Here is a 576,716-nt window from a genome sequence, read left to right as displayed (position 1 = left end):
GTTCCAAAGTCAAATGAGGGTTTATATCTCTCTGTTTAGAAAGTGCAGCAATAACATTTCTAATTTCTCATAAAGTGAGAATTTATATCCTACAGTCCTGCATAGTGTCTGTGACTGCAAGTACTGTTAGGCTATGACAGAGTTTGTCCCATGGATAATGTTTAATTTAATTACAGACATATAACATACACAAACACACACAAAACAACCAAACTGTATTCAGCAGATAACTTCAATAATGGAATAATTAGATAATATAACTGAGATCTTTTACATAGGAGTAATCCCATTTACGTCAATGGAATAATTTGCTATGAAAAGGGTTTAGAGGGTCAGATCTGTATAACAACCATCTGTGCTCCTTAGGTTTTATCCTCAGATAACATTATTCTCCAGCAACAGAAAGAAAATGCCACGCTGACAGGTAACCCAACCTATTTCCAAACTGCATGCCAGGCTCCTGAGTGCTTAGGTGTGACATTTGACTGCAGTTGCTTTCACACTTTGATTTATTCTGTGCTCTCACCATTGCCCTGTTCCCCCTGTGCAAATTCCTGCAGACATTAGCATGGGCACTGTCACCCTGCTTGTCCCCTTGTCACAGCTGAGCTCTGAGCTATCCAGCCAACATCCTGAACTGACTCCACCACTGCATGGTGCCCTGTGCATGGCAAACATGGACTGAGACCCTCAGGGCTGCAGCAGCTACTGCAACAGGCACCACAAACCCTAATTACTGGGAAGATACTTCTGTATTAAGGCACCACATGTTGAGCCTTCTGTAAATGTTTTAAAGTTATGCAAAATAACCTTCACCACAGTATAATATTGCTGCTATTATTATACTTAAGCAATTAATCAATTTTACATATTTTCCCTAACAAATGTTCAAAGGAAGACTAAGACCAGACTGCAGGAATTGGCATTACCCACTACCATAAGTTAACAGTGTCTTTTTTAGGCAATATTCTTTCTGTAAAACAGACAGATGTAAGAATTTCTAAGTTAATTCTGATAAAAGTATTGCAAAATCATGATATAGTTAAGGGTTTTTGTAAGACACTATGTATCAAGCTTTTAGTTTTATTTTTTAATAGTTTAACTTGCAAATCAGAGAGGCATTTCTTAAAACCAAAGAGAAAACCTGTTCTGTTTGCAATGAGCAGCACTGATAGAAGATAAGAAAGCTTATCAGCAATATTTGCAAAAACTGATTTAGGGTCAGCATCAGAAACTCTGGATCATTAAATGTCTTTGTCAAAGGCAGGTTTCCCCAAGAACATGAGAGGGTTAGATTTCCAGAAAAGGATAACAAAGAAAGTAGAAAAAAACATGTATCAGTGGATGGAGAAGGGCTTTAGGCACATCAGTATTTTTTCTGAGAAGCTTCTCAGATGTGAAATTTCCCTTGGAGTAACAAACCTGCTGCAATGGGAGAGGATTTCAGAATGACTGGCAGATTCTTCTCAGTCAGAGCAAGAACATCCTCTCCAGCTAGTGCCCAGAGCACCTGGTAACTGGCAGTCCTGGACTGAGAGCCAGGCTCTCCACCTGCCAGGGCATGTCAGCCTACTTTGAATAGCAAAACAATCCCTGAACCAGACAAAGGAGTACTGCAAACCTCTTTGGTGAGGGCTAAGGCACTCTCTGGCACCTAAGAAATTATGATTCAAATCCCTGTTCCAAAGTGGAGTAGAGAACGTGTAGGGCACAGAAAATGAGAGTGAAGTAAAGGAGTGAGAAGCCAACTCCAGCCACTCAGGAGCTTCAGACTCGACTCAGGGCGCCTAGAAATGAGAGCTGATGGTCAGCTTTGAAGCCTGATCCAAAGGCACAATGAAATTTAAAAAAGAACAGAAAAAGAACAGTGTTACTTGTGTTGATGTACCTGTGTAAATCCTCATCTCTTGCAGGAGGATTTTTTTTTGCTTCCCATAGTGCTGCTCCTAAAGTGACATAAGGAAAAGATTCATCAAAGAGGGGATGCAACCAAGGTGAGTCTAGAGGAAGACATCTTCATCACCTAGTAAAATCTGTTCAGTCAACTCCAGCTAACATGCCTCCCAAGCTGTAAAACAAAAATGGATTATGTGTAGTAGTACTATAAGACCAGCATGATACTCCAAGTAGTTTCCAATTAGCATAAATATGAGGTTATCATAGAAAAACATTGCTGTAAATCTTCACAATTTAGCACTATAACATTCTTCCCAATGCTTCCTATGAACAAAATGATGAAGAACAGGACTTGCTCTTGAGAGGAGAATGCCCATGCTGTGCATGCACACTGCAACTAAGCTTTCACTGTCACATCTCTATGGCACACAAGGAAATAAACCACCAGGAAACATCAACAGTGGCTTTCAGAGGAAGAAATGCAGCACGAAGCCATGCAGTTTTGCTGGAATTGGATAAGCTGGACACAGAGTTGTGTGCAGCTCAGAACTTTTGTTTACTTTTGCTTCAGCAAATTGCGCCAGGAGGCTGATTTACTTTGCTCAATTTCCCAACAATGAATTTTAAATTTTTGTGTGCAGGAAAATCAGAGCTAGTGCTAAACCTAAATTTTGCCATGTTCTCTCTTCCCTTGCATGTTATCAGCTCAGAGTTAATATGCTCTCTGATAACATGGGGGAACAGTGTTAACCATGTATGTTCAGAATCATCACACAAAATGTTTCAAGAGCAAACAGAAGAAAACACCTAGTGTTGGTTTGATATGACCCATTGCCACAGTCCTTCCAAGATCACTTACTATCCCTAGAAAGAGAATATAATTTTTTTTCTGGGTCAAGGACATGCATGGCTGGTGTGATCTTGAAAGCTGCAGATCCATGCCTGCCAGCCATCAGCTTTGTTTTTAAATACATTCCTTCCCTTGATGAAACAGCAGGCCCCAATTTTCAGCTTGGGATCACCTGGACACAGGGCTGTGCCAGGGTAACAGAAGGTGCAATACTGTGTGCTTAGTGAAATTGTTTTTTGCATGGAAATTCATGTAAAGATTAAAACCAGAGTTACAGTGGTTCACACTGGGCTGGACCAGGTGAGATTATCACCAGTGCCAACTCACACCACTGCACTGTTGTAACAGAGTTCTTTCAAGTTAACACCTCACAGTTTCTGTGGGTAGAGAATTGTCTCAGAAACTATCAGTCTGGCTCTTCTGGCCAAAAATATGATTAGGGGCTGTCACAAGTGAGACAGAGTGGCTGGTGTAATACAGTGTTCTGACAGGAACAGCACTCCATGTTCAGGCATTAGCACAGTATAGCCTGAAGTGCAGGCTTTGGTTTCCCAGCAGAGCCTTTTGATCCACCCCTTCTTCATGTGCCACACTCACAGCCCTAGATGACCAAGAAGGTGCTTTTGGAAGAACATTCTGTGTCCCAGAGGTTGCCTGTGCACAAGAACTGTGGTTACCAGCCTTTCACAGCAGCTTCAGTAATTAATGACATTTCAATTCTTCATGCTACTTTTTGATAAACGACTCTATCATGCATTTGGCTTGTGTAAAAAATACAGTTCAGTCAGAGATCTAACCACAGAAAAGAATGTTTTTAAAAGTGTTTATATTTTGTAAGGATTAAAGAAACTATATGACATTTTCCTGGATCTATAAACAACACAAAGTAAAATGAAGTATTGGGCCAATAACAATGTCAAAATCTTGTAGAAAAATGAACATGAAAGCTCAACTTTAGCAAATAACTAATATTTCAATTTTTCTGGCTTTGTGATATATCATTTATGGGAGAGAATAGTTGTTATTAATACCCGCTTTTTCTGAAAATTAAAATCCAAAAGATGTTCACAGGTAAGCAAATTTTTCTACATCTCTGCTGTCAGAATTGAATCCACTGATTATATTAAATGAATTTTCCTGGCTACTCTCCTGATGTGGAGAACAAGTCAAATCATGTTTCTTTGAACATTTAGCAGCTGGCAATTGCTGGCTGCAGAGTACCTGCCAAGAAAACACCGTGCTTACAAACAAAATTATACACCTACTTACATGTACACACAGAATAGGTCGTGTTTATCCTGCACTAATACCAGCTTCCACAGTGCTGGAATGAAGCTCCTTCACTAGGCAATCGCTTCAGCAATAAATTTGCCTCTATTATTGCTTTGCAGGATACATTTCTTGGAGAATGGGCAGTAGCTGCCAGTATCTTTGTCTACTGTGAGTACAGCAATAAAAAGAATTGATCAGATGAGTACTGAAAATGCAGTTCAAATGTAGAATATAGACAGGATAGATGCATTCTGTCTGTCTGATCACCCTCAGGATATGGATCTCCTACTGGCAGTCTTCTGGTGGGAGCAAGAAGTAATTACAATTGCATTTGTTCTGCAGTGGCATTTTCTTTCCTTATTGCTTCTTTTTACCCCACACTGGGAATGGAGATTGCAAGATCACTGCAAAGCAATGCTGTGGCACAGTAGGTATTAAAAGGCCATAAATGTATACAGGGAATTATCATTTAATGCAGTGAATACAAAACTGAAGCAGCTGTGAGTTGGAGATTGCCTAAGTGTGGAGAAAGAGTTTAACCTGGAGAAATCTAAAACTTATCCCTTGAGCTTAGCTGCCTTTTGGAGACAGTACCAAGTCCCCCCTTTTATGGGGGCCCTACTGGTAGAAGGATCTTCCAGACAATATTGTAATACCACAGCTTTGTGGTGGAGACAGCCTAGTCCAGAGTCACATCTAACCAAATTACTTCTTAGTGTTGTGGCCTCTCTCACTTTGGAGTACTCAGGACCCTGGATCAAGGCTAAATTGTGGTGAGAAATGTGGCCTGCTCCAGAAGTGGTGGAGAAAGTCACTGCACCTGAGTACCTGCCTGTCCTGGCTGCTGTTCCAGACCCTCCAGGGTGTGTGTATTTGGCTATCAGGCTTTACTGTGCCCTTAGAACATGCAGTTTGCAGTGTGCTCAGGGCTGCAGTGCCCTGCTCTGGCACAGCTGGGAGGGGCTCTGCCCTGCCTGATGCAGAGCAGCAGGGCTGGCTCCCACAGCCAGCTGTGGCACATCATGGAGACTGAAATATCAAAGTCCTCTGTGTCCTTGGTACCCTCCCCAGCACCTTGACATGAGCTAGCCAGAGAAGCTGTGATTTGGACATGGCTTGGTACTTCAAACTGCAACAAATTGCTGCCAATAATAATTATAAAAGGAGTTAGTTAAATGAGTGGTATGAATGGGAAATAAGATTAGAGATGGCACTCAGACCAGGAGGCCTTTTTCAGGCTGTGGAAAAAAATAGACCACAGTTATTTTTCCCACAGCCTGGATAAGGCCTCATGTCCTAAATGTCATCTCTAATCTTGCTTTCTATTTCTAGTGTATATTACACTGCTCTGCCAGTGCTGCCATAGTTAAAGTGGTGTCAGTGTTTCCATTGTAAACCCCTATTTCTAGAGGTTTGTAACTCAACCATAAAAATTTTGCTCTGGGCTGGAACTTAGAAAACAAGTTCTAGAACTGAAACATATTTAATTATTTTTCTTCCCATTATTAAAAAAAATCATATTTTGAAAACGAAATTTTGTAAGCCATTAGACTATAAGAGAAACACACAATTTGTGAACTTTAAAATTACTCCAAAAGTAATAATAACAGTGAACTTTTTTCTTTATAGGACTGGATCACTAATCTGCATTTTATAAAGGCTCCTTAGTACATATTTCTATAATAAAATGTAGAAACAATGCATCACAAACAAGTCAATAATGTGCTTTCAGAAAACTTCATAAATGTAGTCACACAGGCCTGAAAGGGATTTTTTCCCATGAAAAGGGCCTCTATTTAGCTAATAAAACCTTATTCTTGCAGAAATAACCAGATGGGGTTCATCCATCTTTCCCTTTTCCATGTGCTGCTGCAGTGACAGAGCTGCATATCCAGTTTGGGTGAGGCAGGAAAGGTACCACACACATCTGCTGAGATTTGCAGAGCACCCCAGGAGGCTGTGCAAGAATCATTTGAAGTGAGACAAAGGGGTTCTGGCAAGGATTTTGGTTATATCATTGAATTCTGGTTACTGGAAAACAGCAGCTAGGAAAACCTGCCAGATGACTGAGGAGTTGACAAATACAGGAAAGTCCCATGATTTGGAACATGAGAAACACTGAATACTGAAATAATAGAAATATATATTTGACAGGGAAGTACCACCAGAAGTATGGCTTCAATCATTGCATGCACTCTGCCCTTATTTTGTGTGCAGAAAGACATCATTATTTTAACAGACAAAGACTTTGATTTTGCAATTGGATTTCAACCAGTGAATCCTATTGGAAAGTTTTTGGGAAAGGAATATCTGACTCAGAATGTACATTTAAAGAGCAAAAGATTGCAGTAATTTTCCTCACTGAGATCTAAATAAAACCCTTGGATGGCAATCACATTGGGAGTTTTGCAAAATTAGTTCAAGGGACAATCCAGAAGTACTAATAAAATCAGATCATAACTTTCTGTTCACACCAAACTAGATAAAGACATGTCTGGGTTAAGGCACGTTTGCCACCATCTATATATCCCATTGACTTCAACACATAGATAAACACATTACCATTTAATAACAAGAAAGACAATTATCAATATCTTATTCATAGTCTGGCCTGAATTTTGTTGTAAATAATAGTATTAGTCTTGTTTCAGGTATTGTACCTAATTTATTTATTTCAGATGACATTTTTCTAATAATGCTTCAGTTCACTTCCTACCTTTTTTTTATAACCCCAATTTAAACATTACAAGGCTTGATTTTATAATCCCTAGAATAAAGTCCATTAAAGTCACTAAATCACTTGAAACCTGGTCCAAATCCTGTTGAGGTGAATGGCTCTTTTGCAGTCAATTAATTTGGAATGATGTTTTACTCCCCCTAAAACTCCAATAAAATCTCTGTTAATGTTTATGGGAATTGAAAGCATACATTCCCTTTACTTAAATGGCTAAATTATCTTTCCTATCTTATAATTTAAGATATACATGCTCCATAAATAGGTAGATCTTGTGATAAGTTTTATTCAGCATAAAGATTCCAGTGTCCTGGCAATGACAGAAGGACTTTGTTGTCCATCTCCTTATTCCCCAAGGTGTCAAATTAATTTTAGTGAAGCTGCTGAAGTAAGGTGCAATAGGGAGAGCAATATCAGAGCCTGATCATCAAGTGCCATTAAAAAAAAAAGTGTTATTCTTCTATCCTTATATTAAGGGAATAGTTATTTAATATTGGCTAAATTTCTGACTCTTACAGGAAATGTTGCATCTATTTCATAATTGACCTGACTTGTAAAGTTATAAGTGGTTAGCTACTAAAAGACCAGAGAGACTATTTTGGAAAATGTGACTGGAAGCATATTTTCTTTGAGGAAAGGGGAATGGAAGACTCTAATCCAAATATAGTACAGAGAAAAAAATAAAAAAAAAATCTGGGAGATTTCAATGTTTTAATATGCTAAAACACAGAAAAGTATGCACACTGTGGCCTAAATTCCCATTACCTTTCTCATGCAAGAAACATTACTGGGTTCATAGGGACCAAATTTTTTGATCCTTTCATCTTTTTTTAATATCTTATTCACAGTTGCAGTGTCAGCACTCTGCAGGATTCACTTTAAGCACCGGAGCTTTCAGATGGAACTTCTCAGTCTTTCAATATTTAAGCATTTATTTGTCTAAATTTATGATTGTTTCTTTGCCAAGAGAGAAGCTCAGAAAGAGGATGGACTCCTCCAAACACACAGTAAACACTCAGCAAATGAAAAGGCTCCTGACACCACATTTTGTTAAGAAATTTACAGCAGGTGACCTGCCTGCTTTCATGGTGGCAGCAACTGTATTATTCACTCCACGTAATGAATTGGGAGGTTATGCTAATCTGAAGAGGGAAGCTATCAATTGTATATGTCCAGACCATCTCTCCCATTGATTTTGTAATTAATGATGAATGTACATTTTGGGAGGGAGAGATTGCTGAGGAGGGAACTTCACGTGCAGAATAAAAATGTTACAGTAGCCTAATCAATTAGGTATGGCTGACAAATGGGTGAGGGATGACACAACAAAGCACTGTGCTTTAGCAGTGGTCACAGAGAAGATGTCACATGATATCTATATTAATCTTTCCACAGGCTAAATGTGATCCCTTGCATCAGCAGGACCATGAAAAAACTATTTGGTATCTCAAAATCATGCATCTTTGATGCTGACTCAAAATTTGCTTTCTTTGTTTACAGACAAAAACATTGTAATAATGCACTAGGTGCCAAGATCATTTGTAATTTGAAGCCTGGCAACAGGCTTAAAAACCACTTAGAATATAATTTTAGGTAATAAATAGCACACTTAGACATGGGCTTCACCAGTTTTAAGTGTCAGTAAAAGAAGGTGTGCCTTTGGAAGTGGGCAGTTCATGTTCTCTTGCATGCAGCCTGTGCAGAGGTTCATTCCTCCATCCCCAGCAAAGGCCTCACAGCCTCCCACTGCAGCAGCAGCTGCCACAGGATGAAGTGACAATACATGTAACCCCCTTAAATATTCAGCTTCAGCTACATGGTGACCTGTGCACAGACAATAAATACAGCAAGTTGTACCATTCCTTCCCAACAAAATCTAGAAGCCTGCTGCAAAACTGCAGTGTTTGATCCCTTAGGTCTGACTCACAAACACCACCACTCCCCACACACAGCAATTATTTTTGTGCTTTAAAAGTACAAATTTACTAAGGTACATTTTCATTCTGCTGTAGCAGTATATTGCTAGAAATAAGAACTGAGCAATCAGAGCTCATCTTGCCATGGCTTTGTGCAACTTATTTTGTAACAGCATTTCTGCAAAAGCCAGATTTTTATCCTGCTTTGGTCTATCTATGAAATATGAGAAATAAATTCACAATGAAGGAAATACTATCACAGTTTCTGATAGCTTTTTCTCATGGGCAATATGAAAGACTTTTTTATTTTTTCTGGGGTATCTAATAAGACTCTGGGTCTCTCTGGTCTTTCAACTGTTACAGCTACTTGCTGCAGCTTTGCCCATACAGCAGAGGTGTCTCATTTTCAGAGCATAGTTTAAAATAGTGCTTTTTCTGGCAAGACAGGTTTGGTCAGTTAAGGACCAGGTGATCATCTACTGGCTAAACAACAGATTATCTATCACATCATGCAATAATGGGAAAGAAAGAGAAGTGTCTCATTACCCCAGCCATTCATACACAGCCCAAACTTCTCCTGACACCAGCAAGGTGCAAGATCAGTGTTGTTAGAATATTGAGAGCCACAGTGGATCACATCAAATGCCCACTGAGCCCAGGGTTTATCTCCAGCAGGGTTTCCAAGGAGTTGAGCTGGGAAAAGCAGGAAGAGGGCATGTATGTATAGCAGTTCACACAGGTTGTCCCACAGAACAACTATTTTTACCTGCAGGGATTTTCTGAGCAGTTTCAGTTTCCGCAGTGTAATAGTTCTTACTTAATTCCTCATCCAGAGGGTTGTGCAATCTTTCCTTGAATCCATGTAAAGTTAGAGCAGCTCTCACATCCTTTGAAAAAAGGTACACATCTACTGCCTGCTGCATGAAGAAACCATTACATTTTTTCTTAGTTTCCCTTAAAATTCTTTGGTACAGGACTTGATGAAAAGCCTTTCAGAAATACAGGTGTAACAAGCAGCTCACCCTTATTCACTTTTTTATTGACCTCTTCAAAGACCTCTGATAGATTTGCAAAGCACAGCTCATGTTCCATCAAAGTCTGCCCTGGTATGAAGAGTTTTCCTTTCATTTTAGTCATAATCAGATAACAGTCAATAGATCACAACCAGACTAAATGTAAGCAGAAACATCTCTTCTTGTTCAAGAGATTTGGCTTATTTTAACTAAGGCAAGACTGGGCCACTGAAGTACCAGCTGCTGTTGGGTTTCTTCTGAGTCTGATTTGCTCACTGGGGACCCTGAGAGCCACTGCTCACTGTGCAACAGTGACTGCCATTGGAAATGAGAGCAAGGAGGCTGAAAAAGGCCTAAAGAGGGTTAGAAGCTCATTAGCAGCCCCCAATTATTTAAATTTCCTTAGAAATCTCAGCCAAACTAGTTATTGATAGGAGATACTAAATTAGGATCCCACTGGCAGGGAGGACTGGGGAAGTGCTGAATTCCATCATGTCCTTGTTTCAGGGAGATGACACATCCTGCTGCTCAGGACAAGCATACCAGCCAGGGGAAAATGACAGAACAACCCATATTTCTGTTATTCAGAGAATATTTGCCACTGTCTTCTCTGTAGGTTCAGTAAATGTCCAGCTATGACAGCAGAAAAGAAAATTATCTACAGCCTTCATAGCTGCCAAAGCTCTCAGTCACAGTTGGGCACTTCTGTATATCCCTTTCTCTATGCAGAATTAAATACCAAAAAAAAAAATAGCTTTCTCTAGCCCTTCCTCCTACCCACCATGCAATAGGCTGTATGTAATAACATAATATAGAACACATTTATTATGTTATCATAAACAACAATTTATAATAACATGAAAGGAAATGGATGCAAAAGTTTTGAGTGAAACAGAACAGATGTTGCAGAACTGGAGCTTGGTGAACAGGAATGTGATCTCTGTTCTGAGAACATAACCATTAAATGAGAAAAATACTTCCAGGAATAAGGCAGAGGCTGTGCTGGTATCAATCATGTTGCTGTAGAGCACAGGTACAATGCAAAAAGCACTGCAGAGAGCAGTAAACAGATGGGCTTCCAATCCACCACGTGTTTTACTGAGTATTTGGACACTTATATTAACAAAAAGGAGAGAAATAAAAGGTCTTTTGCTCTATTTTTCTCTAATGAAAATACCTTTTACAGAACATGGGTTTGTCTCTCTTTGCCCCTCTGTTCAAAGGGAGAAACATTAAATTATAGATTCTGAAAAGGAATAAACAAAGAGTGTGAAAGCAAATGTGGCTAAGTACCCCAATTTTCTACGATTTAATTATTATCAGTAAATAGCTCCCTTTTAAGAGTAGCCCTAATTGGCTATTAACAACAGTAGCTACCAATTTCAAGGCAATTAATATTTTAAAATAATGAGATGGCTAATATATTACATTAGAGCATACAGTAAGCAGAAGTCTTACTAATTATATATATTATTTTCCCCTACTTTGCCTAATGAAGGTGTCTGGCTTGTAGATTAATTCATTCTTGCTCTAGTTTTTATTTTTTTAATCAGTGTAACTAATCCTCCCACACAGTATTGCAGCATTAAAGCAGAAAGATGTGGATGAAGTAGTGAAAGAAGCACAAAAAAGAACATTAAAATGAAGATTTAGTTTCAAGTTTCAGAAGCTGTTGCCCAAAGTAAAGAATTAAGATCTGTGAAATTAGAGAGAAAAGGCAGAAGCTGAGTCAACACTTATTTAACACCTTCTACCTAATGCTGAAAACATAAACCTCTTCACAGAGGTAATCACACCCAGATCAGTTTGATTTTCAGAACATAGTCATTCTTCTGACAAAGATATTACCATTCCATAGCTTCAATAAGTGCTTTGCCTCTTTTCTCCATTGCAGAGGCAGGAGGATGCCTTGGATAAATGGAGATTTCTTCCAAACTGAGAGCTAATCTTCAGGAAAGAATAGCAATGAATGATTTGTTTACAGTGAAAATCTTCTTTTGTATTAGTCTATAACTACATTTCACTCTCAAAGATTTGTTTGTCTTTATGCTCAGCAACTGTTTGCTGTTCTGACTGCACCAGAGAATTGCCTCAGACAAAAGCTGGAATAGACAAGTTTTCCTGTGCTGTGTACCAGAAACACACTGCACTTTTACCTCTAGGCTCTAGAAACAAGTGCAAACTCCCTGGGAAAATGATGCCTGCTTTGAAGAGAGGGAAGTGGAGAAAGCCCTTCTTTTGGTGTACCCCAGGGAGAGACAGGGCACTACCGTGTCCCAAGCTCAGCCCTGCACACTCAATGCACTCACATCATCACCCAGCCCCACAGACACAGCCCAGGGCCTCTGCCCAGCTCTGAGAACAGCCTTCTCCAATTTCTCAGTGAAGCCCAAGAAGTACTGACTGGCTAAAATATTTTAACAGTATGAGGTTGACCTCACATTTGTGAGGTCAACCTCCACAATCACCCTACTGCATCTCCTACTGCTCTCCTACCATGTAGGAAGTCCTCTTCAGGACTCAATAGGAGCTGTTAGCACACAGCAAACAGGGCAAAACCAGAAGTGTGGCAAGTGTCTGTCAAGCATCAGACCATGGTTGTGTTTTAACTGGGAGCTTGCTGGTAATTTCTGTACCATATGATAAAAGTCACCTGTACTATAAAATGAAGTCTTAACTTCAGCAATGCCTCATTAGATTTGTGTACTTGAGACATAAAGCAGCACAGTAAATGATGATGTCTGTTAAATTAGCAAACATTTGTAGACATTCAGAAGACATGTCAGCTCATCCCAAAAGCAGCACACCCCTCAATTAGGCATAGAGCAGCAAGTACAGGTAAGCACACAGCAACAGCTCACACACTCACAGCTTGAAAATTGTACATACTCACTGTCTTTTGTCCTGGATCCCACCCAGCAGACACTCATAGCATCTCTGGGCCCTGTGTTTGCACCATGTTTAGGAGGAAGCATTCTTTTTCCAACTGAGACTTGTCAAAATACTGTTCAACCACTCTTGTTTTTGACATTGTAACAGTGACAGTGGATGTTGGCTCTTGGGAAACAAGACTCAGGCAGGGCCATATGAGGCAGGTTAATAATACATGAATACATCATGTGCATCCCAAATCTCTGAACATTATTTTATAGTTTTGTTTCTGTGGTTGCTAGTGCACATAGATACAATCTATTGAAGTTCTCTCACTTTTGGGAAAACTTTGTGCACTTGGGTCTTGAGTTGTTCAAAGGTTTTTTTCCTGTAGTGCTGTGTAGCAGATGACCAATTATTTTTCTCATCAGAAATACAAGGGATAGTAAATAATATTGTAAAAGGCATTTAAAAGGAATATTTACTAGCAAATTCCTTTCTAGCAGTTTCTCTTGGGTACTAATTTGTCTAAGATCTTTTTCTTATTTCAAGTCACTGGAGTAGACCAGACTAACATGAGACATTTAACACAGACATCTACTTATCAAAAAATAACTATATTTCCAGTTTGTTGGAACCTGTTGCAGTACATGCCCTGCAGCAGGGCATGTACTGCAACAGGTTCACGGATCGTGTGATAGCTCAACAAACCATTGCTTTGTGCTTTATCTATCTTTGGTACCCACACATGGGTCCTCAGCTTCAAGTCAGCTCCCTAACTTTTCAAACATTACAGAAAACAAATTTTAAAAGAGCAGTATAAGGTTCAGGCAAATCAGGGTTCAATGGCCATTGAGTAAGTGAGCAGCAGCTTCCTCAAGTTAAAAACAAACCCCTGCTTTAATATTCAGTCTCATTAGGGTCCTTTGAGGGCTGATGTGACAATTGGAGAGGGCATAAAAGTGCTCAGAGATACACAATTGAAGATTTATTACATACACACACTTATGTATAGGATATCAGTCTGTCTCTGTATCTTACTCCCAGAATGAGCAGGAATCCAGTGAAGATGATAAAAGCTGGATAAAATGTCCTTTCTGATGTCTCCCGTCACTTGGCAAATGCTCATTATGGAGCTGCCAGTAGAGAACAGAGACCTCATTCCCACACCAGCCTCAAGGACTGACACAGGGCAGTGAGATATTACCAGCTTCTCTTTAAGCAAAACCTGAGAGAAGGATTTTATTCTTCTGCCCCTGAGTAAAAGGCACCAGGGCAGGAACACAGACTTTATTGTGGGCACAGAGGCCTCTTTTCAAACCACGCAGAGGAAATGTCAGGTTGGGTTTGCCAAGTACCTGATTTCAGGGTTCATTCTGCTACTGCATATAAATGTCTCTGGTGTGTGTTTGGCACGACATGTTATCCTAGACTGATCATATGTTCACAGATTGTGGAGAGTGTGTGAAAGCCTTTTTTGCTGTAGTTATTGGGCGAAGTCACGTCTGTTACCTGGTACTCATGCAGAGAAATCTGTAATCTGGGAACAGATGGTCAGAGTGAGTGAGAGAAAGAGAGACAGAGAGAGACGCTGTCTGGAAGACTGCAGAGTTTTTCGCTCAGAAGAGATGAAAGAGGAATGAACAAACCCACCACAGCATGCCAAAATCATGAAAATATAGAAGAATGTCAGTCCTGAAGGTCATTCCATTAGAATTCACCAACTGTCTCTGAACCATATGTGCATATCAACACACCAAAGAGAGCCCACCATCCTGTTGCACAGAGCTGGAGGTGGCTTACACAGCCAAAAATTGTGGAATCATAGACTTCCCATTTAGAAAAGTGACACACTGTAGTCTAAGCATACAGTCTGAGCAGAATCTGAAAAAATGTATAGCAACTCCTGCTCTGGATTCATTACAAAATTTGACTGCAATAGGCCAGAACTGGAAAATTCACATCCTAGTGTTCAAGCACTTCCTTTGTGGGATGTGCTTGGATCTGAGACTTTCTCAGCAACTTGAGGGGTGTAGTCCAAGCCTGGCTTCGGAGTCCAAGTGCCTCTGGAACTGGTGACACCTGCCATCAGGACAAGTCCATCCTTCCCAAACAGAAACTGAATATTGCTACCAAAAGGCAGCAATGCATTACTCACAAATAAAATGAATTGGATCTAACCTGTCTTAAAATCTTATTCAGCCTTCTTGACAGTGGCGTTTTGGTAATCAGCAACCTATCCAAAGGTACTGGATGCTGCCCTGCTCACGTGAGCATCCACCTTGCTGGTCTGAGAGCCTGCATCTCCAGGTGGGAGTTCTGATGGCCCAAGGTGCTGTAGTTCTCCCAGGAGCAGGAGCACATCCAGCCAACACAGGCACATATCACACTGTAGCTGTGACAGCACACAAGCTGACAAGGTCCAAGAGCCTTAGCTGAGGGACTAAGAGTCCCACATTAGCAGAATCCCAGTGATCCCTGTGTGCCCAGACAGTTTAGTGCAGCTCTGCTCCATCCCCACAGCTGCCATCCCATCATTAGCCACAGAGGACACACACCCCAAAAAGCAGACCTCAAGTGAAAAGCCATGACCACACCAAGCCCCATGTTCCCAAAGACATTGCTCAGGGCATTTCAGCCAGAATGCAAATGAAAGATCTCCTGAATGAGAAGGCAGGACCCCAGACATGCAGTGACAGTGCAGCCACAGCCCCCTGGCATGGCAGGGCCGTGTGGAGCAGGGCAGGAAGGGCAGCAGAGGGATCAGCCAGGGACATTTTGCTCCCAGAATGACACTGTGCAACAGGTATTTAGGGAAAGAAGGACCTATTGACAAAATCCTCCAGGCCTGTGAATTACACACTGCAGGGACTCTCAGCATGGGCCTTTCTCAAAGCTGCTCACTTAAAACCTGCCTGCTGGAGCAGGAAAAGGAAGAGAATTAGGACACTCCCCTGGGTGAACCACTGGATGAAATCAGTGGTATTTTCCTCACATAAAACTGATTTGAAAAGATAATCAAGCCCTAATCGAACTGGAGGGTTTCACCAGAAAGGTGAGGAGTTGCAATCTCACCAAGTGATTGTTGGAATATGAGTCTGAACTTCTAGGCCTTTCAGCCTACAGCCAAAATCAGATGAAGCTGATTTTAAGAACACTTCAGTTTTTAGCCAGCACAAGACTTTACATTTGGGTGCTATCCAGTACTTCAATTTTTCACAAGAAATCCACATTGTCAGACATAGACAAGCAATCCTGTATTTTACTGTTTTTCTTCCAGCAATGTGTCAGTCAATTTGAAGAACTAATTTCCAAATAGGACCAAACATTTTTTGCCTCTCAATAAAAATGAGTGACTTCAGCAGAACATTCAAAGACAGAATTCCTCTTCCCTCTCCTCTTTCTGTCCTGGCAAATGGCAGCAGAGGCAGAGAAGAATAACAAGATCCAGAATTTAACATGTTACCAATGGGGTGAAAAAATCCATTCTTTGACAGTAACAAAGTAAGCTATCATACCTCATGCCTAAACTACAGAAGAAGACAACATCCTTTTGGTCAGTCTCAGTTATTAAAAGTATTTGCTTTGAGCCAGAAAAAGCTGGCTAAGACACTTTGGAATAGTATAAAGCATCTTACAGGAGACATGAAATACAATATCTCATTGTGCAATACAAAACAAAGGCTTTGACTACAGCTTTCTGCATTTGCCAATTCAATTATGCAGATGGTGATCCTGCAAACATGCAAAAAGGGCAAATATCCACTTAAAAGCCCAGAACAAGCATCTTTGCTCTTCTCTCACCTGCAATTTTTTACCCTTGTGAGGCAGGATGAATTCGTATTGCATGGGTATTACAAAGGCTGTGTACCTTTCTTTCCCTTCTCCGTACTTGTAGAAGTTGTTCCTTCTCCTAGTTCTGTCTTTAAGGAAGATGCTCCTAGACTCTAGAAGTCTAGTACAGGTATAGGGAAGGTTTTTTTACACATAGCCAAGCAGTTTTACACAGTGCAACAGATCTCTTGGAACAAGTTTAAAGCCCTGCACAACCTCACTGAATACAGCACATGGTGCTCAGTGTAAAAAAATGTATTTGTTGTCTTGTGCCTGGGAGAACAGAGATTCTGAAGCTTCACAGAAGCTGCAGCCTTCAAGAAATGGGAAAAGTACTTTGAGTTTACATCTTAAGGGTATTTACATACCTCTGTAGTGCCTTCCACTATTCCCTAAACTCTTTAGGCCCTTAAGACAGACAACTGAGTGAGGCTCACCCTCCACCTGCAAGTGATGGGTGTCTGCAAAGAGAAACCAGTCACACAACAGAATAATGCAGAGAAAGGGTTGATTCAGAAACACTGCAATGTTCTTGGTATTTTGTTGGTAATTAGACAGTGGGATTGCAGCCATTTGAGTATTGCATACTCAGAAATGAAACAACAACAACAAGCTCTAATAAACAAAGCTCTAAATAAACAAAAAGCACAAGGAAGCAGAAGAGCCATTCCCAGCTAAAGCTGAGCAGCAAGGTCCAATGTGTGTTGGGATGAGCAGATGACTTGGATCCAGGAAAAGAACTTAGAGAGAAAGCACAAAAGGCCCTCACAATAACTCTTTATATGCTATTTCAGTTTGACAGACACTTGTCCTGCAGCCTGAGTGGAAGCCATAAAGAATGGACATGACAGTGTCACCAAGGATGTGACAGGAGTCCTTAAGGAATACACAGGACAGAGGGGAATGAGGACAGCCCTCCAAGCAGCCTGCAGGTGCAAACCCAAGCAAGCACAAGCCAAGGCTAGGCCTGGTCAGGTGCCACTTGCAGAGTTTGAACCTGCCAGCATAGACACATGGCCAGGGGACAGCTCTGCTACAGAAGATTAATGTGATATCAGCCTGAAGGCAGATGGGATATTTAATATTTTTAAGTTGACCACTGGTACAAAAGCCAACAGGTTTCAATTATGTGAATGAAAAAGCACTAGGAGTAGATAAGAAAAAGGCAGATTTCTTATGGTGTGCCTGAGGGGTATCCTCCATCCTGACAGGGAAACTAAAGGCATCTCATCATCTCATACCACTGTTGTGAGGCTGGTGGAACATATTTTGGAATAGCATGAGGATTGAAAAACAGCCTAGGAAGTCTGCCATAGGATCACAGAAATTTAGTGAGAGTACAAGATGGAGTTGAATGAGCTCAAAAACTGCAGTAGGGATTGTGTTGCATATAGGTAAAACCTCATAAAATAAGGGCCTTGATACCTTTATAAAATCATGGCTATAGTTCCCTTCACACCCAAATCTTCTGATGTGCAAGTAACACAAAGGCAATTCTTCTAAGGGTATGCAGTAGCATGACAAAACATGGTGTGCATAGAGGCCAAAAAATACAATTAAAACTCTTAGTGTTTTTACAGCCCTTAAGCTAAAATACAGCTTAATAGATATAATTTGTGCAAGAATTAATGATCACACCTGGGTAACCTCACAGACACTGCATGATTTTATCTGCCAGAGCAACTTTGGTAGTGATTCTGATAGGTACCAATGAAGGTATAACCACAGCAACTGCAGCTCTTCACCTCTGGTGCCAGTTCAGCACACACAAACACCCTGCAAGAACAGACACACTTGTTGAGATCAATAGTCATTGTTTATAAGTTACTTGGCTCTGAGTATGCCAGCTCTTGGAAAGGTCCTGGTGAGCCTGGAATCTGTAAATGGCTTTTTTATTGGTGCTGATGATAGGGATGAGCTAAATTACATAAGTTGGAATTGCTTTTAATATTATTCAAGGGGAATGTTTCCAAAGAGCCCAGTGTTGCAAAAGCCAACAGTAATTTGTGCCTCTTCCAAAACATTTCAGAGAACTCCAAGCTGCCTCTGTTCAAAGTGCAACCATTTCTTTAAAGAGAAAAGAGCTTGTGTTCAGTGTTGAGCAACATCTGGAGTTCCCAAACGTGCTCAGCACCTTACAAGGTCAAGCCCTAAGCAGGTTTTTTTGGACACATATGGAAATTAACAGTAAGACTAGAGAATGAAACTTCTGCCCAGATTTCATTTAGTGCATGTTTGCACTGAAAGCCACACTAAATCCAACAACAGAACAATTTCTTTCTTTACTGCACCCTCTTTTTTGAATGGCACAAGCTCCTCAGAGGCCCAGCCACAAAGCAAGTGGTCTGGTTGCTGTATAAACATGGGACACTGTGGCCATCCCAGCTAAAACAAACATTTTGTACACACCTCCAAGAAGAATCAAAACATCATAAGCAAACAGGTGATCACAGATTCATGTCCTCAGCAGTCACACACTGCTGAGTTAAAGGGAAAAGTGCCATGAGTAGGGAATGGATTTCATAGGGTGCTATAAGGAGTTTCAAACCTTTATGGAACAAGTAAAGGCCTATACTTTTTACCTAAATTCGTGTAATTTAAGTCAATATAATCCATAAGAGATTTAATTCTCCACGCTGCAGTGGAAAAACTTCAAGTATAAATACGCATTTCAGCAACAGGAATTGCTTCATACTTAGCAAAAGCCACCATTTTTAACTGTTTGAACAAATATGCATTTCTCAAATTTCCCAATTTTGCATATTCCCAAAAGATGACCATAATAATCTTACTCAGACATGATCCATTACTCCCCAGATTACAACTGTTCTTATCAATACTGCATGGTACCTGTTTGCTGGAACATGCCAAACTGATCATGATAATTTATTTAATGTGTAAGGTCTGAGCTGCCCAAGAATATATTTATCAAAGTGATACTTACTTAAAAAGAAAGGCCATTTTCTTACCTGCCTCACTGTTCCCTCTGGTGCTATTCCTGTTCCATGAGTATTGTGAAACTGCTTCTGCTACAGCCAGAGCAGCTCACCACTTGCCTCGGTGAAAAGTATGCCACAGACATTTCTCCAATCTCTGAAGTCACGCCTCAGAATCTTCTACTTATGAACAGTGCCAGCTTCTCCCCTAGGCCAAAGTTTTGGGGGTTTCATTTATGGGTTAAGTTTTATTCCCATCCCCTTTCTGAAAGCTCTCAAAGGCACACCTTAAAATACAGTGGGTGAAGAGATCTGCCTGTTCATGTCTCAGGGCAGAAAAGAACATCTCCTGCTCACAGCCCAGAAGGATGGTCTCATGCTTGGTTGCCACACTGCACAGCAGCAGCAGTACAAGTGAGTACCAGGAGGGCTGATTTCAGAGGGCCTGAGAAAGCTGTCACATGTAGGGCAACATTTGAAAAGTTGAGAGCATACTGACAAAGCCATTTAGAACACAGTTAAGCACATCGAGTCTTTCTAGGAATATTCCTCTGACTTTATTTGTATTCATAAAATTGCCATGAGTGTCTTTGATCCTAAAAACCTCTTATCTGTAGCCAATCTAACAGTGTGACATCTAGTTTATCTCCACCCCCCTTACATTCCCATGCAAAGGGAGTGGGATTCCTCTTGTGCCCAGAGAACTGGGTGAGACCCAGGGTAATTCAGTGCCTGAGCACACCCATCCCATGACATCCCTGCAGAGCCAGCAAGTGCCATGGCTCTGAAAAGAGGTGTTTAACCCAAGGGATGTGACCAGCCACAGTCACTCAGTATCTTGCAGAGACTGTGGCTCCCATTCAAAGCATGACAATCTCTATCCCAATAGTGATTCAGCCCAAAGAAAGGAAGATTTTTTACAACCCAAATGGTGCCTGGATTGCACAGAAGGCTCCAGCTAATTCTTTGTTATGATTATTTTATTTCTATAGCTCAACAATGCCCGCTGTGGGAATATACAGAGACCCATTCTGAGTTCCCCTACAAAGTACCAAGAGTCAAAGAAGCAAAGTGTCAGTGCAACATGAACTGGCATAACTGATAACTGGACTAACATGACAATAATATTGTACCCAGGTAGCATATCAAAGGTCCAGCCAAGACTGAAACCCTGTCAGCTTGGCATTATACAAACATCGCCAGAGACAATCCTTGTCCAGGCAAGCTTACAAACCAAACAGACAAAACAGGCTATGTGTAATAGGGAAAACAAAACCACAAGGGAATTAAATGTCTGGCCAAGGGTTACACCAGCCAGTCAATGGCAAAGACAGAAATAGAATCCAAGTTTCTTCGTCTACTACTTGTGGCAATGGGAACTCTGTGGCCCATCAAGAGCCTGATTAGTCCACAGTATTTGGCAAGACCTACTACAAGTCCTTCATTAATATTTAGAGACATCATTTGTTCTCTGCTCTATTTTGCTTGCTTTCTTTCTCCTCAAAATAGAAGCTTTTTCTTTGGAGGAAACTGGAAGGAGCTCCTTTGTATGAATGGGGGAAGTAATGACTGCTACGGGATGTAGCAGATGGATAAATAACTCCCCCCAAAGCAATAAAGAAAAACTTCTTTATTGCAAAATATTATTCCTCTCAATGTTCATAATTGTAACTGTCAGTTACCAAAATTAGGATGGAAGCTACTGTATTTTTAATTGCATACTGAAAGCTTGTAGAGCTAAACAGTGCCTATTAGTCCACTCAAACAGATGCTATCTAAGTCAATACACAGTTTTGAAAACAAGAGCCCATATTTAGACTCCAAATTTCTTTTTTTAGACTTTTGCTTGATTCCCAGGTGGTGGCTTAGTGTAGGGAGGACCATAGATAATGAGCATCCATTTGCCAGCTGAACATTAGACTCCTAGGTTAGAGCCCACCCACATGCACACAACTCCCATTAGGGGCCCATATATGGGGCTTTAAAAAGCACTCACCATCCATTTAACTCTTCCTCTCTTCCCACTGGGCTTCTGTAACTTGAGGTTTCAGACCAGCACTGAGTGCCTCTGCCATCAAGGGCTGAAAGGGATTGCCAAATGACACAGAAGCAACAAAATGAGCTCTGCATCCTACTACTACTTCAGAACATGTCAAATCTCACAGTATTGCCTTCAAATATTATGCACATTTCCCAATTAGTATCTGACAAGTATTTCCTTTATTTACAGCTCATTTCTTGAATAAACCCATTTGCATTACACAGAAGTTGAAAAATCAGCCCCTTTCCCCTATATTCTGTTAAGTATATTAAAAAAAACTTCTACATCTTCTGGTTTCCAGTCATTTACGGTAAATGAGATTTGAATTCCAGACTCTGGAGTGAAGCCATTTAGGATATGCAGCTTTGCAAAACATTTTCCACAATGAAATCTCCAATGGTTTGAAGGTACTTCACGTTAACCTAAAGAAATTTATTAGTGTAAAACCCTCTAAACTACTGACATATCTGGTCAAATTAAAACATGATGAATCTGATGATGGGATTATAGTTATTATGCTGTGGTGAGAACTACATTTGGAGAAGATGGTGTTTTTCATAGCAGCAGTGTTCCTTACCATGCAAAAATGAAATTTCAAATGTTTTCAAAAGAAAGAGGTGCCAGCTCAATGCACAGCTTTTGTGCAGTACTGGGTTGAGACTTGGAGTAGCATTTTTTGTGTGAAAAAACACAAGAAGAAATGTCAATGAGCTATCTTGAAAAAGAACTAACAGAACATGATTTGCAGAATTGGGTCCTTTTAAGCTGAAAGTATAAGTGAATCTTCTACAGCTGTATCTTTATAAACCAAAATCTCCATGAAGGAATATAAGATTTTATCTTTTGTAGAGAGGAGTCCAGAAATACCATTAGTCTGTGAAAATTGAGATATCTGTGATTTTTACAGCCAACAGCTTCCTGCTACCCAAAACAAAAAAGTTACACATGCCAGATGATGCAAGGAATTCAAGCTACTGCAAGTTGGCTGAGCCACAGTAACTGTGTGGATATATTCACCAGCCTACTGCAAGTTTAATTCAATTTAACTTAGCCTGCTATTAAAGAGGGTTATCCAAATTTTTATTCTCTTGCCTTTGCTACTTCTAAAACATACAGAAATAAAAATTGTAACTTGGATGAAGTATGGTATCTTGTCAATCTGCAGAATCTGAATTCATTTTTAGTTCCATTTCTGATCCTGTGCTTATATATAGGTGTCACACATTAACAACAAGTTGATAGAAGTCCCTAGTTATAAACTCTCTGGAATTTTTTTTGAAATCCAAATACAGAAATGCAAACAGATTCTACTGTAGCCTCAGCTCATATCTGATGTTTAACAAGTCTTGTATTTCCCACAGAGCTGAAAGCAAATCCCTTATTACTTGAAAGAATTTAAACACATTTCACTTTCTCAGAAGCTATCTATTTTCTGTCATTTCTGACATTGCTGCCTTTGCTAGCTAATGCATTCTGTGATGGTACTTTAGAGAAGATTGCTTATTTAATTTTTTTTAGAGGCTTCCCTCACAAAGAAACATCCTTGTGTTTCAGAGTCAAGGCTGTTCTGATTTACCTGTAAATACATTTGCATCTGTGACTAAACCAGGCCTTTTTCAATACAGAACTCAGGATTACAGTAGGTGCAGCACAGGAGGTGCCTACAGGGGACACATGAACATACCAGCCCCACTGCTTTTTGATCATGCCCATGTTCTCATGCTGTCAGAGGCTCAAAAGGAGGCAGTGGCTGAAAATTCATCCTTAAGATTGGCATTGCTCTCAGTTCTCAACACAGCAGGGTAGGAGGTTCACAAGGTGTGTTGTATAGTAAGTGTGGAATTTCAACACACTTGAAATTTTGTAGTGTTTTCCAAATGCTTCATAAGTCACAAGTTATGAAACAACTTTCTAGCTTTCTGGCAAATCCATTTGTACCAATTTCTGCCAGTCCATTCAAGCCTTCAAGTCCTCTTCAAGGACTTCCCAGTGGGTAAGAAAGGTGCAGATATTATTAGCTATGTCTCAAAAGTTTTACCTTCTCTCTGTCTGTTCTTAAGTCAAGTATGTCAGGCCCTACAGGTTAGGATCTTTCCATGTCTAACAGAACTGAATTCTGCACATAACAGGCAAAGGAGTATTGGATGAAACCTCACTGAAACCAAAGGCATATCAGCATAAGAGAGTCAAAACGAAATCTTACTGTGCAAGAGCATATTCCTGCACATGAAGCCTAAGATGAATGGTTGTTGGGACTTAAAGATACCCTTCTGTGGGCCAGCCTCAGTACATGGCCACAGAGAGGTCGTGTGACTTCCCTCTTGCAGTACAGCTGCTGCGGTACAGCAACTCAAAGTCAGCATCAACATTGCCAAGATACTTCCAGACCCTAAATCAAAATTTTAAGTCCTGAAGCCTGAGGGGAAGAAGTCTCAAGCCATAGCCATGGCCAAAATCAAAGGAATAAACCCTTGATTTGAAAGGAACATAGAACAAAGCACTGCATATTCATGCATTTTTTGTATCCCACTAAATTAACAACCCACTGTAATGGGGTTAACCAATACTTAGACAAATTCTGCAGTTCTTCAGCTCAGCCAATCTCTTCTGAAACCAGAAGGACTTGTTGCTTAATGCCCATCCAGTATCCCTGCTCTTTAAGAGGAAATAAAGAACAACGTTCCTTTAGAACTACAAAAGGACAGCAAATCATCTGAGGGACCCCAGTCTTTAGGTAGCTCCTCAGAAATGCCAGAAGATACTTACCCTCACTAGGTTTGCTTTTTTCTTGGTATCTCTTGACCATTATAAGCAGGGGAGAAAATAATTACCCCTCTCCACATTATCAGATTTGTCCAGATTAAACAAATATTTTGTGTGATGCCCTATTGCAAACTCAGCCATGCTATAATTAGCAGCTGTGAAGAATCAACTCAACAGCTGTCAGCAGATCCACCTCTACTTTCCAAAGGGGTTTGTTATATGACTTGGAAAAATATGGACACATAGGAATTCTGAACAAGTTATTTCAACTCAGTGGGAAATAGTCATCTGATGAGAATACCACAGTTCAGACCTTTGCAATACTTAGCTGTAGCAGGCCCAGTTTACACCGTCTAAGTATTATTTCTAAAAAAAAAATAAAACCCTTGTTGCTTTAAAAGTTTCACTCCATCTTTTACTGATGCCTTACCATGATTTTGACTGAACACTGAATTTTTTTCTTAAAAAAAATCTTTAAAATTTCTTTGAAATTTTTTTTCTTAAAAATTACTGAATTTTTTTCTTAAAAGTCCTTTAAAAACTACTGATGTAGAGTGTTAAATCTTACCCAGAAATACGTTCAGTGATAGACAAAGCATTACTGGATTGAGCTGATCTCACTGGTAAGAAAGTTAAAGCTGTGAATTAGTTTGAATTCCAGGTGTCATTTCTTTGTTGTTAGAGCAGCTGCTGTCCTCTGAGAAATAATCTGCTCCTAAAATGTGTTATTCTGTGTTACCAGTAGAACACCAGAGGTGTACACAGTACCTTACAGGCAAGCACGAGAAATGGACTGTGGCAGAGGCAGCTATAGTTTCAATCAGATTTTTAACAGGATATTGGGAGCATTCAATAGTGGCAAAAACAGGAAGATGAGTTACAGTTCATCAACAATGGGGCAGGCAACTGGACTGAGTCTTGGACTGGATCTCACTGCACATCATCCTCAGGCCTTACTAATTCTTCTCGGAGGTCTGTGAGCACTACAGAGGTAGTCTGTGATTCACAGTCTGTGACTGCAGTAAGGCAGACTCAACATGGGTGTGGGACAGATACCAGTGAGGGGTGCACTGGGGCTCATCCAGATTTGTGCATGGAAACACTTGTTTGTGTGCAGAGTATGAGTGTGCTAAACCCAAACCTTGAGGCTCCAGCAGCATCTGCACTTTGATGCTCTAAGTGCTAAGTGCCCTGGAAAGATAAATTCTCAATGCCTGTGATCCCTGCAGTTATCCTTATGAGCTGCATTTCCAGTCTGGCTCAGCCTCTTGCCAGCACAAAGAAAATGTGGCAAACAGGCAGTTAAGAACACTCAACTTTAGACCAAAATCCCCATCTTCACAGTGTCTGAATCAGAGCTTTTTCCCAGTTTATACATTTCAATCATTCATTTCACCCAGGAATTGACAGTGTGTTAGGGAAGTTATAAGACCAAATAAAGGGAGAAGGAAAAATAGGAGCAGAAAACACCTGTCTTTGCAGCTGGTCACCAGGCAGACCTTTAATGTGCTGCCTGCTGGGAAACAGGGATGGTCTCATGTTACACTGAGGCTTCAGCAAAGGAGGGAGTTTGCAGAAAGGAATCCTGCAACTAGAAGATGTGAGGCTTGGGCTTTAGCCAAAAACAATGGAGAGCAGCATTAAATGAAAAGTTCCATAAGTTCAAACGTATTCAATCACCGAACAACACACAGCTTTGTGGTTTGAAAGAATTTAAAAAAGAAATTTAAATCATCACTTCAGAGCTAGCAGTTGTTTCTAATTTTGAAGAAAAATCAGTATTTTACCCTTAACTACCACCAAATGCTTCCCAGAGTGACCATAGTCACCCATAAACAGCCTGAATGTCTTCATTTAGGAAGAGCAGACCAAACCTGATAAAAGCCAATATGCTACTTTGAAAATTGCTTTACTGCCTGAAGCAGAATTTCATCTTTCATAGGCTAAATCGACCCTAATAAGTGGCACCAATTTTGCTTTAAGTCACATCCTTAGAAGCTCATTGACTACAATTGAGAAGTCATTGAAGAAGAGTGATTCCAAAAGATTAGTTGAAAAATATCCATAATGGTATTAAAGTAGACATTCAGAGGGTATAATCTTAAGAATATAAATGTTGTAACAGAGCAGCAGAATACAATTTAAAAAAACCTAGACTGAAAATCCTGAAGCATGAAATCTGCATAGTTTTGCTCCTGAAGTGAAACAGTGGAAAAGTGAGGACAGGACTACAAAATATCTAACAAAAAATGATCAAAGCACTACATAACCAGGGACTAAAATACATATTAGAAGCCAAAATGCTCTTTTTTATGTAGTTCCAATAATACTGAATGCTATAAAGGGATAAAGTCATTAACAGGTGCTTAAGGAGCAGATCTGTAGTGACCTGCGTTTTCAGCAGTGACCTCTAATTTCAGTTTCATAGCACAAGACAAAGAAGAATCTCTTTCTGAGGGATCTAAAATATCTTAAAATCTTCCTGATTTTGGTAGGAAATGAGAGGACAGTAACCTTCCCTGATGAGGAAGTGAGAAGGGCGTATATTGCCTGCAAAATGTTGCTGAGAAATGAACTGTTGGAATCACAATTTCAGGGGCGTAACATTAAGGATTGATGAAAGAGGTATTTAAATGCTACAATATTTGAAAATTAACTTTTTGAATGAAGCAGAGTTTGAAAAAATAGTAAATATTTTGGAGTCATATACAGATACAGTTTATACTGGCCCTTCAAGTGAGGGGTGGGGTTCACATTAACAAGGGTATTTGATTTGGGTATTTTTTTTTAATCTTCTGGCAGATAAAAAACCTTTGCAAAACAAAGAATTCATAAATTGTATTTCAGCTCTTTGTTCTTAGGTTCATTACTAGAGGTTTAATGATGTAAGATTCCTCTAATCTCTAATTTTATTATTCTAATAAACAAATGATAAATAAAAATTTCCTCTAGACATACACAGGGAGGGAAAAACCACCAAAATATTGGAAAAGGATCCAGGTTTTCAGTCAGTTGAAACATCCCTAATTGGCTGGCATGTTTTTCTGCACTTATTACAGTGAATGCTGCCATCTGTTTCTTACTTCAAAAGAAATAGTCAAAACGATTAGCAGGCCAACAGAGAAGAAAGTCTTATCATGCATATAGAATATTTTTAAAAACATAGTATCCACTGGCTCCCTGTGGATAGAATATTTCTAGCCTTGACATGATGATTACTGGTAGAATAATATTCAACCATCTTCCATTTGTGATAATGGGACATGTGGAGATGAAAGAATTTTGATTTCAGGTTTTCCATTTCCCACTTGAAGATTTGCCCTTTAAGGATCCTGGTGAGGGTGTTTGTGGTGAGCCAGGCTGTGCTCTGGATCACAGTTTGGTGGCTGAAGATAATGAAACATTTGCCCTTGTAAAATATCATCATTAACAGCCCAAAGAGAAGCCTACAAATATCAAGCAAAGAGCATGAAGGAAAGCACACACAATATTAAGGCAAAGAAAAAGACACAAAAGAGACAGAATTCCTTTGCACTAGACTGGTAATGTATCATCAACAATGCTATCATCCCATCCACTGATCAAATATTCATCCCATGGGCTATTTTCCTAATTGTTAAGCATCATAATGAATTGCTGATATTTCTGCACTTCACCATTTAATTTCATCAACTGCTGATTAACCTGATGACTGCAAAACTCATGCTTGCAAAACCAGTAATGTTTTTACAGACACCTTGCCTATACATTAATGTAGGACATTTACTTCTTTGAGTGCTTTAAGATTATTCAATCCATTATGGGAATGCTGAAAAGGGAATAGCAAAGAGAATGTGTAATAAACCATGGTAGCTGCTACCAGTCAAGAAGTGACAATAGAATAGGTATGAAATACAGGAGGGGATTCCCTCCCATGAAGCCTATTAGGTATGTTTTCACCCTATCAGTGCAGTGGAGAGTAGCAAGATACATAACTTCTCTCCATCCTGTTATTTTCCTATCTAACCAAAGGAATCCAAATCTAGGTCTGTCTGAGATTAGGAGAAATAAGACCTTTTTTGCTCCTGCCTTTGCTACAGGAAATAACAACAATTTCCAATAAAACTGCTCTTGTACTATCTATTTATTTGCTCTGTGTCAAAAAAAACTTAATTAATTCACTGTTATGCTTTGCTTTTTCTTCATATATCAATGACAGTACCAATAGTATTTCCATTTAATTTGGAATGTGTTTGTATTTGATTTTACAACTGCCTGAGTAACAGAAGCCTGAGACACACAGGCTAGGGCTGAGGCACACCCACCAGTGACCCCTGCCTTCATCCTATCAGTAGGCCACAAAAAGAAATAGGCAATTTTAGAAGGAACAGCATGCCAAAATAATTTTTAATACAGAATGTCCAGGCTGTAGAGGCACCTGCTCAGTGATTAATACAGAAAACAGGCAAAAAGAACAGAAGACAACATGGATGGGGTAGATGGCAATCTAGGGAGGAGAAAACCCCAAAACAACAAACAAACCACAAAAACCAAGAGATGATTAACAAGTCATCCATGAACATTTGCTATCAGTACCTGTGAACCAACCACAAACCATAAATAAGAAAGAACATACCAACTTCAGACCAGAACAATGACCTTATCTCAGCTGACAAATCTGACTGGTGACTGGACTTTGTGTTTTTCATCTACTTTCTTAGGGAAAAAAAAAAAAAAAATTAAAAAAGGAAGGTATCCACACACAGAGTGTGGGAAACAGGAGAATGACCATGAACTGATGTGATAGCTTGCTGGCTCTCGAAAGGGAAACGTGAGAAAGTGCAAGAACAGCAGCACTTACATCACACAGGCAAAAGAGGCGTCTGTGCTATCACACTGGAGGTTCTGCTGTAGCCAGGGACTCAGCAGAGTTCTCAGGCAGAGGGACCCTTGGAAATGCAGATAACTTCAGGGGAGATAAATGAGCCTCTAAAAAGGATGGAAAAAAGTACAGGAATTCAACCAACTCCTCTGTGAGCATTGGTGACTACTACACAGGCTTAATTTGTTTTAAAGAATTGTGCACTAGGATGTTTCTTAACCTAAAAAATCAAAAACAAAACAAAACCCAAAAAAACCCAAACAAAACAAAACCATATCTTGGATGAAGGTTTATTTTTCTTCTAGAAGCGTCACCATTCTCCTGCTGAAAGGGGAGATTTAACTGTTATCAACAGGCAAATCTGAAGTTGGACACAGCTCCCTAAATCCACTTGTCACATAGATGTCTACTGCGTTACCAGGACTGTTTTTTGACAAATGAATTGGAAACCAGCCTATTCATCCTGTATAATAAACAGCAAGTGCTGGAGGGTATTTAACATGCAAAGGGTACACACCACAGATTGCCATGCTCACTGCATGACAGCCACTGAGGAAACTCATTGGACACAGACTCCACATTCCTCATGGAAGGGAAGAAATGTCATTTGAGGTAATGTGTACAACTGGTCAAATCAGTGTTGACAAATACATTTGCTGACAACTTCAGCCCTTTTTCCAATTACCAGCTGTTTGCAAACAGACTACTGCTGTGTTTGTTATTGTAATTGTAGGACAGACAATTGAAGTGCCTGAGCCAAAGCCCCAGACTCTTGTTGACTTCACTGGGCTATGGGAAAGGGCTGTAGATGAACAAACTTTATGCAAAGAATTTGTGAAATATTCACTTGGACTCTTTCCCACTTTTCATTTATGCTGTGTAACTGGTCATTCATATCATACACTTTTTTGCCTTTTTTTTTTTTCTTCCAGGCTACATATCTGAAATCTTTTAATTAATAATTCAATAGAAAATAACTTTTACATCTGAATGAATAACCATATTCACATGAGACTAAAAAATTGTGAAGAGTAGTCATCATCCAAATGTTTGTGGCAGTACAAACATCCATGAGTGGCTGATACCCAAAGGCTGCAGTAAGCCTGGGATGAGCCATGGCAGCACTTGCCAGCAGAGTTTTAGCCCATTCATGAAGCTACTGATGGATCATTAGTCTGAAGCAGGAGCAGTCTCAGAACAAACTGCACTGCAAGCTGATACACTTGCTCAAGGCTGAAATCACCAACTAATCTGTCCTTCCACAAATAAAGAGGAGCTCAAACATGGGAATTAAACATGTAGCTGCTTCATTTTTCATGATCTGGAATTATACTGTCTGCCTCTACAGGGGGAAGTAGTTGTCTTTATAATTCAGCCCTACTTTGTCTGGGTATAGTGAACAACAGTAATAACATATCTGTTCCAAAGTACTCCAGGAACAATTCTTCAGAGGATTTACTATTTAATAGTGAGATTATAATACACTTACCTTTACAGAATAACATCCTCTTATTGTAATCCAACTGGATTTTAATAGCTTTGTTGGAAGACTCATGGGATGTGTCAGGTACAGCAGGATATCATAATCTGATCCTTAGCTTCTTCTAAGTGTGTTAAGCAGTATGGATCCTCTCAATTGAACATATCAGAAAGTTTCTCCTTGATATTCAGGTATGTCTTTATATGTTCCCTTCCTCTCCTCTTTATAGAGTAATTTTTGTCCACCTTGGGCTTCTCCTATCAAATAGTGGGTGCTGAGCCTAGATGCTTCTAACCAAGTCATGGAGCAATCAGTCTTTTAAATGGGGCACTGAACAGAACAGCATAACCTGCAGAATGCACAGTGCAGAATCACCACCTCCCAGTGCTAAGTGCAGGGGGACATTATGTCTTTTTTCCCCTGAAATTCCTTCTCCTGGAACATGCCCAGTGCAGATCAAACATGCTGATTATTTATTTGTTGTCTTGCATTGAAATCCCTTTTCAAGGAACACCCCCCAAAGGCACTTTAACAGCCCAGAAATTCATGAGCGATTGGCTGAAACTCTGAGCAACAAGACGACAGCTTGTGGCATATCACAAAGATGTTTTCCATCTTTTGATTACCTTATTTATTTTCCAAGTATTGATTTATAATGTTTACTACAAAGAGCATATAAACACAATAAAACCTGCCATCTTTTTAATACAATAAAGAAGCTCAAGCTATATATGTGCCATTTAATTTACAATAATTTGTTCCTTCTTGAGAGCAGCAATTAATGAATGTGGAGAAGATAGGATTGGTTTGAGTGTTCAATGTGACACACAGAAACATTGCTGTAAACGATCCTAAAAGCTCATGGAAAAGGGAACTGGCAAATAGCATAGGGTATGATGAGCTGAGCCAAGAATGTGATTTTGGACTGTTTCCATTGTGGTTTTCACTTCAGAGTAATTTGTATGATTTGGAAAGCCAGCAATATAACTCTGTGTAGGGATGGGTTATTTGAGGTAACCTCTATGTTTTAAGGATGGGGTATTTTTATAGCCATGGACCAAAAATTAGGTCACATGCTACAGCTACCTAGAGCTAGGAAGACAGAGAATCCACTGTTTTTAATTCCTCACATTATCTTGTACCATACAGAGACATGTATTTTAATGTTCTTAAAATACATAGCTATTAATATGCTAATGGCACAATGAGCAAAACAGCGCAGCCTAAGAAAACATCCTTTTAGCAGAAATATTACCTTTTCACGTTCTTAAAGGCTACTTTTCACATTAAATTCCTCAAGAAATGCAGTGAAGTAGAAGGATAAGAGTGTAATACTTGAAACTTTTAGATTATACTGGATTTTAGAGCATTCCAAGTCCATGTGACAGCGCAGCCTCTTTATTGCTAGATTTTCTGCAATAAATTTAGAGCTAATTTTTAGGAAAAAGCTGAATTTTTTAAGCTGCTAAAAGTTAAAAGTTGCAGGTTTTGCATTAAAACACAGCAATGGCGGGCTCAGCAGAGTACAAAAAGACAAGAATACCATAGTTTAACATATTTGGATGTGGGCAATATTTTCTCAAGGACAGAACTTATGTAAAAAGTGAAAAAAACTTCAAATTAAAAAAAAAAAAAAACCTTTGAAATCAGCCACAAATTAAAATTTTACAGTGGGGCCTTTGGGCCTTTTAAAACCTTAGGTTCGTTCCCCCTTTGTAGTGAAGTTTCACTGGGGAAAGTAAAATTTTTTTACATAAATGAAAAATTTAAAAATCAATATATAGGGCCTGTTAAACTCTCATTTTACTCCCCACTGCATTGCTTGCAAAGTGTTTTACTCCAAGATTTCTATAGGACCAATCTAACATCAGTTCTGGAAATTATCTTCACTTACAGGGTGAGTTCAAGAAATATTCGTAATGTAAATGTCTTGAAACGTCCTGATGTCCTTGGCCAGAAGTCATGTGAATAAAAACAACCAAAAAAAAATGCAATTCTGCAGCATTGTAAAGGAAAATTGAAAGAATTATTGAACAGTACTAACTAAATAAAATCACTGACACTTGATAAACAAGGGATATTATTCTTTCTCCCTTATTTTTTCAAAAAGGTTGAAATGGTATATACATAATTGTTGTTTCTAAAAATCTTCTCATTTATTGGCATGATCTAAGTGAGAACTGCAACCATGTTCTAACTCATTCCTAGTTATGAAAGCTCAGAAATGTGGAAGAAAGTCCTAAAGCTCACAAGCCCCTCTACAAAAGAAATCCCTTGTATGGATGTTAGACTTCTCTCCCACCCCTGCTCCAAACAAGCCCACCCAAGACAGAACTCGTAGGAGAAGCAGCATGCTGGGGGCTGGTGGGACATTGGGCTGTCACACCATCAAGACCTGAGCACAGTGTGGCCCCCCAGGAGCATCCTAGACTGGGGCATTGCAGATCCCAGAGCTAGCTGAGAGAATACAAGAAGAAAATCAATCAGAATGAGTTGAGGGTTACAATATGTATGCACCAACACACACACATCTTGGAGTCATCACATCATCTCCCTCCATCTGGAAATGGGACCTGGGGCTGTGCTCTGGTCAAGCATGGGCCTGAATCTTCCCATGACATCCCAAATCTGTAGTACTGCTGCAGAAGCAGTGGCTGCTTTGGCTAAAGCTTGATAATCTGTCTGCACTGCATGGCCATTCTCTCCAGAGTATTCCTCTATGTCATTTCACTTCAAGATACTAGACACTGATGACCATGCAATTTCCCCTTGCTTCCTTTTATTTCCCACACATTTACTATTCATTAATACTTTTCTCAAGCACTCACACCTATTTTTGCTCATGTTCCAAGTGAACATGCTCAGTTGTCTTTCATGTGCTGTTGTGGATCTCCAAGACTGCCTCTACTTTTTCTCATACCCACTTACAGGGACTAAATGGATTCTGGTCTGGACAAAAACATGTAGTTATGGTGACAGGACACTTTTGTTATCAGACACTAAAGCTTGATAAAAGTTTTATGAAGAGAAGAAAATCAGATTTTTACAGGGGCAAGTCAAAATCTACTGGGGATTAAAGGTATTATGTTGTTCCAGAGGATGTTCAGTACAACTGCCACACCTTTTGCTAGGTGAAGATTTTACCACCTTGATCTGGACTACTTAACTGATACTTAAAGCTGGAGAGTTTCCTCTGGAAGACAAGCTTGATGTCCTTTAAGAAAAATTATTGAAATTTGTTTTTATAGAGAAAGAAAGAGTTTGGCCAACAAAAAGGTCAGCTGACAAATTTTCTGCCCATGGAGTGTTACCTAAGATAAGTAAAAGCACCACTGTGAGACAGCAAGGCCAGAGCATGCGCTATGCCAGGCATAGCAGCTTCCTTTATCCCTCCTGCCATGCAGCAGTGCCACATGGTCAGCAGTCAGCACAGGAGACAGATCAAAGTCCTTGTAATCCTGTTAGGAGGCTCTTGATATCGCCTGAGACAAGGGGAAATGAGATTTGTGGATAATCTCAGCTCATCTTCGCTGCAAGTGCCTACAAGGAAAACATGACAGTAACCTGCCACATTTTACACACACAAAAGTCCCCTTGTTTCTTGCTCTTTTCTGGAACAATGTCACTCAGGCAAGTGGAAATACAGTGGTGGTTTCTAGTTCACTGGATTTTTTACAAGTGCAACAGTACAAATAAATCCAGTTTTTCCCCCTGACTGACCCCACTGGTGGGCTGTGCAGAGGTGTGCTACTAAACCAGAAAAACCACAATTCTGTTGTGATTAGAAACCTTTGGGATGTCAAAATGTAGCAACGTATTTGCACTCCAGCTGTTTGCCCTAAAGGTTTACACCACTGGTTTTAATAAACCTTTCATTTGCAAAGCTGGTGCAGGAGCAACCAGAAAATAAACCCAAACTATCCAGAAATGGGCAGGACCGTGAAACAGCTCAGCACAAAAGAGGTGATGCTGCTTTCTTTTCATTTTATTTCCCATGGAGCCAGTAAATAAGAAGAAAAAAGCACAGGCTGTAAAACCTGGACAGAAGAGCTGATTCAGTAGGCAAGCTCTGCTCTCCAGCATGTTCACTGAAAGTTCTGGTTTTTTAAGGAAAGTTGCCTTGTTCTTACATAACCTTTGACAGTTCGCTACAGCAGGGTAAGTGAGGGAACAAGATTAACAGATATGAGATATTTTTATGCTTCACCCAAAGATTCACAGAATTTTCTGGGAATTTTAGCACTTTTTCAAAACAATGTGTGATTCTTCATGTTGCTATCAGTGCTTGGAGAGACTTTTACTTCACCTCCAAGTGATTTTTACTGAGCAGTCTTAAGAAAATTATTTACCATCCTTCTTCAAACTAATAAATCTGCTAAATTTATTTTTGATAGCAACCAAAATTCTGTTATTAAATATACATGCAATGTCACTGCATTATCAAAGTGGAAATCAGGAGGCTGCTAGTCCTACCAACTGTTGTGTGTTACCATGAACTTAGCCATGACAAATGCTTTCTGAGTAAACTTACAGGAAATATATTTGTGTCAATTAGCATAGATTGTGTGATCAAGGAGCAAGGTCAGTGAAGCATAATAAGTGTAAGTCAATATCTGCCCTAAAATATGACAAATAATATATTTATCTAAGTGAAATATCTTGGCTTCATTTACTGCATCACTTCCTGCTTCCCTCCTTAAATAAGTATTTATTTTAAGACACTGGTGTAAACAAAGCACATAATTTCAAATGAACTTACATTGCAATGCTGTTCTATCAGTAGGATTTGTTTGCCTCCCTACCATGAAGATCCACTGCTGATATTTTTACCAGCAAGTTCTCCAAACAATCACTGACTTCAGGTCACAAAAGATCCACCACAGATGCAAAATCTAGAACTATTTCCCCATATTCTGCAGCTCCACCAAAGTAGAAGCTGAAGGTATGATCCCATCTCAACAGTCAGAGGAAGCACCAGCTGTGCAAACACATGGCCCAGCCTGTGATAAAATCCTTTTTCCTTTCTACAACAGCTGCAACAAAGTCAGGGCTCCTTGGATACAGAAAATCACTGCGATTTCTCCAGTGGCAGAAAACCAGTGAAAGCCCCTTAACAAAGAGCACCCTGGGCTATTACTTAGCCAGGGATTCAAGAACATCAGCATTTCAAAGTCTTCTGCCATGTAATAGGCACCAAAATCAGATCTTCAGCCACATCTCCCTAACTTCACCAATGTCTTTGAAGATCTGAGACTCTCCTGCTCTGTGCTGAGACCTTGAGCAGAGCTTTGCCTCCAGCCAAGCCAGCAGGGCTCTGTGGGGGAATGCTCTCTGCAGAGGGAAACAGCAAAGCTCATGTGCAAGTCTGCCAGCAATGCTCCCCATCTTGAGCTCAAGACCAGAGCCTCTGCTCTCACTGCCTTTAGCAGGCCAGGGCATTTACACAGGCAGCTAAATCTGAGGGTTGAAGCAAGATGACCTTGAAGATGGGCTTTGGATAGGAGGAACTTTGCCTCAGAGACAGGACCAAACTCTAAATGATAAGAAAATGTGAGTCCCAGATTTCTTCTTCTTTTCAGCAAATTCTCTAAGCATGCTGCTTTATTTTTTAGCCTTCTGTTACCATAGCATTAAAAAATGTCTTCCTTTGAGCACACATTTTGAGATGTGGGCCTGATTTTTGAAGGGAGCATGCTCAGCACTTTGCAGAACAATCAGGGAAAAGATTTAGACATAAACCAAATGGACATACCCCTAACCACCAAAAACTTGAACATTTCTCCAGGGCCATCAGCTTCCTTGGAGATTTGAAAAGATAAATTAACTTGACATCTGTTCTGCAGATTTTGAAGAGGTGATCACTGGGTCTTTCTTTACAGTTTTGGTCTACTTGATTTTTAGCCATTTTTAACTGATTCCCTGAATGAGTTCCAGGAACAAATATTCTTCAATGCAGTGTAGAGATGAGCAGTTTTCACTTCAGTTTTAGTGAGCTAAGAACCTTTTATCAAAGCACAACCCTCAACATCTTTAACAGATAAAGATATCATCAAAGCAGCAGCAGTGGCTGAATATTTTCTATCAGGATTCTTTGAGACATTAAACTACAGGAGAAGTGCTTGGAGCTGACCAAAAGGTTTTGGTAAAACCAATAAATGTTGCTCAAACTCAACACATAGCTTCACACCACAATTGATTAAACCAAGTGTTCATCTGTTTACATTTTCATAGAGATTAATAATTAGAAACTGAATTCAGACCAGCCAAGATTTTGGAGCTTTTACAAACCCTTCCCTAAGCAGTTTGTGCAAAAGAGTTACATCAAACTCTTTAACTGAAGCACTTTTCATTTCTTACTTCTATTCAATCCTCAAACAGAAGTATTTTGTTTGGGTCAATCAGAACATTTGCACTTCAAGTTTGAAAACACTTCATTAAAGTAATAAAGGTGTGAGGGGTTTTCATTATTGTTTTTTTACTGCTATTAGCTTCAGTTTCAAAGGCAACAGTGGTTCCAAACACTACATAGAGATTTTCTTTTTTGCAAACCTTTTTCAACTTTCCACAAATTCACCCACTGTGGAAAAAAAACAGGATGTCTTTGCCTTTCGTCTGAAACCTGTTAAGACAAGAAATTTCCATCCAATCAGATTAAAGACAGTTAAAACTTCCACATAGAACATCTTAAAAATATTATAAATATTATAAATCACCAAGCAAAAAATTGATAGATATTTTCTACATCATTACAACCCACTTCCCTTCATAGCCATTTAAATCAGTCAAAGAGGCTATAGATTGCATTTCTCAATGATGAGCTGCCCAGAAGAATTTTATTCTAAAACAAAGTCTTTTGTAAGACCCCTAAACGTACTGCTCCTTAATCTTTTCCTGGAGGTACTGAGGTTTGGGACTAAAAAGGTAATGAGCCAGACAATAGCACTCTCAAGTAATAAGGATGTGCCTTTTAGTAAGTCTAAAAATTCAGTTCAAGTTTCAGAACCTAATATATTCTACTCATCTACCACCTCATCCTGAAAGTACCTAATTTTCTTGTGAACACTAACTGCCTCTATCCATAATCCAAGCCTTGTAGTTTTGACATGGCTGAAACTGCTCCTTTCTTATTTATCAGCATCACTACTTTTGACTTCAGAGTCCATATGCTCAGACAGGATCCAGATGACAAATAGAAAACTGTTCTGCAAGAGAACTTAAAATTTCATCTTTCCCCATCATGTCAAGACTAGGCTCTCCTCACAGGACCCCAGCCAGGACAGGGTACTCTCAGGCCTTCCTGCTGGAACTTGGTTACATCCAGTGTTCAATCCATCTCATTTATTAGCTGGAATGTACAATTTACTATAAAATATTTTAACTGCAACTCCCTTTTTTGTATCAAGTTCAGCAGGTTTTCTCAACACAAAATTGCAAACTCAAGTAAATCCTGAGTGCTCTTGATTCTAGACACAGGATTGGCACGGGCTCAGACAAAGCCTAGGTTATATTATGTGTACATGGAAGAAGAAGGGGTCAGAATTAGTCTGCACTGTATGCTAAGGAGTGAATGTTTTATGCAGAGTTTTATGCGTTCCCTTATCAAAAGGCAAATCCTATGACAACAGAGTTTGTTCCTCCTAGCAAGAATATGATACTTAGGCTTTAGAAATAGCTAAAAAGCATCCCTTACTACTACCTAAGAAAAAGAGAGCAAGCTCGGGGAAGTGCAATATTGCCACTACTCAACCACCCCTGGAGAAATGTTGTTACAGAATCATTCACCACTAATCAGAAGAATGAGTTCAGACAGGACGTCCAGGCTTGTTACAAGCCTCTCAACATCGTTAAAGAGCAGGGATAGGCAGCAAACTGATGTCCTAATCATAGTAGAAAATTATTAGATTTTCTTCACCAGCTCTTGCAGGGTTTGCCACAGGTATCACACCATCTTTAGTGCTGCAGCAGAAAAGAGAAATTGTCTATATGGATTTGATGGCCTTGTTTCTTCTAACCAAACAATCAGGAAATGCTCTTAAGAAAACTCTCTTGTCTTGCAAAAACATGCACCCAACACATCACCCTTCTGCAGCAAAAGAAGTTTTCATGGTTGCTTAGTGCTGCACACAGATTGCATTTCAGAGATAACTGAAATAACAACCCTATGCCCCCCCTCCAGAGCTTCAGTGGACACCATTGTGTCTTCCTTCAGTTTTTCAAAATAGTTCCACAGTTCGTTCTATGAGAGTTATGCTATTTGTAGCTTTGAATGTGGAGGCATGGTGATGAAATTTCACCCTCTATAACAGTACAAATACCAGCAAAGAATTTTACATGTACAATATTACCAGCTGACCAACTGCACAACATCCTTGCATGCTTTGACTTTACACCAAGATATCAGAAATCATAAGAACAGGGTGAGTAAAAGAAGTTCTGATGAATTGAAAACTGATCTTAAAAGAAATTCAATTCAGGCTCTGAATCTAAGAGACAATTACTAGGTTAATTTCAGAAAACAGGTGGGGACTCTCCTGTCTCCATGTATGTTACAGGTCTGTTAACACTTAGCAAACACGTATCTGACAAACTCCTATATAGAAACACCTAAAGGTACATACAGCCACTCTCTTACCACATCCTTTCTAGCCTGATGTACAACTTTCCAGTCTTCTCTGGGTTAAGTGTCACAGATCAAGCTGTTAGCTGGGAATCATCTATTTAGAACACTCAGAGATTTCCCAGTTATCTCAAAAGAGTTTACCTGTGTTGCTACTTTTCTGTGGAAACCAAACTCCAAAACCAGGCACAATTCAAGGTCTCCAGACACTATTGCACCCTCCTGTTCAAAGAGCCAATTCTCAGAACACTTCTTCCTAATTTCTAGAGGCCTTTTCCATACCTTTTTTTCCCAGATGCTTTCCTCACAGGCCTTCCTCAGCATAACAGCTATACCTGAGAGTTTCCTCCTCCATATATTGGCAAAGTAAAATTCATATTGACTTTTACAACACCCATTTATTTCCTGCAGAGCTTGGTACAATTCTGAGGTCTGATAGTCAGCTTAGAACTATATATTTGATAAAGTGTCATGTCAAGGGTCCCTGTGCACGTCAGCCACCACAGAGGGAAGAGGTAGCAAAAAGGAGCATCACAACTGATTGAAATATTTAAGTCTGTATGCACAAACTTACCATGCAGACCAAAGCTCCACCCAGCACTCCTCACACAGATGAATTGTGTGCAGATGCATTCCCAAGGCCTGCAAACTGCAGAGCATAAGTCACCACTGCCTGGGGGGCATCCTCTGCTTATGCAGAGCTCCCGGTGGAAATCAAGGTAGTAGCAGTTAATTGCTATGTGTATTTTATAGGAAGTCAGGATCATTTTTCTCTGGCTAACAGATGGTGCATTTTGCTATGACATGGTAGCTAGACCGCCACAGATCTCGTTCCAGTCTCGGGCAAGTGGGTTGGGAAAATGGGGACAGTGAAAGATGGGGGTTTGTATTTGACACAAATGTGTCATTTGTTGGTTTTAGGAATGCCTGTTCCCCAGAGATGATCTACAGACCTTCCAAGGGTCACCACTTCCAGTTGTCTTCACACGCCACATCTCACAATTCTTGTCACAAAACTCAAAATTTACCTTTTATAGACAATTACATTTTCTTCCCGCATAAAAGTGCCCAAGTATGCATACAAATATTATTTTCTCATTTGCGGTCTAAATGCATTTATGATCAATCCATATACTTGTTCCTGTGCCAGTACTGTCTTTTACATTAAGTAGTTCCTTGTTGTCTCATTCTATGGCAAGCTGCCTTGGTGACTTATTCTCTTGTTACAAGGAGGTGGAGAGCACCAAAGATAATTAATACCTTAACACAGAACCAAGCTCTTCTAATGTGCATTTAAAATAAGCATTTTCCATTGAACTGTGGAAAGGGAAAATTGGAAATTTTGCCAATCTCAAAATTAAAATTAAATTATTACCTGTGAAAAGTCATAAAAGACAGGGAGAGAGAAATGAATCTGTAAAGGAGAGCAATATGTGTTAAAGACTTTCATTAAGTATCTTTAGGCTCAGTTTTCTGCCACTGTGATCTCTGTGCCAATGCTGATTATTATTTCCATTTTTCCTGTGTTTAAATTCAGAGTTAATTGATTTGGGTTGAGATTTACTCCAAGTGTACTCAGAGAACCCCATGCAGAAAAGCTACAGGATGGACCAACCCAATCATCACAGCCACATTCTCAACACATTCCTGTTTGGTCATCTCACAAGATGTGACCCAGATGAGGACTGGCTCTGGACAAGGGAAGATGATGCTCTGATGCTGGTTCCAGCTCTGGTGTCAATTCCCAGCCCCAGTAACCCACAGAGGAGCTCTGCTGCAGGTCTGCTCCAAGTTCAGTTCATGGAACACAGATTTCATCCCCCATCTCCTTCTTGACACCATTTAAAGTGTTGTCTCACTGTGTTCATCTTTTCTTCCTACCATACCATTGATGCTATCCTGGGTTAACTGCTCAGGAACTTGTTCACTGTTTTGACAGCTCAATTGCCACCTCCCAATGAATACAGACATCTCTGTACATTGATATAATGCATCACCTTCACGTACTGGATTTCATAATGAATTTATTGCCACCAAGAAAAAGAAGTAAAAGTCTTTTTGAGACCTCAGATCATAGACATTTCAGCTCTCCACATTGGAAGATGGCAGTTGTCATAAACAGTAAATATTTCTAGTGCAGGAGAGATTTTTCAGAGGACAAGTACTTCAAGATCCCATGCAAATTGCTAGGCCTAATACACCTGATCCAAAGCGAGCAAGTGAAATAGAGAAAAGAGAAATATTGAGAAGATATGTCACAACTAGACTTCAGTTTATGAAGGCCAGAATATGGAATTAGAGCATGAAACAGCTAAGTTTCTTCCCTTGCCTTTTCCTCAAGGGTCTAGTTATAGTACTTCTAAAATTACTTGAATAAAATCCATTTTTACTCAAACTTTTCATTTTAATGGAACTTTATATTTGCAGTTCCTTATTTAGCACTACTGAAATAACCCATCAAGCCTATGTACCTGCAGTGGACACTGTATCTACCTGTAGAAATCTTGTGAGCCCTCAGCCTTTTTGGCAGGTAGTGGTCAAGGAGCAGATAAAAGAGGACACAATACAGGCAACTAATCTAACATGGCCTGAAAAGAGATTGACTGAAAACTTAAATCAACAGTAGAACAAAATATCTCACCAGTGCATACTTCACTTCCTTAGAGCAATCAGCAAAAGAGAACTAAAATCCCAAAGAAGTGCTCTATGATCTTAGTCCTCCAGTTTACAGCTGAAGTCACATTCACAATACATTCCCCCAGTACATGGAAAGCTCAAATCAAAAGCTATGGCTGAAGAGCACATTGCAAACTGGTAGGTTTACAGGTTCACCAGAATGGACTGGGGAGCAGCTCTGGCTCTCCACTTCCAAGAGAATGTGGGGATCAGAGCAGGAAGATGAAGACTTTGCCATTGCCCAGCCTGTAGAGGATATTTGCATTCCAGTTGTACCTCTAAAGCCAGCAGACATGCACCTCAAGAAGGCAAGTTTAATGCAGAAAACATCTTGTAGGTGCTTTTGTCTTTTAACCTTGTGTAAAAACAGCCAGCCAGGGACACCAGCTTTTAGATACTTAAAGGTGAGGAAGAGAAATCCCACCTTCAGAACCTTCTAAAGATCTTATTTACAGCATTACAGGTTCATGGGTTTTATCCATTTACTTATTAGCATTTTATTCTCCCCCAGACATACTGACTATGATAAAACTGCAGCCTAAACCTCACTTAACTGAGATCAAGCATATAATGAACAGCATGACATAAGAAATGCTGTTTCTTAATATTGAGCACCACTTTTCATGGCCTTTGAACAGCAGGAGCAGTCTTCCTTGCATTGGATCAAGCACACTTTGATGGACACAAGGGTTTTGGTGTGAGGGTATTTTGTTGGTTTCTTCTTCAAAATCTATACACAGCTTGAAGCTCTATTTTGTTTAGTGCACTCCAGTGCTCAAAGAAAAATAAAAATGAAATTTAATGGAAAAAAGTTCTTACAGGCTTTAAGGCTTTTAAGGCTTATTTTTCAGATGCATCTGTTCAGGTGCATTGCTCCAGAAACAGAGCAGGGAAAGAATGAGAAATAGAAAAGTCATTTGCAGAATTTTAATTTACCTATGAGGATGATCCTATTAATCAGCTTTCATATTGTTCCCAGTGACCTTTTCCTTCCTGTCATACTATTATTACCCTCCTGCTGGTTTTAAATCTTCCTTCCTGCATCGCTGAATAAGAAGAAAGTTAGTTTAGAGCAGTCCATAACCCCAAGTACATGAGAGGCAAGTGCTGACTAACGATTAATTTTCTCTGAATCATGTTAACATTACTCTCCAGGTCCCATCACTTCAAACACAACTGATAAAAAATACTGGAGTGTAAAGTCAGGACTTTTGCAATAGCAGTTTTTCTTAAACCAAAGCAGCACATGCTTCCCCTTCCTTTAGTGCCATAAAGGTGTTTCCTGGCAGACCTGTCAACAAGACTACAGATTATTCCTATGAATATAAGCTTGAATGAGTTCTGAAAACTCAAACAAAAATATCTTGCCAAGAGGGAAGAGATAATTTTTTATTTCCTATAGCTTTACAATATGTTTAACTGTGGAGGGAAATTTTTTTTTTTTCCAGTATCAGGTGCTGAAATATCCCTGAACAGTACCAGCAATTAGTTTTTCTTGGGCTACTTTTAAAAGACTGTGCTGGAGAGTCTACAGAGGATTTCTTTTATGTTCTGCTGGACAGTACTTATAACTTTACATTGTAAGTTTTCAGCACATGAACCGATTTTTCATTGCAGAGGTGAGCAAAATATTTCTTCTAAAAGTGATAAACTCTTACATTTGACTCACAACAGAGGTATTACGAATCCAAGTGCTTAAGGTTGTGACTGGAATTGAATTGACTATTTCCAGTGCCTCAAATCCCTTGGAGGTAAAATAACTCAAAATCCAGGGAAAAAGGAGTTTAACCTTAATGATTCTAACTTCTATTACTTTAATGAATTGGCTGATTTTGTCTAGGTCTTCTTCCTTCCCTGCTTTTGTAACCAGATGTACAAAAGTTTAATTAGGAAATGCAACAACTAAAAATAAAATGGAAAAGAGGAATGAATAATCTTGGCTTAAAGACCACACAGACCTCTATTCCATGGGGTCCATTTTCATGAAGAAAAATTCGGTAGACTAGAAGGTATTATTGTTTCCTTATTGTAACACAAGATTATATCATGTGTTTTAAATGGGCATCCCTGACAGAATATTGGACTAGCAATTGTGAGGAAAAGTGCCAGCATGGGATCTTCAGATTCCAAATAAACTTGAAAAAAAACTCAGAGTTTCAACAATGCAATGAGATTAAATTGCCATTCCCATTATTTCCTCATGGTCACATTTCAAACAACAGACCTAGAAGCCCAAGCCTGACAAACATTTTTTCCCTGAGCAAATGCACTTCACACAGCCTCAGCTAATCCGACTGAGCAGGATGAACTGCATATCAATAACTTGTGGGTTTCTGAGCTCTCTGAACCATGTGTGGAGTGCTGTAGCTGGATGGATATTTGGGAGGTGTGACTCGACTAAACCTGCTGCAAAAGCATTTGATTCTAAACAAACTCAGTAGGAATGCTTGCCTCCCAAACCTGGATCTGAGGTGCATCTGTTCCTCACATCAGCCTTTATCGCTTGCCAGCCTCTCTGACATGAGCTCAAGTGCTGATCCCACACCAGGGCACTGAGTGGCTGCAGCACAAAGGCTGTGCCAGAACTCCCACACCAGACTAGCACTGTCTGTGCTCAGGCTTTTCCTTATTTCCCAATTACATTATCCAAGTGAGCACACACTCCCTGTCCTACAGAAATTCACTATTCCAAAGGGTGTCTCTTAAAAAAAACTATAAGAAGGTTAGAAAGGTGATCAATTACAGCTTCCAGAGTTATGCTGCATGAATGCAAACAGCTATAATATTAATAAAACCCCTAACATTTTACATCAGAGGTGTAAGTCTGTGGGACTGCAATGCAGCTATAATGATGTGTCAAGGTGTGTATGTGAAGGGCTGGAACTGACAATAGCAATCAATGCCTCCATGTCAGTTTTCACCCATTACCTTTCAGACCCTAGTCCAAAATTCAATCAATTCTGCTGCACAGGGCTCCTACAATCCCTAAACTGTGCATGGAAGAAGTGAGAAAATGACAAAATAATCCCCTGCACTAATTAGGATACAACTGTTCTTTCAAAAGCTGATGCACTTGACTCTAGACTATAAAGGAAACAATTGTCTTTTACCAGCATCCCCAGACTGAATATTTGCTCTTGGGTGCTAACATTAGTCCTTACAGATAACTTATAAGAAAACTGTGGCCCTACTGAAACACAATTTTCTGCCTTTGGAAGAAGTTGTGCCTCCTTTATTCAGAACCTTCTTTCTACCACTGACTTCTGCCATGCAATTCAGCCAAGGAGGGAGAAACCCATATTTGCTACCACACAAACACAGTGCTCAGGCCAACAGTTTTTAAGTGCAGATACACATGCAGAGGCACATGCACTGAATATCCCATACAATGAAAATGGATCACAGTGTTGAAAGTTGGGACTCCTGAGCCAGTCTGGGGCAGTTCTGGGCAAGCAAAACAGCAACTTAAGAATATTAGAAATGTTAAAATCTCCCTTACCATCTCTATTAGTAAGAGATCTTGATGACTATCAGACACTTTCCTCATAATCCCATTAATGTCATCAGGCAGCAAACACATGTGAATCCCAAACTGATACACACTGCATAGTATTTTCAAACTTCAGGGCTGCTGTTGTTAAACACCCACATCTCTTTTTAGTCGCTGAAGTAAAAGATATGTTAAGTACCAGTTCATTTGGAGATCCCATTGCATTTGGTGTGAACTGACACTGCTGCTTACCTCTGAAAATCAGATTACTTGGTTAGACTCAGACCTTGCAAATTAGCTGTGCAGATTTCAAACCCCACTCATCATGCTTCTCATCAGGTTCAGCCTTATTCCCACTGAGTTTCATAAACGGCTCAGAATCAATTAACTCTATGATCCTGAACAACTGATCATGTACCAGATCTTTCTAATCCTGTTATTTGATAGAGAAACCTCTTACACAAACAAAGAGCACTATCACATACAACAGAGCATGACTGTGTGTCTCTTTTGCTCCTTTGTATTTAGCTTGTTAAACCTCAAAAGGCTTCATCCAGTTCAGAAACATGTACAAGCCAATTATACAGACTCATCCAGAAACACGAGTGAAAAATTACACCTTACATCTGAACCATTTTTCAGAAAGCTCCCACTCTGCATTTCATGGAAAAATAAATGTGTCCATAGATATGTGGTTTTATATCTCAATGAATATGTACATATAAATACATATGCTCATATGTGAAAAAACCCATAAATACATGAACCATAATACCTCCAGAAATCTGACTACACATTATGCTTATAAAAACACAGGGAAGCCCTTCTGATAGCAGCCCTGGTACAATATTTTACATGTAACAACTTTACAAAACCAAATTGATGCAGTACCAGTGGGAACTTAATAGCAGTCAGATTCCAAATAAAATACAGCTATTTTAAAATATAATGAAATACAAGCATGACTTTAAAAAAAAAAAAAAAAGAAGGCCACCTTGTCAAAAAGAGATACATAAAAATATGTTCTAGACAAGGCCTTTTGATAAAGAAAAGCTCATATAGACCAGAAGTAACTGCTGCATTTTTAATTCTCTGCCTTTAGTTGTCTGCACTCTCCTCTTGAGCTGTTGTACCTGATTTACACCACACATGTCTCAGGTACAGATAAAGGCAGCCCCACTTCTGACCCTGGGAAGGTGAAATCATTTTGACACTCTTCTTGTTAATCAGCTATTGATCAGCACCAGGGCCTTGAGTTCACCTGTATATCTGGTAGCACACAAACACTAGTGCAGAAGTATTTCCAGCTTCAGCTAAATAAATCAGAGTTCTCAGCCAGTGTCTGTTTTTACAGGTATTTTTTATTCCTTTCTTAAATCTTCCAGCTATGAAAAGGTAGCAAATAAACACTTCTAGTGATAGAAAAATATTCTTTTCTGCAGCCTGTATGACGAAAAGAAATGTGTTTGCAAGCATGTGCTTCTGTATCTGTTTGTATACAACTGGGTCCCTGGTAAAGGAGGAAGCATTTGGCAACACCCAAACATTTCCATACAATTCCAGAAAAGAAAACAGCTCAGTTTGAGTGTGTGTGTTCCCAGGGGTGGCAGGTACAATCCCACAGATGTGGGGCTCAAACTCCATAACAAATCCTGGCTCAAGCCACAGGGCTGTGTAAGCTGAGCTCTACAATCACACATTATCACCCAGGTGCAGCCCACACCCAGCTGATGCTGCCACGTTCTGAGAGGCACACAAGTCTCAATATAAATTTCCTGGTGTCCATTAATCCAAGTATTCCCTCTATACACCACACCCCTTTCTCTTTACCTTGGGCAGGGGTCCTCCTTCAGCTTGGGCCAGCAGACAGTTTTTAACAGGGGAGCTCTTTGGTGCACTTTGTCACATCCACATAAGCACCTCCAGGGCATGATCCCCTGACTGCTGACAACTGAAAAGCTCCTACTGACTAAAGCAAACCTGGATCCTAACCTCCACCTTCAAGGAAGAATCTGTGTGACCACCATAAGATGGAGGCTTTCTCACCAGACTCCAACACTTGCTTTTGATAAAAATGGTAACTCAACACATTTTTCAAAGAATAGACTTTGTGATACAGTCCTCCATAATTTGCTCTTTATTATAAAGAGTGTGTTTGCATACCATGTGTCATGAATGGGAAAACCCTTTGGTGAGGGTTACCAGACACAGAAAAAAGTGAAATTATATGACTGAACCTAAATTACCAAGAAGCAAAACACTAAATACAAATGTGAGTAGAGCCAGGCCTAGCACACTGGAGGCAGCTATTGCCTCCTGCTCAGCCCATCCTGCTTCCAGCAGCAATTGCAACCTTTCTCAACCATGCAGGAAATAACACCTGAATTCTAGTCCAGGGGCAAAGCTGCAGTCTAATGACATTCTAGCCATTGGATTTTGTTCATTTCAGTCAGCCCTACAGTCCTCTCAGAGCTTTTTGTTTGCATTTAATCTCTTCCTTTTATTGCTACTTTCATAATAAGGAAAAGCTGGAGTTGCTGACACAGTCCATGGCAGTTTCTCTGGGCTTAGCATATCAATGTAAACAACTTTTTGTTGTTATTTACAGAGCAAATTTTACTCCAAGTACCACAAAATCACTCTAAGTTTTGCTTGTCATCATGCCACAGGTTTCTGAGGATCACCAACATGTACCATAGAGCAGACTTCAAATTTACTACACACATATTAATAGTAGTCCCTGATTATTTGAAACATTAAAGAGCATATTAAAGCCTGGGTTTGTTTGTTGATTTAGGGGAAGGGGTATTTTATTGGCTTGTGAGGGGTTTTTTTTTGTTTGTTTGGGTTTTTTTAAGACAGTGCATCACTTAGTTGCAAAAGGCATATGGCAAATCTTCCACTGAAAATTTCAATAGATACCAATGTAAGTAAAAGATTTTTCCAAGATGACTAGTGTGGTTATTTTGGCAAATAGTATACTGCAAAAAAAAAGTTTTTAAATGCAAACTCAATTTAGCAAATTTTTCCAACTGTAAAAAAGGGAATACAAAATAAACCATTTAGGCTTTTTGTTTCAAATGACCTTTCTAACAACAACAACAAAAAAATTAAAGGGCAAAGCAATAGGAAGATGGAATGAACATTCAGTTTCATGACAAATTAAATGTTTCAAGTCAACCCAGAAACATTTCCAGGCCAGAAACCAAAAAGAAATATCCTGTAATTCTGTAAAACTTATGAATAATACCAAAATATGTATGGGTTATAAAGATTAATAAATTTCTAAAATGTGACACATTACTATCCTGGATCCATTATCCTGATTTACAAACTGCAAACCTGCATTTGTGTTCTATCCAGAGTGATATTTGGCTCAAGTCTAAGGCAACTTTCCATTGAAGTATTTGAAAAACTTATTATAGCATAACACAAAAAGCAAAGAGCCAAACCTGAGTTTCAGAAAATTATTTTTAAAGCAAAATAAGGCTAATGGTTTATGATGGCTTAAACAACTGACTGCTTGTTATTGCTTTACTCTGGACTTCTAGTGAGAAGTGTTACTACTACCAGCTATTCATAAGGCAAAATACTCCTAATATTTAGTCCCAGAAGCTATCACTGCACTTGGAAAAGCTGTAACCATGGAAGGGTATCAAATCCACTCAAAGCCTATATGCTGCTGTCTAATACAAAGAGATGAAAAATTCTGAGAATCTTTGAGGGAAAGCACCAGGGTGCCAGGAGTGTCTGCAAGACCCTGGAGTGAGAGCAGGACAGATTGGAGGCACAGGATAGATAGAGCACAGACAGCTGGGAGGTGTAAACACAGGAGGAAACATCTCACCCTGTGCCTCTGAGAAGAGAACCTTTATTTCACAACACTGAAGAAGCAAGCTCCTGTGATAAGAGAGAAAGAAAGAAAATACCTATATAAAGGGTTCTAGTTTAGCAATATCTAGCTAAATTACAGAGTCATGGAAACTTTTAGGTTGGAAAAGATACTGAGATCAAATCCAACTGTCAACCCAGCACTGCCAAGTCCACCACTAAAGTCTATCCCCAAGCACATCATCCATGGACAGCCTGTTCTGATGCCTGATCACATTTCAGTGAGGAAATTTTTACTAATATCCAATCTAAACCTCCCCTGGTGCAACTTAAGGCCATTTCCTCTTGTCCTGTCATTTGTTACCTGGGAGAAGAGCCCAACTCCCACCTGGCTACAGCCTCCTTTCAAGGAGCTATAGGGAGCAATAGGGTCTACCCTGAGCCTCCTTTTCTCCAGGAGAAATGACCCCCAGTTCCTCAGCTGCTCCTCAGCAGACATGTGCTCCAGACCCTTCCCCAACTCCTTTCCCAGCACCTCAATGTCTTTCTTGTGCTGTGGAGCCCTGAACTGGACACAGGATTTGAGGTGTGGCCTCACCAGTGCCCAGTACAGGAGGATAGTCACTGCCCTGACCCCACTGGCCACACTCCTGCTGCTACAGACCAGGATGCCATTGGCCTTCTTGACTAACCTTAGCTCACAGGCCAGTACAGAGCTGGCAAATAGACAAATGGTTCTGGAAAATCCGCCCTCCAAACACATGCAAACTCCAGTGGCAAGAAAGAAGTTACTAAGAGGATGGCGTAAGAAAAAAGGGAGCTTAATACAAAGAAAGTGCTGTTAGAAAATAAATGAACTATCTAGGGAAGAGCAGTTTGGACTTCACTGCATTGAATTGTGATACACTAGCATGAAGTTGATGTTAGAAGAACTCCAAAGCCATGAAACACTGATCACTTTAAAAAGTATGGAAAAGAAAAACCTTTAATTATGAAAACTGTAATGAAATACCATAAGTATATTCCAAGCGTAGCATACATGGCAGCAGGAAATGTAAACTTGAAAGAGAGAAATTTGTGAATAAAATTTCACCTCAGAACTATTACAAAATTATTCAGGGAAGGTGAAATCCTGCCTGGGTGTTCTCAAATCCACCACCCACTTTCCAAGGACTGAGAGAATCCTTCCCTCTGACTCAGCTCAGAGTATGAGATTGCTGCTCTCCAGTTTGTCTCTCTGACTCAGCTCACAGTATGAGATTGCTGCTCTCCAGTTTGTCTCTATATTGGGATAAGGTAAGCAAGGGTTTCACCTGCAGTCTTCCTTCTAGAAAATCTTCAGATCCTTGTTGTGTTTATCCAAACCTACCCTAATGCTCATGCAGAGCTGCTGAGATACATAGTTCCACATTAGGAGGGAGTAGAGGCTCCACCTTTCATGTCTTTCCTAGCTACATCCAAAGCAGTTATGTTGGATCCATCTTGCTGAAAACAACAGCCACTTTGTCAGAAAATAAACTTCATTCTCCAAAATAAATTCAGTCCTGTAAAATGCAATAGTGCACACATTTGGTGCCATTGGATGGTTGCTGAAGATATTTTTAAGAAACTCTGTGCCCTACTACAGAAATCTGATTTCGTCTCTGAGAAGCTCATTAGAGAAAAGAAAAGCAAAATTCAAATGGTTTGGTCTTTTCCCTCAGACAAGTCCGTAATAGCTCTGCCTGCCTGGGAATGAGGAGACCAAGAAAAACAAATACCACAGGTAGCCTGGAAACTGAAGAGCCTCAGGGGAGCTGCTGAGGTGGAGTGTTATCTGACAAGGCAGCAGGAGAGCTCAGGGGCTGGAAGCACACATCAAAAAAGATGGGAAACAATTGAACTGGATTCTGGGCATCCACTGACAGTGTGTGAAGCAATGGGAACCTCAGAAAGTTATCAGCTAGGAATGGCAAACAGCAGCAAAACAGAGCTATGGCAACAGAGCCCAAGGGCTGAGCTTGGGGCTCACCAGGAATGTCACACTGGAGGACACACACAGTCCAACAGCTTTGTCCAAAATGAGTTATTGCATACAGGGGGTAGATTGACTCTGTGGGTTCTGCCAGTGAAATCCAGGCTCACAGTTTCACTCCCCTCTCTTAGGACATGTCTACACTGTGTATTTGGCCCGAAGCCTGAGCTCAGGGGCTTTGGCCTGGCCAGTCTCCTCTGGTTGCTACTCAAGTCCAAATTAGCACAGCCACTGTGAGAAGGCTCAGAAGCCTGCTGAGAAGGCACCTGAGAGCCCAGAGGCAGGAAAGGGAAACTTCTCAACCCCCTCCTCAGCTGGGATTGGAGCCCAGCAATTTGAGGGCTCCTCCTCTGCTCCAGAGCAGTCAGTATGAGGCAGGTCAAACCCCTGTGGCCCATGGCAGGACTGAGGGAGTGCTTTCCTTCCTTCCTTCCACTGCCTAAGAGCTCAGAGGCACGGAGGAGCTGGGCTGGGCCACCTCTCACAGCTGCTGCTCTCTGCTATTAATGCAGATTCTTGTGTTGACATTGCATCAAGGCATCTGAGCACACCTCAAGTCCAGGAAAGTTGGATCTTTGCTTCTCAGAAGAGAAACCTCAGTGTCACTGACCAGGCTGAGGTCAATGACACTGTTTATTTAACAGTGGGGATGGTTGGTAAATGGCGACATAAACATTGATTCAGGCCCAAGTCAAACACAGAATGCAAACCTGGCCTGAGTGGGGCCCAGCTTACCAGTTACTGTACTCTGCCAAGAAAGCAGAGCAGAAATTCAAGAGGGATGAGCTGCCAGTGGAAAAGCACAGCTAAACAAAAGGGCATGTCTACAACACACCATTACTGCCTCAATGGAGGCAGTTCTGAGGCAGCCTACAAAAACCCCTCAAATCATGAAACACTGCTTGGGTGCAGAGATCCCATTCATGTCAGGATATAGCAGAGTTGCATTTTCACTGCCTGGTTCCACAAACTATTTAGTAGAGATGGTACCCAGCAGCAAAACTGCAGATCTTACAGCCTTCCAAAATTAACTTCTCCAGCTTCTTTCTTCATTTGCCTGATACCTTTTGATGTGCTACCAAACAAGTTAGAAGGCAAGAATTTTCCAAATTTAAAAAAAAAAAAAAAAAAAGAACAATAGCTAAATGTTGGGAGAACACTGATACAAAGTAAATGTCACATTAGTGATTACAACCATAAAAAAAACTGAAAAAAAACCCCACAACAACAACATCAAAACCAGAACTGCAAGGAACACACTGTTACAAAAGGGGGTTGACAAGTAACATGGTCATTTGATTCTGGCCAAAATGCAATTTATTTCAGTCTTTAAACGTTGTGGTGAACTGTGTGTTGGGTACTGATGAAGAGTAACTCAGTGAATAACAGTAAAATAAGTCAATTTCAGAAAACCATTATGTTTGTAGAGGATTAATGAATAGAAAAAAGGCAAAAGTCATCAAGTAAGATATTTTTTAGAAATTATTCACTCATCTCTAGCAATAATAATTAATTAGAAAATTAGCAGGCATGTGACAATAGACTGATTAGTTTTTAGCGTGTCTACCCTAAAATACAATTAATTAAGAAAAGACAAGTAGCTAAGCTACACAATGAAATTAGATCTTGTCTTTTAATTCTAACTAATTGTATCATCACCTGTCTCTCCAACCAGTATCTAAGCAAATCACTGACCTGCAAAAGAAGAGACAACATTTTGGCTAAAAATGGCTAGAAACCCTTATCAAAAGAAACATATACTAAATCCACAAACAGTGCATGTTTGTGGATTTAGTATATGTTTTCCAACATAAACAATTCTATAATTCCATGGTTTTCCAACATAAACAATTCTATAATTCCATGGTTTCTTCCATGACTCCAGTGACAGTTACATATATTATGGATCATTAGCATTTTAAACATAAGAACAAAAATCCTATAGCTGAGGCCAGCAATTGTGTTAAGAATTCCTACCCCCAGAGCAGACTGCAAGGAAGGATGAGAGTTAAAAGACCTGTATCTGGTTGGTCAGCTGTTATTAGCAATGTGCCATTTATCATGCCTCACACCTGTTTCATTGACATGAAACAAGTTATACCGTGATGGTTTCTCTTTGCAGGCTGGTTCTACTTTAAGATTGATCATCATTTTCACTCAGTGAAAACTTTCTCTGCAGGTGAGGGACAAAGGGAAAATGCAAACAGTACCATGACATCAGAACTACTAAAATCAGGCTCCTGCAAGTGCTGGCAGAAGATTTTTCAGAGTTTAGGGTATTTATAAAGTACTCCTTCCATGTACATATCAATGCCAAATAACGTGTGAACTCAGCATGTACCCTTCTGCATTAGTAGAAAACATAAAGGACAGAATAATGGGATGTCCTTTATATATACTTCTCTCATTTATCACTCAAAGTTTTGAGAGAATAATGTTTTTCTGATAACTCATCCCTTTAAAACTGAAATTAACCACAAAGTACAATCTTGCAAGACATATTTCCTTAGGAAATCAGATGACAAAGAACTGTCTTGATTCACTCGCTTCTGATATTCTCACTCCAGTCATGCATCAGGCTTCTCAGCTCGCTCATAACAACACAGGCATGGGAATGTTCACCTCAAAACCAGGGGTCTGGGGTTCTAATCACATCACTAACAAACTTCAGAGTTTCATGAATACCACTGAAAACACAGCACTGTGAAACAAAGCAAATATTTGAAATGATAGCACTAAAAACTCCTCTACCCAAATAACCAATAAATTTCTGGATTGCTGCCATTCCTACATTGCAAATTCCCAACTATTTTAGATTTGTGCCTTTTTTTTTTTTCTTCAAGGCTATTAACTCAATAGTTTTGCTTAGGGATTTGCTCATTTTGACTTTTTTTTTTTAATGTATTTGCCTTTTTACAAATGTTGGATATCTCAGTTTTGCTTACACATTCAGTGCTCAGATGATTTGCTCCGATGGTGCCGGTAATCTGCGAAACTGAAATACGTGACAGCAAAACTCATGCAAAAGCCATTGAGAAATAAATCTGAGAACTGGAACCAAGGCAAGGGATGATGACATGTTTGTATCCATGCTACATAAACATGGAAAGCTTTGGGGGTCTTCAGTTCAGCAGCACCCACATGTACAAATATGGGAACCAATTTCTAATCTAACCTCACCCAACTGCCTCAGAAGACTCTAAAGATCAAAGGGAATCCAAAGTTAGAAAGCAGAAAGATAATGATACTGGGAGTTTCTACAGCAGCACTAGAACATCTGGTGCAATGATCTACTACATCTCAAATTATCATAGAAAAAAAGTACTGCCTCCCTTTCTGTGTTTACAGAGGGAGGGGGATGGAGAATGAAATCAAACTCAATCAAAGAAATGTTCATTAATAAAAATAAACATGCAAAAATATAAAAAGCTCAGAGAGCTAGCTCTCTGGAAAGCCATGGCCTTCTGAAACGAGATCACACTGAAATAATACCTGCATATTTGGGGACTGTGATTTTCACCTTAAACACCATTAAAATGAGAAATCAGTCACATAGGCACTGATCAATGGACACGACATTGATGAAATAGTGCAGCTCATTTTTCTGTTCAGCATTAAGAGTCTTGTGATAAGCATGGAGGAGACAGCGTGCACTCTATAAATATTATGTGATGATGATGATGATTCTCCTTTGATAAATGTACGAACTGTGAGATTTGTGCATTTCCATAGCAACTTTAAGTCTTTGTTTGTCTAGTAAAGAAAAGTACCATCAGTAATATCACTGGCAGTCAGCTTTCTTTACTTGCATGTAGGAAGAAAAAGGGGTGGAGAGAGAGCAATAAATATGAAGGCTGGCATACTTGAGATTGCTTCAGTACTGTAAATTGCTTTCTAACTATTTAAATACAACAGTTACATGCTCTCTGTTGTATTTAACTTAAAAGTCCCATCCATTTGCTGATGTAAAAATTAAAGATGTATAACTTCTCCATCTTGATTTGCTAATACACATTCAAATACAGTTTCAAGACTCAAAACCCTGAGCGCTTAAGAAAAAAAGGTTTAAGATATCATTAGCTGCATCCCATCTCCCTGAAAACCCCTCCTGTCATGATCCATTAACTGCAGCACTGAACATACAGATTACTGGCTTCACTGTACACTGTGCTAAAGGTAAATAACCATTATCTACAAGGAAGGTGCAAGCTTTTTGAGATTTAGAATAAGTGAAATATGAATGATCAGGAATAGGAAAGCATTGAGACCCTGTTTTAGCAAGGTCTAATTTTTACTTAGAGTAAGTAATAAATAAGCACATAATGGTACAATGGCTCTGGAGTGACTGGGACCATGGGCATTCATGTCCCAAGTATCAAAGTGGATTATGCCCCACATTACAAGCTTCCCCCTTGCCATGTACAGGTCCTGCTGCCTTTGGCTGGCTGTAAAGGAATGCCTCGCCATAAGCAAAGCAATATCTTTAGCAGCTGAAATATTCTAGAATTTATCATTCCTGCTGCAGTAACATTCTGCATTTCTACATTTCTTTTGGTGATTTTTTCCCTGCAGAAAGGATCTTAGTCAATCTAAATTATTTCCTGTGCTGTGAGATGAGCATGTTCATATTATTCCATCAAGAGTTCTGTCTCCTGCTTGCTAAAGGATCCATACACCTGGTATATATTTTTTGTAATGATATTTTCTACAGTTTGCCATATGAGCAGTTGTCAGCTTAGAGTAAGATCTGTTTCCTGCCAAATTTTCTGTTCTGCTCCACATCTCACTTGTTTATGAACCTGATTTGTTATGGGTAGACTCCTCAAGGATATGTACTATGTTTCTTGTTAATTTCATTTTCAGCAAGTGTAATAAATTTTTTTTGAATACTTCGAAAAGTCAAATAGGGCCAAGTTGTTCAATGGTTTAACAACACTGGCATCATTCTGCCAGGCTTAACAGAATAATGATTATTTAAACCAGCTGTTTATTTAGTCCATGAAAGAATTGAACAGCAGGTAAAAGTATTAATTACTCATTGTGAAAAATTAAAACAAAATTCAGAAGCTCAAATTATGCCATTTAAAACCAATAAAATTGAAAGCCTACTTCAGGTACATTTTATGAATAATGACTGAGCTGACTGGGGCACTACTTGCACCATTGTGGATGATCACAAAACCATATTATCCCTGGAAACCAAGGACTATATCACAGACTGTCTGTGGCTCAAGAGAGGGAAGGAGCACATTAGAGTAAGCAGCCTCTGCTTTGGTGGAATCCCCACATTTCAGTTCATGGTTTAAATGGTATTTTTTTGTATTCTGCAAATAATTTTCTGTATTTTTGTGCAGAAATGCTCAAATTGATTTTGGAGCAACAAATCTCCTGCTTCCTATGTAAGTACATGAAATATCTGAAGTAGAGTAAGAGTCATTCTTTCTCTCTGACCTAAGGAGTATGAAGCAGGAGAGTTCTGAAAAGAGGGGAGGAAAGAAACTGCTGATCCTCAACCTCCCTGTACCAAAATAGGCTCAAGCCTGCCGGACAGAGCAGCTGAGCCAACACACTTTGAACCCTCCTGGGATCCAATTTCACAGTTTGCAACACAGGGCAAGGGCTCCATCCAGGACAGATTTACACGGAAAACTGAACAGGTGATCTCCTTACTGCCACTTTCCTCTCTTGCCCCTGGAGCTTGCAGCAGCTGTGCAGTTTGTTTCCCCTCACATGTGTCACTGAGGATGCATCTTTCCCATTGCAAATCCAGCTCTTTGCAGAGCAGGATTTGCAGATCCCACTGTGGTTTGTGCAGAACCTTCAGTTTGCTGAATTTTCAGCAGGCAGGTGAGCTGGGCTCTTGCACATCAGCAGATGTTTCACTTCTGTCAAAGTACAAGCACCAGGCAAATTTCTGGTACCTGGAAGCAGCAGAGCTTGATTGTGGTGGCATAGAACAGCGAGTGTCAGAGATGCTTCTGAACATCAGAGAGAAAACAGAGTTATGTACCTCCCTGATGCACTGGAACTAGCATGGAATTTGGAGAATTGCATTTTGTGGTTTAACAACTTAAACTGGTGTTCAAAGGATGTCTCCCCTTCAAGCTAGTGGAAGCTTCGGCCCTGACTTTGTGAAATAGTCCCAAACAAACCAGAAGTAGCCACTATATTCCACTTGTTCCACCTGAGCCAATTTGCATCTTATGCCAAAAAGATTTCACACTTGTATATTTTGTCCTGGCAGGCATCTTTACCACCAGGCTATAACTGATGGTTGTGTCTCTTCCACCTCCTTTTCCTAAAACTGCTGTGTAAGCATTTCTACCCACCACTCAGACTAAATTAGACACATCATGCTCTGTGACAGGGAGGCAAAGTACCTTGCTGTGGTCCCAAAATCTCTGCTCCAATCTCTGCTAAAGCTTTGCTCACCTGAAAGGCAAATGCCAGTTGATACCTGATTATTACAGGTGACCACATATCATTGCTCTGTGTTGTGTTAGCCAGGATGGACTATGTGTTCTAGGGTGGTTCTTTGAACTCTGAAAAACCCCACTTGCAGCTGCTCTTCACCCCTGCACGGTGGTTACAGGCCTTTTTTAATCCTTTTGTGGAGTTTTTGTCCTTAGGGAGCTACATTTTGTCTGAAACATCTGTATTGCTGAGTTTATTGCACAGTCAATTGAAAATACTGCCTGTTGTTCCAGAGAATAACTTGGATTCAGACAGTAGGCTCCATGGATCTATGATACTCAGGGGATGAGCTGAGATAAGCAAAGAATAAACCATTTTATCTGAAACTGGTGAAGTGAATGCTCTTCATATGTTTCTGTGTCACTCATGAAGAATTACATATGTGCATTTGTTAAATCTTCATGAAATGACATGGGCTGGTTGCAGGGGAATCTCTTCATACCATCAACACTGCTGATACAGACACATCACTGTAACAGCTATGAACTAAGGGCTCTATCTAACTGAAAATTTCCATCAGCTCAATTAAGTGCTGCTGATACGCTCTGCAGATGATCAGCAGTTGCTGCTGGACACACAGGACAGTTCATGTACTTATAGATCTGTTAAAGCCAAACACAAATACCAGCAGTCAGCTGAGTCCAGCAGATTGCAGATGCTCCTTGGAAAACAAAGCCTTCAAGATGCTGTGCAGTGGGGGTACAGAAATGAACCAGTGTGTGCATGGTGCTCGTATATGAGGCTGCAGGAACATGTCCTCATATTCCTTACTCAGAAAAGTCTGACAATCATGTCTCAGCCTGAAAACCTCTTAAAAACACTGATGAAAATTACTTTCCATCATCAAAAAAGTATTCACACCTCAGCAAGAAGCCAAATAAGGGCACTGTTTTGGGAGTGTCCCAGACACTGAACTATTGTTTTTAATCCTCTTACTTAAATACGCACAAGCACAGAAATCTCCTAAGGTGCTTAGCTGCATTTGACAGAAACAATCCATGCCTGTGCAAAGGTAAGGGAAAGGGAACTGAGCAGACATGCCTGCAGCCCTGAGCAGGGAAAGTTCATGGCCTGGGTCAGCAGACTGCAGACACAGAGCAGATCAGCACAGGGTCACAGGCATCCTGCCTGCTCCTGACAGGAGGGCTGGCCATGCCTCAGGAGGCTCTCACACAGCCCAGACTGCAGATCCCCAGGGTACTGGGGTCTCATGTGCAGTGCTAGGCTGACCCTTCCCAGCAAACCCACTCAAGAGCCACAGTGTGGAAGGAGAAGATCCTAGTGTGGAAGGAGATCCCCCTATCAAGTAGATTCTAAAATAACAGGAAGCTTTCTTTTGTTTTGTTTCTCAAAAGGATTGTCTGAACCCAGCAGAATTTCTGTTTGCAGTCTCTGCTACACAAAGCAGCTGGATCCACCCAGAGCAACTTAAACAGCAGCCTAGGCAAGGACAAAAACACAGTTCTATCCTCTGGTTCCTTCTCTCCCATTCTTTTTGTTTTCTTGCCTGTTTTTCTCCTTTTTGCTTTCACCCTTATACTTTGCCCGTTTTTTTTTTCCTCCTTTTTGCAATTTCACCTCCACTGCCATTTGTAACTCCTCTTCCCTAACAATGCTACTCAAGAGTAGTTCATGCACACTACAGAGCTTTGTGTAGTTAGTGCCACATGAATTGGAGGCTCTTAGGTGATAGAATCTGCTTGTACTTGCACTAAAATAGCAATCAGGATTACTGAGTTATAATGGGAGGAAAAAAGTGAGACCAAATCTGTCTGCAAGACTTCAGATAATAAATATGGTTTTGTTTGTTGGGTTTGGATTTTGGATTGGGGTTCTTTTTTGCAGGGAGGGGTTGGGTTTAAAATTTGTGAAAACAAGTGAATACACATCCATGAGAACTTACAGAGTTAGGAAGATACAACTTAGGCAAAATAGGACATGCAAGACTAAGACTAAATGTCTATAAAAAAGTCACTACACAATATTGTGAAATCTTGGGGGTGGAGGGCAGGACTGGCTGGTTTTAATATCAGAATTTTTTGTTTCTAGGCCAAATTCTCATTAAGAACATCAGAAACAACACAAGTACATACAACTAAGCACCATGAACATTTTGTGCCACTTTGAAAAATGTCAGAAATAGGGAGAAAATAAGTTGTGTGTGACAAGACCTAGAAAATCTGTTTGCTCCTGGTAGCTACTTCTTAGCAGCCATCAGCTCTGCTGTTAAAACAAACATCAAAGGTCTGAAATTCCACAATGACTTTTGATGTCTGCACAAGTTCAGTAGTTAAAGTTGAAGACTTGTCACATGAGGAGTTTATGCCAATTATAAAGCATAAAAAAGAAATCACACACATGCAGGCATATGTTCATTATTAAAACAACAAGTCCACCAACTCTCCTTCTCCATTGAATGTTTGGCCTATTTTATGAGAAAATAAAAATGAGAAATAGCTCCAGTTTTCAAGGTAAAATACTTGAAAGAAACAAATAAATGTCAGCAGTAGCTTTCCCTGCATGCCTTCCTTTTTCTACTGAACTGTGCTGGTACATTCTTCAGCTTAACCCTCACATGCCCTTGTTATTTTTTCTGTAATGGATACCTTTTCCTTTTCCCTGTTCCAATACAGGAGTCTGGATTGCTACTTTTTACACCATTGACCAATAGACAAGTTGGTTCCCAATGTCACCCAATGGAATAAAATAATTTTCCCTATTCATTTAAAAAAAGAAATTAGATTACAGGTTGTCTAAATGTTGTCCATCATGCTTGCTTTAGCTGCCCCTTAACATTGCCAACACTTCACAAGGCTGTATTTATTCCCTAAAAATGAGTAAACAGACCCCAAATAGGTGCAAACTGGCATAGCTTTTTTTAAATCATTTTCCAAATGTTTTTGCAAGAACAAGCTACAATATCTTAAAGCTTATGGGTATATTAAGTGAGAGTGAGAATAGATGATCTACAAAGCAAAACCACAAACCAAATCAAGCCAAATTGCTCATTTCCCTGTCAGGCAATGGGGCAGGGAAGGGAAGACTGCTCACCCAAAGTGATTTTTAATGGAGTCATTTTTAACTTCAAGTGAAATTCTCCAAAACACTGTAACAATTTGATATCCAAACCTCATTGTCTTTCCAACAGGCGAATTCCAACCTGGTGAATTTCTTGGTGAAACAGCTTATGGGGGGATAGTGATGTATGAATATCTCTCAGAAAGGGTGTGACATCTTCCCAAGACAAGCAGATTCCTTGTTGGAAGCACAACTGTGCTTAGCCTGATTCACTGCTGCAAACCCACCTTCCCAGATCCTGCACTGGACAACACCTTGCCTCAATGGCTGCCAGAGCAAACCAGCAGGATAATGCTTGGAAACCCTCTAATCATAGCTGACATATTCAGGGCTTCCTGATTTCCTGCCACTGATTTTGGAGCCTGACAGCCACCATGGCTCCAACCTGAGCAACCCTTGGCACTTCAGGGAGCTTCCCCAGCTGCTTCCAACAGGTTGGGAGCTTCCCAGAGTGCCCCAAGGAAGAAGGGCAGAGCCAGGAGTTATGTTATGACACCTCTTTCATTTAGGAAAACTTAAACCACATTTTCCCATTTTCCTTTGAGTGGAAAATTTTGAAATGATGCTTTTTGCTCCAATTCAGTACAAAAACATACTGGAATTCATGTCTCCTCAAGCACAGCTCCCCATCATAAAACTTCCGAGTCTCAGCTAGTTCTTCTGTCTTCAGTGCCTTTGAAAATCACCCCCTGAACTCTCTCTGATGAAATCATAAAAGCAAATGTGTGCTTCTACTTTATATTCAGTCAAATACCAGATGTTTAAATATTCTCATCATATTCAACACAAATATCTATTCAAAATTTTGTTTCACAATATTGTGGGAATTACTCTCCTTCATACAAATACTAATATTAGAATGCTGGAAAGACAATTCATGCATAAATAAGAGCATTTATGGCTATTCATTGTTACTTGGTGTTCATTTAGGTGTTGGTGAGAGAAGAGCAACTGGCATGGTCTGCCTAGACACGTGCAGAGGGTTTGACATTATTCTGCACAACACCCTTGTCTCTAAACTGGAAACACAGATTTGGTGTTGGGTAAGGAATTGGCTGGGCAATCACACCCACAGTGTGACCCCACCTTGAGTATTGCACCCAGCCCTGGGGTCCTCAGCATAAGGGGAATGTGGATCTGCTGAAGCAAGTCCAGAGGAGGCCATGAAAATGCTCAGAGGGCTGAAGCTCCTCTCCTATGAAGACAGGGTGAGAGAGTTGGGGTTGCTCAGGCTGGAGTAGATGTGGCTCTGAGAACATCTTAAAGTACATAAAGGGAACCTACAAAAATGTTGGAGTGGGACTTCTCACAAGGAGAGAATAGGGGATAATGGCCATAAACTGAAAAATGGTAGGTTTAGATTAAATTCTTTACTGTGAGGGTGGTGACACCTTGGCACAGGCTGCCCACAGAAACTGTGGATGCCCCAACTCTGGAAATGTTCAGGGCCAGGCTGGATGGGGCACTGTGTAACCTGGTCTAGTGGGAGCTGTCTTTGCCATAGCGTGTGTGTTGGAATGAGATGATCTTTAAGGTCTTTTCCAACCCAAACCAGTCTATCATTATTCTTCTTGTAAAACAAGTCTATCAAGCAAATAACAGCCTGTGATTTCTTTGACCAACTATACACTGCACACAATGAAACCAATGTAAGCAACAATCTAGGAACTTATTTCCCAAAATTGAACTGTAAACAGTTAAAGAATGAAGTTACAGAAAGAGTTGGATGTACAGAAAAATAGTGAAAGCTATCTTCTAAACACACTACTGACATTTCTTCAGCCACCTTGGTAAAAAGAGCATGCAGCACAAAGGAATTAGCTGTGCCACTTCTTCCCACTACCAGGGCATGCCCTGCTGCCTCAGCTGAGGAGGGGCTTTTCCACAGCTGCCTCTGGTCCACCACTGCTGCCTGGCTTCTGGGAGCAGCAGGACTGCTGAGGAACATGCCATTTGTGCTGGAAAGCATCCTAAAGCTTTTGAAATCCCAGCTGCCCCAGGCTGCTCTTGGGAAAACAGGATCCATAACATCTTGGTGCAAAACTGTGTCACTGCAAAGTAACACAAAAGGGTTTTGTGCCACGGTAATCGGATCCCATCTACAGCATTCACTTTAAGACAAATAGGAAGTGATGAATGAGACTCAAATTCTTTTTGGTATGCAGCAGCAGCCAAGATTTCGTTAAGACCAGAGACATGGTTAAGGAATGCAGTGGCCATACTTTCTTTTCCTATGAGCTGTTCTGAGTGGTTCTCGCTACAGTATTTCTTTAGCAATAAACTTAGAGCTGCTATTTGTTTTCTGGGAAATTGGGTCACACAGACTAAGGGGAGGACAGAAGCCTGGTAAAGTGCAGTATCCTCCATGTGAGCATCACCCAGGAGTGACATCCTGAGAGGAATATGACCATGATATTTCTGGGCACTCTGCTCCACTTCACTAATATCCACTTCTAGAATAGTTATGCATTCTTGGCCTCACATCTTTTGGGACTATGCCCTGTCAAATACAAGAGCCATTAGCTATAATGTCTCTTTGCCATTCTTTAACATTCACACACACCATATTCAGGGGAGGAAACTGCAGGGATCCCCTTGCACTGGGAAATTGTGAGTCAATCTTCAGGAGGCAAAGAGCAGGCAATGGAGACAATGAGCTCATGAGCTCCTCTGCTTCAAATAACACCTGAAAAGTCTTTGTGGATAAAGAAGGGGAAGCAGAAATAGGATGTTTCTGTCGATCTTTGGTATCTTTCCAACTTTAGCTTTTCAGCTGATTCAGCTGCATTGCAGGCTACTAGCTCCAGAGTTTAGCAGGGACAGAGACACAGTAGCAAGCTGAGAGGCTCTGTGGCCCACTCTGTGCTCACCTGTCTTGCACAAGGAGGAACAGAGCACAGGCACTGCCCCACTGAGTCAGCACAGGCTCCTTCTCCAGGGATCCTGGCAAGCATCAGTGCAGCCAGTGAAGCTGAGGTCAGAGTGTCACAAGTTCAACTGCAGCTGAGCCTCCAATATCCCATAGGAAACACAAGCAAATTTTCAAGCATTCTACAGAGGAATACACATGGCTGTCTGCACCACAGAAGCCTCAGAGGATTACTTATCACAAATCAACGAGTCCATCCCAGAGCCACAGTCAGAACAGCTTTGGGCTCAGCTGCAGCTCATTTTTGGCAACACATAAGCACTTATCCCTGTTTGAAAGACACCCTCAAACACAGTGTCAGTGTCACATCAAAGGTTTTGCTTGAAGGGGGAGGATAACAAAACTTTCATGAAGACTTTCCCAAGAGTGGAATGTAGTGTAGAAAGTATTTTTGCTCCTTAGTATTTTACACGCATAAGAGTGGCTCGAGTCCTTTGGGAATGTACAGTTTAAGCCTTGGATTGTCACTGTGTTATCAAGCCAGGCAAACAGTTGCAGCAGCAAAAATGGCACATGATGTGAAACTGCAAACTCAAAATTCAGGTGACAACCAGACCTGGTGGAACACCATATGCTATTTTTAATTATATTATTCAGCAAGTCTGACAGTTCTAATAACTTCACTGTAATATTTATTGCCAAAAGAATTGTCTGTTAACATGTTGTGCAAGTATTTTTGAACCATGTAATAATATTAGCCAAGACCAAACAATTATTATAAACCTAATTATTCTAAAACCTGGAACATTAAAGGTCACCAAGCCTGGCTCTTGGCAACGACATTTATTTACTTTCTGTTCCTGACAACTGACTTTCAAATACACTAAAGGTGCTTTTGTTTTCAGAAGTGTCCTGTTATGAGAAGTGAAATGCTCATTTCTCTGTTAAGGAGAACCCCTCAAAGACTATTAACAATCCTTCACTGTTGGACACTAAAACATCATCTCCTAAAGGATGTTATGGTGCTACTTATTCACTTATACAGCAATTTTATCAATTTTTTGTGGTATTCTACTACTCACATTAGTGTTTTCTAAGATGCTTCCAAAGCAGAAGTTCCCTGTGGTCTTGGAACGTTTTTATTAGCTCCTCAGGAAGCCCATAAATTGGAGCACTTGGTGTAGAAAATGAGATCCTATGCCCTATTTGATATGTGTTTATGTTCTATTGGAATAAAGAGATGTGCTACAGATAGAAATTTTGTTCATTAGCTTGTATTTATTATCAGACTGCAGCTGCAGCCTTTGGGCTGGCTGACATACTTAAAGTGTTTTCTAATATAATAAGTACTTTGGAGGAAAACAGTGTTAGCATTATGAAGCCAAATTCTAAGACAGTTACAAAAAAAGCTACTCTTATTTACTCAGTTAACTTGCTCTAAGTTGTGCTGACATTAAAAGCAGGATTTGGGCTGCATACTTAAATATATGTTAATACACAGAAAGAGAGTGCAGTGCCAAGCTGTCTGAAATTGCACAGACTCCCACTAGTGAACCCACACCACACAACACAATCTGTCATGTCAGGAAGACTTAACTGGTCCAACCCAATCCAGCTGGGACTAGCCTAATCCAGCAACCTCAGCAATGCCCAGAGTTAGAGCCCTTTGCTGCTGGAATGCAGCACAGCCTGACCCAGAACTTGAACCACTCTGCTTCCACATTCATGCAAAACGGAGTCAGCTCAGGCTCATTTTCAGCAATTAATTTAGAGTCTAAATTTAGACTTAATTTAGACTTAGTTGAGTCCTCAACTCTTAGAGGTATGAGCTCCCTTTTTGTTGCACAGAGTAGTCCTAGCAAATAGTGACAGTTCAAAATAAAACTTCAGGAAAAATACTGTCTTAGTGCTAAACTAATGTCACCACTGAGTGTTACAAGAGTGGATCAACGTAGTAGTTATTGCAGATATGTTAAACTTGTCACATCTGCAAATTCAATCTACCAAAAGACAGAAAATGCCTAAAATCTGTTTCCCCAGGAAGCAAGTTCACATGGAAGAAACAACAGGAACAATTTCAAAGGACAGGGGATGGAAACACAGGAGCATAAAACTGAGCCCAGTGCAGGGAGAGCATGGCCACAGAAGCAGTACATTGGCTGTCTTTTTTATTCACCAGCCACTGGAGGAAAGACATCAAGCGCTTTGACAACGGATCTCAACATTTTTGTTACAAGAACAACAAATTTAACTTGCACAAACAATGGATGTCACCTTGCAAGACATGACTTTTCTATGATGGCTCCCAGTATCTTGTCATGGTTCTTGCTTTCTTCTTTACCCAGGTACCCCTCCATTAATGCAAAGTTTTGTCTCACTCCACTGTTTTCAGCTTATAAACTTCTACCCCAGCTCTCTAGCTCCTTGCCTGTTCTCACGTATCCCTCATTCACAGTCTTACTGACCATGTCCTTTTCTTCCAGTTTACCCCCCACACTCACTGGTTCCCATTTGCAGTCTCAGCCTCACTTCATCAGAAGAAAAATTGCCTTGTGATCCAGTCTCAGTTTTCTCCTGCTTTGCACAACCCTTAAAACCTGGTTGTCCCACCACTGCCCTAAGTTCTCCTCCTTTCTTATAATCTCTGCACCAGAAAATAGATATTTTCTATGTGATTTGCCCCATATCTGCACAGCCAGCAGAGGTGGCCACAAGGAAAACACACAGAGCACCTGGATGCCCAGGGGGGATGCTCAGAGCACCACTCAACCTGAGGTGGAGTCATCTGCTTCTATGGAGCAAATCTGAACCAAAATATTTTGATATTCGCCTTTGATCAAATACACCCTAGGTCAATGTCTTGAAAGAAAAGCAAAAGCAGCCCTGATCCCAGAACCACCTCTGACTTGAAGTTCTCCTGGAAACACAAAAGCATAACAGTAGAAGAGAAAGTGGGAAGATTCCTTTTACCAGAATGAGTAATACTAGGAAGATATTTCAGCTGAAATACAAGACAGAAACACACATTATTAACTTGTAAAGAACACACATGTGTCAGAATTCAGAGATTTTTCTCTCAGAGAATCCACTTTAAGAACAACTTCCTAAGTTAGTCCAAGATTCCCCAAGCTCCCCATACTCTGAAATAAAGAAATACACGAGGTACTACCTGAATGGTTTTGCCTAGAAATCAGACTTGATGCCCTTTTATTTTCCCCCCAATGTTCAATGTACAGCAAACATGCAGCATGAAAATTTTTACCCTAATAATTTAATAATCTACTTGTAAGAGAGAGTTGTGATAATGTTTAACAATCTCAAATACCACTCTTGCTATCAGGTCTGATGAAAAGATGCACAAGAGAAAACTGCAAATGCAAGAAAGTATGGAAAAAGATACTACATAAGATCATCAGTGCTTTTTGAGCAGTATGTAAAAATGCAGGCACACAGATCAAGATAGGAACAAACCTGAATGGGCTTTTTTGGCCTTAGGCAAAATAAATAATTCTTCACTCTGGAATTCAACATTAAGTATTTATGGGTCATGACTGCCTCACTGCTTGGAAAGGGTCAGGATCAAAGGGAAACCACTGGGTTTGTCCATTGCCTCTTTATGTCTGACAAATGGCTGAGGGTTTCCTGGAGATAGAGAGGTTGTGCCCAAATGTTTGGTATTGAAAGAGCAGAGAGACATGTAAGAATTAGCAGAAAGGTGAAAACCCCCAAGGCATGACCATGAAAAAAAAGCTGAGAAGAAATCAGACACATTAATATTAACATGGAACTAATTTAAAACAATTAATTAGTATTTCAGAGAGAAAACACTCATTAAAGATTTAGCTGAGTGTAAGAAATCATAATAGTCATGTTACATACATCCTCACTAGCAAAGAGCAGGTTTAAGATTCCTGATGCTTTTCAGACCAAATGAATGAGAACCAGATGTTATTTTCCTCCTTCCAGGAGGGAAAATAACTAAAAATTGAGTACACTATTGTGTTTGAAAAATTATTTTCTAATCAGAGATTTTTTTTTTGCTAGTTCATAAGTAAGCTATTCGTGCCTCTGTATTTGGAACACCTACTATTTACTGTGCAATAATTAGTCCAAAATTTACTTGAGCCCCCTGCCTCCCACCCACATATCATAATTTGTGGGGGAAAAACTTCTCAAATGCTGAGTTTAGTTTTAAAATGGCTTGTTTCTTTTAGATTTTTCTGCCCATAAGCAGAAATTTGGACTGAGAAGCTGATTTATTATTACATTAACCTAGAAAGGACCAGGCAGTCTAATATCCATATACTGATGTGCTCAAACTCCTTTGCATGTGTAGCTAACTCTAAAATCCTCATCTTCAGTCCTCATATATAGGCAAGTGGTTGGTACAACAAAGTCAGCAAATGCTATTGCTGTAACAGTTAATTGAAGAGCTCTAGATCTTCCATATAGAAATGTTTTGCATTCTGAAGGGAGGGAAGACATGCAAAAGCAGCAGTAGTTCAGTCAACAGTGTACAAGAAAGGAGCCAGACTGCAAGCATGGCTTCATCCTTCCCCTACAATATCTCTGACCACAGCCACGTGCACGAGCACTGCTCTTCAAGGGGCTCCTTGCTCTCTTAAGGCTCCCCTGTCCTTATCTGCCCTGGGTGCCTCTGGCTCAGCCTGGGGGCTCTGCAGGGAGCAGTCCCTGCTGCCTCTCAGCCCTCGCCCCTCAGATCCCTGTGCTGTTCCCATTGCCACATATGGGTGCAGAATAAAGCAAGCTTGCTGACACTTGTGTGTATGTCACTGTGATGATAGTGTGGCAGGAAACCTATCACATTCGGAGTGTACTTGTGAAAATCCCAATCTCTGCATGCTGCCATTTGGATGTGTAACATTTCAAGGAAGCCAATTTAATTACCAAGGAGAGGTCACAGTGCTCTGGGTACAGAGGCCCTTTGTCCATGCAGAACTACACCACTTTTTGACCTTCTTTGCCTCAGATGTTACAAAACTGCAGGAGTCTGCTATCTCATCCCTGTCACCACCATCTGGAGCCCTTTTCTTCTTTTCATGTTACTCAGGAGACCCTCTGGTATTTTTAGGAATATCAATTTACTCTTTTTCAGAAAAATATCTATGGAAGTATGCCAAAGAAACACTCCACAAACCCAGCAGACACATTATGTGAAGACACCTTGCAGTCATTAAATGAGGTGACTGCTCTAAAGCCCATCACTTCCCACTGCTTTTCACATCATCATGATTTTTTGACCTCTTAGTCTATACCCTTTAACAAGGATTTTAAATACACTAAAAACAGCACAACACCCTCTGCCTGCAGTTTGCCTTAAATAAATCTTTTCTGACTTCCCACTGTAGTTTTCATTTTATTCTTTTACTCTCATTTATAATGACTCCTTGGCATCCTGTTTCCTAACAACATGCTATTAGCACTTCTGGGTTGTAATCCCCTCTTTAGCTGCCTAACCCAATGCTAGCATTAGCATCAGCCTTATCGTGTTATCATGTAACAGAGCTGCATGAAAAATTACAACAGTTGTGCAGCAGTTACACTGTAATTATTTAGTGCCACTCAATGTGAAGTGCTGCAGTAATAGGTTGCACAGCCAATTAAATTTCTGAATTCTGCTCACATAAGAAGCCACTGAAACAATGTCACCATAGAGGTTTCTCAATCCTGTCTGCAACTGATTTGTGCCTATTGTGTTCAAAAGGGAGCCAAAACCTGAGGTTTGCTGGGTTTTTCTACTATTCCCAATAGCAAGGAAAATACACTACTGTGGTCTTGTGAACTGCTACAGTTATTAGAATCGATGTTAATATGGGAGAAGAGTGCTTGGGGGGAAAAAAAATTGTTAGATGAGTAAATTTACACTCCCCAGGGGTGTTCTTCAGCCTTAGACAGAGAAATCATAAGGAATAAAGTAAATTATTTTTTCCAGCAGACTTCTATAATCATATTACTGCTTATAAATATGAATTGTATGCAAATGAGAGATGAGTAGGCATACTGATGCCTATTCATCTGACTTGTGCAGTGTCCAGGCACATCTGGAGAACCACTGCAACAGGCTGATTTCATAAATGTGACAGTGTTCCTTTTTGATTAACAATGTTTTCCATCTCCCTGAGAATATATATGTTAATAAACACCATGGAATAAGTAAAAAGCAGCATTAATTACAACACAAAGGCAATAAACTTTTTAAGCCAATGTTAATTGATTAAGATTTAACTATTCTCTTTACAGCTTAAAGCTGGCTACCAACTCTGTAGTATGCCTATAAGATTCATATGCATCACTCACAAAACTTAATAACAGTATTTTGAAAAACTTGAAAAATCCCCATTACAGTTACCTTTGGAAAGGCAAGAACTCCTGTGTATAAATTTGTGAGTGTGCCTGTATTTTGCTGCTAGAAGATTACATACAAAGAAAACAAGCTATATGTAAGGTTTAGAAGACACATACAACTCTAAGTAACAGCAAGATTCTCAGGCCTCAATTCCTTCTGAATTAACCTTGGATTCCCAGTCAGTAGCAGGAATGAAGAAAATAGTGGAGATTCTACTATCCATACCAAGTAGATGCTTGAGATCTTTCCTTTTAAATTAGTACTTGCCTGATGCAAATTTCTGCAGCATTTCCTGGGCAACTGTCAAAGGCTATGAATTCCATTAATCAATGAAAAATGTGGTGGGTTATTTTCATGAAGTTGATTTTTCCCTTTTGCTTAGATTGGATCAGCTTCCCATTGGTTACTTGGTGCAATTCATTTTTTGGTCTATAAAATTTTATAGTAGAGCACGATAATAAATCAATCTTTATCTCTAATTGATGCAATTCTGTATTCAAGACAATAACATTAGCTTATATTTTGAGAAAAAGAAAAACCATAGTCTCTGTAATGCTATCCTATGGAAAACGTTATAAATCCTTACACACAGTCTCACTGAAGCATGGTTGCTGTTACAGCTCTCTGATAGGAAATTTGAGGCTGTTCTCCTGTTTAACTTCTGTTTAACAGTTTAACTTCTGTTCTCTTTGGGAACAGATAGAGAAAGAGAGATGACATTTTTATTAATAAAGGGAAAGAAGTAGGAAATAAACCCAGTATCCATGAAATAAAAACTAAAATATGCACCTGTGAAAAGCTGCTGAAGCCAGGTCACTTGACAAAAGAGGCATCTTGACAAAAGTATGAGAGACACCACATCAGTGCAAACAAGAGCAATTTTCAAGAACCAGCAAATCTGAATTTCACTTATTCCTTGAAGAATCTCCTGTGCATTTTTGCCCACTGAAGGATCCACTGAACTACTAGTAACTGTCATGAGATGACTATTTTAGCCTCCCATCCTTCCTGGTTTTTCACTCCTGTTGATAGAAAATTTTGCACCAAGGAGATACTCTTCCACATCAGTTGGGGCTGTCCTAAAACTCAAACTCAGTGCCAGTAATGTCTGAGTTGAACACTGCCATGAAGAGACCAATTGTAGGATTAACTTAAAATCAAAAATTAATTTTTTTTGATCCACTCAACTTCTATGTCTGTGCTGAATAGGACTCATTAATTTTTTCCACTTTTTGTAATTACATAAGGAATGAAACTATATGAAGTGATCTTATGATGTTGTATTAGACAGAACTTCAATAGTTTTTAAATTTACTGATACCACTTCTATTTTGCTGCATGACAGGAAAGTGTTTCCAAAGGATTCCAAAGAACAATATGAAAATTTTATGAAGTTATAAAAGAGCCACTACTATTTGACCTCAGGGAACTGTTTCCTGCAAGCCACCCTGAGTTAACAACTCAAGGCCATCTCCTGCACACAATGTCTTTGGGGAGCCCTAGGTCAGAGGGAGGTAAAAACAATTCTCTGATTTCTTCCCACCCGCAAATCTGACCATCAACAAACATCGGTAGCAGAGAAACTCATCCAGGCTGAAATTTAGGTTACAATATTGTTCTAAAATATTTTGCCTTTTTTGTCTGATGCCTAGGAAATGTGGAACTCTTCCTGTTTCAGTTTGGCTTGATTTCTTTCCCTTTACAGCTATTCATTCCTGTGCAAAGTGGGAGTAAAAAGCCTTAACAACTTGGGAAAAAAAAAAAAAAGCCTTAACTCCTTGGGAATATTTTACAGGTATTGGGTGGGAAAAACCAAGAAAAAAAAAGAACACAGAGAAAATCAGCTTCATTAGTTTTGATGAATACTATGAACTGCCAGAATTATACCGAAATTCAACATCCATCATTGGTGCAGATAAAGGTATTACTGTGTTCCAGGGGCAGATTTCTGGGACTAATACTGTGACAGTGGGTTTTTGCTTCCTCTCATCTTTGGTGCAAATATTAAAATAAATTTTAAAACAACACCAAGAAAAGCAGCTTTCTCTCACATTGAAGTGTTCAACCAGAAGATCCCAAGAGGCTTCTGTGATGGCTCATTTATAATATAATTCAACAAGAGCAGTTAAGTGATGCTGTTGTACAGTTTAAGTGCCTTTGCTAATTTTCCTGGCCCTGGAGGGGTGGGGGGGGGGGGGTTGTATCATATATTTTATTTGAAGCAATATAAATTTCAGAGAGCAATCAGGAACATTCCCTAAGGAGTGCAGGGGGACATCTGGACAAAGAACTTCCTTTTATAAATACACACCCACACCATGCATTTTTTTTTGTAGCCACTCTTGCAATAATAATGTCTGTACTCTATTTCCTCCAATTCATAATGGGGATTCTGCTACAGAGTTAAATACTAATGCACACTAGTTATGGATATACATACTTGCACTATTAACACACACATTATGATCAAATGCATATGCAAAAATGAAATTAATCATTTTCTAAGCAGGGTCTGAAACAGCAACCAGCCTTCCCAGCTCTGTGAACCCCACGGCTGAAAGCCACACACAGACAGCAGTGCCTCAGAGATAAGAAGCTGAGGAGCTGCAGGAGTGGTTTGCAGATTTCCCAGAAGATCTATCAGCTCACTGCTGGTGGTGGTGGGTTGGACACACAGTTCAGTGTGAACAGAACAACCAGCAATACTGATCATCTCAACTCTCCCTGGTTCACCTCTTTCCAAAGGCAAGCATTCAGATTACCTAGAGCTCCCTGGTGCTCACACATACTGTCTGTGAACACCACAACCAAAAAGCTTGCTGAGCTGGACTCCAGCAAGCATTGTATAAAAAGGCATTCACCTGGGTCTTGTTGAATTGGAGCAGAGTTACTCATTAAAATTTATGGCCATCTTCTGCAGTAGACAAGACAATCATTCAAACAGCTGTAAAATTTGCAATTGCATGAAAGACTAAACACAAGGAAAAGAGCAGAAAGTATCATAAATCATAAACACAGGTCCTTAGTGTAACATTAACAGCCAGAATCTCCATTTCCAGTGACAAGGCTTAAAAACCACATCAGTTTCACATTGCTGTGGTTTTTTTTAACGTGCTGGATAGCCACCCTACAGTCCTAAGCCTAGAGGACTCTTCAGGGCAGTAATGAAAGAGAGATAGGGAAACATTTACTTGGTTCATTAACTTCAAGAGCTCAGTGTTTTTCTTATTATCTAAAGTGTAATCTTATGCCTCCTGTACACAGGGTGGCCACACCAAATGCTGGGGCTCTGGGATGTGCCTTTAAAACATAGGAAACTCTGAAGCATTGATGCTGTCATTGAGAGGGCAAGGACATCTGGATCATTGGGCCTGACTTCTACGAAAGGTCAGCCAATACTCGAGGTGATAAAAAGTGCTGCAGATACACAGACCTAAAGAAGCTTAAATCACACAGAGGAGATGACATGTACATTAAGAAGGCCCAATAGAAATCCAGCCAAGCACTGTAGCAGCCTGGCTAGAGACTGTTCCATGCACTTAGGTCCATTGCCACTGCAGGGGAACAGATCTAAACAGAAGAAAACAAGACAGGAAAAGTGTTTTCTGTCCTTCAGTTAAAGCAACCCAGTAGATCAGCAGTATCCAAATATTAATACACACAGTAAATTCCATGTTCTTCTCTGCTTTCCTTTTAGACCTGTGGGAAAACAGATGGAACCTCCTGCACACCCTCTAGGTCAAAAGATTTGTTGAACCAAAGAAAGAAAATGCCAACACCCTCTAGCAGCTTTCTGTGCTTCTCCTCAGTCTGCTGTATATTTACTTCATCCCTTTAAAGATCTAGCTTAGCAAGCCTGAAATACCAAAGTCTATGTACTTAAAACACATGGAAAGAAGGAATTTTATTTTTTCAATACCTGCAATGGTACTGGCCTTTTTAATTAGCAAGAGCCAGCATTCTTCTCAAGCAGCTGCAACATTTCTCTTCATCATCTCCCTTTCCCCACGGATGATATGGTGTCAGAGCAGCTGAGACCAGAGGCATGAAGGCTGAGATACCATGAGAACGGCTGTTCTTGCAACAGGAGTAGTAAAATGCATTCAGAAGTCACAAGAGATGTGGCAGCCACACAACGTGTCCTTTTCCATTTAACAAGTTCATTGCTTTTGGATACAGCTGTTCCAGCTTCTGGGAACTTACTTGAGCTGAATGTTTTAGTGCTGTAAAAAGTCTGTGGTATCGGCCAGAATAAAGTCTCTTTATTTACTTTCTTCTTTTTGAAGTTTAACACCCTTTCTGCATAGGTTGTTTTTAAAATAATTATTTTCATTAAATGATGGCAATTTGCTCACTGAAATAACTGAGGAAACCCCTGTGTACTCCAGTAAGCACTGGCTGAGGCCTCCAACATCAAACTCTGTCATCCTTAAAGACTTGACCCAGCACCATTAAACATTACTGGGAATTATGCCATTGGCTTCAAAGGGAGTAGGAACAGGCCCTAAATAAGCAAAACTTCTAGTTATTACTCCAATGGGAGTGATCTTGTCAGGCCACAGAATGTGCCTGCATAAGCCAAAAATTCAGCAGTGCTTTCTCAATGATATACATACACTTCCTAGGAGTGTTCTGTATTTCTGTATGCACAAACCACACCAATGCATGTATCAAGTAATTGAACAGAGATGCACAAGGGAGTTCTAAGAGAGCTTGTGTATGAACCCCAGACTGTTTACCTGATGGGTTCAGGGCCCTTGCCCAATATTATCCCTCCAAAACATGCATGCACAGACAGACAATTAAGTCCCACAGAGCAAACTGCCACAGCATGTCACAGGAGTTTTGTAATTTAGTTCTGCCCAACTTCTGCCTTACTCTAAAACGAAATTAATTGAAAGGGGATAGAATTTCACAGGAGTTTTTTCCTTAGTAGTGTTATTTGACTGCTGGCTGATTTGCTAAGAAGCGAGGCAGACTGTGTTCAGACCCCACTGCCTTAAGCAGAAAAGGGCAGAACAAACCCCATACCTAGATATGTGAATTGCCTTTGCAGAGTGGAACCCTGTGCAAGAATTCTCATTACCCACACATCCACACATGGTAGAAGAACATTGAGACAGGACAGAAATCTGTACTATTCATATCTGGTATCTATGACTTGGGGTATTTGAACAAATATATACACACACACATATATACATATATATATACACATATGTATATATTTGTGATTTTAACTCAGTGGGAAAGCTGTTTTCAGTGCTTTTAAGAGTGTTCCAGTAAGCAGCTAAACTCAGGGGTGTTAAATTACAGGATTGCAAAATATGCTCACTTGGAAGGGACCCACAAAGGCCAAGTTCAACTCTCAGCACTGCACATGACACCCCAAGAATCACACCATGTATCTGAGAGCATTGACTAAATGCTTCTTGAACTCTGCCAGGCTTGGTGCAGTGACCACTTCCCTGGGAAGCCTGGTTCAGTGCCCAAAAACCCTCTGAATGAGGAACCTTTTTTAATATCCAGCCTAAACCTCCCCTGACACAACTTCAGGCCAGGCACTGGTCACCACAGAGAGGAGATCAGTGCTGACCCCTCCTCTTTCCCTCACAAGAGAGATCTGACTGCTTCCTCTTCTCCAGGCTGAACAGACCAAATGCCCTCAGCTGCTCCTCAAGTGGCTTTCTCTCAAGGCCCTTCCCATCCTCATTTCCCTCCTCAGGATGCTGTCTAAGAGCTTCATATCTTTCTCATACTGCAGTAACCAAAACTGATCACAATACTAATAAGCATGGTTTAAGAATTCCTACAAGTCCTGGCTTCCTTCCCCTCCCCCACTATTATTTATGCCTCACCCTTCCAAGCCCAAAAGGCAACAAGGTCAGAAAGCTTTATTGAATAGGTTTTCTAAATTGCCTTTAAATGCAATTTCCAGAATCCATTATGCCAAAACAATCTAAGCCTAACACATTTCTGAGAATTCAGGCATTGCACTTTGCTTTTCTAAATCAAATTACACCTACGCCACTTTACCAACTTCCACAAGGTTCAACACATGTCCATGCTTTTGAACCTTTAGCTTTCTATGTATTTCACATTTTACTATAAACATAGCCTTTATCCTGCACACCAAAGGAATCAAGGATGGCTATAGGCCAGGATAAACTCTCAAAATATCTCATTGTGGATTTTTCCTCCTCATTTCAGTATTCATGACTGTATTTGAAAACCACAGATATGCAGAAGAATGACTGTTCTTGGTATGAAACAGCATATTCAGGTTCAGGTTTTAGCCCTAATGAGTTTACACCTACCTAATATGCTGAATGAGTAAAGAAAATCTTTAGCAATATAGAAGAATATATAATATATTTTTGAAATTATACACCTCTGCTTGGCAGAAAACAGGCAGCTTCCTCAGGGACAGAAAGGAAATGCAAGAAGCTTGAACTCAGCAGCTCAGGAGTTAAACTTCAATTAAACAATGAGGTCCAACAAAGATGATATTAGCTACTAACTCTTAAGACACCTACCACACCAAAACCCATCCTTTGGCAGAGATTCTTGTTGGATTATTGATTCAGTGAGAGTGCAATTTTTAAAGGAAATTAAATCCTTTTGGAGAAGGACAGTTCCAAAACTGTTAGGTAAGGATTATTGTAAAGGGAATTGAACACTGGAAAGGGAACATGCATCCACCCTGAAGAGAAGGGATAGCACATAACTGCCTTGAAAACTAAGAAAGAGGTGGGGGGAAAAAACAATATATTGTTGGATGTTATCTGAGACATGGTGAAAGAAGTGTGTCCTCCTCTGAGAGTTTTTAAAAACAAAGAATATGATGGATGTGTGTATATACTACTCAAAGGAGAGGGCCTTCTCTTGCTCAAAAAAACCCACAGCAGTTTTATTCATCAATAGCATGCTGGCTGGCACAAGGATTGTATCAGCTCAAATCCCTTCCCAGCCCTGGGTAGATTTGCTCTGGTGGTAAAATGAAAGGCAAGGATTTCCCCCAGTAACTCTGCAGATGAACTTGTTGGAGGCCCCCTGTGGCAGGAAGTCAATTGATAGACTTGTGACATACAGCAGCTGCTGCTGAAAGCTCCCCATGGCTTTCCAAGCCACACTGGCCACTGCTGCCACAGCCTCCCTGCTCCAACAGGATCTTGAACAACAGGAGTTTATCCCAAGGGGTCACAGAGTTTCAGGGTTTCTCTTTTCTACATCAGACTGCTCACATGGAGACTGTCAACAGAAACATGTCCTCTGCTCTATTACCTGTTTAACACTTGTGCTAAAGGAAGAATGCACAAATGGTTCAAAAGTTTCTGTAGGGCCTGGAGAGCTATCACAAAACTAAAGAGTTTTATACTGCTATTTGAAGCCACTATTTTCTGAGCAGGCTGATAGCATGGTAGGAAGTTGGATTTGGTCCATTCAGCAGTTTTTAAAACAGACCACATTGTCTCCTACTTTGAAATCTACCCATATACAGGTAAAGAATTGATTGTGATCCTTGTATTTTACTAATAGCCTGCTGTTTGCATTTCTCCTGAGCCCCCAGCATCTGGTATTTTCAGTACACATTTCAGTCCAGTACCACTTGCACTACTTTCTCAATGGTATCCTGCCTGCCACATTATTTCTCTTGGATGCAAGAAACCAAGGAATTCCAAGAGCTGTTAATGGCATTTTTCAGTTCAGCAAAAGTCAGGAAGACTTTACCAGCTGGCATTTTTTATTTTTCCCATCTCAAGGAACAGCTGCTTTTTCCCCCTCTCTGCTGGCATCCTGCCACGAAAACAAAGCCATCTAGTTAAGACAGATTGTCACTAACAGACTCTAACCTGATGAGGTAATCACCAAATCAAGTCCTAAGAACAATGATAAGGAACAGGGATTGCTTTACTGAGTAAATGAATAGGAAATGCCCCTGAAATAATATAAATAAAATTTCTGAAAGTCTGAGAAAAACCTATCCTGTGGGGCAGAAATTTTCCAGGTAGGCAGCCCTGACTAGAGCTGCTATTCTCTGTGCATGTTCAATGTGCCAATCAGATGAGAACATGTTTTTTCTCCTTGTGAAGCTGCCTTTTCAAAAGTCAGAATTTTGCTTCAAGTAAAATACTTATCCTGGACAGGCTCTTTAGAGAGCACCTTTTCCACTAAAATTCTCCTGAAGAAAGCAGGGAGAACACCTTAGCACAACAGATCAAAAAAAATCCTGCAGACTGACCTAAAAGTCTTCTGAAAGCATCTAAGGGTCAGCTGTGGGTGTGGCATGCATTGTTACACTCAACCAGGAAAATGGCCAGCCACCACCTACAGCTCCCAAAGCTTTCAGAGAAATACCTACATATTTTGCCAGAGCAATTCACTAGGAAAATGCAGAGTAAACTTGAATTTACAGTTGGATACTGCGAGCTAGGAACTCGTGCTGTAGAGATTCAACCCAGAATCATCCCAGAAAGAGAGAAAGGTCCTTACAAATCTTTTATGATCTTCTTCACAAATGTCTCTGTTATCCATCCAGACTCCATTCTTCTATTTCCCATTGTTTTAAATCAGTTACATCCCTTTCTCCATCACTGCTTTTGTTCCTGTTATCCTTCACTAAATTTAAAAACCAATTCCAAAATAGAATCCAGCTACTACTTTCCCTGGCTCTAACAATAATATTGTGCCACTATAAGAAAGCAAATCTTTTCACCTGCAGCCACTTCAGCTTCTTCACCAATGAATGCAAGTACACCGCTAGAGTCAGTCTCTGATACTTTTGGATGAGACTTGTTTGCAGTGCTATTATCGTAATTTATTACATCCCATCCTCCCTAAATACCATTTTCCTTGCTGCAAACCAAAGATCTCTTTTTCCTGGCATCTAGCAACCCTGCAGTATCTTTGTTGACATCCTGCCAAGATCTTTGCAGGTTCTCAGCAAATCTGTTAGTCTCTGCTGGGGCCAGCTGCTGTCTACAACCCTCACATATTCTGAGTTTCGTTCGATTAGAAACCCCCCTGAATATATTACATGCTTCTGACCTCAAGGGTAATCAGATGGAAAGACACTTCTGCCGACCACTGCAGAATCCTTAGCTCACTAGCCCTGAAATTCAATTTGTATAATATCACAATGGGTGAGAAGAGATCAGGTCAGAAGAAGAAAGGAGTTTTCATCCAAGTCTTCCTACAAAAGATTCAATCTTGGCATCATGTCCAGAGACATTTATCCCACCCTCCCAAAGAAACAGTTGAAATCTCAGAAGCTGATGAGATTTGAACTGTTACCAACTTTTAAAATAAGCTTCGGAGCTGTCAGCATCCCACTTCCAATCCTTCACAGATTGCAACGTATTCACATGATTCAGCATTATTTTATTAGATGTCAAATTTTTCATACTTCAAGAGATTTTTTTGTAAAACTGGAAAGGATGGAGTGGTTTTCCTTTAGTGGTCAGACTGCTCTGGCTTTTGTGAAATAAGATATCTAACATAGTATGAACATGCACTAAAACCCAGCTGTTTGGTAAGAGAGAACCATTAGGCACAAGGTGTGCTGCAGAAACACCAGCTGAAAGAAACAATGCACTCTTCAGGCCTCACACCATGCAAGTACATAGTGTGTAGGTGGTATGAAAAGCAATAGCTCTAGGATTAGATGAAAACTGAGCAGCACTTCAAGGGTCAGTATGGTGGATTGACATATCAAACCTGGCAGTACAGGTTCTACATAGGAACCAGCCCAAAAGACCCACACTCTTTGCAATAACCTTAAAAAAACAGGAATTTTTACCCCTTAAATCTCAAAAGATTGATCCCCAATAACTGAGGAATACTGGGGGAAAACACACAGCTCCTAATCACATGCAGACCAAGGAGAAACAAACCTCCAACACCTAGAAAACAGGTGCACACCCACTGTCTAGCCACTGCCAGGGATGCCTAGATACCACAAAAAAAAAAAAACATGCCACCGTCCCACAGGCTCAGGTTCAGAGGAACTGCAGGTTGGTAGCTGTTTCTGGATCCAGTTTTAAGATGGCACATTTGTGACCTTAAAAGCAGTAATAGGCTCCAAGGTAGCATTGGGGTCTGCTTTTCAACTCCTTCCAGTCTAAACCCATGCACTGCAATTTTTACCCTCCTTGCATTCCAGGGCTGGGTCAGACCTTTGTGTCCCATGCTTTCTAGAAACTGGGGTTTGGCAGACCTACCTTACCTTCTGCTTATTGTTGTTCTGTGAGCATATGAAAAAATGAAAGAGGCCATAAACACAGCAATTGAAGGAAAAAGCACAGCAACTGAGCTACTGCTTGGAGCCCTGTGAACATGCTTGTTGCAAGTGATGGTCTTTGGCTGCTCTGGTTTAATGCCTCAGTGTGAGCAGGTACCACATGATAGGGCTGTTGATATCACTACTGACTGTCCTTGTGGAATAGCAGTTATTGCACCTTCCAGCCCAACTTGGCAGCACTTAGAGGATCACAGACAGCACCATCCAGCTACATGAGGAGTTTTTCTCTAGTTTTGTACAAATGGAGAATTAGCAGGTGAGAATCTCAGAAAAGATGTCACAAGAACTGCATTCATACACCCGTCTCTAGGTCTTTTGGGAACTCACCACCTTACACATCTGTAAACATCTCCCAACCAAGATGCTTGGTTGGAGATGTTTACAGATGTGTAAGGTATACACATATATACAAAATACGTTATTAAAGATGCAGTATAGTTACTGATGCAAAATGCATCGTTAGCAAGCCTGCCAGTAACAATGCACAAGCTTAATGCATGGCATAAACTACACATCAATATGTGATCAACAGCAGCTCTTGAGCTCTGCCCTGGAAGTGCACCCTGTGGGGTGATGACATCATTTGTGCTAAATGCCAACTGAACTCCAGACCTCTGTTCTCAGCTGACCGAACAACCCCACAACAAATTGGGGGGTACCAAAGAACAGGCACATGCTCAGTCAACACACAAACCTTTGCTAACATGACTTCCCCTTCAATTCACATTAGTTCCAGCTAGACAGCATTTGTGTCACAGGAGAAAAAGGCAAGACAAGTAGATTAAGGGGAAAGGACTGTACCTTTCTTTAGCACTGCCATATTGATATCATGAGAGTCAATGCAAAAGCATTCCTAATCTGATAAGTCAGGTGCAAGACTCAGTATTACTTCTTCAGAGAAAACTCATGCTGTCACTAGAAAGTGCTTCAGCTACCAGAGTGCATCTTACTTCAAATATTCCATACAAAATGGTACTTTCTGAGTAACTAGGAAAAGCTGCCTCTTCATAGAGATGATCTATTTCTAAATTAGAGAGCTCTAAGATATCTCTAATACAAAACAAATACATTCAGAGAGTAATGCAAGACCTTAAAAGAATGCTGTTGAGGAAGTCTAAACTGTCTAGAATAAATTACACTACATCAACTGTGTGAGCAGAATCAGAGAATCACAGAATATTCTAATTTGGAAGGGACCCACAAGGATCATCAGCCCATTTTTAAGTGAACGGCCCATAGAGGGATTGAGTGGGGGACCTGGGTGTTATTAGCACTACACTCACCTCCCAGACAGATAAATACAAAGCTTGGGAACTTTATTGGAGTCTGACCACACCACTAGTCACACAGCTATTTCACAGGATGCATGTGGATGTTCCCACACAAAATTTGTTCTTATTACCTTTGACAGTATCTTTAAAAATCAAGATACTGTATAAATTGCTTTACAGTTCCAGATAGTTCCAGTTTTTGGAGCTCAGAACATGCTCTTTTACCTGTGTTTAACAGTTCTGGATTGCCTGTTCTGCAGTCCTAATCCCACAGACATCCTTCACCACACTGTGAGGTGAGCTGGCTCTCAGCGTAGGTGCACACTCCGCAGCAGGAAGGACGTGGCTCTTTACAAGGATTATCAACTCGTTTTTTGTATTGATGCTTTGAACACTGGTTACTATTAAAAAAAAAAATTATAAAAATAAATTATTAAAGTTTATTAATGCCTGACACTGGGGAAAGGGACAGCACTGGTATTCCATAAAAGGGAATCCCTGCTCAAGTAAGCAATGTATTAATGTTGGAGATTAACAGCAACATGGCTAAGGAAAATAGTTTTTAAGAGATCAGACCAGGCAAATTTTCAGGTTTCACTCCAGAGAAAGCATCTTTGACATTAATTGGGATTTTTACATATGCTAGATCCTTCATCTGGGAAAATTTCAAATAAGGCAATATTTTTCTCCTCACCACTTTTATGTATTTCTCTCAAACATTTAAGAACCTGCATTTTGTAAATTTACTCATGGGTAAAATCCTGGCTTCATTTTTGTTCCTCAGAGGTGTGACCATTTCTTCTGGGCCTGAGTTTTTCCACACTTGCTTTAGCAATATTCATAAGCTAAGTTTACATGTATGCTTAGATAGACCTTGGACTGGGATTTAAGAGCAACAGCTCTGTGAATTTGCTTGCATATCCAACTTCTTTTCCTGTATTGTTATCCACTCAAAACAAAAATGCTCAAGTTTCAAATCAATTGTTCCAAAGATTTGTAAGCATATTAGGAGGATGTCAGTCACACTAATTTAAGCCACCCTGCTGTGCAAAAGAAATTGTTCAAAAAAGTCATGCTCCCTCTCAATCACAATGTACTATAAAGTAATCTGGCATAACCAATTCAAAAATATCAGACCCATAACTATACAATGTGAAATGTAGTGTTGATAAGGTAATTATTAATTAGAATTTAAAGCTCATTTTGCAGTTACTCTACGAGACCCATTTTCATCTTTAGCCACCTAGTATGAAAAATTACAGATTTGCTGTATGCAGTATTTAATAGGTCAAACACAATAAAATTACAAATGTAGATAATAAGGGAGAATCCTTTGTTCAGTGAGGAAAAAAAAATCAAATCTAGAAAAGAGTACATATAGAGCAGAATTGGTTGGAAAGCTTTCATTAAAATAGGTGCCTGCCCTGCTGTCCTTCTTGACTCCCTTTCAGCTCCCTCAGCAAATTAGAAAAAGAGAAAAAGCTGTTCATAAAAAGTTATGTAAGGAAAATTATATCATTTGAAATTATACAAGCTGCTTTATTTTCCAGTCCAAACTACTTGAGTGGAAAAGATACTACTATTTGTCCAAAAAAAAAAAAAATTAAAAAGTCAGATTTTTCTTAATCAAGTTTCTTCTTCAAGTCCATTTTTCTCCACATGTAAATTAAGGACATATAACATTTTTCATTGAGGAGCGTTTGAGATGCTGGGTTTTATTGCAACTTAGGACATACTTGTATGTCACTTTTTTGTTTTACATATTAATATAATTATAGCAGAACCAAACTTTTACAATATCAAAAACAAGAACTCAAGAAGTGATTGCTGAAGAGCCTGTTGTGACTTGAAAAGAAGCAAGAATAGGAAATCTCATCTGGGGAAATGTGATAGTTTAGTCCTGTAGAAACAGCTCAAGAAACTCAAAAATTAGAAGGTCCACAATATGAAAGGAAGCCTTTACCTTTTTTTTTGCCCTTTCCATCCAACTGTACAGTAATTTAAATTAGTGGGAAAACCACTATTTCCATTCTTGCCTATTTGGTTCCCAATTCTATATATAGGGGTTTTTCCACCCATTTCCTCATTCCTCAGTTCATATCATACCCCCCCCCCTTCTTGCACCTTGGATGCAAGAAGAATGTGGAAATAAGAAAGAGAAAGGAACTAGACAAGTGAAGAAACCCTCTTCCCTGATGACTAGCCAATGCACCTTAGTTAGCAAAAGTTTTTAAAAGGGAATGAAGGTTTGTATCAAAAAAATCCAGTCGGTGGGAAGGGAATTTGCAGCTATGAAAATAGTTTTGTATCAGTGTTTCAGAACATTCAAAAGTATTTTTCCTACCCAAAAAAAAAACCAAAAAACTACACACACACACAAAACCAACAACAAACAGAACAAAATTTAAAAACAACAACAACAACCAAAAAACCCACAAAAAACAAAAATCCCCATCAAAATCCAATCCATTTACTAAACACCAAGTTTTGCCCTGGCTCTCATCATTGGGTTTGGCACTTCACACTCTTCTGGGAGGTGCTAATTGTAGGGATGCTATGCTTACATCTGCACCTGCCTTTTGCAACAACTCCCAGCTGCTTCAGTGAAGAGAACAAAAGCCAATTCCCAAATTCAGCCACTCAACAATCTTGACATCTAAGGATAAAACACATTCACCTTTTATGAGCTGGCACAAAGCCCGTGCACCAGGTAAATTTCACTTGAGTCTGTTAGGATTTTTGCAAGGACTCTTCTGGGTCTTTCCAGAGGTGCGATTTCCCTCTTCCCGAGCGAGCTCCTGCACATAACTCAAGCAACCAACAACTCTTAGGAAGATCTCATTTGGTTTGATTATATCAGAACATCAGAGATTTCTCTCTCTGAGACTATTCTAGTGCTGCCACTGATATAATTAGTAAATATTGCAAACACGTAGGTCAGCAGACCTTTAGCTTTGTGCATTGACTCACAACTTTCTTTTCAATTCTCTTCCCTTTTGCAACTTTAAATGCCTGTGAGGGGATTTTTGTTGAAGTGTGTCAGTGGCAAAATCAGGGCACCAGCTTGTTAAATAAACAATCAGCCCCCAAGCCATTCCAGAAAAAGGATGAGATTTCTCATACTTCCATCTTTGTGAGTTAAGGTCTATTTAGGTTTCGAATCCCTCAAGGCAAGCATGCAATGTGTAAAGCAGAATTCCATAAGAGAAGCATTTTACCCCTATTGCTTACCAAGAAGGAACAAGGCTTTTAGAAACAGATCAGAACGCCACACTTCATTAAACAACATCAGCCTTCCTTGTCTAATAAACTTTTCCCTTTATTTTTCCATTGCATTCACTTGTATCTATTTTTAAAAGGTAGCTTAGCTTCCATATAAACAAGATATTAGGTGACCAATGGCTCTTAATGCTTGCACTGTAAGAGGAACATCCAACTGAAAGGAAATATCTCTCCCTCTAATATTTTTCTTTTGAGTCTAAGAATGCATGGATGTTACTCAAAAATAGTTCAGGCTGTATAGTTAAACACAACTGGTGTCAAAGAGACACCAAAGAATTAGCAGAAGAAATTCATTCTTGTTTGTTAAAACATCCAGGATCTCACACATGTTAAAGGTTTAATTTGTGCCTACCTAGATAGATGCAAAAATACAAAGGATGTTGATTTTCCATATGAATGCAAAGATTTTTCAGAAGGATGCAAAGAAACCTGACACCAGAAACCCTTCTCTCTTTCAGATTTAGTTGAAGAAAATGACAACGTAATGGAATGGCTGGCTGAAGTTCACAAAGCTTGAAACAACTCTGGACCTGTTCTCAAACATTCGTTGTTTCCCACTGGCATTAGAGATGAGTCTGAAGTTTCTTCAAGTTGAAGGATATTCAGATCCAGGATGGAATGATAAGAGAAGGCCAGCAACACATTGAGGTTCTAAAATTGAATATAGCTGCATTCAAAAGCACTTGGATCCCAACTGTGTATAAGAGCTCCTTTATAAACAAATCAAAGATAAGAAAGCCTACTGAACTCTCAATTTGTTGAAATGCATACATGAGTTGAGTGGAATGAAAATACTCTTTTTTATTACTGGAGGAAAATTAGGGTTCCCTAGTGAGCCCCAGCAAAATTAATTGCATCTCTTACCATGTTCAGTGGAATTTAAGGGTGACCCATCACAACTGGGACCCAAGTACATTATCTCATGGTCAGTAGACTAGTTTAATTTTTTTTCATTTTCCAGCAAATAAAGCAAGTTTCACCTTAGGTAGATTTAGTGTGCTTATCTGCTTATAAAGGAGCAGAGACCACAAGTGGTTCTATAAAAAAAGAAAATCACAAGTATAATTTCACATCTTTTGCTTATTAAAGAAAGCAAACTTTTCTTGAGGTTTCTCTATTGTCTCTTGCGACCACTGACTGCCTCTATACTGCATTATTTTGTGAAAAATAGAAAGAAACTTTTTATAAATTTCACCACAATTTGTTACTGCTCAGCAGGAACATAATCTGGACTTCTTTCAGTGCTGTAACCCAATTTATTTCCCTGTCAGACCACTTGATGGATGTGTCTATAGAGTTCTCAAACAGGAGATAAAACTTTTTACCACTAAAGGCAGATAGTACTTTGCCTTTCATCTGGCATCCAGGGGTTCAAGCAGTACCTGCTCAGCAGGGCTTCACTAATTCAGTTCAATTTTTTGAACAACCTATTTAAGATTTTTTTCATTTAGAATTACAGCAGAAATAAAATATAAACATTTCCATAGGTGAAAATCTCCAGTCTGGAGTTTGCAGCCTGAGCAGTGTGTTATTCCTTCATTTTCACTCACAGCAATGCTGACCTTAAATACAGCCATAGAATGAATATTTAGACCAGCTGCACTGAGGCTCTGAGTGAGATGTGTGAGCCTGAAAAAGCAATAGACACATGCACTCAAAGTTTCTCTAATATATTCCCCTTTATAAGAGTGATAAAAATACTTCAGCTCTCAATGCTGACTTTATCAAACTTTGAAAGGTACAACCACACCTACACATGAATGGGAAATCCCCTCTGAAACTGTATTAAGGCACTATAAATTATTCTCTCCTGTGCCAAATATCTGTTTTTCTAAGCTTAAAGGTAGGTAATAACACACTGAGTAATGTCATTATGCTATTATTTAAAACAGAGTATTTCCAATTTGTGTAGCAAATAATTCAACCTTTTCAATTTATAAAACTGAAATTTTAGAATGCAAATTTAGAATTTTCAAGAAAATTTACAATAGAGTGGATAAGTTTCAATGACCAATTTGTTTCAAGGGAACCACATCTAAAGGCAACAGGATCTAGCAGACCTGGGGGACAGAAATATCTAGATACACACATTTTGTACCCAAGGTATCATATTATGATTATTAGCCACCATTCTAACTCTGTGAATGGTGAGCCAAGCATTCTGCATGAAAGGCAAGAAAGACCAACAACATTCCTGCATGAGTTGTTTTAGGGCCCAGCAACACAAACAGTCCAAGACATAGAAATTCAACTGACTTTCCCATCAACACATTGATTTGTAAAAGCTGTTGATTGCAAAAATGCAGAGATAACCACATGAAGAGCAAAGCAAGCTCACAGCACACTGATTTTTAAAAGTCTACCTCAAACCTACCTACTGCCCCAAGCTTTCCTCAGTAACATACACCAACTTTTAAGATCAGTGAGTACTTTTTCTTCTCCATGAAATTAAACCCTTTTCTAAGGACCCAGATATTCCCTTAAGGCTGGAGAAAAGGAAATCAGCCTTTGATAGGGGTCTGAAATTTGCCTATCACTGTGTTCTGGTCCTCTTCCCCTAATCCCCTTTACCAGTCCAATGTCAATATTCAAACTAAATGCAGCTCAAACTACAGGGATTTTTTTTTTAGCATCCAAGAAAATGGAAAATGTGAAGCAACTTTGCCTCTGTCAGAGCTGCATCTAGTCTTCTAAATCTAAGAAAACATAACCCATAGCTTTACAGGTTATTTTACACCATTTGGAATTAATTCATGATGAGTCTGCAGTCCAGGATTCTTCACTGAGGGTTAGATCAGACACCACCTTTCCACTCTTTTGGAACTGTTGTTTTAATGAGACATTTGCAAATATCTTTGTGAAAAGTATAAAGCAGACAATGACTAATAAAAGAGAATCTCACTAAGACACTACTTCTGCAGCAACCAACTCCCTTCTGGGAACTATTGCAGAAACCAAATTTATACATAGTGCATTCAGAAGTCAAGATTAAAGTTCAAAAATAATCATATGTGTTAGAAACACACGAATTAAAGAAAAAACATATTTACTCAGAAATCCTCAGAAAATACATGCTTTATGCAGAGAATAGCCTGAAAAATGTGCAGTAGATTTCTCCGATTTTATACCAAAGTCACAACTCCCCAGAAGAGCTTTTGCTGTGCAAGTAAATCATATTCAGCCTTTATGGTGACATTTCAGTGTCTCCAACAGTGTATCTGAGTGTGCATATAAGGCTTTTGTTCCTCTGGTTCCTAAAAAAGAAAGAGTTCCCTGCTTTCCATACACTATTTGTTTCCCCATGGGAATATAGGGTGGCCAATACAGAAGCCACCCTATCAACAGCTGGATAATCTTCCAAATTTTCTTCTTGAGTCAGAAATAACACTGAGAAGACGGTTATGTCACCAGATTGTTTTAGAGATGATGTTGCAAAATCGGAAAAACCTTAATCAATTTAGGTGGCTCAATAAAGTTTGACCAGCATCAAGACTGAAAAGACTATAAAATACTGGAGTTGCAGAAAAGATGATAGCATTGATTACAGTATTAAGAGTCAAGATTTCTCTCTCATAACACCCAAGGAGCAAAGTTGACTGAAAACCAAAGGAAAAAAAAAAGACAGTATGAGATGACAATTTCTCATTTTTCTAATGTTAGGTGAGTTAGGTATGTATAACTTTTCTGTCTGCACCTAATGCCTCCATTCCCCGAAACCAGCCCTCTTTTAGTAATTTTCAAAATACTCTGTCTTCCACATATGCTGAAGGTTCCCACTCTAGAAATCCAAACTGGCTCTCAGTTCTCTATCTTCCTCTAAAAGACACCCCTCTAAGGAAATCACCTCTCAGCAGAAATTGCAGTTATTTTCCCTCTTCATTACATATATCTTAAGCTCCTCTCATTTCAGATGGGATTATGTGCAGTACAAAGTGTTTGTACTGAATGAAACAGGACGACAAGGCATCTTTTCATTCCAGGATTGTGCTACCTCAAAAAGTAAGAACTGCAGAATGGCATTAAGGGGTCAATTAAAACATTTCAATATTTTACTTCAAATGTTCAGCAATATTCACTTTGAAACTATTAGGTAACACCTACAATGCTACAAAAACAGTACTTGCTACCAAAAAATATTATCAACGCCAATAAATAATTTAAAGATTAAAGTTTGCTATCAAGTTTCCATAAGCATCTGTGAAATTCCAGTCAATCTAACAGACAAAACTACAAGTTCTACTTCCACACTTATTTCAAAAGCCAAGAGTCATCATAAAGTTCTTCGAGTTTAGATGTAATAAATCTGTGTTTAGGAGAAACATATCTATTTCAGATTTGAAAAGCCTGCAAAGGCAGGTTTCTGGTTGTAAATAAAGATTACATTAAGCAGTTCAATATCCATCAATACACATGAAATTTATTTTAATCTTTAAGAAATTAGCAGGTTTAAGACTTAACATGGTTATTTCACAATCAACACCAAAATCATATGCATGCTTTTGCAATGCCCACAACTATTGTAAGAAAAAGCTATGGTTACAAATTACTCTAACAGCAGGATTTTACAATAGATGAACACAGGAGTAATTTATAATGCATTTGTTGCTATTAAAAAACAAATAAACATTTATAGTCTGTGCTAATTAACTTTACTGCTGAATTAGTAGTATTCGTCACTTTTCTTAATTAGAAGAAATATTGCAAGAATGGCATTAAAGTCAAACCCTTCAGTGCAGTAAAGGCTGACATTTTAAAACCCCTCTCTCTCATCCTCTAACACACATGGAGCCTTTGGAGCTCAGGTTCAGGACTGACACCCTGCACTACACATGAACGTGTGATGGAGCAGTTTCAGGAGGAAATGTCAGAAATAAATTACCCTCGTTTGAGCACAAAATCTAAGTGCAGCTATTACTAGATCTGCCTCACCCATAATCAAGCAAGTGCCTCCTGGTTCAGGGCAGGGAAGTGAATATACCTTAATACCAGGGCACGTTGCGCAAGTACATCTGTCCATGGAAGTGGAGATTCTGCTTGGCTGTGATTGCAATCTCCATCAGCTGTCACAAAGGACATGAAGCATTTCCATTGTGCACATTGTGCATCAATAAACAGTTCACTGTTTTGTGGATTTTTTGTCTTGCTGCTGCCAATCCCAGTAGTACTTTGTGGCAAATCTAAAGACACATCCAGTCTGTTCATGAGAAAAAACAACAAAACAAGTAAATCATCTTACCTTCACTGAAGTCAACAGTCATGTCAGGATTGAGCCTGTGTGAAAGCAGAAAAGCATCTGACAGCAAAATCTCTGAAATACTCATTGGAATTATTCTTTGTCTTCATCTTGGTATTCTCAAAGGTCTGGGCTGTGCTCAAAGGGTAGCAAAGGACCTGTCAAAAGAAAGAACAACAATGGTGAATGAACTCAGTCCATATACCCCTTTGAGAAAGGGTTCCTCAACTTCCTGAATTCCCTCATGAACACCAGCAGTCATGAATGCCAAGTCATTAGGTGAGAAAAGGAAAATTCTGCTTGGCTCTTCTCTAGACACACTTATTGTCTTCACATCTTGAATGAGAAGTCAGACTTATTAATTAAAACTGTTATTTTTCTTGACCATATAGTAGTAAGAATTTGTTGTAATGCCTCATCAAATGCACACTGCACACTGTGGGCAACATTCAAGGTTTGACCTAAAAGTTAATTTAAAATACCAACCAAAACAGTTTCTACTCCAGCCATGAAGTGTTGGCTGGTAAACTTATCTTTCTGGAGTCAGATAGTTAGGTGCAGATCCCTGCACTTTATATTGGGTTTTAATTTTATGATTTAAAAGAGATCCAGTAGACTTCCTCCACGATGACCATATTTCTGCTGTGCTAAAAAGCAGAATGAGATCCTACCACAGACAAATACAAATGCCAGTGCTTACTGTGTCAAAAATATTCCAGGACTAGATACCATATTTTTAATTTAATTAAAGCAATACATTTTTTCTCATTCAAAAGTAACCTGATTTTTGTCAGCCTACCTACAATACATTTTTCAAACTATCAGTGCCACTCAGTATTTTCAAGCTTTTTCTGTTTTCAGATGAGGAAAAGCAATTACTACCAGCTTACCAAGCACATGATTCTCAAAGTACCATTTCATGAGCACTGAAGACCATGAGGTTCAGAACCTTGAAGCTGACTTCTTGCTTGCTCTTTTTTGCATCTTCAGTTTCATGCCTTGGAGAAGAATATTGTATTAGAGCTCTAACATTATGTTTGCTCCATTTAGTTTTAATATAATGGTTCTAGGAAGAACACCAAAAGTTTAGAGGGCTTAAGTGAAACCTCAGACCTTGTAGTAGCCATGAACACATTGATCAAGCTTCAGAACTCTATCTGTACTCATATTACTGAAGCCCTTGTGAATTTTGTCAGAAATAGAAAAATTTACTTCTGAATCAGGCAAAGCTGCTTCTCTTATTAAAAAAAAGCCACTGAATACATACAAATGTGAGTGCACATGAGCATATTTTTATATGACCATCTTCAAAGGCTTAGAAAGTGTTTCATATATTAAGTTTTCCAGTGGTTTGACTGCCACATAGCCATCTCATATTACAAAACACACCACTGCACCACTGGCAATTAGACAGCATAATGCTCAGAGAAAAACTGAGCTTGTTTATAAACTAACCATGGTTATAAGTCTTTGCAACTAATCTAGTATTTGCTGCATTGCTACTGATTTGCTCAAGTGTGACTAAACCAAGAGTCCTGTTCACATGCCTGGAAGATTGACAAACACAAAAATAGCACAGACCACATGACAAGGCAAATTTAGAATTCCTTGTAGTGTTCAGCATCACAGTTCTACAGATGTTGACCTTGACTAGCTGCAAGGCTGATCAACCTGTAACTATGGTTAACAAACTAGAGGCAGATGGGTGACAGTACAAGTGATACAAACATTCAAAATGCCCAGACACATGGAGCTGGCACCACTTGTTCCTTCCAGGATATATTAATCAATGCAAATCTATGCATTAGTTATAAGGTGTTTTAATTCCAATAATAAACATTGTGTGATTGATGAATTTTTCCCAGCTGTTGTGTATATAACTGTTTAATTAGAGCATGCTGGCAGAGGTTGTTAATCCTTCATTGAGTAGCTGACTCCATGGCATGGCACTTTCTGCAGGGCAGGGTGGCATTTGGTAGAGGGACTTGGGCGGCTGGTCAGGGGACCTGACATTTGGCAAAGGATCAGTGCAATTAGATGACAAGCCAAATTCCATCAGCTTCCTAAAAATACTAGCAGGCTGAGAAACCAAGGGCCTTAATTGCCAGTGCTACCAACTTTGACGGAGACTGGAGCTAAAAGCACAGGAGTGTCTACTTCATGTTACTGGTGCTCCCAGGGAAGAGGGGTGCCAGCCAGCCATGAGTACCCAGGAACGAAACAAAACCAGCTGCCTTTGCAAAAAGCCTAATCTGCCAAAAGCTCTGGCATTTGCTTTAAGTATTTGACCTCCTGAATGTGATTCCCTTGCTGGAATACTCCATCAGGGAAAGGGAATCCCTGGCTTAGGTATCAAGTGACATATGCCTAACCAGAGCCTTAGAGGTGGAGATTCCCAAATGGGTACAAAACAGGGGGAGCTCACACTACTCCCTCACTGAAGCTTTTAAGGCCTGACTCAAGGAATGACATCCAGAGGCCAGCAGGGTGCTTATTTTCATCCACTCAGTGCAACACAAATGGCAACAGAACTGCCAGCTGTGAAAACAGCTCCTGCACCACACGTACCTGTGCATGAAAAGCTGAGATTTCCAAACTTACTCCACACATGCCAACAGTTTTCAGACGTTATCAAGCCTAGTAATAGTCACACTGGTCACTTACAGATGAAAGCAACTATACTACTAACAACTGCCTGAGCCAACTAGATGTTTAGGATACTGACCTAAGTTAGAAAGCTTCCTATTCTTAACCTTGGTTTTGTTTCATAGGGGCTTGTTATAGATTAGACTCTTAACAGTACCAAGAGATTCAGAATTCAGTCATTAAACTGGGTCCCTGGAATCAGTCAAAATTCATGTCACAAACAAATAAAACCCTTATTGTATTCCAGCTGCAGGGAACAGTTACCTTGCCAGCAGCATAATCTTTTGTACTGAATGACAAGTTGTACAGAATGTGCAAATTCATCTATGTGTATTTGCATTCACGCTTAAAAGTTTATTAAAAGTTTATTACAAGTAAAAATTAAAGTATATCTGTTTAAGAATAATTCATGTATTATTTTTAACTCCTGGATACTTTAAATTTGCAACTAAAAGTTTTTAATCTCAACTAACAAACTCAATCTCAACTGCAAAATAGATCCAAAAAGCTTTCTCCATTAGGAAAAAATTCTTATCCCTTTTTTCAACAGTAAACTTTTCTACTCAATTAAAAACATTTGTGATTCATTGCTTAATTATGTCATGCCAATATACAGGAAAAATACCTGTTCAAAAGATGACAGTTTTGGCAAAAGAGATTTAAGCCTAGTACCAGAACGACCCTCGTGGGTTATGGTTCTTTGCACACAGTAACTGCTTCTATACAATGAATCAAATGAAATATTATTCTCACCAAATCCTTAGCCACCCAGCTGCTGAGACATTTTATCCAAGGTTGTGCCATAGTCCCCTTACTTTAAAGGAAAGCAACAGATGAATGCAGATTATATAGTTGAGAGAAGAGGCTTAGATTCTCTCTTCTTCCTTGCCTTATCCCAAAATCTAAAACAAGACAAAAAAGTTTAAATATTTGAGATTTTAAAGGAGTTACTTCAAAAGGTCTTTTTGTTGCTTAGCAGCTCAGCAGCCTAAAGGCAGCTAAAACAACATTGCTCACTACTTAATTTCCCATTTATTTCTAAGAGAGTTGCAAAAGACAAAATTCATATCATAGGAAGAAAAGTCACGAAAGAGCCTGGCAAAACTTGCAAAAATCAGCAGTGCCAAGCCTTACACCATCCTATTCAGCAGCTCTGCTGGATGCTTTGCTCGCAGCAATTCAAATTTTGCAAGCAGTGACATGGAGCTTACCTTATCATTTGTCATAATACTTTTCTACAAGACAAATTATCAACTTCACAAGCTTAGGAGAGCTTTCCCTGCAGCTGTTACCTGGTGAACACTTTACTCAAGTCACCCGAAAGTTGAGAAGAAAGACAAAACAATTTTGTAACAAAAGAAGACATAGCAAAGCTTTCCCTGGTTTTAGCAACAGTAGGATTCTTACACAAAGCCATTTAGCATTTCACACCTGAGTATGAGTTATACATGAAAGCAGAGCCTGACACTGTAAACAGTTATTCCAGAAGTTTTAAGTCTGCTTGATATACTTTGTCTGCATAGTTCATGCTCTCATTTATCTCAACAGCTAAAGAAAAAAAAGAAAACACAAGGAGAGAACAGAGAGCTGGAAGAAAAAAAAAATAAAACCCCACAGAAGGAAAATGAAGGGGCTCACTTATTAGTTGTGAGTTGATCCTGTGGAGGCAGCAGCAACCAGTTTCCTTGGCACCAGGTATCCATTACAATACAAAGCTTAACAAAGGAAAGCTGTGAGTAGTGTTGCACATGCCCCACAGTTTTTCCATTAAGATCACATTCATTCTCCTGATTCCCATGTTGTCCTACTCATCATTTAATACACACCAGTATCTTCAGTCATAGTTTATACAGGAGAAACCATTGTTTGGCATTAAGAGGTTATATAAACCTACAGATTTTCTTAAAAGACTTAGACACTACACCATATTTAAATTGAGCCTTAATACCAAAGAAACTATCAGTTAAAAATATAAAACTCAAAATCTATACTAGATAGACAATTCAAAACATCAAAACACTTCACACTACCTCTGCTGCTCTTTATCTCCTCCATAAACATAGGCTTTAAAACTCCCACAATAAGTTATAGGGTGATGATTATTCAGTAGATATTGAAACAAGATCTCCCATGTCTTCTCTTGCCTTTTAAATCTGATCACCTCTCCAGAAACATTTTTTTTTGTCTGAACACCAAATTTTCTTCATAAACTAGTAATTGGGGAATGTACAGTTTTTCTAGTAATCATTGCTATGAGTGTCTCAATGTCATATTTTTCCACCTGAGGCAGTGTGTAACCTCTCAATAGTGTCGGCTCTCAAACAAGCCCCACTCCCCAAAGATCAAGTTACTGCTGTGTGCCACCAGCCCCAGGACAGCCTGGGGACCAGCACCTTCCCACATCCCCTTCTTACTCCACTGGCCACTGCCCTGCACCTTCCCTGGGCTGGAGCCTTGAGCTGCAGAGACATCAGCCTTCCCCAGGACAGGATTCCTCATGCCAATGAGGGCCATTTTGTCACCCTGCTCCATAGCATAAGCCAGAATTGTGTTACTTGCCATGTACTGATCAAATGCACATCATTCCTGCTATCTCCTGATTTCATACCCTCACTACTGACCTAAAACAAAGCTCATGCTGATGAAAAAATAGAAGGAAAAAGCCCAAGTGTGCTATGTAACACTACAGAATGGTTAGGTCTTGACATCTGCTTCACAGATAGGGAGAGGAATAATACATGCAGAAGTCACTCTTGTGTTGTTTAAATATCTTATGTCTATCAAGAAATAAAATCAGGGTCCCAATAGTTTAATCTTTAATGTAGTCAGACCTTTGCCCACCCAGTAACTCTGTGTCCATTAAAATGTAAACTTTTTCCTCAAAAAGCACAGGATTACAGCACTGCATAAAATTTGCAAAGATCAAGGAAAAAAAGCCCAAACGAACAAGAATAAAAAACCCCAAACCAACAGAAAAAGCCACTCTTCTTGCACATCTCCTGTAACACACCAGGGACTGGAGGCAGAACTTTAGAAAATCTCTGCACAGTAGCCATTGAAAAGCAGAGCTGAAGCCAGCTTTGGTGCTCTGACCTGGCCTTTTTCTTCCTCATTCCTAGCAGAATTATCCAGCTTTTGCTGTTTCCCAACACAATTCACCATTTTTGTTAGGCAGGCTCAGATGACAGAAGATGTTCATCCATCTCGAAGTCTGGACAGCCAGGTTTTCAGAGGAAATCACGTGGGACTATTAGGACAGCTGTTCCCTCAAGTATTCCCTTCTGTTTTCAGTTTCCTCCCCTTTCAGAGTCAGACAGGAAATATCTAATAACAATCCCAAATTCTGAAGTCCCAAAGGAATGTAAAACAGCCTCTAAGGCAAATTTATTAACAATCTGATCTAAACACCCACAAATCCAGAAACACCCTAATAACATTTTCGAGGAAATTAATTTCAGACTTAAAGACAGATTTTTGTACCAGCACAAGACTCAGAAAAAAAGCCTTAATGAAAGCAATTACTTTTCAAATACCAAACGACAAAAATTGAAGGCCAAAACAAAAGCAAGAGTTGATTCATTGAGATTTAAGCTCACCAAGACACCATGTGAAATCACAATTCATATTTTTAAAACCTTGGGACTGACTCTAATCTTCAATGCTGGACAAAGAGGGTAAGAGAAATGGTGTTCAGTCCACTTGTGAAAGACTACACAGATTTCAAGTGGCTTCCACATGGACAATGCAGCCCCTCCTCCACTGGGCCAAGAACCTGCTCCAGTTACTATATTAGGTATCACAGCCTATCAAAGAACTTTGGTGCTCTGACAAACAGTACTCAACACACAGATAACCACTTTGGCCCTGGATGCCCTCTTACGTTATAGTTTAGAACAACCCTCTCTTCCCATGGACATTATTCAAAATTGCTGAGCTTTGTGACAAAATCACCAGTAAACATGTAAAGAAAGTCAACAGCAAAGAGACTACCAGCACATAAATCTCAGATCCTTTTGGTTCAGTGGGGTTGCTTCATACTTAAAACAGTGCAAGTGAAAACTGAATTTACCGCACTAAAATTATCATTAGGTGGCCATTGCTACTATTCTCTATTTTCTCCAGAATAAAGCAGTGTTATTTCTTTAAATTGTTTCTATACACAAGTCTTCTTTCCATAGCCAAAATATTTTTTCTCTACGAAACCATTATTATATTTTTTTTTTAATTGAGTTTTTCAAACTCATAGCTTCTAACATTATCTAAAATAACCTTAAGAAAAAAGTTACTGGGTTTTCTTGGTGGAACAGAGAAGCATTCTGCTGAAAAGATGATGAGATCATCTAAAGATGTCATAGTGAAAAGCAAAAAAGGGAACATAGGAACAAAAAGTCAGCAAGAAAGAGAAAAGCAGCACTTACTTCTCACAATTCTCTATTATAATAGAACCTCAGTTCTAACCACTACCAAGGGGGATTCACACTGCACAAACTGGGAAAGTTGACACCCAAACATTCACCATGTTACAGAAAAACATGAACATACTGGCTTTCATACACATACTGTCAAAGACTTCCAAAAAACATGGTTATCCTGTTGGAAGGAAGTGATAACTCAAAACCTAAAAATACAAATATATTTTATTTAATATAAGGAGTTTATGCAGCTTTATTAATAAGCAAAGAAGAAATAAGCAATCAGAGCATTTACACAAACTCCTATGCTCACATGCCTGTGTACAGCCCTTTTTAGTACCTTTTTTTTTTCTATCACTTCCCCCACCAGCCCCCACCTTGTTATCTCTGGTCTCAACTGTATGCTTTCACCCATGCCATGTAAGATACTAAGGCCACAAGCCAAATTCCACTCTCAGTTACATAGATTCAACCTTTAACATCAGAAGATTCACACCAGTGTAAACCAATAATAGAATTTGGCTGCCCTTATAGAGCCAGTTTTGGCAGGTGGATGGAACAGGATTGGAAATTTGTATTTATTTACCTCAGGAAATTGGAATTCACATCCAGCTTAAAATAGATTTGAAAGAAGTTTTATGGCCCAAAAAGCTAATCTCTAACAGAATTCCCCACAGCATAAAATCACCACAAAGGACAGTTCTTGCACAATTCATTTTTATGCCCTTAATTCCTGTTTAGAAGAGGTCCAGGAACAAACAAGCAGGATACTGCAGAGCAGAGGCAAGGTGTAATTGTAGCAAAGGCACAGGGGTAGGACTTGGAGCCAGCACTACTTATTGTCAGCCTGGCTGCTTGTGAAGGGTTGCCATTCCCCTGTGGCTTCTGAGAGCACTGAATTACAGATACAATGGCAGGGAAAGGGAAGGGAGGTAAAAATAAAGTGCCCTTTGAGAATTTTTAATAAGCCTAACAAAGAAATCATGCAACTTAGGAAGATGTAAATCACTTCTGAGCTGAAAAGCTTGTTATTTATGCAATATAGACAGCTATTTCAAAATTGCCATGGAAGTCATTAGGAACACTGTTTTTAATTCAGCAACAAATGCAATATATGATGTATATAAATAAAATGTATAAAATTGGAGTGAAGACAGATTTTCAATGTCAACACACCATTAATTGCAAGCAACAGTCAAGCTCTATATTATCATTAGAAGGTGGGCTGCTTCTTCAAATTAGGACTCCTGGGAAAGGAAATAAGGCATATTCAAATAAAAGCTGCTGGCCAGTGCACCTAACAGGCTCAAGATCAAGCAAGGGAGGATCACTGCACTGAGGCAGAGTTACAGCAAGAACATAACATTACTGCACCAAAGCAGATATTTACCACTTGGTAGCCCTACAAAAAATGTATATGTTAGGCACAAGTAGAAACAAGCCTGTCTTTCAGGGAACAAGCCACAGAACAGAGGAAGATACCTGCAGGACAGCAACGCAGTAGATGTGGCTGAGAAGAATGTGTGGAATTACAAGAGCACTTCAAAGCTTTGCTTTGAGATGCAATTGGCAGATATGCCATCCACAGAAGTTGTGTCAGGACTCAAAGAGCTAATTAGTAGTACTGGGATGGTGACTGTCACCCACTAAGAGAGAAGAATTGAGATTCAATGTCCAAGTCAAAAGATTTCACAAGGGTTATGCAGATGCAATTCTACTGAGAAGGATGGTGTGAAGTTGTTTAAAGGAACTTCTGTCAGACACCTCTAGCGCTAGATAAGATCTGGAGGCAGATTTGCTTGGCAAGGTTCTGCACCAAGTCAAAGCCATTTAGCTCCTCAGCATCAGGGAATCCTGGTGCACCAAGAGCTGTTTCAACACATGATCACAGTGGAGCTTTTGAGTTTATTTCCATAATATTTAGGAAGCTCCCCTAGCTTCAAGCCATACAGCTTACTAGACCCAGGCAAACAAGAACATTTGACAGCAGAGCCAAGCCAAAGAGCTTAGCTGGGATCAACAAGCTGTTAGAGCTGACTATACACATTTGAAAAAAATATTATATAAAGTGATATGTATCTAAGGTCACCGTGGGAGCCAGGAAGCAGTGCCAAGACATTCTTGCAGGCTTCTCCCTTCCTTGGCTTGCTCTCATTCATGGACAGAGAGTCCAGCCCAAGCCAGGGCTCAGTGGAAGTTTCTGCTGGCTTTACCACCTCTGACGACTGTTGGGTCATGTTGCAGAGTCACTTATATTTAGATGAACAGGTGGGCAGCCCCATTTCCAATTTAATCAAGTTAACACTTGATATTTCTTCATGGTTTCCATATTCTAATTAGCTCACTGTTGTAAACTAGGGAATGGGCTACTCCAGCCTGTCAGAAGTTAAAAATGCTCTCTCTACAAATAAATGTTTTTCTTCTCTTTACAAGGAAAAGTTTAGTGCACAAATTTCAAAGCCCATGACATTTCTAACATCTCATATGGGGATTTAACAGTGAAAAATGCCCCAAAATCATGTTAAAATTGACAGAGGAGATGAAAAGTTAGCATTACTTTTATAGAGAGAGCTTATGTGTTCATTTCATATTAACACTGCCACTTTCCCACTTCCTACTGGGAATTCTATGGGATTATAAAACATTCATAGAATGGTTTGGATTGGAAGGGCAAAAGGGACTCAAAGATCAGCTAGTTCCAAACTCCTTGCTAATGGAAGGGACACCTTGCACTAGATGAAGCTGTTCAAAGCCCCACCCAACCTGGCCTTGAACACTTTCAGGGATAGGGCACCCACAGCTTCTCTGGGTAACTTTTGCCAGTGTCTCTATCTTCACAGTAAAGGATTTCATGCTAATATCTAAGTGAAATCTACCCTCTCTCAGCCTAAGCCCATTAGACCTTTTGTCCTGTCACTGCATGGCCACATGAAAATCTCTCCCCAGCTCTCTTGGAACCCTCTCTACATACTGGAAGGTTCTCGAAGTTCTCCCCAGAGCCTCATCTTCTCCAGGCTGAGCAATTTCAACTCCCCCAGCCTGCCTACATAGGAGAGGTGCTCCAGCCCTCTGAGCATCTTTCTTGGTCCTTCCCTAGACCCACTCTAACAGATCCCCATCCTTCTTACCCATCTTCTCCCTGCCAGAGCTGGATGCAGAACTCCAGGTTGGAGCTCACAAGACAACAGCAGCAGAATCCCCTCCCTTGATCAGCAGGTGACACAGATTTTGATGAGGCCCAGGATGCTGTTGGCTCTCTGGGCTGCAAGGGCACATTGCCAGGTCATCTTGACTTTCTCATCAATCAACACTCTCAAGTTCTTCCCTCAGGGCTGCTCTCAATCCATGCTCTACCCTGCCTCTGTTTGTACTTGGGACTGCCTCCACCCAGATGCCAGACCTTGCCCTGGGCCTTGTTGAGCTTCAGGAGGTTTTTTTCAGATCCACCATTCAAGCCTAAGTCCCTCTGGATGGAATCCCACCCATCCAGTGTGTTGACCTCTAGAAAACAGTGGTCAATTTTTAGAAGCAAAGACACCATGTCCTGCAATGGAGGTCTCAAAGCCTAGAGAGCCCTTTTTGGCCTCCCCCTTCCCTGTATCTGGAGATATGCCCTGGATACTCTCCCCACAGCACAGGAAGAATCAGAGTAACATTCCTCAATATATTATGTCACCAGGCTGGCAGAGGCCCAGGACTCTCCACCCCCAGGCTGCCAGCATGACACCTTTCACTAGCAGAGCTCCCACAACCCACACATCTTTCTCAGAGGTCTGGAGCCAGACAGCACAGCCAGAGAGCCACAGACACTCATCTCACCTGAGTGCCTGACAGCAGACCCACAGGGCAGCTCTGTGCCTCACCTTGGGCCAAGTCCTGGTTTCTGTTAGGGCAGTCCAGCCCTGAGGGTAAGTATTTACCTCATGATTATTATTGGAACAGATAAATAGGAAAATGAAACTAAAGCAGCCTTTCAATGAAACCAGCAATACATCCTCGTCTCTTCAAGGCACACCAGTTATTTCTGTTTCTATAGAAAGCAGAATTAGCTTTCTGGTCTTGGGGATTTTTTATGACAATCTCAGATTCACCTCAGTAAGTCACTTACAGGGTATCAAAAGTGCACATGTCCTGCAGGAACCCCAAAGTTTAACTGATGACTACTAGCATTTTCCCTCTGTTTTAAAAATCTAAGATTTTTGATCATCAAAAAGTGTTGATAGAGAACCACAAGTGACAGTCTCCATTTTCACTCATGTTATATGATAATTTAAAATAACACAGTGGTAGTAAATGTGTTCACAAAATGACATGATGAGCAGGCAATTCCTCTCGTTGCCCTGATGACAGGTAGGGTTAATGTCAGCAGTGTAAAGGGTAATTAATCTTCAGTCAGTGCAGCTGCTTCACATAATTTTATCCTAATAGTGACTATCACATATCTTTGCCAAGTCAATTTAAAGGAGTAGAAACAGAACACTGCATTCAGATGTAGTTTACCATGATCACTTCCACCCTCATTGTAGTGAGTTTGCTAAACTCATGAATTTATAGCTTTCTGGTGCTGTTTTGTTCCTATGAACATCTGAATAAATTTTTTAAACTTACTGCCTCTAGTGAGAGGAGCCTCTTTCTAATAAAAGACATGGCCTTTGGAACTCAAGGTAAAGAATCTAAGTTTTCCTCTGAAATCTTTGCAGATATTTTTAAAGCAACATCCATGTAGCATCCAGCTTGTTCACACAATGAGAGACAGGACCTTTATCAATCTCCTACTCTTGCTGGAACATAAAGGGGACAGTAAAAAAGCCAGTGAAACCAATTTCTAGCATGCAAGTGAACAATTTCTAACTGTACCCACTGTCCAGATGGAACTTTTCCCCTAAAGGCAAAGTTGATCCTCTATAAACAGCTCCATGAGAGATAAAGGCAACTCATCCTCCATTTTTATCATACAGGCATATTGTTTAAGAGAAAATTGTAACAGAAAAGGAAGAAACCATGAAAAAAGCCTGAGATGGAAAGCTCATAGACCATCCCCAGAGAAGCTGGAATATGCTGCAGGACATGCCCGATTGCTGCCATTGCTGTTTTGCAAAAAGGCACACAGGACTCCTCAGGTCCCATGCTCTCTGTGCCATTCACAGAGCATTGCATTCCACTTGGCAGCATATTTATATTGTGCAGTTTTGCAAAATATTGTGGCTAAAATTAAAAGGAGAAAAAAAACCCTTTAGGAATGCAGCATACAAAAAAGTTTAGAAGGATCCAGAGGTGAGGAATATGTAAGGGAGGCAGTCTAATGAGGGTTTAATCTGTGTAGCTCTAGTAGCTCTGCACAGACCTAGAGAAGTAGACAAGAAAGCAAGAAATTATCATCAAGGAGCCAGAAATAGAACAACATGGAAAAGTGCACCAAATGCAAAAGTATCACCCACTGGGTGGCCTGTGTCCAACTTCATGGAAAGCAGCAATCAATCAGCTTTTGACAGCAGCGTTTAATGTTACTGAGCTAAGCAGCAGACACCTAAGCAAAACGAGTTCACTGAGAAAATGGCAAACTTCAGCTTTGAAGACATTAATTAAGAACAAATCTGAGAAGCATTTTCAGAGAGAAGGTTGTGTTCAAAGTTGCAGCTTTGGGCATTGCCACCACAGGATTTAACACTGAGCCCATGAAGAACGGTGCAGACTTTAACAAGTTTTTCCATAGGTATAAACAGGTGCTGATGGTTCCAGGTCCCAGAGCAGACATGAAACCATGCCTCTCTGTGTGAGATTACTTCCACAGCTGAATATAAGCACAGTCAACATGCTTGATAATTCTGCCAAGTTATTCTGCCCAAATATGAAATTTTCACAGCCAAAGAGCACAAGATTAGCTAGCACCAGGGTGTAGAAATGGCCTGACTGGCTCTGGAGTCTCACAAGTGGTTTAACATGCAAGAATGGCATAAAAACAAAAATAAAAAATAAAAAATAAAAGTATTTGCAGATATACATCTCCTGTTACTGAGAGTGGGAGGTAATGCAAACAAAAAGTTTGAACTAATGGAGAGAATTGCCAGATATACAAAAGGGAGACCAATTAAATGCTTGGAGCAATGCTGCTGCAAAATGCCAGACTCAGGAAACTGAAAAAGCTCTTAAGGAAATACCTGGGCATGTCATTTGGCCTTCTAGAAGCAATTCACAACAGTAAAAGCTGTTAAATACATCCAAGGGCTTGTTAAGACAACAGACTTTCCCCCCCCCTCCGTTTTCAAGGACATTTAACAATTCAGATTTAATCTAGCAAGTCTCTGCTACAGCTAATATTCACAGGAATATTTCTAAGCTAATTACTGAGACAGAGGCATTGCCAGAGCTATCAATCTATCTTTTGGGGTTTTTTTAAACACATACTAAGAGCACATTTTACTTCCTCAAAGTTTTAATGATTTTCTGGTCCAGAACATGGACTTTATATAGAAAAATTGTATTCTATTAGAAATGCACTCTGATAATTTCTACAACATATAACAAACCTAAGCAAACCTGTGTTCCAGAGCAATGACATGGTCTAATTTGGAAAAATGGTCCACACAGAGAACTCAGACAGGACCAGGTGAATGACCTTGACTTTCATCACTTACCAAGGCCAGTATCACCAGGCCCTACATACAGCTGGGGACTTGATCTGGTGTGACTACACAAAGGAGCAGATGATATGAGAGGGGCATAAATATGAGTGAAAGATATAGGTTCCTTTTGCTCAAGTCTCATGGCCAGTGTTCACCTAGATTGAGGTGTATCTTTTTTTGCCATGTGCAGATTAACCTGGAGGACCCTCAGAGCAAGAGATTATTGGGAATTATCAAGACAGAGAGATGATGTAGATAAGCACATTATCCTTTTAAATATTATGAAATCTCATTTTTGAGGGGTTTATCAAATGTGAAGATGCTTCTTCTGCAGGCACATTGTAGTACACTCATGCTCAGAGTCATTGAACATTTCTACAATCAATCAGATTCTCTGCTTCTCCGATACACTAGTAGTCTGTTGGATACTGTTAATATTTAGATGTCTCCCTTCACAGCAGTATTAGAGCACCTGGCAAACATTAATCACAGCACCCTGTGTCACTGTAAACATACTGCAGTAAGGAAATGAAGCAGAAGCAGCCCTCATCCAAACAGCAAATCCACACTCAAGTGGTAAATTGATCCACCTTATCTCAAATCTTCAGCCAGTTCTTAAACACTAGATTATACACCTAAGTTCTTGCATAAACCGTAGTATTTTTCAGTGTTAGTGAAAAGAATTCCTTTGTTAACTTCATAAAACAAGGACACTTCACAGTGTTCTCATACATAGAGCAAATTGACTTTCAGAGAAAAAGATGCAAAATGAAAACTATTTTCGCAAAATTGAAAGCATAACATATTATGAATTTACCTGAATAATGACAATATGTCATGGTTTCTCTCCCAACATACACCACTTAAGTACAATAAACAAGAAAGCAAAAAGTATCTGGCTATCAAAAGCCAAATGTTTTGGTCCAAAACCACAAGAACTAGGATATTATGGAAATTTCATTGATCAACCAAACCATGTTGATCACACACTTTTGCTTTTCAATTTGCTATGGGTATAATACTTTTATCAAAAAAAAAAGGCATTTTCATTACTGTCAGATTTTGGCCCATACATCTAGGGCAGTAAAGAGACAGACACTACTCAAAGTCATTCCAGAAGGAAGCAACATCTGCAGCAATTGAAATTTAGTTTTGTCTGCAGCAGAAAAAACAAGGACAGTACATACATTAAAAAAAATGTGGTGATCATCAGTAATTAAGAAACTAAATACAGTTCACAAAGCAGTTTTTTAAAAACAGAAGAGACAAAGATAGAAATAAAAGCAAGTTGAAGGAGGAAGTGAAGGCTGTGCACAGTAGTCTGTGATCTCATAGAGGAAATACAGTTGGCCAGACTCGCTGGAATGCACACAGAGTAACATTATTACTTGAAAACTGCATATGAGCTACCAGTGTCACCCTATTTGCAAAACAGAAGCCACAAAAATATGAGAATTGCAGCCATACTATAAACACTGCACTTCAGCAGAGCTAGACAGATGTGTCTGGAGACTCAATAAAAAAATTAATCTAGTAAACAGCAGGGACAAAAATTCCAAGTATTTATTACATTATTCCTTTGTTAGTAAGGATTCTAGACCAAACAAAAATCCAGTATCACAAAGACAGCTGTAGAAAGATATACCTGGCATGGACAGAACAGAATTCATCATGAACCTATGATAAAACTACATAAAATAAATCTTGAGTTCACTGACTGCAGCGGTTAGAAAGATATTTAGCCCTTTCTTTCTGCTAATTGTGACAAAGAAAAACTCCTCACTGAGTGGCACCCCAGGTTTCCTACACAGGAAGCAAGAGAAGCACAATTTTTCAGCTTCTTCCTCTTCTACCTAAACCAGAAAAAAATGCAGATAGAGCCATCTCAGCTTTTGAACTGCAATTTGAGCCTGTTGGACACTGATGTGGCTAGACCCAGACTGCTTTGGTCTCTGTGGAAGGTCACAAATAATCTTTGATCTCACTACTCACAGAGAAAACATCTTCAAGAACCAGGCTGCTGCCTGTAGGGAGTCTAGGATAGGCTCTTTCCATTGTCTTGCTTAAAATGTTGCTGGGTCATCAAGGCAGATCTGGTCTTGCTCCATCTTCAGAGAAGATTTCCCAGCACATACCAGAAATCATTTAAGAAAACTTCAGAGCACAAGGAAGAAAATAGGAGTGTCCACACACAGAATAACTACATTTAACTTATTTTGTGAAGGTGGAAACGTATGTGCCTAATTTAAACCTCTTATTTCACATTTTATAAATACATATCAAGTCCAAGTGGGGAAAAATATCAGGATACACTCTCACTGTAATTAAAATTAGACTTCACCACTTCAAAATGCATCCTCTCAGATACATCACATTTGCTTTAACGTTCATGTGAGAATCCTAGGGGACTTCTTGTTGTGGGCTTTTTAAACTAATATCATATGCAAATTCAGTTGATGAATAATATGAACTGACAAACTGCATACAAGATGTTGATAAGCAAAATAGATATTTAGAGTGAAAAAGTATCTGAACTTTGTAATGGGGCCTCAGCAGTTAAAGACCAAACCTTGCATATTCATGAAAGCAATTATTTTACAAGGGAAAAAAAAGAAAAATCACCTGAACAGCACATTCCAAAGGGGATGGAAATACGCTAATTAGTTTGCTGTGATGGACAGGGAATGACTGTGGCCTTAGAAGTCATGTTTTCTTTCCCATCCTTTTAATAACAGTTTTAAACTCCAAACTTCAATGACAAGAAATGCTACCTGCCCACAAAAGGAGCACAATCACCTCAAGCTGCCTAAAACATGGAGAGAAAGGATCAAACCATTTCAGAGTTTCTTTTTAGTGCCCAGTGAGTAGTGCCCTCTGGGTGTCCATTAGAATATTCTGTGGTTCTTGTATGGAAGCCTTAGGTGCCCAGTAGGGATTGAAGTCACTATCAATTCATTACCTATGGGATGGTCATCAACTTGCAGAAAGTAGTACTTGTTCTTGAAGCAATTACATTAGAGCAGATGAAAGAGTGGATATTCCCTTCTGAGAGAGATATTTTTAGTTCTATCCTGTGATAAAATCAGTACCACAGGTAAAGGGAGGATTTGCAAATTACCAAGTTCTGGCAGCAGTTCAGATCATCTCCCTTATTCAGCAACACATTTATTCCTGGGGTTAACCTTTAGCATGCTCAACATGCTTCACTGAATAGCAAAGACCTGCACAAGTGATTGAAAAAGTAAATGTAAGCATGCAGCAAGAGAAGCATTGCTACTGCACAGATTACTTTCAAACTCCTGGCTTAGTCTAAGATTTTAAATCAAAGTTCCCTGAATATAACCTGTGAAGTTATCCAGGAAAATTCTGAAGTTAATTTATTGGAGGAAAGGAGTCCTGGCAATATGAGGGTAAAAGGTTTTCAATGAATGCTCATACATTCATATGGACGTGCTTAAAAATGCAATCAGGTACTAGAATCAGTTCTTCAGAAAAGCAGGTGATTGTATTTCAGAAATGCTGCAAGCTTGATGCCTTGAGAGAAGAACTAAAGGAATATTAGAACTGACCATGAAGCCCTCTACACTATAATATTTTCCACAAATATCTGGTTAACTTTTTTACTCATTTATAAAGGGTTGTTGGTGAATGGGTCTATTATCCCTTGGAGTAAGATGAGATGAGTGAAGTCTTTGAAAGAAGCATAAGTAAGAGAACCTCCTATAAATGCTTAAAAAGCTCTGGAATAAAAGTTTTGTTCAGACCCCTTTAGAGACAACAGTAAAATCCATCCATCCATCCAGCTCCACTAACATGTCCTTGCTGCACAGCTTATAGGATAGGAACACAGATTACAGAGTTACATGTTTTTCCACTTAGAACCACCTGTTAAACCAGCAGTTACACTTTCTCCCTTGAACTCTATTTTCATAATATTTCTCTGCAAGGTGAGGCTAAAATTGTCATACAGAGTTAACTATTGGAAGCCACTAAACAACTGCAGAAATCCAATGAAGTCTTTAAACAATACCTCCACACTGAAGTATATCTGAGGATGCATCCTGTAGGTCTTGTAAGATAAAACTTTACAGAGTTCTAGGTAGCTGCAGGCCAAACAAAAGCTCTGCCAAGGCTGCAAAATGACTGTTTGAGTATTTTAGTCTAGTGCTGAACACATGCTAAGATAACCTCCAAATCTACTCACTAACATAGTTTAAAGCTTGTAGCTTGATAATTCAAGTCTGAATCTCCTTCCAAACAACCATTTAGAAGATACTTTGTTTTAAACTGGAGTTCAGCAGTAAGAAGATGGCAGGATTAACCTGTAAATCTCAAGGCCATGGCTGATATGCTGTTCTCCTCTAAAATGAGCTATACCTTTGTCCATCATTCCAGCACAGCTCATGTAAATATTGGGGTTCAGCCTCCAAGGATAGAATGACAGCATGCTTGTCCTGTAAACAGCCACAAATGCCTGTGACATTACATAACCTGCAGGACAAAATCTCACCAAGATAAATGTTTGTACAAGGTGGTTAAGTAAAACCATTTTGGATTACATTTTTTGTGTAATAACAGGAATTAATAAAGGAAATCCTGCACATTAAGATTCAGCTGTTTTGAGAAACTGCACCAGAACTGAACACATTTCTCTCTCTTTTGCGAAAGTTTGTCACAAAAAAGCTAGAAAAATGTTATTTATACATTTTAGAAATAATAAATTTAAATTATCTAATTTCTGTAAAAATAAATTCTTCATGATAGAGGCAATATTTTATCCAAGTGTTTGTTCAATGTTTTTGCTAAGTGCAGTAGAATATATTTGAAGTATTTCCTAAATGGCCTTTTTTTTATTTGTTTCATGACTTTATTTAAAGGGAAGTAAAATGTCTTGAACAAAAGGTAGGATGCATCAGGTAAACAATCAACACTGAACACCATCAGCAAGACACTGGAAAGAGCAGCATAAAGCTGCTCCATATCAGTTCCATTGAAAGATGTAAGACAAGCAAGACAATGGAGTATGATGAACCAAAGTGTAATACCATTTTGTAATTCTGCCTTTCTTTGGTTATTTTGCCTTTCTTTTAACAGAAGTTAAAATACAATCAAGGCACAGTTTTCCATAACATTTTATTTATCTGCCTTTGACTTAAGAAATTATTTGCCTCTGATGTAAAGCAAAAAACTGTTTATCTTTTAAACCAGGGTGCAGATTAGGTGCTACATCAACAATTCCAAAAGTAACTCCTCTAAAACCACAGCATTCATTTTTCTTTTCCTCTGGTGCCTACATACTGACAGATGGAATGACATGTTTTGGGTCGGGGGCTTTTCCACCAAGCAGAACAAGTCAATTTACATTCTCATCAAGACCTCGCAGTCTGTGTTTGAGTTTCCTTTATTATATTGGTAAACTATCCTACTTTAAAAAATACTAATTTACCCTGTAAAAAGTAGATACTTGAACCTTACCACATCTTTCTTTATAAGGCTCTAGACCAGACTGTCCTAACTAGAAAACCCTTTGACTTAATCAAGAGCACATCTGGTTTAATGTTGCATAAACTCCCACCTAGATACCTAGTGAGTCAAGTACAACTCACCCACATCAGGTGCCAAATTCACCTTCACTTGTGCTCATGTCATGTTCCAGACAAGGGGAATGCACAGGCCTGGGGAAGGCTGTTCCCTGTGGGCTCTGGAATTATGCATGCTGGATGACAAAGAGGATAAGCAACTACGGAAAATTAAAGATGCAAAAAAAAGGACACGCAACAAGTTTGGCTTTAAAAAAAGACCACTAAACTTGTATGCAAAATAAAAAAATAAAAAAAAACAAGCTAGAATAGAGAAAAGATGATTTTCCTAGTAAATAAAAAATTCTATGAGGTGGTGAACCTAAAAGTTATAAAGCAAGCCTTGAAAAGGTGAAATGGAGGCAGAGACTTATCTGGCCATTATTTCAGGAAACCTTCGTGTCACCAAGAGTACTTCATTAATATTGGAGGGGAGAGATGCATTCAAACACATGGAGAGTTGTGGGAATGTCAGGGCACAGAAGTGAATCTCACTCAACAAGCAGTATACATTTCTACACACATCCAACACTGTACTATCAAAGATACACTTATCCTATAAAACACTCATCAAATTCTAAAAAAATGGCCTAAAAAGTAGTGAAGGTTGTAAGGAAATTAGAGGGAAAAGTAAATTGGTAAATGGCTGACCAATCTCTAGAGGCTACAGGTGGCATGAGTTATTAATTTATTCTGGACTTCTACTAAGGTACTTAAACTGGGGTTCCTACAGAGAACTCATAGGTATTCCTACACCAATTAGAAAGATCAATCTCCTGCTTATCTATCATAGAACAATATAGGATTCAGAATAAATAACCTGCAACAAAGATTTTAAAAAAGGATTTAAACCAGTTGGGTAGAGGAATTACCAATCATAACTTAGAAGTAAAAAAGATCTCTCAAAAGACATTCTGACCTGTAGAAAACAACTCACAGGCTAACATGGTACACTGAGGAGCACACAGCATTGAGAAGTTACATTCTAAAAGCTTATCAACTAATGGAAGCTGATTTTGTTTTGGTTTAGGGTTTTTTTCCTCTAGTGAAATATTGTAAGTAGGAATTCTCAAATACTTGGCAAGGTCATCAGATGATCACAGTGAAAGTATTTAAGATAACACTGAAGCAGAAGAAAATGATAGCCTTTTCATTGGTGCTTACTAGAAAGGCCACTGGGGGATTTTTGTATCAGAAATAAGATTAAAGTTCTGCCTGACACCACTGTTACCATGTCAAACCCTAAGTAATCTGCTCAAAATCACTGACTACGTCAGAGACAGCTTTTGTATCTATTAAAAACATGACTGGAGCCAAAGGAGCTGTTTAGGTGCCAAATGTGAAAGCTACCAGACACTAAATAATTGAGCTCATTTTCAACTTTTTCTTGCCCCAGACATGCCAGTAGAGCTACTTATATTTACTTCTTAAAGACTTAATTAACCCTTCAGCCAAGAGTTACAAAAATAAAGTTTGGTTCTGTTTTACCAATGGAATCAGTGGGAAATTTTTCTCCTTTCAAGAGAACCAGACCAATCCAAGGGGTCTTGCCTAGGTACAGAAGTTTGAAGAGAACAGTAAGTCCAGGAGAATTCAGAAGTGAACCTGGCAGACACAGTTTGTCAGGCTGACAAGTTGATGAGCAGAGTAGCCTGAGAAACCAGCACCAGTCAACTATAACATAGGACAATTCTTCCAGTCTTAATCAACAGAATCCATACATCCCATGGCAGACAGAATTCACAAGCCCACACATCCTTCCCCCCACCCTCGCTCCTCCCAAGCCACTGACACCTGTAGGTGCTCCAGTCCTCATAGGCAGTGACAAACTGTGCCAAACTTCCCCATGGTTTCTGAACTGCACCATACAGTTACTGCCCAGCATGAAAACAAGTCTCTAAAAATCAAAACTGGGAAGATGCAAGTACAGTCAAAACCAAAAGTGAGCCCAGAGCAATATAAGAGAAAAACACAACCTAAGTCAACAAATATGATTTATATTGTTACCCAGAGCAGTAGAGCACAGGACCCTCACTCCACAAAGCCAGAGCCTGATGGTCATTGAACAGTCTGGCTTCACCCCATGCATCACAATTACAGCAACACCTGTGGTAAATGACTAAAACCCAGAATGCTCAATAACCCTTAACACCTTTCATATTTTATTATTTTTTAATGCATGGGGGCAAAGGGGAAGGGTAACAGAGTGACACAAACTTTTTTTCAAGAAAGTTTGCCTAGAAACAGTTGCTCCAAGTTTCTTGGCTTTCCCTACAGAGAGCGATTTTCCTTCTACCTGTCAGCAGATGTTTATATCCTTATTGCATTCTAATACATTGAATTATTTACTGAGGCAAGATTTGCTGTGTAGAGGCCTGATCTCATTTGCTAGACCAGCAGGCTAGGCAAGATGGGCAGTGAGCATTTAAGAGGAGGCTCTGTTCTTTTCCCATATTGCAAAGATCTGGCAGATATTCCAGGACAAGATAATCAAGGACACTCTCCAAAACACTCTTCTTTCACCACTATTACCCAAATTTTAGATGCTGCATCAATTCTCTAGTTTTGCTTGGGCAATGTCAGTTCTATGCAGAAAGTGGAACCTAGAGATGGTTACAGCCCATAACTCTGGCATTGCCACCAGAGGACTGTGGCATTTTAGGGGAGATGTAGAAACCCAGTTTGTTATGCAGCTTCATGTTCTTCCTTGTCTAATACTAAATGACCATTAGTAGGACCAATCTAGGTGTATTAATTTTGAAGTTCATCTTCAACAAATTATCTCTCTTACATAAAACAGTCGTGATTGATGGAAGCAGTGAAATGGAGGAAACAACAAAAGCAGAAGGTACCAGACCAGCTGTAGATACATCCAATCTCTGCATTCTAACCAGCTCTGCATTGTCTTCCAGCTGTCAGATCCATAACTTTAAGTAAAAACAAGAGTGCTTTTTCTGCTGCTCAGAATTCTATATTCATAAGAATTCATGTCCAGAAACAAAACTCACCTGACACCACCACTGAGTTTCCCTGTGGCCCTGAGCAGAGCTTGTGTTTTGAGCCAGGTACAGCCAGCATTCAGCAATACCTGACTTGATTGCTGTCCCTGTGTAGGCTGTTGGCTGACAATGGCAACTCGCAGTATAAAAAAAAGGTCCTGAACCCTTGAAGGCCACTCAAACTTGGCTTTTGTTTCTCATGTCTGTAGAAAAAACTCAGCACACATTTCACACTTCCATAAATTCATATGTGAATGAGAAAATGCACTTGTGAGAACTTTCAGAGATCATTCTATCATATTTTCATCTAAAAACTTGAGCAAATCCATTGTGCTGTTTGTTAATTGGAAAGAGAAAATTCATGTACAAAATTCCCATAGGACAGCCCTTTATTAAGTGAATGTAAAAGCAAACATTATTATGTAAATATTAAATGAAACAGGAACCATGAACACTGAAAATGAAAGGATACAAAAGCCACTGTTTTTAGGGAACACGCATGTTTTGTTCTGATTATGTTCTGAGCTATCCCTCTTTCCAAGGTTCTTTCACCCTCCAGCCAAGCTCCTCACCTGTCCCCACATGTCTATTCCTCATGCCCTTTGTCTCCTTTTACCTTCAAGCTTTTTGCACCACCTGGCTGGGGCTCCATCATCCAAGGCAGTGACAGTCTCCTACTTGCCCCATGTGGTATTTCCTCAGCAGGGCAATAGAGGTGTGTGTCCTGTCACCACACACTGCCATGGTTCAAACAATGGCTAGTGCTGGTCCTGAAGTACTTTTTTCATCCCACTTTAGTGCTTTTTTAAAAATAATAAATCTGTTCTGAGGAATGAATCCAAAGGTCTCTGGAATTATTCCCTCAGAGCAAAAAGAACTAGTTAGTGTGAAATCAGAACCTTTTAGGAACAGTGTTTGTACTTACCTGCCTCAATCGAGACTTTTACTAGGGCAAGTGCTCCACTCTCATTTTTTACATCATTATTGAATCTGGGCATGAATATTTAGTCCAGCAGCCCAAAACTCCATCTAGCCTGTAATTAAAGGTCACAGAGCACAGTTCTAGCTGACTGTCATGCCTACATGACAGTCAGTGATTGCGTACATGGGAATTAACTAAGTCCACTTCTTAAGAATACTAGATGTAGTTAAATTAAAAGTAGAAAATTCTCAATGTGTGGACTTGACATCATTTACAAAAGAGGGTAAATGTTCCAAAGCATGGTCTCTATTGCCAGGACACAGCAGGGGCCTCACACACAGCTCCTGCAGGTTCACATTTAACAGAGATCTCAGCCCTCAGAGAGAATTTGACTCCCAAATGAGCAATACACAACTAGCATGAGAATTAGTCAAAACTCCAGCAATAAAATGATTCCATGTACAGTATGGGGAACTGAATCTGTAGGCAGGGAAAGTTAGAAGGATTTTTTTGTTATTGCTGTTGGTGTGTGTGGTTGGTTGGTTTGTGGTTTTTTAGTGGCAGTGTTGGTTTATCATTAATGCACTTCAAATCTGAGGATTTATTACGTATGAGTAGCTCATGCGCAGTACCGTAACTCTCACTAAGAACACCCCATATTCAAAGGGCAACAGTTTTTCCACGCTGACAGTCATTTCTCAAGAGCAGCCAGAGAAGTATCTAGCAGATGACTTCTTAGATCACTGAACACAAAGGAAAAAAACCTCTTTGGTTGTCTAAATATTTTACTCAGCTGCCACTGTCACTCTTCTGGAGTTACACAAGTCTCCTGAGAAGTGGCTTGGGTCTAATCCATGGAGCCTCAGACCTATGATCCCCCTTCTCCAACACATCCAAAATGCCTCAGAGGTGAGAGAGGTGTTCAGTCCCTGCCTACCTACATATTTGTCTTGCTTTTCTGCCTGAGGGCCTTTCTGTCACAAAACCCACAGAAGCTTCATGTGAGTCAGAGTGGGAACAAGAGGAATGCTGTCCTTAGTTTTTTTATGGTCTCCACAGGTGGTTAGGACTCAGAGCCCCTCTACTACTGCTTAAAACTCTGAAATAGAAAGTTTTATTCTGAAATATGTCACTTAATTCCACTGTAGGGGAGAGACATCACTTCTTGTAAAGCTCAAATCAAAGAGCCAATACATAGTACCAGCAACTACATTTACTATTTATTACATACTGTAATATGTCACACAAGATGTAACATATTAGTAAAACACACTACTGCTAAACAGTTAATATTGGTTTACACTGCCAGGAAGGAACATGATATACACCACAGCACTGGGTTAGTTACTATGAGAGTTGCCATCCTGAATTAGTTTGAAGGTCCATCAAGCATGTATTGACTGACACCAGTATCAGATGTTTAAGGAGGGAGTCCCTATGGGGGCAATTATAGACTAATTTACCCATCAGGGAAATTCTTCTTTAAACTCCATCAATTATACCCTGAGGCATAGGGATTTATATCTCATGGTTTTAATCCTTTCTAACTTAACTCTAGGTTATCTTATTACACTTATAAATGCTTAACCCCTTTTCAAAGCCTACTAAGCTTATTTCTCTTAGTATAACAAATATAAATTATGCATAACTTTCCAAACATGTAGATAGACACAACAAAAATACATGCTACCTTGAAAAATTTTAATGGGAATTGCATAAAAATCCATATTTATCATGGAAAATTCAGCAGGGCTGATCACTGAGAAACCTATCACAAACATTCAACTTAAATGTCTTCCAGCAAACTTCTGTGGATTAGATAAAAAACTGCATATAGAATGGCAAAGTTAAGTGTCAAACATAAAAAAAAGAGCAGTGTTTGCTATGTTCTCACCCTATCAGTGAGCCCATTTATATGGTGTTTCCTATGTTACAGTATCCAGTACGTCATCCAGCTTCTCAGCACACAGTCACAGATGGAAGTCTGTTTTGTCAGACCTGTAATTCAGCAATTTCATGGAGAATAACACACAGGACTGCTGTGGAATTCGGTAAGAGACCCTGCATTCACATGGAAAGCAGAGCAAATGTCTTTGGCATCCCCCCTCGGTGGCCCCTTGACAGGAAGGCTGTACACAGCTGAAGTTTCCTGCTTGCTGCAGAGCTGCTGGAAATGTACTGAGGTAAGGAGGCATGGGAATCACATCACTGTATTAACAGGCACTTTGCTAGCCAGCCTGAAGAGCTGAACAAGAAAGGTTTATAAGACACAGAGGCAGAGGTCCTGCCTGTTCTGTACATATGACAGGACATAGGGATTCAGCAAGGAAAACTGCATTAGCAGTAGGACTTGCCACCTGACCACACTGAGTTCTGGAAAACTTGTCTATTCAGACCTGGAGAAAAATCTGAAATTCACATAATTAATCCCACACACACATATTAAAGAAAATATTAACTTTTTTTTAGTTGCTCTGAAACCATACATCAGCTTTCTAAGGACATAAAAGGGACCCTGAAGTTTAGTAAAACATGAGCAACTTTTCCTCCAGATGAGGCTACTAGGGTGAGGGAAGGGCTTTCTGGATACAATTTAAATACACTTTAAGGAATAAGGCTCAGCTGCCCTCTGACTGCTGCAACTGCCAAGATTTTCAAGTGTTTCCTGCTCCTTCCTTACTTTCACCCTGGGAACTTGACTACCATTTTGATGCAAAACTACCATTCCTAGGGGCCAATCACATCTTCTAAAGCACCTGCTCTGTACAGGGTTGTTCTCTGCTCTCTTGTGCACAGACATAAAAGACAGAGCCCCTTCCCCACTCAAACCTCAGTCAATCCATACCAACAAAAACAGGCAGGCAGGCACAGCAGAGACACGTTGGGAAGGGGAGGCACTTACCTCTCCTAGGGCTTTTTTACTGTGTATAAATTACACCTTGTCTCTGCCAGACAGATCAGGTAGACCCCATTTTTGTCCACAGTCCTCAGAAGCCAAAAGTTAACATAAAACTTCCCATAAAATGCCTGCCTTCTAACACAGCAGAAATTAAAAACCCCTGTGTGAATAATTGATGTCATGGCTCACCGGATGAAGAACCAGAAGTATTTCACATCAGTCCCAAAACTTCATTTATCCTAAATGTCATGCAAGATGAAAACATTTGTTTCAGCTCAAGAGCCCCTACCCCCTTTCCTACATAAAAAGTTGTTTGGTTTGGGATTAGGGGTTTTTGCTGGATTGGAGGAAGGGACAGATGATGGAAGTTACAGCAGTCAGGGAATTTTTTAATAAAAGCTAAGGAACTAAATTCTACAAAAAAAACTATTTGCCACTGGTTGGAACCATCACAGTTGTCACAGGAAATCCAAGTTCACATTCCCAAGTTCAAGCAAGCACAGAACAATCTGAGCCCAAGTATCCTATATCATATTCCAGCATTGCATCCAGGAGCCTACAATTCCTAAGAATGGATGCATTAGCAGCATCTCACACCATCTGAGCAGGCTCTCTAATCAGAACTCCAGTCCTGACTTGTTTTTCTTCAACTGCAACCACTTCCTGGATTAGAACAGTCTAAGGATAATTTCATGTGAACCAACACTGATGTTTTTAGTGAATACATTAAAAGGAGGGGAGATTGTCTTAGTGATGAAACTAAAGCGGTAATTCTATAAAACTGATGGGCACAACTTCAGAAGCAGCATCAGGGGAATAACAGAGGATTTCTTCTATGGACAAGAGTTTTTAGGATAGAATAAACCATACCAACCATGAGTGTGCAACTAAACAGGGGAGCATTCAAGGAACTTGCTCACACAAGACACCTTCCCTCTGTAGCAGGTACCAAAAACCTGCTTGCACCTGCTCCTCTGTGCCTGGAGAGCTGCTCACTAAAGGGAATACTACACCATTGCTACTGTATCACCACCCCCAAAGAGCACTCCAGGACCTGGGGGATGGCACAACAAATACCAATAGAAGCAGATTGTGGCTACTTGAAGTACCACAGGCAATTCCAGACACAATGTTTTGTTGTTTCCCAACAGAATGCTATTCAGGTCAAAAAAGCATTTTAGATATTTTAGATGCAGCACACTGATTGCTGACTACATTCCACCTATTTAAAATAGCTTCTGCCAGTCACAGAGAAATGAAAAGGTATCTGCTGGCACTCCACTGAAGCAGTAAGATTATTTAGGAACATCATTATTGGCAACATTTCAAAGCCATTCAGTGCCAGATTTTTTAAAATACCATGTATAATTAAATATCTTCTATCCCTGGCTGGAGTGTAAGACAGAAGGGAACAGTGCAGACAGATTCCAGTCCCCTGACTAAGGGGTCACTGGGAGGCACAGTTCACCAAACCTGCTTTTTACAAAGTCAGAATAAGCCTAAACATGATTTTTTTCCTTAATTACAATTGGTAGCAAATAGGTTATAGTTTGTTACTCTAAGACTAAAGTTAAAAAACCTTTCCCTATGGGATAGCATCTAGCATCTGAATTCTAGTTGCTCCTCCACTACAAATATCTTATCTTCCAAATACCTGGCAAATGTTGCATTTCCCAGCAGAAAAATCCCTTTTTTCTAGTCCTAACAGGTTTCCTAGCACAGACACCACACTGTCTCTCAGTGCTCCTTTGATAGGCTTTCCAATTCAGCCTGCTCTGGTCAATGACCCACACTCACCACAGCTCCACATTTTACCACCTCTGAAGGTCTCTAGAGAGGTGCTGTACACTGAGCTAAGGCTCCCAAGGCAGCAGTCAATGACAATAAACACAGGAGTGAAATCCTTTTCTAGTGACACAGACTGAGTGACACAAAGGCAATTCAGAGGCATTTTTATCCTCTCCTTACAGAAACACAAACACACTGAGGCTCTTAAATTAACCCAAAATGTACAGTGGTCTGAAGTTGTACACAGCCTGCTGGTGTCCCAAACACAGCAATAGTGGAAATGCTGCAGACTGATGTTACTTTTCAGCAATCATCTTAGGCAGAATGCTGTTTGAACATGAGATGTTTAAAAATTGCATTTTTCAAGGGCAAATTATTGTGCTTAAAAACACAGAATAGAACCAGGGTAGTGCTGGGCCAGACTGATATCCCATAGAAATATTAGAAGATAAATACCTGGCATAAAACTACACAAAAAAAGAAAACCACAAGCTTCCCAGAACAGAAAAGAGCATCTGGATCTAGACAGGACTGCACTACAGCTGAAATGCCATGTACCTATGCACTGAACGACAACCCTCAAGTCTATATATATTCCTCAAGAAAAAAAAAATTGGAGTTCAAAATTAATTCACAATTTTTACTTTTGTTCACAGCATGGTTATGCAGTAAAGTTCAATTAAAATAAGCTGTGAACAGTCAGAGTTTCCTTTCCATTTGTTTGATTCCAAAAGAGTGCATTCCTCACAAAGAAAACTCTCAATTCCAGTGAAGCAGTGTTGCAAGCAAGGTTCCCTCACCAACTGTAGAAATAAATCTCCACTTTTCAAATGAAGGCACAAATAATGAAACTTTCATTGACTCCACTCCCATTAGCACACCCAGGGAACCCAAACAGGTGAGAAGGTGAGAACAGATCCACATCAGAAGCAGCATATGCTTCCTCACACATTACACCTCAGGCACCTGTCCCAGCAGCTTTGCTTCATCTGCCATGCTCCTCACAACCAGGCTGTTCACAGGAATGGATCTAGCTTAATTCAATGGACAGATGAAGATGTTCATAAAGATAGAGATTATATTTAACATCTACATCACTGGAAACTTCCTTTATAGCCTAATTCATCTTTCCTTTCAGATAACTGAAAACTCATTCTTAACAGAGGCTGAACATGCTAGTCATTCCCAGAAGGGGTTTTATTCCTACTTTCCACAAATAACACCAGGGCAGAGACAGGCATAGCAGCAGCACAAAGGTTCTGTATTCCAATACTTTTCTTCCTCATCAGAAAAGCTGCTGGGAACATCAGGAACAAAGGAACTAACACTGTTACTGAAGTCCCACTCCAGCTTCAAGGCCTAACACAAACACCCAGCTAAGTAAACTGAGTGTCTCTAATAGGCAAAAATTAGAACAAAACACTGCGCTGATTATACCAGTAACTAAATATACTTCAACCACTTCAGTTAAAGACCTAAGCCTTTACAACACAAATTTTCAATTTCCTGGAAGGAGGGGAAAAAAAAAAAAAATCACAGCTACAGAATAGCTGGATGGTCTAATTATTGCTGCATGAGCACTGATTTTGGACAAGGCTTCCAGCTTCTGCAAGCCAAACAGCACTTACAGGTGAAAAGCTACAGCCCACTACCCTCAATATGCAGGTCATTCCAAATTAAATAAGCCCAGCTGTTTTCCCTTTGGTTCAGTGGAAGATCAGTTCACAAATTAAATATTTTCTTGCAAAGCAACAGCAAAGTGTAATTGATTTTGTGATGGCAGAACACAAAAAATGTTCATTTGGTAAGGGGGGGAACGGAAGATTTAGCTAGCAGCTGTAATATGGACAGGGTGGCACTAGAGTTGCTTGTCTCTGTCAAATTAAAGTCTCAAAAAATTATGGGGAAAAGGATCCTTGGAGAGCATTTTTATACAGAGAAAGATGAACAGGAATCTGATAACACCCCCAAACAAAATTACTCTTTTTATATCTCAAATGTCACAATTTTGTCAGGAAGAACAAACCTAGAGATTAAGCACAAGCAAAAGATTCTGGAATACTCTTGCATTTTCCACTTTTGGATCTTTAGCACCCTCAGGCCAGAGTAAGCAGCAAAATTATTTATTACAACAACAGATAACCCAACAGCAAAAAAATTAATTATAGACATTTTTAAAATTAATCAAAGACCTATGCAAAGGTATAATGACTGGATTTTCCATTGTTCCCCTCTCTTCCTCCCTGTGAGGAGGTTAAGCAGAGAAGCCCCTACTCAATGGCAGGCAGGTCACTGTTACAGTGCAAGTCCCCATTGGTTTCACAACTGATGGACTACTGGAAAAATTAACACAAAGAAACAGGATTTCATTTCTGATTTCTGATTTCATTTCACCCTCCAATTTTACACAGATTTCAGGGTTAGTAACAAAGACAGAAAACTGACTAAAGACATTTTCCCCAGCTGAGATTGGCACACCACAGTTCAGTGTAATGAGCTCAGTAATTTTCTGTCAACTTGTACATTAGCTGGTCTGCACATGGGCACTGTTTCACCTGTTTTAAATTCACCTGACTCCTTCTATGTCCAAGTGCTAAAAACCAAGACCAACCACACAAAGTCATAGGACCAAACAGTCCCTTGGGAAATGCCAAACATTGCTGCCCACCATGAGAGGAGGGGCCCTGCCTAAGGAACAGAGCTTTGGGAACTGCAGCAAAGAGTTGGTAACAGACAGGAGAGATGATGGGAGCCCCTTGGAGCTGCCCTGCAGCAGCCAGTGCAGGTGGTACAAGCAGCCTCCAGGTTCTTAACCTGAAACCTAGAAGCATCTGGGGAAAGCCATATTTCAGCAATGCAGTAGAAAGGCACCATCATTCCTGCTGCTTATCTGCAGGAATCTCCTGGGAGTGCTTCTTCCTGCATAAACTGTAATTACAGGGGCCTAATCAGTAAATTCCATGTTATGTTTCATCTCTTAAATGTCTACATTACTTTCAATTCCCTTTCATAATAGATCTGAGTAAATATGTAGAAACAGAATAAGTGAAGAATTTACCAAGGGCACCCCTTGAAATGGAGTGGGCTCATTTCCAAGGCCACACAGAGAAGTGAAGGGACATAATACTGCAAATGAACTACAGCTTCAGTCACCTAACACATCTGCAGCAACTGTTTTGGCATCATGTCTTTGAGTCAACAAAGATTTTACTAAAAAAAATTTGAATATAAAATTTCTTTTTTTTAATGACTTACATGGAGGCTACTATGACATAGTGGCTGTATAGGGATGGGAGAGAAGTTTCAATTATAGATGTTCTTACTAGATTAAAAAAAATCCCTCTTAGTCTCTGTCTACCAGTCTAGTGAAGCAGCCAATTTGGAAAAGCACCTTGTGTGAATACCACAGCAGTCTGAGCACTCTTGGCACCTTCCATCATTTAGCAAAGCCTGAAGTCCACAAGTGCAAAACCAGCCCATGTACAGTGTGTTATGTATTGCCTGGTTCTATATATTCTGTATTATATTGAACCCCTGAGGAACAATCATCTCTACCATGTTTATATGCTGCAGTTTGTAAGGCGTTTCCATTCCAGCATGCAAAAACAAAGCAAAGGAAGCTAATATTTGTTCTTCTCCCTGATTGGTATTCACCTTTCAAACAGAGACCTTCTTTGTCACACAGCAGAGGAAAGAATGGTGGGAATTTGAATTTAATTTTTTTTTAAAGATTTTATTTCTATACATTACTTAATAGGGCATTTAAATGTTGCAGACTAAATTCAATACTCAAGTAAAATAGAAATTAGTCTTAGAGACACCATCTATATGTATAGGGACAGACTTTAAAGAATTTATTTTTCAGCAAGTTTTTGGAAACACCAACCACATTGCCATGATATTGTTACTTCCCCCATCTTTCTCATGAGGTTGCACATTAGTCAGAGTCTTGAACCCATCTGTGGAACAACCTCTACTGCCTGAATAGATTTGAATCTACATCTTTCAGGTGAATGCTCCAATGTCTGCTAAGAAGCTGTCCTATGAATGTTTAAACAGGCATTTCACACTGCTGGTACTAGAAAAATCCTTCCCTAATCCGACTTTAGGTGTCTGTGGCCCCTTTATTGATGTCCCTTGCCCTTTCCCAAGCCTAAAGGGAATAAAGTGGAAAATCTCAACTATGATCTCAGACCCACCTAAGGAGACATCCTGTCAACCTGAACTGCACCTGGAAAACAGCACATCAAACTGAGCTCATCTTAGCAATTTGCATATGTAAGTGCTTGGCTCACAGTATGCCACTCTCTACACATTCAAGGTGATGTGCACTCAAGATGACCTTTGTACTTCTGATATCCCAGAAGAAAATACCTTCAGATTTCATAATGCTCAGTACTCCACATGACTAATTCAGATGACATTCAAAATATTCAGTGCTGTGATATGACAGATAAGCCAGTAACCTGTTGTTCTTCACCCAACATAGAATATTTTTTATGATTTTTTGTTTCTTCCCCAGCTTTCATTTCTCATGGAGTTGATAGCTCAAGCCCACAGAGCCAGCCAAGCTTTGGGCACATAAACACATCATGGAGTCACTGCAAAAGTATCTTCCATTTCACTACACTTTGCATCCCAAAATTTGCCGCAACTTTTCTACACAGCTCAACATGAAGCAACTCATCAGGGAACAGGATAAAAAAGGCATCCAGTAGCAGAAAAACAACCCAGACCATCCCATGAGAGCAGTAATTTTCAGCTAATCTAGAAATATTCTTAGAGTTCTAGAATAATCCTAAAATAGTTATGGACTAATTGCTCATAGAAAACATATCTGGAGAGAGAAATTTAAATAGATTCCAGAAATCCTTTAATACCACCTCCCTATTGATACACAGCCAATGCTGTGGGTTTGATGGGGCTTTGAGCAACCTGTCCTTGTGAAATGTCCCATGGCAGGGGGACTGAAGCCATGTGGTCTTTAAGGCTCCTTCCAACACAAACCATTCTATGATTCCATGCTCCAATGCTTAGCCACATATGAACTAATTGTTGCAATATAAAACCGAGGGAACATTCCTCTATTTTAATTGTTTTTATATTTACACATTCATTCTGGATTTAAAATTGAAAAAGAAATTGATGTGGGACACAACCCAGCTCCTTTCATCATATCTGCAAAGTTATAAAAGTCATTACTCTTCAGGACAGTTTCTTTTGTGCAGGTGGAATTCTGTGCTCTGATTCCTCAATAGCTTTGAGGAATATAGTCAGGAATAAACCCTGTGAATGCAAAAAAGAAACTGGCCTGTGAACATTTTGATCACAACCTTTTTCATCAGAAGCACAGAACTGGTATTTGATTATTGAATACTTTTCACACTGATTACAGCTAGAATCATAATGGTAGGCATGCAAAAAATAAAGTGGAGCCAGACTAATGAGAAACTGCCACAAATACCAACAAAAAAGCACTGAATAAAAAGTTGTGCTGAGAAATACTTGACATAGTTCTGATGCTGACTCACAATCATATTCTCCATTATATGTGTAAACATATTTATTTTGCCAATACAGTGGCCACAATAACACACACAATTGGTTTTGACAGCAGCAATAGGTTTCTTGGCTTTCTCCCATGATTTACAACCAGAATAACAGTCTCACTCACTTTCAGATGTGAAAAAAAAAAAAAAAATCAGTCTGCTCAAGCTTATTTGAGCTATGCTTAGGCACAAACTCTCCTCTCTCCCATTACATCACTCCAACTACCAGACAGAACTTGAGATACTTTCATTCAGCAATGACAAATCTCTTTTTTTTTTTTTAATTGTCACTTAAAATATTAGCCATAATTTCCCTCCTAAACAGAAAAGTGAAAACACTCTTACCACCAGGTATCAAGAGACTAAATAACAACTAGGCAAATTAAATTGCATTTGTCTTCTATTTATTTTCATTGCTTTCCAGTGCTGCCAATGGCCAATAGGATGCAGTTGAACAGGAAGAAAAAAAAAAAAGCACATTTACGAATGTATCAAATGTATTTGAACATCATTAATTGATCACAGCTATAATTAATATGCAAAGAAATCACAGTTGATGAGACCAAAAATGTACACAGCAATACTAAGCATGAATTGACTCCACACCTAGTTTTCTTCCATCTAAAGAAACATTAGTCATGTGTTAGACTCACAAGGACCCAAAATGTGAGTACTCTGACAAAGGATGCAGCAGATACCTAAGTTTATGTAAGTTTTAGGAGAGACTGTACAACTTAATGAAAGAGAAACCCCAAAAGCTAATTAAATAGTAGGAGCCTTCTCTCTTTGATCATCTCTGCACTGTAAACTATTGAAAAGCTATCAAGAGTGTTTGGGCAAAGTGTACCTGCCATGTACCTGCTCTATTTGTAAATTCTTCAGCCATCCACTTCTGGTGACTGCTGCAGACAATAAGTAGGCAAGGTGAACCTTTAGTCTGAAATGGTATAACTGTTCTGATGTTTATGTCCTTACAATGGCATCATTGTAGTGCAGACTATCATAGCAGTATTTTACTGTGCATGATCAAGGAGAGCTGCAGAAATTCATCAGCGTGAGCTTTAGCACAGAGTTCATGCCCAGAGTAAATTAATGAGTGGCCAGGAGGCCAGGAAAATTTGCCAGTGCTAAACTCAGTCCTGCTGTGACTGGACATTTTCTGGCACCTCAGCTAAAACTGGTGGAATCCAGCCATAAATCTGCTGAGTTTAAGAAACATGGGTCAGTAGGAAGCATTTTAGGTGTCCATCTTTGATACAATGGAAGCACAGCCTCAAACCTCATATTATTTATGGAGCATACACAAAAAAATGTAAAAAGCTCATTGAAAACAAAAGACAGAAAAGGTAGGGCTTTTTTGCTTGTGCCTTTTTTAAAATTTAGATCCCATCTTCAAAGCTAGGATTTAAGACACTTCTCATGCATAATTTCTGGCAAGTGCACTTACAACATCTTGTTGACATTTCACAGCTATACCTCAGTAAATACTTCAGTCTGTCGGTGATTATTTATTGTTAGACATACATCTACCGCAGAATATTCAATTTCAGTAAAATATTATTCTGGGTTAGGAGGCCTAAACAGGGACTACTCCATAAAACACTACATGTAATTCAATATGACAAGCAGAAAACACTCAACAATTGCCCTGTAACTGTCTAGTGCAAGCTGCTTTACTCTGTGATCTTTTAAATCAAAATGCCCATGGCCGCATATAAAACTGTATATTTCTTACATCAGTTCCTACCTATTAACATATTTATTAGTATTCAAATTAGTCAAAAGTTTAACATTCTGCATCATTGTATGGTGCTTGACCCTGCACTCCAAAATAAAAAATTCCATAAAAGAACATAGATCTATGTCAGTTATCAACACTGCCAACCAGAACTATGATAAAAAAATAAATCACATGCCCTGGGACCCCTCCCCTCTCAAAATTAGAAGTTTGACTTTTCAACCATACTCTCCTCAGTTACATCCATAATCAAAACTTCAGGCTGCTTTCTTGGAAAACATCATTTCTATGTATATTTGACACTTCAAGGTGTTTCATATGTTGCTTATTTTCAAAGTAGAAGATGACAACAATAACTGGAATTGTCTGAAAAGAAGTCTTACTCTCACACAGCCAAAAAAAAAGTGTGACTAAATTAATGTCCCTATTATTCATGCTGGAGGACCACCCTGGCTTTCTCCCACGCAATGGGAACTCTGTCACTGGCACCAGTGAAAGAAGAAGATATGGATCTCTTTGGCAAGACCCACTGACCACTGAAGTCATCAGCAAACTTGCCGTTGGTGTGAGCTTTGTGTTACATTTTAGAGTCAACTCCTGACAACCTGTTCTAGATCCAAGTTAAAATACTTCTGCTGTTACAAGACTGCAGACCAACCTACTCCATTTCCATAATACACAACAGAATTATCCACTCCAGTTAGACCCAATAATTACCACAATAACTGATGCTAGACTCTTTTAGTAACTCAGCTCATTCTAGGATAATTACTATTGCAAGGCTTTCATAAAGACGAACAGAGGCCCAAGGACTGGAACAGGGTATAGAGTCTCACTCACTGGACATGCTCCAGAACGGTCTGGATGAAATCCTGTGCCATGGGCTCAAGGATAGCCCTGCCTGAGCAGGACCAGGTGACCTGCTATGGTCCCTTCGAACCCATCCCATTCTGGGATAACCCCAGTTCTGTAAATCCTAGACTGACATGGCAGCATCTCCTGACACCAGCTATGGCCAGCTGTAGCCACAAAGCAGACAGTGGCTTCCTGGGGCTGGCAAAGTCACAATAACAACAGAAAACATCCCTGTGGGATAACAAGCAAAGAGGCTGCTGATGTCATTGCTCTGTGCCTGCTTCCATCTTCATCCTCCTGCTGATGCCCTGGGAGACTTTGCAGCAGTAAACCAGGCTGAGGGATCCCAAAGGCTCCATATTCCCCCTACCCCTATATTCCCATTCTCCCCCAGACAGCAGCTCTTCCCTAGTTCCACTGGGTCACACAGAACTGACAGGTTTTGACCCTTAGAAAAAATTGCATTCTTGGGGCAATACACCCCATGGAACCTCCAGCAGCCTGGAGTCAGCCCTTTCCCAGGTGTATGTTAACTACTGGGTGCAAAATGTTAAAATGCATACATGTGTTACCCAAAGGCTTAGGCATTTAGAGCTGAACATTTGAAACTTGGAAAGTAGTAATTTGTAGGGCACAGAATACTGCACACCATGTCCCCAGACAGCAGCCCACATAAATAAAACCTGTACCAAAAACAGGGGCCCTGGCAGAGGTTTTCACAAACAACCTCAAGGAATATATTTGAAATCCTCAGCTGTCACTTTGTTTCTATCATGACTCCTCAAAAAGACATTCCTGAAAATGTGAATTTCAGTATCATCTCCTGAACTCTTAGGGGAAAATAAAAGGGCTCTATTATCTGTCCTTCCACAGGCAATCAACAAAATTGTTACACATTAAGTGCTTTACTGCCTCATGGCTAAAACCCTTCTTACTGGCCTTCTCAAGATCCCCACACAAAATAAATGGTGACTTTCAGGCATAATCTTTAAAACAAAACTAACTTCGGTAGCCAAGGCATTTCTATTAGCCTTTACTGTTATTTCAGTATCTTTTAATAGACATAGTTTGTTCATTGATTAGAGACCCACGAAGAGCTACAGAAAGCTTGACTCAAATACTTGGACTTGGTTCTTTGCCATTCTTTGCCTAGAGAAAAGAGAACTGTGATTGAGGAGCAGGGAGTTCTCTAACAGAGGAGAATTTTTCCATTATGAAATTACTGGTGTTTATGCTGTGGATCCTACTCTTTGTTTTGCTACAAAAAACATATTTTCCCTTTCTTGCACTAAATCATGCATACACTATGTGACCTGGCCTTCTTTTCAGGGAGCTGACTGCATTTGAATAAACAATAGCAGTCTAATGTTTATCAAGTCATTAATTCCTCATGAAAGCATACAGCTGTATAAAGAACCTTTTTTTCTTAGAAAAATTCAAGTGTAAGTTATTAAAAAAGAAAGCAGTTGAATGACTGTAGATCTTGGAGATTAAAGATATCAGGGCTAGCACATAAAGCAATCAAAACATGGAAAATTTATGTAAAGAGACATTTTTACTGATTTGTTACTTGTTTCTTTCTGTACAACAGCTATCTTTACATATGAATGTAACTCTGGATCAGAAATAAAATTTTATCCATTGTATTTTTAAGTAGCATTATAAAATAGTAAACCAGTAGGAAATTCTCAAACATATGCTTGCCTACAGCTTTTATAACAGTTAGTTTGGGGGAAAAAAAAAACCTACTTCTGCATCTTGTCAGTGTTCCCTTCATTATTATATCCTTAATATTCCAAAAACACTACCATGGTAAAAGTGTATAAAAGTCCTTAAATATTGCAAATACGAAGGCTTATAACTGTATGCAGATGGAAGTTATAGAACTTTTCCACAAACTTCAGTCAATTTTTTTTATTTCTCCTTCTGCAATTTTACACCCTGGAACTTCACTTTTATGTTAATTTTAAGTTGTTAGTAAGGGCTGAAAGAAAATTATGCTTGCCCTGCCAATTCCCACTTTACTGTTGAAGGTCCTTGGCCCTGTAGTACCTGGGAGGTGCTCACAGTGCTGGGAGGTGTTTTGAGCACTAATCCATTAGATAGACATTACAGAGAGACAGCTTTGGTGTCCATAAGGCCACTGCCTACAATCAAGTACCTCAGCATACTGATCTGGCATTTCCAAGGCAACAGAGGCAATTTGGAATAGAATTCGGAGCCTGCCAGGAGGAGACTGAGGTTGTAACTCAATCAGTGCAAGCCTCCAACATAACAAAAGGCAGGTGGAGTTAAAGAAGCACAGAGCAAAGGCATAGAAAGTAAATCCTATCCTGGCAGCATCCCAGAATGATTCAGTGAAATGTAGAAAGAGAAATGGGAAGTGGTCCTCTCTTACAGTTAAATAGAAAGGCTTCAAGCATGTGCTAGGGGTATGTATCAACTCCCCACACTGGTTTCAGCTTTTCTCCTTTATCATCATGCAATAATATATGCAGTCCAGATTCTGATTCCTTTGCTGATACTGAATAGCATCCCTGGCTATGTCAATACAAAGAATTCAATACTCAGAATTCATATTCACCTGGAGGTGAATATGCAGCCTCAATGGATACTACATTGCTCTCCAAGCATTTAACTGGGTATATAAATACTCTATTCCGGAATAAGTGCTGCAAACCCTTACTTTGATTTAGCCAAGTCACTCTATAAAGGCTTCTTTTGAGTTCAACGGGGCTGTGCATGGAGTGACACTTCAAAGTCAGAACAGTAGCAGCCAATCCAGGGCAATGAATATCTTGCAATCAAACAAATATATAATTCAAAATTCCTTGGTCTCCAGACAGTATGGAAAGTTGTAAAATAAGTGGAAAACATGGCCTTTCTCCCCTTATTTTATGAAAGGCAGTAAAGCCTCCTCTAACAGCAATGAGCCATTGCCATAAATCTAAATGGAGAAAGCCTGTTCCCTGAGTAAAGACAAAACAAGTTACTGTATATCACAGCAGAGGAAGGACCTAAAAATCAAAGGGTAAATACCATTTCCTGCAATGTGTTTTTCCAGGATACAGCTTACTCGGCTCCTAAGTTGTTCTACAGTAGAGAAAAAAAAATTAAAGGGTGGGAGAAGTGCATGTATAGGCTATGGTAGACAAACACCCAGATACAAAATTAGAGCCATATTTGTGCAGGAGAAACCACGTATCTAGTCATATGAAATGACCCCTTTATCGTTATCCATTTTTTCCCCCCAGTATTTTCTCATATTCAAGGGACCTTTAGGATCCCTAGAAGCTGAACAAATGAGAAGTGTGGCTCTGGACTCCATCCCCTAACTGCATGCCTTGTTTTGCTGTGAAGAGCAGTGCTCACTCAATGGTTCCTGATGGCCATGTGCATAAAGGCCATTTCATCACTCTATCCCTAGCATGGCACGGCACATAGTCCTCTCCTTAGATATAAGAAACATCCTGTACAACATTACATGAGGTACAGAGAAAACACAGCACAAAAAAACCAGCTATAAATACAAAAGCAATAGCAATTTTGTAAGAGCTTCCTGAAAGGCTTCAAATTCCAGCTCTCAAAGTTATCAAACTAAAGACTTTCTCTTCACTGCATTATATCCCTTACCAGTATTGATGATTTCTTTGCATTACAATGCTGCAAGATTTTCCCAAGACATTCTTACAGAGCCACTGGAAATATGATGGATTCTTACAAAAATGCTGTGATAGGGAAAGGAACAGAAGTGATCTGGAGTCCTTCTCACACACTGAGCCACTCAGAAACACCTCCCAGTACAGTTGTTCTGAGGGACAAAGATGCTTCTCCCTTGCAAAGAGAAAAGATGGGGTAGGGGTAGATGTGCTGCCACTGTGGGAAGATTGAATGCCACACATATAGCCCAGTGCTACAACAGTTTGAGGCCAGGCAGCCAGACCCTCCTGCCACAGTGCCCACACCAGCAGGGCCAGGGAGAGCCCTGAGCAAGGACTCTAAGGCAGAACATCCTGGGGAATGCTGAGGGGCCAGGAGGCAAAAGTCATTTTTTAATTTCTGTTAGGACTACATAAACTGCTCTGTTCACCATATGGGCACAATTTAACAGTGAGAAAGAAGATCTCAGCTCAAAGCCAGGGGATTGAGCAAATTAATCATGGAAACTGGTGTTACTAGCCCACTCAGGTAGGTGAGGTCTATGGTCTAAAAAAATACAGAGTGTCCTGCAAAAGCCAGTCATAACCTCTTTGATGTTCAAAAGAAGCATCATTAAAACAGTCCTGCATTCCTCCTTTTCTATTTTTGCCCCCCACCCCCCCCCCCCCTCCCGGAGGGAGAAACTGAATCTGCCCTGGCTTCCTAACACCAATCAATCAGAAAGGGCCATAGCCAATGCTGGGCTGAGGCACACACAGCAGTGCTGGTCACAATTCAGAAGTCACCATGTAGCCACTTCTCACCTGACAGACCGATATCCCTGTGGACATAAGGAAAATATTTCTTGCCATGTAGTAAGTGTGGGGGAAATTTAACTTTTCCAAAAGGTGTCTACCACAGGCAGCCCAGAGCAAAGACACTTCTTAGTTTGACTTTACCCCAAAGCAAGAACCTGAGGCTTCTCTTGATTTATTTGTTTTCCTCTGACAACTAGGGTCTCCACTTCTTTTGTTCTGGAAGCCAAGAGCAGGTTCATTTTCCATTCTCCTGCCAACCAAAGCTCTATGGCAGATTTTCCTGACTCAAGAAACAAACCACTTATCTCAGTGAGGAGAGAACCTCAGGTGTGCCCCAGAAGGAGATATCCCCTGGTTTGGGAAAACACTTGAGAATAGAATTTACCCTCATTTGTCAGAGTAGCTAGAAGTGGTAGGGACCCCACTGTCTGTTCCTCACCTTACCAACTATCCAAACCCTGAGGTACAAGAGGAAGCTTTCTAGGTGCTCCCCAGAGTCCTTGCAACCACACAGCTGCAGCTCTCCTGCCCCTGTCTTGTGATCACAGCCAACAAAGAACAGGAGGTCTCTGAACCACAACTACTTTCAGCAGTCCATAAGATGACAAACCATTTCTTTCTGTCCATGTAAGATGTCTCTGCCTCTAGAAGCACAAATGCACCCCTCAGACCTTGGTCCTAGCTACTCTGGATAATGTTGATAAAGATGAACTGACATCACAATTAGCCTTCCTCTATCCTCAAGCTGCCAATAACTTGCACCAATATATTTAAATATAATCCATGCAGGAATCAACATGCCTTCTTAGCTTTATAGCAGCTTTCCATCCACTGATTTTCATGCAAAGGTTTTGTTTTAAAGGGTCAAAAATAAATCACAAAAGCCAGGGAAAAACATTGCAAAATTGAAGCTGTATTGAAATTACATCAAGTAAATGAAAATTAGTAAAACACAATGACATTGTACATTGACATTAAGGTGTCTTTTTAAAATATCACAGCTACAATCAGTTTTGGCACTGGAAGCCACAGATTCTCCCTGGCTTTATTTTTAGTGTCTTTTCTGAGCATTAAACAATTCAACCAACCACTTAACTCTAAGCATGTGAGTAGTCTCACTGAAATGAAAGTTAAATGCTTTCTGAATGTGAATTATCCTTAGTTCTCCAAAAGCCATTCAAATTGCATTTAAATGTAGAGAACTTTTAGACTGAAAAAATCTAAAAGTAAACAATTTACTATCAGAGTTTATAGCAAGTACTTCAACTAGGCAATAATGTTGACACTCATTGGCTTAGCTCTTTATTTTATAGAGAAAATGTACAGAAAAACTCACTCCATTTACCAACCCTTTGGGAGACTTTCATTACTGATCTTATATAACAGCAATTGAAGATAGAAACAAAATATTATTTAACAAGGTTTTATACTACAACATAAAGAGTGACTGCTAGCTGAGTGTTGATCCAGACAGGTTTCTGCCAAGGTCACTTCCCTGCCAAAATACACATCCAATAACCATACATAAATTTTATTTTTAATGAATAACCACTAAATGGTTGCATAAACAGAGTAAACTGTGGGTAACTGTAGGTTATAATGAGTATCTGTTATAGCAACATTAACCAACACCTCACACAGGCTGACTGCAAGACAGTGTCACCATCACCAGCCTGTTGGTTGGTGGCAAACCAAATTATGTTGGAACACTTCAGTGGTTTCCCTTAGTGAGAAATCTACATCCTTGCAACATCAGCTTTCTCACTCTTGAAGCATCCCTCATATTTTTCCTTTTCAGACATTTGGCTTTGGAAAGCTTAGAATTTGTAGAGGAATAGTCACTGACCTGGAAAGTCACTCTGGCAAGACTGTTCCCTATACCCTGCCCAAAATATAAACATGCTTATGTGCAGGACGTGTGGTCTGAAGTCTGAAATAGGAGTCTGAGACTTAAAAAGTCAGCTACCAACTTCTTGTGTGACCTTGGCCAAGTCTTTCAACACCCCTATCCTTCAGTTCCCTAGCTGCGTAACTAAGAGGGGGATGCAGAGGGCTTTGTGAAGGTTATTGATTGATCACTGTTTGCAAAGCCTGCTGAGGTGCCACTGGGAAAAAGCTTTAAACTGTATGTGTTTAAAGGATCAATGCATGTTATTATTGAAATAATGGTAAATACATTGTACCAAAAACCTGGGAGAAAGGAAAGAGACAAACAGTTGCAGACAAGCCCAGAAAAGAGGAATTACATTTGGTATGTGATGTTTCATCTTGAAGCAACAAAGAGAGCACAAGAAGAAGCTTTTCTAAGAAGAGGTCTGATGCCAAGGGCATCAGACCTCAGCACCACCAGAATTAGGCACCCTTACTCTTCAAGGATTTATTTGGGAGCCACCCATTTAAATCTTCACAGTGGTGACCATTCATGCAATTTTCTTCAAAAAGCTGCCTTGTAATTTTCTTGTTACAAGATCCTTTTTATTTCTATGCTTTCTTCAGACACATGTATATTTAGCTAAATTCTGATTTCCCACCCATGCAAATGCAAGGGGCATTTTACACTTTTCTTAAGTACTGACACATTTACGACTGTAATTTCTCTAAAATGTCATTCAGTCAAGATTGATTATTTGCTGCATAGTGAGTAGAGGAAAGAAAGAAAGGAGCTGTCAAGCATTCTTGCTTTTCTCTTTGGGGTGGAAAAATAAGCTTATCTTTAGAAAGACAGATCCTTTTATTAAAGGATGAAATGAGCACTGAACAAGTACTATGAGGAATTCCAGTTATGCTGATACTAATAGAAGAAATAGTTAAAATGGCAGAAAAAAAATCTTGTGTGTTCAAAGACTTCAAATGCATTCGTACAAGGTGGGTCTTGACCTGGTAAGACTCCATTAATTTCCTGGGGCTTGCAGTTGCATGTGGCCCCTTTTGCGCGATTCACTTAGGGCACTGCCTCTCCCAAAAACATTACAAGGCCATGTTTTCACTAATTTATTCCATTTCTCAATCTTCCTCTTATGTGTTATAATAATCATTCTTACCTTCCTGTGGCCAGTGAAATTCTCCACTGGAAACTGTAAGTATATTCTAACAACATTTTGTTATTGGTTTAGTGTAGAATTGTTATATAATCAAGACTTGCAACAAGCTGCACAGAATACAAAACTGCCTGTTTTCAACTATTTCTCTCTCACAAACAACCAATAAATCCACCTCTATTCCCCACAACTCAAATGTCTGCAGTAACTGTTTAGGCAGATTAACAGGATTCCTTTCATTTTTACTGTTCTAATCCTTGTGAAATATTGGCCAAGGACCAGGTTCTTGTACCTTTAATGACAGAAAAATCTCAAGGAAACATGAGAATCTTCAAACTGACTTTGAAAACTTGTAAAGGCTATTAAATTAACCAATGATATCCGTGAATAACAAACCAAAATCCCAACAAATGGTTCAGCACCTCTACCAGTGCTGTTAGAAAAGTGTGTATTCATGTACAGTACAGTCACCTACAATACAATGTGTGTTTAGTGTAATTTGACACAGGAAAATCTGCTACCTTGCAAAGCAATGCCCAAGCTCTAGCAGAGTTTTGAAAGCAGCTCTTTTCCACAGCAGCTCTCAGATTCAAGCTCTTCCAGCCCCCCTGGTTGCAGCACACCTGACCAGCTCTCACAGCTGCTTTCAATCCCCAAATTACTACACAGGTGGAGCTTAAGAAACTATAGCAGAACTATTTCAAACCTTACAACTTGTGTGGGTTTCAAACAGTACCACTGGTCCCAGAGATGGCTGTTAAAAGTACTAAGGACTGGGGAAAGGATCTTGAAGGAACAAGGAGGGACATTCACTTTAGAAGGCTATTTTTCACTCTGCATATTGTTCAATCAAAACAAAAACTTCCAAGTCTCAAGGTGTAGTAAGCATTGCACAGAGGAAAAGGAGAAGATATAAGAGCTTAACTCCAAGCTACTGCAAGGTGATTTCATACCAAACTAAGCATAACAGAGCAACCTCCATTGAAGGCCAGAGTTTATCACAGGTTGTGGTTTGGCCCAGTTGGCTGACATTTTAATTCCCATCTGAGCCTGAAACTTGGCAGATACCTCACAGAGGAGAAAAAAGAAACTTGTGTTATCTCATTTTCGTCCTGAGCATTCAGACAATTTGGCTTAAAGATCACTTCTACTCTATAGACATGAAGTGATTTGACAAGATAAATTACAGAAACAAAAAAACCAAAAAACTTTCAAATTAAAAGCATGATATGAAAACAGTACTAAAGCTGACTCACCACTAATGTCCTCCTGACAAAAAAGTTGTTTCCTGCCCCAGCAACAGAAACCAGCCCAGGAATGGATCAGGCAAGGCACTGCAGAGGCACTGTGGGGAAAGAAAGAGGGCCCTGCATTGGGCTTAAATAGGGGAGCCCCAGGTGGGGCTCATCAGGGCAATCAAGGCTCTGGTTTAAACAGGTTGAGCCCCAGGTGGGGCTTATCAGGGCAATCAAGGCTCTCAGGTCCTACCTTTTGCAAACCGTTAGTGAGACTTGAGAACACAGGTGTGAAACATGGGCTGAGCCCCACCTTCAGCCTTCCCCTCAGAGCTTCCAACCACCCCCAGTTTCAAAACATTTTTTTTCCCTCTTTTTTCCAACAACCTTGCAATTATGCCAAATTTTTGTAGGCATTGTTTTAAGCCTGACACTAACACATGAATTTGATGCCAAACACAGAATCAGTTAAAAAAAAGTGGGAAGATGAAAAATACCCCTTTGGTTAAAAAGTGCAAGCCACATCAATGGAGAGTTGCTCCCAAGATTTTCTGTTCTTTGGAACCAGTCAGGTCATGAGACTTTCACCAAATCTCTTCTCAAAGTGTTTCCTGATTGCCAATTTCTTATTTTCTTCTTTTTTTTTTTTTTTTCTTAATTTCACAAAGGATTAATTAAGTCATAATAATGCATCCTTTAGCCACCCAAAAGTCCTCTCTCTTAATATATGGACCTTTGGAGTATGCTAGACAGTTCACATATCCTCTTTAGTCATTGTTTCCTCCTTCAGATATTTCTTTTGGAAAATAAACTTGGCAGAGGGCAGAAGACAGCTCTATTACCATGAAGCCTCCAGTGACTGCAACTGGAAAAAGAAAAGCTCCTTAGTTAAGTGCTTCAATGTGCAAATAACACATTTTGGAGTTAACAGCAATCCCCAGAGTGGTGATTCTCAGAAGCTCTGTACGTGGAAATCTCACTAAAGGACAGAGAAGGAACTCTAACCAGCTAAGGAACTGGGGAGGAAGACTGTGTTCTCATAACTAAATCACGAGTTGGATCATCTGAAGCTTCTCCTGGCTTGGACATGAAATTACTGTGTGGTCTCCAGTGTCTTTGTTTTCCTATCTATCAAATGTATTTATGGGAATTTGCCTTATTTTTCTCCCTCTCAGTCTTTCTTAGGAGTTTCAGATTTCAACCATGGGGAAAAGGATACCAGAAAGTCCAAAATTCTCACTTGACGAGGAAGAAGCAAAACACTTCCCAAACTCACAGAAGAAAGTCTCTCTGAAGTCTGTAGGGAAGTGCTATAATGGGAATTAAATATGAGAATTAAAACCTGGCAAATTATATAGTGGACTGTTACCTTTCTCTCCATCCAGCACACAAGCACTGATGTAAGTGGTAGCTGGGCTGTGAGTGGGGTACCTCATTTGGAATCACTCTTGGTGCAAATTTCAGCATCACTGTGCTAGGCTGGTATGACACCAACAGACTGGTTTAGAGGAGATGAGAACCAGCATTTAGTTTCCCTGATGACTAAACATCTCCAGCGACCACAACCCTCACCAAAATTTACCCTCACCCTTACCGGATGGTAAATTTTGGACTGAGTTTGCAGCACCCATCCCTACTCATTCATCCCTCACTACAGACAGGGTCTCTACCAACCACCTCGGTCGGCATCAGTGCACAAAACCAGCTGCAGGGTTTTTGTCCTGGCACAAATTACACAGTGAGATCTGGATGAACTGCAAGAAATTGCAGCTGAATTTTCAAAGCTGCATGCGAAGAAAACCAGAACAACTTTCTGTTGTTCTGGCCAGAGGGAGATTGCTCCACTCTCTATTTTCCATGGCTAAAAAGCTAGAATAGAAACTAGTTGACCAAGATGAAACTTATGAGATGAAGGCACAGGGCCATACCATCCACTGCCTCCAGTCTGCTACTTGAAGTCCTGCTCCTGGTTATTCACAGCTGAACATAGGTGCCAAAATGGTTTTCAGGAACCGAGATCTCTGTGCCAGAGCTGAGTAAGGCAAATTTACCACTCAAAGGAGATGGTCCTTGCTGGAGAAAGTATTTCAGAAAAGAGAATTTTTCCTAGGCTGACTCAGCTCCCAAATAGTTTTGGTTCAGACAATCTTTTAGAAGCCCATCCTTGTTTGATTAGAGCAGTATAAGGAAACCTGACAAATCCATACCTGATGTCCTTACTGACAGTCTTTGTGTGAGTTAAAACAGTACATTGTACATAATCTGAGTTCCTCTTAAGGGTATCTCCTATCACTACTCAACCATCTAATGCCATACAATGAGAGCTAAGTTGGAGACACATGCTCAATACAGTCTCCTGAAACACACAAGAGTTCTCCTTTTGCTTACTACCTTCTTTACTGCTTCCTGTAAGAGACCAGGCTTAATTTTGCAGGAGTACACAACTGAACTAAACAAAAATCTCAAGCCTTTGTCTGTTCAGCTCATAAACTATCATGTAAAAACTTAGCAAAAACTGCCTTCTCTACCAATAGGACTTTCAAGTTTAATTCAACATTGCCTGACCAGCCTGAAACTCAATAGCAGCCCACTATGAAGAACAATTGTAACACTTCTGCCCACACTATATCTGTCAAGAATATTATTACCTCATATGTTTATGTTTATACCCAATTATTTATGCAAAAAGGAGGAAAACCACAGAGTATCCCTCAACTTTTTGGTAGATTTACAACAGGAAACTGAGTTCGTTCTTCAAATTTATGTGTAGGAAGAAACTCATTTGTCTCTGCTCTAAAATGAAAGCACACATGATTACCAATCTAATCAATCATGCCTCTTGTGTTTATCTAGTTTGGTGTGATTTTTGTTTGCATGATATTCTTTTTATTATAAAGAATTCAGGCTCCTATGTGTAGTCAAAACCAGTTCATCAACACACAAAACAATCAATAGCTTGTGTAAAGAGGCAGGAATGTTATTACTGCTCAGTGACCAGTAACACTGAGTGAAAAAGGTGCAGATTTCTACTAATTCCTCCACGAAAGTAGCTAGATTTACAAATATGAAACTACAGTGGTTAGATCTTCTGAACTGGTAAATCAGAGAGTTTGCTGAAATTATTCCAATTAATCCCCCATAGTATGGGGGATTCTTGGCACACAGAACAGGCCATAATTTTTCTATATACTTATACTATAAGCATATATATATATATATATATATATATATATATATATATATATATATATATATATATATATATATACTTTTATATATATATATGTATATATATATATATATATATAAATAAGTGTGTAAGTATATATACTTATACCCTGTCCTACTATATGCATAAAAAATGCTGTAATATGTGCCATCAGTACTAAAGGACTACTATACAAATTTTATATAAATATATTTCTTCTGCCATTAGTAGAACTACGACAGCAGAAAACAAGCATAACAAAGACAAATCAAGTGCCATATGGACACATGAGATTTCAAAGAAAATTAGCCTCTCCATCTAGACAAGATAACTGACTCATCCATGAAGACATTATGTACTGAAAGTAATAATTGTAATGAAGAAAGGAGGAATAAGTCTTTACATTAGAACTGAAAACAAACAGTAGTAAAAGCAGTAAATTGAGCCAATAAAGCCCAGCAAAAACATGAATCATCCAACCCAACAGAAAATATTTGAAAAATACTGAGTGGGAACATGCCACAGAGACCAAGACGAGACAAAGTAAACATGTCATGTAGAACAGATGCTGCAAAACAAGCAAAATGGCAAAAATAATTATATGTTAATCAAAGTCTCAAGAGAAAAAAAATCAATATATTGGCAAGCATCAAAACAGCTGCATCTGGCTTTGAACAACAGAATTTGAAAAAACCCTACCTGCCAATCCAACCATGGAGGAGATGCAGGTACAACCTATACAAATAATTCCTGTACAGATATCTCTACCTTGTTGACTGACAGTGTCTAACAGAGTTGAGTATCTGAATTCATGAATGAAAATATTCACCTATTCATAAATAATTTCCAGGTACATAATTTCTGCCATTCGTTGCATCAGAAGGGGACTGATGAACCTCACCTTACCACTCTATGCTTCCAAATTAAGAAAACCAAAGTTAGCTGCCTAGACCACAGTCAGTCTTCAATCTTCATGCGTTAGAAGAGGTTAGCAATGTTAAACATGCATAACCAAGGGAAAATTCTTGTCCAGTAATAGATGAGACCTAATCCATGAGGCCTGAGTAGTACATATTTAAGTCAGGAATTACAACTCAACATGAGTAATGCCTCCAAAAATGGAATCTCAGAAGAGAAAAGCATTAGAACAGTGCAAAATATTCTCAGTTCAGTTAAAAATGTTAACAAGTGCATATATAAATATGACATTTCAGAGGGTCTGAAATTTAAAAACACATTCATGTTGTCCATGCGAAAACAAAATTGTACTTCAGCAGGGTTAACTCAGTTTCTTTAGTTTCTGAAACCAGAAATTGGACTACCCTTTAGCACTGGTGCAGCACTAGAATTTAAACCTAAGGGAAATAAATTCTCATTTTGACAATTCTGCTGTAATGATTATGTACCCTAAACTACAAACAACAAAGTCCCCACAAACAGAAATACAGAAGACTGAGGTCTGACCCCTCCTACCTGAGAGCCTGAAAAATAATTTCCTTCCTAAAACTGATTAATTTTTACAAGAAATAATAATGAGAGAGTTGTGATCAAGCAGAAGCAGAATATACATAGTAGACAATTCCCACCAGGAATTAATGTTCTTCAGAGAGCAGAAAGAATTTTTTTATTTCCTATTTTTTCTCCTATTAGTATTCAGCCTTCCTCTCCTGTTCAGAAACCATAGAAAAATGGCTTTTGCTCAGCTTTACATTCATCATGGCAGAGGCTCAGCCAATAAATGTAGAGAGCAAGTCTCAGAGTAAGAACACAGCAAAAGACAGCTATGGATGGCTCAAAGAAGGAGAGGGAAAAAAGGCTGGGCAAAACATGGCTGGTTCAAAGACTGCTTCTGACCTCTAACCATAATGGATTTTGAATACCAATAAGGGGGAAGCTAATCAATGCACATAGCTGGAGAAAACAGCACCATGTGACTATGCTTATGCTCTCTCCACATACAGGTACTTACAGGCACACAATCCAACATCTTTAGAGAAAGCATTCATTTGAACAGGATCTCATTACTGTTCTAAGCCAACTTCAGTCAAATTTTCTCAATGTTTAAAAAAAAAAAAATCCAAGAAGCTGCAAATCTGTCAGAGTAACCTGTAAGAAAACAGAATCAATTCAGTAAAAGAGCTAACTTTGATGTATTTGAGTGCTTTGCAGCATTAAGATGGAAAAAAGTGTTTATGAAACTTTCATCTTTATTCTGCTACTTTTAAATGTTGTACTTGCAACTGACTGGCATTTGAAACATCAGATCCCTATTCACCCATAATATTACAAGTCACCTGGTAAAACACAAACAGAACTAATTAAATGCCATAGCTAATTTATTTAATCACTTCTTGCAAGCTAAATGAAAGAACACATCTAGTGCATGAACTTGTACATAAAAAGTCATCCCTCTGCAATAAAACATTTTTTTTAACCTCCTGAGCTGGACCCAGCTGCTTTTCATACATCTATAACAAACTTGGTGCCAAATGAACTGCTTATGTATTTTTCTAAACAAGCCCCACTTTACTTTTTCCAATCAGTCCAGACAGATGGCAAGTAAAGAAAACACTTTAGTGTCAATCTGGTGGAGACTGTCACTGAAGTAATTTTGCCAAGAAAAAACAGACTAAACATTAATGAGGCCAAACAGAGAAGCTTGTTTTACAGGCTGGAGGTACTAGATTTCTCTGGACTAACAGAAATTCAATGGTAGCTTTAAAGTGCTTGCAAGGAAACACTTCTCCACTTTCCTGCAGCATGTAGCAACCATATTCTTACTGGGGTGGCAATGTTCAGTCCACACCAGCAAGAATGGGTATTACATTTCTAAAAACATTGGCAAGAAAGTGGGTTTTTTTTTTTCCTTTTCCTCTTGATGTACACAAAAGTTTTTGCACCCTTGCAATGATTGTATTTTCCACTACAAAGAATGAACTCTGTAGAATTTGCATATGATGTTACCAAGTCACTCCTACTGAAAGCTTTTACTGTTCAGATTTTGAACACTATATAAAACAATACATCTTAGTACACAAGTATCAACTCCAACCTAATCTCTCTTGCACCTGCTTTTGTGCAGGTACCTAATAATGCCAAGAAAAAGGAAAGATTTAGGAAGATCCAAAATAAAAACTCTCTATGACACGGTGCTTGTTTTGCCTTGTCAAGACACTCTAAGATTTTTGCCTACAAGACACTAATCAAGTTTGCATTATCTAGTATGCCTTGCACCTCAGATGCAATTCCCTCCAACTGCAGCACTTTTATTGTTTATCACATGCTATAACCTGACCAGATACAGTAATCACCAAAGCAAAATTAGCCTGAGTGCTGCATAAAAATATGTGATTGCCTCAGGAGGTTTCAGACAGGTTGGTTACATCCTTGGCATCCAGGCCTCCTCAGCAATTAAAGGATCAGTTAAGCAAGAGGTACAGAGTGCATAATACAGGTTTTTAAACAGTCACTTCACTTTAAAAATTCATCACAGGAAAACTTCTAGAGATCTGTTATCTTTAAGTCTCAAACTTGGGCCTTTTGGAGAAAACAATTTCTTAAGATGCTCAGACACTGTTTTTATTGGTAAGTTTGTGATTCTCTTTCCTATGAGGGGAAAAGGCTGCTTGATCATTTGTAATTCTGTTTAACACAGCTAAACTTCATGAGAAAAGAGGGAGAACAGAGTGACATGCACTATTCACATTAACATTGCCTTCATCAATAACTAGTGCAGTTGCTCTTGTGTCAGGAGAGAAATGTATTTTGAACTATCAAGGCAGAATTTTACTGAGCAGTTTCCAATGGTCAGGAAGATCCAAAGGTAAAATGGGCTCACTATATTACATTTCTCACCTTTCATTCTCCAGCACTTCTTTTGCAATGCTCTTTCCTCATCTTGTCTTTTTTTATACAATGACTTGTGAGTATCTTCCAAAAATACCTAGTCATTTGAGGCTGAATTGCCAGGTTTCCTTTCCTCTTTTGTACATCCTAAACAGTGGTCCAGCCTTTAAGGAGGACAGCATGTCGGGTGGGAATCATCTGGACATACAAGCTGCTGTGAGGAGCACTGTGGAGATTGTGGCAATGTCTGGTAGCAGTGTAGATCTTTAGAGAAGAAAAATTATTTTGAAGCCTAAAGAAACATGAACAGATTTAATTACTTGCCCTGAGTAGCTTATTTTGGTGTTGTTTTGCCTTATTTCCCCACAAGAGTAATAAGTTTATCAGTGTATTTGCCAGACACTGTAATTTCATGCCAAAGCAAATACAAGTCAAAAGTAAATGACCTAAAGACACAGATATAGATAAATAATCAGGGATGAGTTTAAAAGATATATCCAGAAGACAAAGCTTCAAAAGATGCTGTTAACTAGATTGCTTTGTGCTAAGGACATTCAGTAAACAGATTATCTCTAATAAGCTTATCCTGTATTAAAGTGCTAAAGGACTCGATGCTGTGATAAGACAGTTTTCAAAGGCAATGAGTTATAGACACAATCTTATGCAGGGAGCAGAGCAAGCTTTCCTTTCTCCCACAGAGCTGCTCAGTGGCTCCCTGCACACACTCTGAGTGCTGATGAACATAGACACACCAGGTAAGTCATCCTGGGAAAAGCCAACCAAATTAAGTATTAGAAAATTGTCAAGACAAGAAAAAAATCTCTCTCAAAGCCACCTGTAGAACTTTCAGCACTTTCGCAGAGGCATGGAAAGAGCAAACCCAGTGTAACCTTTGCTTGAGAGCAGAAGTGTTTTCCTGCAGGTATTTCAATCTGGAATAGTGATAGAAGTGCTTCACCAAGAAAACCTCAGACATCAATAGCCATGTAAGGACAATGGCAATAATCACGAAACTCATCCAAGAACTGCAATATGATTTTCCTTTCACTACAATCTTAAAATCAAGAGAATTAAAATGATCAGGAGTAAAGGGGGAAAATTAGATGAACAGAAATTGCCAAAAAGACCAAATCAGTGAAATCTATGGTATTTACACTAATTTTTTGAACTGGGGAATGCATTAAGACTTGTGTAAGTCATGAGTAAGCTTCTAATTTTCATAGTGGAAGAGGTCATAGTGTTTCTGGGTCTCTCAAGCATTCAGTTCACAGAGAAGTCCCTCAACACACTGCATTTGAATTCTGAATACAGAACATCATCCAATTTGTTTAAAATGTTTCTACAACTGCAGTAACAAAGTCAGCATTGACACAACATCACTTGCTGCAAGCTTTAAGGAAATCCTTCCATCACTTCCAGCACACACCAGCGCATAGTTGATTTATGAAAAGGCCAGGGAGCAAAGAAATTCTCAAACCAGTGAAAAACATGTGAAATAATCAGAAGGATGTTTAGCTAATAAAGAAGATTACAAATGCTGAAAGCAGTAGACAGGCACAATATAGAAAAGAGGCTGGTAAACAGAAAGATTAAGGAAATATGAGGCAATTATCCACTAAGAAGTAAATTCTTGAGTCATGTTACAAATCAGCATGTCCTACCAAATCTAAGTAGGAATGTGCCAATTAGCAGAGCAAACATTCCAGTTCAGAGAATATCTGCCTGCAATGGAAGGTGAAAACACCAGGTTGGAGCCATGGACTCAGACAGTGATACCAGGGCTCCAGCCAATTTTCAGGGTATCTTTTCAGAGTCTGATTAGGCACACAGCTCTAATGATGGCTGAGAGAAGTGGTAAAAAACAGCCCAGTGTTTCCATAAGTTTTCTCTATGTATTTTTCCACCCTCCAGAAAAAGCATGTTCGCTAAACACAAACCGTGTAACCTTGTTGTCGTGGATAATGCATTAATTATACAGTTCTACAATTAGCAGCTTCAACTTAAAAATAAAAAAAAAAAGTTCACAGGTTTACAGGCTGTCACAAGAAAAATCCACAAAGTGTTTCTGTCTGTTTACTTAATTTGCTTGTGAAGTTGCTGTGGAAAGAGAAAAATAATGATGCATAGAAAAAAAAAAAATCCTCCAGAGAATCCAGCCATTGATTAAAAAAATGTTAATTAAGAATGCCTTCAGAATGATATCTAATTTTGCATACAGGAAAAAAGCATCTAAGAGAGAATTAAAGGCAAGTCCCATGATATAGATGCTTTGGTTTGGATTAAACTACTAAAAGCCTCAGACTTTAAACACCATAGAAAAAAAATACCCTACATATACTAGAGGGAGTATTAGCATTGTAGGGAAGAAAACTCTACACAATGTGATAGTTTATAATTGCAAAGACAGTGGAAATAAAAAATTTAATAAATCACTTTTCCTCCAATGTTTTTGCCTTTAAGAGTTCTCTCCTTTTCAGCTAAGCTCTTATTTAAACTTCAACTGCAGTATAACAAATCTGGAAGCTTCACTGTCTGGCAAGTTGTTAGAGAATGAAATCTTGATCTATAAATTAACTCAAAATCTACATATCTGAAAGTACAGCACATGGCCTCAGGCATTTAAATCCCATAGGTGGTAGGTCAGACCTAATTGTTTCCACCACACTCTTTACCCTGAGAGTAAAGAGTGTGGTGGAAACACACTCAGGACAATATGAATCCCCTTCCCCACAAAGGGAACAGATCAATAAATCCTATCAAGATCCATGAGCTGACTGATTACCCAGAGTGTAAGGGAAGGATGAACATGCTGATACATACAGAAAGTAGATTCACATTTGTGAGAGCATACAAAGGATCCATATGGGCAGATAAGTACAAGCTGAGAGTGTTTGAGCAGAATTCCACTTCTCTCCCAAATCTCACATGAACACAGGACTGTAAGAAGAAGATTAATAGCCTCCTGCACACATTGGTTACCACACACCACATCATGCTGACAATCCATACACATTGCACAAGTGAAAAAGGAAATGGCTGATGTAGAAAACATTCCAAGGTTTTCATATTTGTGGAATTTCTCTTTTGCATTAGGCAATTCCTTTATTTCAGTAATTCACAAAGAGGTTGCACATGGATCCTGAAAGGGCAGACTCAGCCAAAACAAAATGCTCAAGTGAGCATCTTTATTTAGCATCATAGATATAAAAACATCTCCAACCCTGACAGCATATGTTCACTATCAAGGAGAAATGTACCCCAGATTTTTTTCTTCCTAAAAAGTGGGCAACATAGCCACAGTGAGGGCTGGCCAATGAAACTATGCATATATTTCTTCAGCATGGGTTTCTGTGGCAATCCTATCAGCAACTCTGTCTGGTTTCTCACAGTGATTCATCACCATGCTGGCCCAGGAGGCCAGAATGATGTAAACTAATCTGGAACTTTCAAGGAAGCATAAGGAGCATTGGCACAAAGCTCTCATCAAATTTCATTTATTGCCTAACTCATTTAGACCCCTCCAAAATCCCCAACATAAACTTTACATTTTGAGCACAGGTAAAGTAGCCTGTTGACCACTAACTACTGCCAAAACAGCAATTGCTGCCTCTGCTAATTCTCCTTTTGAGGCTATCAGTGGCCCCTGGGGAAGCAACGAAACATAGATGCTAATATTGTTTATAAAGCCTGGAAGCAGCCATGCCAAGCCCTTTGAATCCAAATAACCCAGAACTTCGAGCTCAGAAAAAACCTCATATTTTATTTCCAGCTCTAGATCCTTCCTTTACTGAGCTGAGCACAAACCACATCCACTTGTCTTTTCTTTTACTAACAGCAGATCCTGCTATAGCAGCAGGGCCCTGCTGAGAGAAAAGTGAAGGTCCAGAATTTGTGCAAGTCTCTGCCTTTGAGGATTTGATTTCTCATATTCATACAGGATCTTAGCAGATCTACAGGTAGGTATAAACATTTCTCATTATGGCATTTAAGGAAGTGAGAAGAAAACTGTTAAGACAAAGGGTGCCTTTATCTGAGGTACATAGAAATAAAGTCTTTGCAGTTCAAGAAAATGTAGCTGAAATATTCTTGTAAGGGGTGAAAAATGTGGAAATCTCCAAACTCCATCTGCAAAAATGCCAAAATAGAAACATTTTGGGGCTAACTCTCATATGCAGACACATTAATTGTAAGTATTTTGGACATATATAGGAAATTTCACTGAAAGTTCAGCCAGTATATAATCCTTCAGTACTGCCACAAAGCTAATGATTTTCCAAGCACCCAAACTAAAAATATGTGACTTTTTTTTTTTTTTTCAAATTACCTCAAATTACCATTGTCCATTCTTTCTCACTGAGAACTACAAAACTGGGACTTAAGTCTCCAGATTCTGTTATTAATTTGTTGTGAGCATAAAAAAAAATTATTTTGAACACATGACAATGCTAGGGAGGAACAGGGATCATATTCATAAAATCTTCAAATATGTTAAATTAAAAAAAAAAAATCAGACATTAAAACTATCAGTAAGTTAGAAAGTTTAAAATATGAAAACCAGACCCTTTTTCCCTCATTTAAGATCTTCAGATCTTCAAAGAATATTTTATAATGCTACTTGTGCTATAAATTCTTTTAATGCTCCTCATCACATGTGTTACCTCACCTATATGGTTATACCAGCAGAGACACATCCATAGCTTACAATAATCCCTGCACACCTTAGAACTGGATATGTCTAAGTAAGAAATTCTTCATGGTTTAAATATATACATAGAAAACAATCTTAAAACTCCTTCTTAATTCTGTATTAGTTCTTTCTCTTTAATTCATTCAGACATCCGAGAATAGCATGCAAGATAAAGAGATTCAAATGTATGCAAATTTATATACACATATTTACACAAATACAGCTGAGGTTGAATAGATGTGATCCAGCAGAATGGATAGGAAAAAAAATATAGTTGCCAGCTTCCCCTACAGTAACAATAGGGGATACTGATATCAGTATCAAGCTTTATGTTATTTAAGGAATTTCTTGCCTTTTAGACAAAAAAAGAAATACTAATTTGTTTTAAGTGGTGTGTTTTTACAGTGTTGCTCATTAAGTTCATTCTTTTTGTTGCTAGGGGTACAAGGTACACCAGCTAAGAGGACAGGAATTACCAAGGCTTGGTCATGGTTTACATGGTGTCTTGCTAGCAGAGGAAAGATGCAGTTCAGAAATTGCCTAATACTTAGGGGAAGACACCAGTGCTCTCACTCTGTGAAAATGCCACATACATCTGCCACAGGCTAATTTGCTGGCATCCCTCACAACACCAACAGCTTTTGTTTTTTTCTTCTGCATCTCATCCCTTTGCTGCTGCTTTTTAGATGGGTCATCCAAGGGGATCCCTTTTTTACCACTCTTATTATGCTTCTAAAGCCATTCTGAAATCAGTCATTCTGGAGTCAAAATGATTCAGATACAGTCTTTTTTAAGTTATTATTTCTAAGCTGGTTACCTAAACAGCAGACAAAAGCCATTGCCTCTAAGACCCATTTCTCTTTGGAGTACATCATGCAGTATAGCTTATCCCAGATACTTATGAGAGATCTTCTCACAGGATTGGTCCATGACTGTTGAGACTCGTGCTAAGAAGCAAAATAAAGGAAATGCCAAACTACTTGCTGCTTAGTAATTCTTAAATGAAAAGCCATGATAGAAAGGAAGATAAATATTTGCATGCCCTGTTCTCACCACTCCCCTGCTTACCTTCTCCCAAACCTCAGCAAATTTTTCACAAGCAGAAACAGCAGTGATGCTAATTCTGTGAGCGTGAACACACTGAGTCAGCAAAACGTGGTACAAAACCTCTTTTTTCTCCATGTTGTTTAGAATCAAACAAAGGAGAAGGAGGCACGTGTCCTTTCCAAAGGACACCTTCTGTTAGCAGTAAACAATGCTCTTAAATATTAAACAAAGCTGCTGAAGAGCAGCATACATAGCTCTCAGCAAAGAGGTAGAAGCATGAGGCAAAAAGATGCCATTCCCTCTTTCCCAGAAAGAGATCCTGCTCTTCCTGCCCTTTGTTAGCCAAGCCCACAGGTCTCTGCTGAATGGCAGATAAAAGGAGGTCACTGCATGTGACTTTCCAAGACACTGAAGGACTGCTCTGCCCAAAAGGAGTCTGTCCACGGGGCCAGGCCTGACTAATGGGACTCAGCTTTGCCTGAAGCACTTGAGCAAGACAACCCTTTGGCCATCTCAGCCTGCTGCTCACAACCCCTCAGAGTCTGGGAGCAATGAGGCAATGGTGCAGCTCAGAAGGGCAGCAGCAGCACCCTCTCATTTCTTGGCTTTACAAAGTGTCATTTTGTGGTACAAAAGGGCTTTAGTGTGGGTAGACTGCCTGAGCACACAATGAACTCTAGAACCCATGCTTGCTGTCAGAAAGTACAGGGTCATCAGTTAACACACACAAAATACAGGATATTTGAGGAAAAGGACATTTCAAGACTGTGTGTTGAAACTGGAAAAGTTGCAAATTCATTCCTTAAACTTCTTTTTCCAAAGAAGCCAACAAACAGCCTTGCTCTGCCCTCAACACACCTTCTAACAGGCCTGCTCACTGGCAAAAAGAGGCTGATTTTAAACACATGACTCCAGAGCTTTGTTGCCCCATGAGAAACAACACTAAATGACTTTCAAACCTGTGAAAGAAAATTGATGCAGGAGTTACCTTCCCCCACAAGTCACACCACAAATTCTAGCAAGTGGAAAACTAAATAAAGCATTAAGAAAATTAAATTATAATGAAAAGCTTAAATTTTAAAAAAAATTGAAGTGACCTTAAATGGTGGAATTCAAGATGCCTGGGAAAGTGAGGAGGGCACACAACAAGCTCCCTGTCCTGCACTTCAGGACAGCAAACTTTGCTTCAAACTCTTCAGAGATCTGAAGACTGCCATGGAAAAAAGCTATGCAGGGAAGAGATGCCCAAGAAAGTTGGTTAATATTCAAGAATCACCTCTTCCAAACTCAGGAGGGAGGTATCGCAACAAAGAGGAAGTCATCCCAACAAAGAAAAAGTCAGGTTAAAATGCTAGGTCAGTGTGGATGAAAAAGAACTCCTGGACAAACTCAAACACACTCAACCCAAAGTCAAACACTCAAACACAAAAAGGAGCCCTACAGAGGGTGGAAACAAAGACAGGTGACCTGGTAGGAATACAAAGAAATTTTCCAAGTAGCCAGGGACTTTTAAAAAATACCACTCTCAATAAATACTTCTTGTGAGCTCCAAAGCACCAGAGAGCCATCATCAAGATTCCATCAGAAATGCAGTTTAGAATCACATGGAAGATTAATATTTATTATGAATCCTGTTTTGATGAAAACATCTTTCCATGTTCTCTAATCCTTTTTACAGTCCCCTAGCACACATCCTGACAACCTTTGGGGCACACTAGAGCACAAGCATTTACCACTGTTACCACTTCCCTGTTTAGACTGCAAATACAATTTTGTTGATGCTGCATGAGCTGCATTTTAAGGCTACAGCTTTCTGGGTACTGGCACATACTTAATCACATGTTTGATCAGACAGTTGCATGCTCCCATCTGTGCCACAGAAGATTCTAATCTTTCTTGGATAGGTAACAGTTTTCTCTGACAAATATTTTCAGAACACAGCAGCTGAGCTACCATTTATTACCATTTCCCAAGAGGGACTTGACCTCAGGACCTCCTGACATTCTGCAGCAGGTACTATTTCCACACATCCTGCTTCAGTCGTGAACAGTGTTACAGAACTGACTTTTCTAAGAGAAATTTACCTTGTGATGTTTTCAAAATCATAGAAATGCTACTGGAAGATGTAACTGTCAATTTTAAATCAGTGTATTTAGAATGTCAGTTATAGTTATTATAGTACTATATGTTTTCATTTAGTTCAAAGCACAAGCATATGCAATAATCTTCAAGGAATAGAAAAGCGCCCAAAGAATCAAAAAAGCAGGTATTAAAGTCAAGTATACTACTGCTGGAGTGAGAAGAGTGGGAATCAGGAACACATCAGCCTTGATTTTTAGTGGCGTTTTTATCACTGCAGTATCAATGACCTGATGACAGAGAAGAGCAGTTCTGGGGCATTACTACAGAAAAAACAGCCCCAGGTTAGACTTTCTGTGGGACACAGGTTACTTACATGGAAAATCCAACATTTTATGTCTCTCCCTCAGTTTCCTCAGCTGTGAAGTTGGCAAAATAGGTATTTGATTTCTTATCTAGCTCCAGAATGTGTTCAGTAATGCTAAAAAAAGGGAAATGTCATGAGCCTTAGCAAAGAAAAACTATTTAATTCCTCTCTCCATGACACATAGCTCTACCCAGTTCTGACCCTCACACTTCTGTCTCCTTACTCATTCACTGAAATCCTGCCAGATTACATTTTAGAATAGTTTATATTTCAAGTGGACATTGTAAACATTTTATTATTGTCACTGGGTGACAATAATCTCTTGTGCTGGAATTCTAGTGTCTGTATGGCATTTTCTAAAATAATATAAAACTTCTTTTCAGACATAAACTGTCTACCTCCTGCTCTTTTGAGGCCAGAACTTGTAGTTTCCTGGGCAGAACTCCCACTGGAAGATTTTGCATTTCCTATGTACATCAGCTGGTTGATACCAGCTCCCATGTTGGGAATTAATAGTGCACTGAGTCTTCCGGGCCTAAATCCTTCACTGAGCAATCTAAGGCTCGACTGGGTATAATAGCAGGTTCAGTTCTGCAATTTTCTATACTTCCTAAGTGCATCTGGGCCACAGATGCACTTAGGAAGTATCTCTTTTCTAGTTTGAGTTTATTTGGGGGGGTTCTTTAACGCCTAGAGTTACAGCCTTAGTAAGTACAGGTTTGGTGCAAATAATCAAATCAGTGAAAATATCAATAAAAATATAACAACATTAGTGCTTTTTTTTTACTTTTTGTAAAAAAAAAAAATCTTCAGCCAGAGATGGGCAGTTAGACCATTATTAACTAATATCAGCTAGTCCAACCACTTATTGTTTGTGTACTACTTGTTTTTGAGGGAGAGACAACAGGGTATTATTTTTACATTTCATATAAATGTTCCCTGAACAGGAGAGGAAGCTTTCAGTCGCTTTTTAATCCTGATAAATTCAAAAGGCAGCACAGCATCTGACTGACTAGCTCAACAAGCCTGTTTCCAGAGATACAATTAAATGGTGTTGAAAAATCACATCAGCAGGAATTACTAGGTACTTTGGACTTTGGAGTTCTTGAGTTTGATCCATCCAAAGACTGCCCTTGACTTCCATAACATTTGCACTGGATTCCTCATGAACAAGGATTCAAGAACCCAAATTTAAACATGTCTGTTCTTTAAAATCTTGGGCTATATCTTTCCCTTAATCCATTTCTATTCGCTTACAGAGCTGGTGTGAAAACCTTATGGTATGTCTACACTATACAATGCAGAAATCCCTGCACCAGCTGGTGGGAGTACCCAGCATAGCACCATGCTGAGCCATTAGCCTTGGTCCTGGGAGCAGTATAGATATATTAGCATGGCATTACGCCCAGGCTAATGAGCTCAGGCTAGCTCTGCATTATACTGCTTTGATCCAGAACGAGCTCCTCTGCAGCTCAGGCAGCCCCTCACTGCACAGAGCTCGCTTGTCTCTGCACTGCTGAATGTTATCTGTTCCACACATCACAGGCCTGCTCCTGCAGACCCACTGCTGTCTGAGTGCCATGGCTGTCTGAATTCTAAACACTCCAGTATGCAAAAATGTCTGTTCCTAAACTGAAACTTATTTATCTATCCACACATTGCAATCTACAAATAAACAGAGCACCTGCATCTCGCCACATTTCCTATTCAACACTGACTACATCACGTGCTTATATTGTGACTGAAACATGGAGTTTTAAATGAATCCCAGTAATCATCTGTTAGCTCTTTTGCCTTTAGCTTTGTGTGAAGAGGGAAGAATTCTGCATTTTAGTCTCATCAACCAGGTCTAAACATTGCTTCTTAAAGCAAAACTTACATTTTCTCTCTCTGTTGGCAGAACCCCATCTCTTGACTAGAAGAGAGAAGATCATTGAAATAGAAAAAAATCATCATTGGTAAGACAGGCTGACTGACAGACATTGCAATTAGCTAAAAGATTTCAACTGCAATGCATTTCTGTATCATGGGCAACAGTAATGATTAGAGGGATGTGCACATATATGTATGTAACTGTATTTGTTACTTAGCAGTTATACCATGTCATCACTCTTAAAGAGATTTCTTTCTTCCTGCTTACCTTTTCCAAACGACCAAACATATGTCTTTGATCTGCCTGAAAGGATAAGTATCTTACCAAGGGTATGAGCACATGAATAGCTAAGTAAAGCTCCTGACACAGCAGAATGCATTTGCACACACCTACGATAAAGGCTAAATGCTGAAATGGAACAATCAGAATAAAAAAAACACTGAAAGGAGCAAACTTGTAATTACCAACACGAGCAACATCCTTTCCTCATCAATCCTCAGGCATGCTTATATTAAGCCATAGAGGGTCAGACAATTCTGGAGGGATAGCCTTTCAGAGGTTTTTTGTTTAATGCTTGGGAGCTAAATCATGCTTTCCTTTCCCAGAGGTGCAAAAGAGAAAGAGGAGGCCAGATGGAACCCTCTTCCCCTCCCCACCACACCTGGGCAGCCTCAGCGCAGTGCCCAGGGGAGTGCCTGGAGCTCTGGCAGCCCGGGCAGGGGCTCGTGTTCGCTCTGCCTCGCCCGGGGGACGGCAGCGGGGGCAAATGTCGCCCTATGGCGCGGCCCTGCCGCAGGGCACCTCCACCCGCCCTGCAGCGCTTAGCACACCCAAGGGCCACAGTCCATCCCCTCGGAAGCGCTCCCATCCCCGCATGCTGCGGGCAGCCGCTACCCGGCTACATCTCCAGAGCCAGTCCTGCCTCCAGGCACAGACAGCGAGCCGCGGCAGCGCCAGACGGGCTGTGCCAAGCGAGGACAATAACCTGGGCTCCCGAAGCAGCAGCGGCTGCTGCCCGCCGTGCCGCCCAGGGATGGGCTGCAGGTTCCCAGCAGGGCACTTCAGAGGTGCAGCCAGCAGCTGGAAGCACTTCAGAGGCATACCCTGCGAGACAGGGACGGCACTTGCAAGGGAAACACACGAGACGAGCTTCCAGGGCTGCAAAACGGCTCCCTGGAGCCCTCATAAACAAACCAATTTAGGTTTATTCTGCTCCACGGCGCAGCTGCAGAAGCGGCAGCACACTGCAGGGCTGACAGCAGCCAAAGGGGCTCGGCGCCGGGGGACACCCCCCTCTCACCACAGCTTGGCTGCAGTGACAAAGGTGCTCTGCAAAGCTCCCTGGCTCCCAGAGCCAGCCCTGCGCTCGTAATCATGATGGAGCACACGTGAGGGATCATATATGGAAGCGAACAACACGGGTAACAGGGTGAAACCATGTTAACGAGGAGACCACCCTGCGGCACAGCAACAAGGCCTGCCCTTGGCAGGGGCACACAGAACATGGCACTGCCCAGAGCCACTTCCTCCCCATGGCACTGCAGGGTGACACACCTGCTCCTCAGGCAGAGCCAGCCAGGGCCAGCGCCTGCTGCAGCGAGCCCCACTGCCTCCTGAGGCCCTTCAGGACCGCCAGAAGCACTCTGGTCAAAGAACAAATGTGATCAGCTCTCAGGAGAAAGATTTCTTACAGCAATCAGCTCCAACCTCACTTAGAAAGAAACCTAAATGTGGAGAAAAATAAAGGTAGAAAGGGCAACAGTATTTTATGTCATTGATTGTATTTTCTCATTTTGCTTTGTTTTCATGGCACATAACAGAGAAGCCTAGAAGAGAATCTCAGAGTCAATGCTGACAGTGAGAGAATAAAGACACCCTGTACCTCTGCCCTCATTTTAACACCAATTGCATTAACCACATAATTCTCAGCATTGTAAAGCAGCTGAGGCCAAGTTACTCGGTCCAACTAGTCTCTCTTGCAGAAGAGGCTAGAGCTACTCTCCAGATCCTTTCTCCTTCTCATGGGAATACTTCAGGAACATGGTATTGTGCATCTAAAGCAGAGCAAAGCTAGCATACACTTTTCCTTGGGAGAAGAAGTCCTGTAGCAGTCACTGCAGTGTGTACCAGCAGGATCCAACACCTCACACCATAGCTATAAAATGCCCACCAGTTCCTCCTGCACTGCAGCATTGGCAGAGCCTGGAGGGCAGCCACCCCAGGGCTTTCATAAAAACACTGTTCCTCTGTTCATTCCTCTAGAGAGGATGGGAATGTTCCATAGGAACTTTCAAAGACAACTAAACCTAAAGTACAAAACACATCACAGGAGAACCTGCAAGGGAGCAATAGATCTCCAGCTTGACACAAGTTGGAAGGTTTCCATCTGTATGGAAAATTGCTCAATCCTCTTCAGTTGTATTCACATATTTTCTTCATAATGCCACAGCAGGAATTTCTCCTATATGGAGCTCATTACAGGTTTTGCATGGGCATACTTAATCCTCCTCTTTCCTTTCTACTCCTAAAAACCTTCCCACCTTTAACAACAGTTTAGCATCTGCATAGCCTTTATATTCTGTGCAGACACTAAGGACAGGAGCCCAGCACACTGCACTGCACCTCTCGGGGTGTCACCCACACAACAAGCACAGTGCCTACATTCCGACACCACTCCAAGGCTGCAGCCCTGCTGAAGGTGAGCAAATCCCGCTGCTGTCAGCTATAGCTTCTCATGCTCTGCACCTTTATCTAGGTCTGTGCTCACTGAAAGGAGTCTGATAGACTCAGCCAACCCATCAGCATTTCTGAAGGCTCTCCACAGCCAGTGGCTAAACCAGGCCCCATGAACAGAGCTGCTGATGTGCAATTTGCAGAGGAGGAAACAATCTCAGAAACTGTGTTGTGGGACAGAACTCAGCCCACTCTACCAAATCACATGCCACCTTCACGTGCACAATACAAGAGCACATTTGACTAAGAGGTTTTTGGGGAAGGAAACTAACATATAAAGACAATAAAATTCTGCCCACCCAGTGTTCACTGAGAAGGGCTTTGTCCATTGCTTTGATTATTTATCAAAATTCAAAAGAAATCTGTTTTCTCTGTAGTAACAGCATCATAAAAATTTCCTATGCCCCTTCCCAAAAACCCTTAGTAGCAAAGGTATTTTACAGGAAAAGATTTCTTTTTTAAAAGGCGGAGCTCATCTTATTTTAGAATCCAGCATCTATGCCAAGACTTCACACTGTGCTGAATGCATTACAACATCTACCAAAAGTGCAAAATACATTTTAAAAATGGCCAGGCAATACACTGAATATTTGTGGTTTCTGAACACTTGCCAGTTTTAGTTAGAGGAGGTTTTTTTACCCTGTGTGACTTATGGGCACATTGAGAAAGATATGTGTAAAGCGTTCCTGCAATCTACTATATCACAGCAAGGAGATTTGCAAATGCTTTTGTTCACTGAAGCACAACACATCCAGAAGTACCCCTGTACTTCCCTTCCCCGTCATGCGGTGTTATTCCTTTTCAACATGAAATACTGTATAAAGAAATTACCTTTGGCAGTTACTAACACCAAAGTCTAGAATACATTCTGGTAATTTGTGGCAATAGGATGCTGTGACAACCAGGGCAAAAGTTACTAATTTTTTTATTAAGTTTAAAACCAATATAAGTTAGTTTCTTTACTCGAAAATAAAGAGCAGTAAGAATCACAAGGTACAAAATCTTAGCCTATGATGAATCACATTAATGAATGGCTTGCTTGCTAGAACTGCTTGTGAGTACAGTACTGCAAGAACCAACCAGACAGAGGATTCAGGGTTTAGGACTCATATCCAGATCTTACTTGAAAACATGATCTGAACCTTTGCCAAATATCAGAATTATCCTAATTCAAGTTTGCAAATAGGTTGGGATGATTCTTTTCCCATTACATTTTAGTTATGGACACTTCTGGGGAGGAAAAGGGCAAAGGGAAAAGCCAGCAAACCAGCAGGCAGTCTTTGTAAGAGAGACTAAAATCAGGGTTCTCCCTAAGGAGAGGAAAATAGCTGCAGATGAGTCGAGTAAGAGAGAAATGTAGATGAAAACAGAAGGCAGCTTAAAAGATTTTTAAAAGCCCAGCAGCAAGAACTACTGGAGCCCTGGTTTCATTAAGCAGGTCAGATCAGAGGGTGTGAAACCAGAGCTTGTTGGTCTTTTTCTAAGTTGTTTTTCAAAACAAAATGTCAATTACTTGAAACCAAAGCTTTTGGCAGGAATATACACACTAAGTTTGTCTGGAACATTTTCTTGGGTACAAGATGGCATTTCTGATCAGAGAAATCATGTCCCAAGAGCAGCCAACAGCCCTGTCACTAGGCCAGTGCCTTGGAATAGCACTGCAATCCCTGTACCAAAGGTGAGGGAATCCCAGGCTGACAGTGACCCTGGACAGTGAGCCCACCTGACCTCACACAGCGCCCAGAGAGCTTCGTTCTGCACCCAAATTAATAACCCCACCTGCTCTTCTGATGTAGCTGGATCACTTTCACAAAAAAGACTCTCACCAACCCTGTCTAGTGTCTCCGTACCTTCCAGGAGGAACTACCTTGAGTGTGTCTGTACCCAAATCACACTCAAGCCACTGCCATTGTCATCAGTAATCTGTAGGTCCAGAAAAATCCACACATCTTAATATCACTAACAGTTTTGTTCAAATTTTGTCACTTCATTTTGAGATGTAACTAAAATGCAAATTATATTCATATATTCCCTTATCCACAAAAATTTCATTCAATTTCATACAAACAAAAATTATAAAGCTGAAGAAAACATTTTCTCATGACTGAAAAAGAAAACCAAGATGAGGTTTTACTTCATTTCCTCATTCAACATTTTTTTCAAACCCATATATTCATGTGAATGCTTTGCAGTCACTGATTATACTAATTCTCTGTTCTCCAGTGGAAAGATGTTCCATCTGAGCTGTACAAGTTAAAATGTAGTCCGTGGCCATGCCACAGATATGTTTTTATCTTCTCTGCATATTTTTAATTTCTCTATGTTTTTCAATTTTTATTTTATGTTTTCTTCCAGTTGTCCAGGGAGTTCTACTAACAAACCTTAGAAGTTCCTGTGCACAGGAGACAGACACTGTCCCTAGGAAAGAGGAGACTGCATGTTAGCTCAGTTCCAAAAATGGCTCCAGGTGCATACGAACACCTCAGGAAACATTTGGTGTATGTATAGAGAAAAAACACTTGCAGATTTCTACCTTAGTTACTCAAAAGTGCCTGGCTTCCATGATTCTCCAACAGGTTAAATTTCTGAGGATTCATGTGCCCTGAGCTGATTTCAGGTCTTGGAACAATGACTGCATCAGCCACTTTCTTATGTAAGGAAACAAAAAGAGCTACTAATTTTGAGAACAGTATTACTCACTCCTGAAACTGAGCATGCTAGTTATTTACAGCACAATTTACAGCTTGACCATTAGTCAGCTGTTAAATTATGCCTTGTTATAAAAGAAGGTTTAGATTTGCTTCCTGAGCAAATATGATCAAGTTTGCAAAAAGTGAAAGCAGATGGGAAGTTCTATTGCAAAATTACTGCAGAAACAAAAAAGGAAAAAAGTCAATGGTGAAATATTGATGAAAATAAAATTCAGATGGAATGAGATAATGTGCAAATCACTTGGTGAAAAATACATCTCCAAATATGATTTAAGAGACATTTCAGTTCCATGGTTACACATTTAATTTTCCAAACCATGAAATGTTCCATTATTGTAATAGCTTTGATTGGCTGTGATTCTGCCAGCAAAACTACTACAGTATTGTTATAATGATAAATTTTGCTGCAAGAAAGGGCTATTATATAAGAATGACTCTTTCAGATATTTATAGAAAGAGTTTTTATTTATTTATTTTAAGAAGCTATAATGAGAGAGGCTGGATTGAAAACAAAGAAAGAAAGGAAATCAGGGCCAATCAATACAATGTTCTCAGTTAGTCTAAGTTTTTCATATTTTAAATTGTTTCAAGGCCTCAGAAAAACACAGAAGGAATCTACAGCTTTTACTGGTTTTTTTTAATATGTGTGTTTTCACCTCTCTGTTATGACTATTCACTGATTCCTTCCGTCCTCCTTCCTTCCTTCCTTCGTCCCGTCCGTCATTCTCCTTCCGTCTTCCGTACTTCCTTCCTTCCGGCCTTCCTACTTCCTTCCTTCCTTCTCCTTCCGTCCTTCCTTCCTCCTTCCTTCCGTCCTTCCTTCTTCCTTCCTTCCTCCTTCCTTTTCCTTCCTTCCTTCCTTCCTTCTTCTGCCTCCTGTCTCTGTCCCCACTTTTCACCCACATGATAGCTTGGAACTGAAAATATATTTTCCTGTTATCTTTCTTTCTATTTTTTTTTTCACGACTACTATTCAGATAGGACAACAATTGTCCAGAAACAAACTATAAATATATTAATATTTAGCTAGCTAGCTACCCATCCATGTATACAGATAAACATTAAATAAATGTATGAATCTGAGGCAAAATTAATTAAAAAGGTCAAGAAATACCACACAATCCCACCATAATAAGCCTCAGAAAGAGTATCCAATTATTGTAATAATACATTTGAAGTATAATAAAAATTTAATGTAGGGACTCAATTTCATTTAAATTTCACAAGTGTTGTGGGAAATACCTTTCATCACCACTCCTGAAACCTGAGAGCAAAACCACCACTTAGTGCTAGGAAGTGCAAGTGTAAATTTGTAAAATAAATCTTTTGTCCTTTGGGAGTAAACTAGATTAGCAGACAAAAGCAGAAGTAAAAATACAGCTACAAGCACATTCAGCAACAAATGAAGGCAACAAACAGGAAGGTGCATGCATGTTGCAAGCAACAGTCTGGTAAAATTACGTAGGTTTTTTTTTTTTTTTTTGGGGGGGTTTTTTTTTTTTTTTTCAAATATAAGCAAAAAGTTCAGAATTAAAATCCATTAGGGAATAAGTTAATGGATTTGTGACAATCCCAAACAACAGGTTCATTTTGTTAAGCTCTCTATCAATCTGCTTCTGCTGGTATTTTCTATTCTCCAAGAATGTGCCTAGCTTCAATATCCAAAGGGAGACTCTAGCTGGCCCAGTGCAGCCCCAGTGCAGAGACAGAAGTCAGGCACTAACCCCACCACTCTTACTGCTCTTCCTAAGAGGCCAGGAAAAGAGAAAGGAAACCCCTCCTCACAGCTTTTAGTGTTTTCTCCTCATTGCAAGGCATGTCTTAAGACACAGCTGAGCATACAAAGCACAGTGTAATTGGTGAAAGTCATAAACTTGCTCTACAGACCTGTGTCTAAATAAGTCTCCTTCTGCACCCTCCCTGTTGTGGGGGAGGGGGGCACGTTAAGGTGGCAGCTGGTAAAAGGTACTGCCAGAGCAGCAATCCAAGAGGTCCTCAGGTCACAGGACCCTCTGCCTCGCTGACAGACTCCAGATGTACAAACACCCAGCACAGGCCTGAAGGTTAGAGAGTCCTGGGGAAGCCCTACTGCTCCTGATTTTTCCAAGCTGCTGAACCATGAAATTATCACCAAATGGTTGGAGGCACAAGCCATTGTGTCACAGCTCTGCCACTTTTCACAGGGCACTCACTTCCAGACTGCAGCAAGCTCCCATTTGTGTCACTGTGGGGATGTCCACACCTCCAGTACCAAACTTGCTGGACTGAGTCCATCTGTTGTTGCCTCCTTCATTTTGTGGCTGTTTGGAGCCTGGACAGACAGCTTGCAGTGCCCCTCAAAATACTGTGTAGGCAACACCATGGTCTGCAGGGCCAGGACCAGATTTCTAGCACCATCACCATATGTCTCCTGTCAGAGCACATAGCATGGATGTCAAGTCCAAGGAAGAGCTCTCTCGTTAGACATTTTCAGGCTCCTCTTAGGCCATTTGGACATGCTCTTATGGTTCCCACCAAGTATCCTGCAGAGCCAGGCTCTTGGCAACAAAGCCCTTGAATTCACAAGTGATTGAGCATGGAAACTGTTTCATTAAAAGATCTGCACAGACACACCTCAATACAATACCTCAATAACAATATACTACCAGTTTTTCTTCTCACAGAGGGCTTGAATAAATGAATATGCATCCCTCCTCTGTATTGTAGTCACAATCTACTTGGCTGAAGTAGTTACCTAAACTCCTCACTGAACATCTCCTACTACAACTGCACACAGAGCTGACTCAACATCACTCTCAATTTCACACTCAGCAGTGGTGCCGTGGGACCTTGGAGGATGATGGTGTTCTGCACTGGAGGCTTTGAGAGTAAAATGATTCAGAATGAGTGATTCCAAAAGAGCCTCTAGATTCATTCCCATCTGCCCTACTCCCACACCACACTCAATGTGTTTCTTCCCACTCACTAATAACAGCTCTTGCCTCCTACATGCTATCAACACCTGACTGTCTTTTCTCACTGCAAGAGAGTAAGCGCTTATAATGCATTCAAAGCACAATTTTGTCTGACACATTTGTTTTAGCTAATTCTCTTAAGGTTTTTTTTTTCCTGCTAGAGCTGTTTCATTTGTAGGAGCAAATAAGCCTGAATGTCTCCTGCCACATCTGCTATCATCCCCTTATTCAATAGGCTGCTAAAGGTTACACTTCACACAACAGGATTGCCTTTTCCCACACACCCTGAACCTGATGAGAAAATCATGACCAGATAGGTACCTCTCCATTCATCCCTTCTGTACTTATCTGATATGCTGTGGCAAGCAAAAAGCTGGGAGTTGATTCCTATGTGGGCAGTTCTGCCTTTTCCAGAACTGCCCTTTCCAGCCTTGCGAAGAAAATCTATTTATCTCAGGCAATGCTCCACCTTTAAATACTTCCATGTCTCTCTCTTATGCTTTAGTCTTTATAGATCTTTATAGTCACCTTATAATTCAACAGATTTGGTTTAAGGAAATAAGACTGAGAGAACACAGTTAACACTCTCCCTGACCATGCTTAACAGGACACAGCCCGGCTCCCAGATGTAGAGCATGTTTTCTTTCACAAGTAAGATCATCCTAGTGATTGGGACTCCTGGCAGGCCACAAGGGAATCTATCTAGCCAGAAGGCTTTAATGCTGGTTTAGCACCATAATGAATCAAAATGTTCTGCCAACATTGAGTTTTTTACAAAAGACAACAAATAAATCTAGCCAGCAACATTTCTACACTGGCTCCTCTATTTTTAAAGAGGTCACTTTCCCACCTAATGATTAAACTCAGCAAGGAAAAATGAGGGAAGATAGAGAATCTAAGTTCAAAAACTTTCAGCTTATGGAATAAAAAGTTTCCAAAAGCTCAGGCTGACTAACACCGTCATGCTAGAAAAATTGAGAGAGAAATACAGGCCAGCATGAACTCTAACCTTAATATTACTGCAACTTTATCCACATATTTTACCATGGTTTCCTAAAAAAATGAGGCTCACACAGTCACATAAAGCCAGCTTGTCTGTGTCTGATTATAAATTCCCTCTCCTCCAATAACTTTTGAAGCCATTGGCCAATTTTAACCAACTTTGCCAGAAAAGCAGAGGTCTGAAAAATAACCTCCTATTTCTAACATGGAGACAAGAGACATCTTCTGAAGAGCAGGGCCTTACTTTGCACTTCCACATGTTCTGGAAATGTGGGAGCAGTTTTGTGTTATCTGTTTCACAGAATTCTGATGGGTGGACACAATGTTGGCAGAAACAGAAGCTGCAACAGGCACTCACATGACATCACACACAGGACCTTGGCTATCTCCTTTCAGTTACAAGAAGACCAAAGTGAGGGATAGGAGCAAGAAAGACGTCCAGTCTGGTAAGGTCAGCAAAAAACTGCCCATGATTTCATCATGTTGGGCACAATGGGTCCTCAGCAATAAAGTGAAGAACTCCATCCACGTTCCAAGGCATGTCAGAGATACAGGGAGATACTCTTGCATCAAGCTTCTCAAAAGCTGCCTTCATTTGCTTCCATGCTGCTCTGCAGCACAGAGTCAGCAAGTGCACTTTCTGAGCATGACATCTGTGCTTGCAGGAGAGGGAAGACAGCACCTCGATATACACAGGTGTTCATGTTACAAAGCATGCATCGAGAAAGCTGAGTGCACAAAAAGAGACGTGCCCTTTGTGCAGTCTTTTGGGAGCTGGGAGACACATTAACAGCTGCACAATGGGAGGAGAGAAAGCAAGATCACATAGGTCAATCAGATGCAGAAGTAAACGGGAAACCTCAGGTACAAATTTTCCATAGAGCCTAGGTTCTGCAGGAGCACAGGAATTCACCAGTCTCACTATTTATTTAGAATTATGCAGGTTTTCCACAACCAAGATTTTCCAGCTTTTCTATAACCCGCGTACTGTGCACCCTTATGAGCCAGTTGTTTCCTGCTTGGTTAAGTAAGCTCAGTACTTACTGTAAATTCCACATGTTTGCAACTACAATCAGCCGATCTCATCCCTGCAGAGTTTCATCAGGTGTAAGAATTAACAGGCTCTACACTCACATAAGGAAGGGGGATTACAGAGATGAGCACCTTCCATCTCCACCTTCCCACCACATTCTGCACACTCACACACTTGTGCCAGACAAAACAGGGCATCCCAGCTCCTTGCTGGGACCAGGGCCTCCTCCCCAGCAGAGCCCTGGCAGGTGGGGCCAGGGCAGAGGAGGGCTGGTCAGGGTGCTGACCAGGGTGCACCCCAGCTTCTGTCTCTCCCTGCCCCTCCATGCAGAAGTCTCCCTCCTCCCTGGAATACAGCATTGCTCCTGTTGTATTCCAGAGTACCCAAGCTCTGAGTTTCCCTGTCCCTCTAAGTACACCACACAGAGGAATTCCCCTGTCAGACTATGTACCTTTTGACTTTTGCTACCATATGAAAGAGAACATTTCTCCATTCACATTTCTATATAGAACAGCCCTGTGTTAGTCTGGGCACAACTTTGTTCACTTGGGACACTGCCTAACCTCTCACTGGGCTGTCATATCACTGACAAGCTTTCAGGCTCACTTTCCCTAAAGCCAAAGAGGCAGATTGGGTCAGATTTAGGACACAAGAGAGAGAGAGCCTTTGCTAACTTTGATTCTGCCCTAATGGTCCTCTCAGTCAAGAGGCCTCCTCAGGTCATAGTGGCCATTTATAATCAGGATTTTACTTCTGTTAAAATTATGCAAATCACTTAAGTTTGGCAAAAAAAACCAACAAAAAAAAAAAAATCACCAACACTTTGGCATAGTTTCCAATGAAAAGGCACAGTGATGTTGCAGCTTGAGAACAGTGAGAAAAGGTCCTGATGTCAGCACTACAGAGGTGGGGAACAGCATCCCCCCAGGACAAAGGCCTCCACACCTTTGGCATACTTCCTCCATGAATTTGTGCTGTAAGCTGCAGTTTCAGAACTGACACATCCCACCCTTTGTGACCCTTCACTGTTTTTCTGGCTACCTCACTGCAGTCTCAGAGCAGCTGTGTGCCAGCAAGTGGGGTGGAAAGCACCTCTGGCCACTGAGAACTGCATACCAACAGAGACCTTGGCAAAAGCTGCTACTGCAAACTGGGGATGGCACCTCCACATATAATAGCACAGAAGGGCCTCAGGAAGAGCAGAGTGCAGCTTCTGTTCTGGTAGTGAATCACAGAAAAGACCCTTGGAAAAGACCCTTAAGGACAAGTTTTATTAGATGTTTTTTGAAGATATTTGCAGTGTATTCTGCACGTTTTCCTACCCTTTAAGCAAACAGACTCCATGGCCATAGAGGAAAACCCCTGAAAACTCCTAGCCATGAACTCTCATCCTAACAAAATAACAACGTATCAGAGTATTCCACAGTTTGTATACTTGAATAAATACATACCATAAAACCAGTTTTATAGCTGATTTACAAAATTTCAAATTAAGCTTCATTGGGATTTTTTTGTTTTAAATGACAGCATTTCCTTTGCAAGCAACTCTACCATAATCAGGCTTCCCGAGCTTAGAAATCATAATTTTTCTGCCAGTTTTTTCACTCTCCAAGACAGTTTCTCTTCACATCATCACAAGCACTGTTGCTCATTCCTGGACAATGTTATCTTTTGGGACACTGACCCGTTTTGGGCCTCTGAGTAAGGCTGAATGGGATAAGAAACTATCCAAACCCCTTCTGAATATGTTGCAAGGCAGACAGGTATTTCTCCTTTAACCTTCATTTCTCTCTGAGAAAATACAAGGCATTTTGTAACAGTTTCAGTGGGCATAAGGCAGGGATTGCAAACAAAAAATCTGGCCTTGTAGTCAACCTTCTTAGGAAACACTGGCCCTTTTTCCCAGAAGATCATCATCATAATTTAGTCTCTAGTTTTCTAAAGTTCTAAAGTGTTTTCTAAAGTGTTTCCAAAAGCTAAAGCAATACCATCCATGAGGATCAGGTGCTAAAAAAAAACCCCAGTAAATATTTTGAGAACTGATATTTGGTTTAAAAAACAACTTTGATAGAAAGTACTTCATCCACCTCCCAATAATACTGAAGCACTCAGTTACATTCGAAGTTTTGCAAAACTAAGGAGAAGTTGAACTAATTACACTCAGTAGAAATGCTCAGTGAGAGTCCCAAATCCTGCAGTGCCTAAAGGTGCTGTACATGCTGTATGAATTAAAACCACAGATTTATTTGCTTTTCTAAAGTTGAGGTTACATACACACCTTTCCCATGTGAGAGGATCAGCTGAACTGGAGTAAAGATGGATCCATAGGAAGTCCATCCATAGGCAGATGGACTTGACAGTTGAGCCTTGAAAACATGTGAGCCTGCAGCACAGTAACATGAAAAAAGTGCTCTCCTGTCAGTGAATTTTTTTTTTCTTAAAAATGTTCAATAAAAATGTTGATACCACCACCTACATCCCCAAAAAACTCATTCAGAACTGCTGGAATAGCTGTCCATAAAACAGTACAAAATCACCCCAAGCAGAAGCAGATGGAACTTAAATGAAATGGTGGCAAGTGCATCTTACACAGCACTGACAGCACATTGTGCCTCAGGGTTTATACATTTGCTCACACAAATCCTACCATAAACATTTGAATGGGTTGAACTAGATAATTTCATTTCAATCATGCCAATCTTCCTCTGCTTAATTTTGCCTCCTTTCTCTCCAATTTGTCAAGTTTAGGCATTTTTAATACCTATAGAATACAAACAGACCTTTTTGGTAAGAAGTATGTTCTTCAAATTCAAATCTCAGTATTTCAAACTGTACAATCCTAAGGGCTTGACCCTACTAAGGACTCCATGCTATATGCTTCAAGAATTCTACTGATTCTTAAGGAATCCTTAAAAATGTTTTTATTGTTTAAAATACCTTTCCTCAAATCCCAGCTTCTTTACCATGCTACTGCTCCCTTTACATTCTGGTAGAAAACTGCTCTCTCCACTCCTCTACCAATGGTGTGGAACCTGCAACAATTAGCAGTTTCTGCTTCTCTCATCTCATTCTTTACCCCCCTGCCAGTTGCTGCTTATAAAGTAGATACCTGTCCAATGATTAAAACAGTTATTCAAAACCAATTAAGTGCTATTTTTTTAATAGGCATTCATTTGAGGGGGAAAAAGCATTGCATTGCATGCTAACATGTTTCATTTGATGCAAAGCAAGAGCATTTTAATAAATAATTCATATCAACAGAACACAAAATTTACTGGCCTAATACTTTTAGAAGCTCAAATACAATGAAGTAAGTTGTCCAAACACACATGTACTCTGCTGCACTGTCTTTTCAGATTCCCATTATTACAATAGTTCTTATCATCTCTGATACATGAAAGTTCCTGTCTGCATCAGGGTAGAAGACAGATTTCTTGCTAATGCATCTCAAAGTAGATTAGATAAGGAAAAACAGAAGAGAGCATAACATTTACCCCTTACTCTGTAACTTGATCAGTTATGCAAATCCAAGTAACACCAAAAAGTAAAGACTTCAAGAGAATTATCATCAGCAGGCCTCTTTTTTAATTTAGGCTGAAAAAAAATAGGGTTCATGAAGACAAATCTGCAGGGGTCAGTCTATATTTTTTATATATATGTCCTGCAAGTTTTCTATATGGCTACAGTTCCCACACACTATCCAAGAGAAAATGTTGAAACAGAAGCAGTCCTTGCAACCACAAAATGCAGAAGCATTTTATAGCATTTAAAAATCATAGTGATAAAATGCTTTATTTGTGGAAGTATAACTCAGTCCATGGGTACCACTTGGATTCTGATGTTGAGCAGTAAGATAAGCAGGGTCCACTGGTGAAACAAGCATGCAGAGAAGAGCATCAGTGAACATGAGCCTGGGAACAGGCTCTGCACGCTAAGCATGGTGTTTTGAAATCCTCAAGATGCTGCTGAGGCATGAAGCACATGCACTCTACTCCCTAGCCCCAAAACAGACTCATTCTTAGTATTCATTTGGCCAATGACCTCATTGAGAAGAGCGTTAAGTCCCTGTTGAAAATGCAGATTTGCTACAGAAACTCTATAAAAAGTAAATCAAATTTAAAAAAAAAAATCTCCAAAAAGCAAATGTTTCTTTCATCTGTTCCTGACTTCCTTATTATTTCAGTGTTGGATGTAGAAGAGTAAATAAATCTCATTTTATATCTGTGACACAATTCCCAGCTGTGGTTTCCTCAAGTCCTTCCAAAGCAGCTTTTTGGCAAGTTAAAATGATTTGGCACAATCACAGTCACAGAAAATATATTTTATTCCTGAAAAGATTATTCAAAGTTTAACAGGCTGTAAGAGCATCACATCCACTGAAACACTCAGAAACCAGAGAGAGCTGATTCTCTATTGCCTGGTGTACACCCCTAACACCTTATGAAAATTTCCTCCAATATCTTTTTTGTGGAAACTGCCAACTTTATTTCAAAAACCAAAGATACAGCAATAGATATTGTGGCAATGTTCATGGGAACCCTACTAACATTCTTTAAGTCTCATTTAGGCTCAACACCCATAATTCAGCTCTGAGTTTGGACCCTCCTGTGCTGAACCCAAACCACTGCTATGGGGTGAAATCCATTAAAATCCTCCAACAGCTTTCCCAGTGGGATTGTGACACAAAAGTGTTTCCATTTCAGTATCTCCTGAATAAGAATAATTTATTTTTACAGCGCGCCTCCAGCATTTCCCACACACTTACCAGCTGAAGAGAAAAATCCTCAACCCCATTCTGAATTTATCATCACAACACCTGCTCTCTGTCAAAGCTCACTGAGGACCCCAAACAAACCATCCTCAATGGGCTTCCAATCACTTTGCAATTCTGTGTTGCTTTTCAGCATGCCAGGCATATCCCAAACAGCCTAACCCACAACCAGATGGTCAATACACAGGGGAAGACACCCACAGACTTTGAAAAACAAACTAGGAAATAAATCAGAATTACCAGTATTTAGTGTCTATTTGTGTTGCAGCATTTAGGCCAGGACTTTAAAAAGTGCCTGAGAGCACATTCTCAATGTAGGAACCCACTCCCAGCCTAAACTTTATTTCTGCCAACAGGTTGAGTGGGGAGCAGAGAGGGGGAATAAATCTAAAAAGCACTTCCTCTCCCCCCTGTTCCACAAATGCATTATTCATAAAAGCCGGGGATTTTTTTTATTACCTGGGGATTTCGCTTTTATTATGTTCAAAGGACTGTTTCAGAGAGTACTCACTCCCCTGCAGGCAAATATGCAGGGTTTTTTTACACGGCAGTATAAATTACAGTGAATATCTAAATAATACCGGTAAAACCTCAACAAAATCAAATAGCCAAAAACATTAGGGACAAATTGCCCTTGCACAATTTATTCCATTGTTTGGTGGAACTCCACAGAGAATCTGAGGCCCCTAGTATACTGGATCTAAATTGATTTATTCTTACTATCACAGGGGAAGTCAATAAACTACTCCTTTGCTTAAGTTATACCAACATTAAAAAAAAATCCTAAAAGACTACAAAAATGGCTATTTTTCCTTAACTCCTGAGCTTCTAGAAAGAGCTGAGCAACATAAAGATATATGTTGTTATTCTCATAAACCTGATTAATGAAGACAAGGCATAACCACCACTTAAAACAGAGAGAGAGAGAGAAAGAGAAAACACTGTTGTTTTTACTCTCAACTGAACGTATTTCAGATGCTACCTCTGCCTGTTGTAATCACATTTCCAGTCTGAATCACAAATACTCCAGAAATCTATCTTGCTCTGAAGAGCCAAAATATTTATTTTTATTTGACCTCCTACTAGGTGCATTCATGGGAAAACAAATGGATTCTACTTGGGGCATGTCCATTTGTGCCTGTATCCCAGAAACCTGAAACCAGGCCAGCATTCTTCTGATTGAATAAAGCTGAGTTGTCTGGGTTAAATCTGTTGTCAATATGCCTCGCTTATACAGTGAAATAGTTTCTTGTTAAGCAAGACAGAGATTTACTGTAGGCAAGAGCCAGACTTCAAATGCAGCAGCATGGAAGGGTGGGATAAAAGTGTATTAATTCTTCACGAAACACCGGATAAATGTACCTTAGTTGGAAGCTGTTTTTCTATGGATAATCATGGTTTTGAGTCAACAGACTTTGCCTACTTAAGCTATCTTTTGCATCAGAATCCAATTATAGCAAGGCCTACAGAAAACAGGTTTGGCACACTTTAATATTTTGGTATTGATCTAATTTAGCTCTGGTTTCAATTACAACAGGGAGCATTTTATCAAGAGATAGATTTTGCTTGTGGGACTCTAAATTGCTTTTTTTTTCCTTATTGTCTCTGATCGTACTATCTGGGTACTTTTTCCACACTTATTGCTTCAGTTTTAGAGGTTTCACCCATTTTATTATGAACTTTTTTACAGGAAAGAAATCAAATCCAGCTTTTCTAATAAGGAGTGAACTCAGTACATTTAAAAACTGTGCTGGGGTTTCTGTAGCAACCATTCCACAGTGATGCAACTGAATTTGACATCAAAGAACAAATGTATCAAGTCATCCTGACAACTGAAACACTTGCTTTAAGAAGAATGCCTACATACATCTGGAACAAAAAAGGATTATCCTAAGTAAAATGAGTATTTTATTTAGTAATATATGTGTACCGTATCATCCTACTTTAGGCATCTTTTCTCCCATCAATGTGCATAACTGCCACAAAAATTAGCTCAAGTTATCCACAGAAACTGAGGAGAATAGACCATTTTATTTAGTTTTCAGATGTACAGGAGAATTATCTCATTTTCCATTTAATGACATACAGAAGATATATGGAAGTAATTTTCTTTCTTCCTGCTGAATTTGGCTTTAAACTCTGCAGCTTTATGTCTTACATTCATTGAAGGGAATGTCATCTCTACAACCCAAAATAGTTACACATATTTATAAACTCCATCTAAGAAATTACCCCTGGTTAACAATGTGTACACTTCAGCTACAAAGCCCAAAGCCTGACAACAGTAAAATTCTTGTGCACTGTGCTCTCCCAAAATACAAATTGCATATGTTGATAATCTGGAATGTTTGCTGAATTAAAGGATTATGAAATAATAATCATATCAGTGATTAGAATCATACTCTGCTGAAGGCAGATAGCTGGAGTGTTGAAATTTCTGAAAAGGAAGCTGTCAAATAGTAGGAAGCAATTTGCAATGATCCATAGCTCAGTGAATAAAATCACAAACCTAGTGCTCTGTTAAGCTCCAAGAAGTGATAAAATTTGAATTCAGAGTTTATAATTCCAAAATAAAGTCCATTTCATGGGCTGCCACAATTTCTAGAAATATGTAAGACTTCGCATAGATAAAGGAATCTTACAGACTTACTGGAACTGAGACAGAGCTCCTAATGTTTCTTCAAGCATGAAAAGGCATGACACTCAGGGTAGACTGCTTTTTAAAACTCCCTGTTGGTATTACTGGATGTGAGATACAACTGTTCAGCCCTAAAGAGAAACATGCAGTGCATCCCTCTCCAGCTGAACAGCAACAAGAACTGTGCAATGTTTTAGCTCAAGGTAGCTTCTACCTGCAATGATGCAGAGGAAGAAGAGTGAAGCTGAAAATTGCAGCTTGTGCTCTGAGATTGTTTTAGAAAAGAACCCATTTAAAAACAATTCAGATGCTTTTCAAATGTCATTAAAATAAAAAATTGTTTAGGCTGTAATATGTCAAAGGCTTTCACATCTACAGTGGAAAAATGGATGCGCTCCTGTATAACCAGTGCACCTGCCCTTAAGGCTATAGTTCTTCCAAAACAGGTTCCTGTAGTTAGATGTCAGGGTACCTTTACTTGAAAAGCAAAAGCTTATTCTAGTAACAATGGTCATTTGTGTACAGGCTTCTGATGAGACACACCACTTAAAGAGTCAACATTAGTTTTAGCATTCCTGCCTCCTGAAAAAGGAAATACCTTTAAATTTGACCCCAAAACTTAACTCAAGCTGCAGTATTGAAAGTGCCTCATCTGCACACAAAAGGCTTCACCCAACAAGCAGCTCTTTCCTGAGAGCAGCAGAGCAGGTAAAGCTGTGATGTGGGGAAGTAGCAAGAGGCCCGCAAACACTCTGCAGCCAAGTTTCTGACTTTATTTTTCCTATTATATACCAGCCCTGGCAGCTGCTTCTTTCTCAGCTGCCCAGCTTCTCTGGGCTGTAGTGACTCAAGGTGTGCACCTCTCCCTCTGTGCCATTAGCGAGGGCTGGTGAGCACTGGAGTCTGTCCTGCTCACACGGAATTACCCCGGCATCAGGAACATGTCACTGCCTGTTTGTGCCCGGCTCGGCCCGCAGGCTCAGATCTGCAAGGGAAATCAGGACGCTGCAAGGTCTCAGGCAGTCCCAGAGCTGGGAAGGGGCATTCCCAGCACCTGGCTGGCTCCATTACAATTGGTGTGGTTGTAGCTGTGCAAGGAGGGACTTGCCAAGTTTCCTTGTGTTCACGTTTATTGCTGCCGTGCCCCAGGCAATGCAAACGGCAGGTAATTTGAGCATTTCTATCCTTCTTCGTTTGTGTTCTATAGGATTTCCTCGGTACAGCTGACATCTTGGGCAGCCTGCGGCCTGCTTCACGCACAGACTTTATACCCATCGCACCAGGGCTTTTTATCTCAAAGCAATCCCCTGAACGCCGCCCGTCCCGCAGCCCTAGCGCGGAGGTGGCTGGTCTTCGGGCCGGGCTGCGCTGGCCAGCGCCGCCGGAACGGGAAAGCCCTCATCGCTGCCGATTGTTTTCCTGAATCCCTCTGCGAACAAGGGCGAGAGGAAACATCAGCAGCTGGCCGGCGGCCAGCGGCCCGCTGGCGGCGGCGGCCGAGGCGAACACGCTCCGCCTGCGCCGCCGCAGCCGCGGGGTCCTGGCCCGGACGGACGCGGCCCTGCCGTGCCGAGGGCGGCCGGCTCCTCACGGCCCCTGCGGGCCAGCCCGGGCAGGGCCAGCCGCGCGGAGCTCCTCGCCCCTCAGAGCGTTGTTCCGCTTGGAACAAATCTGCCCGCAGCCTCGGAGTAGAAAAATCAAAGCGGTTTCCTTTCGCATAGGTGTGGTAGGGCTGTGGAGGGAGCACCCCAGAACACACCGGGCCACGCCAGGGGAGCCACCACGAGCCCTATTTCACAGCTCCATCAGGATCAGATCCTGGAGAAGCCTCCCACAGCAGCCACTGGCTCAGAGAGTGGGGGAGAGGAGGATGAGGGACAGCCAGAGGTGCCGCTGTCACCAGGCTGCCCTTGCCCACACTCCTGTGCCAATGCACAGGCAGCTGTAATGCTGCAGGGTGCCCCATCCAGCCTCCCAAAGAGCCGTGTCCTTGTCACCGTCCAGCTGCCCATGGGGCAAAGCCAGGCTAGGATTTCACCTTTTGAGATGGGCACGTTGGGAGCACATGTGAAAGCAGTTCACTGTGCAGTTATTTAGTCACAGGAATTTACATGCTCAGCTGCTGAAGCAGGAGGCTGTATGGTTAACTGGAGATGTTTGATAGATTTGTAGCAATGGGTAGTGGGGCTTTTAGGTCCGGCAATCTGTTCAGCTCCAGACCAAGAAACAGACAGCGAGTTCGTACCTCTAACCCCATTCCCTTCAGAGCAGAGGGGTGAAATCCAACACAGGGCAGAGACCGGACCAGCCATGCTTTACTCTCAAATCCAGTCATCTCTGGGATCAGAATAGCATGTGGGACCACAGCTTACATGCTGCCAGGAGATCTCTTCCTCCCACTACCTTTTTCCAACATTTGAGAATCACCATTTTACAAGCATCAATAACTTGCAAGAAATTTTTCAAGCTCTACCAACAACGTTTTGAGTTTGCAAGAAGTTCCTTTACAGAGAGCTCTTTAAAAAGTAAAAATTAGTGAGATCAAGATAATAAAATAAATACTGCTGACCTAACATTCCTTTGCCAGGGTGAAACACAAGGCAAATCGGGCATTTCCTACAGCTCTTTGCAAACATTGCTTCTTTGGAAGTGGGATGGATGGAGCAGTGGTCTAGGGCTCAGGACACCTGGACTTCATTTCCAGCTGTGTCACTTTTCTGCTGAGTGACCTTGGGATATTACTGTAAAATGACACTCAAAGAATCTCTTAATGAGAAGTGCTGCACAGGAACTAGGCTCTTCTGCCATCTTCCCACAGCACTGACACACAATCCTATGTCACAGCTGGCATTTCTGTCACAGCTTGCTTACAGTCATAATCCTACAAAGAGTTTTCTATGGAAGTGATTTCTAATAGAGCAGTTCTGTTTGCAAGAAATAAGTCCAAAAGAGATGTGTGAAGCCAGAAGGATACTTCTACCTGGATTTTAATAGAGTTAAGATCCTGGTTACAAATTAAAATCCACAGGACCAAGAGAGCATTTCAATTTCAAGCATATACTCTGTGACATTGACATTATTGCCTGTATTTTTAAGTCCCACTCACAACTGCAGCAATAGAGAAAAAACCCCAATAATGGTAGGTGATAACTAGGTCTGTTCAGTTACACAAAAGTACCAGTCAGGTTCCATTTCTGTAGACCACTTGTATTTTATGCCATTAAGAACAGTATCCATATGGCTGTAACACCAGTTTTCCGTACTCTCTGGTAAAAGCTTCCCAGAAACCAAAATAAGGTGGAATCGGTTTTAATCCTGCCCTGTTTACACACTCTAGGACACCTGTTTTCAAGTAAATCCTTAGCAGAAGCCAGGAATTGATGTGCCTTATCCTGTAGCACTGAGGCCTCCATTTTAAAATCTTTAGGGGATATTTAACTGAGCTTTATCATCAGGAGAGGATCCATTTAACATCTGAATATCCCAGGAGCCATATACATGATTTATCTGTCTGAAGGTTTAGAATCCCATCCAGCCTAAGAAACAGAACCTTGGGCAGGCCACCGGACATTTCTCTTACCTTAAGGTTTGCTAAATACCCACTGCCAAGCTCTCTGAATATTTAGCTTCAAAAAATAGTCAGAAAAACCTAAGAATCACACTTATCTGATTCAGCAATATCAAATCCTTCATGATGTCTACCAGAGTGAAATAAACAAACTCTCTTGTAATAAAACCTTTTTTCTCTTCTGAAACAAATTCAAGTTTTTCATAGGTTTAGAAAGTGTGGTTCTGGCCAAGGCAGATAAGAACCAAAACAGCAATGAGGGGCTAAATATACAGATATATTGCTTTGGAGATAATTTTATCTATTTGCACTAAGTTATTTATTAGCTGAACATCACTGGCATGTACAAATTGGCTCAAACCAAATCATCTAACCTTTTTTTCCTGTGTTTGCTGTTATCCACACATTGCAAAATTTTCAGATGTATCATGAAAGACCTTGTAGGCCTACATCTCAAACAGCAAAAAGTCAAAATTATTATCACATATATATCTTCAGCTGCAGCTTGTTCACTGTGAGACAATAGGTACACTCACATTGGGTTGGTAAGTTAAACAAGCCTTTCATTCATTCAAAAGCAAACATTAGAACTCATATGGTTCAGAGAACACAAATTCTGAAATTCACTGGTAAAATTCCAGGTCACAATTACTCTTTATATAAATGTCTGTCCTGGTGGAATCTGAAGAAGCACACACAAAGAAGGTAACACCCTGTAGGCATAGAAACGTGTTGAGTTCCTTGTTTAGGACTCCGACAAAGAATATAGTCACACATGAGGCTGAGTACCTGGACTCTGAGATATCTGTCTCCAAAGCTGGAAAGGGCACCAAACACAAGGAACCCTTTCCAGAACACATTGGCTGGGTGGGCTGCTCCTCTGTGGAGTTCACAAAGTCTCCTGATGCAGGGTAGGCCACTATCGGTCAGCCTGAGATCTGAGACTCCAAGAGGCATTGGGATCATGTTCCCAAGGCAGCCATATGCCAGATGCAAGATTATATTCTCTAGCAAGGCTTCAACAATTCAGCAAAAATGCATGTAATTCCAAATATTTCTGCCTCAACAGATCTGTGTTTGCAGACCTTGGCATCATTGGAACGTTTGCAGACAGTTCCACTCCCATCAGCTCCGTTTGTCCCGAATCTCTGGATGGTGCTACACAGGTACACACAAGATAAAGAGAGCATGTTGGAATGAGGTTACTATCCAAAGCTTCAGGGGCATAAAAAATGCATGCTGATGATTAGATCAGACTTGGATCCACCTATGATGTTCAACAGGTCCTGGCTGACAGGTTCTGCTGGGAAATGATAACAGGCAAAAGCAAAGGGAAGGAGCAGAGGTAACTAACAGACTCCTTAGTAATTTCATCCCTGGTGAGGTCATGGAGAAATCACCAAGGCCCTCCCTGATTGTGGCATATCTAGAGATATCTAAAATAAGATTATATGGAAAAGGCTAAGATAGAAAGAGTTTATATTTTATTTGGAGAGGCAGTTACTTATAAAAACAAAATAAACAGGCAAAGGATCTTGTGGATCTGCTGATCAGCTCTGCCTGTCAAATTAAAAAGGAGCTGTGGGTGTTTCCAGATGAGTTTAAGAAACATCTTTACCTCAAGGCATCAGTGTTTAGCCCCAACAGGGCATTGAAGTGCCCTTTAATCGCCAATATGAAAAGGAAGAGATAATGATGAGAACAGATGGGGGGCTAGTTTCACATCCTATTATGAAGCAAACTATATAATCCTTACTTAGGTGGGAGCACAGCCTTTAATTCTGTACATCACAGCAGAATGTGATGCAGTAAAAGAGGATATTCCTGCATTATTCTGGACCCCATTTGATATAAGAGGAAAAGAGCATTAAATAGACAAATTCTAAGAGATCGTGAGGTAACTCTACCTCTTGTCTACTGGAAGAGAAAAAGGCCGCGTGCTACACTGCAGATAGCACTGCATCTAATAACAGGCTGTGTTGTTAGTCCACAAATACAGAGGACATCATGGAGAAACAATTTGTTTGACTTGCCAGAGTAGGTAGCAAGGAATACAAAGAAGGAGAGCATTCTTGACAACTGTTTGCTTCTGACATTGCAGGAGAGGAAGAATTGCCCAAGGCAGGGATATTTCCTGGTATGGCACAGGGACTTTGATAGTCAGCTGGTAATACATTTACCAGCTATCTAGTTTTCCCAGAAGTGTCTTGACCTGAGCTGACTCATCTGTGTCCCAGGAGGCTGACTAATCATTCTGATTTATTATCCTGTGGCCTGCCAGCCATTTCAGCTCTGTTTACATTGGTGCCAGTACAAAATTTTATACAGGGCAAACTAGGTTCTATATGGGCATAGTTATTTAAACTAGATTCAAAACCAAGCAGAATTTTTCACCAAGCATCCACAAAATTGAAATAAGTACAAAATGACACTCTGCTGAGCAACATCTGGGAAAAAAGCTGAAAATTTAAAGGGAAGGCAGAGTTACAAGACAAGTTAATAAGCCAATTAAGCCTGAAGTTAATTGGTAATTGTAGGCATCTTTCAATGAAATTACAAAATTCCAGGGACTGCTTGTAACCTACAAAAAGCCCACATGATCATTTTTAAAAGGCAGCAACGGAGCACTGTGTTATGGGAAACAATCTCAGTCCTATTGCTCAATAGCTCTTAGTGGTGAGCATATTCAAACCATGGTGTGGAAACCAGTAAAAAAGCCGCTTGGAAAAGCCAGAGAGTGTGAGCCTACATGCCATTGTTTGCACCAAAAACTTGTTCTAAATGAAGCTCTACCCCAAAAAACATACTTAGGATGGGCATAAATGTGTCAGCTTTGTGTGATACTGTTATCACCTGCAGACTGCAGTCAAGGAAACTTCCACTCATGAGACCTAAAGTAGACTAAGCAGAAGACTCAACGAAGCATGAAAAAAAAAAAAAGAATAAAAAAGAAGAGGATAGCACAGTTGACAAAGAGACAAAGAGTATTTTCCAAAAGCAATCTTAAACATACATGCTCAGATATACAGTAGTACCTCACTAGCTACAGTAGTTTGCCTATTCCCACCAGTATTACATTTGAGATTCCACACTGCTTGTTTACTGATTTAAACATAAGCTGTGCTCAGTTTATTTTATTTTGCTTGCTTTGGAAGCTCAGCTTGGGATCTGAGATTCGCACTGACAAACTGCTTTCTCCATTTCAACCCACAGTTTGTGGGACAAATAAAGGCACTGACAGGTTCTCTGCCCAGAATTTTGTAATGGAGAAGTAGTGAATACCCCACTGTTTATCAAAGCCAGGCTCTCTTCCTATAGAATTAATAAGTAGTAGAAATGTCACCATCTTGAGTTTCAGCAAATTTACAATACAAAGATGGGATAATGGATTATTGAAAAAGGAAGGTGTATGTCCTATGGAAGTGAGGTCTGATTTTCTTAGCAGATCTCTTGTTTACAAATTAGTGTTTAAAGAGAAAAACAAGTCCCTTATTTAAAGAAAGTACCCAAAACTTTTAATCTTACCCTCATTTCTTACAGTGGCCTTCACTTAAAAAAAATACTGATGCCAAGAAATCTCTGCCAGATGTGCATGAGAAACTCTCTTAATTACACTGAACTTTGTAGTATTAGTGATGTTCCCAGTAGACATCTTCAGACACTGATAAAAAATATTTTGTATTTCTTCAACTCACTCACATGAAATGGTTGTTTCAAGTGGATCTGTCATTGTGGTTTCCTGGATTTCTTCAGTCTTGTTGGAAAGCTTGTAAATTCCCATGGCTGATAGCAAGCTAAAGAAGGAAATAAAAAATAGTAAATACCACTTCAGTGGTGTAAATCCTTTTATGCTCTTTTTTGGCTGAGAGTGCATTTCAGGAGATTATTATCTGCTTTTACACAAACTTCAAAACAGCTCCATCTGGGAATCCATCTGTATGTCCATTTTGCACCCTCAGTTGAACTCCCTTCCACCAAATCAGGCTTCACTAAAGATATATCTTGGTAGATTAGTATTTGGCTGAATTAAGTGAGTCTGGGCTGCTAGTTTATTTTACAGGAGCACTTGACAGTATCAATACAATAAATGGATGAAGCAACTGGATGGAAAATTACTCTTTAATATCATATTACTTCCTGCAGCTACAGAGCAAAATATGTGAAAGAAACAGTATGATAAATCAGATGATCTTTTTCCATGTGCAGTGACTGGGTATTTAATATCTGCTAATTTTTAATTATATTTTTGAAAATGAAGATGTTTTGAACTGAAAACAAAATGCATGTAGAATATATTTACTACACAGAGGAATGTCAGCAGATCAGCTTTGTGAAGTTATACCTCTTTTTGCACTCAGATCATGTACTAAAATTGCTTGTGCTGCTTACTGCCTGTATTGCTGCAGATGAGACCAGAATGCAGCCCAGCACAGCTGTAGAGAGCATGAAATGCACAGCAAGGACTATCAGTTACTGACTCCAGTTTACTTTTCAAAAAGCACCTAACTGTCCCATATGCTGTAAACGATCCCATGACTCCTGGAGAACTTGAATAATAGTGAAAGAATCACGCCTTCTGAAGAGAAGCTTGCAGATTTTGCTGAATTTGTTCCAAGAGAAGAAATAGGAAGAAATTCTGAGTAGCATAATGCTGTTAGAGGATTGACACTGAGTTGACCCAGTGACAGCACTCAGAGCTGATGAAGAGATTTAAATGGTGCATTCTAGTGAGGGGTTCAAAAGTCAGAAGTCATAACCTAAAATAATTGTGTATACCGGAAATTCAAACTATTTCACTCAGGGTCAGAATAATGAACTCATGGAATTAGTTGCCAACTAAGAACATGGAAACACTGCAGTCTAAGTGGCTTGGAGACATCTTGGCACTTTTATGGAGAGAGAAGGGATTAAAGAATCTAGTGACAAAACAGAAAAGTGGGGGTTAAGAAAAACTTAAGGGTGGACAAGCCTCTGAGGTCAAGTGGAATTTTCCTCTCCAAACGTCATTTCCTCTCTTTTATGTCACTCTTCCCAAAGACATCATGTCACAATCACTAAAGCTTAAATGAGGAATGGACTCCTACTGGATTGAAACAGGGATGAAACAGCACTATCTTTTCCTCTGCTCCATAATAGAAGCTGCTAACCAACAAGAACAGACTTCTTTATCTATTTACAATGCCATGCATTTGACCCACTCAATCTAATGCAGCAGATGAGGTTTTCTCATATCAGCCTCTTCCTGTAACCTTATCTTCCCTAGTTCCATCAGAATACTACAACTGACCAGATAACAGAATTAAACTGAAGTGGTCTAATGTCACAACACAACACAAAACAACAGTCTAATGTACATTTCATTGGTGACACACTTCTTAATCTGTACTACCCAAAACATTTGCAGTATTAGCATGGGCACACCATTTGCAGTTGCAAGAAGTATATGGAGCTACTGGTCAATGTTTTAAGCACTAATTAAGTGACAAAACATTAATAAAGGCACTATTTTTGACATTTTTGCCTTGTCTTGTTTTAGAAAAAAACCCTATTCCCGTGCATCAGATATAAAAACATTTCAGTTGGAAAGTACACATGTATAAAAAGCATCTGTAAAAGAAGGAGCATTTTTAATTTTTCAGGTATTGAAGCAAGACTTTATTAGAAGTTCTTACTGTTTGACTCTTCCAGAAATGGTTCCAGCAAGTTAACTTGTACATTGTAGCTGCTTTCCTTTGCCTCTCACCTGAGTTGACACTTACTGCACCAGTTGAGGCACGCAAGGCTTCTCCAACCAGCTTGGTGTTGATCTTTCTCCAGGACATGTGGGATACTCAGATATTCTGTGGCACTAGCTCAGTGCATTGTGCTATGTCCTACTTTGTTGAGTTAGGCTCCAATCTCTTGGTCTCCAATGTAACTGTAAAAACAAGATCTAAGAAGAAGAGTAGGTAGATTATGCCAGGGATGATGCTCTTTACTGATAAAGAGCATCACCCCTCTGCTCTTTGCATTGATAAAGCTGTCTTGGAACCTGACTTTTCTCAACAGCATAAACCAAATCATGTTTTCCAGAGCCAGGTCCTCCTGGATATATAACAGCATAAAATCACCCAGCCATTTCTTTTCCAAAAGGTGTGAGGGGATCCCTTTGCTGATGTTTTGCGGAACATGCAGTTGTATCTCAGCAGACTCAATAATGCTTACCTGGGTTGTGTCCAAATCTTGCTTGCAGATGGGCTTCCTCACAGGGAGAGGCATTAACAGATTTTGTGCCTTTCTAATCCTGAGGAAAGTCCATGACAGACAGAGATCCTCCAAGCACTACAGATTCGGATCAGAAATGAGCCAAGGCAAGAGAGCATGGGGCAGGCCTGCATTCAGGCAAGAGGATTTGTCCAGAGACAACAAAGAAAAATTTCAATAGTTTTCTGAATTGCAGGGAGCCTAGATGGCCTAATTGCAGGGAGCAAATGTTGAACTTTTGGAACATTTGCCAGTGGTTCCGTTATCTTTTACATATGGCAGAAAAAAGCTTGTGTCTTATGCATTTTACATAGAAAGCAGCTTTGTCAGCTCACATCCTAGGATGTGGCATTAAAGAACATTTCTCTGATTCTACCCACACAGACAGCTCAATTTCCCCAAACCTCTCAGCTTTCAGTTACCACTAAAAACAGATGTCAAAATCTTTGCAGACTATATTATTAAAACAGGTAAACATTTGTTTGTTTTTTTCTCTCTTGTCTTCTTAAAAACACAGTAGAATCACACTTTAAAGATCTTAAAGCATCTCTGAGGTGCCCTAGAATTTCAGCTAACCTATATTTGCTTCTATCCAGTGTCAGTCTGACACCTCTACCTGAATCTGCAGAATCCCACAGTACTATATAATATGCCTCCAAAACTTATCTAAGTTTCATGTAGTACAGATAATTTATACTTTGGGACTGATAAAAAGATAATTCAAATTATAATTATAACCATTTGCTCTATGTAACACTTACTCCTTACAGCATAAAGCCATTTTTCTCAAATGTAAATTTGGTTTTGTTAAACCTAACAAGTGGCTTCTAATTTAATCTGCAATTAATTACTTTCAAAATTAGGAGATCTTAAAGCATTGAGTCTCCCTCTTAGTTAAAAAGAACACTTAATTATAGCTTAGTAATCAATTAGAAGCTATGCATTAGTAATATTTTGCATTCTGGGAGACAACAGTTATACAGACAGAACAACATTTGTGGATGGATACCTCAGAAAAGTAGATGTAAGACAGAGTTCACCTCTCTAAAACTCTACAGTCCTGATTCTAAAAATTAGACAGGGACTCATCAGGTTGAAAACTGCCAAGTAAGATCTTGATCTCCTTCTGCCTTTCTTTCCACCTTTCCTATGTGCTCCATTTTGCCATTTTGGTCCATGATTCTGTTTGCCCTGTAAAGATTTGTCTTTAACAGAACAACTCTCATGAGCATTTCTATGTGTACAAGATAAGTGCTTAAACAAAACAAGTCACCATCTCCTCTGAATCCTCCCATGCCATTGTGATGTTATAGTGGCTTATAACAAAGAATTTATATCTCATTATTCAATAATGGCTGTCATTCAGATTTCACATTCTATCTGGCTCCGTTAATTATATGTCAATGATTTTTTTTCCCCCTCCTTTTCCAACAGAAAAATAAGGTGCTGCCAGAACAGTTTGCCTGAAAGGTTCAAATCTCAGGGCAGCAGTTTTGAATCAAATGGTTCTGACTCAACCAATGCAAGAATGAAAACAGCTATTGGAGATTCCCTGACAATTGCTACGACAGGGAAGAGCCTAGAATGCTTTTCACCTACCTGCCTCTATGACTTTGGCTCTGTCCTGAGTGGTACAGCACAAAATGCAACACCAGGAGAATAAATAACCTGGCCTGAAACCTCTGTGGCTTTTCCTATGGCTGGCACTCCTTTCCCTTTTCTGACAAGGGAATGAGAAGGGCAGCTCTGCAATTCAGAGGGAAGTACTGCAAGTTACACTGAAGCAGGGCATGGGGCCAGAACAGGGCTCAAGCTTTCATTGAGCAAGTTGGTGAGGTTTAAACAAGTTTAAAACTTAATTTTCAAAAAGCACCTGTCCCATATTCTGTAACTGTAAATATAATAAATATGTATACTTTGTATTCTCTGACAACCCAGCCATTTATCTTATTTCAGTACCATTTTATATTTATCTTCTCCATGACTTCTACCCAGACATGCTTTTTCTTGTCCTGGTTACCTAAAATTAAATATCAAATATAGGAATGGTTTTGTTCTGCTTAGTTAAGACCACTTTTGGTTTGCTACTTTTATCAATAAAGATCTGGAGAAGGACTGCTTCTTATCCCTCCTGAAGGCTCAGGGACAAACCAGGAAAGCAAAGAAGCAAGACTGGAAAAAAACAGAAGACACCCAGACACCCTCTGGGATACATTAAAAAAAAAAAAAAAAAAACAACCAAACCCTAACCAAACATGCTGGAAATACACAGAAAGCAAAAAGAAAAGTCTTTAAATTCAATTCAAGAGCATAAAACTTCAAGTCATATAACCTTTCCCATATCTTAAATAAGTGTCCCATGGCATTTTATTTACAGCATTTAAGGAAAGTACAATAGAGGAAGTATCTCCTGGGGGCCAATTCACCTCCTAAAAATGTTCACCTTTTTCAGCACCACTTTTATCTGCAAATTTATGAGGACAGCATGTACCTGATCTGCCTCCAAAGAGACCACAATTTGCAAAATATCAAGTGACTACTTCTGATGAGCAGTAGAGAAGAGGTGAGGAAGCTCTTTCCCCAACTCCTCTGGTATGACATACAAACAGCCTCTAAAGACTTCCTAGAGAAACCTCCATTCAGGTAGAGCAAAAAGCACAGAATGATTGGGACTTTAAAATTCTTGGAGAAGACTCCCCCAGAAGAGGGATGTTTGAAATCAGGACCTTTGTCCTCAGGGACAATGACACCAGCAGGTAGGAAAGTGGCTGATTCCTCCTGAGATATGTGTGTCTTCACTATAGCAACCGGTAACTAAATATTCTTAAATTAAAACCAGAGCTGGACAGCTTAGGTCCTGATAAACACAATACAGTTTGCTGTTTAGCTGTTTTGTCAAACACTTCATATTTCCTCAATACCATCACTCACACGCTGCCTAAACACCAAAAAGTAAATATGAATCACTGAAATTACTTCAAGGTTTCCTGGGAAAAGTATCTAACTGCATGAGACCAGCTCGTGTGTCCAGAACTGTCACGTGTTTAAAGGTCCTTTAAACATTGAGACTCTGTGTCCTGTCCTCCTCCATTTGCATTTTCCTGACATTTTACAGTTGCCTTCCTCTATTTGTATGCATCTGTTTGCCATCTACCATTACCAAAAATTCTTCCTCCATCAATGTTTGCAGTTTTCCTGCAATCTTTCAAGACTTTTGCTCTGGCCAAGCTGTCACATTAACCTGGCTTCTCTGAAGGCACTGCTTCCAGCTAAATCTGTGCAGAAAAGCCACCAGTCTGGAGAAACAGCAGGGGAAGTTCAATTAAAGACAGTACAGGAGACAAGTTTCATGTGTGACCTCTCTCCTGCTCTCCAATGACACATCAGTCTCCTTGATCATTCCTACAGATAACAGCAAAACCAACAAATGACACAAGAAAAAAAGAACTTGTCAAAGTAGGTGGTGACCTGTGCCACCAATTTCTCTATTAAAGGGATGGTTTTGTTTCTTACTGGCACTTCTTTTCTGCTGGAGACCTATCAAGGCTTGAAATTCTTGATCTATTTCTGTTGTCAGTCACTAGATCACTCTTTAAACTTAAATTTCTGTGGTAGGATACAAGATTAAACATAAAATTAATCACCAAAATACTTTGGCCACTTGAAAGGACGAAATTTCCTATTGAATATATAAGATCTTTGATTTACACCTCATGGTCACAAAATGTGTTTTCTGCTTGTCTCATTTAGGTACCTTCAGGCTTTTCCTGGTTCACTGTTCTTTTTTATCCTGTAATTACGCAAGGAGAGCAACTTAACACTGTTGCCATAAAGATCAAAGCCCTCAAAGAGTGGCATGTTTAACACCTTTCAACCAATCAAAAGAGCCTGAGAAGACAAAGAGAGAGGACTCATTATCAATGCTTTTGTTGCGGTATAAGGAAAATCACCTAATGACTGCCAACTTTTAGGCTTACTTGCTTTGGTTACAGACTTATGCCACTGCTAAGCCAATGTGGTCTGAATTAAATTCCAGGTAAAACAGTCAGAATCCTTCTGCATCCTTACATGGTCTGACTGTCCCAAAGGGGACAGCCTCTATCTGCTCACCCAAACACAGATTCCCTGCACTTGGCTCTGTACCCAGAGTCGTAAGAAAGTCATTTTAGGAACAGCGTTCTAGGTTTCTTAAACACACAATATACATTGGAATAGTTACTGCCAAGGATTAAAATAATGCCTAAGTGATTTTTTCCAGGCACTCCACAATATAGTAATTTTTTCATCCAACAGCCTTTCATGTGACACTTTTATATAAAAATGTTTACAGGAAATAGCAAACTTTCCTTTCGTTCCTCAGGTTACATGTACCCCCATAAAATGCAAATGCTGAGTGAAGTCATTGAACTACCTGACACTTAAAAATGAACACATCTAAGTATCCTGCTTAAGATCAAATGGTGGCTCCCAGCAGCTAAACGGATATTTCAAACACTGGATAACTGATTTTTTCCTGGCCTCCAATTGCCACTTTTAATGGGGAGTTACACAGTGAATCTTTATTAGCAAAGATGTTGGGCCTTAGGGGGTCAAGCAAAGGCAGTTTCCATTTGCACTTGCACAGTGTGATGCTCAAGCCTTTATCATTGTGCAGACTTCTAAAATTTGAAATGAGGACTGGGGACTGTCACAGAGACAAAACATCCAGGAACACAGAGTCTCACAGCACACCAGAGTCTATGCACTTTGTAGCAGACCTGTAGGAAAGCTGGCAACAGCTGCTGGGAAATGCCAGCCAAAATCCCAGAATCTGCTTCTGCAAAGATTTTTCCAAAGAAATGGAAATGTTTCAAATCACTAAAAAACTTCTAGGATTCTCTCTCATCAGAATAGTTCAATAGTAGTATAAAAATGTCAGTTGCATGCAGTTTTCCTTTTCTCCCATCCTTTCCCCAAAGTTTGAGGAGGGGTGTTTTACCACAAAAGTGAAAGCCAAAAAGCCTGAAAACCAATTTGCAATGAATGTCTACCAGCAGCACATACAGAGAGAGGCACACTGAGCCTCTGGCACAACAAACTTGAAGTTCCCCAAGTTGAACTCAATGGACATTAACTTATGACTCCTAAAATTTCTGTGGGAGATGCTCTGGCTATTCCCATGCTGGGCAAGAGACAACACAAGGTCCTCGTAAGGTAGCAAAGCTTTCCTAAAAAGGACCTATCATCACCTTCCTCTTCCATTCTTGCTGGAGGGATGTCAAGGCTTTCCTTGTTTTCCCTCTGTCCCTCCTTGCATGTTTTTCAATCAAATGATTATGTCACAGTCTTCCTTCCTTTCAATAAAGAGAAGCATCCAACCCTTCAGCATTCCGACTGCAATCACCTGCAAAAACAATGAACAAGAGCAACAGAGCACGTGCTGCTGCTTGCCCAGCAGGTGGGAAGGGTCCCTTCCCTTTGGCTGCACTGGCTGCCCAAGGTGCGCTGGGAGTGTGGCTTTATGCTTGTGGCTACTCCTCAGCAGCTCACCATGCCAGGGACACAGGTGCAGCTGCTTGTAGGGCAGTGTGTCCTGGCTCTGTGACATGCCAGCTCAAAACCATGTGACAGGAACAATCTGTTGGGGCAGGAATTTCTTACGTGTCCTTTGCTAGTGGTAGAAATGAATAACAAAGATACACACTAGGTAAAAAGGAGCTTCAAACTCTCTTCATGTCTTCTCCCTCACTGCCAGCTTTGGGAAGAGAGCAGTTGCTACTAAAGAAAAGGAACTTCATATTTTGCCATGTTCGTTGTCATGGTTTTTTTCCCCCTAAGGCTTTATCCCAGTTACTAGAGAAGTAAATTGGCAGGCAAGAAATGCTGGCAGTCAGGAGTCCTATTGCCATAGGGCTGCTTTGTCTCTCAGTGCAAATAGTCAGTGTATTTCTGGTTTATGTTTACCATCACAGCTGCAGTCAGCCACAGAAGCTGCAGTTCCAGCCTTGCAGCTGCAAGGGGAGATACCACACCCTGCACGGAGGAGACTTTCAAAGGGGCGATGCTGAGGTGCCTGCTCTTGTGTCTCCATGAGCACACCCAGGACAGTCTGAGGGGTTTCAGCAACTAGGCCAGAGTCTGGCTCTTCTGCACAACAAATCAAATTGACCAGAAGTATGAAGTATTAGGCATTTCAAATAATCAGAATTTATCAAAAGAAATTGCTATTTATTTGAAACACCTTGTTCCAAACCTTCTGCAAGTCAGAATCTGGATCCAGCCTGGATTACCACTTCAAAGCTGATGATCCTAAAAATTGAAATTCAAAACCAAATTAAAAATCACCAAAAATAAAATTATCTACAACTGAGGAACTCTGTTTTACTTCCATCTTGGAATGTGTTTCATTGAATGCAAAAATGAGAATCTTGGCAAAGACAGCAGAATTTTATCACTTGATTTTTCCAGAGGATATACTACCTGCATGGGATGAGCATAATGGAACTCATTCTAATGCTCCATCCAGAAGAGAGTCCATGAGAAAATAACATGTCTTTAATGAGTGGAAGCAAAAGAAGGGTGACTGAGACTTGGCCAATTCAAGTTTTCTAAAAGCTTATCCCTTTGTAGTTATTGTAAACTTCATTTCCTCACACTCAGGACACACACCTGACAGTCTGACCACACAGCTCCACAGGACTTTGATGTAAGGGTGAGCCTGCAGGCAGACAAACAAATTGCTTCAGCTCACATTTCTCTTTCTGGCATTTTTGTCTTTCTTCAAGAATCAACTTGGATAAAAGCAAATCTCTTGAGAGGAAAAATATGCTTCCATTTAGTGAGGAACCATCCTTTATCCATCCTCAGACTGAGAAAGGAGTAAAATTGAGCTTTAGGAAAGAAAAGGAATGCACAAATGCTGAACTCACTGATGAGCAGCATTTCTATGGGAAGGCAGGAAGAGTAGGGTTTCAAAGAAACATTTGGGTTTCTTTGAAAAGGTGTACACATTTTGGGTGTACAACAGGAAAATTATAACTGATTTAGAAATTATTTCCAAGAAAACTTACAGCTGTTTACTGGCAAAAGTCTCACTGGGAGAAGAAGAAGCACCGTGGGTTACAGGAGAGGTTCAGAGAAGGCAGCCAGGCTGCCTGGATTCACAGAGGCACTGTCACATAAAGTCACAAATAGACAACTGGCCTCCCAGCCTCCACTCCCAGACAGAAATAGACCTCTGGGATGTGAGAGGGGAGGGGGCAGACCAAAAAGGAAGAATTACCCTCCCCCTGGCCTGTGCTAGATTTGTCTGCAGGCACAAGCAGTCACAGGGTCTGTGAAGCAATAAGATAACGTGACATGGCAGAGCTTAAAAATAACATTGCTGATTGGAAAACATCAGTGTCCATTACATGGGACAAACTCCTGGGGCTCCATGCAAAAAGGTTTCCAAAGTTCTCTGGGATGAGAGTCCAGATCTTGAAAAGTGGATAGCAACAGCAAATAACTTATGGGAAAAAGACAACTCCCAGGTTTATTCAGGCATTCAGAGGGTACTTTGAAACTGCCTGTTACATCAGGCTCCAAAGCAAGGAAACACTGAGGTCTCCAACTCGTGCATTTCTACACTAATCAGACCTTAATAAAATGCTTTTCTGTATAACAAAGGAGGTCAGGAGAGTCTGGGTGTTTGGGATTGAAAGGGCTTCAGACATGGATATAGCTGAAAGGAAAGCTATATCTGAAGGAAAAACTGCTTCTACACAATCCAAAATAAGTTGTAATAAAATAATATAGGATTGCTTTGCATGCACTGAATAACAGGTAATTTCACAACTTCCAATACCCATACTTTAGACAAGTTTTTACAAACCAAATTCAATGAATTCTGTTCAAGGGACTCTTGCAACACTGTGGAGCATGCAATATCCACAGGTATTGCAACATCTAATTGCAAAATAATGGCTGTTTGCCTCCAAATCTCCTCATGCTCTCCTTCCAGCCAACGGTGACAATGTTACATGGAGATGATTTTCTTTTGAGTTAGTGAGTTGAATCAGCTCAGTAGCCACCTGACAGGTACCCAATACTCAAGTCAAGGAAAGCAGCAGAATTGCAAGGCCAGGAACTAAGAAGGGGAGCAAGACCTCCCCTGTAACACTGAAGTGTTAGCACAGCTGCTTCTGGCACTGCAGTGCTGCTCACGAGCTGTTCAGCTGTCCCCTTGGTTAGAGGCAAGCGTTCTGTGAGTCACTTCTGTGCCCAGGTGCTCCAAGGTGGACAGGAAATCAATGCTGCACCCACCACATGTTGTGGCCACACCTCTAAAGAATCAGGGAGAAGCAAAGTATTCATGAACATTTATTGGCACAGAAGAAAATACCCCAATAATCTGTGAGTGACATGCTAACACAGGGAGTTTTTAAATACTCAGATTCAGAAATCAAGAACAGCAGTTCACTACCACTGACCACAGAACAGTGGATACCTTGAAACAACTCAGACAATGTAAGTTTTGCTGGTAGCTCTTTCCTTTCCTTTTTGTTCCTAGCTGAGCCCTATGCTCTGACCAGGTTGCACTGCACACTCCCTGTTTTTCCTCAATATACTTTAGCCAGCTTCTGCTTTTCCCTCAAACTTCCAGGCCAGAATTACTGGGAGGGGAGCATCAGTGTACCTTCTTATAGAGAGAAAAACCAAGCACAGAACCATTTTATGTGATGAAATGAACACAGCCCCTGGTGCTCAGAGGAGAAAACCAGCATCTTCCAGAAAGAGTTCAGAGTGGGACTCAGCTGAAGGTCAGAGGGCTCTGGAAGAGCCCTGAGTGTATGGCTCAGTGACACAGTCAGGCTGACCTGCTGGCTGGCAGGTGCAGAGGAAGGACTCCTGTTCTGACATAATGCTATTCCTCTGCCCCCTGTCCCCTTAACACTTAATTTTGTTTGTGAAGTCTTACAAATTAAGTAGGGTGAACAAGTCATGGTGGACCATCAGAGATGCTGTGGGGAAAAGAGTGGGGATCAGGAAGGTGGAAGGAGCAGGATTGGTCCCTGTCACCTGAAAAATTGAGAAATATCATCAAACTGTGTGACTTCTGATGGAGACTATACTGGGTCTCTCTTTGTATCTCTGCATGATTCTGTCATTGGGCACTCAGACACTCTCAAGAAAGAGTGAGTGGAAGAGGTTACCTGATCAATCAACTATTTCCTTCAGCTGCAGCTCTTTTTCCTACAGGAAGCCCTGGCTTGTATAAACCACTCAAGAAGCAAACATCAAAGGACTCCTCTATCACTTAGTCAGGATAATAGACTGTACTTGAACTCTACTCAGTGAAGTGAAACTTCTTAAACTGAGAGCTGGAGTTTAATTTGTTATTCCTGGCAAACTGCCCAAGAGGAAATGGATCCAGGGCAGAAGTTTGTTTGTTAGATAGCAGTGAGAGATTGACACTTTTATAATAAGCCACAAAAGCAGGGAGAATAGAAAGAGCTGCTGAAACTACTGATTTTTATAAGATCTGCTCTTAATGCTGCATCAGTTCCGAGATCTCCTTTTAGTAATTGTCAAATAATGGAAATAAGAGATCATGAAACATCAGTAAAAAGGATTTTGAGCAGACATTCTGCACACGAGGCTGAATCAAAAGAATAGGAGGACAAAGCGCAAAATCAGCTGCAGCAGGTCCTTTAGAGACTGGAATCCTTCCCCGAAGACACAAGGTACTGACTGCCAGTCGTTTCCACACCTTCAGCACATTGCATGTCCATAGCCTGCCCACCAGCATCAAAAATGTACTGCAAGGAGCTCTTAGTTGTTAGATAAGGTAGGTCACAACCCAGCCAGGATCCCACTCCAGAGTGTTGTCCTGTAGCTCTGCTGCCTCTGTGCCTTGAGATATGGAAGCTCACAGACCCTCTGCACTACTGGGCCACAGCCTCAGTCACACCAGGCCCCAGAAAGCCAACAGAAAATAGGACCTGTGGTGAGCAGACGTTTCATTGCACTGAAATTCTTTGCTATGTTTTTCAAAACAACCAACTGCACCTGACAGACACCCCTTAAGCAAAAACATTACATGAACATTACCCAGTGATCTCTCAGATGAGCTCAATTAAGATATCATCTTCTAAATAAGAAACCCAAAGTTCCTTTTTGACTTCAGGATATATAAGTGTTACCTCTTTATTATATATTAACAGTAAATGCATTCCATGGTAACACATGCCATTTTGGAATCTCCTTTACTGTCAGTAATTTACAAGCTGCATTAAGCAGACCATTCAAACTGATGAAAGCTTCTAACAAGAGCAAAGCAGTGCATTTACCATAAATACCAAGAGACTTCATCCCTTCAGGCAATTTTTTAAATTTTTTTTTTAACTTCACTATGCCTGGAGCACAGGTTAAATAGCTGATTAGGTATATACATTTAAGAACAACTACAAATATTAAGAAATGCTACTGGGCATGTTTGGTAGTAGGTCTTCTGAAGTTCCTCACACAGATTTTGCAATGTGGAAGAATTCTAAATATTGTTATACCTCTTTCTTTTATATTTTGTTCCTTTGGTAAAGCATTTTATTTGGAAAGGCTTTGTCTAAAGGTTAAACAGTCCCTATGCAATCTCTGAATGAAAGAGAAAAGCATGTTTAGATGTCTGGTCCCAACTGCCAGTGTCCCATGCCTGCCAAAACTTCCAGCCTGTGTGGACACTGGCGGCTCTCAGAGTACATTTGCCACCAAGTCCTGTCCTTCCATGTGGACAAGCCAGATGGGAATCCACCCTCAGACCCTGCAGAGATGCAGCAGAGAGTTTTCAGCTGCTTGGACCATGAATACTATTACAGACATTCCTCATCATTCAAAGAATAAATAGCACCACACATGGAAGCATCCTGTGGCTCAGTCTGAGGCCAAGAGCAGCCAAGCTGACCCACACTGGCTCTGCCATACACCACAAGAACTGATTCAAGGTGAACGTTGTCCAAATACATTTCCTGTTGTTTCTGCCTGGTTCTTGGTGAGATTGTCTCTTGGGAAGGAAAAATTCATCAATAAACATTAATCCATAATTAAGCAAATAGGCTGTTGGACAAATTGAATAGCAAATAACTAATAATGATTTTCATACCATAAGAAGACAAAAAGAGAAACAGGAAAGCATGAAATCATAGTCTGGCTTTCTGCACAAGAACCACAGAATAAATCATATGCTGTTCATATACTACTTTCAGATTCTCACCCAATAGTTATTATGACCAAACCTACAGCAACTCTGTATGTAAAGACAGAGGAATGAGGCTGATGGAGACTGTTTGGTTCTCAAAGCCAAGACAGCTGTAAACAGGTAACTTCTTTACCTTTAATTTAACAGTTTTAGCTAACTGGGCTGCCACTTTTCCATCTGCAAACCACTAAGCATTTGCCTCCTAAGCTCAGGGAAAAGGCCTCCAGAGACTGTGAGTCAGTGAATGAAATCTGTTTTGGGTCCCATGGCAAAGAAAGTACTTTGCTCTCAAAAATAGATACATTTCTTGTGGGAAAAAACAGCCAGCTCCTTCCTCTCCCATAGATAACAATGTAAAATGTCAGACACCTCCCAGGCTCCATTCCCAGGAGATCAATAGCATTGCAGTCATTACTTTGGTGGGTTTTTTCCTTAAAGGTTAATTCATATCTAACCAAAAACTGTGACCCAAAAGTTCACTGCTTATTGGGAGCATGAGGTGTGGAATGTCAGGCTGCCAGTAGTGTTGAACTGCTACAGCTGCAAAAAGCTACAACAGGATTCGGGCACTTGGAGACAAAAAACTGAGCTGGGAGACAGGTAAAGATTGGATGCAGGGGAGCAGGCAGGCTCTGTGTTCAGTGCACAACAGTGAGAGGTTCCAAAGCAAGGGGAGGAGGTTGCATACAGGGAAAACCCACCTGCTTTCTTGTGTTTGCAGCAGAAAGCCCATGGGATGCATTCACTGTGTTGCCAGTACATCCTGCAGGTTTGGGGCTGCACAGTGACAGTAGAGCAATGTGGAGTGAAACCCTAAAGATCACATTCAAAGATAAAAATTGGTCCATGTGCACCCTTTTACTGCAAAGGCTTTCACCCAGAGGGTTTGGTGACTGCGGCACCTGGGGCCCTGGCACAGAAAGAGCTCTACCAGAGCCACCAGGCCAGAGTCCTGTGCTGCTGGCAGCCCCTCCTGCAGGGCACAGCAGTCCAGGGGCTGAGCCCTGCTGGGAACTGCACAGAGGGTCTGCCAGCAGCACTGCCACCCCTCTGTGTCACAGCCCTGCATCAGACTGCAGCTCCTCAGGAGGCTCTGCTCACCCTCAGCCCTTCTGGGCCCCTGTACTGCACCTCACACCTGTATTAACTTTGTGCTGAGATTGCAGGCAGCCACCCCTAGAGCAGGGACAGAAGCAAGGACAGATATGAGATGCTCCCCACAGGTGATCCTGGTCCATTCTCATTTCACTGGATAAATTCAACACCAAATAGTGAGGAAAAAAAAAGAAAAAACAACCCCAGACAGGCAGTTAAACTGAACCCCTGGCTGTGCAGTACCACAGCAGGCTCCACAATGCTCTTGCAGTCCCAGAGGAGCAAGAAAAGGGGGAAGAAACATCACAAGAGATGACTTTGCTTACTCACATCATTGGTGCAGACACGCTTGTTTACATTTGATTGGCCTCATCTAAACTTTGCTGGAGGTTGACCATAATATTTACAAGCTGAAAGAACAATTATGTAGCTGAGAGCAGCTAAATGGAACAAAACAAAACCAGAGACACAGAAATCATGTCATTTGCTAAAGTCAGAAAAACAAACTAAGCCATCAGACCACACATCTGCCTCACGCTATATAAATTTACACTTGGTACTATTTGTGCAGCTTTACTGCAATATGGATGTTCTTTGAGTTTATAAACACTTACAGTGCTTATGTGCTCCATGTACTTATTTGTACCATAAAAATTTATATGGAAGGATATTTCCTATGCCTCGTCTGTTTGTTTACAGAGTCCACCTTTAAAAGACCAGTATTCTTCCCTCTGGGGCTTGTTTACAGTCTGCACCTGTGATGGTTTCTTCAATTTCAACCTCATGGGCTGTATTTCTTACATAACTGTTTTCCCTCTTTCAGACACCATTAATCATCCTTCTGTCAAGATCTTCTTCCCACACCAGGCTTTACTGTACATTCCTTGCGTTTTTGTACCATGATGTCAGTCCAGAATGGAACAAAGATAAGAATTGCTCAAGATTTTCCTTCAAATGATCCCATTTCTACAAAGCTATATATAAAACCCTCATACTCACCATGGAATTTGGAAAGGACCAGGCTTGGGGATTCGTGATTTTCTCATATTCCATCCCCTTATTTCTTGAAAACTAAACACAAAATTATTTTGGAAAAATGGATGCAGAAGTAGGAGGACCAAAGCAAGCACAACACAGCTTTGTAATCAATGGTAGAGCAACTAGGCAAGTGTGTCAATTACATTGCAAATGTTTGGAAAATAGTTTGTCAACCATGCTTGAAAAATTATGACTTTTTTTCACACTTTTAAATGTTTGGAAAAGTGAGATTGTTGCATGCATTCAACACCTTTTGCCAATGCAAATTATTTAGAATAGCAAGAAGAAAAGAGTGCTGAGATGCTACTTCCATTCATTTGCATGTTTCAGAGATAGGATGGACTCCAGATTTTTAATTATCATTTTCCTTCGATGAAAGGAAACAAACTCTATTAATCTGTCAAACCCCTGTTTCTGGGCAAGCATTCACCCTACTGTGGTTTTATTGGACTCAAGAGGAGGTAGCTCCAAATAAGTAAAGATCTCTGCCTGATTTTGTTGTAACACTAACACCATAAAGAGTAAAGACTCCAGGTAATAATCACAACAAAGCATCAGAGGAGCAGTGTTGTAACATATCTGGCTGTCAAGTATCAGCCTATAAAAATACCCAGGCAAGTCTGTTCTTCTCTTGGAGTGAAGAAGAGAGCTGTTCAGGCAGAACAATATTTGTTTTATTGACAGATTTTACTATTATCTGTTACCCACCAGTGGGCTCCATTTGCAGTTCTCATCATAGAGTAATTGCTTATTAGAGACATTAGCAGGTCGTTTATTTGAAAACTATTATGCTAATAAGGAACAATCATATTAGCAAGGTGTGCTCTTTACAACTTTATTTGTTTATCCTCAGGGACTAAACTTCTGAAACCTCAAACCTTTTGTTACATACTGAAAGATTTGGAAGTAAAATGTCTGAAGGTTTTTTTCATGTCTGAGAAATTTGTCCAATAATAATCAGTAGTTTTATTGCTATCATAAATAACAGAAGCTGCCTCTGACAGAAAGATGCTCACAGGATTGAAGGCTATTCTGTACACAACCATTTACTTGCTAAGCAGTCTGGAAAAATTATGTTGCTGCTGTATTTGCATATTTTCTTATTATAAATGTTACCATAGCTATAACATATCAACTTTAGTATATTATTAAGCCCAAAGGGAAGGAAAAAACTGATTGTAGCATAACTTCCAAGGCTCTGGGAAAGCACCTGTTTCCCTTATCCTTTGAGCTTTAGGAGCTTTTTAACCTCAGACACGCCAATAAACTCCCTTAATGATAACCTAGATGGGATCAGTTATATTTACACATCCCAAGATTTCTAACAAACTAACAAGTACTTACAGCACAATTTCACTCCTGCAAGAAAATGCTTTCATCATTGGCATAGCTGAATTTTTTGTTATGCTGCTGCTGTTCATTATTTTGCTGTGCCAGGGGTGTTTGCACTACACACAGTCAGGCAAAAATTTAGAAAGCAGTCTTGCAATGGGTAGTGCCCAGAAGCAGAGTAGAGTTGCAGATTCCAACCTGACTTGCATAGCAAAGCAACAAGACATTATTATTTCTATTCCAGTAGCACATAGACCCAAATTTGGGATCACAGCCCAAAATGATTAGGTGAAATGTAAACACATAGGTAAAAAACATCCCAAACCAAGAGGATCATACATAAAATGATGACAAAAAAACCCCTCAAAACAAACAAAAAATTGGGGGGGGGAACCAAGCAAAAAAGGAAGAGCAAGCAAACCACAGAGCAGGAGAGGAAAAAAATGAAAGAACAACTTGCATGGAGACTGACCAATGACAACTCAGCTCACCTCTTGCCTGTGGCTCACTTTGGCATGGAGTGGAGGATGTGGCTTTGGATTAAGTAATCAGACAAGTCTGTATAAAAATGGAAACAGAATAGGCTGGATTTTGTTATGCAAATATATGGATACTAAGCACTCTAAATATCCTAGTGTATTTCTCTTCTCCCTGTTTCTGTGTACCTACAGACCTGCATGTATGCTCGTGTATGACTCATAATAAAGTTAATTTAATTCTATTGCAGTGTAAGTAAAATGCTGAAAGAGGAGTTAACAATTCAGGGAATCAGACATGTTGTATTAAAATTGCATGTGTCTATGGGCTTGAGTCCAAATTTTGGATACTTTAACTGTTGAAATTGAGTGAGCACACCCAGATAGTACCTGAACTTTCACTTCACTGACTTCATAAGAGGAAAGAGGGACAGAAGGAGATGAATTCTTATACCAAAATTAAAACTTCCTGTAGTAGTCTCTATAATGGTGTAGAGGCAAACTTTAACAGCAAAGAAAAGAGAAATATATAAAAGGCACAATTTTTTTTCTGAAGCCTCAGCCACTCTCCAGGAAGGAGACCTATCACTTTACATGATACTTTACAAATCAATGCTTCCTTCAAAACATGGGAGATCTTGCTTCAGTACTGCCTTTGTGCCAGAAAAGTCTCTCTGAGTCAGGGCTGGTTCACTTCATAGCCCGTGCAAAGTTCCTAGGGCTGAAAGCTCAGCTCAGTATCTGTTGCTGGGTGCCTTTCCAGCCAAGCCCCTGCTCTGCCTGCACTCAGCCCTCTCAGCAATGCCAGAGGATCCATCTGTGCCAAAGGACTTCCCTGCATCTGGAGTGGCAGGATAAAATCTAGCTTTAGACATCTGAGAGCACACAAGAGCATGTGGTGTAGTCCCATACTGTAGGAGACTATTTCAACAACTCCTTAAAACAGGTCTATGCTCAGCAAAGTTTGCCCTTTTAGCCTTCAGTGTAAATTGCAGAGCATACTCTTCTCGTGTGTGCTTCAGCAGAATGCCAGGCTCACAACACCCAAACCAGCAAAACCAGGGGTTGGACAGTCCCTTCTGCTTATCTTTGCCTGCCCCAGATTTTGCAGGCTGCTTGTTTCACCCTGCCAACACACAAGGGTGACAGCTTTCCAACCTCTTCCTCAGCTACTTACATCAGCTGGCAGAAATTCTTCAGTGATGGCAAGAGGGCTGGATATTTACAAGTGGTGTTTATTTTTCTGGAATAGCATATGCAGCCAGCTGCATGTTCTCTTCATCAGAAAGTCTTGTGATCTGAATACCCTCAAGCCACTCTCCTGTGTCTCTTGTTCCTCTTGATCAGCTTTAAAAAAAAAAAAAAAAAATTGAAAAAGAACACTATGCCACTTCATGGTGTGCTCTTCTTTCAAGCACGATCTCGTTTGTTAGCACAGAGAGTATGGGATGGTTTTGAGAGGAGCTCTCTTTTCCAGGAGGTTTATATTTGAAGGTGACAGTAATGAATGGGATCAGCCTGTTTCTCACTTGCAGGAACTGAGCCTCAGGCTGGGACAGGCAGTACAGAAAGGAGGATTTGTGTCCAGTTGTGCTTCAACACCATCATGGCTTTAAGGCCCTTCTCTCAGACTCACCCTTGCTCCAGGTCATTGGTAAGAGAACTTGCATGTGAGGTTTGTCTTGGTTTCCAGCCTTAATCTACTGACTGTAGTTCTGGTCACAGTCTAAGAGAGGCCTGTGCTGGCTTCACACACAAGTGACTACAAGTGAATAAATATCAGTGATGCCACAATGGACAGGAACTGGTGAGCTGAGGCCTTATCATGCACTCAGAAACACCTGAGGGAGGCAAAGCCAGGCTCAGGCAGCTCCAAAGCCCTGCTCTCCACACTACTGTCACCTCCCCTTGCAGCTGCACTTCCTGGGCCCTACTGCTTCTGCACAGGGTGTGACAGAGAGGGGACACCCTCCAGCTCACACGGCAGGGTGACAGCACCTCCTCACTCCTCTGCCTCACCCCTGTGCAGTTGTTGGGAAGGCAGTGTCCCCAGAGACACTGCCAGTCTGACCAGCAAGTTCCAGGTGTAGAGAGAAATGGGAGCACCACATTTCTGAACAACTACAATGGCTCAGAATTGCCATTTTAATTGTCTCCCAGCAAAGTAAAGCTTGCACAGAATACATTGCTGGAAATAACTCTTATTTTCCTTCCACTCTTTCCAATATTTTTTTTTTCTTTCAGTTTTGCTTGGTTTTATTTTTAGCCTGGTCTTAGTGTCCAGCAGGAACACTAGAGGAGCAGAAAAGGTGGGGATTTTTCTTGCTGTTCAATGGGACTGAGCAGCCCCAAACCTCTCAACTCTAGTTTTGCACTACTGCCCTGCCTTCCAATTGGGGATCAATTCAGCAGCACTGTTTGGGTTATGTGCTGGATATAGACTAGTTCTCCATCTTGCTGTTCCTGCAACTCCATTAAATTTCCACTGGGTATTTGAAAACAACATTATATATGTATATACACACATACACACAGACACATAAAACAGAGCTCTTAAAAAGAGTTTACTTCCTGGGATGAAGCCAACATTGATTTCTTTAAATTCAGAGTAACTCCTGACTTCTGAAGGAGTTCATGTGTCTGAGAAGCAGCAATGGAAATTTGTCTTTCAGTGTTTCTGCTCATCATTCATCAGGGTTCTGGAGTACATTCATGTCTCTCTCCCAAGGGTTGGAGAAGCTTCACTAAAAAGGCTTGTTCCCAATAGCAAATCTGTAAAATTGTCTGAGGGACTGGCTGACTACAGATAGATGTACTACATTCATTGGTCCTCGCTCCCCAGTTCCCTAGCTGCAGCACTCAGCTCCCATACAGCACCACTGCTGCTAAAGCCTCAGCTTTTCATCCAGTCATTCACCTGTCACAATGCAGAATGAGTCTGTGAAGTATTAGTATAACACAGGAGCTCCCAGGACTAAGGAGGAATCTGGCACAGGTGAGACAAGACAGTCTGGATGATGGCCTGCGTGGTGAGAAGCTCAGGTAGCGAACACACTGTGAACCTGCAAATATGCTGCTCATGTCCAAGGAGAAGAGGCTGCTGCCATAAATCACCTTCTCTGTGAAAATATTCTGAAATGACAGCATCAGCCTCTATATTTGAGAGATAAACTATCCAGTTTCTTTAGCCTCCCTCAAACTTTATCACAGACACAAAGAAAATGAAAGATAACAAAAAGAAATCTATCTGAGAAGCCATTTATTTTTATCAGCCTGGACCTCTAGGATAGAGTTCATGCAATTTCTTTTCTGCACCATTCCCCTTCTTGGAATCATCACATTTAGGCAGTAAAATATCTAATTTTAGTAATTGTCAAAAAATTGGCAACTCTTATGTTTCTGAAAGAGTCAAATACGGTGTTAGGCTAAATCACAATCTGGCACCCAGGTCAAGTTGGGGTTTTTTCAAGATCAGAATTGCTTAAAGACAGCCCCCAGAGACGGAGCACAGATATTTGACTTGAACAAACTAACCTGAAAGAAATATATTCAAAATGAATGAGGTGATTGATAAACCCCCAGGACAGAAATGTTCTTTGCTCTTTGCAACAAGAAGAAAAAGGCATGAGCACAACAAAGGACATTTATATACAGGGGGTGATGGGACACAAAAGCAATTAGAAAGGCTGGATTTACCTTTGCTTGCTTCTACTCCTATAATTGTCAGAGTTTCAGAGGAGGGGAATCCTTGTCCTGTTTTCCCACATGTCTGGGACTTATGATTAAGAACTCTGCAGGTTGTGCTCAGCAGCAGGGTGGTTTTCCGTGCTCCACACTGAAATCTTCCCAGGGCAACCTCAGGCCACCATTTCTGCTTCCACCTGCCAGGAAAGTATTGGCCCTGCAGAAACTTCTGCAAACAAACACTCTCAAACCGTAACAGCCACAAGTGAGCATATTATAAATGGTAAAGGAGCACTGAACAGTTCTTTTCAAAGCAAAAAAAGTCTGCTGTCAAGTGATTTAATTTCCCTGCTAAATTGTATAGTAAAAAAGAAATTGCATGTAAAGACCATGTGACTGGATACAAAAAGCCTCTCGTTGAAAGCTTTCATTTGCCCTTTATCACACTGTTTTGCTTCATATTCTATAAATAGCTCATGTGCACTGTTTTTCCTTTTGGCCTCATAACTATGAACTGGTTCCTCACTGGCTTTGCAGAGTCTGAAGAAAAATCTCTGGAGAATGCTGTAAGCATTTGATAGAAGCTCACAAGTGGATTAATTTCAAAACAGGGCTCAGTTGGCACACTTAAAAATATATAAAAATAAGAGCTGTTTGCAATAGATTCATCTCCTTCTGTAGCAGAAATCAGGAATCAGAGTAGCTTGGTTTCTGCAATCTGATTTTAGTTACAGTTCGGCTGCAATTTATTTTTAGTAACAAACTGTTTCCCTGAGACAGATTTGGCTGCTCATTAGCATTGGGAGTCTTCTCTACAAAAAATATATTGTGATATTTCCTTTTAGCTTTGACTAGACCCACCCATTTAAACATAAACTCCACTCTGCAAAGACAGAGAAGATTTGATTATCCATCTTGTTATTGACAGATGATAAAGATCCTGAAAATCAGTTGTCCCTATTCCCTAAATTTTTTACTTAATATCACCACACAGTTTTCCTTTAAAAAGGCAGGGAAATCTGTTAGTCTGCATTATGAGCTTAATTAAAAGAAACATAATCGAAAAATTGTTGTAGTGAAAGAGAGTAAAATACCAGTTGTGTTGGATTTGTGATTTTATACCACTCAACTACTTCATCAAAACATTGGTTGGGGGAATCCTTCACAGTGACTCCTCTAGATGGGTTAATTGGCAGGTTGGGATCCAAATCATTGCCTTCACCAACTGATCTTTCCAGAGGGAATTTAATCTGCTTTGCTTCCCATTTCACCACTGGTGTCAGCTGCAGTAGCAGCCTGGTTTTACTTATTAATCAGTATTTTCCAAGCCATTTTTTCTGCTACACCCACCCAGGTAACCTCCAGGCACGCAGACTCTAACACTGATTTCCAGCATCAGAAGAGCCAGCTTTGGTGAGGCCAAGGGACCCTCCAGCCTCCCTGCAGCAGGAGGAAAGCTTTTAACCAGCTGAGGCCATGGTGTTTCATGGCTTTGAACGCCTGTTCTCCAGATGTGCTTAGCTGGGCTGATTAACAGTTACCCACAGCAGGCAGATTTACTTCAGCTCACCCCTGTGGAGGATGAAAATCCCTCCCCTGCAGCACACCACACATCAGGAGATGGTGAACCTGACACAGAGAAACCTCTTAGAGTCATGGTCCTGCAAAGCACAGCTCCCTGCTGCACCCCACATCCTGGGGTGAAAGTAAACTTGCTTCTGCAAAATATTTGCTTTAGTAAAGATGAACTCTACCAGGTGCTCAAAGGAGCTAATTCCAAAATGGCAATGTCAGAGTTCAGATGTGCCATATGGCAGATTTGGAGCACTATGGGTTTGGGGTTTTTAATTCTTTAGCTTCCTTAGCCACTATTAACAAGGTGTCATTGTTAATTTAATTTATTTTCAAGACAGACAAGCTATTGGAGTGGATTGCAATCAATGCCTCACTAAAGCTTCAACCACTATGATGTCCTGATAGTTCAAATGTTACACAGAACTTTTAAAATTCAAAGACCACTTCTTTAAACTTCTTTGAATTACCAAAGGATATAGTACATTTCCATTATAGAAAAAGAAACCTTTCCCTAAGGACACTGTTTATTTTTGTTATTTCAACTAGTATTTTCATATCTAATAACAAGAAATAAGCCCCACTTTAAAAGTATGAATACAATCTTAGCAGTTAATTGTCATGGCATTATAAAAACACCACTGAAATGGGTATGAAAATTGCTCAGAGCAATTTGTAGAGCCTTTTCATAAACCAGGGAGTGCAACAACTCCTCCAATTCATACATGTTTACACACAGAGCTTTCACATATTTACTTGATTTTGGCAATAATATCAACTGGAGAAACATCATTTCCTGATGTAAAGGGCTCAGACTTCATAGATTTTTCACTGAAATCATTCATAGATTTTTCACTGAAATCACAGATGCTGATTCAAAAATTCTTAACCCCCTTCTTGTAACTAACCTTGACCGTTTGACCCTGAGAGGTTTAACAGGTAATTGCCTCTTTGAAGGAGGGGTCTGAAAACGGATTTAAAGAAAAACAGAGATCGTTTTATCTCTGACATTAGTATAGAGTAGGCAGTGGCAACCTTCTGCTCTGGGTTTCCCTTGGTTCAGCTGCCTCCATCCCAAGAGCTGTTATTCGAGCAGGAATGTGGGTGCTTAGCTCGCCCGGTGATGGTATCTGTGCAGCACCACAAACGGCCCCGCATTCTTGGCATATTTGGTGGCCTGCATCAGCCCCGCTTGGAACAAAAGCTCTTGTTTTGGACACATCACTGCAGACTGTTGCCTGATCCAAACTGTCTGCCTCCTTCTGAACTTCTAACCAGAAATGACAGATCTGTTTGTAGTTTTTTAACAGATCTAGTCTCAGAAAACCTATCTGACACTGCCTACATAGGAGCTGCCTTTTGCATGCAGGGTTGTTTTTAACTTACAGCACATTCTCCACCTTAATACCCAAAAGACAAAGACAATTTAGACATAAACTCTAGCGTGAGGATTTTACTTGAAACAAAATTCAGATATGTGCAATGAACACAGGTGTAAGTGCTTTTTGAAGGACCATTGCAAACACTAATTATGAAGCTGCATTCAGAACTGCACCCAGCAGTTTCACTGGCATGTTTGGATATTCAGTGTGGCCTCTCTGTGAAGAGCCCTAGCATCTCCTGCAAAGAAACAGCATCTCTGTGTCCCCGTCCACAAGCTGCAGTGGGGAAAAGGTTAGCTCCCACAGATTCCCTGTCACAGGCAAAAGAGAACAGAACGGTGAAAACCTCAGATGCAGGGCTGGCTATTTGCCCTATTTGCTAGGCAGACAGTTTTGGTAGGAACAGAGACTAAGAATTCTATTTTGAGCAGTAAATGAATAAATTTAAAACTCAACTATCAAGGGAAATCATTCCTTCTCAGGAGAAAAAAAATCTTTGAAGAAATCAGATAGGGACAGTGAAAGGTCCCAAAGTAAGAACAACCATCTTCATGTCCTTTTTGAGAGGTATTTCACTCACCCCTGCCCTTTAACATCATCACATGTCATAATCACCCAAGCAATCTTTTCAGTACTTGCTATCCTTGATTTGGATAGCTGTTTTGTTTTCTCCCTTTACTTTAATGCATTCTTTTGATATTTTTTGCCACAATTTAGTTTACTAATTCCTGTTCCATCTCCTGCTCTTCTTTACAGCAGCCTTTTCTGTATTTGAAGACTTTTGTAATTTTTCTTCTGGTCTTTGATTCCCTACACAATCCAAATTGTTTCAGGCTGCCTTCTAGGTTTGTTTCCTATTTGTTTGATTATTCCCACTTTGGAACCTCTCCAATCAGCCCACATCATTCTCAAATCTACCAATCACCTTGGGATGTCCTCTTGGGACATTATTACCACATATGAAACCACATTTTCCCAGCCAGGTTTTAAAATGACATCTATTAAGCTGAGGGTTGTGTCTTCAGTGCACAGTTAACTTGAGTTATTTGCACTTGAGTTAATACCTCCCCAGTCAGCCTCATGTCAGAGTCCCAGGGACAGAGAAGTGAAGGGAATCACAGGAAATCATCTCATCCATATCCCACCTCTGAGGCACCATCAAGTACAAAATATCTACAGTCTTTTTGAACTACTCCAGCAGCAAAGTCATCATGACCTTCCCTGGGCCATCTCCACAGGAAAAACTCTAAATCCCAAATACCCTTTTACCCACAACTGCCTCAGTCAGTTGTGTGCCTACCTTACCACATAAACTCAGCACAGTTTGCCTTCAAGAATGTCGTGTGGGATGGTGTCCCAGCTTGTCTTTGCAAGAAGGTTCTGCCAAATCTACTACACACAAGTACAGAGTGGCATCATGATAATTATTTATCACATTTGTAAGGACAATAAAGGTTTTTAAAGTATCATCTAATGCTTTATGCCATTATTAATTTTTAATATTAAATAAACATTAAGGTTCTCTAAATTCTCCACACCTTCCTCCCTCTCAGCTGCCCTTGCATTTTCAAACACACGTCATGCATTTGTCTTCTTGACATCATCAGGAGACTCCACATTTCTTACAGAGAATGGCAGATAAGTAAGCATTTGCAAATTTTTCATATTATAGTTCTGCTGACTTGCATAATCACTCTTATCTATTAAGTACACCTGACCTGTTCCTTTTTAGTCCTGTTTTTATTAAAATTAACTGATTTAAGCATCTGGTCATAATTCATCTTTTCTCTGGTGGTTGAAAGGAGAAAGACATCAAAGACGACCTATTATTTGCTCATTTCCATATTAAGCAGTAAACTTCTACTTTCCTCCACTTTTGTTACTTAAATACTTTCTTGCTATTCTTCCTTCTTCAGCAGTTCCAGTTCAGTTTTAGCCCGAGCTTTCCAACTCTCCCTTCCATGTCTCTGAAATCGGTCATAGCAGTCCCCAGAGGAGAAGCACACTTTTGCCATCTTAGCCTGCCCCGCTCAGTGCAAAGAGGCACGCTCGTGTCTCACTGTCCCCTCTCTGGGACTGCTAGCCGAGAGCAGCTGCGCCCTGGCATGGCACCAGGGGGTTGTGTTACTGCACGGAGCCCGCGCTGGCAGCTGGCAAACCGCGCCGGGCTCAGCCCGCCGGGCTGACCGCTCGCTGCGGGGCAAGCAGCACCAGCCCCAGCTGAAAGGGGGGACAGAGAGAACCGAGCAGAACCGACACCTCACGGGTCCTGCATGGCCAGGGCAGCCCAGAGAGCACCGGGAGAGACGTAAGTGAATGCTTCTCTTCAACTCTGCCAAAATGAAACAAAAGCAACAGGAGACACAGCAGAAACAGAGGCCTCGCTGCCCGCTCGCATTTGAGCTCCACTGAGAACAAAAAGAGTAAGAAAATTTGACTCTTTGAAGATTTGGTTGCTCCTTCCCTGCTTTTACACAAGCTCCTTTGTCACACAGGGTGCACAGGAATGTGCTTCTTCTGAGCCCACAGAAAATCTTCAATCCACCTCTTACTGAGACAAAAGGTTTCAGAGAAACTCAGATGAAACACAACAAGGCATAGTAATACAGCCAGAAGGACTCTATTGATCTGCTTTACAAGTGGAAAATACTGAGAAGCTAATGTAAATAGGAACGAGCTGCAAGAAATATTCTGTAACCTGAAATTAACTACCTAAGAGCATGGCAGGCATCTTGCTGGTAGTTCTGTACTTCACATAGCTCCGACAGTCATACAATCCTAGCAGCTTCAGTGGGAAGGAAAATGAAATCCTCCAGTCCTTAGCAAAAGTCACAGTTTATCTCTAGAAAGCATGAAGCTGCAAATCTGAAACGATGCCAAAGTTGACAGTTAACTGCCACATACTACTGAAGTCTTTTTTTCCACCTTCTTCTTAAACTCTTTCTTCCATTCCCAGGCCAGACTCGAAGTTGGAAGTCAGTGAATGAATTCCACAAGTACTACAGTTTGTACTTTCCCCAACCGCTCAAAAGCGGAGGTATCAGGTTTCACAGCCCTGTGAGCAGGCTGGCACGGCTTCAAAGCACTTCTGAAATACCTCTCACTTTATCCTGAGGAGACAATAGCCTCTGTGCAGGGACCTGCAACAGCCTTCCTTCCCAGAGCCGGCTGTGACACAGCCCCAGCTCCTGCAAAGTACCACCAACATATCGGGAACTTGACAACCTTATGCCAAGGCAGAACTTACCTGGAAAGTCTCAAATCAGACAGCATTTGCAATCTCAACATTTTAAAGATGTCTTGGGCCTGTCATGATTCAAAAGTGGGTGGGATTCAAGTCCCATGTTGGCTTCAACGCACTAGTCCTGGTGGAAAGCAAGTGCTTTTGACAAGCTCTTTTAGTTACCAAAAATAGCTTTGTACTACATTATCACAACGGCACAATCTTTAATTTTTCTCTTGACTGCAGTTAAATTTTAAAGAGACAAATGGATCAATTCCAGAATTTATAAAGACAGGTCTCATAAAACCTTCCTATTCTGAATTATTTCAGAGATAGCCATTTTTGAAAGACATCATTTTCTCCTTTCTCCTTTGATATTAAGAAAACTCAACTTTCCCTACTTCCCTACATACATAGAATATGCAGGATTTTGTATATTTTTGCCAATCCATTTACAATCGAAAACTTTCACTCCATCTCAGGAATGGTTACAAACATCACTTCAATAGAGACAAGGGCATGCCAGAGAAATGGATTTTACTAAGAATAGCAAAATGAAATAAGAAATAGGAACATAAGAAGAAATACAAATAGATACATAAAAGATAAATGGATATAAATATACCAAGATCAGCAAAACTAAGTAAATACTGCACTGAAAATATCCTTCTAAGATCCAGGTCAATGGAAAATTTTAATTTATAACTGTATCATGTGCAACAGAGCTGCTGCAATTCCAAACATGACAACTGCATGATATATGGCATTTCCCATGTTCTTATATGTCCTAGTATTTCAGTTATTAAATGACAAGCTGAGAAACAGTAACACAAAGACAAGTGACAATAAAGCTGCTGAAAGGATTAGTCGAAATTTGTCAAAGAGTGATGGAATTTGGGAAGAACAAAACATGAGCTGCATTGGTGCTTGGAAAAAACAACTCAAACCACTTGAGAATTTGAACCAAGGTCAAACTGAAACACTAGACGCATTCACAAGGCAAGATGGCACATATTTGGATGATCCTCAATAGAAAAGCTTTCTAAGGGAAAGGGAAAGGGAAATGGAAAGGGAAAGGGAAAGGGAAAGGGAAAGGGAAAGGGAAAGGGAAAGGGAAAGGGAAAGGGAAAGGGAAAGGGAAAGGGAAAGGGAAAGGGAAAGGGAAAGGGAAAGGGAAAGGGAAAGGCCAGCTAAAAGCACAGCAGTCAAGTGCCCATCGTCCCCTGTCCCTCTTCAGAATCCACTGAAACAAACTCTGTACAGGTAAGAATCTCAGCATTGCTGCTCAGCCATGGGTCTCCTTGCTAAAGAGCAAGGACAAACAGCCAAGTTTCCAAGTTTTCCAGGAAAAAGAACTTACCCTGATTACTTAATCCCCTTTCATCCTGTTAATCTGGTGCTCTGCCTCTGCACTAGTTCAGTCCAGCCCCTGAGTGAGGAACAGTTCACATGGCTTTGCTGCTGCATTGTCCTCACAGCACTGCCTCACCTGAGTAAGCCATGCACAAAAATCAAGGGAAAAGACTTTTCAACTAAATTTGCAGCTGGCTCCATCAATGTGTGCTGGTTTTTCTCTGTGGGGCTGACAAGGTTTGGGTGCTGAGGAATCTATCCTTCTCTGTTGTTCCCATCCACAACTGACATAACTGCATGACTTCAGGTCGGTTATGAAATGTTGAAACTGCCTTTCAGAGCCTCAGTCCTGTCAGAGCCATGTCAGAGAAATGAGCCATTCTTAGGTGATGCTACTAAGTTTGGGAATCTCCCATCACTACTGAACGCAAAGATGGTAAGTCCAACATCCAGTACATCTCCTTCCACTTCTTTTCCAATAATCTCATCATGAAATTTTTATGTTTTTCTAACTTCTAATACTGCAATGTTTCAAGCCAAAGCACCCAAACACTGTAAAGTCAAGAATCAGCTGCGTGTTCCTTGAGGCAGAACAGTCACAAAATTCAAAAGCAAAATGAAAGAAGAATCTTTGAGGATACAGTTTGATTTCTCTAATGAGTCCTCAGAAACAGCAATGGGGAAGCAAGGTTAAAAAAAGGAATTATTTTGAGATAACATTTTAAAAACAAAAAAAGTAGAATTTGAAAACATAGCACATAATAAAGATCAGCCACAAGCCATAGTACTGGCTGCAGTTTCAACTTATTTAAACTAAAGTATGCTGTCTCTTTTCCAACACAGGCTCTATGAGCCCATATATTGTTGAGTAAACTTTTTCCCATGAAACCATTCCCACTCCAGTTCAGAGATAGGCATTATGGTCAAGCCATGTTTCTAACAATAATGTTTGGTTTGGCAAGTTGTAGTGTGGTTATCTTGGCAAACAGATGCTTTAGCCTATGCCATTTATTTGATCCCAGTACATTCCAAATTATTTTGATGAAACTTCAAGTGTGATATGAAGGGAAAGTCATAGCTATTAAATCACCTGGAAAGACCCATAAAAAGGACAGGTCTTGATGGCCTCACCCTGCCAAAGAAACAACACTGGGTTGCTGATATGTTACAAATTGGAAATACTTACAGAAAAAGCAGGGGTTCTTTTTATTGCAAGAAGTCAAGGAAATATATACAGCACACAGCCTAGTAATATGACTCTCCAGCAATGCTCACCCTAGAACAGAAGGATCATAACTCTGAAGAGCAGTCAGCACTTAAGTTCATGAAGTTACTGAAGCAGTTGTCACAGCATTCCACCACTCACTCTGTGTAAATCGTTATTTATGTGCATGCACATGTATGTGCACAGACACACACTTTTAAATCTGTGGATTATTAACGCAAAGGTGAGAGTTCGCATCAAGAAGGAGGAGGAGAGATTTGTTTCTTTATCAGCACTATCTCACTTCAACAGAACAAAACAGAAAAAACACTGCAAATGGCAATAAAACAAAAAGAAGATATTTAAATCCTGAAATAAAGCATGATGGTTCATGCAAACAGGTTTTCCTTGCGGTGTTCTTGATAGGTTTGCTGCTTCTTAGTGCTGTAACAATTGCAATGCTTTTCTTTCCAATACAACTTTTTTTTTTCAAATAATTGACAATATTTGCAAATTATATAAATCCCTTTTTATAGACCTGAATACCTTAAGAATGGTTTGGTTCTCAGAAATGTGCCATAACCTCAGAGCCCAATGTAAAAGACAGCATCTGTCAGTGCCTTGCACTTGTGGAAATCAGGGCAAGTTCAAAGCTGTAAATAAAGATATTTCCTGTGTCTGTCCCATTAAAAAGTAATTTCCAATAACTTTATAAAAAACTCACTTGCTTTTAAAACAATAAATAGAAAAATTCATAGTGCTTAGCTCCAATTTCTAGTCTCACAGCTCTTCCCCACAAATGTTCAGATTCACCTCTCCAGCTTTAAGCTGTCCTCAATAAGAAACACAGACATGAAATCCCAACTTTCCATATTCCCCCAGCCCAAATCCTGACTGCTCAGGAGTTAAGAATAGCAGCAGCAAGCTGATAGAAAACTGGGAAAAGGAGAGCATTTGAAAATTAATGCTTGGATTCACAGCATTATCAGGACAGGCTGACTGACCGCTTATCATAGATACATCTATAGGAAATGTTATTATTTAATTTCTTTCACTGCACATGGAACCGGAAGTAGTACACAATGACTACAGTTAAATGTAAATACATGGCCTCTAAATTTCACAAGATATTCTTCAGATATCATCTAAACAGGTAGGAAGATTTATATGTATTTGTCTTTCCCAGAAGGCATCCCTCAAATTAAACAGCAATAGAAGAGGATTATCTAATTTCCTGAGCAGCCTGCTACAAAAGCAAGAACCATGCACAGCCTCTCTCACATGGGCAGAGGTCCAGTTGAGCTTTCACCTGCAGGAAAGCAACTCCAAAGTTACCTTGATCCAACAGAAACTGTTGAACTGTAGCCCACATCACAGGTGTGGGCTACTGAGACCTGGGAATATTCAACATCCTCTGAAAACACAAGGAGTTCAACATTTCCTCCAATGGATGAATATCCAGCTTTAAGCACATCCCACAGGACATATGCATCTTAACAGAAATTCTGATGCTTTCCCCATTTCCTTTTTCCTTATCTTCTACAGTTTCACCTAATTGCCTTTTTCCTTCTTTTTCTCTTGAATTAGAGCACATCTATACAATAGTGTATTTTAAGTCCTTCAAGAAAGAAGAAAAAACACAAATAATTTGCACTACTTTCTAAAGAGACAAACACACTGCTATGGACATTGTCTTTTCCTTCCAGCACATCAGTTTCCTTCAACAAGCTGCACTCCAGCAAATGACTGGAAAAACACATCTTAAAAACAAATTAATTAGCTGCCTACAAATTAAATTTTTCCTTTCTGTATTCCTAAAGCTTTTATCTACGATTTCCTCTTTTACTCTTAACAATGCAATTGATTAAAGACAAATTACATTTCTGTAGGCATTGATTTGCTAAAGCTTTTGATAGAGCCCATTCTGGAGGCATTATCCGATGCAATAGATCCTGCTTGGGAAGCTGCCACGGACTCCAGACAGCGTTTGAAGTGCAGTTATGCAATGGATGCCACAATGTCCGAGCAGGCAAATTATCGGCCTTTCCAAGGAGCCTTTGGTAGATGAGCCATCCACACCGCCCTGAGATGGGCTCTGTGTGCAGGAGCTGCAGCTCCCTGGGCACGGAGTGGCTCAGGGTGTGCTCAGAAGCTGCAACACAGCGACCACAAAAGTGGTCATTGGGAGTAGTTCAAAACGCTTCACAAGAATGCTTTGATGCTATCCAGAGCAGTGCTACTGGCCGGTAGCTAAACTATAATTACGCTGGCTGGATCAGAAAGTCAGGGTTGAGTTGCAAGAATTCCCTTCTCAGCCCACCCGTTCCAGACCTTGATCAAGGCCAATGTACTTTTGGGAAAGTTCAGTTCCAGTGAAAATGTAAGCCTACAGCTGAAAACCTCCTGGGTTCAGTTTTTGTTTTAAAATCTAGGTCAAGTCATTCTTGTAGCAGTGGCAGACTTTCCACGCAGGTGGAGATACTCTGTACACAAGAAGGTACTAACAGTATGTGTTTAAAAAATCTAACAGTATGTATTAGGAAAAAACAAATTAGCATCAGTTCATTATAAGCTTTGTCTCTGGCCTGACTACTACATCTGTGATGAGGATTTTGCTAGGTAGTGAAACAAGAGCAAGATAGAGCTTTAAAAAGTTGCCTCAAGCACACAAGTCCTGTGTTTATTCCTAGGAACATGTTAAAAAATTATAAAAGTGAAGGAGGACCACTTTGACTGTGTGGACTGCAGGAAACTACTTCATCATGACATGTTCTGACTGCTCTGTGACCAGCCTAATTCCCACTTTTTTGTTGAGGTCCATACCACCGTGGACCTGAGCAGTGGCTCTGAATTTGGTGTGTCAGGGATGAGTGATCATCAGCACTGCGATTTCCCACCAAGCTGGGCTGGGTGCAGCCACTGCCTGGGCCGGGCAGAGCTGAGGCATTGCCCTTGCAAACACTCCTGCTCCAGGGGCAGGGCCATGGGCAGGGGCAGGACAGCACTGACTTCTGGCTGAGCCCTCCCCTGAGGTCACTTCTGCTTAGCAGACACCAGGCAAGGCCAGAACCACATGAGCAAAGTTAAATTCAGTATCCAAACTCCACTTGGATCATCCCATTTCCCTGGGCAAAGATCACAGTTGTGGACTTTGTTAGGCTTTTCCTAATCCTTCTTGTCTGTTTTTACCCCACTGCATCCCTCCATAAACACGTGTCCAAGCTTGAGCCTAGCACCCAGCTTTCACCTCCTTCAGATTCTGCTGGTGGGAGAAAGGGTGACATCTATTCTCTGCTCTCTAAACTGGATCTAAAACAGGGCATCAACTAAATAATTACAGCTGTGTGCCTCAGGACATTGGTTTAAGGAAGCCTGTGTACAGCATACTCCCACCCCAACCCCATTTTCAGACAAAAAACCTGCCAGGGAATCACAAAATTTTTCCCCTCACCCCCAAAGAATCCTTATGATAATGAACTTCCTTTAAGCAGCCTCATTTTAAGTCTCACCATTAAAACAAAACACTGCACGGAACAATACATTAATATCTTATGGACTGCTTCATATGGTAAAGAATTATCTTGTTAATTCAGCCATCTCTCAGAAATTAATGTTTTTTTTCCTTGTCTTGGGAAGTCAGGGTACCTCATTGTGTTTGTGTATTTCACTTCACTCTGCCATACATTACCCTGATAAATTCTGGCAGTGACAAAGCTGGAGAGTAATTTAAAATCATGATCATACAGAGACATTTCATTTTCCTGCAGCAAAATCAGCACTCCTGTTGAACTCTCCTGACCTTTCATTTCCTGTGAAGAGCACAGGAAGTAAAACCTGGTTCTGCAGGCACTAACTTAGGAGTTCTCATAAGTTTGTTTTTGAATTATTTTCCCTCATAATAAATGAAAATGCATTCAATTTTATACCTAGAGAGACCACAGTACTGCAATGACACCAAACAGCTACACTACAGGTGGAATTAGGCTAAAACACCAAAGCTATTCAACCAAGCAAAGTCAATATAAATTTATCTTTGTCAACATTCAAGAACAACAGAGAAGAAACCATGGAATGCAAATGTTAGGGATGAGCAATCTGACTCGTTTCCTGGATAAGGTTTGCTTTGAATAAATATGTGGAAATACTGAAAACAACAAAATATGCAAAGATGACAAAGGGAGAATTTAAGCACATTGGACTTGTAATTTGTTTCCTTTGAGTTTCACTTCTTGTTCCCTTCTAATTATAGCTCCTGAAATATTTTTAGGGAATAATTATAATATAATGACAGTTATCTATGTCAATTGTAAGTCATAGATGGCTTAACTCCTCTTTTTGAGAATTGGCCTTAACTATTTTCAGACTAAGCACGTACTTCCTGTAACTTCCCAAAATAACAGTTGGTGATCACTGGAGCAAGAAGAACTGCTGCCTGCTGGAAAGTGACACTTGCAATGTCTACACAAAGATCAAATATAAATTTATCAGAGAGCACCTATCCAAATGTCTGTTACAACACAATCAGTCATTGATTTTTCACTAACAAGCTACTGAAAGTCACTTCCACTCTGCACACACACAAACCTAATAAGCAGTAAAAAACCCTCAAGAAAACAAAGAAAAAAATACCTCAAAAAGCCATTAAATTCTTATAGGTTTGAGCACAACTCTTCTCAAAAAATCTCACCTATTCAACATCAATTTATATTACTGTTATATATGCCTAACATCCTGCTTAAATAACTAGGCTGTTAAGCAAATGGACTGACAAAGCCACATCACAGTTACGACATTATTTGCTTAGCAAGTAGATGATTTTACAGTGATGGAAGTTTCATTAGGAAACACTTCCACTGCACTGCCAGACAGCAAGGTGTACAACACATACTGTGGGAAAGAGACTCCAATCTGCACACCAAGTTCATTTGGGATCCCATCAAAAAGAAAGTCACATGTTCTCTAAGCTGTTGGTCTTCTGGTTACTTGTTTCTTTTATTCTAAAGCCAGGATAAATTTAATAGGATGCTATCTCATACTGGAAATTTCTGCCTTTTGAATAATGTTATTACCTGTGTAACCATGTTCTAAATTGTGTTTATTTAATGATGTTTAAAAAAAAAACCCAAACAAACAGTGTGTTAACTTTGTATTTCAAGTAAAGTTATTCTACATATCTAGTCAGGAACAAAATTACTCAAGCAGGTAAAACCCTCCCAGTATTCCATCACACCTTCATTTCCGAAGATACCAACGATTTTAAAATCAAAATAATTCTGTTATGTGGAAAAACAATTTTATTTCCCCCTCCTTTATCCCTCCCACCCATATTTATGCAGTAAGCCCATTTACTCACAGTAAAACTGAAGAGCCTGTGGTTTCAGGACCCACTGCCTACTATGGCAATTTCAAGTTAAGGATTTCACACTTTCCCCTGTTCTTGGGTCATTTAAGTCCAAGCCAGTGCTGCTCACAGGATTTCTCCAGAAAGTTCTGTTGGCTTGTTGTTCCACTAAGGCAGCACTGTCCCCAGAGTCAGCATATGGCAGTCAAAGAACATTCATGTGCTAAAAGTGCTTCACAGAAAAGAAGAAAGCAAAGGAAGAGTTCAGAAAGGCACCAGGAGCTCACTGGTAAGGTGAAGAGGTGAGGAGCTCAACAATAAGAAGTTCCCTTCTTGAAGCATCCAAGGGAAGAGGTATTAGGAAGAAGAAAACTTGCTGTGACCTTAAAAGAGACTTCTGTGTTGACAGGGAGAATCACAGGCATCATATCTTCAAGGCAGCTTTGAAGGTCTGCATTTCATAGAGCTCCAGCTTTCACAATGAGACTGCTGGAATAACAAACACAGGCTCCCCAAAGAACATATATGCCTGTAGAGCCATTCTTAATTTAAGGATACACTTGCGTTAAGCTTCTGTATATAGTTTACAGGCTTTGTTTAGTAGAGATCACTTTGATGAACCTTTAGTGAGCATTGAACTTGTCTTCCTGAATCGCAGCAGCCTCCTAAGTCAGGGAAAAGTGTGACTTCCACTAAGAGATTACAAAGAAGGGGGTTGAGAACTGCAGACTGGGTTTGAACTGCTCATCTTCTGGTGAGAACACCTTGGCTGTGCAACAGTTAGAACAAAACTCAGGAGTGGAAAGGACTTAACATGGAAACTTTCCAGCAATGGAGTTTTTTGAGCAAGATGGCATTAAACAGATCTGAAGGGGACACTGAAATCTGGAGAGAGAAAAAGGGCTGGACAGTACTACTGTTCTGCAAGGACACAGTTTACATAGCTTCCTTACCAGCATTTCTTTGTTACTCAACACTGCAGTAGTTATGTACTTCTTACTCATTACTTCATCCTCCTAACACCTCAGTGAAGGTAAAAATCAATTTTGCTTTGCATACACAAAACTAATGCAATACCAAATTATTCATTCACATTCATGTAATGCTTTGAAAGAGACAAAACTAAACAGCTCACTTGTGTCTCATTATTAGCTCTAATTTTAAAAATAACCCAGCAGGCAGAAGTCTCTTGATCTTTCACATCCATGTGTCACGTTCAGGCCCTTCGCCTTATCTTTCACCTCAGATGACAACCCTGAGGATTACCCACATGACTGGAGACTCGTGATGAGCCAACAGATTACCAGGCCACTTCACACAGCCTAACAGGGAAGAAATCCAGGCAAATTGCCTCCTGGCAGATTTAGGAAAAAGAATTTCAGCTTACCTTTCCCTGCTCCCACTGAGGTGGCACCGACGTGTGGCTGAAGGAGACGGACGCTCTCCACCAGCAGGCCGCGATCCCACAGCGGCAGGCACGCTGTGAAGAGGCTGAAATTAATGCAAAACATGCTCCTGATAAGGGCAGGCTGTCAGGAGGAGCCACATCACTGCCAGGTGGCTGAGGAAAGCCAGAGCTTGAGGGAAAAGGGTGGCTGGGCAGGGGGTGAGTGCTGAGGAAGAGGAGGCTGAGCACCCGGGGCGGTGCAGAGGCCTCGGGGCCCTGAGGAACCATAACCAAACCTACTGAAACCACGGGGCTCTCTGAAGACTCCACTGTCGGGTAAGAACACAACAGTTTTTTCTGAAGTTAGTCATCTAAAGGACAAATAATGACTTTTTGGCCCTGCGTGGGCTCAATGAATGTTTTGGACTGAGACCACAACCACAGGAACTGGAACTCACCTTATTTTCATCAACCTTTTAAAAACAAAAGCCAACCTGGCCTTGACTTCAAAAGATACAGCCTGAGGAAGAAACAGTGACATGTGTGCCTTGCACCCAGCTCAGCTGACTGCAGAATCAGGATGTGCCAGAAATATGGGGTTTGTTTTGCTCTCAAACTCCTGCCTGAAAAAAACAAAAAAGCTGAAATTCTTTTTCCTAAATCTGCCTTAATCAAACTTCTAAAGTGGCTAAAGAAAAATGAACTGCTGTTTTAAGTTCACAAGCTGAAGGTGAAACAGTAAATTGATAGATAGTTAAAATTATAATTTCTTCATTCAGTCCATCTTGAAAAAGATGGAAAAACAAAGCACTACCACTGCACTGATGAAACTGAGCAGGACAGTAGCCACATTCACAATAACCTGAGGAGAAAGCCCCTGACATTTCAACTTTATTGTACTTTATTGACAACAAATAATTCACAACAAAATGGGCATTTTATTCAATCTAATAATCACTGGTTATTGCAATTAAAAAAAACAAACACAGGCAAACAAGAGGAGAAAGACTTCTCACTTCTCAGTCTGAGAGATGGACCCTGGGAAAGGGCCCATGAGCAGAGCCATGTGCAGCAGGAGGGACTTTCTCCCTGCTGATGTTCCAGGAGAGTTCAGCCATGACATCCAAAAGCCAAATGGCACCAGACTGATTTTGAAGTTAAAAAAAATAAAAGTAAAAAAGAAAGGCACAGATTGTGACAGCCATATACAATGCCACCCACAAGCCTCTGGATGGACAGACAGGACAGCAGAGCTGTAAGTCACAACTTTTCAAAAATTACTGGTAAAAGTATCAAAGACATTACCTGGTTGTTTTAATTTTTTATCAGTTCTGTAGCAGCATTGCTGCTCTAATGATTTTTCCTTGAAAGGCTCTGTCCTCTACAAACACCGTAGGCGAGTTCTCCAGTCAGGGCATTTTCCTCAAATTAACCAGCACATCAATTTCTGTAGACAGAAGCAGAGTCCAAGACTGCTTGAAAAAGCAGAACCATTTGACCAAGCCATGACACAGTATAGCTCCACTTTCTGCCATTCTGATTCATGCAGTTTATCTGCCTGCAGACACTGATTTCTCTGAGAGATATTCAACATCCACAGAAGGCAGACTGGTTTTATTTTATTTTATTTTAGTCCATCTCCAAATACAATTGTCAAGTGTCCTAATACAGCAGAAAAAGGAGTTTTTGGGTCCAACCAAGCAGAGCCTTTCCATAGGTTGTGGAGTGTTAGAGGGCCTTCCCAGCAGTTTCTTTTCCATGCCCCTTCAGTAACGTAAAGTTCCAGTTTCCAAACCATCCACTAATTCAGATCAGGAATCCAGAATGGCACAGAACCTTTTACCAAAAAATCTGTCCCCAGCAAGCTTCACAAGGCACTGAGTGTTTGAGTTCTCCCTCCACCCTTCCCTCTTGAGGCCTCGCACCAGCCCTACTCTGTCTTACAGCAGACGTGCAGACTTCTTGGGCTGTTTTCTGTGACATCCAAGCCCAGCCACTGCAGGCACACATTAATAATCAATTATCCTGTTAATGCTATTCCAAATGTAGAACAAAATCTTCCAATCTGAAAATATTTAAATACAGAAGTCACCATAACACCTGCTTCCTCAAGTAGTCCTTGACTGGCCTCCACCTTCTCCTATGACATGTAAATGTGCTTTCAGTAAACATCTGGAAATCACAGATTCCTCATTTCATCTTTTTTGAGAACAGTATCACCTTAAAGATTCAAAGACAAAATAAAAGTTTTTCTCTAAACTGAAAGTCCTGAACTTTTTTCCATTTTCACTTTTTTTTTTTTAATGGGGATCTGCTAATTTCCCAAACAAGTTACTTATAGGATCTTCAAAGTCACATCTCAGTGAAAATACTGATAGGCAGATAAATACAAGGTGAAATGGACAAGGGTGAAATGGACAAGGGTGAAATGGACAAGGGTGAATACTGTCACTTTACAGTATTTACACTTCCCTGTCACCACTGAACTAGTCTCTAAGTTTGCAGGCTGAAAAAATCAGACAAACAAAAAACCAACCCCAAAAAAGTCCCAAAATCATCTGCACCCAAAGATGGCTTGGAGGCCACACAGGAAATAGGCAAAACTTTGCCATAACTTCCTTATTTTCAGTATTGTTTCTTTAAAGTGAACTAGTTTGAATGAAGCTGCAGAAGAAGAGCTGCAGCGTGTCCCCAGATGGATTCAATGGGCATTGAATGCTGTACTTCAGCTGCTCCCAAGCACGAGGGTGAGCTCAGCCTTGCAGGAGCCCTGTGAGGCTGCTCTGCTCTGCTGGTCACACAGCTCCAAGCAGCACGGCTGGGGGCTGCTCACACCCTGCTCATCACCCAGCCCTGCAGTGAAACACAGGGCACCAAACAGCTCCAGCTGAAAGTCAGCTGGGAGCAAGACAGACACAGTGCTTGGTTCTTAAATATGCACCAAGTAAGGCTACAGCACCAGAATATGTGTATAAACATGGCCTCAGTTCTCTTTTTGCTTTCTGAATTTGTACTTTTACTGAAAAAAACCCAAAACAACACTATGGAAGACATGATATTTTAAATACTAATTAAAGAGGTTAGTATCAAATACTAGAAGGACAAAAATTTATTTATAGTTCCACAACATACACGTCAACTCAATCAAACTGAGCTTGAACACAGCAATCTTTGCCAAAACCCAAGCGTGTAAATGCTCCTTGTGCTCCTGGAGACTGCTTCAAATGGTTTTTCCAACCTCTCTAATTTTCAACCAATAGCACTAATAAAATGCATTCAATACACAGTTTTTGAACATTGAAGCTGTGCCAGTAACAGAGCCAAAAAGAAACTCAAATAATAACCAGAAACTTCCACTTGAAAAAAATTAAAAGCAAAATAAATTCCCGAGCATCTGAGTTTTACCAGCTGATCTAGGACTGATCCCATGTGCTCATTTTCAAACTTAGAGAAATGACAATCTGTTCTGTGGCAGACAGTGCAAAAGAACTCATAAAAGATAGTATAGCACTGTGTTTTTGAGGTATTTATACTTTAATTTAAAAGGGTTTAGTTCATAATCGTCTATTTATTAAAGTTTGTAATACAGAAGAATAAAAATCTATGCAATAATCAAGAGTTTTAGGTTTGGTTATGAATGCACTTTGTTGCAAAAGTCTTTTCAAAACATTTCCTGAACAGGCATCTTGAACTTAGGAAAAAATAATGATTAACATAAGTCCTATGCACATTAGCATCTTTAACAAGCTCCTTCTCTGCCCACGTACCTTTGTTAAGATGAATGGAAACCCACCAGATCAGCACCATCCCCCCTGCCATCCCTAATGACCACTGTCAATTCCTACACTTTTGTAGAATTCATTTTGTTTTATGAACAAAATTTCCTCACAGAGGTACAACTGTGAAGTACTCCTACCAACATTAAATGAACTCACTGGTGCCTTTTAAGCCTTAACAGTAGCTTCCAGCACCTCCAAACTTGTGACTTTAGTAATTGTCAAATTCTGCAGATTTCCTGGAACAATATAAAGCACAATGGACATGAAATACTTTTCTATGCGAGGCACTTAAACATCAACACAGGCTAACATTTAGCAACCAAATCAACATTTAATTTAATTCACTACGATGGAGAAGACTGGGCAAAGGAGTTGAGGGTGAGTTGTTATTATGTTTTTACTTCAGAATATATGCAAGCTTTCATTGCAAATAAACCCCACTTTAAAAAAAATAGCAAAAAAACAAGGTTTAAGATAAATGAAAATGGGTCACTTGGAAATTTAAAGACTGGTCTGTTGCACGTGGTTTTCTTTTTAAAGCAAGTGCTGCCTTTTTAGGTATTATTGGTTCTTTGGAAAAATCCACATCACTGCTCATCAAGGCTAAAAGGTGAGCTACTCCAGATCCATTTGCCACTTTCTACATAAGAAAGCAGTAAAGCCTCTTGTCTGCTACTGCTTGGTATCAGAACCTTTGGGAGGAGACTGCTCTGTCAGCAAAGGCCAAGATTTGCAAGGCAGCACTTGGGCAAGCTCAGGTCCCTCTCAGGCTGCAGCCTCCCCACACAGCAGCACCCTCACTCAGCCAGCATCACCACTGCTGCAGTTCTTCCCAGTGAATCTGGAATGATTTAAGCATTCTTTAGCTGCAAGTTCTTTCTTAAGTGAATATTCTGACTTGACAGGGTCAAAGTGGTTTTATATGTGCAGTAATACCAGACGAGCAAAGGGACTGGTAAGCCTCCAGCAAAAGGAGAGGTGAAGAGCAGCTGTGCAATGGCCCCTTCATCTATACTGCAGTCAGAAGTGGACACTGCACTAACCACAGCCTAATCCCAGACATCATAAACATCTCAAGGGGAAGAAACTCCTTCTTTGAGGGCTGACAGCCTTCCTGCAGGTAGAGCTGCTGCTGTGCCTGCCTGCTTTTTCCTGATAAGAAGAATTCTTTTGAATGTGCACTAGCCCATGGAGTTGCTTCATGGAAGCATGAGGGACCAACAGGGACCTGACATGGCTTCAAATTCAATTATCACTTCAACAACATTTTACTTGAAAATCCATGATCTCAGTATTTTTCCAGTCCCCAAAAGAATTAAGACTCTGCAAGTGCTATGCACAGTGCATAGAATCAGTGCAAAGCAGAGGAGAGTCACAGAAGAATTCTTCCTTGTCGTGCCTCTTGCACTGATTTCCAGACAATCATCTGATTTGTGCTTTTTAAATTTTATGCTGAAGTCTTGCTATGGCTTCTAAGTGATTTTACATTCTGTGAACCCTTCCCCTGAATTCAGTGGAAGGAGAGCTGTATCTCCAGAAAACTGAATCAAGGGCTTTAGTGAAATAATGCAAGGAAGCATACTCCCTACTCCACCTAATTACACTTCATTCTTAAGCTACAGTGGTCCACAGCCATTCTCAGTGACAAACCATGGCAACATCACAGAATCCTGGTGGGACAATTTCAGATATTTGAGACAGCTTACCAAGAAAATAAAAAAGACCCAAAACCCACTACAGCAGATAAAACAGTATCTAGTTTATTACATATAGAAAGAGATTTCCAGAATTTACAAACACCCACATTTTTATTCCAGGGAAAGAGTCAATTTAAAAAGTTCACCCTTTCTTGTTTCCATTTTGCTTTGTGGTTTCCTGTTGGTTGGGGGTTTTCTGTTTGTTTGTTTTTCTTCTTTACAATATATACAATGGAAGACTTTGATTTCTTTTTTCTGATTTTTTTGTCAGTTACTGTGCAATTGATGAATTCAAGTTGACACTTGTAAATACCCATGTACAGTAATGTTTGTCTTCATTGCAGTTAATACAGACTATTATTTTACAAGGAGTACAAAATTATTTTTCTTTTGGAAAGAATTCAGCTCAACATCAGGGTTATCTTACAACTGATAGTATCAGTAAATATGACTGTACAATCAAGGCCCATGGACCAATGACTCGTATTATATTATTTTCTGAATTACAATCTTAAAACAAGAATAGTACCCTACTCTATTCTTAGAAGCCTTGTTTTAAGCAGGTTCCCCACTCTGTTTACAACAGAATATAGTATACCTCAGTTCCACATCAAAAAAGATGTGCTGTAGGAAAAGTTACATTTTAATTAAAAAAGTACATGTAGAAATCAAAACCTATGTTAAATATTTAATACTCTTCAACCAACATTATGTCTTGTATGTAATAATTTACAATGATGATTTGTCATACAGGTTTTCAGCAGCAAATGAAGTTGTGTAAATGTGCTAGTAAAATACCCATTCTCACCATGATGTAGTGGTGGGCACATCAGTTCATGTGGCCAGCTAAGTCCTTATGGTAGAGGATGAAGTAAGAGAGACTTGTTGTCCAGGTGTCACAGTGCTTCTGCTTGGCACAACACAGGATGTGCAGCTCAGTCAACAACTCCTGAGGTTTGTGTAAAGTAAACAAACTGAACTGGATGCATCGTACCCATTTACAGAGGAAGAGGAAGAGGAGGTGAGGTCCTAGTTGTGATAGCATGAAACATTTATAGTCTTGATACCCATGAGTTTAAAAGAAGGATTTGTTGAGGTTGTGTAGGTCATCATTCTGAAATTGAAAGAGAAAAAAAATTAGCATCACGAGCACTTTAAAACTTTTCTGCAATTATTTCCCTGCCACTCTTTTTTTTTTTTTCTTCTCTTTAAAAGAGTTATCATTCAAACTGAAAGTGTTAGCACCTTGAAAAATTATGGCATACACAGTTGAACTGTACTCAAGCATGTGAATCCCAAAAGCATTTAAAACAGATGTTGGCAATAAAATTCAAAGCAGTCAGAAACACATTTAAAACTTGCAAGAGATTCACCTAAGCAGAAACAATTTAAGTGTCCATACTGATTAACTCTGACAAGCTCCTGTAACAAGAGAAAGGAAAGCCCCAAACACCAACCTGCTGTTGGCATTTTTACCAGCTACAAGAAAGATTCACTGCATGTCAGGCCCTACAAGAGGCCTTCCTGGCCACCTGCAAACACCAGGCTAGCCTGGGAAGGATGACCAAGGAATGGAGCATTCAGGGTGCCGCATTACCACTCCCATTTGAGATACAAGTTATAAAAAAAAATTGTACACAGAAAATCCTGCTAAAGCCAAAAATTATCTACATTCTGTCTCCCTCTGAGAGAGGGCTAGGTGAATACCAAGGTCCTGCAGCCCTGATAATGCACAGCACAGGTTTAGAGGGGAATGAGTGCCAGAAGCTGCCTCTGACCCTGTCCCCCCAGTTCTCCTCATCTGCTGCAGCCCCCCCGACCCACTCCACTGCACAGTGCACCAGTCTGGATCAGCAAGTCCTCTGGACTCTGCATTTCTGCTGGTTCTCCCCAGGCAGGCTGTCAGTCCCAGCCCTGATGAGGAGCAAGGCAGTGCCCAGCAGGATGCACTCGGGGCTGGGTGGCCTCATGTCCTGTTGGCAGCTGCTCCAGCCTCTGTGGGGAACACGGTCCCTGCTGGGGGACACAGAGCTGAGGTCACATGCTGGGGCACCAGGGCTGCCTCCCACTGCTCCTGAGGCCCTGTGGCACTGGCTAGCCACACACTGCCCAGCACCCCTGGGCCTCCCACACCACAGTCCCAGTTCTTCTCTGCACACCACTGACACACAACCCAGACCCACTGGGAACCGAACCATGCAGCACTGAAATGAATATAACTCATCTTTTAACTGGGGTTAGAGGACTACCAGCATTTACATTTCAATAGTTTTGCTAAAATCTGCTGAAGCAAGACTCATATTTTACATAAAAGTGTGTCTATTTCTTTGTTCATTATTAACTGTGTTCCTGAAAAGACAGGTAAACACTGCATTTTCCTCAGTACAAATAAAGGCTTCCCATAGACACGTTGAACTGAAAAAACTGAAAAGACCTCCTGTCCTATATTCTTTAATTGCACAAGAAACAAAATTTACTTTGTGTGGTCCTTCAAGTGAAAGGAAAGCCTATCCCTGCAAATGATGTGTGGTATGCTGTGAAAACTCCCTGGAGAATTATCTCACAGATCTCTTATTTACTTTCAACTTTCCTCTGCACTCACATTGCGATCTACTGGAATGTTCCTACCCAAATATCTATACACAGCTTCACATAGCTGTCAGCTTTTAACTACATTTGACCTAAAATTAGCCAGTAATGCCATACTTTATTAATAAAGACAAGCAACAAAAGAGAAATGGCTTGTTTAAATGGAGGGGCAAAGTGTGCGTGATGTGTGTGCTGCATACCCAAGGTGGGTGTTCCACATCCAGCTCCCATCCAGCAGGGCCAGAGGAACTGCTGGGTGTCCCCAGCAAGGACCAAAGGTCCAACCTGACCTGTACCAACAGGGCAAGTGGAAGGACAGCAAGAAACAGCTTTCCTACATGGCCAGACTTGATTCTGCTAAGAGATTTTAAGAACATAAATAATACATGATTTGAAGCATCAGGGCCAAGTTCTATGCCTTTTCACCAGTATTCATCTAAATGAGGTCATCTAAACTCATATACATCATGTATTGAACAAAATGGCCTGTCCCATCCAATTCCTCACCAATTCCATCAATACAGCCAAGAAGTCATCTCAACCACTACTGGAGGGCATTTATTCCTAGATTCTGAAGTCAGAAGAGCAGAGGAAGAAAGAGGGTAACAAGTCTATTGGAAAAACAAAACACTTCCTAGAGGAATTCACTAAGAAAAGAAAACTGAAGAAACCTACAGTTACAAACACTTGTACATTATAGTCCTGCACATGTGTAAAAAGAGTGAAAAATCACAGAAGCCTGAAATATCCAAGAGCTGGAGACAGAATGAAGAGCCAGAATCATGTAGGACATGACCTGGTACAGGCTGAATTTCATACAAACCTCAGCTGCAGGCATGACAGGACATAGGGGCATGGAGCAGTTTCAAGCTTGCACTTACACCTCCAGATCTTCAGCAGCACAACATGCAAATCTGTCACCCTTTCCTAAAGATGTATTCATAGCTTTTGTTTTCTTTTAATTTTGGGAAGGAAAGAAAAAAATCAACTAGGATCTTTGCTAAGGACCATCTGAAGCTATTGATTGCAATTACTGGCTTTCACCTAACTCCTCTGACCAATCTCTTTCAACAAATCATGAATTGAGTAACTGAGAATAACAACCCACACTACTGCTACAGTCCATTGGTGCTTGTTCTGCCTGAATACACAAAGATGTGTAGGAAACAGACAATCTGAGAGCAAAGCTGCTCCTCTGAGGTCACTGGAAATACACATCCTGTAAACCTTGGATCCATTACTTGTGCCTTATGCACAGCCAAAAGCACTATCCTCAGTTTTAGCATACAAATGTTCTCTGCTGGACTTCAAAAGAGTATTTCCTGATTTTTTGACAAAACAATCTGAATCTCCTCTCTCCTCAGTGAGCTATTGCAGTGTGCTTTAAGGTGAAAGAACCTTATTTGGAAATGAAGTAATGGGCTGGATACCTCCAGCCATCAGCATTTCCTTAACAACACACAAAACAGTGCAGAAGACAAGTGTTTTAATAGAGAGTGTGAGGACAGCAGTGGGCTGAGGTAAGGATCATTAAAACTACTGACATCACTGCTGGCAACCAGAGAAAAGGGAAAACCTGTGTTTAATCTATTTCCTATTCACCACAAGTTTCAGCTGGAGTCCCCAATAATGCAGTTTGTGGTTGACTTTATGGAAAAAGTTAGTGATGCAAGAAAAATGTACTGAAACAAACAAGCATCTTTAAAAGTTCCTACAAGGTACCTCTGACAAGTAGTCTCTGCTCAACATCTGTTACAACACACATGCAGATAACACTGAGGCATGTTCCAGCTGGCAAAGCTTCCTTCTCAAATCTCTTAGTCCAGGATGGATACAGCACAGCTAGCTGCAGTTCCTATTACAGCTGAAATCCCATTCTTAAATCCAGTAACTAAAAATAAGGTGATATTTCATTTTATTTCCATTATTGGGAAGCTGGAGAAGAAGAGTACTTAAATTTTGAACTAAGAGCAGAGTGTCTAGACAGTTTAATATATCTTTTCTGAAGTTAAACAAAATTTTCATACATAACATACATGTGTTGCTAAACTACAATTAAAGTGTAATCCTTACTCCTTCCTTACACTCCATTCTCTTTGAAAGTAACCAAGGAGGAAAAAATAAAACTAAGCAAACAAAAGTGAAAACTCAAGCCATCTTCCAGCAAAAGGCTTTCCAGTAGCCAACTTAAACTTCCATTTGCTATTAAGAGCCAATAATGTGTCTTGTCCCTAAAACACCAATAGAAATGCCCTTACAAAGAGTCATTTAATTTTGAAACAGTCCATTAACATGAAGTTGCTGTTGAAGTTCCACCATCATGTCAGCAAATAAAGGCAACTAATTTGTCACTGATTAACACAGCAGGGCAAAACACAACTCCCAAACATCAGAACTGCTCAGCACACTGTGACACCTTCCCAGGATCAGCTGACATCTGTTTAGGAAACAACTCCACAGGTGACAGAACCAGGTCAATGAAAAGATAGTTCTTGACTGAAGAAAATGTCGATTTTTTTTTTTTCTCAGTCTACCAAATGAGGGTATTTTGCAGTTCTGCCATTAACCTTGTTAATCCAAACACATTTTCCAGAACTGTGCCTATCACATCAACACCTCATTTGAAACCACGGGCAAGGACTAGCTGAAGACTCCTTGACACAGTTCGAATTATAAACAAAAGGTTTTAGAAGTGCATTTGCTGTTTACTTTAGGATCACATAGATCACCTTATTCTGTGTGTGGCGGCTTCCCACATAATGAACAAATCCAGTTCATAACAAATAAAAAGCTCATGAACAAAAGGAGAGCCATTGTGAACATCCTCGGGAGGACTCAGGATTCCACCAGCCGAGCTCTCCGTGCAGCCTGCCACGCCCTTTGCCTGGACAGGTATAACGGGGTGTCTTTAGTTTACTTTAGATACAAAGTAAACACCTTAAGAAGTCTTGAAGAACTCTTGTACAGCTCCTCTTGGTGACATCTGCGTGAGTCATCACTAATTATAAGCAAACGGTGCGCACCTACCCACAAAGCGAATGCAGCCCCGTTGCCGCGCTCCCCACACGGATGAGCACAAGCAGTGCCTGTTTACATTTTTCCCGGCATTACTAACGTGCACACAGGCACTGGAAGCATCTCCTTCGGATAAATTAAAAACATCGACCAAAATTTAAGCTAGCTCAAGTAACTCCTTTTCAAAGAGATGCAAATAAGCTGCAGCGCTTCCCCACTCCCAGCGACGAGCCAAGGAATGCAGGCAGGAACAATGGCTGCTCCAGTGCGTTAATTGCAGCCCGGGTCTAACAAAAGCAATTCCAAACAGAACCAAACAAAGTAATTACAACATTGCTATTTAACTTGTCAGGCTGTAATCTACATTTAATAGATAAGCTTTTCTTCCTTGTACCCAAAATGCCTATTTCAGCTTTCCCGTGAACGTCTTAAATGGGGAATTACTGAAGATTGGGGTTGACGAAGTCCTTTCCTATAAGGCAGAATAACTGAATCTGGTGTTGCCACCCGGTTTTGTCTTTTATAGAGGTCATTCACTGCTGGAACAAGGAACCCAAAGACCACTTAGAGATGATACCACCTTTCTGCTATTGGTTCAGACAAAGTTCATGCACAGCCCTGGAAAAAAAACAAAGCCATCCTCACTACAGAAAATTTTCATCTTTTTCCCAGAAAGAGAAGGTGGGAAAAAACAACAACTATGAGACCTTAAAAATAAGATGATGAGCAGAACTACGTTTTTACATTTGTGAACCCATTTCCTGAGATGTAAGAACAGTGGGAAAGCACAAACTAAACCACACACATTCTTTGGATGAGCTTCTGCCCAGGAAAGAATTCGTATGTTTGATTTTAGCTTTACAGCATGTCAACCTGATTTAAACTCATTCAAGAGAAAACTCAACCCATCACTAAGGTCAGCAAGAAAGGCTGCTGCCAGACACAAAGCCAAGGGCTGCCTGCCCCTAGCACCTGCCACAGGAGAGAGTGAAGCTGCTAGAGGTCAGATTTGCCTAGTTCCACCAAAAAGAGGACACCAGCCAGCTCTCTGCACTGGCATAAAACGTACTGGAAAAAGGAAATCACAAAGTTTCTATACAGAAAAAATACTAAAGGGATAATCTGCTCTATTACACAAAATCAGTACTAGTTAGGGCTTTGAACAAGACTAATGACCCAAATACTGAATTTTTTAGTAAATATTTCAATTTTGGAAAAAGAAGTTACCAAATTTTTGGGGTTTTGGGAGACTAAAAGAAACAAAATACAATAAAGTTTAGAACAAAATAGCTTAAATTCAATAGCATGTTTTATAAAGAACCTCTACAACTTTTCTTGTGGCAGCACAGCTAAGCAAGCCATAAAACAAAACAAGTGTCCAGCAGTTGCAAGTAACAAAAATCCAAGATGCAGCCTGTAGGTGTGTTGTTGGTTGGTTTCTATGAAATGAAAAATATGAGCAGAGTCTTTCTCTTTAAAAGGTGTAGTGCTATAAATGGGATTCTCACGTTTGTATCTTCCAACTTTTTAAGGACTTAAGGTCTGGATCTTTCCCTTCCTTTACTAATAGTCTATCTGAGTAATCAGCTAAAGATTGAATCTTGCTTACAACAGAGAGAAAATCCCTTTGTTTCAGGACTGAAAATAATGATGTTACTACGAAGCCAGGGATCTCATGAGATCAATACTCCAAGTTCATCCCAAATCTTCTCATAATGCTCCTCTAATACACTTGGCAGCGCTGTTTGTGTTTGATATCCTTCCGATAAACCCACTGCTGGCCCAAGGTCTTCTCTCCTCCCCAGTCTGCAATAATGAGAGCAATATCAAACCCTAAATGTCCACCACCTCCTTAATAGCTTTAGTCCTCACAGGGCAACAGTGCTTGTGTCTTTAAGATTCATATAGAATTGCAAATTCTACAACTGGGATCATTCATTATTTTGGAATTTGTACTGCTCAGCTCACCAAGTCTGCAGAGTCTAACCCTGAAGAATTTGTGGCATTCACACCTCTCATGATGACCCAATAATCCACACCCAGTTCAAGAAAGCACTGGTGAAGTACACTTTGTATGGCGGTATCCTTCAAGAGAAAACACTGCTCAGTTTCTACCTTTAGTAAACATATAACCAAATATTGACAATATTAATAAGGGAAACCCAGAAACAACATCATTATGCAATTTGTTCTTCAAAGGAGCTTTCTTAGGAGTTTTATTTTTCAAGTTAAATTACTTTAATGGTAGTTTTGAATTCAACAAACTCACCTATGCTGGTAATCATTACAACTGCTCTGACTATAGGGAAGCAGATGACCTGGGTGCCTTTAGATGCACTCACACCCCCTCAGCTTGTCAGCAGTTTAAATATACACAATTAATTTTTATCAAAATTAAGTGCACTGAAGCTGTGCTCATATTATATCAAGTAAATTACATCAGCAGTGGAGCTTAGCAACACAACACCCAGTGTAGCTACCACATAATCAGAATATATTTCAGCTGCTGAATATACTTATCTTTCTGTGAATCTGTATTTCATATGCCTTTCTGGCACTCTGGGCTGGTTCCCCATTCCAGAAGCCAAACCTTCTCTTATGCTTTTCTGACCCAACTTTATAATGCTCATTTTCTGACAGATTTACTTCTCTCTGACAAGATGTCAAAAACCCTAAATAAATAGTCTAAACTGCCTTGAAACTGTTTCCGTGATACTTGCTAAACAGTGAGAGTTACAGCTTAAAGCAAGGACAGAGTCACACCATTCAACTTTTCTAGAGCCATTTTCCTCCCAATGGACAAATAAAGGGGGAAACACAGAACAAAACCAGAAGAAAAATGGCATTTAGGAAGCGATACAGAAGCCCCCCGGGGCGATAACCTGGCCAGCTGACCTTCACTTTGAAATTTTGCCAGTGCAAATTAAGCAGCTTGTCTGCAGCACGTCTGGGCAGCAGCGTGGGAAGGAAGTTCTGCAGTGATTTTGGATGAAACACTTCCTCAATTCAAAACAACAGCACATTAAGTATCAAAAAAGGTTAATAAGGACGTACTGGAAAATACATTGTGAAAAGCATGCCAAGAAAACAAAGCAAGGAAGGGATAAGAACAAATGAAATGTCATGAAGTTGACAAAATTGTACCAAAAAGTTTGGAAAGCCAAGGTAGAAGGAAAGAATCCTTTATTTTGAAACCTTCTGCTACTCCATAGTATAAAAACTACCATAAAGCAGAAACAGCTGGAAACAAATTAGAGGTTATGCTTTAATAAAGAGAAAGGAGAAGGCCTTTGGTATAAAGGAAAAAGTAACAGCCAAGCTTGTTACATCTTGAAGCTGGACTAGAAAACAATAGTTTAACCACAGATTTAGTTTTTCACCGAGATGCCACCATCAGTCTGACATGAAATTAATGACATTAACTGCTTTGACACATTGTTTTCTGCTTTGTAGACCAAGATAAGAAATCCTAGAAAACTACTGACATACAACATCATTTGTTTCTGTATGAATGCATTTTCATGTACATCCACAGACAGTCACAATTTATTTCTAGTAATTTGCACTCATTTGACCTGACCTTTTTACCTTCCCTCTCTGCCATAAATTGCAAAATTCTCTAAGACTCACATGGCATCTTCCTCTTCCCAGCACTTCAAACCTGGTGTTCAGACTCCTTTGACACTTAAGCTGATAACTGAAATTTAAAGCATCAGCCATACTCCAAAGCTGCCAACAGTAAAGTGCTGTGGTTGGGGTATACAACCTACAGCCAGTTGGACAAGTGCACAGCCACGTGCAGAAAGACCTGAAATCTCATTCTGCCCTTGCTCTGATTTGCTCTGTAGTTTTACTCAAGTTACTTTGTCTTAGTCTCAAGGAAAAGATAAAACCCCATCTATTTTCTACATGAAATTTTATAGCGAGGAGGAGGAAGTTGTGAAGTCTCAAACATGCACAGTCACTATAATATCTAGGGCATAATTTTTCTGCCCTAATCTTCCTGTGTCTCAGTGCCTTGCCCATGAGCTGAGAACTGCTACCTGCCAGCAGAGTTCAGACTGTGCCAGGGGCACACAGCAGGGTGGTAATGTCTTGACAGTGCCCACATGGAGACAGACGCAGGGCAGCATCTGGACAAGGTGCTATAAATAAAACACTGGGCAGCCACACACTGCTGAGAATAAAAAGAACTGAAAAAATGCCTCATTCCTGGATCACTCCTACAGACTGAAGAATACATTCCATGTGGGAAATGTACGTTTTGTGCTCCATGGCCTGAAACTACAACAACCCATATGCACAAGGGTGGGAGGCAAAATTATCAATGCTTACAAAAATAAATAACATTTGAGTGTGACTACATACAGCCAAGCATTATTCCACATTAAAACAGATTTATAAAATTAAGTAAACTCTACATGCAATAGAATTTTTAGCTGGAGAAAAAAACCCAAACAAGACAACAAAATTACAACATCAGAAAATAAGCCTTCACTGGTAAAGCAAGAGCTCTACCCTTCTCCTCCTACTGAATTAGCAATCAAAGTACCCCGTACTGCTCTGGGATTAACCTCAATAACAACGCTGAGCACTTTAATAAGCTCTGAGATAGACCAATGAAGAGTTTAGCATGGACAATTTAAACACTGAAAAACTTGTTTGTATATAGATTAGGTTTTCAAAACAACTGTCATCTAATTTATTTCCAGAAACCATAGTAACAAGAAAATAGTAAATACAGGGCACAAAGGAAATACAATCTCATTCAAAACAATAAAGCTATCTCAAGTTTGAAGAGCAGAGGAGGCAGCACCTGGCAGGCACTTGGGGAGGGGGGAGCCTATTTGGATACAGCTGTGAATTAAATCCAAATGATAAAGACCAATTAGACAAATCAAGTATTTCACTGCTGTTTCTTTTGAGTTTCATTCAGCAAAATCTTAAAAGCCTGAATGACTGCCAATATTATATTCTAAAGTTACTAACAGCCTAAATGGACTAACCTTCACTTGTTCAGTTGCCATGATTTCAAATGGGAAACTAATCAACAGTCACATTAGCTATTTAATTGCAACACCAATCTAGCATTGTGAAACTCTGTAATTACACAAGCAAAAATCAAACAAGGTGAAAGTTTTTCTCATCTCAGAATTTTCAGTCAGATATTTTAAACTTTTAAAAAACACATGCCACATGAAATTCTTTCCATATAATGAAAGTTGTTCACAAGAGTATCACTAAGAATCTCACTAGATGATAATAGACACTTATTGTCACACATAAATCTTCCATGAGTTGTCAAATCCAGCATTATGGATAACCCTTTAGAAGCTATTAATATAAGTCAATTGAAAATTAAAAGCATATAGCAGCACAGATTAAAGGCTTAGCATACACACTACAGGATCTGCACACAATATCACATATTATTAAGATGTCTTGGTTAATCAGTGACTGAAAACATCCTCTAGACATTAACCTTGACAAAATATATGAAAATCCAGCCTTAAGCCTTATCATGCTGTATCACTGCGCTTTATAATCTCATAAAATGGAAAGCTCTCTGTTCTCATAACCTACCACACAAACTTGTACCACTGGCCACCCAGTCATCTCAACCAAGAGAAGAATCTGTACCTAACTTAGTCTGCTGATAGTCTCAGTGATTACAAAAGTACCTGATGATACATTGGAAACTCTCCCCAAATTGAAGTGGAGAGCAGGGTGGTCAGCACCCATGCTCAACCCCTGCATCCATTCCCAGCACTGCTGGTCAGATACTCCAGAGAAGCTGCAGAGGGGAAGGGGCCAGTTAATATATGAGAGAAATCTATAGGAAACACAGCTTCATTAGTTCCACTGCTCACAGATCAGCTGTTTGTATAAGCAGTTTTGCTTGGAGCAGTGTTTTGTCAGTATTATTACTGTAATGTTATGCAAAGAATGTATTAAATTCTTAAATATTACATGAGATTTAATGGATTGTGTATTGCATGTGGGAGGTCAAACAAGGGGGGTAATGTTCCATTCAGCCTTATAGATGTAACTTAAAAAACAGAAGCTTGTATTATTCTTCAAGGAGCAAGTGCAGATCAAAGATATGCTTGTGATAGAAGAAGGCAGCCTGAAACATAGAGGGAAATTATAAAATAAAATTTTAAATATAATTTAAAATATAATCAGTGGTTGTGACAAGCAGCAGTGCCATTTTCAAGAAGTTTTACCGCTTAGTCCCTTTTAAAACAATTTCTGCTTTCAGAAGCTATCTATAAATTCTTCCTGTGCTCTCCCCCTTATCCAACAGAATATTGCACTGTTTTTTTAAGTTTTGTATTCATTTGGAAACTCCCTGTACCTCCAGTACTCTGAATGGCCAAGTTATAGTAAAGAGGACATATGAAGAATGTCAGAGTATCCCAATTTCTACTTTCAATCTGTATCTTCATGCCAGACCCAAAAATATTTTAATTTAAAGTCTAGTTCTCTTAAATGAAGGTTTTAAGGAAGATAAAGCTAGTATTTTTGTTATAAAACTTCAATTTTCATGGTCTTTTGGGGTAAAATAGTACACAGTACAGCAACTAAAGAGATCTCAGTCAATGTTAATTTGTACATCTGTTTTCCAGCAGCAGCAGATTTTTCATATTATTAAAGCTTTTCTGAAGATATGTTTCATCATTTCAAATCACTTAAGGAACAAGAGAAAACTCTGCAAATATGTTAGCATACAAAAATATATATTTTGCAGTTTAGAATTTATCCAAAGGTATATAGCCTACACATTGTTCTGCATTTTATACTTACCACATGTACAAATGGTAAGAGTGTAACACCACTGCTTATAAGTGTGTGTATATACAGAAAGGATCTAAGATAGGCTATAGCAGCATGAAAAAGTAGTTCAATTGCATTGCTGGACAAAAAAGCTCTCCAAAACAAACACCCCCCCACCCCAAACCTCCATATTGTCAGACAAAATTTATGATTCCCAGTTCAAATTTTGAGGACTGTTAGAAATAAGAGTTACCATAGAAGGAGAAGGGGAAAACTAGCTACAGTTATTTTCTACAGATAAATACATCCTATATTGGTAATTACTGTTTTTCTATTATATGTTCTCCAGTCTCAATAATTAAATATTCATCTCTCTCCACTTACCAACTCTGCATAAGGTTTAATGCAATGTTTAATTTGAACCAAGAATCATGACAACTAGAAGCCAGGAGTTCTATAGTATCTGTAGGCATTTTGTTCTACAGAGACAATAAGATGAAATACAAACACAGGAACTTTTTCTTTCAAAGTCCTGGTATTTCAGCAAGGAAAAACCGCCTCTCAAACTTTCATTTTTGTCTGTGATTCTCTCCCAGCTTGCAGTCCTGGTTGCTAAGAGAAAAGTGCCACAAGGGTCTGTGGAAGCTCACACAGTGAGAGCCACAGCTTTTTCAAATAATACCTGAAGGTGTAGCAGGTTCTACTGTAAATGCAACTTGGCATTTCTCAGTTACTCAGAGTATTGACATAACAAAGTGTGGCTTTCAGGCAAACACACCCCCTGAAATGGAGCAATTGCTTCCTTCCAAACTTCAAGGTCACTTCAAAACCTGCAAAATACCAGCACTGTCTGAAGCTGTGCTTGGAAGGGATGAGGAAAAGGAATGGTGTTCTCATCTCACTGAAGATGGTTAAATTCTTTCAGCTAAAGCTTTCCAGTGAATATCAGCTGGAGGGAGACTAGTAACAAGCATAGGAAATTTCTGCCTTAAGCACTGAAAGTTGTCAAGAATAGGAGCAAATTAGATGTTCTGCTATTTTACCATGCAAAATATAGACAATACAGACATTCATATGACTTTTTAAGTGAAAAATCTTATTGTAATATACATTTTCAAAAGAATTAGAAACATAGCTAAAATACCCTGAACTTCCTTAAAGGGCAAATGAAACAATTATTTTAAATTTAACTCATCTTAGACCTTCAGATTCATGCATAATCGTAATCACAGATTTTTAATAAAAAGACCCAGGAACCTCTCATCTTTTCTTACTTTTTTATTTGTCAGGTTTCTTCTTCTGGGCTTAGGTATGTATCTACACATGATTCCACACTCTTTATTTTCTCTTCTGTGCACAGATGACTCCTTTACTGCTGCTTGAAGTGTACTGTAAGGCATTCAAGAGAGGACTAAATAACCAAATTTTTCTACATTGTTCTTTCAGTCAGAGCAATCTTACATCAACAAACTGTAATAATACAGTCAGATGTGTAAGATTTCAAAGCTGTGGATTGTAAATGTTGGACTGGCCACTACAGTTACGTGATGTATTTGAGATTCAGAAAATAATAACCCAATTCATTCAACAAAGCCCTGCTTCATTGAAAATTAATGGAAATGTAAGAAAGGAAAACAGGGGTTTGGAAATATCCCACAGCTGCAATTTAGATGTAGAGATTAAACCAGGGAAGTACACAGATGTCTACTGACATTTTGCTTTAAATCACTTAAAGAAGAAGACTTTCTCTTCCACTTAAGGGTTTGCAAATCAGATTCAGTTACAGGAAAACAATGCTATAATCTTCATTTACACCAAATCCTAAATTTAGTAAGCAGAAGTCATTAGTAGTACCAAACAGATTTGAGCATAAAGAGAGGCAGTATTTGAGCTATGGGAAAGGCAGTGCAGAAAGCAGAGGCTTTTCATTCCCACCCTTGGATACCAGCTGCTTCTTTGGACTTCCAGGACTGTCTCAGTGCAAGCATTACCATAAGCCACGATTGCTTTTCTTTCTTTTATTTAGGAAACCAATATGCAACTTTAAACTATGTTTATAAAATTATAAACTATATTCTGTAATATGTAAACAAGTGCCCATTACTTAGAAGCCACAGATGAGCATAATATTAGATTGTAATAGAAAACAGATGCATTTTCCTTTTTCAATTGTTTACACTGCCAAAGCATCCAGTCTTTAAGATATTTTCCATACAAATCAAAACATGTTGTGCCTTAAAGAAGGACAAAACAACAGTAGCTTTAAAACACTACATTCCCTGTGATATTTTGCAAACTGAAGCCCAAGTAGCCAGGATACTCCAAAGGGTGCAGCAACTACAGAGCTTCTGCTGCCAGGTAGCTGGGACAAAAAAGGGACATTTTACTTTACTGCAGACCACCCCTTCCACCACCCTTGACACTGCCATCATTCAGATGTGTTTTCATGTGACCTATCCTACTTTTTGCCTCCCTTTGCCACAAACTGGTTTTATCTCCCCTCCCTTCACACACACAGGTACACACAGACTGCTACACACAAGCATATGCATATATGCACACAGCACATTCAGGCACCCTTAGTTTCTTGATACAGGCAAGCATAAAGCAAAATTTATTTCAGCATTTCCTTCAAATGTCTACAGTATCTGCTATGGTCCAGCTCCAGGTAAAAATTATGTGCAGATTTATCACCTGTTAGAAAATTATGAGCTCAAAACATGACCCAGAAGCTTGCAAAGGTCACATCATTCTCTGTCCTGAAGCTGCCTGCAGGTTCAGCTTTTGAGAGGTAAAACAGGGACACTGGAGTCACTCAACACTTAAGGGACAGCCTTTGGGTGAGCAACAGCATTTCAGTGCTTTGAGCTGGAAGTATTTTAAAGCACTGCTTTTTGCCTTCACCTGCAACAAAGCAGTTCAACTACCTTTGTAACCTGCATTACAGCCACAGCCAAAAGAAGCTAGGCTAGGCAAGGAGCCAAGAGGAGAAACAGCTTACAGAGAGGCTCAGGTGTCTTGTGAGAATATACCTTGACTTTTCAGTGATTTGAACATTTATCAGAAAAAAGCGTACAAGAGGCTCTGATATACACAATACAGAAATCAAACTACGTTAACAAGCAATATTTAGCCTTCCTATTGTTTTAAACCACTCTCTGCACTTGGTGGTGGTTGTTTCTGGGAAAATCAAATAAAATATTAGCACCCATATATGCCCACATAAAATAAAATACAAATTAATCTTGTGTCTACATACCTAAATACCTCCCAAAACTTAGAGGCCCTCCATTTTACAGGCTATAAAAACAACATGAAAAAAGCAGTCATTTACAAATCAGTTTATCACTGGTTCACCAAGAGGGAACTCTTTACTTGACTTGACATAGAAAATAATTTATCTGTTCTTCAGATTAACTTACAGCAGAGGGGCCTCCCCCAGCCCCTCTTCACCTGTGGATTTGGCCCCTTTTCAGCTCAGGAAACTAACTGTATGTCTTGCCCCACAACGTGCAGCTCCTTCTGCAGCTGATGCTTCATTTTGAAACCTATCAGCTGGATGGCAGGAAGGCAAAAGCATAAGAATAGATTGTTTAATTTTGAGTTACATTATCATTTATGGAAAATACTATCATTTTGAAAAGCCATTACTAAGCCCTTTCTATTCACAGTGCAGAGCATCTCCAACAGGCATAGTTTTTTTCTGTCATTTCATACATACCTTTCTTTTGGCAAAAGCAGATCCTCAGGTTCAAGCCCCAGGCTACAAAACCAAGTTGAAGGGGGTGGGTGTGCCTGGCACAGATTCCAGCAGCTGGGAAACAGCCAGACACTCCAACCCTTGCACAGCAGCTGCAGCACAGCCAATTTCCAAACCTTGCTGCACCTCCTGCATGCTTTGCTATGCACTAACAAGTATTTCTACACTCCAACTGAACGAGCATCATGTAAGGGAGTGCAGCTAAGCCAGAGAGCTTTTCCAAAAGAAGAATTACATCAGTACTAGAAATCCATAGCACTGGGGTTTCTAATACAGTGTGACATGATGAAATGCATGTAGGTTCTTTTAAAAGGGAAAAGATGGTGTTCATTCTATTTCATATACAGTGAGACAGATATTCATAGTACCCACATGTGATGAGAACAAGCAAGAGTATAATACATGTCTCTATTATAATCACTATGCTGCACTTTTTCTAGTTACCACAAATATGCAAACATTTGCATGAAGTGCAATAAGAGCTCTGAGTTCCACTAAGAAGAAAAAATGTTCACATCACTATGAAACAAAGCATCAAGTAAGATCCACACCAGGTAAGTACCTGATGCCCAAGTATCTTAACTCTTCTGAGGAGCCCTTCTTCCCAGAATCCTTCTGCATCCATTAACTGTTCCATGATATACCTGCATGTGCCAAAATCCTTGCATAAGTGTGCTTATAACCTGAATGCAACACTTCAGAGAGAATGCTATAATTACTTCAGATTTCAAAGCATATCTAACAGCCTGCTGGCTCTTCTGCATGCCCCTGCACATCAGTTGGGAACCATCAATCTGGATGGATTTACTTTTGTAATTTTGGAATGACTACAACTAACCTTGAGAGAATGCAACTGAACTGCAAATTAATAAAAAACATTTGTTTGGGGGTAAAAAAAGACAGAAAATTCTGACTTGCATAATATTTTGATTCCACACCATTCACAGAATGTTTTGAAGCAATTCAATTTCACTTTTATTTCTTTATCACCCAAGGGTTCTAGCAAGGCACTATGAACAACCATCAGTATAAAACATCACAGCCATACAGATATATTTTAATTTTACTCTAAAAGTCCAAGGCAAGCAACTATGTCATTACACTGCTTTCTTCTATAATAAGAAGGTACAATATATGGGGAGTAGATGACCCCAAGGCAGGCTGTGGCCACAGCACAGGAATCTGTGTGCTCTTCAGCACAGCTGTGTGAGTCCCTCTCAGCAGAGCTCCCAGGAGAGCCACCACCTCCAGGTTTCACTGCTGCCTGGCTGTGTGAAACTAAAGCAAGAGCCAAGCTGAGCACCATCGAGGGTGGGCTGGGGTGTCAAGACAAGTCTGTGGCCAAGTGAGAAGATGCGGAAGAAGCAGCTTCCTACCGTTCTCACAGAAATAAGGAAATAAAGGAAGTAAATTGAAGAGTTATGCCAACAAATCTTACTCTGCAAAGCAGCTTCTGAGATGACAAAAAGACAGACACGTTTTTAAGTAACATGAAATGCAGGCATGCTTCCTGAGCAGTCAGCTATCCTTCTATAAGCAGCCTCAAAGCCAATTATAGCAGACAATTTGAGCTAAATATAAAAACCCAGAAACTTCACAGTTTGAGATAACATCCAAGAAGGTGTTAAAGTTAACTTTGAAACTATGCAACAAGACTTCAGCCTTCTCATAACGAACATGGCAACCACGTCCGTCAGAGCACCCCGTGATTTGTGGGAACAGAGAGGCTGAAGAGATTATGTGGATACTTGGCATATTTCTCCAAGAGTAACAGATGGAATTTTTCTGCTCACAGAGCTTCAGAGATGAGAACTTGACTGTGCAAAATATCAATGGCCATACTTTAGTTTGCAGCTACAGTAATCTCCACATGTGATCAGGCTACAGTCACTCCCAACAGCAGCAGCTAGATTAGTGAGGCTGTCACGGGAATACCACGATATTTGACATTCTGCAACACGGAGAAAACAGGGAACCAGCCTGTACAAGGACCTGTAACTTTCAGAACTTCATCTTTTTATTAAAATAATTCCTCCATTCTCACCTCCAGTGAACAGGTAGGCCATCCCTGCACTAGCCAGAAGTCAGGACCTGGCGTATTTGACAGCATATGTCTTCTCCCTTCTTCAGGAGGCTGCCCCTCCATTTGATACAACCCAACTGCATCTTTTCTGTTCATAGTAACACAGTGCAGCTGTCCCCTCTTTCCAGCTGATTTGGACCTGAGTGTTTTCCACTGCCTCTCCTCCATCTCTAGCTGCTCAGGAAGCTTTCCCCACATGCTGTGATATGGTCAGTTACCTCATCATCAGAGAAGAGTATTTCAGACAGCCTTTGTCAACCTCTCAAAGCTAAATAGCCAAGGAAAGCTGCAAATACAGCTGCCAAGAGAAATACATATATATTAGGAAGTTGGATTGAATTTCAGCTTCTGCTCTACAAGTATAGTTGTGGAAAAAAACAACTTCCATCGAAACAGAGAAACTGAACAAAGCTGTGACACTTCTCTAGGCTGTGCTGCAGCTCTCTTCCTTCAGTAGCCATCAGGCTGTGATGTTATCCCTGCTCATCCATCTGCAGAACAGAACTATGCACACTTTAAGGAGCAAGGCCACTTAAATGAACACTGAGAGCATCAAATTTGCTACTGCTGGTATGCAGCTCACAGCTCACTCAGCCACAGAGGGAACCTCAGCATCTCACAGCTCCTCTTATGCTGCATTTGTTAAATGCTCTCTCAGCAGACTCAGGCACACTTATCAAAAGAGATGTTGATGTTCATCCCTGAGTACTTGTACACAAAATAGGGCATCAGGTGGCCCCTGCACACTTCCCTGTGTTAGAGGTGGCTCCATGTGTCCCTCAGAGTTTGGCCAGCTGGCACCAGTACCCCATCCCTGCATAGACCAAGCTGCAGCAATTTAATATTTTAAGGAGTGGAGGACTACCAATGAATCAGCAAAGGGAGCTTTTTACACGGTGACTTTTGCATGAAACAACCAAACAGGTTTGAGGCAGACATCCTTATCTACCACTTCCTTCACTCTTTACAGCTGATGACTTATAGGAAGCAAAAGTTGTCACCATCTTCCTCCTTCTCCCCTACCATTAGAGCACTAAGATGGTTAGGAAGTGGGAAGATCAATTTCTACAGTGTCCTAGAGTGAATTTATGATGCTTTTATCCCAAATTTTCTGTTCTGTTCATGCTGGATATTAAGTTTTGCACCTTTAAGACTGGTTCCAAGAGCAAAGGGTGGGGGGGGGGAAGAAGAAGTGCACAATTTGTTATCAGAACCTGCACTTGCTCCCCTGTATCCTTCTCACAGACTGTGCTGTCTGCAGCACAGATAGACAGCAGGAGAAAGCTCTCCTTTGCTTCCAGTAGTTTTTTTAGCTAACTGAGGCAGAGAAGTTGTCCAGACCATGGCTTTTATTTTTCTTGGATCTGATTGGCCCTGATCTGGAATGAAAACCCAGAAAAACACCAGGAGCTCACAGATGTGGCCAGTTGGGGCCTGGGCTGTGGCATTTCCAGCACAGGAGAGACTGATGAGAGACTGATAAGAGATTGAGTGAGCCAAGCTACACCCCAACGAAAAGGGCTTTCTGAACTTGCCATCTCTTCAGAACAGCAAGAGGTTCCATTGTTTAATATGATTCATTTTTCCATGTTTGTGAGTACTTTGACTGACATCCAGTCACTCAGGCAGGTACAACCTCAAAAGGGACAAAAAGCAAAGGAGATTTTCTCCATTTGTTTTCCTCTGTTGCACAATGTGGCTGGAACCAAACCAACCAACATCCTAATGCTTCTAAGCTCAGGTCTGAAGTGTCAGTGCTCATCATGCAAACAACCACTCTTTCCATATTTGTCTAGTGCTTTTTTTCCACCCACCAAGAATGCCTTTTATATCACCTCACCAAACTCATTTAATGCAAATTAGAAGATTATTTTGATAACTAACTACAATGTTAACATTTAATATTTTCAGTGTATTGAGTAGAAACACTAGGCACTCTCAAAACTGAAAAAAGGTACAGAGCTGCCTCAAATAGTAAATATTTAAGACTGCTCACACAATAGTAAATATTGACACTTTTGATATATTTCATAACAGTGAGAAAGCATTCTCTTGGTCAAAGAAGAAAAGGGGGGAGATTTTTGGTTGCTTGGTTCTGAGGAAGTTTTACTTTATACACTTCTATTCAGTATTTAAAAAAAATATAAATAAGTCCCCTTCTTTCCATAAACAGAGGTTCCTTCTCTGTATTCTACAAAGTGTATTGCTGAGATTTACAGTCTCTTTCAAGGGAGGACTTATATAGTTTAGGATTAACTTTGAGCTAGGATTACACTTTGAGCTACCAAATTTTACTGCAATTGTGGAAAGACAAAGCAGGGACAAAGAAGAAAGGAGGAAGAAAGCAGCACAAGCTCTCAAAGGGCTCATACTCAGTCCTCTTCCAAGACAACTGTGCCCCAGCAAGGAAAAGTCAGATGTATATATCCACTCCTGCTAGCTCAGCCTTCATAGGGAGGGATTCTACAGCAGCTTGACATTAGGCTATGATAAAGCTCAACAGTGTCCAGATTAGACATAACCTAGCCCTTTCCATTAGGTTTTTCTCCAGGATAAAAATAACTGTAGAACATTACATCAAAAATGGTGCATTTATTTCCCTGTTGTAAGACACTGATGGTAAAAGTAAAACAAAATGTCACCACCTTTGAAAGGAATGCCCTCACTATTTTTCAGCTTTACAGTCTCTCCTGTCTTAACATTATGCAAAAACCTCCAAACTGTCTTCATTAACCTCTTTTATGTTAAGTCTACCCCAATTAAATCTAAAAACATGGATAGCAAGCCTAGGCTCACTGTCTTTCCAGTTACCAATGGTTACCACCCTACAAAGCACTGCTATACTGAAGTTAACTTTGTTAAGGAGGATTAAAAAAATATTACTTGAAAATATTGTAATACTCTATCCTACTCTCTAGCAAAAGAATTACTCACATCCTTCAGATTCAGTAACTTCTAGCTGTGGGTTTTACTCTTGCTCCTGAGCATTGGTAACTGTCAGACAAGGCAGGGGCTGAATAACTTTGAATTCTCTGAGCTCACTGGGACATAACCTAATACCAGGGAGTGTGTCCCACTGATGAAGTAATAAAAAGTGTGTTTGGAGTCTTGTTGCATAAACAACAGTATAGCTGCTCATCACTACAACTGAAAGCTACATCTAAATAAATCTTATCACTGGTATCTGAGCACTATCCCAAACCTCTCCTTGGAATCTGAGAGGAAAATTATGACTGTGACCTGGATGAATCACATTCCCAGATGGACTTCCCAGTACTTTTTCCTGGCTAGAAAGAAGGAAACTTTTTCCAGCTTATTAAGAAGTAATAGCCATATTAGCTTGCAGCACTGATGAATTTAATAATTAGATCCAAGAGTCTCCCTTGGAGGTGCAGCTTACTGAACATACAAAAAAAGAAAAGAGAGGCTTCATGCCTTCCATCTAACCCTGTCATAAACAAGAACAAGAATAAATTCACATTTTAAGTGAATGACAAAAAGATGCCACTAAGCCTGAGAGCTCAGGAATGTAAGAAACACCCAGCTGGGTGAGACTGATGGTTCATCTAGTCCAGAATTCATCTCCAATGAGGCACAAAAGGTGCTATTTCAAGAGAACCAATAGCCCGTGTCCTGTGGTCCACTCCCCTCACCCTCTCCCTGCTGACCATGAACTCTCCTAACCATGTTTTGAACCTGCCTACTCAGCCTGTTTTCAAAACATCCTCTGGCTGCAAGTTGAATAAATTCAGTACCTGCTATATAAACAAACACTTTCTTCTTTCATCTGTCTTAAACTGATTCCCAACCAGTTTCACCAAGTGTCCTGGTGCTGCAGGGTTTCTGTCAACAAGAGCTTGGAGTTCACCTTTCCACCAGCTCATGATTTTGTAAACCTTGAACCCGTGCCCTTCTCAGTGGCCCACCTTCCAAATCAAACCTTTTAAATGATGCAACTCCACACAAGGCAGCAATACCACCCCCCTGGACTGAGGGCTGCCCTCCTCTGTACCTTCCCTAAGCTAAAGGCACTAACTCCATTTTCTTTAGATGTGAGCACAAAAACCAGACCCCGTGCTCAAAATGTGGTGAGCACACCAGAGTTTTAAATACCAAAAAAAGGTATTTTCCTGTCCTCAGTACCTTTTCCTTATGATGCAAGAGGCACACACAGCCCAGGTTTTTCTCAATTTTTTTGGCTGTTGTTACTGCACGTTGCTGACAATAGTCCTGGAAAACTGTCAATGACAACCACCAAGCCTCTTTTCCAAGTTGCAACATCAGTTCTGAGTTCAGCAATGCATGGCCTAGAATAATTTTTTCCTAACTGGAAAAAAAATCTGTTTAAAAACCTATGTTTACCTATGCTGACATTAGTCTACCACATTCTTGCCCACTGAAGTTATGTGATGGTCTTCTGGAATTCCTCTGCACTTAGACAGCATCTAGCTACCCAAAAGTAACAGTACTACTATTTTTCATCAAAACTGGAATTATTCTGTGGCTGGTGCAATGTAACAAATCGAGCTGTTGGTTTGAGTGATGTCTAGGAGCCACAGGGAAGGCAAGTGAGATCAATCAAGACCACCAGAGCTAGTTTTATCATTGTGGGAAAATTACCAGATACAGGAGATTTATTAAACAGGAGAGAAATTGGGTGCAAAACAACAAAACTGAAAAAAATCCCAAACCCACACATCACACCTCCACAGCTGATGACAGCAAACAAAACCTGCAATGGATTGTCCATGGAATTGTAGACTATCCATGGATGGAGCTACTTGAACACTACTGTGGAGGAAATTAGATCTCATAACAGCAACTCTGGTGATACTCTAGCATGACAGACAGACATCAGGCTTCCTAATGTCATTTTGTATCTGTCAGCTATCAGTCCTCACTTTTACCTTACAATGAAAAATGACTGTCAAGAAGAATCTTCAAAACTACTTTTTAAAGAGTTAATGTAAAAATCCAACTAATGTTGGAGGGAAAAAAATCTAATTAAAAAACATACTGAAGACTGAAGAAAAATTCTTCTGCTAAAGCATTCTGGTTTTGGGCAGGCTGAATCACCACAGCACCAACAGAAATTTTGCAAAAACTTAACCAAATTAGAAGGCTACAGCAGCTTATCACACAAGAAAATTAACCAGCAACTGTAAACAAATGCCTTAAGAACTTTTCTGATTAATATAAGATCTTAAGAAAAGAATCATTTTGGCTCTCTGCTGCATCCTGATCACTGTTAAACCACCACAGACATGATCATTTATCATGTGCAGAATTGCCAAGGGCTATCCCCTAAAAGGTACTACAGAAACTTCATGTGGTAAAAGTATTGGATCTGAAGTTTAAAAAACCTGATAATTTCCATTTTTGGATATGATTGGAGTTTCCTCTGTGAAAGAAAAGGGAAAAAAGAAATGCACAATACCTTTATTAAAACTCAACAGTTAATTTAGATTAACTATCAAAGCTTCATTCCCCTTTTTGTCAAAGGAATCAGCGAATTCTGTTCTCTTAAGCATCAAATAATTTCAGATAAAAAAATCCCCAATTTTAAGTATTAGTTTCATTAGATTCTGTTGTCTAGACAGTAACTTTACAACAGAAAGCTAATTCTTTTAGCCATACCTACCAGATCTGGGACTCTGTTGCAGGTTTGTGGACACAGACTGCTTCTGAACAACTATAAATGTCACATTCATTTGACATTTTTCATCTGCAAAGATGCTTACACATTGCAAGTAACGATTAGCATATCATACTTATTGAAAAAGTGCTGTAACTCACTGCCCCCCAAAAAAAGAACCCTAATAACTCCCAGATTTCAGAGTGCGAATTAATTAAATGTATTTGAGATCTAATTGCACTGTCTTCCCCCTTACTGTGTGTCTAGTCAGACTAGTTTCAAATCACAGACCAAACATGAGAATGGAAAGTTTATTTACCCTCAGGTGACTAGGAGTGTTTATGTGTTTTCACTTTCATATGTGCTCTATTCCCTTTGACCAATTATTATTGAGGTTCCCTGGATTGGGACTTTCATCTAATAAGATATCCAGTTGAGGAAGATGAAGCACATGAGGATGACAGGTTAGTGTATCTTACAATGATTATCTGGTATCTTGCATCCTCTTTGAATTGGTCATGCTTGACTACAAGGTAATGGACACAGTACAGAGGAGCAAACTTAAAAAGAGTTTCATTCAAGAATTTTTAGTAAGAACAAACTCCACCATTCTGTCAATCCTTTGGGAGTATCTCTTAGGTAATTGATATTGGTTTTGCTGGTAGATCAATTCCTTTCTGAAATTCTATGCTAATTCTACTCTCTGAACTTCTTCCCCAAGGCAAATATATGCAGCAAACTTCCACTGGAAAACTACCCTATCTCTTCTGCATGGCAGAGCACAGCTGTGGAATAAAAGGGTGTGCTCTCTTTGAAGTCTCATTATTAGCACTTGTATCTGGTAAATATAGCTCTCCCTCCTGCACAGCTCGAGTGATCACTGTGTATTTCAATGCCTCTTGCTTGTCTGTACCGGTTGTCTGGCTGGTGCTCTCTCTCATGTGCCCCAAAGGAGGATCCTCCCAAGCTATCTGGTTTCATCATCCCTGAAATCACAGAAGATTTAAATTTAGATGACTGTGGTGATAAAATTAAAGAATTAGAAGCTGTTTCTCTCCTCTCCAAAGTGCTCCAGTTCCAAGCTGTTTCACAGGGAGTGAACCTGTTGGTCTCACCTCTGCTGCACTGCAGCTCACTCCTGGTACACAGAGCCTTCCTCACAAGCTGCCCAACAACTGTGGGCAGGAAAAAAGACAGATCACCTGTCATTTGTTTTGTAACAAAGTATCACTTGATGCTAAAAAAAAAAAAAATTATCCAATTCTTATTACATGAGATGTGCTTTTTAAGATTGCCATAATTTCTAAAAACCAATCAGCAAGTAGAAACAGCAAGACAGATTACAGAGCAATGAAAGCAATCACACACAAGACTCAATGTTAAAAACAGAGGAAAGGAAGCTGGTGTGCACACCACATTCAATAAGGTTGTAACCATTAAGGTTACAACCTTAATGAGGCAGGCTTGAAAAACATCCTGCTGCGCTTCCGGACAAGTTTTGGCAGAAACAGGTACCAGGATGGAGGAAGGGGAGAAAGCTTAACAACTCCAGGTTTTTGAACAAGGTGAGGGTTATTGATTTGGGGTTTATGGAGACTTTGAATGTCAGCACGTTACACATTCAGCCAGGGCTCAGCCAGTGCTGCAGAGAAGTGCAGGGATAAGGAGTGATAAGGAGAGCTAACCAGTGACAATGATCATGGGCATCGTGTGCACTGTGACAGCTCAAGGCCTGGCTGCTACACAAACACAGGAAAATGACAGTCCCTGCCCCAGCACACCTACAGGGAAGGAAAAAAGAGACCAGCAGATACATCAGAGCACAGGGAAGTGACATCAGAGTGTTTCTCAACATGTGGTGAGACTCATGTACAACTCACCAAAGGCCACAGACAGGCCACTTCTCGTTAATTAATGAACATATGGCTGCAATTGCACAACTATTCAACATCCTTCCAATGCCCACATCTGAGAACTTCCATCCAAAGGGTGAGACTTCTTACCTTTAGCAGTGCAGGACACTCAACATTAGAAGAGAGAGTGTTCAGAGTTATGCTTGGATATTTTCATTCCTGCTGTTCATCTCAAGTTTTAGAAATACATCCTCACTATTATGACACACTGCATTACCATTTGGATGGTGAGAAGATGAGCAGCAGGCTACTGTGCTGTGGCTTCTATCAATTCCTTCATGGTCAGAGGCCTCAGATTACAAGTTTATTGTTTCCAAACTCAGCCCACTGAGCCCACAGCAAAGGTCACCCATCAGGTATTCCATGCATGAATTTTTAGGTTCCTTCTTTTTAAGAAAAAATTTCATTAACTAATTTTGGTCTTTGGGTTCTGCTTTTAATTTGGCATTTCATGAAAAGATCCAGAAAGTTTTTCTTAGAAGTTCATTATTTTCCCTCTCCTTTATCTTGCTAGTCCTAAAATATGAGGGGGGAAAAAAAATCTTTATTTCTCCTTCTTTGGAAGAATGTCTTAAGCTTTAATCATTTAATCATTGTTGCAAAAAAAAAAAAAAAAAAAAAAAAAAGCCTGCATCTGTTCCTAATTTTCAAGTACACAGTAAGATGGCAAAGATTTCAAATCAAAATACTTGCTTTCAGATCTGAGGAATAAAACCTAGAATCTACCTTACGGCACAAAGTGCATCCCCTTCTAGCACCTAACAGCTCAGTAAACTACTGATCTCTGCCCTGCACATCCAAATCAAATAGTGGGTAAGGTAAACTATCAGTTCACCTGCTCTTGGTACTCTGACAATCTTACACTATGAGCCTCAGCCACTGGGGTTTTTCTCTTGCCTATCTGCTACAGAGAGCTCACAGTGACACATTTCCCAAGGAGCAAGAGCTTGTATGGTCCCATAAGCACAGAGAGAGCAGACAGAAAGCCTTTCAGGAAAATTATTCAAGAGTAAACAAACCAAAACAACAACAAACCTCTCACCTTACTACACAATTCAGCACAATCACTCCTATTTCTATTAAGAACTGGAAATCTTCTTTTAAAAAACCCAGAAAACTCTCCATAGCTGAAGGACAGAAAAATTATTGTAGTAATTATCACTCCAAAGAAGCAATTCAGATTTCTAACCAGAGGTGTTTAGTGCTGGTTTGGTATCCCTGACTTAGCAGGTAACAGACAAGACCATGTAAGGAGATGCAGCCTTCTGGAGCTGGGGCTGAAAGCTAAACAAGAAGCACAGTAGCTTCTAAAAAACGCATTAGACCAACCATAAAGGATGAGATTTGGCTGCTTAACGTCAAATGGGTTTATACAAAAACAAAACAAAAGAACCTTTGTGCATAAGGCTCACTTCCAGCCATTAGAGTTAGAAAGATTTTACGATCCTAATGCAGGAAAAAACCAAGCCCCTTCTGCTTCACACCATCATTACTGCCTTGGCCCAATGAAATAAGCACTTTGGAAAATGAATGAAAATGTTGCAATGAGATGATGATCACTGTTTCATGTCTACTTGAAGCCTGTACAAGCCTGTCTTGTTGCTGTAAAATTCCCACCACACATAGCATCCCCTCCTTTGCCCTGGCACTAGGGTCTGTAGGAATGCAATGAAATGAATCTGATTTCTGATTTCTACCCTCCCTAAGCCAGGTTACTTTTAGCCTGGATTGGTCTCTGAGGCAGCTGCCTGGCTCAGCTACAGGAATGCATATATTGAGGCAAAGGAGGTGTCAGCATGGGAGCTGAGGTAAGAATCCTTCTCCAAAATGACAGTGCAAAAAGCAGCAGTGAAAGCATGCCTAAAGCTTCCCTTGTGCAGCTCCTCCTGTACAAGTCCCATTCATGCTCTGAACTGACAGAGCACAAACTCTCCCTTGTCCAGAGGCTGTTCAGAGACACAGTTCTAACCACACCTGCCCCAGTAACCCCCCCTTCTTCTTCCTGGGAAGGGGAGGCCCAAATCAGACAGCACCTTCAGCTCAGCAACCTGACTGAACACAGGAATACACTGTCATACACTGCAACCAAAGGCACGAGGGGCTCAGGGTAAGGGGAAAATCTGCTTTAGTCAATTGGAAGTTGAGCTGATGACTGAACCTTGAATAGCCATGCATACCTGTGGTCCACATGAGCAAACAAAGTCACTGAACTTACCCTGGTTAAAATTATACCTAGTTGTTTAAAAAAAAAAAAAAAAAAAAACAAACAAAAAAAAAAAAAAAAAAACCAAAAAAAAAAAACACCCAACAAAACAAAACTGAAATAACCCTGATCTGGTATGAAATGTCTCTGTGTCTTCCCCAAAGGTCTAAATGCATCTTTCACTCTATGCTGTCCCTTTCATTTGCCCAGACAAGCCATTACTATGCATGGTATTGAAACACTTGTATAAAAATGCTATCTTCCTTAATTCACACTTTTTGTTTCTCTGTGTAAGCTTGTATGTAGGCCAGCCTTTAATATTTTTTTTCATGTTTAATCAAAGCCTTGTGTGTGAGGACATTGCCACACAGTAACTTGGTACTATTCAGCCAAATCAGAACACCCTATGTTCAGCAAACAGAAGTATATGAAACAGATTTTACAAATCTATGACATACACGTCAGAAGTATTTCACACGTGATTTTAATTTCAAATTTTTGATTATCCTTTTTCTCTGGAAAACAATGCTCTTGACCAGATTGCCTTCAACAGCCCAGAGCACAGAACTCTCTCTAATGCACACATACACTTAGGCAGGAAAGAAAGAATTAGAGCAACTAAGAGTTCAATAGCATTCACTATCAGCTTTTACATACAGATAAAGAACCAATGAAAAAGAGCACTTCTGCAGATACAGCAGCTGTACACCACTGCAAACCCTACCTACACCCCCTGTAGTAGTGACTTCAGTGAAGTCAGATGTTTTGTTACCTACTGTTAAATGATAAAATACCTCCAACAGGCACTGCTCTCTTCCATGTTGTTTTTGTTTTTTTTTTGAAACACCCAAGATATACCTTTGTATTTGAAAAGAGGGGAAAGAATTAAAGATCTCTCACTTCCTCACTCAGAAAATACTCACTGCTTGCATTAGCCACTAAATTAACTTCAGCTGTAGAGAAAATGACTCATTAAACAGAACAATCAAAAATTTCACTGGAGAGAAGGGGAGGAGGTAAGGAGAACTTTAACCTTTCTCCTCTCCTGCCAAATAAATGACACAGTAGTTTAAAAAAATAAGCAGAATGCAGTAACACTTATTAATAAATAAGGCTTAAAACAGAAAGCGTTAGAAAACTGAAGCAAAGAGAAAAACCAAAGCCAGGCTACAGTCAACTGTAATAACTCTTGGAGTACTTTAATGTTCTTACTGTACCCAAATACATCTGGAAACATTGCACAGAGCAGCAGAAAGGCAGAGTTGTCTTTAAGAGGTTACTTCTTAATGTAGATCATAATGTCAGAAGTTCAACCAATAGTTAAAAAAAAGTTTTGTTTGTACAATCACACATGTGCCAGACAACAGTATTCCAGTTTTGTAATACACCACTGGGGACAAACATGCAAGAGATTTTTAAATAAAAGAACAAAAGTTTTCTTCCACAGACTCATCTGAATTGCTGTGAGACCAGTAGGAAATGTTTTAGGGAAACTGATGTTTCCTTCTATCACTGCCAGTTACTTATTGAATACTGGAGTCAGTTTCTAACTGAATCCCCCTATAATCACTAAATTTCATGGAGAATTGGGGGCAGAAAGGTGGGAACCCTGCCTGTTTCTCATTTGACATCTTGAGTAACTGTACCAGAAGATAGCTGTCTGAAGCCATTACATATATTTTTTTTCATTTTCACCTGAAAATATTTTCCACATATATATGACCTTATCTAAACTAGAAAGGCTAATTTGTCAGGCAGCAAATATTTGGTTGAGAAGATGACTAACACAGACAGCTAAACTAGCATGAATACTAAAGCAGCAAGCACAAGTTTGGCAGTAAAAGATGTCTTCTCTCAGATACAGACCACCTAAACCACAACAAGCCCTAATTGAGAAGAGGGTTTTTTTCTAACAGCATAAATACACTTACACTGCATTCCTACCTCGAAGTAGCACCTCCAGGGTGAGTGAAGAAGCAAACCCACTTTGATAAACCCTCTCAGATTCTCACCCAGCACACCTGCAAAGACTCCCTGGGCTGAGGGGCTGGTGCTGCAGCTGGTCAGGATCACAATTCACTAATGGCACAGCTTCCCAGCAACCCTGCAGACAACCTCAGACAGCTTCTGCAGAGGCAGAAGCAGCAGCAGTGTATACCAAGACAAGTGTGGTTTCAAGGGCAATGTAAGGCATTAATCACATCAGGTATTCTACTTGAAGATTTGCTGCCTGAAAGAATATAGCAGATGGGGTTTCACAGTTGGTTTTAACCAAACTAGGAGCTAGATGATGTCTAGAGAAATGGTCCCGGATTTCCTCCTAAATACATTCCCAAGTGCTCTCCAGGGGATGCCAAAAAACTCTCCAGAGTTCAAGGAGACAGAAACAACAGAGTGGCCTTCCACTTCTTTAGGCTGATAGTAAACCTGTCTCCTGCATTCTGCTTCTGAAGTGCAGTGATTGCCTGCACTTACTGCAGCTCTCCCTGGCCTTAGTTCAGATGTACCTGCATGAACTGAGCCTAAGGAATCAGAACTGCACAATGGTAAAAGCTGCACAACAGCTTTTTGCAGCTTTTACCACAATTGTAAAAGCTGCAAGAATCAGCCACGGATAAAGCCAGGGAAACAGATCCCAGATAGTGACTTATATCACTCTTGACTTCATAAAACCAAAGCAAAACCTTTCAAAAAGTTACAGTGAGGAACAGTAAGATGCTACTACAAGAGTTCATCAGTTAAAAGCACAAACAGATTGGAAAGTCCTACAAATAACAGGAGTCCTGTAAAGGCTACCATTACACATTTTGTAGTCCTCTTTTTTTCGGTATATAAAGCAATCCTGCTAATAATCTTTTGCTTTTACCTGTTCTTTCAACCAAATGCAAATGCTGAAATGTGACCCAAATCTATGATTAACATCACAGGAGTTATTTGATAAAGGAATAAAAGCTGATGAGCTACTCTAAGAAACACAGAAGTAAACAAGCTTGAATCAAGACAGATCAAACATCTCACCAATCTTCAGGAGAAGTAGTTTTGGAGAAGATGAAATAACCAAGGTAGAAGATAAACTAAACATCGAATTACAAATAATTTTGTAGCCCTTTAGAGCTAACTCATTACTATAGCTAATTAAAATTAATAGGGACTCACTATTAATTCAAACAGAACAGTGTAGTAACACCTTCCAGAAAAAGAAAGAAAGCTGTTAAAGGGACACATTCTAAATTGAGGCATGCTGCCCTAGTCCCACCAACCTCAAGCAGGTACAGCAATTTACATCAATTGGAGATTCCTCTCCTTCCACACCTAGGTGAAAAATAATTCATAGCTCATTCATGCAGAAGGACCATTCAAACCTTCTTCCAAAATATGCCTACACAAAACTTAGGAACACATTGTATGTTAGAGGAATTTTCTTCCTCTAACAATTCTTGGCACATCAACACTTTCCACTGCTGCAATCCCACAATGTTATCAGTACAAGGCTTCATTCATACCTATGTTTAAAATTTTATTAACAGCCTATCAAGCTAAGAGATTATGAATCATTTAAGCCATTAAAGTCCAATTACATCAACTGAAATCTGAGCTTCCCGGCATTATTCCAATTTCTCTTTCTGCTCACTCAGCCCCTGTGCCCCTTCCTACACAACCTTCCCTTCTCTAACCTTTTGAATTTCTCTTACCGAAGACCCAGGAGCTGGCCAATTTACACAGCATGCCTGTCACTTACCCTTCAATACATTTAACCACCACTTTTCTGTACTTGTGGTTTTGCCCTCACCTCTCCCCCACTCAGCTTCCTATCATTTCATGGATTGTCTGCTCCTGTTCCTCTGCATCAGGCAACATCCTGTGTCCAGGTCCTTTCTGCGCCTACCCTTCATTTCTGCATGATTATATCACTTCAAATACATTTAATTATCATGTACATACTGACAATTAGCTTCACGGTGGATTAATTCAAATTAAAGTGATTAAAATAATCAAATTTAGATGAGCAAATGAGAAAACTTTTTTTTAATGTCCTTAATGGTCATTCTCAAACACCAATAACCACTAAATCATGATGATCTGCAATATAACCTTTTAATTTAGCATTTAATATAGTCCCTAGTTAGACAATAGTATTAGTGTACACTTATGCAGATTCTTGACATGAAATTAATGACCAACACAGGTCACTATTTAGTAGCCGTTTAAATTTTATATGATGACTTTTCAACCTCTGTTTGAATGAAAAACAGGATGAAAACTAACAAAATCCCTGAACACCTAATGAAGTTACTTAACAAAAATGTTGCATTTAAAGACACTTTTTTTCTTTTTTTTCAGCCTCATCTCTTTAGTAGGTGAAATTGAGTGAACCTGGCTACTGTCGAATTCAAAATTTCTGATTTTGTAGAGTTCTTTTGGCTTTTTTACTAAAAAACTTAGGAAAATAAAGCTATTTTCCCATCTTTTCTGTTGATCGCATTCAGTTTTGAATAAACATTAGGCTACTCACACTAAAATGAAAATAAATTTTTCTGGGTATCTACTGAAGCAGCTGCTGTTCTCAGAAATGAGGTAATGAGGTTTTAGCACTTCAAACCCCACTCATGTTCACAAGAGCAATGGGTTTATTTCCTCTAAACATTTGGTAGTTACACGGAGTGAAAGTTCTGTCTTAATTTAGGTAGTGCTAATATATTAGAGCATATTTAGTCCTGAATACAGATTTGTTTTGAGAAAGCAAGACAAAAATTACTTCAACCTGAACCACCCCACTTTCTCAACCTCAGCTTGCCTTCTCCAGGGATGTGCTACCACCACCTCAGGGTCAAAACAGAATTTAAAAGAAATGTAAATATTTGCTTTCTTCCTGGGAAAGCACTGCATAGGGAAGAGGTGAAAAAGAGGGGATGTGCATATGGGGAATTGCATCAGTGTAATTAGAGAGTTTTAGCAAGCTGGTAAATGTCCGTGTAGGCAATCCCTTCACTCGAAAGGGTATTTCCTAATTAAAAATATGCACCCCGTTTTCGAGAGCCTTCCTACTGAAGAAACATCTCACCACTGCTGCCCAATTAGATCAAATTGGGTGGCTGGCTCTTTTTGTTGTGTGCATGATAATACAGAGACTCTCCAAGTTCCCGCTCAACAAAGGCTTGTGTGAAACAGGCTTTGAAGACACAATAACATTCCTCTTGCGAGTTTCAAGCCCGAAGGCTAAAAGCACCAAGTAACTATTCATTCTTCCATCTTGAGACACATTCCTAACCTAGTTCAAAGGCCTGAAAAAACATGCCCTAGCTACATGCCTGCACACCTTCAGCAGGGCTTTCCCCTTCTAGCAGAGCCTGCTAGATAAAGAAGTTCCATACAGAAAAGAATTAAATACATTTGAGCTTTGTTTCACTTTTAAGAACTTTTAAATTGTTTAAAGGATTCAAAACTGCCTTGCATATGAATTGATCAGCTGTGTTAATCCATTGAAGAGTACAGTGACCCGTTTACATGTTTAAAGTCCCACGTTCATGCACAGTGCACCGTTCTTTAACTCCTGCTCCCAAGAAGCAACTGTGGGAGGAGGGAGTGTGCAGAGCAGCTGGAAAAGGACAAGGGATGATCTGGAGCTGTTTGGCTTCCATCACTGCTCTTCTATCTAGTTTCATCTGCCTCTGGTAAGATAGATGTACATCAGACATGGCTATCCACCCATATTAAGACATCCAAGGCATTCAAGAACATTATGCATCATGTTCACAAGATGATGATAAAGGCAACAAAATACAAGATTATTTCCAAAATACCGAAGCACATTGTACCATGCAGGGAAGGCTGCAGACTTTACCAGCCCTATCACACAGCAGGCACAGCAAAGGACACTCTGTTACATCTGTGCCTTCTCCAGGAAAGAGAAGAGCTTCTGTATTTCTCCTATGTTAATATCGATGTGAAGGCTCCAGCATCACAGCTGATAGTGACTCCCAAACACTTTGTCAATCACTTGCACAGGAGCCCTCAAACCAAACTGGGAATTACTGGAAGACCAGTCTCCTTGCTCTAGCAGTTTCCAAGGTATTTCAGCAAAGTGCCTAGGCATCACTTACTGGGACACCAGCACTCCCCTGCAGCACATACAGGAGGATTCCAAGCTCCAAGTCTGTCTCTAAAGCCAAAACATCTCCCCTGTCACTAATTTCCTGCTCTCTAGGGGTTAAAATTCTCTTTTCTAACACAGCAATCTTCTCTTCAAAATGAAGACCAGCTGGCTGAAGATTAATTGCCATCCAGTGTTTTAATCTGAAAGATTCCCTCACTGGCACACATCAGCTGTCACTTGAAGTGTCTTTGCATCTCTCACATAGCACAGGGCACAGGAAGTTCAGGTCAGACCTGAAACAAGTCACAGCTCCAGCCATGGTGTTTCAAGCTCCTCACCTCCCTTCCATTCCTCTGCAGTCACTTACAAACTGAAAAACAGAAGACCCCAGCTGAGATGTGCTGTAAAAAGAGAAACAAACTCAATCTTCTACCTCCCATGTACAGTTCTTCAGGTTCTTTTACTGTCTCAGTGAAGACAGACAACTCTCAGCACAGCATTTACATGAATGTTACTGGTGATGTACAGACATGCAGGATCTGGTTAGGAGGATGATGGGAGAGTTTGTTTTGGCTTGGTTTTAAGCCCATAGTTCAGTGAAGTAAGGGCAGACGGAACCCATACAATCAGACTGGCTTAGTCCCCTCCACTCCAGCTTCAAGCTCTTTATTCTTTCAGGGAACTGTGCCACTGAAGGAAGGCTCCTGTGCACAAACTAGTTAAGTATTTTATTGACTGGCAAATCCAGCTTATGGAGTTCCTACCCTATAGTTATGTCTTAACAAATATTTGTGCACCACACTGAAAGCCAGACCACTGAAACTAGACAGGAACCAAGGCTGCTAGTTAATTCCCATTTTTCCTATTCACACAGATTCTGTATTTCAAAGAAAGCATGTGCAATCCTTAGGTGCCCTAGTGGTTAAAAATGTCCAAATCCTACACAGGCTGGAGGGGATAGGCTGAGGCAGAAGAAGAAGAAATACAGTCAATTAAAGCTGTAGATGTTCCCGACTCTACATTCCTTCCTTACATAACTCATATCATCAGAGAATTCAAATGTGCCAGTACACTTCAACAGCTCTACTAGCTGTAAGGTGCACAATGTCCTCCCAAAGCATATCCTATTTGAAAATTTAACAGGTCATTTTTTCCACATTCCCAGCTTCCAAAAAAAATAGAATTTTACAACAGTTGACAAAATGTACACAGGTAAATCTTCTGTCATAGACCACAGAACAGTACATTTCACCTTCTGGCTCAGGTGGCTGAAACCAGGTCTTCCAACTAGACTCCCAAATTCTCACAAGCACTTGAACACACACAAACTTCCACTGTCTCATCTACCTGATCAAAAATTACTCTGAAGAAAATACACTTCACAATTACCCAAGGTTAAATCTCTAATAATAGTCTTCAGAGAACATGACCTAGATATGTCAAGCATGATCAGAGAGACATATATCAAGACATCCTTTAGTTAGTTAAGAGTGCCAGGCTTATTTAAATCTCCTTTATCTGTTCACACCTTGGCTTTTGTTAAATTTCACATCATTTCTGTAAGCAGAGAGTAAAGCTGTTAAACTTGTGAATCTTTTTTTTTCAAGTTACCAATGTCTCTCCTTCACTATCTCTATTTCATGTAGTCAAAATAATAATCACCACTTATCAAAGCCCCAGAATTATGTAAAAATAGAATAATGCTACTCACTTTTATGAACAGGGACTGTAACACATCAGATCATGTACAGATGACCAAAAGCCAGTTTTTACTATTCTGACAAGTTGGGAATTTAGGCACATTTGTCAGTATTAATATATTTGTGTTGCAGCTCTTACCACAAAATGAAAACCACATCTTCTGTAACAAGCCACAATAACTTTGTCATTTGAAGTTTTCTTTAACAATATATTATTTAAATTTTAAAAAGTCAGAGAATCTATACCTACTAATCCATAAGACAAATTATTAAACTAATGAACCCAAATCAAATTTATAACTGTCCAAGTAGTAGAGTGTAAAGAAGAATATGCTGCAGTTAAAAAAAAACTGTGTGAATATAGTCCTCCATCTACTGTACGTATTTTATAAAATCAAGGAGTTTTTATGTTAAAATTCACTCATTCTTATTTATCTTGTACTTAATTCAGATTTGTATCTGTGGTTTACTGCTGTGGTTGTGACAGGGATATTGCAAGACAAAGAATTCAGAAAAGGAGAGCTGGAGGTAAATTCTGATTGCCTTACTAAGCAAATCATCCTGTTAAGGTCAGCACAATATCCAAATACTAAAAAAAAAAAAAAATCCAATAACAAATAAGGACTACATGTACTTTCTAAGCAGAGTGTTCATCCCTGTAATAAAGATAAAAAAAAAAAAAACAGAAGGAAAAACACCTTCAGAAAACTGCAGTACCATGCAAAATGAGCACCTCTAAAAGAAACTTTTTGTGTCTATCCAGGCTCTCCACATTTCTCTATACTCATCCTCAAACTTTCAAATATCACCATCCCAGCTCCCCTCAGATCACAAACACCTTGCAATTTGCTCTGTCTACATCATCCTGCCATAGTCTGTGTGTCCCCCAAGTAATTTCTCTCTCATTTCCACCAGTTTCTGTAAGTGCTCCCCAGCCTTCACCTCAAGTTCCCCATTAGGTTCTGCCAGCAACCCCCAGTCTCTGCTGGTCATGGCACAGGTCCCATGAACACCTTTCCCCTCCTTCTTCCTCTTGTCTCTTAAGATTATTCCATAACTCTGTCAATCAAACACAATAATTAGTTTTCATTGAAACTTGGCACAGAAGTTAAACCTAAAGTCAAATTAGTTTTGGAAAATAATATCTATTTCTCTTCCATATCACTGGACACCAAAATTATTTTTAAAGCTTATGTGACTTTACTCATGTAATAATCAGTATTGAACAGATTAATTTTCAGAGCTTCGACAAACTGGAAAAAAACCCCATACTTTCTTTACAAATAAGCTATTATACACTTACTTGATCAAAAGAATATTCAAGTAAATTTACTTTCAGTACTTGCACTGATGTATTTAGAAAGTCATGAAAACTGTACAGTCCTAATGAATATAAAATTTTAGCTATCATAAAGTAGTCCTAAAACAATGCACCATATTGAAGATACTGGTCAAATTACATTCCCATTCCACAGCTGCTTGCTGCATTTTATTAACAAGTTGTAATTCTCTATTTACAAGTGTTATCTAAGGAAATTTATGATCTCCCTGCAGTTGCTATTAAAAATCAGCATCATCCTCACCCTGCAATGTCCTGTTTCATTTTCAAATTTAAACCACATTCAAAAACCAGCCTAAACATTAACTAAATGTGAAAACCATGTGCTAAAGAAGTCCAGGTAGTACCTCATAATCATATGAATTTGTTTATAAATCATTCTGTTTCAGTTTTTAAGTCAGGAAAACAAAAGAGAAACACCTAAAGCCGTTAATTATAAGCTTGTGGTCTTGTTAAACAGGAGAACTGCAAATATGCAAGTATGTTGAGACACAGACTCAATTCTGGCAAATAATTAGGTGTGGGGAAAAACTGGTGTGTGCATACACTAAGAAATGCACTGTTTTGTCTACAGTAATAGCCACAAAGCATGAAAAACTTCCATAACATGCTGGTATTTACCTTGGTGCTGACCCAAAACTACAGAAATTTCTGTTCTTCAGTTCAGGAAACAACACGCCCCTAGAAACTTAATTCAACTGTACAAGTCTTGTTTTGGCACCCTTGTGGGTCTCTTCCAACCCAGGATATCCTATGATTTTATGAATTGCTGTTGTTCCACCTTAAGTTTTTAACTTGAGAAAAAGAACAAAACTATTGAAAACTATGAAGGAAATAAATTAAAAAAGCAAGCAGTCTCCCAGGAAAAAAAAAAAAAAAAAAAAAACCAAAATCCAGTATATAGTACAAGAATGACATGAGTAATTTTCTATTTACCATCATGTGTATTTTCATGAGAACCACACAAAAGTTTAGTTCTACCCTTAAAAGTGTTTTGCTTTAACTGGATACAGGCAAAAGGTCTAAAAACCCTATAGATGTCCTTGTGCTGAATTCCCATTGTACTCTTTTCCATTTTCTTACATCACCAAAAAACCCCAAACCACCCATGCAGTGGGTGAAACAGTCAGCATCAAAGCTAGAGTGAGCCAAGTTACCACTTGCTTATACTACATATATTCTGTTCTGTGTTATTAGCACTTACATTCAGGAGTTCTCAGAGTCATCAACAAAATGGAAATGAAGCTTTGAAGCTTTAGAGATCAAAGCAAGATACCTGAATTCATTCTACTGTTCTGCTACCGCACTTCCTGTTTCTCCAGAGCCAACATCTAATGGTTTCCTTTTTGGAATATTTTTTGACTATATACTCAGAACACAAGTTATCAGCAGTTCATCTTCAAAACCCCTGCTCATTTGAGGAGCCTTCTCACAGCAACCCCAAAAGCAGGATCCACAGCATATCCACATCTGCTCACCTGTTGTCTTGGGTTTGTGTGCAGGGTTTTGACAGTGGGGGACTACAGGGGTGGTTCCTCCAAGAAGCTGCAGGAAGCTGCCCCTGTGTGTGACAGAGCCACTGCCAGTCAGCTCCAAGATGCACCTGCTGCTAGCCAAGACCAAGCAGTGCCACTGACAGTAGCAGTACCTCTGGGATTATGTATTTAGGAACAGGAAAAAACTGCACAACTGCAGCCAGAGAGAGGAGTGAGGACATCTGAGACCACTGTGGATACAGGAAAATGCTCTGCAGAGGAAGTAACAGCAAAGACAACATGCAGTGAACTGGCCAAAATCCCCATTCTCATCCCCCTGTGCTGCTGTGAGGAAGAAGTAGAGAAATGGGGAGTAAAGCTCCCTCCAGCTAGGAAGAAGGGAGAGGTGGGGGACAAGTGTTTTAAGATTTAGTTTTTATTTCCTATTATCCTGCTCTGATTTGATTGGTAACAAATGAAACTAATTTGCCAAAGTGGAGCCTGTTTTGCCCACGACAGTAGGGCAAGAGTGATCTCTCCCTGCCTTTATCTCATGAACCTTTTGCTGTATCTTTTTCTCCCCCATCCAGCTGAGGGGTAGAGTGATAGAGTGGCTCTGGCGGACACTTGGTGTCTAGCCAGGACCAGCCCACCACATCTGTGCATGCAAAACTCTAAGCAGGAGGAAAACGCCTTTGGGCTACACTGCTCTCTCCCCTCAATTTTTCCATGTCATGGGCTGGTGTTTCCCAGCATAACTTGGCAATTGCAGCAACGAAGCCTTCCAGCTACAGCATAAAAGGCCACTCATCAGAGGATCCAAGATTCACCAGCTAGGCTAGACAACACAACAGTACGCAGTTGTCTAAAGCAGAGGTAAAGATTTGGGCAGGAGAGCATATAGAACTGCACTGAAACTACAGCACTTCTAACAGGAAAAAAGAAGACAGCTAGGGCAGGGCCAGCTGTTGGGAAACAGCCAAGAATATATGACAGGGAAGGCAATGGGATTGGAGAGTGCAGAGGAACTCTGTGGGTGAGAAAGAAATGTTTTTCAATGAAATTTGGGAAACAACATTATTATTTCAGCCAGGATCCTTAATGTCAGGAGAAATAATTACACTTGAAAGAGACTAAAAATACTTCAGAATCTTATGCCTGAACATCTTGGAGGCAGCTGGCAGAGAAAGACAGGGGAGCAGGGAAAAGGACAGGAGTCAGGTAGTTTGCATCAAAGCAGCAACAGTTATTTTACTTTTAGGAGATGAATAGCCAACATTTGGGGTCATTGTCTTGTAGATGGCAACAACAGAAAATTCCAGAACGGATAAAACAAGCACTATCCAGACAGTTTTGGCCTTTGGGATGGGGTAGAAAATTGTTCTATTGAGGGGAAAAAGAAAACCAACATGTACAGTCCCTTTGCCACTTCTGAGATTTAAAGTACAAATAATAACCCATGAAAGAGAGGAAGAGTAAAGAGAAAGAGTAACTAAGAGTACTTAGCGCAGCCTTCCCCAGCCCTTGCTCTGAAGCCTGCAACTTCACCTTTCCCTTCCCAGCTCTAGATGTTTTCTCCTCTCTGCTGTATCTGCAAACACACCAAGCAGCTTTTCCTTCATCTTTCATTTGCTCAGACACCAACAGGAGAAACCTCAACCACAACCTTTCTGCTCTCAGCTGTAGCCTGAACAGCCTCAGCTGCCACAAGGAGCACAGGAGAAGCTGGCCAAGGAGGCACAGCCTGCTCTGCTGCTCGCTGGGAAAGGCAGGCAAAGCTCTGGGGAACTGTGGAGTTTTCAGGTGAATGGTTTGGCTGAAGGCGCTCAACAACGTTTTCAGGCATGTGCAAGCAGTCCCATAAATCATTCAGCTCCAGGCAGGTTTTCTTAGGAATGGCATAAGGTACAACCTACACAGAAAAAGTCTCCTGCCAAACCTAAGTTTTGCCTCTAAAGCAAAAAAGGTACAAGCACATGTCAAAAAATAACTATAAAAATGGTTTAGTATGAATGAAACGTTGTGTTTCTTTCCTTAGCACACTCAAGAGATGAGCTAGTCAGGCTGAATTTTACAAGAGCAGTTTCAGTTGACAGCAGGAAATCTAACCTGGGAAACAAAAGTCCTCAGTTAACGTCTGAGAAGGCTACAAGCAACCAACAAAGCTTTACAGTGGGAAGGGAGAAGGAACAGCTATGGCTCAAACTCCCCATATAATTACAACCTGATTCTTCCCTTGCCTCTCAGAAGCTGTGCCTCCTCAATCCAATCCAAATTTTGGGAAATAAGAACCATCTTCAAATAACAATTACTCTATAGCACTCTATTTTACACAATGCTGCCATTAAAAGCATCTGCATAGTATTTTTCAGTGAGTTCTTATATGAGGTCTTCCACATCATAATCTTTCACTGAACAGCATAACCACAGCAGGTATCTACCTAACACCACCATGGAGAGCATTGCCACAGCTTGTATGTTAAAGATGACATATAGTTCAATTAAACAAGTTATCCACAGCAAAAGGAAAGCAGTGCATTTGGAAAAAAACTGTGTAAGCAGTTATGACACTACTCCCTGCCAGACCTGCCTTCTCATACCCTTCATATATTCTTTATTTACCCACACACTGACCAAGGATCTTCTCTCACACTTACTCTCCAGTCTCAACACTGCACAGGTGGGAGGGAACAGTGATGCTCCCAGCAAAGTGATTTAACCACAGAACATGTGGCATCCTGTGGCAAAAGTCCCCTCCTGAAGAATTCACACCACCTATGCTGTCCTAAGCAGATATAGATTCCCAGGGTAACAAGAGCCATCTTCAAAAAGAGGACTCTTTCAAGCACAGGCCAGAACTGAGAAAAGGTGTGGCTGTGTAAATTTGTGTCCATTTAGTCACAAATAATGTAGGGTGACACTCAGCACAGTCCTGTCAGCACAAACGTTATCATTTCCGACCAGTTACCACTCAAACCAGACTGGCAATATTTGCACTGATCCTAAGTCCCACCTCAAACTTTCAAATTATCCTAATATTTGTAGGTCATGTAAGACCAATACTTAATTGCTTTGTTCTAATGGGCAACAGCAGCAATGCCAAGCAGCAAATGTGAAGAGACTGTTTTGCTTTTTTCCAGGTTATAAGGATGCAAAACACCTAAAAATGAAAAATATGTGATCCCAGGCATCACACCAACACCAGCCCTCAATGTTCCTTTCAGCATAGGGACACAAATACTGAGATGATGTAAACAGTGCTATGAGATTCACCCCCTAATATCCCCCATATATTCAGAGTAACTGCTTTAACTACTCTGATTGCTGTTGCTCAGGTATGTAGAAAACTGTTAAAATTGAATGACAAAATTTACTACATAACTATCTGCCAGTACTCTCCTGCACCAAAACAAAGCACTCTTCACCTTTCATGAAAGGACACAGGTACTTTGCTGTACATTATGAGCTCTTAACAAGAGATGTTCTGTGCTGCATGAAGTTCCCACTCAACAGAAACATCACACTGCTTTCAACAAGGCTCTTGCTCATCTTATATGTCTGTAATCAACGTGCAACAGACTGGCAGAAGTTTTTCCCGAATTAAAAATTAAAAGCTTCAGGAAGAAGCAGAACACATTAGTCAAAGCTAAGAACACAGTTCTTGTGCTGTTTGTAACACTGGCAGGTGAGGGACAGCCGCACAGACATCAGCCCTAACACAAGTGATAGATACAATGTTCTAAAGGCTTTGAAGTCTGTTTCCAAACTCACAGCTCCTTCCAACAAAACTGAATTAACACCGGTCACAGCCCCGTGAGGTAGATGCCCTTAGCCATGCACGAGTTAGCAGTGCATGCACTGCTCTACTCTTAGCCACAATCACTGACCAAACCAGGATTGCCCTGGGAGTTTCCTGCTTCCAGCCCAGTACTAGAAGCGACTCGCTTTCACACCCCTCTCCCACACACTTCCGAAGCACTGCTAATTACGAAAAGTAAAAAAAACGTGGCAACACGGTAAGGAAAGGAGAGTATTGTATCCCCGGCTGAACAGGAGCGTCCAAAGCTGCTTTGGAAGCACTCCCCAGCCCGCACAGATGCGGACCAGCGGCGGGACACCCGCAGAGATGCTTCACTCCTGGACGCTTCTGCTATTAAAACATGCTGCAGCGAGGCCAAAAGGCTCAACGAAACCAATCCAAGCCATGGCTGCCCGGGGAACGATGCCGCCCGCCCGCCCCCAGCCCGGGGGAAGGCACCGCCACGAGCAGCCTCGACCCCCGCTCCAGCCCCCTCCCCGCTGTCGTTCCACTCCCCGAGCGGAGCGGAGCCGCGCCCCACCTCACCTCACCCCGCCCCGCCCCATCCCGTCCCGGCTCACCTTCCCCGGCGGGCGCCCGGCTCCTACATCTCCTCCCGCTTCTGGAAACTGATGCTGGCGTACGCGCTCAGATCCTCGCCACAGTGGCCACTCCCGCGCTGCTGGCCCGGGGGCTTCGGCGGCAGCGGCTGCTTCGCCTCGGCGGAGGCGTGTGGGTGGTGGTGGCGGCGGTGGCCGCAGTCCCTCACCAAGTCCAGGTCGATGTAGTTGAGCCCGTTCTCCAGGGCAGGCGCGACCCCCAGGTCCCGGCGGGCGGCCGCCTCCCCCGCGCCGGGCCGCAGCCACACGTTCTCGAAGGAGGCCGAGCTGTGCCGCTTCACCTCCTCGGCGCCCCCCGCTCCGCCGCAAGGGAAGGGTGCCCCGAGCCCGCCCGCTGCTCCGCGGGCCGCGCTCGGCGTGGATGAGAAGGTCTCGGAGCTGTGCCGCCGCCGGCCGCCCTGTGGGTCGGCGCGGATCACCTTGGCGCTCTGGTTGCGGCCGGGGCTGAGGCTGACACGGGTGAAGGCGCTGCCAGCGCCCAGGCCCCCCAGCAGGGAGGAGGAACGCGGCGGCGCCGCCGACAGCTCGGCCGGCGGCCGCGACAGCTCCGGGGACGCAGCGGTGGCGGCCGCCGGCGGGGGCTTTTCGGGGCCGGCGCGGCCCCCCCGCACCTCGGCGTAGCTGACCAGGCGGGCGGGCGAGCCGGGGGACGGGCTGTCCGCGTAGTCCGAGCAGGAGCCCCCGCCGGCCGCGACGCCCCCCCGCTGCATCGCCACGTAGTCCCGGCCGAGCCGGGCCGCCCGCGCGGTGGGGAAGCCAGGCGGGCAGGGCGCCCGCGGCGGCCCCGGCTCCATGTTCATGTACTCCTCGGCGGCCTCGCTGCCCGGCGGCGGCAGGGCCATGCTCAGGGCAGACGAGGGGAAGGGCGGCTTCTCGCCGGCGATGAACTCGATGTTCACATACTCGCCGGGGCTCTTGGGCTCCGGGGGCAGCAGCACCGGGGGCTGCTCCCGGGCCCGCGGCAGGGTGCTGGCCTTAGGGCCCCCCAGCGACAGCCGCGTGGGTCGCGCCAGGCGGCCCTTGGTCTGCACGGCCGTGTCCACCTTGCGTGGGGGCTGCGCTTGAGGCGGAGGGCCGCCCTCGGGGCCGCCGCCGCCACCCAGGCTGTCGCTGCTGGTGGAGGAGGACGAGTCCTCGGCCGCGTAAAGGAGTCGGCTGGAGCCGAGAGCGATGCGGGGCTGAGGGCTGCCCTCCTCGGCTGTCCCCGCCGGCCTGCTGCCGCCCCGCCGGTGCACGTGCTTGAAGGATCGTGGCAGCGAGAAGTAGGAGTAGATGGGTTTGTGGTGCGCTGCGGTGGCCGCCTCCTCGACCCCCGGCTGCCCCGCAGCCCCGAAGTAGCAGTCGGGCGGAGTGCTGGTGGTGGAGCCGCTGGCTGGGGACATGTTGATATAGTCGCTGCCGCCGCAGGGGAGCTTCCCTTCGTTGCTCTCCACTGAGAGTTTTGGGTGGTGGCCGGCACCATTTGTCCAGATCTTGCCGTAGCCCGCAGAGCTGCTGTCGGGGGAGTAGCTGCCACTGGGGGACATCATCATGTAGCCATTAGAGTCCACTGTGGCTGGAGGGTGGCGGCCACCCCTGCCAGGGTTGATGATCTGCTGCGGGGCAGACACACTCTTGGGACTCATGGGCATATAGTCACCACCCTTGGGGGGCCCCCCACCACTGGGCACAGGGGCTACACCAGGCGACATGGGCATGTAGCCATCATCCGTGTGCGGGGCAGAGTTGGTCCGATGATGGCCACTGTCCATGTGGTGCATCTCCAGGCACTCTTCTGGGTAGGAGTGAGTGGGCACAAAGGCTGAGTGGCGGTAGGAGGGCAGCCTGCTGCTGCCACAGGGGTAAGAAGGCAGCATCTCCGTGTACTCCTCAATGGAAGCCACTGAAGACTGTGAGGGTGTTTTCTGGTGGGAGATGGTGGGCGAAGTGCCTGCAGAGTGAGTCCGCTTTCTGAATGCCTTCTCCAAGTCAGCAACCTCCTCATTACCACTTCGAGGACAGCAGGGTGTACTAGGATAGCGGGGCTGCTGCTGAGGGTGGCAGGTGCGTGGGATGAAATGGCCATTGGGCGCTGCCAGGCTGCAGCAAGAAGAGGTGGCCTTCCCTCCCATGCAGATGTAGTTGAGGTCTTCATCACCCCGGGCAGGGGGTGTGTGTCCCAAAGAATCAGGAGTTACACTACGAAAAGAGCTGCGAAAGTCACACGGGCTTGAACCATACTCATCAGAAGAAATAAATCCACCATCACTAGGAGAGCCAGAAACTGAAGCACTAGACCTTCGTGGGAACAGGCAGTCTGAGGTGGAGCCATGGCCACTAGTGCTGCTAGATGACAGGCTGACTGGACTGGTGGCTGAAGGAGAGCAGCGCGAGGAAGGCATTGGGATGGACCGGCTGTGGTTGAGTGGAGGATGGAGCCTGGAGTTACCACGGTGTCTGTGTGAATGAGTCCGGTTAGCACTGGGACTAACTGGGCTACCATCCACAGAGGCAGGTCTTGACATAGTGCCTTCCCCATCACTTGATGCTCGAACCCGGAAAGAGCTGGGTTTGCCACCTGTACCTCCACCACCGGCAGGAGAAGTGGCCGTGACACTCTCAGTCCTGGACCGCCGACTGAGCCCCACTTGGCTCGGTGGAGGGTTGTTGACGTGGTGCCTGCGAAGGGGCACAGAGATCGGGTTGGAACAGTTTGAGGAGGACTGGCTCTTGCTACGGGGCCGGAATTCCTCACTCATGGCTCTCATGGCCTCCAGGATAGTTTCATGCATGTTCTGTGCCACCACTGAGTCATCCACTTGCATCCAGAACTCACCAGGTCCAGTGACAGCTGAGCGTCCCACCTCAATGAAGAAGAAGTTCTCAGAGTGACCACAGCGGCGGATATTGAGCAGCTGCAGCACCACAGCAGCGGCATCTGAATTCAGCTTTACAAAGCTGATGGTCTTGTTAGTCAGGCACAGGCGGTAGATGCCAATCAGGTTCTTTGTCTGGCCTAGGCCCTTAGGCTTCAGAATTACTTGCCAAACTTCCTTAAAAGCTGGACCGGGGGCTACCTCACCATAGCTGTCCTCACCTGCTTCCCCCAGTCCTGTGCTGCTGCCTCCAAAAGTGACATCACTGTGATGGTGGTGGTGATGGTGATGGAGGTGATGATGGCCCTTGGCCCTGTTGTGCAACTGCAGCAGTGCTTGGTACCAGCTCTCCTGCTCAGGTTCACTGTCAGCTGCAATGGCAAAGTGCTCGTCCTTGGTGTAGAGGGCCACCAGGTGCTTGTTCTTGGAGTCAGCCCGTTTGTTGATGTTGAAGCAGCTTTCTAGTGGGATGGAGCGCTTGGGGGCCCCTGACTTGTGTCTCCATTTCTTCTCATTCTCATAATACTCCAGCCGGGCAGGTCCAGACTCACTGGCTGCCCTCAGCACGAAAAATCGTTTATGCATGCTCTTGGGTTTGCGCAAGTAACCCACCTTTCTGACATCTGAGAAGAAGCCCTCGTTATTATCCGTGGGGCTGGCCATGATGAGAAGTGGTGGAGTTGTTACTGCAGCTTGCAGTCTGCAAGACCCCAAAACAACCAAGCCAGCCAGGAAAGGCAACCACCTAAAATAAAATTCATGCAACAACAATTAAAAAAAAAAAGGAAATAAAAAAAGAAAAAAGGCAAAACAGCTCAGGATCCTCTTTTGAGAACGGGACGGGGGAGGGACAGAAGCAGGGTGAGAGCAGCTGTTCAGTGGCAGAGGCAGCTTCCAGCACCAAATCAGAGTTTGTGTTGCTGTTTATGCCCAAATCGCGCTTAGACGCGTAAGCTCGTCTTTAAAAAGTCCAGTCCCGATCAGTCCAGACGAAAGTCTCGTCCCAAAATGAGCAGCCGGGAATGAAAAACGCATCTTCTCTTGCAGGGGTCGGGCTCCGGCGGGGCCGGTAGCGGGGTGCGGGTCCCTTTCCTCCGCTCCCTGCACCCCTTCCCCGGCTCAAGTTTGCCTCCGCGAGCAGCGATCTCTGTTGCAGATTAAATATCCTCTTGGGGGCGGAGATTGTTTTGCAAAGTCCGGGGTCTGCACCCAAAAATACACGCTGCTCTCCCCTCTCTCCTCTCCTCGCAAAAAAGAGAAAATTAAAAAAAAAAAAAATGCCGCCTACAATACAACCCCCCTTCCCCAAATATCAGCGCCGAGGCTGCTGCTCCCGCTCGCGCGTGCGGAGGAGGCTGGCGACCCCATTCAGTCCCATCTCGTTAGGCAGAGAAAGTGCCATTTCCACACGCGGCGCAGCCCGGCAGCGGCGGGAGGGGAGGCAAGCCCGAGTGCCGAAGGAACATCCTCTCTTCCTCCTCCTCTTCATTCCAGGCGGCAGCGCCTCAGCGGCCGGCGGCGCGGCCCCCTCCCGTGCCCCAGCCCGCCGGGGGAGCGGGCACCGCCGCGGCGGCTCCTTCTCCGCCGGCTTCTCCTCGGAGTTTCCCGGCGCCCCGCACCAAAACAGGCGGCGGGGGCCGCGCTCGGCAGTCCAGCCCCCTCCGCCCGCCGCCGCGGCTCAGGCTCACTCCAAGGAGAACAACACGTGACGGCGCCAGTGCGTGGACCATCCCCGGAGCCGCCGCCGGGCTCCCGGCCAGCGCCGCCGCTCCGCCCTCCGCCCTGCCCTCATTCAGCGCGGCCGCGGGGCCGCCGCCGCCGCGCCCTCATTGGTGCCGCCGCCCGTCCGTCACGGCTGCGGCGGCGCCCGGCCGGGCTGGGGCGCGGCGCGTAGTAAAGAGGCGTAGACGCCATTCAGCGCCTTGTTTTTTATACCAGCCGCCGGCGGCCTCTGCAGTGTGGCGGCTCCTGGGCCCGGCCGGGAGGGGAGATGCTCCCGCCCGCAGCCCTTGCCGCCGGCCTCGGAAGGAGGGGAAGGGAGCGGAGGCGCTGTGGCTGCGGCCGTGGGGCCGCGCCCGCCCCGCCCGGGGCTCGTTCCTCTCCTCGGGCTCAGACGCGGCCCCGGCGCTGCCAGCGCGGCCGGTCCCCGGCAGGGGCCTGGCGGGAGGGAGGACTCGGCAAGGCGCTGCCTCCATGGCGGGCGAGGCCAGGCCCCAGCAGCACTGCCGCCACCGGCTGTGCAGCGGGTCCCTTGTGTCCCCGCGTCGCTCCGTGCTAGATTCAACCGAGCGTACAGCGGGAGCGGCCGTGCCGGGGCTGGACGTGCCGCGTCCGCAACTCTGCCCCGGGCCCCGGGAACAAGTGCGGGAGCGCTGCGGCCGCATCCGCTACTCAATGCTGCCCTCTGCGGGACAGCGCCCGGGCGGGTTGCGGGCTGTGCCTTCTGGGGGCGGGCTGGAGGTTTGGGGTGCGTTTGGCGTTCCCTGGTGTCACTTAGGATGGGTCACCCTGGACAGCCTGGGAGGGAAGCGGCGCTCTAATCGCCCTGAGCTCGCACGGCCCTACCCGAGCAGACTGACTGCAGCTGATCAGAGGTGAAAGCGCCACAGCAGTGCTCTCATCTACTCTTTAGGTTAAAATTAAATACAAATGTATACTCTCGTTTGGATTTGTGTAGGTCCAAATACGGGATAAATAAGTTGGAGGCTTTTCTAATGCATCTGCACTACAAAAGTTTGCTGCTGCCCTGATCGTGGCCATATAATTATTTGAGAGAAGCAGTTGCTTGGTCAAAAGGTGAAATATCCCCCTGGAACAGCTAAAACACATGGAGAACCCAGAAAGGACAGCAGGCAGCAGCACAAACCACCCTTGCATATCATCCTGTAGAAAATAAAGCACAGAACTGTTTAAGGGTGTTTGCCAAACACAACATGACAATTTCTAATGCAAGAGCAGAGTCTAGCTGGTAAGGAGAGAGAAAAAAAGACAATCCATGCTGTAACAATAACCTATATCATCACTTAATTCTTTCCTCCACACCATTGCTCATCATGACAAACCCAGATATTTGTACTGAAAATAAATCTGTTACACATACCCGGAGATAAAGATTAGTACAAACCAAGTGTATTTCTATCCTCCAACAAGTAGGACAGGAAATTGCTCCCCCAGCCCACACCATGGAGCTGTGGGATAGAATTGCAGCCCAAGGCATATTAAGATCAGCTATCGTGGCTGTCATTAATGACAAGGTATGTTTGTGAGAAGAGGGCACTATCCCCATACATCCGTGGCTAAAAGGTCCTGTGGCAGGAGGATAGCACCTAAACCTCCTCTCCCTGTCCCTTCACAAGCATGGCAATGCATGTTTGTGCATGGAATATATGGGCTACCTTTTAAATTTAACAATTTTCACATAGTAGGTAAGGTTATTAATATTATATAATAACTTTTATTTGCTCTGCCCCATTCTTTCTCTTGGCAGGTGTTCCACTGATGTGCACATGTAAGTGGAATGATCTCTTGATGGAGAAAAACTACCAGCTGACTTGTATTGTGTCACACCAGGGAAAATGGATTTGAGAGTAAAAGCAGGAGACAGTCCTATAATCACAGAATTTGTTGAGTTGGAAGATATTCATGCAGATGATCAATGCCAAGGCGCTGCTCCTCACAGGACTAGCCAAAACTAAACCATCTGACAAAGGGCATTGTCCAGACTCTCCTTGAACTCTGACAGACTTGGTGTTCTGACCACCTCCCCGGGGATCATGTTCCAGTGACTGACCACCCTCTCAGTGAAGAACCTTTTCCTAATGTCCAATCAACTTCCCCTGACAGTTTCATTCAGTTCATACCATGTCCTAGCCACAGCTTGTGGGCAGACAGTATATTTAAATGTGCTCCATTCATCCTGGGAACATTCTCTTCAATAATAGCTGGTTTTGCAGATAAAATAAAATCTGGTAGTTCTTATCTGGTTATCAAGGGGATTCAGTAAGTGTCCCAGAAGTGTTTTCAAACTTTATTTATAGATTTGTGTCCTTTGCCCAGCAGAAATAACAGGCAATAACATACTTCCAGAATATTCTGAAAACTATTTTTTAAAGTTAGTTTGCATCATGCCAGACCACATCTTGGAATTGTTTTCTTGCTCTTTGAGTTCCAAAACTCTGAAGTGCTGTGCTTCTCTGTGAGGTACATAAGTGTGCACACCAGCACACCAAAGAGAAGAATATATCCTTTCTGTTTCTGTTTAAACACTACCCCTGCCTTGATTGAGAATTCAGACTTTGTAGCTAATTGCAAAGGGGTTCAAACCAAGACATTTAATTTTCTGTATAAATACCTATAGCTATCACACTACACCACTGTTTCTTTATACAAGAAATTCAGCTTCAATAAACAAGAATAGAATTGAGGTTGCTTTTTTAGCACCCATGTCCAACTCCTAAATTTCATTTCTGCAGTACCCTTTGACCATTCCCCTATTCTGATCATACACCTCAGAATATATATATAAATATGTATATATATGTACAAATATATATGTGTATATATCTCCATATTCATTCTCTTGGAGACAACATCATTATTTGATATAGAGAAGGGGAAGGAGTATAATAGAACAGATAAGGATCGAAATTCCTAACTTTTATCTGCCCTAGTAAGTGGTTGAAAGATTAATTTAGCACAGGGTAATCTCAGGAGATATAAAGTGTTTGAGACAATTAGTTCTCACAGTGTCTCTCCTGAACCTAGCAGAGCAGATCAGTAAGGACTGGGAGATATCAAAACTTGTGCTCTGGTAATGCTCTCTTGGTGAAATGGCATCCCAGGAAGCAACTGCAAAGATCCAAAAGTAACTGAAGAGGTAGTGCTGCTCTAAATTACAGTGAAGACTGGTTTCTCTTGAAGCCACCTTTACCTGTTTACATAAAGAAAATAATGTTCAGAAACCACTACCCACTTATCTTTTCAGGTGACTGTCATAGGCTCTCGATTTTTTTTTTTTTTTTTTTTTGCCTCTGCCATCAACTGCTTTTATGGCTCTTTTCCCCAACCTTTCTCTCCTCAGACACATCTCTATGCACTTTGTTCACTTTCCTATGTATCTGACTGTTCTGTTAAAAGGGTGTTAGACTTGTTATTACTGTCTTTTAGAATTTTTGGGTCCACAACAAAAACTCTCTCACAAGGATGCAAACCAAAATAAAAAATTCCCCAAAGGTGAAGTTACATCACTGTAAGTCCCTAACAAAAACAGAATTACCCTTGTTCACCACCTTCCTCCATTCACCTTGCAGACACAACTGACCCACAAGTTACTCCCAAAATGCTTATCTCATTTTCCACATCCAACTCTTCAGTTAAAACTATTTCTAAGCAGAATATCATGGAAATAAAAAAAAAAAAGGCCCAGAAACAACCCAAAAAACCCCCAGGACAGGAAATCAAAACTTTCTGAACATATTTTCTTTAATTTCCTAATGAGTTGGAATCAAGTTGTCCAGGGGCAGGAAGCTGCTCAGCCAGGGAAGGGGAGCCAGGTAAGGGGCAGTGACCTCCCCAGCTGCAGCCCGTTCCTATTGTACCCAAATAGCATGAGCAGGGAACCCTTGGTGCTTTTTCTGATGCAAAATTTCTCTTACATATAAATAGAATTTCCTGTGTTTCAGTTTGTGGCCTTTGCCTTTCACCCTGACACTGGGCAGTACAGAGAGAAGCCCAGCTCTGTGTCCGTCACACCAACACAGGTATGCTCTGAGCCACATCCCAGGGTGGAGCTGATTGCATATTTTATTTTTTTTTAAGTTCATTTGTAGTATTTACTTTTCTCCAATCAACAGTAAGGACGAAATTTGCATAACTCCTTCAAAAATAGTGTGGCCATGTCTAAACTTGTTAAATCATTACTTAAGTAAACAAGATGTTTAATTTCTCTGTTAAAGGAATGGCAGTAATACCATGATTATATATTTCATATCACCGACTTCTACCATCATCTCTTTGAAGCAAATCAAGAACACACATGGAATGACTAATTAGAATCTTCAAGTGTCTTTCAAGAATCTAAATTGTTACGCTGCCAGCTGTATCCCACTGCATCACAATAACAAGAAAAGTTTAAGGCATCTTTTCTATACTTCACTTAATAGGAATTTTTCTATCATGTGTTCTCCAGTTCATGTGTAAAACACTGTTACTCCTAACAGCATTTAGAGCACATTATTGATATGAAATATTTATGCTGTAGAAATCAAAATTAATTCATACAGATTATATTTTTTTGTACATTAGTACCTCCCTTTATAGCTTTATGTGTCCTCGTTTAAAGAAGCCAGAAAAGATAAAACATCATTCCTAGGCTTTCCATTGGGAATATGGATATCCCAACTGAAGGATCAGTAAACTAACAACAAGCTCAGTAAGACTTTTGGATAATTCCCAGGCTACTCTGATCAACCTTCAGCTCTGCATCTATTATCTTTACATTTCCTTGCTGTAATAAGTTCAAAAACTGCAGTGATGCTTCACAGATTTTACTCTTTTTTTTGTGCTTTAATTCTGTCTCCTTCACCACAGACAAAATTGCCTGGAGCATGAATTTCAAAGGGCAAGTTACAGAATCTTTTATCTAATTTATAATAAGTTTTGTCTGTGCATAGCTTAAAGCAATGGTCTCAAGCAGTTTTTGACTGAACAAGGGAGTTTCATAGGTCCACAGGGGCTTGGTTTGGTTTTTTTTACCACTGTGGCCAAGTCCACAGAGGTATGAAAATTAAAGCCAAATAGAAGGGTTTTTCCATGGTTACTTGGTGACAGCAGCAGTCTCAGTCTTGCTCAGTCAGCTTTATTTCATCTTTGAGGTGTCAGTGTTTAACCCCGAATGCTAGATAAAGCAGAAGGTAATGTGCCTGCTGCTGCCCACAGTGCCATTTAACAGCTACAGAGGAAAAGGAGAAAACATCTTCATCCCTGCAGGATCCTACAGGGCAGATCCTTCTGAGGCAAGAACCAAGAACCTTGCTTTGTTGGACAGGAGTGAAGGGGGTGGGGCTGTGCTGAGCCCCTGCTCCAGCCCAGGCCATCGAGGTGGGTTAGCTGGGCTCAGGACTCCTGTGGCCTGGAGCCAGAGCCCTACCCTGGCCACCAGGACACTGCTGTCACCAGCTGCCTTTGCTGCTGGCCTTGCACTCAGCCTGGCCTCAGGGCTGGTTACTTCTAAGCAGGATGTGCTGGGGGTGTTTGAACATGAATGATTCCTTAGTTGTGTTTGTCAGGAATGGGGAGACTGAAAAATGGAATAACAGAGCAAAAGGCTCAGCAGTGGTTTCTAGAGAAAAAGGAGATTTACTCTGGTTTTCTTCAAGGAGTTTAACAGTTGAGCTTATCTAAAGACCTGACTTATGTCCAGTGATAGTGGGCAAAATTTATTGATTTTTGTCAACCTGAGAGGACATGGACTCATTTTGCTGGCTCCAGCTGTGATTCAAAATTCCTTGAGCTTTCCCTTGTGTGATATGATCAAGCTTAATCATGACCTGCTGATAGTAAATGGAACATAGTTCCTTGATCTCTGCTCTTTCAAAGAATTACTGAAGGTTCAAAGAGCTGCAGAAATCCTCTTGCACAATGTGATGCTGGGCCATAAAACAGTGAGCTTAAACGCATGCAGGAAAAAGCCATTCTGACTTTACATATTTAGTGACATGCTCCAAGTTAGTTACAGCTACTTTTGAAGATGGCCTTGGAATTGTAAGAGATAGCTCTTTAAAAACATCAGCTCAACACACTTGCAGTCAAAAAGCAAATAGAAGAATAGAAATTATCATGTAAAGGAGAGAAAAACTAGAGACTTTTTTTTTTAACATGCGCTAACTATTGTGCATCTTGCCCTTGCCTACTGTGGAAAAATTCTACTTTCTGGACTTGAAAACAATAATAAAGAATTGGAAAAAGATAACAGATAAAGATAGTGAAAACTGAGCTATCAGACTGAGACTTTTCAGACTGGATGAAGAGTGTCTGAGAAGAGATGTGACAGATACCTAGAAATACCAGTCCTGATATGGAGAAGGGACAAGGATTGATTGTTCCAATACAAAAGATAAAGAACATGGACTAAAACTAGGAGGTTCAAAACAAAATTACTTCTTTAATGTGAATGAACCTGTGAAATCATTGCCACACAATGCTGTGACTTGAAAAATCAGTGGATAGGTACTTGGGAAAGTCCGTCCATGCAATACAAAGACACAACAGGCAGCTCCAGGACTGCAGGAGATACAGAAGCTGGGAGAATGCTTAGGGAAAAGCCACTGTTTATGGATATTACTCCTGTACATGTCTTTGTCACCAAGGAGAACCTAGATGGACGTTAGTATGATGCAGCACACATGCTTATGCTTTTAAGATTAATTTCGCTTGGTCATGTAAGGGTTCCTTGATAACTGTTCACACTTTGTGTTGGAATCCATAGCCTGGCTATTCTATTTAAGAAACACTCAGGGTTTCCTAAATAGTGATCTGCATTATTTAAACAGGAACATTGAGGCACCTGCCAAATATCCTATTTAGTTACTGCAGGAAGAATTTCAATGATCTTTTTTAAAAAGAGACTACTGGATAGAGAATGATTCAATGACTTGCTTAGAATCCCACACCTCTCCTAAACAATAATATCTCAACAGTTTCTGGGACAAGACCCAGAGACATCCATATGCTTGTGTGATGCAAGCAGCACTGGGTAGTAATTTCACTATTTATACACTGGCTTTCATTACACCTTTCACACAAAATGCCTTTGCATATTGGCATAAATCTCCCAGGAAAAGTAATTGGGACATCTTGCATAGCAAGAAGATGGTCTAAACTGGACTCATCTTTAAATCACCTGAACTGGAAGTAGTTGTTACCAGTCTTCCTCTGTCATCACTTCCATTTTGCAGATTTCTGCTGAACATTTTTAACAACTACCCCCATGAGAAGGCCTTACATCAGGGATGAAGGTGTATGGTAAAGTACTCGGGGACAGGTTTTAGCCAAAGCCTGTTTTGCCTTGATTTCTGGATGCATCTGCAGCTGATTCAAGTGCAGGTCATCACATGGAGGTTTTCAGCAAGCCTTCCCTTGAATTTTAAATACAAAAATAGGGCATAAGCACACATATGCATGTTAATTACTGTGCTTTATGTTTTAGTCCTCCTCAGTTGCCAGGAGATTTTATCTGCATTTGGGGAGGATTTGCAGGGTGGATGGCAGGGCAGTGTGTATAAAACACTAAAAATATTTATTTTCATATATGCCCACTGATGGGTAAGTATGCCTGCAAGTTCAGGCATTTGGACATGCAAAGGAAGGCTCTAAAAGAATTTAAAGCCCATTTTCATATTATTCAATTTTCTTCATACTTTCAGGACTCAACATTTTCTAGACTGATGTCAGACAAAAAGTAAATTTAGCAAATCTTAGACAAAATCCTATCAATTGTTTTGAGTTCTGTCTGCATGAAAGAGCAACCCAAACTACATTTCTTTTTTTAACACTATTCAAATTTTCCCTTTTCTAGCCTGTTCTGAATAGTCTAGTCAAAATCCATTAATTTCTCTCAACTTCTACCTCTACTTACTGAAGGTTTGCTATTCAAAATGAAAGGCACCCTATGCATTTAAAATGCTACCACAGTAATTACTACTCAAACAATACATGCCAAATTAGAATAGTTATTTTAGGGACATTGCTGAAGAAATTGTTTTCAGCCTAATGGAAGTTAATAACTGCTACTTACCTGGAACATCATTATTATTATTGCTTAAATAAAGTGACATTTAATTAGTAAGTCATGAGCAAGAATATTCTCTAAAATGCCTGATCCTGGCTCCTGCAAATATTTTATAGTTTCAGTTGAAGGTGCAAACCAGCAGAAGGAGGGAGGTCCTGCATGGACTGGGGATGCTTCCCACCAGTCCTGTGCAAACCCTTCAGGTGTGTGGGCACCTCAAAGGGCAGTAGCCACCTAGAAATGCCCACCTGCCCCATAACATTGGAATGTCTTGGTCACTCCAAAGAGCTGGTTAGAAAACACTGATTTCTCAGACTAGAAATACTAACTTGATTCAAGGAACAGAATCGCTGATTCTGTATTAAGCAATGGGGTTTAAGGTTTTGAAGATCAGGAAGGCCAAACAATGTGGATTAAACATATCCATAAACATATGCATCAGTGGGGCTGAAACCAATGGGGATCTGCTCTTTCCAGTGGAGGATTTAGTAATGGTAATAGCAACTTCAAAAAGCAACAAGGAAGAAAACACCACATGAAGAAATCTTAAGATTTTTTGCCTTTTTAAAACATTATTTGTCTATTTTTAATATGCTAGATATCTTAGAATTGAGCAAGACACTGGTCCCAGAAAGCCAGTGGTTTTGCCCTGTAAGAAACAATTTGGTTATGGGGTTTGTTAGTTTGTGTTTTTTTTTTCAATTAGTGTCAAATTTTACATAGATTAAATTACTGAAATACTCAGAGTTTGGTTTCCTATTATATGTCTAACATGTGCCAGGCTCAAAAAAAGACTGAGATAAAAATAATGGGGTTTGGTTTTCATCTTCTTTCTTCCATCTGATGTGGTTTGGATTAGAAATTACTTTAGGACTGCCATAAAAAGGTCCAATTTTTTTTCTTTTAGGAGCAAAGCAAAGAACTTGAATGTAAGCAACTAAAAGCTGTTTACCAAGCCAGTATGTGTGTTTATCCCTAAATAAATCTGTCACAGGGCTGTTAGATAATTTGTTTCTAGTGAGTACTTTGAAAAAAATGCTATTTAACAGATACTGGACCTTCATTCCAAAAGCTGGCTGTTGAGATTTTTGTGAACTTAGTGGAGAAATAGGTCCTTTCTTTATATGAGAAATAAGGAGATAGGAAACAGTCTGTGATTCCAGTACAATGTTGATCTGGCCACAAAACAGTTATTCAGCTCATTTGAAATTTTTTTAAAATATAATATCAGTTAAAACTCTGTTTCATTAGTGAACTGAGGAGATCCAAGTTACTGTTAATTCCAGGGCCAAGGTAAACTGTTCCTGTTTACAGTGAAAATATCCACCAGAAAAAAAGATAATATATAGAAAGAAAAGGAAAAACTAATGTATGCACTTATGTTTCTATAGAAAAGCTGCTTTAGTTGAATTAAAGAAAATCTCATTAAGCAGAATGAGACAAAAGCCATGAACTGAGAATAAACATTACAAATGAAACATTCACCCAGGTGTTTAATTTTTTCAATTCTGATAGCTCCTTTAGAAGACATGGACCATGTCATGTCCAATTGACAGAGCCTCTGAAGTTACCTAACACAGATCAAGGGCTCTGCTCTGTGTGGGGGAGTCCTCAGGCTCTTCTGCTCCTCAGCCAGGATCTGTACCCTCCCCAAGACCTGCATCTTTACACACCCTACAGCTAAAAATAAAAAATCTAACTAGCTGTTAGCATTGTCAACTGTACTGTAGCCACTTCTCTCTAAAATTAAGCCAAATTACGGAAACTACATGACATCTGGTCTCCTTCATGTGTATGCTAATATTAGAAAAAACTATTTGCTGCTCCAATACTGCACACAGCATGACACAGGTAATAGAAACAAAGCAGGATTTCTAACTCTCTCAGACTCCTCCAATAAACTGAAATTTAAAAAACGATCTGCCACAATTTCATTGTCTTAAAATAGCATTTTTTGTCAATTTTGCAGATCAAAAGCCAGACTTTAAAAGAACTACATATATCTAATTCTCTTCAACTTCACAGAAAATAAAGAAAGTTTGTTTCCAGAAAGATTGCCCATGAAAATGCTAATATTCATTAATGAAATAATTTAATTTGCTATGTACTTGCCAGCACACACAAGTATTAATGATATTCATGCTTTTGAATTAAATACAACATATTGAGTTACTGCTATCAAGGGTTTTTCTAGTGCTGACAATTATTTTTTATCTACTTGGCATGCACAGAGCTACATCAGCTTCAGCCATTTCCCAGTCTCTGCTGACAAACAGAAGGTCTCCACACCTATTATTCACTGCTGGCTTTCCTACCCACTTTAGCACATTAATTCTTAAGGATGCTTTAGTTGATTTACATAAATACATCCTCCCCTCCTACATGCATTAGATTATTTTTTACAAAGCATTACTGGGGATTATTTGCAGCCAGCAGATTCAGTATGTCCTTGCCATAGAGTCCAGAAAAAGAGTTGACAACCAGCCTGTTTCCATGGTCTCCCTGTACAGGCTGACATGCTGGTGTTCACACTCAAAGTACAGCAGGCAGCTGTTTTTACCCAAGACATGAGCCCAGCTGTGCAAGGAGAATCTCACAATGGGTAACACATGCATCTGTTTTTCTGATATAGACAGGAAGAAAACATGTATCAATTGGTGGATTTAGGTAGGCTGAAAAGAGCCAGTAAAGCCCAACTGTAAAATCTGGGAAAATCAGGATGATTATTAAAGGGGAGAGAGAAAAAGTGGTAAAATAGATCACTTCTATTTGTTTGAATTTCAGGGTTTCCCTTCACGTAACCCCAGTGTGATTACGAAATGTGCTGCTCAGCCCACTGCACACACTGGCAGGGCCACCTTCTTGACTTCCCAGCCTGTACCTGCAGAAATCCAGAGCTAAAGGCCCAAAACTCAAGGGCCAAGCTGCAGAACACAATGCTTATTTTCACACACAAGGTCTCCCCCGGTTTGCAGCAGTTAGATTTATCCAGCTGTTTGGATCACTTCTGTATTTATTGCTTCATGTCACAAGTACAAAACTAGTATAAATACCATGAAGTAAAAAATTTTACTTTATTTGGTATGTTTTGCACTCTCATTTCCATCTTGTTTCTGTCAGCATACAGGGACTGCTTCCAGACACCCCTTCTGTGCCCATTTGAAGTTCCACTGCCTCTCAAAGAGAAATCTTCAAGGATCACACAACTTTCCAATTTTAATATTTTCACCAAAAAGAAAATGTGAACATGCTACTAAGCATATTCTGGTTCCTACAGATTGCTAAAATTGTCTTACTTATCCCCCTTTCATAGGATTAAACTATAAATATGAATATAGTTACTAGAATGATTTGTCTGGTTTTTCTGCTATTTCCAAAAATAGCACCCAGGAGATAGGAACAAATGAATTTGGTATTTCATCCAGGGACAGGATACCTCTTGGGCTTTTTAAGCCTTTAAAAATTATTTAGCAGTGATGACAGATGCAAGACTGACATCTCAATACAATGAAAACCTCGATTTATCCGTGCTATCAGCAAGGCTCCAGTTATTGAAGGATTCTATAGCTATGCAGTTTGTTACTGAATTAAATCCTTCCTATAGGATAGTGATTAATAATCCCTGCTTTTGTTGTTTAAAACAGATGTTTCAGGCCGCAGAATGACAAAGATCAACTTAAATACATGAAGAGAGTATAAATGTCTTCCTGAGTCTGCAGAACAACCTGAAAAAAATTTAATGGAGAGCTCTGCTTCCCCCTAATCACCTGAAAGGGTTGTCACATCTGGAATGGAAAGATAAGTTACAGCATTGCCCTGAGTAATTATTGGATGGAGAATTCCAGCAGAAGCATCCAGCTTTTGTTCTTAACCTCCAGTCCAAAGCAGGCCATGAAGTAGAAAAACTAATAAAAAATAGTATCTCAGAGGAATTCATTCTCATTATGAAACAGTTTCATACTTAACTAACTTCAAATGTCTTAACATTAATTAAGCAACTGTAGAATACCCAGTTTCTTCTGGTGCATTAGAGTTCTGTAGCAAATCTGGTTTAAAATATGGGTCCAGTTTGTAAAATGGCATTAACATCCAAAACACACATTCACTAAGGTCCTGCAGGTGTGTGCTACAGCAGAGCACTGCATCACCAACCAGCAGTCATGCTCTGGGTTTGGCAGGAATTCCCCTCCCTGCCTTTCTTTTTTGGGGTCTTTTTCATAAGGATTACAGCTGATAGATTGCAATGTCTCCCCCTTCTGTGCAGCTGGAGATTCATGCAGTGCTTCTTGCCCCAGCAGAGTAGTGGCACAACAAAGATGACTTTCCCATGGTTTCTAAATCCTGTATTTTATATCCATGACCTTTGCCAATCAAGCCTCAAAGAGAAAGCACAGTAAGTTTATACTTTATACTTTGAAGACTTAAGACTTGCAAGTGAAATATATCTGCTTAGAGGCAGAAAGTAGAGGCTTCTCAGGCAATTAGAAGTTGTCTCTGTGAAAGCAGCATTAAAGAGCCATTTTCTTTTAATCTGTGATGACAAATTTCCTCAACAGCTGCATTCCTCAGAAAATGAAGTGACCAAACTCATGGGTGAAACTCCTGTGAGAAGGCAAGATCACCCTACCCTACTGGCCTGAAACTCCTCATACACTGGAAATAAGGACCACAAAATCAGGTAGAAGTGCTAAAGTAATTGAACTGCACTTTACCACAGCAACAGTTAATAGGAATAAAGGATAGTATATAAAAATAAGAGTGAAATAGGAGCTAAGAAATTCAGAAACAGCCTAAAAACAGGCATGGGAAAAGTCTGGCCCATACATGTGCCTCCGCTTGCCTTGTGAACAGGAGACATCAGATCATTGAGTTCTGCAGTTTCAGTATCTTAGAACTGGGGTATTATGCTAATAGCTGTGATGATAGCATTTTATGTGGATTTCCAGGTCATTAAGGATGCCGTCAGGGTCATCCACTGAAGGAACACACAATTCCCACTGAAGACATCTCACTGGAAGGTCAGATATTATTCAATGTAAGAAACAAGCCCTCTCTCTTGCATACTTGCCTTATTCAGGATGTGAGTTGCACATTGAGGACTATGAAGGTCATAAGCCCAGTAGCCAGCTCCTGGATAAATCCTTTCCCACAGCTGCATGAAAGGTAAGTAGCTTCAGGGGAATCGGCAATGAGTTTACTGGTGCAATATTCAGTAAACGTTGTCCCTAGTGCACAGTGTGAGAGACAGATCTGTTGCCATTGACCTTAATACTACCGATTACTGTGTGGTTTGTTGAGTAAGCACTGTGTAAGTGAGCAAGTCAGAAGCACAGCCTCTGAATAAAAATAACATTACATCAATATTGTGTTATTTTAAGCTTATATTAGCAACCCAAAAGTATTTGTTAAACTAGCAGGAGCTGTGCCACAGGAAGCCCCCTTTCACTCCAGTTCTAATGCAGAAATAACCTGCAGAATAATCTCACCAGCTAAGACTGCAGAACCATATAAAAGCAACATGGAACACTTAGGGTTTGCATGCACTTTTTAAACCTAGTTTTTCCCAGACCTTCATTTTATTTTTTAGTTCTTTAAAAATTTCTGACTGTGTTTCATTTTAGTCTACTAACACCTATGCCTTTGCAGGAACTACTGTCTCTTAAGAATTCATCCTTTGCACAGCCAAAAATTTTGCACTGGTACAGAAGCAGGGAACTTTCATAAGAGTGCTGAATTAAATAGTTTTAACTAATTTTGCACTAAGGAAAAAAAGATGTGACCGATTACTATTCCCAGTTTTAATTTGTATATGCAAAACTAATCATCCAACATGACCTAAATGGGGAGTGCCACTTTCTGTTCACCAAAAATGCAAATGGTTAAGGACCTTGAGAAGTGGCGCTCCTTGCAGAGGTCACCTCGCTGGTCTGTTATCAAAGCTTGCATAACGAAGTGGATGACACAGCCATTAACTTGCATATGGGCTTGTATATGTCAAAGCAGACCAGCTTAATCTAAAGGTGAATTCAATAATGTTATGCTGAATTGCAGTACAAAAAAAGCCTGCAAAAGCCTATGATTAAGGGTCAGCACATCTGCCTTCTGATTTGATGTCAGCTGCTAACCCTTCTTTGACCTCATCCCCTGCAGACTTTCTAACTGCCTATTACTAAGGATTTTTTACAATGTCATCTTGCCAACTCTCACTGTGCACTGAGAAATACCATGTATCTTCACCTTTGCTAAGTTAATTTCCAAACCTCTTCAGTACACACGGAAAACTAACATTTAATTTCCTAAATCTGCAGTAAATGGTATCTCACATTGGGAGACAGTGAATGAAAATGGTAGGAACGCTTATTTTTCCTTCCAAAATAACCATTCTGTCCATTAGCCAGTGTGATCTCTCAAATTTGCATGTTTTTCATAACAGCATTGGTGACAAAAATTTATTCATGCTTAGTGTAGCTGTGTGAAACCAAGAGCAGAAAAAACTTGTTTACGCTGTATAGGAAATCATTCACACCACATGAGATTTCCTACTTTACTGACTTTTATTGTTCTTCCATTTATTCATTCCCCTATATTTGGCAGGTTGGTGTCCCATTTCTGTTGTTCATAGGCTGAGGCTTGTTTATACTTTTGAGTAGGGCAGTCCAATTCTGCCAAAAAATAAGGACAAAGCCTGTTGAGAGGCTGCATCCTTCTGCATAAAAAAGAGAAACCTCTCTCAACTTGGCTTTCCATTTGCATCAGAAAACAATCTGTTCATTAGAAACAGTTCATAATCTTAAATGTTTTTCTAAGCTCCATACCAACTGATTCTCATTTCAAAACAAACAAAAATTACAATTTACAAAAGTGAAAGGTAGATAATTACAGCAGAACACTCAGTTATTAGATCATTTCCAAGTACACAAAAGGAAGGAAATGAATGGTTTGTGTACACCCATGTGCAATAGCAGACGTTTCTCAGAATAAAGGAGAAGTTTTTCAGTACAATGAATGCCCCAAGGCACCACAAGAATTTACTTCATAGGTGTAAAAAAGATACATTAATTTGATACCTAAATATTTTAGGAACACCAGTCAGTAAAAACACACCCTGCAATTATTTGCAACTTCATTTTGAGAAGAATATGCTATAGGCTGACATTTAGGAAAAAAGAATTCCACTATTTCAAACGATACACAAGCATTCATGCATACTTTTTAATCTATTCAGGTTTATAAAAGCTTTTAAAAAAAAGAAGCTATCCAATACTTGAGTTGTTGCATGCATCAAGACATATGAAAGATTTCTTTTAGAATTTTACCAGTGATCAGCATTTCTCACTTATTTTACCCTTTCCACCACATTTAGGGAAAATGGGGCTTAATTATGGAAGCCAGCAGCTGTTGTAGCTCCATAATGCATATAAATAAAACACCAAAAGACTGCAGGGCCTCCTTTTGGGGTTACTATTTTAATGAAGCAGTATCACAGTTCTAGCTCGTTCCACCCTTTCCAGGGTGCATATCAGCAGTAAATCTCATCGACTGCACACTGCATCGCTGAATTAAAGATAGAACCTACTGGGATGGAGCTGAAACCAATGGGAATTTAAAGCTACACCACACATAGCAGGGACTGGGCTCATTGCCCACATCATGGCCTTATCAAAGTATCAAGAAAATAATAAACATAAAAAATAAAGTTCAATAACTTCATTATCCATTTAACTAAACACAGGTTTCATAAACATATCGGGTCTAGGCCTGCAAAGCCTAATAGTAACTTTTTCCTTTATTCCTGTCAGACAAAAAGCAAACCTTCATTATCACTTAGAGCCCACCTGGTTTTCCAAACAGCACTTACACCACCTGCACTGCCATTCCACTGTGGAGCAAATTTAGTTGCACTTCACTGGCATTTCTGCTAGGCTGTAGCTGCCACCCAGACTATCTGCCTCTCATTAGCAAGGCAGACCCTGATAATAAGCAAAAGGACTCCTCATATATGCAAAGAGATATGGAAGACATCTGATGGATGTCACGCTGCCTCTGACTCCTGTGTCCATCTCAGCAATGCAAGCCCTCCATGAGCACCAGTAACTGTGAATGCACTTAATACATGTTTCCCCTGCTTCCCGAGCAGGCTGGGGCTGGCACATGCAGCAATCTCATTCTGTTTGTGTGAAAGTTTCATATTTTTCCCCATTATGAGTCCCCACAGCCCAGATTGATAGTAGACCCAGCTGTCCTTTATAATTACATTTTAATGACTTAGGATGGTTGTTTGCATTTTGGCAACTTGTTTAATAGTGATGACATTTAAATTGTCACAAGTAGGCTTCAAAGTTATCAATTTATTAGATGATCAGGAAACTTCACACCTATGGTGGTGAGGTTTTTTGGCTGCAAAATCAGTAATCCATCGGCACACTGATTTATATAATGAGGGTTATTTCATAGGGATATGCTTTAGTTAATTCAGCCCTGAAAGGGATTCACTTGAACGAATTAAAAAGGTTCTGTTTACTTATTTATTATTTTAGATTGACAGATACTCTAAAAACACACATATTGTGTTTTGCCTTCTGTTGCTTTTTCATTTCAGTGCATTGACTTTTTGTGCACATATCCATTTATTTCTTCTCCTTCTTTAAATGAACCTGGGATTTGCAGAATCACATATGATTCCTTCAGAAAACACTTTGATACAGCATCAGAAGCACTCAAATATTGCATAGTTTATACTCTTGGTAGATTTTTTTTTTGCTAAATATTTCAACACCCATCCCCCAATGGTCCATCAAAACAGTTGTCCAACTCCTTATAGATGTAGAAGTCATGAATAGCAGAAAAAATAACCCTGATTGCCTGGTCTGAATGTAAGGTTTAATCACAGTACTGTCAGCTGCCTGGCACATTCCCTGTACACTGCTTGTTTACCCCTCAGCTTCCCTTCTTCCCACTTTCAACCCAAGGGTTTCAAGTCTCCCTGAAGTCTCCCACCCAGCCCCATTTGACCTGCTGTTTAGAAAAGAACCAGCACATGGTAGGGGCAGGTAAAGCTCATGAGTTTCCTCACAAACCCACTGCACAGGCCCAGCTGAGGAAGGGGCACAGCTACAGATGAGCAGTGCTGGCCAGGCCCTTTAGAACAAATTGGTATCCTGCCATGTCTCCAGAACTGGGGCTCAGCCCTAAGACTGGCAAGCACACCCTGGCCATTCCCATCAGTGGCAAAGACAGCTCCTCTCACCAGGCAGGGTGACCATGCATGGCAGCTGCAGGAGGTGTGAGCCCACCAGCAACACATACTTCTAGCAGAGGAGACTGAAACTGGTCAGTTGATTCCAAAGTTACTGGGAGAGCAGCATGCAGGTAAAATTGTCACATGTTGATTTTTAGGAAATGAACTAAAACACGCTAATACACCTGATTGGTGATTGATATCAACAGCGACATGCCAGTCATCATGAAGGAAAGTAGCTCTGGGAGGGGCAGGAGGGGGATTACTGCTCAGTGCCAAGCCCCTGATGTACAAATGGCACTGCTGACAGGCACCATGCAGATGCAAGTGAACACCCTGTAAACTCCTACCTACCTCAGGGACTTGGCCCAGCATAGGGTGTGCCATATAATCTTTCCTGCAAGAGGGAACTGGCTGTAATACACAAGTAGGAGGAAAAAAAAAATCTAATGGATGTACGTCTCTTGACAATTTCAACTGCCTTTTCCTCTTTATCAGTGGTATTACCTTCATGCAAGCAATCATTAAGTAAACAGATCTCAATGAGAAGTCATTTCAAGTACAGATTTCTTCCACTAAACTCCCTGGAGTGCCCACTCTGTAGCCCTTGGGCAAAATCCAGCATGAATTTATCTCAAGAATAGGCCAGTGCTCATTAATCAAGCAAAGGCCTGGCTGAAACCCTCACAGGCGGCTGCGCAGAACGCCAGGTTACCTTGTTGTAACTGATCTAGGTACTCTGCAGTGCCAAAAGCCAGAAAGCTGCCAGGGACCATAATATTACAGATGGAAAGCCAGTAAAGAGAACAAGGAAAGTAATTGAAAAATACACTTCTCAAGCTCATTGGACATGGACCAAATTCAAACACAGAACAAGTAATCGAAATAATGTGACAGGTAGCAGAAATACACATTAGTGAGCTGCTGAAAGAAAAAGCTTCAAATAGACTCTCCCAAGTTTTTAGAAGAGGAGGAAGAGGTCCCCAGGGCAATCCCCATGGGAATTCTTTGACTCTGGGAAGAGGGAGGTTTCATCTAACTAATGGTTGAAAAACTTGCCCTTCTACCTAGAAAGCTGGAAGATCCCCAGAAACCTGAACAAGTCCTAGAAAGTTTGCATAAACACCCCTGCAGATGGCTGAGCACTGTCTTTATGCCCTTGCCGGTGCTCATTCCTTGCCAATCACAAGCCCTCTGCCCTGACCTCTGCTCTGTTTCCAGGGGTGGCCTTTGAAGTGGGTGATTCCTGCACTGGAGATGGTTTGTGGGACAGGACAGCCCGGGGCTGTTACTTGTTCTAGCTGGGAGCTGTGCTGGTTCTCAGCACATGCAGAGCACAATGTGAATCCGGCCTGCTCCGGCCCCACCCAAGCCCTGGATACAGCCTCAAGCCGATCCCAAGCACCTCTTTTATTTTTTTTTTAAGAAGATTAGAGAGCACTATCAGCAGAGGACTGACAGGCAATCATCTTCAGCAGAGTGAAAAATCAACTGGAGTACTAAGACAGCAACCTGTTGTAGCTGTTTGCTCAGCGAGTGCACCACATCAGAGCATTGCTCTGCTGCATGTCACGACAAGCAGTCACGGGAGGACAGCACGGAGCCACCTCCTGCTGCTGCTCCAGGTCTGAAGGAAGGCTTCCACCTGCTTTTCTTGGTCTGACAAGAAACGGCACATTTGTCTTTGTCCTTAGGCAATCACTGTGGCCACAGCAGCACTACCACAAAAATGAGTGTGAAAGCTGCTATTTGAAACCAAGGTAAAGACTGAGGCTTATTTGCTCTACATACACTGCAAAAAGCATCATCCCCAGCAGGCTATTTCCACCAGCTGCTATCAGTAGTCTCCAGTGCACTAAAGGCAGTTAAAAAAAAAATACACATCAATTTTTATCGAGCTTTGAAGACCATTGCTTCTGTTTCAGATCTGAATAAAGCATTGTGCTCCTGAAAGCTTGTCTGCTTTTCCCATCTATACTAGCAAACCAAATACCATATATTGCATTTGCCAGAAAATTCTAGTTTATCAGGTTAGAGTGCAATTTCTCCTGAGCTGAACCTGAGTAACACTCAGGTACAAAATATAAGCTCTCAGGTTTGGTGATAGTCAATAGTTTTATGTAGTTTGATTACAACTCAAGCGTTACTTTCTATGCTAAAAAATACTTAAGTGCTTCAAAATCCCAATATGGTCTTCATTTACTTTACTGCTTTCTACAGCAGTCTCATAATTTCTGCTGAATATTGTAAAAAACAATAATGAAAAAGGTGAAAACAATGCTTCAAAAGAGCTTACCAGCTTTGAATTGTCAATTTCAGATTCACTGCCTTGAATATTGTACTCACCCCTTCCTTACTCTGAAATAACCTCTGTGAAGAGGACCCAGCTCCAAGGTACCTGAGCAAGGGGCAGGAAAGGTCCAGGGATAGCAGCTGGTTCAGCCAAGAATCCAAACCACAAGGCAGCCCATGAGGCCAAGGCAGGGCAAAGACAAGGGCAGGAAGTCAAAAGCAGGTATTTGTCCCTGGTCCAAGCTGTTTGGAGACAGAACCTCAGCCAAGGGCCAGGGCAAGGCTGGGGGCAGCTGGAGACCAACCCTAGTCCAGGCCTGCTCAGGGAAGGAGTCACAGCCTCAGGCTGACCTTAAATGGGGCTCTGAGCCCAGGAGCAGGGAGTGTGGCTAGGGGACCCAGATGAGGCTGGTCAGCCACTATTAAGGCCTAATTAAGGCAGACCAATGCACTCTGAGCTGTGACAGATGCCTTCATTAGGCTTAGTTTTGTTAAATAAAAATATGTTAAAGACAGCTTTAGGAAGTTGAAACCAACAAAACAAACAAAACCCCCACACAAATAACAATGCCCATTTCAATATTATGGATATTATGAATATTATGGCATACTATGTCTCCTCACAACTTCCAGGACTCAGACTTCCAAGGGAAATAAATCCTCCCTCTTTGAATGAAAACAGAAATAAAAGGACCAAATTGTGAAGTAAAATTTTTGAAGTGGTCTTCTGCCGGTATCAGCCCCTCTTCCAAATGCTTCCTCACCCCTGCCTCTGCCTCTCAGCCTCTCTGCAGGGAACTGGAGTCAGGCTAGTGAGCATATAAAATGTAGGACCAAGGTTAGCATACAAGACAAAAAAACATGCAGAGCATGAATTCTACTCATATATCCAGAAGAAAATACAGAGCAAGAAAAGACTTCCAAGAAGGGGCTTAAATGTAATTTCTGGTGAAATTACTGTGCTATCTTTGACAAATCCTTCTTTACAAGGAGTGCCAGATAAAGCCCTCTGGTATTGCCTTTGGATTAGCCCAACTTTGAGAGCTGGGAACCTGGGAGAACAGCAAATTGACATTTCATCTCCCTTGGGAAGGCCATTTCTTCCACTGTCCTGGCATCTTGCAGGCCAGTGGAGCACACAAATGTCATCAGAATACTAACACATCCTTGTTATAAAGTAGTTCAAATTTCATACAAAATTGGATCAAACCCCATGTTTCCGTAACAGAAAACATTACATGAATGCTTTATAGAAATGGAAAATAATCACAAAATTTTCACAGCTAGAGTATTAAGAAAAATTCCCTGCCAGCAGCTGAATATACTTTATGATTTTTATAAACTGTGAATGATAAGATGTAAATTGTGCTGCCACTGAAAAAACCCAAGCAACTGTATTCAACAGAATATTTTCAGCCTATGGTATTATTATAAGTAACAACTTCCTGACTGTTATTCCTGAGGTCAAGGAAAAGGGAGATAAATGTTTGCATATGCAGCTTTTAAAGTTGGTTTTAGATGACAGCAGGTTACTCTTTTGTTACTTCATACCAAAAAACTTTTTACATTATAGTTTGTTGTCATCAGTGATGTCACATCCTATTCTCTTTGCTTTTGACATCTTTTTTAGAAAGCTCTTCAGTTGCACAGAAGGATTGCCTGGTACCATCTTCTTGGCATAGTTCACACATTCATTTCCTTAACACTACCCTTTGGTCTACTCCGTTCTTGTCTGCTTTCATACAGCAGCTCAGGCTTTTGAGCTTTTTCAGAATGCTTTGGCCTAACTGAAGTGTCTCACTGCAGCATGGAAGCACCCAGATAAGCAGGAGATGACTGATCATCTGATCAGATGCCTTTGGCTGTAAGTGTTGGGAAACCTTTCTTCCAGCCCACATTAAGACCAAGTTCTTTAGTTTCCAGCTGTTGTTTCATCTATGTCTTCTGGGAGTCTATATGAACAAATCAAGAACCTCCAGGATATATTCTATCTCTGTAAGCTGGAGAGAAAGCATCTCTATTTTTCCCTCCATTTGTCTATATTGTATTATAAAGTTACTGCGTAGTGATGCTGGCAGCTGAACTGGAGAAAGTAACCTGCCAGCAAGGAAGAAGTTAGTAAAGTAGTAAAAGCAGAATTAATGTTAGATCAAAGACTGGAAAAGTAAGCCCTGAGTTCATACAAAACATTCACTATCAGATCTTATTTCCATCTGTCTCTCAGAAGGGCTTGTCTCCACAGTTTCCAAGGCATTATGTTGTTTTCAAAATGAGAATAGTAGCAGTGTATATAAACTAATAACATGTTTAAACTGATCCTTTGATCATCTGTATTTTGTTAATTTTCTGACAGACTCATAATATTCAGTGTATCAAATTCTGGGTTACCACTTTTCTCTTCTTCTGCTTTTTGTAAACACTGTCACGTACTGACAGTCTGGGAAAGCCACAGCTCCTTCACCATAACTACACTCCAGCATTCTTCTTACATTTGCAGGCTAGTCCTAACTAGTTCCTTCAAGATTAACATAAACAGTGTTTCAATGTGCTGCTATCAGATTCCCAGCATTAATTAGAAAAATAACCTTCAGATATGGATTTAATTTGCATCCATGCATTCATAGCAGGATGTTTCTTTGCAATTGTTACATGTTGAAAATCCTCTGTATAACCCTCTGAAAAAGTGAGTATTCTGAGATCTGCTCTATTGCTTCTAAAACATGTTTAAACTTTCTGCTATTAAGCAAAGATCTCAATGTCACTTTTTCCTTAGGGGTCAACATATGACTAAGCTGTATGTTTACACTGATAATAGCTGTATGATAAATATTTACATGGATTATATAGTTAGCAGTAAGGCGTAAGCACTGCTGACCGTATGCGTCACTCCTGTACCGGGAACACACGCGTTAGGAAAATGATGCTTTTGGTTTTTTCTTCTTTATTTTCCTTCCAAGAGTTGAATTATCTTCCTAATCAGGCCAGACATAACCAGGAAACAGAACCTATACTGTTAATAGTTGCTTGAATGGAAAGGGATATTGTCTTAAATTAATTCAATGAACGTTTTATGTGTAAGCACTTCAGTTGTTCTTACTCAATAACATTATTCATGTTGAGGAAAGCTGAGTTACAGCTTGTATGGCACAAGTATATCAAATGTAGAATTTGTAAAAAAAAAAAAAGAATTGTAATATGTGAACGGTGTTTCTTATTTCATTCAATTTTACAAGTAAGAAAAATTAACATTCAGCCAAAAATTAAATCCATGAGGTGAATGGTGGTGTGAGATTAAAGAAAGAGAGCAGAAGGTGTTTTTTCTTCTTCTAACCAGCTATTTATATAAGTATAAACTAAACCAGAAGATTTGGCAGGATATTAGTAAAATTTGTGGAGAACAAAGAAAAAAATCCCAACTTTTAAGATCTTAATGGGTATAAAGTCCCACACTTTGGTAAAGAGTATAAGAACAATGGTGAGGTTTTTTAAAAACCTAGCTACATATGTGGCCCATTAATTAGAGCATTAGAACACATTATTCACTTCTTTAGCCTCCCATTGTTTCTGTGACTTTTTTTATCCCTGCTATATCATTAAAGAACTGAAAAGAGAGAACAGTAATATACAGTTGCTCAGATTGACCCACGAAGGGAACTACAATCTTCTAGTCCCAGAAAGGAGCCACAACCTCAGGACTTGCACATCCAGTAATAAGATCTGGGCCTGTATTGAGGCAAGAAATATGGCATCTTTAAGAATTATGGACTGAAGTTATTGTTGCCTGAAAATGGAGTATGCTGTTACAGGAAATGGTGCCAGTTGAAGAAAACCTGGTGTATGATAAAAAAAAAAATCTATCAGTTCAGGCACTTTTAACTCCCACATCCTGTGATTTCGATGAATTATTATGATTAACATTAATTGAGGTAACAGATCTAAATGTGCCAAAAGTAAGGAGCTTAAGGTAATGTGTCTAAATGGTGGCACACACTGAGCCTTGCCCGCCTCTTTTGGCTTCTGTTCGTTCTTGGAAGCGAGGACTATGCTGAAGTTGCTTGTTTTGGCAAAGCCTGCTCCTTTAACTTGATCTCCACCCTGTTTCTAGGAATTCAGCCCCTTTCATGCCTGCCAGTCTGCTGAGCTGTGTGCTGTTTTTGGAAGGGCAGAATGCAATTTTCTTATAAATTGTATGACATACTTGTACAAGTTGCCAAAATGTTCTATGAAACCTGAGTGCCACATAAACGACAGCAAAATCAGGCCGCTTACATGTAGCTTTGGCTATGGGGTTTGTATGATTCATTTCTAGTCACATATCGAGCACCATCAGCTCGCCAACTTTTATATGAGAACCTATTATTTCAGGCACTTATAATTTGCCCAGTATATTCCCTACTGAATATTAACAAAAAAGCTCATAGTCTGGATATCTGTGTCAAATCTGGTGAATAATACAGTGACACCAGTGACTAGTACTCTACAAAAGTGAAACTAATGCAGTCTTTAGCTGCACCAGGGGAGGTTTAGTTTAGACATTAGGATGAAATTCTTCACAGAGAGGGTGATTAGACAGTGGAATGGGCTGCCCAGGTGGAGTCATCGCTCCTGGAGGTGTTTAAGAAAAGACTGGATGTGGCACTGAGTGCCATGGTCCATTTAACACGGTAGTATTTAGTCCTAGGTTGAATTTAATGATCTCAGCGGTCTTTTCCAACCTTGTTGATTCTGTGATTCTGCAATGTCTTCATCTAATTGCCTTTAACGCTTGGGAAAAAAAAAAGTCCTCGAACTACTAAACTTACAGAACCAGTTACTGTTTTGCATGTGCAGTAAAATGCTCTTAAAGAAAACCTGATTATGTATTTTAATAGTGGGCAGTGCCAGCGGCCAATACCCGCCCCGAGCCGCCGCCGCCTCAGCTTTCCCGCCTCCGCCCTCCTCCCTCAGCCCGCCCGTGCACAGCACCCCGGGCGGCGGGGCGGCCCCAGCGCATGCGCAGTGCGTTCCGCGGGCGGGGCCGGGGCCGCGCCCCTCGCCGCGGAGTGGCGGCCGCGGGTCACGCGGGGCGGCGTGAGCTTCCGGGTGCTGCCGCCGCCGGAGAACGTGAGTGCAGGGGCGGGGGGATGCTGGAGCCGCCGTCGCCACTTCCTCCTCGTCCCTGCGCGACTCCTCCTGCCGTGCTCTCCTGTTCTGTTCTCCTGCCCTCCTCCTGTCTTGCCTTTGCCGCCGCCTCCCGGCGGAGAGCGGCCCCCCGGCCGTGAGGGGCGCGGCCCACACCCGGGGAGCCCCGCCCTGCACAGGGTGCGAGCCCCGACAAGCGGGGCCTGGGCTGGGTAAGCTGACCCCCAAGCTGCGCTCTGTAGGAGGTTTCCCTCGGCCTCGCTTCCCTCCTTCTCGCCGCTGCAAGTAGTGGTGGGAATTACGGAGGTGAAGAGGCATGAGAAGTTGAATCGCCGATATTTCACAGTTTCACAGCCATTATCTTTATACACACAGCGTCGTGCCTGTGGTTCCGGGCGAGCTGTGGTGCGCAGGAGGAGCCGGGTGTCAGGCGTCCGCGGGGCTTATCCGCAGCCACAGCTGCCCGTGAGCCGCGCTCCTCACAGCCGCCCCAGTCTGGGCTTACTGCTTTCGTTCTCCCCATTTTCTACAGTGGTGTTTTTTATAAATTATAAACTAGAACTTTTGTAAACTAGAAGCAACTTCTTAAAAAAAATCAATAACTCGCCACAGCTTTATCCCTTTCTTTGTTAATACTACAAAGCAAAAAAAAATTACCCCCAAAAACTGCAAATAACTTGCAGCTGTATCGAAGAAGAAGCAAAGGCAGGTATATCTTGTCTGCGTTTGGAAAGCCTTCTTACAGTTGTTAAACACCGAGTTTGAGTAAGTCAGGTGTTTGTAAAATGTAATTAACAATACCTGAGCTGGTTTGATTTCCTGAAATAGCGCAGCGATGTTCTTCCTGGAACTGATTTTTATTGACAAAGATTGGAGGTGTTGACAACAGTAGTATAACGGTAATAATAGGAAGCATGTGTTTCTGTATTGTTTATTTAACCGGTAGTATTTAAAATGGATTTCTTCAGAAAGTGTGTTTCCTGTTCTTGCTTTCTCTTACACACTGCAGACAAATTTTCCCTCAAAGCTACCAAGGAATGCCAAAATTGTGAGAGCTGTTGTGCTTCACATTTCTGAAGTGTAGTCAAGCAATTTTTGATGGTTTAATTTTTCGTAATATTAAAAGTTCTTCAGATAAAGGAGGATGCTCTTTTAGTATGATTACCCAGTTATAACATTGTACTCATGTAACAATTGCAGTTGAGTGGGGAAAAAAAAACCAACAAACCCCAAATCCCTGACCCTGAGTTAAATATCAGTGAAATTAAAACTTAGCTATGGCCTAATCTGAAGTTCAGTGTTGTTTTGATGTATTTTTATTTTAAGCTATGACATCCTCTTTCCTTTTTAAGTACAGTGATATTAAATATTTATGACTATTTCACTTCTCCAACTTCAATTAGTGTAGATGTATCCTGGTGTTTTGAAAGGCAGTTACTAATTGCTGTCTGTCATGAGAGAGATATGACCTAGTCCCTTGGGCTCTTTCCTGTGAAAGCTGTCTCGTTTATTTTGGGATAAGGTGGTTAAAATGATTCTTGGCATGTATTATTTAACATGTGTATATTTTCTTGTGAACAGTAATGGTTACACCCTTCAGAACACAATTTTCAGTTTTAAGGTGAAGTTTTTAGTTTAAAAGCTTATTTTGTTAAGGACTTCCTCCTTTAGTGGTACCTAAGAGGATTAAAAATCTATAAAAGATTTTCAGCTTTCATGCTGAAGCAGATATAAGAGGCAGAAGAACTTCTTTATTCTCACAGAAAACTTTGAATGAAATTTAAAATGTTGTATAATAAAAAAAGACATTGATATAGCCATTTAGGAAGTCATTGAACGTTAATATTTAACTTTGAATTGTCTCGGTAAGGGAGTTTAAATTGTTTTAAAACATTTTTATTACAGATGTGTGACTTCTCTCACCAAATTCTGAAATGCTGTGTCTTTTGAGTTCACCATTCAGTATTCCTATGTGAAGGAAAGCCATTTAAAGGCACATCTGATGAATCCAGAAGTTGTTCTTTATGAAGTAATTAATTTTATGATGAAACCAGAACCTTGTCTATGCTGTGAACTATGTAGTTGACTGGACGTTTCAAAGCTTATTGTAGCTGACAGCTTGTGGCTGACCTTCTCCTTGCATACTTATTAAATATAAACAGGATGATTCATTATGTTTCAAATTTTTAGTTTATTTTTCCTTGCATCGGTTGTTTTTTCTGTTAGGCATTTTCCCCTCCTCTTTTGCCCTAAGAGCACTGTTTCTGCTTTACCTGGAGAAGCCTTTGTATTCTGAGACTGTATCTTCACAGACAAGTGGTGTGGGCCTGTTGAGGCTTATCTTTATTGTGGAATGCTTGGGATCTGATACTCAGCCTTCATGTTTCAAGTGGTTTTGACATTGGTCTAGCTCTAATCTGAACATGTAGAATACACGCATTTTTTTCCAGAGTGTACTTGGTTTTGCATAGACATAAATCAAAACTTCAGGGTAGTTATGTCTGTTTTAGGAGGAGCAAGGGCACAGAGAGTTACTTTTCCTCTAAATTCAAAGTACAGCTATAGGAAAAGACAGTAGAACATTTCATTTTAATTGATATTTACTAAAATACTTACTTTATTATGTTATTTTTTTGTAATGTGAAGTCATAATATTTTATGGTTGCCAAGTAAGTGAGGGGTTTGTTACAGTAAAAATAAGTTTAAATGCTTTGACTTGCTTAGTATGAAACAAACAAACAAATTCCAAGAATATTTAGTTCAGACATTTATCTTGAGTAGGTGACAAAAATGCAGACACGTGGCAGCCTGGATGCAAGACAAATGTCTGTTTCAAGTCTGTTCTGGAAATTTGTACATTTTGAAGTAGGTGGCATGTTTTCAAAAAAAAAAAAAAAAGAAAAAGAAAAAAAGTGCTTCATTGTTTCAAACCTCATTAGACTTTTAATGAACAGAGTAGAGGCTGAGGAGGAATGTTCAAACAGTTGAAAGCTCTATATGTTTTAAGGGAGTTGCATTAAGGAGGCTCTCAAATAACGTTCTCTGTCTGGGATCTTTTTCCCTTTGACTCAAACACAAATGTGTTTTGGCTGACATTTTTGGTTGCTCCCAGTAATGGGAATGGTTTATGATAACCAGCACTGCTGAAATCATGATGGAAAACATTCTCAGTCCTGTTCCATGATTATTGTCTGGCTATGTGCTGGATGAGGGTTTCTTTTCTTAGGTGCACGGGTGATGAAAGTACTTAAAATGTGAATTTAAGGGTATCAGAAGCAGAGATGGGAACTTTAAAACACAAGACTGACAATTTGAACAACATGGTATGGCAAGATTTTGATGTTTCCTCGTAACTTGCATTTAAAGGATTTTCACTTTCAAATTCTAACAGGTTTTGTGTCCACTGGTTTGTGATGAAAAAGATTCACTGTGCATGTGGTACAAGAAAAGCCAGAGGTCTGGGCAGAAGATTATAAGAATATTGGGAGGTGTTGGGGTACCTGATATAAGAGCTAGTGAGGAAAAACAGAATGACATTGATTAAACTTTGGATTAACTATTTTTATGGTACTGTTGACTTTAAAGTCAAAGACTGATAATGTAATTACCTGCAATGACCAATTTGCAGTTTAACAAGTTGGTTCATTTGAGCTTTGTGAGGGCTGCAGCTCTGGTCTCTGCAGTTAAACTGTGATCATGAGACACTGGTTTTAGAAGGCACCAGTGTCGGAAGCTACATGTTCAAGAGGCCTGGTATAAAGCATATTTCTGTTGTTTTCACTCTGTTTTGGACAAGGGTCAGCCATCATGTAGCATTTCCAAGATAATAACCTGGGGAAAATGTAGTCAGTTTCATTGTAATGTAGCAAATACATTTTACATGCATTCTGGTTTACTGCAGTCATTTTAGGGATAAAAAACCACAACCAATTTGGTTTTTCTTCTCCTAAATTGCTATAATATGTACAAATGTGATTTAAACAGAAATACAGAGACTAAAAAAATACTTAATTATAAGAAGTGGCATTAATTAATTCTGTGTGTGAACTAGCATGGAACTGTGTGCTTCCCTCACTTCAGGATAAGCAGAGAAGCTAGCCTGGCCCCTAGCTGGTTGTCCTTGATGTTCCACCCTGTGCAGGTCTCCCAGCTCCTATTGCTGTTACATCTTCCAGAGGTGCTTTTCCTTTCCATCTGCTCACTCACTTTGTGGAATGCAACCCAATCAAATTATTAAGAATACTCTGAATACCTGAATAAACATATTTAATAAAGTGTTTGCAGGCATGGCAATGGTCTGTAGAAATGTGAAATTTGTAAATCCTAACAGACATAATGGGGAAGGTTAAATTTTGCAACTTGAGCTGTCCTTAATAAATGTGCCATTTTTCTTCCTGTCCTCTAGAAAAATTAGATTGTTGCTTGTTTATCTAATGAAAATGTTGAAGAGGAATTATTTTGTATTAATTGGAAAGGCATTTAAATAAAAAATTAGTATATTAACTTTATGTGTACTAAAAAAGAAGGTTAATGGGGTGTTGAAATGAGAATTTTGTATATATCTCATTATTTCAGGTGGTTTCATTTGAAACCTGGTGGCAGAGTTTTGAAGAGGAATTGTATTTTGCTGGTTCTACATAACTGATACTTATATGTGGAATAATGTGTTGTGTGTCTTCAGTAGCTCTGCAAAGGGACACCCTGGAGAGGAGGAGAGGCTGTGCTGTGGTTGGGCCACCTTGGAGAGTTTTCAGAGGTGAAGCAGGACTGGCCAAGCTGGGGTAGCTCTCGAAACCAGCTTGAAATCCTGGGGTTCTTCCTGTCTTCCGCAGGTGGTTCCATGCTCACAGCCCCTGTGCTGTGTTATCCAGTGCAGCTTCCTCCCTCCTCTCTTGTCAGTTCCTGTCAGAGTAAATCTGTTTTGCCCCAGATCTGTTTCTGTAGCCCTCTTCAATCTCCTGGGGTTCTCTGGCATAAATAAGGCAAAGATGAAAATTTTGTTACGACTCTTAAATTTTTTTATGCTGGTTTTGTATATGATTTCCCCCATAGTTTTCTTTTCACCGTCGCTTACTTCTAAACTAAACTTTATTTTCATCCCTAGGAAAGCAGTAAGAATTTTCAAATTGCATCTAGGAGTACTTAGCCGTATCTCTGTTCCTTTTGTAAAAATTGTAACTTTTAGTTTTCAAGCTTAGCTTGTTTTGAATATTTGTAAAAGTTTGAAAAAGGGTCTTTAAAAGAAATTAAATATGTAGCAAAGACAGGAATCCTGGAAACTGACACTCTAGAAAAGAATTTTTAACTGTTTTCTTTCCTGAAATCCTAATTATTATGACTGAATCAGAATTAATGAAAACATGTCCAGAATACCTAAGTACTTTAATGGATTAAGTACAGCCTGTTGAAGGATGTGAAACAGAGGTTGCAGACTGCTTTTTCTCTCAATGCTTATCTGGATTACCTGTATAAATCTCTTTTATTTGTGTTTTGTATCAATTTACAAATTCTGATTGTTTTTCCTCACTTGAATTTTTGTTCTGATATATAAAAGGTCACAGCTGATTACCTTAATGATTTTTTTTTGGTGTGTTTAAAAACTCAAAAAAACAGTGACAAACTTCAGAACACTGCAATATGTGTATAACAAGTTATCTTTTTTCTTTTAGAATTTCCAAAACTTGTATGGTTTTGAAATTGAACAAAAGACTGGAAATTGAAATAATCTTCACATTCCTTTGAATAAGAAGTAACTATGGAACGAAGGCAAAGAGGAGTCAGTGCTGGACTGCTTTTGCTGCTTTATCAAATTTCTCAAGTTGGACTCCAGAACATTCCTTCTGTTACCCTTGGGGTGCTTGTACTGAATATTTTTCTCTTTCTGAATCCTTTGAGGCCACTGTCTGAAGTGTGTCTCAGTGTAAATGAAGCTGTCCACAGAAAGAACTGGCAGCGTTTGCTGCTTGCTCCTTTCCACCATGCAGATGATTGGCATTTGTATTATAACATGATTTCCATGCTTTGGAAAGGCATAATGCTGGAAAGAAAGCTGAAGAGCATATGGTTTGCCTACATAATTGCAGTATTTTCAGTACTGATTGGAGTAGTTTACATGGTGCTGGAAGTCCTGCTTGTGATAATTCTGGATGATCCTTCCTATGAAATGAATTGTGGTGTAGGTTTTTCAGGTAAGACACAGTATTGGTCCAATTTATATATGTAAAATTAATCTGTGTGTTTGCTATATAACAATAACTGTTAATTGAAGAAATAGCATAGGTGTACATCTGTATATATGTGTGTCACATCAGTGTGCTTATCCTATTTTTAAATTTTAAGCATGTACTATGGGCATGAACATAAAGTAATTCTGGTCATGTTCGTATGACCAGCAGGGACTTTACCTGGAACATGAAAATATCATCATCCTGGTAGAACTGTGTTTTCTGTTTAATATTGCTGTTAATTGAAGTCTGAACTCTTGATTTTCAGATGTCGTGTAAGCATTTCAATGATGATCCTTAGATGGCTTCTTGAAAAGCCTGTCAGTTTAAAATTACTCCTGCCTGTCTTTGGAGGGACTCCCCTATAGTTCCTTCTGCTGGCAACATACAAACACCTGATTTTGGTTATCTCCCTTCCAGTAATGGTCTTGTCTCCTCCTTTAGCAGATAATTTTCAAGTCAATAAACTCCTTCTCTTTAAAAAATCTGCAGTCAAGTAGAAAAGTAGCCCTGCATTTCTAGATAAGTAGGGGATTTCCTTGCTGTCCTTGGGACCTAACCTTAGAAGGCAAGCCTTCTTTTTCAGCCTTTAAGAAAGTTGCTTAGACCATTGGGAGCTTTCTCTTGAGAGGGACTTTTTCATAAACACTTCCAATGAGTTCTCTGAATTGATTCCATTGTATTGGCTGGCAGTTTCATGATAAAACAATTGCAGTCAGTTAGAAATTAATACTATTTACTGTGATTAAAAGTGATTTATCTACTTTTTTTTTCAGAAACAAGTGATTCTGGAGTATGTGTAAGATGATTTTCCATTAATTCAGAATTTGAACCTACTGTTGAGCTTTATACATATTTGTTTGTCTTGTTCTCAGTGGAGGCTTTTCTCAAGTCACAGAACATTTTTTTGAGTTCACTAATTTTGTCAATTATTTCAACTAGAACTCCCATTTTAAATGATGTTTGTATTGTTTTGAATACCTGAATAGCTACAGTGAGCAGGCACGATAAAAAGCAGCTTAGATTTGGCTGTTATACAAATATGCAGTTTTTGTATCTTTTTTTTTTAAGTCACTGAAAAGTATCACTGAAAGTACAGAACTGTTCTGGCATGCAGCAATATGCTTCATGGTGCTTTGAAACTGCATGGTACTTCAAATTGTTTGCATTTCTTTATTATTGTGCACAAGTATTTCTCTCTTCATGTGATTTCTTCTTGTTTGCAGGAGTCCTGTTTGCTTTGAAAGTTCTGAACAACCATTACAACCCAGGAAGAGTAAGCAGTTTCTTTGGATTGCCCATATCCAGTAAATATGCTTGTTGGGTGGAGCTGGTGGCTATTCATTTCATCTCCCCAGGGTAAGTGCATTTAATATTTCAAGGAAAGGAGAAGAGATCTGGGCTATCTGGAGTAGTTTGAAGTGTGAGTAGTGTGAGTAGTGTTAGCTGGTATCCCAGTGCAGTGTTGGGCCTGCAGTCTGCTTTTTCCTTAAAACCCTCTGTTTTGAGTACATCTCAAATCAAAAACCTGAAATACTGTTTCCAGCAGGTGTAATTGAGCATTTGAGGGAGCATAACAAAAGTTGATGGACAAGGAAAAGGGCTGTGCCTTTTCAACGAGGTAGCTAAACTACTACACCGTAGTGCCAATGGCTTCATTAGCTGAGCAGCATTGCCCTGTTTGCTTGCCATTTCTGTCCTAGACCTCTCTGGCTTAGTCACTCCTCTGATTTATGATACAGTATTCTGCCAGTTCTGTCACTGTCAGTGTCCTGCAGTGCTGCTGGTCATCTCCCTCTGTTTCCCTGGGTGCTCTGTGCCAGCACAGTTCATCTGCCCCTACCTCTGGGAGAACCTTGCTCTTCTTTGGCAGTTGATTTTTGTAGTCCTGTTTGCAAATGAGTAAATTCCCTATGTAATATTTTGTAACTGTGAATCACATTGCTGAATATATGCAAAGTACATACACAAAACCTATGAACTATCAAATCACAGTTTATGTACAATTTCTCTTTTTCAGAAAGATTAAAAAAAAAGAGCTCAGCAATACTGAGATATTCCTTGTCTGATACTATGAAATAACTGATAGAACATTTCCTAGTGCAGAAGGAGAATTCCGATATTGCTTAGGTTAAGCACTGGTTTTATAGCTTTATGCCTGGCTGCTCAGTTAACTGCAGTGAGGATTAAAGACAGAAGAGTGCTCTGCCCAAATGCAGTTTTGTTTGTGAGCTGCATGGCATTGCTACAAATATAAAAGTAAAGCTTTCAGTACATTAAAAACACTTTTCTGAAAAACATAAACTGTCGTTTTAGCTGAACATAGGTTTTATTTTGTGATATGTTTAACAATACTGTTTTTAATTAAAGAATAGTGGAAGGGCATTATGTAAGAAGTAAAACCATATCCTACTGTTTATGGGAGAGGAAAAACATGATTTCAGACATTGTGTTCTGTTCTTTTTCAGTTGCTTTACTGTAGAAATGTCTTTGGGTAGAGAGTGGATAGCAAGTCCAGAAATAATATAAAAAAAAAAAAATTCATAATTTCATGGAAGTTTAGATTGCTGCCTCATCTAAACTTCTACAGTGACCTCTACAGAGGGCAATTTCACAGCACTTAAATGATAATGGGGGCTACAGAAAACAAGTAGTGATCTCCAGAAATTCATATCCTAGAACACATGTTTAATTAGTAACTGCCAACTGCCTTGCAATGACCCATAGCAATTCTTTCTCTCACAGCATTGCTCTTACATGCTCGTCTGTGTGCTCAGGGCAGGTTATAATATTTGATGTCTATGTTTAACTGGTTCCTTTTGTAAACCAAATTGCATATTTAATTTTGAATAGATAAGAGGTCAGTAATTGGGGCAGAATTCTGCCCAGTTAGAAAGCTTATACAATAAATTTGGACCTGCCTTTGTGTGCTGGGAGAGGATTTAGGAGTTTACTGACATCTTATTATTTTTGTTGTCATTAATGTTTTTGTTTTGGAAAAATTTTCAAGTGCATTCTGTATCCTTCTAATCTTCATCTTCTATAAAGGATATTGAGATGCAGGCTTTGCTTAGTGGTCTTTGGGATTATTTGTTTAATGGAAGAACAGACATGTGAAAAGTTACTTTCTGTTTAATCTGTGCCTCTTCCAGAACTGAGCAGATGTCTTAAGTCTTAGATGAACCAATATCATGTTGGTGATTTCTCGAGTAGGTGACTTTTAAGTATTTTTAATTTTCTGAGGTCAGACATTTTCCAAGTCAGGCATTCATTTTTCATAAATTTGGAAAATCTGTTCCAGAAAATCTGTTTGGAAAATTAGTTCCTTATAGATACTTTGTTTTGGTAACTACCTTTTATCTATAAATTTTCACATCAGCATTTATGTGTTACTCTCTAGAGAGTTGTTGGTTATCAGCAAGAGAGAACTGTAGCTCTCCATGGTAGGATTCAAGCTTGAGGTTAAGTAGGTGGCAAAAGAGTGAATTTAGACTTGATCTTTACCTCCCTCTAGTGACACGTGCATTTTTCTGTCTCCTTTTGCTACTGATGCCTGGAAGGTGTCTTGGCTTGAGTGCTTGTGTCTGTGATCCTGTAGATCACTGACCTCAATGTAAAAATTGATGCAAACATTACACTTGGTACATTAAACAGAGGTTTCATTTCTACTTTATAAAGGAAAAAAAGCTCATTTTATCTTGTATTATTTAATTTTTTTGATAGTCAGTAAAAATGAGTTATTTCTAATTGCACATACGAGGAAATTTTAATGTTTAGTGTATTGGCTCCTGTAACTTGGTAATAGAGGTGAAAAATTTGCATCTAATGTTTACACCTGATTGAATTCAGCAGATTTTCTCTTAATCTATGTTTAAACGCAGAAGAGTTCAACTCTTAACTTGAATACTGAAGATTGATTTTTGAATTTATAGAGTACCCCACAGTCATGTCAATAACTGGACCAAATCTCCTGATTTACTGTAAACATGTGCTTCTGGTTTGATTTCTCAAAAGACACCAGAGCCTTTTCCTTCTGTATACAAATGGTAATGATATTTTTTAAAGAAATTGTTGGTATGCAGAGAAAAGAATTTGGATCTCAGCATTTCAATTGTTCTTTTACTTTTGAAGAAAGTGTATTACAAAGATTGCAGTGGATCTGCATTCATGCTTCTTTCAGACTAATTGTAGGATTGCATGGATAATGCAGTAGAAAGTATTGTGTTTGTGCTTTCACTCAGAAATGTACTTGGTTTGGTAAGATCTACCCGGACATTACAATGTAACTTTTCTAAAGCTTAAAACAAGTTTACTCCCTTGGTAAGTCTTTAAATGCTTTTAGGGAATCATATTCTATGGCAACTAAACTGATCTCTCCAATTAGCTTCTCAGGATATTTGTTAAATACTTTTCTGTAACTTTGTAACTCCCAATTTTAAAGGTAGTTACAAAAAAAGAAAACTTGTTCTTACAGCTTTGCAGGCAGGTAATGTCTCTGTGCTTGGTCTCATTCAGGGACTTTCTCTGGGGAGTCTCATAGACTTTATCTTTACAACTAGTTCTACAGTCTCCATTTTGTATCCCTACCAAAAAAAAGTCTCCCTTTCCACTGCTCACAAGATTTTTTATTTTCTAGGACTTCTTTCGCTGGGCATCTGTCAGGGATCCTTGTTGGATTGATGTACACTATGGGACCTCTGAAGAAGATCATGCGAGCCTGTGCAGGTACATAATTCTGTTGAATTTACAAAATATGCATAAGGAACACTTTTAGTTTTAAAATTCATTAAGCCTTGCATATAGAAATTCAGCCCATTCCGGCAAGTTTTTAGACAATTAAAGATCTGCTTATTTTATTCAAGTGGGTGCAGAAGAAAAAATTCAGTTTTTTTCTTAAATATGGATAAGAACATATAAGAATAAATGTGACTTTCAGATATTTTTGCTTAGAGGAATAACTTTTACTCTTCTTTTTAAGTATTTATTTAGATTATAATCTTTCAATGAAAATGTCACTTCAAGTGAAGTGTGGTGAAGCCATAAACATATGTCAGAACCAAAAGTTTCCATCTTGATTTCTACTGTTAAGTTGATTCTAATGGAAGTCTCTGGTTTGAAAAAGGTGGTGGGATACTTTAGAAATGGTTGCTGGATTTCTCGAGCTGTCCAACAGTGTATGATTACAGCTTTTTGTATTGCAGTAATAATTATTTTCTTAAAAAAATTATAGCTTTAAACATCTTTAGTCTTAACAATTGTTTTAAATACAGCCCCTCAAACTTTTAAATGAACGCTCCCATAAATGTCAGTGTTTTAATTGGAAATCTAAGCCCCAACACGGCAGCTGTGCTGGGGTTGGTTGGCAGAATGTTTGACTTTTTTTGTCTACTTGATAGGTTGATTACTTTATTCATGACTGTTCCATCAAATTGAACATGGATATGGTGTTTGTACAGTGGAGAATTAATTCAAATGTGTGTGCTCTCACTGGGGCTTTGATCACAGTTTGGGGATAGTCTGTAGGTCATGTATGTTCAGCAGCTGGAAGGAAAAGAAGGACACCAGAGCATCAGCTTTCCTGCCTTGCTGGAGGAACAGACGTCAGGTGTCTCGTTAGTTAAAGGTTAACCTTGCATGATGCTGTGCCACGGGGAAGCTGCCTGATCCCTATGGAACAGGCAGGCATCAGCTCAGCTGCCAGGGCAGCTTCAGGGTCTCCAGCCCTGGACTTGGCAAGATGCAGCCCTGCCTGGGTAACCTGCTCTGATCTCCTCCCTAACCCTGCTCTGGTTAGGGTTAGGAGTTGAACTGGGGATCTTCTGAGGTCCCTTCCAATGAGTTTCTCTGGGATTCAGTGATAATCCCACAGTACTGTTAGTGAAACCTGCTCTGGCTGCTGTGCAGGTTCTGTGTGACTGACAGCTGCAGGAAGCATTCTGCTCACGAGCGTTCTTTTTCTCCTGTGTAGCAAAGCAGGAAAAATGCAGTGTTGCTCCAGTCCTCAGTTTTCTGTGCATTTAGCATTGTTACTAATGAATACTCTCAGTAGAAAAATTGTTCATTATGTGTTCTGGGAGAACATCATAGGTTGGCTTGCTTTTTTTCTAGTCTACATGAATCTGTTGCTTGAGCATTGCACTCTGCTATAAAATCTGGAACAACATACAAGTTTGCAATAGTATATTCTCTCACTGATGCCAAAACAATCCACAGATACCCATGACTGATTTCCTCTTAAAGAAGGGGTACTTTAAATTTGAATTTTGTATTCTATAAAGAAAATATGATTATTCTAACAGTATATGCATTATTCTTTTATTTAGCTGGCATTTCTTTCTTCACTGAGCCTGACAGGCCAAGGGACTACTATTCAGGTAAGTACTCTTGTCCACTTAATCAAAAACTAATTCCAGCTTTAAAAACAGTTTCTGCTAATGATGAGAGAACCTATAGGAGAGCAATGTAAATGGAAACATACAGAGTATACAAAATATTCTGCACACGTATACTTGCTAAACTTATATTACTTTTCTGGGCATGTCTCACCTTTCCTTTTCAGGAAAGTGTGTGGATGGATTTTGTACAAGAGGCTTAAGCCACAAATTAAGGTCATGACTTCCTAAAATGCTACCTCAGGGAAATATCATCCCTTTTGCACAAGGTGTAGCAGTGGGGAAATTGTGTCTACTGAAAGCAGCCTTTTGGGCCTTGGTAAATATGCCCTTGTCTGGCAAATTTATCTGTTCCATTCTAGAGTGGTTTTTTCCCTTCTAACAATGATCTTCTTCCTTTGAACCCTCTCTGTAAATGAAGTAATTGATGTGCAGAATGCCCCTCCTCAGCAGACTGAATTTAGGCCATCTTCAGTTTATAGATGGATGGTTGGAATACTGGTGCACAGAGAGGAGCTAATTAGATTCACCTCTCCTGCAGAGCATTGAATCATTGCCTGTGGAGTGTACAGAAATAATAGGTGGAGTCCTTGTTTCTGAGGGCCAGGAGAGGCTGGGAGAAGGGCTCTGGGTGTTGGATCTGAGCTGAGGGATGCATATCCTGGCATCTCTTACCTCCTGCAGTGATTTATGCTTTTTCCTAGGCATCTGCTGGAAGAACAGGATAAATGCATAGTGATAACTCTCTCAGATATCTGCCAGTGTGCAGTGGCTTGTGGCTTAAAGATGTTCTCAGCAGAAAGTTTTATAGGAGGATTTTGTCTTTAATAGCCTGTGGTAGATCCTTCTTCCATCAATTTGTCAAAAGCTTTTTGAATCAACATGAACACTTTTAACACCTACATCATCAGAAAAGACTCACAGTTTGTTTCCTGCTTTAGAATCTGTCATTTTTTGGTTTGGCATAAACCTGGTAACAGCTAATTTCATTTGATGCATGTTAATTCTTATTTGGGGAGGGAGACTAAACCTTCATTCTTTATGTACTTCTTTCCTTAGTGCTTTTTTAGACTTCAGTCCTGTACTCACAATGGCTATCTTTTCCTTCCACTGAGAAAGTTGGAGTCTGTCTGGTTGCTTATAAGGAAACTATTTCATACGTTTGATCATTCTTACTGTTCTCTGATGTTTTGTCAGGCAGGGTTTTTTATTTTGTGTAGTCTTATATAATTGAAATGTGCTTACTTTGAGCCAAGTTTATAGCTACTTTTATTCTCCCTGATGGACTTTGCCTTCCATGATCTATCTCCAATTTTATTATTACATTAAATAGTTCCCACAAGCAGGATTCTAGGCCCTTAAGTATTTTTGAAACATCTGTTTTGTAATTCCTAAACAAAAGATCTTAGCCTGCTTTCTTCATCAATAGGGATTGTTCCAACTTAAAAGTATATTTACCCAGGATTTTCCTTACTCTCACTTACTCTCAGGTCACAAAACATTTGATCCAAAGACCAGTAAAGAAATAAAACAATTACTACTGTGAAGTGAAATGAGAGGTGAAGGCAGCGTGTGCAGCAAGCTCAAGTGACCTGTTCCCATGGCTGGCAGTCCCAGCCCAGGGGCAGGTGCTCATTCAGGTACACGTGCTGCCCAGCCCAGCAGCTCACAGACACTGAACCTTCCTCCAGTATCCCAGAACAGCCGGGTGGATGAAAACTCAAAAGATTTATATTGGAAAAAGTCCTTTAATAGCTAATGAAGATAAGAATTTGTACTTGACATTTAAACACTCTGATCTATTACAGCCCCTGGACAAACACCAGCTGCTGGGAGCTTGGGTGGGTGTATGAGACCACCCTTGTGGAGGAGCAGCAGAGAGATTCTCAACAGCCCTTTCTGTTTGCTTTTCCAGCTCTTTTCAAGTAGGGAAAATGGAAGAGATTTGATGTAGTAGATCTGCCATGATGGGGAGGGAAAAAAATGCTGTGGTATGCTGACAACAAGGAAGTCTGGGATTTTTTGTGTGTGTTTTTTTAGCAGTCCTCAAATGCTGTTACTTTGAGTTCTTTTGGACAAAGAGGAGATGGAGACAGTTAACCTGAATTATCCTGTCTTCCAAATTTGCCTTTAGATATAACCATTTAATTTTTTCTTTGTACTAAATTCATTTGTATAAAATGACTTACAACTGCAGTTAAGAAAATATATATTTGTTACATTCATTCCCTGTTCATATACTTTGTAATTGTCTTTCATCCTATTTGCAGAAATCTTAATGGAAGATTTAACCTTTTGCTTGGTGTATGATATATGGAATAAATTTGGCCATCTGCGAGTGAAGAAAACTCTCTCTAGTGTCATAGGCTAATGATGCATATCTTGATTAGTTTTTCACTTTCTGGCATTGCTGATTTATCACTATGTGCATTTAAATACCAATTTAAGTAGAAAAATAGATGAAGCTATGGTCAGAGCAGATTTTATGAAACAGCACAAGGAAACAGTTTTGAAAGAAAAAAGGTTTTAAGTGTAATTTTAGCATATTTAGTATTTAGTAGCTGAATTAGGTTTTCTCTAAGTGCAGTTCATGAATAAAGTATTAGGACATTTATTTTGATTAATAGGAACACCTTGAACATGTCAATGTTACCAAACTGTATCTCATCTTAAAATAAAATATTATAGCTTTTTGAGCACTTACAACTTGCTAGCAGTGTGAAACATAAAACAGAAAAAACTACAGCAATAGAGCAAACCTAAAATACAGCATCCTTTTGCTTTCATCAGATAATTTCATGCTTTTAGTAGGAGGTTTTTTACACTCTTCATGCATGTAGCTTTGAAGCCTCCAGAAAATAAATTTATAGCTGAGAAAATGTTCATTTAGATTAACTTAAAGCAGAGGAGAATGAGGGGAGTGTACAGACATAACAGCTAAACGCTGTCCCTCAGTCAGATTTCACTGCAGGTGTAGGAAAAATCTTCCAATGTCAGTTGTGTTCCAAGACAAGAAAGAATTGGAAAAAGACAGAATGTGTGTGTGTACTGTGTATGTTTACATGTGTATATAAAGTCAATGCAGGGATATTTGCAAATACAGAGGAATATATATAATTCTATGTAGAACTTTGTGCAGTCACTCTGTTGAGTTTCTCCTGCTTTTTCTGTATAACTTTCAAGACAGAATATTGCTGGTTTTATTTGATTAAAGATTCTAGAGCTTAGGATATTTTTCTTTAGCAAGATAATTTTTAAATAGAAAGTATTTATTTGTCCTCACTTAGTCATCTCTATTTGTTATTAACAACAGAAACTTCACAAGTTTCACCTGGAATTGATAAAACCAATGAGAGAACACAAGACTATCATTGATGCTAATGATCTGAAGAAAAAGGCCTGCTGTACTTGTTTAATACAAAAATATTTCCACTTTTCTCATTTTGAAAAAACTTTGTATAATTTTCTCTCACTTGGAAGAAACTGGCAACCTTTCTGTACTTTGGTTCTTCAAAATCCCTTGTTCGGCTTTCTGGAAATGAACACATCATAAAAGCTTTGTATTTTGAAAATACAAAAATGGAATAGAAAAATTGGACTTTTCTCCATAGTTTTCCTCAGTTGAAAAGTGTGACTTTTTTCCATAATTTTTCTTAGCTTAGGTTTTCTGTGCTTAGTCAAGATCAGATTGTGTTGTTAGCAGGAAGAGAGTGTTGCTCAATTTTCTAGCCAAGTAATTTTTTCCTTTAGAATCCCATGTGTTTGGGTGGGTGACGGCCTGTACTTGGTTTTGGCCAGCTGTGCAAAGGCCAGAGAGGTTTGTCAGCAGCAGCAGTGAGTGGGACACTGATGAGATCTGTGCTGTGCTGGCTTTTTGCAGGGCAGGTTGAGCTGTGCCAGAGCACAACATGAGCTCAGTATAGCACTGCAGGAATTTGCAGGAATCTTTTCCTGTGACTTCTTCTAGGTCCAAAGATGACTGGAATTTATGATGACATTGTTTTATGGGCCTGGGGGAAAGGGGAAGAGAGGTGGGGAGAAAAAGCCTGAACAGTACCTGGTTTGTGTTCTGATAATAGCAGTAAAGTCTACAAATATTGACAATTGAATCTTAAAGGGAGATGAGGAAAACTGTCTTTCAATTTTTGTGTGAAACTTCTTAGTAATAGCAATTCTATGACACTTTTAACAGTTAGAAAAAATTGAGATGTTTGGTCCATCTTTTTTACCTTTTTTTTTTTCTTTTTTTCCTCCTGTTACTGTGCTGTGGTTTTGTAAATTAGAAGTTAATTCATTACATATATTGTACAAGTAATTGAACTCTAATAATTTTTTTCTTTCCCAAATTAAAACAATTTGTGGAAGAAAGATAGCAAGAAGATAATATCTGATTTCACACTTCCTGAATAGCAGCAATTTATTTTATTTTTTGATTCATTTTACAGAGTATTATGGCTATTATCCAGATTATCAATACAGAGCTCCAAGGAACTACTTTGATTATACAGGTGGGCTCACTGAAGAAGAACAGCTTGAAAGGGCAGTGCTAAACAGTCTTAATGAAAGAGGTAGGAATTTTAATGCATTTTTATCTCTTATGTTATGATTCATACTGGAAGGTACTTAGGAGGGAAATAAGATGTATTCCTCATGACTTATTTTTGGATGTGTCTTGTAATTTTGGGAAGGAACTGATATAAAATGAGCTTTGTTGTAAGGGGTATTGTCTATTTTACTGTCTTTTTAAGATTATATTTTGCATAAGTTTTAACATTGAGTTTGAGAAAAAAAATCCTTCAAAGCTTTTAATATTAAGCATTTTGAGATGTTACTTGAAAGAATGAGCCATTTTTGTGGAGTTTTTTGAAACTATCAAGAAAACAGAATATGAATAAGTGATATTATAATATAAATAAGTAGACAATATGCACATTAAAAACTTACATATATCACTGTGAAACATCTGCAACTTTCATTTGTAGCCTTAAATAACCTCCAACACTCCAGGTAAGCTGTATTTTTTATCTGCTTGTGTTTTTGAGCAAAGGTAAGTTTTGTGCTCTAAGAGGGAATGTGTTTTTTTGGAGAATGTCCTTTGATGAATGACAAGAATAAATTTCACTAGTACCTTACTAGTAGGTTGCTGTGGCAAACCAAAATTCAGTTTAAACCTCTCTGCCAAAAGCAGCATTTCTTAACACTCAGGTAGTGCCTGGTTTCAGTGCTGGTTACAGTTTTTAAGCTTCACAGGCAAGTGAAGCAGGAAAAGGTATCATCATATACTGTTTCCAGTAGAATTTGGTGTGATCACATATGTAGGGATCTTGCTTTATTTTGCACCTCTTTCTCCTGCCTGCTGTAACACTTTAGTTTGGACAAGTGAGACCTAAGATTTGAGCTCTTAAAATGCTTCCTTAAACAAGCTGTGTAATGGCTCAGTTTGCCTATAGGCAGATGTCTTGTTTCAGAAAGAACATGATACAGAGCATGTCACTGATCACACCTGTTTCAGGGACACAAAGGAAGAGATGAAATTTACTGTGCTAATGGGCAATTAGGATATTCTTCCCTGTCAGTTTGAAAAATAATTAGCTTGAATGAGCACTATCCTTTGAACACTATGCATTTTCCCTAAAGCATGAACAGAGATTCTTGCAATTACATGGATGATGAAACAGGTACTTAACATGACAAAAAATTACATAAAATAATTTGAAATAGGTTGTAATAGCAGGTACCACAATCAATTTTGGGCTCTTTTATTAATTTTTTCCCCTGCTATGACATTTAAAGCATCACAGCTGCTCTGTAACTTGGACAACAGAGTACTCCAATAATTTCAATTGATTAATAATATCTTTTTCATCCTTATTTGGACAAGTACATTTATTATGGCTTCTAGGCCACAAAGTGTGCTATTATGGATATAGAATGTTGATCCACCCCTATAAATTGATGTGATAGTATCCTGCTAAGCTAATAAAAGAATTAATGACATAACACAGAATTTTCTAGTATCAGCTGTTGTCCACAACTGAAAACTAATTTTTATTAAGCCATATGTTGAAGTTAAGCTCAGTAGATGCTGTTCTCTAAACTCATATATGGGTTATCTAAACCCACCCTAAACATACAGCATTTCTCTTTATTGCACATTCATGCATTCCTGAACTGCAGATCTATTTTTATGCAATATCCTGAAAATTGCTATAATAATAGTAATTAGAGTCTAATGCAAGGAAAAAAATTGTTAGGCTTGTTTGAGATCTGTGGAGGCATCAGTTAAAGACTACCAAACTATTTTAGTGATTTAGGTCTCTTTGCTGAAATGAATTGCTACTTATGTTTGTTCTGTTCTCAGTTGTAGTTATGTTGTTGCCTCAAACAGGAAACCATTTAAACAGCAGTAATTGGTTTTCTCTCCAGAGTTTGTTGGTTTCGTTTGTTTTGGGATTGTTTTTTAAAATTTTATTGTTAGTCTCGTAATTTTATATTTGTTTCAAATTTCAGTAATTCTTCCTTTACTTAGAAAAATAATTTTGGATTTAAAAAAGTCATGGCCTTTGATATTTACACTCCTTTTACTGTCAAGTTCAACTATATGGCTGACATTTTTGTTTAATGCTGGTTTTACCAGCCACCCTTAATGTAATCCCAGTATAACCAAGTCTCTGATCTATTGTGTGCTTGCTGTTCTGCTCAGAAGAAATATCTTGATCAGTGTGGGATGTGGGTTTGGATTTTTGTTGTGGTGGATGTTGGGATTTTTTGTGAGTTGAACTTCTAAGTGTCTGACTTTCAATGTCAATAATGTTAAGAATCCTTTGCAAGCTGATGTTTCTCCACAAAAGACTAAGCTTTTTAAACATGGAGGTAATGATCTTTACAGTTTGTGACTGAAGAGAAATACCTTCAAGTATCAGGTATAGACATTCCTCTTACATTTTATCGTGAACTGTCTATACATTTCATTGCTTTTGATTTAAAACTAAACCAATAAATACCTCTCCACTCAAAAGCTTTTAGATGGCCATGTATTGGTTAGTCAGAGTCATTTGGAGCACTTAGGAAATACCTGGGCATCTGGCTTACCTGTTCCCTGGAAGGGTTCCCTCATGTATTTGTTGCTACTGAGACAGGATGTTTTACTGGAGTCTTTGAAATTTGCCAGCCCATGGAAGACTGTAATGTAAGAATATTTCTCCAGAGGAAACTGGAGAAACGTTGTGTATTTTATTTCAGTGTTGTCTGTTCTTTCAGCAATTATAGAAATGCCAGTCATTGCACTTGAATATGGTGGTTTTCTGTAGAAATACCTTAAAGCAGATTATGTGCTTAAATATGCAGTGCATTGTTTCAGATCAAAATACATTTAATGAAATCACATGCTAGGATTTAGGCTTTGAGTATTAGATGCAACATTTGTGATGGATTTCCTTTTGTTTGTGGTTTTTTTTTTGGAATTCATACTATGGTACCCAACACACCTCTTGGAAAACCCATTGAGCAGACCTCATGTCCTAAATACCTTTCTAAAACTGCAGCTGTGCTCTATCATCTATCAGCTTGCAGCACTTTCTTAAGCAAATTTCTGGGAAAATTAATCAATGAATTTTCATCATTGCCACATAGAAGGTTTTGGTACCAGTGTAAGAAGCAGACCACTTAAAACAAGAAGAATAGTCAGAATGGTTTTAGAAATATTTAATGAATTTTCTTCCATCAGTCTCTTCATAAATACAGTGGTTGATGGAGGATAAGAGGTTTGCTGAAAATTAGAACCAAAAGCCTCTTGATTCTCTTTACAATGGTGATCAAAGTTCACCATAAGAGTTAAATGAACCCCTGAAACTTTGACCATGAGTTTCTCTTTCAAACCAGTACCACAACCAGTTAGCACCTCTGAAATACTGTGGGGTAAAGACCAGTTCTGCAAAGCAGGGATTTTTTAGAAATACCGCCTGAAGGGTTGGCTTCCTTGGCTTTTTAGGCAATAAGTGACATAGGTTCTTGCTATTGCTATAATGGATTTTGAGATAAGAATTTATTCAGATTTTCTTGCTGAAATGGATACAGAATGTTGAGGTTTTTTTTTCTGGGAGTTCCTAAGTATGCAACTACACTTGCAAGTACTCCCACTTTTGAATTTTTCCTTCTTGCAATTGCTTCTTGCAACTGCTGAAGACAATTAAAACAGGAGGAAAATGCTAAAAAGTGTTCAATCTTGGATGTTGCTAAAGATGGTTTGCATTCATGTGCACTTTACACCCGTTTTAAAAGCATGGTTTGCATATGGAGGTGGAGACCTTTTGGTGTTTTGATCCAAGACCCAGTGATATGAATGGGAGTTTTTTATCTGATTTCAGTCATCTCTGGAAATATTTATTTCCCTCAGTAACTTGTTCATAAAGGAACAAAAGTTATTCCTTTCACAATGGGTTTGGCAGGGTCACCTTGCTGGAGAACAGCACTTCTGCTTCCCAGCTGTGGGCATCGTAAGCAGGAGCTGTGTGTGGGCTGCACAAAAGCATCCCTTACCCTTGGAGAAAGTGGGAGCTGCTGGGGAGTGGCTCCAGTGGTGTGTATTGGTATCTCCCTCCATCCATCTGGGTGTCTCAGTCAGGCTTGGCACTGGCAAAGGGATATTGTTCAGAGTTCCTTTGTTGCTGTGGGTCTTTGTTACGCAAGCAGAAATGCAGTAACGGGAAAGCAAAGTGGTTTTTTATGTTGTAAGATTCTTGCAAATGTTAACAAACTTAGTCTGGGAATTTTTTACTGGTAAACTAAGGTCAGTGAATAGTCCTAATTTTAGATTTACCTATAATTTACTATTTTAACTTTAGTTTATCAGTGGATTCATTCTATAGATTATATATATAGCTTACTTTTTTTCATTGGGACCATTTAAAAAATTATGTTCTGAACGGAACTCTTTTTTTTTTTATGCCTGACTGGGTAAATGAATAATTTTCTAAGGAAAAGCATACCTTGCTATTTGTAGCTGAACAAAATATTTCTACTACATTATGATACATATACAGCCAACCTGAAATTATTCTTCTAGCAGAAGTTATTCATAGCTTTCTCACTACTCAGGAGAGGAATAGCTGTCAGTCTGTCTTAGCCTAGGGGCTGACATGTTTATGTAGGGTTTTTTGAGTTGGTTAGTAAATTCCTTTCAATACTTGGGAAAGAAAGACATAATTAATTTAATGTATCAACCATTTTCAGTTAATAATGAGTTTAGCCTTGTTTTAGGTGAATTAACATCTGGAGAATTATTAAATGGTTGGGAAATGCAGTGAGATTATTTTATGCCATCTCTCCTGGAGTATACAGCTAGATATTTCAGTATCCAGCTAAATGGTAGCTGTAAAACTAATCTCCTTAATTCTTTGCAGAAGAGCATCAAGTCCAGCAGTGGTCTCTATCCTCTTACTTCTGCATGGTAGCATTGATTATTTGTAGCAAATGGATGATCTGAGTGTGCAGTAAGATTTTGGTTTATAAGGCGGTGATTGATGCTTTCTAAAAATGTTACCAGTGTGCTTTTAACAAATTGTTACTTCAAAAAGAGTTTATTTTGGTGGGTGATACTGATACTGAAAGATGAGATTTTGAAGCATGATGAAAATAAATGTAAAAATCCTTAAGTATGAAGGGATTAAAGATTAAGTCTTTAGCCATCTCCTCTCCTAACCAAAACAAATTATCAGACTTTTGGGGAGAGAATGGTTTTGTGTATTTCTCAATTTTACCATCTCCTTTTAAAAACAAGAGAGAGACAGAGACTGTTCAAGATTGTTCTGGCTTGCTCTTGTAACAATCCAGCTATGTCTGGATTCATTGTATGTTACTTTCCTTCTAAACTCATTACCCTCAGCTACTTCCCTGCTAATTTGATTTTTCATTTGTCAGCTGTTCCAAAGCATAGCACAGAAACAGTAGTTAATTCCATCAGTCTTCTTCACCAGTTTATGTTGAAGTCTGTAGATGAGACATATTGACCTCAGCACCAGGAAGAATAGTTTGCTTCATAGCATGACAAAATTCTTTTCATACGTTGACAGAAACTGAAAGGGCTGTGTTATAAACAATAGCAAAGACTAATGAATGTGGTCTGCTTGGAGCTGAGCAGGAAAAAATGGGGCAGTGATAAGTACTAAAAGCCAAAGCTCTCAGACTGTATAGCATGTCTGCATTTTGCAGAGGGAAGGACAGGAAAGAATAAAAGCTGTTTTGCCATTTTATATTTTTTGTTCAGTAGTAGTTTCTGTCTGACTTGTGGTGGAACACAAAACGGTGAAAAGGTTGCTATGTTTTGTGTGTCTCAACTTGTTCTGGAAGCCTCCTAGTCCTGCTAAAGTATGAAAGGAGGAAATATGCCTGCACTGCCTTTCCTTAAAATTCTCTTTACAACTCAGTAAATCGTGAGTGAGTTTGATTAGACCTAAAGACTTGACTATTCATTGGCTGGAAGAGATGAAGTGAGTAAAGCAACACTGGGCTTTTGACTCTGGCTTCTTGCTGTCCTCCAGTTTGCTGCTTCTTCCTCCAAATGCATCAAAACTACCTTGGAATGAGCTGTGCAGGGAGGTTGTGGAGTCACTGTCCCTGGAGGTGTTTAAGAAAAGGCTGGATGTGGCATTCAGTGCCAGAGTCTGCCTGACAAGGGGTGTTGGATCATAGGTTGGACTCCTTGATCTCAAAGATCTTTTCCAATGTTGTTGCTTCTGTGGAAAAAAAAAAAGGATTTTTATAAACAAAGATAACTCCCATATTCTTAAATAGAATGCTTTAAACATTGGTATTTTTGCATTAAAAAGCAAGCCAAGTCAGGTGTTCAATATATTACACTCTATGTGATCTGTAGCACACCCAAGAGCTGGTTAGTAAACTTTAATTATATTCTGTGGTTGTAACATAGTTAGTAGGGCTAGACTATTTATGGAAGAGGTAATTTATATAAAACTGGTATAAATGTAAGCCAAGGAAGTGTTAGAAGTTATGACATTTGATCAAATATCCAGATCAGAGCTGTCTGTTTTGGTTAGCTGTGTGGTCTTTGCTGGGTTCAAAAGAGATTACTTCTGTCTGTTATTGTCTTCTACAGCAAAGCCTCTCCAGAAGTTAGAGTTTTTGTAGAAATGAGAAGTGTCTGTTCTTTGTATGGGTATTCAAGTGTTGGTATGGTTTGGTTCTTGTATGGATACGACAGTCAGTAGTGCCAGGACAGATGGTGATACTGAAAATGGTAAGCTGTTCAACTGAAATGTTCTAGATTGTTTTTTACCACAACTAAAGTTGGCATGAAAAAGAAATACAGACATACTGCTTTGTGATATCTCTGCTATTTATTTTCTACACTCCTCTTACCAGACCTAATTACATATTTCTACTAGTGAGATTTTAACAGTTTGGTAGCTTGATATATTCTTCCCGAGTCTTACGGAAACTGTCTTGCAAATTCTAATATCTAACCTAAAAATAAGGTCATAACTTCGGAGAAGACAAAAAAGTGAGAATGTTTGATGTAACACTTCTGTGGCATTGCATTAATACAGGTGTAGTTCCATCCATTGCTATTACAGTGATTTTCTTCTGCTCCAAAGTGCTTTAATTGTGAACTTAAGGAACAGAAGAAGCTCCTACACAGAGTGACAGGATAGGGATGGGGGTCTCAGTCTTCTGTATTCACAGAATGCAGTTCTAGTTCACAATAAATTTATAAAACATGCCATGGAAGAGTTAATGTTTTGTTCTAAGTTTGTTGTACTATATCCTTTGGTTTTGTCTATCACCCAGTGTTGTTGCAGTTTTTCATGTCCTTTGAATGCAGTCTTAGATTCCATTAGTCTTTAATTTGTTTTTGCTGATGTGTTGAAAAGCCTGTGTTGGTTTCTTGCACAGATGTCAGGTGGTGTTTCAGTAGTAGCAGTGGCCTAATTACCATTTCTGAACACTGTGGCTTATAAATATTTTGATAAGATGAAGGTGTTATTTCATTAATATTTCTGCAGTAATTAAAAGAAAAAAGGTGTCAGGGAACTATTTTAGGTAACAGCATAATTTAAATATCTACATGCAGATACAAATACATTTATTTAAAATATCCAGACTTTGCTGTTCACCGTGTTGTTTGATGTAAAAAAAGATCTTTTCTTCAGCCTAAAGCTTGTCAAAATATATTGTCTAGCTTTCTATTTTTAGGTCAATATATAAAAGAGCATTTTTCATATTTTTTATAATACCTCATTCTATTACTAGTGATTATTAAAGCACGTGTATATTTGAATTGTTGAGCATATTTTATGGGGAATATGCAAAGAATTGTCTTAACTGTGTGAGGGGTATCTGTTTTCTTAAATAAAAATTCACCTGGGATGCTGTATAGAAAAATAAAGGTTTTATAAGAAATTTTGATATTTAGTTGACAATTTCACTACTGGAAGGAATTTTTTTAAAAATTCAAGTAGCTTAATTATGATGATTTAAAAATGAGTTATTAAACTACAATTTATTACAATGCAGTTTTAAGTCTGTGTGTCCAGGTGAAAGCTTAAGAAATGCTGAATGTTACAAAGGTTTTATTACCTTTAAAGCAAATTTGCTTGTCCTTAACGCTGTAATTCTGCTCAGAAGGCAGACTGTGATTTTGTTTCCCAGAGCCCCTCAGCTGAGCTGCTGTGTGTTACCAAGCCTTGCGTTGTTCCTTTGCCATGTGCCTCGATGTGAATTCTGGAGAGCTGCTGGAAGGGCCAGTCCTGGCTCCTCGGGTTGCCAGGGCCCAGTGGGGCTGGGTGTGCTCTTGCTGCTCAGATTATTTTGCTTACACTTGGAATGGTAGGGCTGCCACGTGTCCTTCCCTTGTGAAACTGCTGCCAGCTGGAGGTGGGAGCTGTGTGTGCATCTGCTGTGGGTCTGCACATGTTGGACTCGGTACTAAAAGCAAACACAAAAGCTGCTTTTCCCAGAAGCAACTGCTGAGGACACTGAAATAGTTTAACATTCTGGAGTTTACTGCATAAAGCAGGGATCGTGAAAAATGTGAATACTTGTTAATACTTGTTATTCTTAATGGGTTAATACTTGTTAGATGTTCTTTTTGTTGTGGTTCATTGTTTGGTTTGGTTTTGTTGTTGGGTTGGGATGGTTTTTTGGGTGGCGGTGGCTTTATTGTTTGGGGGAGTTTTCTGGTTTTGGTTTTTCTTTTTATTTGACTGTCTTTCAGAGCAGTTTCTGGACGTTGTAATTGCCCTGAAACCATCAGAATTGAAAACATTCAATTCCCTGTCTCCTTTGTGTTGCGACGCTTTGGCTTACAGGATATATGTGCATTTTTCTCCTATTAAAGACCATAATAGCAGTTGTTTTTCATTGTGTCTTGTAGATTTTGGTGGAAGAACACACAATTATGGGCAGCGACCTTATGGGTTTTGGTTCCCACCTGAGAACTCAGAAGAGGACATGAGAAGGCGAAGGCTTCGTAGGTTTGACAGATGATGAAGTTGGCAGGTGTTGATGTAAAGTGCAATTCAGACTTACCAAAATATTTACAGATTTATTTGTAATCTGTAATTTACAGAATAATTTATAATATTTTTCCATTATTTTTACTACTTGTTGCAAAACTGCATAGGATTTTGTGAGTTCAGACTCAAAGTTGGAACTTGAATAAAAAAATGTGAGATAAGAATAAATATGTGATCTTTGGCCATCTCCATCTTAATGCACCTTAAATGGAAGAAGATTGATGGTTTTTCCAAACTGTCTTTTTTTCCTTAAATTATTTTGTATAGCTTTAAGAATTCCTTGGCTTCTTGACTGCTGATGTTCTCAGACAACAGGTTTTCTTCATCCTTTGTAACTGAAGTGTTACATTTTCTATGTAACTTTTAAACTATGCAATTTTTCCTTACAAACCTTTCTCAGTTTTCATTGACGACCAGCTCATTTTTTGGGATTGCCATGTGAAATGACACTTGAAAAGATTTGTTTGATAACAGTAGCTGGGTTATGTGAATCTAGGCTTAAGCTCTTGAGCCAACAAATAGTTGCAGCTATCCTTCCCCTGCTGTCCTTACCAAGGAATTATTTAATGCAAACTTCAGTGTTGCAGTCTTTCTCACACCATATAATCTAGAGCTTGGATGAGATAAAACTGAGTTGTTACTACTTATGTTTTCCTAAAGCCTTTCTTAATATTTATGTTTTAAATCAAAAACTGCTGCCCTTTTCAGAGCTGAAATAATTTGTTAGGAGTTTTACGTAAAAGGTAGGTGGCTATGCCATACAAAGCATATATTTATTTACTAATATACTTTTTTTAAAGTGTCTGTTTCCCTTTCTAAGAAGGCTTGGAAATTTTCTTTTGTATATGCTGTTCATGCAGCTTTAAAAATTCCACTATTTCTTAATATTTATTTTGTTTGAAGACCAGTCTCAGAGCTGAGAGTCTGTAGACTTGTGGAGATCATACCTAAACACAGGCTGCCTTGAATTCTTCATGGTTGAGAATTTCCTTACCCACCCAGCGGAGCTGACAGGAGACCTGAGAGCTCAGTTGTCCCACTGGGGACACCCCCACACAAGTCTGTCCTGCCTATGGCACTGCTGCCTCTTAATGTTAACTGATGAACCTCGAGAGCTTTGGTTCCAGTATTGCCCTGAAAATCGCTCCTTGTCCAGGCATTTTATTCTCAGAATGAAAGAACTTGGGGATGTTCCTCTAAAACTTTTGCAGAGGTGTGATTGCAGAAGAATAATTTAGTTATTGGCTTTTGACACAGACCTGTTGGATTCTCCTCATCAGCACTGATGGAGTGGAGGATTAGGATAAGCAGCTTAAGGGTTTCACCAACCTGTGCTTTATGAAGTCTACTTTTCTGTGAGGTTATTTTTTGAATATGAAAAACAGTGCTGTATATTTCATACAGAAAAATATCCTGAAAGAAAATTTTTTTACTGTGTTCCTTAAATAAATAGTACCTGCCCTTTCTGTTTGTAGCTAATGTATGTAAGGGAAGCTCTTGTTTGCTGGGAAAAGCACAATATCAGGATGAAGACTTTGGGCTCGGGGTTTTGAGACACAACAGGCACTGCTGCAGTGGGACTCCAGGTACAGACAGAATGGTGATTTCTGGTGTGTTCTTGGGCTTGGCTGATTTTGTATATATGCAATAGCCATAGAATAAAACAGCAGACACTTATAGAAGGCCGACTTTTTTATGTTCTGAAAATAAGACTCAAAAACCTGTATACTTTTCTCGGCAGGTAATAATTGGATGTAAATGAGAAGGATGTAGCATTGGTTCCTCAGAAATCCTTTAATGCTCTGGTCAAAAGTTGCAGTGTAACATACTGTGTGTGCTAAACTCTGATATTTTTCTTATTTAAAAGCACAGGATGTGCTGCTAGTCAGGTAAAAAATATACTTAAGGAAAATCAAAAACCCAATTACAATTCTATAAGCACTTGGTTTTGTAAAGTGAGCTTAGACATAAATGCCATTAAATATTCACAAAAAAATTCAGTACTAATAAATGTTCAGTTGTTTTGACATTTTTTTGTATACAGAATTGAAATAAATATTTTTTTAACATTTAAAGCTGTTTGGTTTTAATTATAGTAATTAATAATGTGTATGTTTTAAATGACAGAACTGCTGCTATGTTGTTAGAAATGAAGTCTTGTGTGATACCAAGGGGGTAGATTGATTGTGTTGGGACTAACTTTGTTTCTTTTTAATTTAGGGAAAGCTTTGGAGTTAGATTACTCAAAAGTTCTGGTACGTACAGTATTTGGAAGGTTTATTAACACCTGCACATTGCAGGTGGGTTGGACTGGATAGCCTTTAAAAGCCCCATCCAACCCAAACTATTCTGTGAGTCTTTAGCAGGACTTTTGCCATGATAGCTAGCCCCCATTAATCAGTTTTCAGAGCAGTGCTGAGGGCAGATTGGCAGATGAATCCCCAGTGTGCTCTGTTGCACTTCGTCTCTTCAGGGACAAAAATTAAGGGCAGTTGCCCAGGTAAGTGTTGGACCTTGCTTCTTCTCTGGTCCTGGTCTCTGCCTGCCTGTCTCAAGGGCTATTGGAGCAAATATAGCTTTGTATAAAAAGTATATAGCTTTGCAGTTTGATTCCTTTGTTGTAGGAGCTGTGATTTCTTATAAGTTGTTTGTACTTCCTCTAAACTCTGTGATCAGGTACCATGTAAGAAATTCCGCTCCCCAATTAATCCTAATCAGCAGACTTGTTAATGGGCACATTCTTGAAATTTAATGGTTGAATGACCTAACATATTACTGTTAATAAGTAAGGGTTTCTCACAGCCCAGAATTAAGATGTGATGAAAGGACTGTGTTTAGCTTTTAAAATTCTTTTCCCTCTTCCATCTTGTCTTTAAGCAGAGGCAAATGCTGTGGTTTTGTGTCAGTGTGCTGATTTCCCTGGCAGCACTACTTCTCCTGAAGGGGAAAAAATGCCCCTTCAAATACCAAGAAAACAGTATTTATATAGGCATATAGAGTGTAGTAGGAGACAGTGAAGGGACTGGCCATCTTAGGCCATCAATTTTGCCTTTTTTTTTGCTTGCAGGACTAAAGTAACTTTCTCTGGCCATCCCTTGCTCTGTTTAATTATGATACCCCGTGTGCCAAGTGTATATATGCTGTTGTACAATAACAGAGAGCTGCTGAACCTTTGAAGCTGCTGCTTCTCTCCAGAGGTGTGAGGGTGGAGTGAACAGTTTGGAACACTTTAGATCCAGCTGCCCTCCCTGCTGCTGGGAGGGGATGGGAATGGGGCTTGCTCTCATTTTCCCCTCTGATTCCATGGCTGGGGAATTGTGCCCCTTTTGGTTCAGTACTGAGGGAATGTGATCATGCTTCCACACAACAGCTGGCGAGCAGATCCTAGTGTTTGTGCTGTGGCTTCTGGAGTGTGCAGACATGAAGGACAGAATCATTGCATGGGTTTATAATAAACTTCTCATTGTTCGCTATATAAAAAAAAAATGGTTATTTCTTGTTACCAGATTTCAGAAGGCAAGAAAATATTAACACTTCTGAGCTTTCAGTCGTAGGAGCTGCTTCTGAAGGAGTGTCAAGCTTTCTAAAAAGTCTTACAATAAATTCTGATACCCATATACTCTTTCAGGAGCTGGGAAAACTGGAGAAACTCAGACAGTTTTTCACACAACTCTAATATGGTTTGGGCACTTTTGTTTATATGATCAGCTGGGATGGGTAAAGCAAGTGGGTTAGTGAAAAAGCACATCAGGGATACGTGTGACAGCATTTTTCTGCTGCATGAGAACAGCAGTAAGCTCAGCTCTCTTTCCATTTACCAGCAGAAATTTGTCTAATTTGCAGCAAAAGGAGTGCAAGCAAAAGATTTCTAAACATGTAGATAGTGAACTTTACAAATAAGCTAGAGATATTCCAGAACTTCCTTCTTCTGTCTCTTTGGAGCAGGTTCAGCAGGTACCCCTTCAGGTTGTTGGGCAGGTCAGCAGTAAGTGAGCTTGCATTGATGCAGAACGTTGGTTTAGGTCTGGTCCTTCACCAAACCATTCTTTCCAGGGATCATTTAAGAGAGATTGTGTGGAGTGGATTCTGGATTCTGTGAGTGCCTGTTTTCCTTCTTTATGCATGGAACAACTGAAAGAATAGCCCCCAAATCCATCCAATATTAGTGAGTGTGGAATGACCTCTTTGCTGACTTAAAAATTATAAAGTATTTATGTATGAAGTTTCGCAGCTGAGAAGGCTGTTGTGACATCATTTATGCAGAGATACAAGCTGTCTGTAGCCAAAACTTCTGTAACATCTGGTACCATTTATTGCATCTATTTCATTTTCTTACATACATCTTAAGCATTTAAGCACATTAGAATCACAGCATTCTAAAATACTGATTTGTTTTGTAGTTTTTAAAATGCAGATGTGCAGAGTCAAGCAGACTACAGCTACAACTGCCTCAGAGTAGCCATTTAATTTTTTTTTTTTACTTCCTATCAGAATTTAATTGATTTCTGCCCATGAGAAAGTTTAATCTCCACTTCAATGAAAATACCCCTTTGTAGTGGTGTTTGCCATGTGCATGGAAGACGAAATTCTGGAAAAGTTCTTGTTTTCCTGGGTACTGAAACTTTGTTTTGCCAAGCTGAACCTGATGTCAGTTTGGGACTTGAGTGCTTCATTCCAAATCTTGCTAGAAACCAATCCTGAATAACACACAGGAACGCAGCAGAGAGTCTGTAGGGTGGTACCTTACTGTGGGTCTTCCATTAGGACTTGGTTGGGATTTTGTCTCACATGTTCGGCATTGCTAATTCAGTGAATCTGTGGAAAACATTTAAATATGTAGAATTTCCCACATATTCAAAATATACATATACACATATACAAAAATCCCACAAGGCTCAAACCTGTCTTCTTTTGTGAAGCAGTGGGGCAGTGTGTGGTCAAGCACAAGGTGAGCTGTGCTGTGAGGTGTGTGAGCTGCCTGACATGGAGGAACTGTCTTTGTTGGACAGGTTCACTCCAGAATGATAAATATGGAGTTGTTTTTACTTTGCACTTATAAAATGTCACCTCTAATTGAACTTCCAGTACCTTCTGGAACATCTGGATGAAGTGACTAGGAAAGGGGAAAGCTGTTAAATATGAATATGGAGCAGCATCTGTTGGAGTGCTGATGGGGATTTTTTTCTCCACCTGGCTAGTTTTCCAGATGGTTCAGGTGGGCAGAATTTGAGCAGCTGTTTTTGTTGTTTGGTCAGTTTAAAATGCTGATTTCTGAAATCAGATCCAGTCATGAAATAGATCCTCAGTTTGATGAAGCAATTGCTTCACCTGCTGGAAAGTTCTTACCAGAGCTGACTGAATTTTTTTATTGTTTTGAAGACTGATGGGCTCTGTCCTTGCTTGACTGCTCCTTCTCACAGCTAGCTTTGCAGAGATCCTTTTTCTTGCAAACAATTGTTCCCCACTATAGCTCCTCCCCATGGCCTTGGATGGTTGTTTTCTGTCTTGCTCAGACAGTTCTAATGCAAGTCAAGCCTTAGAACAGAAGTCCTCATCTGTGCAGCATTTGTCTGGGGATGGCCACTCAGTGGAGTTACAAGTTACTTAAGGATTGCTTGGAGGGGCTGGGAGTCAGTGGGATGTCAGTGAGAGGTGGCCATGTGGAATAACAGAAACAAACTCCCAGATGGCTGTGGTTTGTATCCTGAATCTGGATGAAGGTACAGGTCAGAGCATTGCTGAGGGTTGCTGGTGTGGTCCCACATGTTGTGCTAGAGGGCTGGCACAGTCCCTGCAGGCTGGCCTTGTGTGCCCAGAGCAAGTGTGGTGCAGAGCACATTGTCTGCTTTAAAGCTTTAGGGGGATTCTTTCCAAACAAGTGAGCTGCCTGGGTTAATGGATAAATGCTTTGCTTAAATGGTTAATAGATAAAAGGTTTGCTTAATTTGCCTTAAATACAGGCAAAAAAATGTATGAACTGTAGGAATTCTGGGGTTTGACTGTTGTGATACTACTTTTGTTTTCCTCTGGTGCTCATGAAACAGCCAAACTAGGAAAGATTTTTTTTTTTTTTTTGGTTAAGAGTTTACCCTGAAAGAATCCCTGGACCAGTTTTGCTTAAACTTGTTGCACATAATAATGTGATTCTGGGAATGACCCATGCCAGTGCAGGTACTGCCACAAAAGGGCTGCAGCCTACAGAGGAACAATGTCAGAGCACAGGAAGAGAATGAGAATGAAGGTGCAGCACAGAGAAGCCACTTTGTACCTGGAACAATACCTGTCCCAAGAAGCTTCTGGCTGCCCCCTGCCTCACTGAAGGGTCTGATGGCACTTGCTGTGGTAACAAGGGAGCAGAGCAGGACCTGGAGTGAGTTGGGCCTGGGAAACTTGAAGGAGAGGTATGTTAAGGTTTGTGAACTTTTTCCCCAGAAGAATAAATTGAATTCCCTGAGCTGAGTCTTTTTAGCCCCCAACAGTACTTGGTAAGTGATTTCCTCTTCTATATGCCAACCAATGAGTTTTCTTGCTCTTTGTCCTCCTGTTTTCTTTCCTGTCCTGCTGGAGAGTGGAGCAGCTGGGCAGGTGTGTGGCTGCCAGCAAGGGGCAAGAATCTGCCACCTGCCCTGAGGATTTGCCTTGAGTTAGAACCAGGGCCTTCCCTATGTCCTGGCCATGGTTTGCCAGGGTGATAGGCAAGCAAATTTCATTAGAAATCACTGGATCTGAATTTAATTCCAGGGCAGTTTACCCCAAATGGCTCCAATTTCAGTGACCTCCAAGTGCAGCCAGCATCATTTTCTGTGTTGCTCTTAATATCCTGCCTGCTGTTGAGGATAAAATTCACTTCTTGACTGGACCTGCACAAGATCCAAACTCTGAAATGCTACAGTAAGGGTAATTTGGACTTCAAGGGCCAGCACAAGGCCATTGCTTTTTTGGAGTGTTTTTACTCTTAACAGTTTCAGCTATGCCTTTTCACACTTAATTTCAGAAATAGGATCCCTATGAATAATTTAGCAATTATTTTTCTGCTTTTAGTCATGGGACAAATGATTGCAGAGTTAAAGCATCTGCTACTTTATACTTTGATCTGTTTTACTTGCTGTGTAATATTAAGCAATTTATCTGCAATTTAATTTTGAATTAGTACAATATTTCTGGCAAATGCCTTATGGAGTTAGCTGAGCATGGAACAGGAATTTGCACACTTATGAAATATCTGACCTATCAGTAGTAGCTTAAAATACATTTCCCATATATGTTCTTAAAGACCACAGTAAAATGGAACTGGCATAGTTGCAAAAACTCTGCATAAAAATGATACACAAATATGTGGGGGGGGTTGTGTAATGCTTTTAAAGGAAACAAAAGAGCAACATGGTAAAGTGCTGTGAAATAGCCTATTTAAATTACTGGTGAGGCTTTTTGCTGTTGTTTTAAAGATTTTTTTGGTGCATTTGTTCAAGTTAGGTGAACACAGATGCAATTCTAAAAACCCTTTTTATTCCTTTGTTTTCACCTTGTCCCTATGACCCAGTTTACAATAACACAGTGCATAAGGTTTTGATTGTTGCTTACTTCAGTGCAGTTTATACCAAAACTCCCACTTTGCTTTCCAGGAAAGCCCCAGCCCCTCCAGAGTTTCTCACCAGAAAAGAGGCTGCAGATGAGTGGCAGGAGCTGGTGAGCACCATCAGGTGAGGCTTGTAAACGAGACCTCAGTGTGGAATCAGCTGAATCCACTCAGGAAATGGGGCCATCACCTGAGCCACTGGCTGTTTGTTCCTGTGACTGTGAGCAGCAGCAGCAGCAGCTTTCTGCCCTGTGGGGCTTTAGCTGAGGCCTTTCTGGAAGCACAGCTTGTACACCTTGGAGAACGGGTGGCCTAAGCACTGGTGCTCCTCTCCACCCACTGCTTTCTTCCTGCAGGAAGCTCCTGAGCTGTTCAACACCTTGCAGAGCCAAGACTTTGGGGTTTATGTCAGACTGGAGAGCTGCTCTGCCCTGCTTGTAGGATGCTGCCTGAATCAGGAGGGGATGGAATTCCTGCCTAGAGGTCAGTGGCAGGGATTGGCCCCTGCTCCAGTGTCAGATCTGCTGGGTGCAGTCAGAATCACCTGGGAGTGACCCGAGGTGTTCCCTGTCCCAGTGGGCAATGTTCCTTGGCACAGGTGGGAATGGCACATGCCCCAGGAGGGCTTCTGGACCTTCCCCAGGTGAAAGGGCAGTCAGTTGACCACCATGTAAGCACAGCACATTGGAGAGCACATTTGGTTGGTTGTGTCAGGAGGAAGTTGCACAGTCAGATGTATTTACACTTGACTGGACTTATCGTCTGACTGTTTTATTTTCCTCTGGCTGAGCTGGAATGTCTGTCTTTCCTGCTCTTTGAGTTTGTGTATCCAGCTTTTAAATTGGCTGATCAGCCTGTTGTACTCGTGATGGCTTCAGAGGGAGTTTGAATTAGGACCCTTGGATGAGTATTCAGTTTCCTTGAAAATCTTTTTGCTGGGAGCACCTCAGTGAACACAAATGGAAATTAAAAGTGTTAGAGAAAGCATTTGATTCCATTCTAGTAAAATGTAGCTTATTTAAGTGGTAAAAGGGGCATTTGTGGCCCTTCTGCACATGATGGATTCTCTACTTGCAATCTGTGTTTTCAGATGTTTCCCCATGATATAGAACCATTGAATAGTTCTGGTTTTAAAGATGAATGAAGGAGGTACAAATGTGTTTTCATTTTTTCAAAAGGTGATTAGTGCTTTAGGATATGAACATTTTTACAATCAGTGCTTTAAAAAATAAAAAGGATCTTCAGAGCTGTCATTCCTTAAGGATCTTAATGGTGATGGTTCTTTTTTTTTTTCACGGTGTATTTACAAACAAAGAAGCAAAGAATGAATGCAGTTTATTGTCCTAACACTTCTTATATTCATCACTCTGATACGTTCACCCATTTTATCACCATGTCACTGTTTCTTTTCAATTAATATTAGAAATTGCTTTGTTTCTTTGGAAACTTGGATAAGAGTTTAATAATTGAATGTAACTGCTCTTAGAAATTAATTGTAAATATAAATACAGGTTTTTAAGGATTTGTTATCACAGCTAATTTTATTTCCTTACATAATCTCCTGTTAAATGGATTGCAGCTTTTTGTTGCTTATGAAAGCCCAATTAACAGTTCTTTCAGTCTGGATCAGTACTGCAGTGGTAAAAGACTTCGATCTTCATTGTTTTTATTATTAGATTATTTTTTAACAATTACATTTTTACCTTCCCTCAGAAACAGCAAGTGCAAAGTTTCTTTAGCTTGGGAAATTCAGCTACAGGGCTTTGACATTTATATCTTCGCTCATTTCTATCAGTATGGATAAATATTTTTAATATGCCATGTAAATGCACATACTCTTCCTGCTGTAAATGCCATTTCTGACAGGAAATCCATTCTCTTGCACAACAGGTATGGTGTCCTTGGTCTTCCCAGCTTGACAAAATCCTCCAAGCTCACCTTGTTCCCTGTACTTTACAGCAGTGGACTCCAATGACACAGAGTTTTGTCTTTTCTTAATTGTTTTACATGAGATTTTACTGCCTGTGGATCTGTGTACATGGGTGGATGAGGCTTAGCACATCCCTCATCTGTGTCTCATTTTTCCATTCCAACAAAGAACAGTGCTGCACACTTTGACACAGATGGAAACACGAGGTGCTGTTTAAATCTTTAGCATGTTGCTCATCGTCCCCTAAGCCTCTCTCTGTAGCTGCCTGCTTTTGCTTTGCTTCTTAGCCATGCTTCAGGCATACCTGGCATCTACTGATTTTTTTCCTCTGCTCTTGTCCTTCTTTAAGAGTCCCTGACAGGGGGGCTGATGCAAACTGCAGCTCAGGCATCACGGTGGTCAGCCAGAAACTGTATTCATTAGCAAAGAACTGACACGTTCCCCGCTGGCCCTGGCACTCGATGAATGGTGCTGATCTGAAGTCTTCCAGGCAGCTTCCGGGTGACATAAGGGACTGTCCACCACCCTGGTCACCAGATCCAGTGTGCTGGAAAGAACAAAGAGACAACTTGGTAACTGTGCATGAAAAATAGGTAAATTATATTCATCTGTCTTTTTCCCTACTTGCTTTTAACTGTGCTGTTTTTTGTAATCTTATATTGGAGTAAGATGCTCTTGCTGGAGAAAATTTTAATTTGCTCTCTAATAAATTAATCGCAAAGTCTAGAACCAGCTCACTTAACTTTCAGGTATTTATCAAACTGAAGGAAGGAGTAGTCTGGGTTGATTCAGAATGATGCCATTATCCAAACTGCTGCAAATGCAACTTGAGGATGGCATTAAAAAGACTGGAGCTCTAATTCTGAAAATTGTGTCTTTGTACATGAAAATCCCGCTGTTTATTATAAACAAGGAGGCAAAACCTTTGTTATTTTAAGAAATGTGTATCTTAAGTCTCTAGAGTACAGTATATGTAGCTACAGCTAGGTTCTGCAATTTGGAACTGACCTTTGTCTTTTTCTTGTGAATTTTTTCTCTTTAATGTTTGCTGGACATTGAATAATTTGCTTTTCAGAGCTAAAAATCTTTGAACCTTTAGAATACAACAGCTGGATGAAAGAAACATATCTATATAATCATGCACCCATTTTCTTACCATCAAAAAAGAGTATCCTATCCAAAGGCTCCTCCAGTTGGGTGGGCAGGGGGGAATGGACTGGTCCTGGCTGTGCAGTGCCACGGCCTGTGCAGGGGCCTCGCACACGGCGCATCTGCTGATGTAGGGCTGGATCTCCTCCTCGGACAGCGGCACCACGGGCAGCGGGGCAGCGCTGGACAGCCAGTAGGATTTGTCATTGCGGCTGGCATAGTAACACACCTGGTTGATGTTGCAGTAGGCAAATGGCATGGTACTAAACACAGGCAGGCACGACCCTGCCAGACCTGAAAATGACAGCAAGGGATGCCAATTATTTCACTTCTTAGGTCAGTTAAAAATTCTATTCTGGCCAATGTTGCTGCAAAACTAGGTATTTTAGCAGGACTTAGGTAATGCACAGATGTTAAACCTCCCAAGCCCTTTACCAAAATGTCTACCTGAAAAACAGAGAGCTATTACCAGTAAGTATCTTCCTTTGACCAGTAATATTTAATTGTGTCAATCTGATATTTAAACATGATGTCGTTTTTCACCATGAGAAACAGTTATGATAACAAATTTCCTAGCTGTGCCAACACTGAAAAATAAATGAGGCAAGAGGTGGTGGCTAGTTTAAAAGGAGATCAGCTATTTACAAACTCATTAGGAGCAGTGAGAAACCAAGTGACAATGCTGAGAAATAGAAACATTTTTGTGAAGTATGACAAGCCGTTGCTAGCAGTCCATTAAGCTGAAATCCCAGCAGCTATCCTGTTATCCAGAAAGGTTTCACTGGCTCCCAAAGTGAAATAAAAGGATTGGCGAATTTTGCAGAGCCAATCCTGCAAAATTCTCATCAGGCAGGCATCAGTGGGAACCAAGAAGTGACCAGTGCATACTTCTGTGGTGAACTTCTTCCAGAACTGAATTTAGAACAGTTTCATGATGGCTTACTGAGTTAACAATAATCACTGCACAAAGTTCTGCCTTGAACTTGGTGTGTGAAGTGTTATTTCTGTAATGCCTCCAAACCCAAACACCTTCATTAAAGACATGTGACATTTCTGTACAGAAGCCAGTTTTGTTTATCACTGATAATATTCCATTCCAGTACTAATGAAGGATCTGGAGCAACCTGAGTAGGAAAAATGGCTACAAAATCACACAGGATTTTCTTTGAATCCTATTTTCACTGCTGTTATGAGGCACTCTGTTAGCAACTGGCTCTCCTGGGAAATGCCAAACACACAATAGTGAAAACATTCTAAAACATCACTGCTATTCTAAAAATAGCTCGTTTTATTGCTCTTTTAAACACTTCTTTTTTGTTCAGCTTATTAGATCCTTGATCTTTCCTCCTCAGAGACTTCTCTGACTCTTGTATTACAAGTCAACAAGAATTTAGGAAACTTTTTCTGTGCAAATTGCCACCAATCAGTTCCTCAGGCTGCAAGTCAGGCAGCTTATTTAGACATCTAATTTTAGTCAGAATTGTATAAGACAGGGAAGAAGTGACCCAAGGCACCAAAAGGGGCTGTCTCTGGAAGGAATATGGCTTTGGCTTTTCCAAAAAATATTAGCTTCTGACTCTGAAAAGCACAGGATTGTGCTCTACACATGATGCATAATTTACTTATAAAGCTTACTTATACTGCCCAACTGTACTTACCCAACTTAACCAGCTCTTTCCCAAGCTGTGTCTACAGTAAAAAGGGAGCAGATCCTCCAGGGAGTTATTTCAGAGTGGCCAAATAAGATTTCTGACCTAGTAAAATCTCTCCAGTGACTTCAAAGACAGCCTAAAATGAGCTGGGATAAGTGAAATAAACCCCTCATCTCTCCAACTTCAAGTCAAAATTACTTAGAAATACTTTTGTATTCAATTGCAGAGCAGCAGAAAAACATTTTAAATGGGTGACAATAGGGCAGGATAACCAAATTAATTATCATCAGTGTAAATTAGTGTAGAAAATAAGTAGCTGACAGTTTTATAGCTTGTTCCATCTGACTTGTCTTTCCTTGTGTAGATAACATCATATTATCCCTTAGCTGGAAAGTAATTATGTACAATACATACCAAGATCTTGATTATGGGCTTTTTCTTGTCCCTCCAGGTACAGCAGACTATAGCCAGTCCATAACTTTGGCATCCCCTGTGGGCAGAGTGGTTCTCTGTCTGACTGACTGTGAAGGACGAGCAAGAATCCACTTGCAGATCTAATTTGGGGGCCTGGTTGTCCTGGGACACCAGTCTGGCCAGGTGGACCTTGGAGAAAGTTAAAAGAAATTTACTTGTATAAAATACAAAGTTCACACCTGCTGTGTGTAAATGTTCAATAAGAAGTTCCCAACGGAATATAATACAACTTCAAGGCTGTCATGGGCAATAAAGATACAAGCAGACTTCTGTAATCCTTCTTCTGGGAGAGAAATGAAGTAGATTGCCACTGAATGCTTGGCACTTGGCTTCTCTATTGTGATTCTGTCTTGTGCTGTATAGATTAGGAAATGAACTGAAGTGGGCAATGATTTCCCAGACTTACTCACTAGGATGAACAGAATGTTTGGACTGTATTAGAATCCTTGCAGTAACAGTCAATGCCCCTTACTTGCATATGTATTAAACCCTTAATTTATTAGAGAGCAGTCACAGGTAAAATACAACTTTAATTACTCCCAGACAGTTGCCCCATTAGCCCTGGCTCAGAGGTGCATGTCTGTTGATATATTCTGTCTGAGCATGGGTGCTTCATTGCTTTCTGCTTAATAATGGATGCCGAGATAAATTTTCTTCCAATGGGTCTTGCTATGAAATCATTCACAAATCTCACTGTCAGTGCTTGAACTGAGATGGGGCAAGAGGTATCATGAAATCTCAGGCTAGAGGTGGGAACTGGGGGAGTAGAGAGAAAACTGAGTCCGTGCATCATCTCACACATCTCCCCCTGAAGTCATGCTCCATTCTTACCTTGTGGCCCAGCATACCCTTGCTCTCCTCGGCTCCCTTGGTCTCCTGGTGGTCCAGGTGCCCCAGGTAACCCATCTTCACCTGGCAGGCCATATGATCCTTCTTCCCCTTTTATGCCTAGAAAAATACAAAGTATGTGTTTTTCCTTCATAGGGCTGCATTTAAGGTTCTGCAGTGTCCAAACACAAAGAGCCAGTCAGCAAAAAAGAAACCAGGACAGGGAAGTGCAGAACTGCTTCTGCTGGGAATTCTCTTCACCACTTATTCAGCCTGTGACCACAGCAGTAGCTCAGAGGTATGACTTAGGAACAGCAGCTCCTGATAGTTTTCCATCCTCTCCAGAGATCTGGAGTGATTTACAGTTGAAATCCAAGCACTTCCCAACAAACATTATCATGCAAGCCTCATACAGAACTGCCATCAGAATCTGCACCATAGAATGAGCAGTAACTCCTCCTGAGGCAAGCCAAGCTGTCAGCTTTGAGAACCACACTGAGCAAAGTCTTAGAACACATAGTGAACTCCCTTTGAAGTAATGGAGGTATTGGAGTACTTAGAGAACAGAGAGGGACTGCAGAACTGGACATTTTTAGGCTCCTGATGGCCTCGCTTTTTTGTATTTCTCACATGTCCATGCACTTTATACAGTAAAGGGAGGAAGGTGTGGCTGTGACAGTAAAAGATACATCTCATGTAGTGTGCAGATAATGATGGGCCTGTTCACTGGCTACCGAAAATAATCTGAATTGAACAAAGTAACACTTATCAGGTATTGTTGCACTCAGAAGTGGTTTTCCCCTTTTGATAAAAACCAGTTTTCAGATGAGGGTGTTTCTCTAGCACCCACCCCAGTTGTTTCTCAGTAATGGTGTTTAATTCCTTGCAGACTTTTCTATTTAACCTGCAGACTGAGTAATTCAAGGTTGTCTCACAGCATTCAAACTTCCCCTTATTACTTTTTACTAAGAAAGTCTGAATCAGTCAAAAAAAAAAAAATTAACAGCTTTTCTATGTTGGTTGCAGAGTTATTCTCCCAAAGCTTAAGCACATTGAGGGATGTTCATAAAATCCATTGCTTTTGCCAGTAAAACTTACAATTTGCCTTCCAAGCCAGGAAAAAAAAATGGATTCTCCCATCTTAATGAAGGAAAAAGCTTTACTATTTCTTTATTTCTTTCATAAAACCAGTGCAAATATGTGCATCACTGCATCACCCGGTTTTACAAAAACCCTTAATGATGTATATAATGGAAACTCAGCTGTGTAACCCCAGAAACACCTTTTAGCTGGCAAATCAACTAAGATTGCTAAAACTAGAGAGTTAACTGAAAACTGCATTGTTTCCTTTCACGATGGGAATGACTGCTGCAGGGACTCTCCAGGGAGACAATCATGGGTTTTGTTTCTCTGGACCCAGAGCAGCCAACACAACAAACTTTGGTTTCCCAAGTAGGAAATACCTAAACCCACACAAGGGATTCCACCATCTAAACTGAAGACACTGCAAAACAGCCTATGCTGTGTTTCTGTGAAGCTGGCCTCTCTTTTGGGATCACCAGTACCAGCATCACCCTTGTTTTCTTTTCATCTGTCAGAAGAACATTTCAGTCTTTCATCACTTCTTTTAAGATCTCTTTGGTCAGTTTCCTTTGGTGGTCACCTTTTCATGTTCTAACAGATAAAGACCTCTATTGTAGCCACTTCTCTAACTTTGTGTCCTCTTAGGACTTTGGTTAGCAGAGCTTTGGGATTCATTATTGCTAGATTTTAAAGCATGTACATTTTAAACATCCTCCAAATAGGTCTAAACCACAGGGCTGGTTTGAGGCATTACTTTATAACTTGGTGGGGAAAAAGGAAAAATACTACTTAAAGAACTTTTTTCTCAACAGTGTCTTATGCTTTTGCCCTGCCTGGCCTAGGAAATGGGAATGTAGTTCAGGCAGGCTCAGACAGCCTGGTTCAGCTACATTTATCCATCATCCTCAGCATTAACCAGGCCACTATGTGTGTCTGGACACTGTTACTAAGTGTTTAAGGAGAAGAGAGAGGGTAAAATACAGAGAAGTAACTCTGACATTCTGACCCTTTTCAGCTTGTTGTCTAAATGGCTGAGAAGAACATCCAAGCTTTCAAAACATGAGCTTACCTTGGGGTCCAGGGTGGCCTATTGGCCCTGGTAATCCTGCAGAGCCATCCTCTCCTCTTTGCCCTGCTTCCCCAGGAGGCCCTGGGATTGTAGGGCATGAATCATCCACTTTGCCTGGTTCACCAGGGTCACCTGGAATGCGTAATGGGAAAGTGAATTGCAAGACTGGCTAATAGTTCCCATGCAAAAAGTCAACATAAATGTTAGCTGATTTGGGTTTTCAAGAGTGTTCTTTAAGTATTTAAAAATCTTGAATAACTTGAGTCCTCATGTTTTAATTTTACTCTTAGTCTTTTAGCACAGTATTAACAGTGTAGCAAGCCAGTCTTAGCAAGTGTATTGTTAGCTGGTCTGTGATCTTTGCCCAGGTGGGCAAGAAGGTCAATGGCATCCTGGCCTGTGGCCAGCAGGACCAGGCAGTGACCTGTTCTCGGCACTGGTGAGGCTGCACCTTAAATTCTGTATTCAAGTTTGGGCTTCTCACTACAAGAAAAACATTGAGGTGCTGAAGTGTGTCCAGAGAGAGGCAATGGAGCTGGGAAGGGTCTGGAGCACAACTCTGCTGAGGAGTAGCTGAGGAAACTGAGGGTATTTAGTCTGGAGGAGGGTTAGGAGAGACCTTACTGCTCTATCACAGTTACTTGAAAGGAGCTTGTAAAGAGCCTCTACTCCCAAGAAATAAGAGGAAATGGCTTTAAGTTTCATCAAGGGAGACTTATATTGGATATTAGGAAATATGTCTGTATGGGAAGGGCTGTCAAGCCCTGGAACAGGCTGCCCAGGGAAGTGGTGGTGTCACCAACCCTGGAGGCATTGAAAAGACGTGTAGATGTGGCACTTGGGGACATGGTGTCGGAGTGGCCTTGGCAGTGCTGAGTTAATGGTGGGATTTGATATGTTGGAGGTTTTTTCCAACTTAAACAATTCAATGATTCTACATCTCACGTATTTGGTATACAACTTCAGTCTTAATGTGCCCCAAACTGATTTGAGTTAAAGCCTAAAGTCTACCTACCCAAGCTTCAGTGCAAACACCTTAGCATAAGGAAAATTTTGCAGTATTTTGCCTATTTTGTTTCTGCAAAACCATCAATAGGCAGGCCAAAAAGGCTAGCCCATAACAGCCATTTGAAGAAGTAATAATAATTATAATAATAATAGTCACATTTTATATATTGAAAGTTACTGGCAGCTTTTGCCTGTTTGCATATTGGATCAACATTTAGTCAGATGGAAAGTTCAGTGTTTGTAGTAATCCAGTGTTAGGATTCAAGCTTTTGCTACAATTTTGGTTAGAAAGCATCTTGTGTGAAAACAAAAAAAACAAAAAAACCCACCCAAATAAGAACTAAAAACAATTTTTTCACAAGTCTAATTGACATCCTAGCATGAGAGTTCTCAGCAGAGCATTCTCATGGCATTGGTGCTGTTTATGTGAAATATGTATTAGAGCTATGTCCTGCTAGCAGTACCTACTATTCCTAGAAACCACACCAAGGATACCTTCTAATAAGAACTGAATGTTTCTGTATATGAGGGAGCTCCCATGAAAAGAACAATAATCAAAAGTCATGAACTTACCTGTGAAACCTGAAGAATTTGAAAAATGGAAAGCAGATTGTGGCCATTGAGGTGCAGGTGGAAGCAAGTTTCAGGCATGTAAATTAGAGTAAAGAATGGAATGAGAACTGAAATCACTTACATGAGGTGACATTAGAAACAAATAGTTCAGAAATTTTTAATCAAATGAGAAATCATTTAAGTTGGCAACTGCAGGGGTCTTTTTTTTGAGATTGTTTAAATTATTTGCATGCAAGTTAACATTAGTATGATTATACATGAATTGAAGCATCACAGTTACAGGTGAATGACACCATGCAACAGGTTCATAAGTACCTGTGGGACCTCTGGGACCTGGTCTTCCTGGAAAACCTTGGTCTCCTGGTTGTCCTAAAGCACCAGGTGGACCCTGTGGGCCATGGACCCCCATAGGACCTGGAAATAAAACCAAACAAAAATAAATTGTAGTCTGGATGCTTGGGAATCCTCAACTCTGTTGTGCCACAGAAAAAAATATATATTTCTTCTTTCTCTGGTCTTATGACTTCTTTTTGTAGAGATTGGAAGTGATTGGTGTAGACGGGATTTCTCTACAGTATGTGAAAGAAGCAGAGTATCTAAATAAGAAGTCATAGTGGAGATTTCTGTTTTCAATCTAAAGAATCTGTTAAAAGCTCCAAGTTGTTGATATGGGGCACATGTGAGACTCTGTTCATTCAAATCCATCTGCATTTTCCATAGTTTCTAAAGACTGCTTAAGAGAGAGCCACGGTTTGCTTATCTGGCAAACTCAAATGTTTTACTGCCTTATTCTCAGAGTGTGCAGAAGTGTCTTCCAACAAGCTGTTGTGAAGCAGTGCATGTGAAACTGTCTCTACTCTCACATTCTACCCCAACCCTATTGTGTCTATAGGTAACCAGGAAGAGCTGTGGAATGTCCAGCCTCCACCCCTTCTGCCCAGCTCCATCTCCAGGGGCCACCCCTGGGCACAAGGCTCAGTCACAGGGGCTGGGAATAAGTGCACACAGAACTTAAAAACATCTCTGACCATACCCTTTGGGCCTTCTCTTCCTTGGCTCCCTGGAGGGCCTCTGGCTCCCTGTTGTCCTCGTGGCCCAGGATTACCTGGTGCCCCTCGAATGCCGCTATCACCTGGATCTCCTCGCACAAAGATGGTCTCTCCAGGAGGACCAGGATTCCCAGGATCACCTATGGAAAAGAACTTCATTCATAATGTATGCACAAAGTAGAAACATCTAAAAATAGCCACCTTCTGCTGGTGGGTTTTTTTTATTTTACTCTCGAGTGTTTTGGTTTTGTTTGTTTTTTGGGTTTTTTTTTTTGACTAGGATATCGGACACCCCTTGCATATTTCTGGAAATACTAGTGCTAGCCTTTGTCCAAGGAAGACAATGACAGGAATAGTTCCCAAAGTTAAATAATTTCTGTGCAAGCACAAGAGGCAGCAAATTACTGGTACATTCATTGAAATACTGTTTCTCTACATTTATATCTTATAGCTTTATTACTGTGTTGCTTAATCTGGAGATCTGCATTTTGTCCTTGGTTGGTTATCTACCTAGTGTTCACTTCTCTGTGTGTTCACTGAGGTAGTGATGGGTTTCTTCATTCCCTCTGCACTTCTATACATTGTTTCACAGACAGTAACCCTGTTATTCCTAGTAGTCACAGGGGTTTTTTACATGATAAAAGTTGGTATTTTTAGTTTTAGTACCTCTGATGCCATCTAAACCAGGTAATCCTTGATCACCCAGAGGACCAGGGGAGGCACTATCAGGAGATCGTCCCATAGGTCCAGTGGGTCCAACAGGTCCTCTTCTACCTAAGGGATCATATTTAAAAAAAAATGAAATCTGAGGTTGTTCTTTTTAGATTACAGACAGAAGTTAGTAAGTAAAAGAATGCTGACATGAGAAGTCATGGAGGTAATGTATGGTCACACTTGTATACCAAGCATACCAGTCCTCAGGCTAATGAGGCCGTCTTGTCAAAGTGAAAATATTAATTATCTTTTTAAATTTTTAATTCTTCCCATGAAATCTATGTAACCTGAAGAATACATCATCCCATGTTGGCACATTGCCACAGAGAGCCATGTTTTCCTGAATTCCAGCAAGGGGAGAAATGATAGAATGTAAGATGAGTGGGGACTGAGAAATTCTGCCTGGGGCAGGATAAGTATTCACAGATTGTTCCTAGCAAAAGAGAGTTGCACTTATTCCTAGAAACCTCAGTGAACAAGATGAATTTACTAGACTTAAATGCATTTTGTCCTTGTCTTTAATCTGGATTTTTCCACAATAAAACATTTGTGCCCTTACTTGTGACAGGCAGAGTTCTCTGCACAACACTTTTGAACAGTTGCAGCTTGTTAACATGTGGGTTGCATTCTATTGCCTTCTCTTTTCTACAAAAAAGCAAATCTAGTTTCTTTAGTCTTCTTTTGACCCCATCCTTCCATTTACTTTCTGATGAGTTTTCTCTTATTTGTCAAAGCTGGTCACAACTACTGGGGACCTCGTCTATCCTATGTCAGACAGTGTTAATACATCTCAGAATTAAACCTGCTCTTTTTTCCTCAACAGCACAGTTTTTTTGACTCTTCCAGTTCACAAACTAGTAACCAAACTAAGAAAAATGATTGTGTCTTCATCTTAGAATAATTCACCTCACCAAATTTCACCTCCTGCTATATTTCTTCCATGTGTTATGTGACTGTGGCAAGGTCTGGCAGCATAAAGCTGATGACACTTCTAATCACGGAATTGCTGAGGCTTGAGTGGGCCTCTGGAGACTTCCTAGACCAGCCCTGCCCTCAAAGCAGGATCAGCTAGAGCAGGTTGCCTCAGGCTCTGTCCAGCTGGGGTTTGAGTATCTCCGATGACAGACACTTCATAACTTCTCCAGGCAACTTGTTCCTATGGTCAATTCCCTTCAAAGGGAAAATAAAACTTTTCCTTATATTTAAGTAGAGTGTCCTGTATGTCAATTTGTGCCCATTCCCTCTTGTCCTCTCACTGGATATCACTATGAAGGAACTGTCTCCAGGTCCATCCCATCAGGTATTTACACACATTAATAAATTCCCCCCTCCCTCTCTCTGCAGTCTCTTCACTTTCTCAGTGACCCTTCCTCAAGCACTTGCTTTTTTCCATTTCTCTGCAGTTCCTATATCATCAAGCTCTAAAATAACCACTGCAATCTTGTGAAGCAGTTCTATCTTGCAATTACATCAGAACAGTTGACAGATTCACTATAGCTCTGGGACTGTCAGATCTTCTGCACTCTTGTTCTTCAGGAATTTCTTCCCAAGTGGCAACCCTACCTAGCAGTTCCTAAATACATTCAAGTCTATAATTTTCTATTTTCAGTCTTTCCTATAACTTAAACCAGAAATTCTGCAGTGTCTGTATCTATATCCAGGAAACATCAGCATGTTACAACAGAAGTGGTTTTAAGGAAAGAATCTTCTGAGTAATGTTCATTTTAACCAGAGTAGGAGCCTTTAGAAAAAGAAATTAAATATGAGCTTAATTTCAACACTGCAGAGCAGCACTTTGGAGAAAACCTTTTCTTACCTGGAAATCCTGGGAATCCCCTTTCTCCAGGGGGGCCTGGAATAGCAATACCAGGCCATCCAGGTTCACCTCTGTCTCCTTTTGGTCCAATTTCTCCTGAGTATCCTGGAGGCCCTGTCTCACTCTGACCTTTATAAGAAAACAATTATGTACATAAAGCTCACAGCGAGTACAAATACAGATGTGCAGAACAGAAATACCAGTTGCAGATGTTCCTCCTTGCAAGGGTTGCCTAGTGCTGTTTTTCTGGTTCTCTCTTGGAAGCTGGATAGAGTTTTGTTGAATCTGGCCCTAATTCATCACTTTCAAAGACAGTAATCTTTTTGCTTGAATGCTGTTCTTCAGGGGTTATTATATATGGTGTCATTATTGTAACTTGAAATGTAAATTGATTGCATGGTTTGAAATTTAATTTTCTCTCAGCATATATGTGCAATCTTTAGATAGATTATAAGCATTGTTTTTTTAACAGTGCTTCAAAAGCACCTTTTGAAAGTTGTGAATACATCAGCATGAGTGAAATCCATGCTCCTCTTAAGTTTGAGGCACAGCTCCCATGGAATTTAAATGGAGCTGGGATTTCATAAGTCTCCTTTTCATTTGTTAGTTTTATCTTTTCCATTAAAAAAAAGAAAAAGAGACTTGGCTCTCCTTTGAATCATCTGCACTGAACTTTTTAATTTTATAAACAGCCCTGAAACATTCCAACAAAATTATGTGAGTAATGGAAGTTTGAACATTTTCCCCACAAATAACTGCAGGTGTGCCATTAAGCATACTTTAGATTCTGTTTGAAAGTTTGGTCTGAGCCTTAATGGTATCTTCTGGGCAAGGCAAACATCAAAATAATATGCACTTTTCCTTACACATTCAGTCATATAGAAGATTTTCTGTTCCAGTTATTTCTCATCTTTACCTGGAGCTCCTGCAGAACCCTTTTGACCTTTTAGTCCATCCAAGCCATCCAGTCCAGGCAGTCCAGGAAGACCTGAGAGGTGTTACACAGGTATGACTGACCAACAGCCCTTTACAGTCACAATTAAAAACCAAGCCTTTTTTTATCTGACAGCATCAAGCTGGGTTATTTGCTGAATTCGATTGCTGGCAACTGCAAATGAGATCACATTGCAGTGCAGTCTTTTTGGAAAGGCAAATGTGAAAAGTGTAAGAATTGTAGTCATAATACAGTTTCACATCAAAGCAATCAGAAAACACAACTTTTAATCCTTTAGGTACTTCCATCCTGCAGCTAGCAGCTTATGGGCTAATCTACAGAGAACCTTGTGTCTGTGCCTGGACTGCTACTGCTACATGTGGTTGCTACTCCAAAGTTCACTGTGCTAGCACTTCATGGCCACTGATGGGGATGCAGACACTTCCTAAGATAGCTGTAAAGCTGTAACTTCTTTACAGCTTCTGTTCAAATAGAAGTGCAATTTACCCAGCTGCAGCAAAAAGAGGCTTTCCACTTGGCTTCTTTTCTCTGGTCCTGCAGATTTCACACAGAAAACTATGCTTTTTTTGCATCACTCTATTACAAAAGCTCTTTGATCTGAACAGCACAAATTCTTTGAAGACAACAAATCTATAATTGAAACCTCTGGTGACACATGGTAGTATATAGAGCAGCTCTGTCACTATTCATGTTCACTACTAGCACTGGCTTGAGTGTTTGTGGTAGTCAGACATAACTTTTGCTTTATTACTTGTGCTTTTTTGAAAATCACTAAAACACAATAAAACAATAGATGGAACTTTTTAATCCATTTTTAAGAAAGTTGAACTAATCTAAGGTTGTGTTTGTTGTTTGCAGTTGAGGTTAAAAAAAAAATCTCCATGTCATCAGTGCTTTTTAGTTCCTTGGTTGTATAGATAAACTATCAAATGTGAGAACACCCTCAGTGCAGACAACAGTCTGTCTCCTGGTGATAGCAACAGGTCTGGCAAAACTGATGGGTCATTTGTGACAGGTTTCAAAGAGATTTCAGAGACAGAACAGACCTGGGATGCCTCTTGCTCCAGAGAGGGACACTGATCATCAAGGAGCTGAATGATACTGTCAGTGCCTGTTCCTGTCCCTGTGCCACTTCTGCTGCTTGTCTCTGCCTCCTTTTCTTCCCCTTCAATCCCTCTCCCTGTTCTGCACGATTCCCAGTCCACTTGCAGTGGGTTTCTCCCACAAGTCTGAATTATCTATGTGTGTGTCTTCTTCCCTCTGGCTTCTCCCTGGCATAGAAGATGTAGGTTCTCTGTTGGGTGCCTGTGCTCATCCCAGCATGTCCTGCAGCCCACCAATCTGCCATGAATCCAGAGCAGGCATCTTGGGACAATTTATTGCTCTACTTAAGCACATAAGAATGGATATATTTTTTTAAGTTTATAAACTGGTCAAATTTGACAAGGACAAATTGCTGTAGGAGCAGCAACACAAATACCCTTCATCAACTGCTTCACCTGCACAATTTAGTGTCCCTAGTTCAAAGATGGGTCATCTGAGAATGAAAAATAAAAAAGCCCTAGAGTTCTCTAGCAGGCATGCCAAAAATTATAATCATATAGCTTTGTTCTGAGAAACTGTAGAATTATTTTAGTTAAAATTTAACAAAGAATGAATTGCAAAAATAAATCCAGTGTGTAGCAAACACCAGTCTGAAAAAATTTTAAATCCAGAAAAATTTTTGAAAACCTTCAAAACATTGATAATATACTCTCTGTGTAATCCACTTTATAACATGGGATACTAGTAATCCAACCTGTGATATATTCTGTGACCTTAATTAACTGTTCTTTAACTTTTCATGACATTCTAACTTTCATTCCTGCTTTCTGTAGCCTTCCTGTGCTTTGGACATGTTCCAATTTTAAAATTTATGTAAGAGTTGCTTTTGGGGAATTTAACAGTGGTATTTTAAAATTATTAAGAACTCCTAACTAATTTTGGCCCCCAGGTCACCATTTAAAACTTTTTTTGATCTTTGGCTCATTCTGGTAAGATTGATGGCTTGGTTTTACTTGCTTTCCAGGGAATTTCTGACATATTTGCCAACAATCCATTATAATATCAGCACTTCTAGATATTTGGATTGCTATGGTCCCATATTTCTAGGTACAGCTGAATTGGCTGACCTGAGAATGAACCACAGTTTCTGTGTTGTACAGCCCAATTCAGCTCCTACTCACACAAGTCCTCCCAGTGATGGTCTGAGTATTACTTGCTCCATCAAGGATTACTCACACAAGTAAGGCTTGCCAGGCTAAGGCCTTAACTAGTAAAACAACTGTGATAAACAAAATGGGGTTATGCTTTAATAGATGATGTTTAACTTATTATTTTTTTAAATCTAGAAGTTCTTTAAAATCTAAAAGTACAGGCACAAGACCTTTAATGTAACTGAGAACCAATGAGACTAACAAGGCCATGAATTCTTCATTTCATTTCTAATGCTTGCACCAGCACTTGTTGAAAACCAGCATCAAGATCTATATATCCAGTTGAATTAGAATACAAATACCAGTTAGTTTTCATTACTGGGTATGGTTTCAAAGGTGTTAACCTTCTTTTCAGCTATGCTGGCAATACACAAAATCCTCAGTTTAGCAAGCAACTCGCTCTCTAACGAATTGTCACTTGGGACTGCACTTTTCCCTCTTCAGGACATGTGTTAATGTCATGTTCCTGTGCAGGTCTTGTCATAACTTCTGCACAATATAGTAAAGAAGTGTCTTATGGCAAGAAGGAAAGAGCCCATCAATTATGAAGAAGTTTGCAGCAGAAGAATGCTTTGTTTTTCTCTTTTTTGATCACTTTCAGACATCCCTGCCACTGCAGATCTCTCTCTTTGTTACAGCAAATATTGCTTGCAACACTGAAATGTTCTCTTGCACATTATGTACCAGCAGGGAATCTGTCATGACAGTTTAAATCAGCACTGCTTATTTACTGCAAGCAATCATAAATTGTTTCCATTTTTCATTTGGATTTTCAGTAATTTGTAAGAAACCTTCTCAATTTGTTCTTAAGCTGAATTTGAAAAAGTGGATCTATTGTCCTCTCTAACCATTTTCTATAGCCCCAAGTGTTACTTTACTGTGGTTTCTGTATATGGGTCACTAATCTTCTTCCTGTTTGGGAACTGGTTATGAGGCACACTCAAACAGACACAGGATATAGAGCTGATAACTTTCTCTATGGAGTATTAATAACTTACAATTTCAACTTACAATTTCAATTCTAAGCATAGTAAAAGTTAATAATGTTCCCCAACAAAAAGTTAATAATGTTCCCCAACAAAAACAATTGTATAGATGAACTGACATTCACTATAAACACAAAAATCATTGCAAGTGTAAATTAGGATTTGGAAGAAACACTTCTATGCTAAATACTCCAAAATCAGAAACAAGCAACAAGAAAACTAACAATAAAATGCAACTCAAGTCATCACAATTTGTTAAAACAAATTTGAAAAATAAAGCTGTCATAGCAGCCTGCTGGCTTTACAGAGTAACAGTGGCACTCCATGGTGAAAATGTAGAACACAGTATAACTGAAGTGAAAGTGAAACAAATGAATTACTACAAACTCCTTTTTCTTTCCTAAAGTTCTGCTCTTGGTTACATCAGCTAAGCCAGACTCTGTTTCTACCTTCCTCCTTACTCATTTTAGATTGTAGCCCAGTTTTCCAAAGCAACATTTCTGTTATTTATCAAAGGTAATGGGAACTGGCCTAAGTCTAAGCAGTTTAAGAGACCACAGAGTCCAAATGACAGTCACAGTAAGGCCTTTTCCATTTTCACTACTGAAAGAGTATTTATGTCTGGTGCTGTCACATTACTACTAGAACGGCACTGTATATTCTGTTTACCTTTTCTTTTATTCTTATATTCTTACCTTTTCTGCCTTGGGATCCAGGCAACCCTTGCAATCCTGGATGTCCCAAAATTCCAGGTTTCCCTTTTTCTCCAGGTTCTCCTGGCAATCCTTGAGGACCTGTAGCTCCTGAGAGTGAAAGAAACCCCTGTGAATATGTAATTCTATTAAACTGTTGGTTTTTTTTTTCCCATGCTATGCAGCACACAGCTGTGTTAACAGCAGTACCTGCATGTGTTTGGGGATGCAGGAAGAATTGATGGGTCTTGCTCTCTGAGATTGCTGCTTTAGGTACAGAAATAACTTTCCATGCCCCCCTTTTTATGATCTCTGATTTCTCCAGCCTCCTTGCATGCCTCCTCAAGTGCCTTCTCCTGTTCCATATATCTTTTAAGTTATTCCATGGCACTATTTTTTAAACTTTGGCATTACCTGGTAATCCAGGTGGCCCTGGATATCCTGGGTCACCCTTGGAGCCTGGTCTTCCAGGCTGTCCTTGGATACCTGGTAAACCCTTCTCCCCTGGAAATCCACGAAGTCCTTAAAGGAAAAAAAAAAAAAAAGCAATTGCTACAGAATGGCTCAAAATGCACAGGGAGCAGAGCTCCCTCTAACAAAACTTAGAGAAAATTAATTTATAAGTCCAATTTTGTCTTCAGTCAAACAGAGATACCTGGCAATCCTGGATCTCCCAGAGGACCTTTTTGACCGTGTGTACCAAGCAGAGGAGCTGGGTCACCTCTCTTGCCTGTTGTGGTACAATGAATTCCATTTTATACAAGCATCCTTTTCATCCACAAAACCAAAGCTGGACACTTTTGAAAGATCAGGAAAGTCATTAATAGATATAAACAGCTACAGAAGGGGCTAAGAGAACCCAAAATGAGAATTGCTTTGGCACATGCAAATTATGACAGTTCACTTTGTTTGCATTTTCTCTTATTTGATTTGACAAATTTTCCATATCCATGAGAATGGATTTCTACATGGTTTTGATGGAATTTTTAAGTTCGATGAAATTTGACAGGAATTTATCTTCTAACTTAGCAATACCTATTTTAAAGGAACAAGCTGTTAAAGAATATATTGAAATGCAACTTTTGCCTTCAGGTAAGTAAGACTTGTTTCTAATTATACCCATGATAGGAAAACAGGACAGAAGTGAAAATAATTTTCTAGTGAGTCTTCACAATCTATTCCTCATATATCCTAACAATATTGCTCTATTCACAGCATGTCTATATAAACTCATTACCTTTACATCCTTTGGAGCCAGTCAGTCCTGGATATCCAGGGTTTCCTGGTAAGCCAACATCACCCTAATTAAAAAAAAAAAAAAAAAAAAAAAAAAAAGATTGACAAAGGATATGTGTAGCAGGAATGATCTGCATGAGCATTTGGTTCTCTTAGCAAAACTATATCTTAAGCTCAACAAAAAAAATCTTGTCTTTGTTACGTGGTTACGTGTCTAACACTGGCCAATAACAAGAAACTGTAGGTTAGACTTGCTAATAATTTTGAATTTGTGCTTTTATAGTTTATTCTAATTCTTGGCTCAAACAGCCTAATTTCCCCATAGAAGGCTTGAATAATCTGATTTAAAAGGTACCATAAAATATATATCACATATTGTTGATGTTACCCCAAATTTACTATAAACATTAACCAGAAATATTGTGATGTCACAATAAAAATGTGGATTTCCCTATTTTTCTTTTTGAATAATGAACTTTAATCAACAAAATAATTTAATTAAACAAGCTAAGCAAAAGTATGTCTCTTTACCAAGAAAATAACTCTGCCTTTTCCTTTATGTATTCTCATTGTCTACCTACCCAGCATACAAGAAGTGAAATTTATACCTTGCATGAAATGTTTGTGTGGTTTTGTGTCTTTGTTCTTGAGCAACACTGCTTGGCTGGGTTCTGCTTGGGGCAAAGATGACTTGCTTTGTCTTGTCTGTTGCCTTGGTCACTTCACACAGCAGGATATGAAGAAGCAGCTCCATATTAACTGCATAATTGTGCTTCTGCTATGTTATGATCTCTGTGGTAAGTGGTTTGTCAGTCTGTTGTTAAGAATAATGTTAAAAACTTGATTGTGCATCTGTTTTTTGCCCCTCTATTTAGTGTAGTGGAGCCTGGACTTCAACCATGTGTCAAAGCCCTACATCAGAACAGGCAGCTAGGAGAGGTCCTTTCCTAACTCCCACCACAGTTCCTGTTAAAATGTAACCAAGGCACAGAGGTGTTTCATTAGGGAATTTACAGCTCCTACTACACTGGCTGTCTCTTCTCAGAGGGAACATCAAATGGATGAGTACAGTACAAGCACCCTTCATCATATTTCTTAGAGGCAGGAGATAACTGCAAACTCCAGGATACTTCACTACCACTCTGTTTACCTGGTCACCTGGTTCTCCTTGAAAACCTGTCATTCCTTGAAGGCCCTTCGGTCCAGGCAATCCCCGTGATCCTGGAAACCCCATCACTCCAGTGTCACCTTGGTCACCTGGTAGTCCTGGAACACCATTCTTTCCTGGAAATCCTCGTGTGCCTCTGAAACCAGTATTGCCTTTTTCACCTGAAGTTGATTGCAGAACAAGATAATGACCAATCAAGTCGAGCCCCAGTGTTTGACACTGATTTTCAATATGGCAATGCTTTCACTCATGGGGTATTGCCTTAGTGAAAACCCAAAGTAACTATACAGCCAGTTTAGGAACTTGTAAACATAGTATGGTGACTGGATGTTACTGCAGCCCTAAGTCCACACTGTCAAAAGCAGCAGTGATTTATGTCAGAGGAATGTGTGTGTATGCAGGGCTTTCATGAACCTACCTCTTTCACCTCTCAATCCATGCTCCCCAGGAAACCCTGGCTCCCCGATCTGGCCCTTCTCAAGTCGGAGGTTAACGCAGCCGCTGTCTCCTGGAGGCCCCCTCTCACCTTGGAAGTAACATATGCAATGTAAATACATCCCCACAAGTGACGTGTCCTGAAAATCAGTTTGAGTGGTGACTTTCCTAATAGAGAAAGTCTTCAAATACTAATGTGGTTCTCAGTTTTCTCAGCAGGCTCACTGCTGACAGAATTTGCAATCCTTCCCTTGATTTTTTGTTTATTCAGTCATAACCCAGGTGTTATTAAATCTGAAGAATTAGGAAAGATTGTGAAATTATGAAAGACAGCAATTTTGAGCTGCCTGTGATTGCAGCTTGCAGATGATTACTCTCTTTCCTACAAAAAATTAAACATATTTTAAACACAGTAGTAACACAACTAAACATAGCAACAATATAACTACAGAGTTAAGTGGATTTTTACAAACCTTTTATTCCCATATCTCCACATTCTCCACTAGGCCCAGGTAGACCCATTTTTCCTTCTTCACCTTTTACACCAAAGATTCCCATTGGCCCTTGTATTCCTGGGAGTCCTGGGAATCCCTGGGGTCCTTGAATGCCTTTGCTTCCTGGTAATATGAAATTATTTATTTACATGTTAAGTCTGCTTAAACTGCTGCTGTCATATTCTGAGGAATAGTATAAAGCAAAACCAGGGTGTTTAGAAGGACTTCTTAGGAAATCAGCAGAACTAGAGAACCATTAGTTGGAGCATGGCTTCAAGGGCTCCCTCGGCAAGAGAACTTATAGGTGAGGTGGTCTGCAGGATATTCAGCATACCTGTTTGTCCTGGGAAGCCAACAGGTCCTTTATTTCCTGGAAGTCCTGGGGGACCTCGTGAGCCTGGAGGACCTGGGAGACCTCGTGAGCCCAGAGAGCCTTTGAGACCTTTGATTCCAGGGGGCCCAGCCTGGCCCCTGTCTCCCCTCTGACCTTTAAAGCCTGGTAAACCTGAGAAAGACAACTTTAATCTATGTCTGTAAAGGCAGGCAAAAGTTACACAATTGCATATAAAAAGTAGAAAGTGATAGATTTGGTATAAATTTGAAGATCATCAAACATGGCAAAATAAGCTGAAACCTTTTTTTTTACTATGCTGGAGTTCTCACCCTGCCTAGATTTTTCAATTGGAATGTTTGTTTTCTTGTATTTCTTTAGTGACAGACAATAGAAGACCACTGTGAAAAATCCCTACTAATTTGTAAATATTTTTGATGGATGTGTCTCCTAGCTCTTCCTAAATAACACTTCCATTGAAGAAAAAGGAAGATAAAAGCAGCACAGCAGTGACAGGAGCTCAGTTAAGTTACTCGGGGCAACAAAGACAAGACAACTCTGTTTATTACTTATAGTGAACTCACTGTGATTTGGCCAGTTAAGGAACAGCATGGGAAGGGAAGTTGGGATACACCTGAGATGCACAGTCTACATTCCCTGAGTTTAAGGAACTGTGCAAAACATAATGTACACCTCAAATAATGAGCAGCCCCCATGGCAACATTTGTCATGCCAGCCACAAAAATCATGTGATGAAATCTGGCAGAAAATATGTACAAAGCATAGGGCTGTGAGGCAACCTGATGCCTCTTGTGTACCTTGAGGTCCTGGCAGGCCCATGACACCTCTGAGTCCAGGTGGTCCTGGTAAGCCTGGGACACATGGTGAGCCAGGGAAGCCCGGACACCCTGGTGCTCCTACATCACCTTCTGGGCCTCTAAAACCTTTGGCACCTGGAAATCCTGGGGTACCAGGTTGTCCTGGAAAAAAAATAATTGTTAATTCCATTACTCACTGTCCCTCAAAATTCCTAGTTTTAATTTTGAAATGTACACGTGAGGTTATTTTAGTATCTTATTTATCCTCTAGTTTTTGCATAGTTGGTGAAAAGTGATACTTTTCTGCAATTTAGAATTAGCTGTTGTGGAGAGTTTCTTTCTTTAAGGAACAAATACAAATTCAACCCTCATCTATATGTACAGAAGAGAGTTTCTGATGTGTAGGAGCAGAATGGGAGTAGCTCACTGGCCTGCACCAGGTGCACAGCCTTGGCTCAGTTCTACAGGTGTTCCCTGCACTGAAGGATGGGTGTAACTGCTTAGGGCCAGGCAAAAGGAACACCTGTGAAAGGAAACAGCAAATACCCTCTATGGGGTGAGAAGGACATGGTGCTGTGGAAACAATCACTGCAGCAAACAGCAAAATGTAAATGTAAAAACAGGGAATACTGTTAACAGTCACCATTATGGATCTGAGTGAGAGGAAGTTTTCTCTGATCCAGGAGCATCTTTGCTCAGATTTTTCCCTTCGAACATGTAGAAGTGTTTCACAGAAGCTGGCTCATACCTTGAAGTCCAGGAATGCCTGGATTACCCCTTGCTCCCTGTGCACCAGGGGGTCCTGGCAGTCCCCTGTTGCCTGGGATTCCTGGAGGGCCATAAGTGGTGTCACCTGGAAGACCTTTCTGACCATCTGTGCCAGGTGGACCTGGAAGGCCATTTTTGCCATCAATTGTAGATCCTCTTTCACCTTCATCACCAGGATCACCGGCTGTGCCCCGAAAGCCTGTTGATATGATTTTTAAATTCAAATAAAACTTAATTCAGGAGTTGTTCAGGGGTTTTTGTTTTGTTTCCCCACCCATCCCAAATGTGGAATACTGTAGTCCAAATTTAGTCAGATATAAGTTATCACCTTGCAAAGAAAAATAACATCATAAATTGAATGTCATGTTTCTTATTTTTAGCTAATGATACAAGAGGATTGAAGGAGGTAATTCCTGTGGGAAGTGACAGGGGTTTTGTTTGAGGCAGCATCTGTCTTGAGTACTGTCACGCTTGTCTGGTTCAGTGCTCTCTGGACACTGAGCTATTCATTTCAATTCAATTCTGCTTTACCCTGCCCTACCTTTCCCTGCATTACAACTTGCCCAGCAGCTCTCCCAAATTAGGGAAAGCAGAATTCACCTTCTGGCCCAGGGATTCCTGCCCCTGGCCTTCCTCGCTGGCCTTTTTGCCCATCAAAGCCATTTGGTCCAGGATGCCCAGCGAGTCCTTTTAAACCCTTTTGTCCTGAAATCAAAATGAAATACATAAAAAGGCTGTCAGAGCACTAAAATGTGTGATCTAAGGATTTTATCTTTATTCCATGCTAATTCATTTACCTTGAAAACAAGCTGATTTCATCTGCTTCTAACACTTTGGGCAAGAGCCACTGCCCAAGTCATAAACAAATGCATGGTTGCTGTTTTTCTAAATGAACATGTTCCCTATTCCATTAACAGCAGACTGCAAATCACCAGTGTCAGTTAGGAAAAAAGTATTTCCTACAACATTTTCATGTTACAGGCCATGAACAGTATTAACCTAGTGAATGACAGGTGTCAAGTTCTTTTACTCTTCTGTGCTATGTCCTGCTTCTGGAATGGTGCAGATGAGCTCAGCACACTCATGTCTGTATAAATTTTTGTTCCCACCCACCACACTGATGTTAGGGAGATGTGTAACACCATATTACACAGCTTGAATATCCACTCTCTCCCTTTCTTCTGATTTGCTTGAATATTTCAAATGTCTCGGAGGCGATCACTTTGCTAGTTCCTGGGTGAGTTCTTTGAATTTAAATTAAGTAAGTTGAAGTAATGATGATAACTATTGAGATTTTAGGGCTCAATTGCAAGTTGCCATGAGCAATACAGTTTTAGAAATTACAGACTTGCGGCATATCTTTGCCTTGCACGTCTCTTTCTCCGGGTATGGAGATGTACATACTCCAGGCCTCACCCAAGTCCAGCCATATTTTACAGACTCTCTCATGCATTTTCATTGAGGCAGGGAGTTGGAAGCTACCTTGATTTAATTATTTCCATAGAGGCTGCCTGCACACCTGCAAATGGCAGCTGTCTGGCCAAGATTCTATTGGAGACTACATTCCTACGTATTTGCAGTTTTACACTTTGAAACATGTATTTTGTTGAAAAACTAGAATAGCATAGCTTTTTAGGATAGCCTCTTTTCTTTAATTCTCAACTTAAAACTCCATTTCAGTATAAATCAAAAATTATTCAATGTATAAACATACCTTGAACACCTTTAAAACCTGGGGGACCTGGATTTCCAGGATATGGTGATGTAATGCAGACAGTTTCACCTGAAGCAAGAGGGAGAAGATTGGCCTATTGACTTTAGATTAACTGGAGTCTGAGCACTTACTGTAATATTTCTGGGGAACGACCCAGCCACATGTGCAAATGTGCAGTGACTGTTTTTGCACATTGTTATTTCTATATTACTGAAGTTTTGATGGGGAATCTTAAAATATATTTCTCTTTATACTTTCTGTGGTATATTGGTAATTCTTCAAATCTTTGTAATGCAGTTTTATTTTTTAAATACAAAGGTTTTTTTAATTGTCATGGCAATTTGTTTTACAATACTCTCTATTGCAAGAAAGAAATAATATTTTCATTTCAATTCTATCTACAACTATCACTGACTTATTTTGCTAAGCATTTTTATAACCAAAAACCCCAGGCCAAGATTTAAGTATAAATTGTGTTTTCCTATAAATTATTTTAACTCTAAGTGAATAGCTCTATATGTATACATATAGATATGCATATAGAATAATACATTCTTATAAAATATAATACATATTAAACCATGATGGATGCCACCAAACACCCAAACGTGTATTTTGCTATTTCATTCTTAACATAAACATTCAAAATTACCTTTCTGACCTTTTGGACCAGGTGGCCCAACATTACCCATATCACCAAAGTCTCCAGGGCTACCTCTGGCTCCTGGTGACCCAGGAAGCCCCAAACCAGGCAATCCCATCTGGCCTTTTACCCCAGGAGGTCCCGGGAGCCCAGGGAATCCTTTATCACCCGGAATTGCTACTCCAGAATCGCCCTGAAATATAAATTCTCAGTAAGTAACAAGAGCTAATTTCTCTCCTTTCTTTGATTATGAAAAAGCAGGTTAGAGAATTATCTGGAGAAACACTTTCACAATGGAAAGACTACATGGATGACATTCGTATTTTTAAACATTCAAAGGCAATAGGAACAAGGGGTTTGTGTATTTTTTGTTTCCGGACCCTGTAATATTGGCACACAGAATTGCAGAGATTATCATCAGGAGTACCAAAATAAACAGAAATACTTACAAGAAACTAATTTTTTAATGCATAAAAGCTTTCATAATCTTTCATAAGATAATAACTTAATTGAAATGGAAAAAGTCTGGGGAAGTCAAACATACCTCGGCTCCTTTTTCCCCTGGCAATCCTAGTTCCCCATCTCTGCCATCAGGACCTCTTTGGCCTGGAAATCCTGGAAGCCCAGTAGGTCCTCTTTCACCTTTTAATCCTTAAAATATTTTTTGGGGAAAAAATTAATATTTGCTGTAATTTTAGGGGGAGGAGATATTTGTGCTTAAAGAAATTCTGGATAACCGTTGATCCTATCTCCATAATAATTCCCAGTCCTTGAATTCACATTCCTTAACGAGGCATTTTAGGCTTAGAAAGGCAGTTTGTATTTGGATGCCTGATGAAACAACTTGGTCTCTCTGTAAGAGAGATGTTCACAGGCACCACAGGAATGTGGCTTTTGTCTATGCTATACACAGAGTTAAAATATTTCACTATTGAAACACATCACAGATTTATTCTTGATTTCAGTGAAGTCAGGATATAGCAGTGCTATATGATACAGAATAGTTGCATCAATATTCCCCAAAGGTTTTTGGTTTTTTTCCCCCCATGGATTTTCTTGCACGAATATTTATGACAAGGTAAGTTTTACATCAAGGACAGTAAAACTATTCTAACACAAAGATTCATTCTGCTGTGTCAAGAAATCCTTTGCAAATAAAAGCAAATGTTTTCCCCTGTTCCAACATCTGTAAAAAAACCCACAGGCATCCAAAGCTAAGCTAACTTTTTATAAACAATAAGGACAATCTTCTGTGAATAACTATTTTAGCCTTTCTGACTAGGCTTTGCCATCAAATTGCTGTAGTTTATTGTTCTCTTTTTCTTTTGCTTTTGCAAATCATAACCATAACTGTGGAGAGGTTTTGATCTATTTAATTACAAGAATTCCAGTTGTGCAACTGGTGGCCTATTGTTTCTCTTCAATGCCTGGTCAAGAGTAATTTTTAGAAATAGGAGAGGAATCTGAATAGTCACTGAGACTGAAGTTTTCCCAAGAAGAATGTTGGTGGCCTAATATGAGATAACAGCTATGATATTGGTATATGACAGTTCAGGAGGTGGCTTCTGTTCAATAATATTTCTTCATTATTTCACAGTATTTGTATTCTGCTTAGTCTTTGCTGTACAGACCTCTGAAAGACCCCAATTATCAAATGCATGGCACGAAAAGTCATTTGTTTGCGTTAATAACATGCTGTTAAAACTGTTTTATGGCTCAACTATAGAGAAAAAAACATAAAACACTGTGTTGATCTTGTGTTTAGCAAGAAGAGATGGTACCAAGAGAGCAGTTTGGATATAAATGCCCTCTAGGTTTCAGTGACTTACTGAGCTAATGGATTTAGTAAAAAGTAAATTAATGTTTTTCTCACACTATTGCCTAGACATTGTATAGGAAAACAAAAAGGTTAACAGTAAAATGTGTGTTTACCTTTTATTCTAACTCTTGCTGGATCACCCTTCTCTCCTTTTTCCCCATGCTGTCCAGCAGAACCAGGAGTCCCCTAATTGACAAAGAAAAGAGTTGTCATTTATCTCCAGCAAGGAATCGAAGTGGGAATTGAAGGGAAAATTAGATATCTATCTCTTGCATGGTTTCTTCAAAAAAGACCAATTAAGTAACCAAAAGGACACACTGGTCTCTTTTGATGGTCAAAAAGAGGAGTGTGAATGGCATGTGGTCTTTTCAGGCTGACTCTGCCACGTGCACAAATACACAACTGTGCTGGTTTTGCATTAATTGAGGAGGGAAGAAGCCACTCACAGAAATTATTTTTCTGAGAGCCGAGAGCTGCTGAGAGCTTCCTCCATGCCTAATAACACCAATCACTGACTCATTTTGAATATTGACACTTTGCTAAACCACTAGAAAGCTGAACATGCCCCTGTGAACTCACATGTTAAAAATGAACAAACCCTGGGAAATCTCAAATTGGCAAACCAAAATCACTACAACAACTGAAAGAAATTGTAATGCCAGAGCACTGGGCCCACAGCTGCACAGATGTGGGACTGCAAATGTAAGAATATCAAGAGACAAATGGTTCATTAAGTCTTTCCACTGCAGACTTCAACCCACTGAGGAAGGGAATCTCTGGAGAGTGGTGACTGCTGGATGAGGCTGTCCTCCCAGAAGTGAACACAGCAGGAAGTAAGTGATGCTTTTTTTCCTGAATTAAAACTCACAAAGCCACCAATAAAAAATGTAATTTAGTTAGGTCCATTCTTGGATGAATATATGGCTTGAAAGGTTTAGAGGGCAAAATAAATACTTTTCTATTTTTTTTTATGCTGATTTTTGTTTTCAGCTGTCCAAGCAGGGGGTACTATTCATATCATCTTTGGTCAAGGTCTGATCTTGGAACAGTATACGTGGATCAAGACAACCATGTGAAATTTACATAGAAGGAAAAGGCCACTAAGGTACAAAAACTGGGTTATTATTTAGGCAGCTTCCTCTGTTACTGAGAATCTTTCCCTTAAAAATGGGTGGAGCAAAACCAGTCAGTAATGGGATTGACAATTTTAAATCAGGCAGCAGACTTCTGAAAAATGTGTATCTGAAACTAGAAGTGACTATTTGTTAAAATGTCTAGATCTTCAAGTAGGCAGTGATGAGTTATTAGTGTCTGAAAAGAAAATGAAATATTTGGAAGAAAAGAGAGTAGAAAAATGGCAAAAAACGGTTTATTAGACCAAAGCACTTTTGTACGGAAGTGAATGATTTCCTTCCGAAGTGATTACTTTGTCCTTGTTTCTCAATTAAGTAACCTAAGAACAGCAAAATTCAGGACAAAGCTTCAAGCCTTACTTCAGAGCCACAAGGGCTAAAACATACTCTCAAAATAACAAAAACACCAGAATCTCACATACACCACTCAGGTTATAGGGTTTTAAGAAAAAAAAGAGAGTAAATGCAAATCTCCTAATGAAACTATCAGAACTTGAATGAGAGCCCTTCCACCTCCTTCTCTCAGACTTACAATGGATTTGTTTGCTTTTTTTTCTTTTGAAAGAACATGTTCTGGAAACTTTTAAGTAATTCCTTATGTGAGCAAACAGTTCTGCTATTAAAACAAACCCAAATCTCAAAAAAAAAAAAAAACCAAAAACCAACCAAGAACAACAACAACAACAACAAAAAAAAAAAGGCACAAAACCCCCTCTAAACCTGCCCCTCAAAACAACCCAAAAACCTAAACATAATGCAATGGTTATAAAGCAGGGCATATCTACCTATATTTTCAAAGAAAAACCTTTCACACACAAGAAAGTGTATTTAAAATACCTTCTATTTGGCATTATTTTGGCATGCAGCATGCTGGATGTACATTCCATATGTCAGATCAGAAGAAGTAGATCAAAATCACCACAAGGCCAATAAATTATCATATACTGTATTCCTAAAGCAGGTAAATTAAGTGGTGTTTTGAATTACTGCTCACTCTGGGGACTAAGATAAACTATATGAAGCACATTAAAGAAAAAATATCTACTCCCAAAAGGAAAAGCTTGTTTCACTAGACTGTTTTAAGCTAAAGTAGATAAAAGTTCAGATAATTTTCCAGGGCACTTTCTCTACCATTCTTCTTAAATTCCTCCTGAGCTGAGAGGTAGCTTGATGTTGTTTACTGAAGCTGATGAAAAGCACTCACAGGGAGCCCTGGTGATCCCACTGCACCAGATAAGCCTGGGTCGCCCTTTTCTCCATGTCTTCCAGGGTATCCCATTTGTCCTTTCCTTCCTGGAGTGCCTGGAGGTCCTTGCACACCACGGGGACCAGGAGGACCAGCACCACATGAGCAGAGGCCTTGACTTCCTACATTAAAGTGTCAATATTACATTGAAACAGCTCAAAAATTAATACACAAAAAATAATGCTGTTCTTTTTGTTTCATGTGTGAGTAGTGCACCACATTTAGACCATTTTATCTCACCTGCAGAGGATTATCAGTCCCCCTTTACAGTGCTGAGTAACTCTGCACTAACAGGACTCTGCTGACTCAGAAGCCCCAATACCAACATTAACTCTATACTTTGATGGGCCTAAACCTCCAAGTTACCATGAACTTCTTGCACATTTAGATTTGACACTCCTGGCAAAGGTTTCATACTCAAATTGTTGTTATCCAGGCCAACTTACCCTTCTCTCCTTTTGCCCCTTTTCTTCCTGGAAGGCCAATCTGACCTTTTGGTCCAGGTTCTCCAGGCATCCCTCTGTCAGTACAGATTACACCTTTGAAAAAGCAAATTTTCCAGCCAGTATAAGTCAGGTTTACTGTTTCCCCAGCTTAGGTCATGTGTCCTCCTCTCCCTTCTCTTGTTACTCTCACATAAAAAGTTAGTGATATTAATTAATGCTCTACAAGTTGTTGCTTATAGATTATACTGCAACAGACAGTATGGCTAGAGTTGATGTTGAGACACTGCTTGTCATTGCCACTGTTATTTTTTTCTACTGGAAACTTTACTTTTTTCCTTTTCTAAAGGATGCAGATTTGAGTTCCCTCCTCAGTATTTTTAACTTGAACAGTTAAAAAATATTCTATTAGACCAAAGCACTTTTAAAGTTTAATTTTAATGTGTGTTACTTTTGCGGGTTTAAATCACCCAGAAAACGATGAAAATCTTGAAATCTTGCTGATCAAAAGCTAATAGGAAAAATATGGTTTCAACATCCTATGAAAACTTTGAAATAGCTGTCAAAATGCACTTTTCAATTCTCTGTATTTGTAGCACCAACAAAAGCAATGGATATATTAATCTGCAGAATTCTGTTCTTGGTATATGAATTGCTATTGAACCTACTGGGTAGTCCAGGTAAGCCTTGTCTTCCTGGCTGCCCTGGTAGGCCTGGTGGTCCAGGAAATCCCGGTCTTCCTGGGATTAATTGACCTGTTCCAGGCAAACCAGGGTCCCCTTGAAAGCCTTGAGGTCCTGGTGCCCCACTTACTCCTGGCAAGCCAGGAAGACCTGAAAAAAAAAAGGTAAACAGCCCACACAGCATTAATGTGAGATATCAAGGAGGAAACTCCAGACCATTCAGGTCTGCCCTGAAGAATAGTTTCTATATAACTAATGCTTGAATCCAAATCCTTAGGTTTTTCAGGATCCACAAGAAAAGAGGTTCCTGCTGTAGACCTTCAAATGCTTCTTTTCCTCCTTCCCTCCATTATCTCTTTTGCAGACATCCCAGTTGCTCCAGCTCCTCATCCAGAGCAAAGCCATCCTCAGCACATCCCTTTGTATCTTTTTGAGATGGAGGGCATTTAAGCACACCACTCCAGACACAGTTATACCATGGATTTACCATGGTGGTATTCTCCTTTGTCTTCTGTTCCTTTTATAGTCATTCCTAATGTTCTGCTGGGATAATTTTGTTTCTTTTTCTGGTTATTAAGTGCTGAGTTAATATTTTTACTGAACAGTCTGTACAGTTAGTGACTTGCACCAAGCAAGACCAAAGAACAGTTTTCTTTCAGCTGCTTTCTTTCCTTCCGGTGTATAGTTCACATTTATCCTCTACTTCTCTTACTTGTTCCATCATATCCTGGTCTTCCTAGAAGGCCTGAAGGACCTATTGGTCCGACTGACCCCATTTCACCAACAGGACCTGGAAATCCAGGATCTCCTCGTGGACCTACAGAGAATTACAGAAACCTGTGAGTTGAACACCTTATGGAATTGACAGCTTAAATCTAAATTAAGCTGCAACCAAAATTATAATTTGGAAACTGCACAAGAGTAAAATAACTTATGAAGCATTTTAAAATGTGTAACAATTTAATTTTAAGGTGGGAGGATTTGGTTACTTTTCTATGGATTCCAGCCCATTTCACAAGCACATTTTTAACTCTTCATCACTTTGTAGAAGTATCTTTGTGCTATGTATTACAAAATGCTGAGAGAAATGTTTGGCTAAAATAAACATGTGTAGCATTTAAAATAAATATGGATTTCATGTTATGTGCTTTGGCACTACACACAGGGAGGCAATTTCAGGATCACCTTAGTTGAAATTATTCAGATTTTTAAAAGTATATTTTCAAAATTTCTACAAATAATAAAATTTAAAACTGCAATTTCATACTGATAAAGAAAATCTGAATCAGATGCAAATAGCTTCATTAAATTAGAAAAATAAAAGTGTCAGTAGTTTTGTTCTCTATTGTTCTAAAGGCCTCTTTCTCTGAAGATTGTATCCACTCACACACCATGTACATGACTGAATGTTACTTGAGATATTAAACATTGGGTCGTTTGCTGTATGGGCTGGAAACCATGGTAATCTGTGGAAAAAAATTAATTTATTTTAGGATAAGGCCCCTATATAATGGGGAGGTTCTGCTGAACTGGGGTTCTGTTGTAACTTCTGTGATCACAAGAAATTTCTAGGGCTGTACTAGAAATACAATTTATGATGAGCTCTCAGTTGAAATATTTCACAAGACAAACTCTTTAAGTATTCGATGCAAAAGCACAACCTTGCAGGAAGCAGACCTGGCTGTTCCCCACTGCTTCCTGCTATGAAATAAGAATTTCCACACATCTTTTCACCCATTACATGAGTAAGATGGGGATAAAGGGAGCTGGGATATTAAAACCCAGCCTGAGGTTTAGGGAGGAAGGTAATAAATTGACAGGTATTCTGGTGAGAGTACTAGTCCAGGATTTTCCCCCTGCAAACAGGAAGCTTGCTTGTAGTCTAAAATCTGTGTGTTGTGGCAATACTGAAAACAGGAATCCTAAATGACAATGGGAAGGCAGGTGTTCTTATTTGCTGTCCATTAACCAACAAGGGCTTATTTTTCATTGATTTTTTGTAGCTATGCTTAGGTCCAAGAACAAGAGAGTCCTTCAGATCCAGTTGTGACTGTATGCACAAAGATCTTTCGCACAAACAAACATTTAATGTGACACTTGTATGTTTAATATAACTCCAGGAAGATCAGCAAGACAAACACAAAATGTGGCTGAATCCCTGTGACCACTGGAAGTATTTTAGGATTCTGTCCCCTGAAGAACCCTAAAATACTCCTTTTTAAAAATAACCCAATTTCAGACATCTTAGCAAAACAGGTCCTGCACATTATACAGCACAAAGACTAGTCAAAAATGGATATAACCTTTTATAGGAAGAAGTGGAGTTCCAACAGCTCCAGGAGGACCTGGGGGCCCTTTTTCTCCTGGATCCCCCTGTAAGAGTCCAACAATAATTTTTTTAATATACAAATATATGGTGTAGAATGTTACTAGAATGTAACTAAATATTTCAACAGTGGGGAGATATATAAGGATGTGACACACACCGCACAGGAAACTTGATTTTGACACTTTGCAGCATTTAAAACCAAGCAAAAAGATTTAAAATAGTCATTATCTTTCAGGATACCAGTGGCTAAAAGTAATACAGCTATCACACATATCTATTTGGCTCTTCAGAACATGTGACTGCTGTATTTGATTTCATTCATTTATTGTAAATATGACTTAACTACAGTAAATCAGTATCCATTTAATTGAGAAATTTTGATTTAACAACCAATCTGTAATTAAAAATTACAGAAATTCTATATCAGGATTAGGAAATTACTTCTATGACAGATAAGCATAAAGAAAGTTTCACTGTCTGACAGCTATTATCAGTAAGAGATACTCAAAGCTCTTACAAGAAGTTTAAAACATCTGCATTAGGGAAACATGAAAGTGTTTACTAATGGTGAGGAAAATCACTTCTGCTTGGAGGTTTTCTAAATTAACTTGGATTTTGCTACTTAGAATTGCAAGTGAAGTGGATTTTGGGAAGTCTTTTATGTGGCAAATTGTATTAGACCTTTTGCTTTGTAGATTAGAAATCCGCTCTCCTTTTTCAGCAAATGGGAAATAAGAAAACAAGAGTGTCAATGTGGGAACTGCGTAGTCAGGCTGCATTCCCTGACTGGACTCCAGGGCCTTTTAGGACACAGACAAGGACAACTGGATACCCATTCTTACACAAGTGAAAACAAGGCCTCTATGCCTCTTTCTTAGCTTTTTTTTTTTTTTTTTTTTTTTTTTTTTTAAATAATATCTCTACAGTAGTTAGACAGTTCTGTCACTGACTGCTGCTGTCACTTGATCTCTGGCCTGTTTCCTTTGACTGTATCTTGCAGAATGAAAAAATATCTTTGTGTCCTGAAATGTCACTAGACTGACACCTGGGTCTTCTGAAATTGTTTTAAGCATCTCTTCCACACTTTAAATATTTTTCTGTTGTACTGCTTAGCCCTGGACTTTGACACCTACACTTCTAATCCCAAGTGGAAAGCAGCAGGTACTGCAAAATAAAAGACAGTTAGTTAGTGTCATCTAAGTGAGCCAAAGTAGGAAATGTTTAAACACAGCTGGTATGAAGGAGTCCACTTCCTTACCATTCTGGTAAACATCTTGGAACAATTACTTGAGTGAACATATTGAGATTTTGGTAAATCATGCCAAGAAATTTTGCTAAATCATGTAAAGAGGCCCATCTGAATGGAATTTTGCCACCTCATTTGGGGCCAGTTTTCATCCTCGTTTACAGGATCATGCTATTAATTAAATAGCAGCTTCTTTTACCTCCCATACCTCCCTGGGGAATGCAGCTCAACTGTGAATACCTTGCAGCGTACTACAATTCATGGATTAGGTAGCTATGCTGGTATACTTACAGGTAACTATTGGGATTAACAATTCCTATAGTATGTAAAATAGAATTTCCATTCTCATCTGTACCAGCCAGGAATGTTTTCTTACATTGCTATTTACTACCATGGTGATGAATAATTATAACTATCATGAAAACAGTAAGCATTTACAGAAATTATGACTGTATAAAGGGAAATGGCCTGATAAGTGGGTACATTTGGGAGGAAATATTGGCACAGAGGGGATTGGGGTGTGAATGTGTCACATTTTTTACCTGAATGCCTGGATAGCCAGGTTGTCCAGGAAAACCAGCAAACCCTGTTTCACCCTGGAAAGGATCACATAAATACAATTTGATTAATCTGTTAAGACATAATTAATTGAGTAAAACCCAGTAAGGCAGTTATTCAGTACTGTCATGTTATAATTGTGTCCAGAGAATTCACTGGGTTTGTACAGGAGGTGGTGTTTCACAGACTCTCCTGTGTTGGAAAATTCACAGCATGTATTGCTAGGTTATTCAGACAGTGCTCAGCAGATTCAGTGAAGCTGGGGCACAGAATTAGCTGGAATACATACCAGCAGACTCTGATAGACTGTCTGCTTAATACAGCTAAAATTAGTTTGCTGCTTGCTGAATGATTCTCTTAAACTACTGCATGGAAAGCAGCTGCACATCAGCTCTCTTCTCTTTTTATGATTTTCTAATATACTCATCCAGCCAGTACTCAAACTCTTTAGGTAGGCAAGAGTGAAAAACAAAGTGAAAAGTATTTTTGCAGATAAAACAGTCACCTGGAACATAACTCTGCAGGCAAATATTTATACATTAATGGGATTTATGAACAGCATGATCACTATCTTTACTAGAGTTGGGCAAGATACAGATCCATATGCATACATCTATTGTTCTTTATTCCAGTAAGATGTTGTAAGTTCATAATAAAATTTAGCAGCCTTAGCATCACTGGAATTTCTCAAGCCCAAAACATGAACAAAACATGCATGCACCACAAAATTGCACAAACAATGTCACCATTAAAAACAAAGTTGACATGCTGCATAACTTTTCTATTATGCTGTATGTGTGTCCCACTGACTTTTTCTCCTCCTTGCAACTTCAGATCCCCTTGGCAAATTTCAGCCAAATTTCAGAGTGGCAGAATTTCAAAGACACAGAGTTCATGCAGCTTCCGTGGCAACAGGTAGCAGAATAGAAAAGAAGGAATGCAATCTGAGCGGTGAAGTATGTGGAAATTCCAAATCTGGATAAATCCACTGAAAACAAAATCTCATTGATCCCACTATTCAGAGAGCTGCTTATATTTTCTGCCTCCATACCTTCATTCCAGGAAAACCTGCAGGTCCATAAGAACCAGGATGACCCTAATAAAAGCAAGTAGACTGTAAGCTAAAACAGTAAAAACTTATTTAAAATTAAACTATTCAGAACTACTGATAGTTAATGTTACATAGATAAATATTACTTGGGATATCTTCCAAAAACTTTGAAAAGCTTTTGCAAATAGTTTCTGTGAGAAATGTACAAGAATTAGAACTATAGACCAAAGCAAGCCAGTCAAGTTTTCACTTAATTTTTTTACCATATGTCATCAAGCACAGTAGTGGAATACTGCTCCACTTCAGCACTGTTAGGCAAATCCAGCACAAGTAAAGTTGCTGTAAAAAATTGGCATCAGCATGTATGGAGAACATTAAAATTACTGTGTTAGCACTGTGCTGTTCCAGAGCAGCTTTGTGCTGGTCCAAATATTTAGAGGATAACCCTACAGATTTACTTTTTTTCCAAGGAAAGTCTGTATGAGTTTATGTTTAAGTCTGAGACAGGGTAAATCTCAGGGCAAGTCTCCTAAATATTCTATACAGGAAGCAAGACAGATTAGTTTAAAAAATCCTTAAAGTCTTTCTTGAAATCTGCATAATTATAGTGTATTTGAGATATAATTTATTGTGCAACTTTCTTACCTGCAATCCAGGGAATCCAGGAAGGCCTTTTTCACCTTTTTCTCCTCTCCCAAGTATGCCCTAGAGGAGTCAAAATAGGTTTTTTAACCAAGATGCTCAGTGAAGTGTGCCATACATTTTAATTTTTGTGCATGTTTAATAAATGATGTATACATTACATAGATGGATCTTGTTTCACTTGTGAGGCTTAGTCACTGGGGCTGACTTCACACAGCATCACCAGGAGTGCCTAAGTAGTTTCAGTTATTTGAGAAAACTGCTCTGGTGTATTCTCTAAGCTCCATATTATTTCAGCAGTTGAATTTATATCTATTTTTCCTGAAGTTCTGGGCATTGTTGAGCTGCTTCAGTTGATTTCTCTGTTCCTGCTTATGACTAACAAGTGCATGTATTGTCATCTACATAGACAACATGCATACAAAGCCCATCTTTTTCAATGTAAATATGATAGAAAAAGATTAGCTTTGTTCTCTTTTCCAGTGCCAATTAACAGTGGTCTTTTTATGATGGAAAATGAACTTCTGAAATAGTGCCAGACTTCCAACTCAGAAATGTGATGTTCATGCTTCTTGTTTCTTCTCTTCTACTACAAAGCTACATAAGTTTTTAGCATAAACCAGAGTCATTCCTTTGTCTCCAATTTCCTCTTTTTTTCTGAAATCCGGCAGCTTCCTGCCTATGGATTTTCCTCTTCTGGCACGTCGATGTTTAAATTTATCTTGTTGACAGAAAGAAAATGTAGAATAGACAGTAAAAAGTAACCTTCTCTCCAAACAGTTAACTCTGCCTTCTCTACCCTTGGGGATATTCACAATGTCAAGTTCAAGTCATCCCTCAACCTTCTGTGGTAAATATACATCATGCCCCACTAAGAACACATTAAGATCTTCTCTATTTCTCTTCCTGAGGAAAAATAATCTGTACTTGTATTTTCTTCACAGTTCCAATCCTTTATGTCAACAGCCCAACTGGCAACAACACTGACTTTTTGCTACCAGGCAACACTCAATAGGTATGTATAAAACAGACTCAGAAAGATTTTTCCAAATAGTTTTAAATATTTTTGCTTTCACACTGATTTAGGCAGTGATTAAATTTCACAGCAAAAAATGCTGTGCTTTAGAAGTTTAACATAATAACCACACAAGGACTTTGCCAGCACCATGGGAAAAAAAAGTCCCATTACTTACTTTGGGTCCAGGTGGCCCTCTGTATCCTGTTACTCCAGGTAATCCTTTTTGGCCCTACATATGAAAGGAAAGGGTTTGTGCATATTAATATGCAGGATATGCCTATGTGCTGCTTGACTTTTTTCAAGTCCTACTCTGAATTAGAAGCGTTAAATGGTATGTTTTTAAGCACTGGGTGTACTTCTTTAGGTGTCCTAGACACAAGAAAAGCAAGAAAAACCTTTATGTACTTATCTTTATTTCTGTTAATGCTGTCAAACTAGCATAATGACTGTGGAGGGAGATTTATCACTTTTCACTTCCAAGGATCTACAAGTCAGGGCTTTGTTCCTACAAACATGCACAACAGTAGTTTTTTTAATTTGCTGCTCTTTTTGGTTTGATGCAAGTACTCACAAGCATAAACCTACACTTTGGAGCACAGCCCCACTCTGAATGGCTGCTTATATGGCCATGATTGTGTCGTGTTGTGGAGCAGCAAATGTCCCACTTCCCAGGAACATGGGGAGTTTATGGAGGTTCTTTTGGTCCTTTCCCTCTCTTCCTATACCTGTACAGCAGCTGTTTGCATGATCAAAGCCCTAGGTCCAACATGAGAAATCTACTGGCTTCCTGAGTTGAGGCTGCAAGGAGCTGGCAATGCCAACATCACCTTTTCACTTGTCTATGAGGAAATCAGACTTGAGGATGCAGAGGACTCTGTAACAATATAGGGCTCTGTAACACAGTTTTTGTTTAAAAAAACCATGGGTTACAAACATTCTAATGTTCCAAGCCACTCAGCTGTAGCTATGGCAGGTGTGATCTTGAAGAAGTACAAGTTGTTCAGGAAAGTTGTGGATGCCCCATTCTTGGAAATGTTCAAGGCCAGTTTGGATGAGGCTTTGAGCAATCTGGTCTAGTGGAAGGTGTCCCTGCCTATGGCAGAGGGTTGGGACTAGCTGATCTTTAAGGACTCTTCCAACCCAAACCATTCTATGATTCTGTGACAAAACTTGCAATTAAAACTAACAACAAAATCACACTTGATTTTTATATTAAAAAGAGCACCCTAGAAGGGTTAGGGTTAGGGTTAGTTCAAAACTGTAGATTGGAGTACAGTTGCCCGTGATATGCAAAATTTATATTGTATTAAATAAGTAAAGTATTAGTGAAGAGCCACAAAGGGATTCAATATCACAGTAATAAAATTTGCCAAGATGCCTGAAATATGATTTGCTAATGACAAAAACTGAAGAAAACCAAAGCAAGGGCAGTATCTCCTTTCTGCATCAGGACAGTCTTCCCTCCAGGACATGAGCTAAAGTACACATGGGGTGTCCTCTCCTGAAAGCTTGTAGGAAGGGTGCTGAACACAGGATTCTGCTGCAGCTGGTGGTTTCTTACAGAAAGATAGGTATATCTTATGCCATCCTTGCAAAAATTACATCACAGGATTGTACTGGCCAGGTTGAGCACTGGTAAATATGATGAAAAATTAACACCTTTTGTCCTTTGAACAGCTGAGCTCCAGGAGGTCCAACTAACAGTGGTGACCCAGGTGGCCCAGGCAGTCCAATGTCCCCCTGTGAAAGCCAAAGCAACAGCAATGTTCCATGCAGTATTTCAGTGACACTCAGCTTGTTTTCCTGTTGTACCATAGCACTACATATTTCTGTACTCACTGAAAATATACTAATTACCTGCAGATAAAGGTTTGCACTGAGATCTGTAAGCCTCTTTACCATCTGCCCAGATGAGTAAGGCTGGCAATCTAATCTCCTATTCTCCTGACTCATTAAAAATGATATTACAGCTAAGGAAATAAATGAGAATGCCTGGCTCCTGCTCCAAATCTGCTGTGGGGATAGCAGTTACAGGACTGTCAAATCTCTTATATGTACATACAGTCTCTCATGTTCTAGACCAAAGCCTTTGAGCACAAATTCCTGAATGCAGCTCACTGAAGGAATTCCTTCTGCTCAGAATTAATTGGGTCAATAACTTCTTCTGTTCTAACTTGATTAGCAGGACACAAAGCCACAAATGAATGCATTCCAGGGAACTCAACAAGACTCTATTATTCTTCTAACTCTACAGCAATAATATATTTAATATTATTTGTTTTCTTACCGGCTCCCCCTTTTGTCCATCCACTCCAATCCCTGGATTTCCCTAATTAATAAAGAATGTAAACAGTTTCAGCATGATCAGAAAATATTAACATTAGATTAGAGTTTAATCAAGTAACTCTTTTGAAAAACTTGATAACAAATAAATAAAAGGAACATTTCAAATACTTGTTAAAATTATTATTTCACTAACAGCTTCAGAAGTTATTACCTACCTGTTCACCTGGCAAACCAGGGTAGCCTGGAACACCCTTTAAAAGAGAATGAAGACAAGTCAATATGTCTGATTTAGAGACAGGTTTTGAAAATTATTTCCTCTTGCTCCTAGGACCTAGTGGCAGCATTTTTTCTTGGCGTGTACCTATTCCAAAGTGCAATTCACTTCACTTGGTCAGTGCTTTCAGGAGGGCTGATCTCTGGTTTCCCCCTTTCCTGTCTCCCACAGGTGGTCTTGGGAAAAGGGGTTTAGGAGAGAGCACTGGGAGCATTTCTCCATGACCACAGGCTGCCAGGATGAAACATGTTCACCAAGACATGGGAAGGAACAACATATTCCTCAACTTCCAAACTTATAAGGTAAAGCAAAAATCTATGTTATTACCTGCCTCAAAAATTACTTTTAGGTTTTGATTCACATTAAAACAAGTTCTAAAATGGGTAGACAAGAACGAATGCATATCCTAATGCAAGGCTGTATAACTGTGGGGATCTTACAGGCAAGCCTGGATGGCCTGGGTATCCAGATGGGCCTGTTGTACCTCTTGACCCCCTAGGTCCCTGGAAAAGATTGAAAAAGGTCTTTTTGTGAACACAGAAAGAATTTGCCTTTTTCCACACAAACCCAGCCCCTCTAAAGCACCTTGGACTCAGCCTACTGGCCACTGGATTCCACCCACAGCCCAAAGCTTACACCATGCCTGCAATCTCCCTGTGACTAGAGCAGCCCAGCACCAGCTTCTGGGTAATGCTGGACAAGGCACAGTTCTGAGCTGTTAATGCACTGAGTGTTCACTTTATCAGCAATTCTGCTGTGCTGCAGGGACTTGTTACAATTCATCAGTGAATGCCTTTTTGAAGGGTATAACAAGAGGAACCCAAAGGCATCAAGAATGTGATTCAGCCACAAAATTAAACTCTCTCTTCTTCTTTCATGTTCTTATGGCTGGAATATAATATAGTGCTACTTATTCTTGGGAGACCCATCAGATACTGTAGAAAAAGTTTTCACATCTAGAATTTCACAGAGAAAATACTCTGTGAATACCAGGGCAACAGCTGCTCCACACACAGCTAATGCAGGTGAGGATGGTCTGTTTCTACTCCCTTTCAGCCAACATGAACTAGCCATGGGAACAGACTATATAGACTTGATGTTTCTGAGACTTTATTCTGGAATTTTGCTATTTAAGGCAGGCAGAGAGAAACCCCAATATTTCTTACCATAGAAAGGAGAAAAAATGGAAGATCTTGAAGACAAAAAGCAGTTACAGAACCCACTGACTGTACTTACAGGCATGCCAGGGGGTCCAGGATCACCTCTCTCTCCCTGTAATGACAGTCATTGGCAAATGAACCAGTTCAAACTTTCTTGTGGGTATTTTTTAACAGATTCTAAGATCATAAAGTAGCTGTTAGAGTTGTATATGTGTTTTTAAATTTTTTCCACTAAGTTTATAGCTAGTGAGGTGTAATGGAACAATGACATTTACCATACATGTTTTCCTACAAATAGATGATTTTTTCACAATCAAAGTGAAAAGTCTGAAGTCCTTACCGGAAGTCCTTTTCCAAAATGTAAAATATACACTGAATTTCCTTTTTCTCCTTTTTGCCCTGGAATTCCCTGTAAAGAAAAAGAGTCTTTTAAAACACGATCTGCTTACTGATATCCTACATTTCCATGGAGAATGTATAACTTCTCAAACTGTGACTTTCTGGTGCCCCTATATCACAAGGAGTCCACTAGGGTCACAAACTATCATTTTATCTAACAAAACCTTCAGTACAGTTGAGCAAACCAGGTTCCCACAGCTTCTGGACTCCTGCTCTGTTAAGGTGCTCCTTAGCACTTGAGTCCTTCAATATTCTACAATCTTCACAAATCTTGCCCTTAGTATCAACATGCCTTCTTTTTCTTTCAGGGAGGCAGTGGCTTTAAGTACTAGCACTCTGCCTTCCATGAAAGTTCATTGTGTGATTCAGAAGAATTTAAAGTGATACTGCATACAGATAAAAAAAAAATAGAAGTATGGACTGTATTAGATGCATAGTAATCAATATTTTGAATGTTGAATTGTTATTTCTGATGTTTTTTCATTTGAAATCCAAATACAGTGGATATAATTTAACTAGAGTTAACCACCTGAATACTGAGTTCAATAAAATGGGACACTGTCAACCACTTTAAAACTGTACTGGTACAGTGTTCATATCATCATAAACTGACTGCTCAAATCCTGCAGTCAAAATGAATCAGGGAAGGTATTTCTCCCTGGATTGGTACAACAAAAGGAAGAATTACAGCTGTCTGCAGCTGGATATAGCTACAGTAGATTGGATACAGATTACAGGTAAACAACAGCTGCTAGGGAACACATTAAACAAATGAAAACTTGTTTTTGTCTTTAGTTATTTTACATGTGGTTTCTTCTATAATAAAAACTTTTTGTTAGATTCAGTTTGTTATCTTCTATATGACTTAGGTAAGGCCTTACAGATAGAAATTACTTTATTTTCCAAGAAGGTCAATGAAGTAAAGCCAATATGTACACGGTGTTAAATAAAATTATATGGGACAATGTTATAAAAAAGAATTAGATAAAAATGTTGGCTGTAATATACAGTCAAGTTAGTACATGGTGCAAGAAATCAATTTAAAAATAGGCAATCTGCATAGAGGTTGGAAGAACATTCTTGCACACAAGAAAATATGGTTACTCTGTGTTTTTCTGGGTAGCCAAATGAATTTGCACTGGAATTTTAGTATGCAATCCAAGGCTACATGCCTATTGTGTCTCCCTGTTCCTGTAGGCTGCAAATACTTTTCTAGGCCTTCCAAAGAGCACATTCCTGAAATTGGTAGGACTTAAGCTGTCCCATGTTCCATTTTTCCTTTATGCCACTTGCCTAATTACAAAAAGTAAAACTCTATTTTGAAGACCATAGTATGTAAGAAAATACAGGCAAAATTAGAGTTTCAGCAGAAGTAACAAGTTACTTGCAGAGGTATTACAAATTAGGTTATTAGTAAATTTATAATGTTGTGTCTTTCATAGCATGAAACTGTATTTTATTTTAATTGCTATTATCTTTTATAACATCACTACACTCTTGAACCCTCTCCACAATTTTCTAATGGCTGAATTCAGCATTTTATTTAGCTCTCACTAAACACATTTGATTTTTCATGCAAACTGCAGTTGTTTTTATTGTGTAACTTAAAAGATTTCAGGGAAGCTGTTAGACTAACTAATCAGCTCTTATTCATTCAGAACTAAAACTTGTTTCCACAATAAATCAAAGACTGGTGACTAGAACTGTTCAGCAAAATTTCTTTGGAGCTACAATAATTTCTTTCCCTTAATGACTAGAATCTTTTTATCTTCAGTAGTTGAGTACTGCTAACACAGCTACTTAAACAATTTTAAAGTGCCTTCCATTTTACCAGAAAAAGTAAACAAATATTAAAGTGCTAATTTCAAACATTTTAACTGTGGAACGATCTCTGCAAATACAGATACATGTCTAGGCAAGACTAGGAGTGCACAGAGCACATATGTGTAAAAAAGTGGTACCAAATCTTAGAGTGAAACAGGACTTAGCCTTGTTGAACCTTCCACTTATTTCTAAGTCATCTCATGTATGTCCCTGCTAGTCATGCCTTTAAGAAATTTTAAGTATTATTGAATGGTAAGGGGGTTTCAAGCTACTCCTTTTCAGCTGGAGTGGCAATTCTGGGGAAACAAGACAGAAGTTAACTTACAAGGCAGCCATATGTACTTCAAGGATATAGAAGCTTATTTCACTTTCAAGCTTAATCTGTTAAGGCAGTGTTTTACTCCCATTAACCTAAGTATTCCTGGGAATTCCCTGTGCAGCACTGTAAAGCTGATGCCACAGTATAAGAGTCATTTAAAGAGCTGTTAGGAGGGGAAATGCATGTGCACAGTGGGGATGCCTTTCACATACATAAGGACCTCTTGGTCCCATGTAACCGTTTTCTCCTGGGAATCCTGGGTCTCCCCTCGAGCCATTGCAGCCATCCAAACCATGCTTGCCTCTGGGTCCTTCCCTTCCTGGGAGGCCCTGAAAGACAGTTTAATATTGATGAGAAATACACCATGATTAATGGGAAATTACTTTTTAAATTAACAGAACAGTTCAGAAACAGAGATATCTCAGATGTGAATGAGATGGCTTCTAACAGTGGTGCTGGTTTCAAATTCTTTTTGCATTAGAAATGTCTTCTATTCTGAATAGATTTTTTGTGGGGTAGAACAAATGAGGTAAGTCTTTTGTTTATTTTTATTTTAATTCTGTTAATAAAGTTTTCTTTATACCCTTAAAAGGGTATAAAGTTTTTCCCTCCTGTTTTCCCCTCCTCCTAATCCATATCTCACAGCAGAAAATGAGTAAATAATTCTACTGGGTGCACTGGTGACATGGCCAAGACTAGACCCACTACAGCTATAAAGCCAAAAAAACCCACCAAAACCCCCCCCCAAAAAAAAAAAAAATTTCAAGCAGCCTCATGCTTTTTAATTGTTAGGATAAAACAAGTAAAAAGAGGACATAGCTTGACCCAGGCACATAGTAATTACAGAGATTGTAGTTTTTCTAACCTAGTAATAACTAACCGGTGTCCAGATAAGGATTAGTTCTACTAAAAGTTAGGAACTGGGCAATGAAACAATGAGATTTTTCTTGGAATGATCTTCCTGTTAGAGGAGAAAACCTATTTTTCACAGATTTAAAGATTTTTGTAATGACAAAATATTAATTTTGACACAAATTTTTTTTAGGGGGGGGGAGGGGGAAGTCTGAAAAATCGTCAAGAGAGTATGCTGGTGATTTACCTGAAACACTTTTGTCAGTTCTGTCTTCTTCTTGTCTGTAAATACTTCAGTCTAATTTGTGGACACTGTTTTTAAATTAACATTCTTTGCAAAAAGAATGTACATTTCTTGGGAAAACTTCCCTTTTTTTGTGCCACATTCTGGGCTTGTGACCTCTGCACTATCCAGACATTTTGGAAACAATCTCACTGTCAAATGTGGACAGCTGACAAGCAGATGCTACAACACCCACTCAGCTTTTGGTTCTGTTTTTACTTTCAAAATTCAGCATTTTAACTTTGTTTGATCCACATGAAACTGGTAGCATCACAGGAATTCAGTTCTAGCAGGGTATTTTGAAAAATGCATTATCTAAGATACTATTTCACCAGTTTTCACAATTGAAGAAGACATTGAAACAAATACATTATCATATGCTTACAAAGACATATTTAGGACCCACTTTGTTTATTCAGTCCCTATTCAGGTTAAAATTACTGGACTCAGAGGTTGGGCTTCTTCCTGCAAAAGGACTACAAGCAAAAATCAGAATGTCTGAACAAAAAGCAGTGCATTGTTTGAGATATTTTCAGAGATGTTAAGAATGAACCAAGCAAACTACAGTGTGCTATAGAACCTGAGAGAAGAAATACTCTTTTAAGCCTAGTGGTATTCTCTGCCTTCACTGCCCCACTCCTGCATGAAAATTCTGTACTTACCTCTTTAGGATTTGATGGTGCTTGTTATCAACAGGAAACACAGTTGAAGTTAACCTAGTTATTTTACATTTTTCAAAATGTGTAACTCCCTGAGAGAAATGTTAGAGGACTTGCTATGAATTTATAGGACCTGTAATTTTTTATAAAGAAATATTTGTTTAATACGTACAGGAACACCATCTAAACCAGGAAATCCTGGGACTCCAGTTGGGCCCTAAAAACAGGTGATATGAAAAAACAAAGTTGATGAGGTCATTACTTAAAATGAATGAAAAACAAGAATATGTGCTACTAAATAGCAAGAAACAAAAATCCAGTCTTGTTTAAAATACAAATCAAAAGCCATATTTTCAGAAATTAAGTATCTGAAAAAAACTTCTATGGGTCTAGCAGAAGACTAGTGCCAACAGTTCCCCATGTAACAGGTGGTGCTAACACCTAATACTCAATAGCTATTCATACTCCAAAGATTATAAAATGACAGAACAGGAAGTTACCTGTAACTTATAAAATATTTCTGTACATAGTTTCACAATCCTACTCCTGTTTTAATAAAATTTTTGTTACAGCATTTACATTTCAGGTGTGCTAGATACTGACATTAGTGATTTCACTCTGAGATCAGTTAAATTAGACTATTAAAACTAATATGAAGTACCAAGGGCCAGGGATTGTACAGATATGAAAGATATGAATCCGAACTGCAATTTATACTCTCTAAGTGGTAATAAAATTCTGTTTAGTGCAGCATTTTTAAAAGCACCATACTGCTCCCTCCAGCTCCACATTTTTACACATTCTTTGAGATTAAGGAGGATGACGTGATATGTGACAATCAGAGTCTGTCCGTCCACCATATTTCACATCTTCTGACAATTCTAATTCTGCAATCCACAGCAAAAAATCTCCTGAAATATTTTTTCAAGAAATATTTGTAATTACCTTCTGAGAGAATTTTGTGTGAGCAAGAGTATAGTTTGGCAAAAGCTTTTTGATCATTCAGGTTCTGTTTCACTTATCAACATTTAACATTACACACTCTATATACCTAAAAGAGCTGTCTGTGGTGTTTCCTACCTTATCACCTTTTTCTCCAGCTGGCCCAGGCTTCCCATTCTCACCTCTCTGTCCTTTCTCCCCTGGCAGACCAGCTGGTCCTGTAGATCCCAAGGACCCAATTGGACCTTGAGCTCCCAGCTCACCAGGCTGACCCTGAAAAGAGTCCAAAGAAGTGAATGACTACTGCTGTAACCCCCACAGCAATTCAGACATGACCCTGTGCATAAAAGAAGACTTACAGTGTATAAATATTCATGATTCAAATCAGCTGCTGGACAGCCTGCAAAACTGTCTCACAAATTAGGTGCTGTAGGACCTTCAAATTTAACAACTTAGTGAAGGTGATCATTTCTTTTCACCTTCATCAGGTCTCCAAGACCACCTCTCTGAGATGCTTGGGATAACCTCCAAGTCTTCCTGGCTCCAGCAATTTAAGTATCACCTTTTGCAAGCCTAGGACTTCAATGAGCATTGTGTTTTCCCACCAGAAACATGAGGAGCCCTTTTAGACAAAGGGACTTTGTACACAATTAGAACAATCTAGCAAGTTCTCTCTTTCAAGTCATAATATGCCAATTAAGTTTGTCTAGCTCCCATTTTTCATAATCACTCTCATATCTTAGTGCCTCATATAAAACTTGTGAAGTTCCTGGAAAAAAATATAATAGCTTACATATAGCTATATAATAGCTAACATATTTACAGAAAGTATAAATTTTAATAGATCGTGTTAAAATGTTTTGGGAGGTTAAAGAATGCAATTTATCTATAAATGGCTCTAAATCGAGTATTTGTACCTTCATCACCATACAATCTCCATAGATTTCTATTAACTTTTCCAAGGTAATATACATTCTCCTAAAGCAAAATTGCTCCCCATGCCAACTGGATTTTTCAGTCTATAACACTGGTGTGCAGTTGTTTCAGATGTGTTGCAGTTCTTGTTCTGTGCTGCTCAACAACTATGCAATCATAGATTCAAAGTGCTGAATGAAGCAAGCTTTCTAATCAGGCTTCACATGTGAGCTGTCTACACTTCCACCCTACAAAAATCTATGTATTTGCAGGTCTTTGTTTTGCTTATATATCTTTTTCATTTTCTATCAATATCCTTGTTTACCTATAACTTGTTCTGTTTCCAAACTGAAGACTGTTTTGCTTTAAAGACTTCATCCATTAATTATACTAAATTATTATAACTATAATTAATTATATTAGTTACACCGTATGTATAATCAATCAACAATTCATTATAGTATAGAATTAATTATTATAATTATCATAATACTGTATTTTAAAAGGAGCAAAAGGAAACCTCACACATTCCTGAGAAAACCATATGGCATTAGGACCACTTGAGGGCAGTAAAAGATATTTCAGTATTCACAGAAATAACAGACTATATCTTTACTTTTATGAATGGGTTGAAGGAAGAAAAAAAAAGATGGAAATTAAAGATGATTGAAAGATATGTAACTTCAGGAAGCAAAAGAACTGAATGCTTCTCAGTATAAACATTTCAGCAGTCTGTCTGGACAAAATCTTGTTAATTACAACCAGGGACTTAAGCTTCTTTTACTTTTTATTTATTTTCTCGTTGTCTTTTTAAAATCAGTGTGATTTGATAGTGAAAAGAAGTGAAAAAAATGTATGGTATGCATCATTCAATTAAATCAACAAATCAACAGAGAAGTTAATTTAATACATGTTTGAACAGGAACATATTATAGGTTCCTTCCACAGTGGAAGTAGGGCTGGATGACCAGTGGCCCTTAAACGATGAACAAGAACTTAGTCCAGAGGCTGGGAAAAGAAGTCCTACACTTAGAAATAAGGACCACCTGAAAAAAAAGAATCCTCATATGAGTCATATTCCATTTATCTTTACTTGCTCCTCTCACTTCAGCCTTGATCCTGCTTCCAGAGAAATCACTGACAAAAATTCCAAGGCAGACATAGCATGTTGTCTTCTCTAACAGGTAAAATTTTTGTGATACCAGAATTTCAGCAGTGTAAAATATTGTGCAAAATAAGTGTTACTGGTATTAAAAGCTGATGATTCTGCATCCTTGTTAACAGGGAATGGACAGTTGGGATTCTGGGTGTTGAGTGTTTGCTTGCATGAGGAGTTGCAGCCTGTCTACTCACAGAGACTTACTCATTCTATGTTAGAATGAATTTATTAATTGAAGTACTTCTAAGGTAGCTATTATGCCCTTTAAATACTTGATTGAAAAAATAATTGGACAACCATTTTAATTAAAGAATCATTTTGAGTACAAGTGAAATGAATCAGACAAATACTATAAAATACAACTCTTTGAACCATTAACTTTACTGGAAGTGGTATGGCTTTTTAGTTCTCTAAACTATCTATTACCTTGCAAAATGCATCATTTATCAACAGGAAAAGAAAAGAATAAGATGTTCTGCACTAAGTTTTTAATGCGTTTGTATTTTAGTGCATTTTGTTGACAACAGGTTTCTGCACCAACTTCAGTATTTTTATAAATAGTGTATATGCTCTGCACTCAAGAGTTGAAAGAGAAAATTTTCAAAACAGGTTATATCCTTTGGACAGTTAAGAAACATGATTTTTATTGCACACACAAAAAAAAAAAACAACGAAAAAAACAAAAAAAACCAAACAACTGAGACACTGTAGACATTCTATGGTAGTTATTATAATTAAAAAATTAACACTTCCAGGACATGTAGTCCTTTAGGCTGGTAAAATGTCTTCATTTGCTGCTACTCTGTGAATTTAATTGACTTCATGGTCTTCAGTAGAAGGTAGTGAAGTCATAGAAGAGAGTCACTGAATTCAGAATTCACAATGGGTTTGGCAGCTGATACAACTTTAGCATGCCATGTGAAGCTGATGGATTCTCTCTCTTTCTTTCAGCTCAAAGACTGATAATGACTGGAGCTTTGTTAAGACCAAACTGATACCATGCCATAACATCTATTATCACATCTATTATTTGTGCCCATCCAATGTGACTACCACAGCATTACAGTCTCAGGACAGCTGTAAAAATAAAGAGGATGAAGGTAGTCATGCTCATGTGGAAATGACAAATTAGCTCAGATAAAATGAACAGAATATTATGCCCACTCTGCCATCTGATGCCAATAAATTCCTCTAGGTTTTCAGTGCCTTGTTAATTGTCTAGGTCAGGAGCTACCATGCCAAGACTGTGGTCTGTTATTTTAGCATATCCTGGGCTTGACCTGCAGGAAGAAATTGACTTTAAGAAAAACAAGACTATATTTTTTTTAATTAACTATGCTTCCTAAGACTAAGACTGCAAGTACTTCAGAATCATGCAACAAAACATTTAAGGCTGTTTGGAAAAGGCAATGGCCAAGGTTAACTGGATTTTTTTTTTTTTTATGCATGAGACTGAAGAGCATCTGATTTTGAAAATGCCTTGAGCACTTAGCTGTCTCAAGCACGATGTTTTAAAGGAGTCTTAACTGGAAATATAAAAAGTCATGCTACTCAAGTGAACTGACTTCCTTCTCATTATCAGAAAAGTCAAAAGAAGCCCAGTTATCACCTTCAATGAGGACAGTACCCTGTGTTACAGGCTATGGAGATGTACCAGTGATTTGTGAAAAGCACTTACTTTCTGTTCATGAGAACAAAAGTGAAAATGCCCAGCAGTTCCACACAGATGCTAGGCAAATAATACATCAGCCCTTTCCACTGTGCACTGGACTCTGGCTTGTAACCAGTCTTTCTCATTTCACCAGGATCAGGACAGAGCAAGAAGAAAAGGAAAGCAGTCTGTGAGCAAGAGAGGAGTGCTCACAAAAGCATTTGGAGAGATGATTTATTTTGTAATTTGCTTAGTGAGGTGGGGGCATCTGCTGCTGCTCTAAGCTCCACCCATGTCCTCTCCCCTTTTGGAAGAGCTGCTCAATTACACAGCAAAGCCACAGGTTCCAGGGTTTGGAGGGGTGTCCATTCTGGGAAGATTCTACTCCTCACTGTGTAAGACTAAAACTAAACTAATTTTTACTGTAAGTCAAGGTTCAAAAAAAACCCAGAACAAACCCTCTTCTAAATATAAACCTAATTAAAATGAGATAATTTGGCATTAAATCCAGTCTCTTGTCCTTAATAGATTAAATGAATAATTTTTTTCACAGATTTTTAGCCAAGTAAATGCAATAATAATACTTAGAGCTTGAGAATCATAGAATTTCATAGAATGGGTTGAGATAGAAGGGATCTTAAAGATCAAGTAGTTCCAAACCTCCTGCTATGGAAGGGATGACCTTCCACTAGAGCAGGTCATTCAAAATCTGGCCTTGAACACTTCAAGGATGAGCCATCCACAATTTCCCTGGGCAGCCTGTGTCAGGGCCTTACCACCCTCACAGTGAAAAATTTCTCCCTCATATCTATCTAATCTAATCTAATCTAATCTAATCTAATCTAATCTAATCTAATCTAATCTAATCTAATCTAATCTAATCTAATCTAATCTAATCTAATCTAATCTAATCTAATCTTTCAGTTTGAAGCCACTACCCCTTGTTCTGTTACTACAGGCCCTTGGAAATACTCTATCTTTCTTGTAAAGAAGATCTGAACCATGCTCTAAACTATTGGAAAATTTGGCAATTTATCATATCTGGCAACTTTACTATATTTTTCAATTATATAATATGCTATAAGAACAAAAACCTGATGATGCAGTTTAGTATTCACAGAGATACTTCACAGAAGCATGAGAAATCACAGTGAATGCTGAAAACATCATTCACAATGTATACTTAGGTTTGTATTTTAACCCTGTGAGACTACGAAAAGAAAAACTATCCAATAAGCCAGTGGGTGTCACTATTGTGTTAAACAAACTCAACAAATCATAATTTAGTACTGAAACTCTTAACTACTACTAGCTGAAAGGTCCAAATAGAGAGCTACAAATAGAGCATAGATATTATAGAAATAGACCACAAATAATTAACATCAGCTTCGCTAATAAAATTGAGTTTTGCTCTGTACTATTTTATTGAAGTCACTGATGACAATTTTTGGTTGATTCAAACCTTGAATTTCAACCTTTGCTTGATGTAGAAAAGCTTTGCAATCTGCAGCAACTGAGAAAAAATACCATTTTCAGTATAGTAGGACAGGGGAACCGAAAGTATTAAGAAAAGAAAGATGCTCAAGAACAAAAGGAGGTATAATTAATAAGGTCAACACTTCTGAAAATTTGAAAAATGTCTAATATGAAAAATGCTAATTTACAGATGCTGTAGCTGGGCATCGTGTATGACAACCTCAAAGAGACCTTGCAGTGATTGATGTGATTCTCCTTATGGACTGGAGTGGTTCTCTTCCTATTCCACATTCTGGTAAGCAGGATCCACTCCCTACCAGTTTGAATCCTAACTTCTACAGGCAGAGAACTGCCTATTCCTCTGCCCAGTTAGAAAAAAAAAAAAAAAAAAAGTGAGGTCTGCTTCAGATATAGATTTAGGGGTCTCATTTCTCTGGGTCTGTTTTGTAGAGAAACATAATATGTTTTCAGTGAATGTAAGTGAAATGTGTAACTGGTCTCAGGAATCTTCTCCTTTAAAACTGCTTTAAAAATCACAGCTAATGTAATGGGAAAAAATGATCAACAAGTAGGTGGCAAATAATGAGAGAAATCTAGATTTCCTCAGATGCTAGTGCACATACACCTCTGATAGTGCATTTGAGACCAAGCAGAAAGATTTTACATATTTATTTCCTTAGCTGCAATTTGAAAATTCAAATACAAGTACTGGATATTTCATGTGAATGACAGACATGCATACCAACATGCATGCCAACATGCAAAAAAAGTGTGTTTTAATAAATGCCTCTTACTTCACAAAACAGACAGAATATGCACAATTTCCACAGTTAGTGCATTTTAAATATGTTTACACTGTGCTGTAAATTGAACTCAAATAACCCATGGAACCCACTAAGGAAATTTGGCAACTCACAAGATCTACTGAGATGTTACAAGAGAAGCAGTGCCAGAATATTGACTTACTCACAGGTAACTTTGCTCATTCTCACCCCAAGGCAGCGCATTCTTGCCCTGCAGTGACTGATACCAGCTGACTTCCTAACTTACCTGTGACACCCAAGTGACTCAGCATCTCTTGTGAATGCTTACTCCTTACATCTGAAGTGTCAGAAAGTGTAAAACCCTCCTCTTAGATTTCTGTTTGCTGAATTCTCCCCTACACTAGGGTAAAAATAAACCTCTTGCTTCATCTGCAAAAGAACGAACATTGGTCCTGCTGAGTTATATTTATTATGCACTTTGATCCAGGCATTTCACATGACCCCATAAAAGCCAGATCAGGTTGGCTCATGAATAGATGCTTGCTTCCCAAATCTACTTAACTAAAAACAAAGCCAACGGAATTGAATAGGATCAAACTCCGGGGTCAGCACAGGACAGGTTTACAATCGGTCAGTGCAAACTGCAAACATTTTTTGAACTATCTAAATTCTATTAGAGCAGCCAGCCTTTTTGGAAGCTGGTGATACAACACTGCAGGAGTTTTCCAGGAAACAACTTTCCAACGTAAAAAAAGAGGATAAAATGGTGGAAAGGCTTTACTATGTCTTTAATGAAAATTGAAATCACAGACTTCATGTGATTCCTTTTACCAAAAAGGAAGAGGGGAAAAAGAATCTAAGAAGTCAGGTGGAACGCTTACTGCCATGTATACTTTCACAAATATGTTTTGCCTCATTTAGCTGTTCCACAGTTCTGAAATGTCTAGGTATAATAGCACACAGTTTGGACAAAGAGACTTAGCAGCACATTTTAATGGTGTCCTATGGAAGAGAGAGTTGTCCTTTTGAGTTGTGATATAAGATTAAAAGATAAACAGTATCATGAGGGACTAACACCAACAAGACTGCAGTCCCAAGTGAACAGAAGTCAAAATTTCATTGTGATGTGAACAATTGTAATGATATACTACTAGCAGTAGTGATTTAAATGTTTTTTTCAGTGATTTCTTCTAATGAATAGGAGTGCAAATCTATTTCTTGCACAAAGTTATATATGGTTGAGAGAATTAAAAATGACAAGTACACAAGCTCTTCTAAAACTCAATAGAGCAACTGATCCATAGCTATGATGGTTTTATTTAAATATTACATGAAAGTTCAGCTATTTGCTTCTACTTTTGTTTCAACTTGCCCACTATCAATTCATTCAAGTATGGCCATGACAGTTTTATATTCTTTTCTTTCTCATGGTCAGCTTTTCTCTAGCTAAACCTTAATTATCATTATCTTGTCCACTTATAATAAAGAAGGCTTTTGATGTTGAAATTTAAAATATTTTCAAATGGGCAAATAGAAGGCAAAGTCTTACTACCAAAACTTCTGAATATTTAGTCTTGTGTACTGTACAATGCCAGAGGCTTTTAATAACCATTTATTTTTGATGATTTCAAGACAGGATTGAGGAAGATGCAAAACTCTGAGGAACCAGCCCCAGAGCAGGATTCAGACAGAAAAGCAGATAAAGCAGATGTTTTGCATTCTAGACAGCTAACAATAAGATAAATGAATCTTTTATTTTGTAATGGGTAGTCTCCACAAAAGCTTGGAGAGCAAAGTCAGTGTGTCAGAGTGTAAAAGCAGAATATAACAAAGTTGAAAAACCAGAAGAATTGTAGTCTGAAAGAAAAGATTAAATAATCCTATAGAAAATTATTCATCACCATACATTAGTAGAGAAAATATGTGTAGTAATCCATGTGAGGCAGTGTGTAGTAAAGCCATGTTTCATGTAGGGTCTGAAGAGTACTTCTGTTTCTGGTATATTGATTAATATAAATGACTGCATGAAATATAGATTAGTATTACATTGGAGATACTTTACCCATTATCCATCAGGGTGCACGTACATCCGCATTTCAGAGCTTTTTCAGAAAATAGTACAATTCTCAGACTTAACAGTTGCATAACATTCAATGAATTTTGAAATGTTTATTTCACTTCTATTTGGCACTTAGGTCCAGTTCCTTGGAATTATTTAGAAAACTAACTGCAAATGCATGAATAATAGTACAGTTTAGATGTGATGAGGACAGCCTAGGAAAGAACTAGAACTGCAGGAGATATTTATTATTGACTGATTATGAGCATGTAATGCAGAACTTCCAGACAACTGAGTGAGAACCCAAATCAGGGAAATTCCCCCTAGTTTGAGAGTTAGTTGTTGTCAAATGGCACTTCAGATCAGGTTTTTGGTATCCAAAACAGTCTGTTCAGTAGCACTGAGAGACACTGCAGAGGTACCAGTCAAAATACTTTTCCTGGGATGCCCTTTTGTTAGCAGAGTGTTACAGAGATATACACATCCTAGGCCTCTATTATGAAAATCCTACAGCATGGGGGACTTTCACATAGACATAATCCTGGAGGATTAGGATAGGATCCAAGGACACCAGGGCAGTGATCATGACACAGCAAAGCGTGCAGCTAACTGCAGAAGCACAGGAAGAAAAAGGTGTGTCTTGCTGTTCTGGCAACTCAGGTTGTGCACAAAGAAATGGGGCATGTGGCTCTTCCAAAATTGATCCACCATATTCAACCTTCCTAAATTTTAACTTAAACATAGTGCTTTGATAAAAAACAGTTTTCATCACTGACAATTTTTTAGTTGACCACCAATCAGTACATATATATACAAATTTTGTATATATATAAGTTTTTTCGTCAAAATGTTTAAATTATTAGCTATCTCTATATAGACATGTATTCTGAAAAAGAGCAGCCAAGATAAACTAATAATCACTGGACATATTTCAATTAGCAATTAGCATCATGTACAGTTACTAATTTTAGCATGTAATGTGAAAATGCCTTAGAGCTGTTTTATAATTATTCATAAGACAAAGAAAATTCAAGTTTTTTTTAAATATAGTATCTTAAGTGAGTAAGATAAAAAGTCTGCAAACATTTTTGGAGTCACCCAACCCGAATACGAAATAAATAAGTTCTCATAAAACTAGAGAATGGCATGGACATTCTCTTTCATCCAGCCACTTAGTAGAAGACAAGTATAGATTTCTATACTTTACTTGTATTAGGAATTACATCTGTCTAATTCCTAGACTGATTTCAAAGAATCCTTAATACAAGAAAGGTACCATGATTAGTACAAACCCAATTAGAAACTGAATTCTTTACAATCTTAGGTTTCTTCAGTGACAGCTGCACTCGATACCAGTGACAGAATTATACAGTTTGTCAGATGTGTTTATGTCTGAATATTGATTTATTGATTTATCAACCATGTTGATTTTCAGGAACAGTAATGTGCACAAAATGAACTGTATTATCTCTAATCACAACTTACCCTTGATCCTTTTTCTGGAAAGCACCGACAAACGGAACAATCCTGTCCCCCACATGGATCAAAATATGCATATCCTCCCTAAAAATTGAAAGGTTATGGATTTATCAATGCACAACAGACAACAATTACATCATCAAATATTGTCAGCTGGACATATTAGCTAATTAGATGATTTTCAAGGCAAAAGGTCACTCATCAATATAAACATGCAGGCAAGGTTGAAGCAATAAGTAAAAGCTTATTACTTGTTGCTGTAAAAGGTGGAAGACCTTAACTACAAGTCATGTTACATAACACTAAATATTACAGCCAAATATAACTTAGGAAACCAGCTGCACCTGAAATAGATTTTAACAGAACCAGAATTTAATTTGCAATAATGTAAAATTTGTAATCCATCACATTATTTTAGGAGATTGTTCAACTACAATGAAATCATAAAAGGAAAAACAAGGTGAAGGAGCAAGACATTCACTCCGAGATAAAATCTTGAATTTAATTATTGTCCATTAAATGAAGCTAAGTATATGCGTGGTGTAATTATGCATTGCCTACTGTTAATTTACTTACTTCTTGTATTTCAAAATTCTGTTATTGTCCTTTTAATAGCAAAGAAATTACTGGTTTTTTCATCAAATTGCAATGAGAAAGAAATATTATTCAAGAAAACACAACAAAATGTAAATTCAGTAGATGTTGTGTGTGGTAAATGAACATGATTTCACTGTTCTTTTATATTTCTCCAAATGTAATGATAAAAATACATATATGCACTTAATGAACTAAGTTGGAATGTCTACTACATAGCATTTTTTTAAGTAAAACTGTGCAAATTATCAAAGATATTTTAAAAATAATTTTAACAAGGAGGTAAAATATTTAAGAATAATGTAGATAAACAAGTAAATGGTGATAAAACAAATATTTCCTCAGTGTGGGTTTTTGTTATTATCAAGGTTAAGATTGTTTTGTTACTGGTTTTAATACCCAACAGAACACTATAGGTTCATACTTCAGTCTTTCAAGGAGAAAACTCTGACAAATATTAGATAAGGAGGAAAAATTCTGTTCTTTCTATCTATGCCAATTTTAGAATATCTAGAATTCCCAAACTTCAGAACAGGAGGGTATGATGATCTCTCACACACACTACTTGTCTTTCACACACTGCATTTCCCATGAAATTAGTAATCTACTCTTCACTAGTCTCTCACTAGATAGTTGTTAGAATCTTGCCTCTCCTGGAATGTCAATAGAATACAAGCTTCCAATAACAGAACTATTATTCTTTCTTCTGATGGAACACTTATTTTAAAAAAATATTACCATCTTCAACAGCTCAAATAAAAAGGGATGAGTTTGGGGATAAAAAAAATGAACTCTAAAAAAAAAGAGCTTGTAAATATTTGAAAGAATACAAAGAGGACAGACTTGAAAGAAGGCAAGGGCACTGCAAACATAAGGGTAATATGAAGGCCAGCACAGACAGGATAATAAAGTAGATATTGAAACTATATTATATGTGAAAATTTAGCTTCAGAGAGATGGGACTGTCCACAGAAGCCAGTTTAAGATCTAGGTTAACATACAGAGCAGAATGAAAAGCTAGAATTGACATGTGCCCTAATGCAGAACCATTAAAGAGACTTTATGAGGAAGGAGATAGACTCAGTGAATAGGGGAGGGTTTTCTACATCCAGCTTTCCAAATGCACCTCAAGAAGCCAGAATTAGAATCTAGGAAAATCCAGAGCATAAATTTGCAAATTAGGTAAGCTGAGTAGCAGAAAGGAAAGTCAGAATTGCAGAAATACAGAAAGGAACATTACAGTTTTCCCACAGAACTATTGGCCATTTTGGTGCATGTGGTGCTACTTGTTTAAGCTCTACCATTCTATCCCTCTCCTGCCTAAAGTAAATATCAATGTCACTTACCCCATCAATTCCTTGAGTTGAAAAAACTATCAGCAGCCACCTGATTTAAAAGAAGAAAACTGAATTAAAACTACACTCACAACATCAAACCTTTTAAAAAATTTAGCCTGTAGAAAGTGAGAAGTGAGCAGCTGCTAGGGAAGCCCAGCTCCATGCCAACCATTGCTAGTGATGGCTTGTAAAGTTTACAAAAAAAAAAAAAAAAAAAAAAAAAAAAAAAAAAAAACCCCAAAATTTCTGCAGCAATACAGAAAATAAGCATTCTTTTAAATTATTATTAATGTTAATATTATTTTTACTAAGAACTAATTATATGAAAAGATAAATTAGGTACAGCCATAGCATACAGACTGCTGTGTACTATTCTGCAGGATACAGTGAAGCCTATTTCAAAATTAATTCAACTTTGCAAATATTTAGGTATTTCTTGTTACTGTTAAATTAATAGCTAAGAATATATCTTAGTGAATCTGGTTAAAAAATGTAGTGATCTGTAAAACTCACCAGGCAGCTGTGATAAGCCACTTAATCCGTTCAAATGAATCCTTTGTTAATGCCATTCCTGCTGATTGAGGATTTGTATATGCAGCACTTCTTTTTTCTTTAAATGGCAGGTCTTCTCTTTCCTTCTGTTTGTGGATGGTCTATAAACACTCTTCCATACTGGTGTTGTTTTCCCCTCTGAACCTGTTTCTATTAAAAAAATACATCCAATGTACACATGAATAATTACTAGAAAACCAAAAATAAGTCTTACCCATTTGTATGTGTTACACTGCAGAGCTTTGTGTTGGCACTACATTATATTCTTCCTATTCAGGCCACATTTTATTTTATCAGCAATCCAATTATTTCAAGGGGACTATGATGAAACTGCAGATTCATATAAAAAGGGGTACAAGATTTCAGCCTGGTAAAGATAGTCCTCATTCTGTGTTTAAAATAATGAACAAAGAGAATCCTGCATCACTATTTCTTAAGTTTTCGTAGCCACCATTTCAGTTAAAGGCACTAAGAGATGCCATACCCATGTATAGTAAAAAAACTTAATGAACTTCAAAATAACCTCAAGAAAGTATTTGTTATAGTTTTAAGACCTGACTGAGCAGCAGCATCTTTTGCAAACTGGGCTGGACCAGTCTGTGCCAGCATCTGAGCAAAGGAAGACCACTCTGAATGCAGAATAAAACATATGCATTTCAGCTAAGAGTTCTACCCTTCTGCATGGATGGATGACAATCATTGGACATCACCTAGAGTATTTTAGCTTTATTTTTAGAACATTTTTTCTACAGTTTTTGCCAGGATTTAGGAACCTGGAAGCTCGGTGTGCAGGACTGACCAGGGGCCTCCACAGTCCCACACAGTCAAATTTTGCATATATAAATTGCATACATAATACATAATTTGTATACATAGTGCATCCCTGACCTATGACTTAGGTCCAACAGTTTTATTTGCTGTTCCAACCTTTTTGGAAACTCAAGCTTCACAAATCCAGAGACAGGGCCAGGTCATGTGCAAACTCCCTTATGCTCCAAATAAAAAAGAAGCTGCAATCCTTTGTAATAAGGCATGTCTGGCAAATGAGTCACACTGAGTGTTATTTCAAACTGAGGGTTTAAGGGCTGGGCTTCTCCCAGGTTAGCACTGATTATCACAGGCTTCTGCTTTTTAGCACTCTAGTGTTCCAAATGTGGGAAATAATTTTGAGGAAACTGAACACTGACTAGAGTGAATTGACAGGGGTTTGCTTCCTTTGTAGAAGTTTCCTGAGTAGGCAAAGACACTCAGTTCCTGAGGTGGGAGTAAGGATGTGAAGCGCAGCACACTGGCTGCTCTCTGATAGCTGTTCAGGCAGCAGCCATGTGTTTGTTAAACATGTGAGGGTACAGTTCCTGAAACATTACTGTTTTGCTTTCAATTATTTGATAGTGTGGCATCCTTCTAACCAGAACTAATCTATAAATAATATTGACTCCTGTGTGTATGCACAGTATATCCAAATCCCACAGTACTAAGGGGAGACTTTGGAAGCTGCTGTGCCCTGACTGATGAATTAATAGCCTAAAGGCAGCCAGTCCAAGCTGCAAGATCACTCTTTACATGTATTGTACAGTATTCCATTCATCTGTCAAATTCTTACAGTCTTGCTGTGCCCCAGTTCCCCATCTGTAAGAAAAGAAAAAAATAACAACATCCCTAATAAAAAAAAATACTATTCCAACCGCATTCCTACCTCACTGATTTTTAAAATTTTTTACATTAGCAATATAAACAATATAAGCAAAATTGTGAGGCAAATAAATATTGCAGGGACTGATTGCCTCAAATGGAAAATCCAAATGTAAAGTGTTGAGACTTTGCAGAAATGTGTTCCTTTTGCCCACTATCCATCTCATTATTTAATTATCCAAACAGCTTCTGAAAATTAAGAAGAAAATAAAAAATAAAATTATATTTGGTACATTTGCTTTGTATTAGCAGCGAAACTTTTATTTTCAAATTAAAATCCATTTTGATCCAACCCATTGACACAGTTTGAAGTAATACTTAATGCATGAGTGGAAGACTTGCAACCCTCTGCTTGTTATTTTGTCATGGCTATCTAAACCCCATCATTTTCTGAACAAGTTGAATTGTTCAGTAGCTAATAAAATAACAGAAAGAATACAAGGTTTTGTTTAGATTGATGTGTCAAATTGATCTCATTTCTTATGTTTTTGAAGCAATCACAACAGTTACCTCAATAAAATATCCCCAGGATAGCACACTCACTGCCACCAAAGGAATAGGTTTCACATGAGATCACCAAACCTCACCTCATAAAAGAGAAGGGGAAAAGCTGGCAGTATAACATAATCTAGATGTTTTCTCTCTTGAAAAGAATCAAGAAGAAAGACAATTTCATTCTCAGTAACTCTGCTAAAAAACAGGGGACATGAGCCATAGTTTGAGGTAGACACACAGCTACAGTAAAAAGAATTAGAACAGTCCTAACTGTATTTTCATTACATTCAAAGGAAGAAACATGTGGAACAATACCACACAGTATTGTTGCCTGGATTCAGAAGCTGTGAAATAAAAAAGGGGTGGTGTGCTCAGTTTTAATGTGGCTCTTTTATGCATATAATTAGGACAGATGTTTGAAGTCTGTGAACATATATGCTGTTTTCCATAGGACTTCTGCCTCATTTGTGATGGACATATTCAGTACTCTCTCCGTCCTTTCCAATAAGTCCTGTTTTTTTCATTTACGGTGTTCTATAAAACTTTGCACTTTATACTAAATTCATACAACTTTAATGTTTCCCACAAAAATATTCCTGAAAATAGTATTATCCTTTCTTTACCATAGAGAGCCAAGGAAACAAAACCAAACTTAAAGAAATTAAGTATCAGTTACTGTAGAAAAAGACAAACTTTAATTAGCTGCATCTTTCAATTGCTTTCTAGAATTAAGGGTGATCTCCTGTGTTCATGTACTGGTGCTTTTGTTGGATTTTTGTGAAGTAGCTCTACAGGCACCTGCAGGTATACATTTTGGCACACTGATGCTATACAGCTGGACAGCTGTTTAGACATACAAGATTGTCTGAGTTTGTAGCTCTCAGATAATATCATGGATTACAGCAGTAGCATCAACAGAGTGTGCATCAAGGTTCCACAGGCTTTCTGTGGATGGACACTGCCAATGATGGCAGTGGTGAGCAGGGAGGAGAACATCAGTGGCTGATCTTACCTTTGTAGCAGCTGCTTTGGTCTGTCCTAGAGACTCACATAAAGGCATGTATGCTTCTATGTGACAATCTCAGAGTGCAACATTACTTGCTGTTTCTTAACTATAAACACACAAAACTCCCATTCAGCTGAGCCACTTAGCAGCCAGCTGCTCAAGGTCAGTAAATGAGGTTGTTCTGCAAGTGAACAGGATTCTTTTTAAATATTTTGCCTTATTGATACTTCTCCCTTGTTAGCACTCTCACATTTTGCTTTGAGCATGCTGACTTTTTTTTTTTTAATTTCCACACAGGGTTTTCATAATTTGAAAATTGTCTCAGTACTTTTTATTATAGCAGTGTTTCATTCACTCAGTATTCTGCATGAGGTCCTTCATTGCCCCTAACAGTGGTCTGCCTGCTTTTGTCTGCTTCTTCCAACAACTCATTGGCACAGTATTCAACAGCTCTTTCGAGTAGTCTTCTTTACAGTCAGAGCCATGCTGGGGCATTTTGCCTTGAAATTGTCATCATTTCAGAGGACTGATCACTCTCTTCCGCTGTAGTCTGACTTGCTCTGACCTCATTGTCTCATAGACAGCTTATGCATCTTTTGTTTTCACTTTTGTATAAATAAGTGTCTACTACCTTCTCTCTAACACCAGTGCTTCTCATGTTAAATTCCAGCACTGGATACTATTCCTTCTACATGGTCACCATCAATCTGGCCTGAAACCAGGGGAATTCTTTCCTTTTCTCTCCATACCTTGCTGTCAATGCCAGCATGCTCTCACAGATATTGGATATTTCAGAGTCAAGTTGTTTTACCATATTCTTATGTTACAAGATCTTTGGTATTAAAGATAATGCTCACCTCCTCCTGAAGCATGTTCTTACTGGCACTACCAAACTTTTTGGAAAAGTCACTTCTGCTAACCAGCTTTCACAGCAGTTTTCATAAGAGGTTGAGTATGGTCTACTGAGCAGAGATTCAGCTCTACTCTTGTGCCTGTCATAGAAGCTGTTTTACAAAGCTCTGTGGCTAGCTTTCTACTCACAAAAGCCTTTTGCTTTGTATTTCATTAATACTCCTAAATTTATATACATTTATTATATAGTTGCTTTTGCTATCACTTTTAGTGCAAATAAAACCTGTAAAATGGGATTTCCTGTATAGCATCCATGAACACTACAGACAAGATAAGGCTGCTGTGGCTGGCACCGCCAACATGCTTTCTAAGTTTGCACCTTCGCAAAACAGCACTCTATTTGGTGAAAGGTTACCTTGAGCATGCAGCACTTCTGTCAATAACACAAACGTGACAAACATTTACACATTGCCGACACTTTACAAATCACAATTCCGTTCGCAAAAGCTTTTTATCATATTACGTGGAAACCCTGGGAAGAAACATTTGTCGCTACTTTCCATGTATGAGGTGGGGCAGCTTTTTGTTCCCTCTGGGAGTTTCCTCTGTCTCATAAAGAAAACACTCGAGGGAGCGGAAAGCGTTGCTGAAGGAACTCCGGTCCATGCCCGGGAGCGCTCCGGCAGCGGCGGGATGGCGCTGGGAGTCCCGGCTGCTGCCGCTTTCCCGGTACCGCCTCGCTCTCGGCCGCTCTCACCGTGCCCTCCTCCCCGAAGGACCCAGAGCCGACCCCGCTCCGTGGGAGCGCAGCCCGTGCCTCGTTCGGGCGGCGCCCGGGGCTGGCCCCGGCCCCGCTCCCGCCGCGAGCCCCGCGGTTCGGGGGGTTCCGCCACCTGCGTTCTCACGGCAGCGCGGGCGGGGGACGGAGCCAGCCGGCAACCCGGGACACCTCCCGCTGTCCCGGGACGGGGCTGCCCCTCGGCGCGCTGCCCAGCCCCGTCCCGAGGACAGCCAGGTGCCCGGGGCTGCCCGTCCGCGGCGCTCACCTCGGCTCTCAGGCGGGAAACCCCCGACACCTCGTTCACTCCATGCCCGCTGAGGACGGACGGACGGACGGGCGGGCGGGCGGCGGCTGCCAGCGCTGCCCAAGGCACGCGGGGGGAGATGAGGGGGTGGACGAGAGGGGTGGCCGGGGCGGGGCCGCGACCCGGGAGCGCCGAGGCGGGTGCGGAGGAACCCTCAGGCCAAAACCCACGGGAGGGCGGGAGGGGGGCAGAGTCGAAGCGCCCCGGGACGCCGCGCAGGCAGCGCCGAGGGGGGTATGGCCGGCGGGGTCTGCCCCGGCCGCCTGGCGCCGGTGCTGCTGCTCGCCCTGCTCTGGCCGGGCCGCGCCGCGGCGGAGGTGAGTGAGCGCCGGGACGGGGCGGTGGCGCCGGGTCCCGCGGAGGCTGCGGCGGGCCCTGGGGCAGGGCGGGCTCGGCCCCGCGCTCCTCGCTGCCACCGCGCTGCGTTGGCCGCTGGTGGGGAAGGAAAGGTGAATGCCTGTGCTTCAAACGATGCGCCTCGCATGCACGGCCGGGCAGGGCGAGGGGAGGCGAGGTGAGGCGAGGTGAGGTCAGGTGCATCTCGCCCAGCTGCGGGACACCGCTACCTGGACACAGCTACCTGGACACCTCTGCCGGGCGGGGAGGAGGACGGGAGAGACCGCCCTGCACGGGGCACCGCGTCCCCGCTGGCCTCAGGAGCTTTCCGCCCTTCCAGCTGAGGGTTCGGCGCGGGGTGGGACGGAGGCTCCGTCCCGTCACCAGCCCGGGAAGAGGCTGCGGAGGCCCGGCCTGCGGGCACGGGGGATGCCGTGAGGGAGTGGATGGCCCTGAGGCAGACACCTCCGGATCGGCACTTACTGTCTGGACCACCTGTGCCACCTTCATGACAAAATCATTTAACAGACTTGTCTTTCGCGCTTAATGGCAAATGTCCATCACTGTTTGGTCAGTAAATTCTCCTAGATTATATTGTAGTCTTTTCTGTGCTTTTCTCCAGTGTCTGCTTATAACATTTGGATTGTCCATTCCCAGCTGGGAGAAGAGCAGGCAGCTGTGAGGGTACACGGGTCGGTGTAGCTCTCAATATTCTAGCAGGTACCAAACAGAAAACTGCTGGTTTCGGTGAATTTTTAGTGGACATCAAACACATGAAACTGACAGTTTTAAAATTTCTGATAAACCTAAAGCACACGAAACTGACAGCTTTAGTAAATTTCAAGTTCTTTCTCCCATAATAGTCAACAATCTTAATTTTTCCTTGTATGAGTAGATATGAGTAAAGCTCTAACACCATACATTAAAGTCTTTACTGACTCAAAACATTTTGAAGTTCACCTTTAGAAGGAAGAAATGTGATCTTGTACTTTGCTGTTGGTAAAGCAGTGCCACGTTCTGCTACAATTATCTGAAGCAGTCTAATTAGTAATAATTTTCCTCTAAACTCTTGCAGCTCTTTCACTCCCCTCTTTCTGGGTAGAGTGTCTGGAAACAGCTTAAGCGCCTCACCCAATATGTTGGGTTTTTTCATGGCACTCTAACTCCACTGGCAGTCAAGTTCAGTCATTTAACAAAGATCTAATTGTTTTATTTGTAATGGAATTAAAATACCTCTTAGTTCTTATGCAGAACAGAGGTACCAGATCTATTTGCAAAGTATGTGTTTTCTACAGAGTTGTTTCAGGCTCCATCCAGATCTGGATGTGGAAAATGTGGAAAATTAACAGCTCAAGACCTGTCTCTCTCTTCTGCTCAGTTTGCTGGGTTTTGTTCCTTTCTCCTCTTCCTCTGCTGATACCTGCCATCCATTGCCCTTGTTGCTCTGAAGAGGTGGATATCATCTTGTGGGCTTCTGGATGGCTTTTAGCAAGCACAGACTGTGTTCCAGGAATGATCCCCCCCACACACACACAACACACACACAGTTTTTCTAAGCGTCTCTTCTGGCAGTTTTATCTAAACTTCTAATTAAATATTAGCGGCTACTGTAATTGACATGAGGTAATTGATGACTAAATCATTGCATCTTGGCTAAACTGCTCATTGCAAAGAAATAGTAAGTTAGTATAGTTAATGTTCTAAAATCATGCTACATTTTCATATGAAAATAAATTGATGTTTGACCAGCAAGCAATACTTCTGCTGTTTGCATCAATTTAAAAATGTTTCAACATAGAAAATTTTAGGTGTAGTTTATTCCTGAAGACAGGAAAGAAAATTAGTAATTTGTGACTGCTGCTCTTTATACAGCAAATTTTAGTCTTTGTAAAACAGTCCAGATTTCTCTGCCCTTAGGAGGCTGAACTTTCTGGCACCTGCTAGGGAGTATTATTCTCTGCATTCTTGGCCACTGGCATGCTCTAATCACATCTTCTGAAAACTCAGCAGAAGTAGCATCTTCCCATGTCAAAGGCCTTTCAGCTTCTTTGATCAGCTTCTTTCTTCTTCCTTGACTTCAAAAAGTGGTGTTATAATTATTTAGATTTTTCTGCTGTTCATTTTTATATTTTAGAATCATCTCCATAATATGTTTTCACAGGGCACAAGATTCTTCCTATTCTTCACCTTTTTTTCTTTCAGAAAAAAATGGATTTGGTTTTCCATTGCTTCATTTCATCTAACAGCACCTGGAATGATATGTCTTGGTGTAAATGTACAATTCAATTAATTCCCTTAAGAGTGTCCTGTCTTTTCATACCATTTATGTACTAATCTAAAAATATTCCCTGAAATTTGTTGTTTCAAATGACATGTTGTTTCAGTTTTTCCTAATGGGAAAAATACCTTGGTCAAGTACATTATTACTCAATCGATATTGTGGCATTGATCATTTTTATGATGCCATCATGTTAGTATTTTTTCAGAACAGGATAAAGAGAGTTTCTACTTCAGCAAGATTACTTGCTTGCAAGTTAGCTGCACCTCATCTTACTACCACTTTTTAATTTGTATTGTAAATACTGTTGCAGTGTTTGTTAGCTCACAGGATTAAATTAGGTTATGTTGTAATGTTTTTGCCTCCATCATGACATTTCATTTTTTTCAACATGTGCTGGTGGCAAAGGAGGGGACATAACAACCTTGGTGACTGTAAGACTTGGGAAGATCTGTTTTGCATCCTCTTCCTCACTCATATTGTCTGTGACTAATGCAAGTGTTCATATTTCACAATTAATTTCATTTCTTGAAAATCTTAGCATTTGCATGCAAGTACTTAAAATGAATCTCTGTTGCTTCTTAATAGCAGGTTGTTTTTTTTCCTAATTATATGTAACCTATATTGCTATCACAAGTAGATCTTAATACATGGCTCTAGAAGGGAAAAATGATGTTCTGCTTTAGCCCAAGGCCATCTCTAAGGCTGGTAGTAATGGCATGCAGGCTTTTTTTGACCAGGAATCAAAGTGTTGGAGGCACCAAGTGTCCTGGTGAGAATGTTCCTTGTCTGACAGCCTTTGGAAGCACCCAGGTTCTTTGTTGCACCAGCAGCTGAGAAGGGAAATGTGCACCTGAATATACAAGAGAGTTCACAGAGCATGTTAGAAAAACAAGTCCTTTGTGAAGTGCCCTCTTTGATTTGGTTAATGTGATCTCAGCTCCAAAGTCAAGGAGGGTGTTACTCTGAGAATTGGGTCCAACTTCTGCTAGACTTTTCTGCTCCTGATTGCCTCTACTTTTTTTGTAATTCAGCCATCACCTCCACAGAGAAACAGCCCAGTGTAATAGCCCTGCAGAGCAAGGCTTTTTCTACTGGGCCAAGAGAGGCAGCATAAATTAGCAGAGTTACCCTAATGTTTGTGCATCAAAATTGATGGATTTCTGCTGGTTTGCAGCACATTGCTCTGATGGCCAAGAAATGTGAAGTGTGCCTATGTATGTGCTGCATCTTACAACTGAAAGATGGACCTGCTTAGATGACCTAAGTAAACACCTGTAAAAATTGAACTTGATGCCTTTTCTAGAAAACCTACAAGACAAATACACATTTAAGCAAAATCTATAATTGAATTTGTTTTGCTGGCTGAATAATGCCATTAAAATTCTTAGAGCAGGCAGGTTCTTTCTTCACTGCTTTGCATTTCATGGAGATAGAGCCATTTTATTTATGATCTGTGCTAGCAGTCTTTTTGCAATACCTAGAGCTGACTTGATATAACAGATCTCTGAAACAGAATACTTTGCTATTAAGTGCAACTAGTATGGGATGTCCGGTCATCTGTTTTACTGTCACATTCTCACCTTACTGCCTAACAAAGTAATACTAGAAGTATGTTGACATGGATTACAGGAGCCTAGGAGGAAGGTGAAGTGCAAAAAAGACTTTTTCCTTAACTGTTTGCAGCCCCAGTCCCTTACAGCCACACTAAAACAGTTCCATTTTGTCACACCTAATATAGTTTTAGTTCCATTTTCATTATTTGTCTTTCCCATTTTGTGATAGGGTACAAGTCCCACAGGTTTACAGGTTTTCCATTTTGCCTGGCTTAGTGAAGACCTTTTAGCTTGGGCTTTGTGCTGCATTTTTCCACAGGCTATTTTGGAGGAAGCTGCAGGAAGAAGTGACCTTTAATGTTTTTTAATCTGTGAAATCACAGAGCCTTTCAAATAAGGAAAAACCAAAGCATGTGCAATAAGCCTTCTCTGAACAAGCTACTGTTGCTTTCATTGCTACTTGCACCACTAAACAGAAGATGCACACCAGGAATTTTATGAATATACAAATATACAGGCCTGAGGAGATGAAACTTTTAGTGAATATCATTCCCATACTCAACAGGTGGGAAGAAATACAAAGTGTGTGAGTTAATGATAACTGTATTGTGGTACGTAAGCAAAAATTCACTAGTTAAATATGTGTATTCTTTGTTATTAGATTGCTCTTTTAAGGTGATTGTTAGGAAGGAAGAACACGGATGAATAAGCTGATTAAACACCCTTAAGAGTTTGCTACACAGAACAAAATTGTGTGGCCTGAATTGCTTAGTCTTTTTTTCCTTGGAGAAAAGAAAATATTTATTTCTGTTGTCCCCATGTCCTCTTCAAGGTCAGGAGAAGAAACCAGCCGCAGAGATGGAGTTTATGGCTCCATCTTTGTAGATTTTACACATCTGAATATATCAGGAACAGTTTGGTTCCATTTCTTATAGTCCTTATCACAGCAACTTCAACCCTAGTGAGATTATTTGTAGAGTAAGGTATTGGTCATTATAAAAATAAATGTAAATATATTCTATGTTTAGAAGGAAAAGCATCATTCTCTTTGTCTAAAGAGAGAGAAATTCTGTATCTTCTCTTTATGGACCAAAAGTAATTTACACACACACACCCTTCCCAAAACAGGAGATTTGAGAGCCTTAACATAGAGGTTTTCAAAACTGCACACAAAATACCAGCTCTACTTGTATAGATACTGAGGAATTTTATGCAATATCTACAAAATAGGCCTTAGTGACCATTGCTACAGAGCTCACAAATCATTTGAGTTTGTGAAAACTCAGTGTGCTTGGTTTGTTCTGCATTAAAACATTTTATCTGTTTTATCCTAAGGCAATGATGAAGACATGGGCAAACTGAAGATTGCTAAGCCCTACTCTTCTCACACTTCCACACTGATAATGAGCTGGAGAGAAGGGAGAAGCTCAGTAGAATTAATTGTGCTGTATCTGTTTGAAGAAGAGTATGGTTGGCACCATGGGAGTTGCATGTGGTACACACTCCCAATGACACAGTGGTGTGTTTCCCTGTATGAACAGCTATGTTACAGAAGAGATACTAGAAATTCTCTGAGAATTTTCTTTTCATCTGACTTATACTGTTTAACCAAAGGTTTATGTTACTGCTTTTTCATTGTAGTAAGTGTGGATACTTATGAGAGATTTGTCTAACACTACAAAACTCTTGTTATGTAAAGTTCTTAACCAACAGGGTTTTGTTGTAAAAAGTAAGAGATTTTTTTCAAAGTGCTTTCAATCTCTGAAGTGAAAAAAGTCCTGTTCCTCTTGGTATAATAGAAAGCTGTTTAAATGTTCACATACAGAAGCTTCTTCCATTTCTCTCTACATGTCATTTAGTTTAGCTAGTTTGAAATACCATCATAAATATATCTTTATATTACATGAATGAGCAAATCCCTCCTAAAAGAGCTCATACCAGTTTAAAATTAAGGATTTAAAGTAAGGAGATTCTTACCAAGTTCAGATAAAAATGTGTGCTAATGTCATGTGACCCTGACTCATTTATCTGTAAACTAAACACAAAGTCCTGCTTCTGTGAAGTGTTATGTTTTCCTATGACCAAAAATGTTCAGAACTTCTCTCCTGCACCTCACACTGAAAGCAGCACATAACCAGTAACACAAGGCCTGTGTCCCCAGAAGGCATTTTGATTCAATAGCTATTCCCTGAGCAGGGTTCCCATTACAGGTGTTTATTAGAGCTTATTCAACAGCTGCACTGCCTGCAGCATAACAGTTGTCTCCTGCTGTGTCTTTTAGATCCAGGCTCTCTGTGTTGGGTGCTATTAGTTAAGTTACAGGTGTATTTCTTTATAATGGAAAGTCTGAATGAAATAATTTTCATCCTGTGCTGGGTATTCAACTGGTAAGCAAAATGCTGTGAATTGTGATAGCATTCATGGCTGTTAACAGGAGTCTTCTAAGGTAGGAATGTCTGGCTGCCTTCCAGTTCACAAGTGACTACACAATGTTTCAGGGTTTGGGAACTGACATATTTTCCTTCATCTCATCATCTCCTATTTCTGCTCTATGTTGTCTATACTTATTGAAGGCTTAATAATTTGGTTTTGTTGTACTGGTCCAGCAATCACTAAAAAAACATAAAGTTCTTCGTGGTCTTTGATAATTTTAATGAATTCATGTTTGATGCTTAGAATGCATGAAAAACTTTTAGTATACAGATTCTAATTGTGGGACTGGTATTTTGTTTTGATAGCAATGTTTTGGAGTGAGGGGAGCTCATTCTCCAGGACCTTGCACGCTCCATGGTGATTTGCAGTTGTGCAACATGAGGAATATGCTGCCAGGGTCACGTATCCACCTTGTCTAGCTAGAATTCCTGACTGTGCTAATCTAGATAAGTGTCTTAATACAGGTGCATCAGAAGAAAAAGATTTTCTTTATACAGCTTTTCTCACAGTGGAAACCTTTTTTCTGTAAAGCTCTGCTCTCGGATCCTCTTGTGCAGGTTAGGATAAATTTTCAAAACTGTAACTGTATCCAACCTAGAAACTCTAGCTACCACCATCATGTTCTTCAGAAAGTGCAACATTTAACCTATGCGCAGCATACCTAACCCCAGCACAAATCTGCAGTGTGAATACGTGGTAGAGCAAACTTTCCACTTCTCATAATCACAATGTATTACTCCCACCTTTATTAGATGCAATAGAAAACAGGTAGTAGAGAATAAGTGAAATGGGCCTTTTGAGGCTTTAAGCACTATATTAACATCAACTGTTAGAGCAGGGTTATTCTGTGAGCTCAGTTGTGATTTATAGACACAGCTGGGATGTGTAAAGTGATTGCTCTGCACTGAGGCAGCCCAGGAAGTATTCAAAAATCTCCATGTGTCAGCAGCGCTTGAAAATTCATAATCAAGGCTTAAAGGAGCTGGCTCACTGATACATATATTTTAATAAGTATTGGCATTTAATAGAAATTACACAAAACTTGAAATTACCTTCCACTTAGGACCACTATGATGATGTGCATATTTTTAGGCTGCTCAGGATATCATAAATGAGCAGAAAGATGGAAAAGAATAAAAAAGTGGCATCACAGAAAAATAGGTATTTTCCAGTAAGTCTTGTTCCATTCAGTTCTAATTCAGTGATTCTTTAAGTTAGGAGATAAAGACATAATGGCAGAATAGGTGAGATGCTAATAAATATCAAGTTTAAATGAAAAAATTAGTTATGTATTTTAAAAAATAAGTCTGATCAGCAGTTAGAGCAATCAGTGAAGGAGAGCAACAGCTTCATCACCCACTTGAGAGACACCTGGGCTATTTTTACTGTCCAGAGTAATTAATGGATATCACCTGCACTGCTTTTAATTCATTTTAAAATACCTCATGTTGCACAGTCATCTTTGATTTATGTTAACCAGGATTTACTTTGGGCATCAGTGGAGTTCACCCATGAAATTAAAGACCAGTCAGGCCAAAAGTGTAAGCTTAAGCCCCACTTCAGCCACATTACTATATTCCTACACATTACAATTAATTTAATCTCAGCTTTCATCTCAATCTGTAAGATTCTCTCCAAATTAAGTTGCCACCACTGCAGTGGCTGGAGTAGCAGTGCCATGCTCAATCTACATTAACCTTTGTATGGGTGACATTATAGTCTGCAGTGTGTTATTTTTTTCTACTTTCTGTGTCATTTCTTTGAGGGATTATGTGAAGGAGAGGACTGGAATACTTTCTAAGCAGTGGTTAAAGTTACTCTCTGAATCAGGAGCAGGAAGAGGTCAGAGCCCTATAGAATCCAACCCCATAGTGTGGGAAGGGCAGTTCAGTGTTATAGATAAGGATGCACCCCCTGAACAAAAATTAACCAGTGCAGTAAATGTGCCTCAACATGGACTACTGGAATGATGTATTTGTTTAATATAACACTGTAACTGTCACTAAAAACACTTTGGAGAAGAGCTTCTCTGTAAATAACTCCTAGTGCTGTGGGGCTTTAATTTTGGTTCATTGGTAAATTGATTTGATTTGGTAATCATATAATGATCTGGCTGTATCCTTTGACCTAGATTTTTGATCAAAAATATTCTTCATCTAAATATTTGAAAGAAATGTAAATTATTACTATGAAAATCTCAAAACCAAAAAACATGCAGTAAAACTGTGGCTTTGGTTAATACACTTGCTTATGTAGATGTTATTGTGAGAATTTGAATAAACTGTTGATACCTAATATTCACTTTCCCTATCTTATAACCTGGAAACATCATATTGGGTTTTTATGATCCTTTGATAAAGGAGCTGCAGGCATCTTGGAAGGATGTGAAAGCATCCTGCAGTATAAGTGAGCAATGATTTTTTGGTTCAAAGCTCCTGTACAGAAGGCGTAATCTAATCTTACATAAAAAATCATATGCCAAAACATTTAGTATTATCCAGCTAACTGACTGTGTAATGTTAAATCATTGGTCTTTTCAGTTTAGTTTAGAGTGATATGTGTACACAAAAAGACCTAAATAGATCTGAAAGCTTACTAATGGCAAATTAAACACATTCTAAGCATTCTGACTTCTTGAAGAGCAAAGGCTCTCTTTCTTTCAATAGTTTATTAACTTAGATTAATTGTATAGTGTCATAATTTTCTACGTGTTCATGCATTCCTCTTCACATTGGATCATATTTGACTATAAGATAAAAGGGTTTGTTCTGTATCTGCACACATCAAATCTTCTGCAGATTATACCTGTTATGGGAGAGTAATTTCATTTTTGGATTTCTCTACATCTCTGAGTGCTTTGCATTCAGATGCTGGAAAGATCTGCTTCTAGTTTGCTTTCACAGGCAGGAATAAGGTACAACTCCATAAAGGTCTGTAGAATTATAATGGTATATATCTGTGTATACATCTTATCTTGAGCAACTGCCCTTTTGATATTGCTTAGCAGACTGATTATATGATAATCAGTTTTGAAGAGAATGCTTTGGGATGCAAGGTACTGTCATTATATAAGGAACAAGAAAATCAGTTTATTTAATTTATTTTGAGATGTACATCACTTTATCCTCTTGTATTGATGCTTAAAGACTTAAAATATCTGTCATATACTTGACTTGATGAATTTAGATTACCCAGTACCAGACTGATTGGTCTCACCAAGGAGAAATCAGGATACTGTTTGTTGTTAATTCTTGTATCCCTGGTGATATAATCATATTGATTAATATGATAGTAAAGGTAGCATAGTTAGATGGTTTCTGTTTCACATAATACTTTGTTTTCCAAATTTCTGATGCAGTACCACTTGAATTTTAGCTGTCAGATCACAGTAAGAGTGAGTCTTCTTTAAATATGACAAAGAATTAACTAATGTTTGCATTTCTTTAGAAATCTAGCTTGAAATATCAAGTAGCCACCTATTGATCTGTCTATAAATCAGAGGCAAACACATTAATTTCTTGAGGATTTGCCTTTCATAGCCAACTGATTTCAATTTCTGCTTTATTTTGTAAATAAATGTTTAAATATCTGTTCAGTGAAGGAATGCTCCCTGCAGCTGTTTTTAAATTGATAGATGACATCATCTCACCTAAGTTCAGCCACCTAAAAGAGAAGCAGCAACTGTCAGGAATTGTCAGGTCCATAGAGAGCAGCAGCTGCTTGCAGCATCTTTCCTTCATCATAAAAGAGAGAAAAAAGTTACAAGTTTGAAACACTGTGACTGTTGTAGTGTGAGAAACTGTAGGGGGAAGTTAGTTCTGTCTGCAAGATCTCACTAATGCCCTTCTTTCTCTCAACAGACAAGACAGAGGAGTAGTGAGATCTTTGCCACTGTTGTGAATTGCCTCTTCACAAACATTTTTTTAAAAGTTGTATTATTTGGGAAATAATTACTTACTAAAACCACTGAGATCTTACTTACCTCTCTCCAAAAAATTTAGTGAGAAAAATAATTGTATTATAACGTTTGTATTTTTGTTTTTCAGAACTGTGTATGCAAAGGTAAAAGCCCCTGCTTTTGTGATAGCACAAAAGGTAGTAAGGTAAGAACAGATTATTATTACTTTATATACTTGGAAATTGTTGGTGGATTACCTCAGTTGATACAGTGAGTGAATTTAGTGCAGGATGGTATTTTGCCAACAGAGTGTACAGAGAATGATTACCTTACAAAGTTCTGGTAACTTTGGGGAAACCGTTTAACTAAGCCTTTTCAACTGATTTTTTTTCCTGCATTATTATTTTTACACCATTGTATGATGTTTGGACACCAGCAGAACAACTGCCCAGAAACACCAGGTCTCTTTCACTAACCCCTAACAAATGCCATTACCTTGGCAGCTGCTCTCCTGTTATAAATTTCATCATGCCATCAGGAGTCTCATGTTCAGTGCTTCCCTCTTTCCACCTCTTTCCTGCCTGCCCCCCTTTGCCAGTTCCTGAAGGAAAGCTGCACACACTGGCATGAAACAGATAAACTTCTTGCAGATGAAGCAGGGCATGAGTTTCTGGGTCCTAATCACAAACACCTTGCCAGCACTGAAGAAGCAGCAAATCCATCAGCAGTAACAGATCCACAGCACTGCCTGTTGCCAATAGCAGCTTGGCAGAGGCTCTGAGTGGCTTTTAGACAAACCTAAATTACACAAATGCCAAAAATTCTTTGGAACTCCTGCTCGCAGTTGGAAGAACAATTGATTCACAAATGAAAGGGGCATTATTGAAGAAGTCATAGTTGCAATTTAGGTGAGCCATGAACACAGAAGCTGCCATACTAAATCTTGGCAACAGATTTCAGACATCTATAAAGATCTAGGATTGTGATTAGTCCCACTGATTGGTCCCATCTGCTTTTATGAAGTTGGAGAAAATTTATTTGGAAGTAAATATGCTCATTATTAAAATATGTATTAATAAGTGGGAAAGGAGAATACTAATATTTTTAGTAAAATCTCCCTGTTTATTTTTCATATTACTAGTTGGTCTAACCTGACTTTGTCTTTAACAGTGAAATTGAAACCAGTTGAAAACCTAGAAAAAAATAAGCTGCCCACTAAAAGAGAAATATTAATAAGAATGGACACCCACAACTTGTCCTTATCAGTTCCATGGAAAATAACAGAGCAATTTGAGGCTAAGAGTAAATAATTGTTTAGACTGATGAAGTTTTACATGCAGAAAATCAGGATAATGACATTAATCAACATGTTTTGGTGATGATTCAGTGTTTAGAATTTTCCAACCTGAAAACCCTCAGATCTTGTTGATCTGCCAGGAAGAAAGTGTAGCTCAAATTGCCTTTTCTGTAGAGAGGGCCGTGAAGCTGTCGGGAGGGCGCAGTGCTGCGCTGGATTCAGGCAGCACCGCGTGGCTCTTGGCACGGGCAGGCAGGTGGAGTTTGGTTTTCCTGGGAGCTGGTACCGAACCCCCTCCAGCGGCTCCTCCTGGGATAGCACTCATCCTCCTACCTTGGGATGCTGCTGCAGAACATACAATGGAAATAAACTATTTTTTATATAAAGCTATGCCGATTTATTATATAGATCTCACACACGTTTTATAATACAATTCCTATTTTATATGTGTCAAAGTATTATGGGATTACATTCTATCTTGAGAGATACAAATATATATAATTACTATTTTTATGTTTTTTATTTCATTCAGAAACTATTTAAAATCTGATGAGTTTGTGGGATTTTGAGAAGTAAGAATTGGTGCAGGGAAAAGCCAGAATATTCTGGCTTCCCAGAGACATCTCTTGGCTCCTGTCTTGTACATCGAGTAGGACACTCAAACTTTGTCACAGCAAAAGTTCACATGCTTTCTTTGTATAACTTTCTATAAGGCAAAAAGAAAATTGGCACTGAGAGAATTAATAATCCCATTCTTTCTCTCCCATATCATGATGTGATGTAAAAGGTCTTGAACCAGCACCTCTTCACTGATGTAAAAATGAGCATGCTAAATTGCTGCTATCTGAAGGGCTGAAACGCCTTTTCCATGAGCTTCCAGGCTTGAAACATTTCATTTAAACCAAGTTAAGACTTGCATCTTCTACATTTAACTAAAAAACTGAAAATGCCCCTTTCACTCTAGCTTAGCCTTCTGTATTCTGTTTCCATACCTTCAATTTTGGTTCTTTTAATTTATTTGAATTTGATCTTAAATAAAACACGTGAAAAAGTAATTTGGTTTCTTAATCTCTGAGATTCAGAAAAAACTAAGATATTTGTCATGTAAAGCAAGGGGTTTTAGTCTGTCTAAATGGTTTTGTTGTATTTGGCTCTTACTGTTTTCTTCCTTGGTTTTTATGAAGAGAAATTGATGGTTTAGAAGTGATCTTGCTGTACAGCAGAAGCTGTAGGCACACAGTTTGTGGTAATTGGGGTGGGGCTGTGGGATCCTCATCCCCAGTGGGCACAGCTGTGACAGCAGGTGAGCAGCACTGACAGCAATGAGCCATGGAGTGCCCAGGGGCACTGACCAACCACCAAAGGGAGCAGAGGGCACACAGGGGCAGGGCATCAACAGGAGGGGATAAAAGGCTGGGCTAAGGAACAAGAGGGGCAGATGCTTGCAGCCTTCTGAAGTGGTGAGGTGCTACCCTGTTTGGGTTGAAGCTTTCTGAAGTTGTGTGATGATATTCTGTGTATTGTGGCTGTCTCAACTGCTACATGTGCTGTGGCATGTGCTGTGACAAGCAGCCATTAAGTCTCTCAATTTGTGTCGCTAAACATAATACAGAAATAGTAATAAGGAATACATATCAGCTGCTTTCTTAAACTTTTCATGCTGTCAGCTAACTTCCGTACTCTACAAAATCCTGAGCACTATCTTGTGCTCTGATAACTCAGCCATACTTACAAGCATGTGGGGCTGAGGCAGCCCAGAGATGGACCACAAAAACGGGTCAGTGTTGGCAAGGACAGTGGATCTGCCACAGCAGCAGGAAGCCAAGGGGTACTGAAAGTAATGAATGCCTCAGAAATAAGCTATCAAAAGGACAATGCATGGATATTTGAAGAGTTTAATTATTTTAATGTTTACAGGGTGAAAAAGGCTTTCCTGGTGTTCCTGGTCCACCTGGTCAAAGAGGCTTTCCTGGTCCAGAAGGGCCTCCAGGGCCACAGGGACCAAAGGTAGGTATGTATGTGAGACAGAGAGACACAGAGAAACTACTGTGCATGATAGTGAAAGTTAGCTATGGCTGTGTAGACAATTCTGTTTTACAAAACCAAACCAAAACCTGTCTCAGAGCTTCCCATTTGGTAGGGATGTTGTTCGGTCATCAGCTGCAAGGGTCATTTTTACTGCATCAGAGTAGAGCTGATAAAACCATGGGCTTTTGTTGTCAGTTGTCCATTGCCAGTGCTAAAGCAGCTGGACTAAACTGCCAGAGACAATGAACACAGGTCTAGACAGATTTTTGCAGCATACCTCCGTTTTTGTCTTAGCATCAATTAACATCTTGACACTTGTTGCAGAAAAGAAAGTAAACAAGCTACTAATGAGACAAATATGAAAAATAGACTGAAGAATATTTAAAGGGAAACATGTTTTTAAAGATGAATCTTGGCCTGTTTAGGAAATACCTGGCTGCCTGCAATATGGAGTGCCTTCAGTGGCTTGAGCTTTCTTTTCTGTATGCCTAAACTGGGGCTGAATATGAATTTTCAATAACTCCTGCATGAGTAGAAAAACCAAAAATTGTGAATTAAAAGCATTTTATGCCTAATTTGTCTTGAGGAGCAGTAATCTTGCTGTTATCAATAAATTTGCTCTGGTGAATAACTTACTTTTTGTGTAAATATGGTGTGAACTCAGCCACAGTGTAAATCAGGAAGGTGCTGCCACAACCAGATCATATCTAGGACCTGCACTAATGTGGCTACAGCACTTTACTATAAACCCATTTAACCAAATGGGTTTTATAATTTTCATTTGTTTAAGTATTGTTGCATTATTCTGTCATATCTTATTTTTGCAATACTTTCTGGAAGTGATGCTCATGTAGATTTGATACATGTTGATGAGGCCTTTATCTGAACTCATTGAAGTGTTTAGTACAGCATTTCCCTTCTAGTAAGTGCTAATAATTCTATAAGAATGGCAAAAAGTAAGGCTAGTTTATCTAGCAAGAAGACCTCTGTTAGCCTGAATAGCCATGTGTTGTAGTGTGTGCCAGTGAGCCTCTCCTATCCAATGCCTCTACCTTGCCTGAAATGGAATGTGGCCCAGGATTTTAAAAGCTATGATGTTCTTCACATTTTCCATTTCCTTTCTGGGAATGGTAAAATTTTTTTGCTAATACTAAAGCTCTAAGCAGCTTGAAAGAATTCCAGCAGGTTCTGTGCAGATGGTGCAGTGTCACTGTGGCGTTCTTTGCTGGCTTCCTTCAGCCTTGCTCTCCCATCCTGCTTAGCCCCCTTTCAGCTTGTTCCTGGGCTTCCTTTCCATGCTCAACAGTGCAGGTGAGAGCACATACATCTATCTGATCTGGTGGACATCACCCCTGTCTGGGAACCTCCCAGCTTTTCCCTCACAGGGAAGCACTTCCAGGACTCAGTTTGACCAAATCCATAGCAGTTGCTTTCTCAACATACATGGTTATTGTATAATGAGATATACAATTGAGATATACAATCTCTCCCTATGATGAGATATAGATATTTTTTTCACTATGAGGGTAGGAGGGCGGTAAGACACTGAACAGTTTCCCCACCCCTGGAGTTCAAGACCAAGTGGGATGAGGCTTTGAGCAACCCCTTCTAGTCAAAGGGGTCCCTGTCCATGTCAGGGGGTTGGAACTACATAATCTTTAAGGTCCCTTCCTGCTTGAAGCATTCTGTGATACATCCCCTGTTAACACTGAAAGGGAAGAAACGACACCATAGTTTATTCAAGTTGTATGGAATTCTTGTTTCCCTTATTGACTGGAATAGGCCAATAATTTATTATTTATATAGGTGGTTTTGTGTGCACATATTGGTATTGATATTGAAAATATTGCGTGTCCTGTTGACATTTATGTGCTCTTTCTCAATTGAAGTGTACCAAAAAACATCACTTTCCATTTTTGCTCTAGGGTTCTCCAGGGCTTACAGGCTTAGTTGGACCCAAAGGTATCCGAGTAAGTGTTTGTATTTTAAACAAACTTACATGTATTAAATGTCATGCTAATTACCAACTTGGTTCAATAATTTGTGAAAATAAAAGCAAAACATTATGTCTGATTTCAAAGTATGGTTAAAATTTATGACACAGTGTATGCACTAGTATTATTTATTTTTAGAACTTTTGCCCTTTTTGCTGCACCTTGCATCCAAGGTTGTTGTTGTTTGTATTTAATATTTGAGTGTGCAGTGAAAAAGTCAGACTAGAATGCCATGAAGAGTTGTTTGGGTTTTTTCCCTGTGGGCAAAACCAGTGTGTGTTACCTGTGTGTAATCATTATGCTTGGTTCACAGTCAGAAGAGTTAAGGAAGTAATGATCTTTTAATAGAATCATACTTGCATTCATTCTTAACATGACTGTAATCAAATAAACATTGCCTAATGAGCTTTTGTTTAATATTCATAATATTATTTATCTGGTTTAATATCATTAGGGAGTCCCAGGAATACCCGGATTTTCAGGTCCTCCAGGCCTTCCTGTAAGTAAAATGAAACTGATTTAACCATTTCTCTCTTACTTCAGTCTTTAGTACACAATTATCCTCAGATCAACGTGCTCACTCTAGTCTCAGCATCAGCATTGTCTCTGTCAATTGGCCTAGAGATAAAAATCTTGGCATCAGCAATTCTTATTCATTGTGGTGATTTAAGAACACATTGTAATCTGTCAAGTCTTGTGAAACATTGCTCCAACATAAACTCTTTCAGTGTTTCTGTAAGGCAATATGAATGTACAAAAACAAAGCTTGTGTCAATTTTCATGCTTCTTTTAGGGTGAACCAGGAACTGCTGGTCCTCCTGGGCTCCCAGGTGTTCCAGGATGCAATGGCACAAAGGTACAAACCAAGCTGAATGTTCTGGAGATTGCATTTGGCTGTGCATGGGAATGGACAAAAAGTGATCTAAATTTACCCCAATCCACAGCTGTGATTTGTTTTGCTTTGTGACTTTATCAGCTAGAAAAACTTGTGTCATGGGACCAGAGAGAGGAAAAGTGCTACTTTTTTGTGCAAAATAAATTCTTAAATAATACATTCTAGTGGCCTTGGCTAAAAGAAAAGAATAACATTTGATATTTTGACAGATAATACTTTTTTCATTAAATCCAGGAGACCTAATCAGTTTTGTCCAACGTCTCCTTTTGTTGCAATGGGTTATAAAGAAGATAGTTAATCCATTTTATTTTGCCAGTATCTAGCTTGCAGTTGGCAATTCATACATCCTGAAAGTAATTAAGTGAAAAGGCTCAATGTTAAGTAACAGATTTGCCAGGTTTTCTTTGCTCTATGAGCATTCCGAAAGGAGTCAGAATAATCCCTACTACAGAAAATCATTGATTTCTACTGAAACTGTGAACTAATCTGAACAGTCTAGGGTAGAATTCAAGCTGCATAAAATGCAAGAAAAATCCTCTTCTAGCAAAATACGGTGGTCATGAACTCACAGTGCACTTAGTGTGATAGCATAGAAAACTTCTGTGATCATTTGACAAAATCAGGCCAAATAATAAACCATAAAATGCCTTATCACTGATACTACTTTCAGGGTGACCAAGGATTTCCAGGTCCTCCAGGTCGAAGAGGAGCTCCAGGCCTTCCAGTAAGTGTGAAATTCATGATTGTGCGCATTCCTACCACACAAAGCCAGTCCCTGAAGGAGAGTAAAGCCTCATGTTAGCTCATACTGACAACAGTGGAAATATATAGGTATCCCCATTTAATTAGTATGGAAACTGTGTGATAAAGAAACCAAAGTTAAAAGTAATGCTTTATTGTCTACATGTTGGGCCTCATCTTCTTAGCTAGTGACTACATGAAATTCATTGACTGGAGTTAGCTCTCATGGGATACTCATGAAAATTTACCCCGAAAAGTGTCCAAGATATATTTAATAGATTGCAGTTTCAGTTCATGCCTAAGTATCTTTGAGGAAATAATGGCTTAATTAAGTCATTAAGAACCAGGAATTAAACCTAGAACTTCTCACTCTGGGTACACTGCTTTGATCACAGGATTTGGGGTTTTTTCACTGTAGAAATGTGTTTGAAAGAGATTCTTTTAAACAAATGGAAAAGGAATGCTGTCTTTTAAGTTCCAGTGGCTTCAAATCTAATAACTTTTAAATATGATCTTTATTTTACCAGCTTTGCTGATTTTGTTTATTCATTTAATAAGATCAGGTTTCAAAGCTGTTCTGGCTTCAACTGTAGAGTTGTACCTGTGAGATTTACTATTTTTAAACAATATGCCCTTTCTTAAATTGAAGTCTGGCCCAGTAAACATGAATGGCTATGCACCTTCCTCATGAAAATAAATCACCTGAAGAGCACCAAGCTTAGACACTATTTAGAGTGTGTTATTTCAGCACTTTTATTTTTCTGCTTCAATATGATTGTTCTTCTTCCTAGGGAGTTGCTGGTATGAAAGGAGAGAAGGTCAGTTTTTTGCAAGATATTACATGAAATATTTATTGGTTATCAACAAATTGCGTGTATGTTTGTTGCTCTTTACAACTCCATTCATGGGAAACAGAAGGTTCCTCTTCCAGAAGAAGCAACCACAAAGTTTGGTGCTTCCTTTGTCCTAGTAGCATTCACCTCAGGTAGCAAAATGGTCAATAATTTTTTTTTTTCTCAAACTACTGTTACTGCATGTAATTAATTAAACACTTTCAAGCACACAGAAAACTCAGCTCCTCCCCCAAACAGTTTGAGTTCCTATGGAAATCTGTAGATTCTCTAGAGTGTTTTATAGCAATAAAGAGCAACAAAAATAAATTGAAAGCAAGGATTGTGCATGAGTAGTGTAGGTATATCTGAAAAGACTGCTCCTAACAGAACTGAAAGGCTTACAAAAGATGCATTTGGGTTCATAAAATCTTTTTTAAAGGTACAACTGTCCATAGTAGACAGTTTCCATCATTATGCAGTTCTGATGTTGCCTATTTCCCTACAAACTGTATTAGAAGATTTGTTGCACTACAGAGTTCTACAGCATAACTTTTTATGTTTCTTTTTATCTAATTGTCCAGGGGTACCCTGCAGAGGGATATAGCCAAGAGTATGGTGCAAAAGGTGATCCTGGATTACCAGGAATGCCTGGTCTCCAGGTAACTCAAAATAAGGGGTGCTGAGATAGATATGTATAAAAATATACAGTTATAAGTATAAACACATTCTATATAACACAAGTGTGTATTAAAAATGTTTGGTATTTTACATGACTTAAGTGTATTATTTACTTAATATAGATACAGTGGTTTTTAGAATTGTGTCACTTATTTCTAAACCAAAACCAGTCAGTTTGCAGGCCAGTCAGATTGCAGAAAAACAGTACTTCAGGTAGGGAGAGAAACTGGTTATAGATGTATGAGTTTACCCCTACACATATAGAATAGAATAGTTCAGCTGGAAGGGACCTATAATGGCCATCAAGTCCAACTGCTAAAATTCCCATCAAAGTTAAGACTGAACAGGACAGACCAGCTCAACTGCTAGAGTACTAACAAAGGAAAGAATGGTCCATATTTCAAGAATGAACATTTACACAGGAAGGCAGGGCTGATATTTCTACTGACTGTTGGAATAAACAGAGAGCATTAAATTAAAAAGAAAACAACAATGTTTCATTTTCCATTTCTTCGAAAAAAGCTTTAAAGTATAGAATTTATTGCATGGAATATTTGAAGCATTGAAGGCTTATTAGAGGCATTAATAGGACCATATGGATTATGAGTCCACATTTCTCAGAAGACTTACTTACATCCTTACTCACTTGAGTAGTTTAGTTTTAGAACAGATGTTTTCTCGTGTTTCAAAACATATGCCAAATAATGAAGCAGTGAGGAAGAATTATACTTCTCTGTTTCCCTGAGACAGGAAAAGGAAATTCAGAAGCAGAGCTGCTCCTCTGTTTCTCATTCAGTTAATTGACTTTAGTGTTGTATTTTGCTCATAATCTTGCCAGGAGGTTTATTCCTGTTTCTTTTTTTAATATGCAGGGTGCCCAGGGTGCTCAAGGATATCCTGGGGAACTTGGACCACAGGGCCCTCCAGGACCTTTAGTATGAATTTGTTTCACTTGTTACTTTGACCTTTGCTTTCCCCTAAACCCTATGGGATTACACAGATACAAGTACTTGACTCTCTCAAACTTATTTGAGGTCTTGAAACATGTGTATGTAAAAACTATGTTTTTCTGCACACATCTGATTTTTTTCTGTTGATTATTTTCATGCATGATAATTTCTATATTTTCAGAAACATGCCTTGTCCATGTAGGTATAAATTTTAATTTCAAATAGCTATCTATTAATTCACTTCAAATACTAATGTGCATAACATTGAGAGATGCATCTGTTTGCAACTATACTGCAAGAACAATCTGTCACCCACTGACAATGGCTTGCAGTTGTAAAGGTGGGGGAAAGAGTAAAAATGAGCTGTAAGTTCTGTGCAAGTTGGGTACTTCAAAACACCTATATCAGAGAACAAGACTGTAAGTTTTTAGCTGAGCTTTTTGTTTTCCTGTTTTGTAGGGCATGCCAGGGAAACCAGGACCTCCTGGACCTAAGGTAGTCTCAGATGGGTGAAAAAATGAAAACCACTCATGTGTAACACGAATCAACTCATGTTCAAGTGTTTGTAAAATTTTAAAAGAATAACATTTGGGGATTTTTTTTCAGGGTCTTATGGGATTGAAAGTAATAGGAGCCAAAGGAAGGAAGGTAATTTCATAAGAAGCTTTAAACATTTTATAAGTTTTGTTTCTGTTTTCTGCATTTTCTGATTTGCTATGGCGGAATGTTTGGGGAAGTCCAAATGTAAAATGCAAATTTTCAGTATATATGTGGGAGTCTTTTGTTGAAAAATGGAAACATGGCAATGTTCTCTAAGGTCAAAATGTTTTCACATAAGAGCCAATGAGATAAACGTCCAGACAGAAGATTAGACACTGAAGAGAAGCCAGTAATTAATATTTATTAGCACATAGCATTAAATTAATATATGTACTTTGTGTACTGTTCCTAAATGCTTATCTAAGCAGATAAACAGTGGTAAATATGTAGCATTTGTAGTCTCACAACTTCTGTCCAATGTATTTTCAGTGTCAGCCCTTGTGATACAAAAAACCCCCAGGTTTTGAATAAAAATGGGATAATTTGTCTTTCATGTGCTTACTTTGTATTCCATGTAATTGACATTAAGCCAGGAATTACAACAAATGCCCACATTGTCTCTCAGCACCCAGCCTGCAGTTGCAAGACTGCTGCAGTTAATCTGAATATTCTTGCAAGAGATTAGGACATCTCACACTTATGCTAACTGACCTGCCAAGATTCAGTTTTAACATTGTAATCACCATCAGGAATGTGCCAGGAGTTTTCTGGGAAAAAAAAAAAAAAGCCTATAAACCTGGTTATTCATTAGCAGTAACTCAGGTGACCATGGAATATCTTGCTTCCTTATGAAGGAGTGACACATTCTTTGCTGTTCTGATGCCAATTCATGCAAAAGCATTCCTGGCTTAAAATCACTGAAAATTGTGGATATTATTTTGATGAGGTTCACAGGAAAGAGCACACTGAGGACTTTCCCAGTTCTCAAAGATTCTTAATGAAAAGGTGCACTTCCCTACTTAGGTTGTCAATGAAGGACACATGAAAGCTTGTTTTGTCTGTTAGCACCATGATTCTGTGATCTCCCTGGAATACCCAGACTGCAGTTTGGGGGATGTCACCAAAGACAGTTCATGTAATTTACTGATTGACATAATTAAATAGAGATAAATATTGTAGTCAATGAGCTATTTTTGCTTGATTCAAAATAGTTTTGTATCATATAAATAGAATTAAAAATTTAAGTTCTTTCCAGAAACTTTAACAGATATCAGCATATTCATTTTTGTAATAACCAGCTAGGGGAAGGTGAAATCTTCCATATGTCTCTTTTACTGAAATTTAAATGGCAAACAAAGGTAAGTGTTAACTCAATAATTGGCTGAGTGTAATGACAGAAGAATTTTCATGATATCAAAAATATAGTAGTAGTAATTTGAAATAAAGAAAAATAGAGCAAATTACAAGCAGTGTGTTTTTGTTTTCTTCCAAGGGTGACACTGGGTTAACTGGACCCCCTGGACCCCCAGGAACTGTCATTGTGACGTTAACTGGACCAGACAACATGACGGTAGAGAAATTGTTAAACATTGCATTCAGATAAGCCATCTGACTAGGTTCTACTTGGAGAGGACATTTTCATCTCCACTGCCCTGATAACATTTCCTTTTACCCATCCTAATGTTTTTCAGACTTGTTTAATTAGATTCTAAGCTCTCTTGGAGTGTCTGTGTGGAGCCAGCTTGGCTGAGCCTGTGTGCTCATGTGCCCATCTGCACATGGGAGTGAAATGCTTCTTGCTTACCCGTACCCCATGCTGGGGATCTCTGAGTACATGAAGAGTAAATCACTTCTGCCTCACCAAATCCACATGGATGTTCTGAATGGCTATCAAAGCCACAGCCCTGTTGACCTCTGGGCCTTGGCATTGAGAATGTCAGACTCTGGGCTACCAGTGTTTCACAAAAGCTTACAACATGTTTATGTACATTTTGTAGTTTGTTTTCTCATTACTTTTACTGAAACCTGAGTAATAATGGAAAGTTTTGGAAAGACAATAAATATGGAAGGAAATAGTCTGATTCAGCTTTAAGTATTGCTTTCTGAATTAAAATTCTTGCATTGTATCCTTAAATAGAAATTAAACAGCAGTAGCTGACAGAATTATAAGTATTTGCATATTAACAGAACAAGTCTTCTATGTGTTCTTGATTCCATTTTTCTTATGGAATTTGCTTCTAATCTATGGAGTCAGCCAAAGCTCCTCTCCATTATGTGCTGAAAAAAAAGTGAGTTTTACATCAAGACTGAATTGAGGAGGGAAGAGAGATTGCAGAAGCAAGGTGCAGCTTTTAGGCACACCAGCTCTCCCTGCTTGGATCAAATACAGAGCACCTGGAGCAGCCACAGCTGTGGTGGCATATAATGAAATAATGGCAATTTTTCAGGACCATTGGGCATTATTGTTTAGAAACTTCTCAAAACTCCTTCCATAAATACTTTGGCACATGAGTCTAACCAGGCAATAAATAGACAGTGACATTTGGCTTTACAGTGACTTTAGGATGTGGCCCAGTGGTGCTACACTGTAGCATAATCTAATTTTGCACCCACAGAGACAAGGATGCTGTAGGTAGCCACTACAATTATGTTTGGAAGTAACTCTAGCTCCAGTGTAGCAACAAAGGTTTATTTGGGTTTGTTTCTTGCTGCCATTTGTGGGGATATTTACTGCAGTCCTTTTGCATGCAGTCACAGGTAGGTTGTTTTGACCTAGCTCTATTCTGAAATGTGCAGAAACTGTTTCTATTTCAAACATCAGACTTACACTGATACAAAGTTTCTGCTTCTTTATCGTTTGAGTAGAACCATCTCTGCTCAAAGAATCTTGCTGGTGACAGAAGGATTTCCTATCTGTAGAACCAGACTGAAATGGAAAGCATGGAAAAATCCAAGACACCACAGTAAGCTCTTCTTTTCTGTGTAATAGGACTTAAAAGGAGAAAAAGGAGAAAAAGGATCAAGAGGACTCCCAGGGCCAATGGGGTTTACAGTAAGTGAACAAAAGCAAATCCCTTAAATCCAGATGTTCAGATAGCATCACCCAGTAAATGCTAGTCTTTACTGCCCAGTGTTTATACTAATTATTTCAACTTTTAGTAACAAGAATAGAACTAATGAATAGAATAAAATACCTATTAATAGCATTCCAACTGTATTTTATAAAGATAAAAATTATAAAATATATCTATAACTTTAAAAATGTGAATTTAAGAACATGAGTATCCTCAGTGTGGTTTTGTTTCAGGGGCCAGTTGGTGATTCCCAAAGTGAAAAGGGTGACCGAGGAGAACCAGGAGCACAGGTGTGTGCAAACATTGCATACATGTCTTAGTCCTTTCTGAAAAACAGTTTTGAACTACTGCTGCTGTCCAGTTTTTGTCTCGCTGCTACTCAGAGCAAATTTGCTAAGATTCAAAAGCTCTTTCCTGCAGTAAACTAGACAAGAGCTGGAAGTCAAGTGACTGTACTTACATGAGTACTTGGAGTGAAGGTCAGTTAATTGTGAGTATGCTTCTTTTTTTTTTTTTTTTTTTTTGTGCTATGAAGGTTCTGCTGTTAAAACTTAGTAAAAGAGTGCTCTGCTAGACATGTACTGGCTTTGTAATGCAAAGGTATAAGTAGAAGAGAAAGCACCATCTTTACTTAAGGCAGCAGACTTAAATTAGTATGTTCAACCAGCAGCTGTGTGGAGATAGGAAGTAAGTTGCCCAAGAGTTACTTCCTTAACAGCTTAGTATATGAAAAACTATTTATTAAAAAAACATTCATATTAAATACAATTTACCTGATTATATATATATTTTTGGAAGATAATTAATGGAAAGGTATTACTTTCATTCAAATGCCTTTCAAACTTTCAGATGAAAACTAATCAATGACAGAAACAGGGTCTTAGTAACTAAAACTACTAATTCATAACAACTTAATGATAAATAATCAAAGGAGAACCCTAAATTAGTAAAAAAAATCAAAATGTTTTGCAACTTTTTCTGAATACAGATTTTGAATACATTATGAAAGCAATGCTAAGAAAAAATAATTTTCTAATTAAATATTTCATTCAGTCCAAATGTATGTATTTTTGAAACTTTTCTCCTACTTTTTGTGGTTGCAATACATTTTTTTCCACAAGGAAAGGTAGCAAGACAAGACCCTGGTACAACCTGAGGATTGCTCTTTCTTCAGTTGTATGGTGCTATAACAATGATGATGTTAGAGAGAAACTGGATTGTTATTTTTATTATTCTACACATAATGAAAATTTCAATGTGAGTTACTAGTGTAACATTTTAGAAGTTCTTACTATCCAAAGTGTGTTATTAATCCTCCATCTTCTGTGTTTCTTTCACATTCTTCTGCTTAAAAAGCCTTGTCCTGCAGTATTTTTGGCGTCCCTTCCCTTTGCCTCCTTATTTTGTTATGAATTGCTTAAACAACTGTTTCTTGTTGCCACATAAGATACAGGACCCCAGCAGCCACTGCCAAATCAGCTGTGGAAAGCAGCAGATACCTCTGACATGCTGCCTCCTTTGGTTTTCACTTTTCCATATTCTGCCCTGCTTCAGATACCTTTGACATTCACTCCCTATTCCTTTTCATTAAGTACTTTCCCCTCAAGTTGTCCCATACAGGAAATGGGGTTCAGAGAGTTTTCCTTCAGTGTCCTTCCAAACTCACCATGGGAAGGGCTGCTTGCTGCTCCATTGTTTTACTGTTTGCCTTGTTTCTGCAAGAACCTGATTTTGCACCAAGATTTCTGCACTTGCCTGGAGCCTTGTACTGCTGGAGTCTGGCACAAATAATCCTCCACAGGAGAAGCAATGTCAGTGGAATCTCTGACTACCTGTTTTGTAGAGTTTTGTGAACTTTAATTATGATCAATGAATGCTTTAAAATAACCTTAATGGCTTTTTACAGTTTGCAGTTTACAGTTATGTGCACAGCATCAGGTTTCTATGCTCTTTGAATGTAATATCCTCACTTTAAATTGTTTATTTTACATTTTTCCTTTGTAGGGGAAGCCTGGAAAAGAAGGTGCCCCAGGTCCACCTGGCTTACCGGTAATGAAGGAAGTTTTCTAAATGTTTTCTAAGTGATAGTCATCTGTTTATGACAATTCTGTCTTCCTGTCACAGCTCTCTCACTGTGGAATGTGTTTCAAAATGCTGATTTGCATACACATGCAGCTGGCCTTGGAACACACCATGTCCTCACAGATTTATGTGCAGGAGAAAGAGGCTCCATTCATAGATGTCATTGCTTCTCTGTCAAATGAAAAGACCTGTTGCTTGCTGCTGACTGTCTAATGAGTTTGAGACACACTCCAAGTTAAGCAAAATTCTACTGAGTTTTTTCTGGTTAGTCACATTGAAATTTTTGCAAAAGAGTTATACCTTCCCTTTAACATAAATTGAGAAGAAAAATGAATAGTTTTTAATCACTAGGATCAAAGACATTGTTTTACACAGAAAAGTTATTTTCAGGGTCATAGCTGTCTTGGCCTGGCACAAGATGCCTGATAGCTATTAGACTGTAATTTTGTCAACATATAGTTCTTGACATATGCCATTTTAGAAGCAAAATAGTCTAATTTGTGTACTAATTTAAAACTTGGAGCTGTTCAAATGTGTCTGAAATACTGTATTCAATTGGTTAAGTATTAGTTCTTTTTACTTCAGCTCTACTTTCACAACATCATTAGATTTGCAGTGACCTTATAAATATCTTACCAAAATTCTTACTGCCAGAATAGTCCATTGCACATGTAGCTTACTATAACATCATCTTTGTCATGCTAAAATGACCTTCACAGGCAGTCTAAACACATTCCAGTCTGACAAAGCACACTGGATGACAGACCACAAAGCTCTACTGCCTCAGCTAACAAAAAAGAAAATTTTGTGTCATTGCCCTGTTCCCATTTCAGCTTTACTCACTAGTAGTTCATTCAACTGCATGAGTCTCCAAGGAGTCCCTCTCCCTTGCCTGTATTCACTTGCAGAAAGCCTTAGTCTGCACTGTTTTCCCTCCTGGTGCTGCCGACACCTCTTGAGATCAGCACCATCCCCCAGACTGAGCGAGTTCTGGGGGAGGGTGTTGAATGGGAGACTCTTGCATCGTGTTCAGTTTCTCCCCTTCGGAAATAATTTGCAGAGGGAACACAGATCAGAGACTTGTGCCATGCAGAGCAGCTTCCCTTGGGACTGTTAGTGTGCTGTAATAAATGCACTTTTGGATGGGACACTTGCAGCTTTTCCCACAGACACGGAGCTGTACCTCAAACTGGGTCTTTCACTGCAGTTCCTTCTCCTCAGCCAATTGCATTCACTTTGCCATCACCATGAAAGATTAAAGCTTTATATTTTAGATCTTACTGTTGTCAGTGCTAAAAGATTATAAAGTTATAAGATTATATCCTTATAAAATTGTGTACTGTCACCTGCAGGGACAAAAGGGTGAACAGGGCAAGCCAGGACTGGCTGGAAGGCAAGGAGCCAAGGTATTGTCCAATTGTTTTGTTATTGCTTTTGAGGATGAGGTTAAGGTATATTTGGAGGTTATTATTTATCAATGTGTATATAATATGTCTCACTTGGCCTAAGAGATAACAAGTAAGGAATAGGGAATGGATCATCTGTGACAAACCATGTGTTTGAGCTGGTGTCCATCTATGTCTGCTGATGAGCCCTGTAGGTTTTGGTGTATGCAGCTGAATAGTTTTGTAAGGAACAGAGACAGGGTGGTGACGGACTGGTCAGGAGCAGTTGTTTTTCTTTAAAGTTTTGAGTGATGAACTGAAGTAACAGTGGGTAAATGTGATCATGTGATTCCATATATTGTTTTTTATAAAAAACCTGTCTCTGTTCTCTGATGAAGGGGATGAAAGGAAACCCTGGTCCACCTGGAGCTTGTGGTCGAGTAAGTATAAATTTCCTTTATACATCATTTTTCTAAACCCTTATAATAAAAATCCAAATTGTTTGTATGAGGCAATAATGGATGTCCTGTGATGCTCTAATCAGGCATGGCTTTCTCAAAGTACTGATATTGCTGTGATTCTCACACAGATGAGATCTTCTCTTTTATGGAATTGCATACAGTATCTGTGCCTTGCTAGACCTCACCCGGATCCAGCAATTTTGGCAGGAGATTGGACTGTCAAAGAACAGCTACAAAAATTCATAGGAGTTAATATTTAAATCAATTTCTAATCACTTCCAGAACAGGAGGCCTTAATTTTAAAATCCTAAGAACACTTTTTAAAGAAAGCAAGTTGGTATGAGTACTGTTTCCCTGTCTAGACATGCTGTCTCCCTACTAGCTTTCCTAAAGGCCCCACATGCACCTAAGAGAAACCTTCTGCCTAAATTGTTCAGAAGAAATAGCTTTTTAAAAAGCTTAAGTGTTTGACAGAGTACTAAAAAAACACTGCTGCTAATACCAATTTTGATTTTGTTTCTGGTTGCTTGTAATTAGTAAGAACTTGTGGTGTCAGAGCATCAAAATTATGAATGAGATTAAAACATTGCTTTAATCAAGTGTTCAGTGTGAGGTGCTGTGCTTCTTTTAATTCTTGCAACTCTTTCTTTTCTTACCACCTTTCTCTTGAGACGGAGTATTACGATTATGTGGTTGGTGAAAAAGGGGATCAGGGACCCCCTGGACCTCCAGGACCAAAAGGTCAACGTGGCATGCCTGGTGAGTGGGATATCAGAATTACAATCCTGTACTAAAAACAGTCCACTCAAACAGCTTATTGAAGACTACATTTTCAGCCACCTTCTGCCTTTACAAGAATATTTCCTAGACTCACATGTAATTGCTGACTTGAAATGTATCCTGAGACTGATTTTTAGCATTATTTACCCTTAAAAATAATTGCCAGTATGCAATAGTTGCATGAGTGGTAGATGCCTACTCAGGCAAAACCAGATTCTTATTTTAAATTTTAAGCTTAAAATGCAAAAGATTAAAGGTTGTATTCAATGCTATTGAACACTGACTTTGTAGAGTATTAAGTGGTTTAACTCAAGTTTTTAATACCTTGCTTTTGCAGGGCCACAGGGTCCTCCTGGAGATGCTGGCAGACCAGGTATTTGCAATAATAAAATACATTGTTCTTCCTATCTGTTACACTGAATCAACTTGGTCAAATATTAATTTCAGGTGACTTTAAAAATATCTCTAAGTGCTAAACTATTGTCACTCAGGAGCTTTGGTGGGTCAAGTACTCAGGTAAAGATCATTTTTAAATGTCTGCAGATTCTCACTTTGATTAACATATTTCAAGATAAAAAATATTTGTGAGATGAACTTGGTGTGTTTGTCTGTCACTCATTCTATAGACTACCTAGCTTTAAAATGCCTTTTCTTCTTTAACTCTTGTTTTCTTATTTTTTCCCCTTTGGTTAGGTGTGTCAAGACCTGGTATGAGAGGTCCCCCAGGATTTCCTGGCCCAAAGGGAACAAAAGGAGAGAGAGGACAAAGTGGCTTATGTATAGTAGGCCCTCCAGGACTGCCTGGTGTTACTGGCAGGCCTGGTTCTGCTGGATTGCCAGGTCCTCCAGGAGAACCAGGTACTTCTAGTTGCAGGTGTTTTGGATTTTTCTCTCTTTTAAATGAATTGTTGAATATCTCAAGTTGGAAGGGACCCATAGGGATCAGAATATTGTTTCCAGCTCATCCCTGCAACTTTTTATTTCACTTAGCAAGTAGAGAATTGTCTGAATAAGCTGTGATGTAATGGTGCCATGCTCATTTTGTTAACAGGTAGAGTAACATTTGGAACTGGCCTGCCAGGACTTCCTGGAGAGCCAGGGTGTACAGGACCTCCAGGACCTCCAGGAGATACTGGCATGAGAGGTCAGTCTCAGATAACTGCCACTCAGAAGGAGAAGTAGGTACATTCTAGTAATCCTCATGGATTCTCATTAGATTTTTTAAAATTTAATTTACCTTTTAAATCATTTGCTGAGTTCAGAGTTTTAAGAACATTCATTAGGGGTAGTGAGATGTCTTCCTCCCCTTTCATCCACTGGAAGAGCAGTGATGTGCCAGTGCTGCACAGTTGTACAGAGCTGTCTTCACTGGAACAAGCACTTACTACAGACTGGTAGAGCTTTGTACTCTGTTGTTATGTTCTTGCTGGCATTTCATCTCTGAAAGACACTGCAACTTCCACCCACAGGAGCTGCTGAATCTCTTTGCCCTTTGCTTGTCTTTAGAATGACCCTGAGTGTTGCAGAGCTCTGTTACTTGGAAGCATATGTCCCTTACACACTCTTAGAATCTGGCTTATCAGTAAAGTGACTGTATCCAAATTGCTTGCAAAAACTTGACTTGAAAAATTAAGAAATTTAAACCAATTGTTTCTGTCTCTTCAATTAATGACAGTCAGTTCTGATTGACTTCCTGACCACAGGTAATTTAGAACTGTGTTAGAAGTATCTTCCAACAAAATTAAGGCCATGATTCTGCCACTCCTTGCCAAAAAGTGTTAGCTATAACAAAGTAAGTAGCAGATTAGTTAACCTTGAAAATTACTTGCTGTGAGCATCTAATGATTTATTTTCATTCTAGGTGATGATGCTCGTGTGTGTACTGATTGTAGCTACATTCCGGGAATGCCTGGTCTTCCTGGTTCTCCTGGGCCTCGTGGTCAGGATGGCATGCCTGGTAAATTATCTTGTTCCTAACAGGATAGTAGGAGTGCAAATGATTTTGGTTTTAGCATGAGAATCAGGTGTGGGCATGTCTGCAGCCTGCAGTCCTTGAACTAGCCCTGAGGTGGTGGCGAGTGTGAGAGCCTGGGGCAGCTCGCTCTGCTGACATGGGCACAAGCCCTAAAAGACTGGAACTCAGAGTGCTGATAAGCTTTAGGTGCAGCCTGAAGCCAGCTCAGTCTATGATGAGTAGTCAATGTAACAACAGGAACATGGAATACTGGGTGCAGTTATTGGAGCTTGTCAAAATCCATGTCTTTATTTTCATTTTTCTTTACAAAATATACTGATTCTTTTGCAGGTAGAGATGGAACAACAGGTCCAAAAGGTTCTCCAGGTTCTCCAGGAACACCAGGGCTTCCAGGGGCTCAAGTAAGACTGGTTTTTCAGATGAACATTCAGATCCCACAAGAATTATTTCAGAGAAACCTCATGGCTAGTGCTATGTGCAGTGTCATACTGGGTGATCTCAGCAGGTTTTTTTCCTGTAGTAATGAATGTGTCAGCATGGGAGGCAAGGCCAAGAATGTGATGAATGGCTCACACAGCTTTACATGAGCCTGGTTGCTCAGTGCAGCAAGTTAGCCCAGGCAGTGAGGCAGGTAAATAAATACCTGTGTGATTAACCTGTGCTGCATTTCATAGTGCTGAGGCTGCTTGTTCTGTCTGGTATGGGTAGTCTACAGTTACCTCCTATTCCTTTATATAATTCTATAATCATGGCAGTGGCTATAAAGCATATATGGGTTTTTGTGTGCTGTGATCTTTGTCAGACTTCTTACTGCTCTTGTTTCCTACATACCCAGGAGTTGCTAAAGCCCAAGCAGTGCAGAGAAACTTGCTTCTCATCATAGCCTCTTCAGGGGTGCAAAGGACACTCCCTTCAGGGAAATGTTATGAAGAAGGAAGTCTGCCACTTGCTGCCACACACATGTCATTTGGTTGTGCTGACTTGTGCCTGTAGTAGTAATTATTTATGGGAAAGTACAGCCAGTGCTGTCCAATAAAAAAATCATGCACAAGTACTTGTTGTGGTGGTTGCTGTACAGGTGCAGAATGAGGCTGCTAACAGGCTTTGCCAGAAACCATCTCAGAGTTTGTGAGCCCAAGATCACTTGAGCCCAGTGTGCTTCCAGCTGGGATAGTGTACCCACTTTGTACCCTGTGGGGGAGAGAAGGAAGAGGGAAGTTGACTATGAGCAGAGCTAGCTATGGCACTTAGAGTGTCCCTGGGGAAATATTCCAATGTGGAAGAGAAATCTCTGTCTAGGTCTTAAAGTCCTTCTTTTTGTGCCATGGTTTTACTCGTTAAATTATGCTACATTATTCCTGTTTGTAGTAGCATAAATGAAATCGTAGTCTTGTCAAAAAAAGTAAAAGCAGGAGAAAAAGAAAATACAAAAATCCCCAAAACCCTATTCATTGAAGTATGCTATTACAGAGAATAAAAATTAGAGTTGGGAGAACCTCTCTGAGGTATTTAACTCAAAGAAAAAAAAAAAAAACTTGAAAACAGATGTCATATATCTAGCACTGAAATTCTTTTGATAACTCTATCCTAGGGACCTCCAGGTTTTAGAGGAGATCAAGGACGTAAAGGATCAAAAGGTGAACCAAGATATGTACGTCCAGAAGGGCCAAAAGGTGAGCAAGGTGATCCAGGAGCCAGGGGAGAAAAAGGAAGAAGAGGTTCAAGTGGATTTCTGGGAAGACCTGGCTCTAAAGGATCCAAAGGTTCTAAAGGTGAAGAGGTGGGTATGCACTTTTTGCAATTAATGTGGAAGTCATGGAAACCTAAGTCTGTATTTTATCTTGTACAACAACCTGTTTAATCTAAGCAGATATCCAGCTGAGTATCTCCTACCTGACTGAGGGTACCGTCCTCAACTCTAACAACCAACATGCATGAAAGAAGGAGAGGAAATATTCTGATGTAATACCAGAGAGAGATGAGACCAGTATAGGTACAAATTGCTGAAAAACCTCAGCACTCTAGTGAGATTTTAATTTGGATATTGATACTTGAGCATTTTGTTGGATTTCAGTGATGGATAAATCTTTTTAGAAAGCATTTTCCTGACTACTTATAATGCTTAATAATTCAAGTACTTCCTGCTCAGTCTTTATGGGTTAATCGTCAGTGAGAACTGACCATAAAACTAGAATTGTTAGGAAAGAGCTTGGCAGAAACAAAAACTAATAATTATCGTTGTGTTATGTTGGCTGAGAAACTGTTAACCTGATTCAGATATAAATGCCTCTAAATGTGAATTCACAGAATTCAAGGAGAGTCAGAGCTGATGTGGGTTTGATTTTTTGCTAAATGTGTTTTAAAACAGAAGAAAAGTGTACAGTGCAACAACACAGGGATTGGAAAAAAGTCAGGCAATTTATTTATTTGTAGTATTTCACTCTTAACAGCCATCTCTTTGTAACCATTGATATTCAAATTTATATTCATTTTATCACAAGTAAATCAGAGGAAAATTTTTTTCTGAAATTATCAGAGTTGAACTGTTAGTAAAATAAAACAAAATTATAGTCAGAGAAATGGCAATTTTGTTCAGAAAGCTGGTGTGGAAAGCAAATAATTCTTGGTATACATGTCTAATCATTAGGGATTGGCTGGATCAAAAGGAGATAGAGGACTACCTGGATTACCTGGTAGACTTGGGCTTCCTGGAGAAATGGGGCTTCCTGGACTGGCAGGTTATGGACCACAAGGAGTAAAAGGTTTTAAAGGCTCTAAAGGAATACCTGGACCACCTGGATTACCTGGAGAAGCAGGTTAGAAACTTTGCTGTTTTATTGCATTATACCTATGTTAAGGCGTACTAGATTAAAATGGAAGAGATACATTCAAATCAAAGATGTAATTTACTAATTTTGGAACACGAAAGGCATGCCAACACACCTATTTTACTGCATTTTACCAATGGTAAGGAGAACATGATTAAAAATGGAGAGGTAGATACATTGAAATCAAAGAAATAATGGTACTAATTTGGGAACACAGCTACAAAAACCCAGAGCTCCAGATAAAGCAGGTAAAAAAGGGGAGCAAAGACCTGCCACACCATGCCTCCCTCCCCATATTTCAAACTGTCACCAGCCTCACCCCCATGCAGCTTTTCCTCCCTTACCCAGGGTTAGGCTTATGCCTAGGATTAGTGTTCTGAAAACCACAAAGCCCACAACTCCAGGCACACTGCAGCTGTGAAAGGCATCCCAAGGGGAACACAAAACTGCCAAGATATGGCTTCCTCCACAGCTTCTTCCTTGGAACCAGCTTTATAGCCCAAGGCTGCTTTGAATGTGAATTGTGGAAAAACACTCCTTGCAGTGGGGCTTCCAGAACATCGTTCCCACTTCGGGTACCCCCAGATATGGTAGAAAAGTCTTCAGATGATAAGATAATTTAGGTTTGAAGGACTTTGTGTAGTCTGAACTTCATCTCAGCACAGGGACAGCTCTGAGATCAGACCAATTTTCTGAAGGCATTATCCAGTTGGTCCTTGAAAACCTCAAAGGGCAGAGACAGCACATTATCTCTAGGCAATGTGTTCTAGTGCTTGACTGACCTCTCTGTGGAAATAATATCTAATGAAGTATCCAGCCAGTCGTCACCATTACTGTAATCTAAGTCAGCAGGTTAAATGTAAAGGGCATAATAGTTTTTGAGTGCTGGAAACATACCAGTGGAAGAACTCAGCTAAGTGGCTGAGTTTGCTTAAAGATAATGCCCATTGAGCCTTTATCACATAGAGTTGAAGATTTAAGTGCTTGTCAGTTGTATCATTTTCCTGATGGTTTTGTGCTTCTTTTTCTGCATCTCCCCTAGACTGCAGGTGTCCATAAAATGATTTTACTTAATGAAGTCAAGATGTAAAGGAAAAAATCTGTTGGAGTTTCAGAAATATGGCAACTGTAGACAGCTACATTTTTAGCCAAGTAGATGGATCACTCATATTTTTAAATGCTTGGGATTACCAAACTATATGCCTTTGTAATATTTTATAATGTATTTGCTGAAGGTCTGAAAGGAGAGACCAGTAGGGCAACTCCACTACCTGCATTGCCAGGACCTCAGGGACCACATGGTCTACCCGGACCTCCAGGAGTGCCTGGTGAGTGCAGCACTAAATCAGTGAAACAGTTAAAATCAGAGACTGGTGAACTGTAAGGCATCTTTGCTTGGGTTTTGTAGAACAGTAGTCCTGAACAGCACAGGAACTGTCCTGAACAGCACAGGAAGATTTTTACAGCTTTATGGTAGTTGGTTTTTGTAGCTGCTTCTGTTTCAAGCCTCAGCCCAATAAAATGTGTTTGGAACCTTTCAAGAACTGGAAGATTCGTGACTGCATGAAGCTGTCTCTAGGAGTCTGAAATTTGGCCAGATTGCATATAAACTTAACTCACACATTCATAAATGCTTTGACACTGTGAATGCAATTAGCACTCCATTGCAGTGGAGAAATAGTGTCTAAATTCTAATATAATCTACAGCTGTGTCCTTATTAATAATGATCACTTATAACACACATAATCTTACAAGTTGATGTTCTGTGGTAAGATAATTCACAGTTTATTTATTTTCTTTGGGCAGGTAGGGTTGGAGCAAGAGGTCAGCCAGGTGATCCAGGACATTCAGGACCAACAGGTGACACAGGCTTTCCAGGGCTTGGGTTTCCTGGGAACCCAGGTCCAAAAGGTAAGATACGCTTTTTGATCTTAAAAAAAATGCAAAACCAAAAACAAAAATAAAATTTAAGTACACCTTAAAATTAGTAAGTTAAAAAAAGAAAATCAATGAACCAAGAGATAGGTGTTTTTAGCAGTCTTGTAATTTACTGCCTTAAGTCTTAGAAAAGGCAAGTTTGAAATATTTTGAGGTATTTCAGAGTATGAAGTATCAAAGCTGACAGTAGGGAAATACTTTCAAAGACATTGATGCTTGCTGGAATACTGCCCAAGCAGGTGCAGCTATCTCATCTGAGTGCTCTACTTAATTCAGATGGATATGTGTTACAGAGACAGAGCTGTAAAAGTGTCAAAGCACTTTATTTTTAATCAATTTTGGTTATGTACGATGCAATATCTGCCCTAATATGCAGGTAGTAGAAAGCATTTTTAATACTTTAAATTTAGCCATTCCTCATGCAAAGTTATAACCCCCCTTGAACCCTGGGAAATACTGGGAAATTCTCATAATCGTGTAAGGACATGAGTTATAAAAAAAAAAAAGCTCAGATACTGAAACTTGTACCAAGCTGCTTGCTAAAGAGAACAGCAGGGAACTAACATCAGAATAACTTCACTTGAAAAAAAAATGGTGACATGCTTAAAGTCAGTTAATTAACAAGCAGTGTTTCAGTCAATTTTGAGTGAATATGTAAGGAACAAGATGCCGTGTGTCACATTAGCTCTGAAATCAAGATTTTCCCTTCAGCTCATGTAAGCTGCATTAGTGTCAGAGGCTCATAACTGCACACATGCAAGGACCCTTTTGTGAAATAAAGCATCTGACTGCCATTTAATTCCTTTTGCAGGAGATAAAGGACTTGCAGGAGGCAGGGGGCCACCAGGTTGTGAAGGAAAGATTGGAGATCCAGGCCGAGCTGGAAACCTAGGACAACCAGGACAAAAGGTTTGGTTAGAAATAGAGCACAAGCTTTTCCATAGGCCCCATTCATTCAATTTTATACTGAGCAAATAAATTAGAAATTGTAAGGGATGTGGGAATTCCTTCATTTCTTGACTAATCATGCACAAACTATGAAATTAAATTCTTTCTATAAACAGGGGCTCAAGCCAAAGTTTTTGATCCAAATACAAGATTTCAGAATTCCAAGTGTTTGGGATGTTTTCCTACTTCAGCTTAAAGCAAAAAAATTAAGGCCACAGCTGCTGAAATGATGCCTGCTCAGAGATCCAATTAAGCATATATTTGAGGGAGGTAATTGACAAGCAAGTATTTATTTCATTTAAGCAAGTGCTCTGTTAAATTGAAGCATGAAGAAAGAAGGTTGAAGGTAATACTGCACCCACTCTTGCTGATTAACAGAAGATAATCTACTGATTCTTGACTAGTCTATAATTAGGATTAAATTTTTGAAAAAGATATTAACACCTAAATTATTTGAACATATGGCATTTCTTTGCCATATGTCATTCTTTTGTGTGTTTTTTTGACATGACAAAGGAAAGCAGTTGAGGTTGTGAATTTTTTTATTTTTAATCTGTACTTGATGCAAGAGAGCATCTGGATGTGAAGTGGCCTCTGTGGTCCAAGTATATCATTAGTGACTGATATAAGCTCAGGTCTACTGATCTGCTTTATAAACATATTGATTTGCTGGTACTCAAAACAACCACCAGTTCAGTCAACCAAAAAAAACCTACTAACTCAAAGTTTCCTGTCAGGGAATGCACTTGGGACATTGGTGATAAAAGCAGTCTTCATGGACAACAATGTTCAGAAAAATGATTTTAAAAAACCCCAACAACTGACTGAGTATCTTGAGGCATATCTGGGTGCTGATCTTGATCATTATATTTTATATATATAATATATAATTTTTATTATATAAAAATAAAGGAAAGGTTATATTTGCACAAACTTCACCCCCACATTCAGGTAGATGTTCAAAGCCATTCACAGCTGCAGAAGGCATCTCAATGCAGTAAAGACCAAATGGAGGGAAGTGTCTTGCACTGCTGAGTAGCAACTTCTTAGGGCTAGGAGACAAAGTTTAAAAGCTGTCTAGATTATTACTCAGCTAGCTAATAAGGAACATCCAGTGGTTTGCCAAATTGAAGCCATTAGAAATTATAGTGTGAAAGATCCAAAGGGAATGAAGAGAATTACCCTAATAAAATAAGGTCATTATTACTCCAGTGGAGAAAATATTTTGGCAGATTCGCAAAACAGAGAGGATTGTTTATATTTTTCTGTGTTGCAGGGTGAGCCAGGCATGATAATTCCTGGAGAGCCAGGAAGAATGGGTCCACCAGGAGGTCTTGGCAGTCCTGGCTCAAAAGGTGAAGGTGGACTTCCAGGACTCCCAGGCCTACCAGGGCATCCTGGGCATGATGGTGATGATGGCCTAAGAGGTAATGTTGCCAGAGAAGCTCAGGGAGCACAGCACGTTATTTTAAGGAAAATCAAGTCAAACAAGGTTCACTGAAAGCTTAAAACTTAATTTGGCTGTGAATCCACTCTCATTTTTTTTAGGAGATCGTGGCTCACCTGGAGCTCCTGGAGACCCGGGTTTTCCAGGGAAACCTGCTGAATGTCTCATTGGCCTGCCAGGTTTGCCAGGTGGCCAGGGAGCTACAGGCCCACCAGGTAGGACTTTCTGACCCAAAAAGGCCATTTGACAGGGTGAATCTGGGTTTTGTTTCTGCCTTCCAATGGCCCGAGGGAGCTGAAATTGTTTCTGGATATTGGTTATGGAATAGTATGCAAGAAAATTAGTCCATTTAAAAGATGCTCTTTCTGTAGATGGGAGGAAGCACATGCACTGATGAAGAGGGATTAAGATCAGATTCCATTGGCCAGTATAAAGAGTAATCACAAACTGACCCAAATTCCCAGGAAAAGGGATCAATATTTCAGACATATCTCCCTGTGGGACTGAACTGAAATCCTGTGGTGAATGGGATTGATAAAGAAATAAGTGAAAGGAAGAGCTCAGCTAGGTAGGAGAATTTAGGGTGCCAAAAGTACCTGCCTGTACTGCATATGATTTTCTTTTCAAAAACACATAGTCAGACATACAACACATTCCTTCTTCTATATATGATCTCAAAAGGATTTTAAAAATAAAATTTTATAAGAAATTAATGAAAAATTGATGGGGTTTTCATATTTGGGTGTTTCTTTTTCTGGAAAAGAACAGATTTGTCTACTCTCGCTGTTTTTTTCTTTTCAAAATCCCAACCTACAGCCCTTCTAAGATTTTCTGAATGTGTTTGTTGCCTTACAGATCTCATGCTTAGTCTCAAACAGGCAGAGTTCAAGAAGATTTTCATGCTTATGATGTAATGATAGAGATGAAGGATTGCTTTTCAGACAGATCTACCATAGTACACTGTCCTGCACTTTTCTTAGGAGGAAGAGGTTTACAAGGCTCAAAAGGAAACCCAGGTGCTCCTGGTTTGAGTATCCCAGGAACCTACGGAAAGCCTGGGGAACCTGGATTGATAGGTCTTCAGGGAAATACGGGATTACCTGGTCCCAAGGGGCAATCTGGAAGGCCAGGAATCTCTGGTTTGCCAGGTAAGGTTTCCCCAAGTATTTGTTTTGATATAGCAATTGAGTCTTTGCAGAAAGGTGTTTGGCAAAAAGGTCATGTTTTTCCAGACTGAAGATGCTGAATTTTTTTTTCATTAACACCTTTCATTTGTCTTTGAGATTTTTATGAAAAACTAGTAAATCATTCTTCCTTAAAGGATGAGCATATCTTGAAGCTCTCTTGAGACAGTGTGAAATTTTCTACATTAGTCTTCTGAGAACAGCATTTTATGTAGTTTTTGTACAGGAATGTCCTTGCAGTAGGACATGAAATAGTTAATAATCAAAGCAACTCCCCCAGCACAATGGAATTGCAAAGTGTTTAGTTCCTACTCATCATCCCTTTTCAAATAGTTTGTAATGCCAGCATCTTTTTCTTATGAGCTCAGATCTGGAGTCTGACAGAGTTGAGTCAGATCAAGCTGTCACTAAACAGAGCTAACTTTGAGTAAGCTAAGTGGTTCCTGTAGGGTTGATTTGTTCGTTTTTTTCTTTCAGAAATACGTTGAAATTTGTTTTGAAGAATAAAATATATCAGTCATATAATGTTTCATATTTCTAACAAGGATTTTTCTTTAATATCAAATCATTACACTATGGGAAGGAGTTGGCACATGCCTTTTTATATTGAGAATCTGTAAAGCTTTTGGATAAACATGTAGGACTTGACTCAGTTATGCAAACATAGACTTCTGGTGGCATTTGAGGGAGTTGTTATTTCCCAGGTGGTCTTTGACTCCTGAGCCTGAAAGGAATGTCATTCCCACGCATCTCATGGCTGGTCTCTCATCCCTGTGTGGGTATCTCAGATGCATTACCCTTACTGTTAGTTATTTAATTCATTGGTAGGAGCTGTTGCAGCAACTAATTTAGGTAACTTGAGGGTTATAAGTCATGATCCTGTGGTTAAAGATGGGAAAACTGGTTTGGACAGTTACAGAAATGGAGAAAAAATAAAATAAGCAATTCAACACTGAAATGACAGGTGAATGTGTAGTTTTCTAAAGTAATGTCTTATTTAACTGATTTAATACTTACAAATATGTTCCTATTGCTTCAACTCCACAGGTGCAAGGGGAGATCCAGGTGTAATGGGACGGTTAGGAATTCCTGGACCCCCTGGCATGGTTGGAAGACCAGGCAGCCCCGGTACCCAAGGCAAGTGACCACTTTATCTGCCTTCCTTATCACTTAAGAGTACAGGAATTTCAATGCTCAAGTTAGTCTTGTGATCCATTTTTGTGTCTATTATCACTCCTGAGTACAGATGTTGTACTAGAATTTCTTTGAGTTTTGGTAAATCTGTTTTCTGTATATGTGCAGTCTGCAGACTGAATGGTCATGTCATATTTTTTAGCAGTTTTGACTTGCCACCTTTTCTTTGTCATTTTTTGAAGTGGCCGGTGATTTGCTCAATAAGGAACAGAAAGGCTTTTTGCTAGTTTTTTTTCCCCTCTGTGTGGATACCATTATTATATTTATTTAACAGACACAATTTAATATTTAAGATTGTATGTTTATGCACTATAAGAAATAACTTCCATGTCTTGCTGGAAAATCAAGCATTACTTGCTACAAGTAATCTGTACTTGTAGGTGTTTTATTGATGATTGGAGACTTAAGACGGTAGTTTAGGTTGTTGCAATTATATTGACATATGTAGATTACAATTGCTCTTGAAGATGGGCACTATCTGGTTTGCTTTATTATATCATCTAGTCAGGTCTCTTCAAAAATTTCACTCTATTTTCTTGCAGGTTCTCCTGGCTTCCCAGGAATAAAAGGAAGAAAAGGATTTCTTGGAGAAAAAGGTGAATCAGGTGATAAAGGTTTTCCTGGACCATCTGAGACCTTGGTTGGTATTGGAGACAAAGGAGAACGAGGTTTTAAAGGTACACATTCATTGTTCTGTCATTAAAACTAGACAGGGTTGTCATCTGTTTTGCAGTTCCAGTGGACTCTAAAATATGGAATAAACTGACTCTACTGCTGAGAGTACTCACATTGTTTTGAAATAATTATTGCTAAACACTAGAACTGCCTTCTTATTATGGAATTGTTGGATATTACATTCAGTACTCAGTTCAATTTTAGTAAGTCCTAATTCCTTTAAAAAGCTCTTATTTTAATGCTAAATAATATGTCAGTAGTACCAGGAGGCTTCAGTACATATATGCTATACATTCATGTTTTTACATTTTTATTATGCTGTGAGCACAGAAATGGCTGCACTTACCAACCAGATGCTGGATTGCAAAGACATCAAATCTGCTCAGAAGTACTGATTGCCAGAAAAACTCCTTTGTTTGCAATATTAATATGGACTCTCTATATGAGTTGTAGATGCTTAACTAATACTGTCTGGCTTTTTCTATTGGTATCTTCCTATGGAAGCTTTCTGGAACTTCCTATTGCCTCCACATGAAAAAGGTGTTGGATTTGAGTTTGTGTTTTGCTTATGTGTGTTCAGAGTGAAAATCCCATGCTCTACTTCTGTTTCATTAGCTTAAAGAGTTATAGAATGTTAAACTTTGTACAAAAGGTATATTCCAAGATGTTGTTTTGTAATATCTTTTAAATGAATCTTCATTTTAGGGGTTCAAGGCCAAATGGGTGTAAGGGGAGAAAAAGGAGATGTTGGTGTGCAAGGTCCACCAGGTGCTGATGGGTCTGAAGGAATGCCTGGTCGGCCAGGTATGGAATGTGCATATTGAAAATCCCTGTGCCACGTGGGCAGGGAGGTACTGCTGCTCCAGGGCACACCAGCTTGGCTCCAGGAGCAGCACCACATTCTCTCTATTAACTCTCAAGCTTTCCTGAGAATTCTGAAACTGGGCAATTTCAAAAGCTGCAGTTTGAAAGTCATAGCAGCTATCGCCAAACGATTCTTTGTTTTCTTTCAAATATAGGCCATTGTTTAGGATGACAAATAGAAAATATTATTAAATCCTGAATAAATCTAAAGTTGATTAAACCAATGAATAAAAATTAATATTTCTAAAAAGCAAAAAGAACTTTGAATTTGCAATATTATTTAAAAATTAATTCTAAAGTACTACAGTTTTGCACAAAAAATATTTTAGGATTTTTAATTTTAATTTCAGATGAACTATATTTCCCTTTTCAAAACTGACATATTTGACTTGTATTTCAAAAGTTAGCAGATTTCCAGGGAAAAGCAGCCTTAAGAATGTCAGGCTTTGGCACACTGGCATTTAGAAAGAATGTACATCTAGAACATTCTAGATGTATCTGGATCTTTTAGTCATTAAACTGAGTGCTAATTTAGCTAAATAAATCTCAAGATAAGTGAGTGAAGGGAAAATTGCTTAGGTCACACTCAGCTTTTTACTATATCCTAGTCATGAGAAACCTGTCATGAGTAAGTAATAATGTGATTGTTCCATGTACAAAACTAAACTGAACTGGAGTGCAAGCAATGAAAGGAGAGTCTAGTGCGTAAATACAAATTTATGATCTTGATCAAATTCAGCTAAAATATATTGCAGTGTCTGCTCCTAAGTGCTGTGGGCACAAACCTTAGTTTTAATGTTGATACATAAGATGTTTGTTATTTCCTTAGCTTTCTGAAAACAACAATAATAATTTTATCTGTGTTTGGAGCAAAAGGCTCCATGTTGTTTATCTGTAAAATAGTAATACACTAAAAGAAGGTGTGTGGTACAGGATTTTGTTTCCATAACAGTTCTAACATGACATTTATTTCTTCATCTTGCAGGAGCCAAGGGATTTATGGGTCTTCCAGGGATTCCTGGAAGACAAGGATTCCCAGGTGCACTTGGAGACAAAGGGGACATGGGAATTCCAGGTCATTTTCTTTCAAGACATATTACAAATATATAAAGCTCTCTAGAAGCATTTGCACATGTCTGAGCTGTTACTGTCAGCACACTACACAATTCTTGGACTGGGATTTATTCTGTACACCACACAATTCTTGGACTGGGATTTATTCTGTAGTACCCATAGACTTATCTTCACCCCAGCATTTGCGTGACTTGCAGAATGCAATTCTCCCTCTCTATCCAAATTCTTTAATTTATATATTGTTACATCTAAGAACCTCTTTCTAGAAATAAAATTACAGTTTAAATTACTTTAAGGAACAATTAATATCAGTATATATAAGCAATAGCTCACAAAACATGGAATGTGAAATGCAATTATGATCCTTTTAAGAATGGTATCAGTATTGGTCTTCTTCCAGGTCCAAAAGGCCAGAAAGGATCTCCAGGCTTTCCAGGACCATCAGGTGACCCTGGTCCACCAGGCTATAGTGGCCTTCCAGGTGACAAAGGAGATCCTGGGTACCCGTCTGCTGGGCCTCCAGGAGGACCTGGTCCAAAGGTATAAAGGCAGTGGAAAAACTTTCCTGTTAGGCAGAGCCTTTCACTATAGAAACAGAACAACATGTAAATGAGAGCTGCAGAGTTTGCAGAAATAGTTGATTTATTAGTGGTAAGAAATATGAAAATTCTATTGTATCATTACTCAGGATAAGTTTATTTCATGATATTTCACTTCAACTGTGCAAAAATTTCTTATTTATAAAGATGAAATATCTTGAAGTAATTTGCTTTCTGTAAAAGTTCCTAATTCATTAAGAGCAAGGTTGTTAAAAAGTACATCAAAAACTCATCTTAGCAAATGCAAAAGTCTTATAATCTAAACTTGTACTGTTTGGCTTTGATAGTCTGGTAATATCCTTGCACAAGATTTTTTTTCCTTAGTAATATGTATTACATTCAGTATATACTATGGTTGGTCATATATACATTGCTAAGAACAAACCAGTATTTTTAAATTAGATCAGTTGCACAGTTTAACTCCACATGTTCAGATTGTTGAATAACTGGAGTTATTCAACAGTTATATAGTCTTTTTACCTATGAGATTATCTGAAATGTGTGGCTGAGGCTATAAATTCCTCTATAAATCCTGTGATCTGTCTAAATTATTTGTTTATTTTAAGAATCATCTGGGTAGCCCCTATGAGATTACTGTGAAAAAAGTCAGTAGGAATTCAAGGAAAAAAAAATGCAATTCAGTATTTTGTGTAGCTGCATGCTACCTAAGGAATGAAAGTTTGGATCAAAAGAAGAGCTGATAGAATAAAACTGAAGGGAAATCTGTTCCAGGGAAAAATGTAAAAACAACTTGGTTTATAAAGATTAAAAATAGATCTTAACTATGTCTAAAAGATCAGCGCTATTATGAGACCTTGTATTTAGTCTGCTTTGGGCTTTGTCTGAAAATCCTAATGAAATGTGATTACATGTACTTAACCCTTAAAATTTCATGTGATTTTTCTGTTCTGCACTGTGAGTCTTTACCTGTGTGTGTTTCTCAGGGAGATCCAGGCCCCCCAGGAGTTTTTGGCCGCAAAGGAGAGAAGGGCTCCCAGGGCCCTCCAGGGCTTACGGGAGTACCAGGACCACATGGGATCAGAGGGGAAACTGGAGGTGCAGGAATCCCAGGTATGGGTTACTTTTGGGGGGCTGGTGAGCTGGCACCATGCTTGTAGAAGAAGATAATTCCTCCAACTGCACGGGGTGCCTGGGGTGGCACGCTGACTTACACTGACTGCTGCAAACCTCTACGGCTTTGTGGTCACAGCAGCCAGGCCAGCTTGTGTCACCTGGAGAGCTTTTGCAGCTGGCCAAAGCAGAAACAGCAAAGCTCTAAAATGAGTCTGGATCTAGAGGTGATGCCACTTCCCCTCTGCCCCACTGTTTCTTCTTACAGGGCAGTGTGGACCCCCTGGAGATCCTGGTGTTAAAGGGTGCCAGGGCCGCCCAGGACAGCAGGGAGTCCCAGGCCCTCCTGGTATGGAATCTCGCTTCTCTCCTAAACCACTGACCTGCATTTGGGATTTCATCTCAGTTTCAGGCTGTATTTGCCTCCTTTTAACAGCCCGATTTCAATGTTATCAGTTCTGCTGAGGCAAAAAGTTTTAATTTTGCTTCACTACTGGAAAGCTTTTTGCTCTTTCTTATTATAAGTACATATCCAAGGGTCTCAAGATGTGATATCCACACAATTATAAGAAAGGCTTAGGTTCTACCTCCTAAAAGACAATAATAAACTAAGATATAGGTAGATGAAGAGAACTAACTGGAGTAGCAAAGAGTTGTAGTTGTCTGCTAAAGCAAAAGTACTAAAACAGAATTAAAAATATACCTCAGGGACAGTGTGTACATGTAGCAACAGAGAGGCATGCATTGAAGGCTTTATTATGTCTGTGAAAATAGTGGGGCTGTTAAATCCAATGAAGTCCAGTGAGCTCCATACAAGCTACATGCTGCTCTAGACCAACACAGCTACCCCTATCTTTGAAGTAGCAGAGCTAAATTAAATTTTAATAAAGGGGAGTCAAATCTTCTCACTGCAAAATTACAGAAGTAAAAATTATATTGTGGTCCATTGTAATTCACAGGTGCTGTTGGAGTCCCTGGAAAACCTGGGCTTGTTGGTGAAAGGGGTACTCAAGGTCAGGATGGTATGCCTGGTCCCCCAGGAGTAAAGGGAGAACCAGGTAACAGCAGTGAAATATTTTCATTCTATTTTACAGTTGGGCTTTTTTCTGTAATTATAGTGACAAGGATGATTTGGGAAGGATTACTAAGGAGCTTCTGTGGAGCCAAAGCTAAGTTTATAAGTAGAAGGTTATAAGTGCTTTTCAATGTGATTTTTGTACATGCTGTCAACTACCCAAGTGCATTACAAATGCTCTATTCTCCATGTACTGTAATGTCACCTAAAAATGTTCATGTCTGCCAGAGTCAAAGTACTGCTAACAGCTCTTATGGGTTTAATCTCAAAGAGTTTAAAAGAACCAAAATCCTTTCAGAGTCTTCTGTCTTATATGAATATAAAATAAAAGGAATCTCAGTGTTTTCCTGCATGAATAGTGAAAGCTTCCATGACCTACACCTTGGGTTGTGAAACCTTTCATTTAAAAGTCACTCCTAAAGTTAACAATGTTCAGATAGATTTAGTCCTACACTGAATTCTGACAGAATTTTACACTGAAAAATTTTTCTTTGCATGCTAGTATCAAGAAGATATTTAGAAGGCTTCCATAGTATTTAGAAAGTATTCTCATATTGAAGTAATCACTGTTTGAAGTAATCACTGTTAACATATTATCTTTTATAGGTGTTTACGTTTATTTTTCTATTTTTTTAATAACTAAATTAAGTGCAGGTTTTTTCTGTTTTTTTCTCTGAAAAGAAAGAAATAGCTTCTTCTTGTAGAATTTACCTCAAATAAGATTGACCAATAAGTGTTCTTCCTATAAATAAAAACATAAAATTTAATTTGGGGTTTTGTATAGAAGAAATCATATAATACATTTTACTTTACATACTACTACACTCTACCTTTTGATTCCATGATTGCTGAAAAAATCTATGAAATATTAGAAAACTCTGATGTTTTCAAAAATTTATTTCAGACTTTGAGTGTAATGTGACCTAATATTTTACAGGACCATCAGGGAGAGGGATCCCTGGTTTTCCAGGTATTCCTGGGCGTAGAGGTGAGTTGTCTTTTTGAAAAGCAACAGCTTAATTTTTAAATCCCAGAACCATCATCAAGTCCCCTCCTGCTTTCAGGTGCTTGAAATGGCACTGAGAGTGTCAGAGGAAATCAAGAGTGATTTTGTGCTTTTGGTCAATGGTATGGTCCTCTATATTAAATGTCAAGAGTTGTTGCTTATGAAGTTTAGATTGTTGTAAAAGGCAAATAAAGAAAATTACTTCTGTGGTCTTGTGAAGGTGATATTCACATTCTAGAGCTTTTGAAATGTTATTGTGATACATAATTTGATTAACAGAGTAGGTTCTTATCAGAACAAGATAACAAGCACACTTTGAGAAAGCTGAAGTTGGTTGTATTTTAATTTTGTTCATTTTCCCTTTGATATTGATGAACAGAAGAGGGACTCTTCCCATTTTTTAGCTTTTACATTGTATTTCTAGTGCTGGTAGAAATCCATTGATTTGCTTTACTTTAAAAAAGTAAAATTAAAGCACTCTAAGACTGACTTCAGAACAATATGCTTATGGAATAGTCTCTTATTTTGTTGCGTTCATATTGATGCTTCCAGCTGGGATCTAGTTTAAAAGGATTTGTTAGTTCTGATGAACAAAGAAGCATTTCTTCTACTTATTCATTAATAAATACTGCCTTCTTTGGTCTTTTTATCATCCTCTCAAGTTTATTCCTTGGGATGAGCAATCTCTGAAAGGGAGTGGGTTTTTTTTATTTGTGGGGATTTTTAATTTAAAAAAAGGAGTGTGTACCTTGCTGTGAGTCCTGTCTTCTCAGAACTATGTTGCTTTAGGGCAGCAAGCTGGCTTTGGGGACTTCTCTGTACTAAAAACAAGGGCTGAATTCCACCTTTGCCATATAGGAAATGCATTTTTGGAGTTGTCACATCACCTCACTTGTCTTGACAGCCTTCTCCACAAGTGATATCCACACTTTGCAGGAATCAAAGGGGACATGGGACTGCCTGGTTTTCCTGGGCCTCCAGGTATGAAAGGTCATCAGGGAGATCAAGGACCCATTGGACCTCCTGGCTTAGTGGGGTTACCTGGATTTCAAGGTGCCACAGGCATGGCAATCACTGGCCAGAAAGGGAACAGAGGTATTCCTGGTGCACATGGAAGACCAGGTGTGTTTTTGGAACTCCTTATTTGTCTGAAAGGATATACTGATAATTGAAAGTAGAAGTCAGCCTATCCAGAATTCAAGATTGAAAGGGATATTCCCCCAAGAGAGTTTCATAACTGAACAGATCCCTTTAGCAACTAATGCAATATTACCATTGTAAACAACATGATCTATGCAGTGGCATTTAAATTAAAATAACTCCAAGCTTTTGAGTCCACCCGATTACATTATCTTGCTTTCCTCCCATGTGGTCTATGGGGGAGCTGAGATCCAACTTTAACAAAGTGAGATAACATGAGTGGCACTTAGGGACATGGTTTAGTGACATGGCAGTGTTGGACTTGATGATCTTAAAGGTCTTTTCCAATGTAAATGATTCTGTGATTCCTGACTTAACTACAACTGGAGGATATTCAAAAGTCTCTAGTGTTAAAAAGTACTGTAAGTTCTGATCTTAGATTAAATTAGCAGGTTAGGAAAAATTTGATTTTTTTAAAAAAGGGTGTATATTTCCTTGGAAATCACCGAGGTGATAAACATGTGTATCATTATGGAACTATTGAATGTTGCACTGTGTTGTGTGCAATCTAGGTGAAAAGCTGTTGGCAGCAGTTTTCCCTTACTCTGATGTCTCTGTGTAGGTGCTCCTGGTTTTCCAGGCCTTCCTGGTCTTTCCACTCTCAGCGTGAAAGGAAGCAAAGGTGTCCGAGGGGCGGATGGAATTCCAGGGCCAAGGGGCCCAGCTGGTGACATTGGCCCTCCTGGTCCCAAAGTCAGTGAAAGGAACAGTGCTTCTTTCTAACTGCATTGATTGTCTGCTCTTACCATGAAAAGATACTAATACTCATTAAAAAACCTTCCAAAATCTCTAAACAAACAACAAACCCAAACAAGCATCCCCTCCCACCCATTTTCACAAAAACACCTTGTAATAGCAGAAATACCAAAATGGATGTGAGAAGCAAGTTTATGGACTTAGGTGGATCAATAAGAATTGTTTTTCTAATTCCTGGTATGTCATTTCCTTGGCTGGTCTGTATTACAGGGTAATCCGAACAATCATATGACAATTTCTAACATGCTTAAAAGTGGAGCAGATAGTTCTAATTACAGCACATTCTGTGAACATAATGCCTTGAATATTCTGAACAAAAATGAAATATATTACATTGTGTGAAGATGCTGCTCCTGTTTATTACTGATGTTCTATGTTTTGCAGGGAATAGAAGGTCGATCAGGCTATCCTGGTGCTAGAGGGCACCCTGGATTTCTTGGATTCCCAGGTGTAAAAGGTATTCATATATTTATTATGTACACTGCCAGGTATTTTGACATTTTAAACCAGACAGATATATCTTCAATCTTCTCTTTTAGGAGAAAAGGGTAATCAAGGACCCCCAGGACCACAAGGTGCAGAAGGGCCAAGGGGTCCAAAGGGCCAGCAAGGTAACCAACCCTTCTCCTTCCAATACCAGCTGACTTAGGTTGATTTTTTTGGTTTGTTTTGTAGTTTGTTTGCTTTCTCTTATTGTAAAGCAATAGATCTTCATTATCTTTTTGCTGCTAGGCCCACCTGGATTCCCTGGAAAAATGTTCTCCATCCCAGGAAGCAAGGGTCCTGCAGGACTGCCAGGAATCCCAGGAACACCAGGTGATCAAGGAATTCAAGGGATTCCTGGACTACAAGGTGACTTATATTTTTATCTCTATGCATGTCTGTGTGTGCTGCTTACGAGAACATTTTGGTTTGGTGGAAAAACTTCAGCATAGAAATTTGACATGTCTTTAAAATCTCCACCATATTTAAAAATAGCTCTTTGTACCTCAATTGTGTTAAGACCTTATTATTTATAAGCTCTGTCCCATTCCATCTGCCCTCCACCCTTTCAGTGAGTGCATCCCTCAATGTAAGTCTAAGGAATATAACAGATGAAAACATTCCTCATTTTCATACAACCAGAACCATGCTCAGGATTTTTGTCATTTGTGGGGAGGAGGGAATTACCACCTATGCTAAAAGTACTCTAGATGTGTTCCAGTGTGATTTTTTGTTTGTTCTAGTCTGGGGGTGGGAAGGAAAGGACAGGATGGCTTCTCATTGGCACCAGAAGTGAAGCCTGCCACAGCTGTGAGGAAGGGGGAAGGAAGGAAAAGGTAGGGTGATGTGGGTATGCCATGGGTGTCTGGCCACCCTTCCCAATACCACAGCTTTGCACCCCAGGCAGGGAGCTCTTCAAGGGGGCAGGCCTCTGCTGGAGGCATTTTTCTGCATACATTCAATATTTCCTTGTAATCTTCCTGATAGGAAAGATGACACTTGCACTATAGATGGTGTGAAAACTTAGTAAGTTCATGTTTTATTCTACCACAGCTAGGTTTATGTGGGGATTTTAACTTTATTCTTTACCAGTTATTAAAATCTAGAATAACTACTGACATATGCCTCTGGAGTATTTTTTCTTGATTACAATTTAGGACCCAAAGGAGTAAAAGGTCTACCAGGACGTTTTGGTCATCCAGGGCATCCAGGATTGCCTGGTCCAAAAGGAGACAGGGGATTTCCAGGACAAAGAGGTACAGGAAAGCAGAATCTCTGTTTGACTGGTACTAAGTGAATTTACAGATAAATTGTACTGCTGATTTCTGCAAATCCTTCCTCTTACATGTATTGAGATTCTGTAATTTACAGAACATTTACAGTAACTTTAGGGACATATGTAAGCACATTCTTAGCTTTTAACAGATGCATGTTCACAACTGAAATAATGATTTACAGAAATATGCCTTGACTATGCTCTTCTGTTATTAATCACTTCTATTTAGTCACTTGAAATCTGTAGGTACCAGGGTGCCTTTATGTTACATCAAAATAGAATGAAATATTTTTATTTAGGCATCAGAAAATGGTTTTATTTTAACCTTTTTTTGGTTAAAATGGCCATGGTTCTTTAAAATACCTCACTATGCCATAAAGCTATGCAGTGTAAAGCTGCCTGAGCTAAGTCTGAAGGAATTCCTACATCTGGAACATATATTACAAGCCTTTAAGTTGTATCTTGTTATTGGTATTTTTTTGATTAGTTTCAAGCAGTTTCATGAATTTAAAAGAAATGAAAATTTAAACAAAATTATAATATTTGCAGAAATATTTATTTCTCATCCACAGGACAACCTGGATTGATTGGCTTTCCAGGTCTGCAGGGCTTACCTGGATCACCAGGTACTACCACTGCTGGTCCAACAAGAAAAGGATTTATCTTTACCCGGCACAGTCAGACAACAAAGATTCCTTCGTGCCCGCATGGAACATCCCAGATCTATGTTGGCTATTCACTGCTTTTTGTACAAGGAAACGAACGAGCACATGGACAAGATCTTGGTACTGTATTGGTAAAAAAATTCAGATTGTTTTCTTAGAGTCCAGTAATGCTAAGTTGTACTGAAGCCAAATTTACAGTAAGTGTGAGATAAACATTGGTTTCAACCATCTGTCTCCAGAGTGGCCTGGAGTCAATTCAGGAATTGTGGTTTAGAAGTCACCTTTCTTTCCTGCATTCCTATATTCCCCTTGTTGATATCCCTAGAGTTTTTTGAGGAGGAATTCAGTTACTTATGGACAGATGTCTAGTATAAACTGTCACAACATTTGGGCTGACAGTAGCACCACAAGATGTGTAGGAGAATCTGGTGGGTTTTGGAGCCTAAGTGGGATAGTTAGGGTGTGAATAATGTCACCAAAAACTTTTGTTTAAGCAGACAAATCCCTGCTACTGATACCATTCAAGAAGATTGTATTATTTTAACAGATTTTGTTCTTAGCCCTTGTTTATTATATAGATATTTTTGTATAAGCCAGAAGCATTTTGATTTAAGATCATTTTATTGAACAGACTCTTCTTATACTTAACAACTGTTTTGATTCTTCCTATAGTAGATTGGGTGCCATCATGTGTCTCTTCTGGTCACTGCACTAAATCTCCTACTGCCACAAACCTCTCCCCTTTTGTCTCCCAGGAACAGCTGGTAGCTGCTTGCAGAGGTTCAGCACCATGCCATTCTTGTTCTGCAGCACCAATGATGTTTGTAGCTTTGCTTCTCGCAATGACTACTCCTACTGGCTGTCCACTGCAGTGGTGATGCCACCAGACATGGCACCCATTTCTGGCAGGGCACTAGAGCCCCAGATAAGCAGGTAAAAGGATAAGAATTTCAGCTCTTCTGCCCTGGAACCACAGAGGCATCACAAATTGTTTAAAGTGGCAAATCTTAGGCTAGACCTGCCCGTCTCAGCCAGTACAAGCAGTGACTTCATCAGCCTGGTTTTTGATTATTCACCTAAGTATGTCAAAGACTCAGTGATACTTGCAAGAAAAGCTGGAATAAAGCTAGGGTCCCACCACAGGGCCTACTGCTGCAGAGCCAGCATAAGAAAATGGCACACTGTCCTACTGATTGCAGGGATTGTTTTCTTTAGACCCTATAATTCTGGATATTAGAGGCAGACTAAAATTAAAAAAAGACAGCTTTGTTATTTAGAATTATAGCACAAATAAAGTTCTGCTTTCAATTCTGGATGATGCATTTACTGCTGTTGGTGAAGAACATGGTAAACTGAGCTGAAGGTTCTCAGCTATGAAACACTATTCTGCAAGAAAGGCCCTTTCTAGTTGCTTGGAATAGCTGGGAAGGATGGAGAACAATATTAGAGAAAAGTTCTAAAAGCATGAAAGACCTAGAGCAGCAAAATCCAAGGTGGGAAGGCAGGCATTGCGCGCTTATCTGTCCTGCCCTACTCCATTGTTGCAATCCAATAGCTCAGCTTCAGTTTCCTCATTTAGGAAATAAATATTTCTTTTTCTAATCAGCAAATAAAGGTACAGAAGTACAGAATTTTGAACTGAACCAGAACAACACTAAATAGTGAGCCTGTGAAAAAGGTAATATACTGCTAGTTACTTTGTTAAAGGCAAAATTAAGGAGTTCAAATGTTCTGCAACTGCTTCCCATCTTAGAACAGTTTTAGTCTGGTGTTACTAGTAGAGATTGCAAAGCAATTGCAAGGTAAGGTATATGGGTTTCCTTCAATTTGCTTACTCCTCATTAAACACGCAAACCTGTGTGAGTGGTAGCATTTACAGCAAGGTATGCTATGCCATGAGGTAGCTACCATCGCAGAAGGCACAAGTTTACTCTGCTCTCATGTTTTCCCTCATGTCTGCACTGAATGTATGTGCTTTCCTTCCCAGGTGTGTTGTCTGTGAAGGAGCTGCAATGGTAATAGCAGTTCACAGCCAAACAACTGTAGTTCCTTCATGTCCAGATGGCTGGATGTCTCTCTGGAAGGGCTTTTCTTTTGTCATGGTAAGGATATAACAACTTGAATTATTAATTTTATATCCTCTCATTTTCATTGGTGCTTTCAGCTGTTCATAACTCATTTGTTTCTTAATAACTGTTAAATCCTTTTAATTTTTTTGCCTCTGCCAAGAAGTAGAAAATAATTCTATTAATTCTTATTCTTATTCAATTCCAAAAGCATAGAAACAGCTATTTTGATCTGTTCACAAAAATAGTGGCAGGAAGAAAAGCAGAAAAGATAAGAGAAGTACTAAAGGATTTTAGTCTGCACAAAAATAACTGTGTGCATTCACTTTCACATGTTATGCTAAGATCTAGGATACAGGTTTGGGGAGTGGAGTGGTTAAACTGGTCCTGAACAGAAAAATATAGAAATAAGTGACCAACTTCTATGCCAGGAAGTTCTTTTAAAAATGAGATTTGGGGTTGAAGTGCACAGAAAGCTAAAATCAAAATGAATGCAGAACGCTGTTTACAGAAGACTGCCTCAGCAATTTTGACACCATAATTAGATATGAGTGAAGAAAGTTCATAATGGAAGTGCAAACTGAGAACTGCTTATGGGACTAACAGTGTATTTATAATAGGGGATGTAGCATTTCATCTTTGTCACCCATGTTTGTGGGATGTTATAGGGATTGAAAAATTAAGGTAGAAGAATTTAAATTCCCTCTCTTTTGCGTAATGTAAAGTCCTTTTAGCTCCAGGGTGAAGTTTTCGTTTCTCCTGCGATTTGGCCCCAAGTAGTAATAATAAACAACTTGGAAAAGAATGAGAGAATTTTTTAGCATTTTTTAAAAACAATTTACTTGTTTCCAACATAGCAAAGTTAGATGGTATTTTCTAGCCAATTTTAAACTGTTGTAAATTCTTATAGAGCTACTTTGAGAAGCATTTACCAACATCAGAGAAGGAAAGTGCCTTTTCTGCTTTTTGTGTTTGGAGAAGTGATCAGTGCAACAAAAGATATGAAAACACACCCCCAACAATTTGGTTTATTTGTAATGTAGTTACTGTCATACTCAACTGGACAGAAGCCAGCTTTCTAGGCTTTGTACTGGTTAGTTTCATGCATTTCATTGACCTGAAAAAGGCCTTTGCAGGGACTTAAGAAATGCCATAACTGCTTGAATTTTCAGAAGGCTTCTGTGCTTCTTTGTAAATTTTATCAAATGAATCTGCATTCAGTTTATTTTGACCAAGATATACCACAGAACATGTGGTATGTTTTAGAAAGAGGGGGGGGTTTTTGCTTGCAGGTTACTAAAAGCTGATGGGCAAGTTCTCATCAAAATGCTTTGGTGGTTGCAGTACACAAGTGCCGGTTCAGAAGCTTCTGGCCAAGCATTGGCATCTCCTGGATCTTGTCTGGAAGAATTTCGGGCCGTCCCATTCATAGAGTGCCATGGCAGGGGGACATGCAACTACTACACAAATTCCTACAGTTTCTGGTTGGCATCATTAAATCCAAGAAGAATGTTCAGGTAAACTGTACTTCCCTGCATCCCAGTGCCCGAGGACACAAATGCCTGCAAAACCTGTGGGGGTTTCCTTTGTAATTCCCTTCAGGTTAGGCACCCCTGTTTGTTAGGTGCAGAGTTATTTTGTAGCACATAGATGTTTGAGCCAAGAATTTCAAGGTTGTTGTCAGTAATTCCATATCCAAAGTCTCATTATCTCTCCCTGTTTTTTAAAGAAAAAAATTGAATGTTTGGGTTTTTTCTTCTAGGAGACCTGTGCCACAGACTTTGAAAGCAGGACAGCTAGAGAATATCATCAGTCGTTGTCAGGTCTGCATGAAGAGACCAATCTAACTGGTGGCCACTCTTCACAGAACATGAAACTGATTTATTACAAAGAATTGCCTAACTCTGAAGAGCTATAATTTATTGAAATCCTGCTGCATCTGGAAAGAAATTATAAATTGCCAGTGCAGCACTGTGGTGTGAGGTAGGACAAGAGTTTGACTTTTGTCTATGGCAAATGACAAAGCACTTTGTTGGAGGAATCTTATAATGGCATCTGCAGGGGCATCTGCTGAACCTTGTTATTTCTGAGCTGCATCTTCACCATAAAACTACAGCATCACCAGATTTTTAATGAAAGATGTCAATGCTGCCTTGTGTCATGTGCTTTTCAAACAGCAAGACAAACTAAACGCTCCTGTATCAGCTTACCTATGTTCAGTGTTTTAAGCAGATATCATTTAAGGTGACAGTCTGGCACTTAAGAGAGGTAGGGTTCAATAGGAAATATTTTCAGTGCACTTTCAGCTATATAATGATTCATTAGGAGTTGTTTTGGTTTGGTTTTCTTGTCTAATAAACAAGTATCTCCTCATGTATCTCACCCTTCCTCTGTCTGGCAAACAGGAATACAAAGGTTTTTGTATCACTGTGATGATAATGGTGCTTGACTGGCCAGAGAGGGAGCGACAGCAGGCACTGGGCAGGCAAGACAGTGGTGACAGCACTGGCTGCGTGCTCCAGAGTGACTGTGGCTAAGGGCTGGCTGAAGAAAGTGTTGGGAAGTTTTCTTTAGATTCCATGGCTATCGACATCGATCATGCGATCTTTGAGTTCTTCAAATTTGGCAGGATTGGGCCTCTATTATGATCACATGCTCTCTGAAGAAACACATGTCTCTCCTGAAGAAAAAACTATTTACCAAGTAATTTGGGATTTTGTTAGAATTAGCAATTACTGTATGGCTCAAGGGCTCCCATGGCATTATCAGGTTATCACACACCCATCAGGATGTGATTCCCAACAAAATCTATAATACTTCCATTTTACAGTATTTCATATTTACACAATATTTAAACAAATTGTATTCTGTATTGAAATATTTAGCACACATATCTGCAAATGAAACTATTTATTCCATCCAGATAAATGTATGCATCCAGAATTTTTAAAAAGACTGATAAATTGTACCATCTAAGCACTGATTATATACAAGAGAATCCAACTGTAAATGAACATAAATACTTGAAAAGCACTTTCATTTGCTCATATAAATTATATTAAATTGTAGCTCTGAGGGTTTTTTTAATATTTATAACATTGCACTTGCAAGGCTATTTAAAATTGTAATGTTGACATTTAAAATGTTAATATTTTTTAATACTTGCACAACTTATCAGAATTTCAGTATTTAGTGAAGAAGCCTAATTCATCTGAATAGTTCTGTAAATGCACCATTTTAAATGTAGGGTCTAGCAATTCAGTGAAATAACCAGGACCTCTCATTTAGATGTTTTTTTTAAGCCAGTGAAATCTTATATTGTTTCTGTTAAAATACTTGCATTGTGTTTGTCAGACTGTTTGAATTTTCAGTGTTAACCTAATTAAGAAATGGTTTTGTCTGTGTTCCATGCCAGTTTCTTATGATGGGACTAACATGAAGATACCATTTATATGAACTGAATGGATATTTTGAAATTACTGTTTGCTTGAACAGTCGTAGTAATTCTGTTTGCAAGGGATAATTGTGAATTTACAGGGTTTAATGAAGAATCTCTTTGCAGATGCACTACTGGTAAGAAGGTATTAATGTCAAGTTAATATTTAGTCTTTCATTTGAATCAAGCCTGGGGTTGAGATTATCTTCCTTAAAACCATCACATACTAGACTTTTCCATAAACTCTGAAGTTTGCTTTAAGTACTCAAAGACCACACCTGTTGCTTGGTAGGTTGTTGGGGTGCTGGAGTTTGGTTTTTTGTTTTTTTTTTTCATTAATGCTCATTGCAGTCATCCAAAGATAGAATTGATGACTGTGGAGACTTCCATATAAAACTAGCTAGTAAAATGCAAATGTGAGTACCTGAGGCTGAAGTCTGCTGGAAATGTGTCCAGTAGAGAATAATGTGTAAGGAGAAGAGAATGGATTGTGGCTTTGAAGTCCAAAGGTAAGTTACAGAGAATTATGTCTCATAGTATAGCATATAACTGGAAGTTATGCCTTGTTCCTAGTTTTGGATTCTGCTGCTCACTTTTTTTGTGGCCTTCAAAAGTTACTAAAGAGGGATGTTGGTAAATAGCTCTAGATTTTGAGTGCTCAAAATGAGTCTTTCTTTCAAAAGCATGAAATACAACTGCAGGAACACATGTTCATCAAGCCTGGCATAATACAAGCTAGACACTGGAAATCAAAGAAAAACTTGGGAAAAGTTGATGTTGACTTCTCACTGCAGCTGCAGATCATTTTCCTTCCCTACTGCTAATGGTTGTTGTGAGGATTAGTTAACTGCTGTCTGTAAATGCTTTGGGAGCCTTAACTGGAAAGTGCTGGCGAGGTGCAAGCTGTTAATATATTGTACTGAAAGAATGGATGCATGAGAAATTGGGAATAACGAGCAAATAATGGGGGCTGTATTCTGCTAAATACAGCCAAATAAAGATATTTTGACTAAATAAAAGACCCATTTCCATGTTTTTTGTTTTTTTTTTTTTCCCTTTCCAGTACTAATGCTCTTGTCCACTACCTGGGCATACCAAAAAAAGGGTTATCTGATTAAAATATCGGGGGTAGAGTTTGTCTTAAGAAAGACACTTGCTCCCTCTGGCCTGGACCACACTCCAAGTTTAGGACTTGAGTGTAAATACCCAAGCTGGGTCTGTGCATACCAGCTTTCTTCCTATATAGGATACTGTGATAAGCTGGGGTTTTTCTTCTTATCAGCTGGTTCAAGGCTGTTCTGGATTCAGTAGAAGAATTTACATTGCTGACTGATAATTTATATTGCCAACACACTGATGGTTAGGTTGTTGCTCAGTAGTGTTTACTCTAAGTCAAGGACTTAGAGTAAACAGATCCCGTGATCTGCCAGTGAGAGGCACAGAAATGTGGGAGGAAGCATGGCTGGGACAGTTGTCCTGAAGTGGCAATTCCATGCCATAGAATGTCATGCCAGTATATGGACTGGGGAAATTACCTGCAAAGAGTAGGCTGATGGTGGATCAGGGACCAGCTTGGCATTGGGCAGCAGCTGTGTTGTCATCAGTTGTCTTACCTGGGTTTTATCTCCTTCTCTCCTTCTCCTTTTTATCACATTTAGTAGTAGTAGTATTACTATTTTGTTTCCATTGTAAAACTATTCTTACCTCAACATGAATTCTATTTTATTTTCTTGATTCTCCTCCCATCCCATGGTGAGGTGGGATGTGGGGAGTGAGTGGTTCTGTGGTGCTTGGTACAATCAGAGTGTGCAGAAAGAAAAAGAAAACCTAAAATTATTATCAAGAGTTCAGCATGAAAATAAAGAAGACAAACCAGCAGAACTGTGTTGAATGCAACACGCTTAAGGATGGCCTTTTAAATCACTGATCTGAAAATCAAGGATATCTGCAGCGAAATCTTCAAACTGTCAAAGAAAGTTACTTGTGCAAGGACCGTACACAATGCAAAATATGGAAAGAAAAACCTGAGAGGGGAAGGGATAGAGCCTGATACAATTCTTTTTGAGCTGGAGCAGAAGACGAGGCAGGGCAGTTGTCAAGTGGCTTGTCTGACCACTGACTTTATTAACAACAGTCATATATTCAATGGAACAAAAACAGTAACAAGACTGATCTCAACATACAATTTCATACGGGGAATCGCAGGAGAGGAGCCATATTTCTAGTGTGCTTGAAGAACAAGTTTTTAGACAATAGCTGCTTTCCGGTTCTCTTATTTTTAAGACTAAATCCTTTTGATAATTTATAAAATGTTAAAAAAAGAGGTAAAATTGAGGACTCAATATACAGAATGATGAGGATTGTCTGGTAAGATGTGCTTGGGGCAGCTCATGTTTCAAGGCAGCTAAATATAAGAGCAAGTGTAAGATCTTAAAGCATTCTCAATGTTAGACAACTTCGGTTTAGTAGGAGATCATATTTCTGACCACTTGCCTATGTAAAGAAGTGCTGTTGACATTTGTGAAGAGCTGAATTAGCAAGCTGCAAGCCCTTGATCAATACATTCTTCTGTGGTGGAACTGCTACACTTTCTGACCTCCAAAACATTGTAATCATAAACCCAAAGACAGGAAAGTTCTGAGCCAGCTTCTTTTTCAAAAGTACATCATAGACATAACAGCATCTTTCATTGTATTCTCCTGTGTGGAGTTGAAAATTTGATTCACGCCATGAAGCAGCAGCTGCTCCTGGTTCTCCGATAATCAGTTCCAGGAAGGGTCAGCTAATGGTGCCCCTGGAAGGTTTGAGCTCTGCTGGGTGTCAGCGGGGCACGAAAGGCACGGCTGTGAGCCGCGTTTGGCGACAACAGCTCCGTGACTGTACCGGGGCGGCGATGGCTGTGCGACGGGCAGGGCCCCGGGCGCTCAGAGCCGGCCACAGGCGGGGCTGCCCTGGAGCAGCGCTCAGGGCCCGGCGCCCTGCGCTGCCCCGGCTCCTGCCCGTGCCACAGCTCAGGGCACACCCGGCCACAGGGGCCAGGCACGGGGCACACGGCAGCGCTCCGTGCGGGCACCGCGCGCGGCTCAGCCCGGGCACGGAAGGGGAAGGCTGCGCCATTTCCCCCGGCCGGGGCCCGGGCCCCGCCGCGGGTCACCTTGCCGGGCACCCCAAGGCGCCTGCGCGACGCACGGCTGCCCTCAGTAAAGATGGCTGCCCCCACTTCCCTCACACGTGAGGTACCGGCGAGAGCCGCTTCCGCCCGCCCCCAGTCACGTGACGTGCGGCCCTTACGGACACCCGATGAGGACACGCAAGCCGCGTTTGGCGGCTGACGCGCGGAGCGCGGTGCGGTGCCGCGGTGCCTGACGCGCTCCGGGCCGGGCCGGGCCGGCAGCGCTCCCCGGCCTCCTTCCGCCGCACGGGTGAGTACGGACCGCCGGGGCCTGGCGGCAGCGGCCCCAGTTCCGCTCGGAGGGCTCGGCCTGCCCGCGGGGCCGCAGCTGGCCCTTCGCCGCGCTCGCAGCCGGAACCCCTTTAGCCCGTGTGTCCCCCGCTCCCCGTGGCCGCGTGTCGCTCAGTCCCGGCTCCCTCAGGGCCCGTCCCGCCTGCCAGCACCGGCTCCGGGCTGCCAGCACTGCCCCCGGCCCGGCCCGGCCCCTCGGCTGTGCCCCGCGGCCCGGCCCGGTGCCGGGGTCGCGGCCGGGTCGCGTGGGAGCGTTCGGTAGCGGGACAGGAGCCTGGGCCGGGGGCTCCGCCCGCCCGGGACACACGTGGGCGACGCGCCGAGGCCCCGAGCTCCCCATTTCCCCCGGACGTTATCGGCTGAGCCGCCGTGCCCACCCCCCACAAAGGGAAGGAAGCACCTACACCCCCTCTTTTCCGAATGCTTTTAATGCCGCCCCAGCGCAGTGAATAGTTGGGTGCTCCAGAAAAATGGTTGTCAGAGTGATGGTTTTCTTCTAACGTTCTCCAGCTTTTTTTTTTTTCATTATAAAAACATTAAAATTATTTTGTGTTAAAGCATTCTGCTGGAGTAAAACAAACTCGAAAGAACACAGTCTTTAGTGGTTTGTGGTCATATAGCCTTGCTCGTATGTCATAGGTGCATTTAGTTGATGTCATGCAGGTGCTAAGGAGAGGGGCCAGTGCATTGTTTAAGTTCAGCCCCTGTAACTGCTCTGCAGAGCAGCTTTCAGCGTTTAGCCTGCCCCTGGTGCTCCTCTCCCTCACATTGTTCCCTTCGTGTTGTGTTAGGTCACAATCTCTCTGATCTGTATTCAGTTACAGGGGCCCAGAATAAGGTCTTTTGGGTTCTTAATTTGCATCCTCAACTTTGCTCTGAGTCTTCTTCTTCCCCCTTTTCCCTGTCCAAGGATAACTGGATGCTTGCCAAGGGAACACTTTGTAGCTTATGTGCACGTGAGCAGAGGAACTGAAGTAGCCACATCAGGAACAAACAGTAATGGAGCTGGAGAAGCTACAATTTGGTGTGGGTTGTAAAACCTCTCTGAGCTCAGTGCTGACAGAGCTATACTGTTACCAGAGCTCATCTTCTTGTATCTGGGGCTCCACACTGTGCAGAACATTGCCGGTTGCAGCATAGATATGGCCAATGTGTGATTATGGCCAAAATGCTGCCAAACATTCGTCCCTCACATTTGTATGCATTGCTTCATCCTCATCTCTTCTGTTCTTGTTTAGGAGAGGGAGGTACTCCTGTGTCTTTCTGAACATGTAATTCACTTTCTATAAGCTTTTCTTTTTTCTCTCTTGCCTTATCATCCTCTGGATTTCTCTTTTATTTCTTTCTTTCGTTAAATGCTGTTGATGCTCATTTGCACTTCAGCCATTTTCTGTTTATCCTGTATATGTGATTGGATTTTTATTGTCTTATCATTCTCAGACTTCTATTATCATGTCTTTTTAAGAGGTACTTAGTTCTGTAAATATCAATTTTAAAATCCTCAGTCACCTGATTTATTATTAATGCTTTCTGTAAAATGCTTTGTATAACAAGGACATTCTAGAAAACATAACTTTGTTTTGTTCAGAAGCTTCATTAAAATGTTTTATCTGTTGCTGAGATCTCACTGTTTCTTGTTTTGCTGTTCTATTGTAAAAAGAAATAAAATTTGAAATCACTTTGACAGTAAATCCAGTTCTCGGTGACACAAAGTAGACAAGAGCAGAAAGATATTGAGGTTTTGCATCTGTAGGGCCTTGGCAAGCACTGCTAAACCCACACAGTGCTATTTAGTTTATAAATACTTTCTACTGCTGTCTGGCTTTGTGTAGGATTTGCCTTGCAGCTGGAAAGCAGTTTGTTGTGCAAGCAGACTTGTGTCCAAAAGCCTCACCAAGCTGTGGTGGAAACACTGCTGCAGGGCAGGGATACTTGATCGCTAAACTTGGAGCCAGCCAGGTGTTTCCAAATGAGAGTGAAGCAGGGAAACACCTTTTGTCACATGTCAGCAAGAAGTGTGCTTAAAGCTGCTGCCAGTCGATACTCTGGGTACTGTAAGTTCTTAAAATTTGGTCTCCCTGTTGACATGATTTTTATGAGATTGGGAAATGCTTTACTGATCACAGACAATGTTTGAAATGAAAGGCACCTTATGGAATGTAGAAATCTCAGATGGATGTGTATTTTGTTCATGTCACTGGCTGATCAAGCCAATATCTTGCAAGAGGGGCAAATCTAGTCTGTAAAATCAAAGGGCAGGGATGAAAAAAACTCCATGTGAAAAGGTTAACGTTTTTGAAGGGACAAATGCTTAAGCACCTCTTGAACTCCTATAAAGTGTTTATTCCTAATTCAATGGGTTGCTTCACTTTCTTTCACTTGATACAAACAGTGATAATTAATACAGGTGGATTGAATGTGCAGCACTTCAAGTATTTCCTTTAAAAGTAATTTTTTTAAAACTTTACTAGACCTTTTTTAAGGTTACACAGTGATCTTTTAGCCTGCTCCCTGATCACCTGTTCTCCTACTGTGCTACAGTGACACTTTGAGATTATTGAGATGCTTCATTTGATCTGTGGGGATAGGGAGCCTTGCAAATAACACCGAGGCTCACAGGATGGACTGCCAGGTGATCACACTCAGTGTGTGTGCAGTCGTGTCCACAGTACAGTCCACATCCTCCTCTGTCCTTCTGTCCTTTGCCTGAGGTTTTATTCAAGGTTTTATTGGTAAATGTGGCAGTCCTGCTTGTGTGGGATGGTGGGAGGGAGGGTTTGGGCTGGCTCACCTGCCTTGGGCTGCTCTGCACTGAGGCCTCTCTGCATTCTGTATGTTCAGCTCAGCAGAGTGCACACACAGCTTCAGACGTGGCCTTGCTGCCAAAAATAGTAAAGGAATGTAGTTGCAATTTTAGTGGCAAACCCTGCCTTTTTGCCAGGATGGGTTACTTCATTTAAGGACCTACTTAAGTAACACCAATCATAGATTTTGTGCTAGACTAAGCCATGCTTTGCATAGGCAGGTTTGCCAATGTAAGCTATATTTACATGTTGTGTATGTATATATATGTCTAGAAACTTTGTTTTCCTATTCTAACCCTAAAAAACCATCATTGCAGTGTGAGCTGTTGACAAGTCCCCCAGCCTTTGCCTGGATGAAAAGTTTCCAACAACCAGTTCTTGCAGCTCAGTATTTCCTCTGGGGGCCCCTTTCCAGCCCCCTCCAAAGGCATCTTCAGGGTGTCTTGTAACCAAGCCCATAGCCATTATCTGGGTCTGAGCCATCAGCAAGGTGCACTGGCCACTGCCCCGGTAATCAGCTCCTCCCAGCTGTCTGAGATCCCTTTCCACCCCCAGGCGCAGCTCTAGGATTTCTTTTTCTCTCGACCTTAAATCTAACTTCAGACTCCCAGTTACCTTGGTCTTTGACAAAACTCCCAGCAATTGCATGGGAACTCATCCACTGCTTCATTTGAAATTCCACTGCTTTTCTAGGAAAATATATATATAAAGTATTGGCAAATGCTTTTAAGTTTAAATGAAGTCTTGTTCTCTCTCCTCCTCATCTTGTATCAGTTCCACAAAAGTAAGATGTTAATTTACAGAAAAATATAGAAGTGGGAAGTTTAAAGAATTGCTGCACTTGGGAAGGGTTATGAATATTCTCAGTTTTCAAGTTGATTTGACAGGCTGTTGATAAGGAACTTTGTCCTTGTAAGATCTGGGTGACTGACAGTGAGCAGGAGGCTCCTGCCCAGGCTGAGTCTTTTCTGTCTTCCCATGCCTCTACATGCAGTTTTGTGAGACTTCAGCCATTTTCTCAACCACAAGTATACTGGATTTCTGTAAATGCAAATCAGTAATTTAGATTTGTCACCAACCCTGAATAGATTTCCCACTAATCCTACCAGTTCTTTGATGTGTTTATGTTTCTATTTCTGTCAGCCAGTGCAGGAATAGTACCTTGCCTGCAGAATTTCCAGGTTGGTTTGTTTTGGTTTTTTTTAACTTGTCGTGGCTCAGTTTGAGATCCCTCAATTTGAGCATTGTCTAAAGTATCACTTTGTTCTTTCATTGCCTGCACCTCTCAGCACCTTGTGACTACACTTCCTATGAATTTTACTGTGCACTTTGCTCCTTTAAATAAGACTCTTCAGTTATTATCTCCCACTTCCCTGGTGATCTGAGCAAAGCATCTCCTGTGCCTCCTTCTGCTGGGTCCCTGTCCCTGTCTGAGTGTTGGGTTGCCTTGGCAGGATGGGCGGGGCGGCGTTCCCGTCGCCGGCTGCCGAGATGGCCGAGATGAACCGGCTGCAGTACGAGATGGAATACACCGAGGGCATCAGCCAGCGCATGAGGGTCCCCGAGAAGCTCAAGGTGGCTCCTCAAAACGCTGACCTGGACAAGAGCAGCCAGCAGGAAGGATTTCCAAACGCCAGTGTAACTATGCAGGTTCCAGAGCGGATTGTAGTGGCAGGTATGTCTGCATCGCAGTGCAGGTAAAAACTTAAAATTAGTTCCCCAGATTTCTGGATGGAAAAAATATATACTGATATGTCATTTTTGAAATAATAACCTGTAAAATGCTTTGTGGTGTTTAAATAGTTAAAGCTCTTCAACTTCAGAAGTTTTCTAGGTCTGAAAATGTTTCATGAATAGTTTTGGTGTAGCTTATAATGGAGACAGCTGATGAATTAATTATGAACAGAAGGTTTAATTGCTGATGTTTCATCCTACTATGGTAGTTTTGGAGAAAAAAAATTACTGTTTATTGATTTACACCCGATTTTTAGTAATTAACTGTAAGCTAAAGTAACTGTAACATATGTTGGGGATGGACATTATATTTGTCACGCAAAACATGTTTGATTTGAATTAGAGTGCTAATTTTGTTGATAATCTGTTTATTATGTGTGTACTCTATCAATATTAGTTTAGTATTTGTGGTCATGGGCTTTACAGTGACATATCCAGAACTGCTGAAAGTCTAACAAGTTTGCAAAATGTGTGACATGCATATATTTTATGCTTTGATGTCCCCAGTCAAAGATGCTGATAGGACTGTGTCTTGAGTACTCTCACTTGCATAACAGTTTATGTGGTTCAGGGTTACTCAGGATCATTGTCCTCAGAGAAACTGCTCAAATAAGTGTCAATGTGGTCTTGATGAGCACTTCAACAGCAGTTTTTAACATACAAGAAGGTTAAAGAAGGTTATGCTTCATCATTTGGCATAGCCAGGAGAAGTAACTGCTGTGATGTCCTTTTGAACTTTTAAGCACTGGCCTTCAGGCCTCGGAGCTATTTGCTTTCTATTGACAATTGATGTTCTTGCAGGTAATAGTGAAGACATTCCATTTTCCAGACCAGCAGACCTTGACATTCTTCAGTCTACTCCATTCAAACCACTGGCATTGAAAACTCCTCCCCGTGTTATTTCTCTTAGTGATCGACCGCTAGATTTTTTGGACCTAGAAAAACCTCCACAGCAGACACCTCAAAGTGAAGAGGCCAGTACTTATTTTGCTTTTTCCTTAGATGAGAAGCATTCTGCTAAAGAAAGTGAAATCACCAATGTTTTCTCTACTGTGATGCAGATCAACCTGGTGCTGACATATGTTGGGAAAATACAAAAATATTTTTATTAGTACTATAGTAGTTCTGTTTAGACTTTGAAGTGGCAGATGGCCTCAGCAAGCTTACTCACTACTTACAAAAATAAAGTCATAATTAGAACTACTCAAAATATTTTGAACAAAAAAGTTCTTGTGATGAAGAGAAAACTGCAAGTTTGTTTTTTTTTATTTACAGGTTACCAGAAAAATACAAGATTCTTGTGTTGTATATAGTTATACATTATAATGTATGTGGTTAATTTATGGACTTCATAGCCAGGTGATATAACACCACACAGAATTAATGAGTTTTAACAAAACTCTGAAAAAAACAACTTCAAATAATGGTATAACATTGGCATCCAGGTGAATAATGGCAACTGACACTTTAAAAATGGAAAATTATTTATGAAGCTGCATATTCTATAGGCTTATAAAATACAATAGAAATATATTTATCTTTGGTGATAGGAAGTAATCCCAGAATGGGTAATATTGGGAGGGACCACTGGAGTTGATCTAGTCCAGCCTCCCTCAGCAGGGTCATCTTAGAGCATGTTACTCAGGATTGTGTCCAGAGGGCTTTGAGTATCTCCAGAGAATATTGAAAATTCTGTTGGTTCATAATTTTGACATCGGGTCACACGGATAGGTAACAACAGGGTTGCAGTAAGTTCGGAGCTTGGTTTTACATGTACCAGCATCACATCTGTCATCAGTGGTTTTCCTCCTAATCACTGTGAACCCCCTGGAAATGTGCCTTTGCATCTGAGGGCAGATCTGAGTGACAGTCCTGCAGGGCACAGAGCTGTGTCCTGGAACTCTCTGGCTTTTATGTCTCCTTTGCTCCCATGCTGCAGGTGCGCGCGGTGGGAAGGCTGAAGAGAGAGCGCTCCATGAGCGAGAACGCCACGCGGCAGAACGGGCAGCTGGCCCGCAACGATTCCATGTGAGTGCAGCCCCCTGCAGGGCCACTGCTGCTCCTTTGGGGCACCTTTCCTTCCTTCCTTACCCCCTCCTTATTTGCTTTTCCCAGCTAATGTTTTGTATGTTGTGGCAAGAGCGTCATTTTAACTATTATAACACCAGCCTTTTTCTTCTTTTCTATGGGTTTTGTTTAGGGAGGTGACTTCTTGCAGGGGATGGCTGGAAGTGTTTGTGGGCTCACAGTTGGTTTCACCAGTTACCAGGAATTGTTATTTCAGGAGATTTTTCAGTTTCTAAGTTGGTACAATATTTTCCCCCCTTAATTTTCAGGAAATGGCATTCTTAGTGCATCAAAATGTTCCAAATTCTCTCACTGTTGATATTATAATTTTCATTCATTGGAGAAGAAATATTTTTATTTCCTCATAAATATTAGAATAAGTAATTTTTCTGTGGTGTCACTGTACTACATGTATTGGAATCTGTGAGTATATACATCTTAATCTTTTCTGACCAAAATGGCAAGGAGCATTTAGAATTGGAAATTTCATCTATTGTTACCATCCAAGGTTGCAGTTCTTAGGGTGCCTTCTGAAGACACACATGTCTGTAAATTTTATTAGATTTGATAGTCTTAGATTAATCATGGCTTATTCTGAGTGACAGCATCTTTCCACCTGGAAATAACTGGTTTTGCAATATAACACTTAGAAGTCTTTTATGTATGAATTTTAATACAGCTGCCATAAGGAATACTTGCCTTAGAAAAGGCTTTAAATTTAAGATTTGAAAGATAGGATTCATCTATCCCAATGTAGACTGTATGACAATATTGCTAGATCACCATCAAACTTAACTTTCAGTAACTAGAGGGAAATAAGTGCATAGCCTACTTAAGGTCTACCTATTTTTAGTTTAAAGTAGATCAAGTGAAGTATGCCCTAGAAATGCCTGTTTTCTTCTATTGTCATCAGGGGTACTAAGAGGTACTGTGTGTACCACATATCTGTCCACCTATTAATTTGGCTAAAATGAAATGTACTCTGATGCATGTTCCAGACGTTACACTTCTCTTCCAGATATTTATAGAAATATTGCTTCATATCTTCCCCTTCTTATTTGATCATACTTTGGGTTCATACAAGTTTATAGATTGCTCATGTCTCAGTGCTCAGGTCTGCAGAGTCACACACATTTACTGAGCTGGCAAAACTCAGATTCCCATCTTTAAGTGCCTGACCAGCTCAGTCTCTGGGTGTTCTATCAGCCTCCTCAGTGTCCAAGTTTCCTGTGGTGTCACTTACCCAATAATGTCCTGTTGGATTGGACACACTATAATGTCACTTCAGAGTGGCTTTCTCTTGCCCATCTGGCAGTTTAGACATTGTACATGCTGGAGTACCATGGTCTTCATGTGAGCTTCCTGTGGAAATATTTCTCCCTTTGATGCTGCCAGCTCTGCTTTGCCAGTCTTTGATGTATTGCACTTAAAAGGAAAAAACAATTGGTAAAGAAATTCTTGCAATTTCTTGAAATTGCTTTACTTGATCCCTGTGTTAGTTTAATCTTCCAAAAGTCATGGGCCATGCCCATGAGAAAATGCCCATCTGAGAAAACAGTAAGATCAGCTCTGCCTGTAGTTGCTGTCAGAGTTCTCACATGTCTGGACTTCTTGAATCTGAAAATCCTAAATCTGTAAAATTCACCTGTGTGTTTTTCTGTCACTCAGTAGTTATATATAGAATTACTGGGTTTACATGGTCTGAATGTTATTTGCTGTCACAGTATTTTAATCTTCTATCAATTCTTCAGAGGCTTAGCAATACAATAAGCACCTGGAATCCTGTAAATTTAAAAAGCCTGTGATGAAGGAACATATGACTGACAGCTGGCATGACTCAGTTTATCATTTACAAAAGCCAGGAAATTATTACACACCTTGAGATTAGTTTTCCTCTCTTGATACCCACGCCAGTGCTTGATAAGGTCTGTCAAATAAATCATAATTCCAATGCCAAGCACCCTCTATTGTATCTTTTTGATTGATTCAGGATCTCTTCTCTTGCTTGTAAGATAAATAACAGCTAGATGATATTGAGCCTTCAAATCTGTATTCTCTACTGCCCATGTGGAAGATATCCTTCATTGCAGTATTCTGCACTTCTGACCTGCAGATAATGTATTTTAGTAGAACTTCATTTTTCTCTTGTCCTCCCAGGTGCCTGTTTTCTTATGACAGAAGTTATGCTGTGTCTAGTATTAGATCATCTGCTTTGAAGTCATGGAGGTTCCTAGAAATGGCTTTTTTCTCTGCCATAATTGCTTCTTCTGATTCAATACAATCCTAAGAAAGAAATCACTTTGAACATGCTCTGGCACTCTGATGCTGAGTCTGACATTTCTCCCTCATCCAGGTTTTGTCACTCTCCAAGTGGAGAATGTGACTTTGTTCCTGGCTACCTCTCAGCAGAATGTTCTAGGAATTCAGATTGTAAAAACACCACGGTCACAGTCGAACCTGTGCAGCTCCCACAAATGCAGGAAGGCCAGGCCTTCTGTACTTGGTGGAAAAGTAACCTCTTGGCTCTTGTTTCCTCACAGTTTAAGCCCTCAGGACATACAGTGTAAACTGCAAAAAAATTTACAAGTTTCATGTAAATCTCTTCTTTGCACTACAGAAAATGTTACTGTGCAGCTGTTGCCTCATTTATATCACTTTGGAATTCCTTTACCATCTGGAAATACTAGTTTTCCAGTTAATTACAAGAATACAAGAAACTAGCTGCTGCTAAAGTTCTTATATCCAGTGTTGGCTGAAAAAATAGTTTTCTTCTGCACTAACAAATACTGTGAGAAAAAATACTTGAGAAAAATCAGCTCTTTGTTTCTGTGCTTTGTTTGGTTCAATCTTCAAATAGAAAAAGAAGTCCACATGGACTGCTCAGAGCTGTGATGAGGATTGAAGAGGTGCTTGGAGCACTGCCTTTTAAAACCTTTGTTTTCAAAATATGATTGCAGTTCTCAGGTCTTAGTCTAGGACACTGTTGTGCTCCTTGGACAAGATAATCAGATGTACTGTGTGAAATTCCAAGGCTTGACTTAGAAAGTGACAAAATCAAACATTCTGGAATAGATGGTGCAAGTGAAAGTTGGCTGGGCTCCCTATCACAGTGTTCTTGACATGCACAAATAGTGGTTTCTCTTTCATTGTCTTTTTCTTCTTGTCATCCAGTTGCATGCAGAGATAGTTCTGAGGACTTTTTTGGCAGCTGGGCTTCATTAAAGTCAGTAATTCTCTAATGCTCTTAGAAATCCTGGGACTAACAAGTACCTGCTGGTACAATAACTGTCTGTGTAGCAATAATGACAACTCTAAATTACAATCCCTCTTTTTCTAAGGATGCTCACTTAAGTGATTACAATTATTATTCAAGGTGGCACAGATCAGATACTGTCCCAAGAAATAAAATGCCACGGTTCCAGTCACCTCTTTCGACTAAGGATTGCACGTAAGCCTAAACATTCCCTGTATATGAAAAGCAAGAGTGTGTATAATTCTGTAGCTCTCTGCAATACTAATATTCTGACTAAGTACTCTAGCTTAGAATATAAAATTTGAAACAGCTACACTGATTTCTAATTTTGCTTCAGTGTTTCTCAGACTTGGTCAAATTGTTTCCCTCTGTAAAGAGCACAGGGAAAAACACCTGACAGCCAATGAAAGGGAAATTAAATTTCAAAATAGCTTTAATTTGTTTGACACTCTGTTCTTTAGCTAGTTTTGTATAGCTGGAGAAACAAAGCTTTTTATTGGTCATTGCCAGCCAATGCTGAATGCAAGGATTCCACTTCTCTGCTGGAAATCACCAAACCACCGGGAGTGCATGGAAAAGTGGGCAGCACTTAAATTTCTTTTTGCTCCACAAAATAACACATCTTTCTGGAGAGTTCAGTTTCACAGTTTGAGAAATTCTGTTCTTCTTGCAAGTCATGGAGGAAAAGGTGATGGTGCGCATGTCTGTCTATGTGCTTGAATTCAAAGTAACCTTAATTAGTTAAATCTTTTTACCTCTCATTTAATACTACCAGAACTGCAAGTCAGAGAAATACCTGAAATAAAGCCTGTGTACACGACAAATGCTTTGAGAAGGTTTAGGGGAGATTGCTGCTAAGCTAAAAACTGCATATAGCAAAATGCAACTGTACTCTTTCATAGTAATTTCTGTAATTTCATCCTGTCTGTTTTGGTTCCAAGCTCTGGAATTGACTGGTGTCTGTAACCCAGGAGGTTACAGTGGCTGGAGCTGTATATAAGAATTCTTTTCAGAGATGAGAAACAAAATTATACCTACAACTAGGACCATTTCACTGGAAATTGAGTGGGGAAGGGGGGATAGCCACAATGTCTAATGATAAGTGCTCATACTACATATTAGAGAATTGCCTTATGGCAGAGATTTTTTTTCTCTTATGTTATCTGGGCTGATTTGTGTATCAGGTAATTGCTTCATAATATTTCTTCTCCATGGTCTCTGACATAGTCCAAAGGACTGCCAGATGCTTACAGGACAGCAATTTCAAATCCTGGAAAAAGAAAATAGAAGAAAAATTTTGCTTCTCTCTCCACCCAAAAGTCATGGCCTTTGTGTCCTTCATAGAATTATTCTTGTTTTTTTTTTTTTTTCCCCATTGTATAACTTTGACTTTAATCAGCACATGTAACTTAATTCTAGAGAATTCTGTACAGTTTTAGTTTAAACTGTGGGGTTTTTTCCTGCTTTTTAATTTTTTAGAATCTTTTTAGTATACAGAAATCTTTATATGCAAAAATCATTACTGTAGTATTTATGCTAATACCATTCTGGACAATAGGAATTCCACAATTTTTTCTGTTTTGCAATATGTTTAAATATTATTTGCTACCTTTTTTTTTTTTTGTCTTTTACCCTATTCTGCATGTCTCTGAAGTGATGCACAGATGAAATTAGTTTTAATGTAAAATATACTGTGATTTCAAGCCTTAACTCTCCCTTCATTTGCCTCAATCCAGCAAATCCACAAGGAGTAAAAATTCTGATAAATTCATTTTAATGGCAATATTTTGAACTTGCCCCTGCTGCTTGATATTTTTCTGTTGAATATTGGCATTTCTAGTGCAATTCCATAGTAAAATGTGTGACCACTACTATTGTTTGCAAAATAGAAGTCATCATAAATATAGAAGAAAGTTGAATTCTACAAGTGTGGGTGAGCAATAAAAACTGGAAGGAAGCAAGCAGATATTTACTGCAATGTAGTCTGTGGCAGCCTGGAAAGATACCTGCCCCTGAGGTAACAATGACCAGTATCAGCCAAGCCCCAGTTGCTGCAGTCTGTGGGTGTCCCTTGAAGCCCATGGTGGCTGAGCTCTGCTGTGAGAGAGGTGACATTTGTGTAACACTGTTTGATTCAGTCTGTTCAGTGGAAATTTCTGTCCTACTCAGTTTTGTGATCTTGCTGCCGGCCACGTGCAGAGCAGCTCTGTTCAAAGTAAGAGTAGCCACAGAATTCTGACCCTGCTAGAGATTAGCCAAATATCAAACCAACTTCCAAGTACTCAGCATTAATGTTTTATTAAAATGCCAAGGTCAAAAAGATTGACATTTTAAATAGCAAAGCACAAGTGGCAAGGAAATGTGTTGAATTATGTGTACTAATCTCAGAATAAAAACTAACCAAAGATTTAAAGGGTGCAGTGGCTGGCACTTGGTTTGCATGTGCGTTAATGTTTACATTAAGTTAATACTAGTTAATTCCTACTAAAAAAGCATCTCACCTCTAATAAGGTTTCCAGATTTAAAAAAATAAAAGTCTTGCTGTGTGCAGGAAAAGTAAATAAAGTCACTTTGAATGTAAAGAAATGTAAGCAAATCGTAGGCAGCTTATCAAAGCTATTTTCTCTCTGATAGACAAGTTTGGTATAATCCAAATGGCCATGTTTGAAGTCCAGTCCTGCATATTTTAAATAATATTTTTTGCATCATAGTCAACATGTTAAATCATGTAATTCATTGTCACTGGGATGTGAATTTTATACTATTTTTTGAATTTGTTGCATTTTGCTTTCAAACTTGGTCATGTGCAAATCAAAATACTGTCTTGATCACAGCTTCCAAAAAATTTTGTTAAAGGGGTTCTGTGTGAGATTCTCCTTATTGAAAAAGGCTTGTGTTTTGAAAAGAGATGATGTGTAGGATTTTATTAAAATGCCAGTGTTTGTAAAAACACTCCTCTCGTTGATGTCAAGTGAGGACTTGAATGCTGACTTCAACAGGTACAGATTTAGCTGTACAAGCACTTTCTAGGACTAACCTGTGTAACAGATCAAAACTGTGTCCTTATTACTGTGTGTGTTTCTGATGGACATATGTAAATGCAGCTCATAATCCCCACGCTACTGGAATTTGGGAGTGTTACCTTACAGTGGTGGGAGAAGGGTAAACCAAAATCAAGCAATAAGCATTTTGGAATGGGATCTATCTGAAAAGCTTTTATTCATTTAAAATCTGACTCTAGTGTTTCTCTCTTCATTTACTATGCTTGTACAAACAGTGTGACCCCATCACTGCAACAGGCTCGTGTCTGTCCTCCCAATATGTTACCTGAAGATGGAATTAATCTTTACTCTGCTCGTGGCATTTTGTCGTTTATCCAGTCTTCCACTCGTAGGGCTTACCAGCAGGTCTTGGATGTGCTGGATGAAAATCGCAGGTGATTGGTTGTCCCTGGTTCTGCCAGCTTCTGCTGCTTTGTTTTTCTTTTCTCCTTTTTAGTGGAGTTTGGTTTCTGTTTACACAACAATGAGATGAAATTATTTGCTTTTGCTTTCCTTTGCTTTCACTATTCATAAGCAATTTAAATGTCCAAAATTCACATTTCAAAATGCTTCTGTTTCAAATATAGCATTGTTTTGGTTTCCTTCCAAATAAAAATCTTTATAGGAAGGGTTAGCCTGTGGCTGCAAGGGGTTTTGCTGTCTGAGATTATCAGTGTATTCTGCAATTAATACTTGACCCTGAGCCTGCAAATTTACAAGCCTTGTCTTCTGCTTTTCTGTTGGTGAGTAGTGGTGCAAATCAATAAGATTGGGTTGATGATGTCATGAAGCATTAAAAAATGTGCAGAAACAGGGTAGAATATTAAAAGGCCATTGTAGACTACTTTGATAATGTGTCAGGACTTAAAACTCATGGTTTATTTAGGGATTAATTCTCTCTGGTGGCTATGTGACTAATGGTGGCCACCCTGGATGCTGAGAGCAGGAAAGGCAGGGGACACTGAGGAGCTGGTTGCTCCTCTGATTATTGCTGTCTCTGATTCTATGGATAACCTGACACTTGGAGAGTAATGAGCCAGAACAAGCCTCATGGCAATCCCTGCATAGTTATTTCCATTTTCTTCAGTGGAGTTTTGCTCACTTGGTGTATCCTTAGACTGTCTGGATTTGGGATTTGGAAGGGTTCCAAGAGCAGCATGTTTATTACTATAGAAACATTCCTAAAGACTAACAATGGCAAAATTCATTTACTAAAAGCAATTTTCAGGTTAGTTGTATGCCAGCAGAGAAGTTCAGGTAACAATTGCACAAGTCTCCAGTGCAGGGCTATCTCAGACCCCCAGGGCTTGCCAGGAGGTTGAATTAGTGGAAATAATGGGTAAGAACACTGGGAGGGACTGTTCATTTCTCCTGCAGCCCTTCAGTGTGGCCTGTGCTAGCAAGTTCTTTGAAATTTGGCATGTGCCTCTGCTATCTTAGCACACTTACTATGTGTAGTGTGAAGTTTAAATTATTTGCTTTCTAGTTGTTTTGGTAATGAAATGTGACTATCAAGCCAATCTTACTGTGAATGTCTGTGTGTTTGCAGTCACTTTCCAAACTGGCACCTCCTGTAGCTCACCATGTTTGCTGACCTGACAATATATAAATGCCCATAGTAACATTCCTGAATTGTAAAGAATTTCAGTATTTTTGGCCTTTGTGTTTTTAAACTGGGACTTAGAAAAACAAACAAAATCAGCTGCATAGAGTCCCTTGAAATACTGTGGGTTGGGTGCTTAACTAATGAATTATTTAATCCTGTGAAATGCCAGGCTGTAGCTGTTAAAATTTTGATGCCTATCTATCAACAGTTGGGCATCAGTACTTTTTTTTCACTTATCAATATTAAAATTATACAATTAAAAATTTGTTTTGCCAAATTAAAGCTCCCAGATAAGAAGAAATTGTACTGTCTATGAACAGTAGCACTTAAAGATCTTGTGCCAAGAGTTCTTGTTAAAATATAGATTGGAACTGCCCTTTTCCCAGTCTGCTGTGAAGCTAACAGGTTTTATTCCTGGCTTCTCTTATGCATGCTCTTGCCTGTGTTTTCTTGGATTCTGGAAAACAAATCCATATACATACACTTTCAACTTAGTTCAATTATCAGAAAAATTCTAGGATTCTGAATACTTCAAAAGCTGCATTACTCATCCTGGTTTGAGTTAATTTTCAAGGTGTTCTTACTAACCTTCCTAGAAGGAATGGGAAACCTGTTTCTAGTCATCTATGAATAAATAGGTGCTAAAATAATGAACTTTTCAATAAGGTGAAAGTGTATTCCTTGTGGCTGGGTGTTTAGACACCCACCATTACAGCTGGCGTGGGAATGTGAAATTTGGATGATCCACTTGCATGGTTGCAAAATATTATTCATTTTAAATTGCTCTAAACCTGCACTCTATTCTTTTGCTCTCTGTAATGTGTTTTCTTTCTCAAAGCCTTACATATTTTAACATTTTATGCTTAATACTTGAAGATATCTTTTAAATCTAACAAGATCTGGCTGTGTGTTACTCACTGGAAATATTTTTAACTTGTTTTATAGCTTGTCTTTTTTTTTTTTTCCCCCACACATTTTCCAATCTACTAAAACTGCTAACGGTAGGTGCTGATGGTACTGCTGCAGATAATTAATTATGCCTAGCTCAGTCAGCACTGCTCACATAAAGGATTATTTAAATGAGCAACAATTTAATGATCACTGTTTACTCTTGCATTTCCTTCAGCTTGGACAAGAACAATAGGTCAGTTTTGGTTTCTAGTTCTAACCATTTTTCTGTTTCAATTTCTATGGAATGACTATAGGACCTACCCCTAGTGTCCTTTAAAGACTGATCTTTTATGCTCTAGGCAGCAGAAGAAAATCTGAAAACAAACCAGCCAAACAAACAAGCCCCCCAAAAACTCCATGCATTTAATGAGATCTTAGTGACGTCTTAAATACAGGAAAAAGAGACAATTTCATATCTGCATTGACTTGTTTTGAAATCTGTACTTCATCTAAACTGACTCATCTCTTGAGTCAGTACATTTTACTTAGGAGGAAAGAGTATGGCAATTTATAATTTCTCTTCTTAAGGATAGCCCTCATTAAAAAAAAAAACCACTGTCCTTTTAAAATGCCAGACTTCACCCACGTAGTCATATCCTGAGATTTTATAAGATCATTTTTTATATTGAGAAAGTTAATGATATTTTTCATTGCAGAAATAAAATGGGAAGTGAGTTAAGACCATCAAAGAGGGCTAAACTTGACTCTGGGCTGGGGTAATGATGGTTCAGAAGGAAATGAGATGGGTGTGCAGGTGTGAGGGAGGCTGGGAAAGGCAGCAGCTTTGCTGTGCTGGAGGAACTGCAGGCAGCATGAGACAGGCGAGGGGAGCAGCTGGAGCCAGCCAGTCCTGTTTGTACCTCAGGAGCTCCCCCAGCTCATGTCTGGAGCACAGCCCTTTATCCTACTGCCCATTCTTAGGGCCTTGCTGACACTTTCAGAGGTTTTTTAAAGGACAGCCAGAGCTGAACACAGCTTCTGCCTCTGCTAAACAAGGAGTGTGTGCTGGCACAGCCTCCTGTTCACAGGCACAGGAATGATGGAAACTGGACCCAGGTCCTTGAATTGTCCACCCCTTGTTGTTTTCCTCCCAGACCATGTGTTTAGGGTTGCATCCTCACTGTGGAAGCAACAGGAGACCAGGTTCAGTTGCTCCTTGCCTTACTGCCTGTTTTCCCACTGGTATTAGATTGTATTCCTGAGCATTCCCTTCAAGGTTGAGGTTGCTGCTGTGTTTGCATGGAGTACACATGACCTTGGTGTTATGGGTTCTTCTGATCATGCACTAATGTTTAGGATGGAATTGACAGAAGTTGCCAGAAAATTCCAAGTTCTAATGTACACTTGTTTTTTTAAAATTAAAATATGCATTTTTTAAATTAAATATACATTTAATGTCTTGCCTATACTATACATTTGGCAAATACATTCTGTATTTGCCAAAAAACTTACTGCTAATTTTGGAGTAAGGTTCTCAATTATGAGGCCACTGTGATCAAGGTAATCAGTTCTCTGTTGATATAAAAAAAACCAAGCAAGTAAAAGAGATGGGGCAATAGTGTGGTATTCCTTTTAGGTCCATATGTAATGAAATAAAAAGTGAACTGTAAAGAAAAGGAAGAAATCACCTGCAGCATCTTAACAGCCTGGCTGTGTTGGGAAGTAGGATCAAAGACTTCAGTTTGAGTTCCTGCCTTGCACAGATCTCAGAGTGCTCTGGGTTTGTGCCTTGCTGTAGCCCTCAGCTGTCTCCAAGCCTGTGGCTTTCCTTCAGAAGGGTAGTTGTGAATTAGGATTGATAAATTCTACAAGAGCTGTAAAACTGTGTTTGCCAAAAGATAGTGCAGAAGCTGAATTTAGAGAGCACTTGAGACTGTTGTTCTCATTACACAGAATCCAAATGTTGTCCTGTGTCAGATGGTGTGGGCAGTGCCCTCTGGGTACTGGCACTGGCATTCACATATCTGCCAGTTAGTTACAGGTGACTGAACCTCTCAGAGAAATTCTGTGGCCTTCTCCATAGCTGCTGTTTGCTCAATTTCTTACACTGTCTCAAAGCATTTAGTTGTGGCATCTGTCAGAGAAGATTTTAGACCAGCTGAATTATTTCTCTGCTTAGGAACAGGTTTTTTTGGATAACTTTCTGCAAGACCTTGTACATTTAGGTAAGAACATTCATATATTGCATGTGTCAGAAACAGGGCTTTCTTTTTTGTAAAATAAATCATGCTGGCCTAACTGCTAGAAAGGAGAACATTGTGGTGTGCACTTCTGGTGCTAACTAGACTAGGACCTGGTCCCAGTAAATGGTTACCAGGTAGCAGAGTTTGCCAAGGTTCCTAGATCCTGATCTTTTGAAGTGAAGCTGGTGGCTGTGATATTTTTGCATGGTTCTGCCTGGTCTCAGGCCACAGTGTTCTCCCAGCCACCTTGGCACCAAAGCTCTGCCTCCTACATGGACCTGCTGTAAAGATTTTCATACCTAGATTGTCTTCAGTTTTCTAGCCTGAGGTATACGTGGGTTAAATGCATGGTACAAGTATCTGCAATTGGCTTTGGGAAAATGAAGGAGATTGAGAAGAGATTTCAGGCTCCTGCAGAGTTTGTTGCACACCTGTGATGTGGAACTCTAATGCCTCATTACCAGAGGCACTGGAAACATGTAGTGCCAGCTTGTCAGAGGGTACTGCTGGTGAGCTGCAATACACCACCTTCTCCTTGCAAACTTCATGTATGTTAGAAAGTTGCAGCAATTCCTGCAATTTCCTCCCTGCCCAGAAAGAAAAGGGAGAAGAGCAGCACGTGTAAGGATGTTCAAGAGATGTGCTTGAAGCCTGTAGTCACTTCCTTCAGAGATCTCCCTCTCTTCAGGTTATACATGGCCCTTAGGCTGCCAGCCCAGGTTTTCTGAATTACATCTAGCATAGATGAATACAGGAAAGACAAATCTCCCCTTTCCCTGCAGGGAGCAGAGGGTGATTAAAAGGCCTTTTATAAGTATGTGTAGTACATTTATTGATTTCCTGTTATAGTTGGGTGAGGCTTTGGGGGTAGTTTTTTTTTTTTTTGAAGCTGAAGTTCCCCATATTTATTTTTTAAGTCTAAATTTCTATTCCACCTGTTTGTCTTCTATAAATGAAGCTTCTCCAAATCTGCTTCATCAAAAATTTGCTTACGCGTCTTAGCTGCAAAAACATTCAGTGTTGATTAAATTTGAATGAGAGAAATATGAAAGTGCAATTTACAACAAAATAAATTATAGAATTTATATTGAAACATAGAGCATATCTGGAAGTATTTTGATGTTCCTTTGATCTTTGTGTTTTACATCTTATCTCTTGTTTGTCATTTCCTGTTTCTGTCTTGTGCTTTCAATCTACAAAATCCTGCTGTAGGCCAATGTTACGTGGTGGGTCAGCTGCTACCACTTCCTCTAACCCTCATCATGACAACACCAGGTAAAGAGCATTTTTTTGTTAGTCATGATCCACTAATTCTAAAATTCAGATTTCTATTTCCCTCTTCCCAGCAATGTTATTTTAAAGCACAGTGCTCATTTTTATGCCGCCTCTCGACTCTTGAGGTATTTCAGGCCTTTATTCTTTCCCCATCCAAGTCACCTGCAAGATCTCAGTTGTCTGGTAGATACAATGTGCTGCAGAACTCTGCCTCAGATTAATGCTTGAGGGGAGGCTCTTACATTACATGAGCTGTATAGTTCAAGTATTTGCTATTTAATAGGGAGCTTACTAGAAGATTTGGCCTTACCTCACCTAATTTGGAGGTGCTCTCAGCCTGTGATTGCTGGGTGTAGCTGGAGGCCTTTTCACTGCCGTTGTCTTGGCAGATTGATATCATTTCAGTGGAACTGGGTAAGAGACTGACACATAATCCTATGGTCAGGCTGAGGGGGAAAAACAGTCCTTTCACGTCCATTTTTCCCACTTGCCTTTTAGACTTCAGTGTTTTCATGGAAATGGAGGTTAGATTTGTGTTTAAGTAGAAACAGCATTGAAACAGATGATTCTTCTCTAACTCAGGAATTCAGTTTCTGAAATGGTCTAAGAGGTATCTCTAGGGGGGGTTTGCTCTTGATTTAATACTTGGAATGGTTTGGAAATCATGGAGCAGCAGTGATACACTGTTATGTGAGCTGGGAGGGAGACGTGTGCATCTCACTGAAATGCTGACCCTCCCTGCCTTTCCCAGGAGAGAATGAGGGACAGCTGTGCTGTAGATCTGGTGGAATTTTCTAATTTTTTTACCATGTACTACTAACAAAAAATAGCTACAAAAAGACCCTTATCAGAAATTTCTTTGGTTTTCAGAGGGCATTCTAGAGAAATTTCAGGAAAGTGATGGGAGAACCTGCAGTGCAAAAGTAGTTTCTGCACTTTAGGGGCCTTCTGCAAACTCCAGGAATTCTACTCATATTCTTGTTAGTTTGAGATTACTGTCATTAAATGCTTAATATTCTTTTAGGTGTATTTGTTGGGAATTCAGTGGCCTTGACATTATTTTGCTCCATTTCAGCTGCCTGCAGCAGATGTTCACAGGTCCTCATGAGAATGGAAGTCAGGGGAAGCTGATATTGGAAGCAGAGGTTTAAAGACACAAAGTGAGAAACTCAGGAGTAGGTGGAGGTTCAGGAACAGCTTTACCTGTTTACTTGTTGGAAATGAATCTCGTTAAGAGCTAGCACTTGGATGATCAAAATACAAACCTGTAAAGACTTTCTGCCACTTTTGAACTGATAATAAATGTTCTTTATTTATTTAACTTGTCCTGGAGTTGGAATAATGCTCTTTCTGAATTGCTGCATTCAGAAAACTGAGTGCTCTGGGAACAAACTTTCTAATGCATGCAAAGTTCAGCACGCAGTGAGTGACTGCACTGGGCTTTGCCAGATTCTCTGCCTAAAATACAGAGATTGATGTGACTGAGGTTCTTAATCTCAGTAAGTGTCCCCTTTGGATATTGAAGTAGGTACTGAGCATAAGACACTTTGCAAGTCTCTGCTTATTTCTACTCTGGCCAGGTCTCTTGCAACTTTGGCACTTTAGGGCAGGCAATGTTCAGGTTTCATGAATCAGTTAACTGGAAATGGTCTTTTGAGGAACTGTGTGCCAGAAGGAAGGTTGTCTGTGTGGAGAATTTTAAGTGTGGAGAGCGATTAACCTGACTTTAGTCAAGCACTTACCCACTTTATATCTGTTTGTGCTTTACTTAGTTAGGATCCTGTTGAAATGCAACTCTGTTGCAGCTGGAAAAAAAAATTAATTCTTGTCTCCATCACCACCAAAATATACATGTGCTAGAATGTTGATAAAATATGGTACTTGCTGATCTGCATGGCTGACACAGCTGAGCCCTCTCCTTCATTTGCTAGATACAGTCTCTCCAGCTTCGAAACGACGCTTGAGGGAACACCAGATGACATGACAGTCGTAGATGCTGCCTCCTTAAGAAGACAGGTATGTAAAACACAGTAGGTGACAACATTAGGACAAAGCCTATGACTACAGAGGTACCAGCAACAGGCCAGGCAGGAGCTCCTCTCAGTGCCCCTGCTGGACTGCCCTCATACACCATGTCTTGTTCTGGGAGTCTGTGGAATCTCAGTTTCTGTTCCTAAATAATAAGGGAGTGCAGGATCTGATCACTACTGATTGAAGAGGGAAGGTCAAATTATCAACTGTTTAACATCCATCTGTTTGAGATACTAATTACATGGTTATTCAGAAGCTTCTAGAAAGTGTGGCAACTTGTAATGGAATATTAAAAGCCTTTATTTGTTTTTAGATAATCAAACTTAATCGCCGTCTCCAGCTCCTGGAAGAAGAGAACAAAGAGCGCGCTAAGAGGGAAATGATCATGTATTCCATTACTGTAGCTTTCTGGCTACTCAATAGCTGGCTTTGGTTTCGGCGCTAGACACAGCTCTCAGAAAGATTTACAAGCTGAAAACACAAACAATTTGCAAAATTCCTTGTTTGTTTCTGATTGTATGCTGTTTTATAATGAATACACTGGAAACTTCCACCACAGATAAAGGCTCTAGAATTGCAGTGTTAAAGGGACACCTTGTTCATTTATAATGTATTTAATAGATTTGCATTGCAAATGCTGCAGTATCCTCCTTTGCATGCTTCTGTGTAACATGGACCAGCCCATGGGGAGCCTGCTTCATGCAATGTGAGTGGTCTCCAGGACTAACCACTGGAGGGTTTGTTATGGAGAGAAGAGAACAAGTGGAATGGGTTTGGGAAAAAAAGAACAAAAAACAAAGGAATACAAAGTCATTTTTATTGTTCTGTTTTTAGATGCAATTAAACAATTGCACTAGTTTTCCTTTAGTCCAAGTAGTTTGAGGCGTGCCATAATCAAGGAGTGTGTCCTGTTTCATGAGTATGTTCTTTGTTTAAGTATATGTTCAGGTTGAATAATAAAACAAATTCTTTGCTAACATGCAGATTGTCCGGAAGTGTGTAATATGTATTTTTTGTTTGTTTAATTTTGCAGATGTTTTTCTATAAATTACATTTTTAAGCAAGTTAGTTTGTGAGTGATCAAAATATTATGGCGTACAAGATTTTGGTGTAGTATCTTTAATAAAACTCTCAAAAAATGCCCAACCCCAAGCCATTGTTTAATATAATTTGAAGAGAATTTATGTAAACTATTAGTCTTTGATGTAAGTAGTTGGCTCCAAAGCAGCCGGTGGCCACCCCCTGCGGCTTGTGGCGCTGGTGTGTGGTGGGGATGGGGGCCCAGCCTGGGGTGCCCTGATCCCCGGGTCAGTTTAAACATCCCCTGCTCAGCCTCGTTTGGTCACAGGGGTGCTGAGGGAGCTCCCTGCAGGCTGGTGGCTCCATGGCCCTGGCACGGCTGCAGCAGCCGCAGCTCCTTTCGCGGGGAGTACAGAACAACTCACCGTGCCCCTGTGCCAGAGACCGGCAGTGACACCCCAGCGCTGCTTCAGAGGTAACCTTCCTCAGCACAGCTGGACACAGAGCCCTGTGCAGGACCCTTTTCGGGCTCTAGAGGGGCACAGCGGGGTAAAGAGATAGTGATGCGCGGCGGCTGCAGAGGAGAAGGAGCCGGGGTCTGTTCAAGCGCTGTCCTCGCTTCCCCCGCAGCGCAGAGGCCCCAGTCCAGTGCCAGGGCTGCCCCTGCACAGCGGGACCCAGGGCGATGCTGAGGCTGCACACGGGCGCGGGGACAGTGCCCTGGTAAGGACCGGGCATCCCGGGAGCAGCAGCATGAGAACGCCAGGGGGTTTTGCTACAAGTGCTGCAAATGCCTGCAGGAATGCTTCTCTCATTGTTTGCTGTGCTCTGGAGTCAGAGTGGCTCCGTGTGTGGCTGTTGCACTGCTGTCCAGGCTGCTGTACCTGCTTCCCTGGCTTCCCACAGGGCTGTGGTCTATGTTCTTTCTGAGCTTAGTTTACTGTGTTCCGTGACTACATCGGGGCGTTTGCTGTGCATGTTTTCTTATCGTGAATGTTGAAGCGTGTGCCTTTGTCTTTTAGTAAAGACGATAAAAAGGGCCAGGCCTGCTTTGCACATTTTCTGCATTTTCATGAGTTTTATACCATGACCTTTGCACTGAAGGTGTACTGTATGAACTCTGATGGTGCAAATGAGGGCTGAGAGATGTACAAAGAACTGTACAGGCGATAGTCAAAAATAAAGCTTCTTTTAAGTGCATAAAACCGGACTTTGTCTTGCACGTGGGAATGGAACTCAAAAAAATATTTTAAAACGCCGCCACCTAAAGGGCCGTGCGTGGGGCGCGTTCGGCGAGCGCCGCAGCCCCGGGACCCGCTGCGAGCTCCGCAGGGGTCACACCGCGGGGCTATCCCGGGACCCGCTGCGAGCTCCGCAGGGGTCACACCGCGGGACTATCCCGGGACCCGCTGCGAGCGCCCCAGGGTCACACCGCGGGGCTATCCCGGGACCCGCTGCGAGCTCCGCAGGGGTCACACCGCGGGACTATCCCGGGACCCGCTGCGAGCGCCCCGGTCACACCGCGGGGCTGCCCGGGACCCGCTGCGAGCTCCCCGGTCACACCGCGGGGCTGCCCGGGACCCGCTGCGAGCTCCCCGGTCACACCGCGGGGCTGCCCGGGACCCGCTGCGAGCTCCCCGGTCACACCGCGGGGCTGCCCGGGACCCGCTGCGAGCTCCCCGGTCACACCGCGGGGCTGCCCGGGACCCGCTGCGAGCTCCCCGGTCACACCGCGGGGAGGCCTCGGCCTGAGGGCCGAGGGGCGCCCAGCCTGAGGGTCTCAGCTGAAACATTCCGGCGGCCTATGCCGGAGCCCCGGAGCTGAAGCTGCCCCGCTCCTGCCCTTGCCCGTGTCCCCGGGGCAGGGGTGTCCGGTGGCGCCCCCAGAGCCCGGGCCCGGTTCCGCCGCTCCAGCCGGGAGCGCTTCCGCCCGGAAGCCGCGGGGCGGAGCCGCTCCTGCCCGCACCGCCATGGCCGCGCGGCTGCTCCTGCGGGCCGTGCGGCCGCTCCTGGCCGGGGCCGGGCGGGGCATCGGGCTCGGCACCGCGTTCAGCACCGCGCCGGCCCCCGAAAAGAAGCGGTGGCTTCGGGCGTACCTGGAGCTGCAGCGGCTGCAGGCGCCTCCGCAGCGGCGGTGAGCAGTGGGAGAGGCGGGCAGGGCTCGGAGAAGGGGTGCGGTGGCCCCAAAAAGGGCAAAAATTATAACGTTTAGGCGCCGTCTGCTCACGCTTTAGAGCAGAATGGGTTGAGCTCCGCAGGTTGGCATAGTCTGGGTTGAACGGGGCAGGCAGACGGGGATGCGGAACCGACAATGTATGACCCCAGGGATTTTAATACTGGGTTTGATATTCAAGCTCAATTTCATTTCTCGTGCCCTTTCAAAAGGCGCGGGGCGGACAACGCGTTCTATTCCTGAGCTGGTTCCCTTTCCGCGCCCGCAGGTCCGAGAAGCCCAACTGGGATTACCACGCGGAGATCCAAGCCTTCAGCCACCGGGTGCAGGAAAACTTCGCCCTGGATCTTCTCAAGACTGCGTTTGTTAACCCCTGCTACATCGAAAGCGAAGAGGCGAGGCGCCGACAGCTGGGGCTGGACAAGGACGCGGTCGCTCTTCAGCTCCAGGACAACACCGGCCTTGCGGAGCGAGGGCTGAGCTTCGCCCGCGCTTACCTGGCGCAGTGCTTTGAAGGCGCCTACCCAGAGTTACCTGCAAAGGGCATAGAAGCACTGGTTAATTTTCTGACCAGTCAGGAACTTGTCTCTTATGTGGCTCAAAACCTGTCCATACAGGACCTGGCGCTTTGCAGGGATTTTCCTGCCCCACCAGACGTGCTGCAGAGGACGTTCCTCGCTGTTATAGGAGCCCTGCTGGAAAGCAGCGGGCCCGAGAGAACCGGGATCTTTGTCAGGGTAGGTTCAATGAATGCTGGTTTGTATGGGGATGCTGGTTTGTTTGGATGGGGAGAGATCCAGGGAGGTTGGCAGAAGTTTGACAATACCTGTAACAAGACAATTTAACAATGAGATCTGGTGTGGTGATGGTGGTCAGCTGGGGTTTTGGGGGTTGGGGATTTTGTTGGGGGCTTTTTGACTAAGAAGGCTGATCAAGTATATGAAATCATACTCTTCTGGATTGTGATGTGATATTAATATTTGCTGAAAGTTGCTAAGGGAAAGCATTATATGCACTATATTATCAGATAATGAAATTATTCTATGTGAGATTTCATATATCTTCAGTTTAAAAAAGCTCCATTCCATATAAACAGGGATGAGTTCATAGGTTTTGCACGTAAGAGTGCAAGTCCCTGAAGATATTTCATACAAAAATGTTTGATTGAAATTCAGTGTGCCAAAGAGAGTGATCCCAGCAGGTGAACGACCCATGGTTTTGCACATACATTCCCATGTATTGCCCCAGCTCCTCTGCTGCCACAGCTTGTCCCTCAGGCTGGACCTGTCCCTTCTCTGGGTCTGGGGCTGACTTTGCCCCGGGCACAAGTCTGTCAATGGCAATACCACAGTCAGAGACTCGGAGCACTGAGATGGGGCACTGAGGCAGCTTTATCATTCATTTCAGCAATTCATCGTCAGTTATTGTCTCTTCATACTGTTTTTTCATTAGGAGACACCAGACTCTCATGCCATTAATTACAACTTCTAAATTTTCTTGTTTAGGACTTTTTTATTCCCCAGCTGATTGGAAAAGACCTGTTTGAGATCTGGGAAGTTGTAAATCCTATGGGCTTACTGCTGGATGAACTGACCAAGAGGAATATCTCTGCTCCAGAACCAAGAATTACCAGGCAGCTGGGAGTCAGCACAGTTCTGCCAGTCTACTTTGTTGGGTTGTACTGGTTAGTGCAATATTAATCTAAAGTTAAATAGCTTTAATTGGAGGAGTGGGAAGGACGGAAGATGGTATTTTACTTTTCTACTCACGCATTTTGGTCAAGTTGTTCCAGAAAAGAAATGTGATAGTAAGTTCCATACAAAATGAGCCATTTAAGCATTAGCCATAGCTTGCTGTGGTGATACATAAACAGTCTCTGACTAAGGGCTCCAGAGGCTAAATGGGGTGCACCAAAGAGCCTGGGTGTGTTCTGAGTGACCTGACATAGGAACTTTGGGAACAGCATAACTGCACAGCTTTGGAAGGACCACAGCTGTATCCAGGGCTTAAGCAAGCTTAAAGAGACATCAAGGTAGTGAGATGGGAGACTAATTTTAAGTTCCAGAGAAGTTTTTAAGTTTGAAAATCAGCTACACTGTAAACTGGGCCATAGGAGTATTTGTGTCCAGGCACGACTTAGGAAGTGCCAGTTGTCCCTGGTGCATTTGTGTCAGGTGTGGTCAGTGCCCAGCAGTGGCAGTGCTCCTGTGGGGCAGGACAGAATCCACATCACTGCTGCTCTCCTAAAGGAGCTGCAGATGAACACATGCCTTAACTTGTTCTGCTTTACCCTGCTTTGGTTTCTGTACCTTATAAAATGTATCCTATAAAAAAGAAAGGAACTTTGATTGTTTTTCTTCAGCAATCCCTGGTGTCCCTTTATGAACTGCTCCTATTTAGTGTGTGCCCATAGGTGTTTGTTAAACAGACATGAGCACATCATTCATAACAGAGAGAGCTTCTCAGTCCTTTAGAAGCAGTTTGAAATGCTTCTTTACCAGGGGAGGAGAAAAGACAAAAGCACTTCAGTTCCTGTTTAACCTGACCAGAGTAACAAATTTGCCTATTTTTTATCAGGGCTGACAAATTGAATGCTGTTAAGAGTCAGTGCTGTGTTAAGAACCTAAATGAACAGAGTGGTGTTCTCCCAGGAAATGGACACATTTCTGATCTGAGTTTCCTTTACTGAATATACAATTACTTACCTTTGCAGGAAAGACCAACAGAAATGTTTCCATTGTGTGTATATAAAAGTCAGTGTTCACAGACACTGGAGAAAAACCAGTCTGTTTTATTAACAGTACACAGCAGTGCTCAGGGTTTTATGATGGAAACTTTGGTTCTTCATGGTTTTGATTTCAGTTGTTTTTCCCCAAGTGATAAGAAGATGTTAGCTGAAGGCCCTGGTGAAACACTGCTGGCTGCAGAGGAGGAGGCTGCACGAGTGGCACTGCGGAAGCTCTATGGGTACACAGAGAACAGAAGACCTTGGGATTACTCGAAACCCAAACAAGAACTGGCAGCTGAAAAGGCAATCAGCAGTAACTAGATGCTAAAAGACATTTCTGGTGTATCTTAAAAATCAATGGCTTCCATGCTGAATATAGGTGTATTTGGAAAGGCAAAATACAGTTTGTTTTTCTGGTCTTCCGTGCTTGAAACTTCTGAAACATATATGGTGTTAAATAAAGTATTTTCATTTTGCACAATGTTTAATGTTTGCTCATTTTCCTAAATGTAAAAGTACCCTTAATCTGAATTTTTGCCTTTTGGCTCAGAAGTTTTTCTGTGCATCACAGGAGACCATATTTAGTGATGTTTAATAACCTGTGACAAAGTCTCACTGTACAGCTTTCATGAATGCTTCCTCAGAGATTGTTTGGAGAGGATTGTTAATAAGCTGAGTTGAATTACCATATGTCAGCCTTTGGATTGCATCTGGATCAATTTGTCCTTCACCCTGTGAAAACATCAGGTATGATGATGATTATCCTGACACTGCTGGGGATTCAAACTCTGAGGTCTCACTGCTTTCATCCAAGTTATGTTTGCCATGCACATTGGTTTCACTCTGAAAGATTTTTAAAACTTGTAAAAATGCCTCTGCTGCAAAATGAGAAATAGGTGAAAATTAGGATCATGAAGGCCTGAACCAAAAGAAATTGAAGAACATGATTTCATGATAGGCTATGAGATAAGCTTTTTCTTTTTTCCTCTTTTTTTTCTTTTTGGTACTTTTCCTGCTTAGTCCATGTTCTTTCATTTAAGCAGTCCCATGACTGAAGTATTGGATTCAGTGAAATCAGTGTTTGTCTTGATTGCAACATCTGTAGCTGTTTTAGCTCCAAATGAATGGAAAGACACTTAGGAATAATTCAGGTAGCTGCATGATATTTCTGTTAATTGTCATAGAATCTCAGCATGTCTACCAGAGGGCAACAGATGTGTGAGAACTGCAGCTATTTTGGAATAATTTTCTTAGAAAAGGAGTGAGCGTCTATTACAAACTTGTCTGAGCCCTGCAAGGAAGAAGCTGGATGTAGGACCAAGAAGCTGGATGTTCAAAAGTGTTTCCTCCTTTATCCCATTATGAGCACTGATTGTATAGGAAGACACCAGGTAAATGAATGTGCCTTCACTAAGAGGAGGGGGAGAATCAGGCTGATGGCCATTGATCCATGTTTGATAGTGTTGTCCATTGCAACACGTCCTTTGCCTTTGGCCCACAAGATGGATTTAGGGAAGGACACTTGGCAGCCAAAGGTCCTGGCTGCAGCTGCTGGGCAGGTCTGTGCTGTGACAGTGAGTGCTGGTTGTATCAACCCAGTGGAACCAGATTTATTGGTGTTCTGAGGCAGGAGGATTCTGTGCGTGGCCCTGAGTGTCTCCAGCGCTCGGCGCCCTGCATCCCACCCGGTGTCGAACGCGGCTGTGGCTGCAGAGCAGCGAGAGCTTCCTGCTGCCCCTGGCTGAGAGAGCACATGAGTGAGGGCTGGAATGCAAAAAGGAGGGCAGAAAGATTGTCCCAGCAGGAAATATGCACAAAATTGCTTGTGTTAAATGAAAAATTCCAGGTAGGCAACCTATTACCAGTTACATAAGCAAAGCCAATAAGGTCATTATATTCCAGGGGAATAAGAGCAAAATGTGAAAAGATGGTAAAATTACTCATCCTATTTTTAGTTTCCAGATGAGGTTATTGCCTTTACCTATTTTAAAAGGACAATAGTGAACAAGGATTTTTTACAGCCCAAGTTACCTACTGCTTTTATATACATATTTATGTATTTTGTGATGGAGAAGAAAATTTCAGTTTACCTTTAAAAACAATTAAGATCTCCTTCCTTTGGCCTTATAGTTTGGAATGTGGGCATAAGTCCTACGAGAAGTGAAATACTGTGCTGGTAAAAGATGAGTGATGCAAGATAAATCAGTTAACTGTGTGGCACATGAATGGAATGTATTAAGACCAAATGAAAAGACAATTTGGGGATATGGAAAGAAAGGACTGGGTTTTTATAGAGGTGTTGACTGAAACAGGAGTTTTTATAAGAAAAGTTTTTTTCAAGTTTCTAAAGGTCAGAAAAGCATTTTATGTGGTATCTGTGCCTTTATTTCTGACACTTGACATATATTTCAGGATCTACAGCTGTGCTAGTGGGATCATTTATATACTTCAAGTTACTAACCTTTTTCCTTGTTTTTTTGAATCAGTAGCCAGTAACCACAGCATTGTTAAAAGATTTGTCAGACCTACAGAAATCATTAGCTATAAAGTGTGGTGAAAATGGCAGCTCAGAAAACATTGTTCATGAAATTCCAGGGCAGTTTTGTCTGAAAAGTGCTTTGTGAGCTGCTCGCATTGGTGGTGAGTACAAATGCATTTATGTCTCCCCGTGGTTGTTCCTTTCACACTCACACATTTATCTTTCAGAGAGACAATAGATTGAGCAGATCGTCCATAATGACTGACAGAAAGGAATCAGGATATTTTATTCTTGTAACCCATTGAAGAACTAGATTATTGTTACAAAAATTACATTTGTAAACTCACTAAACAGTAGGAAACACTAGTAACCTAGACTTGCTTTTTCTACAAATGTTAGGTAAATGCAGTGTGTGAATGGTCTTGGATTACTCTGTTTCTGTCATCTACTTTCTTTGTCTTTTTTTTCCAAGTGCTGTAAAAGTAATTTTATTTTGAGAAAGGTAAGAGAAATTCTATTGGTAGCAACTAAGTAATTGGAAAAAAATTTCTTAATATGCTTTCATGCACTGTTGATGAGTTGCTTCTAATCTCAGCAACAGAAGCTGCTCTGTTGCTTCTCTGTGCCTTTGCTCCTGTGTCTCAGCAGTTCAGTGATGTGACTGAGCACTCAGTTCTAGCTCCTTGCTTTCAACTGGAGCTTCTGCTTACAATAACCAGATGTTTTGCTTCAATTTTCTCTGAACAAAAAAAAAAAAAAAAAAAAGGTCCAGGAATAATTCTAGTGTGAATTGTTGCTGTGACTTAAAGGCAGGAAATGAAAATACAATTGTTTCACAATTATCTCTGTGTTAATTCAGAGTTTGAAGTTGCTGGTGAAAAGTTAAAGCTTTTACTGGTTTATGACATTTATTTTTTACTTCTTATAACAATCTCTTGGGTTTTATGACAAATCAAAAATTTAAATGAGGTGCTCTGGTGTTATGCTGCTATACAAAGCCATGAAGAATTCATGAAGAATTCAAAACATCAAAAGATGTGTTGTCATTGTGTTTTGCAGAGCAGAGGGAGGGGATGATGCAGCACAGGGACATAAGAAGAGCTCTACTTTTCCTTGTCCTTAACTTTGCTGAGTGCTGTGGTAACTTTAAAGAGGCTCTGAACTATTTGGGTTCTGTTACATCAGAGCTTTGAAGTTTAATATTGAGAGATGCATTTAGTGTTGAGAAGCAAACACTTCTCAACAAGGACAGATTGGTTTTTTCTTTCTAAATCAATTCCCCAGATGTAATGGCACTAGTTTTGCTTTTTTCCCTTTTCAGCTTGCCTAAGAAACTAAAGATCCAGTGCTCACCAGTTGGTCAGTAAATAGCCCCTGCTGGAGTTTGAGGCTGCAGAGTGGGAACAGCTGCTCTGTGTGACAGAATCAGAGCATTATTGGTGATTCCTTGGTGATTCCTAAATCACAGGCACACTGCAATGCAGCTCTTTGTGGTGCACATAAAAACTGGGCTGCTCTTCTTTGAGAAAAGGGTAGCTCTAGGGAGAAGGTAAACATCATCATTCCTGTCTATTTCTGTGTAATAAGTGTAATGTTTCTGGCAGTCTGTGGCAGCTGTGCTGGGGACTGTGCTCTTGAACTTACAGGTTTTTAATCTAACATGTTAATTTTGGATATATTAAAACTTTTGCTCCTGTTTCAGCAATTGGGAACAATTACAGAACCTCACTTTTCTGATATGGAAATTAAAATTTATTCTTTACCTCTGGAGCTGTTCATTGCCAGTTGTGCTCACTTAGTCTTGTACCAATGTTCTTTATCAGAAGAAATCTTGATTTCATTGATGTTGGAGGAATTTTGCATTAATTGCAATGAAATTAAAATTTCATTGAATTTTGAGCATGCTTCAGGGCTCCCCTTTAAGGGACATCTCAATAGGTCTGCAGTCCTGTGTTTTCCCTTAGTCTGGGATGTTTATATAAATCAGAGCAACATTTGTATTTCTGACTTGAGTAACATTTTTAGATAAGTTGTTACCTGACTTTTTTAGTTTAGACTCTTTGTCCTGAAGGCACCATTTTGGTTCAAAGCACCTGATTTTGTTACTACTTTATCTAGGAAACCAAAATGAATTGCATCATTAAGTAGGTGTTTCTATTAAAATGTTATTTTCAATAGTAATTTAAATTACCTGGCCAATGTTTATGTAGCATTTCTGAACACTAAAAATATGCAACTTGCAAAGAAAAAATTCTGAAACAATATTTTGATATCTGCCTTCAAAGAAACTTAACACTGTTTAATGCAAGTTGTTTCGGGAGACGATGGTGAGCTGTAGTCTTTTGCTCCTGACAAGAGGTTCCACAGTTTCATGATTACCACATATTTAGCCAAATGTTGAATCGAATCTTCAATGCCAGTGTGCATGTGGATTTTTGTAGGCTGTACTGTGCACTTGGGTGGGGAGGAAAAATGCCCCTGGCAATTTTCCAGCCTTAGAGAGGGGAGAAATTAAATACTCCTGACTGGTGCAGGATATCACTTTGTGAAGTCACAAAGTTTGGAAGTTTAAAAATGTTCTGCTCTCACTTATTTGACCATTTCTAGGCAATGGTGCCATATAGCAGGTAGTCACTGAGGAGACCCACTGCCATGTTGAGCAGATTTGTGGGGATGTATCCAGATTTGGGATGAATATCTCTTAGGTAATCTAGGGGATATTGCCAGGTCAAACAATGAAGCCAAGTGGAATGAAAAATCAGTGTGCCTGAAGGCTGAAGGAAACACAGAGGTGGAGCACCACTGCCTACACTAGACCTAAACCTATGAGAGAAAATTCAGAGTAGCTGCAGTTCAAAGATAGCATTCTGAAACCTGTTCTTGTGGAGTATTTCCTCCACAGAGGCAGTTCTGCAAAATTAAGAAAATGCTGTTGAAATTAAAGAAGTGTCACACAATTAGTCAGGTTGGAAGAGGATTAACCAGGGGAAGCATTCCCACCACCAGAGGGCAAAGATTTGTCTAAAAGTACTGGTGGTTAAATAAAGAAATCCAGTTACTTTAGTGGTTATTTCAGTAGCACTAGGAGGCACAGCTTTATCCTCCAAGTTACTGGCCAAAAGGTGAGTATTTAGGATGAAAATAGAACAAAATAATTTGTGAAAATCAGTCCAACAACAGAGAATGTTTAAGAAGGAAAAGAGTCCAGAGAGAAAATGGCTTCAATAGTTGAGCTAGTTGAAAGTTAATGAAAATTATTTTCTTTAATTTCAAGTGATGGGAAGTGGAAATGTTTATAATAGTCCATCAGGAAAAACACAGCTGCCTAATCTAAAAGTGTGTCTGAAGGTTTCCTATTCTATTACTCAGACCTTCTGATTGAGCAACAACTGTGGCAGTGAGCTTGGGAGAGCTACTTTTATAATTTGATTACTAGGGAGGTGATGGGTTTAGATTTGAATTATTCCCCTGTCATTTTCTGTTTATAATATCAGAGCACAGTTCAGTTTTCTTTCATGTTTCTTTTGCAGTAAAAATATATGTTAAATATTTAATTCCTACCTCAAATATCATGTGATGCTATTTCAGCATGTTTTCAGTCAGGCAGTTTTCAACAACCTGTGGCCATCAGGCAATGAGACAACAATTGGAGAAGAAGAAAAAAGGATGACATTCATATTGACACTTAGCAGATCCCCCTATGGCAATTCATTATTGCTTCTACTGCTGCTCTGATTACTTCAGAAGGAACTTAGATGCCCACACCCACCCAGTTTCACTTCAGACCCACAGCATTGCACTTTTTTTCCCCCAGCTGCTGGGAATCTGCTCTGACACTGTTCTGTGACTGCAGGCAATGTCCAAGTGAGCTTTGTGAGGCTCTCTGCTGCATGACCAGCAGGCAGACCGCTGAAGTTCATGGAAATCTAGACCAGAAGCAAACTGTTGATTATTCCCAGGTTTCAGAATTAGGCAATTTCATAGTTTATTTCTTTGAAAGTATCCTTTCAAACCAGTTAGTTCCTAATTGGTTATTTCAACTGCACACTGCAAGCTCAGCTGTAAGATCAAATGTTTAGGAGATTATCATGGGTCAAGTTGAATTTGGTTGATCTCAAAACATGTATGTTTTTTTTTGATATGTAAAAACAGACTATTTAAAAATAAGTTTGAGCATTTTTTTCTTGATTAGAGTACTGTACTCATCATTTCTTTGTAATCAAAACCATCAGGGATTAAATGATAACAACAAAACCAAAAAAGTTTGGTAAAATTTGGAATAAGCTTCCAAATTTTACTTTAGAGAAAAACTCCCCCTGTTGCAGAAAGGATTTGTTGCTTGTGACAGGACACACTGCTGAGCTATCTGACTCTTACTAGCTAATTTTTGAAACATGTAAGAAATAATTTTATGCTTCAAGATAATTTCCAGTTTTGAAGCATAACAATACATCATTTAACATGGAAGATGTTATTCCAAGGAGTTGTGACAAATGATTGTTTGGATTTCATTATATGAGGGAATGACACTACTTGTCTAGAGCACCAAGGGCAATTGTGGGCATTGCCTGGCAATGCTGAGGGGCTGCAGCAAAGAAACAAAACACAAGTACTCAGAATGTACTCTGAACATTCACTGACTGTTTATAATGAGAAAATACAGAAAGTGCTAAGCCTTTTGGCAGGTGAGTTTGAACAGTGATCTCTGTCCAGGAGTGTAAAATGAATTTACCTTGGCAAATGCCTAGGTCAGTATGAATGAAAACTTTTCAATAACTACTGTGAAACTTTTCTCTGTGAATTGTTGCTTTGCTTAAATTGGTTCTGAGTGTTTACACTCCTAATCAGCAAAGTTGTAGTGCAGCAATGCACAAAGCTCCTCCATCCCCTCTATCTCCTGCCTGCATGTGTCCCCCTGGCAGCTGGGCAGATATCTGTGGCACAGAGGCACGTGCGGGGGGGACATGGACCTGAAGGTTTCAGAGCAGTATTTACAAGCTGGCTAAGAATACATCAAACTGGAACAATTGCAAAGCTGGACCTTTATTAGTAAATCACTGAGGTCTGAAACAACCACATGCAAAAAGGAGCAGAATGTAAAACCTCTATGTATTCATAATGTGGATTTTGATAATTTAGAAAAGTCAGGGTAAACTGAGAAGAGAGATCTAAAAGGTTATACTAACAGGGTAAGAAACTCTAACAATTACAAGAGACTTGATTAAAAGTTCTACTTTGTAAGAAATATTATGCTTCCCTAACAGCTTCTGTAATATTTTTGTTTCCATATTTGTGATGATTTATTAACTGTCATGTTCCTTCTCCCCACCAATTTTCCTCATCCATGGTAGCCCAGAGGACCTTGCTGGTAGGGTTTTTTTCCACTTGTATCAAATCTCTTGGCCATCAAGGGTGTATTTCTCAAATGACTCTGTTTATGTCAGTTAGACACTGCTATTACTTCTGCTGTTATTATCCCAAATTTTTCATTCACTGTGCTGTTTCAGAGTATTTATTAATTCTCTTGCTGCCCACAAATCAAACCAAGGTTTTGTTCTGTTCAGGCTGTGGTAATGTTCTGAACACTTACTCTTTTCCCATTTCTGAAACCCAGTACATTGAATGTTACCCTGCACAACATGCCATTGACTATTCATTTGTTTCTGGTGGTTGCTTTATTGTTGGGGTTTTGTTCTGTTGTTTTTCAGATTTTTTAGAATTTATTAACTCATGTAACTAGTAATACTTAATATTCCTGTCATGTAATAAAAAATGCTTCTTTTTCATGTCAAGACGTTTTGGTTAAGTCACATGAAGGTAAGCATTTTTCTTTCTTATCTCCTGGTTAAAAAAGAGTTTTTCTAATTGACAAATGCTTTCAAAACCAACTTTCTCAGTTGAAATTCCCACACATTGTTTCCAAGAGACATGTCTGTCATTGCCTCTTCAGCAGAGAACATGCTTTCAAGCATTCTTGAAAGAAATCTTAATTTTTTCACAGCTGTTTGTAACTACAAGTATGGCTTGCAGTATTAAACACAGTTCAAGGCAAGACACTGCAGGTGCTCTTGCTGTACAGGAGAAGGTACAAGAGGCCTGAGAGTCAAGGGATTCATTTTTCTTGTTAAACCAATTATTCTAAAAAACAATTTGAGGGTTTGTTTTTGTACTTCTCAAGAAAATGACATGGAGAGAAAGTGCTAAGCCATTACTAGGTTTAGTATTATTTTTCCTATGTATGGATTGAGATTAGGCTTCTCCCGCAGGAAACCTCCCCTAAGAGGGTATTTGCAGCTACCAGGGATTATCCATATCCACTCAGTGCAGCTGCAGGAGCCTGTGCTACATTCTCTGGGGGATCTTTTTGTCTGTTGTGCCTCTTGTTAGTGCTTTTACTTTTATCTGTTATTGGTACCAGTCATAAAGCCCTTCTCTCTGCAGTTTGAATGAGACAAATTCTCAAGATTAATGGAAACAAATCTTGGTGACAGCATTTCAGATTTTAAAATTAAAGTAGTGGGAAACATTACAATAAAGTTCATAGAATTGGTTTTCTTTTTGTAGTTGTCCTCTAAAATATTTTCTTTCAGAAATGGGGTGACTGAAAAATTTAATTTTCCCATATTCACATGGCATGGATTGTGTTCTGTATTCTTCTAGTTGACTATCTGACATCAAAAAGCTGTTTCCTGTATTTCCCTCTTTTGTTATGTCCATCTCCATTTTTTACTCAGATACTGTTCTTTTTCATCCCATTTTGAGTCCAAATGAATGTTTCCATGATGTTTAGTTATTCTGACACTTGTTATATTCAGTGCTTTGTGCAGTGGAGTGTACAAAACTCTGTTTACCAGGCAAGACTCAAACATTACTCCATTGGAGTCACTGATTTACAATCTCAGTGTTTCAGATCATGCAGTGCATGACAGGTATTTCGTGACTTGTCTTGGGAACTGTGACTCTACACCTTTTTCTTTCTTTTAATCCTTTTTCATTCTTTATATAATCAGGTTGCTTAGAGAATTAGAAAGTTATGGACCTGTTTTCTAGATTCCAGTTTTAGACACTGCTTCAGGGTTACCATGAGCACCAAAAGATGCCTGCTCAGAACAATTAATTCTACTCTAGTGTTCCCCAAATCAGCCCTCAAGTAATGTTTATTAAAATAAATGCACTTCTAGGGAAGTATGAAAGAGAATATGTGAATTTTGTAAAGTGTGGGCAAATAAAAGAACACTGGCTGAATATGCTGTTTCTCCTATCTATTTTAACAGCCTTTCCCTCACTGAAGATCTGTGTGAAATTACCTGTCTTTCTTTTTGCCCAATCTAAGGCACTTTTAAGACAACACTAACCAATAGCAGTTCCTACAAATTAGGCTGACTAATCAATAATTTAGATTCATTAGTGGAAAGCAACAAAGGCCTCTCTTCACTCCCATGGGAGTTTTACAGAAAACAGGCAGGAAATGCTCATCATCAAGTGGAAAAGGTACTGAAGAACTGAACTTCAAAATACATTGGGCTTTAAATACAAATCTCATTTATAAGTCAAGAAATAACTTAAGTCCTTAAACTTTAATGTGAAAATTGAGTTGTTCCTGCTCAGAGAGCTGGGAGAGCATTTCCTGGTTCAGTACTTCATGTAGCCAAATACTACAGAAGCTATGGGGGTTTAGATGTCTGTTTAAATTCTGTCTCCCTCTTCTAACTTAGAACAAAAGAAGTTGAAGAGTTGAACTATCTTACCACCACTGAGTTCTGTCTTTCACATTTGTGTCCTAAAGATGGGGGTTTTTGCATCCTTGTTGTTTTGTTCATATCAGTCCCACAACTTCTTTCTTCTGCCCATAGTTTCTGAGCTGCCTTGTGCATTGCCAACATTCCTGTGGGATGTTCCAGCAAATGTAAAATATTAAATGACTTACCATTGTATTTCTATTGCTGTAACAGGATAAGTATGAATATACTCTGTGGTTGAAAGGGTTCCACTCTGCTCTGGCATGTTCCTCTGAAAGGATGCATGAAACAATCACTTTACGAAAACTTCTGTGACGGCTTATAAAGCATCATTCAACTACAGGGTTTTATAGGTTAATGATAAACCAATACAAAACAAAAAAACAGTAATAGAAACATTGGCACATTCTCTAAAAATAAATGTACTGTAAAGATGAACTTCAAAATGAAATGCATTTGTCTTGCATACAAGATATGCATTCCTATGACAGATATTTTGACTTCACTGCAACTGTATAGAGGCATGTTCTTTCCACTGCCTAGTCTGTGATTACAAACTGGAATAGGATCTTGTGCACTTAAGGCACGATGGAAATTCAAGAACTGTGTCAAATAAAGGGGCAAGGCTGAAATATTGATAACCTTTCAACATCACTGGCCAATCTAGAAAGCAGGAAGAGAATCATATGGTGACTGAAAACCATCTCCTACCACGTATTACTCCAATTGAATTAGGTGTATTTCACACAAATAAAAGATGACATTAAAAAAATACAGACCACTAACTTGTTCATTAAAAAAATCCCAAGCTGATGAGACTGTGCCTTTATTGTGAGGTCAGTTTCTTATTCACAGCTTTTAAGGGTAAAGGCAGGGCTTTTCATCATTTACCTTCTCTTACTATGTTAATATCATGGCAGTGGGTGGGAAATGTCCAAGGGAAATGGCATTGCAAGATAATGTTGTAATTCAATCATATTTGTCTGACCATTTTATTGCATTGAATTGTCCAGATTTAAATAACTGTCAACAGGCAGTATGATTTATATAACCATTAGTATGACTTTCTCTTGTTCTGATCTCTTACCAAAATGTATCTATCCATTAACAAAAAGCTACTGCTTGAATAAGGCCAGGCACAGACACACTAATTTATGCTCAGTGGACTGAACCGTGAATGTTCAGTGAATGTTCTGGCTGTGTTCTCTCCAAGCATTTTCAGGAAACCCTTCATATACAAATATGAAGTGAGGTAGCAGTTTACCCCGATCCGATATACCTAATCCCAGGATTAATTCTGTATGCCCATCAGTGGTGAAGCAAGATGGATTTAATAGCCCATTAGTCTTTCAGCATGATAATTTTCACGTCACTTATCCTGCTGGGTTAATTGCTTTAAAGTGGATATTATTGACCTCAATCCTAGTGGCAAACAGAGAATGTCTTATTCATCTCCCAAATGTACATTCTTAGAGTCTTGTTTCTTTTGGTGCTGACAATAAATCCACTAGATTATGTGTTTGTATATTATAATTTATACCCTATTGGCCCATATTTAAGAGCTTACCAAAGCAACGTCTTTCAGATATTATTACCCACGACTGGAATATTAAATTCTGTTTCTTATGTAAAGAGAAATGTTGCAAGCATAAAAAAATATTTGTTTTACCTCTTGTTAAGAAATTAATTTTGATGCCAAAAGCTGTAGCAGGTGCAGCAGAGATTAAGCACTTTTGGAATAAACAGCTGGACAGTATATTTCCAACTGCAGAAGTCTGGTCAGTAGAAGGAGAGAATGAAGAACAAATTTGGACAGGGAAGCTGCAGGAAAGGAAATTCAGGTTCTAGCATAGAGAAACAGAAAAATATGTAATGAAAAAGAAAATCCAGGAGTAAAACTGAAGAGAAGCGTTTTTTTTCATGTGTATTATTTGTGGATATTTTCCTTTAGTGATTTAGAGAAACACAGACAGCTGCTTTGAGGGAATTAATGCTAGCTGTGAGCAGCAAAAAATAGAAAAAGCGGGAGTGGAAGAGGAGCACAAGTAACGCTATTGCTTGTGGGGAGGTGAAACAGAGCTGGAAGTTACCGTAGCCAGTTTTTAGCTCTGTATGTGTCAACAGTGTTACACACAGTTATACTTAGGGCCTTGTATTCCTTGGGTTCCTCCGGGAAACAGGAGGGTAAGATTCAGATACTTGATTGTGGGAACCCCAGGTGTGCCCAGAGGCTCTGGAAGAACCCAAGCCCCACAGATGTCATTTGTAACACAGTGTATCCTCACACACCCCTGAAGTCTCATTCTGTAGTTTCCTGGGGTAAATCTGTTTTATAAGATATAGAATGGAGAATCTTGGTATTTACAAAAAGTGGTTTCTAAACCACATTAATGTTAACATAGGTAATTCATCCACTAGTGTAAGCCTATCTTGGCTCAATAGGCTTATCAAACACCAGAATAATGGCAGGACTGTTTCTTCACAAAGCAAACTGGAGCCACAGGATTCCTACTGAACTTTCTGATTGACTTAAACAGTGCTAGGATTTTCCCTGGGAGCTCAGTTCCACATTTTACTGACAATGACAATGTCAATGGCAGTGATGCCGTTTTGATTAGCAGCTGTTCCTGTGTGACATTCATGTGAGTTCAGTCGTGACACGAGCAGTGGAAGCTGCTTGCTCCTGCTTCAGTTACAAACCACCTTTGACTCCGGTTGAAACTAAACCTGTCTGCATGTAGCAACTCTCTGCTGCAGCAGGCGTGTGGCCAATCACTGCTCTCCAAAGGATTTTCCAGGAAAAAACAACAACTTGTTTTTTAACCTTCAAATTTTTTTTTTCTAAATTTAGGTCATCTGCTTTAGGTCATTTAGGTCGTTGAAAAAGGTACAACGTTAGCATGTTTCACAAAAGGCAAAATAAATGAAACCTTCTGAATAAAAAGAATATCAGCATTTGATAGAGAAGTGAAAAATTAAAGGAAGCAGTGAGAATTTGGTCAAGTCTGGAAATATTTCCTGTTTACTCTTAAGAATGCTATTTAAACATTGGTGATTATTTAGTGATGTTTATTTTTCACTTTGAACAGCTCCTGCCATCCATACTAAGAAAAAAAATTAGAGCATTGCCTTCTGTGTTTAAAACTTAGAACTGGTTGATCAGCTCATGTAAATTAGCACATAGCACATCCAGAGGAATCAGAAGAGTAAGGACAGATTACTGATGCTGAACACCTAGTCCTAGATTTCTTTTAACTTAAACTATGAGGAAAATACAGTGGATCAGATTTTGCTCCTATGTGAGCTGACGTCAAGGACACAAAACTTGACCCTAAATACACTGTACTGGGTCATTAAACCTTAAAAGATTTAATCATACATAGCGTTGCTAGGGTGTTTTGTAAATGAAATCGCTGAAATATAAAGTGCATTGACTTATTTTACTTACATTGATTTCGCACACTGTTAGGCACCTTTGTGCGGAACAAACACGTATTTTGTGGATCAGGGGCTGACTGGGCTTTCCTCTCGGGCACCAGAAGTACGTGACTGCTGGCTCTGCTCTCTCCCTGCCGGGGAAACGGCCAGCCGGGCACCGAATTCCCAAAGGAAAACTGTGCCTTTCTTACCTCCGTCCCAAGGAAAGCCAGACCCATTGGGGGTGCTCTCCCCACAAATTCGCTGCCTGCTGCAATCCGTCCTGACGATCCTCACGGAACCAGGGCCACCAGCCCGTGCCCCGGTCCATGCCCGCCTCCAGGACCCGCGGGCACCCGAGCTGGGACCGGCAGCGCCTCCGCTCTCGCCACGCTCCGTGACTGAATTTCCAGACTTTTGGTACACAGAGGGACACCGGCAGCGCTGGGGTGGGGACGAGACACGTGGTCATTCGTTCACGGAGCCCCTCCCGCTCTCCCCAGCCGGCCTGAGCCCACTGCCCACCAGGGGCTGAGGGGCGGCGGGGATTGCCTGGCGCTCATCCCGCGGTGTGAGGGGAACAGCGCGCCCCGAGCACCCCGCTGAGCAGGGAGGCGATCTCCTCGTCCCCGAGGAAAGTCTAACTACACTCACTTTTTACTGATATTTTTCCATCGGAATTCTCCACAAGACTGACTCCAGGGCCCTACCCCCGCCCTGCCGGGTCACGCGGGGTGACTCGGCCCTTCCGTAGGCGCCGCCCCGGGCCAGGGTCGCGGCGTGAGGGGACGGAGTGTAGTGCGCCCTCCCAAGGGACAGGGGGCGCTGCAGCCGGCGGGCGCGCAGGGCTCCGCCGCCGCCGCCATCTCCTCGCTGAGCTCATAAAGGTGTCGCGCAGGTTCCGCCCGGGCTCGTCATTCCGCCGCCTCAGGCCCGGTACCGCTGCCGCCGCCGCTGCTTCCCCTGAGCCGCGGCCCCCGCCCGCTGCCTCCCTCGTGGGGCTGCCGGTCCGCGTCAGCGGCCACCCCCCTCCTGCACCGGCCCGCCGGCAGGCGCCGGTTGTGCCCTCCCCGCCCCTTCCTCCCCTGTCTTCCCCTCACCCCCCCGCCCGCCCGGCCCCTCTCCCGCCGGCCGAGCCCCGGAGCGCCGCCGCCGCCGGGGTGTGAGCGGGGCCCGGCGCCGTGCCGGGCCGTCCCTCGCCGGCGGGACCATGGCCGCGAGCGCCAAGCGGAAGCAGGAGGAGAAGCACCTGAAGCTGCTGCGGGAGATGAGCAGCCTCCCGCCCAACCGCAAGTGCTTCGACTGCGACCAGCGGGGCCCCACCTACACCGACATGACCGTGGGCAGCTTCGTGTGCACCTCCTGCTCCGGCATCCTGTGAGTGAGTGCGGGAGGGGACCGCCGGCTCCATCCCCCCGGCAGCGGTGACCTCCGCCCCCGGCCGCTGGGGCACGCGTCCGCAGGGCGGCGGCGGACGTGCGGTGCAGCCCCGCCGCGGGTCTCGCGGCGTCGCCGCTCCCCCTGCGCTCGCCCTTCCTGTTCCCGGCTTGGCCTCGTCGGAGGGCAGCGGGCAGGGGGCTCTCCCGGGGGAGGGAGGGAGGCCGTCGGGAGGCTTTCTCGGGCGCGTTCGCTGGAAATCCCCGTCGGAGCCCCCGGTGCGGAGGTGGCCGCCGCTGGCAGGGTGTGCGGCGCTGGGGCGCACGGCAGCCCCGCGGCCCGGAGATGATCCTGGGGAGGCTTCTCCGGCACGTAGGGGGAGCGCGCACGGGCAGCCGGAGCACCACCACCCCACGGAAGTGTCGGAGGGGTGGTTAATTAAGCAAGTGTGCGGCAATACTTGTGGAAGGGGAAGGGGCATGTGGCTTAGCAGTTCACTGTCATGATAGCCTTGAAGGTGCGGGGATACTAACCCTGTCGTGAATGCGTTTGCAGATAGTACTTAAACGTTAAGTTAAACCACCAGCATGGCTTTATGCGCAACGAGTTCTGCTTGGTGGTAGTTTGTAAGACAACCCTTTAAGCTCTGTCTCAGTCTATAAACTCCAGGCCCAATGGTTTAAGAGATTTGATAAGAAAAGTAGAAGCTGTTTGGGATTTTTTGACTTTACATCGACTATTTCCTACGAACTATATATATAAACCTGGGAAAGGGATTGGCTCTGATAAAGTGATTGCATTTTTCCTGTTCCTCATTCCTGTATGGGCCTTCATACTACTCCTCCCTTTTCCACCCATCCTTCCCAGAGATAGTGTGTATGAAACTAAGAGTTGAGGTCAGTCAGTTGTGAATTTCAGTCACATATTCATAATTTGGGAGAAAGACCCCACTGTCTTCAGTGCTGCTGTTTCCTTAGCTATATCTGTTTGCTTTTATATGATTCTGTAGCATTGTGCTAGTGGAATGGAGTAAAACCAGAGTAACCAAAGTAATAAATAGTATGTCAGAGGATACAGATTGGTGTTTCTAAAAGGCATTTAGGAGCTTGAACTAATTTCTGTCCCCTTACTACCCCAAACATCCCTTCCAAGTAGGGTCTTGTGTTTTAGAACAAAGTTGGTAATTATGTTGAAATGCAAAGTAAATATATTAGTTCTTTGCTGAATTTACATGGAACAAACTGCCTTTTATACTAATAGACAGCTAATTAGACTTGGAGTTCTTCTACTTCATGTAGGCTTCTGAACAGACTTGATGCAAAAACAGAAAATACATTTATGTTGTGAAATTGAAAAGAGACTCTAGGTTTTCACACAAACATGCCACTCAATCAGCCAGCTCTGGCTATTGTTTGCTCTCTTAGCAAACTGTTATTTGTGCTGGCATGTGAAACTATTTTAAGCTACTGCACTGAGTTTATTTAATGGTTGCACATGTTCTTACGGGGTTAAACTGAAAGTGTGGTAAAGCTGTACCATGAGAGTGTTTGTCTTTATTTTTCAGGCTTCTTAACCTTAATAGAAAAGTATATTGTGAGTGCTGCTGAGATTCAGAAGAGTCTGTTCCTTTTATCTGTTGACTGGGAGGTAGGGTCTACTAACATAGTCCAATTTACAGCCACCAAAAGCATGTACAGGCAGTGAAACAACTAGTAAGCACGGGACAGCTGCCACTTGGTGTTGGCCATCATTTGGATGATACCATGCTTAAAGGAGGAAGACTATCTGCAAAAACATGGTTAATGTATTGGTATTCCATTAAAACACAAATGGTTTTTTTCATTCTAAATATGCAGTGTTTTTGTCTTACTGCAAAAAAGCAGCTACAAACTACGTGTTTGGCTCTTACAGCTAGTAACACCTACACTTACAGCTGGACTAAATGACTATTAAGAGAACTTAGTTTCCCTCTAAAATAAATTTGGACTTATTCTTTCATGTCAACTTGGAAGAACCTCTGTAAGTTGTGTGTGCAGGATCATATGTATTGGTTAACACCTTATGACCTAGCCAGTGGCATGTTTATTTGTTAGTGATGAGACTTGGTGTAGGTCATGTCTGTTTCAGAACTAGAAACTTATTTTTAACACTTCCATCAGAACAGTTCTTCAAACAACTTGGTTATTTCTTAATGCTTTTCACTGTAGAATTTCATGGTGTAGGGAAACGACTTGGGAACAAACAACATAATGGCAAATATAAAAGTACTGCTGCATTTGTTGTTCTTAATAGCTGTTTGTGTTCTGCCTCATAGTACTTGCTTTACTGTAAGGTTTTAATAATCTTAGTACTTTATCTTGTTTATATGCTATGTGAATTACTTGCATTGCTTCTTGTTTTAATTATTTTTTTCTAATCCGGTACAGGAAGTATTCTTGAAGTCAAGTAGACCAGTTTTTTTCAAGTATGAAGTGCTCAGTGCAAGATTAAAGTACTAGTAGATTAAAAAGTCTCCTTCAGAAAGATTTCTCAACTAAAAGTGATAGCTAACATCAGTATCATCTTAATTAAGCATGTTATTCTAGATACGGTTAACTCTAAGCTCTTTAAAACTGCAGTATAACTTTTTACTAGTTTTCTGAAGTGTTTGTTCATTGTCCTGGCAAGGGCCATCTAGTCACATCCAAAAATCTTAATTCTGGGTCTATCCTGAATTTCCTTAAAGTATTTCATGAGTATCAAAAGATGCTAATGTATTACTAGATTTAGCTTTTAAAACCTACTATTCCTTCTACTTTTACCCAAAATAGTATGTCTAGCTTTTTCATATGCTGCTAAAAACAGTGACAGAACTAGTGGCTTTGCTAAAAAGATCTCTTTCTGACTTAATGTTGAAGGTGAAGCTTGTCAAGTCAGAAGTGTGGATGACAGGAGGTTTTTCCCATAATACCTGGGGTTTAAGTGATTGGGTCAGATCAGGCTTACCAGAGTAGAAGTTTTGCTGTGCAAAGTGGTGCATGTAGGAGAACGTTCATGCACAGTGGTGTGAATTTGCTTCCTCTTAAAATAGTTCCGCTTGTCCCCTGTGTTTAAATTCTTCATGTGGGAAAAAAAAGTGTGCTGGCTTCACACAAGGTAACTCAAGTTTTTGGTGTTGTACAAGAATCTAGGATATCTGGAATGATACACAATTTCTGCTCTGAGAGCGGGAGGAGGTGCTCTGGAGGATCAGTGTGCTCAGGTCAAGATTACAGTCATACACCACGGGAAGATTTCTCTTTATTACAGCAAACCTGCATCTTGGGAAATGTTGGCAGGGAGATTATTTTGGTTTGACAGAAGTCCTTTGATTCAAAGGATTGTGTTGGTAGCTATGACTATTGTTTTCCTGGATGCTCCCATGTGGCCTGCTGACAGTGACATCCTTCCCTTTGTCTTATCAAATGCCTCTCTGCCTTGTATCTCAGCTGTGCGCGCCTCTCTGCTTTCAAGTACTTCTGTAGCACTTGCAGTCAGCCTGCTCCCAACTTTGATAAAAAGAACATGTTTTTCAGTTCACCAACGGAAAATATCCCTATTTAACAGTCTGCTTGCACATGTTTTGTATTATATATTTTTTTTAATTTAGTCTTGACTCATTTTTGTGTCTGCTGATGTGATAATTAAGGTACTCCTATCCTTTCTCTCACTGGCCTCTTAACTCCCTCCCAACTTATTTTGGAAGTCCCTTGTTCAGCAACAAGGAATGTTTAGAGAATAATAGGTACTTTGAGAAATGCTAAAGCCCTTTTATGCTAATTTTTTACAACTGTTGGCCTTCTTCTGGCTGCTTGTAATGCTCCTAGTTGAAATTTTAAATTTAAAATTTTCATGGGTAGGGGATTGTGTATCGGCCAGATGGAAGTATTTGGCTGATAGAATAGTAACAAATGATAACGTCTCTGTACAGTGGTGATAAGTTATTGTTCTTTCCCTAGAATAAGTTTAGCAGAAATTTTAGAAGTCTAAATAAACAGTACTAGAGTGAAGGTGATTGAGTGAGCATGACTTTTCAGTCCTTTTTTTCCTTTGTAGCATGTTTGGAAAATGACTCCATGTGTTCTGGGTCTCTGTGTATGTGTATATATATATTTTTTTTAAGGATATTTTCTGTGTTACTATATTTCTTGTTTTCAGTTGCAAGGCAGGAGAGCAAAGGAAATGTGTCTTTACCACACTGAACACTGTGCAGTTCAGAAAGAATGTTTGGTTATTTTTTAAGAAAAAACCTAAATTAACCTTAACTCTGCTTCAAAATGTGTGGATGAGTCGTCTACTATTAAAAATAAATGAGCTTGTGAGATGGTGGAGGGTCTCCAGGGAGGTCTACAAGTATCAGGAATGGCCAGTGCTGCTTATATTCCTTTTTGCTAATTAGAGTAGCACAGAAATAATCATGAATGCTGTTGCACTGGGTTTTCTGGTGCTTGTTTTCTGGACATCTGGGTGTGTGGGGTGCTTTGTGATGGCTCGGTATTTGACTTGCCTCACCTTCCTGCATTTTAGGGGATCAGATTTTGCTGGCTTAGGTTCGAGTTGGTGTTAAAATCTGATCCAGGGGACATGAGCAGTGTTGAGTAGCCGTCTGCCCACCATTCCTCCCGCGAAAGGGACCCTCTGTTCTGCCAGAGCTCACTCTTCACATTTTTCTCCCCTCCCAGCCCTAGCCTTTGCAGTCGGCTGCTCTGCCAACAATCACAAGTTCAACTATAATTTGCCGCTAAATTATGTTAGAAACAAATATCCACTGCTTGTTGACTGTGTTTTGAATGTTTAATGTTTCAACTGCCAGACTGCAGAATCCTGTGTCAGTGGCCTTAAAGCTTCCTTTGTTTGTGAGAGCGCCAGTTTAACAATGCCCTCTGGAGAACAGAGATCTCATGTTCTCTGAAGCTGCCCCTACGCTGAGCTGTGACTCAGTGAGGGTCAGTGGAGGAGACTCTCCGGGCTGGAATCTCTGGTCATAGTGCTCTTCCACAGAAGTAATCATTGCTGAGCGTGAAGAAGTTGGCAGTGATGAGTGGGATCTCTGTGTGGGATGTTCTAGCTCTGGTGTGCTGGATAAGTGCAGATGGCAGAATTGTCTTACTCTGTCATCCTTCCCCAGGGCCTCTTGGGAGGAGAGAGCTGCAGTCTGGTGTAAGTGCTGAGGTGGCGTTTGGTTGCTGCCTTCCCCAGGAGCTCTGTTGTAGGGAAGGGAGTAACTGGTACTGCTGCACAGGGGCAGGTTGCAAATACTAGTTCAGGGTCAATTTAAATTTAGGCATGGATAATTTGCACTAAGGGACTGTAATCCATTCGTCCCCTGTTAAATAGGGAGTACTGTAAAGCATTAGAATTGTGTGAAACACTTGTCAAATACAAGGAAAGAAACATTTTTCCTATGAAAAAGGAGATTTGTTAGTTCCTCAAGGGGTAATTGTACTTGGCTGTCTACCAGTAAGCTTCCCCCATATGTACATAAGGTGTTTGTGAATCATTTGGGTCATTAAATAGTCTCTGTAAGGTAAGGAAGGGTTGGCCCCTGAATCTTGTTTCAAAAATTGCACAACTGCTCTGTTTTAGGGAAATTCCAGGCCATTAATGGTTGTTAGTTAGCAATCATAAAAAAATAGTTTGTTGTTCTAATGGTAGAATCAAAGTAATTTATCTAAGGAAGATAATGCTTGGGCTGTGTTTGTGTGCAGCTTTGTGTCTGGAATTCCTTCTTTTGGGTTGACTTCTTAGGCTGTTTTAGCATTAGAGGAAGCTTTACATAGATTCCCTGCATCCTTTGCCATATTCAATGGACATATATACTTGAATGTACAGTATTGCAGCTTTATAGTTGACTTCAGATTATGGCTGTTAAAGTTTTGTTCAGAATGTCCAATATTACCTGGACCGCTGACGTGGTTCCATGCTGTCTTTCATCCTGCCAGACATCTGACACCTCTGTGTGGTGATCTAATCTTTAGGGGGGATGTCTTCCTTCTTTTAGCAGGATGGTATAAGAGAAAATGTGAATTCCTCTTATCCCATGTGAATATAGTGTGTATACCATGAAACCTTATATGCCTGAACTCTTCACTGGAGAGAGAGGCATGGAGGAAGTCTCTGGTGAGATTTAACATCTTATCTAGGCCTCAACCACATTTAATATTGCTGCTTAATAGAGCTGAAGATACTGAAGATGTCAGTGTTTGCTACTGTAAATGCTCTGAAGAGCCCTGGTAGATCAGTGTAGAGTAGGTAAGTCTTCGAGAACTTCTGCAGTGCCTTGAAATTGCAAACACAGGTACAACAGAGCACTTCAACTGTACTTACTGCAAAAAGGAATTTCCAGCAGGAGCTAGTGGGAAAGTTGAGATATACTGCCTGTGCTGAGAAACATGTCAATGTGTTAATGAATAGCTCTGGCTTTTAAATAGCCATTAAATAGTTTACAACTACCTAACTGTGCTGCTATTGTAATTACTAGGAGGAGAGTAAATTGAACAAACTAAGGCAGACAGAACTGCTTTTATACTTACTGTAAAAGCAAGGGACAGTAATTGTCATATAACATTTGATGGAGCAGATAGATCTGTGTGAAGTGCCAAGTGGATGCCAACTTTGTTTCTATGCTGTCACTCAATATGTGATGCTACAAGTGCCATTTAGTGAAATGTAATTACTTGCATTCACAGACTGAAGTGTTTCTTTTAAAAGCCAAAAATAAGCAAAACCTAATCCTAGCACCAGCTCTGAAACAATGAATTTTAACTGCATAGAACTCCTACAGTTTCTTTAAAATTACATCATCTTAAAAGAAGGACTGACTTTTAAAATAACTCAGATAATATTGTAGTATTTTAATAAATGTAATTTATTTGTGATGTAGATGATACAGCTAGATGAAAGATGTTAAATTAGTAACTTTAATTTACCAAGAAATTTAAATATTTTGAGACAAGATAGTTTAATCAAGTATCATAAAACCTCTCTCACCAACTTCAGTGAAACTTCTACCTTGTCAAGGTTCTGAACTGTGGAGTCTAATGTCAGTTGCTCCGATTTCAAAAGTTTGCTGAAGCAAATGGTATTCTGTAAAACAAATTTTCATATGCCTGTAGGTTTTTAAATGACTTCTCTTTTAAGGTATTCAAAAGACTGCAGTTCTTAGCAAAATACAATCAATTGTTTATCCAAGTGTTTCAAACAGTGATTATCTCCAATTTGTTTTCTCATGAAACTTGGGCTAAAATGTTACTGCTTAGTGTTCTAACCCATATTCAACTTCTGATTAAAAATGTGGAGTTCTTTAATGCAGGATCAGAATTGTCTTAGAGGTACACTTGAGTTTAGGTGTGAAGGTGAATTTTCAAGCTAAAAGCACAACAGTATTTTTCCCATTAGACTTACTTGGAGAACTTGAAGTGCTAAAGTTTTTCCGCCAAAGTTGAATTTAATGTTAATATTAGGAATGTCAGATTTTTTTCATAGGCTGTTCTGATGGATAACAATTTAATTTATAGCTAATGTTCTTGAGGTAATCACAGAGTTTAAAGACATCTACTGGCTATCCTAAATTAGATGTCAGTGTTGTTTTGTTTTGTTTTCATTTTTCTTAAAAGCAATCTGAACCAAATTTAGAATTAAAAGTGTAGGGACAAATACAAGCAATACAATTGATTTTCTTAGCGATTTTTTAGGCCCATATTGCATCCCTGGAAAGCTGTTTGTGTGCTTTGGTGTCTCATGGTCAATGTATGTGAATTGTTTTTTGAGATGGTATTTCAGAAATCCAGGCCTGATTAACCTGAGTGTTAAACTGGCCCCTGGTATTGCCTGGGTGAGTGTCTCCAGTGTGGGATGGGATGTTCTTGCATCCACTAGGCAAAGCACAGCTTGGGTTTGATGGGAAGCAGTTGTGGGCAAAAGCAGTAGCTAGCATGTATTTAAAGGAGGAGTTGGAAAAGAAAGCAAGCTTTTTTTTTTACCCTGCTGCTGTTGCTCAGCATGTTTTCTCTCTGTGCTTGCAGGCTGGGTTTGACAGTGTCAGGCTGTAGCAGTACAGATGCCTGGTGTTCTGCTGGCTCTGCTGCAGGAGCCTGGCATGGATGTGAGAGTGGTGCCAATCTGGGCTTCAGGCAGAGCTGCTCACATTTGGAGCTGTGGCATTAGCAATGGTATCTCTCATGTGAGAGCATGCTAAAACCAGTGTCTTTTTGCTTTTGTTGTGGTTAGTTCTGTAGTGTTCAGGAAGAGGAGTGAGTTCAGGGGCAAAAAGTAAACTGTAAAAAGATGCTGTGAGGAAACAGGAAATGTAGGTTAAAGCAAGAGAAAAATACTGAGCTGGGCAGTTTAGCTTGAAGAAATCTAGTTACTGTGTAGAAGTTGTGAGAAGAGATCAAAGTGTGGAAAGAGTTGGAGGAAAAGGAAACTACTACCAAGAAACCCAAGAGTGAGAGACAAAAGGTAGAGGCAAGGGTGAAGCAGATTAGGATTTTTAAAAAAGTCTAATTTTGTTTTCCTGAATTGGCATAGAAGGTGCCTGAGTGACTTTGTGTGAGCAGTTGTGAGTATTGGTCTCCCCTGAAGTTCTGTTATTCAGCTTTGTATACTGTGTGTTACTTGAGCTTACACAGCCTTAAGTTGTATGGCAGTACCAAGAATGAGTGTGCTTTACAGAGATGGCTCCTGATTTTAAAATGTCTAGCTGTAGTGTTAAGTGTGATTGTATGATGACAAATTTCCCAAATGCTGAACACCTCTTTCTTCTTTCAGGCGGGGCTTGAATCCACCCCACAGAGTGAAGTCGATTTCAATGACTACGTTCACACAACAGGAAATAGAGTTTCTGCAGAAACATGGAAATGAAGTAAGTATTATTTGGAAAATAAAGTGGGTTTGGCACTTTAGTATTAAAGTTGAAAACACTACTTCAAGAAAACTAAGGGTTTTTTGTTTTTTTTTTTTTTTTTTTTTTTGCAAAAGAAGTCTTTTGAAGCCAACATCATTTGAAATGAGGCTTTTGAAGAGCTTGTTTCATTGGGTAGCTGATCATCTTAATGTTATTGCCCAACCCAGACAATCCAGATTCACATGATCAGTATTTCTGAATTGGGTTTTCTTTTGATTTTGCATAAGGCAATATGCAGCCACCTTTTTTTGTTCCTATAAGCTCAGAACTTGAAACTGACCACAGCAGTATTTCCTGAAAGAGTGTACTGCGCCAAAAATAAATGCAAAAGTACAGCTTGTAGCTGTATTTCTTCACACTTGGTGTCAGAAAGTCTTCTAGTAGTTTTAATTATTAATAAAATAATAATAAATAATTAATTTATAATTAATAATAAGTATGCTTAATAAAAGCATATCCATATACTTACATATGTGTGTTAAAGTATATCCATATTGAATGTTCTTGGACAGAGGAAGGAAAGGGAGAAATTGTTACCTAGTGGCAGCTTTGAAGAGTTCTAGCATACTGACTTTTTGTTCCTTTTAATAGAAGAAAAAAATCTGAGGTAAATGTTGGATTGACTCTGTGGGAATACATGGAACTGTTAGGCCCTGGATGTGGCTATTGCTGACTTAAGTTTGAGGGTGAAGTTTGTTTTAATAACATGCTGTAGCCTTGAGGATTTTAGAGGCAGATTTTGCCTCTGTTCAAACTAGATAAGGTTCTGCTTCACATTGATTGCATCTATACCCTGTTTAGTAGAACTACTGATTGTAGGCTAGTGTGTGTTTTATTAGTGTGCTTTTGTGAAGCTTTGTGAGGATAAATCCCATCATTCAGTAAAATGCTGATACTTAACTTTCTTAAAGTTGGTCCATTCATAAATGTCAGGTTGAAGAATGAAAACAGAAGTAGTAATTTCTTTTTCTGCCCTGGTAAAGATGTGTTATTTGTTGAAATGACTGTTAGTGACTGATTCCTCTAGACAGAGCTAGAACAAGGCCCGAACACTCCCAGACTTTATAAAATACTCTTGATGGCTTAGGTTGGTTGGGCTTTTTAAAACTGTAGAGCGTTGCATGTGTGTGTATATGTATAGAGCATATATAAGTCAGTATTAATGACTTTTTGCATAGGGAAATTTAATAAAGAATCATCTCTGGATTCACATAGAGTGTGTTGGAGGCTCTTTCCATAAGATTAGATTGTAAACTGCAGCTTTGCTTTAAGCTTCACAAAGTGTAAAGAAAAACATGTGTTTGTAGCTCTCTCCCTGTATTTGTTTTAATTTCATTTACTAAACTTGCTATGTCTAGAGAATGCTACAAGTTTGTTTTCACTGATCTGGAACCTTAAGTGATCCCTTCTCAACTGATTAGTGTGGTTGTCCTTCTCATAGCCATGACTAGTCTGCTAATCATTATGATTTAGTTGTTACATAGTTTATCATTGACATAAAAAAAAAATCACAGACCTCTGCAGTGCTGCTCTGTTTCAAAAGGAGAGGTCTTTGCACTTGTAGTACTCTAATTAGAGGATTCCAGTGATGTAAATGAGCTGCCCCCTAAGTGAGGATGTCCTTCTGAGTTTAGTTTTAGGTTGTTGATTATTGCTTTAATTCTTTGGTAGAACTGAATAGACACCTGTAGGTGCTGATGGCACATTTAAGGAGTGCTCAAATATTGAATAGAAATGATTATTGTTTTAAAGACTGTTAGAAGTTTAAAACCTAGTTAAACATGGCTTTGTACTTCATATTGCAGTAGTTAAATAGGCATTTTGCTTTTGGAATACTTATCTGCAGATAAGATAATGTATTGGACAGAGGAAATTCATCCTTTTTTTTTTAGCTTACTGTTCAGCATAGGAGGCTCTTGTATCTATTGGAAGAAAGGAAATTGCCTAAAATAGGACTTTTGTCCAATGTTGTAATATTAATGGTTATAACAATTTTACAGTGGTACATATAAAAAGCTCAACATTTTTGGCAATCTATCATGTTTAACTTATATTTTTCTGTAACTTCTAAAATACTTTCATTCCAACTTTCTTGTTTGAGTCTTTCTCCAACATGGCCAAGGCCTCTGTGATAACCTTTCTTGCTTCCAGATGAGTAGGTCATGGTTGTACAATAGGGATCTTGTTCTGAATACAAAGTAAAATAGCAAGGAAACTTCCATGAGATAAAGTAGTTAAGGTGCTGAGTTGTTCTTAAATGAAGTAATTTTCCACTCTCATTCAAAGGGTATTTATAAGGTCAGTATATTGTATGAGGTTGAAGTCCTCTAAAAAAACCCAACCACCCGAACCAAACAAAGAAAAAACCTTAAAATGTTTAATAATATTTAAAATACCAACTTTTCCCCAGTTGTTGTAAATGACCCTCTTTGTGGCACACATGGGTGAAACATTCAGTTACTGAAAGGCTTCTGCAAAGCAACTGCTTCAGGGAGAGATTATTCACAGCAGCTTTTGCTTAGGTGAGACACCATCTTCTTCCTTGTCTATACACATTCTAAGAAATTTCTGGCACAGGTAGCTTGAAAATTATTTTAAATGAGTTTTTACTGCGTCAAACAAAGTTTTAAACCTTATACTGTATTAGAAGACACCTATATTTTGGTGTTGCTTACTCATCTGGAGGTATAAACAGCTGACCAGTCTCCAGTTTTGCTTATGTTGGGATTAGGTCACTGTAGCAGGAATGGAGGCATCTTCCAGCTGTCATTCCTCAAGTGCCTTCTGAAATCCTTTTGAAGGATAAAGGCAGTTTTGACTCACTGGGTAGGGTTTTTTGTCTCCTTGCTGTCTTCATGAAGAGCAGTGGAGGTATTTGCACATTTTCTTCTTAGGAATAATGAGGAGAGAGTGATATGGAGATGTGTTGGCTTGAATACTCATCCTCAAATGATGCTAGTGCTGATTCGGCCTCTGATTCAGTTGTGCAGTGGTAGTAGGAAATGAACTCTCTGCTTGAAGAAAGTGGAGGTGGTGCTAACCTCCTGTTGCCATTATAACTGTGAATATTTATTCAGAAGCTTTTCTCCTAAGATAAAGAATAGTATTATGAGGCAAACCAGTTACAGAGTTAATTTTTCTCCTACCCTTTTGAAAGATGACAGGTATTTTATAACCTTTCCAAATAACCCATTCTAATATGCATGTGGTTGAAAAAAAAGATCTTGATGGTCTTGGATTTAGAAAATCTCTGTTACTCTGGGGCAAAGACCATGTTTACCTGAGCTAATGAGTAGAATACCTGAAGGTATGCTCAGCTCTTGGAGTTATTTTAATAGTGCTGAATTTTGGTGGCAATTTTCCTGACTCTCAGTAGCACCTGTGCAAGTCCCTGTTTCTTGCACTCTTGCAGAACTGGCAGCAGTCTGAGCCTGATTCAGAGCTGGTGTTAGGCTAGGCAAGAATGCTTCTCTTGAATCTCCTTTACTGTGGAATGTGGCCTGGAAACCCTGGAGTGAAAGGAGCAGTCCTAAGCTGGAGCTGATGAGTGCTGACAGCACAAGCTGGGCAGCCAGGTGTCCTTGGAGTACATTGCTGGTTCTGCTAATACGATACAGAGATACATGAGCTGATTGTGTGTAGAACAATGTCTTTGTTAGCTGGATTTACTGGCTTCACTCTGCTTATCAAACCACTATAACTTCTGGACCCAAACTGCCTTTGAAATCAGTACTCTGGCAGTATAAAATTCTTCTAACCCACAGAGATTAATGAATAATATTGACATCAGAAGTGCAGGATTACTAAACAAAACTATAACTTGCTTACATAAAGAAACTGTTTCCAAATCTTTCTTCCTGTAGGGTGTTATGTTTTGGAACTTAATTTTGTTGTGTGATAATGTGCAGTTCTTTGCACTGCTGGCATTATATTTGGAGCATAACTGAGGATATTTTATTGGCAGGGGTGGGGAGAAGAAGAAATCTAATTTGGCATTTACCAGCCTCCTGAAAGGTATTATCTTGTTAGAGCTTTTTAAACTGGACTGACATGTGTAATCTTCCTATGCAGCGGTATGTCTGGGTCTCCAGAAGTGTTGTAGGTCAAGTAGTGTGCTTTTTCCTAGGTTGAAGTACAGCTTCTGTCAACACAAGGATGTGCCCTCTGAGAGCTTTTCCTTGCCTTGCTGCCTTTACCACATTCAGAAGCAGGAGGCTTAATGAGCAAGAACTTAACTTTGCTGGCCTGACTGAATTTTTCTTGTTTCTGACTAGCACAACTGTGCTAACAGGAGTTTCTGAAGTGTGGTTGCTCAATATGTTGTCTAAGCAGAAGGCCTTTGTCTCTCCTATATCCACCTTTCCCCACACACTGGAGATTTCTATCAGTGAAATGGTTATGACATGGCAAAGCTTTATTTGGTAGTTGAAATACAAAGCACTGGAATAAAAATAACTGAAGTCTTAAATTCTCAGTGTTTCTGCAAAATTTAGTGGATAGTGCTGATTCTTTTCTTAATTAACAGTTTTTTAGTAGGCCTGTTCTTTCCTACTTGCCCAGCTCTAAAAGCACACAGGCAAAAACCCCATAACATATGCAAACAAATATGAAGCAAAACAAAAGCTAAACTTCTGTGGAAAAACAGGTACACGTATTTTCCTTTTAGTCTTTGACCCGTCCTTGGAACTCCTGAAAGCATGAAATGTTAGTGGAGGCTGGGTTTTAACCAGAAACCTTTCTGACTAACTTCATGGTGGGCCAGATGTGCACTGAATGGGATGTGTTCTTTGTTACTTTCTGTCAAAGCTGAAAACAAAGGTAATTTCTCAAAGTGTAGGACTACAAATGTAAATAATGTATGGTAAATATAATTACTCTGGGAAAAACAGCTCTCCCTCAGATGGAATGGCTGTGGAGTGCAGATTCAGGTAAACCACAGGTATGAAGAGAAATAAAGGTAAAGGCTTTATTATAACATACAATATGCACTTGGCCCAATTTCTCCTTTCAATGATATATTTAAGTTACAGAAACTCACAGTTTCTGCCGTGTTACCTCCTGGGTTTTTATCTAGGTCAGGGTGAGTAGGTTGATGCTGGTTGTGATTCTCTTTCCCTCTTTACTTCATGCTGTACTTGCTGATCTAATTCTGAGCGTCCCAGTATCTGGTTGCCAGGTGTCTGATGACATCCCTTGCAGGACTGGAGCTTGTTGGCAGAGGACAGGTACTATCCTTGTCAAAGCAGTTGTAAAGGGATTCTCATGAACTTTTTCATTCCATGAAGACACCTGCTGAATCTTGATATCTACATATTGTTACCTGACAAGGTAAAACTTTGCTTTGTCTTGATTTTTGCAGCCCCCAGAGTGTAGTAGGGGCAAAACTTCAAAGTATTGCTTCTGTCAAGCCTTCAACAAAAGTGAACTTTCAAATGCTGCATATGCTTAGTCATTCTGACTTCAGTGCTCTCCTTTTTTTTTCCCCTACTCTGTTGGTGAACCAGTGGGACATGGACTAATTATACTTTTCAGGGACAGTGGACAATGATTATGGATTGTTGGATATGTTCCACTGTTTCTAGGGGCTTCCACATAACTTGAATGTTTACTCTTGGCTCCAGCTTGTCAGGCTCTTCTCTAAGCAGAGAATTTTGTTTGATAGAGCTGTGGTTATCCAAAGGAGGAGTATAGCAAAGCTTTCAGTGAATAAACAGAGCTTTTGAGCACAGGCTTATTGGTGCTGCTGTTGCAGAAAGAACAATATTAATATTAAATGGCTGAACCAGAGTATTCCCAAGGAGATGGTGCAATGTAGAAGGATTTCAGAAAGCCATAGAATTTTTAGACCCAATACCTTAATAGCGTTGTGTAATTGTGTGGTCAGTTGGGATGATGGTTCATATATGATCTGTAAAAGCAAAGGAATGAGTAATTCTGTTAAAATGAGGCCGAAGATGTGTCATACAACTTCAGCAGCAGCGCTTTCTGAATGAGCTCTGCAAGTATGATTTATGTATGGAGCTGTTAGAGGGGTGGTTTGAAATACATGCTCCTTGGGATATCAAATTCAAATTTCTCAAAACATACCTTCTCAAAATTACCTAAAATTGAGAACAATTACTTCCATGGATTTTTTTTTTCAGATAGTGAATTTGTATTAAATAAGAAGAAAACTGTGTTTAGTAGAGTAACAGCTTGCTTAAGGCTTGGGTTTGTGCAGGTTTACATTTCCTTTAATGCCTTTTTGCAGTTTCTCCCTGCTCCCATGTCCTGCAAGTAATGCCCTGCAAGAGTCAGCACATGCTGTGGATAGCTGTGCTGAGTAACTGTGGGAGTAACTGTGCTGTTCAGGTGTCTTGCCTGGGCAGCTGTTGGGCCAGACAGAACATAGCACTGAAGCTTATGATAAGGTGTTGGCAACTAAAGTTGCCAGTTTGGTCTTTCTGTAGTTGTACTGGCTTTTTGTTGTTGTTGTTGTAATGAATCTTTTGGTATCTGTCCAATTCAGATGGTGATTTAGTGGGGAGTAATCAGGGTACCAAAGGTATAAATGATGAGTAATCTTCCCCCACCATAAACAAGTTGTATGGCATAAGTTTCCCTGATATTTATCACAAGAGTAACTTTTGAATAGCTTTGAAGCAAAAAATGTGATGACCTGATCAATAAAAATAAAGCAAAAATAAAAATTTCTCACAGCAAACTTCTTTCTTTGCACAAGTTTCAGGACTGTTGGTGACTTATTTTAAAATTACTATGGACAGACAACTACTTCAAGATAACACAATTACATGATGTGAGTTCTGTCTCTGACAACAGTGTTCTTTAAATTTTATTTTTCAATTTTCATTTCATCCTGTGGTATTGCACAGCTCTCTGCCATTTGTGCTTTTTTAGATGGCTGAAAATTGTTTTGTGGTTCACTTGAAGCATAATCAATGCAGTGTTGTGGATCCCTGTCAAGTCAGATGATGGTAGCAGAAGTATAGCTAGACAGAGCACACAGGTCACCAGCAAACAAGGGAAGACAACGAGCTTTTTATTGGGCTCTGAATGCCTGCTTGGAATGGCTGCTGATGTTCAAAGCATTGTGTGCTGCTTAAGACAGAAATATGTGCCTTTCCATGGTTTCTGGTGTGGTTCTAAAGTTTCATAAAATACGGCTTTCTAAAGGACTTAAGTCAGAATTGTGTAGGTTGGAAAAAATCTTTAAGATCATCAAGCCCAACTGCAGTAGGAAGACAAAACAGCCTTTTTTTGGCATAAGCATGGTCTGAAATGCCCTTATGAGGATGTGATTTACCCTTCATATTCCAGTCATGTTGTACACCCACTTAAAGTCTTATGGTTTCTTTCCATCATTCCCACTAATCCAAACTACTCTTATCTATTGTGGGTGTCTGGTTTTGGATTAAGACTTGTCCATTTTAAGAACTTTTAAGAAATTGTACTTCCTCTGATAACTCTTTAGGTTGAGAAACCTAGGTGAAATATAATTTGCATTTGCTATGGTAAATGTTTTACACTGTTTGTACAGCTCCTGCAGTCAGATTCTGGAGCAGTGAGAATGTCCTGCTGAAGTGTGTGTGACTAAGTAGGTTCTTTGGCTTAGTGAATGTCCATTAGTAAAACTGGTAGTAAAATTGGTTGCCCATTTAGTAAAACTGTTCTCTGTGCTACCAGCAACAGAACACAGAGTGCCTGGCAGTTTGTTTAAATTAATTACAGTAATGACTTAAGGCATATTTCACTTGTTACTTCCTTTTGTGGTTAGGTATTTAGAAGGAATTAGTTGCTCCAGGAAACACTTTTGGAAGGCTGTTTTCTGAAGGTTTGCAGATTTGCAGTGCAATGGCAAGAGCCGATGCCTTTAAGAAGCTTGCATCATTTTAAACTAACAGGTGTTTGTTCAGCACAATCCTCCTCCGTTCCTGTTTGCATATTCATAGAATTGTATCTACTATGGCTCTGTAGCTGGTAATGATCTGAAGTCACTCAGCACCTTGTTTTCTGAGTCCTCACAGAAATTGCATATAGTGGTCATGATGGCCTGAAGACATTGACAGGGAGCTGTGGTGATTTTTTGGTTTGGATTGTTTGTTGTTGGGGGTTTCTGTTTGTTTGTTTTGAAGGTTTTTTGCTTGGTTTTCTTTCCCCCTTACTCCAAATGCTTAGGCACTTCGAGGGGAAGATGAAGCAAAAAACTGGGAGGGGAGAAACATGACAAACTGGGTTGTGGTTTATTGCTGTGAGTTGATCTCCTCCAGGTTTCAACAGTAGCAGTGACATGGTAATTGTGGTAAGTTTCTTTGATCTGACTTGTTTTGGATGGCAGGAGAAGGAGAAATAATTGGATGGTCTGGTATGGGTGGAGAAGAGGCCCTCCTCTGTCATTTGCCAGCACATCTCAGGCTGGATGCAAACTGATTATCATGGTGGAGCCCCAGGTGTTACAGTGCTGGGTGCAGAATCAAGTAGGGGCTGTTGTAACATTTGTCTTTCTGCTTGTCTGAAATTAAACACAATTTTTCTTTTCTTCAGTATTTCCTGATGTTCTTTCCAATATTGAAGTTGGGCTTGGGAAGGGACTGTGTAGATTTGAACACCACCAACTCCTGCTGCTAGAGATTCTGTAAATAGCCACAAGCAGGACTTCTCTTCCTCCTAGCAATCATATGATTGCTGCTTGTATAGTTATACTCTCAAATCTAAGTATGGAAATACTACTGCTGGCTCACTTCAGGCTATTCACTGCAAGTTTAAAGCTACACACATAAATATTCTGACTTTATATGTTTTGTCACCAAAAAGTAGTGAAAGATTGATACCACTAAAACAGTATTTCTTGATATTAGCTTTTACTTTAGAACAGACTTGTGACTTTTTTGACTAAGTTTGTCTTCTATTTTTGTTTGAAGATGTATTAAACAAATATATTAAGCTTCATTTTATCTATTACTATACTGTAAGTGACTGTTTAATTTTGACAACTCAAATCAATGTGTTGAACTTGACCCTGTTGTGGAGTGCAGTTGCACAATGAATGTAGAGTTGCTGAGTTTGAGGTAGTAACTACTGATCTTAGCTCTAAATTAGCTATATAAATACTCATTTAAAAATATCTTTTGATCATTAGATCTGTTTCCTGTTGTTGTTTGTCTCTATCCAGCAGATGATGATAATGTTGGTAATAAGGACTATTAGGTGTTGAATATGCAATTGGACTATTTAGAGCTGAAACATCAAATATGAAATACATAGTTAGAATGTCTGCCTAATGTCTCTAATTTTTGAAATTACCTATAAGATTTATCATGTTTGCCAAGTAGTTTGGGGAAGATGCTGAAGTGGGAGTATCACAGCTTCTACCTTGATTTGCCAGCTTTCATAGCAATCAGTTTTGCAGCTCTTGGTTGTTAGAGCCTGAAGGTCACTGGGAACAATGTTGAAAACCTGACACTTGCAGGGATAGAGGGCATGTTTGTAGTAGTCAGGTAGGAGGCATAGTCAGGACTATTTCAGAAAGGGTGTGGGAAGAAAAGGTATGCATCACAAAAACAAAGCCTTTTTGACTCTGCTTCTCTAGAAGAAACCAGTTCTAAAAGGGCACTGTGATTTTTGAGGGCAGCTAATGTTTGGTGTTATTGTTTGGGTGCATATTCAGGTTACCTGCAGAACAGTCTGAAGGGCTTAAAACATTTCAAGTTGAAGCTCCTACATCTTCTTTAGTTTTGAGAACACCTTTCCTCTTGTTTTGCTCAGGAATTAAATCTTGAACCTGCTGAGAATTTTGTAAGTGGTTAAACTTTTGCTCACTCACAACTACAATTAGAAAATGAAATTGGAACAAGAATATTTTTTCTCCTTATCTCATACCATCACTCAAATGTATATGGTATTGTAGAAACTGCATCATGGTAACAAAGGCCTTTGGAAAAACAGTTCTTGTACTCAAATAGTAATTAAAAGTATAAATACTGAACTTTGGATTCTTTAAAATCTACCTTTGAGGCTTAAGGCATATGGAATCTGTTGAAACAGTTTTAAGCCCTTAAGTACAGTAAGGGAATGTGTAAAATTAGGTGAAGGAGAAGAATCTTAAAGATTGCAAGTAGAAATCAGGTGCTTAGCTTTTCATGGGCACATTCTACAAATACTTCATAAAAGGAGTGTTGAATGGTGAAATTGGATGCTGGGATCTGCTTGCCCTGCTGTGACAAGCAACTTTAGGTATTTAGACCAGTACATGGTGCACCAGTCAGTTGTTACAGCAGCTCAGAACGGAATATAAATTATGCAGCCACACACTTTGATGGTTTAATGTTTTAACAATAGTAAACTTTAAAAAGTTTTGAATCAAGGTATTTTCTCTGAATAATCTGTGTTGTTGTGGTTTTTTATTAAGGTGTGCAAACAGATTTGGCTAGGCCTATTTGATGATAGATCATCAGCAATTCCAGACTTCAGGGATCCACAGAAAGTAAAGGAATTTCTACAGGAAAAATATGAAAAGAAAAGATGGTAAGATACCTTTACTATTATAAAGATTGCCCCTGTGATGAGAAGTGAAGATGGACTCTTTGCTCTCATTTTGAATGTTCTTTCCTTCTTTGAATCTGCTCTTCAGACTAGATTACACAGCTCTGTAAAGTGAAATGATTTCTGAACTTTATGTAGAGCTCCTGTGGGAAGCAGAGAAGACAAACTAGTTTCTCAGTGTTCATATTGATGGAACAGAAATGGCTTAAGAGGATGTCAACAACAGTGTAAAGTAACAGTTTTGCAAACTGTTATTTCCCATCTGATTTATTAGTATGGGAAAGACATGTTTTGTATTGAATAAGTGCTAAAAATATTGATGACGTTAAATTCTAGTCCATAAAAAAATAAATCTCTATCATATTTAAAGAATGGATACTTTGCAAACTATGTAATAGAGTCTATTGCAGGATTGAGATTTCAGTAGCAAAACCGAGATCTGCTAATTCTCAACTTTAGACTCAAGAACTTGTCATATGAAACTTGTAAAAACCATTGCTCTTCTTGCATGTAGGTATGTTCCTCCAGAGCAAGCAAAGGTGGTGGCATCGGTCCATGCATCCATCTCGGGCTCTTCTGCCAGTAGTACAAGCAGCACACCTGAGGTGAAGCCGCTCAAATCTCTCTTGGGAGAAGCTGCACCCGCACTGCACTTAAACAAGGGCACACCTAGCCAAGTGAGTAATGATTGCTGAGAGGCACAGAACTGTTCTGCAGTCCTTGTTACTCTTTCAGTGGCACAAAAATTCTTGCAGTAACAGCTGCTGTGATCTGTAGGAACTAATATGATCACTGTATTTCATGTATTTTACTGAAGTATATTCATGTTTGCAGATCACGTACTAAATGAAGTTTGTTTCTATTGACCAAATTGATTTTTAGTAGTTATTTTCAGTAAATAGAGTTCTCCATTGCAACAGGATTAATTGTCTTTTGCATAAATACCTCTGAAGTTTAGACCTACTGTATTATATCTTCATTTTTGCATTTTCTCTCTGAAAATAAGAAAACTATTGATGTTATTAACTGAGATTAGTAGTGAATATGTGGATGAAAGCATGTCATATTTATTATGGCTTCCTATGCATTCTGGAACTGTCTTATGCTGTTATGTAAAGTCAGACAACACTGTGCACTTAGATTTTTGGAGGGAAGACTGTTTGAAAACTGCCATCAGGCAGCTCTTAAATTGACCTCTTTTAACTCAAACTTTGGAAAATTGCAACTTCAAGTCTTGCTATTAAATTCTTCAATTTTTCTCTCCTTATACTGAATTCTAATGATTTTTTTCCGAATGTAGTGAATAACTATGTTCTGTCTTGTAAAATCAAGTTTTATTGCTTGTATTTGTACAGTATTTAGTTTCAAATACCAAATCTGAAGTTGCTAATCATATATTGCTACTTTAGTCTTCTGGCTCTCTTAAACCATGTAAATCTGCAACAGAGTTCCTTTAAGAGCCAGTGTAGTAGCATAAATAGTCTTCCTCATACTACAGGAGGAGGGTGTGTACTACAAACAGCATCTTAAACTTCAGGAATAAATGTCTTGTTAAAGAAATAAGCTTAGTCTAGCCTTCCAATATTTTGTAAATGTCAGTTTGGTAAAATATCACCTTTTTGTACTAGCTAATTGAAATCTTGTTTGTAGTCTCCTGTTGTAGTTCGATCTCAAGGACAGCAGCAACAAGAAAAGAAACAATTTGACCTCCTCAGTGACCTTGGCTCAGATATCTTTGCTGCTGCCCCTCCTCAGTCAACTGCTACAGCGAATTTTGCTAATTTTGCACACTTCAACAGTCATACAGGTAGGTATTTGGAGCACTTTTTGGACTCTTTTAATTGTATAAAATGTAGTTTTAATTTTGATGGCATTTGACTAAACTTCATGAGATGTATGTAATCTCTGTGCCTTAGGAATGTTGTATTGTTGAAAGTTTCTTTCAGGTCTTTATAAAGAAAGGTTGAAGACAAAGACTGACAATTCTGCTTTTGGAAGTGGGGGTTGCTATAGCTATTCTCTAGGATATGTGTGATTACACTGTTTCTGCCTACTACTAAACTTTAGGTTCTTTGGGGGAGAGAGTGAGAGGATGAGTAATAAAATGTTGGGAAAAGCTGATATTAGACCTTCAATTTTCTTTCTGAAAATTATTAGGAAGAGCATTCATGAAAAGCAAGCAGATACAGAGACTTTAAAGGAGTTCAGATGCATTGATAATAACTGCCAATTTGTCAAAGGAAAAACCAAGGCTTGCCCAGTTTAAAGAGTGATCTCATCTTTTGTGTGTGTGTCTGTTTGAAAGCTGAGTACTGCCCATGTGAGCAATATTCTGTAGTTTCAGGAAGGATAAACAAGCCTTGAGCATATGTATTGACTGAGGAAAGAGGATAGGCCTTGAATTCTTAGAGGATGACTTCAATAAAATATATTCAACCCTCAGAGTTTTTTTTTCCCAGCCAAAGCCTAAGAGCCATAGAAGTGTATCCTAAAGACAAAGTCAGTTCTGTGGTCACTGAAGTTTGTTGTTTCTAGCTTGCCTTGTAGTTGTGGGAAAGTACCTTTGCCTGCCTGGTCTGAATGGGCTTTTCATCTAGTTGTTCTGAGAGAAACTGTGTTGCTGCTAAGCCACACAGAATAAGAGAGATTTCTTGCAAATCAGTTCTGAAACTGTTAACAGCCAAGATAAAGTATCACAGGGTGGACTTAAGGTTCACACCTGAGGAACTGAGCAAAATACCAAATTTTATCCTAATTAAGGTGAAATAAATGTCTGAATTCAGTAACACTGCAACAGCAATTGTTATATTCTGTGTGTCCTGTAAAATCCTTAAAATTAGATTTCATGTTAATCATAATTTTTGGGGTGTATTTAACTGGGAGAACTTGTGCTAATCACTGCTGCATAGTGTTACTGAAAAGGCTGCAGATGGTTAATTCCTTCTAATAATTTCTTTCCAAGCTTGTTGCTGAATGATTCTTTTATTTATATACCCTTTATTATTCTTAGTGCTTTTTAGGAGATGAAAATTCCATTAAAGCAGTATTTCATTACTGTGTTCCAAATCTAGGTAAAATTCCACTGCGTCTCTGCTGGGTAATTTTTAGAAGGATAGAAAGCTATAGGAACACTCCAGAATAAATAAAATCTGTTAATTTCTGGTCACAGACTAACCATTGTGGTCATTCCCATGACTTCTTACCATAAGTTTTGAAGCCCCAAGTAGTATCAGGGCTAGTAAATCAGTTTCTAAAAGGCAGAGACCTGATTCTTAGCGTGTGATAGCTGAACATGTATTGCAGACTTGTTACCTGAGGGTGTTTTCTGACTTGCTGTAGTAAAATGCTTGTAAGGCATGTCTTGTGTGCAGTAAGTACAGGGCAGTGTTAGTGAAATGAATAACAAAATGTTACAGACTCTTCCTTTGGAACGCAAGGAGCGTTGATCAGTCTGCCAGCTTTGGCAAAAATAAGTTTGAAATGCTCATTAAGGAGCTGTATAAACATGTAATTTTTGTTAGCAATTACACACTGCTAAGGAGTATGGGAGAATTTGCACTTAGTCCAGCGCTGCTTTCTCAAAGTTTATCGTCTGGTCTTGTTTTAGGGCTTGGTTTTAGCTGTGTGTATAAAGGATGGAGTTTTTTCCCTTCCTGTACACAATACCAACTAAATCACTGAATAGACCAGCAAACTTAAGATCCTTCAGTATAAGTTACTGAGTGTGGCAGCTGATAGGAAAATATTAACAAACTTGTTCTGTAATCTGTGAAGTGTAGGTGTAAATCTTGAAAATTATGCAGGAACTGCAATTGGTGATATGTTTCTGCTTTCCAAGTTCTTTAATGTATTAAGCTGGCTCAGGATATTGTTGCTTATTGAAGGGGAAGCATACTGACCTTATGTTTGCTGTTAGTATTTAATTTACAGAGTTCGGTAATTTCTGCAAAATTGAGATTTTGCAGTTGGTACATGACTGATTTGTCTGTAGTTTATACATTGGTAGTCGCAACAAGGATCAAAATTTTTGGCATGTAAATGTCTTAAAAACTGATGGAATAGATGACCTGCACAGAAGATTTTACTAAGGTGTAGTGACACAGCACAACTCTATTACAGATAACATGGGAGAAGAGGCTTTATCTAAGAGCTATTTTGTAGAGTTTTGTTTGTTTTTTTTTTTTTACTTTAGGTATATGTAGATTTTATTTTAGTTTTTTTCTGTTTTGAAGTGTTTCATGCTTTTATTACATATGAGGTAGTACAAACCTCACAGAAGAAACCGCAGAGATTGTAGGAGCAGCTGGCATTGCCATGACTGGTGTTGTCATTCCTGGCTGTAGCCAGCTGGCTTTTCTACTGCCTTGTTGGTCTGCAGTGTCAAGAGCAGCTGTAAATCCATGGCAATCTGCAACCCCCTGCGGTTCCTGAGCTTACTTAGGGCTGTTCTTGGGTTTTTGTATGGAGAACTGAATTTTGGAATTTGCAATTTACATATTGTCCAGGTGTAGGAGAGTACAAGTATTACTTGGTCTTTACTTTTGTGTCACATTCACAAAGGTTGAAATTTTACTGCATAAAATAAAAGAAGATTAATATCAGAATACTCTGCTGAAGAGGCTTTACAGCAATACTGTTTGAACATGGGCTCACTTGAAGGTCATCCTTTCTGTGTCAGCTGATACAGTAAAATGAAGTGTTTTATAATATAATACACTCCAGTTTTTAATTTGGACCCAAAATATGTTTCATTTAAGATTCTTTTAAGATTCTTGACATAGTTTTCTGTTTGTGTGAGTGGTTAAAATGAATAATCTTGCCCTTATTCTAGAAGTGACATTTACGTACTTAATCCTCTTTGGTCAACTAAACATCAGTCTCTTGCCTGTCCAATTGATGCATTAGGATGAAAGTATCACTTTCTTTTTTAAAGTAAATTCCTAATCTATTCCTATTAAAAAACTACTGGTTTAAAAACCAGAACAGCTCAAACTTTGGGATTTGGAGTCTGTAAAATGCTGTTTGAACCAGTACAGAGGATATAATAGAAGTAATTTTTTGTCTGTTTGTGCCAACTTTTTTGCACACTTCAGAGGTGGAAATAACTTTCCCAATATCTTGCTTTCACTTTGGTATTTTTTTTCTCCTTGCTGACCGTCATGCTGTGGTGGGTTCCAGGTACCCATGGGGCTGTGTGTTCACTCTCCCATCAGCAGGGTTGGGGAAGACATGAAAAAGCTGATGAGTCAAGAGAAAGTAACTGGGCATGCCAGACTTGTCTTAGTTTGTTGACACTTAAAAATAGAGTAGGATAGTAAAAAAATAAAACCAAACCTACATTCATCCCTTCTTGTGAGGTGTAATTTTACTCCTGACCATTTTAGCTTCTCCCCATGAGGGGGCTGGGGAATGGGCATTGCAGTTAAATTGTAAGATTTTGTCTCTGTTGCTACTTCTTCCTTGTGCTGTTCCCCTGCTCCAGTGTGGGGTCCCTCCCCTGCAGTGGGATATGGTCCTTCTTAAACTTCTTGGAATGTGAGCCCTTGCCATGGGTGTCAGTTCTTCTAGAACTGCTCCAGCATTGGTCCTTTCCATGGTCTTGCCCTTCAGGCAGGGTCACAGCTCCTGACAGAAAACCTGCTCCAGCAGCAGCTTTCCATGAGCTCCAGCCTTCTCATGCCCTCCCTACCTGCTCTGGCATGGCTCCTCCAAGGCTGCAGTGTGAATGTGTTACCCTATGGTTCTTCATGGGCTGCAGTGGGACAGCCTTCCTTACCATGGTCTTCTCCGTGGGCCTGGGGCATGTCCTTCCCTCCCTCTTGGCTGACCTTGATATCTGCAGTGTTTTCTCTTGCGTTTTCCTCACTCCTCTCTGGCACAGCTGCTGCACACTGGTTTTTAAACACAGTGCCCCAGCCAGCACTACTGGTAGCCTTAACTCTGGGCCCTGGGGAGGCAGTCTTGGAGCTGCAGTAGCTATGCAGCAATGGGGGCAGCTTCTGTTCACTCCTCACAGGGACCACCCTGGCTGCTCCCTGCTGCCAAAACCATGCTCTAACCTAATGCTTATGCACATGGTTTATTAAATGTGGTATCGAGTCCAGCCAAACCTCACTCTCTTCCAGGGTACTCTGGGAAGGAAAGTGCAGGCACTTTCCTACTAATTTATATTGGCAGCATTGTGGAGTACATAGTTTGTATTAAAATGTCCTTTCAGTTTATAAGTCTGTAGTACAGATGCTTTTGAATAGAAATTAATTGAAATAATTGAACTTTTAATTAGCACTATCAGATTATTAAGTTACAGTACTTCAGCAATCAGCATAATTTATTCTCTTTGTATATACTTAATCTGCAAAATCTCTCCAGAATAAACAAATTCTAACCTAAAAATATAATGTATTGCCATCTGTTATTCCAGAAGGTGTTGGGTGAGCTTTCTTTAGATAGTAATTCAAGTTATCTTTATAAAAAGGTTTGGTTTGCATTTGATTAAAAACATTTTTTCCTTTCTTGCTCATAATAGAGTTTAAGGGCTTCTGTGGAGCTTACCAGTTAGGTGTGCAATTCCTCTTGAGTCTATAGATGCTTGAATGTCCAGCTGATCAAAATTAAGATTAGTGTTAACTTCTGTTTAGTATGGCACGGAAGGAAGGCAAAAGCTGAAATTTTATTTAAAATTTCCTTGGATTTAATTTTGTGGTTTTACTATGAATGCTTCCTTCTTGCCACTGGCATTGATTTTCCATATTTCTGTACTCTGATTTAGTTTTTTTAAAGACTGAATTTTCCAGTTAAATGAATTTATAAACCTAGTCAAAACTATTCAAGCTGTGCCAACCAAAACTCACCTGAGGAAGAAGCACTTGGTGTATGAGGAATTTGAATTGCCAATATGTTACAAGAATACCTCCTGATTTTTATGCACAAAGAAATGTTCAGTTAGCCCACAAGTTCTAGTTTTGGAAACTAGGTATTCTGTACTTTATGGGCTGTTTTTTTCCTGAGCAGCCAGCACTGCAAGTGCTTAGGGTTAAGCTGGAGTGGATTCCATTGGGTCATGCAGTTGTGAGCAGCAGCTTGTGTGGGAAGGACAGAAGTAGCATTAACTGATACAGCTCTGTGAAGGTGATTTGTGAGAGCTTATTGAAAGACAACTTTCAATTGTAGAATAACTTGCAATTTTCTTCATGTCAAAAGCAGCACATGGTAGGACATAATCCTTGAAGGCTATCATGACCATGATTCAGTTAATACATCTGTTTTTGTGTTTATTTCCCATATCCATTAACATGTTTTGTTCCTTTGCGATTTACAGCGCAGAACTCTGCCAATGCAGGTTTTGCAAACTTTGATGCATTTGGACAGTCTAGTGGCTCGAGTAATTTTGGAGGTTTCCCCACAGCAAGTCAGTCTCCTTTTCAGCCCCAAAATACAGGTAGAAGTCCTAGCACTTTTGATTAATCCTTAATTGAAATAATCCTTACCTTTATGTTGAAAGGTACCGAAGTTGAGTTTTTCTTGCATCTGCCTGCTTTAATGTGATCAAGCCATCTGAAGCTCTGGGGAAACTCAAAATGAATTCCTTGTGTTTGGTGTTGATTTTTTTTTCCCCTAATGCTACTCAGAAGTCTGATTTATGGCACTGTGTTTTTTAGCTCTACACCTGAAATAACTATGAAAAGAATAAACTCTACTGCTTTTAATAAGTATTGAATTGACTCTGTCTTCTAAGAGAAGCACTTCAGTAGATCCAAAAGGATGTCACAGTACCAAACAAGTGTGTGTCTATGCATATGTATAGCATATGCACATACTTCAGTATGTTTGACTTCATGTGTAGAGCCTATTGCTAAGATTTATTTTGCTTTCCTTTAATTTGATCATGCTTTACAACTTCTGCTTGAGTTTACACTTGCTGTTTGTCTAGATCTTTGGCTGACTGACTTTCTTTTCCTTTTTTTTTTTCTTTTGAGTGTGGTGTTGTTTTAAACTTTTTTTTCAAATTTTCTTTCTCCCTTCTTATGTTAACTTTAACCCACACACAATTTCTGGCTGTCCAGCGTTCAGAACGCTTTCATCTAGCTGCAGTTTTGGTGAATTTACTTCAGCTTTTCCTCTCCAGGCTGTACACAGTAAGTTCCACGCAGTGGAAAACTCAGCTTGCTTCATTTTATGCCATTGTAGTATAGCACTTCCATTCCTACTGTTGCATATGTTTCAACTTGTTGCTTATGCTTTTAGAAAGTTGTGTTTCTGTTATACAAAGTTCTGTAATATGAATGGAATCATCAACCGTTATAAAATGTGATGCACTTAATGGAACAACTCATTTAAATTTAAGTGTATGACCTGCCTAGATTAAATTGTCTGGACAGTGAAGAGATGGAAGCTCATGGTGTCATACTTGATCTGAAGTTCAGTTGTATGCACTCATATCAGATTTAGAAAATTGATTTATGTATCTCTGACTTCAGTGGAGATTGTTATAAAAGAGCCGAGTTGTGTCTTCCCACTAACCTCTTTCCTGATTGGATGCAGTCTAAAACTCTTGAGAACAGAGAACAAAACTATTTAAACCTGGGCATGAAATCATATAACTTTTGGACTTCCAGGCACTTTTTTATTGCTTAGGATTATAGCTGACATCTGAAATGACTAAACATTGAACCACTAAGTAAATGTAAATAGTAGTTATTTGTTAGCCACATGTAGTAGGGAAATGAAGCTTCTCTTATTTTGAGTATTAAAGATTGAGACAAATAAATCTTTTTCCAGGAAGCTTTTATTATTGAAATGACTTTTAACAGCTAAAAATAGCATATAGTTCTCAGGATCAAATTATGACTGTGATTTAAAGTGTTGAAGTTTGGGGTGTTTATCCCTGATATGCAGTCAAAACTATAATTTTTTTCTGATGGCCCATTGAACTTTGAAGGAAATGGGAAAGAGCCTTAAATGGGTAGGATGGGGCAGGCAAACACATTGCCTCACTTAACCACAAAGGGAGGGTTATTGTGCCATCAGTTACACTTGGAGAGACTTTCTAACTTTGGAGCATTGATCATGTTTAACTTAATTTGTTACAGGTGGAAGTGCTGGATCAGTGAATGCTAATTTTGCTCACTTTGATAACTTCCCCAAATCCTCCAGCGCTGATTTTGGATCCTTCAATGCTTCTCAGAGCAACGCCTCAGCAACTGCAGCCAGTAAAGCTGCAGTGAATAAACTGAATCTTCAGTCAGCTGACAAATATGCAGCTCTTGCTAATTTAGATAATATCTTCAGTGCAGGGCAAGGTATTAAACTTTATTGTTTGCCATGGTTATTCTATATGTGTATAGTTACCACAAGGATGGCTGTGCTTGTCAAAGTACTGTAACAGTATTTCAAAAGTTCCCTTTTCTAAGTGATCAGCAGAATTTTGTGTTAATGTACCATTAAATGTGCAAGATATGAGTTTTAAGACATCATTCCAAAAGGATGTCATTGGAAGACTGCTTTTTGGGAACATATTTCCCATTGAGATGAATAATTCAAAATTAAAATATCTAACTAATCATTACTTCAATAATGAAAACAAAAAATACAAATACATATTTTATATTTGTACTACAACCTATAGTGGATGCTCTGGAATGGAGAGCTGCAGCTGTTGCAAAGAGCCATCAGAGCAGCTTTCTTACCTCTCTGCCACAAAAACAATTGGCTTTAGTTTTTAATGAAATAGTAGCAGTGATATTTGGATTTAGTTGATAATAAACTGAGGAGAAAAAGCTAGTTATTCTGTTACTCAAATGTAGTTCTTCTTGAAGGGTGTGTTAAAACTTATGTTTATTTCTACTCCAGAGGTTTGTTCTGAAATGGATTATTTGAGGTTAGGTGTTAATTTTCTAGTTGAAGATGAATGGATTATTTTTCTATTTTTCTGTTATTTTCTAGGGAAACAAAAGCTCTTTGGGGCTGCAGAGTACCTATAGAGGCCGGACATTTTGCTAACAGCTAATGGCTTGTTAAATACTTTTTCCTCTCTGCCCTAGTGCATATTTAATTTTTAAGTCTGCAACCATCTGTGAACTTTCATTTAGTTCTCAATGTCAGCAGGGCAGAAAGTGAAGCCATCTCCAGTATGTTTAATCTGCTTGCTTTCTTTCTAGGTGGGAGTGAGCAGGGAAGTGGCTTTAGCACAGCAGTGTCCTCAGCAGGCCCTGCCTTGTCAGCCCCCAACCAGTCAAGTGCATCTTCGGACAAGTACGCGGCGCTGGCGGAGCTGGACAGCGTGTTCAGCTCCACGGCCACCTCCAGCAACGCCTACACCGCCACCAGTAACGTCAGCAGGTACGCTGCTCACTGCCCACCCTGCCTGCAGCAGCACTGAGCAGCTGGAAGTCATTGCTCAAATCTGGTTGTTCTTATCTAAACGGGGAAGCTTTGAATGAGTTTAAGGTAGTGCTGAAACTGCATCTCTTGTTTTCAATAATGGCAGGACTGAGGGATAGCATACTCTAGGAATACTGTCAGAGGAATGTTCTCTGCACCTTTCTAGTCATGACATACTAAATCTGTTAGATGGTAGCACTTTGCTCTGTAGAGCACTTGCATGCATATTCAAAAATCAGAGGATCAACCCTGAAAAAATAATTCAGATATTTTTAATGTAAACAGTGCCACCCATTTTTTTTCTGGATCACTGAAGTAACAAATACCAAATGCCTGTTAGGGGCTTGGCATTGCAAGTGCCCCTAAGGCTTTTGCTTTGCAACCTTTATGCTGTCAGCCTTAGCTCTAAATTCCTTCTCCTCTGGGTGGAGATGACTTTCCGTTGCTCAGCACCAGTGAGTGTCTGACCCTGGCATCAGGGAGGTACATTGCAGTCTGCAAACTGCACATAAATGTTCATCCCCTTTCTTTTGCATGCCAGCAGTAACTGCAAATTGTATTTAATTATTAAACGAGCAATTCTGACTTCACTGAATGAATTGTATAAATTATTTCCAGCAATGCTTTTGGAACAGTACCTGTAGCTGCTACAGCACAGACACAGCCTGCATCTTCAAGCGTGCCTGCTCCATTTGGAGGTATGGAAGTGTTACTAACGCCCTTTGGGGACTGTAAGCAAGCAGTCTTCTAATTTTTACTTGATAATGCTCTGCTTTGATACCACTACTACTGAAGCTAATTAAGGTACTATTAACAGAAAAGTACTTCTGTCAAAATAACTCTATTTTTAATGTATCTTATATATTCCTGATTTTTGGCCTAATTTTAGGTATTTATGTGTCTTTGTATAAAGGCTGTACAGACTTCATGTGAATGAGTTTTGCTGTTAGAGAAATGCTTACTTAGTAAAATGTCTTTAATCTTTCAGCAACACCTTCCACAAATCCATTTGTAGCTGCCCCTGTTGCCCCAGTGGCACCTTCAACAAATCCATTCCAGACCAATAGCCGAGGAGCAACAGGTTAGGAAAAAATACACTGAGTGTTTGAGAAACTTTCTTTAAAGAATTGCATTGATTCTTTTTTCCTGTATCTGTGTAATATGTTTTTTAAAGATTTTCTTTATTATCTGTCCCTGGTGTGTTTGACATGTTGTGTGTTTGCTCAGTGTTGAGGTGCAATTCTAGGATTTCAGATGGTGGTGATGAAAATGTCGAAATGATCTGTTTGAGCTCTACCTGTATGTGGTGTATGTATCACCAGCTGGCTTCCTTCCAAGACTATAACCTTGGCTTTAGAGCATGCTTTATAGAAGGTAGCCCTGAAATCAGGGATCTTAGAAGCCCTTTTTTTTTTTTAATTTCTTTCTTTATTTTGAAGTGTTGAAAGCTCTCAAAACCAAAGAGCTGGAGCCAGAACCATCCCAAGGCTCTTGGGATGCTAGCTCCTCAGCAGTTAATTAGTACATTAGTGTCTCTTTTTCAAAGTATATGTTTACACTCATCAAGCAATCTTTACACTGATTTTTTATATTAATTTTCTGTGGGATGATTCTGCAGAATCATAATTCTATGGGCAAATCACTTTTTAAGAAAGCAAACTTCTACTTCTTTAAAACTGTGAACTTGGATTAGATGGCTGCTAGGTTATGCTGATTTTCCTCTCCAGAGCAACTGCTAAATTTTGACACTTTAATCTGTTAGCTGAACTTCAACAGAAGTCTGCTGATGTGTGCATTTTGACATTTGAGATGTGGTTTGCTCAATGATTTAGGTAGGCTGAGTTAAACACTGATTTGATAAATTTTTGTCCTCTTCTGAAATTATTTCTGTTTTCAGTCCCTTTTGAGATATTATGCTGCTAAATTTGTTCAGATATCTAATGCCCAAAATACCCTTTTTCTTTATTTTAACCCCATTCCTAAATGGGCTAGTTTGGATCATCATTAAGAATTTGTAGCCTCTTTAGATAAATTTCTTTGAGTATGGCACCTCCCTCCTTCCAACTTCTATGCAGCTGTCCCTGGCTTGCTGAGGTTCCAAGCCTTTGGCAGCATCCTGATGTTCCACAGTAGGTGACAGAGATAATGTCTATAAGTAAAGATAATGTTCAGCTCCTTTCAGTGTAAGGTTGTAAACTTATGGCTTGTCCTTTTATGTGTTCTTCCTGCATGAACTTTGCTATTTAGTACATGGGAGATCTATTTTGTAGAGCTTATTTCTGATGGTTTTCTAATACTAATCTATTGCTGGTCATGCTATTGATGAACTGTTTGGTACATATATGTGTATCTATTTCTCTATATATATAAAACTATGAAATGACTGTTCAAGAGTGTATAAATGATTTGACATTGTCTGGTCTCTTTGTGGCTTCCATAAGGCCTCTCGGGAGCAATGCACTCTCACATATTTCCTCAGGCTCATTTTGGTAGGTGGCCACATTTGGTATCAAGTTTCTTGTGGCTAATTGTTCTTGCTTGTAAAAGCTTATTGACAGCTATCTGGTTCTCTGCACAAAGAATTGTGGAAGACTTCTTAAAAATGGAGTGGGTGTGGGTATTTGGCAACTGGGCAGAGGGAGAGAAGAGGATTCATAGACATCCTGTCGAACAACCAAAACAAAACCATTATTGGTATCATCCATGGTCACCATGTAGTGCTTATGAATGACTGTTGAAGTTTGCCAACTGTAGTTTGATGCCTTTTGGGATATCCCAAGTCCCCTGCTGATTTTGTTGTGCTTCTTTTTGCTGTTTTAGCCAAGTTTGCTGTGGAGTAGCTGCTCTGCTCACTGTAATGTGAGAACAGTGTTAGTACATTAGTTTTGCGTGCACTTGTCTACACTTTGTCTGTACAATGTCTTGCCCTTGAACACTTTTGGGGTAAATACTTCAACTGATAACTAAGCTATATTCATTAAATTTATTTAATTAGCTTTTTTAAACAGTTGAGCTTGCATAGAATGTAGCTTGTAACATTTCAAAAGAGAGCTTTTGAATACCTGGTGTCTGTACCAAAAATCTTCCTATGTACTTCTCTTTTCAAGAATAACTCCCAAAAGACTGAATAATGGTTTTGTTACTATATTTTTGCACCTCATGTGCTCCTGTTTATTTGCTGAAGGCATGGGGAAATGCTTATGAGCTGTGTGTTCTTTACTTGAAATATTCAGCAGAGAATCAGATGAAAAGTTTTGGGCTCTTTTTGTTTTAAGTTCTACCTCAACAATAAGAGGGTTTGCAACAGGAACTTTGTGTGCAAATAATGTGCATGGTGAGAATCTCCTTAAAGACATTAAAGATGGGATGATAAAAGGGGATGCATGTATCCCTTTGTTTTTTTTGTTTTTTTTTTTTTAATTTATAACCTCCTGTAGTGCAGCTTGAAGTAGGAAAATCATTTTGTGCTTTTCTGAGAAGGAGAATAATAGAGGGGCTTAGGCTGCCTGAACCTGCTTGCTTCTTATGTTTACAGACTTCTACCAGAAAAAACTGTGGGGGAAATATATAATAACACTGAGAACAAAAAATAATTTCCTCTTCAGAAAGTATATCTGAATGTGCTGGATCTACTAAATTTTAAATAATGCCATTTATTTTTGAAGTGTAAAGGCAAATTATGCACTCAGTTGGTGGTGATGGAAGGGAACAAATCAGTTCAATGGCTGTGGAAGTTGAATCAAACTTTGATCCAGCCATAGAGGGTATTAGAAGACTTTTAACTTCGCCTTATAGTAATTTGTTTAATGAAAAAAATTATTTCCTACAAATAATTGTATGTTATTTTTTGCCTACCAGCAGCAACATTTGGTACTGCATCCATGAGCATGCCGGCAGGATTTGGAACTCCTGCCTCCTACAGTCTTCCTACTAGTTATAGTGGCAACTTCCAGCAGCCCACGTTCCCAACCCAGGCAGCTTTCCCTCAACAGACTGCTTTTGCTCAGCAGCCAAATGGTAGGTCTGCATGTTTTAGATAACCTTGTCTAAATCAGAAACATGGAGAAAATGCTCTGTCTAAAAATTTGCAATAATGGGTGGATATTTATTTCTATATGAACTTGATAGTAATGTTGATGAAGGGCTCCCACACTGTTCTGGCTCTGTAGATGAGCCTTCTGACTTGGCTGTGTGCAATTGCCTAATTACCAAACTGAAATTTTACCAAAATCTCATACTAAAATGGCAAGTATTCCCAGGCTTAAAGGGGTTTTAGGCAAGAAGGGTTGTTTGGGAATGTCTGCAACACACTATGACACTTTCTCTAACTTCATAGAACACAGGCAAGTGAAAATTGGAAAGTATTTTCTCCCTGAATTTATATGATATAACATTGAAAGAAGTGCATATGTAGAAATTGGAGATTGATGAGTTGTGAACAGTTGAAAACAAACAAAAAGCTCAGCCACAGTGTTTTACAGTTACATTCCTGATCATGTTTAAGTAGGATCAGTCCTGCTGGTTCTGCAGTTCAAACTAACACCTAATTTTGGCTGGAAGCTGCAGCAAAGAACTCTTTGAACATTGTTTACTAGTATTAATATTCTTTTGCTTTTCTTTCCAAGGAGCAGGTTTTGCTACATTTGGGCAAGCAAAGCCTGTAGTAACTCCTTTTGGACAAGTTGCAGCTGTTGGAGTATCTAGTAACCCTTTTATGGTGAGTTGTTGCATGTCAATGACTTCTGTATGTCCAAAGAAGAATAGTCTGTAACACTTAATTTAGAGATACACAAAGATTAAGGGTTTTCTTGATTTTAATAATGGAAGGAAGCACGTGACTCTCCTAACTGCAGCTCATTATTTGAATTATATGCCAATTGTAACGATGTTCAGATCAAAGCAGAGGTGCTTTCATACATGTTCCCAGAGTAGTGTAATTCCAGAGAAGCAGCAAAAAGCAGATTGCAATATAAAACAGAAGAATTCCCTAACAGGTTATTTTTTTCTGCATTTATTATTTACAATATGGAAAAAAATCTTAAAATATTTTTCTTTGTTCCTTATTTTTCTTTGTTCCTTTTCCCCCAGGCTGGTGCACCCACAGGACAATTTCCAACAGGAAGCTCATCAACCAATCCTTTCTTATAGCCTTATAGACACTTTACCCAAAAGAACTCTTATGTGGTCACATAACATCTCTGCGCCTCTTGCACTGTTGTCTTGTTTCACTGATATTAGCTTTAAACACAAAAGAAGTCTTTAAGAAGTAAAAATAAAAGCCTGCATTGTGTACCTTAAAAAGTTTCAAAAAGGAAAAAAAAAACAAACCACCCAACACAAACAGACAAGAAAACCAACCCCCCACCAGGTAATAACGTGCAAAACAGAGGGCTGTGGTAACATCCTTGAACCTGTGAAGTGGCAGGTACAAAGTAGCGGTATCATGTGTATTAAAATTGGCTAATAAGTTATTGCAGATACCACACTCATTATGCTGCAGTACTGTACATATTTTTCTTAGAAAATAGCTATTTGTGCATATCAGTATTTGTAACTTTAACACATTGTTATGTGAAAAATGTTACTGGGGAATAGATCAGCCACTTTAAGGTGCTGTTGTATCTCTTGGAATGAATGAGCTGCATCATTTTAACCATTGGTATTGGAAGTCACGAAGTTAAATTGAAGGTTTGTTCATTTCTCAAAATGTTTTCCTTTCCTAAGAGCTCTTCTATTTATACATGCCTAAATCTCTAATGTTAGAGGGATACCTGTCTGCATAATAAAGCTGATCATGTTTTGCTACAGTTTGCAGGTGAAAAAATAAATATTAGAAAAAAAACCCCTGTGTAGCATTATTTCTGTGCAGTAACATTTACTGGATGAAAATGTGCACGCTGTGTCTTGTACACAGGTGAGGTGTCCAAAGCAGTGTGTTTAAAGGTGAGCTAAGCTTTAAATTTTCACATGCCTCACTTTTGTCCTTATGATGAAGCTGTTCTAGCTCAAGTGAAGTGACCTGCCACACAGAAGAGCGTTAGGTGAGGTTTGGATTGTTTGGATAGAGTAGGTCATGAAGAACACTGGAAGCACTGTGTAGGGTGGTTATTGGAGAGAAGGTTTGCAGCAAAAGACACTTTATTATGGGTAGCTAATGACAGCTCTGAACAAGCCTTAGTTGTGGTCTGAACAGAGTGTGGTCTGAACAGCAGGCCAAGGGACCACAGGCGTAATAGCCCTCTCTTTATTAAAAACTGATACATATCAGTAAGAGCTCCTGTGGAATATTACTTTTTTTTTTTTTTAATTTACAGAAATATTTCCTGCCATACTGCAGTGAAGTTTGTAGAGGGAAAAATGTCTGGCTTGTCTTCCTTTGTAACAGTGATAAGGTTCAAGAAAAATATAACTGCATCAAAGTAATTGCTGTTTTAAACAGATAATTTGGCTACAGTTCAAGTGTAATTCTGAAACTGAGCAAATAATGTAAGTATATTGTGAATACATAAACTGCAAGCTTAAAGTTTCTGACCAGCTGGAGAATAAAATTCTAACAGATTTCAGGATATCAGGAATAAATAAGGTGAGATTGACTTTTTTTTAAAAAGGACATGCAAGTCCATTTGAGATAAACATGAAAATTCTTCAAGGTAAGACATTTCACTTGTAATTGACTGCCTGAATGTCAGCTAGGTTTTTCTAGGGCATCTGAAAGGCTTGACCTCTCCTTGTAAAAATATTTGTGATAATGCTTTTGACTTTTGTAGCCTGCCTATGGGGGTTGTAATTTCTTTTTGTTTGTTTTTGGTTTTTAAACTTTGGCAATAGCAAGCAGGAGACAGGCAGCTCATAAAACATGCTGCAAGTTTTCTATACTTCAATGTCTGGTTTTGTCCTGTTGGTATATTTAAAACAGGCTTGAAGGCTCTCTTTTGTTTCTGATGGAGACTGCTCAACAGAGTGTGGTGTTCAGTTCAGTTCCCAACATTCTCTGAGGAATTCACTGAAGAAATCCCCAGCAACTGGAGTCTTGCAGGGTATTAGTAATACCCTTACTCTCACCACTGTATTTTAGCACAGTGTAAATACTTGTAATTCTCCCTGTTCCACAGCCTTGGCTGTTTTGGATAGTAAAAGGTAAATGCAGTAGAGAGTGGGGAACTGCAAGGGTTCAGCAGGTCTTGGGAATACTTAAAAATGCTTAATGCAGAGAACTGGACCGAATCATAGAGATGTCTTGTCAATGAGATAAAAAGTGTTATGAAAGAGCAACAATTCTGTGCCCTCTTCACTTACAGTGGTGTAAATTAGGCTTTGGGCAAGGGCTAATGGGATCAGCATCTATAGAGATTGTCCTAATCCAAATACTACTGCTGAGATACTGAAACTGATTGAAGTATTCAAGGCAGGTAGTGTAGAATATGCACTAGAAGTAGTAGAATATTTTTCATAATGAATTATGACAGATAAAAGGTTTGCAACTTTTAACTATACACAAACACACCTCTTAAGTCTGTGTTCACGGATTTTAGATTTGTCAAAATCCAGACAAGCTAAAGATCTTTTATTGTTTTGAGCCTTCTGTATATTGAGCATAAACTGACACCATTGGTGTTTCATTGATTAGGTTTTAAAATAGCTTTATTTACAAAATGAATTTTTCACCCCTGATTTGAAATGTTTTTATCGTGGAGATCTCTGCAGTTATTCCCTCAATTGTTCATGCAAATAGCATAGTTGCCTAAAAGCTGTATTTTTAAGCAGTTCACTTGATAACTTTAGGCCCCTTATATAGAAATTAATGTGGAGACCTCCTAGATTAGACTTCAGTCCTAAACATCAGCTGTTACAAGTGTAAGATGCTACACTTGCAGGACCACCCTGAGCTCTGTAAGGCAGTTGTGATGTCCAGTTGAAAAAGTCTTTAAGTTTTCCAAAGACCTCTGTGACAAATTTTCTGACAAGTCTTTGTATGGTTCAACTGCTTTAGATTCCCTGGGCATATCTGATGGTCTTCTGTCAGTAAATAAATTGCCTTAAATTGAAATACTCAGTAAAAGGGAAAGTCCGAGGTTGTTCTGTGAGTTCCTGTGGTGCGAGGTTCAGGCATTTGTATGTCCTTGTGCTCACTAAGCCTTAATAGAAGTTTGTATGTCAGATCACTAACCTTGATTTAGAAGACTGTTTGAGGAATGTTTGTATTAAACTGCTGGTGAAGAAAATGGAGCAAATGCATCATCCTGTTGACGAAGCTCTCTCTGCAGTAGGCTCATAAACAGCTTGCTTCAACCTGGACCAGTTTTGCTTGATTGAATGTTATATTTCTCTTGATTTCTTGTCCAGATGATGGAGCCTTCTGCATTGTTGCTTGTAACCTTTGCTTTTGTCTCGGTTGTTAAGGGGCAGTGCTTTCAGCAGCCACACTTGTATTTCTGCATTTGATGGAAATTATGGTGTACATGCTTCTGATCAGGAAAATTCCAGTTATGACTGTGAAGTAGCTGCCATAAATGAGAAACTGGGAAATGGAGGTTGGGAAGGAGAAAAGTAGTTATGTAACAGAAAAAACAGTTTTTGACTCTAACGGGTATCTCTCCATTGCTGCCTTCCTTTCCCTGTCATCTGTGCCCAGAATGACCCCATCTTGAGAGGATTCAAGAAGTCTGGACTGCTTGACTTTACACTGTCGAAATTCTATGATTGTAAAAGGGGGAGAGAATGTTCTGATACATCCTTCCCCACCTCAATAAGCGAGGACAGCTGTCCTGCACTTTGTCTCTTTTCTGGAAACATGAAACCTAGAGTCTTAGACTCATTCAGTATCTCAGTTTAAACTAATTTTAGAAATTTAATGGGGAATTGCAATGAGTTAATTTTCAGAATTACAGTAACTTTAAAGGTGTGTTCACTGGAACTATGTAACTTAAATTACCCCAGTAATAGACCCATAGATTCTTTCAGCTGGCTTCCTGCTTCTGGTTAGGGTATTTTGGCTATAAACTTGTGAATAGTAAGCCTTTAATTTAAAAAATACCCAGAGTAGTAGGTGGTCGCCTTTGCCTTCTGTTTTGTGGACATAGAATAATTTCCAGTCATCCCAGTACTGGGAGGCTTGGAGGACAAGCAGGTTGAAGTAGTTCAAGCCAGTTCATTTTAAATGGGTCTTTTTCCAGGTGAGTAACTGTCCTGAACTTGCACATTACCACAGGCTAATCTTGGAGTAGAACCTGCTTTTGAAGGAGAGTAGGGGAACTAAGCAGTGGGACTCAGTGGCTTACCTGAGTGCTGATATCCAGTCCCAGACCTCTTGAATCTACTACAACAACAGTTAAAATCGTCTGAATCACCAGTGCAACAAAGTTGTTGAAGCCAAACATCAAAGCATAACGTTCCATGCTGAGGTTGACAGCAATCTGAAACCTGACAATGAATGCACAGGTTCACAAAACCATGGAGAGCAAGGACAGGTGGATGCACTTATGGGAACAGTTTAATGGGCACAGTGCACTCTTCAAAGGACCAGATCACTTCAGTCTTGGCTATTAAGCTTTATCAGCTTCATTTTGGCAATTTTTTTTTGTTTTTTCTGGCTTTGTGACTTTTGTGCATCTTATTTACCCTTGAGTGAATATTTTTGCTAAATACCTGTCTATATTCATTGGATCATTTTGAGAATACTCATACTTTGTCATTGAACAGCCAAGTACAGAAGCTGCCTTGTTCTGACTTGGAGTGTACTATGGTAATGGTTAGGTCAAATAATTTTACCCAGTTTTATACAGGCTAGAAACAATATATGCTGCTGGCATAACCTATTTGTATTTATATCTAGGGAAATGTCCAGTAAAATTTTGATAAATATAAAAATTTGACAGTGATTTAAATCAATTTAGTTAGAACAGTTGTGTGTTGTACTTACGTTGCTATTGTTATAAGGAACATATAGCAAGCTTTAAATACAAGGTAACCAGCATAACATGCCCAGATGTTCTCAGTGAAGTGCATAAGAAGCAGAGAACCAGCATCCAGTGCAGAAAAAATTCCCAAAGCCAGTTCTCCAGAGAGATCCCAGTTTATTTTGACATATCCCACTGCCATGGATGTTGCTGAACCTAAAAATAGAAAAGTAGTAATTAAATCTTCAAAACATTATCATTGAGAGCCATTGCATAACTGTCATTAGATCATGCCAGGAGCTCTTCAGTCTTGCTCACAGTGGACTTTGGTAATGGTATGGATCATACTTCTTTTTCGGGGTGTGGGAGTCTTCTGTTAGTTTGGATGTTTTCTTCCTTGCTTAGCCCCTTCACTGCCTGAAGTGCTCTGGGAAAGTGCCTTATGCCTAAGGCTGGAGGCAGCAGTGCACTTTCTATTGTTGCTCCGTTTTTAGACAACTATGAACAAGGAGGAGAACAATCCCACCAAGCATTTTCTGCCAAAATATGTATGAGTTTAGTTACTTCATGTGAAGTTCTTTATGGAAAGAAAATCTTAGCACTTTATGCTTTTTTTTATTGGAAGTGTATTTTCAGTTTCTGGTGAAAAGCCTTATGAAACTGCATTTGTCAATGTCTTGTTGGCCATCACATGTGTTAAAACCCTTACTTGAGTCTCTTACAGTGTAGCAAATTCCATGTTCTCATGTGAGCTAGCACAAAAACTGGACTTTGTTTGCTGGTTGTATGTGTTCTTCATCAGAATTCCAAAAACTGGGGCAAACCAACCCCTTTGGTCCATCCCTCCATGAGCAGTGGTTCCCAGTGCTGTGAGTGCCTTCTGTACTCTGAAATTGTCAAGTGCCAGAGGGTGTAAGTGCAAGAAAGACTTTGGAAACACTACTCAAAGCAGTAGTCAGAAGTTCTGGAGTAGCTTCAGTAAAATGGATTTTCATGCTGATTGCAGGGGGGAAGAGTAACCTGACAATTCCCTGTAGCAGTGTGGGATACAGCTCCTGGAATGTAGGGGGAGACAGCTGTGTAAATGGGAGCTCCAAAAGGAGGCTGTATTGGTGCTGCACAGCTAAATAAATGAAGTTTTCACTTTACCCATATCCCTCTGTGGCTAAAGAGAAATGGAATTTGGGTGGGCCAGGTAACTAATGAGAAGCAGAATGGCTGAGGTTGGAAGAGAGATGGAGGTCGCATGGCCCTAAAAGCTGAGTCAGCTAAAGGAAGCTGCTCAGGATGGTGCCTAGGCTTTGACTCTAGGAGGGAGAGTCCACATATCTGGCCAACCTGTTCCTGTTTAAAATCACCCTTGGAATAAAAATGTTCCTCTGTGTTTAAGTGCAACTTTGCTTGATTTTGTGCCCCTTGACTTTTCCCAGTCCTGTCACTGGCCACCACTGGGAAGAGCATGGTTCCATCCTTTTTTCTCCTTTCCTTCAAGTCTCTATGCACATTAATAAGATTTCTTGTTTTTCAACGGTAAACAATTACAGTGATCTCAGCCTTGTCACATCACAGAAATGGTTTCACAAAATACCCTAACTTGGAAGCGACCCACAAGGACCATCAAGTCGAACCCTGGAGTGAATGGCCCATATAGGGGTTGTGCTCACAGCCTCTGTTGTGGCAAACATGCCAATCAGGACACAGATGTAGTCAGAATATTTGTTGAGGAGCACTTAGACTGGAATGATTTTTAATCCAGTGTCTAAATAGACATTTTCACAGTATGCTCAGAGTAGTATTTAGAGCAGTGTATCAGCTAACATGTTCTTTTAATTCTTAAACCAGCCAGCTTAAGGTGTATTTGAAGGAGGAATATGGACGATATCATTGCACAGTTTTGATGTGCTTACTTGAGATTAAAGACATGGTCTAAAAAGAGCAGTAAACTTAAAACTCTTAAAACATTTTGGCAGAATGAGTCTCCTCTAAGAAGGAAAAGCTTATGTTTTTTAAGACTAATTTTGAAGAGCCCACTGTAAAAGTTTATAGTAAAATCATGCTTTGCACACTGTTTGTCTGTTTACGTGGTCCTCATAGGAGATGGAAAGGCACCAAACACATTGCTGAAGAGTCCCTCGGCACTGGATGGTTACAAGTATCTGCTAATGATTGCTTACCCAAAAAAGTTGCTATTGCTTCGACAGCTCCGTTGTACACTGTGGAGCTGTGCGAGGGGGCTCGCAGGTCCCACAGCACCTGGACATAATTCAGCACCTGGTTAAAGCCGGCCGTGGCCAGAGCCCACCACAGGGACCAGCAGAGGAGCCTGCGGGAGCCGTAGCAGTCCCTCAGGTCCCTGCCCAGCTGCAGCAGCACGCTGAGCCCGTGCCTGTGGGGCCTGGCACTGCCAGCCTGGGGCTGGGGGCTCGGGGCCCTGGCAGCAGGATCAGGGCTCCTTTCCTCTTGGCAGCTCGGGGCCCTGCAGGCAGCGCCCACGGCCAGCCCTTTGCCAGGCCCTGGCACGGTCTCGGGGGCATCTTTCCCATGGAAGAACATGCTCCTCTGGGGCATGGGCAGGAAGAAGGCGCACAGGAATGCCAGGGACACGGAAGCCAAGCTGATGGCGTTGAGGTAGAAGTAGGAGACGTCTGCTAAGGACACCAGCAGCTGTCCCAGCACGGCAGCCACGGTGGCTGCCACCAGAGTGACGCTCCTGCAGTAGCTGGTGACCCTCTGGTAGTGTTGGGTGCTGACCACGCTGTAGATGTAGGCGTAATAGGCCACCTCGGTGGCTGTGACCATGCCATAGAAGAATTCCACCAGCTGCATGGCCACCACTCCGCGTGCAAAGAGCAGCAGGAGCCACGTGACGATGAGGCTGATGCCCTGCAGGAGGAGGACGGGCTTGTAGCGCACGTAGTCTGTGAGCAGGAACACTGGGAAAAGGAGAGCCAGGTAGGAGTATGTCCACACTGGCAGAATCTGGTTGGTAACCTAGAACACAATGAAAGAGGAAATGTTAAAACAGCCCCAACTCCCCGTATGTTTAAAATACCCTTTCAGATGATTTTTGGTGGTGTTACTGCTGAAACAGCCTAGTTGTGGTGATATGGAACATTGAAACGTGTGAACAGTGCAGACTTAAACTGCTTTTAGTTACAAGACTGTGACTTCACCGTGTAAGGACTAGACAGTGATGCTATGCTCCACTAAAGAAACAGATTTTCTTAAAAAGTAATTCCAGTAAAGGCCTATGAAGAATGCAGATTTTGATGGGCAGCTGTTTAAAGCAATTGTAACTTTGTGTCTGATGTAAGTCTCTCTAGTTTGAAATCCTATTCCCTCCAGTATCTGAAAATGAAGGCTTTTAACATAATGTGAGTCATTAAATACCTTTGGTCACGTCTTTTCCTTGTTCGGTATAGAGAAAAAAATTATGTGCCTCTTACAAAGGGGAACTGCAACTGCACAGAGTATGTAGCTGCTACTAGGGTACTGCACCTTCTGTGTTTTTTTCTGACTTAAAGTGTAAGAAGTAAAGAAGTCTTTCAGTAAGTTTAAGTTGGTCTTCAATACGTAGACACCCTGTGAAGAAATTCTTTCTCTTTTTTTCTAAAACTCTTCTGATTTTGGGTTGGAAGGTGCTGATTGTGGTTGCCACTAAAGCTCAGTGCTTTCCTGGGCAGTTTGTGCAGATCCAGGGCAGGTATCCTTATAGATGCACATCACAAAGTGACCTTCTTCTGTGACTCTAAGTTGCCTGTTTTGGGCAGGTCTTGCCCAGTAGTTGTGGGGCCTGCAGTGGTGTCCATTCCTGATCTCTTGTTCTCTGCTTAAGCAATTAGACTAGAAAGGAACTGTACCAAATGCTGGAGGAATGCTTTTTACTTTTGAACAGGTACTGGAATGATTTTGCATAGTGAGCAGCAGGTTCACTGTATCCTTCTGTGTGACTTCTTTTGTTTTTCTGAACTTAGAATTACCTCATTGAATTAACTCACTGGAGTCGAGTTTGGCTGAAAGAGACAATGTCTGTACTGTGCTTGATTTTGAGTTAAGAATTCTTGCTGAAATCAGAATTAAGGCATTCTATGATACTGTCTGTTTGATTTATACAAGAAATAATGCTTTCCCTTGTGGTTAAAAAAAATTAAAAGGAGGGAGAAAAAACCTCCCTGACAACCTAAACCATAAATACCTTTTTTCAGCAGAAACCTCGGGTTCACAGTGTGCTGGTAGATTCTGCCTTTACATTTGCTACTGCACATCAGGAATGACTGTTCTTCATATTAGCTGTATGTGGGTGTAGCAAGCCTGTGTTTTCTAATTATACTGTTAGCTCCATGACTCAGCCATGTGTTAACCATGTCCCCTTTTGTTGGGAGGTGTACTCCTGAAGCAGCAGTGCTGAACACAGGAAACTTGGAGTGCATGTTATTGTCAAAAACGCCCAGTTTTTCTGAATGTGAACTTAACCTCCACAGGTTAATGAATGCATGAATTTAGGGAATATAGGAAATAAGCTTACAACTCATAAGAGGAAGGCTGCTTAGCTTTCTTATGTTTTGAAATCAATTCTGTCAGTGTAATCAATTCCATGGTAAGTATAAATAAATGTCTCCTCTGGGGTGGAGAGAGGAACTAGCTGAGCTGATTTTGCCAAATATATCAACCACCAAAGGGGTTTCAAAGTCCTGAGAATGTAGGGACTTTAAAGTTTTGATCTCCTGCCAAACAGGTGACTCCTGACCCTCTTCCAGAAGAATCTTAAACATGGATCTTTAGATAAAATATTCACACTTCATCTTCTCTTCTGTTACTGCTGTACGGCCTAATGCTTTAAGCATTTTAGTTACTGCTTTAGAGAGTAGTTACATACCTCTTCAGTTGTTAGGTTTTTGTCTGGTCCTGTTAGATAGGGGGTGAGAAAAGATTCTGATGGCCTCATTGTGGTGAAAAATCCATTTGCACAGATGATCACCGTGGGATAAATCCAGCTGTGGCTTACGGCTCCCTTCCAGCAATCCATAATCTATCTAAACAAAAAAAAGGTGGCAAAGGAAGAATAGATGCTCTTCACAGTTGGTAAAAATTAATTTTCAAGTGTACTTTTTAACTAAACCTACACTCACTCCCCTGAAGCCATGACCACCAGTGAAGGCTGTGGTGGCGGCATCCATTGTAACTGGACTTAGGGGGACAGGTGGCAGTATGACAGCCAAGGGCTGCCCACAGAGGTGGCTCAGATGTCTGGCTGGTGTGCAGATGTAACCAAACCACTGATCTCAAGCTGCACTCCTGGATCTCCTCTTAGGCAGAGACACCTCTGGCAGTTACTCCTGAGGCTGAGATTCTGTGCTACAGCACATTCTTGGTAAGTGACTAACAGTGTGCTCAGCCTTGAAACCTTGGCTAAGTCATATGAAGAACTTATTGCATATATTGCATAATCCTTTAGATGGAAGCAGTTAACCAAATCTGGGACTAGGAGTGGGTCTAAGTTGCACCCAGGCTCCTCTCTGAGAGTAGTTTAGAATGTGACTTAGCAGGAGGGTCTCTGATCAGTTTTACCTGATCTTGCCATCTCTGCACTAAGTCAAGTACACTTCCCTGTTGAGTCTTGTTAAACCACTGTCACATTTACTGCTGAACTTTGTTATATTGATAAAGGGCATTGTTGCTTCTGTCTTGTGAGTGAAGTGCACGGCTCCAGCTGTGCCACATATCTAAGCCAATGTTCCCCTCACTGAACCTGCCTGGAATCACAGCTGCAGTTTGGAAATGAGCAACTGGATCAAGGTGCATCAGCCCTGGTAAACTCTGTATTGTCTGTCAAAGGTTGGTTGTAGTGATGTGCTTAGGGCTCAGTGGCTGTGCTGTAGCAGAAGAAAAAAGTTCCATTATAGTCTCATTTTTGAATAAATGAGTGGGCAAAGTGTGAGATCAAAGCTCATTCTGTGTGCTCAAGGAGATTCTTTTCTGTTGATTTGCAAATCTGTTTGGTTTTTTTGTTGACATTTTGATTTGACACAATGACCATGCAAATGTTCTTGATGGCAATAAAAGCCATCAGGCAGCTCAACCCATTTTGACCTCAGCTTCTTCAAAATGCTTTAACACTCACCATGTTTCTTGCACTCCAGTCATTGGAGAGGGTAAAGAAAAATCCAGAAACTGTATACTCACGGTACCTGCTCAGACTTAGGGTAAAGAACTATTGACTTCACTTTTGAAAGTGATGACCAAAAGGAAAAGGAGGCTTGTTTCTTTGGTGTAGCTGGCAGAAAAAAAGAAGTCTAGAAAGATTTGAGTTTTTTAAGTTTATTTTACTTCTTTTGTGTAAAAAGTCAATTTCACTCTTCCTGAAATAAGTGAAACAGTGTGTCCAATCATAAGCAAATGAAAGCAAAGCACTAGCTGATGTCTAATCATGCTGCTACAAGCTGTGAATCTTAAATTGCTGAATTCCATTCTATAGCAGGCACTTTTGAAAAAGTGCTTCTGCTTGCACTGTGAGATGATATACATTAAAACTTAAATAGTATGTAAATCATATGTTATAAAGACAATATTTCTGTGACCTGAGAGGAATGTTAGAAAAGCAGCCCTAACCTTGTAACTCGATTTTTAAAAGTTGTCTGTCATCTTTCTCTTACAAATAATTGTAAATAAAATATAGTCTCTAGTATCTTTAACTCAAGACCTTATTTGAAATGTGATAAAAATATAAGCCCTGGGCTGATCAGTAACATCTCCATAAATCATGCATCACCTCCAAATGCACTGAGCAAGTGAGTAGCCAGCACACTCCCAAATAACTCCAATGGTGATGAATTACCTGTCAAGGCTCTGGCTGTGGAGAATTTCCTGTGGATTCAGGTGCAGTTCTTCCTAGAATGACTTTGTCTTGCAGAGAAGTGAGAAGCCACCCTTTTGAGCTGGTGGTAGTCAGAAATTTCTGTAACTTTTTCCCAGAAAGTTATTTCTAAACTTGAAAATGTTATCAGAATTTAAATAATAATAACAACTTGTCATAGCTGTTCTTTCTTGCAGAACTTGTCCATGAAGATTGTAGGGAAAGTGTTCTTTATGGGTTTTGTCAGCAAACTGAGTTCTATTTTTAAGATAAAACTATGACTTAGTGTAGCTAATGATTAATAAAACCTGTTGTGACAAGAAAGCAATGATTGCATTCTTTCTGTTAATAAATACCATTAAAAGCTCTGGCTTCTGGTTTATGGAAAGACAGATAACCAGTTTTACAGTTTGGACTTACTGCCCTTGTCCCGCGCACAGCACAGAGGCCTCTGGGCTCGTGAGGCTGCTCTGACTGTCCTGGCTCTGCTGGGGCCGTGGGAGGTAGGACAGCAAATGCTTCCTAATATTAGTTGGCCTGGAATTACTTCTGTATAGGGACAGATCTGTCATTTAAAGACAAAGGGACGAAATTCAACTGCTAAATGTAGGTTCTTAGCTAAAAAATGAACAGGCTTGTTTCAGAGAAATGCTGCTGCTTTGCTTTCCTTTACCCATTTATTTCTTAGACTGTACTGCCTGCATCTTCCAAGGCTGATCAGAGGCTGCAGTTCACCCTGAAGCCTGTTGGTGGGACGTGTGTTGACCCTGGGAGCAGAAGCTGAGGCCCTGCCAGGAGGGGCTCTTTGGGAGCTTGACAGAGCCTGGTCTGGTCCTGCACGTACAGGAGGTTCCCTCAGGGCTGGGGTGTGTGGTGCAACCAGGCAGGAGGTGCTCAGGGGAGCTGGGCCTGCCTCTGCCCTTCATCCTCCTCCCTGGCCAAGGGCTTTGAGGCAGGGAAAGGACCTTGGGCAGGGGCTGAGAGGGCTGCTGGCTCGTGTTTCTCTGGTAGCCCACACAGTGCTTGGGCAGTACCTGCATGTTTTGAATACAAACACACTATTTGTCCCTTCCTTGTTTGCTCAAACTAGCCTTACCAGCTTGTTGGGCTGCATCTTCATGGAAGGTTTGTGCCCAAACCCACTGAAGTTTCAAAGGTAATTAGTGGTGTGTTTAGAGGGGGTTGCCGCTATGGGGAGGAATGTGCCCAGCTCTGGAGTTCCATGTTTGCATGGAAACCTTTAACACTCTGGAAGAAAGACAAGCAGTACTAAAAGTTGTTAGGAGAGGTAGATGTTGAGAATTTGATTTTCCCACAGAACTAGACAGCCTGTGGTTCCAGCCTTCCTTGTAACCTGCCAAGTCTCCACTATCTCCTCTCCATAGTGTGTGTGTGCAGGTACACAAACACACAGATGCAAGTGTACATCTTACTCTTTTAGAAACCTCTGACTGCTGGGTAAGCAATGATTTGCAGCTGAAAAGCCGGGATAACATAAGGCCTTGTCTTTCTCCTCCTAAAACTCCTAAGAGCTGTCTTGTTCATCCTCTATTTACCCCATATTGCTTCCTGCCAGCTTCCAACCTCAGAATCATTATTTTGGAGATTAGAGAGAATAGGAATGGATTCTTTTTTCTTTAAAGTCTTATCTGTTTTCTGAAAATGATTTTCTCTAAAGCCTGCAAGCCAAATACACTGTGTCTGCTCGGTTCCTTCACTCCTCAGTGGCATTTTACAGACACAGAGAGCAGTTAGCTCTAGCCAGAACATAAGAATGGAGCTGAAAATATGAAGTTCCTCTTTTTAATTTAAACACAAGCTCTTGTTAACTTCTGGTCTGGGACTGACATCTAGTTCTAAACTGAATGCTTCAAAATAAGATTGCTACTCACAAGGAAGCATAGAAAAATAGTCCTCACTCTTCTGGATTCTGTCCCTGTTTCTAAAGGCAGGAGCATCATGCCCCCAGTTCTGCAGTAAGAAAAGAACTCTCACTGGAGACTAAGGGCATCTCCTATTTTTATGACTGCAATGGTTAAACTGTTCTGCTTAGAGCCAGTTTACAACAGACAATGTCCCCACAATGCACAGTAGTAAACAAAAGGCCTAAAAAATTAGCCAGGTTAATTTTGTCAGATCCTACTGATTCTTCTTGTGACTTGAAACAAATTGTTTCTGTCCTGCCTGCCCTTGCCTCTGGGCACTTGGTCTAGTTGCAGTGTGTGACAGTGGTATGAAAAGCTGGTATGTCTGTACAAATGATAGTTTGTGTCTCTACAGGAAAAATATTCTGTAAATGCTAAGTGGTTTTTATTAGTTAGATGTAGATATTGGAAGCTAGAAGCAAACAGCAGTACAGAAATAACTTCAGCATATGGATATGGTTCATATTAAATTAGACATTCACTATGCAAACTCATTTCTAGTGTCCTTTTTCTTCTCCTGGACTGTCTTTTGGACAAAATTAGCTGTAGGACTTGGAGCTTCTTGACATGAGTTTGGCTGATCCTGACAAATTCTTAGCCAAGATCAGTGGACCTCCCTCACTTGGCACTCAAAAGCACACAATGCTCACTGTTTGTTTCAGTTATAAATCTTGGATATTCCTGTTAATCTGGAATTTTCCTCTGTGGAATCAGCTAAATTTCTCCTCAATGTCCTTCTCTGGTTTTAGTTTAAGTATGAAATACTTAAGGCATTTCATATTTTTTTCCTGCTGAAAGAGGAAGCTAGTCAGTCCTGAATTTAATTTTACTGGAAGCACAAGCAAAGGAGTGGTGCTCTTGCCATTTGCTTGGACTCTGGAGTTATTCCCTTCTCAGCAGAGGTTGCTGTGAAGTCAGCACAGTGTTTGTAGCTCTCAAATGTGGGCCAAGCAACAACTGTGACATAGCAGTGTTGCAGTGAAGCTCCCAGGACAGGTTGTGCAAGCCCAGCTTTTTGCAGCCTGTGTGCACTGAGCTGTGGGATGAGACAGGAGGAGCCTGTCCCCCATCTGCCTGTAGTGGCTATGAAAGAATAGAAGGATGCAAACATGATCTTTTCTTCCTTGGTTCAGAACAAGGGCCGTGCAAAGGGGAGTCACACCCTCAGCCACTGCATCAGCAAATGTGACAGAGGCAGCTTTGCCAGCACCACATTCAGGAGCTACAATGAGCAAGGCAGGGTGAGCTCTGCTCTCTGCCATCGTGCACAGGGGGATGCAAAGGGGGTTGTTCTGATTCTGTGTATAACTTACTGCCCTTAAGCTATTTATATGCATGTAAATAAGAATCTAAAGCAACTTATCTTTTATTCTTGGCACAGTGCCATTCTGGTGAGCTCTCTGCTGGCATATGTTGTGCTGAAGTACTGGAATGATTCAGCGTAGCTTTTCAGGGCTGAGTTGAATGTTCTTCTTGCACTGCTGTTCCCTGCATGCTGCTCTTCTTCCCTGCTGGGAGCCCTTCTCCCAGGAGAAGCCCTTCTCCAGCCTGCCTGCCTCCTACAGCCGTGTCATGTAGCTTGTGACAATCTGATCTCTTGACTCGTGCTCAGCCTGGTTCAGCTGCTCTGTGCAAGATCTCACTATTTTCCTTTGGCATTTGCATGAGACCAGCACACAAATGCTTCTGATCATGAAAATCCCATGTATGACTGCGAAGTAGCTGCCATAAATTAAAAACTGGGAGAGGAGGAGAAAAAGGCAGAACAATTAATGAAAAACACATTAGAGAAATGCTGCTTCTTCTGAAGATGACAGTCACTCTGATTTTCTTGTGTTCTGGCAGTTTCTCTACACTTGAGTTTTTGCTTTGTGAGTAAGCAAAACCTCAGCTTTTCAAGTATACAGGGGATAACTGTGAAATTAGGCACTGCCCCTTTCTTCCATTCCTTATGCCTCTTAACAAACGTCAGACAGGGAGAGGGATAAGAACAGAACTTTTTTTTCTATTAGTGCAAAATGTAGAAGTACCTTCATTACCCACATGGTCATGAATAATCTGCATGAAGAACCTGAGTTCATACCTGTTTTGCTTTTACACATTTCCTTAACTGTCACCACAATGGTTTCAGTAAATACACTGTGATTTTATATCAGTATTTTCAGCAACAGTGGCAAGGCTGAATATGTAGGACCTTATGAAGTCCTACATATTCCTGTCCTTAATTTGAAAGATTTAATGTTTGATTCAATCTTTACTCTTTGAAAGTCACTTTTGCCTTCTCTGTGCAGAGTGTGAATAGCTTTAGTCTTCTTCAGACCTATTAGAGTAGAAAGCTGCCCCAGCTGAGAGCCCATCTGAGGAAATGCAGAAGTCAGTAGGTTTCAGTTGACTTCAACGTGAGTGACATTGGTTTGAAGCAAGGGACACTGTTGTGAGATAGGATGTCCCATCCCAAATGAAGTGCCCAAACTGTGGGCAGAAGACTCTATTGCACATGTTGAGATACAGACCAGGTTTGCTCCTGAGCTGGAATCAGAAGTTACTTGAGCTGAAATAACTCAAATAATCCAGACTGTGCCTTATAGTCCTGAACTCCCATTCTGCATCTGACCAAACCAGTCTGAGCTTTTGGGAAGAGAGGATGGTGTCCCATTAACTACCAAAACCGTTGGATAGCAGGGTCTGGTTAGTTATGTTCTGGTGTATCTCCCTTTGGAAAGTAAGAGACCAGCATCTGTAATCCTAAATGCATTAAAAGGCAAAAGGGAAGAATGATGACAAATAGGGGTAAAGAATGACAAGGGAAGAACGAGATGTCTGGATTTCTATAGAAGAAAGATAATTAAGTTGTGCTTTGGCATAGGAATTTTGAAGATGACTTGGCTGACCAGTAAATTGGAAGTAAGGTAACTGCACTTACTTGAGTCGCTATGTCCAGTCCCAGGCCTCTTGAATCTACAACAACTATTGTGAGAAGGGTCTGGATCAGGAGGGCAATGAAGTTGTTGAATCCAAACATCAGGGCATAGCGCTCCATGCTCAGATTGACGGCGATCTGGAACCTGACGGGAAACCGGCAGGTCAGTCACTTCCCCTGGGAAAGCTATTGCTGTCTAGCAGTCCATGAAGAGAAAGTGAATCATGGAGATGGTTCATCAAGGACACAGGAAATGCTGCTTCATTTGTTTGTTTGCTTCATTGCTTTCTCTAAAAAAAAAAAGTCTGGGGTACCATAGTGGGTTTTTTTAACTGCATGGGCTGCTTTTCTAACCCCTCCTTTCAGATGATCAGGTAGAATGTCAGGTCTCTGTACCCTTCCCCTTTGCTCCTTCTCTGCCTGCACAGACTGTGCCAGACAGGCTGTAGAGAATCCATGGCTGGAAGCTTTCAGAGACCTGGCCAGGCAAAGCTGTGACTTGCTCTGGCACTGGAAGCAGTTCTGCCCTGGCTGGGAGGTCTCTCTGGGTATCTTCTAACCAAGGTTTCCATGGTGATGAGTCACGTTTTGCTTTGTGATTTGGCAGTGCAGGTAACATGCTGCTTATTTCTGTCACGAGCCTGTAGTTTTTTACTTGCAATATCTTCTATGGCAATAATCAAAACATCTTTCTTAGCAATATATACCTGCAAAGTTTCTATACAAACAAAAGGGTGTTTTTCCTTCAGGACTCATTTTCAATGATTTTAGCTAGGGAGTTTTTTTCAAGATTTTACATTGTTGGGTTTTTTTTTTTTTTAGAATATATTGAAATAGTCCAGGTGTAATTAACTATGATGTAGTAACAATCTACCAAAATGACAAGAGCTCACTTGGCTTCCTTCAAGATAGGCATAATCTTGCCATGCTTTATAATGTTAGCAATTTTTTAAATGGTATGTGATTAATTTTGGAGTTTGACAAAAAATGCATCCAATATTTTTGGTAATGAAATATTGTGGTATATCTACAGACATTCCAAGCAAGAAAATGACTGGAGCAATAACATTTTATATTTATTACACAGGATGAAATATTTGTTGTTATATTATTTATATTATTTCTATTTCTGACCACAGAACAGCTTGGTCTCCTATGAGATCTTGTCTGAGTTTATATGTCCTGTGTTCCCTTTTATTCCTTCTTTAGATCTTAATATCATTAATGATTAAATGTATAAAATTATGCTGGGGTACACTTTATGTGGAGTCTTTTCCTGCATTCATGCAGGTCATGGCATGCTAAAAGGTTCATCAGTAGGGGGTCTAGGCATATGGTGATCCTAAAGGATGGCTGTCAGGTATGCTTGTCCCTATTGCTCACTTTGCATCTTTCTTGCCAGGAAGGAGGAAAATGGCTTCTACACTTTGCAGTTACCATTGCCTTTAGCAATAATGTTACCATTGCCTTGTTTAATTTCTGCTTAGGGAAATATTCAATGTCCTTTTGACAATTTTTCTTTCCTGGTTGTTTGGAAGAATGAAAACAACATAACCAGACATTTTAAGTGTTCTTGTCCTTACCTAAACAGTTATGTCAAGCATTAGGTCAGCTACCTCTGAGGAAAAGGATGCCCAAAGCAAACTCAAAGTAGGGTCAGTGTTCTGTGCATGATGGCAGCATGGTGATGTTCTGTACTTACGTTGCTATTGTCAGGAGGAGCACATAGCATGCCTTGAAAATGAGATATCCAGCATAACATGCCCAGATGCTGGTAGAGAAGTGCATGAGAAACAGACAACCGGCATCTATTGCAGAGAAGATCCCTAAAGCCAGCTCTCCAAAATGGTCCCAGTTAATCTGCATATATTGTACTAGAAAAGATGTTACTGAGCCTAGAAAAAGAGAAAAAAAATATGTGTAAATGTTGTACCTGCTCCACAGCCTGTATGACCAAGTCCTGCCACACTCACATGCAAAAAGGCAATGCTGAATAATGAAGCAGAGTAGTCTGAAGTTTGAAAGCATTTCTGATGACTTCTGCAGCTGTGCAGATGACTGGTCATTTTAAGACAACTTCATATATCAAGTCTCTGCCATTCTGTTCTTAGTGTTTTATTCCACTTCACAGGATAAATTTACTGTAATGTATGAGGATTCATTATTTAAGTGTCTGTACACAGCATGGCTTTCTGGGGAGAGAATTAGGAACATGGTTTGGAGTTCAAGAAGAAAATTCTTCCACCTTCTCCTAGTTGGGCTAATAAACCTTCTATTGAACAGCTGGTCTCTGTGCACCTCATAGAGGGGGTAAACTGTCAAAAAAGTGAGTTTTGAGGCATCAAGGAAGTATATCCAAGGAACAAGAAAGGATAGGTTTGCTTTTTGTGGGCCTCCTAGAAGATGCATCTGTTACAAAGTTAAGCCACCTGACTGCCCATCTTAGGGGTCCCAGACCCTTTTAAAAACTTCTATAAATTATATTTAAAAACTTCTATACTTATACACTGAGAACTAGGCAAGTCCATAAGAGAGAGAAATTCATCAAGGAGTAGATACTACAGGAGGTCTTCAACATCATGATTCACGTGGTCTCTTTAGTCGCCTGCTGCAAGAGTGGTATCTGTTTCTCCTTAAAGACTGTAAGGGTGACCTGAATGACTAGGTGTGGTGCAGATGTGTTTATTTTTCCTGATAAAACACACCCCCACATCTTGTGCAAGTTCTTTACAACAGCACCACGTGTGCCAAGGCAGGGTGGTATCCTCTGATGTTACCTTTTGATAACCTCACTTTGCATGCGTGATGCGAGCATCTGCTCCTGGTACAAAAAATGGAGTGGTTCACATGAGTTTTGTAAGGATTCATAGGGTCTTTTTTTCCCCTGAAAATCTTAGTATTGTGCAATGACTTAAATTTTTCTTTTGGTCTGGTTGCACAAGGGTATTTCACTAGAAAAAAAATTTAAATGAGAGGATTATGTTCTTTTTGTGTAAAATTTTTACAGAAAACTTCTCCCATCTGTGTAAGCTGATAGCACTGTTATGGGAACAGTGCAATATTTGTTTTGGAGGAAAAAACCCCAATATCCAATAGCCTCATCCAAAGAAACAGGGGTGCTTCTGAATGGATTTACGAGCTAGATGCAATGTCTGTGTGACTTGCACACTTTATGCACAGTAGTAAAATACAGTTATTTGTCTGCTACTAAAGAAAAACCAACATAACTCACATTTGAACTGTTGCACATCAAAGACCTAGGTCTGGAATGCACAGGGTGTGCACTGGCTCCCTGGAGCGCCTGCAATGGAATGGCACTTGGAAAGTTTACTAAAGTGAAACTTCAGAGGCTGTCGCTGTGATCAATGGTTAAACACTGACTTACTCAGAAGCGTTGCTATTGCTTCGACAGCTCCGTTGTACACTGTGGAGCTGTGCGAGGGGGCTCGCAGGTCCCACAGCACCTGGACATAATTCAGCACCTGGTTAAAGCCGGCCGTGGCCAGAGCCCACCACAGGGACCAGCAGAGGAGCCTGCGGGAGCCGTAGCAGTCCCTCAGGTCCCTGCCCAGCTGCAGCAGCACGCTGAGCCCGTGCCTGTGGGGCCTGGCACTGCCAGCCTGGGGCTGGGGGCTCGGGGCCCTGGCAGCAGGATCAGGGCTCCTTTCCTCTTGGCAGCTCGGGGCCCTGCAGGCAGCGCCCACGGCCAGCCCTTTGCCAGGCCCTGGCACGGTCTCGGGGGCATCTTTCCCATGGAAGAACATGCTCCTCTGGGGCATGGGCAGGAAGAAGGTGCACAGGAATGCCAGGGACACGGAAGCCAAGCTGATGGCATTGAGGTAGAAGTAGGAGACGTCTGCTAAGGACACCAGCAGCTGTCCCAGCACGGCAGCCACGGTGGCTGCCACCAGAGTGACGCTCCTGCAGTAGCTGGTGACCCTCTGGTAGTGTTGGGTGCTGACCACGCTGTAGATGTAGGCGTAATAGGCCACCTCGGTGGCTGTGACCATGCCATAGAAGAATTCCACCAGCTGCATGGCCACCACTCCGCGTGCAAAGAGCAGCAGGAGCCACGTGACGATGAGGCTGATGCCCTGCAGGAGGAGGACGGGCTTGTAGCGCACGTAGTCTGTGAGCAGGAACACTGGGAAAAGGAGAGCCAGGTAGGAGTATGTCCACACTGGCAGAATCTGGTTGGTAACCTAGAACAGAAGAGAAAATGTCAGTGTTCTTATTGTTGAGGAGAGGAAGTTCATGTATTTTAAATAGTGTTGTAGAGGGGAGTTTTTTCTCTGAAGGAATTCATAAAATATATAACCACATTGAATCAGCATGGGACTGTTGGGCAGGCAAATGGATCTTGGATCTGTTAAATGGATCTTTTATTTATGCAGTCTGCTGCAAATTGTAACCTGCCAGAGCTAGTTAAATTCTGCTTTTTTTTTTTTTCTTTTCATCTTTTTAAAAAACTTGAAGCAGTGTTTTCCCTTTCTATTTTCACTACTTCAGTTAAAAGAAATCATAGAATAAAACCATACCTCATCTATGGTCAGGTTTTTATCTGGTCCTGTCAAATAGGGTGTTAGGAAAGGTTCTGATGGTTTCATCATGTAGAAGAATCCGTAGAGGCAGAGGATTAGGGTGGGAAGAGCCCATGTGCCAATTTTCTCTTGCTTCCAGCAGCCCATGGCCTCTGCAGCAAAGCTGAGGATAAAGTTTGTTAGAATAATGATACTGCCCATGCAAGTGTAAAGAGGTCTTGTACCTGACTTTTGTTTTGTGGTTTCTAATGCCAAGGAGTGCTCTTTAGGGGCTGACAGTTCAAAATAATTTTTGTTTATAATGTTAAAGTGAATAGCTATTCCTTTACATTTGTCTGCTGCTCTCTTTGCAGAACGTGCATAAAAAATGAACTGGAAGATCCTTAACTGGAAGACAAACTACCCTGTCATTCTATCTGCACTGACCAAGATAAACACAGGAAAAGCCTTTCTAGACTGAAGTGGCTGAAGACAGCTGAGCACTGAGATTTCCCTCGACACCATGACTGATCACAGCCAAGCACTCTGTTGTATGACAGAGATAACTCTGGAGCCTAGCAGATGGGGCTGCTAAGAAATACAGAAGGGATATCAAGCCAGACTCTCATCTGGAATTATCTGCATAAGAAGTCCATTTTGGATACAGACATCGTATTTTCCATTTGTAAAAGTGGTCACAGAGTGTTAACAGTTCATGCTGAAATGAAATGAAGCAGGTATTTTTGTTCTTGTCACTAGGTGAGGTGATGGAATAAATGAAAATTTATTGTTTGAACTCTGCTGGACAGAGCTCAAACAAAAGTGAAAATGGGTGTAAAGGGGACATGCAAAGGAAATAGACATAAGTTAATATCCATATTAATTTATGTTAGAAGGAAGGTCTATTCAGCCCAAAGCATTCATGTCCTGATAGCACTCCAGGTTGGATGGGCAGAGGATCATTTTTTATAGGGTGTGATATGTACAAGACAGTAGGCATTATGCATCTTCTTTTTTAACTTCCTGCTATGACACGTTTTACTGACAGCCTGACACACTAAGAAAGGGTGCAGATCCAAGGGAATTTGAATTGCTTCCTTTGGGGCATAAAGGCCAAAAGCAGGGGCATTACAGGATTCCAGCAGAAAGGAAGCCAGCTCTGTGTCCGCTCTGCAGTGTGAACCACTAGATGGCAAGGTGGCCCCAGCAAGGCAGACGAGCTGGGGAGGACTGAGACACTGAGTGCTCCGGGAAGGAAGCAGTTCTGCCCCTCCTTCCTCCCCAGCTGCTGGAACACCAGCCTGGGGCAAATGTGGCTTTGGCAGGACCAGTTTGGGCCCTGCCCAGGATCGTGCTCACTGAGTCACCATAACATCCCCTGGCTCTCCTCCCACGTGGTAATCATTAAAGCCATCCAGCTCCCCAGTGTCACGGGAATGCTTCCTGTGATTCCGAGAGAATCACACCAGAAGAGTGGGGGGGAGACCATCTCTAACACTGTAATGAGAAACTTTTGGACAAGTCAGCTTTAGGACATAGCCAGGGCATATTTTAACCTTTCCAGCCAAGATTCTGTGTTCTGGTCTGTCTCAGGTCATGCCCTGTTTGCTCACCCCCCAGCAGGCTGTGTGACACCAGGGCAGCAAGTCTCGTAGCCTGTCAGAATGTCACACACACCTTTGGAGGTGAGTGGGCAGCTGCTGTCTCTGAAGGGCTTGCAGGGTGCTTGTGCTGCCCTTGGGATGCTGCCCATGGGTGGCAGGGCTTTGCCATCCTGTGCAGGAATTCACAGTTTCTGCTGTACACCGAAGAACTGCAGGTGTGTCCTGGTCACTGCATCCCTACAGTGCCAGCTGTGCATTGTCCAGGGGGTTGGGTCAGACCTGTACCTCTAATCTGCACTTCTGCTCTTTGAGCTGCCAGTGTTAGGCTGGTAGGTAAAGTGAGGTTTCCCACTTGATACAAGCAGCTGAGCAGAAAACCTGTCACTGGTGCTGAGCTGGGAGGGGCAGAGGGCTGAGGGCTCTCAGGGGCAGCCCACTCTGCCCTTGGGGAGTAGGAGAGGGTGTCACCTCACCTGCCCTGGGGTTTGTGTTCCACTCACACCCCAGCCCTTGTTGAAGTCCCCTCCAGCCCTGCAGCTGCTATACAAGCCCTCCTTTCTGAATTCCTAACCACAAACCTCTGACAACCAGAGCTCTGCCTTGCTGCTTGAGGGGGAAGGATCCAATTTGTTCCTGGTTCCGTCATCCCATGTGGTCAATTTGGCTTTTGTAAATCTAGGTCTTGCTCACTTTTGAAGAGATTTTAGGATGCCTTGGTGATGTTTTGCAACAAAATAATCCTCTGTTTCTTTTTTCCTTCAGCAATTCTTGCTGCCAGAGCTGTCAGCTCTTCTACACACAGCCTCACACTGCCCTCCAGCTCCCCATTGGATTGCTCTCTTCTTCCCTCCCACTTTCCCTTGTCATTGCAGGATTTCATATTTCTAAAGTTCATATATAATCATACCTTCTGTGCTGGAGCTCTTCCTTTCTTACATCCAAGGGAAAAGCCTCCTTTTAGTATTCCCAGTCTTACTTCTGGTTGTCCTGTGTGTATTGCAGCTACTGGACTCTGTTTGGGTTTTGTGCTTTTCCTGTTCTTCTAGTGTTACAGCTTGCTGAGACACCTCCTTTGGAAAGGCCTCCAGCTGGCTTTCTTTCAGCACCCTTAAAGGAACAGCCAGATAATCCTGGCCTGACTTTGCCCCAAGGCAGCAGTGAATCAAGACCCAAACTGCAGTTTAGTGCCTGACTGGCACAAAAACAATAGAGGAAGTCCTGTTCCCAAAGAATTTTGGGTCTATTTGACAGGATATGTGGCTTGGGAGCCATTTGTGCCTCAAACTGACCTATATTAGAGAGGGAGCAGTAGCTGTGCGTGGGTAGTCACAGAGCTGAGGGTGAGCAAATACCACTGCTGTAAGATTGGAAGGGATCCACACCACTTACATGGGGTTTCAAACTATTCTAAAAATTTAAAAGGTAAAAAGTAAAACACCCTGCTCTGCTTCCTCTTGACTTATTTGCTGGCAAATTTGTCAGATTTTTTTTGCTTTGACAGGTTCTTACAGTGCTGCTGAAGATGGGGATAGCTGCCCTATAGCCAGCTTCAGAGGATTCTGTGGGACTCACAACAGCAGAGTACACTCTGTGAAATGTACAGACTTTCACCAAAAGTATTTACACAAATTTAGATCCACTCCCACCCTGGTCTCACAGCATGTAGGTCTGGAATGAGTGATGGAATAATTATTTAGGATTATCACCAATACAGTAGGAAAATGTTTAAATATTTGTAAATGACAATGAATTATCCAGCCAGAGGAAGGCAGCATCTTGGTTCACACACAGTAAAAGGGAACAGTAATTTTATGGACACATACAGGAATATGAAAAAGGAATGACATTCCTTGCTGGGTCAGAGAAATGTCTCAGCTCAGCCACCTTTGCCTTCACTCTTGGCCAGATTTTGCAGCCTTTGCCTTCTACCCCTCAACAATCCAATATTAGAGGATCAGTGATGTTAGAGGGGCCATCCCTGCCTCTTGTCTTTATAACTTGTTCGTTGGCCTTTATCCATCAAACCATCTCCCCCTGCCTGGGACAGTGCTCTGCACTTCTGGAGTCATAAAGCACCTGGAGCTGGGAGGGAGCCATAGGGATCATCATGTTCCACTCCCTGCTCCTCACAGGACCATCTCCAGCTGAACCATGCGAGTCATGGTGCATCATCAGACACTCCTCACACGCAGGCAGCCTCTGTCATGTGTGTGAAACTGACGCATGGAAGGAATGTCATAATTCCTTTGGGCTCTTTCCCAGCCATCAGTCACTGCTGACACTGATCCCAGAGTTATCTTGGTTCTTCCACTTCCATTGACCCTGTGGCTATAGGAGGAGACAGCCCCTCTGAGAGAACACTGAGAATACCTGCATTTGGTTTTATTCTCATGAACTCTTGCTAAAATGGAGAGAACTCTTGAGAGAAACAGTGTTACTTGGGGTTTGCACTGACTTACTGAAGAATCCAACTCAAATTTCTTGACACTGAGAAAAAAAGCAAAATTCTGTTTTTCTTGTAATGCAATAATTAGAAAGAATGATTTAAGTAATTCCAGGTATTGATGATTGGTTTCTCTGCTTTCAGATCCTCTTTTATCCTTTATTATCTCTTCTTTCCCATAGTCTTCAATCCATCTTGTTTGTAGTTAAAATTTCATGCTTTTTCACTCATTCATTTCTGAATGCCAAGTGGCAGACTGTGAGCTTATGCAAGTTTTTGGTCAACTTGAGCCCTATGCCATAAGGTGCCTGCAGCAGAGCTTAGCTGCTGGATTTGAAGGGAACTACACTCTTTTCACCAAGTGCAGTCAGATGCAGAATTGTTGTTCTGCTTGGAGGGTGGGCTGGGCAATCTGTTTCTAGCTGACATCCCAATTCTGTTCACTTGGGAAAGGGAAGCTTCTGTAAGAGTGGAGGAAAGGTGAGTTTTATGGTAGTGGTGTATCCTGAAGAGTTACTCTAACATGGTCTCTAATGAATCAAGGAGATAGGAAAATTCCGAGAGGGGAAGAAAGGCAGTAAAAGAACAAGACTGCAAACCTTTGTCATCCTGATTCTGCCTCCTGCCTCTGCTGCCCCTTGGACTCAATCCTGATATTATCTCTGGTGCTTCACAGGATGGCACCAAGGCTGAAAGGCTCATGCTGGCAGCGTGAGGTGTCTCTGTATGGTTGGGCACTGAACATCAGCTCACAAATCACATCTGCTTTCGACACCTGCCCAACTCAGACAAAGAGGCTTCTTCAATCAAACTGATGGCTTATTCTATTTGAAGAATGTGTACTTTGTTCTCTAAAGGAAGTGATAGCAAAGAAAATTTTCTGTGGCTAATGCTGAAGATTTTTCTCCATTTGTGGCCAAGTACAGCCTATGCACAGAAAGGTTCCAATGGCAGTTATAAAGAGTGAAGTGAATTCTTGTCAGATTTCTCAGACCCAGGAGTATTCACAGGGCAAGTTTACGTTTTGTCTTATGGATCAGCTGATCTTTATCTTTTCTCATGTACTGCATGCTCACTTTGGGAACGAGCTGCTCCCTGCAGTCTGGCCCTGAATCCCACAGTGTGTGGGTGAGTGTTTCCATGACATGAATCTTGCCTCAGGTTCCTAACGTGGCATGACTTTCACATCCTGGGCTCAGGTGATTTTCATCTGAGACACAAAAATGAATATGCAGAGTTTTCTTTGGGATATTTAGATAGAAGGTACCAAGGGCATTACTCCAAGGGAAAGGTTGGGAAATACATTCAACCAAACTAATGTTTCAGGTACTTGGTTTAAATCTACACTTACAGCTGCTTCCTTACTAAAAACTAATGCTGTAGGGCTATTTTTTACTATACTGTACCTTACCTAAGGATAATGCCTACCTTTTTATCTATTCTCTCTTCTTAACTCTTGTCACTGGAGTGCCCCCATTGCCACTGGCACCATGCCAGGGTAGTGGCTGCTGGTAGCAGTGCAGGAGCTGGAACAAACAGCTGTGCCATCAATCATCACCCTGAGGTATTTTAAGGGGGTTTAATTCTTTTCTCTTACAGGCAGCATTTCTGTGGTGGCACACTTGGGCACAAACAAGACCTGGACCTCTTGTTATAATGTGGTTCCAACATGGTATGGAGCACATAGAAGTCCTGTGATGAGTTTATAAAGACTGGTTGAACCTACTTTGGCCATGCTTTATGTCCCTTTTGTAAACAATGAAGTCTGAGCCAAGTGCTGGTTTGAAGGGATTTACCCCCTTAATCTCCTCTTATTGGCCAGGGAAAGTTAGGTTGCATTGCCTTTCTGCAATATAGGTCACTGGCTGGTTTGTCTCCTTTTGGTTACAGGTTAGTTGCTGAATTCACTGTAGGTGAGAGATCACTGCTGTAGTTGTGAGAGGCTGGGCAAGGAGCATCTGATTACAGTGGGTGCCCCTTTGGAAGCATTGCCAATTATTTGCATGGCAGTGCTCTGCATTGCAGCTCTGTGATTTGCTCTGTGCCTCTTGCAAAAATCTCCCACAGATCTTGGGAGGTTTCCAAATAAAGGTGTTTCCCACTCTCTGAGGACTGGGTAGACTGAACAAGCTTTTACTTTCTCCCTCTTACTGGCACAAAGCACACTCTGCTCTCCCAACTGAGGCATGCAAAGCAGTGAGGTGTTGGAAGGTGGAGAAAACCTTCCTGTTGCATTCAATGACAGGAGAACAGAAAGACCTACAGGTTATACCTTAAGTAGGTCCTTTAGTTTTCCTTATATTTTTCTTCTGGATCATCAGTGGAGGACAGGAGCCACTCCTTTGTCAGTGGAATTCTCTGAGGATTTCCTTTTCTAATAAAATATTATGAGGTCACTGCTGTAGGTTTGCAGCTGACTTTTGTGCTAGTGCTGACTGTGGCTGAGTGCACTGGGCTCTGGTGTCCCTCTGTCCCCTCCACTCTGTCAGCTCTTCTACTGGCATAGAAGCCATCAGGGTTTAAAGGAAGAACAGCAGTTTTTTGTTTCTAAATGAAGTGGGGAAAGATGATTCTGGTGAGAAAAAAGTGACACATGGTAACAAAAAATGAGCAAAAAAGCATTGCTTTTAAGAGATGAGGAAGAATATGAAAGACTCTATTAAGCTTCACATTTAGAATTTCTAACTACAGTTAGTAGGATGCTTATCCCAGCACCAAAAAATATCCCCTATCTCCAAGTTTGCTACTTGATGATTTTGGTGACTTTAACATCTTATTTGTGTTTTTTGTAACAATGCCATACAATCCAATTTAATCCCTGTGCTTTAGTCTTTCTTGGATTGCATACTTTTAAAATCTCCACTTAATTAACGAAAGGGAAGTCATATATATGACTTATATGACTATATATGACTTATATATAAGTCAAGATATATATGTCAAAGAAATCTCATTTGAAACGGTTAACACTTGTAGTGACTAATGCTAATGCTCACTCTCTGTGGTTTGCCAAAAAGAAATGAGAGGAAAAACCTGAAGGGATTTCTGAGGCACTTTCCATGTTGAAAGAGCCCTTTCCAGGGCGTGTTCCCCTGTAGACTTATTCCACAGGCCTCTCACTAGTGGCAGATCTTGTCCTGCTGTCACAGACGGAGATCTCATTTCAGAGATGCAAATTCATGTTTGCACAACCTCTGCGTGTAGGAAGTTTCAGCTCAGCGTATCCTCTCTACGATTTTTTTTATCCTCAAGGTTCATCTCATTACAGACACCGTGGGAGACTTTGAATCATTGCAAGAGCCCAAGTAGTGTAAAGTCCTGCTGGAAGAGCACTTGTCACATTTTCGTAAGTGGTCATAACAAACTGGCTGCTTCATCTAATGCTAAACCTCTATTGACAACTGAAACAGACTTAAAATAAGTTAATTATGCTGCTAGTGTTTGCCTAAATGTAAGAATTCTTGCACTTAAAATGTCCTGAGTTCTTCTAATACCTTGACTTCTTGCCAGCTCCAAAGAGTTTTGATCATAAAGTTATTAAAGTCTTTAGAGCTTTTGTTTTTGTTTGTTATTTGGTTTTTTTATCAACCAAAGTGTGTTAGGTTTTATCCCTTCCATGAAGAATTTTTTTTTTTTTTAAATGTGATCCAAGTTTTTCTCCAGGCCTTCACCTTCCTGTGAGTTCTTTCAAAGGCAAAGCAGTTACAGTGTATGTTGTACCCTGGAGCCCTGGCCCTGGTTGCCACAAGCCTCGATGTCCTAGGTCAGGTACAAATAAAAATAGAAAAAGGACCAGTCTTTGATCTGAGGAAGGCTGAGCCTACTTACTTGAGGAGATGTTCTTGTAAAACACAGGTCAGTTTGGAATAGCAGATTTCTGTCAAAACATCTCTTCTGGCTTAAAACAGTTTTTCTCTCTCTGGTTCTTGCCTTGTTTACAGGAGCCCCAATGATTGTGAGCAGGCTTGAGTGGTTGGACACAGCACCCTCCTCAAAGCCCTAGGCAAGAGCCCAACCAACAGGGCACTTTTGGGTCTGGCTGCTGTTGTCTGGACTAGCAAAAAGAAAGAAAGACTGAAAATGGGCACAAGCAAGAGAATGCTTGAAGCAGCCAAGAGAACCCTGCAGAAAGAGAGGAAAAAATTACAGATGGCTTCCTTCACAGGAGCTAGGGCAAGGCTGCCCTTTCCAGGGCCTCCAAATGGCTCTTGCAGAAATCAAGGGGTGATAACCAAGGTCCAGAAAAGGGGTATAGGAGGGTGAGAGAGTCAGCGACCTCAGTTGTGTTACACAAAAGAACCTGCAAGAGTCAGGATGGAAGGGATGTGGTGGTGTGGTTTCCTTGGGAAAAGAGCAGCCTCTTGGAAAGAGGGAAGTCCAAGGCAGTTGGTTTGGGCAACAATGGTTTAAAGCTCCTCTCAGGAAAGTCCCTATAACGCCACCTCATAGTGCTGAGAAGCTGCAGTGATTGCAGCACTTGCCTTGAGAGGGGCTGTGTCCACAGCTTCTCTGCCAGACCTCATGACACAGCCACTCCACTGTTAACAGCTATTCAAAGCCATCTCAAGTGGGTTTTGTTTGGTAATCCCAAATAAGCAGGTATCACTGGGTATTTTTAAGCTGGCCTTCCAGTAAAGCATGACAAAACACTGGCTGTGTTAACAATGTACTGAGTAGTGCAAGTAATCACATATTCTATATGGCAAGTAAAACCTTCATGAGTTCTCTTGGTCAACTTAAAATTTTACCACTTCATGTTCTTTAGTTGTTTATTCTCTTTATAAGGTTTGGATTATTTGTTTTAGGTCTTCCTGAGGAAGCAAACACAACACAAAAAAAGAAGCTTCCCATTTTCTTAATAGTTCTCTTCTAATTTTATACAAAACCATGTTTCAATTGAATTAATGAACAGTTTCAACCAACTTAAAATTGCATTTTAATGAAAATTTTAAGTCACAGATTTTCTTCCTCCCTACTTCTATTCTTGTATTTTACTTTCAAGATTCAGAAAATGTCACATATTTCTCTTTCATAATTTCCAAGCCATAGTATCTTTTTCTCTTCTTTCTGAATTAAGCATTTTTAAAATGCAAGCACTTGTTTTATCAGTATTAGAAGGCATTCTCATGTTCAGGCTGTGGATTTTGGCTCCAGCAATTTTCCTTTCCCAAATCTTCTTTGGGATCTATGCATCTTGGGGAAATTCTCAGCCAAACTGAAGTAGTGGAGAAGCATTGACTTGTGTAGAAGTGGTGAGGGTCAGGCTCAGTCTCAGCATGGCTGTATGATCACTCTCAAACTGAAAAGTTGCTGATAGCTTCTCCTGGAGAAGATTTTGGGATGTTAAACACATCTATGTCTAACGTGTGAAGTATCCTTGCACTACATTAATTTAATTACATCACTTAATTAATCAATCACATTGCTATTTTTTGTAATCAGGGTTTTTTTTGTCTGCAAATGACACTTGGTGGTCTCAGTCCCTTTCAGGAGATGGTGTAAAATCCTTTTGAGTGATTCCTTCCTTTCTTCCCCCTTTGTAGAAGTTATTCAGAATATCCACACTTCTGGACTACTTTAGGGATCAGAAACATATCAGTCAAAATGTTTCTGCTGTTGTACCTAAAGGCATAAAATAAAAAATATAACAAAAACAAATTTAAACTGGAAGAAAACTAGGGGCGTAACAAAGCAAATATAATGTAACTTAGAGCCCAGCTTGGCAGACAGCTTTTAACTTTTTTTAAAGCTTCCTCTTTTGACTGCTGTGTTGACCCTGCTTGGATGCCAAGTGCCCACCAAAGCTGCTCCATCACTCCACTCTTCAGCTGGGCAGAGGAGAGGTAAACAAGGAAAGGCTCAGAGACCAAAACAAGGGCATGGAGAGATTAATCACCAACTGCCAACACAGGCAAAACAGATTCAATGTGAGGAAATTCATTAAATTTTTTTAGCAATCAATCAATCAAGGTAGGATAATGACAGGTAAGATCAATCTTAAAACATTTCCCCCCTACACCTCCCTTCTTCCTGGGCTTAACTTTACTCCTGATTTTCTGTACTTCCTTCCCCCAGCAGTTCAGGTGTATGAAAATGGAGGTTTTGGTCACTTCATCACATGTAAGCTCTGCTGCTCCCCCCTGCTCAGGGAGACAACTCCTCACACTATCTCCCTCCTCCAGCATGGGCTTCTCTCTCCATGGGGCCACAGGTCCTGCCAGGATCCTGCTGCAGTGTGGGTTTCCCAAGGGGTCACAGCCTCCCTTGGGCATCCACCTGCTCTGACGTGTGGTCCTGCAGGGGCGGCAGGTGGATCTCTGCTCCTGCATGGGCACAGCTGCCTCACCCCAGCCTGCACCCTGGCCTGCAGGGGAATCTCTGCTCTGGCACCTGGAGCGGGTCCTGCCCCTCCTCCTGCACTGAACCTGGGCTCGGCAGAGGGGTTTCATAAATCCATCCTCCATATACTCCTTCTCTCTGGCTGCTGTTGCACAGGGTTTTTCCCCCTTCCTAAGTACATTATCCCAGAGATGGGATAATCACTGCCTGTGATGGGCTCAGCTTTGTCCACTGAGTCCTTCCTTGGAGCCAGCTGGCATTGGCTCTGCCAGACATGGGAGAAGATTCTAGCAGAGAATCCACCACCAGGTCCTTCCCAAAACGCTGCCACACAAATCCAATGAAGACTTTTTCTCATTCTTCTTTCCAGTCATAGGCTTTGCCATCACATTTGAGAGGTCCATTTCTGTGAAAAGGTGGTTGGCTACCCCAAGGGACTGTAGACAGAGTAGAGTTAACTTTGCAGAGAGAAATTTTCCTTCAGAACACTAGATATTTAGTTTCATGTAGGTAGCAGGAAGCAACCAGCAGTGCTGGGATGTTCATGGCAGGTGCACCAGGTCTCCTTGTAACCTGCACTTTCGATAGATGGGAAGGTAATTTCTCCCAACAGGCACATATCTTGTCCATAACTGCATCAATGCAATGTCATTCAATTGTATTTCCAGATCTGTAACGTATGAAGTGCAACCTCTAATTAGTGAAAATTGGCTTCTTCCTCAGATGACAGCTTTTGTCAGTCATGCAAGTAGTGAATTGCCTGAAATCACTGGATTGCATCACAGCCTCTACAGCTCCAGAGATATTGAGCAAGTTACCTCTGGAACTTTTGTGCTCGGTACTTATTACGCATTTACTCATCAGAGATTATGCAATGATTAAATCCCCGTATTTGGCCACGTTCCTTCCGGCTACTGCCTTCTCATGCACTTTGCTTTATCAAAGGAGTCCTAAACCTCTGGAAATTACAGGAGGGAATTTCCCCCATCTGGTTCTGTGTTTCCTGGATGATCAGCAGTATTGCTGTACGGTTTTATTTACATCAATTCAGAAAAGGCACTAATAAGCAGTTAAACAGTATCTCTTTGTGAGGATGAAAAACATGGAAACTTGTTATCTGCTAGTTCATTAACAACTGGCAGTATGTTTCTCATCTTATTGTAGGGCACAGGTAAAGATACTAACAGTGGCTGACATTCAAGTTCTTTATTTTAGTCTTTCATCTTTAATGTTAGACCTAAGCCCATAAAGTGACAATAATCAAATGGTTAATGATTATAAAATTTTTTCTCTGTCTTTCTCTTCAAAAGTCTATGAAGTACTTTAACCCTTGCATGGAAACCAGGTAGACTGCTCCTGTGCTTTTCTGTGATGGGGAGAATGATATGGTAAGCCCATCCCCTCCCTCCCCAAATTTTTTGCCCTGTGTGGAGGTGTTTATCAGGGTTGAACTATTAAGTCCTCTTCAGCACTTCAGACTTTCAGCAGGTACTTCAGTGAATAAAAGTCCTTTGGGTTATAAGAGAGGGATCATATTATCAGGATGCAGCAGCTTGGTGGCCAGAGAAAGTTGCCTCTGGCTGTAGCTTTGCAGATGGTGTTTGAGAGCAGTTTGACTCCCCAGCTCTCCTCTTTAACATCCCCAAGCTGCTCAGAACTGTCAGTTCCCCAGTATTACTTGGGAAAAGGCTCAATTTCCCCTACTGCATTTCTTCCACAGGTCTGACTGGATGGCTCTGCAGCACTGGCACCTGGGCTGTCTTTGCTGTCACACACACAGGAGGGGTTTGAGCCTGCCTTCTCTGGCCCCTGGAACAACAGGAGAGGAAGCTTAGGAGAAGATGAATGCTTTGTCAGTCTGTGTTTCGCTGCTCTGCCTTACTGTGTCTGCTGTTATTGTGAGGGGATCTGAGGAGGAACAACAGGAGGGAGGGAAGCTGAGAAGCTTACAGCAAAGTCAAGTCAGGAAGACAAGTCAGGGAACTAAAATAAGAAACAAACACCTAAATGTGAAAAAACCCAGAAAAAACAACTTAGGGTTGATCATGGCTTGGGAAGGAACCCAAGTTTAAGATCATGTTCAGGGAAAGACCATGTCCAGCTTGAGTATCTGCAAGGCTATTCAAACTAGGCTTTCCCATCCTGAGCAACCTGTCCCACCCCCTTGCTGTGGAGAGGTGGCTTCTCTATGTCTGATGGGAATTTGCCTTTTCACAGCTTGTGGCTATACCTGTCACACTTTGGCTGTACCCTCTGAGGAGACTCTGGACACAGCCCTCCCTACACAGGGCCCAGGGCAGGGAAATTATGGCCTCCCTTGACCTGGTGGCCCCCTCAATGTGTAGCCTTTGAACTGCAGAAGTGTTAAGACACTAAACACATTTATATGGCACCTGCAACTGAGCCAGGAACAGGTTTGGAGGCACCACTGGCCACCCTGGGCCTGGCAGCCTCATCTCTTGGCTGTGTGACAGTCCCTGGCCAGCCCACGTGGCCCCACTTGGTCACACAGGTGCCAAAGGAAGCCAGGTTGGAAGTTTGGCTGGGTCAGGGTGGACAACAGTCACTGTCCCCTCACTACCAGGGAATGATGAAAAACACTTCTCTGGGACATACAAGTACCTCCTTGTTTTTATGTATTTTTTGCCTTCTGTTTCCATTAGGGGTTTGTGAAGGTAAAGACTGATAAGATACAGTTATGTGTCATATCACAACCAGCAGAACTTTCTTCAGCTGTTTGCATTAAACCTTTCTGGATTGTTTTAACTGCTTTGTGCAAATAAACTGAAGGTACTTTGTACACCAAGCACAAACAAAATGACAGTGCTCCTGAACTTGGGGCCCTCCATGTGGCTGTTGTTCTAAATCTAAATCCTAACCCAATTTCCTAAATCAAACAAAAAATTAGATAAAAGGAATACCTTTTAAAATGAGCACGTGTCCAGCTGTGACAAGGCACATGGCCAGCCATGGTCAGTCCTGGGAACCACTGGTGTGATGGAACTGCCTGAGGGCAGGACTGCTCAGTCCTGGGAACCACTGGTGTGATGGAACTGCCTGAGGACAGGACTGCTCAGTCCTGGGAACCACTGGTGTGATGGAATTGCCTGAGGGCAGGACTGCTCAGTCCTGGGAACCACTGGTGTGATGGAACTGCCTGAGGGCAGGACTATGGGATCTGCCTGAGGAGTGTCATTGCCCTGGTATCCAAAGTGCTGGGGCTTAGGTAGAAGTGTCAAAGCTCAGATGAGAAGATTCTGTCCAAGAAGCACTCAGTGGAGAAGAAACAGAGTCGTAGAGTCACAAGGAAGTGCAAGGCCACCTCCATCTGGATAACAGCATGGCCTAGGAAATGGCATATGAAACGCCAAAACTGGGTATGGGTAGAAGAGATTTGGGATCCATGAAACCTGTATGCAAAAGAAATAACTACCATTCTAGTCATCTAGTTTCAGGCATGAAACACTGAAACTCAGGCATGAAATTGCCTAATGCTGACAGTCTTTAAAGCAGTGCAAAGACAGCTGCATACTGAGAGCATTGATCTCTTTTGACTTTTGACATCCATAAACCAGTTACAAAAAGCTGCATTCATTAAGGCATGGGTTCTTTGTTGCCTCCTCCCCATCCTTCGTCCAGTTGCTGTGGCTCTGCAGAGAAGAATGTCCAGTATATGTGCTGCCATGCACACTGCAAGGTTACTCATGTATACCTCAGCCTCATGAAATTCCCTCAATTCTCATTATTACATAGAGAAATTAATTTCTCTGAATAACAGTCTGTTCTAGAGTTCAAGCTGTTTCCATTTCTACAAATCATCCTTTGAGAGAGGTACTGGCACCCTGTGAAGCACAGAAGGCATGTAATTATGCACTGCCTGTGACTGTCCAGGAGCTCTACCTTAAGAGAGAGCTTTAACACTTAAAGCTCAGGTTACTCTATAAGCACCTGGAGCTGGCAGCAGCTCCTGTGAGCACTGGCTGGCCAGGACATGGCCTGCAGCCATCACAGTAGTTTCACACAGATCCCTAAACAGCATGGGAAAGTTCCATCCTTGAGTAGCAGCTCAAACAATGTACTTGGAGTGGTGACAGAACCTCTCCCTGGTGGTTTCTCTAGAGCTGTGCGAGGCAATTTTAACATTGTGTGCATTTTTGTTGAATGTTCAGGAGTCACACCTGAACATTCAACATACCATACTCTAGTATAGTTTGGGAAAGCAAAAACCACAGTTGTTGTTTATGAAGCACATTAATGCATTCTAGAAAGCACAGATTTGGAGAATATAGGCCCCATTTCAAGTTTCTTTTAAGCTCACTCTGTTGCAGATGAAATAGTTCAGACATGTAACAAGCTGGCAGGAAGTCATGGCAAGGAATATACAGTTAAGGAAACGAAATAAACACATTTGCATGAATACTCAATGTTGCTCCTGTGTCCCTGCCAGTACTGCAGTCCAGAGCTGAGAAAGCAGTAATCTGGAAAGTCCGATGTTACGGCGTTGGCCAACCAGGGAATATTAATGTAGTACTTTGGTGTTGGTGCAGCTTGTCACCCAGCTCCTGTCAGCTTGCCACACTGAAATGAATCTGGCTGGCTCAGCCCACCTGCCTCTGCTCCCAGGCTGGGTTTGTTAAACTAGAGCACAGCAGACACACAGTTTCTATAGGTAATATTTAAAGTTACCTACATTTGACTTTCCTCATTTCGCAACCCACACTCCTACCCCAAAAACTACACACGCTTCACCCACAGAACCATTACCTCACGGCCTTTTATTTCCTTTTCTTTCAGACCAAATATTTTAAGTGACTTAAAAAAAAAAAAAAAGAGACTATTCCCCAGCACACTATTATCTCCGTTTGTAGTACCCGGAAGGACAGCCGGGGCCAAATCGGGCGAGATGGAATTCGCTGTGGGGAAACCCGCTGATGACAGCAGAACCGCCCAGTGTGAATTCCCGGTGCCTCCTGCCACCCCTTTATAAGCAGGTGGAGGTGCGGCAGGGCTGGCAGGAGCAGCAGGCACAGCCAGGCACTCACTGGAGCACAGCTGTGTGTGGGGAGGGAATGACTGGCTGCAGCAGCAAGAGCATGGTCCTGGTTTCCCTGCTGGGGCTCCTGGCGCTGCTCCTGTGGGGCACCTCGGAAGGTGAGTGACCTCGGGTGTTCTGCTCTGGGATGGGCTCCTGCTGCTGCTCACAGCTGGCAGCAGGATGGGGCTGAGCTGGAAGGGAATGGTTTCAGCAAAATGTGCTGTCTCCTGTCTCATCCCCCTCTTCTGTTGTGAGCTGGATGGCTGGGGTTGAACAGAGACAAATGGAGTTTATTTACAATGTCCTTGTCCTTCATTCCAGCACAAAGCAACCAGGATTGCTGCCTGTCCTACACCAAAGTGCGTCTGCCTCGGTGGGTCCTGAAGGGTTACACTGAACAGCTCCCCAGTGAGGTCTGCGACATCCCTGCCATCATGTAAGTTACTTTCTGAATCTCTGCAGTTTTTTCTGACTTTGGGATGTCAGTTTGGGCTAAACCAAGGAATTGAATGCTATAAGAGTGATTTTTCCTGCCTTTTCAAAAAGTTAAATTAACTGAAGAAATTGTATATCATACCCGTAAACAAAACACACAACCTCTAGCTGATAGGGGCTGCTAACCCAAGGGACATTCATACAATGGAAATAATAAATCTGACTCTTTAGGAATCAGCTGTGCAAACAAGGACAGGTTTTGTCTCCAGCTAAGGGCCATTCTGGCCAACACAGAGTGCTCCCTTGCCAAAACCTGTGAACAGATACATAAGTGACAAGACTTCTAATTCACAGGGATCGGATGTTTTTCTTACAAGGTTTTGGCCTAGATGTTGATCTGTCACCTTAGCTTGACAGCAGCTATTCTCAATTTTACAAATTGTTTCTGGCATCTAGCAAAGGTCTTTGCCTAAACAGATCAAATAAATTGAACAGCATTTTATGGTGCAAAAAATGATCCCTGAGACTGAAGTAGCTATTACATTTAACTTTCTTTTTCTTCATATAATATTGGAGGGATTTGGAGCATCCATGTCTAGCTGGTGTTTACAAAGGCAGTTTCTATTGGCCATTTTATAGAGTAACTGTACTCCACATAGCAGTTATTGCCAGGGATTTCTGATTTCTTTATTTCTTTTCCAGTTTCCACACTGCCAGTGGCCTGAATGCCTGTGTAAATCCTAAGGAAGGCTGGGTGAAGAAACATCTCCTTTTCCTGAGGTAGGAATCCATCTCTTTCCAGCTCCTGTCAGATGTAGCTACTCCTTTCTGGAGTCTTCTCAGAGACAGTCATATCACATGCCCCTTCTTCCACCTGAGCTATTCTCTCAGGGAAGAAGAGAAAGCTATAATTGAGGTCATTATTTATGTGTGTTCTCTCATCCTTTTAACAGCCACAGGCTCAGGAAGATGTCAGCCTGACACAGTTTCCAACACGGAGCTAAAGACAGACATGGCTGAAGAAGCACTGGGTTGAGGCTCCTGGCTGAGGTGGTTTGCACATTGCTGTGTGCTCACTCACCTCCAACTCTGGCTTCTTTGGAACCATGAACTTCTTAAGTTGATTCATATTGCATCACTGTTTTGCTTGAGTTAAGCATATTAAAATGTCTATTTTTGCTAATATATTTATGTTACTAATAGAATGTGAGTACTGTTTAGTAAACTCTACCTTGAGCTGTTGTACAGAGTGTGAATTTTATTAAGTTTATTGCATGTTGGTTTTGTTTTCTTCAGCATATGTAAAACAGGTTATTTATTCTGTTTATTTTGTTACTGTCTTGTGCCAAAATGTTTCCTTTAAGATGTAGTTAGCATTATAATACCTCTTGAACTATTGTTAAACAAAGTCTGTTTGTAGAAAAAAAAAAAAGGTAACTGGAGATTAAATAAATTAAATGTTAAAATCAGCATTCTCTGTGATGTATTTATTTCTTTTTAATTAACAACATGACCTGCCCTTCAAATTAATTCCTTTGTTAAGAGCCTCCAGCTGAAACAATTGCACAGGTGTGTTGACACCTGTTACAACCACTTTCCACCTTACTCACTTTGCTTGCCCTAGGGGTAGCTATGACCTCCACAGGATGTAATTGCTTCCTCACCCCCAGCCAGCTGCTATATATCAAGTTTTGTTTACCATGAAGACTTAACTTCATCTTAATGAGAGAACTCCTTTTGCCAGTTTCTCTGTTTATTCAGGAGGAGCCTTACATGTTGCTAAGTGGGCAGGCTTCTCTAGCTCATCCACTGAGGAGGATCCATTGTGGTACCACAGACTGCTCTCAACCTGAAGGGCTTTCTCTGGAGGAGAAACTTGCAGCACTTTCCTCTGCTTTTTGTGTCTGCCTATGGAATCCCATGGCTTCCAGTATATTGAGGTTTTCCTGATGCAGGAGCTCTTGATGGAGGTCAGGGATGCCTGATAAAATAATGAGACCTCGTGGAAGAGCTGGGTGCAGGTGGGCTGGGGGAGACTGCTCAGCTTTTTATCCTCTGTTACATGGCCCATGTGGACTTCAGGGATGTGACCATGTAGGGTGTGCAAGTGAAGTCCTCCCACTGTCAGCACCAGTCTTATGGATAAATTTATATCTTGCCTTTTAGTGACTTTTAGTCATAGAAATACAAGCACTAATTTTAATTTAATTTTTAAACTTGAAGGCAAAGTATTTTTGGTGCCCTTGAGAGAGGAGCTGAGAGAGGTACTGGGTTTTTAAAATGATGTTCATGAGTGTAAGCCTGTTATTTTCTGCTTTCAACACCTGCTAGAACTTAAAAAATCTGCTTGTCTCTACAAATCTGAGACTTGTCAGTTCCCTGTGGGTGAAGCTCTCAAGAAGCAAGGTATCTAAAAGAGGCAAAATTAATTAGTTTTAATTTCCTTTAGGTGGATTCCTGATATTGAGAACATAAGGTATTCTCCAGGGAGCAGTAATTACCCAGCTTGTTCCCTGGGCATTCCCCTAACTTCTGGGCAGAAGTGTGGAGCTCTGTCTCATACCTGCCAGTACTGGTATGGGCTGTTTGGGCTCAAAGAGTTCATGGGCTTCATCAGGTACCAAAAGATGGTACAGACACGATGAATGGGCTCCTGTTAAAAGTGCTGGAAGGTGAAGTTCCCTAAGCCTACCATGGGAATTGGTGTTAGGAACCAGAGCTGCAAAGAACTTGGTACAGAAAAGCCTGGCGGCCAAGGGTTGAATTTAAAGCAGGGGAACAAAATAAGGAAGTGAAGACCAGTGTGTGGAATTCTGTGGGTGGCTCTTAATTCCCAGCTCAGGCCTCTTTAAAGTTTTGCAGTGCTTCTGTAACTCACACTTCCTCTGCTCATCCATGGTACCATTGCTACAAAACCCCACATGCTCCATCCACTGAGCTATGACTTGAGGGATTTCTTTTTAGTTCCTCTTATTTTGGGTGAATTTTTTAGAACCAGCCTCTTGGGAAGAGGAAAGATATTGAAAATATTGCTTTCCGTGCTCAATATCAGAAATTGCTAAGGTTGTTATGTTACTGGTAGGAAAGTCTGTGTAGAAATAGCACGTCCCTCCATGCCTTCCTGAGGATACAAACAGGTATTATAACTGAGTGCTGGGACTCCAAAATCATCAGGCCAGAGGCCCATTTTTGTATGCAACCTTAAGTGGTTAGTTAGAAATTCTGATAGCTCTCTAAATCATGACCCTTGCTAGGAAAACCTGAATCCTGATTACTTTGGTGGGACTGTTCTGCATCTGAGTAGGTGAGTTTCTGTCTCCTCTCTATCTTTGGCCTTCAGCTCCTAATTCAGCCCATGCAATTTTGTTGAATTATTTGAGATGCAGAATTAAATAATGATCATTTGGAGATTTTTTTCTCTTCCATTTGCATAATGTTTAACAAACCAATTTTTTTTTGTCTTGCAAAATGCTTTTTATTATAGCTTGGATATTTGGGAAGCAGATGTGAGAGCTTTCCCTTCAAACTCTGAGCACTTTTTACTTCAGTTTCAAAGTGTCCTGCTTTCTCTGTATTGAAACTAGTCCTCAGTGATTCTTGTGCTAGTTGCAGTATTGCTATTGAATCCTATTTGTGTCTATTCTTTCTGTGTTATTTTTTAATAATTTTTTTTGCTTTTTTTTAAATATTTTTTTTTAACATAAAGCAATCTCACACCTTTCTAAATCAGGAATTGCAGCCTTTTGTTGTTAGGATCTTTGACGGGATCTTTGACAGAAAAATTTCTGTCCACATATGGAATCATAATTGGATTTACTAATTTCTAAATTTTTTTTAATCACACTCCAGCACAAAGCAACAAAACAACTAGCATTGCATGGTCAGGGATTTTTGTAGGGAATAGCAAATCTGATGTCTCCTGATTTTTCCATCAAAAGGGGAAAAACACAAAGAGGGGTTGTAAAGGCCCTTCAAATCCAAGAGACAAATGAGTGAATGGTCTCGTCCTGCAGTGTGCAGCTTTCAGGTATGTCTGAAAGCCCAGCTTCACTGGGTGTGCTAAGTGACAGTGACACTTCCATCCCTCCCTAGGGATGTGGATAATTGATCAGTTATTTTCAATTACCAACGAGCCCAGATGCAGCCTAACTTCACTCCTGATGAACTGGAGTGCACTACTCAGCTGCAATTTTGTTGAGAATTGAATTGGGGAACTCCAGAACTGCAAAGGGCTTTAAGCTTATGACACTGTCACTTGATTCTAATGTGCATCCACCCAGCTGGAAAAACATCAAAACAATAGAAATGGATCAATTGTAACAGACCTTCTGTACACTGAGTTCAGCTGTGCTACACCCTGGCAGTCTTGCTCCAAATATTATCCTACAGGCAATATCCTTTGCCAAAAAATGAATCATAAAAGAAGCTTTTAGTTTTCAGAACAAGCCCACAGCATTGTGCATGCTAAGTATACTAAGCAATTACAGCTGTATGACTGTACATAATTGAGAACTATGATTTATGTTCCCATGATCTTGTGGTTGCTCTATTCTGGGAGGTGTCAGCCTTAACTGAGCAGTGTTGCAGTCCTAAGTCTGTAAAGGCTTTTCAAGTGCTGTATTTATTCTTTCTGTGCTGTCAGGTGCAGACAGCTTCCAGCCAAAGCCCTCCTAGAGCTGCCGGTGTTAGAATCACATTTCAACGTGATATACAATAGCTGCAGTCCTGTGGCTGCTATTGTACATTAGCCATAGAGTATTGTTCATAGACCTACCATGCAAATAAACCCAGCCTCTCATTTAATAGTGTTTTAGCCTTCTTGAATTTCTAGTGTTATTCAAAGATAATGCAATACAAAATACATAATAAATGTAAAAGCAGCAGATGAAATTTAGAATACTGCATGGGTGAAAAACAAATATGCCACAAGAAAAGCAGAGACTAAAATACCATATTTAATTTTTGTTTTTAAATTCACAACAGCATTTCTATGGTTTTGCTTCCATGACTTCATTTATACCCCCAAAATAAGGTAATAATTTTACTTGTAAGCCCCTGCATTTAAATTTCCATGTTCCTGAAATTTTCCTGCTCCCTAACTTTAAACTGAAAATGCTCTTATTTTTTTACACTCTCTTTGTACCAAGGAGAAATTTTATAATTTGTGTTGAAACTCCATAAAAAATAGATATTCTCTTAATAGCATCCATATAAGGAATTTGCTGGATATACTTACAAGGCATGTCCTATACGAGAGGGATTTTATCCACCATTGTGGCCACACAGCTGATGTACAGAAGTGAGGAGAGAGAGATTGCACATGGCACTTCCTCCTAGACTGATACTGCCAGCAAAGAGATATGAGCATCCAAGGAGAAAGCACTACTACCCTTAATCTCAAAAGTGGTGGCTGATGCAAGTGGGAGTTGACTTTGTAGAGGAATCTGTTCTACAGATAAAAAGTTGTATCACAGGTTCTGTTAAATTTGGTTCCTTCCAAATTCTTAACGTTATTGAGATGCAACCAACTGAGGTTCATTAAATATACAATTAATTACCACACATATAAATTTAAAAATCCCAATCCCTTGATTAATTTTTTTTGTATCCAATGCATTTCAGCATACCAGGTTTTCATGACACTTCTTTTCCTGAAGTATCTTGATTTACCTAAAATCTAAGCCTCATAATGATTATTTTTTCTAGCCCTCAAAATTAACCCAGACAAACCACTGGAAAGCAAATTATGAAGAACATCTCAACAGCTTATTGCACCCAAGCTAGTTGCATGATGTTTCAACACCCAACTCATGTTTTTGTGTAGCAGCTATAGCAGTGAAATTTAACAGAAAGATCATTGCCATGTTTCTTTCATGTGAACACTACTTCCAGCTATCAGAAATTATGATCTTAAGCCCCTTTTCAGTGGAAATGGCTGTTCTAGCTGAGGCTGAAGATGCCTATGTTCTTTCTATCTGTTTGGTTTATAGGTTTTTTTCTCCCTGACATCTTTACTGCTGGAGAGGGATGGGATGGAATGGCCTTTAGAGACAATTCAGAACACCCAGGCTATCATTTGCTGTCTCTGTGTCACACTGCAGGAGAGGACAGACATAGGACACACACGTATGAATAGTATCTCATGTATGCATAAAATTGTTATACAGCTGTGTTTAGGGAATGCAAAACAAAATGTTCACATAAAGGTTTGTCATGCCTATCTGAAAAAAAATAGTGTTGTGGTTATATATCCTACTACACCGATCTCTTTATTTTCAAATGTACATTTAATAGAGCTGTTTCAAAGAGATGATTGTGTGTTTCTGTGAGCATCTGAATGTTTCATTTTGTTGCGACTAGTAATAAATAGTCAGAATGTCTTTCAGAGATGATGTAAATCTCAGACACCTGAGATATCTGCAAATCTCACAGACTTGCTCACTCTATAGCATTTCCAAACTGGTACAAGAGTAGGCAAAAATGTTTCATGACTATGAAAGTGGGTAGTGCTGTATTACTGCTAATTACAATTAATGGTTGATATACATTTTTGCACATTCATATGAAGAACACCAAAATGATGGTAAAGAAGAGAAGACAACGTAGTAGGACTACCACACTTAAAGAAGGAATATAGAATCATAGAATGGTTTGGGTTAGAAGGGACCTTAAACATCATCCAATTTCAACCCCCTTGACATGGGCAGGGACGCCTTTCACTAGACCAGGTTGCTAAAGGACCCATCCAGCCCCAATCAAGCTGGCCTTGAAACAGATATGGAAAAAAGAACTGCTTAAGTGAAATGCTTAATAAATCACAGAATTATAGATGATAAATATGAAATCACAAGTTAGTTATTTTGTTGGTTTTTTTTAATTATTACAAACAATGGTGAGACGAACACACTTCTACTTCAGCAAAGTCGTGTTTTCTAAAACAAAGTGGCTTTAACTACTTATATTTTCCAGTTCTATTGTAGACTTACTAGAAATCTTGTTATTTGTCAGGAGTTTTTGCTGCCTCTTGACTCATGGTTTGACCCAATTGTGCATTATGTACATGTAGAAGAGCTCCTGTCTTTTCCTCACTGGGTGCATCTGAGAAGTCACCGACCGCAGAACACTTGCGTTATTACCCAGCACCGTCAGCTTCACCCCCTTGATGGGACGATGTGGAGCTCAGCCTAAAGGTCTTCAGCTCCCATGGGCCATGGAAAGAAAGATTAAAGCATCTCCGAGTTCTTCTCAGAAGCGGTAAGACAAATATACCTCATTGGGGTTTTTGTACTGGGGATTTTGTTGTTGTCAGGTCAACTCATAAACTTGGCAAGATTAAGAGGAAAGTCATAAAAAGTGGATGGGAAAGAAAAATTTGTTTCAGCTAAGTAAAAAATTTAACTGAAGCAAGTAAGGATGTATGGAATTCCCTGACTGCATGGGATATGCCAGCAGTTTGTCAGAGATGGAAAATGGAAGAGTAAGGAAGAGAGCTACTGTTCCATTCTGCTACTTGTTATTAACTCACTGAGGGTGAACATCACAAGCAACTATTCATGTGAACAGAAATTTGTGGGAGACACACTTTCTTGGCAAAATGCAACCAGTAATTTTTTCTTTTTACTTTTAGATTTTCAAAGTAATGAAAGTAGCCATGCAAAGAGGAAAAACAATCCTTGGGAAAGATAACACTGTTCTACAATGCACTATCACTTCTTTCTCCTAGAACAACTCTTACCTAGCAAAGGGCAAACTCCCAGAACACAAAGGCTCTTATGTAAGTAATAGTTTTAACATTTTTCATGGCTGTGGTGTCATGATTAGCACTGAAAATAACAGAGTAGAAGTGAGAAGGAGCTTAGCAATGCACTGAGTCTGTTTGGGTAAGAGGAAGCAGAATAGGCCAGAATAAAACAATCTTGGGGGAAAAAAAAGTAAATTTGTTTAATTCACCAAGCAGAAACAGGAACTATCAGAGAACTTTTCTTCTGCATTCTACCGACCTGAAAATGATGAGAAAGGTCAGCAGACAAAAACTCCCCTTAGTAAAAATTCACTTCACCCATTACTGCAATAACAGAAATAGGAAGTGGCTTTCTACATCTTTCCCTCTACTCAGACTACTCTTGGGCTGGCCTTTTTGACAGAGTTCAGCATACCACAGGCTGACCTACTTCAGAACAAGTGGGTCATGATGCAGCTTTAAACCAGGAAGCCTAAGCCCCACTCTTCTCTGCAAGCAAGTGTGCTTGAGTGAGAAACACTTCTTTCATCTTATCCTTAAGATGGTACATTGGCTCAAGAGAGGATTTTTCAGAACCTGTGTTGTCAGAAAGAACTCAAGGTTCTCCAAAGGAAGTTCTTCATTGTAACTGCACTGATTTTGCTTCACATTGTCTGACAGAGTTCCCTTCAGCACTGTAGATAAATCTACACTGAAGCCATTCAAAGCCTGTTGAATAAAGACCAATGAGTTTTAAACTATCTCAACTTTCTGCCTCCCATGGAAGCTGCTGACATAAGCAAAAATGCACAGGGAGAAAATGCTATATTAATTATATTTCCAGGCTGATATCATCAATACTTTAGATCTCTGTATATAAAAGATGTATGTCTCAGCATTTAATTTTTATTTCCAGTGTAGATATTTTTTAACTCCCTACATGGTGCATTCTTTGAAGTCAGCCTTTCATGACACAGAGGTTGTGTGCACTCTTTAGACACTGAAAAAATAGCAGGGCAACAATTTTGCTCCAGCAGTCTGAAAATATTCCTTCTAAAAGTATGCACTAGTTGCTTTTTTCCATGAACTTGAAGAAAAGTTGCATTTCTCCTTACTAGTCAAAGTTTAATGGTATGGATAGGAGCTCAGTCTGCTGTATCATCAGAATCTCTCTTATCTAGTCCCCCAGTAAAAATGAAATAACAAGTCCTTCCATTCACTCCCTCCCCACAGTTTTCCTCTTTTTGCCTAAAGCCTCCTCAGGTAATTGTACTGGTGCTACAGCTCTGGTTCTGTTTTGTCAGAAGGACACACTGTGGTCATTGTACATGTATTTTATACCCAGGCCTCTCCTGGGTAGCACTGTGGGAAAAGCTTTGTCTCAGCACAGAGTTAGCTCCTTGTCCCCACTCAGGTGGTCAGCAGTGTTTTCTAGTGACTCTGCAGGAGTGCAGCAAACAAGGCCATCACATCTGTACCTCCTGGGTCGGCCTGGAGAGAAGGCACAGGGCTCAGAGGGATTGACTTCTGCCGTGACTCCACTGCTCCCTTATCTTATGCTTACAGAAGCAAGGAAAGAGGTGACAGCTGAGGCCTGATTTATCATCTTGTGTCATTATCGCATCCTAATAACAGGTAAGGACAAACTGTGAGGTGTCCGTGTTCAGATGAAGATTTGGAGCAAGAAAGTAAGGGGAAAACATACTGATCAACAGGTACTGACGTTGTGGAGCTCTGCAGTTCTTCCACCTCCCTCCCCTGTTTTGACTGTATTGTTTGAATATGACTAAAACAATTAAATGTAGTACTTCCAGCTGGTGTTAAGTAATACTGAAGGCACCAGAAAGGCTACATGAATCTGTGTTTATGATGAACAAATAATGCTTTAAGGTAAGAAGCAGTGTCCTTGCCACAGTTGTTTGTTGACATCATTTAAGTTAAAAGAAGAGAAAAATATTTTTATTCTGAATTTATAATCTCAGTGAATACATATTATGCTAAACAAATACAAAAAGTTGTTAAGAAATTGGAGACCACCAAGATTTGGGGTTGTTCAAAAAGTTATTTTTTAATAGGGTTGGTCCAAGTAAGTCAGTTCGGTCGGAAAGCTGTTCAGATTGTTTTCAATAAAAAATATTTCTTATCTGCCTCAAGACTTTCCATATACAAACAAGATAAAAGACTTAAAACAAACAAATAGGAACAAAAAACTCAGAGACCACTTTGTCCCCCAGCCGTGTCCTGAAGTAGGTCGGGAATTGGCCATTGTATTTTATTTCCTGGCTTTCAAAAAACCAAAGGACTGTCTTCAAAGTGAAGCTGTAGGGAGCCATAGGGTGTTCTTGGAAAAGTCACGTATTGTTAAACACTGAGTGGGACTGTCTTGTATTGATCCATTGTCAACAACGTGGGCTATGAGATCGGCCAAATGACAGTGTGTTTACTGCTTCCCCCTATTGATGCTCTACAGCCATTTCAGCATCAAGCTTGACTTAGATTTTTCATGGTATTAATGCATTATCTTCTCATGATTCCATGTTGGTTATTTCTTTTCAGTTACGTTTTTTTCTTCTCTTTTTGATGAAATGCACACGCATAGAAAGGCAGTGAAACTGAGGCAGGGTGTGGAGCACAGCCCGTGAGGAGCAGGGAGGGAGCTGGGGCGTTCAGCTGGGGAGAAGGAGACTGGGAGGACACGATCACTTCCCCAGCTCCCTGAAGGCAGGCTGTAGCCAGCAGGGTGGGTCTCTTCTCCCGGCTAACAAGTGACAGCATGAGAGGAAATAGCCTCAAGTTGTGCCAGGGCATGGTTTAGATTGGATATTAAGAACTGCTGATGGAATCGGTGGAATCACCATTCCTGGCGGTGTTCTGCAGGCGTGTGGCAGACATGGTTTAGCGGTGAACATGGTGGTGCTGGGTTAATGGCTGGTCTCTATTGCAAGGCCTTCTCCAGCCTTATTGATTCTGTGAGTCTAAACTGTATTTTCATAGTTGTGCTTCAGTCCTCAGTATCTCTTTAAAAAAAAACTAATTAGTTGTTGGGTTCTTTTTTTAATTAATCCTTTCTCTCTTTCCTTAGTAAGTAACTATTCACTTTCCAAAAAGCTTTCACACATTTGCTAGGCTGTTACTAGTGGCTCTTCGGCACTCCGAACTTTGATATGTGTATTTTAGCTCACTCCTTCCTAGATCCGCTCCTTTCCTCTCAGTGGCGCAGCCCCGAAGCCCTCGCAGCTCCGTACGGATGATGCAGTGCCCGGTGCCAGCCCCGGGGCGGTAGCACGGACGCGGCCGCACCGCATGGCGGGCCCGGCGCCTCAGCGCCGCTCCGAGCCGCGCATGCGCGCCGGGCCGTTGCCATGGCTGCGGGCGGACGCGCCGGGCCGGGGCGGCGGTGGCGGCGATGGCGCTGAGGCGGCTCCTGCTGCGCTACTTCCCGCCGGGTGCGGAGTGGAGCGGGGCCGGGGCGCTGCGGGTGCTGCCGGGGCTGTGCTGGGGCGGGGGCCTGCGGGTGTGGGGCGTGCGGCGGAGCCCTGCGGGCTGTGCGGACCGCCCGTCATGGAGGGCCCCTGAGCCCGCAGGGGCTGGGCACGGCCGGGCGGGTCCGTGGCGCGCCTGCAGCCGGCCGGAGCGGAGCGGAGCTGCCGCCGCTTGTCCCGGTGCCGGGCTGGCAGCGGGGAGCGGCTCAACACCCGCCGGGGATGTAATTAGTGACTTACTGCAAAGTCGAGGCAGTCTTACTTGCATCACAGTAAGGAGTTTAAAAAGTCAACGGTGGCTGTAGATGGCACGAAAAAAAAAAAAGTAATTGTGTTTTTAAATGGCTGTTTAACAAAAAAAGTTGCCGCTCTCTGCAGCTACCTGAAAGGAGGTTGGAGCCAGGTGAGGGTCGGTCTCTTCTGCCAGGCAGGCAGTGAGAGGATGAGAGGACAGTATTCAGCTGTGCCGAGGGAGGTTTAAATTGGATATTAGGAAGAAATTCTTCGCAGAAACAGTGATCAGACGTTGGAAAGGGATGCCCAGAGAGGTGGTAGAGGTGTTTAAGGATGGAGGTGGTGGAGGTGTTTAAGGTTGACAAGGTGGTGTTTGGTCATGGCTTGGGCTTAATGATCTCAGAGGCCTTTTCCAGCCTAGCTGATACTAATTCCTATTTTTTCCCCTTCATTTATAAATTCTCTGAGTGGAGCCATGCTTTGAAAAGCAGTGCTGCCAGACTGGCATGGTGTGTCCTGTACTCAGGTGACTCAGTGAAATTTCAGAAGTGAAACAAGCTGGAGATGGCCAGCTCAGGAAGTGTATTGGAAAAAAGGATCTTTACAAATTTCTTTCAAACTCGAAAAACTCACCCACTATCTGCCAATGGTTTGTGGCATAGGCTTTGTCTGCAGCTGGACAGAAACATGCACAAGCAATAATCATACATTACACTGATGGTTTACTTATTGCAGTGCCAACACATAAAGGAATGGAAGAAGCTCATGACAGTGTAGTCACAGAAGTGTGGCTTTTCCTATGAACTTCATGAAATGCAGAATGGCACAGAAGTTCATCTAAATTATCTTTTCTCACAGAAAGTCAACGAGCAGCTGAGCCCTCTATCAGCTGTTTCAAAACTGGAAGCCATGTGGTTAAACATTTTAGTACTCCAGTTCAGTGGAAGTTGCAGAGATGCCAGAGCAAAGTGTTTTTATGATTTTTGAAACATTACTGCACTCAAGCCTTTGCAAACACTAGAATAAATATGACAAGTTTTGTAAAATGTTTTCCACACTTCTTGGAACACCAAACTACAGCAAGTATCTTCAGGACAGCTTCTTTGAAATTGATGCTGATGATACAAAAAGCTGATGGAAAAAAGAGTTTGTTCATTTCTAGAATAGAAAATAGCTCAAAAATAATATTATTTAATTTTTTTTTCATATAAGCACATCGGAGTTCTTGTTCATCACCACGCTTACTCTCAACAATAACAGCTAACCTCCTTCCAGCTCCAAAAACTGGAATTGGGTCTCCTGAAGTCAGTGGAACTATAAAAGTGGAAGTGCTGCTGTCTACAACACATGTTATAAAACTCCAGAAGTCTAATTATGACCTGTTTATCACTTGTTTTTAAAGGAATTATTTTGGAATATGTAGAAGGTGGTGAGTCAAAGACCAGATCAATAGATCTGCTTGATCTTACACCTGAGTAAGTATGATATTACTTCAGAAAACAGCACTCTCTATATTTTTACAGCATGTTCATGTACAACTTTATTTGACTGTGTTACACATAACTGAGATCAGCTATTATGGAGAGCCTATGTGCTCTACTCAGCCAGCTCTGGTAGGAAGGGCTTCAGAAAAATAACAAAGTGCCACCATTAAATAAAGTTACCAAAATCCATGGAGTTTATTAGGCAGAAAGACATGAAGTAATATGATTGTCTTAATACCAGCATTGATATGGAAGAGGCCTTGCATTTAAGCCCCCGTCAGTAGACTGTGTAAGCTGGATATGCAGGATGAAAAAATCCCAATTTAAAAATTGTTAAGTTTTGTCTACTTAGGACTGTCCAGTATAATGCTGTGGGTAAAACCTATCAAGTCTCTTTGTGAAAGAAAGAAGTTGTCTGGTGTTACTGAACAGGAGTATAATCACTGAGAGGATACTCTTTTATGATGTAGTGGCTCCCATTTAGAAGAGTGATGCAGAAAATCCCCTTAGACTTGAATAATTCCCATCCTAACAGAAATCCTTGGCTTTCTTGCTAAGCTGATTTTAAGTGTATTGGGATTTGACTGCTGGGTGTTGTCAACCCTTAGTTTCTCACAGAAAGCCAGAAATCAGTGGTTATCTGATGAAAGGGAAAGAGGATCCAGTTCCACAGAGCAGCTGTGGCCCCCTCACTGGGGCTCTAGGGACATCACTACACTGCACCACGTGGTAGTTACTGTCAAAACTAAGAGCTGTAGAAACAGCCATGGATTTCTGAAGCCACAGACAGAGATAAATTTAAGACTTTGCATGCATAATTTATCTTGTTACTACTTCATGGACAATTAGTTTGGAATTTATGAAATTCCAGTATAATTCAGATATTTAAACTGACAGTTTGGGACACATGTCTACTATGCCTGCTCCTCCATGGAAATCATTTGAAAAGATAAATTTCTTGCCAAGCTACAATTTTCAAAAGTTGAATTTGACTGTACAACTTCAGTAAGAGAGGGAAGGAAATGTAAAAACCAAGAAAGATTTATTCTTGTTTCTTTAAGCCTTTACAAAATGAGATAAATGCATAACATTTAATTGCTTACTTCAATTTCTTGGCAAGTAAATAATATTCTTGGGTTTAAATTCATAATTGTTTCCAGGGGATGGAATGTGGTGCATTTCGAGTATTTCTTGAGTTTGTTTTTGTTCTTTTCTCATAATTAGAACAGATGTTACAGCCTTAGTAGAAGAAATCCAA

The 576,716-nt window shown here is 40.2% G+C and overlaps 10 protein-coding genes and 2 long non-coding RNA genes across 28 annotated transcripts in view; 7 read left to right on the top strand and 5 right to left on the bottom strand.

Moving 5' to 3' along the window:
* Window positions 1-176,944: 176,944 nt before the first annotated feature.
* On the bottom strand, window positions 176,945-179,860 carry LOC115483989 (uncharacterized). The gene is made up of 3 exons (XR_003944748.2): window positions 179,431-179,860; window positions 178,970-179,143; window positions 176,945-177,020 (listed from the first exon to the last, which is right to left on the bottom strand). It is a non-coding gene; the product is annotated as an uncharacterized LOC115483989 (long non-coding RNA).
* A 39,426-nt stretch (window positions 179,861-219,286) lies between these two features.
* On the bottom strand, window positions 219,287-266,816 carry IRS1 (insulin receptor substrate 1). The gene is made up of 2 exons (XM_050977981.1): window positions 262,208-266,816; window positions 219,287-220,358 (listed from the first exon to the last, which is right to left on the bottom strand). Exon 1 carries the CDS (start codon window positions 265,762-265,764, stop codon window positions 262,231-262,233), a length of 3,534 nt encoding a protein of 1,177 aa, XP_050833938.1. The 5' UTR covers window positions 265,765-266,816; the 3' UTR covers window positions 219,287-220,358; window positions 262,208-262,230.
* A 24,577-nt stretch (window positions 266,817-291,393) lies between these two features.
* RHBDD1 (rhomboid domain containing 1) lies at window positions 291,394-319,762 on the top strand. Of its 2 annotated transcripts, none has more exons than XM_009089215.4 (7): window positions 291,394-291,521; window positions 297,209-297,727; window positions 298,990-299,122; window positions 302,400-302,488; window positions 304,087-304,137; window positions 308,601-308,723; window positions 317,546-319,762. In XM_009089215.4, exons 2-7 carry the CDS (start codon window positions 297,295-297,297, stop codon window positions 317,656-317,658), a joined length of 942 nt encoding a protein of 313 aa, XP_009087463.1. In that variant the 5' UTR covers window positions 291,394-291,521; window positions 297,209-297,294; the 3' UTR covers window positions 317,659-319,762. The 2 variants fall into 2 exon arrangements, with proteins under 2 accessions (XP_009087463.1, XP_018768597.1); XM_018913052.3 differs by lacking the exon at window positions 291,394-291,521 and adding an exon at window positions 291,528-291,751.
* Window positions 319,763-319,892: 130 nt separating this feature from the next.
* On the bottom strand, window positions 319,893-389,417 carry COL4A4 (collagen type IV alpha 4 chain). The gene is made up of 48 exons (XM_050977960.1): window positions 389,347-389,417; window positions 384,217-384,399; window positions 383,713-383,752; window positions 381,779-381,856; window positions 372,408-372,542; window positions 371,500-371,544; window positions 369,746-369,862; window positions 367,332-367,400; window positions 367,068-367,103; window positions 366,272-366,334; window positions 365,773-365,808; window positions 365,559-365,600; window positions 364,931-365,011; window positions 363,447-363,500; window positions 362,257-362,316; window positions 361,612-361,656; window positions 360,545-360,598; window positions 358,731-358,800; window positions 357,140-357,244; window positions 356,413-356,577; window positions 355,748-355,840; window positions 355,260-355,423; window positions 353,036-353,108; window positions 351,648-351,754; window positions 351,113-351,296; window positions 350,461-350,529; window positions 349,347-349,451; window positions 348,727-348,945; window positions 347,979-348,140; window positions 347,164-347,334; window positions 346,809-346,952; window positions 346,319-346,426; window positions 345,883-346,061; window positions 344,734-344,797; window positions 344,152-344,226; window positions 343,911-344,018; window positions 343,500-343,607; window positions 339,525-339,596; window positions 338,609-338,737; window positions 336,745-336,852; window positions 336,063-336,218; window positions 335,345-335,443; window positions 335,030-335,038; window positions 333,449-333,580; window positions 331,300-331,416; window positions 330,409-330,597; window positions 328,350-328,636; window positions 319,893-327,740 (listed from the first exon to the last, which is right to left on the bottom strand). Exons 2-48 carry the CDS (start codon window positions 384,270-384,272, stop codon window positions 327,477-327,479), a joined length of 5,046 nt encoding a protein of 1,681 aa, XP_050833917.1. The 5' UTR covers window positions 384,273-384,399; window positions 389,347-389,417; the 3' UTR covers window positions 319,893-327,476.
* Window positions 389,418-389,621: 204 nt separating this feature from the next.
* COL4A3 (collagen type IV alpha 3 chain) lies at window positions 389,622-444,821 on the top strand. The gene is made up of 52 exons (XM_030227119.2): window positions 389,622-389,702; window positions 400,035-400,091; window positions 403,101-403,190; window positions 405,137-405,181; window positions 405,660-405,704; window positions 405,999-406,061; window positions 406,771-406,824; window positions 407,633-407,659; window positions 408,256-408,333; window positions 409,225-409,287; window positions 409,762-409,797; window positions 409,909-409,950; window positions 411,335-411,412; window positions 412,832-412,894; window positions 413,150-413,206; window positions 414,921-414,965; window positions 416,351-416,404; window positions 416,782-416,823; window positions 417,516-417,603; window positions 417,962-417,997; window positions 418,318-418,482; window positions 418,676-418,768; window positions 419,486-419,581; window positions 419,930-420,000; window positions 421,191-421,379; window positions 422,247-422,415; window positions 423,663-423,755; window positions 424,235-424,339; window positions 425,178-425,275; window positions 426,591-426,741; window positions 426,863-426,976; window positions 427,742-427,909; window positions 428,993-429,082; window positions 429,682-429,816; window positions 430,520-430,618; window positions 431,664-431,753; window positions 432,153-432,292; window positions 433,296-433,422; window positions 433,691-433,771; window positions 434,382-434,480; window positions 435,435-435,485; window positions 436,440-436,625; window positions 437,266-437,396; window positions 437,844-437,916; window positions 437,999-438,070; window positions 438,192-438,311; window positions 439,100-439,198; window positions 439,791-440,003; window positions 440,639-440,816; window positions 441,871-441,985; window positions 443,294-443,466; window positions 443,712-444,821. The coding sequence occupies exons 1-52, from the start codon at window positions 389,622-389,624 to the stop codon at window positions 443,794-443,796; spliced, it is 5,013 nt and encodes a 1,670-aa protein (XP_030082979.2). The 3' UTR covers window positions 443,797-444,821.
* A 3,838-nt stretch (window positions 444,822-448,659) lies between these two features.
* Window positions 448,660-470,776, top strand: MFF (mitochondrial fission factor). 6 transcript variants are annotated; one of them, XM_009089207.4, is made up of 9 exons: window positions 448,660-448,807; window positions 453,107-453,327; window positions 454,188-454,360; window positions 455,326-455,414; window positions 458,827-458,901; window positions 461,984-462,142; window positions 467,700-467,762; window positions 469,694-469,778; window positions 470,107-470,776. In XM_009089207.4, the coding sequence occupies exons 2-9, from the start codon at window positions 453,108-453,110 to the stop codon at window positions 470,236-470,238; spliced, it is 996 nt and encodes a 331-aa protein (XP_009087455.1). In that variant the 5' UTR covers window positions 448,660-448,807; window position 453,107; the 3' UTR covers window positions 470,239-470,776. The 6 variants fall into 6 exon arrangements, with proteins under 6 accessions (XP_009087455.1, XP_009087456.1, XP_050833905.1 ...); XM_009089208.4 differs by lacking the exon at window positions 458,827-458,901; XM_050977948.1 differs by lacking the exon at window positions 467,700-467,762.
* A 1,974-nt stretch (window positions 470,777-472,750) lies between these two features.
* Window positions 472,751-476,197, top strand: MRPL44 (mitochondrial ribosomal protein L44). Its single transcript, XM_030227279.2, has 4 exons — window positions 472,751-472,947; window positions 473,255-473,723; window positions 474,492-474,670; window positions 475,864-476,197. The coding sequence occupies exons 1-4, from the start codon at window positions 472,784-472,786 to the stop codon at window positions 476,033-476,035; spliced, it is 984 nt and encodes a 327-aa protein (XP_030083139.2). The 5' UTR covers window positions 472,751-472,783; the 3' UTR covers window positions 476,036-476,197.
* A 5,557-nt stretch (window positions 476,198-481,754) lies between these two features.
* Window positions 481,755-490,302, bottom strand: LOC108961881 (uncharacterized). Of its 2 annotated transcripts, none has more exons than XR_003944749.2 (3): window positions 489,381-490,302; window positions 486,121-486,203; window positions 481,755-481,811 (listed from the first exon to the last, which is right to left on the bottom strand). It is a non-coding gene; the product is annotated as an uncharacterized LOC108961881 (long non-coding RNA). The 2 variants fall into 2 exon arrangements; XR_003944750.2 differs by lacking the exon at window positions 486,121-486,203 and adding an exon at window positions 485,942-486,078.
* Window positions 490,303-490,440: 138 nt separating this feature from the next.
* AGFG1 (ArfGAP with FG repeats 1) lies at window positions 490,441-526,372 on the top strand. Of its 6 annotated transcripts, none has more exons than XM_050977802.1 (14): window positions 490,442-490,726; window positions 499,514-499,607; window positions 510,055-510,170; window positions 510,703-510,865; window positions 511,839-511,995; window positions 517,507-517,626; window positions 518,252-518,323; window positions 519,278-519,487; window positions 520,346-520,526; window positions 521,187-521,266; window positions 521,557-521,649; window positions 524,427-524,585; window positions 525,194-525,285; window positions 525,657-526,369. In XM_050977802.1, the coding sequence occupies exons 1-14, from the start codon at window positions 490,560-490,562 to the stop codon at window positions 525,714-525,716; spliced, it is 1,764 nt and encodes a 587-aa protein (XP_050833759.1). In that variant the 5' UTR covers window positions 490,442-490,559; the 3' UTR covers window positions 525,717-526,369. The 6 variants fall into 6 exon arrangements, with proteins under 6 accessions (XP_050833762.1, XP_050833759.1, XP_050833765.1 ...); XM_050977807.1 differs by having other exon boundaries at window positions 490,589-490,730; XM_050977805.1 differs by lacking the exon at window positions 521,557-521,649 and having other exon boundaries at window positions 490,441-490,726; window positions 525,657-526,372.
* Window positions 525,656-549,311, bottom strand: SLC19A3 (solute carrier family 19 member 3). 5 transcript variants are annotated; one of them, XM_050977810.1, is made up of 6 exons: window positions 549,194-549,311; window positions 546,701-546,866; window positions 532,639-533,455; window positions 530,488-530,680; window positions 529,847-529,988; window positions 525,656-529,086 (listed from the first exon to the last, which is right to left on the bottom strand). In XM_050977810.1, the coding sequence occupies exons 2-6, from the start codon at window positions 546,848-546,850 to the stop codon at window positions 528,964-528,966; spliced, it is 1,425 nt and encodes a 474-aa protein (XP_050833767.1). In that variant the 5' UTR covers window positions 546,851-546,866; window positions 549,194-549,311; the 3' UTR covers window positions 525,656-528,963. The 5 variants fall into 5 exon arrangements, with proteins under 5 accessions (XP_050833767.1, XP_050833766.1, XP_050833768.1 ...); XM_050977809.1 differs by lacking the exons at window positions 546,701-546,866; window positions 549,194-549,311 and adding exons at window positions 535,341-535,497; window positions 537,300-540,798; XM_030227278.2 differs by lacking the exons at window positions 525,656-529,086; window positions 529,847-529,988; window positions 530,488-530,680; window positions 532,639-533,455 and adding exons at window positions 537,814-540,981; window positions 542,166-542,307; window positions 543,865-544,057; window positions 545,548-546,364.
* A 12,531-nt stretch (window positions 549,312-561,842) lies between these two features.
* On the top strand, window positions 561,843-564,008 carry CCL20 (C-C motif chemokine ligand 20). Its single transcript, XM_009089472.4, has 4 exons — window positions 561,843-562,219; window positions 562,425-562,539; window positions 563,241-563,318; window positions 563,492-564,008. Exons 1-4 carry the CDS (start codon window positions 562,000-562,002, stop codon window positions 563,517-563,519), a joined length of 441 nt encoding a protein of 146 aa, XP_009087720.2. The 5' UTR covers window positions 561,843-561,999; the 3' UTR covers window positions 563,520-564,008.
* Window positions 564,009-573,635: 9,627 nt separating this feature from the next.
* Window positions 573,636-576,716, top strand: part of DAW1 (dynein assembly factor with WD repeats 1) — a 19,801-nt gene continuing 16,720 nt past the window's right edge. The window contains exons 1-3 of the mRNA XM_009089204.4: window positions 573,636-573,704; window positions 575,377-575,449; window positions 576,683-576,716. The exon at window positions 576,683-576,716 is cut by the window's right edge and continues 111 nt beyond it. Coding sequence (XP_009087452.1) covers window positions 573,665-573,704; window positions 575,377-575,449; window positions 576,683-576,716 — 147 coding nt within the window. The 5' untranslated portion in view covers window positions 573,636-573,664. The remainder of the gene's footprint in view (window positions 573,705-575,376; window positions 575,450-576,682) is intronic.

Source organism: Serinus canaria, chromosome 9 (genome assembly GCF_022539315.1).
Source record: "Serinus canaria isolate serCan28SL12 chromosome 9, serCan2020, whole genome shotgun sequence".
Lineage (NCBI taxonomy): Eukaryota > Metazoa > Chordata > Aves > Passeriformes > Fringillidae > Serinus > Serinus canaria.
Note: the sequence above shows the minus strand (reverse complement) of the source record. Positions and strands in the feature narration are given on the sequence as shown.

What these genes read in the sequence shown, in the direction of transcription:
- COL4A4 (XM_050977960.1), bottom strand. Translation starts at nt 384,272, where the DNA reads ATGGCATTAACAAAGGATTCATTTGAACGGATTAAGTGGCTTATCACA. An exon ending in TGGATCCCAAGGCAGAAAAG is followed by an intron (nt 339,597 to 343,499) that starts GTAAGAATATAA and finishes AACACCTCTCAG; the next exon opens with GTCTTCCTGGACTGCCTGGA. An exon ending in GGGATTCCCAGGATTTCCAG is followed by an intron (nt 336,853 to 338,608) that starts GTAAGAAAAGGT and finishes ATGATCCCTTAG; the next exon opens with GTAGAAGAGGACCTGTTGGA.
- MRPL44 (XM_030227279.2), top strand. Translation starts at nt 472,784, where the DNA reads ATGGCCGCGCGGCTGCTCCTGCGGGCCGTGCGGCCGCTCCTGGCCGGG. An exon ending in GAACCGGGATCTTTGTCAGG is followed by an intron (nt 473,724 to 474,491) that starts GTAGGTTCAATG and finishes TTTCTTGTTTAG; the next exon opens with GACTTTTTTATTCCCCAGCT. An exon ending in TACTTTGTTGGGTTGTACTG is followed by an intron (nt 474,671 to 475,863) that starts GTTAGTGCAATA and finishes TTTTTCCCCAAG; the next exon opens with TGATAAGAAGATGTTAGCTG.
- AGFG1 (XM_050977802.1), top strand. Translation starts at nt 490,560, where the DNA reads ATGGCCGCGAGCGCCAAGCGGAAGCAGGAGGAGAAGCACCTGAAGCTG. An exon ending in TCCTCTCCAGGCTGTACACA is followed by an intron (nt 518,324 to 519,277) that starts GTAAGTTCCACG and finishes AATTTGTTACAG; the next exon opens with GTGGAAGTGCTGGATCAGTG. An exon ending in TATCTTCAGTGCAGGGCAAG is followed by an intron (nt 519,488 to 520,345) that starts GTATTAAACTTT and finishes CTTTCTTTCTAG; the next exon opens with GTGGGAGTGAGCAGGGAAGT.
- IRS1 (XM_050977981.1), bottom strand. Translation starts at nt 265,764, where the DNA reads ATGGCCAGCCCCACGGATAATAACGAGGGCTTCTTCTCAGATGTCAGA.
- SLC19A3 (XM_030227278.2), bottom strand. Translation starts at nt 546,850, where the DNA reads ATGGGCTGCTGGAAGCAAGAGAAAATTGGCACATGGGCTCTTCCCACC. An exon ending in CTCCTCCTGACAATAGCAAC is followed by an intron (nt 542,308 to 543,864) that starts GTAAGTACAGAA and finishes GTTTCCCGTCAG; the next exon opens with GTTCCAGATCGCCGTCAATC. An exon ending in GACTGGACATAGCGACTCAA is followed by an intron (nt 540,982 to 542,165) that starts GTAAGTGCAGTT and finishes CTCCTCTCCCAG; the next exon opens with TTTTTAATTTATGGCAGCTA.
- CCL20 (XM_009089472.4), top strand. Translation starts at nt 562,000, where the DNA reads ATGACAGCAGAACCGCCCAGTGTGAATTCCCGGTGCCTCCTGCCACCC. An exon ending in CCTGTGGGGCACCTCGGAAG is followed by an intron (nt 562,220 to 562,424) that starts GTGAGTGACCTC and finishes CCTTCATTCCAG; the next exon opens with CACAAAGCAACCAGGATTGC. An exon ending in TGCGACATCCCTGCCATCAT is followed by an intron (nt 562,540 to 563,240) that starts GTAAGTTACTTT and finishes TTTCTTTTCCAG; the next exon opens with TTTCCACACTGCCAGTGGCC.
- COL4A3 (XM_030227119.2), top strand. Translation starts at nt 389,622, where the DNA reads ATGGCCGGCGGGGTCTGCCCCGGCCGCCTGGCGCCGGTGCTGCTGCTC. An exon ending in CACCTGGAGCTTGTGGTCGA is followed by an intron (nt 416,824 to 417,515) that starts GTAAGTATAAAT and finishes CTTTCTCTTGAG; the next exon opens with ACGGAGTATTACGATTATGT. An exon ending in TGGAGATGCTGGCAGACCAG is followed by an intron (nt 417,998 to 418,317) that starts GTATTTGCAATA and finishes CCCTTTGGTTAG; the next exon opens with GTGTGTCAAGACCTGGTATG.
- MFF (XM_009089207.4), top strand. Translation starts at nt 453,108, where the DNA reads ATGGGCGGGGCGGCGTTCCCGTCGCCGGCTGCCGAGATGGCCGAGATG. An exon ending in AGACACCTCAAAGTGAAGAG is followed by an intron (nt 454,361 to 455,325) that starts GCCAGTACTTAT and finishes CCCATGCTGCAG; the next exon opens with GTGCGCGCGGTGGGAAGGCT. An exon ending in CTGCCTCCTTAAGAAGACAG is followed by an intron (nt 469,779 to 470,106) that starts GTATGTAAAACA and finishes ATTTGTTTTTAG; the next exon opens with ATAATCAAACTTAATCGCCG.
- RHBDD1 (XM_009089215.4), top strand. Translation starts at nt 297,295, where the DNA reads ATGGAACGAAGGCAAAGAGGAGTCAGTGCTGGACTGCTTTTGCTGCTT. An exon ending in ATTCATTTCATCTCCCCAGG is followed by an intron (nt 299,123 to 302,399) that starts GTAAGTGCATTT and finishes TTTATTTTCTAG; the next exon opens with GACTTCTTTCGCTGGGCATC. An exon ending in GATCATGCGAGCCTGTGCAG is followed by an intron (nt 302,489 to 304,086) that starts GTACATAATTCT and finishes TCTTTTATTTAG; the next exon opens with CTGGCATTTCTTTCTTCACT.